Source organism: Temnothorax curvispinosus, unplaced genomic scaffold (genome assembly GCF_003070985.1).
Source record: "Temnothorax curvispinosus isolate PA1 unplaced genomic scaffold, ASM307098v1 QBEX01013028.1, whole genome shotgun sequence".
Classification (NCBI taxonomy): Eukaryota; Metazoa; Arthropoda; class Insecta; order Hymenoptera; family Formicidae; genus Temnothorax; species Temnothorax curvispinosus.
Genome location: NW_020222808.1, coordinates 1 through 527,958, shown reverse-complemented (window position 1 = coordinate 527,958; position 527,958 = coordinate 1). Strand labels below are relative to the sequence as shown.

At 37.6% G+C, this 527,958-nt stretch overlaps 7 protein-coding genes across 15 annotated transcripts in view; 3 read left to right on the top strand and 4 right to left on the bottom strand.

Annotated features, from left to right (window-relative positions):
- LOC112463093 (glutamate receptor ionotropic, kainate 1) overlaps positions 1 to 63,692 on the top strand; it is a 146,589-nt gene extending 82,897 nt beyond the window's left edge. The window contains exons 3-21 of one of the 7 annotated variants that reach the window (XM_025029280.1): positions 8,927 to 9,088; positions 16,907 to 17,158; positions 22,063 to 22,238; positions 25,839 to 25,892; positions 28,857 to 29,024; positions 30,622 to 30,774; positions 39,645 to 39,848; positions 40,611 to 40,814; positions 43,882 to 43,986; positions 44,512 to 44,769; positions 45,684 to 45,863; positions 46,433 to 46,570; positions 53,370 to 53,567; positions 54,165 to 54,390; positions 54,929 to 55,093; positions 59,190 to 59,290; positions 59,982 to 60,189; positions 62,680 to 62,980; positions 63,606 to 63,692. In XM_025029280.1, coding sequence (XP_024885048.1) covers positions 8,927 to 9,088; positions 16,907 to 17,158; positions 22,063 to 22,238; positions 25,839 to 25,892; positions 28,857 to 29,024; positions 30,622 to 30,774; positions 39,645 to 39,848; positions 40,611 to 40,814; positions 43,882 to 43,986; positions 44,512 to 44,769; positions 45,684 to 45,863; positions 46,433 to 46,570; positions 53,370 to 53,567; positions 54,165 to 54,390; positions 54,929 to 55,093; positions 59,190 to 59,290; positions 59,982 to 60,189; positions 62,680 to 62,980; positions 63,606 to 63,612 — 3,260 coding nt within the window. In that variant the 3' untranslated portion in view covers positions 63,613 to 63,692. Of the gene's footprint in view, positions 1 to 8,926; positions 9,089 to 16,906; positions 17,159 to 22,062; positions 22,239 to 25,838; positions 25,893 to 28,856; positions 29,025 to 30,621; positions 30,775 to 39,644; positions 39,849 to 40,610; positions 40,815 to 43,881; positions 43,987 to 44,511; positions 44,770 to 45,683; positions 45,864 to 46,432; positions 46,571 to 53,369; positions 53,568 to 54,164; positions 54,391 to 54,928; positions 55,094 to 59,189; positions 59,291 to 59,981; positions 60,192 to 62,679; positions 62,981 to 63,605 lie in introns of those variants that run through there. The other 6 variants (XM_025029275.1, XM_025029273.1, XM_025029277.1 and 3 more) reach the window with 6 other exon arrangements.
- LOC112463095 lies at positions 23 to 93,462 on the bottom strand. The gene is made up of 3 exons (XM_025029282.1): positions 92,450 to 93,462; positions 92,258 to 92,309; positions 23 to 375 (listed from the first exon to the last, which is right to left on the bottom strand). Exons 1-3 carry the CDS (start codon positions 92,577 to 92,579, stop codon positions 204 to 206), a joined length of 354 nt encoding a protein of 117 aa, XP_024885050.1. The 5' UTR covers positions 92,580 to 93,462; the 3' UTR covers positions 23 to 203.
- Positions 77,550 to 98,307, top strand: LOC112463096 (sialin-like). Its single transcript, XM_025029283.1, has 14 exons — positions 77,550 to 77,849; positions 83,460 to 83,561; positions 83,888 to 83,946; positions 84,126 to 84,334; positions 85,186 to 85,422; positions 85,634 to 85,718; positions 87,163 to 87,386; positions 87,484 to 87,633; positions 87,715 to 87,847; positions 87,918 to 88,073; positions 88,154 to 88,239; positions 88,316 to 88,482; positions 97,022 to 97,159; positions 97,440 to 98,307. The coding sequence occupies exons 2-14, from the start codon at positions 83,545 to 83,547 to the stop codon at positions 98,260 to 98,262; spliced, it is 2,484 nt and encodes an 827-aa protein (XP_024885051.1). The 5' UTR covers positions 77,550 to 77,849; positions 83,460 to 83,544; the 3' UTR covers positions 98,263 to 98,307.
- Positions 98,308 to 98,418: 111 nt separating this feature from the next.
- On the bottom strand, positions 98,419 to 118,486 carry LOC112463092 (cubilin-like). Its single transcript, XM_025029272.1, has 53 exons — positions 118,338 to 118,486; positions 117,902 to 118,031; positions 117,640 to 117,825; positions 117,240 to 117,296; positions 117,008 to 117,148; positions 116,845 to 116,948; positions 116,371 to 116,521; positions 115,948 to 116,190; positions 115,419 to 115,734; positions 114,807 to 115,129; positions 114,137 to 114,487; positions 113,778 to 113,931; positions 113,457 to 113,647; positions 112,868 to 113,384; positions 112,485 to 112,710; positions 111,989 to 112,306; positions 111,763 to 111,923; positions 111,340 to 111,675; positions 110,381 to 110,892; positions 109,871 to 110,266; positions 109,491 to 109,761; positions 109,153 to 109,422; positions 108,552 to 109,063; positions 108,149 to 108,344; positions 107,503 to 107,874; positions 107,209 to 107,405; positions 106,928 to 107,079; positions 106,642 to 106,830; positions 106,356 to 106,537; positions 105,966 to 106,181; positions 105,717 to 105,863; positions 105,512 to 105,587; positions 105,138 to 105,249; positions 104,895 to 105,057; positions 104,499 to 104,735; positions 104,300 to 104,373; positions 103,935 to 104,164; positions 103,632 to 103,844; positions 103,401 to 103,536; positions 102,883 to 103,216; positions 102,466 to 102,657; positions 102,122 to 102,278; positions 101,870 to 102,047; positions 101,437 to 101,673; positions 101,099 to 101,261; positions 100,598 to 100,812; positions 100,325 to 100,399; positions 100,182 to 100,246; positions 99,854 to 100,094; positions 99,551 to 99,713; positions 98,993 to 99,234; positions 98,622 to 98,733; positions 98,419 to 98,512 (listed from the first exon to the last, which is right to left on the bottom strand). The coding sequence occupies exons 1-53, from the start codon at positions 118,403 to 118,405 to the stop codon at positions 98,478 to 98,480; spliced, it is 11,235 nt and encodes a 3,744-aa protein (XP_024885040.1). The 5' UTR covers positions 118,406 to 118,486; the 3' UTR covers positions 98,419 to 98,477.
- A 1,586-nt stretch (positions 118,487 to 120,072) lies between these two features.
- On the top strand, positions 120,073 to 309,114 carry LOC112463101 (polypeptide N-acetylgalactosaminyltransferase 2). 2 transcript variants are annotated; one of them, XM_025029292.1, is made up of 10 exons: positions 120,073 to 120,348; positions 262,616 to 262,788; positions 263,329 to 263,448; positions 298,403 to 298,501; positions 300,635 to 300,702; positions 301,598 to 301,849; positions 302,206 to 302,421; positions 303,612 to 303,831; positions 304,457 to 304,667; positions 305,012 to 309,114. In XM_025029292.1, the coding sequence occupies exons 1-10, from the start codon at positions 120,259 to 120,261 to the stop codon at positions 305,279 to 305,281; spliced, it is 1,719 nt and encodes a 572-aa protein (XP_024885060.1). In that variant the 5' UTR covers positions 120,073 to 120,258; the 3' UTR covers positions 305,282 to 309,114. The 2 variants fall into 2 exon arrangements, with proteins under 2 accessions (XP_024885060.1, XP_024885059.1); XM_025029291.1 differs by having other exon boundaries at positions 262,613 to 262,788.
- On the bottom strand, positions 309,002 to 310,994 carry LOC112463103 (KRR1 small subunit processome component homolog). Its single transcript, XM_025029293.1, has one exon. It carries the CDS (start codon positions 310,883 to 310,885, stop codon positions 309,866 to 309,868), a length of 1,020 nt encoding a protein of 339 aa, XP_024885061.1. The 5' UTR covers positions 310,886 to 310,994; the 3' UTR covers positions 309,002 to 309,865.
- A 1,941-nt stretch (positions 310,995 to 312,935) lies between these two features.
- Positions 312,936 to 441,221, bottom strand: LOC112463105 (POU domain, class 2, transcription factor 2-like). Of its 2 annotated transcripts, XM_025029295.1 has the most exons (10): positions 439,152 to 441,221; positions 414,625 to 414,657; positions 378,354 to 378,572; positions 344,592 to 344,648; positions 323,630 to 323,766; positions 321,592 to 321,930; positions 318,941 to 319,003; positions 318,365 to 318,654; positions 317,797 to 318,093; positions 312,936 to 317,655 (listed from the first exon to the last, which is right to left on the bottom strand). In XM_025029295.1, the coding sequence occupies exons 1-10, from the start codon at positions 439,699 to 439,701 to the stop codon at positions 317,418 to 317,420; spliced, it is 2,223 nt and encodes a 740-aa protein (XP_024885063.1). In that variant the 5' UTR covers positions 439,702 to 441,221; the 3' UTR covers positions 312,936 to 317,417. The 2 variants fall into 2 exon arrangements, with proteins under 2 accessions (XP_024885063.1, XP_024885065.1); XM_025029297.1 differs by lacking the exon at positions 318,941 to 319,003 and having other exon boundaries at positions 439,152 to 441,220.
- Positions 441,222 to 527,958: the final 86,737 nt, after the last annotated feature.

Sequence of the window (527,958 nt, the reverse complement as noted above, 5' to 3'; positions counted from 1 at the left end):
TTATGCGATCCCGGCACCTTTCCGCTCAAGGACCACGCACGAGACAGTCGTGAACGTCTGAGAACGTGGAAATTGACGCAGTTATATGCTATTTATTAAAATCGCGAGACGGTATTCCGGATAATCCGACGACTTTGAACGGCGTTCTCGAAAATGCGACGACTTCGAGCGGCACTCCAGTAAATGCGACGATTTTGATTGTTTTACCCAAAAATTCGATGACTTAAAACGGCACTCCCGAAATACAACAGTTTTAATTGGCGTACCCGAAAATGCGACGGCTTCAAACGGCACTTTCGTAAATGCGACGCGACAAACCACTTATACAATCGGCGACGATTGGGCTTCCGTGTTCTTCGGTAAGTACGAAATAGCCTGTAAAAGATAAAATACACTTTTCTAGCAATTATTGCCAAATAATCATCACATAAAATTAAATCATGTATTATTTGTATTTGCATGTATTATTAAACATGCAAAAGCAGTTTTTTCCTTCTCTCTAAATCTGAATCAGTGAAAAGTCATTAGAAAGACAGACTTTAGACTAATATTAGTAAATAGTCACTGCGCCACTCCAGTAACTTTTCATTGATTCAGATTTAGAGAGTTCAAGAGTAAGGTATATATATATATATATCACATTCGTGTACCTTTAGGTTGTACACTAGAGTAAGACAGATAGGACTAATAGTAGTAAAAATACGCAAGAATTGTGCTATATGGTAACTCCGGTATTTACGCCGCGCAGAGATTTACGTTGCAGAAGTCAGAAAAAAATAGAAGGAATGAAGTATTTGCTCGCAATCACTCTGTTATGTGCCTTTATTTCTATATCTTAAAATCAAAGTTGTTTTTATAAATTTTAAGTAATTTATGTATTTCTAAAATACATAATTTATTCTATCGCTTAATAAAGTTCTGTTACATGTAAAGGTTCAATAATGATCTAAGTGAACAATGATGTATCAATTTTAATTGACTCTATTTCATAGCTCCCTCTATTTTATGCAGCCTTGTATGCACATACAATAAATTAACGGATAATAATTATTTCAGAATTAAACATTACTACTCTGTCTTGGTTTATCCACATTTCAAAAGACACCAAAGAACCCCGCACAACTCTTATGAAAATTTGATTTCAGTGAAATTGGCTGAAACTTCGGAAATAAATAGTTTATCTAATGCTGATCAAAAGTCACAATGGGCAAGGTTCACAATAATGAACCGTTTAGACACTATCAGCGTTCAAAAGTAAAATAAAGTGTTATTTCAGTACTATTGTAGGACAGTCGATTACAAGCTATTATTCGATATACAATGTAAAATATTAAATATTGTCCTCGCACTTGTATTTTTTGGAAGAAAACGCATTTTAATTTTCGCTCCAAGACCGCTTCAAACTTCAACTTCATAGACTATTATCACACATTAAATTTTATATTTATTAAAAAAAAAAACAAAGTCTTTTGTATATGTAGTAAAACATAAAATGTATATTTATGTAGTTATAATTTTATGTTAATTTTTCGCGAAAACAAGGAAATTAGGTAACTACTAAGTTCAACTTTCTTGTGTTCTTAATAAATATAAAGAATGGAATTTAATAATCGTTAGAAATGTGACGACTTCTTTTCTTCTCTGATTTATTAAAATCGAACAATTTTGATTGTTCAATCTAAAAATAATAGGCATTAATATTTAAATTAATAGACAAAATGATATTTAAATCAACAACAACTTTTAAATGCAATGTAAGAAATATTTGAATTTAGGAATCACATTAATGGAATAATTATTATCTCTAAAAGTACCATGAAACAATAATCAATAATTCTCGTTTCCTTTTGTTTCAATATCGGAAAGAATAAATAATGCAAATATTTATTTAATTAAAGCTATCATCTAGATACTTTTACGATATTATTAATCGAGAAAGTTGATCAGTCAATCGAGAGCTGATTGTTAATTGCTCATTGAGAATAATCACGTCTGACGTTATTTAATACTTGTCGCGATCGTGTATCGCGTAGTAATAAGACAAAATATGGAGCTTGTCACTACCTGTTGGCTCGAGACTCGTCGTGCGAATGACAGCGCAATGGCCTCGGGTCAACAAAGCGTGTTGTATGTCACAAAAATAATCGCCACAGCCAACGAATACGTTGCCGACCCGAAAGTATACAATAAGTACACGTAGAATATTTTTATTTTTCTAATTAATTTCAACGGTCTATTATAAAAATAAAATATTTATAAGAATATTATATACTTTCAATATAATGCATATAATACATGATTTTATTTACTTCTAATTTTTTTTCTTTTTTCTTTTCCTTTTCCTCCTACTTTGAGATTATATTACCAAGTCCGACACACTCATTTAATACAAAAGGATGAAAATAAGGTACATTATGTTAATCGAACACAATATTCCCCAAATCAAATGTAGTTAAAACACAATAAATACATTGCTTATTGTAATTATGAGATATAATCAGGTTTCGAAAAATAATACGATAATATACGGTCGACCTGCTACTTGCTTGTTCAAGTAGCGGTGTGTGAGTATGGTAATGCGGCGATTTCTGAAATATTTAACGAATAATAAAATAGTTTCGAATGTTCCATTCCTCGTAGAGAAACAACGAATTTTTATTTCCATACGATATTACTCCGACTTTTACTTTAAACGAAAAAATCACACAAAGTATATCTTTCGACAAACCACCATCACTTCGATACGCTTACAAATCATTTATCGTGAGATCAGTTATTCGCAAAGGATAATTGCGAGATAATAAAACAAAGCGCTTAATTGTTCATAGTGTTTAAAATTCACTATGCCAAAATTGATAACGATCGACGAAAAATGAATCCAAAATAAATGACAGACTTTTCATGCAATAAAAACTATATTACTGTTAGTATGAATTTTATATGTATATTCTCGCGATATATACACGTTTTTATATTTTATTAAGTATATTTTATTAAGTATTTTAATATAATTGATATGTGATTAACTCTGGAATAATTTATATAAAGAATTTTTTCATTTTGCATTTTAAATAATAAAGTTATCATTAAATATGAATGAAGAGACTATGAAAGATTAAAGTAAAATTAATGCAAAAGATATAAAATTAAATACAACTAATAAGGGGGTATCAGCGCATTCTTATTAAATATATTAATTTAACGTTATGTATTATGTGTGACTGTAAAATATGTTGTATTTTTCTTTATCTAAACTTATACATTAAAAATTTAAAAGTAATCTTAATTGTTTTTTGCATTTTTTTTATATAATATTCATTTCTGGAAAAATATTTAGATATTCGAATTTTTTCGTTGCATATTTGTGAAAACACGATTAATTACGATTGCACGGCACTTCCGATAATAGTCGCATGCAATTTTGCAATAAAAGCAAAAAGTGTCAAACTATGTATAATTCGCCACGAATTATGATTCTATTTACGCCCAAGGGATGAACCTCAAACGAACAGAAGATTAATGAATGACCGATGTACCTCATAATTGCGATCAATATCGAAATACCTACTTTGAAAAATAAACGTTACCTCGATACACTTATAAATAAATAATTAGATATAACAATTGATTAATCGCGAGGTGCTGCTAGTAACGTAATTGTTCATAGAGAATGTAGAGGTAATGCGAAGTACAGTATAGAGCGGTTTGCGCTACTGTCTGCTCGTTTTAATGGTGTCGTACATATAATAGCGTGGCGACTTACAATTAGCGTAGACACCGCGTGTTGTAAGCCGCATAAACAGAGACGCCAAGATCACGTGCTCTACAACCAAGTTATCATTTTCAGGAAATATTTAACGGTCTATAAAATAAATGCCAAATATTCTCTCTTTGCTTTTCAAAGAAATTTTGATAAATTAACTATCATCAAATGTTTCTTGAACTCGTTTCGTATATTACTTTATGCCTTTAATCTGAAATTAGTGGGTAAATTACACTTGATTTGCAATTAAAACAAAATATAAAATATAATTCAAATGCAAATATTGTTAGAGAAATAAATGTCGTCTTTAATTATCATATAATAGAATAACAATTTATTAATACTTTATCGCTCGAATTCCTGCTTACGTAAGTTAATCGCGCGAAAGATTAATATGCCTATGCTTTAACCATTAATCAAACAATTTAAGCCCAGTTCCACAAACGTCGGTTAACTTTTAACCCCACGTTAACTCACTCTTTGACTCTTTTTAACGTCCCCTTTAGAAAGAGACGAAAAGTGAGATAACCCGAGGTTAAAAGTTAACCAACGTTTGTGAAACTGAACCTTAATATGCTTTGATAAATGCCTATTGCTTGAAACCATTTAATCACGGGTGTTATTAAATAACGAATCGTTGATAATTATAATTGTAGAGAATAATCGCAATCGTGTTTCTAAATATTACTTTACAGTGTAAATTTATTGTAAATAAATTTGGTTTTCTGAACTTCAATGTTCTGAACACAAAGAACTAATTTCAAATAAATGCGTTATTAAAGAATATTGAATCAAACAACTATAAATTGTTGACTTATTAAAATCATGAAGTATAACGATTTTATGCACTGCAAAAGAAAAATAAGCATATAACATTTTCAATGGAAATGTGTATCATTCCCATTAAGAAAAAATTATATGTAAATTATATCCTTTTTGTATATACACTTGTGTATTATAGCTATATATATATATATATATATATATATATATATATATATATATATGTTCTTGCTTTTTATAAATCAAATCTACACGAGCGGCAATTGATACAAGATACGAAAGGAAAATGTCTTACTATAGGAAGAGACAAAACAACCTCCAAGAGAGCCGTTCATGTTGATCGTTCCTAACGGTAAAATCGCCGTCACCAAAATATGAAGGCTATTCGTGTATTCCGTGATCCCCGAGAGGATAATGCAGCTCTGTTGAGTCGAGTATGCACGATTGTTGTAATGCAGTTGAAGAGATGAGAGTCAGATATGACCAGGTTAACGTCCGCTGCATAACTATGCGCTAAGTACTATATAAACTTCTGCCAAATGTTACTAAAATATTATTAGCAATTGCGTAATTTAATACTTTATATAAAAAAAAGATAAATTTATTAGATGATATAACTATTACGTATAATAGCATAATAATTATTATTATTATCTCTAAAAAAAACTTTACACATTAATAAATTATAAGTATTATTAATGCAAGATTTAAGAATAAATATAAAAATTAGAATAATCAATTAAAATCGAAATATGTCACAGCAAGAATATATCCAAAGAATTCTTCTGACATAATATTAAATGGATTGACGTCCTCTCTCTCTACATAATTCTATGAGTTATCTATAATCGATATCCAGACAGAGTAAAAATCCAGAAAAATTAAAAATATTCAAACTGAACACTTGCGTAAAACATCAATAGTACCTCCTATCAGTGGTACCATTTAAAAACAATTAATTGCTGCACATAATCGCTAATTTCCTTTCAAATGAGTGACGGAGATTTGATTTGACGCCGACAGAGTTTCATTTCTTAGACGTATTGTTAGACTATTCCATAAAGGTGACGAAGATAAATTTGCGTATCTATAAGTTATAATTGGATGCATATTTTTCACATTATCGAATTGTATTTTAAAAACTATATATATTATATTTTGCAAAACAATATTGTATACACTTTATTCTAAAGTTTGATGAAGTAAAAAAGATAGTTAGAAGGAATCTAATTTAACAAAAAGTAAACGCTTCTAATCGAGACAATTATTCTAAAATTACATTATTGCGTAATAATGTAAACTTCTAATAAATTTATTAAGCAAGCTAATAATTAAACTTTAAAATAGATTATCAACTTTACATAACTTTAAGTGAGTAACACGCACATTGATTAAAGAGTTATTGACTTTACGCAAATTATTATAAACAATAGATATTATTTTTTAATAGATTCAAGACACAAATATAAATCCAAAAGATCTTTAACTCAATATAATTAAAAATTTGGTTTTTTTTTCATAAAAAAAATACTTTGTCTCTCTTTCTGTAAAAGAAGAAATGATCTCTCGTGCAAAAACTCAAAAGTTGCAGTCAGTGGCCATGGCACGTGCTGCGAGATAGAACCAGAAAATTGCAGTTACTGAACAAAGAGTGCTTTTAGAGATTAAAGGTCGAATTACTTCGAAATGGATTAGTTGTAATAAAGCTGATGTAAAAAATAGTATCATTTTGAAAAGCGTTTCTTTCGATGAAATCATGAAAAAGATAAAAAGGAGATTTTTAAAAGTAAAGTTAATTATTGCAATGGGATCATGAAAACAATGGCGATATAAAGAATGGTGAATCAATGTTCCGTGCATTTTTTAATTAAACGATTTTTGAGCGGTAAAGTGCCTTCACTTAAGCTATTTTTAAAAGAATGAAAATTTTAATTCCTAGAATTGTCTGTGAAATACGATACAAATTAGAAAGCAGCCAATATGGCTCTACGTTGTTTTTTGTATATTTTTCCAAAAATGTTAGTTATCAGCGTAGGGGAATATTGAAAAGCATGGTACAGATTTATAAATTAGCAAAAGTAAAAAAAGCGTTCGATTATTCTATTCGCCGCCGAGCATGCAGATTGCTGTGATTTTCATCCATCCTTATTTAAAAAAAAAATGAAAAACGAGCATGACTTTTCTGACAAACTGCCCACCAGATATGCAATTAAAAATATTTTTTAATTGATTTTTTAATTGACTGACTCGCATTGTTAACCAATATGTATTTCCAAAATATATATTTTATGTTTATCTTATATTTAAAACTATACCATATTTAAACTTTAAACAAATATAAGAAATGGCTTTAAAAAATTACCCCCTTCAATTTTGATAAAATTTTACAACTATATAGTACTCATTAAATGTAATCGAAACTCACAGTGTTGAGTGGCAGAAATGTTTAGTTTCCGAGAAGAAAAATTTTCAATTAGCCTAATTTAACCTAATTCAGGTTTTCCAAGATTTTGACATGAAAAAATAAGGTAAGGCTGTTTAGGGTACCCACCCCTTTAATGACTTTGACCTGAAGCGAGGTCCACCCTACTCCTTGCCTACAGGGCGAAACAAGGTCTATCGTTGTATCGTTCCACATTGGTTTATAACTTTTCACGCAAAGCGAGGTTCACCCCCAACCCTGTTGCAGAAGGAGGTGCGGTAACTCCTCTTCCGCTTACATGTGTACTGTCTACACATAGCGAGGTACAGCCCCACATCACCCAAAAATTATAAAAAACGTTATTTTTGTTGAATAATTAAATTTTTTCTCGAAAACTAAACATTTCCACAACTCAACATTGTGAGTTTCGACTACATTTAGTGAGTACCATATACCTATAAAATTTCATCAAAATCGAAGGGAGGTATAGTCTTCTAAAGTCTTACCTATAAGAAACTTAAACAAGATATTTAATTTTGGATCAATTAAAAGTATTGCTAATCATCTAAGCTTTAATTTTCTTATTTCATACAATTTTTGTTGATTGTAGCACAATCTTCAGTGTTGATTATTTTTGACGCAAAGTCCACGTTTTAGCCTACGAGAACGTTTCCGCCAAAGTACTTCCTGATACCGCGAGCGTGGTTTTGGCCGCGGTATTTATTCGAATTTAATTAAAACTCGCGTTCGAAGTGAACTGCGCCGTGGTGAAGTCATTAATTAAATTTAGGAGAGAATCGCGCGGTGCCTTACGATTGTATATGTATGTAGATATGTACGACAGATATGAAAGAGATCGTTATTGCAAGTTCACGAACTCGGTTATAACTTTCAATGAATTCAGTTTCTTTTAACGGCGCGGAAATTTTCTTTTCGGATACGTCTGCGTTACTAGTTCATCCCTGCTTGTGGTACGAACGCATTTTCCACGAGAATTCCGCTCCTAATTCGAGTATATAACGTAATTCTGGAATAAAATTTCTGCATATTCTCTTATCGCTGGCAAATGACAAATAATTAATAATGTTCCGAGATTTGGTATTTGCAATCAAAAGTCGTGAGATAAAATATCCTTTTATAAGAGAATAACTAAATTGCGAGTAGAATCGCTTTGATTCAATTATAATCTATTCTTTTTGAATATTTTTCCTGATATATAATATTAATTATAGAAAAATAATAAAATGTATAGTTAACTAATCACAAAAGTCTTACTTACTTTTTATCAGAAATATCCATTTCAAATAAGTTTTATTCAGATATAATACATAAACACAAACAGTTTATGTATTATATCTTATATTTATATCTTTAAAATAAATGATTAGTTTATACTAAAGACTCTCAATACTAAAATTTCAATTTCAATTTTAATTTCAAATTCAATTGCTTAACTGACAAAGAAAAGTGAAATCCCAATGTTCATGCCTGGTCCGAATAATTTGTAGACTATAATATAAGAATATCAGCAAAATTTTTGTGGTATGTTCTTCTAAAAATTATCTTTGTACATTCAATTTTTAAATACTCGCCTTATGTTCGTCGGAGCTTGAGATTATTTAATTTATCTATCACTACGTCGCTGAAGATGGTTCAACGTAGATCCGAAACATTCGATTTATAATTTGCATTAAATTATTAATTAAATGTTACATAACTCACGCACAACTAACCGCGTTTGACTCTCGGAGCCTACTTTTTCTTGTTATTCGTTAATTTGTATCTTTCTTCTTAAAAAGATTTATGTTTCAATATTATATCTACCGTTATTAAAGTATTTTTTAAAGTAATATTAGGTATTTAACATCAATAATTCATGGCTACTGTAACACTTATAGTTTCGGATATAAGATAAAAATTTTAGCGTTTAAAGAAGATATTTATTTGAATTGTTGCAGGAGCGATCTTCACCGAGGATCAGAAGGATAGCCCGTCGGAGTTGGCATTTAAATATGCCATTTACAAAATCAACAAGGATAAGACTCTATTGGCAAATACAACATTGGTTTACGATATCCAATATGTGCCTAAAGATGATTCGTTTCGCACGTCTAAAAAAGGTACGAAAATAGTCAACATATAACCCCGTAATTAAAAGCATAAACAAATAGTATCACGATATGATTAAATATTATTTGATTAGATAATCATCTGTTACTTATTCTTCCTCGAAAGTCATATCTGTATCTCGGCAACTCAAGTATAATCTCCATATGAGAACATCACGATGCATCGCGATCAATATATAGTGATAAGACACGAATCCGTTATCTAACAGAAAATGAGTACTCTCGAACGCTAATGTCTCTTAAGTAAATTCAATAAATAAGAAAATCCAATATTATATTATATTGGATTTTCTTCAATACACCGTAATATCATTGTCGCTAATAAGGATTAAAAATTAATGTAAAACGATCAAAATAAAATCGTAGTCATTAAAGAGCAAAACAGTGACAATTAGGTATAAGAGTGACAGAAGTTAATTTGTTATAATGTTAAATTATTGTTCATAAGAGGTACTTACACGATACATGACAGCGGTAATTTAGAAGGCGGTGACAATGACGGATAACGTGACCAACTTGCAATTAATAATTGTAGCGTTATTAATTTTAACGTAACAGCTTTACAATATTACAGTTTTCTTATGCTTATTTTTTAATCAGATCGTTTTATCTTTTTGTAAATAAAATAATATAATAAAAAACACACTATAAGTAAAACAATATAACAATTTTATTACTGCAATTGCGCAAGTAAAGAGAAAAAATTCTTCAATATTTTTTGGATCAGAAATATTAAAAAATTCTATTTAGTGAAATATCAATTGCATTCAGAAGTATCGATATGTTGCATAATTTCATGGATTCGATCAAATATGTACATAATAAAGATTAATATTCAGATTTATGTTCAGACGTCACATTAAAATAATACATCTTAAGTAATCCAACTTGAAAATTTCCTGTCCAATTTTATTATTGGATATTCTTTTCGTCCACAATTTTTAGTTACTGAAGGAAACTAATCGTCAAAGAAGATGTCATGCGTACATATAAAAGCCAATGATTGATATTCTGGCATAGATTCGAATGCGTCATATCCGCTCCAAAAAAAATCTATACTCCTTTTTAAATGATTGCTTTGCGTTGCTTATTCATCAAACTTGTACATTTGAAGATAAATCATTCAAAATAAAAAATCAAACTGACACTTAAAAATTAAAAGCACACTACTACGAGATAAAAATTGCAAATACGAATAGACATCGAGAAATTAGATTTCAATTGATGCATAATGTTAGAAATATATACTGTAATTCTAATGAATTGCCACGTAAAAAGTTTATTCTCTTTGTTACTTTATAAAATTTGCATGTGCTTTTAATTAACTTTGCGAGTGTTTATAAGCAATATAATTATTCTATAACGTATAGAATGCAGAGCAACTTATTCATTGACTTTCAAATGACATATTTACAAAAATACTTCAATTAATATAGAATATGACCTGAATTCATGTTTCATATGTAGCACTAAGTGAGAGAATACGAATGTATTTAGACCAAAATGTATTTAGTTCATGCAATTTACATGATGTAGAACATAAATCAATTTTGCCAGTGTAGCAGCTGGCGATTGTGAATAGTGACGTGATACCAGGTAAAACCAGCTAATTAATTAATTTAATCCCCATGGCATTTTAATATAATCAAAAGACTGGCGGTTAGAGCGTGACGTGAATCTCCTGTCAGTGGAGCGCTTTTGACACGCGAGCTTAAAAGTTGGCAGGAAGCCTAGCGAAAGCAATTCAGTTAGCGGCCGGCTATAGCGTGAATTACAGCGCGAGAACGTCGCACGCGACATGATGTAGCTTTAGATTTATGTAAAATAACACGAAACCGGATCGACTCCGAGAACTGAAACCATAACAATGTCTCTCGCGCGATCGCGAGCGCGGCGGATAAATCTTATAGCGCAACGAGCTCAGCCAGTTATGAATTCGCCACGGAGCAATGTCTCTTCGAAATGTGTTTTCTTACAAAATTCTACACCGCGTATAGTAGAGATTCCACTTGTTTGGTTTACCTCCAGCGATTCTCAAGTTATGCTTCGTAAACTTACTATAAAGAAGCCGGTTTTCCGTTGTCCGAAAGAAATAAATACGATCGCGATTTAATAAGAGTTAGATGTTCCAGTACGATTGACGAGGATACATACAATCGGCGTTCAGTGAGGCAAAATTTCCTTTATATAAAGAAAATTCTGTGTAAGCTGGAAAACCATGCAGAGAACCGCTTTTATATAACATACAAATTGTGCGAATATGGTATAACGATTACCCAAGCATTAAATCATATAACTATATCCAGGAAGAACATAAACTTTTCTTCTTGAAACGCAGTAAAGATTCTTAACTCACTAAATGAGCGAGATAAAAAAGGTCGCGACGAACCCGTGTTTATGTCGCGAATTCTAAGTTTACTATAAATCTCGAGAGCCCTTTCAGTCTCTTTTTTAGAGAATAGAACAATAAATGACTTTAACTAAGAATATCCAAAATAAACACGAAAAGATATCTAATGAATAAAGATGTATAAATAGAATTTTCATAAAACTCTGCTAAGAAAATAATTCACGCGTCGTCTATGAATAGCCAAATATACATCGGAATAATATATAAATAAAAAGTTTTAATTTATATTAGCTCTTTTTGTCAAACCACTGAGGTATCATATGGCCGTTTACACTCTCTTAGGCTTTCCCCAAGAGGAAAGTATATATTGGGTCATAAACATGCCTATAGAATCCCATTATGCGTAATGAGAATCCATATATTTTTTCCTTCCAGGCACGCTTAAAATGATATCCATACTTGGAAAGATCACTCCGCGTCCCTTCCGGCCGTTCTCACCGCTGCGTTTCCTCTCTCGCGGACGGGGTTGAATCCGTGTCAAACGGCGCAACTCTTCCAACTTTTCTTTTATAAACTGGCTCACCCCGTGATAAATCTCCCGTGTATGCCGCCCAGGATAGATGCCCCCGTATACATTTTCTCATTTCTCGAATCTCTGCGCGCAAGTTTAATGTTGCGTACGCGCGAATTCGGTTGACTCGCGCCTAATATACCGTACGTGATGCGCTTCGCCTAAAAATAATCACGGCTGATGCTCGCACCGTTTGCGTTATCTTCACCTAATGTGTCCACGGCCTGAATTTCTTCATGCGAAAATTTACAAATGCGGATTGAAACTCCCACTCTGCCTTACCGCGAGATCGAATCTCTTACCGAGGCAGAATTGGATATTTATGCATCATGAGGTCCAAATGGAAGAATTAAAACGCCGTTTTTCCTCGATATATTTGACGGCTAAAAAATATGTGTTTTCTTAGAGAAACGAACAACCTCGCTCTTTTTTTTTTCAACCCTGCTCTTTTCATCCTGCGGAATATTAAAATCATAAAATAGGAAGTTCTTCTCGTGTAGTTGGTCTTATTGAACGAGAGAGAGAGAGAGAGAGAGAGAGAGAGAGAGAGAGAGAGAAAGAGAGAGAGAGGGAGAGAGAGAGAGAAAGAGAGAGAGAGAAAAAGAGAGCTTTCATTAATAGAGAAGTTGCATTTTAGAGAGCCAACGCGAGTTTCTTCTGTTATTCTTTAGAAAATTGTTACGTAAGATTCTTTATTTTCCGCACTGTTATGTCGGCGCTCTCCCGGGCCGAGGAACGAGGAACAAAGCCTCGATGGGAAATTGGATTCGCGGTGAAACACTCAACTCGAGAAAATCCTCTATGAATTTCTGAGAGCATCTAATACGGATTACAAAGTATTGTAACATCTTACTATCAGAAGAATGAATCATATGCGGGTCGATTGTTAAAGTAATTACAGAAGAGCACAATATTGCTATTGTATCCCTCGAAACAACAAAGAGAATAAACTGTATTTTCTTTCTTTTTACAGCACGCAATCTAAAATACAATGCTTTCAACACAATTAAATAAGTATTGTCTATACAAACACATTATATATACAATAAATTTTATTATTACTTTTATTTCGAAGTATTTCTTATTTTAAATTAAAATAGATTTTATTCACTTTGTTCTTTAGGGAAGGTTTAATTGGAGAATTAATTATCTAATATTCAATGTTGAAAAAGTGCAGAAAAGTGTAAAAAGACAGCATCTAATAAAATTCAATTTACTTTCATGTAATTTTAAGTCGTTAAAAACATAAAGTTGACGCGTCATTAAAAACAATTAATAACAAGAAGTTTTCAAGTAAAAGTTTATACACTTTCTCTGCTACATTGAGATGAGCTTTCTTCTCTCTAACATCACGGCACAAATTTTATTCCATATTTTCGTATTATAAGGAAGAAAGTAAGTTGAACGACGACAAAAAGTATACAATTCTTTATTAATTTCTCGTTGTGTCAAAAAAAGTATTGTCAACTCCCGAACTCCCACAAAAATGAGACTTCACACAAATTCCCTTTCAACTTTACGTCGTAGGTGTAATTTTACTCGGATCACCGCGAAAGTAGAAAACAAAGGGAGATAGAAATCGGAAGAGACTTAAACCAGGGAAATTGATTGGATAACTTTAAGGAGCAGCGACCCGGACTACCGAGGCGGAACACTTTAATGGGAGGTTCCGTTTACGAGAGCTACGGCCAGAAATGGCGTGCAGCTAACCAAATGACGAAGCGATTATTTCGCTGGATTTTATTTTTCAGTGCCTACGGAGAAACTCCATTCGCACATTGCGCTCGTAATTCTAATAGACAAGCTCGTCCCACCTGCCTGCCTCTCTCTCTTTCTCTCTTTCATTCCCCTAACGACTTCGCGATGGCTTTTTAAAGAGATTTACAGCTCGTCATTGTCAACCGACTTAATCCACTGATAACTTCAACTGTCATATCTCTATGTGAGAAAGTTTCGCGAGCATGCGAGTGCAGTTGCTTACGTAACTTTTAACGATGCAACTAACGAGATAGAACGTTTACCGGATCATCCTTCAGCAGGGTTACAACGTTGATCGCAGGAAGTTTATCGCATTTACGTGGCGTTTGCATTAATTAGGTTTTTGTATTTCAAAAAGTCAAAAATGCGTTGAGAATTTCTAAAATCAGATTAAACTTTCTGCTAGCAAAAAAAAGCACGTCAAGGATTTAGTTTATAAGAATTAAACTTTCAGATCCAATATTAAAATATTCCGTGATAAAATTAAAAAATACAATTTTCTCCGTTCTATTAGTTACGTAAAAAAACCCAGCGTCAAAATATAACCAAATGTCCTTTTCAAATTTATAAACATTTATATTCTTCATTCCAAGTAATTAATAAAATACGAAAATCTACCCTGTGTTCCATTCACTTAAAATGAAGCTAATCGTTCAAAATGATTATTGATTTAATGAAGCTTCTGTAGCAATTAAGGAAGAGCGCATCTTTAAATCCACATATACCAGTATCATCATTTTAATTGCGATAATTCGTGAAATTGTGAAAGTCGATTCTATTATTGAGTCCATTATATTGAGTTCATGAAGAAGCTCCGACGCGATTCTTTGTGAGAAAACTGCCGCACTCATTATCACAAAACGGATAAGTGTCGGTTCATTAAACGAAACTGCGATATCGTAACGAGATGACAATTCTTATTTACTCTCATTCGACTTAATTAACAACGGAGTAGCTCAATGAGAAATTTCAGTGACAACAATAAAATGTGTATTCTATGAAATGGCACGTTTATATATTTACGCTTTTTTACAAATTAACCGGGCAATTTAATCCGATAAGTATGATTGATACAAAAGTATCATGTAAACTTGTAAACAAGAGTTTTAAAGCAAAATAACAGCAATAACCTAAAGTCAAACAAGCGCATATTCTTTACTAAATAACCGCCTCAAACAAGCCCTGCATCAAAAGTAAACTAATAAAAAGCAAACAAGTAGATTGCAAAAATAAATTATATAAGGCTATTATCAATGTATTTCTGAACGATAATGCTATGGCAGATTTTTCCTATGAGAACGATTAAGAATATTTAATCAAAATCGTTAGTATTCTCTATCTCAAAGTATTTCATTACAATTATTGGATCTATTCCTTTAAGCAAAGGTAACCGCGAATCTTATCTGGGAAATACGATGATTGCTGCACAAGAATTATTTTACTCCATTGTTATTTTCTAGAACTTATCTTCTCCTTAATCAAGTTATTCTAACAGGTAACTAGATATTTTTAACAATAAATTATAATTACAAAACAGATTACAAGATATTGTGAGGTACTGTAATCATCAAGAATATCATCGAATAAATAATATAATAGACAAAAAGTTAATTTGGTGAGAACAAACATTAATACGATGCAACATGCGTGAAATTTAGTGCAGCAGCGGACCATAATTTCCATAATGGAAAAACAAAGAAACGCTTGTGAATAATTCAAAATATGCGATAAAACTCAGCCGGGGTGAGAATCCTTAGAAATAATGGTAGTACCACCAAAATCGAACTTATCCATCCTTCGATCCAACTCTCCCTTACAAGCGTGCCAGGAATAATTTGCGATGTGGAGAAAAATAAAGCCGTACTCCGGAGGGCTTTTCCTTCAAGGATAATGGATAAGAAAACTGAGCCATTAAAGGAATGTATCAATTCCCCGTCTGTTCAGAAAAATACGTATATCAAAAAGTCGTAAATTGTATATGTACGTGTTGCATTTATCTCCGATAAAGTTATCCAATAATACTGCATGTTGATCATTATATACCTATTTCAAACATGTTATTCGATCTCGCTTCTGCATTCAGCTTTTATATACTAACTCCATTAATTCATTTTTCCGTTATAATATTGATATTTTAATTTTAAAATAAATAAACGCACGACATGTAAGTATAATGAGTTGTTATCGACTTTATTTAGTAACACGTTGATTACGGGCATTAATTACCTGCCACATATTTTTTCCTCTCTTTACCTATGTATTGTATTTTTCTGTCTGTTTAAACTTCATTTAAAACTGTTTATTTATAGATTAGTAAGCTTAATAATTGTATTCATACGAAAGTAGAAAATCAATAGAACATGCAATCAATAAACGGGACAGGAAAAAGATTGTCATTTGAACAGTTATGTTGTATTTAAATTTCCAGGAAAATTGAAACTTACTAAAAAAAATTATTCTAAATTTTCATAATTTTAATTTTTTTTTAATACTTTATAGTCTCTTATATGTATATTTAAACAAATAATTATGATTTTATTGCTTTTAGTAAATTGAATAAAAGAAATATCTCAAAGGCCATTATTACCAAATTCTTTTAAAATATTCTGGATCTGTTATGAAACAGCAATATATTATGCAAGATTATGGGAGAACAGTAGCGAGAATCAAAAGAGTCTGTCATCAATTTACTGCAGCTTTCGCTGATACAGGTCTTCCAAGTGCGCTTCATCTAGAAATATGAAATTGATATGTCAGAGCCAGTCTCCGTTCTCCAATCTCCATTTTAGCACGCCCTCATGCCCCCATTGACATTTTCCTCGCTCATCTTATGGTACCATTGTCGTATTTATTTTTAATGTGCTATTGAGATACTTCTGCATCCATTGGCGAATTTTAAAATGCATAAATTTATAAGAAATATGTGCGTTTAATATTTGATAAGAAAATCGAAATGGCCTTTTGTGGAAATTTTGTACAAAACTCTGTGTAACCTCTGAATGAAACTTCGCACATATGCAACTAAACCTTATGTGAGCCAAATTTATAAATATAAAATAATTTAATATAAAACGTATTATATGTTGATTATCTTTGTAATACTAAATTACTCGTTTAATTTTTATTACAGCCTGCAAGCAATTATCCAGATCGGTACAAGGCATCTTCGGACCGTCTGACCCACTTTTAGGAGCTCATATACAAAGCATATGTGAAGCATTGGACGTTCCTCATCTCGAAGCGCGGGTCGATTTCGAGCCCACTTTCAAAGAATTCAGCATTAACTTATACCCCGCACAAGATCATCTTAACAAAGCGTTCAAGGATCTTATTTCCTTTCTAAACTGGACTAGAGTGGCTATTATCTACGAAGAAGATTATGGTAAGTGGAGAACAATAACGTACGTTGGAAAAATTGTCCGTGTAATCCTTCGAATCCGCTCACATATATGTTCAACATTTTAGCAAGAATATTTTTGCAAAAGTATATTTTCGCATTAATATCTACAATTTTCAATTTTATTTTTAATGTAATGTTAAGTTTGAGTTTATCGCGCAATTGACTTTGGATAATTCGGATTTTGCGGGATTATAATATTACATATTTCTCCGAGGACAGTAAAAATGGTTCTATTATAAAATGCAGTATATGCGATGAGCACAATGCTAACGCGACATCCAAACTGAAAGATTTCTCGACCACACAGAACTCATTTTGCCGCGACCAGTGGACGTCGCATATAACAGCAACAATGTGGAAACTACTACGTGGATATATGCGGAAGAGGTGATCTCGTTAGCACCGTCGACGCGTTCATTACGCAGACGTATTTTATATTATTTTATTTTATTTTTGGTTTCTCCGCGCACAGCGTCGGTGATGCGTCTCTATGCAAATAGAACGTCGGAATCAGACACCGGAAGTGGAGTCCCGCCGCCGTCCAAAATGTCGGCCTGTCACTCGCACGCGGAAGTAACGCCGCGCGTTTACATACGACGACGTAAACTCGCGACGACCGTTCACAGGATTGCTCTCTGACGCTCTCCCGCCACTTTTTGCCACCAACTTAATCCCCCTGGTCGCGGCCCCCCTAGTCATGGTTCCTCTTGGCGCCTATTTCCATTCCGCGACGGGCTGGCACCATCCGCGCAGCGACTCATCGAAATTCCGACGCGGCGTTGACGTATAATATCTACGCCAAAGTCATCCGCCATTTCCATTCTTTCCGAATCGCATTAGTATATTTTAACTATCGCCGTCCATACAGAGAAAATATATGAGTTTGCCCGCATCTCTTGCATCTATCTCACAAAAGAACGTATTTACATTTATTCACTTTGGTAGGAAAGAGCCGCGGTAATAAATTGTAGTAAAATAATTATTTAAAATGTCAGGATTTGTATTATCAGAATCTGTAAATCAGAAAATGAATTTCTTACCATTTACGCGGGCAATTTATTGGTTTATCCAAAGAGCCACTCCATTTGTTTTATTGCTATTGTTCAAGTAAATAAAACTTTCAAATTTTGTGCCGTCATCCAGAGAAACCGTGAGAAACAATGTAAAAAATGCCACTATTTTGTATCTCATTTTTAATTTCTTTAAGGCTAAGGATTAATAAAATGAGTATCTATACAATATACATTTGGGAAACGAGTCCTCTTCCTCATGGTTCTTGTGAGGGAAAAAGTGGGAGGTCTCCGACCTTATCTTCCCTAAATTGCCGCTCTTGATTGGACGGTGTAACGTGGCGTATAACAGGAGCACGAAGTAGAACGTTGCCGTTAGCGATAAAACGAGAGGAAACGGAAAGAGTACGCTTTTTTGCGCAAGCCCCCTCAATGTCTATAGCCCGCCATAAATCCACGACGGGGGGATCAGACAAGGCGTTTCAAAATTCCCCGTCGTAAAAGCGACGCTGCGCGTCGAAAGCGTCTTGACTTATAGCTCGCTCGTAGAAATGTAACATCTCCGCGGCCCGGTATCGCCTAAATATTCATCAGTCGAGAAAATCCGCGTCTCACGAGTTCGTTAAAACTTCAACATGCATGAATAGTCGCTCACTTAAACGCCATTAAATGTTAAGCAGCGTCGACGTCAATTGGGAATGACGCAATTTGCAGTTTCAGTGCATGCAGTAATTTGTAAATTTTCAAACGCTAATTATAAATGTAGTTTAATCAGTTTAATTAGCGAGCCTCGAATAAAATGAGGATCGCTGCGATATTTTGTATACAACTCTTGAGCACTTCACAAATTTGGCAAGCCCTCTATTTCGCTCGTTGTCATTTAGTTATTCATAGCCGGAGAAACGCCTAGTTTTGCAGTTCGTTAAAACTTTACCGACTGTGAAAAGTTTCGTTTTTCGGCGTGAAATAATAATGAATAGTTAACGTGGCGATGCCAACGTGCATGATTTCGAGACACAAATACACGCAATATCACGATATGTGGAACTATTAGTCACTTTTATAATTTCGAATAATTAATTATCACTTCTCGGTCGAGCAAGCAACGACCACAGCTGCGCGCGTCGTCATTTAGACTCATTTAGACTTGCACCCACTATTTCTTAATAAAAGTTTAACGTTTGTTAAAAATTAAATTGTTGAATTTAATATTAATTTAATTTAAAAAATATTAATATTAATATTATTTTAAAAACTTAAATGTTTGCAATAATTTTTCAAAACTTTTCGAGAAGATTATACATTTTACGAATTTATTAAATTGCTCATTAAAAGTCTATTCATTTTTTGAGCAATTTACAATAATTTATATAGAAATCTTGTAATAATGACAGCACATGTAATAAAATTATATTTTTTTATGGTAATATTTTAAAGATTTGCAGAAACAAGTATTCTGTATTATCTGCATTGTGTGTAGCGTTGTATCTATAACTTCAACGAGGTTAAGAGATCTCGCACATAAACATTATCGTCAAAATGATAGGATGAGGGAACAAGAGTAGTATACATTTTTCCTGAATTCTTTCCCGCTTTTTCTCTCTGTATCGTGCAATGCCGTCATAAATTCCCAGATATAACACTGTGTGTAGCTACTGCTATCTACTAAGTTAATTTTGTAACCTAGACTACCCTGCGCTATTTTCCTACTTTCCCTTTCACACCTCTCTTGGTCGGATATGATGCTTGTGGCGCTTTTATATACTCTAGAAGAATCTCTCTCAACCTTCCCTTATAATCCTTTTATTATTTGAGATATTCCCGCTCTTTCACTCTAAATTGTTTGCATAAATTTAATTCAATAAACTTAATCTAAGTACATAATAATTTGTCGTTTAATTTTATTTGAAGAACTTTATAAAACTTGTTTTACTTTCAATCGCTCATAATAAGCAAGTTAATAATGTCAGAAAATTGTGAGAGGTTCTGGTTCAGCACCGGAGAACTCAACGCCAACACTTAATCAAAGAAACTGTCATTGAAATTAAGTTCTTGAGTCTAAGAGCATCTTGTATACAAGCGGAGAAGAAGTATGCAAGCGGCCGTAATTACTCGATTTGTTCCGAAAGTGAAGTTTACCATTTTTCATTTTTTACATTTCGCGCAAAGTGCCAGCTCTCCTACAGGCTATGCTCGTTAACGCGCCAGAAAATTTATCTTCTTCCGCTTCCCTTTCGTCGCTTCCCTTTAGCTGTTTATCGATCCCCTTCTTGCCGTCGCTCTATTCGTCACGATCATTACGGGGGAGTAATTAGCGAGCTCAAAGTTGGCCGCACCTATCTGAGTGTCCAAGAAGTCTCTTTCAGAAATACGGAAAAGTGAGATTGCACCGAGAATCTTACGACTTTATCAGATTTGTATCCCCGAATAAAGTCAGAAGAAGATTCGCCGCTGGGAAATTGAAAGCGTCTAATGTGCCGAATATATTAAGTCGCAATGACAATAATATTTCTCGTTCGTTTTACGTCCATTTTTTGTATAAAACTATAAATTATTATAATCAGTCAAAGTGCTTTACCAATTAAATTATTTAAACATTATATCCCTAATTTATTTTATTTCTTTTTTCTATAATTCGAACGAGAAGAAAAAGATAGGAATCAATCAAATTGCGATTAAAGTTAACCGATGTCGGTGAATTTGATGTGCGGAAATGAATACAACGGACGTAACCGCATACGTATGTAATGAATTCTGTGCACGCGACAGAAATCTCGACTTCTCGAGTCGGCAGTGCGACTTAAGAAGAATCGAAGAACAATCGGATGGGAGCAAATTGTGAAAGTCGTGATGTCTTCTTAACCACATCCCCGCAAATCCCGTTAGTACTGTAAAAGTAGTTATGAAAAGTTCACTACTACGCTTCTCATAGTATAGTTACAAATCTCCCTATAAATCAAATTGACAACTCTCTCTCTTCCCACATCGTTCTTTCGCTATAGCCGACAAACGATGAACCTGTTTTACTTGTCATATACAAGCTTGTCATACAAGAAACCATTTATTACTCTTACGCGTCTGAACCCATATGTATAAAAATAAGCTATATCATTTCCATAAGAACGTAGATGTTGATCAGATTACAATATACGAGTGGAAGATTGTAGAGGGCTCCTTCATTCCAGGAAATCGGTTATTTTATTTATCACGCTTCGCGAAGAATATTTTCTCGAATATTTATACCATTGTTTCGCATTACTCCATTCATTTCTCGTTAACAGACGTTATATGAAAAAGTTGAGAATAACAACCCATTACTTCTATCATTGTTAAAATGATTAATGAACAAAAAAATAATATTGACTTAGGAATAAATAAAATGTTTCATTATTCTAACTCATAAAAAAGTTTCTTCACGCTCATTTAATAAATAATATAAAAGCGATGCAAGATATAATAAGTTTATAATTTATATAAGTATTTGGGACAACCAATGGCAAGGTTAATTAACTCGAAATACCTTGTTGACACGACTTAACTTTGCTTTGTAAAGGAATCCATCCATCCATATCTAAAAAAGGCATGTAAATTCGCGATACTCGAATCTATCAAAATTTATTGTTTTTCCGCGATGCCGATTGGTTCTCTCGCTGCGCTTACTTCACGAGCAGCTGTCATCGTATATTTTGAGTGTTGTGTGTATCAAGGAGTTAATAGTATAATAGTAATAATATAATGTTAAAGCTAAATAGCGCGCGCGAAGCGCGCGTCTGTGATGTATAGTAGATTAAAAAAAAACAAGCATGCAGTGATGAAGCTCGGTATCGCGCCGACGGCCAATTTGCCGCGAAAAAATATCTCTGTTCTGTTTCACAGGGCTGTTCAAACTGCAGGATCTCGTGAAATCCCCGCCATCCGTGAGAACTGAAATGTACATTCGTCAGGCAGGTCCTACATCCTACAGGCAGGTCCTGCGGGAGGTCAGACATAAAGAGATCTTCAAGCTTATTGTCGACACAGACCCGGCGCACATGCAGCAATTCTTTCGAGCGGTGAGTCCTAAACGATTCAGTATTTGATATCGTTTCACGAAGCGCATGTAAACATTGATGTCTATTGTACAATTCCCACAATTATCATTTGTTTATACCTATATTAATCGTCTTCTTGATCATGTTAAAACTACATTTCGAATACAAACAGCATGTATATATCCCATCATATTTCTTTATAAATCTAACAAATGTTGCTTTATTCAGATAGATATCACATATTTTTCCAATAAAGTACGAAGTATTGTAAAAAAGCAACAAACCATGCAAATGTAAATCATTAAAATTTATAGGCGTTATTGTCCATTTTATCATTTCTCATTCTTGTCAAATTTCAACTAACAAATGTAAAATTTCTGCTATTACTAAGTTACTGTTATTACAGTTTCAACTTGTTTTATAAGTATCTACATATTTTTTTTATAGTCCTTTTTACTTTGTTTTTTTCTTACAAAACCTGAACACCTATTTATAAATACAACACGGAAAAGAAGGAGTCGAAAAATATGGACAACCAACATTTTTTTGCTGTGAGAGCTATATTTTTAGCTCCTTTTGCTACTATTGCTAAAAATATAGCTCTTGCAGCAAAAAAATGTTAGTTGTCCATATTTTACGACTAGATTTACTACGGTAGCTAATTTTTTTTCGTGAAAAAGTATCAGAAAATGAAATAAATAGAACCATTTAAAATAAATAGAACCAATGTGTGCTAACAAAATGTTTTTTCGGATTTGTTTTACAAAAGGAAAAATATTAAATTTTCATCGGTAAGAAACTTTTCATTTCATTTTTCAAATTATTAACTTATTTAACAAACCGGAGAAGAAATCCGCGCAGGAAACTGCCGATCGATGCGCCGGACATGAATAATGCAATTTAAATGCACACATGGATTATGAATAATCTCTTTGTCTCTCGCGGGACATATTATCTTAACACCTACCCAAAAGGTGTTAAGATAAACTATCTTATTCTCTTAGATATCCTTAGAATTATTAGAATTACATTGTGATCGCAAAATGATGCGCGTAGGAAAAGCAGCTCATGGTGGTCGTATAGACCAGTCGTATAGCTCGGAAAACAAGTTGTTTTCTGAAAGTAAAACGAAAAGAAGAGAGCAAGCAGATATCTGTACACGCACGGGGCGCATCGCAGCTCGTAAATAACTTTCTAGAGTCATGCAAAGAGACTCGGTGCTTGGAGATTAAAAGGACTTTTGCAATTAGGATTAATGGCGACTGCGCGTTTCAGTTTTTCCTTCTAAAGCAACAGCTTCTTGTTGCCTTCTAGCTCTCAATTCGAGAAATAGAAATGTTGAAAGAAGGGTAACAATGTCCAAGAAAATGTTCTTAAAGTGTATCTTAAAGCGCTTATCTTAATGCGCGCAGTTCGCCAAGCAAAGCAGATTTAAATTTTTAAAGTCTCTTATGCCTGAATTATTTGTTGGATTATCTAATAATAAATACAGCGACTTTCGAAAACTTGTTGAGCAATATTTCAATAATAAGAATTAGCGATATCAAAAATATAAAATATCTAAAATCCCTAATGGACCACTAAAATATTTAATAAATTGTTTTAAATGCTTTGCAAGTAATAAATAAATAATGCACCAATTCGTTGCTAAGGCAAAGGTTTTATCACATTTTAAAATAATTTTAATAATTTAGATACATATTTAATGTCTCTTTATATTGATATCTTATATTGCATAATTTATTTATTATTTATATATATTATATTCAATATCGCGACAACTTTTTGAATTATATAAAATAAACTATCATGTTTATGGGTATTCACGATGACGACTTCGCAATATTTAACTACCTATTTAAGCGTACAGACGACGCAAATCAGCAAATCGTGAAATTAAATTGCACGAATTGTCTGTGGTAACGAAACAAACGGTGAAAATAACTCATGAAAATCACATGCTATTTTTGCGTTCGCTTGGAATAATAAAACCAGTCGAGATGTTTTTCACAATTCCCGACACTTTTGGAAATGTTGTTGCGTACGCGGCCGGCAAATAGAAAAATTTGCATAATCGGGCGGGTGATCAACGTGCCGGAAATACACGCTTCGATTGTTCATCATTGAACACGCGTTATCGACTCGTTTCTCAGTTATGCAGATAATGTGGCTAAAAACGGTGAAATTTATTCATTATGACTTAGGACATATCGATATCGTGAGAAAAATCGCGACTGTATAATTTATGTACATGAAGAGTACGGGATGATAACGCATAAATTATTCAGTGTTTAATTTACGGAATTAAATTGTGCAACATAAATACGAAATAAAATTACGACCACGTCCAGTTGGTTCTGCATAATATATGTAATGTAATTATATGCGATTCTCGTATAAGTATACTGTTGACGTACATAAATGTAAAAGGTACAAAATGTTACAACTTGCTGCGATAAATTAACCAGTCAATAATTAGCAAAGTATGTAAAGTATGAGAATAATTTTATACGTGTGTGATAAAAAATTACTGTAATAAACGAAGAGGCAAAATTGTTATCACAATGGTGCACTGTTAAATATTAAACGATGAAATTTAAACCAATACCTCGAGTTAAATAACATTTTGTTATTTTTAACTACCACATGTGCGTCGAAATTTATTATTTTAACACAAAACTATATTATTTTAACTTCATTAATTTAGTTAAATCAACGACATATTGTACAAGCAGTGCTGAATTATAGGAATAGTTAAAAATGACTCAAATTGACCTATAACTTGACACTACAAAAATTTAACAATGTAAATAAATATATAAAACAAAAACTAAAACAATTGTACATTAGAAGTAGTCAGGTTCGGGAAACGTGAAAAACTCGTTCGCGATTTAAAGATTAAGACTGTAAATACATTGGAAGCGAGAGAGATTAGATTTCGTTCGTTTCCCACCTTGTCAGCGGCACTCCGGGGAAGCAATCTTGCTTCAGGATGCGGTCGAAGCAAGTCCGTTATTTGCATGTTGCATCCCTTGAGAATTTCCAAGGATAACCCTCGACCGGTCGAGTAATCAAAAAACGTCCATGCTTTCATGCAACGGTTCTCGTATATCCTTTTAACCTCCCACGCCCGCTTCTCCTTTCCACGAGGAGGTTTTTCCAAGATCCGCGCAAGACCTCTTTTATCTGACTCACTTCCATCTCAGCTCGATCGATCTATACATGTGGCCGTGGCCTTACAGCGGAGAATGAAAAACGACGAATTATATCCGACTACAAAGGGTGCAATACCGCCAATATCAATATCCGTGGTAGTGAAATAACGATAGATGATATAATATTTGTCTTGCAAATGTTCATACTGCAATATATACGTAGGATAACGTGGAACGTACATAAAGCGTGTGTGCGAGTCTCTATACCTAAAGCGAGAGCCATCGTAAAACCATATCGTCAAAATATTGGTATATTGAATCAATATTCGGAGTAAAATATGGCAATAAAAAACTTACTTTGTAATAACATCGTCATCATATATACATATATTAATTGTACAATTAAGCACAATTAATGTCAATTGAGAAATCCTTTAAATATAATTTTCTTTTTAATTTGTTACAGATATTGCAACTACAAATGAATGACCACAGATACCACTACATGTTCACAACCTTTGTAAGTACATCTATAATTATTCAGCTTTAATCAAAGACAAAAGGAATATATGTTTAGGAGAAAGAAAGAGAGAGAGAGAGAAAGAGAGAGAGAGAGAGAGAGAGAGAGGGAGAGAGAGATATATATGTTTAAACTGTGCATATTAAAGTTCAATTCAGATTAAGCTTGTGTGTGTAATGTTCTTAGTTAATAAGTTAAATTTTTTAATAATAATAAAAAGAGCTCTTTTTTTAAATTATTCCATTTTTGTTCCGCAATATTATTAGTTATTATCATTTTCTCAATAAAATCCTAATTGTAATGGCAAAATACGGGATATATAAAAATGTTAGGAATTATTGGATTGCTACTTTTCCTTGATATAATCTCTTTATCAATATTCTCATATTAACATAATTGTGATCAGAATTACATTTCGGTTCGATATTCAATTCAATCTATGTTTTAATATTAAATTAATGTACTGCAATAGGTATAATTAATGAGCCTCGCACACATATCGAATATAATGGAAGATTCGTTTAATTAAACATATTACCATGATGAGAATCGTTAACAGCCCGTCGATCATAAGTGGATCATAATGACAAGTGTGGATGGAGGATTTATTTCATTCAACATTCATCGGGCATGCAATATCGCGTAATATCGTTTAAGAAATAAGAAGAAATGCCTCTTTCAGACGCGTATGGGAATGCTTGTAGACGAGACTCCTCTATTTGCAGTGTATACCATTCATCATCTTCATAACTGGCATACCTCGCGCTCCTGCCGATCCCGCTTCTCTTTGTACACTGCGTGCAGCTTATTATGTGTATTACCTCATACTGGTCTTGGAGTACAGACGGTGATAGAAATTAGACCTCCACGGGTGAGCGAGGCGAAGAGCGTATCGGATATTCCCCTAAACGTAGTTACCGAAAGTTTGCTCGTGTCGCCACGCGTTTCTCTCTCTCTCTCTCACACTTCTCATCCCGTACACTCTTCTTTGACATATCGTCATCCTCCCCGCCTTTTGAGCCGCACAACCCCAAATTCCAATCCGTCGTCCCATTCGACAGAAATTTCTATCTTAAATAGAGCTAACGGCGCGTACTCCGTGGCTAACGTAGCCGAAGTTATGACGTGCAAACGCAAGCTACAGACCGTGTGCTGAGAGACAGAGAGCTATACGTTCTTGCTTGATACATTTGCCCTCGCGCATATATACGCATGCATTCCGTACATGCAGATATGCACGCGCGTGACATGTCCTCTGCAAATGTCTTCCTCGAATTTTGCACCTCGTAACCGTAACGACAGACCTCTGTACGTGGAACCGAATCGCTGTTTGATACCGGGTTTTTTTTTCTACAAATATGTCCAGATTACTCGATAACAGTAACGCATCGGATTGTGCCATCTTATTGTTGTCTTGAAATGATTTCTACAATATTCATTTGACAGACTTCTATTAATCCATCATCCAAAGTTGCAGAAAAGAGATAATTTTTAATACAAGTATTACATGCATTCGGATGCACACAGAATTTTGCCGTTGATACAAACTGTTACATTCCAACATTTAGATAGTTTATTTGTTCAAGATCAACATATATTATCGACAAGTTAATTATGGTACGGAAACTCGTATTATGAATGCGTTTATCGTTGATCAAATATCGATTGTACTATATTCCATTAGACAATAGCACAGGATCTATACATATATGTTTGTGGAAAGATATATGTACATACGTATGTACCTTACCTATGGAACAATATGGCACCCAGAAGCAGTAGAGTTATTTGCAGAGTTCATCTTGCGATCGGTTATTGATTAGCAATTGCTTTATACTATCGGAAACCTAAGTAGTCTATAATAATATATCTTTTATATAATGTTGATATCACATAGAATTAATTACTCTCAGAAAGTTATTCAATAAAAATTCGTGGTCAACTTAAAGAAAATAATAGTCTATATAAAAATACGATAGCAGTTCATAAACGAGTTAATCGGACCTATTATAATTACGGGATATTCAGCAAATATCCACAATCGCACGCGATTCTCTCATAAAAAAATTTAATGCACTCCTGGGATGCGAATCTCCCATTAGACTCGTGCAAGCTCGGAGTAGGTACATTCGCGTATTCCTAAATAAATCATTTTCAGAGGATATTACGTAACTTTCTTCCGGCGGTAAACGATCGAGGCAATATCGCGTTTCGAGAAGGTAAATCGGATACGCAGTAGAGCGACGGAGGGACGTTAAGGGAAAGAGCAGTAAGTGGTAAAACGAAAGGGGCAGAAGAAGATACCGCTTCAGAACGGAAACGAAGCTTTATCTACCACGATCGACTTTGTTATGCAGCTGCGCAGTTGTCGGTGAATGACCCTGTGGAGAAGTCGCGTTATTTAACGATCTACGCCGCGAACGATGCATCACCGTATAATTATAAATCATATTCCCTCGGGACCTTCCTAGGCAAGACTGGTCGAGATTGGTTACGCTATAACGATTGCAATTACGACGATGACGGAAATCGCTGGGACCGTCTCATTTTTCTTCAATTTAATCGGCTTACCTCATAACTACGCCGCGAGCGGGAAAAAACTTACCCCAGTTACATTTTTTTAAATACTGTCCGAGGTGATCAAATTCCTTATCATTTGAAGATGAATAAATCGATAGTCCTATCTATTTGCAGAAGCTAAGTCGACTAAAATTAAACAGGAAATTTCTTTTCTACAATATATTCAAAATGTTACTAATAACTGACATAGTTTTCAATACTTGAGATTAAAATTTGACTATTAGATCTATCGCTCGTTTAATTATTGGAAGTCACTGAAACATTTCAGTTAAATATGTCAATAATCTTAATATTTAGTATAATTAATCTTGTGTCGAGTTTTATTATATGTTAAGAACTTGTTTAAAAAATATGTCAAATGTTTTGGTACATTTGTTTTTACAGGATATAGAAACATTTGATCTAGAAGATTTCAAATATAATAGTGTGAACATGACGGCCTTTCGCTTAGTGGATCTCGAAGAGCCCAAGGTTGCTGAAGTACTCAAGCAGATGGAACGTTTCCAACCAGCGATTGGACATGCTATTCTGAACAAAACGGGAGTTATTCAGGTTGGTAGAAATTTCAAATTCAATTCACTAAAGAATTAAATGCTTTTCTCTCATTCCATGTTATAGTATACGTTATAAAGATTTGCATTAACTTTGAAAGTTCACTCTGAGTTGTGTGATCTATTTTGGACATCAGGTGACATCTTCCAAGCCTAATTACGTTTCAATTACAATTATCAAACATGTGTGCGTAGTAGAAATTACAGTAGTTCGTGTAAAAGAGCCATAATGCGGCATTCTCGTAAATTTCCTAATATTTTAGAAAGTATACATTAAACATTTAAGTCGACTTATGATTTTGATAAATAAATTTTTTTCTTCAAAAATCTTATTATACAATATTTTATTATGCAAATTGTGTCTATACTTTGATTTATTTTTCAATAAAAAAAAATTCAGGTCGATCAAAAAATTTGCTACTAAAATTCTGATCTAAATTATATAAAATAAAGTATATTTTAAATCATTTTTTTGTAATTTACGATAGAATTCAGGATAAAATTTTATGTATATAAATTTATGTGCCATATTATTAAAAAATTCAGCCTATACATATATATATATGTATATATACATATAATAATGTATTAAAATACACATCAATATGCATATAAAATTATAAATAAAATACTATCTACAAATCTGATATAAATTATGCATCGTCTAAAGCAGACTTAAGATTCAATGCCTTCTACAGAATATTAAGAATGTATGATATTTCTAAAATATAATATTTCTAAAGTATAAACAATAATAATTAATTATATGTGATTAAGAAATGGTGTCTAAATCACAGTACACGTTAGCTTCGAACAAATATAGATTAAAAGCAGAAGAGATTAAAAAGTTGAATGGACCGAACTGGTCAGCAGAGTCTGTCCAGTTCAAGCTTTGTCAGCCCTTCAGTAATTAAGTGAGTTTCGCCCACGGCCAGTGCCGCAATGTCATTAATTTGGATCAATTGAGTGCACTAAGCATGGTTTTCTCTCAAAGACTTCGAAGATGGTCACCATCTGCTGAAATAGCTAAGTTTACTTTCCAGAATTTACTCCTCAGAATTCTCTCCTCAAAATATTAATGTGAGAAAATCGATATATTTAAATTCGTTCCCCTTCGTTAGTTTTTTCTTACTAATGCTACCTCTAAATCTTATCAAATTTTTAACTCAATAGAATATTTGATAACAAAGGAAAAGTACAATTTCAACAATTGTTAAATTGAAGATGTATCGACTTATAATTTTAAATTTCAAGAAGCAAATTTTCGTGTAATTAATTTTAAGTAAAATCAATGTTTTAATAATAAAAATGCATTTAATATTCTATCTTAAAGAACGAACTTTGACTGTAAAATGAAACAGAAACTCTTGGTATGGCTGCTAACAAGTATGAATAATAATCATTCGGTCGATCATTAAGCGGCGAACAGAATTGAAAACGAGTCTCGTTAAAATTTAATCGTAACTTAGCTCGATCGATATTTGCATCAGTAATAGCAAAAATTTTGTCCATGTAACAGTTTTCCTAAAATTGAAGCTAAAACTTTTCGTGTGTTACGCAAAGCACAAACTTTCGTCAAAAAGAAACGTATGTTTCAGGCAGAACCAGCTTTGGTGTACGATAGCGTGCAAGTTTTCGCGCACGGTTTGGCAGCTCTGGACCGTAGTCACAATTTAAGACCAGCAAATCTGTCCTGCGAGAAAGAGGAACCGTGGGACGATGGTTTATCACTCTACAACTACATTAATGCCGTACGTACGTTTTGTGAACATATTTTGTAATGTTATAAGAATATAATTTAGCCTAGTATTATCTGAAAATTTTATCATAAAAGAAAACATAGATTTTATAAAATCAGATTACCAATATATATGATGTATCTATCAAATGACGATGACATTTTTTAAATTTTGATCATATGTTGATTCTAATATTAGTAACTTGCGAATTAAACAAAGAGCAAATTAAACTCGATCATGATATGCAGTTGTATACAAATGTATGTATGCATCCGTATATGTAGTTTTTATATTTTATATTCTTTATATTTTTGAAGCTAAATACGGAATAATCCCGAATAATTCCTCGCTATTTAATTTCAATCCGAAATATAAATAACAAATGTTTAATAAGACTTTGTCTTCTTTTATCAAAATAATTTATATAAATGCAAATTTTATATTATCAAAGAGAAAACGTATTTTTTTCAAAATTTTTACGTTAAGTCAATATAATATACAAATGTATTTCATAGCTAGAGTAATTAAACGAAAACATACGTTACAGATCTAGAAGGCAGTTGTTTTACGCAAGAGAAATATTTGCCCTTCCCAAAATGTAGAGAATAGTGAAATAAATCATTTAATAGCTATTTTTATTAGCAACAAAGATATTAAATATAAATAAAAACAATAATTATATCTCAAAAATAAAAAATAATTATATAATTAAACTTATTAATTATTAAATTGTGTTAACATTTAACAATTTAATTCATTGACTTTTTGTTAAATTTTATTGTCTCACAAATATATAAATTAACAGTGTTAAAAGAACAAGACAATAAGGTATATTGACATCTTAGTAATTCTTTCCTTAAAATATTTTTGTTAAATATCTTTTCTGTCACAGATTGATTATCTAAACGTGACTTAACGCTCTAGAGTAATTTAAGTTCTACTTAAATATCTAGTGTTCATATATATATATATATACATAAAGAACTTGCTGTTACTTATATCTCGTTTCCTCCTGCGACCTCTTTAAGCTTTTAAAACTCGGCGACGATTTTTTTGTTTGCAAATGATGAAAATTTATCATAATTCTTAAAAAATAAGATGCAGAACAAAACCGAATATTTATGTACATAAATAAAAAATTAATCTCTTTCTCGTAAATTAGAGATAAAAAATTATCTCGACCATGAAAGGATTATAACGTACATTGAGATGCCACACATCTTTTATTACGATCTCGCGGCAAGTTCCGAAAATAATTCCGAAATGAAGAAAACTGTAGGAAATAGCTATACCATCTTGACGATCGAGAGCCGCTCTTCGTTGTCTCGCAGAGATTGGTAGTCATCCGGCGATAAGCCGCAAACGTATAGAAAGCAGCGGAAGGAAAGCAACGTTGACACATGAATAATTGAACAACGTATTTAGCAAATAGCTACATCCCGGAAACCTCACCTCGGGGCTTTCTCGTCCTTTAGCCACCACGGTCGCGCTTTCCATGCACGGCGACCATCCCAAATGCACGACCGCGTCATACGAGAGACACGTACGTAAACTCGCGCGTACGTGCCACCCATGACTTAGATCTCGCATGTAGAGGACCAAGTTTTATTACTCGAGTGCAACCGACACAGGACTTCCCTATTAGATGCGACAATGACGAATTAAGCGGAGCTTAAACTTTCAGATCCAAATATTTTTTTATTAGCCGAGGAATCCTTGAGTTTTTCCGAATTTATTATCCGCCGTAGATAATAAACATTATAATCCGCAGATGAACAATCTGGGCAGAGAAATCTCTTCATATCTGCAGAGATTTACTTGAAATTTGCAAATTGGGATATTGCAAGATACAGATCTTTTAAATCCTTCCAAGGATCCTTGAACTTTTACGTTGGCGTGTTTGTTGAGGAAAAGCGGAAGTCGCGTTTTAATCCTAATGCGGGGAGCGGTTTAAGGTTACTCTTAGGTCTGCTAAAAGTAAATAAAGATTGTTTGCCCAGTTAAACTAAAGCTGAATTAAAACGTTGATTTTGTTGTGATACGAAAAAGTTGTTATACCAAGTCATACAAGTGTAAACATAATTTTTCCAATGTTGACGTGTAATGCGATTATTTTATTTCATATGGACTGAAATAAATTTTATATTTGTAACGTGAAAACTTTTCTGATTAAAAATATGTATAGTATTATATATACATTCTCGACTATATGTGGCAACTCCAAAGAAAAAACCTCATTTATAAATTTCTTATTAAAACATTTTCTGATAAACAAAGGGTATAATTAATAATGCTGATATCTATCATGTTGGGAAATTGTTTCCAAAGAGACCAATACCTCTTGCACAGCTATTTGCTTATGCAATAATGCGTTTCACGTAAACAGCATTAACTCGAGTGCAGAGTATACACATCATATACCGTGACATTTTGATGAGAAGACGCAGTAAACTCCGGAAACATTTTCATTAGTATTACAATATTACCGAATATTAAATTTCATTAAGGAAAAATAATTAAATTAACAATTGTAAGTAATTAAACTAATTACAATAATTTTAAATATTCTTTCACAAGGATTTTCAAATTTTCATTTTTAATCTGACATCTTTCGCAGTGTCTTAAAAACAATACTTTAAATTTGATATGTTAAACTCAGTGTTGAGCTAAAAAAAAGGTTACGACATTGGAATAAAAAGCATAAAGGTCGATTCAGATGTCTAATGTTAACAATACGGATACGGTACGGGTACGGCACGGCTGTGTCTGAATCGACCCTAACGTCGCACATCGTTTCGTATATATAGGAATTTATAAGTTTACATAATGATGGCTTCTTGCAAATTATTCCTGTAACGTTTTCTTTTCAGCGGTATTATAGAATTTTTTTTTTCTACGACGGTAAAGGAAATTGGAAACTCGTAGGAAAGTTCAGATCCCCGGAATAATCGAAAACGTGCAAAAATGAAAGAAGGCAATGTCGATGAGTCGTGACAATTTTTCAAAATGTTCTCACCGCACGCTCATGGGTTTTTAGTCGTATATCATCGACAATTGTCGGAGAAGAAAATATGATATATGGCGATACGTAAGCTGTTTCTTAAGCACCGTTTCGCCCTGCGAGACAATCTTTTTATTATCCGAATGCATCGGGTCTCGCTTAAATCGTACAACGTTATCAAGCAATAAAGAAATGTTCGCAGTTCTAAATAAAAGAAAAAGGAAAGGAAGAGAGAGGAAGAAAGAAAAAGAAAGAAAAAGAACTTCACCGTAGAAATTATGAAAGTTTCCGATAACTCTGCTTGCTCTATTCCTTTCACGTAGCATCCACTCGTTCGTAAATATCAACGCTCTCTCGTCTCATGGTTGTGGTACTTTTCGAAACGTCACTGCACCGTTATCGACGTTCCTTTCATGTTAAATCCGTAATAAATAGCGTGTCGCGAAGAGATAGCATACCGCGCGCGAATATACTATCGCGGGTTGCTACTCCGCGTATGCATTTAAATCCTACGCGACAGGAAACTGGCAGCTTCCGACGTGACCATATCCTATTAACGGAATAATCATGTCCACCGTTTCTGCCATTCTGTGAATAACTGTGTAAATAAATGAGCAATCCGCTAAATGATCAATGCGTACGTATTTCTATAGGTAATGTTAGGCAGATAATGGTCAGCTTAACATTTGATGCCAGTATTACCATCATAGCATTTAAATTAAACAGAAAATCACTTGATAGTTTTATTACAAAAAAAAAATTAACTTGTCAATCTAAATTTTTCATCACTAAGCAATCTTCTTTCATGCAATAAACATTTTCGTTATATGACATAATTATAATACAATGTCATTTCTCATCATAAAATGTGCTAATGTATATATGATATTAAGTGTGCTCTATAATTTTTACAAATTTTATACATATTTGTAGTTTATACTTAGAAACCTCTACAAATCTGATACCGCTTAAGCAACCTGAGCTGGGCACTGAAAACTTGTTGCAAAAGCGACAAGATTAATGCACCCCGGGAAGTATAGGCGGTTTTTGCGGCTTAGTCTATCCAGGTACACTTCAGCACTCTAAAAGTGTGGAAACATGTGTGTGAGGCACAAAAAGAACTCGGGCAAAGTAAATGCACGTGAATAAGAAACAACCAATTGATCCAAAGTGTATAAAATAATTAACCAGCCGTTATACAGTGACCACGGTAAAAATAAAAAAACATCTCATCCATAGAACTGATTCGCTTTATAAAAATAAAAAATATATATTACAGTTTTTTTATAATTAAAATTAAGAATTTATTTTTTAATTAAATGTTTTAAATTAAAAAGAAATCAATTTTTTATTTAATTCTGTATTTATTTCTAAAACATTATGTATTTAAGAGTAACAAAATAAAAAAGCAAGTTAAGATAATACAGTATTTTAATTTAAAAAAAACCGCAATATTATTCTAATAATATGAGAGAGAGAGAGAGAGAGAGAGAGAGAGAGAGAGAGAGTCTTTTGTCCAAATAACTTGAATTTGCTCTCATCTGTCCATAGATTTTTTCCCAGAAATTCAACAAAGTTTGACATATTCGTTCTTCCAAGCAAATTGCAAACGTTTTTTTCTCATTGATAGCGCTGATAAAAGATCGCATGCAAACCGTGCATCACTAACAATAAGTCTGCGACGTACAGTGCAGTCAGAAACATTAAGATAAATGTATTCCTGAATTTCTCTGACAGTAATCTTTGGGTTTTTCTTAACTTCTTGGACTATTTTTATATCCTTCCGGGATATTGCTCGTTTTCGGCCTCTTCCGATTCTATAATATCTGCTATCGATCCAGTTGACTCGAACTTCCTTCTGATTTGTTCTATCGCTCGCCTTCCTCTACTTACTTTGTAGTTTTTGTAAAACTTTAAAATAATTATATATGCTTCTTGTAAAATAAAAACAACATTGTTTTAATATTTTTATTTTGTTTATAAAGCAAAATTAATGCTTTTTAAAAAGTAATAGATATATAAATATTATATATATTACTTTTTAATGTTTATTTTTAATATATATATATATATATATATATAAATTAAATATATATATATATATATATATATGAAGCAAAACAGGATAACTCAAGAAGTGGCTTTCTATTTTTGCCGATCACGTAAAACATGTAAAATGTATTTACTAAAATATGTAATACGAAACTTTAAGTGGATAAAATGTATTTATTGAAATATGGTTAAAATAAATATCGACAAGGTAAATATCGCTTTTAATACAATAAAATAATATTTCAATAAACAAAAAGTTCCGTTTATTTTTTGTCCTAAAATGTTATATTTAAAGAATATTTTTTTTTTATTAATGTATTGCGTAATATCATCCCTCTTAAAACTATAAATATGCTTATATTAGAACTATGAATGTGCTTTTATGACTAAAGAAGGAAGGAATAACCAAAAATTAGTTTATATTATAATTAAATTTAAGTCAGAAGTAAAAACTAATACCTATAAAAAGATTTAAAAAATTTTAATCTCCAAAAAATATCTGAAATTGTGCATTTATCAAATCGCACATTTAATTGGCATATCTAAGAGAAACAATATAACATTATGGCGTGACTTTTATTCCGCTTATTCCACTTTAATTAAAATTATCAACTTATATGTATGTTATGAAATAATGTCTAAATTTTATTTAATAGCTGTCAAAAGCTCACAATTATAATTCGGTTTTGTGTATACGTTTTAATTTAATTTCTATTAAAATTTATTTAATTTCCCAATTTAAAATATGTATGAAAATGCTGAATCGGTTATTGCAAATTATGTAAAATCTACTGTCTGGGCTATTTATTCTAGAGACACAATAATTTATTAAATTTCAACATTCAAACGATAAAATAAAATTATAATCAACAATCGAGTTCACTAGACGTTTACCTCAACGTAACAGCAATAATAATGATGCCTTATTTCTAATATGCTTTCGACATCAGTTAGATAAGCAGACGTGCAAACAACGCAACATTCTGTTACTGAACGCTAGCAAATGGATTTATGTTCGCTGCCGACGGGAATACAATTCACCATCATCGTGTACACAATGCGAGTAAGAGGGAAATGCTAGCTAGGAGTTTCCGTACATAAATACTATATGACATGAAAATACAGTGACCTTGGCGAAGTATAAGGCAGATACCTATAGCAATAAAGAATTCTGATTTTCTAAATATTATGTTTATAATCCTTTACGAAAAATTTCTCACATTCTCATCCGGTATAAAGTATTTAACTCTTTAGAAAAAGTTGCAAAAAGTTGCAAAAAACGCTTGTGAATTTAAGTTTGTATAACAGTATAAATTGTTAAATATATAAAATTAAAGAATTAATAATTAAGATTAAAAAAGTGATATTATGAAATGAAAAAAATATTGCTCCAACCAACAATTCTAATAGTCTCACAAAGGATTAATACGTTAAGATTAGAAAATTGGAAAATATACCAAGATTTTGTATAAGTACATCGTATACAAAATTTACACTCTTAAATAAAAAAAATTTATGTTAATAAATTTAATTTAATTAAATAAAAATTCTAAATATATATTCTTAAATATACGTAATATACACTCTTTACATATTATTATACTACTTCGGATTAAACTTAATTTTCTCCAAATTCGACTAACAATATTTTATTAAACAATATTTGATAAAAACAAGACAAAAATAAAAATAATATATTTAACGATGAGCAATCCGGATATTCGACATCCGGATATTCGAATCCTTCATAAATGATTGTATCACATTTTTTAAATCTTTTTTTAAGCTACAGTCGTACATCGCGACGTGCTTCCGCAAAATATCCTGAGCTGCGTATTCTGTTGTGTAAAATGCGCGCGTATGTAATAGTGTTACACGCGTGATGCACCGACGCATGCATAGTGTAATTAACGTGCGTATTCGTCGAGCGAGAGCACGTCGAGTACCGCGAAAATACATGCGGCACCGCGTGCATCGCCGTGCCGGTTACTTCCGGCACGCTTACCATTTGTTTCGCGAGCATCGGCGTATTTTTGATTTTGCAAGCCGGCTCGTCGATGTTACTGCTGACGAGATATCGTGGCAGAGATTTATCGATTCGCGTGCGATCCGCAGTACCTACCGCTGTTGACAGCCCGAAAAAAATCCTGGTCATGGAATCACTGCTAAAATTCTCACGCCGACTGCCAGGTTGATGGAAGACGATTTTTCTTTTTCGAAATAATTTATAACAATGCGTTTCATAAAATCATAAAGGTTGTAAAAATAAAAGGTTGGAAAATTGGAGTTAACTGCGCAAAGCGCTGACGAGCGAAAACCATCATACTTCTGTGCGTCGGCCTTTGCCAAATCGTGTTAACAAGTGCATCAATTAATCCATAAATTCATAAAACTTTGTAATCCGATGCATTTTTTGTTACGGCTGAGATAATTCAAATAATGTAATAATTTTCTCACAACTAAAGTGGTTTTTTTAAATCGTTAATAATATATTTTAAAAACATAGAAATATATTTATATTAAAATTTTTAAACAACAATCTTTAATCTGTAAAAGTTGGCTCATTATACATTCAATAATAGAGTATATTTTCAATAGTCTTTTATATATGTGTATGAGGTTTTTTTTTTCAGAAAAATATAAAAACCTGTATGCAACAATTGAATTATTTTCCTATAGATTGGACTTTATTCCTATTGTGTGCAATGAATTGAGCAATATACAAACGATAAATATTCGCATAAAAATCCGACCGAATTGAGTTGAATTTTCTCAATGTAGATGAGATATCGATTATTTTATCTTTTTTGCGTAATAAACTCACTCGCATTCCGCACAGCTATCACCTCCGATTAAATTCAGATTACAAGTGGAATAAAACACGAGATACGTCTAAAAAGTGATATGACCACGCATATATCAGCCCGGCCATAGTATTCAAAACATGTTTACAACGAGCAATGATATTTTGTTGAATAAAACCGTAAGCCATTGAGAACGTATGCTGTTAATAATCTGATCAACAGAATAATACAAATATTTAAATAAAAATTCGGAATCTTTAGACTTATCTTATTCTGGTAGAATCAGTAGTCGAGTTTGAAAAGAAGCATTTTGGATAAATATTCCATCAACCCCGCAAACGGACACACACTAAAAAGGAAGAGATGTAAATCAAATAAACTACGCGCAAACCGCCGGTAGACCGCAAACGGTAATTAATGCGAAAAATTTCGCCGGCTGTATGCATCCGGAAATGTAGGCCGTCAGCAATGAATCGTGTGTACGTGTGTGCGTGTCCGTGAGCTACTGGACACGAAGGAAAAATAAATTTAACGAGAATCAGACGCGCACATGATTTAACGACCGGTAAATGTTATTAAACAGTTATGAGTATAATGTTGCGTATAAAAATTTTATTATTTTTCGATCTTCACGTTTTATCTATAACCGTCAGCTTGGGTGGCAATATCCAGTCTCGAAATATTAGATACGACTTGGAGATATTGTTATCTCTTCATGAGAGACCGCACTATTTACATAAAAATGCAATTTTTCTGACATTCCACCTATATTTAAATAGTAGAGATATAAAGCTTTGAAGAATTATACGGCTGGACTGCATACATTTTCATGAAAACAAAAAGTTTAACCGTGCTACACTCTTGTTGTACGAAAGCTTAAATTTTACTCGTGCAATATCAATAATCAAAAATATCAACAATAAAAATGAGAGACATGTCTTCATTTATTTATTACTTATCGCGAAATTCTAATGGACAAATCTAATCGATTCGAATTTACACTTATACGAGTGTTTCTGTTGCAGGCAGGCTTACACGGACTAACCGGACATATTGAGTTCAATGAAGGAAAGAGAAATAATTTCAAGCTGGACCTCTTAAAACTGAAAAAAGAGGAGCTCGTTAAAGTCGGCGAATGGAAATCTGGGTCTGGCATTAACATCACGGACTTAGACGCCTTTTACGAGACCACGACGACCAACATTACGCTCGTGGTAATGACGAGAGAGGTAATGATACCTTATATCTAATTTAGTCACGTTTGCGACCCTCGTAGCGTTAGAATTAATCATTAAGCAAGATACGGCACGAGTATGGATCACATGGTGATATGAAAGCTGCGCTAAATGGAGTCGAGTATGTTTATTATATGCCGCGAAATGTCAACATTTAAGCTAGATAACAACTTCAACGTGTATTTATAAGTGTATTTATAAGCGACCTGTAAATTGTACGAAGTTTGTTAAATTATTTGATTTATATATATTTTTTTTATATAAAGTTGATCCCAAAATAATCGCATATAATAAATAAAATACAGGAATTTTGTTTGGTAACTTGATTAATTCTATCTTCACGATGTGTTAAAAATACAAAAAATTTGTAATTTGATTTAATGTTACTTTATTGTTTTCGCAAAAATAAAAAAATTTAGGGGCAATTTGCAGGATTTTCAAGCAAAGAAAACAGTAAAATCACGGATTGTCGTATCAAGGAAAAATCTTAGTTGGTCGAGAGAACGTTTTATCGGCGTTATTGTGTATTCTCAGAAAAATGAAAAATTCATGGTGGCGTCGGGAAAAGGAAATGTTTGAGGGACAAGCGATCAAAGTGCTATATATTCGTATTGAATGGCCGCTTCTTTCCCATCCTCTTCCTTTCATATGGCCATCTCATGTGGAAATAAGAACTTTTAAGGGTTTGCTTCTGCCCTACCCCTGTCACGATGAGCACAATTCTACGATCTATCAGTGGGATCCAATCTTCCGCAGGAAAGACCCTACGTCATGGTAAAAGAAGACAAGAATTTGACTGGTAACGCGAGATTCGAGGGCTTCTGCATCGATCTGCTCAAGTGGATCGCCGGCCAAGTCGGTTTCCAATACGCAATCAAATTGGTGCCCGATCACATGTACGGCGTGTACGATCCTGACACAAAAGAGTGGAATGGAATCGTTCGCGAACTCATGGACAAGGTAAGACAGAATGCGCAGATCCTGTTTCCCTTCCTTACGATAACTTGCGATATGATTCAATATCATAACATAAGGAATGATATAAACGTATATAACATGGCGATAACTGAGATATAAGTAATTTGATATTAATATGCAGTGAGTTAATTAAAATTTACACACAAAAGTGTTGCGTTGTCAACGTTGCGTAAATCGGAAAAAAATTTGAACATGGTAAGATGAAAATTAATCAGGGTGTACACGAGTAACTAAATGTCTGCATAAATATGAATAAAATAGCTGATAGTAATTCTTCATAAATTTTTTTAATTATACTAGAAACAACGAATGATATAGCTGGTAAACTTCATTTTCCAAATTGTTATAGAATATTCTGAATGGCAAAAATCGCGATAGTTGTGTTAGTAAAAATATGAAAATAATGGCGAATATTAATATTCTTTTCGTTATTGAAATTAATGTAGACCGCAATGTGTTAATAGTGTTGTTGAAATTACGGAAGCATGTTATATTAGGAGAAATATCGAGGTAGGAGAATAGGTACACGCGCGCGCGACCCAAGAGGCCGATTTTATATGCAAAGCAAAGTAAATTTCCACGTGTCGCAATAAATCCATCCCGCTAGGAATTTCATTACGCCTGTAGTCAGATACAAGAATTACCTAGATTAAGCATCTTTCTCATGACCGAACGACGATATTTGATATTTCGATTCATAGATCAGCTCGCAGATGTTGCTCCCTATCATTTGAATTGTAAAATTGTGCAGTTATTAAAATCAAAGTTTGATATATGCGCCTCCGAGCGTCTTCTGAATTTAATCTATGCCGCCGATCCATTATTGTCTGCATGATCGAGTAGGCGCGCACGCAATATTCGCATAATTTCCACAACAAATTAAAATTTAATTAATCGTTGCAATAACACAATTATTAAATTGGAACACGCGATGTGTGTGATCAAATTAACAATGCATCAATATTTCAATAGTTCAATACACGCTTTTTAATCAGTTAAAAAAATAATCAAGATAACAGAAATGTGTTACATCTATAATCAAATTTCATTCGATGTTTAGTTCCATTGGGACAATAAAGTAACGCCAGTGATGCAAGTTTGCAACTAAATTGTCAGTATAAAGCTCACAAATATTTTTACTTATAAAATATTATTAACTTTACATTATTATTTTTAATAATGTTTGCCTGGAGAAAATTTACTATTATTATAATTTGCTATAATTTGTTATAATTATAGAAATAAAATTAATAATAATTATTTCATTACTCTTATTTTCCTTCTGTTAACAAAAAATCTATTAACAATTGAAATAAAGAAGATTTAGAATAAATGATCCCAATGCTTTTTCAATATCAACACTTTCTTCGAATTTTGATTATAATTCTGACCTTTTTGCACTTGTATATATCAATATATCCAGAAGAAAGTAAGTGTTGTCTTTTCGTTACCGAGGAGAAATAATTCTCTATTCGCACTGTTTCTTTGCGATTTAAGTAGCCAGTAGCAGGGAGAGAATACATGTTGATACACATGCAAATCTTCAACGAAAAAATGGAGAACACTACCAGTAAACGTAATGCGTCGGAAAGCGGAAATTTCTAAAAAGAGAGTCTTTATTAGATTTAAAGTGTTATCATCGGAACGAGATAAAAACGCAAGAGCGCGATATACAAAGAAATGGACGTACGCGAAAAAACGCATATTATTCGTGAAAAAATCGCGCGCACAAATACAAGCTATATGCAAAAGTATTATTAGCGTAAAAATAAATCGTCCGGATTTGGTTTTGTAGTTCTAAAAATATTGATTTTTTAACAATAGTACGATTCAAGCTTTGATACATAGACACACAATGTAATATTATACTAAAAAAAGAATCCATTAACGGCCAGATAAAAATTTAATATTTGCAATAACATTTTATTCGTGAACAAGATATAAATGGATGTAGTTAATAATACAAATATTCAGCCGTTTTCCGAAGCATATTACTGTTCGTGTGCAAGATTATTTGATACATGCGTGCGATTGCTGCGAATACGATTCGTTGAATATATTTTGTCATATATTATACATACATATAATACGCGCTTCTCTGTCCGAGATAATGCTTTGCTTTCATTCGACAAATACTTCAAGCATTTGTTGCTGATAATGTTAGTACATAACATTTACGGAATTGCTTTTGGACATTCTTATGACCAACTTTGTTGGTTGTAATATACGTGATATCACTTATTGTTAGTCTTTTTTTAACCATATCTATATATTTTGCTATTGCAAATTCCATTATGTAATTCTACTATGTAAAATATTGTAAAACATATTGCACACAACAAGGAAAGAGCGACAGAGAAAGAAAGAGGAATAATTTAATATATAACTTTAGCTTTCTCGAAAAAAAATTTGTCGTGGAAAAATCACAATTGCTTGTTATTAAAAATTCGCGCAACTCGCGTTAATTTGAAACACAAGATGCAAAGAGACGAAAAAAAACGTGCACCTCACAAAATTCGCAACTTCTTCTTCCTAGCGTACTCTGAATAGCGAAGATCAGCGGTTTATAAAACATGCAAAGCAATCTACCTCTTGTGAAAAGGGATGACGCCTTAACCTGGAAACCTACGAAACCGTAGGTGGATATTTTAAAACGGAAGATGACACGAATGATGTTTCATAGTTCGCGATGCTCGCACATAACTCACGCTCATAAAAAATTCATTCACTATTTCACAAGATAAATATGCAACGAAGCAGGTTTATCAGTAATTTAATGCTCTCATTCACAATGCACTTATGTATTATAAAAAATACATTTGCTCGGTATAAAAGTTCGGTGATATGCCTTGATTATTTTTATCTGTCCAAGAGAAAGCATTCTATATACGAACGATTTAGATATCTTTCTTAATAAAAGCTTTTTGTGCGATATTAATTCCTACTGTTTCCCGCATTATAATCATCTTTGTTTTTATATGGCTTCAACTTCAACTTTATCAAGGAAATTAAATTTCTTTAATTCTCTTGGATACTGTAATTCTTTCAGAGAGCGGATCTAGCGGTTGCCTCCATGACAATTAATTATGCCAGGGAAAGCGTAATAGACTTCACCAAGCCATTTATGAATCTCGGAATTGGAATCTTGTTTAAGGTGAGTTAACACTGTGCATCAGCCGTAATTTTCTTTTTAATTACATATGCATGCGACACGATGATTACCATCTATTACCTTTTCATCAAAGTATACGTGTCTATGTCTCTAACGTTTAACTCTTGATTATATTTCAGTTTATGCATTGCATTAACATAAATTAACAAAAGTGATTTTCATACGAGCATGTCATTATAACCTACTGAATAATGAGGAACGTAAATAGATGCTTTAATTAGTCCACGGTAATATCAATATACGCAAGATGAATTTGTATAATTCAACGTGACTTTAATTCGTTTATTTAAATGCGAGAAAGAAATTAATTCGTCAAATAATCTGCACCGCGCGAATTCTCTTTCTTCAACGAATATACTCGCGAAGAGAGCCTTTGAATGCCCAGGATCACCGTGAATGTTGACTCGTGTCGGCCCGCAGCGTCGTGCCGCTCTGTGCCGCGTCGCGTCGCGTCGCACCACGAAACGGGATCCGTTTTAATTAAAATCGTAGCGTGACGTAATTTAGGTGCCGTCCAGTCAGCCGACACGGCTTTTCTCCTTCATGAATCCGCTGGCGGTCGAGATCTGGCTCTACGTGCTCGCCGCCTACATGCTAGTGAGCTTCACCCTTTTCGTGATGGCGCGCTTCAGCCCGTACGAGTGGAACAATCCGCATCCGTGTCTGGCTGAGAGCGACGTGGTCGAAAACCAGTTTACCGTCAGCAACAGTTTCTGGTTCATCACCGGCACCTTCCTCAGGCAGGGCAGCGGGCTCAACCCTAAGGTACACTCAACGAGGTGCTCCACCATTGGACTACTTCTACCGTTTTCCTTCGCGTACTCATCGACTACACCGTTCACCGTCGGGACATCTCTCATCCGACATGCTCGCCAGTTTCTCTCACTTCCGAGCGTTATACGGAACCCCGTTCACGAGGCAGCGCGCACATAAATCCATCATCTCGCCGGAGTGCAAACAGTAGATGTCTGTTTGCAGGGTGCACGTCAATTCGTTTATATCTGTTTATGTTACGAATCATATATTTGCAATATTACAGGAATGCTCGCTAAAGCTGCGGGCAAAACAATCGAGGAAAATCTTGCAGCAATATTGTTATACGATAATATTGTAAAATCTTTTATAAAGGATGTCGCGCTCTCTCTCTCCACTTCGCTTTCGGAACTAAAAAAGATCAGAACGCGTTAATCTTCTTCGTAAACAGATTAAAGACGTTTAAATTTTTTAAGTAGATTATTTAGAATGGGCTATTGTTTGTTTTCTTTATCGTGGCAATGAATTGTTCGTCTTAAAATCCAATCTCAATTACCTTCCACGGCGTTAGCGATCTCTCGTTAAAAAATAAAGCAGCACGTACGGCGATTGCACTCAGAGTGCACCGCTATTGTGTTCCGCTCGACGCGCCAGAGAATAATACGTTCCCGTAATTCCGTCGAAATAAAGAATCGTCTTTCGAGCCATTTGAGAGACTGGATATTGTGCAAGAAAACAGCGCGAGAGTTGTAAGCGGCTCGCAAATTTGAATTATTTTTCAGCAAGGAACTATACATGACAATTGGACGTGAACGAGCGCGTCATTGCATTTCACGAAATTACATCGTAATCTCGTCTTCGATATCGAATCAAGGTCGATCAAGTCAATTCTTGAAGATTAGTAATGATAAACGTCAATGCTTCAGGTGACCAAACGCACGCCACCGCGGCTCTTCTCGTTCATGACTCCCCTCGCCGTGGAGATCTGGTTGTCCTTGTTAGGCGCTTACGTGGTGGTTTCCTTAACGATATGGATAGTGGCAAGATTCTCACCCTACGAGTGGGTAGAGCCACCCCCCTGCCCAAGCTGCAAATGCCCTTTGCAGGTAGGCTCACGTCGAGTGGTGTGAAAAAAAATCAATTGATCAATTATATTTAAATTACAAAGCACAGAGGATTCTTTTAAATATTATCTGTATTTTAACTATAATTTAACTAGCTAAAATAACTAGCTAAAATACTTCTAAAATACATACTTATACTACACTTCAGTAATTGATTTAAAAAATCCATAATACTTCGTAATTTTTGTAACCGAACCTTATTTCTTGCGATTTTGTAAGATATAAATATTAAACGAATAAAAAACGATTAGTTAATATATGTGCAACAACGTATCTTTTAATGTAACATTTTTCTTCGCCAAGAGAGTAGATACACTTTATGCAAAGGAAAAATTTTGTTTTCTGAAAAAGATGCTATTTACGTAAAAATTCAAAGTTATTTCGCACCTTTATTTTCAGTCTTTTATATCATGACCAACGTCTGCATACAATAGTATAGAGCAATATATAAAAAGTATGTAATGTACAGAAAGCTGTAAGTTAAGTACAACTAGTGTAATTATTTTTGAAACTGCACCACTCGACGGGGGGGATCATCGCATTGTCATCAGGGCAGTCACATGAGCGCCTTGGATCCGGACAGCGACGACATTCCTCTACTGACAACAGTCAACGAGTTCAGCCTGGCCAACAGTTTTTGGTTTACGGTCGGCACACTAATGCAACAGGGCAGCGACCTCAACCCTAAGGTAAACGTGCCACCACAGAGAGTCAAACGCGTCCCAAGAAACAACATTCCTTTTTTTATCAATAAACATGTATGTAATTACTTTCCTCGGCAGTAGCCTACTTGTCGGACTTCCAGAAATTCGTATCGGGAAACGATTAACTTTTGCGGCACTAATTAAAGAGAACCACGTGATTTAAACACGAATAAGTTTTAAACGTTCTTCTGAAATTTTTTACGGCACCAAAACACTCGTTTAAGTAGGACTGGAGAGTGATAAATTATTTCACCACGATTCCCTCAGATCTCGATCAAAACATAAAGTAAAATAGGTCATTTCTGTACCGTACTTCTATTACATGTATAAAAATGTTGATCCAGAAACTTTTACGACTCTTCACAGAAATTTTCTTTTTATGAAAATCTATAAAGATATGACATATTAAAAAGCTGTATTTGCTATAAATGTTTAAAGGAGAAATGGATATAAAGTTTGTCAAGAGAGTATATAGTTTATATAATATAACTGCATAGTTTTTTGTATAATATTTAATATAAATCATATAATCATATTCTTCTTTTCTCTTTCTTGGATTAATTTCTGACAGCATTAGCAGTCAAAGAAAAACCACTAGATTTAGTTACGAAATAATTACGACGCACCGAATCCTTCTTTCGCGTTATCGGTCTGTTCCTTTTTTTGCTTCTACATTTACGTCTAGAAAAAGCAATTTTCTTTCCATGCTTGGAAATTACTCGCTATATTCAGTCACGTACTAACATGCCTCGAAAAGTAAGAGAAAACTATTAGATTTGGGCATATCTTGCGGAAAATAAAAAAAATATAAAAATCGATAAAACCAAGAGCAATTTTTCTTGGGATCTCTCAACTAATCCAATTTAAACACGTATTTTCTACTTTCTTACATCAAGTGCATATAAATCTTTCTACGTTATAAAATTATCATTGATTCCAAATATATCTCTTTAATTTAATGTAAACGAAAGAATTGAAAATTGATCTATATTTTCTATATTTTAATAAAATATATGTGTGGGAAAGAGAATGTGTAAACGCAAATTTATGTCTGTTCCATAAACACACTATTATATTTTTACTAGTCGCATATAAAATGCCGCAAATCTCATTTAAACGTACAATTTTTAAGTAGTTTTACTTGTATGAATCGTGAAATTCAACGCGTATTTCAAGAAGAAAAGCAAATAAATGTCAAACGCACAAAGACACTATATGAGTATATGCCATAACAGTAATGTTAAATAAATAGCATCGAACAAAACTAAAAGAAACTTTGAATACAAGAAATGCAAAATGCATACAACAATTGTAATTTTACGCGATATTATTTCTAAATATAATAAGGAAACATATGCAACATAATTATAGCAAAAGAAAAAATGATTATATTCCGTGCAATAATAAATACACGGATTACAGTTATTCCTGATATACAAGGTGCACCATTTACAGATTATAACAGTACAATCGCTTATTCTGGATATTAATTATAGAGTAACTTATGCTGAATATTAATTATAAAGTAACTCTGAGATCATTTTTATAAAACTTTTTTATTCAACGACGAAATAATTAATGCCTGCCATATTATCTCAAATGATTAAATTATCAATAAATATGAATAGATAGATTATAAGAATGTCGATAAAATTAACGCTTTACAAGAATTAAAAAATAAATAGCAATTAACTAATTATAAGCGCGTTTTTGCTTTATGACAAATATTTCTTGTCATTCTTTTATTTATGTTAATAATACATGCCTTTATTTAAAAAAATTTTTATAATATTTGTATAATACTTAATCTTGGATGATTTGAGAAAGAAATAGATGAGAAAATAAAGAAACAAGATTAATTAATCCATCAATTTTTCTTTATTGTTCATGAGAGATAAATATAAGAGAGAAAGAAAATGTAAATAAAAGAGTCATATTTTTAAAATATTGATACTTTGTATGTAGTATTATTTTAACTTGTTTCTTTTGTTTTAATATTTATCTAATCAAGAATAAAAAATCTATGCACAATAAACTTTAATCCGTGTGTGCTTGATACTAATACTTGCGAAATAACATTATTTATGAAATGCATTTTTATATATTTATGTTACTTCTATATTACTTTTTATGTTATTTGTCTTATTATTCATAATACTTTTATATAACTAGACACTACAGACGCGCGCTACGCGCGCGCTATTTATCTTTAACATTTCACTATTAACCCTATTATACACAACTGTCAAAATATACAATGACAGCTGCAAATGAAGTAAGCGCAGCAAGAGAACCAATCGGCATCGCGGAAAAGCGGCAACAATAAACTTCACATCTCCTTTTTAGAAGAGGATTTATATTTATATTACTTATTTGTACTTGCGAGATTGCTCTATAAATTATAAAACTGATATCTTGCAATTAGTATTTAAAAATAAAAACTACCATTTAAATTGCAAAAATTAATAAAAAATGACAAATAAATATACGTGGAAGTACAACTATGAGCCTAAACATATAAAATGCTACAATACCTTTAGCTAACTTTTATCATTTGTAACTCAAAAGCTATTATATATAATCTTAACAATTTTATCTTCTTGTCTCTTATTAATATCCAGAATACACATTATTCAAGTATCATAAAATATGAAATATCTCTCACAAAGAAAATATAGTTTTTTTCGTCTTCATAATTCCGCTTTGAAAAATTATTATTCTTTCGACATTTGATTTTTATTTATATGGATGCTGTGTATAATACGATGGGAATAAGATAAAAAATGTCAGCAATACAGAATAGTGCGCAATTGGCTTTCAGTTGTCGTATAATACGTGCAGTATTGTATAGAGTTCCGTCAATCGCGAGAAAAGTATCCGCGAGATATGAACTGGGACGGCACTGGCATTGCTATCATGGACAATGGAAGCATTCGGAGTGAAAGGAGCTGCGTCATTATTCGCGCCATACCTTTCTTTTTCGTACTGTACTTACAAAGATTAAAAAACGAAATGGACCTTGCACACGTAAAGCTTTTCTCTTGAAATTTTATATAATTTCATTTACGACCCAACGACCTTTAGTTGCATTATACGAATGTTTAAAAATTTGCTAAGCAATATAACTTATCAAGTTCTGTAATAATCAAAAACTAATTTTTGTGTAAGATACATAGTTAATTCTAAAGATAATAACAATTCGGTAAACACAAATCATACACCATAATCATATGAATCATTAAATGAGTATCAATTCTAATCAAGCTTTATTTTTTTGTCACTGCGAATGAAACTTAAAGAACAAGCACACTAATTTACAGAATTATTATCTATATAATCCATAACAACAAATATCAAAAAGTTAATCAGAAAACGAATATCAGCCCTGCATGCACATATAAGTCAAACACTTTTTAATTTCTTGTGTCTATGTTATAGCAATTTCTTATTAGTTTCATAATTATACCTAAAATGTCGAATATCTCATTTTTATTACAATATTATTGTTAAATTAATTTTTCATTTTATGGCTATTTTATTAGTTTTTCACATATGCAATTGTTTTATATTACACAATATTATTTTGTATAATATAGTTTATATATTTGCAATTAAGGCGTATAATATAGTATATATTGACACGATACATTGAAATAGTTTTCCTCCGTATTTTTAATACCAAGGTGCATAACACTTTGTAAAAATAATCGATCAAATCCGTTGAGATTTCGGTTCTTCGAGCTAATGTCACAATGGATTAAGAAGCAATAATTTTTGTATGCAAGAAGCGTGATATAAAAGTAGCTTCTAGTAAATTCTCAATAAGTTCAACGTTCAATTCTTCACTTTTACGCGACTGACTTCTGCGGAAATTCTTCCTGCAGCATTCAACGGTGTTTTCCAAGTTTCTTGCGCCATATTTCACGTCACATAAAAGCAAGAAAGTGTTACTAAAAAACAGAACTAGTAGAAAGAACATTTTGGATCTGTTAAAATTCTTTCTCTCTATTATTATATAAAGTCTAATAAAACATTTAGGACAATAAGATGCAAAAAAAATTCCTATTTGCTTGCAAATAGATTACGACTCATATTTTGCTGATTATCTTGAAGACATATAGATATCTATATATACTATATTATACAATGTGTTAATCATTGCAGTTGTGCTTTTATGGTACTAGTTTCGTAAAAAATAGATATTGCATTGAGATATTTATCTGTGCTAAATGATAATTGCTGCTTTTAAAAATTTCCTGGAAATACAGCAGCGTCTTACGTGATCATCTGTTGTAGAGCATGGAATTTCGCGAGGTTTCACGGTGAGATTCGAGCTGGTATTGTTTCCCTAACAATGCTAACAGCAGTATAGAAAGGAGGTTTTGTTTACACTAAGCGACGATGTCCGTGAAAACAATTACATGTCCTCAGCGTATCTCGCCTGAGAATGTTCGCCGTGATATCTCACGAATTTCCGCGTCCTCGCCGCGTCATCCGTTTCTATTACACTGACGAAAGTAATTAGAGTACAAGCTATATACACATTGTACATTGTATTTAATATACCTGTTGCGATATTACCCGACGTAAACTGCTGAAAATTTAGATAAATAACTTGAAATGCACATTGAGATGTATTATTTAACCAAACAAACAATTAGTTTCCTGAATTATGTATTCTTGTATAAAAGTAGTAAATATTTAAAATGACGTACATTACATAAATAGGAAAAATAGCTAAATGTGCGGCTTAATGACATTAACTTTGACATGAATAATAACTTCATTAGCAGGACATTATTTTGCAGCATATATACGTTCGTTTATTATTTCGTTATATCTCATCGCGACATAAACTCATCTAAACTCACAAATCATGACATATGCACCATTATTTAATATGTACCAAACACGAAGTTTTTCGCTCATTTGCCACGACGTATAAATTTTAAGATATATTCCTGTTTCAAACAAAAAGCAAATAAAATAATATCATTTTAAAGATTCGGAAATATATGTATAAAGCTAGATTTTCAGACCGAGCAAACGAGCACGGATAAGTACAAATGAACTTGCTTCGACGAGTGCAAACGGCATCGTGAGTATTGAATTATTCATGTTTGTTCGCGCTCGTTTGCTTGATCTGTAGATCCGGCTTAAAATAATGCTAAATAAGTGCGACTTAGATCTACTCTTGATAGATTTCCTGTTTCAATTTCCTACTGTATAATATGTAACATTGTATAGTATTGTACAGTATACTATACGCTTATTAGCAAATATTTAAATAAAGCTTAAGTCGTTATATGTATATTGTATACGCTTATATACACATAAACTTTGTAAATATATTCATTCAACAAATATCACTAAATAAGAGAAAATCATAACTTTAAATGTGCGAAACAGCTAGGAGAGTAGAATCTCATATGGAAACGTAAATATCTATGATACATCATGTGATGCCAATTGACTCTGGTGGCACGTATGTACATGCGGGGTTGTCGTTGCGACTGTCTCGAGTGTCGGCAAATTATGCTTCATATCAGCCAGATGCGCCGGATACCGGAGAATCGCGGTTGAGCATTCAGAGCGAGAGAGAATGTAATATTGCAAATAATAATATGTTTTACGCTTTAAATGTCTTCGCGTATGGGCATAGATATATATGCGCGTAGACATGTGCGCGTAATTATATATATGCGCGCACAAGAAAATTTCTCCCATTGATATAGATAACAAGCAACTCGCTCGAATACATCGTTCCTAAAAGAGCTATTCCACACAAACACTTGCAAAAAAACAGACATTATATTCAGCGTATAATTTAAACACATCCCGAATACGCGGGTTATACCGTGCAAACTTTTTCGCAGAATATTACCGCGCGGTAGAATTAAAACCGTTCTCTCAATTTCCGAGCGGCAGGCGCCGCGTAATACGAGAATGAGAGAATCATTCATGGGTGTTCTACATTCGACGATCGTTTCCGTGATCGTCGGCCTCGCCATTAATGGATCGAAATATCCCAGCAGCGAATTCTAAATGAGACCTCGTATTGCATTCTTCGACTGCTGTGAGGAATTTTTCGTCGGAATTGCATTTTAAATCGACCTTGTCACCCCGATATGTTCTGATGCGTTTTCGATCGATCTTCGATTCTCCTTACGGTCCTTCGTAACAGAGGCGAAAAGTATCTGCCCCGTAGTGCAAATATATATCAAGTGATTTATACATTTTATACATTTGAAAGAGCCTACTAAAATTTTAAACGGATATTTCTTTCATGCATCTACAACAATTTGATTTCGGTACTATTGATACTTGATTGACACTTGAGCTAAACAATCTCCGTTGCCTGGAGAGCACAAGAAAATATATTATATCGATATCACCTGATGATTGTTCGAAAACGCATGAAATTGTATATTAATACTGTCACAGAAAATTTATTTCCCACATCCCTACAGAAAGTTAAAGAGACTATTAAAATTAATCAATACTTTAATTTGGAAATAAATTCACACACAATTCATATATATTCGTGAGAATTTATGATTATATCTCTAAACTTCTCAATCGCGAATAACGAATTAACGTTTTAATGTAAAAAGGAATAATAAATATGGGCTAAATTAATAACATTTGCAAAGCGGAATTTAATTTGTTGTTAATTGATTTCCAGATAATTCAATATCGTCGAATTAGAATACCCATGAAGTTGTTAAATAAGAAATTTATTAAGATTATTCGAAATGAATACGGATTAAATCCTCGTTATCAGGCAACTAGTACGAGAATAGTAGGCGGCATTTGGTGGTTCTTCACGCTAATCATCATCTCCTCTTATACTGCAAATCTGGCCGCTTTCCTAACGGTGGAAAGAATGATAACGCCGATCGAGAATGTCGCTGATCTCGCGGAACAAACCGAGATATCTTACGGCACTTTGGAGGGAGGAAGTACGAAGACGTTCTTCAGAGTGAGTGTAAAAAAATCATAAAGAATGAATTGTTTTTGTTGTTAGAATAATGATAAATCTCATAATGGACGATATGACACCGACTTTTTAAATTAGCAAAAATTTAATAACATTTTAAAACGCAAATTATCATATTATATTCACGCTGAAATTAAAAAATGTGTATATATCTAGTAAATCTGCTGACGTAATATATACTAATAATAAATTTGATATATTTTTGGATTGTGTTTTATAATGTTTCTTAAAAAGATTATATTATAATTAAACGAAAATACCGCTTCTGTAAATTTTATTCCATCTGTGCCATTTTTCCTTCAGGAAAATGAACGAATTAACAAAATAATGAGCAAAAAGTTTCTAAATTTAATACTAACAATGTCAAAACTCGACCATTTTCAAAATAAAAATATCTGATTCGCGAGTAAGAAGAAGATTGACTCTTTCAATACAATATTAACTTTTTCACTGTTCAATACATTTTCAAAATTAATTTTTATTTAAAACTTTTTTTATCATAAACCGTGGCATGTACAAGACAAAATTAAATATAAGCTGTTACAGAATTATATAATTTACCGTAAATAATTTAATCAGGACTCAAAAATTGGGATCTATCAGAAAATGTGGAGATTTATGGAATCGAAGAGTCCATCTGTGTTTGTTCAATCCTATGAAGAAGGAGTGAAAAGAGTTTTGGAAGGCGACTATGCATTTTTAATGGAGTCGACCATGCTCGATTACGCAGTTCAACGAGATTGCAATCTAACACAAATAGGAGGCTTGTTAGACAGCAAAGGATATGGAATTGCTACTCCGAAAGGTAAATAAGAATAAAAATGGCAATGAATAGAAGTTCGACTTAAAAAGTAATTACCAACGTATTTAATATTAAAAGCTAAGAAGTTTCTGAAACAGGTGGTGTCCAATTAAATTTCTAAAGAAAAATCGGCTTTATTAGCCGACGCACACCCTTACAGAAAAATACTGTAAGTGATTATTTAGCTAGTGATTAATTACTTATTGTGAGTATTAAAAGCATTAAAAACAGATCTTTTAATACTCAAAATAAGTAATTAATCACTGGCCAAATAATCACTTAAAGCGCGCTATCTTTGTTCATAAAGTAGTTTGTACAGTTAAATAATTGTATCGAAAAGATTACAATATATTTCAGTCTCGAAAAGAAGAAAAAACTTGAATAATTTTACAAAATTAAACCACGTATTTAAAATACGTATATTATTTAATAATATATTGAACATATTCGACGTAAAATGCAAGGTTATGCCCGAGATTATGCTGCAGAGGCAGAAATTACGAAACCCTTGGCCAGCCTAACGAAGGCTTTTTATATGCAGGTTCGCCCTGGAGGGATAAAATATCTCTAGTTATTCTGGAGCTGCAGGAAAAAGGTGTAATACAGATCCTCTATGATAAATGGTGGAAGAACATGGGCGATGTATGCAACAGAGACGACAAGAATAAGGAGAGCAAAGCTAACGCCCTTGGAGTTGAAAATATTGGTATGTTTATCCATTCATATTTTTTTAACAATAGAAATTAGAGACAAAAACAATAAAAAAAAGAATAAGAAAATTTTTCCATTTCTTAAATCATATATAAATATGTTTGTATCGTATTATATATATTAATGTATCAAAAGATTTCAGACTAATTAATTTTTCTTAAATTAAATACCGAAAATAATTGCATTCAACTTTCACGATGTTCAAATAACTGCTTAATACAAATTAAATATGTAAATTATACATACATATTAAGGTGTACTTATATTTTCATTAATGGATAGCGTAACACAATATATCAAAGGATTTCGGACTGATTAATTTTCATTAAATTGAATACCGAAGTGATTGCTTTGAATGGCCCTTTCACGATGTTTGAATAGCTGCTTAATTTATTAAGTTATCAAGTTTATCCAGGTTACCGATACGCGTCCATGAGTACATTCAATAGCATATTAGCAAAACGAGTTTGTGAAGCTATATTTCAATCATAGCACAACAAATCTGGCTAGTAATGCAGCCTATAAGTTGTATTTGCATACTATAAATGCATAGTTGTGGATATCTCATTGGCGACATATGTACGCAACCAAAAGGATATGTTTAATAATCGAAACTTCTGCGTGTTCCGCGTGCCTGTTTTAAGTTTCAGTCATTTCAACTATAAAGTATTCTGTTCTCTTTACGAATCTCACATGCAGCATAGCTAAAAAAAGGCATAGAGAAACATCCAGTTATATAGCAGCATAAATCAGTATGCAAAAGAAAAAGATTAAATGCAAAGATATGAAAACTAAGTTATTTTGCAGAAAAGGTGATAAGAAATAAAGTATTTTACAGACAAGTTGAAGAGAAATAAACTATCGTAATTAATAAATTACATAAGTTACATTTTGCATTAAAAATTTTCACGTAAAATATCGGAAAAAAACAATTATTTATCTAATCATCTTTGAACAACATTTGCAGATTTAATATTTCTTCTTGTACGCGCATATGAAATCTTTAAAGCTATAATAAATTTATCAGATGTTAAAGTAAATAAATATCGATATCTCAGCGTGGAAAGATCGCGCACAAATATTACAGTCGTCTTAATCAGCGCCAGGAAAGTTAATTTGTTACTGTACGAGAGGACAGCTAGATTTGGTCGAAGTGGACAAAGTCTGAATCAAAGAAAGAGGAGAAGGTTTTCAAGCGTGACGGAATCTCGCGTAAAGTTCGCGAACGAATTTTTCTTAGGACCCTTCGAAAACCGCTTCCGGATTTTTATGGAAGTCACAACAAGTTCCTTCTTTCTCTCCCCGCTTTGATTCAACTTTTCCTTTTTTTCCCTTCACTCGCGAAAACTCTCGGGCTATCTACCTACTTTGCCTCCCTTTCCTCGTCGCCGTTTCTCCGCCGCCTTGTAACTTGGATAAGTACCCATTTTGCCGACGGTGTAAATGTACTCGACAAGATAGAAAGAAGAATGAATAGTCTTAACGGCGAGACGCAAAAATCTCGCGAAATTACAGTTGAATTGCTAATTTCCATTCATTCCAATGTCTCTTGATTATTTGCCATGAAAAAAAAAGTGATCATTGAAGACTGACCTTTATCGTGCTATTTTATAAGAATAAGCAGACCACCATCTTCGAGAAAAGAAAGCTCTTTCAACAGTGTTAAAGTAATTGAGACAGAAATGTGAAATATGAGATTGGCTTTTTCAATTTGTTGGAAGCTTTAAAAATGTCGTAAAAGAAATATTTTCATAGCTTGTTTGAGTAGCCTTACGATTATTTTACATTAATATTAAATTTAATTATAATAAATGTCTAATATCCTTTTTAAAAATTAATAATTAAATATAATTAAAAGTAAACAATAACATTTATTGATAATTACACAATCTTTGATATATTAGATAAATAGAACTACCACAAAGTTTAATTAACGTTAGTTGCTTCAACTTCAATTTATATTTTTCCTTTCTTAAACTAAAATTAAAAAAAATAACAAAAAAGAAGCAAAAAAACAAGTTAAAACTACAGATTCTTTGTGATGGCTTTAAAGCATGATGAAAATAAACGAAAGATCAAGTAAAATACAATAAAAATTAGTCAATTTTAAACTATATAAAGAAAATTATGCGATATTTAATAACATAATAATCTTGATATATCTAACACTACATTATATCTTGTACATTGTATTCATTGATAAAAAACAGAATTGATAAACGTATCCTACTTGTGTTAAGATAATAATGTCACAAATTTACTCGAATCCACTTAGCGCGACCTTGCATTCTCTTCGCTCATTTGTCTTGGAACATCGCTAACTCCGCGAGTTTCCGAATTAGCGAGGGAATCTCTTCGAGAACGATGAGCTCCGGATAATTCCCGGTTCGTGCCCAAGTGTTTTGGCGAGAGTACGTCTTACGGAAAACTTGAGCATATATCCTGCTGTAACTCGGCGAACATAACTTCTCACCGCGAAACTTGGATCGGCCTGTAGGCGTACAATGTCGCACGACCTCTCTCCGGACCCGGCTTTTGATATCGTTTCGCGAAATAGGCGCGAAGTCCCAGTGATATCTGGGCGCCCGTGCGAGAAACTTTCGTCCTTCCGGTGAGACATCCGGACTGTCATCATAAATCACGGCGGTGTAGTTATGCAAATCTACTTTGCATTCTCGAGATCCCAGTTCAGTTGTCTTGCCGTCAACGATAAGTGGACACTTTTTAGCCTGTTCAAAAGCGTCTCCATCCTACATACTTTGTTCTCCATTCTTTCTCTCGTGAAATATATAGCTAAAAGTTTCACGAATAAAAAATGTTTGCCAGCTTAAGTGAATGTATTTTATAAAGTTCTCTCTGCCTTTTATTACTACGTTTAATTTTTATTTTATATAAATTACTAAAATTGGATCTTACGTGCGTATAATTAATTAAAAATAATCTAAATATAATTGTTTAAAAATAATATATCTTATACATTTAAATATATAAAAAAATGAGTTAGTGAAAATTTGGACAATAACTGCGGAAAGTAATTAACTTCTAATGGCTTAGCTTATATCATCAATTTATACGAGAAAAATTGAGAAGTTCGCGAAAGGCGAATTCGCTGACTGCATAGAAACGGACTTTGCACCGTATTTTCGACCAATAAAGTGGAAACTCATCTCACGTACAGAAAAATATTGGCGAGGAAGTTGAAGTGTTTACCAAAGTGTTTGCCCAAATTTTATATAGCTAACCCAACATTCTATATCTCGCTAGAATCATTAAATTTATTAGCTCCGAAATAAAATACAGCATAAATATTGAACGTTTTTTTAACCCTTCATAAATTTTATCTCAATTATTATTCTAACTAATGATTACACAAAATATGGAATGTATTCCACACTTGAAGAAGTAAGGAAAGTGTAAGGCGCGTAGCAACTTATAAGCAACTAGCATATATCAATTCATGACTCGTGTCAGAAAGTTCCGGTTTTACAAATAATCTTGCGAATCTTTGTGGAAACAGCCGTTAATTTCGAATGCAACGCTCTCTTGAACTTCCGCATACTTCCCATCCTTTCGCTTCTATCGGGGGTAAGCTAAACTTCGTATTGAACGTAAATATCCCTCCCGAGTTCACTGTTTTCGCACGACTCTCGCATCGCAATAAATACAAGCACCTCGCCATTTATCAGTATATACGTTTCCACGCACGCCCTACTCACGATCGTTACCCACGAATACTCCATCGCGAAGTTTTCCCATGAAACAGACCAAAAAGTATAACGCGATCGATCTGAGAGTGCACGCTTCGCTTAGATATTGCGCGCACGATTTTCCGCGGCCGCCGCTGCGAGCCTTTTTTCTTTTGCCGTACTTCTTTTCTACTTCTTTTTGCTCCTCAACAAACTAGCGCCACAAAGGGTGGGCAGAGGGGGAGGGAGAGAGTGGAGAAATCACGAAGAGAGTTCGAGATGGGGTACAAACACGCCCCGTCGTACTTCGTGGCTGTCAACGACGTCTCCCTCGCAGTGAAATTAGAGAAGAACGAGCGATTCCGCCGACATTAAAATAATGCGCTTTTGGTTTTGTCATTTCAGGCGGTGTCTTCGTCGTACTGCTCTGCGGGTTGGCACTAGCGATTCTGGTAGCGATCCTCGAGTTTTGCTGGAACTCCAAGAAGAACACTCAATCGGACAGGGTAAGCTAAACGAGACGCCGACAAAACGGTATAGGATTTTATGTGAACGTGCTGCATGAGTTGTACTTTCTCTTGGATAGGCGAGGTCGTTTGAATCTTAATTCAAAATTCTGTCATTTCTGTTTCCACTCTTATAACTATTTCCATGTTATGATTTCCTATATCCTTGACGCATTTATTGATATTACTCATACTGCATTGAGCGATAATAGGCATCAGAATGCATATCAAATTAATGAATAAAATTCAATTCTATTTCGTGGAATCAAAAAAGCACAATAATATAATGAAGTACAAAGAATCTGTGTCATGGCTGCAAAATTAATTTCGAATCTCCCTATCCTCTCGCGTATTTAATCAAGTATCTGCCTTCTCATTTTCGGCGATGTTTGACCTTAACGTGTATTTGATTTATGTAAATGCATATAGACTGGATGTTAATGTGATAAGACATATCCGGCAACCCATGTTTGTTCGAAAGAACGAATGTCTTGATGAGCAAACGGCCTCATGTGACGGAGAAATCAGCCTTGCATGAGTTCGGGTCTCGTATGATCGTTTTGTGTATTATCTCTTGGTGTATGTTGTACCTGTCGTATCGGCGTCCACTGCATCGTCGACGATTACTTCTTCGATGGTGAACACGCACGTGCACCTCCTGCGCATCGACCATCATTTAACCGCTCGACAGTCTCTCTGCGCCGAGATGGCCTCGGAATTGCGATTCGCCGTCCGTTGCGGTTCCCGGCAGAGGCCCGCTGCGAAATCGCGCAATTCCGCGGCCGCCGGGCTGTGTGGCCGTTGCAGTCCGCGCTCCTCCAGGAGAAGAACGCGCCTCTACTCCTCCGAACACGAGGAGACGACCTACATACCGAGCATCGAGATCCCGCGATTAAATGGTGTAAGTCTTGTCCCACATGACAGGCACGCGACCAAGTTTCGCAATCGGCGTCTTCGAGGATACTAGTCTTATTGCAAGCTGCGGTATTTCCCTATCTTCAATTCAATTTCAAGATAATAACGACGACTTAAACAACTCGTACTGCGCGCGACGCAATTACAAATTCTGCTCAGACACTTGCAACGGACTTGAACAAATTGTCATTGGCGTACATATTCGCGGAAAAAAAGTGGCGAAACAATCAGGAGAGATAGAAACGCGGCAACAGATTTACGGGAGTTTTCCGAGGAGAGCCGATTGTTGGTCGCGCGGAGCAGTACTCATGCCACGGTAATTCAATTTCACCGAACAGAGCCAATTACGCGAATCCTGGATTATTCTCGTCTTTGCGTTAGCGAGAAAGTATTCTTGAAAGCCAATATGCATTTGCTATCAGTCAAAGATCCGCGATTGATATTACCATGCTGAGAGTACAGCTTCCAAGAAGCCTCCAAATAATTTCTATATTATAGAAACGCAAAAATCAGGGATATAATGGGTATTCGAGAAAGATTCCGCACATCATTTGACAAGGGAGTATTATGAACGCCAAGTTGTCTCCCACGCGGATTTCGCACGGATTTATTGTATACACCTACGTCTATCTGTATATAAAGTGTTGTACGATGTGTACGTTTTTGGATAGCCGTTGTATTGATTTTAGATTGCGAGGCTCCTTTACGACGCGAGTGCACATTATAAAACGTGTATTCCACTACACGTTATAAGATATTTTCCGTTTTCGCACGATTTATGTTTCGCAGTTAACAAACTGCCTGCAATGCAGGATGATGTCATACACGCTTACAATTGCCAGTATTGTATGTTAGACATAATTGCATGCACAAACTTGTAACAACAACAGTGTGCGCTTTATTGCGCATTATACCTTCGAGCGCAATTTAGTGAAATTTCTAAATGGTTTAGTTTCATGATGCAAATATTACGCGATAAGTAAAATCTAAATATCTAACTGATCTAACATATTTATCTTTTTGTTAAAAGACAGTCGTATTTTAAAAACTTGAGAGGAACGCATATATCTTACATTTTTATAGAAAGTGATCTTTTGATGTACCTAAATCTATCAGGAATATTTCATATCAAACAAGAATATACTCTACTAAATGTTAGATTCGTTTTCACGCAGAATATCTCATTCACTTTACGATTAATTACAATCGTACCGTCATAGAATTAAAGACTCAATTAAATTTCATTAACCAATCCGTTCAAAATTGAATATAATAACTATTACCTCTAATTCTAGCCACGTCCTCTTAAAAATATATCTTACGAAATGCCACCTGCCAAATACTGCTACGATAATATAAAGTGATAGACTGCAGAATCGACCCCAAAACCATTCAAACTCTTCAATCATTGTCAGCACTCATTCTTCTCGAGATAAAGGGAATGATTACTTTAAAAAGTTATTTGGCACGCGGTGCACAATTTCACAAACACAAACGATAATCTGTGGTGTTCGGGAATTCAAATGTATTGTATCGTAACGTAATGTGGTTCGACTATCTGTCAGCAATTACTTCATGTTAATGTACCATTTGTCGATGATACACGCTGTAAATAATGACATCCATATTATTGAGAAAATGCAATTGTATTTCAGCGAACACATCGCGTATTCTGAGTTCCAATAAACCACACTGTGTGTGCGACCGCATTATTCTGTCTCCATCAGACTCGAGTGCTCTCTGTTCATTATCTGTCACGTTATCAAATCATGATTTTCGCGCTGATTCATAAGTGCAGCGTTAGATAGTGGTTTATTCAGACAACATCAAACGTACCTAATATTTTACATATTGTGTAATATCCCGCACATAAATGCGATGACAAAGATAATAAATTGATATCGAATAAAATATCAAATAATGACAAATAACACTAAAATGTACACGCATTTGATGTATTCATTTTAATCGTATTATTAGAGGTATTCAATGTTAAATTGTATTAGTGCATATTAGTAAGTAATTATCTTTCGTACCCTTTTTAATTATTTATATAAGATCGATCTGTGTCTAGACCACCAGATTATTCGCAAAGAAATTCGTTTTATTAACCGCAAGCATCGCCTTCATAGCAGTCTTTTAACCAGCGATATATCTACGCGTACTTCGCACGTCTCCTTCTATTCTAAAAACGTGATCCGAAAGCCATATCGGTGTATTACTATATATCCCGGAATTCCCGTAAAAAAGATCGTTTCGCGAAGCACGTGTCGGTCGTTTCAAACAGACAACTCTAAAGACATAGTTATCAACGCTGGCGGAAGCCAAATGACGATCTTCCTGCCTACCTTTAAAAACTTTTAACAACTTCGTACAACTTTTAATAACTCGTCTGTACACTCGTGTCATCGCAGAACTCAGTTCTCCGCTAGTCGGCCCGATATAGCTAACACTCGCGTTTACTTATCTCTCAGCAGGAGGGTGGTGCGTTGTCGATGACGGAGATGAAGAAATCATTGAGCTTCGATCAGGTGTCCCATGGCGGGAACACCTAGCACAGGCCTCGTCCTCATCTTCGTCCTCAACAGCAGCAGCAGCAGCAGCAACAGCAACAATCGCAACAACAGCAACTGCCACCGTGCAAAGTCACCCCCACGCACACGCGTCACACGCACTGCCACTCACATTCACACCTTCACAGCCACCATTCGCACAAACACCAGGGACCTCCAACGAGGCAGAGACGGGGCTCTTCGGGCATCATCTTGGGTCAAGGTACGACTATCTATTGACTACAAATATCGATTGTCTCATTCTATTATATTCGCTAAGTCAAGTGACACGTTGATCGTTATGGTTAAGTTCGGATAAATTAGTTTTCAATCGTTGCATCGTTTTACAGCAAAATTAAAAGAATGTTAATAGATTTTATTTGTCCAAAAATATAAAATATGGAAAGAAATAAAGTCACTTTGTTTTAAAATATCAAATTATTGTTACAATTTCCGTCATTTTTCGTGTTATGTTCTAAACGTCTCCCCTTATTTTTGCTACTCTCTTTATTCCTTCAATAATAATTAATAAATTTTAATTATAAATGTGCTCTCTAAAAGACATTTGTATAGTAACTACCTATATACGTATATGTATAGCATATATTAAATCCAAGATATACTTTAAGAATCTTTGGCTTATGATTTAATTAAACAAGCGAGAAAGTATTTTTATAAATCCAAGCTATAATTTAATAATTATCTATATGTATTAAAATTAATTATATAAAGAACTAGAATTAATTGTGTGTGTAAAAGGTATTGATATAAAATCAAAGATATTTATGCTTTTTATATTTAATATCACGCCTCATGCCACTAAATTATCAACTATTGTACTACATTAGGAGGTGACCACCCTGAGAATATTCTCTGGAGATTCGACTGCGACCTGGCGGGTGAACCGGATGTAGTAATTTCCCCGCCGCCCCCGCCGCCACCGCCACCTTCGGCAACGGTCTCGAGGACCACGACCCTTTGACCAATACTCGAAGAAGTGCCGACAGGTGTACCTGTCCAAAAGGAACTGCCCACGCAGGCCTCGGTGGTCATCAACGTGATAGATCAGAAAGAGACGTGCTTATAGCACATATAGTCGCCGGTGCGGGTTGGTAAACCGCAACGAGGGCCATCCCGCGCCGACGACGATGTCAAATCATCGATCGAAAGCGTGCAAACGAGAATCTGAGACTGAGATCAATTGGAATGCCGTGACCGGAATAGTGTTTTTTTTCGCGAGATACATTTTCTAAGATGACGTATGCTCGTATTGTTTCAACGAGACTGTGGTAAATGGACGTGTGATATAACTGGCTCGATACTCGGAGATTAAGCGAAATCGAGATTACACTCTGGCACGTATGATGCCGCGTGTATCCGTGAAGATATCGATGGAATTGACGTTGATGCAAGGATGTGTGTTCTAATCGCGATAATGGATGGAAACTATGTAGTTGCTCACGTGCAACTGTTTGCACAGGCAGCATCAACGAATGAGTGAATCGCGGGAATTACCAGGTTTGCCGGTCTATGAAGACAACGGAATGCTACTCGTAAACAACGCGTATCTCTCTGTCTGAGCAACGAATCGAGGCCGGATCGGTATCAAATTAAAAAGTGCCAGTGCGTGAATATCACGGATCAATCGGAATAATGCATGGAAATCGTATGGAAAATGAAATGCCATGCGCAATACATTGTTGACCAGGAATTGCTGGTGTTTCGAACTCCCCGGAGCAACGGTAAAATCGAGTGGAAAGCCGGACATTTGTTCGAAGTATCCAACCGGACCAGAAACCGTCCGCGACACCACAACGGAATGCAAGCCGATATTATAGATAAATTTCAAGTAAAACATATCGAAGCGGATTTATAAAATCGATGAAGCTTGTTTAATCGACGGTTAAATCGACTGGTTTTCACATTTAGAAATATATCCCACCCGTACCGCGATTCGTAGGCTAAAAACTATTCGCGGGAACCAATAATAAATTATGAAAATCAGATTATCCATTGCAAAATATCTAAATAAATATTCACGATTATCTCTTAACCTATTGGCAGTAACATATATTTAATAACGAAGATCAAAATACGATCATAATTGTGATTTTGCGCAATTCTACGTATGTGTGAATGCGTGCGTCAATCGCAAGATCGTCGATATAGTCGCACGTTAATGCAATGCCAATGTCTATTGGAATGCAATTTCCAGTGACAATAATTTCGGACCGCAATTTTGCTGCAACCATAACATTTCACGAGACAAATATTTCACCTTTCGTAATCTCGATCAAAAATGCAAATCAGACAGAACCAATAGACAAGTAAATGATCGTAGGCTACGAATGGTCAAATAAAACTCGCATGCTTATGTAACTCGCGACAGCACGATAAACCCAGGGCAATAAAACATGGACGGTTGTATCGTATGACTCGGACCAAATTCAAATTAATAACCACTGCCAGATTTAGCCTAAACAAATGTCATGCGTCCAATAATTTTGAGCAAAAAAATGTGCAGGTACAAAACTTGAATTACAGAAAGTAAATGCAAGTACTACTTATTGTTACGACAAATTTACAGCATCAATAATTAAAATGTTATTTTTAAACCTATCATGAAATGTAATTAGTGAAAAATATAAAATTTAAAATTAATAAAAAAATTTATTATGTATTGTTGCTTATGTCAAGAATTTGTTTCAATCATTTAATTAGAAGAATAAGAAACTTTAAAGTTCGAGTTACATACAACAAAAAATCACAATAAATATATTTAAATTTTTAATAATAAATAATAATATATGAGGTCTGGTCTCTTAAAAAGATTTCGAACTTTATAATTTTGTCTTTGTAATTTTTGAGGGTTTGGCCACTAACAACTTGTTCAATCTTGTCTTCTTTGAAATATATTCCTTCTCATTGTCAGTTAATACACCACTCGTAATACCGTTTCCATTGCTGCATGGAAGCAGTCCTGGTATGCGTTTTTCGGGATCGCATTGTAAATCCGTCTGCAAATTTTCCTCGATGTCTTCAAGTGTCGAATCCTTTCAACGTAGATTTCGTTTTGAAAAAAAAAGTTCGCGAAAGTCAGGTCCAGAAAATATCAGAAAAAGACCTGAACTGTAGAAAGACAATTCATGGTTTCTTTACCGCGACGCGTGCTCGCGCACGCATTATTCCTCAATCTCCCCTCGCAAACTTTTTTCTTTTTTCAAAACTGAAGATTCGACACAATTGAAGACATAAAAAAAAATTCGCAGACGGACTTACGTGCAATCCCGAAAAACGCGTACCAGGACTGCTTCCAGAAGTTGAAGAGGCGTTGGGAGTGGTGTGTCAACCGTGAAAGAACATATTTCGAAGGAGACAAGACTGAATAAGTTGTAAGTAAATCTCCAAAAAATTATAAAAATAAAATTCGAAATCTTTTAAACAGACCTCATTATATATGTTTGGTATATATTATAGAAAATTTCTTTCACTACATTGAGAGTAGTAAATAAATAAGTTAATGTAAAATTAATCTTTTTTTAAGAGAAGTATTGGCAGTTCTACAAAATTTGCATTTGCATTTGCATTTGTACGAATCAGTCAGAAATGGAGTCGTAAGATACTTCGAATGATAGGTAAGAAAATACGATCACTGGCATCTAACCCTCCCCTACTGTATTATAAAAATAATACCCTAATTGTTGAGAAGTGATTTATAAATTTTTTGTATAAATGTATGTGTAATTTATAAATACACTTAATGTATATGTATAAATCTGTATATGTATGTATGTGTCGACGTGTGTACATATATACGTACATATTACGCGCTCGTGCGCTAAACGAGAAAATCTATGAAGCGTGCAAATGCGCCAAAAAACCTAGTCGTATTTTGACACAATTGAATAGTTTATTATCATACTGACGCGTGTACAGCGAATGTTTTTCACGAGAAGAAAAAGTAAAGTAGATAACTCGATTAACTGTTTGACAATTTTTAGCTATACATTACGACGTTCCGTATTGTGAACATTATTACGTGCGTGTATCACTGTTTGTTGAAAAGATTACGTGGTTCAGCGAATTTATTGATACGTTATTAGCCGTTAAAAAAGGAGAGAGTGAGAGCGATTCTATAAGTGTGTGTGTACGCGAATATTTAACGATAAACGTTGCGTTACAAAGAAAATAAAAAAAAAAGAAAAATAAAAGTGAACAATCTATACTGCCACTTACAACAAACAATTTGCGATACACATTTTCCATTCAATACGTTTGTACGGCCACAATATGTATCTGCGTTACACGTAGCATACAGTTAAAAAGTGGAAGTTAAATTTATCTGAATCATTGAGATCGTTAATAACATTCGTCACGGAATTTATTAGCGAGCGCGGCGGCTCTATTATATGTATATTTGTGCGAATAATGTATACATTATCAGCGGAGCAAATCTATATCATAAGTGTATATTGCAAAAAGGATCACAACATACTCTATTTCCATTTTTGCATAAGAAATATTTCTATACTCTCACTTTCATGAAAATGTTCTGAAATATCTAAAAGCAGTTGAATATTATTATAATATATTTACGATTATAACTTTTTTCAACCAAAGCTTTCGATCAAGCTTCTTTTTTTTTTGTTGCATAAAACCGAAAAGAAACGTATGAGCAAGCCAGAAACAGCTGACAATGATTTATCGACGAGTTAGTAATCAAAATCTAATCATAAAAGGGATGTTTAAAAATGTTTATCAACAGCGAGAACGCAACTGGATACTTTCTCTACATCGAAATAAAAGATTTGAACAAGATTGTACAGTTTTTAATAATACAGGAAATGAACTGTCTCGACGCTCGTAAAAATTCCAGTCTATATATAAAATTATGGATATAAAACATGTTTCTATTACCTCAACGCTATTATTATAATAAAATAAAATTTCCACCTGGTTACATAACGTTAAAGAGACAAACCCTCTTCTTAATAAAACATTATTATTACAAAATTAATCATTAAAAAATATAAAATTAAAAACGTCATTACTAAAGAAAAATAAATTTCGACACATAAAATCTTGTAATTTTTAATATTATTTTATGAAAGCATAATTTCTGAGCGAAAAATCTTTTTATGATAAAATTACAAAATTAAAAACTGAAAAATTACGAAATCAATATGTTCTATACTTTTTATTTCTCATTTTCTTAATGTATTTCACAATCGTTTATATTTTATTTCTTTTTAATTGTTTATATCCACTTTCTCAAATTCTTTTATCTACGCAGTCCAATTTATTTCGTTATCGCGATGTTACAGTTTTTGTCTTCTACTCTTCTTTTCAATTCTCTCTAAAATTCTTTTATAATTGGCAGGTAAAAAAAAATCTCTCGGAAGAATATTCCAAACATTTATGGCAAGTGCATATACCTAACTCTACAGTTGCATTTCTTCTTCAAATAATTCTATCAGTACCTAAAATATTTCGTACCTACAATATCGATAAATCAATATAATATTTTGTTAATCATAAATAACGCCTAAAATATTTCAGAATATGCCTTTGATTGATTATTCACAACTATCGCTATAATACTTATGTTAATCAGAGATTGTACATTTGCAATTCTCGACAAATCTGCTGGCAAGATATTGCGATAACGCATCCAATAGCTCTCAACGATTCGCAGTAGAGAAAGCGCCTATATATTCCACGGATTTCGAGGAAATTGTTACATCGCAAATCCATAATCGTATATAATCCGATATCCGTAGAACAAAGCAGATAAAGCAATCGGTGAAATATGCATGACTGGACAACTGCGCAACTCCCAGATTCTCTAATTGAGTCAAAGATTCAGTCTATCAAACAGAAAAATGCAATTCGAGCAGAAATAACGAACAGAACAAGCTCTAGTATTCAATTCAAAAAGGCTTATACGTAAACAGTTATATGTTTCTAAGGTTTCTGATTTCAATTTCAATTGTCTGAATCTATTGAATAAAAAATTAGTAATTATCATTAACATCCATGCATCGTTTACTACTATCGTTAGTGCATGACTGTAGTGGATATTTTGGTTATTTAAAAATGCTATTTATAATTATAATTAATTATAATCAATTGTACATATCTTGCGATAGTTGCAATTATTCAGAATTTATAAAACCACATTAATCTGTTATTATCTTTGCAATTGTTTTTAAAGGCAGTAACAGATATCGTTAATGCAACACAGAGAGAAGAGAATACTATTATAAATACCAAATCTGATAAATTTTGTATCTTTAATTCTGCGTCTCTATATCGCATTCATTTCGTACTATTAAAACAGCATTAAATTGTTGGAAGAAGACTAAATCATCATCGAAGTGAGCACGTTGCAGCTACGCCATATCGAAAATTACATTCGTTTAGCCGTGTCGCTTCAAAGGGAGTACGTTAAAATCCAGGTCATTCCTCGACATTTGAGACCAGGAGAAAAATGAGGGGATGATACATGGAATACAATCATCTCTAGAACAAAGCTTTGATAGCTTTCAGGAGCAGCTAACCATTAACACGAACAGAGAATTTTATAATCGACTTCTTGAAACATTTCTCACGGCAAATGTACTCCATGGAGACATAACTAGCAAATAAAAATAAATTTTTTTAAAAATATTCAGTATATTACTCTTATTGTGTTTATCCATTTCCTAATTTTCCTAATAATTTAATTTTCTTCAAATTTTTATTACTGCAACACAACAATGATGTTCGACTGATGTCTAAATTATATCTTTATATGTATTTTCGATGTCCATTGAAGTTACGTGCAAAATGTTAGATTATCGAGCGACGCGAGCGAGATTCGTAAACGAGAGAAAAATTTTTAATATTGTTTAACGAGACCCTGGAACAAACGATCCTTTTGCTTCGTCGTCTTTCTCATCTCTTTCTTTCCTTTTTTATTTTTTTATCTCTCGAGGCGCTAAAACCAATGGAGAGATCCATTAATGCCTCAATGCTTTAAAGCAGATGTCGTCCTTGCTTTTCTTTGTCTCGACACAATTACTTCCCTTTTTGCCGTTTAATCGGTTCGTTAACAAATCGCACGTTACAAGCGACAAAACGGGATTTATTGTCGGCCATTCATTAGCAATACTTAACAAACTGAGACAAGACAAGGTAAATTATTAGCAAAATAGAAATATAAAAGTAACACTGTTCATCTGGCTTAGGATATTACGAAGAATTATTAACAAATTCTCATCCGCGCTATAGACTATTTCTCACGTATAATTTAATTATACTTCCAAAGTTTTCCGTTGCTAAAATTTGCACAAAAACTGTATTCCTATTAAAACTAAAATAATTGTCCAAATTTTTTAACCCATTACGTCCAACGGATTGTCTACTTACAGGAACTTGGATTTTTATCATTTATGCCGCGTTCAACTTGTTTTGATATGTTACAATTTGTGCAAATTTCAGCATAATTTAAAAACTTTAGCAATTACAATGGATTACTTAAAAAAATAATGCCCCACATATAACATAACTTTACTTGTTACCGCTAAAAGAAGTGTTTCGAAATATAAGCATATTCATTACTGTATGCATGCGTGTTACCATTGATTGTACACACACACAAAGGCAAGATTTCTCTATTAGTTTCATTTTACGATAATGCGGGCGCTCGATAAAGTTCATTGTGTTTCTTTATTTTCAATAATTATGCTTCTAAGTGCAATCCGGATCGCTTGGTACTCGTGAAATTTACGAGCGGAATACGCCAGAAATTTCCCGGGGGAGTGTCATCCCGTTTGGATATCGATTGACAAACAGGACCTCTTATTAACCGCCCCACTACGATATCTGATCGAAAAGCATCCGCTGACAGATCCGTCGGCGGAAGCCCATAGATAAATCTACGCGAGTCCTATCCCGTTGATTGATAGAGCTCGGAGCTATCACGACGTGGTTTGCGTTGATGATGATAGGAAATTCCATAATTTTCCTGACGCAACATACGCATACTATCATGTTACTTAATCAATTGCATATCACATGTATGTTATCAATATGCGTAAATCTGGGCGCACATAGTAATGAATCTGAATATTAGTAAATGAATATTAGTAATGAATATTATAATAAAAACAAGACGATTCTTTTTATGTATTAACAGAAACCCTTGGTAGAAACATATTATGTTTTCGTTTATTATTTTTGATAACTTTTTATTAAACTTGCGGTCGTTATTAATTTGGCAAAGAAGCAACGAAATAAGAAGAAAACGCTTCCGGAGCTATAAAATATTGCTTTCTACAAGTTTACATTTATGTTCAATTCATACATTTCAAAACAACATAATCATATAAATAATAATGTTATCGCAATCACATATTATTATACTGTTTATAAAATCATCTAAATTATTTCTAAAACAATATTTTACTTTTATTTTACATTTAATAAATATAATAAAATATTTAATCAATAAATTTAAAATTAATTTAATCAAACCAGTAAAGACATACTTGGCAATATTTTATAAAATAGTGTAACAGGATAAAATTTTGAATAACATCATAGTAATGAGAAAAGAGAGATTTATTTAAGAAAATGTAATATTAATTGCACTTTAATCTGTACATATTAGAACTTTATGTGCTGATACATAACTAGTAACAGAATCATAAATCAATCCACTCTGTAATTACAAACCTAAATCACGGAGCAATGGCCTAGGGTTAATTACAATGAAGATACTATTCTCTGCTCCCAACCTTTTGTATAGGTATGCAAATTCATTCAACCAGGAAAACATTGGTATCGAAATATGTACCATCCTAAGATAAAATCTATTTCATGGCCCGATATTTATCAACATTTTTTGAAGATATTATCTATCATTTATCAATTTATCTTATTAAAATAATTAGTAGACTAGAAGTTATTAATCAACAAAATCTACATTAAGCTAGTACGCTTAAAAATAAACATCAAACTAATCAGCTATTATTGATAACAGTTATATTTGTATTTATCCGTTGCTTTCTAGACTGTATTCCAATATTCACTGCCAGTACTGAAAATCTATAGTGTACGTGACGTAAACTATAGATCTTCAGTACTTGCAGTGAATATCGAAACGCAGCCTTTACTGTTCAGCATTTACCTCTGTATTATGTTCCTGTACATTATTGTTTCTATGCATGTATATTCGTATTAATTCGACAAAATATAATATTTAATTTAAAAATAAAGTTCGAAAGAACGCAATATAAATTACACGATTATTTTATTTGTAAATTTAAACATAAAAGATTACATATTTTTATGGTTTCCATACGAAAATTACGTTACGTACGTTACGTATTTGTCTCTTTTACACAATAATATAAATACAAAATCTACTTTTACGAGTTAATAAGTTTAATCATTTACAAGATGGAGAACGCAATCTCTATTGATTCCGCTTTCTTTTAACGATGTATTTACACGTAGCAATCTCTTCGGCGAATACCTTTAAGTAACGATATCAATTGTGAATTTGAAAACAGAAGATAAAAGATTAAATAATTTTTGCAAATTATTTTTGTAATTATTATTAATTTTTATAAATTGAGAATATCAAGCTAAACAATCAGATATTTCCTCACCCGCTCAACACCACTTTATACCCTCTATGCCCAGATGTTTGCATAGCTTTATCAAGTAACTCGTATAATTTTGCCACTGATTCATCAGCCAAGACATGCACTAGATATATGGTACTACCGGTTAACGATCTAACTTTTAATCGAAGCTCATTCGATTTTCCAATAGCTTCATTAACCTGGCGCAATAATGGAGGCTGAAATAGTAAAATTTGGTTTTTTAAATAAAAATTTTGAACGTATCTGACTTTTACATATCTTCTATTCAGTTTTCTGATTGTTAACTTGACTTGATATGTTTCTCACCGTACTCTTTCTTGCACAAGTAGCCGATCTCGAACCTCGAGGATGTTTCATCGCGAAATATTCAGAGGTGAGATTGGTAATCTTAAGCTCATTGATATTATTTATTTCCGCTGTGCTTAATGTTTTAGACCGTAATACTGATTGACTGATACCCAATCGCTCTCCCGACGAACTGGCGGATTTCGAACGTAATCGGAGACGATTTTCAACAATCTGTGATCTACTAGAAAAATTTAACTTGAGTACATAAATAAATGTTGATTATTTTATTTATGGAAAAAAACCTTGATGATGATCTATCAGAAACGCTATGGTGTCTCGTTCTACTATTACTTGCAGATCTCAAGGTATCTCTTGATTTAGATGATTGCTCACTCATATCATAGTCCATATTTTTTGTGGCTAATTCTCTCTTTTTCGGTGCAGAAATATATATAATATTAATATACATAATATTATAATATTTCCATATTCAGACATTTTAGCAGATAACTAAAGATTTACTTTTTCTCGCCGACTGCTTCGTGCCAATTCGGCATTAATATGTGACTGAAGATGGGAACTGGAGCAGATATTATTGTGTGAAGCTAAAATCTGCGATCTCAGGGAAAATAAATCGACAGAAGGCGATTCCGAGATTTTGGGATCCAATAAACTAATAGAGAGTATAAAAATGCGTTATAAATTTTTTAGCAATTTACGTAATAATAATCACCTTATAATTTCTTTATAATTATAAGATAAATTTGCTTATTTTTAGTATTTCAGGATGTATATTGCGGTATAGAAAAGTCAGGTACTTGAATATTTATTTGTTTAGAAGTAGTGATATTACCGGTCTGGAAGTGATAAAAGCGGAATGTTCTCGGAAGTGTTATCTTTTGCCGAAGGGATTGCACGAGTAGATCTTTGGTAAACGTTATTTGATCTCCGTAAATTTGTCGATAACAAGTTATCTACTGGAGTTTGCTTTCCCAACCGATATCCTTGACCAGGAAAGCAAGCGGAATCATCTACGTGCAATTCTGTTCTACGATCTTCGATCTACGTATGCAAGTATAAATTATAATTATAAGAAGAATGCGGGCTAAATTTTATTAGTCCCGTACTGATCAAAGAATCCAGGGAAAAACCGCGAAAAATATATCTCATATGTATGTATATTTTCTAAAATTCTGTTTCACTATTTTACATTTACCATAAAGGGCACTCCATCAGGATATTCTTGTTGCAACTCAGATGGAAAATATCCATCCAGAATATCGCGGATAAACGAGATTGCAGATGGATCATTGTAAGATCGCAATGGTTCTCCATTGACGCACATACCGTTTTTATAAAATTTCAACGTCATGCAGGGAGGAGTCTTTAATTAAAATGTATAAAGAAAATGTTGATTGACAATATGTGTAAGTGTAATCACTAAATAATTAATAAACATATTAACTCTAACTAATCAATAATAAATTAATATTCTTCTCCGACATTTCCGAAATATATTAAATATGTATCACGTGCGTAATTTTGTAAGCGTAAATCTCGTAAATATTTAAATAATATAGAAGTACGCCGTACAAAACTAGAGCATTACTTTGAATGTCGCTCCTCCTCCTTTCTCATTATGATGAATGTGAACTTCACCCTTTCCCGCAGCTAGGTTCAACTGATCGATATTCGCAACTAACTGCTCATAGCAGGCGTTGATATAATTACTACAATGGAATTATAACTAATTGTTAGATCGGTTACTTCTACTTCTAGCCAATAGCAAATAGTTTATTCTAATTACTTGCTACCATCTACGTTTGTCGTATTTTTGGGGTCACCCACCCATATTAACCCGTAATCAGCTAAGAATTTCTGCAATATCAAAATGACGCAATTGCTAATTACTAATTATGTTTTAAATATACAGAACGGACATATTTAAAACATAAATTTAAACCTCCATCTCGCTGATCTTGTGTTCTAGCGTTAGACATCGTTGATAGAAATATTCGGAATTACTAGCTTGATTTCGTTGCTCTTTCTTTCGTAGCAACTCCTGACTCTTGTACTTAGTTTCCCATTCTTTAATCTACCAAAGTAACGTGATATATCATCCGAAAAAGAGGAGAGAAATTGTATCGAAAAACAGTTCATAAGAGTATAACGAAAAAATATAAGAACAAAATACGCAAAGAAATGAATTCGATATTTTATAACTAAATTTAATAAACACACAATACAAATACGAAAAGACCAGCTCTTTACTAAGCTAACTATGAATATTATGAAATAATACTACATTCTTAGATTATTGTAAATAAAGCGTACAGAGAACCTTCCGCTTTAAGCGTCCAACTTCCTGATCTTTAGTTCGCAAGCCTTCCTCAGCTTTTGTTAAAACGGATTGCATCTTTCGCATTTGTGACTCAGCTTGATGCAATTGTTTCGTCAACATACCAATAAGCTCACTTTCTAAAAATCAATACATTTCGCGATAGCGGATATACAACACCAAATAAAATTACAAGTGAAAAGATTTACAAGTGCTCAATGCTTAATGTAAAACTCTCTTTAAAAACGCTAATAAATTTTGTTACGTATTTAAATTTAAATAGTAATTAACTTCTTTCCAACCCATGCGTCTTGTATTATTATAAAATAGAAAGATTGTAAAATACAAAACCTTCTTCGATTACATCATTTACAGTAACGGAATTTCTAGTCATCTTGGATACATTGTTCCACAATTTTCTCGCGGAAAGATTCGCATTGGAAACCTAATAACCGAATGAATTAATATAATTTGACACAACATAATTTGACAACTTATATCCATAATATATGTATATATCGCACAGCTACCGTTTTATTAACTCGAGTTGAAGATTTGCCATAACTAAGCATGATTTTGCTATCTTTCGATAGATCTGTCTTCAGATCTCCCGTTGAGGTATCCGATATACATGTTGATGAAGGCAATGTCTTTAATCTAGAGCGCGAGATATTATTTCTTAATTATTATTTCTCAAAAAGCAATACGTTGAATAATTACTAAGAAAATGCATATTTTTCATCGTTACAATCATAACATCCTAATATAACCTACTTGCAATTGCTGTCGTGTGACAAGATTAAGGCATTTTTTGAAAGTCTCTTTCTCGACTGAACTGAAGAATTTCCTTGATTCATGTTATGTATAATGGCATTAATTAACGAATTTGACAACATTTACATGAATTTTCTTACGTCGCCAAAAAGTAGTTATTCGCCCGAAGTTGTGTTTACAATATGCGACGTAAGAAAAGTCGATTCAAGTAGATTCGATAAATTTGTTCGTGTTGCTTGAAATCCTCCCAAATTTTTACGCTTATTATATACGTAATATAAGAAAAGTGGCAATAATTTTTACACAGCATAACAGCAGAAAGAATTTTTAATTCATATCTTTTCTTTTTAAGTTTAATGTCAGTATCTACTTTTGGTACCTATATTGATTAAATCTCAGAAATTATATGTGATTTATACTTTCATTTAATTTATATTTTAATGTTTAATTTCTCTTTCTATGTATACCGATGTTTCTCTATTCGCGAATCAACTAAGCACTGCTTAGAATATTATTCAATTTTAATGACGAACTTTTGCACACTATGTTTTATATTATTACGATTTATTATAAATAGATTTTAAGATCTCACACAAACTAATTAAATAAAAGATTCTAATATTACATCTTGAAATATGTAGTAAAAATAAATATAGAATATTCCAATATTAAAGACTATATGATCAAAAAATTGCAATATATAAAATAAATATCAGATTTTCTTACTTCCAGTTTAATTACTTCCTTAATATAGCATCTCATAAAATACATTTTAGCAAAAATTAGACACAAATTGCTGCAGTTATTCATTAGTAAAAAACTAATTTAATAGTGACGCATAAGGGCGTGATACATTGCAGTCTCGTAGGTGAGTCATCGGGATTATATCTATCTAGTTTGTTCACGCGCATTATGTTGCGTGCAGTAGTTGCTCTTGCAGAATTTTTAGATTTTTAAAATTCTCGAAACATCTGTAAAACGATTCTCTAACAAATAGTGCCTAGTATTATGTCCCTAACATAATATCAGATTTTTTATTTTGCTATCTTGTATGTACATAAAGATAAAAAGGAAAGTGTGTTTCTCCCCGCAGCTTCTCCCTGTGTCCAACATAGCTCAATAGCTGTGATAGAACTTATTCTTATCTAACAGATCCCGTCTTTCTCAAATACTGACTCCATTTCAAAAAATCAAATCAATCATTACTTTTGATATTAGGACACTATTTGACTATGACCATATCTTAGAAGAACTCTCTGTTACTCGATTGAGCCTGATTAAGCCGAGTCTCTTGTCTCTTACGAGTTCTTGTCTGTAATGCAAAGCGAATGCACCTTCGACTCAATATACTATTTTATTTTAACTTTGCTTGCCTATATTGTTGCCAAACAAAGGCTACGGTCAACGTGATGCTACAAATGCTTCGAAGCATTCCTCTTCTCTTTTCTTTCAATGAAGAAAGAAAGAGAAGAAGAACGCTCCAAAGCATTTGTAGCGTCACGTATGTTGACCGTAGCCAAAGTTGGTCAAAAGGATAGGATTTTTCTATCTAGAACTTTTTTTTCTATCTTATCAACACTTTAAAACATTACATTACGTTTTGCACGTAACAGTATCGCACATTCGCGTCGGCGCATTGAGCCTCCATCGATCGCTTGGACCTTGGACATTGCTTGCTCATGAGTCACGTGATCACGACGGTAGTATCGTCATCAAAGGAGCCGACGCAAGCCGACGTAATGATTGCGTCGGCACTGTCGGCAGCGGTCGTGCTGTGCATTTGGTGCGGCGTTCCACCGGTTTCCGCATTTCGGTTCGGTTCGCTTCATTCGCTTCTCCTCAGCCTCCTTGCCACGCCTGCCTTTGCCGCTTCCACTTTCACGAGTCTCACGGCTTATCGTGAATCAACGCGCTTCTCTCGTCGACGTGAGTGAACACACGCCAATATTGTCGCGTGTGCCGCCGCGTGGATAAAAATGCCGCGCAAGAGAGCATCCACGTTACACGAGACATCCGCTGGACGCAGAAACGCCACTAAAGTGAGTTCCGATCGGTTGCCCTTCGATTTGCACGATCTTTGTGACTCGCTGCTCTCGAAAGCAGACACGACGGACCACGTGTTTCTCCAAAGTTGGGAGAGTCGGCGTGTTTAACCTCAAATGAGCAATGGCCTTAATCTACATCTACAATTGAAGTACTTTGTCGGGCGGTAGCTCTCAAACCTACATCAATCTAATTTCATGACTTTTCGCGATTTACCGTTCCTATCTAAGCACATTTGGTGTATTATCCAACGTCGTGTAATGACGGGGCTAACAGTTTTTTCTTCAGCGATGCATGGAAATATGTTATTATAAAGTTACTTAGCATTTCCTATTTCTGTGTCTACCGTATGTGTAAAAACTGATGGAATTGTCTATTTTTTTTTACTTTGGGTGGGACAAATTGAAACAAGGAGTTGAAGATGACTTAATGTATGAAATTAATGCGTAAAAAGAATTGCAATTTCTTCAATAATTGATTATCATAAATAACATAATTTACAAGACTCTTTCCACCTTGCTTTAAAATATTCATCAACGAAGAAGCCAATTGCAGTTTGAATCACCGTTGGAGATCGACTATCAGAGTCGTCATAAGTCAACTACATCAAACGAATGGTAATCACAGTAAGACATCAATTGGGAGAGATTTTCTAGAAATCTAGGCACTAACTTGGCACAATTTTATGTGTAATATAGCATTCTATTTTTCTTATTAGGACTGCAATTTCAATATTAACAAATAGCGAGACAGATATATGGAATTGACACCACTATGCACTATTATAATTTACACGAATGGTAACAGTTGTATATATTATATAATAAAATTCTCAATGATAAAACAGTCAACTTTCAAAAGCTACACATTACTAAACATATAAAGGAAACCATCCATGTCTCTTAGCCGCAGCTAATCAAAATCAAATAGAGACTTCTTAAGGTTTCCTTGTCAATAAAACAATTCTCACAGTAATTGACACGTTCTTTTAATCATGTTACGTAATCATAAAATTGTAGAGCTAGAGAAAAGTCGTTTTGCCTTGTGTATGTGTGTGTGTGTGTGTGTGTGTGTGATACCTGTTGGACATAATTATAGCCATTTACTAAGTTTACGCTAGCGTTACTTCTGTAGTAACTTACGATCATTCCTTCGCGTAGACGGAATTTTCCTTGACGCAAACGGGATTTTGTAGTAACTTACGATAATTTACTCCGCGTAAACGAGTGAACTATTGTAAGTTACTACAGAAGTAACGCTCGCGTAAACGTAGTAATTGTAAGATGTATTAAACCGTAAATTCACAAATTCACTGTCCGTTTCAGCTGTTATTCACAAATTTTTTTTTCTCAATAAATATATTAAATTCATTGTTTATTATTTTCTTTGGCACATTATTGTCGTTTTCCTGTCAACGTTTTTTTTTTTTTTTACCTTGTGCATACAAAGTAATACGTTTATCTGACAAATTGATAATAGATCACATTTTGTTAATATAGAAAACACGTTTTGTTTCTTACAATTAGAAGCGAAATTATATTTAACGAATACGTTACGTTGTTATGACGCACGTCACTTTTGTGTTTGTTTTTGGAATACAACTCTATTGGTCGAATTGCATGACCTGCCCTGCCTCGATCGTGTAATAAGGTTAACTATGAGACGCTATCAGATAATTAATCCCAATATTGTGGCGATGAAATTTCTTCATTAAGACAATTGATAAGTTGAAGAAAATGTGAGTTTCTTCATGATGAAGTCTTCGGCTCGATCGATTTGAACTATTACGCAAAATTATGTCATTGTACATATTTTACTAACTCATCATTATCGGAAGAATAATCCGTACGCTAAGAGACCAATGAAACTTGTAAAGTCAAATAAAAAATAAGCATTAAACGTTATCATTTGCTTCGTTATAATACAACACGAACTATCGATCAAAGAACGGTCTCTGTTTCACTGCAGAATATACACAGAATGTTTCAACAGTAAAATAATTTATGATAAGTATGTATGATAATGTACTTTGTATCGACAACTTTATACACGTACTACGTACTGGAAATATAGTGGCAAATTCTTATAACTCACGTGAAAGAACTTGGTAATAAAAAAAATGTTTTTTCCTTGAACTGAGAGAGAGAGAGAGAGAGAGAGAGAGAGAGAGAATATCATTTTTGCCAATACATTTTTTTCCGAATCAGTTTTAGTACTTTATCTATGATCATCATCTTATCAGGATCATGCACGAGTTAGATCTATTGTTAATGATACATTCAATTAATTTTATTATTGATGTAACGCATTTTTAAATTCTCGTGTTCATTTAGCGTTTTTGTAAAATTCTTATATAAAATCATCATTTCAAAGTTATTCTCTTAAATGTGCACCAATTATTTCTTAATTATATCTACCTCACTCCATCACGATAGAAATATGATAAATCCGCAGTTACGTAATCAGCAATTACGTAATAATTACCTTTTTATCGTATATACTTATTTATCGCATTATATCGAAATTATCGGAAAAATATTCAAGTGCAATTAATGCTTCCATAACAAGATATAGCTATAATAATTTTTTATTACAAAAACGAATATCGTTTCTTCATAACTATTTTTTTGACTTTAGCTAATTACGCAGATATTGTTTTTATTTCCATTTTTTCAGCCTAACAATAAGTATAATTCACTCCTCATGTTTTTCCTTATATAAGGAACGTATTTGATAAGTCATTCATTTTAAACTTTGAATTTAGTACATGACCGTCAATAACCAACTACTAAAAAACTTCACATTCGCATGACGTACTACCTGAGAGGAATAATACAATATTCCACATACTCGTCGCGCACTATACCAAGAACACGATCGAAAACCGGCGCAATGGTGGGGTCAATGAAGATAGTCAACGCCTCGTGGTCCGGTTGCCTTTCAGTGTCGACACTTCGTTCCGCCTACAATCATGTTGATCGTATCGCGATTTCTTCCATTCGCGCTACACGTTTCGAGTCGCATTTGTTAAATTTCGTAAAGTTGTAATCGCGTCCTTCTGCCCATTTCTATACTTATCTTTGACGTAAGTGATATCTCGAGCGGACTCATCGATAGCAATGTTGACGCGACAATTTTATATTTATCACAAACGCACTTAAAATTTGTTATAATTCGCTGTTATATATCAGTGTGACGCATCGGGGTTATTCTGCATTCAACATGACTTTCGGAAAACGAGTAAAATGCTAATGTTACGAATTTTTTTATTCGCCATTTGCTAACAAATCACATTCATCGAACTAAGTTACCATCAGTACCATTTCAATATCGAAATCGCCTTCTTGACATGACTCTTTGATATTGAAGATAATGATGTATTGTATGGACTTTGAAAATCAAATTAATTATATTGATTGACTAACTTACTATTGAAAATTTTTTCGGCAAAAGACAGAAAATATTGTAATTACAATATATTTCTGAACATCGTATTGATAATATAAATCCTTCATTCAAAAGCTTAAGTGTATTATATCAATTTTTAAATTTTATAAAACGTCTCGAGATCGTTCCATTTCTTAAGAAAAAAATGAAGATAGCGTTAATATAATATTTGCAAGAGGTTCTGTTGAACTTAACAAACGTAGAGTGGTATTCATAGTCGGATTTTATATTTAAGACCGTCTTAAGTACAATCTTGAGAAGTTATGTGAACACAAAATCATCTTAAGACATTATTTGTACAATGAATTATAGTTAGTAGTATAATCATATAAATTTATAGCATCTTAAGACATCTTTTTTAGCACAGAATTTTTAGCATCAAGACATTATTTAAGACGGTCTTGAAATAAGAACGGACTATGAATAGACAGTTTCCAACAATGCTTTTTTTTTTTTCAAAGCAAAAAAATATAATTCATACTTAGACATTTCAATTTTAGGTATATTCACATCATCATGTGTGGCTCTCTGAATGTAATATAGTGTTATTTATTCAGTGAATTATCTGATATTTTACATTTTACCTACCTTGAAACACTAGATGCAAATAAAGTGAAAGATAACCGTAACTGTACCTTAAGATCTAGTTTGAAATTTTTCTATTAATACGATTACACATTCAATCTGATCTTTAAAGAATTTACATAAAGTTATATAACGAAACATAGAATGAATTTTATCTGCATACATCGTAAAATTATTCTACGAATTTTTGCAATTGTTTTAATAATTACCCGCACGAATTTTTGTTGACAATAAATTTATGCTTATATACTTAATTCGTTTTTATAACTTTTATTTTTTGTTGCTTAAATAACATACTTGATATGATAAATTAAAAGAAAAATATTCTGTGTATGTGTGCGTAAGTGTGTGTTGCAATATTTTTCTTTATTGCGTATTCTATCAAATTCATCTTGCTTTATAATCATTGCATTGTCTCGAAATAAAATAATTAATCTCGTATTTTGTGTTAATAAAAATTAAATTTATATAGTTTTAATTTTAATGCACATTTCGTATACGCTATCCATTTTTAAAGATTATTTTTTTTATGTTTTATGTTTCTAATTCGATAATATTATTTTTATTATTACGTAAAATTATTTTTGCATGATCATCATTTACCTTCAATGTCAAGCTTTGTCTTTAATCAATTCCGCATTTTTTGTGCATAAATGACAGTCTCGACAATTTTTTTGCGGAAGTATCATTGGTTTTGTACGATTGCTCGTTTAACTTTAATTATTTCTTTATGCAAATCGCGAGAAAGAATAACTAAACATTGTATTTAAATATCGCAGATATTAGAATTGAAATCTACGATTATACTACTAACTATAATCCCTTGTACAAAATTGAAAAATATATCGAATCGTGATATTTTAAGTGGTTTTTTTTTATATTTAATCTAATTCGCTCATCGAAAATAATAGCACTTTTCTTTAGTCATTTTGAAGAATACGAAACTTATTTTACAGAGAAAAGATGTGATAATTTATTAAATGACATATATAGTTGGAATTGTATTATATTGTAATTTAAAAAATAATTTAAATAAATAGTACAAAATTCTTCATATTTATATCTATTATTCTACAAAATACAAAAGATTCATTTACGTATAACAAGTATACATGAAAAATCTTTAAATAATAGGAGTTATACTATTGCTATATATTTTTTTGTTAGTAAAGTACAAAACCACAATTTGTAACTCGTTTATTAATTGAAAGAGAGATAAAGACTCATTATAAAAAAAACTCTGTATATAAAAAATAATTATTTTCTATAATGAAATTGATTTCCGTATTCTTAATGAAATAGCAAGATATTTATAAATAAATTTTTGCGGAGGCTTCCACAAAGAACTTCAAGAATGTCGATATGAGTTTCGCGTTGGAATTTCATTCTGTTCTCATAAATCATGACCTTGATGCAATAGTTCGAATATCTTATACAAGTTAATTGACGCCATTTCATACTTGATAAAGTGAAAGTAACTCATAAAATTAAAACGTCACGTCGCGTAAGAGTTAAAAAACTCACTTTTATAAAGTGATGATTATTAAATTAGATTATTTTTCTCTATTTTGCAGACTCCAAGGTGATCTTTGTGTTTTCACCGTGTACAACAGATTCGTTTTTGTACTCTGTTCGAAAATCGAAAGCTCCACGTAAGAAATGGAAGAATCTCAAAGGTAAAGAACCCGTTTTAAATAAATATTCTTATTTTTGTTCGTACAGCCCTCTGCAATAGCGTTATCGGCTTATCCATTACGTAGTATATTTTTTATTTTTATCATTTTAAATAAGTGTTTGATACCATCGTGTATTTTAGGAAACTTTTAATTATTTTATTGCATTTTTAATTATCATCTTTTTTCATCTCACTTGCAAATATTCAAGTCTGAGTATAATTAAAGTCTAAAAATAATCATTAAAAATTCGATTTATTGTCACTAACTGTTTCGTCTTACTGCGACATTGCATATCATGCAGTAATTTTACCTTACACTCCTTACAGATATGAGGAATCTGATATGTATAAGGAACAGCCACCTTGCAGCTTACGAAAATTGGGAGGTAATCTTTTTTGTAGCATAACTTAAAAGTTTTTACTTAAAAAAAAAAGAAAGAAGAAAGGAGTCAAAGTCACGGTAATCGCCAATAACCAAATGCGCTTTCTAATGCAAGTCGATACGATCAATATTGCGCGATATTTGATAATCACTAATCAGATTGAATTGATTTTCTTATTGCAGACATGGTTCCAGCACGTGTCGTGCTGTATATGCTTTCGTTTTCCGGATTTCTCGTGTCTTTCATGATGAGAACAGACATTAACATCGCCATGGTGGCCATGGCGAAGCTGCCGTTAACGTCGAACAATGAAACCGCCGCGGTAACGTCTCACTGTTACACAATATCGAATGCGTCACACGTGGAGAACACCACTGTAACCAGGCCGGAGGTACGCTTGGATATTACGATATTGCATAACGCATAATTTCTTTTTTATTCATGTATCATTCATTTCATACGAGCTTCAAAATAGTAATGATTTATTTTCTCGACGAAAAGAGAATCTTTTGACGCGTCAAAGAAAAATTATTTTTTCTCTTTTCACAAAGTCTTCTTTTACCAAGTTGCATTAAAATGCGTGCATATGCAGAATATTTGTTAGTCACAATATCGGAATATATTTCATTGTAGTAACTAGCAGGATCAACAATTTATTTGAATACGAATGCAGCATAGATACTTGGGTATTGTATAACATAAATATAATACAAATGTATTCCACGTGTCGTCAAGAGCAAAAAAAATTTCTTTAAAGAATACTTAAAAAGTGTACGTAAAAAGTTTAGTAAATAAGAAAGCAAAGTTCTGAGAAGAAATTCAACAGAAAATCAGATATATTGTAGAAGCTAATAATATTATGAATTTCATCATCTATTCTATAAAATATGTCAAGCAAATAAGATTAACTTTTAACGAGACTCTTTTTTTTATTTTTATACATAATAAAACAACGGATCAGCAAACAACGGATATTTTTTTAGTAAATTAAAAGTAACGCTCATTTATTCTTCCACAAAACCTGTAGATCCTTTTTTACTATTTCTTTTATGGCTATAATATTTTTAAGAAAACAATTAATAAGTGACAGTAAAAAGATTGAAAAAATTGAACCTATTAATTCCTAAATAAATTTAACTATTTTTAACTTTAGTGAAAAGTTAATCTGCTCAATTCGAGCAAATTTTAGAAGAATTTTTATGTATATGTTGCACTACAAAATCGTGTCTTTTTTTTGGACAGGACGCTGGCGAATTCGAGTGGAGCCCAGCTATTCAATCGGCCATTCTCAGTTCTTTCTATTGGTGTTATATACTTTCGCAAATGCTCGGCGGTGTTCTTACTCAGTACTTCGGCACTAAAACCATATTCGGCGGATCTCAAGCCGTCACTGCCGTTTGCAGTCTGCTTATGCCAACTGCCGCGGAGATTCATTATGGGGCCATGATAGCATTGCGTAGTATACAGGGCATTGCAAGTGTAAGTTATTAATCATCGGATAAAATGGCAAACTTTACTGTCATATTCAAACAAAATAAATATCTAAAGAATATCGTAAAGACGTCTAAAAGACATTTTAAATCTTTAGGATAAAACAATCTTTTAAAAATCGTTTAAATTTTTCTATTCTTTGGGATAGCAAAAACAGATTTTTATGGCTAATCTTGATTTTTTATTTTTTTGAAAACAGGGACTCACGTGGCCCGCGATGTATGCCGTAATCGGGCACTGGATTCCACCGGTGGAACGCTCACGCTTCATGTCTTCCTTCCAAGGTACGTTATAAGATGCCGGCCGCTAACGGAGATTTTCGTGTGTTACAGTGAAACTTCGTTACGTTCGATTAGGCGAAAACTATGCGCGTACGCTCATATTACAGTCGCAAGTATAACGCCGTAAAGTGAAAGTCGCATATTCTTTTCGATTGTGTTCACGTGAATACTAATGCACGCTTCTTTCAGAGTGGAATATGGAAGTTCGAATGAGAAACTACACATTATTCTTTCAGTCAAAATTCCGGATCAAGAGAAAATAATCTCTTGCTAAAATGAAAATAATTCTATAAATGTTGCGCATCGATCTGCGCGAAAATTGATCACTTGTTAATGATCCCGAATAGTTCATCTCCACGAGGTTGCATTCGCCGGACCGAGGGGTATACTCAACAGCAACCGCTCAACAGCATGAGAAAGGCCGAGTATACTTCCAGCTGGTAGAATCAGCCGGGCTCGTCGAACATGTATATTTTTTACACTTATCTTTCTTATATGTACAAATTCTATCTTTTGACTACATCCATTTGTCTGCAGTATGAATTAATAATAAATCTAATCATCTTTCTCACTCAAACTTTTCCAGAGTCGGACCACAAGTTTCGTTTTATCTATTCGTTTTATTTACGATATTGCGCGTTGTTTTTTTCGTTTACTTATTTATCTAAATTATTAGACTTTCTTTCTGCTAGCACAAAATGTGTCTTCGAATGCTGTTTATATCCTTAAATCCGCTTTAAACGATCTATAATTCATTTCAGATTTTAGATATAATTTTATGTTAATTTAATTAGATACATATTTTATATACACATATGTGTTCCTCAAATGTTTTTCGTATTTTACACGATATATGAAATTATAAATGAAATTTTATCTTAAATTCTGACATGAACTATAGGTAGTCTAAGTAGTGTATACTGACTCCCTATTAAATAAAGTTAGCCTTCGTAAAGATAATACTTCATGATACTAGAAATATTAACTACAAATGACTTTTATGTGGGTGCGTTTTATGTATATATAACATAACAACAAAAGCAATGCTAATGTGAGAGAAAAGATCTATACTTTTTTCCTAACTTATACGCGTACACATAACTTAATTTCTTCATTACAATGCACTTTTTGTGATACCGATCTCTGCGTACGAAGGTGACACTTATTTTGCAGGTAGAACGAGTTTAAACTTTTATTATTTACAGACATAGAAGTTTCATTGTCCCACTATTAACAGCTTCATCATGCCTCATCATCGTCCTTGCGTACTAAGTCTTTACTTGAATCGCTTTACAGGGTGAGATACGTACACCTCGACTGAAGAGCGATCATCACCACGCATGAGTCGTAACAAATCAAGATCAAGGCCATTCGACAAGCATCATGTTTCAGCTTGTTCCGGATCGTAGGGTGAGCTATTCCTAACATCTAGGTTGTCTATATTCAGGGTTCAGCATCGGCATCGGATTGACCTATCCGTTGTGTGCGTTCATCATCGTCCATTTCGGATGGAGGACTGTATTCTACACGACTGGTACTGTCGGTCTCGTGTGGTGTATCTTTTGGTATTTTTGCGCTTTCAACACTCCTGCCTCGCATCCCCGAATATCTAAGCCAGAACTCCGTTACATTCAGGAATGTGTTAGAAACCAAGTTATCGGAGCGAACGAGGTAAAGTGATTTGTATCTACTATGTATCTTCTCTGATTTATTAAATAATATCTTTTTTAAGAAGAAACACACTAACACAACTGTATTTTTTTTTAAGGATTTGCCCGTTCCTTGGAAATCTATACTCACGTCTTTGCCGGCATGGGCTATCGGTATTACAACCTTCGGAAGAATATGGGTACATTATGTCTTTATCATTCCCGGCCCGATGTATATGAAGACAGTGTTAGGATTCAGTATACAAGCAGTATGTATTCAAGGAAAAATCTTATTGGAATTTTTTTCAATGTAACGATTAACAGAATAATCAAATTTTTAATTTGTTTAGAATGGTATCCTGTCAGGTGCACCATTTATCTGTAGCTACTTAAGCTCCGTTGTATTCTGTTACGTTGCGGATCTTCTAGTCACGCGGCAAATCATGACTTTAATCACTGTGCGCAAAATATTTACGGCACTTTGTAAGTCCAGCGGCGGTTTCCTTCAACTTATCTAATACTCGGAAAATAAATCTATTTTTTTTCCTTATAGCTCAAGTGGTTCCCGGAATACTCGTGGTTTTAATTGGATACTTAGGATGTGATATTATCTTAGTTTTAATCATATGGTTCATAGCTGTTACTCTCATAACAGCCGGCTATGCAGGCGCAATGGCTAACATCGTTGACATCGCTCCCAATTTCGCTGGTCAGTGCGCCCATTAATTTGTGAATATACTTATTTCTTATAAGAATATCAATATTTAAAAATCAATATGTTATTTTTAGGGCCAGTGCTAGCGTTCGCGCAGACGATTCACATGACCGCTAGTTTCCTATCTCCTATAGCAGCTGGTCTGCTCACGCAAGAAAGTGTAAGCGTTATATTTTCTCCTTTTATTTTTCCCTATTATTAATTAAAAAGTTAAAATAACATAATGTTCCCAACAGCAATCTCTCGATTCGTGGAGAAATGTATTTGCGGTTACTGCAGGTGTATCTTGCAGTACGTATATCGCCTATCAAATATTTGGTACGGCGGACATACAAGCATGGAACTATCCCGATCAAAAGTATCCTCAATCTGTTCAAGAAGACTCTCGCCCGTTAAAAGATTCGTCGCGGGAATAGAGCAAGTTTGTTTCGAACCGAAAAAATCCGTCAGAACAAACGTGATGTATATTTCGGTTTCTTATTTTCCCGCTATCGTCATTCCTTATGTTAAAACTTAGGTCTTTTAACGCGCAAAACGTAGTCGAATATATGTACGAATATATGAAAAATACCTATTTTCAATACCGTTCTATTATTGTAAATAGATCTGATTGTTAATATGGGAGAAATTATATAGTTATCAAGGTAATATGTATTATAGTGAAGAAGGATATTTTTATGAAATGATTGCCTCAGGTACATGATAGAATGTTTAAATCAGTTTTTGATATAGATCGTACGCAATATACAGATACTATATACACGAATTGTGCACAAATGTTTGAAGAAATAATTAATATTAAGTAGCGTGCGTTTGTAAGCTGTCACACAATCCTAATTAGGAAACGCGCCGTTTTATTTCCAAATATTAAACGCGGACGACGCGCAATTGTTTTTGCGTAATATTATTGTTCGAACTTAAATTATAAACTCCTTTCTTAATTTGTTATTAGCAATCTCAAGAAAGTAACATTTTTAATCACTCGAATAAAATAAATTCAATGTGAAATCTCACGAATTCCTGCATTCTAAAGACAAGTAATGTACTATATTCTTCAATTTTGCTTGTTACATACTTAAATTCTTTATTTTGAAGTTATTGTATAGTAATTTATTTGTAAGCTAACTTACGATTTCTTAACACTTTGAGTGCCAAGCTTCGACATTGAATTTAATAAATCTAATATAATATTTTAATATTTATTGCTCTCTTTAATGTCTTAGTAAAATTTATATTTCATTAATGTCTTAAATATTTAGTAAAATTATTCTTAATCGAGTAAATAAGACCGTCACTCACAAATGGATGACGGGGTCTTTGCGGAAATTTACGCGTCACCCAGATGACATGGCACTTAAAGTGTTAAGAATGATTCATAAGATGTGGATTTCGTAATAATATGAAATAGTTACTTGTTTTTCTTTAATTATGTACGTACGCTTCAGAACAATGACAATTTTATATACATAAGAGTTTAAACATATATACAAGCATATGTATACATATATGTATGCTGGTATATAATTAAAACATCCAAGAATAATAGAGTACTTATTAAGTTTAGAGAGATACTTAAAATATACGTCTACTAAAAACATAGCAACTTTATTTACACAATTCTCAAAATAGAATATAATTTTAATCATCATGCATTAGAGAGAATTAAGCAAAATCATAGAATTGGAGTACTTTTATTGGTTCCTACTTTTTATAATCTGCAGTGCCTTATGGTACATATAGATTTTCAAGTTCATAAAATTCTAATAGAGCTCTCTTTATCTCTACGTCTAACAGAGATTTTACAAATTAGTATAGATTTATACGTAACATATATGTCAAAATTCACGATTATAAATTAATACTATAAACTTGCCACTATATCGTGCTGAATGCGAGAGAATATTTATTGCAGCTGCATTTTGATATTCACTGCCAGTACTAAAAATCTATAGTTCACGTCACATATACTATATAGATTTTCAGTACTGGCAGTGAATATCGAAACGCAGCCTATGTAGTGTCATATAAATCGAATTATGCGAATAAATTTTCAAGAGCCTATAATTCCGTATTTAGAGATCAAATATTAATAAATATATTTATTTTGTAAACGTTATAAGAAATTGTTATGTTGCCGGACATTTTATTCCTTTATAAATTTTTATATTTATAAATATAATATTGCAATGATTCCATTAGTAGCCTAAGATACATGCATATGCACATGTTTCTAATAAGTAATGCGAGAATGTCATTAATATTTAAATAATTTTTATTGAAATCAATTCGATTTATTTTTCTAATTTTATCTCGTTATTCGTAAATAAGATATTTTATATGTCGGTAACACTTATACATATGTACTCGTATGTACATTAGTACACAAGTATTTACTTTTGTTAATACATAAGACTTATGCATTAATATGGTTGTGTCTTTATGTAATATCTCGACGCGTACATGTTACGATATCTTTATCGTATGTAAAGCATATGTACTGAAATTGAACTTTACACATAGAAGAAAATGCACCTACTTTTATTAACGTTTGAGACGTGTAATGGAATAATTTTAAAAACTTATATTTTACGTTATTTTACACTTGTTTCTTTTAACACAAAGTTTGTCAAATAAATATGTATTATTTCAGAAAAACTATAGTATGACGTACGATAAATAAATAATCTTACAATTAGTATAAAATATAAAGAGAATTTATTCTTTTACTTTCTTTAATACGTTTAGTTCATTTCTTATTTCAGACGTCATATATACACTCATCTAAATGTAATATCTTCTTATATAAAATATATTTTAAAAACCATGTTTATATAGAAGCATTTTCAACTGATGTGTAATAAAATAACGTCAATAATAATAGATATATTAATATATTATTATTGGCATTATATACATATATTAATTTTTTGTTCCTATTAATTTATCATTATTATTAGTATGTAGAATTCATAAAATTTTATCATTTTTTTATAAAACCAAGGACCAGGAGCGTCAAGAAATATAATAGAGTAGCAATAGTATTATTGTACATATTTTGTATACTGTATACTAGTAAATAGTACTGTATGCGATAAAATATGTTAAATACCGAGAGAATATGACAGACACTAAATAATGCAGATACGCGATTTAATTCAAAATATATGAACATATAGTTTTATCAATCGCAGCGTTTTTATTACGTGCTTAGAACCATATCCGTCTCTTTCCCTTTTATTTTTCCCGTCTCTTCCTTTTATTTTTAAAATTTTATAATCATATTACACATTACATATATGTGTATATATGTATATGTACATTCAATTCTCTAAATTTACATAGATGATATAAATTCCTATAAAATGATTCATGATATTCAATATTCCGTGTAGCCTGAATTATCAATGAAATAATACGAAGATTATTTTATTAGGAAATGAATATAAATTCTGTGTAAGTGATAAATGAGAGAAAAAATATCTGCTAATCGTGAATGGCAAATAAAACAGATTCTTATTCGAGAGTTAGTTATATAATTATTTTAACTATCTCTTTAACTACCATAAGCTTTTTTTGTATTAAATACTACATCAAAATCAATTGAACGTTTCTTATGTCGTGTGAATTCCAGAATTTATCATTATTACTAGCTGATTAAAGCTAGAGAATCAACTCTAAATATTCGTGACGTGACATTTTTTGCATAAAAAACAGACGAACTGATAACAACATGACAAAAGTGTTTAGTTCGAGGTTTAGTTATTGCACAAATGAGCTCATAAACCAAAAAAAGATTTGATAATTAGTTAATTTTTATTTGCATTTACAAGATTGTTCTATAAATTTTAAACGACTAATATACCTAATTCTAATTATTTAATTTTGTCGAAGATGATTTGTAGAAGATAGAAGTTTACGCGAGTAAGTAAATGATATTTCAAGCTCTATTTAATGATCTCATAATTGTGCATTTTTGTACGCACCATAAATCAACGATTAATCTCAAATATTCCAAAGATAAATATTTTCAATCCTAATCCGTCTCAGCCTATACATTTTGAAGCAATGGATAAGGTGCATATTTATTTATTTTCATATTTACTATATTTATTTGCAACATCCTGATTCATCTATTTCTACATCACTTTATATATCGAAATAAAAACTACTTGACTCACCGATACGATGCGCAGCAGCGGAGATGTAACTGCGTTGTAACACTATGTCGATCTGTAAAATACAAATTTGTCCAAATTATTACAACCGCCCAAAATAATTGATATTCTACAAGAATAACTTTTGCGCGAATTTAACGAAATAATTATAAACTTAGATTTAAGAGTAGAGTAATGATTCGAATTATAAATTACCTCGTGGTTGCTCCGCTGTCGCCTGTTGCCTCCCCGGGCCTGCTCCTCCTCTCAGATCCTCTCGTTTCACGTCCATGATACTCACTCTCACGCACTCCCGAAAATTACAGTTAAACACGAACTCGAGCATTAATTAACACAATACGATAATTGCACGGCGAGGTACTTCCGAATTGCCGATTACACACGACGCGACGCGTACTTCGGTGCACCACGACGGATAAATGACGCGAAAAGTGTAGGATCGTACGATGAAGCTATCATCAGAGCTCGCGGCGTCTCTCAAATTAACGATTAACGGAATTACCGGAGTAGTGTCGGAGCTGTGTAGAATTTCAGCCTCCGAGTTCGCGCAGCACGAACGTCAAATTCATGCGTTATCGTAACGAGAAAATATCAAAATGTCGGATTGACCGCGACTAATTAAACTACGTCGCGACACGTCGCCCCTTTCGAAGCCCGATCTATCCCGTTGCATTCGCAACGTTTCGTGAACGGCCGACAAATTCAAAAGGGAAGGCACCTGACATCGCGCATTGACGCGCGCGACACTACGCGAGTCAATTTCTTGCCCAGTTTATCTTTTCTCTTTCTCCCTCCAACGTGAAAAGAAAAAGAGAAAAGATGAACCGCGCGAGAGTTCAGCTGAAAGGAATAACAGGCCTAATTTAACGGGCGCGATCATCGATCGCGAATAAATAACCGAAATTCGTAATTCTACACGCGTAACGCGAGACATATTCGAGCCTGCGTAATCTATACGTTCCGCGAAGAGAGATGGTCATTGTTATTGCCCATAAAGTACACGAAATGCCGATTCAACGTTCCCATAACTTTCGATCGACGAACCAAATCGCGCGAAATGCCTCACCTCGATACGCGTGCTGATCATTCGCCGTGAGTGTCGATTCGATTTGAGAATTGCATATTTGTAGCGAACGATCGCAAGTCGTACAGTGTTTCGAGAGATAATATACATACGGATCATACGGAGCGACACGCGCGCCATTTACCCGTCCGCTCGAGCCTCGCCGCGCAAGTGACGACGGTACTCCGGTTACTCGGTCGGTAGTCGGTGTCGGTAGCGCCGGACCCCCACTTCTCACCCCACCCCGCCCGCGGCGCCGTAGCGCGCCGTGCGCGGCGAGAAAGCAAACACCAAGGCCGCGCGCCAACGATTTATTTTCAAATCTTTACTCCGCATATACGAAATTAACTCATACCGAATATTCCATTCCCTCGTATCATTTTTCCCTTTTTACTTAATTTCAATGAACGGATTACATACTCGCGTATCTCGTATCACAATTTTCGCGCTTTAATCTTTTTGAAACTTAAGTTTCATCTAACAATTAAATTAATTCTTTGCTCGATTAATATATATATATATATATATATATATATATATATATATATATGTTTTTATAATTACGCTTTTATCTCAATTCTACATATATGTATATTATGTGCATTCTTGTAAAATATTAATTATTTGTAAAATATTCCGATAAAACATTTTACAACGCGATAATTACACGATATAATTTTAAGATAGATATTTAAAAAAGAAAAGAAATACAATTTTTGGTAAGAATGGAAAGAAACATTAAGTAAGCGATTTTAATAAGATTATTATACTATTAAATTTATATTATATCTCACGGCGCGGTACTTCCAAATTGGCGATTACTTACATGCATGCGACGTGTACTTTGCTACATCACGATGAAAAAATGACGCGAAAAATGTAGGATCGTATGAAGCTGTTTATCTCGTGGCGTCTCGCAAATTGACGGAATTAATATGGGGGATATCGATCGTGTCGAGTATGCAGGATTCCAGCCTCCGAGTTACCGCGGCACGAACGTGAAATTCATGCTACGTGACGAGGAAATATCAAAGTGTCGGAATGACTAGGGCTAATTAAACTACGTCGCGACACGTCGCCCCCGTTTCGAAGCCGATCTGTCTCGCACTTGCGACGTTTCGTAAAAGGCCGACAAATTCAAAAGGGAACGCACCTGAGATATCATCGCGACGAGAGACGCGCGATGCTACACGTATCAATTTAACGGACGCGATCGCCTGATCGCGAATAAATAACCGCGAAACTCGCAATTATACACGCGTAACGCGAGACATATTTGAGCCTGCGTAATAATCTACGTTCCGCGAAGGGATGATTATATTGCCCATGAATGTCGGCGCGAAATGGCGATTCAACGTTCCCATAACTTTCGATTGACGAACTAAATCGCACGAAATGCCTCACCTCGATACGCGTGCTGATTATTCGTGGATTAGCCGTAGGTGTCGATTCGACTCGAGAATTGCATATTCGTAGCGAATTTACGATAGCCGAACGATCATGAATAGTGTTTCGAGGGATAATAACGACACACGGAGCGACACGCGCAGTTACCTGCCTGCTCGAGCCTCGCCGTGCAAATGCTGAAATGGCGGATGGCGGTAACCGGTAGTCGGCGCCGCACCCCCATCCCCCACCTTCCACCTCACACCTCATCGCGTCACCACGTCGTGCGCGGCGGGAAAACAAACATCAAGGCCGCGCGCCAACCGATTTGTTTTGAAATCTTTACTCTATATGAAATAAACGCACGCCGAATATTTTATTTCTTCGTATAATTTTTCCCTTTCTACCTAATTTCGATGAACGGATTATACACTCACATAACTCGTATAGCTTTTGCGCTTTGTTCTTTGTGGAACCGTGAGCTTCATCTAGATTAATTTCTTGTTCGATTAAAAGCATTTGAAGATGTAGTGAATATGTTATTATTAAAATTGATATTTATTTTTTAAATTACGCTTCTATCTTAATTCTATATGTATTATGCATTCAAATTTATTTGTAAAATATTAATTCCGATATAGTATATTATGACGCGATGCAATTTTGAGACAAATATTTATTTAAATAGGAAAAGGAATACATTTTTTGGTAAGAACGGAAAGGAAAAAAAAGCGATTTAAGGATTATTATACTACTAAATTTACAGTGAATTTAGGAAATACAGGCATCAAGAAGATTTGAAAAATATATCAAGCGTACGCGCTCTTTATTTGAAATATTAATTCCAATAAAATAAGGCAACATTGTGCAACGCAATGTAATTTTAAGATTATAGATATTTTAAAAAGGAAAGAAATGCACTTTTTAGAAAAAACGGAGAGGGAAAAAAAGCAATTTTAGGATTATTATACTACTAAATTTATAGTGAATTTGGCATTGAGAAGATTTTAAAAAAGTATATCAAAACGTATGTGCTTTTCTTAAGGCAGTATTATAATTATCGCTCTTTATTTGAAATTTTAATTTCAATAAAATTAGGCAATATTGTACGTACAACGCCAACGTGATGTAATTTTAATTATTTAAAAAGGAAAAAGATATACATATATAGTTTTCAGTGGGAACAGAAAAAAAAGAAAAAATTTTAGGATCACTATATTATTATATTTATTTGACACTGAGAAGTAAACGGCAGATCAATGTACGTGGCTTTTCTTAAGAAAGTATTATAACTGTCGTTTAAATTTATCAGTATTAATCCAGTCATAGACGTCATAAGGTACTTTTTTTCAATTACAATTTAATCAAGGCTTCTCGAGAATAAACACGTAACGGTTGTTTATTACACACATACACCATTGTGTTGAGTGCTTATTAACGTCAGAACAGAAGGTATGTGCTGTCAGACGATTTTGCTGTTGATATTAGATTAGATATCCGTAGAGTATAAGATATCCACCGTAATTCAAATATCTGAAATATAACTTTAGCTATGAAAGTTGACCGATGCGTGTAACAAGAAATATGGATACGTTAGATACGAACGAGGAAATAGAGCTTATCATCTCAGTATCGCATTTGAAGAGCCCCCAGGTCATGTCTGCGATTATGTGCGAATTCAACCAGGGCGTAGTATTGACACTTGAACCTCGTACTCTGCGCATGCTGCGCGTTTAACGTGTGTTTAATTTGCCATCTCTCTCGGAAGATTTGGCCCAGATAGCTTTTGCGATATCGAATCCGCAAAAGCACTGACGTGAACGTACGAGATTCGTTGTATTTATCAAGATATCTTTGCTGACAACGTATGAGATATAAGGGGCAAGTAACTTCTGAGCAGAGATAGTGTTGCGCCAGATAGGCCCGATATAAGTGCGTGAAGAACACCGAAGTGCAATCGTATAGAAATAATTATCACAATGAGGTATGAGAAATATTTATTAAAACATTCGAAAATGAGACAGAGATTTAATTTTAAAAATTAACTCATGACAGAGAGAGAGACTTTATTCGTTTAAGATCAGTATTTAATCGAATCTTATATTATATTTAAAACCGTCTTGAGTACAATCTTAAGATGTTATAAATCAATCATAAGAGCCGTATCTTACGACATATAAATTTAAGACGAAATATTTAATTTTACTCATTTATGAGCAATTATATAGAAATAAGAAAAATTAACACTTTCTAATCTCTTACGTCTCAAAATCTCTTCTAGAAATTAGAAATAAAAAGATTAAATTCGATCTGTTTAGATTGTGGATATTATTGACTGCGCTTCTATTAGTTGCAATACTTGTTGCGGAAACTTCTGCAAAAAAATCGAGCAAAGATGTGGAATCAGGAGATGGTGGTCGAAAAGAAAAGAAGGCCGATGTAGAATACCGTACAAAGTAAGTAATGAAATTGATGAACAGAATATAATATGCTTAAAAAAATATTCATTCAAATTGTCGTCATATACATAGCACTTTTATTTAATTTAATCTCTCTAACAAATTTAACTATCACTTTTAGATAAAGTTTACAAATGCACGGATTTGGATCTAAATAAATGGATAAAAAAGTCACTATTTTTAAAACAGCTATATACTTCATTAATCAATATATATTATTTATTTTTAATTTGCAATTTTTAATGTTGACTTCTCTATTAATTAATGTACTTTTTAGGGACAAACAGTCAAAGAAAAAAGACAAATACGTAAAAGAGCAGAAAAAAAGAAAAAGTAGCTCATCAGAACAAAACTCCGAAGATCCTTCCGAAAACTATTCAGAAGTGAAAAAGTCAGAACAAAAATCGAAGAACAAGCGGAATAAACGTGAAAATGCTGAAGTGATAAATGAAGAAGGGAATATAAATACTGAAAAAGAATCGAAATACTCGAAAGATAAGATAAAGACGGAAAGTAAGAAAGATAAAAATGCCAAAAAACAATCGAAAGAATCAGAAGAACCTGTTGAAGCTTCTCAAAATTCTGAGACTCACCAAAAGTCGAAGAAAGGCTTGAAGGAAGAGAAAAATAAAAAGAAATCGAAAAATATTGACGAAGTAGAAAATGTAGAGAAAAATGCAAACGCTGATGTTAAAAGTAATAAGAAGAGGACAAAGCGCTCCAAATCGGAAAATTCTGAAAACGTTAAGGTTGATAAAAATGAAAAGAAAACTAAATACGACAAGAAAAAGAAGAAGGAAGAGGTATCCAAAAACACAAAGTCTAAAGTAATTGAAGCCGATGTAACAGATTCCGAGCAAGAAGAAACTGTGGACAAGACAAAGAATGATAAACAGAAACCTCAAGAAGCTTCAAAGAAAAGTAAGAAAAATAAGAAGAAGCGTGAAGTACAAGAAGAAGAGCAAGCCGAGGAAGAGCAACAAAAAACAAACACTATCAAAGAGGAAGAAGACGTAAATGAAATTGAAACAAGTGAGATCGAATCTGAAGAAAATTGCTCAGCTCAAGTAAATGATGAAGAGTGTTCGGCATCAGAATAATAACGCGTTTCAATGTATTGATAATAAAAGAGTGAAAAACGATTAGATATTTACGTAAATACATAATTACAAAAGGTTTTATGATAATGCGCTATATTAGGCAAATTTATTTATTTCATCTATCTATAGTAAATTATACACATAAATTGTAGGATGTCTGGCTCTAAATTTTATATTTAAAAACGTTACTTTTTGCAGTCTTGATAATGTCTCCTTTACCAGTTTATTTCCATTATGTCGATGGGATGCACTGAAAACATTATTTCATAATTATATCTTTCACCTCGCACCTGTGATGTGCGCAATTTGTGGTTCATAAAAGAATTTAAACATCCCATTATCCAAAGACGAATGCTTACCAGTCGATTGTGCCATAAATGCAATAACCCATCCTGTTCCAATATTGTTTACTGTCGAAGTATATTTAACAAGAATTCGATCGGTATCAGCCTCGAGTCTTGCTGGATCATCCTATGTAAAGATATCCTTAATTAAATACCTTTAATTATATATGTTATGTAATTTTATATCTACATTATGGAAAATATATTCAATTATATAATTTATAGAAATAAGATTTTAAAAATATTTGAAATATATAATTTGAAGCAAAATTGAAAATAGTTTTACAGAATAAATTTTTGCCAAGAAAATTCTGTAGATAATCAGTTCTTCCAGTTGTAGAATCTATCGATGATTTTCGAGAATGTCATTTTACTAAACAACTTACTCCGCCGCAATAAGTGCTGTGTAAGAGTTCTCCGCTGGGTACAACGTCATAAATTTTGAGATTATTGCTGCTGCAGGTCTTCTTTGTGCCGATGTCGAAGACAAGAAACTGGAGAATGATCTTGAAACCTCGCGGTACGCTTACGTCCCAAGTGCACACAGTATTATTGCGATATATATTGGGATACAATGGCGAGGTGAATCTGCCTCCGTAATTGAATATACGTCCGCCGCAACCTCGACCTGCACAATTTTGATTTTGAGATATTTTACAAAACGACGGTGGTCGATCTGCGCGTACATTTTGGTTGTGATATATAACTCGCGTGGTGTTGGTTTGAAGCGATGCCGCGAGATCGCAATCGGATTTTCGCGTACGGTCCCCCGCGAAAATAAACCGCAACATTTCACGTGGCGTGTATCTCGAGGCGCCGCAACGTAAATCATCGTGTCCGCGCGTTAATAATTTCTCCGCATCTGGTGGCGTGCATTAATCGAATGCAACGAGAGGGGGGGGGGGAAGAGGGGAATTTCTGCATGCTGCTACGAACTCTCGTACCTGCATCCGTGGTCGTGTAAATGATGTCATAACTTTGATAAGAGCTGGCGATCTCGGTCCAGGAGTGCAAAGTGAGTTTGTTGCCGCTACTGAAAATCGGGCTTGGCATCATCGTGCTGCACAGTGTCGCTATAAGCGGTCCACTTGAGTCACCCTCATGTACCTGCGAGACGCATAAATCTATTTAGCAATTTAGACTTACGACGCGTTTTACGTTACTCGAATTTTCGAAAGTAAGTTGAATAATTTCTGTGTTCTCTCAAATGCAATTTCTCTTTAGCAAATGTAAAGGAGATCACATACTTGTAGACCGTTGCGCGTGCACTGCTCTCCATCGTAAATGCTGAAATGATTGAAGTACAAAGAAATGGTGTGGTTTGCCGGAACGGTGATCGTGATCCAGCAACTTGTAAATCCGTTATGGAAAATTCGTCCCTGCTCGCTCGTGTAATTTCGATCGCAACTCGCTGTGCTGTATTCGAGCTTAAAGCCTCTGTGATCATTGGACAACGATCTAAATGTCACTTTGACTTCGTTGTTGTAACTGTGAAAGAATATTTAATTTGGAATAATCCTACTTCTAAAGATATATGTAATATTGTAACGATCTGATTAAGTCAAGTTCAAATACCTATAATATTCGTGTGGTAATGCGCTGCCACAATATCTGTACGAGCCGAGAGGTAAACGGCTACCCTAAAAGATAAAATAAAATATCTTATAAATATAAATATTCATCAGTAGTAAAACGTATTGATTCTGCAGAAATCTTACCATTTCGACGCTAATCGGATGGTTTTTCACACCACTGTATATGAAGTTTGTTCCGAAGCCTTCATTTATGTATTTCTGGTTATTAGAAAGAAGATAAGTTTAATTTTTTAATTATATGTAAAAAAAATTTATTTTTAATTATTGAGAATATAATTATATATACATATATATATACACACGTATATATTCTTTTTAAAAACAATATATTATTAATAAGGCATATAGGATAAGTACATTTGAATGTTCATTATCTATCATCTATCAAGTACTTACGTTTTGTTCAGAAATTTCTAAATATTCGTATTCACACTTGTTAGAGTCCATCAAATCAAAATCTATAAATCGTATTCGCAGTCTATCACTATATTCACCGGTAAATTTCAAGGTCCAGCGACATAATGTTCCAGCTAAATGCGTATTTGGATAATTCGGCGAAGTAAGTACATGATTTGTCTCGTTTACTACTCGAGTACCTAAGCCGCACAATGCTACAACAAAATCACATAAGAAAAATCACTCGTTTGTATAAAAAGAGGAACGCTAATGATGTAAAATGTCAATAAATATTCAAGAAATGTAAGAATTTTTATCTCTGTAATGTTTTAAAATCATTGAAAGTATTTAACAAAGACTCTAATAAAGAAAGAATGAATATGTAGATATTAAAATAAAATTTTTCATAAAAGAAGAATGATATATTCAGGTATATTTTGTTTTATATAATACAATAGCGATGTTATTGTACTGTGATGAAGTAAATATAAAACTTCTTACCATCATTAGTCTCCAAAGTGCCTGTTGCACCAGCACCTTGAGAAGTGCCGTCAGAATAAAATCTAATCCACAATTTGTTTGAGGTGGATACCAGAGGAGATGGCACTGAACTCCCACAAAATTGACCAATAAGTTCGGCATAAGGTCCACCACCATCTCGAACCTAGGAATAATGAAACGCATTATATAACATTAACATAAACATATTAATTTTATTAAACTGATGCTTATTTTTCGCATCTTCTTCTTTCTTGCAACTTTATATGCGTATTAGAGTATGATACAATCTTATTATCAGCATTTCTAAAAATACTTATCAAACATTGGTGCAAACTTACCTCAAGATAATCACCGCTACATTTATCACGTCGAGTGATATTATTAATTGAGTTTTTGATATCTATGCTATTGATTGTAAATATTATAGTTTTGGCCGGCGATGTAACCACAGTCCAATGGCATTCTTCAAATGGTTCATAAGTTGCCGCTTGTTGAGTTCTGAATGATTTAGATTGACTCGAAGTTAAATTGATTAATCCTCCGCAACCACTAACTGGACTTGTCGTAAATAACACCTAAAATAATTTATTTTTACTATTTATATGATTTTTTAATTTAATTAAAAATATATCAGCAAAGTGAGAAACAGAAGAGACAATAGATAATTATTATACGAAAAAGTAGCGTATCCATTACTATTAAATGACAGGTGTGAATTTCATATCAATTAATGTCATAAAATAGTATTTGTTAGTACAACAGACTTTGTACCTTGGCTGTAAAACCTTCGTAGTGCCTCGAGCTGTCGGCATTAAAGTTAACGACCATAGAATTGGACTCTGATTTAAATGTTGGTAAATTACCAGTCAAGTTTCCGCAAATCAGAGCATGTCGTTTATCCTCTTGAACGAACTCACCCTCGTAAACGGCGACGTTATCGAAATAACAACTACAAATTGATAATAAAGAAGATTAATAATATTTCTAATAAAAATCCGCTATATGGATTCATCAAGAGCTCACTTGGTGGAATACTCTAGAATGAATTTCTCGAAGCGCACAAGTACACTCTTTCCTTGCGGCGCTTTAATGATCCAAGTGCAATTCATACGTCCAAAGTATTCCTCTCCATGCATCAAAGGCTTAAGTTCGGTGGGTCGTGTGATTATACCACCGCATCCTATTACAATGGTTTTATTATATTCTCTTCATTTTTTCTGTAATTGTCTTACTGCTTTTCTCAAAGTATCAAATGTTATATTTTTAACAAAACTATTTACATAATGTCTCTAACAATTATATATTATTGTTTATAAAATAATTTCTGTAATTGTCACCAATATGCAAGAAGTTTGCAAGGGACTTACTATTGAGGAAATATTTAAACTGGAAGCCACTTCGCTGCACATATTTATCTGTCGCGAAGATAATTCCTATCCGTGATAAGGATCTCAAAAGTGGTGGCTTGTTGTTGCCGCAATAACTTTCCACATCCTCTGTAAAGTACATACTTTCCGATATGACAGTGACGTTGTCAAAACGACAATCTCCTCCGCGACCTGTTAAAATTATTTCTTTTAACTTCGTAAATTTTATTGTTTCTTTATATACTTTAGTTTAGAGTTTAGAGATAATAAGATTTATCTATGTGTTGCAAACATTATCGTAGTTTCATAAAAAATCTGGCATTAGGCATTACGCTTGTATATAATGTACTGAAAATGTTCGCTTTTACGGGATCTAAAGAGGTAGCAGTGATTGTTGACATTGACGTTGACACTTACCGCGCTCAAGCTGGAAGTCAGTGAACTCGATGACAATATCGTCGTTTGGCGCAACGATAGTATAGTTACAGAAAATGCTGTTTGGATAGAGATTTGGATACGACGGCGATTGGATGACGTTAACTTTCTCGGTCGCCTGAAATACACCTCCGCAATTCTCGCTCCAGACAGCATGGAAACCGTCCGCTTGTACTGCCTCGTTCGAATGAAAAATCACCTTCATGCGATTCGTTGTCGAATTAAAAGGCGTAGGCGTATTCCTGCCGCAAACTTTTCCGAGACTCTTCCATTCGCCATTGTCATAATTTCCTTGTTCTCTGACCCAATCAAATACCTGTACAATGCGTTCTTTAATACCATTTGTGTAATTTATAATGTTCTTTGCGTTTTTTTATGCAACATGTCGTTTCGAGAATGTTATTTATTGTAACAGCAAATACAATAAATCGCAAAACAGCTGAGAAAATTAGAGTAATGTTAATAAATGTTAAATGTTTGTCGTATAATAATAATCAGACCTGCACATAATCTTTCTCGCAATTAGAACTGGTTTCCAGGCTAAACCGATCGACGAAGATTAAACCTATGTGATAGCCATTGTCACCTATTATTTCCCAAGTACACTCGCCGTTATTTGGATACTGTTTAGGAAATCTGAAATTGCGGAAATATTATTAAATATTATTTCTTAAAAACTGCTAGAATCTCTGTTATCACAATCTCTGTTATCTTAAGAAAATAGCAATTACGCCGGAGATGCGATTTCGCGGCTGCGACCGTGTAAGGATCCACCGCAGCCTGCGGTGGCAATTACTACATCAAATTCGAAACTGCCAGAACCCTCAGACGCAAAATATTCTACCCATAGCTGATTCGATATACTGTTAATATTGTATTTTTCAAGTTCAGTTGTGGTATGGATGCAGTGCTTTGCGATCTGCGGTGCCGTTGGTCCGCCATTCCTGATTGTAAATATATGTAGATTAAATCAATTACATGATATATGTAGATTAAATCAAAGATTATTTGATAGATAATATGAAATAGCTTACCTGATAATGAGATAATTCCTGTCACAGTTACTTTCAAGTTCAAGTTTGGTAAAAGTGAGCTTGATCGTTTCTTCTTCAGGATAATCTACGTGCCAAACACAGTTTATCGGATAAGAAATGTTTGTAGGTGATCTGATGGTGTGTCTTGGACCTCGTAATATACCACCACAAGCCTGCCATTGATATTGTAAAGTGAAATCCATACGTCTTCCATAAGTTCCGTTCATTATCTAAAAGTTAAAACATTAAAATTGTTTTATTTCACACTTAATACTAGATGCAAATAATTTTAATTTACGTTTACGTAAAAATTCTTGAAACTGTTATATGTATAAACGACAAGATGAGTATTAAAGATATATTACCGTTAATTCGTTGAGTAATTTCGGGCTTCTCAAATATCTCGGTTCTGTTATATTTCCACATAACATTCCAATATCTACGCAATATTTTACATTAATATCTTTACTCATGATACAATATTATTTAATTTTTATGCATTGCTTTTAATAGTTGCTATTAATAAGCGAGAATAAAAAATTACATTAGTGTTTATTATTTTACCCTGAACTTCAATATATTGAGGATAGATGCAATTTCTTCTAATAATACTGGTTCGCTCAGGTCCGCCCAAAAGACCAGTGACTTTCATTGTCATTGTCAAGCGGCTGTCCCCGACGGGAGAGATCATATTTTCGGGTGGTAGCAATTTCCAGTGGCAAACATATGAAGATTGATTAAAAGGCGGAATTGTAGGACCTGTTATATTGCCTTGAACTTCTCTCAGAGTTTCACCACAAGCTATGAATCGAAAGAAATTAGTAGATGGTTAAAGTTTCTTTTACGTTTTGCGTATGTTTAGTTATATACATTGAATATAATATAAAAAAAAATTTTTAATGTACTGTTATAAAATACACGATAGATTCATTATTATCAATAGCAGTTTTCGAAACTTACGAGCCGGAGCCTCAGCCGTGTATCGAAGTTTGAAACCCCGATGTCCGGCAGAGGACCAATAGCCAATAATCATAGTATTACTGGAACTTCTTATCTCCTCCATACTAGTAGCGCCTTGTCCTAAGACTTTGATTTTCGATTTAAAGCGGAAATCGTTATAGAACTGCAAAGAAGAAAAATTTTAGCGTGTGTCCTTTCGCCAAAATAATATTTTTTATATCTCATTGAAGTTATATTACTCACCGAAAGTGCATACCCCACATGAGTAGGTCCAGGCCCACTAACAACGTCTATATCCAAAATATTCACCACAACTTGATAACCCACCGGTAACTCGATTCGCCAATCGCAATATCTATGATGTTTTAATATTTAGATGAAGATTACGCAAATATCGCTCCAATTTTAAATGTATAAAAGATGTATGCACATTAATTTAAATAATTAGTCATATGTATAATTTTGTTATTCATCAAAAAGTTATTCATCACAATTAATAACGTTATATTAAATATATTATTATTTTTTTTTATTTAACACACACACAACATTCAACAAATAAAATATTCGACTAATTGCTTAAAAGATAAGAGTTTTGTTTTCTAACAAAAATGTACCTTGCTCTTGTCCGTGGATTAGGATATCCGGGTGATTTAATTATTCCATTCAGTGCGTTTAATGAACCACCGCACGCTACAAGCAAATAATATATGATGATAAATATTTATATAAAATTTGAAATTGTACAAATAACATATAAAATGAAATTTATAATGTGCAATAAGACATACTATATATTTAAACACGGTTTGTTTTACTAACTTTCTTGACTAGCGGTAAAGTTTAGACTGAAGCCGTGGTAAGTGACAAAGTCTCTGTTATCACTCTCGAAGTTCACATACGCTTTGTTTGTCGATGTCTCGATTACATCCGGTTTTTGAAGACCGCAATAAGTACCAATTATTGAAACTATTGAAAAATGTTTTTATTCATTATATTATGAATTATGTTATGATAATAAAAAAGCTTAAATCAGAATTTATATAATGAGCCGTTACAGTGATTACTTACTAGTGTCATTTTCTATAAGTTTTTCTCCAATGTTAACGTGATCGGTTGAGCATCCTCGAAAGCCAGGAAGATTTATGTCACGAAATTGTAATTTCAAGGTATGATCTGTCGGCGCTACTATTAACCACGAGCAGCTTTGGTTTTGAGGATATGGATTCGGATAATTCGGAGATTCAATGACGCCTGTGGTAGTGCGCAAAATTCCGCCACAAACCTCTATAGAAACATTATACAGTTATATAATTTTATCACTTTTTCTATTTTTAATATAAAGATGTCATATAGTAAACATCTTTATGTTGTTTAATTTAAAAGAGAATTATTTGTAACTGTTTTAATATTATAATAAAATACGATTAAACTTATAAAATACATTTATTTAATGCTTACCTCCTGAAACAATTACAGCTTTGAAACCATTCTTAGGTTCTGGTACATCCGTATAGAAATGGATATATACCATGTTGCCAATAGTACTCATACTACTGGGTGCTACGTCTTTACAGAATTTTCCCATAAGTTGCGAGCTGTCGGTTCCACCATCCCTTACTTCAACGTATTCTCTGTCGCAACTAAAAAGGTATTGTTACGTTAGAAACATTATCTTCAGTAAATCAAAGTATTTAAAATATTTTCTAAAAATTTGCTTCATTTTTCTGCAATAATCATATCTCACTTCTCGGAATTACTCAAATCAAATCTATCCAAGAAATGGATAGTGAGCTTTTCACCAGCTGGAGCACTAGCTTTCCAAATACATTCGGCATAAGTTGGAGGGATGTTTGGATAGTTGGGCGATGTTATCTCCCATTTCTTCTGCTTGCTTGTCAAGACAAATTCGCCACCACAATTCATACTTGTTTCTCTAAAATATGGAAAGATATGAGATTAATCAAAAATTGAAATAAACATTTTAGTAAAATAATGTTTTATTAACGTGAAAAATATTATGTAAAGATCACCTGTAAGTAAGCTTAAAGCGAAAATGATTTCCGCTGCCAGTAGCTTTAACATAAAAACGATTTCCGGTGGTTTCTAGTTCCGCTGGTATTACTTCACCACAATACTTTCCGTTGCCTAACAGAGGCGAGAGCATTCCGTCTCCATTTTTTAACTAAAGTTATATGTATGTAAATTATTTTCTTAAATATTAAATTCTTTTTCTCTCTTTCTTTCTCTTAGATGTTTCTTATTTATAATTATATTAATTCTAAAGTCTAATAATATAATGTATTATACTAACCATCAAGTAATTGTCGCCGCATGTATGATCGGGCATTTCTTGTATCGACATATCGGTAATCTCAACTTTGATAAATTTGCCGGGTCTCACTGTTACAGTCCACTCACATGTGAAATGCCATGTGCGAATCGCTTTCACATAAGAAGAATTATCATATTCAATTACGCCGTTGGGATCAGTTAATTGACCTCCGCACTCTATAAATCAAAGTTATAAATTCCCATTATTGAGTTTACGGATATTTTTATCAAAATTTGATTTTATTAATAAAAATAAAAATAAGGCATCTGCAACCTCGATATACGTAGGCGTTGAATCCGGTTTTATTAACGGACATATCCGTGTCGAATTTCACCGTCATCACATTGGTCCCGCTGACTAAGGACATACTGGCGTTTGCCAGGCATAATTTACTTTCCAGATGAGCATCGGTTGTCGATGTCAATGCGTATCCCGAATAAACGGAAACTGAATCCGCTACGCAATTATTAGTTTCTTCCAAATCCATGGTCATTATTCTCAATACTAAATGTGTTCCAGGTGGCGATGTGAAAACCCAATTGCAATGCAAATTGGCAGCATAGCCGGTCGGCCAACCAGGAGAACTGAAGGAATACGTGTTGTTGCGGTCACCCATTAAAGCTATTTCTTTGTTGCACTCTGACACTACAGACAAATAAAATAAATTGAAATTACTATAAGCACATATATATATATATTTTATGTTAACTTGACTTACTTATGTGTTCACTATATTTGATATATATTATCACACATTTATGTTATAGAGAAACATTGTTTAATTCGAAATAAGATATATTGGCATGGCGTCAAAATTAGCTCTTGTATTGACATAAAGTTAATCATTAAAAAATGCTTTATTTAAATGTACTTATTTGTAGTAACAACGAAATATTAAGTATATATAATAGAAATTTACATTTGATTTCCTTATTTCCCTGTTCAGTGTTTTTTGGTATTTGAAGCCATGTGAGATCAAACCAATTTCCCTGCCTGACAAAATCCGTTGACATCATGATGTAAACCACATTGCTGGATGACTCTACTGGATCTGGCAAAGAATAGCCGCATACTTCTAGTAAAGTTGCTGCTTCGTTATCATATCCATCATATATCTAATTAAAAATGAATAAAATTGCTTAATAGTTAAAATAATACACAAACGTTTTGACTTCGTTGATTGCAAAGATATTAGGCATAAATATTAAATAATATTAATTACATATATGTTAAGTAAAATATATTTATGTTATTGAGTATATTATTATATTTATTTCTTTTAAAATGTGCTTGCTATTTACATCCCCAATAAAGATACTTACTTTGATATTAGAGAAACAATGTTCGCCGATGTTTTCTATCTGCAAATCTGTGAATGTGATGCGTATGAGCGAATTCATTTCAACAGTAATGCGCCATGAGAACGAAGCACTTCGCCTATACGGTAATGGATACAACGGCGAGGTAATGCGTCCTGTAAACCCATCGAGTTCGTTCCCTCCGAGGATATTATATTCAGCCTTAAAACCCTTGGCAGTACCGGAACCATCGCTCTTAAACTTGATCCACAGTTTGTTGGAGGACGTAATTTCCGCGGCATCTTTGCCGCAAGAAACACTAATAAGCTTTCCGATTCCGTTATCCTCCCGTATCTCAAGATAGTCCAGATCGCAGTTATCACTCGACTCGATATCGAACTCAGAGAATACGAGAGTAATCTTGTTACCGGGAGAAGTATTTAGTATCCAAACGCATTCTGCGTTCAGGGGATAACTATTCGGATAACTAGGCGAGGTGATTATTCCTTGTTCGGATGTATAATTTCCACCGCAAGCTGAAGAATAGAGATAAAATTAAGAACTTCCTTTAATTATCTTCTACGATTAGGCTATTTTCATATAAATATATTTAAATTTAATGCACCTGTATTCAGTACGGAGTACGTAGCAACGAAGTGACCTATGAATTCGTAGTGTATGGCTAAATGCAGCGTGAGCGAACTTCCGGTACTCGTAATCGGCGGTGGCGCAACATTGTTGCACCATTTTCCTAAAAGTGGTCCATCTATGCTTTCACCCTCGAATACCTGAAGGGAGAGCCAAAAACAAGGACTTAACTCAGTAGACTCCCATCGGTTCGTAACATCAATTGGATCAATCTCCATATGCGTAAAAGTAATAGTTATATGGTCGGCTGGAATAAAGAATAGAAAAGTAAAGCAATTGTTAAAAATTTAAAAATGTGAGACAAAGTTGGATTACCTGGATCTTCAGCTATTAATATCCATGTACAATTAGTGTCCCCATGTGTGTCGGAATTGCCAACCGGAGGTGTAAGAAAACCGTGGTCCTTAACAATTATACGAGCACCGCAGGCTCTACTATATTGAGCTTTGAAACCTTTGGCTGAAATTATACTATCGCTCTGCATAACTACTAGCATTTGATTACTACTCGAAAGATAGATCGGTGGTAATTGATTGCTGCAATGTATTCCCAATAACGAGTTATTTTTCGTTGGGCCATCAAAGATCTACGAAAATACAAAACAAGATTGTTAATATTTGTTATTAGAATTAATTTAAAAAATACCCAGAATTATATATTTTTATGAATGGTTTGTTTAAAAAATTATAGCATACCTCAACGAAATCATCACTGCAATTCCAGCTGTTCTCAACATCAAAGTCCAAGAACGTAAGATTCACGAGATGATTGCTGTCGACTTCTAGCAGCCATTCGCAATTCTGAACGTGCGGATAATTCTGTGGATAATTAGCCGAGTGAATGATGCCCGAGATTGCTGTAAATTTACCACCGCATCCAATAGGAACGCTCCTATAGCTAGCATTAAATCCTCGATTAGAGTACGATGAGTCCGAGTGAAATTTGACGAACATTTTGTGTCCGGGACTAGTGTATGTCACTGGCTTCTCCGTGTAGCAAAGCTCGGTCAATTTTGACTCATTCACGGGTTTGTCGCCTTTATAAATTTGGACTTTGTCGAAGATACAACCTTTGCGCTTCTCAGTGTTTATCTGAAAGACAACAGTTTCCATTTTTACATCACAATAGCGCAAGTTTCTGTTAGCATCGCTTTCGTATTAACTTCCGTATAATTGTTGCGTATACTTTTTTTTAGATATACTCACGTCGTAAAATGTAAGCTCGACACTGTGCGTATAATCCACTTCGATCAGCCATTCGCACTCAACATTCGTCGGATAAGCTGACGGATATCCAGGCGACGTGAAAGTATCATACGGTTTAGTCAAATGCCCGCCACAACCATGGACCGTCCATTCGAGCCGGAAACCATTGAAGGCAATAAAGGAGTCCGTAACAAACGTTATAAACACTTGATGTTGCATTGAATTAATTTTCTTTGGGAGATCGATACTCCCACAGAGTCGAGTCAGGTTGTTGTTGGCCTTATCATCGTCGCCTTCCATGATTTGGAGATAGTCATATGTGCACTGCTCTGTTGTTCCTTCGAGATCAAAGTGTGAGAAAGTCAGATTAATCGTGTTACCAATTGGTGCTTCGATGATCCAACTGCAGTTTGTTGAGTGCTCATATTTGTTAGGGAAATTCGGTGATTCTATCACGCCGTAGTAGCCATGTAATTTGTGTCGTTCAGTTGAATCATCAGTTAAATAACACTCTGCATCATAAAAATATAAATTTTATAGTAAAATAATTCCACAATAAGTAATTAAATAAAAAATTAAAAAATAAACACTTATTCTCATAAAAAATGACCGAAAAAATTTGTAATTTAAAAGAAAGAATATATGGAAGGGTAAAAGTCATAGTGGTGTAAGTCAAATTTTTTTAAATATTTTCTCGCGTGCATAGATGCAATCTATACAATATATAAATTACATTTATGCACACAAAAAAAATATTTTTAAAAATTTGACTTACACCACTGTGGTTTTTACCCCTCCATATATTATTAATTAATAAGGAAATATTCAAAACCAAAAAGATCTCTACTGACTCACATATAACGCATTTTTTAAAATAATTTTAATTTATAATTTTCTAAGATAATATTAATAAATTATAATTAAATAGTATTTTGAGTTAATAACACGTATATACTTACGCGTTTCGTATTTCAAATGGAAACCGCGGCCGGAATTACTGAAGTCGCTGCGGAACCGAACGGTCATTTGATTGGATTCGGATTGAATAATCTTCGGATACGAGGTACCGCAATAACGTCTTCCATTTGTGCGATAACTAATGCCGTCATATATTTCGATAAAGTCATATCGACATTTCTCATGTTGTTCAAGATCGAGATCCACTATTACAAGTTGCACTAAACTACCCGCCGCCACAGCGATCTTCCAATAGCAATCCGCGTTCGCTGAATAAGGTTCAGGATAATTTGGAGATATAATATCCCCAGTAACTGTGGTCAGTGTACTACCACATCCTGTAAAGTTAAATATACATATAAATATAGGTAAGAGTTGAAAGAAAAGGTAATAAAACAGAATCAGGATTTTCTGTATGTTTTTACCTTCTGTGGCGCTATTCCATTGTATTTCGAAACCTGGCCATGATCTCGAAAAATCCGAAACAAATCTAATATACATTTGATTGGCTTGACTCGGTATTTCAGTGGGTATGTCTTTGCCACAGAATTTGCCAATTAACGGCGAGGACTCGTATCCACCATTCCTGAAATATGAAAAATATAAAATAGCAAATTGAAAAAGTAATAAGATAAAATTCAAGTCCATTACCTAATTTCTAAGTAATCGAATACGCAAGATGCATGTCTTTCCAATTCAAAGTGATTAACCGTAAGAATTATTCTATGTCTGTTTTGTGCTTCGATAATCCAAACGCATTCCTTCTTGTTTGGATAATGATCGGGATAATTTGGCGATTTAATAATGCCATTTTCTTTCGAATAATGACCGCCGCAGACCTTCGACATATCCATGAAAATATATGTAGCAACGAATCCATCGCTTGTAACACTCGAATCAGTGTGGAAGAGTATGGTTAGTGTACTATCCTGTGTCGTTAAGTCAGGTGGTTTAGTTGTACCGCAATACCTAAAAAGTATAGTCATAATATATTTAAACAAAAGCTGGTAAATAAAGAAAAGTTAAGTTGAAATAATTGCAGTATGAATTACAACAATAATATAATTAATGTCTTTTTGATAACTTGAATGTATTATCTTCTTATTTAAACCGCTCAAATTAAAAGAGATTAGTAACGTCATCATACGTGGCTATTATGTTTTTGTCGGACAAGGTATAGTTTTCGTAAATGTTGACGTAATCGTGGACACAATGAACATGGTATTCCAAATTAAATGACATCCAAGTGAGTTGTATTACATATCCTGGCGGTGCTTGAATAGTCCAGATACATTCCTCGTTATCCACATAAAATCCGTTTTCAAGAGGAGGCTGAATTACCCCGCTTGGTTGCTTCAGCAATCCACCACATCCTTAATAAGAATAATAATATCAATGCTTTGTTATTTTCAAAACTCTATTTTTACGCAAAAATTTAATTACTTTGTACGCAGAATAAACTCTGTCGCATTCAAAACTATAATATCAAACCTTAGATTTATATAATATAAAGCGCAGCAAATTACTTACTACGATCGATGGTTGTGTAGTTCGCTTTGAAACCTCGACCATCGATGCTGTTATCGGTGGTAAACTTTATGTACATAAAATTATGCGTGGAATAGTAAGGAGTATCTGGCATGTTTTCTTCGTCGCCGCATAATTTGGCGAGATTCGTCGCATTTTCATTATCACCGTCGAAAATCTCGACGTAATCGTAGTAACAGTTCTGGTCTCTGCCTTCAATGTCCATATCTTCCATAGTTAATATGATTCCTTTGCCGGACGGTTGTATAATCTCATAAATACACGTTGTCGAATGATGATAAGGGTTCGGATAAAAGGGCGACTTGATAATTCCGGTATCCTCATGGAATTCGCCGCCGCATAAAGTTTCATACGACAATGTGAAACCTTCCGATTCGTAAGACCAATCGGATTTAAAAAGTACAACTAATTTGTTCGAATTTGACTTGATTGCTGGCGGCATATCCGAACCGCAGTATCTACCGAGTAATTGAGAATTCGTGTCAGGTCCATCATAAATCTGAAGAAGTATAAAGATTAAAATTTCCTTTCTTTCTATGAAACGTTAGAAAAATAAAAACAAAAAGATCACCTCGACAAAGTCAAACTGACAACTGGAGGAAGTTTCGATATTAAATTTCAGCCATGACGCTCGAATTCGTTCGCCTACTGGCAATTGTATCTTCCATTCACATTCCATATTTGGCAGATAAGCCGCCGAATGACCTGGTGAACTGATTAGTCCAGTGGCACTGGTATAAATTCCACCACAACCAGGTGAACCTAAATATTGTGAATTATTTAAACCGGATATCCAAAATTATAAAATTATAAAATTATTTCTTCTAAATAAATATATAAATAATGTAACTACACTTAAATTTTGTATAGATTAGCTGTCTCTTAATAATACCTTCAATCGTCGAGTAATGGATTTGGAAGCCAGCATCTTGCTTAGAACTATCAGAATGAAAATGAACAGTTGCTTCAGAACTCGGTGTAATCAAAGGTGGTGGACGAGTGTGATTGCAAAAAAGTCCTAAACGTTTTTCTTCTATACCAGTAATCTACAATATAATGTCGAGTCAAAATTGATAACAAGTACTAAACATAGGTAATTATTTCATGATTTAGAAAATTTAATAACTTTAATAAATTTAATAAATTTAATATATTTTCTATAACAATGTATCTTTAAATTTTGTAACAAAAAAATATGTATAATATATAAATTCTTTATATAGCATTATAATTGACCCATGAAGTACTTACCTCCACATAGTCGTTTTGGCAATTTTGCTCGAGCATCAGCTGACCAAAATGGAATTGAATCCTTTTCGAGGCAGCGACAGTGATTCTCCAGAAACAATCTCTGTTCGGAGGATATTTTCCAGGCGAACCTGGAGACATGATGGTACCGAAATTATTTTCTAAAACACCTCCACAAACAGGATCGATGCTATTCCAATGAAAGGTAAATCCATCATGAGATATGCTGTTGTCCGAATGGAACCACAAGTAGAGAGTATTATGGGATGAGATGATTGTCCCGTTTCCGTTAGGCAATTCATGACCACAGAATCGGTTAATCAATTGAGTGCCAGTGTTTTCACCATCATGGATCTAAAAGTACATATGTGCGTTATGAAGTATAATTTTTTCTCATCTCTATCATTGTTTATATTAAAATTCTTTATATTCTAAGATTTAAGAATATAGAAATTTAAATAGCATTAAAAACTTCTACAAAGTCTTTAACATAAATAAAAAAGCATACAAGTTTTTGAAGCAAGAGATTAAGAGTCCAAGCATTCAACGCAGACAAATTTTAAAATAACTTACAGTTCTACTGCAAACATATAGTAACTTTAATTAAAAAAAAAAAAAACAACGGTAAATATTTTTTTTAATTTCCTGTTTTAATATGCAATATTAATCGCACCTGTAGAAAATCAAACTTGCAATCTGTAGACTGCTCGATATTAAAAGCCGTAAAGGTGACGTTCAGAACTTTAGAGGAGTCCGTTTTTAACACCCAGGCGCAACTCAATCCATGCTGGTAAGTACTACCGCCTATGGGAAACTGAACTGTTCCCGTGGGATTCCGTAACATACCGCCGCACGCTTGCCGTGGCGTTTCGCACCTGTTTCCTGTGAAGCTAGTCGTACACTGACATGTTGCCCGTCCGCTTAAGACAATGCAAATACCGTTATTTCGGCAAGGATTTGGCGAGCACGGATCAGTCGGTATGTTGCACGTAGCTCCTAAAAATTAATAAAAAGCATGTAGACGCAGTTATATAAATATATTAGACGCGTAATTCTTACTACCTTTAATTCTTAATAAATAAGTGAAGAATTCCATGAGAGTCACACAATCATTTTTTGCATAAATTTAAACTTTATAATTTATATTATTGTGCATTCGTCAAGCACGAATTAATACCACATGTTGTTATTCGTCACGCGTGAGAAGCAGAGCGTTATGATTTACACGAGTTGATTCATGAGAATCTATTTCCCCCTACCTCTCATTTTCATCCCCAACACATACCTGAGTATCCCGGGTTACATGTGCAAGTGTAGTCATTTGCACCGTATGGCACGCATGTGCCATGAACGCAGAGGTTGCTAGAACACGCTGTATTAAGTGATACATCAGATAATTGGCAGCCGTTTGGTCCCATTCCATTACCGACGTAATCCGGTGGGCAACGGCACAGAACGTAAGAACTTGTAAGCGATGGATTCTCGGTACAGGTAGCTAATGGATGGCATCCGCCGTTGTTGATGGCGCAACCACCAACAAAAATGCAACTCACGCCATCGCCGCGGTACCCTGAGGGACAAGCTCCACACGTTCTAGAACCCTTAAAGAAGTCATTGGAATGAGATAAGTTACGGTTGCAGTGAATTGTAACAATTGTTGATCTATTCGGTTATATTTCATCTATTCTATATTTATCTTAAAAATAGGCGTACTTTTTATGACGTAAACATAACAGACATCTTTTTAAGACCGTTTTGATGTTTTTTCAGACACAGTCGTAATTTTACTTCATAACATTATGTAGTATATTTACCATTGTGTTCATGCATTGTACATAAGGGGAAGTACTGCAGCCGCCGTTGTTAATAAGACACTCGTCAATGTCGGTGCAATAATAACCATTTCCGCTATAGCCGTGCGGACAAGCACCGCAAGTAAATGAGCCGCGAGTATTGAGACATGGTACCGGTGGATTTACGGAGCAGGGTGGATGGGCCGCTGCACATTCATCTACATCCTTGGTGCAAGCTGGGGTTGTGCCATCGCTTTCCCATCCCTAAGAACGATAAAAGAAAAATCAGCGTTTTTGCAAGCAGCAGTTTGTATATAAGTTGATTTAGCTTGGTATAGCTTGATATAGTTTAGCCTTGATATAGTTTTAGTTGATTTACAATTAGCTTGATATAGTTTGAAGAAGAGTTTAAGATAAAAAAATTAAATAAACCAAAGAGCGTACTTGATCACAAATGCACGTATATCCAAGTGCAGAACCGCTTTTGGCGACGCATACACCGTGCTCGCCGCAAAGCGCTTCGGAATTCTCTGTATTGCAAATCGATGTTTTCTGCGTACAATGAAGACCAAACCATCCCGGCAAGCAGTCGCATCTAATATCCGAACCAATATTATTGTGTACAGACATATTCCGCACAGTATATCCGAGAAATTACATAAAAGCCACTTATTGCGAAACTCAGTAAAATTATTGAAAATAATAGAATTTTAGAATATAATTTAAAGTTATTCAAATTATTTCTTTGAAAAATCTTTTATAGCTTCCTAAATTGAATTTAAAATTGTGGTTTTTTTTCATTTTTCTTAAAAAGAAGACTTGTGATTTCTGAGTCGACTGCAAATTCGTTAAAGGATCCGTAATCAAACAAAATGCCTGGTTTTGTTATTTGATATAATAAGAATTGTGTTAATATACCGGTAAGATCCAGGAGAATTACGACAAGTTGCTCCGTTTTGACATCCAAGATCCGTACCAAGAAATCTAGCGCACTCGTTAACGTCCGTCATACAATTCGGGCCCTAAAATTATCGTAATTATTTCCACGAAATACCACTCCTTTCAAATTACATCCGCATACCTCCCAATTTGATGGACAATGACATTGATAGGCATCATAGAGGTCCTCACAAGTACCTCCATTTTGACAAGGGTGACTCTGACATTCGTTCTCTCGAAGTAGTGCTTGCATAGCTCTCACTGAGTCCTCTAATGCCTTAAGCTTAAAAATACATTTACATATTTTTAATTTCACCATACAGGCCATTATTCGTATATGCCATTCATTATATAGATTCGCGTATTATACATACTCGGGCGTTGATACGACGAATAGTGCTTCTGGTTATACCCGCTATTGGATTAAAAGTCTGAAAATATATTATTTAATGAATAAAGCTTCATACATTTAACTTCATATTTAATTTTTTTTTTTTTCATTCTGACGCAACACGATTCATATAACTTTCATCGCTGGTTAAAATGCTAAATTATAAACTGCGGTAAGAAATAAATTAATATTGAATGATTTAATATTGTAAAAATTATTAAAATATATTTTTGCATTACTATTATACAATCTCTTTCTTATTTTCTTCTATATGAAATAATTCTTACGCTTTTTTTTTATTGGCGTACTGGTATAATTTGATACGGGGATATAGAAAAATATGTCATCGCAAGCTGTGTTGATTCAATATTGCGCATTCTTACCGGTATACGTGATCTGTTTCCTGCGCGAATCGTACTGTTCATGTCGATACTTCTCTCAAGCAGAGAGACTCTTCTCTGTAAGCCTGTAGCGCCTGTCACTATAGTCGTTAGTTGGTAAAGAGAGTTCTCCATCTCGGCTAAATATCCCATCCGCCACCTGTCGATGACCCGCGTCGCATTTTGCGCCTAAAAAATATCGAGATCTAAGCGTTTGACTAATTGTGTCTAAATTATGCTGGACGTATAAATATTTATTCATTACCGCCGACGCTACGTGAAGCAGATTGATGTCATTAACGTTTATGTAACCGCCCCCCATTAGCTTCAGCGTAATGTTTCTGTCCTTCGCACTAGAGATTATGAGATGTCCATCTCGAGACTCCAAAACAGGTCTAAATTTTATACAAATTATTTATATATGAGTCTATCTACAATTGTGGAAAATTTATGGAACGTTAAGAAAATTTAATGTTAAATACTATTATTCAATTATATTATTTTGAGTCATAATTTTTATGAATCATGCGTTTCTGTTAACTAATCACTTAATCTTAAGACACTATCGTCATCGATCATCGAGATATCATGCAAATGTATGACAGTTTTTTTCAATTTTGCTTGATATTATAACATTATATAAATGTAAATATGATATTGGACGCGGACAATGTTCATCATATTTTTATTAAGGAACATACCTCTCGTCCATCCATGCCGCGCATAAACCGAGGTATAATAACAGGAACCACTTCGATGCAAAAGCCATGCCAACAGCAGTTTGAAATTCAGTAAACCAAATATTATTCTGTTATACCTTGTCGGATTCGCGCGGAACTTTCATCGAAAAGACAGGTCGTGACAGACTGATCCGTGAGATCGGCATTGCGGGCGTCTGCATCTCTGGATGGGCGTATTTGAGAGATTTATCGAAATCCACCCAGTATCGGTTTACAGCCGTTATAAATTACACATACTGAAAAGAGAGATACAATATAAAAAGTTTTGTGGCATTCAATGAACATTTATGATATATAAAATTATTTATTGTTTACCATGTAACAGAGTATGTATTTGTCTAAAGGACCCCGCAACGGTCATGGGGGGTTTTGGCTCCCAGTCTTTATTGGAAATTATTCTTTTTTATTAAATTTTCAGCATGCGTATTAATCACTCAAGTTGTTCATAATCATTCATATATATTATTTCAAAGAATGTAATATCTTAAAAGATGTTGATTAGACAATTTTACTAAATAATCCTGATGTATTAAAGTTCCCATTTGGTTTTATATTACAGCTGAAATAGAAACTTATTGCTTAAATACATTTATTTGCCTATTGTAATTAATACAATTAACATCATTAATTCAATAATATGCATGTTTCCATATTAAATATTATTATCTGAATAATATATTAATAAAATAATTTTTTATCTCAAGATATTTATAATTAATTTATCTTTCAAGAGATTCAATAATATTTAAGAGATTATTAATGGTGCGCCGTTTATTTAGACGTTATAGAATAAAATTAAAATTTTTATTTTTTTCTCTTTCTTTTATTCTTGTTTTTCTACTATATCAGAAAACTATTCTAAGCATACTTGCTTAACAAATAACAAATACGCATAAATTTATCAACTAATATACATATATGTCTTGAATAAAAACTTCTACAGTTAATTTTTATCTCTTCTTCTTTGAAATTTGTATATTGACTTCAAACTTTTTTAATTATCCAATTACGTACGTTTTAACGTTATGTTAACAATTATTCTTTTGTTTAAAAGCATGTTCTTTTTTCGTCTGAAAAGATATCAGAAGGGTGTATTCCGAGCCGAGTTAACTCGGCTTATTTTTGTCTTTAGATGTTGACATTGTTGACAGCCACGTGTTCCTAACTTGTCATAACCTGCGAACATCGGCAGCTTGCATGCTTGCAGCTGACAAGCAAAATTGTCTTTTGTTAAGAAATGTGTAACTTAATTATTGCGGTCTTTGATTTCTAAGTGTAAAATGTTCGACGTTTCTTCTATTTCATTTTTACAAACGCTATATAATGATATAACACAGTATTTACATTTATGACGAGTACGGAACACTTCTTGGTTTAGTTTTTAGTTAAATAACTATGCCAATATCCAGAAACAAAAATAAGCCGAGCTAACTCGGTTCGAAATACACCCAGAAAAAAACACATTCGGGTCTTGGAACAAGATCGGAAATTAATTTCTATTGTTTCTTCCAATTCACTCGACTGACTCGACCATCAAGTACTCCGAAATCTGGCGCCCTTTTAGTACGTGGGCGTAATCGAGTTCGGCGCGCCACTAACAGATGGCGACGGCCGAGCGTGGAACCCGCCGTTGAGGGCGTCGAGTGTTATATTCGCGGCGTTTGGTCGGCCGCGGCAGTATGGCTTCGGCTGCCGGTACGCGTGCATTAGTGGTGTTCCCGTGGCCTCGCACCGCGTTCTCGTTCGCGGGTGTGCGTGCTCCGTTTCGTGAAAGAGAGGAGGACGAGTCTCGCGGTCTGCGGCCAGAAGACGCGCCATCGGGCATCGGCCGGGCGGCGGGGAAGCGTGAGACGCGAAATAAGTGCGAGCCGGGGGAGCAGTCATGCGGCGGAATGTCAAGATCGCGTTGCTCCTGTCATGCGCGTGGATGTTCGCCTTTGTTTACTATTACCACACGTCCAGGGACACCAAGGTAAGATATCGCTCGCTGTCAGCTGATCGCGGCTATGTGAAATTTCGGCTCGGCGATGACGATCGAACGATATATGTCGTCAGTCGTCGGAGTAACCGTCCGTCTCTGAAGTGGTGCACGAAGTGCACGAACGCCGCGCCGCTTGCTGCTCCAGAATGCGATCAGATCGCTTGCGTTTTGCGCGTCCAAGTGTCTGCTGCTTTACATTTTTATCTCCTAAAACGCACGTATAACAGAGAACAGCAGTTTTCTGTAAGAACGTCGCAATGAAAACGCGAAATTTTGATATAGCGCGATATACTAAAACGCTGCTTCCCAATTACCTACGTCACGAGTCACGTGACGTAATATTCGAATTCGAATTTTTTAACGACGCGGAGAGAGATCGGAGCTTTCCAGCAAGCGACGCAGTCGACACAAACGTCGTTCTATCTTTCTTTGTTGGCAATGACGAACGAAGACGAAACGACACTTGTGTCGACTTGGGTCGCTTGCTGGAAAGCTCCCGTTATCTGTCCTTCGAATATGTGTTCCATTTAAAATTTTCCTTATACAATTTTTCAAATATACATGTATATTTTATAAACTCTTTTCGGCATATCTGAAATCTGTGTAATATTCTAATCGAATCTGGTAAAGAGACGAAAAAATATAAGCTTATTTACGAGATAAAACGTTAATTATGCACACATCGTGATGTTAAAACATACGTATGTTGTATATTTTCGCTAAATTTCTCTTGCGGCTTGCATGTAATTTCTAAAAGCATTCTGTATTTACGCTTCTGGGATTTTCATCCCCCAGATTTTTTAACATGTGTTTAAACGTATCATGCACTGAGCGAACACAGTTACATAAACTTGTTACAGTTTTTGCATCGTACCTTCGTAAACAGAAATGATTTTTGCAACGCTTATTCAGCTTTATCGTTTTACTTTTAACATGAAACAGTGTAGATTTGAAAAGAAAAATGAATAATTTATTATTGCGATATCTCATTCAAAATAACAGACTGCGCTCAACATTAATTATATGCATTATTACATTGCGCTTTCGCGTACTATTAACTGAATGAGTTTCTTTTTTTAAAAGAATATTCTTCTAACACGCTCCTACATGTGTTCTTATTTACATGAAAATAAGCTTCGTTGTACTTTAAATCCCAAGCGACATATGTCGGCCGCATGCTCGCATTACGGTATCAGCTTCCACGCGGAACGCGTGGAATAATATCACGGAGTCTGTAGCGTAGGGAGAAAAAAATCGATTGTTTTCATCCCTCGATGTTCATCCCTTCGAATGCTTTTATTTGTCGATACATTACATCGCGACCCATGAATCAATTTGAATTTTCTATCCTCTTTGACTTTTAGCTCCAGTTTTGTAGTCATTATATTATTCATACTTTTTTTAATCTTGCATTATAAAGTATATTGGATAAGGTATTTAGAATGAAGCTTTATCTTGAGATACTTACCTACAGACAGTAGTCCGATAGTCACATCTTGATGAAAGATTAACCGAGAATTTGTTCAGTTGATTGTGAAATGCAATATGATAATATACTCCCGTGATATCTGACGCCGATTAAAGTACTATACATATGACTGTTTTGGAATACTTTGAGATTATAATGCGCGATGAGATAGTTTTTTATAGATTTTACATTATTAAATACTTTCTTTCGAATGATATAAAGTTGAATTACCAATAAATAAGAATGGAGTTATTACGAGACACTGTATCTGAGTCTCAATCGCGATTGCAAATGAGATATAACAAGAGATAAGTACGTATAAGATATAAGCCAGATCGCAAAATCTATTTAATAAGCTATATTAAGTTTCAAAACGGATTTTAACTGAATTGTTCGGCAAAATTGACACGATCGTAATTACGGATCTTAGAGATTGTGTGACATTATTATATTTATAAATAAAATAATATTTTAGATAATGCATTATACAGAAAACTGAAATTATTTAAAATTGTTATAAATGACAATTTATTAGAAGTAAATTAATACCTTTATACAAACACTTATTAATTATCTAGCTATATTATTAATGAAAAAGTTACAATAATAAGTTAAGTATAATTTATATGCTTTCTTCTTGATTTTTTCATAAACTGAACTGGATATATATAGTTATAATATGCAAACTGAATAAGGAATAAGCAAACTTGAGCAAAAAGATTGTATCAAAGCGGAAGATTTAATAACTACCTATCTAGATTTTACCTACCTATCATTTTATTTAATATAATGCGCGGCCGCGATTCTGGTATCCGATGTGATCAAGTGATGCATTTACATGTTACATCGAATCCCAGAAGCGAACGAACTTCGAGGTAATTGTAATGTTAAACATAATAAATGTTTAATGTAATGTGAATAATGATGGAGTGCGGCGGCCTCTGTCACGGTATCCGTTTCGTTTGGCTAACTCTCGCGTGATCGCGTGTGAGCAGTTGTACTACACGTTGTGCTACTGGTAAAAACGTGGACACTTCATCGGACAAACTCGAACTATCGTAAATTTTCAACCGCGATCTATCGCTCGTTAAATTTCAGCAGAAAGAGCAATATGTATTTTATATGAATTATAGGCTGATTAAATATTTGATTAAAATTCTACGCTAATTCTATATATGTATTATCGTTCGTAACGAGGTAATTTTCATTAAATCGTTATTATAATGTGGGTTAATAAATGGTATATACCATTTATTATAACAGCGCGAAATATATTATACTTTTCGTATCGCAACGTTAACACGCATACACATAAATATGTCTCTGCTTTACGCGATATCAGATATATATGTTAGATATGTATTTCGATTAGAGAATAAATCGTTGTTGCACAGATACAAAATTCGAGTCGCAATTTGTCAACTGGAACCATCGCGCGAATAATTAATATTGTGTCGCTCATATAATGAAATTTATACGCGCTAATTTACAAGCCGTTCTCCCGTCCACAACTCGAAATTGTGCGAGAGCGACTTAGATTAGATTAGAATAGATTAGAGCTACAATTAAGTATGCGAAGTTATGCCTCAATTTGCACCAGCGAGTTACGTAATTATGAGAAGTTGCTCTAAATTACTTAATCCATAAGAGAACACGTCGTCTCTCCAGACTTGCGTCCTTCTAAATTTCACGAACGTGTACGAAGCGATTACATTATTGGCTTTATAAGCTCTTCTAGAATTCTAGAAAGAGCTTATAAAGCCAATGTAATCGCTTCGTACATCTCGCATAATATCGCCCGTAAAATCGAGAAAAGACTAAAAAGTCTTGTCGTAAATAACTGTCAGAATGATAATAAGACGTATGCAAACATCTGTTACACGAATAGTTGAGAATCTCTATTTATTAATTTTATTAAGAGGATTATTTTGGGTGCCAAAATACGCTGAGTTAAATTTGGCAAGCGTTATCAGAGGTTCGGCTACTTCTGGACTGTGCATGCGGTATTCTACTTGTACATCGGCCAAGACCGCGGTCGATCACCCCGAGAATCGAGATCCCTTTCGCAGTCGCGATGCCTGTTCGTGACAAAATCATATTAACATGCACAACCATTTATCCTGTGACTGGGACACGGTTCAGCGATTGACGTACACGTTCGTCATTGACTGAATGGACTTGAACGCCTACATGTGCGGCTTTCGATATGTCCCGCTGTGCTCGACTCCCGCAAGCACTAAATAAACCATAAAATCTCACGAGCGCTTACTTATCGTCATTATCTCGGGCGTCACGTGCGGTCTAGTAGTCAGCTTTCCTAATAGATAGCGAACTTTCGGATACCTATCTTTCGGATACCTAAGAAAAGTTAACTTGACAATCTCCCTTCGGCGTATTTCTGAAATTATAAAGTTTATTTAGAAACGCAAAAGGCAAATGCGACAATAAATTTATCTTTTTATGTTTTTAAAATATAAAATTACTTGACCATAGAATTTAATCGACTACGCGAAAAATGAAGTAATTACAAGAGCGCGCGCGGTTGTTTCATTCATGACACGTGAAGACAGCCATACCGCATACAAGCATGCACGCAGTGCGGCAGCTGGCATAATGTCCAAGCTACTTGTGATGTGATACGCGTCGAGGTAAATGCATTTAATCGTAAACATCAAGCCATTCTGTTTCGTGAATGTTGCGACTTGCAACATAGGTATTTTCAGTTTATATGAAATGAATGTGTGATAGGTGAATAAATCCGAGATCGGGCTACGTACAATTATTCACCTTTTTATTCATTTGTAGGGGTTTTACTCGGGGTTTTAATATGTAATAAAATTGAATCGAATTTAAAAAGAAATAATATTACGTGTTTACTTTTCGTCAAACAAACAATGTAAGGTTATTCGGGTTTCTGGTTGGTCACACAGATTTTAGCATAGCTATATCCATTTATCTTAGATGCGGAAAGCAGTAAGAAGGATAAAATGCGAATAACGCAGATAATATGAACGAATGGTGCAGAGCTGTTTTCCTAGGGCTGTTTGTTGTTAAAAGGCCACGCGGAAGATCGATCGAGGCATTGTAAGTTTCATTCGGATTTTCTGTTTTTCCTGAGAATTGTTCTGTTTCCTTCTATCTCGCAGCGTTTTGTTGAACAATACTATCACTCATTAAACAATATTATTGTTCACTGAATAATACTATTCCAGAATTGCCAGTTAGTTTAATTGTTCTTTTTTGATGAACTGATTTTTCTCTACTGTTCTTCTCCGCGACTTCAGCACACAATTGCGACTGTAAGAAAAACGCATTTCTTACATGATAACTTTTAGATAGGAAAAAATTTATAATTCGCTAAATTGTTAGAATTCCTATTTGCTAATATGAATTGAATTTGTTCTAATTTTTGCAATTTTATTTATATTTAATTGCTGTTTTTTTTTAGAATAATTTATTTAATTGCAAATTTACGATAAAAAGTGTATATTGTATATGTACACACCTACACACATAAATATCATAATGTTACAAACATTCTAGATTGAAAATTATACTATACTCTTTATTTACAAATTTTATCGCGCAATGTTGGGAAATTTTTTATATTATCGTATTTCTTGGCTATCTCAAGTAAAAGAATGAAACTATATATTGCATTTTGGTAACTGGACGTTATTCAGAAGGATGATCTTTATAATATATATATGTAAAGAACAAGATTATTGGAGATACCTTTTCTAAAACCAGAAATTTTATATCTGCATTTTTATTAATTAATAATGTCAATTTAGATAGAAAATAAGAAAATGAGATTGTTTATCTCTTCTAACATACAATTAAATAATTATAGCAGCAATTAACGTTTAAATTAAGTCGAAAAGCAAATTCGATCATGTATTCAAGCGGCAAACCTCGATGTTTGGTGAACTTGTTGACCTTTCCGCTAAGCGTTATCATTGGAGTCGTGTATCAATACGATATTACGTGGCATACATTTACGCATTGACCGTAGTCTGCAATCTAACGGACGCGTTTAGGCAAGTGCATCGTACGTGATGCCGCACCGGTGCGGCATCAGTGAAATCGTGATTTACTTCGCATGGCATTACACGATCGCGTACAGCATGTTAAGAAGTTTGGGAGACATTCGCCAACGAGCGGCCGATGTTACTATCAGTTTCACTTTACAACATAGCTTTACGTCACCGCGAGCATTTACATTTCCTGAATAACGGAGACCGCTTGCTTGTCCGCAAAACGTGATGCTTTCGTGATGCTTTCGACTCTGATATCCGTTAACCGCTGCTAATCACCCTGCAATGAAACGAATCGGGCATTCAATGCGTAGCGAAAGCGATCTTTCCGAGTACCGTTATTTTACAGGACGTAACTGACATATCATCAGCTTTCATTTACAGGTTTGCCGATCTTTTTTTAAAATAAGTGATATTGCTGAAATCAAATTAAAACAGCTAAATATACTATCGCGTAAATAACAAGACTTCTCATTTGCCGAATACCAGCGCGATACCGCGGAATCGTCGAAATATCGCTTAAAGAGACTATTCTAGAACGCTATAAATTTTGCCACCGCCATTTACCACGAAAATCGGGGGAATCTGTGTCTCCGCGCGCTTATCGCACAGGGTAGGGAAATTTGTTAGGCGAAATCGCTTCACGGCTGTCACCTCCTCTTGGCTGGGGACCGATTTTTCAGCCGAAATTTTAAAATCGAATGTTTTTTAGGAAGGACGTATTCAAGACTGTTTTCGGTGACTGACCTGACTTGTCTCGTAATCCACGCCGACGCGACGTGGCGCTTAAACGCGAACGCGCTAATGGGGCGGACTAATCGCGTTAACCCTGCAGGAAACGATTCGGTCGTTAAGCACGGCAGCCGCAATCGAAGCCGAGTGCTGCTTTCGTAGCGGAGTTGATTAAATCATCGTTGTTTCTAGTGTCACGCGTAGCTGCTCGTATGGCGAACGTTGCACTCAAGTGAGAGTGTCATTCCGAAACGTCCGTTTTACACATTGTCGCGAAACTGTGCTCTATTCCGCGAACGCAGCTGTGTTTCGAGCCAAATTACGACTCGATGCTTGTTGATTGTCTGATACAGAACGAGTTGGACCGGTCGTGCATCCTGCGTACTTTTCCGATGCATATAGCTCTTCAGGCATATCGATTTTCTATCAACTTTTTTATTTTATTCTAAGTTTATGAATAAATTGTTTATAAATTTTAGTTATACTATACATTTTATATATCGCAATATATTTAAAAAAATATAGTTAAATTATTTAAGAAAAATACATCTATTTCAATTTAACGCATATTTCAAGTTTCCATTTTGTTCTCGCTCGAAATGAAATTGACGCACTAAAGAAAAAGCTTCTAGCAGGTTGCAGGTTGGTTCTATAGTTGGATATCGCTTTATGTCTAAGACGTGGCATAAAGGAGCGATCGAATCATCGACGCTTCGATGACACGCATTATTGCGGTACTTGAACGAAATGGTGCATTTTCGAACAAGTTCATCACGAAGGTCATAACGTGGTCTTTTCTTCTCTCCTCGATTATGTTGCACACACATGTAAATAGTTCTTTTTATTTTATTTCGCGAAAAGTATATAATGAAACATTCATTGTTTCTTCAGCTATATAATTTCAATATTATTGGTCGCACGTCTCTGAAAATTTCTATCGAAAAGAAGACACTATATTATAAAAAGACCGTTACATTTGCTTTTATTAAGAAAACATGGTACATAAATGAGAGATACTCACGCTGACAAACAAATTGCATAACTAATGACATTACTGTCGCTTTTCTTCGTAGCTTGTAAGTCGAGAAGACATACTCGCACACGTTCTCACGCTTTGTTCACGTTGCATGCTACATCCGCCATAATATTACATTACCGTCTCGACAAGAGACATTAATTATCACGAGTAAATGTAGAGCATACGAGTAATTTGATTCATATATAATCATGCATCAACGTTACGTTTTGGCGAATTATATTTGATCTATCTAATATCTGACCTGAAATGTGCAAAAGGATGAAAAGGTTAAATTAAAATTAGTCTCATCAGTTTACAATTACATTATATTCTTATCTCCGTTAAAATGTTTGCTGAAATGAAAAGAATATTGTTATAGAATTTTTAGATTCGAAATTTTACTACACGATTGTTTGAATTCTATAATTGTTTCTTTAAATATAGTAAGTTAAGCTTCTTTATTGTATTATGTTGCATGATAGATTCATATTATCCAGCTATGAAATATATATGGAAGCATGTTGCATGTCAGATTAAACAGTAATTGACAAATTTTACCACAGCTAATCAGGCGAGCTCATTTATCGGTTTTATCGGCGTTTTGTATAGATTTCAGTTAATTGGTATTTATTCATGCTATTTATTCGTGACATCGAGTAATAGTCTGGTTTTTTAGCTATATTATTTATTATGCAACAAATTGATATTCAATAATTGGCTTCCAATATAGTCAATATTGGAAATGAGCAGATTATACTTGTGTTTTGCTCCACTTATTTAATATCGAGAACAAGTAGATTGTTTTATCTTTTTATTAATAGGTTCATATAATTTAATCGATAATATATTTTCATATTATTAGTAAATAATTTTATAAAAATGTTGAAAATTATTACGCAACGTTTTTAGTCAGCACATTTATAATTAAATTCTTTAAATTGTTAAATTAATTTTTAGCCATTTAGAAATTGATTAATTTATATCGAGGTGCATTTAAATCCAAATAAGATTTTTAAATATTCTCGCAGAAAAAATATTAAATTGATTTAATAGTAATAGTAATTTGTAATAAAAATTTGACATTTTCAATCATTAATCGTAGAAACAGCAAAAATTAGGAGAAGAATTACATGAGAAATATTGATGAAGAAAATTGTGTTACGCATCGTACTATTTATCATAATAAATAGCAATGCGTGCCGCATTCTGTTAAACATGTAAGCAGAGCGATTATCAATTGGGTTTTCAGCGAGAATGTATCTTATTTATGAGATAGAAATGCATATGCGTAACATGTGAGCACACGCAGCGAACTGTACGTCATTTTCACGTATACCATCATATACATACAGATATTGGAGTTTGCAATGAGCAAAACACATTGGCGAAATGTAATGATAGTCTTATATTATACAGACGCGATTGAATATAATATATACGGGTATTGACATCACTCGGTGATTTTCAATACTCGACACATTATAAACGTTATCCAGGGGACAATATTTCGAGGTAAAGTTTAAGATGAATATATTTTTACTAAAAAATCTGATTTTAATCTTTTGATCAGAAATATTTGAATATAGTTTCTGAATTTCCTGCGAGTGTATACAGATTATGCATGATTCTTTGTAATAAATTAAAACTTTTAAAAGAGTAAGAAAGGAGAACGCAGCTGCTCGTGTGATATTCGGTAATGAACATTTAGGCCATGAACTCGTTCGACCGGCTGCGTAAAATCGTACGGTCGATAATAATTGTAAATCCTCGCTCCGTGGGGCACAACGGTCGCCTCGGTCGCGTGCGTGCGTGCGGTTGTCCGTAAAATAGGGGTGATTTGCTCTTGAGGACCGGTTTGAAGTGAGTGCCATTCCGGTGACCCGATTCTCGCGCGAGCGGTGGTCGACACCGTCACTGTGGTATGTGTGCACGTGTATCTTACGACACGCACGTGCATCCGCGCCATTCGCATACCGTCACGATATCGGGCATGCCAGATATTCCGGTGGAATGATATCTATGGTTGGTTGTCAAAAGTGAAAAAAATAATAATAATAATAAAACGAGCCGTGGCGGATGAAATCGTGAAATCCCGGGATTTTCTGGGAATTTTTAAACCTTATCCGTATATAACGTTCTGTTCCAATCCAAAAGAGGAAAAGAGAGGCTTTTCCGGAATTACTCCGTTAAAAATGCGGACGACAGATTTCATATTGTTTTAATGAAAAGCGGAAAATGTATCTTTCATTATTATTTATCTAATTTCTTAATTTAGAAATTAGAGATTATAACGATATTTGCAATTATCATACACAATCACATTTTTGTCACATTTATTATAGTGAACAAGTACAGCGTCATATGATTAATCGCTCGTATATTATACTCAAACATCACTTCGATTCTAATATAAAATCTACTGTCATTTATATTATTATATTTAGCCAATGGCCAAACGATAGCACCTGGTCGGTTTAAATTTGCTTCCATGTTTAGTAGCTGTTCGATTGAACTGTCACGCCCGCGTCAACGATAGATAACAAGATCGCCGTTAATATAACCAGTATTCGATGATACTTTAATGACCGAGTTATTTGATAGTCGAGTTATCAATATGACGTATTATTATAGAGGTTGATCTATTGATTTGATCATTACTTCAGTCATTTGTGTGTATATATCGTGCATAAATTATTGTAGATAAAATTACCTATAGAATTAGAAAGTAGAGATAAAAAAAGATTACGATTATTGATTTTTGCACATATTTAAATGATATAAACATGAATTATATGGAATACTGCGCATCACAATATTTTAGTAATGATGCGTATATATTTTATCATTTAATTTGAAAATAAATGATCGAAATTGATCAATGATATCGCGTAAAGTTTATCCTCGAATATCGTTTAATAATTGCGCTGTAATGTGTATCGATCTGTCATTTGCTATTGATTTTTACAGCCTAAAGGACTCATTACTCGATTAATTTCACATGAGTAAGTATTACATATATATTATTGCAATTAGCTGATATTGAGTTAATTGCTAATGACAAAGTTTAACTGTTATACATGTAAATTAATTCCTCTTTTAATGAAAATTTGAGTGATTTATTAATCGCTTTAACCCGAAAGAATTATTAAATCTGATATATCATAACTAAATTGAAAGAACAAAGTTTATCTTTGCTTTGTTCAGAAAATAGAAAATTAAATTATTATTATTATTTGTTAATGTTCCACGCGGTTTTATACATTTGAGATAAGAATAAGAACGATAGCAATCGGCACGAATTAAAAACTATTGATTTACTCGGACATCTACGAGCGATAATTTGCTTAATGATATTTAGGTTCGCAATGCAGATGCACTTCAAGCTTTCTTGCGTTTTGATTTTTCGACTGAAACGTCTATCATTTTTTCAAATTAAGAGCATAGAGGAATACGCGAATCGCCGGATACAAGTGGTGAAAGATTATGCGATATTATACAGGAGAAGCGACTGTTTATTAAAATTTATTGGTTTTTGAAAAATAAGATACAGATTATTCGGTATAAAATTATCTTATGATACGTTAAATATTTCGCGGACTTACGGACTAGGCTGTATACAATGTTTTCTTTTCTGCAAATTATCGCGTAGCGTTCTGTGAACACAAAGGTCGTCGCGTATTATTACGCACAGTGAGCGTGAGCAGACAAGAAGTGGCGCGTATCTTTCCATGTATTTTCGCATTATCATTCGAGACGTGATTGCGACTATTTCCAATGAACAATTAATTTATTAACTCGCATAATTAATTGACTTCTACGACTGACGTTCCATAAACGTGTCGGACGATGGTTATTTATCGGAAGTTATTTCGCCCGATTTAATCAGTTAAAGTAGGAATTCCCATTGAGCGATATAATGGATGGAAATTGTACATTAACGTCTCATGATATTCATGGAAAATAATTTTAATGATGCTTGAATCGGAATATTTCGCATCGTACTTTGACTTCCGCGCCGGTTTGAGAGAATATAATTTGCCCAACATTTTCAGATGGAAAGTGGGATGATACGTGAATCGTCGGAAGTGGCGCGTGAAATTGACCACTCGATTTTCGAATTTTCTCCGCCGTTCGAGATACGTTCGTTAATTTGCGAGGTGTCGTATCATACAGATTGTAGTTGCGTCCGCGTGATTGTACTTTTTTAATGTTATTCTTTGCGACGTAATAAAGAGTGCATTGCAATTAATGTCGGAAGTACACAAAATATCAAATTGTTTGAGCTTTATTCTTTATATTTTTATGACTTTATAATATATTTAAAAAATTATAAAAGAAGAAAATATAAAAATGCTATGAATAGTTAAAATATCTTATAGATCCAATATCTTAAAATGGATTAGCTAGAATAGATTATAATAAATAAATTTTAAAATATATATGAAATTAATTGTGTGACACTTCTGAAAATTATTCTATATGTATAATTAGGGTTTTTAATTCTATCTTTACAGAATATATTAATGAAATATAGAGTATACATGCCGCCATTGCCGCCATTAAAAGGTCGAATAATCTTTTAAAAGAGAATTATAAAATAGCTGTCGTATATCTCTGTTTTCCCTTTTACAGTAATTGCAGCCTAGATTGCCGCAGTCGCGCAATCGCACGCGATTAGCATTTCATCCTTGAATTTCGAATCGAGTCTCTGCTTTTCCGGTCGGCTTGCCATCCTCTCAGTAGGTTCCTAGGTTCTCTTGCCGTCCATCTCGTTCTCTGTACATCTCGCGCGCACAGGCAATCTCCTTCCTCTCTCATCGCGTTAACGTACCATCGCCTGAGGTTAATCCCAGACGTTCTCGCGCACCGGTTCTCTGCCTGTGACCCGCGCAAATATTTAGTTAATGTCTATAACCGGCATGCGGGATTCTCCTACGGCCTTTGCACCGGTCCGGTCTGTCGGTCGGTCGGCGGTAACAAGGTGGTCTTCGAAGCGCCGCAAATCTGCATATGCATGCACCAGTCCGTACGAGCGCATCGTTCCCTCTCTCGCATCAAGCTGCTAGTTTCAGCAGGTTTCCACGCCGTTCTATAAAGCGATGCAGAATGCGTATATACGTGAATTCGTCCATCCGCCCGCGTGATCCTTTTTCCACGGCGGCAGCGCTCCATCGCGAAAACACACGACCTGGGTAAGTAACCGGAAATTGTACGATTTTATGCAAAATCGTAAAGGTTGGAGAGTCGAGATATTCACATACAGATCGAGCTTCAGTGGCAGAAGAAAACCTCGTCTATAAGAACTTACAAAATATAATTATATTAATTTATGAAATATTTTAATATTCTATAAATGATATATATAATTATATGTATATGTGGAAATATTTAATATTTAATTGCATAACATCAATTAACATAACTTAGTTATTATTTTTTTGCAAATAATTATACATTATTTTTCCAATCTGTATATATATTTTATATTAATTTTTTTGAAAACACCACAGTATACTGTGTCCAGTTATAAATAATGGGCGGGATTGTAACTATTAAAATAAATAACGAAATAGAGGTTTTTTTTATACAAAACTATTACTATTTTTAAATATTGGATTACAATTTCGGATCAACGGTTTTCAACGCGGAGCTATATCACTTGCTAGGAGCAGAAGTGTTATTTTTACAGAAAAATGATTCAATTTCACATATTAATATCAATGTATATTATTATAATTGTACATATTGAAATTTTGGAATGGCGAAACATAATGCAAACGCTTAATAATACTACTCGATCATATTATCGCGCACTTTTACCTTTTTTCTATTTATTATTCTAAATTACGAAATATAGTAGCGCTTTACTACGTTATGTTCGTGCTTATTGAGGAGGATAATAATAAGAACCGTGGCAGATTTAGTTTCCAAAAAATACATCTTCATGTGCAATGAAATATGAAAATTCTTGGCTGCCATAATCTGTATGCTCACTGAGATGCATTCGAGTTGAAATTGCATGCATATGCCTGCTTGTCAGGAATCGGTATCGTTGCAGAACTGAGTTCTGGGATCCTGGAACGTACGTATAATGTACGCGACACGGGGGTTAGGCGGAGGATTGCCCGGGGGTTCATTAAAGCGACCGATTCGATACCCTACGCGCAGCACAGGCTCGGTCCATAAATCCGGCTTTGTCAGCAACTAGAAATCGTTAATTTCCGAAATGTCACTCTGCACTTCATCCGTTTCAACGCCATCATCCTTCCCTATCGCGTTAGACTATAAAATAGGCTATATATCGCGATAAACCGCCAGAACGAAATTCTCATATTAAGTGCCGTACTAAATTATCTTCCGACATCTTTATTATTATAATAATAATGGGGGGACATATAATACTCTTTCGGAGTATTAGTTCGTGGACAAGTTATTTCTTTTTGTAAAAAAGAAGCATTATTATATACTTACGCTATAAATATTTTCTGAGTATATACTTAAAGTATAATTTTTTTTCGAAGAATTGTTTGTTCAGTGTTGCACGTTTTTTTTATGACTAATTAGACTGATTGATAATGATTGTTTTGTTTTTTAATTTTCCGAAATTATTTTAAAAATTAAAGTCGCAATTATTCGAGAGTTATCTTTGGTCCATCATTCAGCATGTCTGTAAATAATATTACTGAAATGAGGAAGGAAAGAGGCCTCTATACACCCTTCAACTCTTCTTTTTCTCTAACAAGTAAGGGCGTTATAAAAGACGAGCAAAGCAAAAGAAAGCGTTGCGGAGTTTATTTGCTTTTCTCATCGAGTAGCTAACGAATGTTGGCGAACTTTATGACAGAAATTTTCCTCTCGGAAACGCAAACAATTTTATACAACACTTTTCACTTAGCATTCATTTTATGCTTGAATAATTTTTCGATAAATTTGGTTATATAACTGCCAGTTCTGTATTTCTAGAAAATTAATTTACTTTTATTTTTTGATGTTTATGTTAGGATATCTAAAAAGTTTAATCCCTCGAGATCAGACAACCTTAATAAATAATATGTAAATAATATTTTATGCTTTGCAGAATTCGTGCCAATTATTATTTTTATATGTTTTATTATTTGTTATAAATGTCATTGATGCAAGAGAATATGGGATTGAAAAGATTTATCCTCCTATATAAAAGATTTAATCTCCTTTTATTGCATTTTTAGAAAACATTTAGGCGTCCAAAAATATCTAAAAAGTCAGAGAGAATAGTCTAATATTCGTATAATTGCATATAAAATGTTTGCAAGTATGTAACAGATTAAAAATGGTTATCATGGTATTCGAATGGTAAAAATCATTATTATAAAATAATAAGAAATTGAAATTAAAATTGTTTAAAAAATGTTATATTATACTAAGTTTTGTACTATATTTAAAGATGTTTTTAAAAAATGAATGAATTTGGCATCAGTAAAATTATCAGTAAAAGAAGAATTATTTTTCAGCGATGTTTGCTAGCGTTCGGCTGATTTGTTTTTTTTAATATTTAGCGGGAAATTATATATGTTATAAATTTATTTTGGATAAGTCTGTATTAAGTGCGAAAGCGTGAACGGTTGATTTTCTGGCAGGAGACATTTTCGGGGATAAACGTGCCGAGGACTTTATTAGGTCGCTCGACAAAGGGGTTGAAGCCGCTTTAGTATTCTTCACGGGGCTAAGAGAAATCTGGACTAATTAAAGCAAAACGTGCGCGCCGACGAACGGTTTAATTGTACTTTTCTTCTTTCTGCCAGCTGCCGCATAACTGCCTGCCAACGCGAAGTCGGTCCCATATTAGCACAGATTCTTTGAGGAATACATATATGAGTCGACAGTACTTCGATAATTTTGCTTTTTAACACGAGATGTGCTGACAAATGCTGTGTCGTGAAGTTTCACAAAAAGCGTCATTTATCTTTCTCTATTTGATGAATTACAGCTAATCTGGTATTTTCTCTGAAAGTCGCTTGAACTTACTTTCCATTCAATAAAAACAAGTTTTGATTTGTCGTGTAATTGGCGAAAGAATTTGTCGCAGCATAAAATAATTATGTTTTATTATGCAATATAAAGTGAATTAATTTGAGCATTTCTTATAATTTTAAATAAAGAAATTAAACTCGGTATAATATAGTAAAACATTACTTGTTTTTATACAAGTAGAATCACGCCATATTGTTTTAATTTGAATTGCAAACAAGTTAATTAAGTTTTGCTTACATAATGATGTTCACTTATGATTGCACGAGTACGGATTGTGTTTTGAAATTTAAGTTTCTAGAAAGAAAATGCTACTGCAGCGCAAAAGTAGTCTCTGAATTAATTCTTTCTTTTTAAATATTTTTGTGACTCTCAAGAAGTTTTGAGCCTTCGTTAAGTAACTCATTTGCTTTGCGAACTGTTTCGTTGCTACTCCTCAGAATTCTCGCATCGAGTTCTCGCTCAGGCAAATATATTTTTTCTCAATTCTTTCGCTGCACGGTACTCACTCAGCTCTCCTTCGCATAACTAAACTATTTTACTCGGTGCAAACGCCCTTCCTTCCGGCGTCTTTCCATTTATAACATAGCACGTGTTCTTAAAAGAGATTTTTATCTCGCGATTGAGTAATATGCTATGGTTAAAAATCAGTCCGTTGCAAAAAGAAATTATAAAAATGACAAGAGGATAATCTTATTAATATTTACTTCAAGACGTGGGTGGTTAAAATTAGAACTATTTTCCATATGTTAATGAAATTTTTCTATCTTCTATTTTTTATCCGCATTTCGTTTGCTTCATTTTTCTGTTTCGGTACGTAAAATAATTTTGTACAACGTTTTTGCAGATATTATTATATAGCCGCTGTTCAGTTAAGCGGCTTATTATCTGTTGTGAAAAAAAAATGTTATTTGCAAAGAACGAGACTTTTTCATTCGCGCATTGCAAATACCGATGGTTTTAGGATATATATTAATATTCTTTCAAGCATAAACGTAAAGCCGATTTGTTGTGATTGCTACCAAAATGAAATTTTCAAGGGATTATAACTGATACGAGGAGGAGAAAATACTGTTCTAAACTTTCATCGGCTTTTGCCATACATCCTTTTATCGTCAAAGTATCTTTTCCCACATTATTACGATGATCGGCTTAACACTGGCCACATCGTCCTGGCGATGTAAAGACCCGTAATTAAATGGGAAACGTAAGAAAAAGTTCGGCACAGCGGAGCAATGAGCACCGGTGCGAATGAAATTATAAGCCAAGTTGAAAGTACAGTCATAATATTTTCTTGAAGGAGAATAAAGTTAAGAGTTTAATATCTTCTTCTCATTCATCCGCGCGGCTTTAATAAAACGAATAATACAAAATATAATCGGCCGTCTTTATATAACTTGCATAGAATTTATTCTAATTAATATGCGCGACCATAAAATATACACTTTCAACATTTACAAAGTTTAATATATAATAATGCGAAATTTATGCTAATCTCCCCTAATTATGGACAGAAAAATTACTATGATTTTTATTACATAACTCCGACGTATCTTCTCTTGTGTTATCATCTTATTCTAACGTGTATATATTTTATAATTATAAATGTGTAAATATTATTTTCGTGCAAGCAGAATTTGATGCGTATATCGCAGCTTAAAATGTATACCTATACTCAAACGTGGTTAAGTTCCGGGCTAGCTTCGAACGATCCCTGATCATTCGACGGTGAACAATTACACGGGCATTTGGTATAGCACGTTGCGCGCCCACGCGACAATAGCTTCCTAATGCTCTTAATACCTGCCATAATTCTGGGCATGATATTCGTGGGTGTACATTTCGTAGCGTAGCATTGTGGCAACGTTTTAGCGTAATTGGTCCGGCCACACGGATGAGATTTGCCCCACGGTGTTTTCTCGCTTTCCCGTGGGATTCACCGCTCGGCGATTATATTATAGTGTTAAAGCGTCAGTGCACATACGCGTAAACATGCCGCGTAATGAGCCGGTTGCATTCGCAGACACGAACAGCATGGCTACCCGCATCATCTGCTTTTCCTCTTTTTCCGTACGATTCATATCGCGAAAGCGAGTTTGTCGCGTGATTTACGCACCAAATTGCAGTTGGTCACAATTTATATTTTATTGTCCCAAATATACCACGAAAAATGGAAAGAAAATATACAAACGGTAAATACAGTATATTTGATGCACGACAATAGAATGAATGTAAAGATAAGACTTATAAAAAGATATTTCTTTTATTATAATTTATTCTTAATTAATTACTAATTAAGTATTATTATAGATCGATGAAAGTAAATAAAAGTTTTGGTGATTACGTTGGTTGAAGGAATTAACTTTGCAATTATATTTAATAGAGATCATAAAATGGAAATATTTTATTAACTTTTATTTTATATACGCAGTCTCAGTTTTTATGGAATTATTCGCGCGATGTTTCACGGATTTGTTATTTTTAAGGGTATTACATGCTCGGGTTTTTATGGCTTGCACGTATATATGCTTTTTGAAAGGAAGAAACCTCCCCTGTTTTCAACTCGTCAATTTTCCATCGCGAAAAATATGTTTCACTCTTGTCATACGAATATCTAGTATACTTTTGCCATCAGATATAGCCGTAACGTGGAACCCGGATATGTAAAAGAAATTTCACTATGTTGTCCATTTGAATTTTTCATTTATTTAATGCTTTTATCGTGATTGCATATTAAAAGAATATGACAATTCCGTCATATAGAATGTCCTAAAAAAATTTGACATTTGTAAATTGAATATTTGCAAGTACTTACATATTTTTTAATAGATTAATGTTCATGAAATTGATTCACGATAAAAAAGAGGAAGTTATCGAGTTATAGTTTTGATAAAGAAAGCAGTGACATATTAAGAAATAGAAAAGATGGATATATTGTTATGTTTATATAATAATAACGCTAATTTATTAAATGTTTCTACATATACCTACGGTATTTTTCCTCTATTTAAAATCACTTGCATACCGCATTCTAACGAGTGCATTCTGAAACCACTGTATGACATGTACAATGTGCGTGTTTTTTCTTTTTTAACCACACGAATGCGTAATAGCTTTCGCTGTTATCCCAACTCTACCATTCGGCACTCGTGCGAATTAACGCGATATTCCACGAAAAAAATATCTCGCTTGGTAAAATATTTGGCCGACATCTACGCAACCGCAACTATACTTCTCTTGCGCATGTTTGCCGTGAGTTTTCTATCGTTGCGGATATATGTATGGTTTCAGAGTACAAAGCAGAAGAGATAGTAGCGAGATCAAGACAGAAAATGTTGTACGGTAAAATGAGAAAGATAGCGCCAGATAAAACTCGAAAAGAGTTGAGAAAGGAGATTCCGCGCAGTGTGTTCTGTATATTAGTATACGTTTGTGCATGTGCAGCTACGCTCTGGAAACGTACCGTATTACTGCAGTGCGCAGTATTTATTCGTTTTAATTTTATTTCATTTCTCTCTCGCGTGCGTTAATCACGATTAAATCCCCTCTCCTTCTCTCATTCTCTCTGTCTCTGGAGATGGTCGGAAAAAAAGAATTCCAAATTTTATGAGCCGTTTCCGAGTAATCGTGAATCGAGGGACTTCCCCTCGTTAAAGAAAATCGAGCAGGAGCTTGGAGTGTTTCCGATCTAAAGAGGGGTCTCGAGATAGAATACTCCGTAGACGGCGCGACGAGCACCACTCTGTGCCTCGCTCTGTGCGGTAGATTCTCGTTTATTATTTTTAACGCACAGCTTTTCACGGTGCTTACACGGTGAAATAAAAAAAAAAAAAACGTCAAAAAGCTAGTGATGTTGAGGATGGCATAGTTTTGATATGTAGCTCGCTTGTGTCTGAAAAGTGGTGAAGTGCAAGTTCAAAAGAGGCACAATATTTTTCGGCTAAATGGAAGTATAAGATATTTTAAAGTACATTTGAGAATCTTGGAAATTTTTTTTAAACAAACTGACTTTTTTCTGCCTTACGAAAGACAGAAAAGGCGATAAGTTACAAACGTCTATGAAAAATTTGAAATGTGCATGTTTCTGCAAGATTGCAGATTGCAGTTATAGCGATGTAATAAGAAATATATGAAAAATGTATTATTAGAGATATGTATATAGAAAGACAATTACGGTATTATAAGATGAGTATATTATTTGAAACGCACATCTGAATTTTTCGAATCAGAACCCGATTATTATTGCCATCCACTAGAAGAATTTTGAAAATTTCGCGACGAAACCTTCGCGCGTGTTCCGCGCGAATTTATGCACGATGCACGCCCCGTGCGCCGCGTAGTTTCCTTGCCGGGAAATTCCTTTCGGACAATAAACCGTAGATCATGACAAATAGCCGAGACGCGGTGGGCGGTACCGGGTAGCATCAAGCGGGTTAATTTTTAACTCCCCCTCGTAACCAAGAGATTTATCGCACCAGCCTTTGTTAAGCCAGCGCTCTATATACATATATATATGTATATACGTGTGTGTCACTCTGTGCGCAGCCACGCTTTATATATGCATTCGCGAATGTGCATCAGTGCAACGCGTGCGCGCGCGCTTTTGTAAAAAGAGAGAAAAAAAAAGCTTTAGCCCGGACCAGGGCTTATGCGCAACGATATCCTCGAAAATTGGTTGATCGATGTTTTTGCCATCGTAGAATAATATCTCTCTCCGCTATATTGTCGTGGCTCAATTTCCCCTCTCGATCGTCTATTTTTTCCGTATCGGCGACACGGCGCGGCGGCGGTGTTCCTCTTGAGGTATTTCGGACGACAGTCCCAAACAAAATAGAAAAGTTTGAATTAGCCACCGAATGCCTGTTAGCGGTCTGATTAAAATTCAACGTGATCGTTGCTAGTGCTTCTGCAAATGCATTTTCTCGTTCTACTTTAGCTACGGATCGTATTTTCCTTTAGAGGGTACATATTGACGCGGTTTGGGTCCATTTATCAGAAGAAGCTGGAGACATTCAAGATTCATAGAGGAGGATTAAAAAATAAAGCCGAAAGTATATATCACTGATACTCTCCCGTAGTTTGCTTAATTAAAGCGCAACAATGCCCCAAAGCCGAAAGTGCGGGACTTTTTCTTCTCTCTTGTCGGATTAATTTTATTTGCTTTGCAATTTGCTCCGTTTCACGAGTTAATGGAATCTGATTACGATATCTTTAAATATACGTTTATTGAATATCAACAGACTACTCGGATATTGCAGAAATATTATATTAATGTATTAGATGACATATCATACTTGAATAAATACGATTACCTCGCTTACGAGAGAATTGAATCTGCGAATATTAAATCCATAAATCGTTTAATCGTTATACATGCATGGAAAGGGAGATAGAGTTAATGAAAAAGAATTATGCAATAATAAACGTAGTATTTTATTTATTGCATCAATATCTTTATAATAAGCAATTAAACTATCTTTTTAACGCATAATCTTATTTTGTCTTCAATCGTTCTTGTCTATTCAATATTTATAAAGATGAATATAGGCTATCTTTACGCATAACATAGATTTAAAAAAATATTATAATTATCGCTCACCTATTTTTCATATCGCTACTCAGCCGTGGGCAATTATCTTTAATTAGCAGCATAGATCGAGAAGTAACGCGTCTTTATATAGCCGCGAACGCGGGCCGCACGCATTTATACCGGTCATTTATCAACACCCCTACCAACACTCTCCTCGCCGATTTTCGGTCGTTGACAGGCTACGCTCAAAATAGTATGCACCCTTCGTGCTGGAACAATTGCGCGGGGAGCTGTCGTTGTAAAAAAGACCGAACAATGGCCGCTTTACAAGCGTCATCCACGTCCTATAAATCATAGCGAGCGGCGGGACATCTTTTTATCCAAAGTCGTGCTAGAAACATTAGGTCACTGTTCTCTTGTAAATATGCAGAAAAATTGTATCAAATCTGACACTTTCTTTGTTAAAATTTAGAAAATCAAACGCTCGTTATAAATCAAGTAATCAAGTTGAATATGTAATTAGTACAATTTATTTATTCTTTACATGAAACAAATTTAGTGTATCTATGATAATTCTCTATTTCTGATTTAATTTCTACTTAATTTTGTGAATCGATTTGTCTTTGTAATGAAATCTTTCAATCGTAATGTAACAATAAGTTTCATCTATTACTCGATCTATTATATGTTCGATTATATTACAAGGATTTGGTTTTCATTGATAATTATTATCCAATTATGATAGTCTACAGATATTTATCATGGTCCCAATTATTATTATCATTTTAATGCAGTTCTCTATTTGTGAGGTTTAACTCTTGCATTGAAAACTAATTACAATGAATCTTCTATCTCGCATTCGTACGGTTCGCGGCTCGTTGTGTATAAATAACGACGAGGGCTCCTTCCTGTGTGCACTCTCGGGAGTAATTTCCCCTAATTAGAACAAAATTACTAATTACGTTCCGCGCAACATGCAATTAATTTTCGGTGGGATATCTGCGAGGAGAGGGAGATATATGTACAACTTCCCATTTCTTCTTCCCGAGTTAACGTTAGCGGCGCCGGAAAGGGAGGCGGAATCTCGCTACGAGCAAGATGTATGAGCTCCGAGTGCAAGCAGCCAATCTCTGTCAGATCTTGCTCTTTCTCTTTACCTACCATCACGTTTTTTTCAAGCGATTTCTCCGAAAACTGGTGTGTCAGAAAGTACGCCGAGACGTACATTTTCGTAGAGGTCGTGGTTGCTCTTTTAATTATACGCATCACTGCGTTTTGGCTTTTATCGTAATCGTAACAGACATTTTACCCATCCGTCTTTTCTCCCACATTGAATTCTTGCTCGTAATAAATATTATTTATTAATTACATTTAATAAACAATACTTGTCCATCATTCGAGAAAAATAGGTATGTTAACTTCTGGAATCGTTTTCATAAAGATGTGATTTAGTATAATTATTTAATTAATAACTGCTGATTTATACAAGTTGATAACAATTAGAATAAAATAGCAATTCATTATTTTAACTCATTATTTTAATATAATTTTAGTATGTTGTGTTTATCAATGAAAAAAATTAATAACAACGTACATTTGTAATTGGATATAAGATATAAAGCCTTTAATAAACCTTTCCATTTTTGCTAATCGGGATGACAATTTTGCTAATTAGAGGACAATCTGTTTACAAATTTTCCTTTGCGCTGTTTCAGTTGGTCTATATCTTACATTACTCCCATTGCAAGATCTCTTTTCTTATTCTTTATTCTACACTACTTGCCGGTGTTCAGCGGCACTTTATTTACCGTGAAATTCGTCACAACGAAGCATAAGAGAGTCGCATAGTTTTACATTTTACGCGACGACGATTTGCTTTCTTACTGTCATTTTTGTGGCGTCCCAAGATCCTTCTCTCTTCCTAAGGTATAAAGAGGAGGTTGCAATTTATCTTCCCTAACTTTTATTTTAACCGTAATATTATTTTAGCTGTTTAAAGAAGAAAATATTATAACGTGAAACATATATATTATGATATTTATAAATTTAGATAAAAATATATATTAATAATTATATCGCATTTTGTTTAAGTGTACTTTCATAAAAAGATGTTGAGATTGTAAAAATAAACTTTCATGTCTGGGTAGATATTTTAGGACGTTAGTTTGTACCTTATATATTTATTTTTGGATGCTGGCAGAATTGCATTTTTTATTTGTCTATTTGTCCATTCTTTCTATAAATTTTTTACGATTCCGTGCTGTAAAACTTGCACGTAATCGTCTTACGATAGCAAAAGTAGAATAGTTGAAACTAATTCCACGTAATCTTCTTTTAAAATAGAAGGAACAAAAATATGTATATAATATTAAAAAATGTTTATATATAGTCGTCACTTGATTTCGCGAAAGTCAGCCATTGAAATTCTTTATAAATAAATCCTTCTGGGGAAAGCCAAGATTAATTATACGCAACTAGACAAAATGCGTTAATTATTCCGCTTTATTGGCCGCAGATTATTCAGGAAGGGCATGTCTCTCACGATTTCTAATTTTATATGAGTTTTGTGCGCCTTTATAAATCGCGTGGATTTTGCCATGATCTAAAGAAGAAGCCTCGCATTTCACGCGACAACGATTTACTTTCCTTCGTAGCGCTTCGTGCGAGAATGATTCCACGAGAGTACGCTGCGGATAACGACGCGGATCATGTTATTTGCGGTTTCTACTCTTTCCCTAATGCATTTACGGTACTTTCTTCAATTTGGTACGCATATGGATTGATTGATGCAAAATTACTCAACTTTAAAGTTTCAGTCATCTCACTGTTATTGCTCGATTACTGATCGAAATGACAACCAACCTAGCGAGTTTCTATAGATGTCTTGGTTCTGTAAATTAAAAATTGCAAACTTGATTTAGTCATTGGATGCTAAGGCAGATATGTTTTATGATGCTAAATAGAACGCAAATTATGCATAATGTTAACTCTTCTCGTAAATTTATTGATTTATTTCAAATTTCAATATGCCGATTACACAGTTTCGTCATTAGAGATACAACTTCCGCAACAGCGACCTTATTCATTTATTATAACTGTAAACTTCTATTGGAATTTCTCTCTAACGTCATGAGTGGAGTCTTTAGAAAAAATTTGATTCTATTGATTTTCAAACTTTGACGTACACTTCATAATTATGAACATCAGGCAGCCAAAACTATGAACGTTCTCTCGTGTTTTTTGTTTGATCAAGATCGTTTTGTGGATATAACCGTAGAGGCCGTACAGCAAATAAAAATGTAAAAGAAAGAATACCGTTTTAATCAATCTATTTCAGCACACGAGGTTTTCTGTACGCGTTTTGGTCCGCTTTCTCTCTCTCTCTCTCTCTCTCTCTCTCTCTCTCTTTTTCTCTCTCTCTGTCTTTCCTGTATGGCTTGATAGCTCTATAAATATTCTATTCGCGTGGTTTCGCGATCGTGATTGCGCAACTGCGACATTGCGGCGCGATAGCGATGCGGAGGCGTGAAACAGGCTTAAGACTCAAGTCGACGCGACGCGACGGGGCATCACTTTCGTTCTCGGTTCCGGTTCAGGGTCGCGGACGACCCACTTCAGGGTCACGACAGTGCGCCCCGAGAAGCCCCCGGGTTCCGCACGCGCGTGTTGCACACATATGCGCGCACAAGCATATATGGTCGCGTACGTGAAATGAGAGATCTGGTCAGAAACGATGATATAGCAGTCACTTGAAATATTCGATTGGGAGCAATCGAGACGGAATGGGAACGAACGGTACCATTAAACTTATCGATGCTCTATCTGGGGTGTTCTAAATAAGGATTGATAGAAAGTAAAGATTATTCGGTTGAAGGTATTAACTTCTTCGCGAAAAAATACCAAGCGATCAAATGATATTCACCATGGAATTCCATTAACGCCGCTATAATATTAAGAGAGATGAATGCGCAGGAAAGTCTTCGACCTTCTTTCTCTTTTCTTATAATGTAATGTCGGAAGTGAAGTATGTACAAATCATATATTTACATCACGACAAACCGGATTTTATCTCGGATTTTATTTATTATAATGAGAGATTTCTAAAGAGAGATAAGTATAAAATAAAATTTTTTAGTACGTCGAGGTAAATCTTTTGAAGTTGTATATGTATGTACGATAAAAAAAGTTATACAAAGCTTACAAGATTGGACCTTTTCATGCACTTGCTTATTCAAGACGTGGAGCTTAAATCCATCCTTGATGTTTCTTTTTGATCTGCGATAGATACGAGCGTACCTTTTGCTTGAATCTTTTTCTAAGAGGAAAGAGCTGACACTATTTCGATCTCTAACGCGATACGATGGTCTGATGCAACATCTGTGCTACCTTTATTTAGAATTTTCTACAGTTGCTACGTGTGCTCGCGTTTGTTGCGACAGATTCTTGAAATTCAAGAAATTGAAGACAGCTCGTTCCACTTGCCTAGTGAACCTGTAAGATTGCGCGGAATAAAAAGAACGTCCGAGGAAATCTTTTGAATGCGCACATACAAAAGCGTAAGGCGCATCGAGTTTCGATGGCTTTTCTGATTGAATAGTTTTTTACATAAAAAGTACGCTATTAGTAAGATTGTGCTAACGATTGTGTGAATAATTGTACGATATCGCTGTTCAATTATAGGGAATCAATACATCAGTGCATGTACCAAAATTTTTGAAAAAAAAACAGTCTTATTTGTAATCATGCTAATCAAATATACGTTTTGATGAATATGCATAAAAAATATTTCGAAAGCATTATTTTCAAAACGGGATGTAAACCGTGACACAATCGTGCTAAATTGCGACGTAATCTGGATAAATTCGGCGTTATTCTATATTTTTTATTGTTTTATTTCATTATGTTGACATGCCGATGAATGTAATCACGATTTATTTGTTATGCATTTATTATGTCACGCACAGATGTGACAAACTGTTACAATGAAAATCAGATGAAGATATATTAAACATATAAAAAGAATTGCATTGATAAATTGTACGATAACTTTACTGAATCACTGCGCGCTTTATAAAAAAATATAATTAAAGCTAACAAACGTGTAATAATAAAGCAACAATAGAATATCCCCGAGAATATCTTATAATCAAACTGGTAGAAATATGTGAATAGTGAATTATAATCACCTCGAGGTCAATCTCGTTAATGAGTTTTGCATACATGTACTTCTTTCTCCGATGAGTATATAGCGAACAAACTGAAGTTAGTTTTATCGCGGTGTCTCTCGTTATAATATTATCAATCCATAGTTTGTCGTGCGACTTTAATGTTGTTGGGGAAAATGGAAAATGAAGACATCATGATGTGTATGGTTGTTTTAAGAATGCGGCGAGATCAGTTTAGATATGATTTATTTTATTAACAAATTAATTTTTGTTATAATAAAATTATTATATTACAAAGTTATGAAGTGGATTTAAATTTATATGTACATTCATAATGTTATTGCAGATGTGACGCTCGCTAAAGAATAGATAAGAGAAATAAAGAGGAGAAGGGCGCAGAATTTCTTAGAATAATTTAATTTTTCGGAATAAATTTTTATTCTCAAGCACTTGCCGTCACGTTACATTAAATATGGAAAGTAAAAGGAATTCTCTCGCAAGCTTGGCAATCCCACCTTCACGAATAAGTCGCCAAGTAATAGAATTTAAATTGAAAGCGAACGGCAGCCGCGCATTAAAAGGGAAAGATCGTTTTAATGAAGATGACGGGATTTCAACGTGAGACATTTCACGAAATCGCGCGAAACCGTCCGTATTTTTGTGAGAATTGCCTTGCAGATAAAGCGGAGAAGAAAAGAGCGATGGAAGTTAACCGCTTTTACGTGTAAGAGCTGTAATACGAAGGACGGTAAGCCGACCGTGTTCGTTTCTGATGGACATCATGAAGGGACGATATCTCACTCTCTTTTAAGCGTCGCCGGGATGCATTTCTTTCGCTCAAGATATATAGTTGAGATTACGCAGCTTCAAAATCTCATTTGTGAATTACGACGTTTGCGATGACACACAACTGAATATTAATTTTTTTTCACTGTGCAATTAGATAATATCTTTTTTATTCAATGAAAGAATAATTGTTTACGAAATAATAAATAAGTAACAATATATTAATTCCTATATTAGAACACATATACTTTATTAAAATGTATTATATACATGCTAAATAATGAGTAATTAAAGATTATTATTAAACAACCTGAGTAAATATATTGTTTGGATAGCAGAATTAATATTTATTAATTTAATACGTTCATCCTTTTTTATATTTACAATATTTTATCGCGTTTCCAAACATTTCGTGATGATTAGAGCCGTAATCCAGTTCGCAGATTTTATTTGCAGCAATGTGATCTGTATCGTTCTAATAAGAGTTTTATCCGGGATATCTCCGCTTTTTCTGTCCCCACAAAGTCGCGCCGAACATCCGTAATTCATGGTGACTGTGGACGCGGGAGCTTTAATCGCGGTGCCGTGAGTCATTAATTACTCGATCGCGACATGCGATACAATCGATCTCGCGGCTTGTTTCATCGATCGATGGTCCCGGTCACCACCCATCTCCGTTAATTGATTTCGCTCGACGTGTCGCGCGAGCGCGAACGCGAGTGGTCGCCGCGATAATTATCGTGCGCTCGAGTTGCGGTGTCACGACCGTGAGAACCATGATGGAAAAAAGGCCAGAACGATTTTTGCCCCGTCGCGTTTTACTGCGTGATAAATTTCGATCGTAACGCCGTAGGGCAGCCAGGGTGTTGCTATCGATGTTGATAGTCATGGAGTACTAATCCTGTTAATATGTACAGCTTTCATTTTATTACACTGAGAGAAAAAAGTCGAAATATTCAGAAACAAATGTTATTTGTGATATTTTCTTCGATATTTGTTGGCTATAAAAAAATTTGATTATGATGACAGAATATACATTTCTGTGAAATATGCCTAATTTTTCTTATTAATTGTAAAAAAATTTTTATTTATTTATAGCTGGAAAAATAAATCTACTTGCGGCAAACTTACATTTTTTTATAGCAACAAAATACTTGGTTATAATAGAATAGGATTTATAGAAATTGACATTTATTTCCGGAAACTAAATTTACGTCTTGGAAACAAATGCTCACTTGTTTGGATCAAACTTAGATTTCTAGCTTACTGATTCACATCGTGCAATATGGCGGACTAGTGGTGGTCGTGGCGCGGTGCGTTGTCGTTCTGTGGTGACTGTCTGTGATTTATGTTGAGTGTACAGTGTTTTAAGTTGAATTGTTAGTTCGAAAACACATTACATTTAGAGCCTGTTCACACGAGGCGTTTCTGTCTCGCGGATGCCGTGCGATTGCCGCCGTGTGTCAACGTTCGCATGAGTCGCACGTTATCGCGAGACAAAGTGCAAGAACGCGTGCATACCCGCGGAACGGCGTACGCGCGACGGCGAATTTCGTATATAGATCTAAAATGCCGCAAAGCGCGTATCGTATAGACGCTCGTCGTCGACTCGCGTACACGCGTGCGTTGTCGCACCTCGCCTCGCGACAGTGCACGTCTCGTGCAAACGTTTAACGCGTGGCAGCAATCGCGCGGCAGAAAACGCTTCGTGTGAACAAGTTCTTTACAACGATAAAGCCGGAATCTAATAAATAAGTTTGCAACATAATATCTTACTCATTAAAGCAAAGTAAGACGGCTGTCAATATACAGATAAACTTTTGCTTTTCTGCTTTGTTGGCTGAGGATCAATGTTTTTAACGTGTTAACATTGAAAGGCGTCACTTTGCTCTAATGAGTAATATCTTATATTGCAAATTTACTTATTAGAATCTTGCTCCATTGTTGTAAATTGTGGCGATCTATGCCACTTACAGAACACATCCGTGCATTTTTAACACGGCGGAATTATATATACCAGCAACTAATTCGCGACGACATCGTTAGGCGGCGCATGATAGAAAGCGTTGCTCGTATTTAAAATACATTCAGCCATAATATATAAACAGACCCCTTGCGAGGCAAGAATAGCAACATCGTCGCTAACTAGATGCATATGATTCCGCCAAGTTAAAAATGCGCGGATGCGTTTTGTGAGTGGCGTAGGTCGTCACATAAGTATAATGTGTCTAAGATTTCTTCACAATTAAATTGTGAGAGGAAATAATATATACTATATATAGTTATCTAGTGAAATTTAATTTACTTGTCAGAAATATATTGATTTATAAAAATTAAAGAAAGTTTAATGTTTACAGTTAAACAACTCATGCCGAAGAAATAAACAATTATTTGTAATAAATAATACTTATTTCAAAAATTAAATATATGGTTTATTTACTAGAAATAAAACTTTATTTCGCCGTATTTAAATAAGAGATTTATTTCTGTAAAATAAACCTTATATCCTACAAATAAATTTTCAAGTATTTTTTTCTCAGTGTAGTAAGTAATATTAACTCCACAGAAAACTTTTATTTGTTGATTTTAATACATCTGTTAATTGCAGAGTGAAAGACTAGCTTTGATGTAAGTATTGTACGGCGTTTGAATATAGGTAACAAAATAATGCTCCCATTATGAATTGTCTGACTACATTCCAGCATTTTTCAATACACACAGTTTTAGTAAAAAAAATTTTACAATTTGTCATATCGTAACGACGAACAACGTTTAAAAAGTAGATTTACAAGTCGGATTTAACGTTCTTTCACAATCAGCTGATTCTTACAGTCTACTAAATAAAATTAATACAGTAACCATTGCAACTTCGTACATTCCCTTTCATTTTCCTCTCCGCCAGTATTCAACTTGCTGCGTATATTTCTGTATTTTGACTGTCGCTTCAATTACATAGTACGATCACGTTTCTTCGTATGAGATACGCGGATCGCTTCCATTTATCTCGCTGTTCGTTATTCTATGTCAAAGAAAAACATAGAAAAGTTTGTTCTATCGCTATAACATTGAAGACACAGGACGAAGCGAACATATCACATTTAATTGTATAAAAACATTTTTAACTATATTGTGATTCTTCACTGTATAATAATTACGTATATTATCAATATATCAATTTACTTAATAATATCTAGAATTTATATAGCATATGTACATCTTATATTTTTGATTTTATCTACATTTATTTTTTATATTAAACAATTTGAAAGACTGTGAAGATTTATGACCTGTTTTAATTACGGTTGTCAAATTTGCTCCCTATGGATTAGCACGTTATCACTCGAAGCTTCTCAGATACATTATATCTTTTTACCTTTTAAATATTAGAAATGTTCTCGCACTAATCGCGTTATAGGTAATCGACTGAGCTTTTGTTTGCGATGATAGAAATCTTATATTTAAAAAATTTTATCGGCAATAAAAGTTTTCCAACAAGCAATTATTGCTTTTATATACATGTACAATTTAAACATTTTGGCCTGAATTTTTTTGAAATTATATATTGTAAAGAAAACCGTCATTTGTTTCTTACGTTCGTGGCTAGACAAATACCGCTTGTTCTCCAAACGAGTTTCCGCATCTGGAAGCGCCGTTTTAACTCCGGGCAAGCTGACACAATTCCTCATGGTGCTCGCCATTGGCTGATCGCTGATGCTGAAATAAAGAGAAATGCCGGAAGCATCCGGCGACCATTTATTGTTACCTACGGTGTTGTATCTCTCCTATATATATGCTCTTGCATCAGTATGCCGCTCCACAACCGACCGATTTTTTATTACGCGTTACACATGTAATAAAAAAAGATTGCATTTAATTTGAGAAGTGTAGGGTAGGTGTATCTAGTTAACGAGCTACTAATATTAATATTAATTTTATAACAAAAATTTTTGTTGCATAGAAATATTATTTTTATCGTACTTGTATATATTCTTTAAAAGCGTCAATTAACAGTTTGAATTCTTGAATACTGTCAATTTAACGCGAGAGACGTGAAATTTCTTGCTTAAAAGAAGGACATTACGACTGATGAAATCAAGTAGTTTCGAGATACACCGCCTTACATTCCCGAGAGCATCCCCTTCTTCAATGTCCCTCGTTTAGGACACAGCCGCTGCTACCGGGCGTTGAATGCATAGTGATAGCCTTATTTCGCCATGGCTATCCCATTTTTCGCCGTTCATTACCTCTCGTAACCCCACAACTCGCGCAAAAGCAAAAATAAAAGGAGAGCAGCTATCAGAATTTCTGAAACTGTACGGTAGAAGCGCACGGGCATCGAGCGACGCCATATGGCGAAGGAAACGTTTGCGTTCTAATACGCGATTTTATGAAAATACATTCGCTTCAAGCGCTTCGGTGGAAACCGACTACCAGTATTTACGTATGTAAGACTGGTAAGACATGTCTTTACTGTGTACCATCATTCTATATCATTGGACACTGACACTTCAAGTAACATGTTACGTTTGATATTGATGCTCTTATTAATGGAGAGGCGTGTCTTAAACATTTTAGTACACCAAAGCAGTAGCTTCCATTAAATACACATGTTACATATTTGATATTTGAGCTTTGGTATTTGAGATCTGTTTATTGCATCAACTCTCGGGCATAAATGTTTCGTGAAATTAATGTCCATGGTAGGTTTTCCATACATATAATATTAAAGAGAAAGAAAATCTAATTAATATAGATTGTTTCTCGCAAAAGATACGTATTTTCTTTGAATAAAAAGTACGTATCAGAACAAACCAACTGCACTTATTCCCATTTCAGAAAATAAATGCTTGCATTACTTTTCTTATTTTCAAATTCCACGTAAAAGTAACGTAATGTGTATCTAATAGTAGGAAACGAAATTGAAAATATAAAACCGTACGGATATTTGTGCGCGCCAAACGCAGTCGATATCTCAAACAAACACTTGGTGGGTGGCGCATAGTCGATATTTCAAATCTCCTGCTGCCGCTTTCTCAAGAACCGAAGATAACTTTTTCTCCCTTAACACAGTTTTCGCTCCGATGCGCATGCAGTGCAGCGGGGCACGCGTATGACGCACAATGAACCCTTTGTACGGCTCGCTTGGGCGTGCTGAAATTTCATTTTGACTTTTTTGCTTCTGTATTCTTGGCATCGGGGCTCGGTGAAGCGAAGTCACGGGAGCATGGGCGCGTAAAATATGACAAAGCGCGAGCGAGCGCGAGCTGCTCCTTCATTCATGGCCGACGAAGCAAGAGGAGTCGTGCCGCCGTTGTACGGGAAAATCAAATCGAATCGATTTCATTGACGAGACACAATACTTCGCGTAGTAGTACCTACACGATATGAACACGGGATAGGAACGTTTTCTTCTTATCTCCACGGATGGAGCCGCGGATTATATCCTCACGCTCGTTTTTCTCAGTCCTTTTTTCTCTTGCCTTCGACAACGTAGATGAGTAATGGTTTCTCGATCGATAACCAAGAATAAGACGTACTTCTCTTGTAAGATAACAGCCGGGAGCCCCGCGTCTCAAGTACAGAGATCTGAACGTAATTCCAACTCTTAAGTGACTTTGTGCTATAACATGACGCTAAGACGACCTCGTTGAAAACTATCCGGCATCTCTGCGCGTTATTGGATGGAAGTAACGACTTTTTAACTTAGACACGTACGTTGTATATGATATCTATTATAGTTTACTTGTATTCCACAATTATTGTTACACGTTGAAATTGCAGTAAAGTGATATTGATTCACAAATATCGGCTCTCTTATTATCAATCTTTTCAAAGTCGATTAACAAATACTTTTAAAATGTCTCCTTTTTAATGAAATGGCTGAAGCAATAAAATTGGAAATAAATTAATAATAAAAAGGCACGAAATTTCTGAATATACATTTCATTCGACTGTATCAATTTACTTACAATTAGACGCAAATGTCTTCGCAATATTCGTGTATACATGATATTATATGCGTTCGTTGTGTATGAATAACAATATAGACATTTAATTATTTTGGTTTATCATATCAATTATAAAATAACTACGTAGTTACATACGACTATCAGTAATTTGCCAATGGTTAACCACCAAACATCGCGCAGTATTCTCGACTCTGATTTTGCTCCCCTATTACCGTTGTGTCGGGAAAGGGGGGGCTTTTAAACTTTGTAAATGGATATGAGCTAACGTGCAAACGACGTGCGTATGCAGTCGGTTTACAACCGGTTGATTTTCCAATCCGTACATTTATTTGATTCGCGCGATTTGCCGCAATGCATTGACAGATACGTATTTTTTATGTTTGCGCCGCGTTTTAAAATAACTTGAATTTTTCCTAGCATTCTATATTTATTTAAAAAATAAAACTGTATAATTAACGTAATGAAAAAATATTTTAGAGAAAAGTAGAATAAAACAGAAGCACAGAAGTATGGTTAAAAGATATTAATTATTATAAATTAATAATAAAATAAAATTTTTTTTGATAATTTACCGCAACGATGACATAGAAAGATTGGCAATTTTTATCATATATAATTTCTGATAAAGAGATTCCCGCATTGATCGAGTATTTATGACAAATTGTATAGTATAGTGGTCACATACATGGAAACTCGAGTTTTGTCGCAGAAAAAACATTTCCGATAAAATCGTTTCCAGAAATATCGAGCTAGGGAACGGCGATGGCCTCTTCAATTCTCTTCTCAATTTCCCTCCACTATTGTTTGTGGTTTCCGCGTTATTTCCGTTACGCGTATGACTACGTAGTCGTCATCGTCGTTCGTTTCCGATGAAATAAAATCGTCCATCGTGCGACATCGAAGTCCCGTGGCTTTCGATGTTCGATGAGCCATTTCGCCGACAAAATAACCCAGTCAATTCACGGAAGACAGTGAAAAATCTTCCTGGACTCTAGGAAGAGTCATCAGGGATCGGAAGGCGTCGAAGATGCTCTTCGTGGTTTCGTTATGCGGTAGCGGGGTCTGAGGGTCGGAGGCGGTTGAATCTCTTTCGCGTGGCGTGGCTTATTGAATGCGATATTGGATTTTTGCTGGCATTACGACCCTCCAGCTGATACCCGACCGCGGAACGACGAGGGAAATTTAAAACTCGTCATGCCCCGACTACCTTACACTCGCTCCCCCTTTTATTCCGAATGGACCTAGAGTAGAAGGACCTTTTCGCTTGGTTCGCCTCTACTTTGGAATGCCGATTTAAATGAAGATCCTGCAGAAAACAATTCTCTTTTGATCTGTTTACATTGTTGATATTTTTGTAATACGAGAAAAATAATCGATTGCGGCATATGTAAATCTTAAATTAGCTTCTATCATATTTAATTCAATCTCTGTCAAACAAGCAAATCATATTAATGCAATGACTTGTTTGAATTACCACGCAGGATTTATGTGTAAGTGACTTACCATATTACGTTAATTTATATATGATTATACGTCTGATATCTATATATCGTCGTACACGTGATAGACATGGAACATTGTTCAGCTGATTGCCGATGACGAGAGCTCGAACGCACAATTGAGCGACAGCATCGGTAGATTACCGAGCCAGACGAGGAATCGACAAAAGCGAACGACGGTAAGAATGAAAGAGTGATGAGAAGCGTAAAGTCATGCAACGTGCGCGCGAGAGTGAAGCTCGTTCTACTGTGTGAAGGCAAAGAAAAAACACGAAAAATATCTGTTCGCTAACGGAGTATTCAACCATATCAATTAAAAATCAATGCCAAGTGCAGGGACCAACTGAATCGCGATGAAATTTGTGAAATGCAATTTTACTTGTAGGCTTGTGTGAATATTTTTCTCCAATGTGGTCGGACACTGGTACGTTTACCTTACAATCTGAAATTTATGATAATGTAGGTATTATATATTCATTATGCATTAAACAATATTAATTGTATTATTGCATGACATGATGATAATTATCATGAATAATTTTTTCTCTCTTCCTTTTCTATCCAACGTAGACGGCAAGTTCGTTGCGCCATCAGAAACCGCGAAATCCAACGACTTGAAGTTATCTCTCGGGTTTCCTTGGTTCGCTAAGGAGATGGTGGGAGGCATAAGTTTTCTCGGTGATTTTTCATAAGGATTTCATCTCAACGGAACGGAGCAGCGCGGCGCGGAATTCTTCTGGGAGGGACGAATCGACGGGGTACGGGCGAGCGATGAGCACCGTCAAGGGGTGGAAATTGCGAGGTCGAAGTAGGAACACCGCCGCAATATTGTTCCTGGATCACGTTTTCCACTCGGTACGTGGGGGCGATTGATCATGTCGAGCATTGACGCCGGATCGGTATTACGTGAGCGCCTCATCTTTCTTCGCTCTCCTTATCTGTCTGTCTCGCTATCTTTGCGCTTTACATCAACGAGAAGTTTGGTGTCGGCCCTGTCAACGACGCGACCGTTTGTAACTGCAATCTCGAAAATAGAGGGAGGGACGATGGCAACTCCGAAATATGATGTGTATGTAACTTTTTACCATCGCTCAAAATCCAATAGTAATATTTTTCATGTAAATTCAGCGTACTGTACAAATTTATGCAAATTTTTATCAGAGAGATGGAACTGGATAAAAGTGTATAGAAATAAACAGCAATATGTATGGTATAGAGGATTTACAGCTCGCTGCTTGTGTTTTCCCAATTTTTCTATGCGTGCGATTTTTTTTTTTTTACAGCGTTTCGATATCATACGTTATAACAATGGATCGATATTACGAGGTGTCGGTTCGATCAAGGCCGAACTATTTAGTATCGCTGCACATAAAGCGCTGCACGTTATGACAGTCATTTCGTTATCCACGTCTTGTAAAACTTTTTATGTCCTTTTTATATGAGAGACATATTTTTATTACGCTTCATTGTACAAGCGGTTCGTCGCGCGACACGGAGAACTCTAACTGATGGAAATTCAGGACACGCAAACCACCTCTGATTTCAGCGCTTGTTAAAGTTTCGAAGATATAACCTTCTGTCTTTATTATTACACTACCGCGCGAGGACGACTCATTTCCATGTTCCCGCGGACGTGAAAAATTTATCGTACTCGTTCGTCAGGCCGTTGGCAGAGAAAAACCGATACCGGTATTCGCTTGGGCGGGACGTTCGGGGCTGACTTCAAGTTTTAACGAGATCAGTGGTAAACGCCGCGTGACGGCGATCGGATCAGACAACAGGAAGGGAATATATCGAGCAGAATTAAGCATTCTCTTGTACGATCTCTTTTTCTTTTTATTTTGCAATCAATGAATCAGGAGAATGAAAATGAAGCAAGCGCGACAAGTATAAGCAACTCGGCAAAAGCACACGTATTATTGCTTCCTCATAGAGGAAGCTTTGTGATGGTGAAAAAATTTTTTTTCGAGATTTTGATGGAAATAGGTTTAGAATGTTCTAAAATGTCGAAAAATCGTATTAGTAAAAAATGTCCGGAAGTATGTATGTATGTGTGTGTGTGTGTGTGTGTGTACGGATTTTTTGTACACGCATCTACTTCTACAATTTTTTAGATACCGGGTTGAAATTTGGCACACAAATAGAGTATCATAGAAAGTATGTCCTCCTCAAATTTTATTAAAATCCATAAAACGGTATAGATTTTATGCAGATTTTCATTTTTTTGAAAAATGTGTTTTACGCTGCATCTTTCTCAATATTTGAGATAGCGATCTATTTTTAACTCTATTATATTTTTGAGTTTTTTCTACCCCTATTTCATATATAATTCATTAAAATTTGATTGATTAGATCTCGTGTTACACACATTTGAAATTTCGGAGAATTATACATACAGTTTCTAATTTATATAATAATTGAAATCGAGTTAAAATGTTCATATTTGATAGCTTCGGTTTTATCTCGAAAAATCGTATTAGTAAAAAATGTCCGGAAGTATGTATGTATGTGTGTGTGTGTGTGTGTGTGTGTGTACGGATTTTTTGTACACGCATCTACTTCTACAATTTTTTAGATACCTGGTTGAAATTTTTAAAGAGGTTAAGTTTTTAAAGAGTTAGGTGTGCGAGTAGAAACCTGCACATTGCTTGATTAGAGTTTTTAAGTGTTTAAGTAGAAACCTTCGCACACAAAGCTTCCTCTATGAGGAAGCCAACACAAATAAATACTGAAAATTATACATTGAAAAAAATAATGCTTCATCAACTTGCACACTTAATAACTATGAGGAAGCAATGTGCAAGTTTCAACTTGCACAATTTCATCTTTTTTTACTTTATACACATAATTTATTATCGGACTTTATCTGGCAATAGTTTACCAGCATTTAAAATTACAGCATTTTTTATTGGACTTATAATGTGACTTTTTTTTATTATAAATACATGTATTAAAATCTTAATGTTATGCCTTTTTTCTTTTAAATAAAAAAATAAGAAAGAAAGTAAAAATTTGTATAAAATAAAAATAATAAAATTTTATATTTGATTTGTATTTTTGAAATTATCAATTTGATAAATAAAACGTAGAGGCATAATTTTACGTTTTATTACGTTAACTTTTTATTATGTTGCATTCGCGATGTTGTTATTACCCAATGCCGAAACCGAGCATGTAATATCAGTATTTCGAACTGGAGGGGGACAATTCGCTGTGTAAACTAATTTGACGCATTCAACTGCTCACCTTAACTGAGTTGCCAACTCGCGGTTTCCCATTTCCCGCGCACGAGTTTGAGTCTTCGAAGCTGCAAATATTAGCAGGTGTTTCCGATTGTAAACGAATTAATGATCATTACAGCATCAGCATAATGCCAGGCTAGTTATAAAAGATGCAACTGACTAATTTGTCGTCGCGGCCGTTACCTTCTCGTTGAACGTTGATTGTGACAGGCGTAATAGTTTCTCTTGCGTTAGAGCTTTGTGTATGTGTGTACATACTACTGACATATTAATGATGCTTTCGAATATAACGTCAGTTACGAGTACCTAACTCGCGGGTATACAACATGATCATTATTGCATGCTAAACCAGCGCGAATTGTTGTTCACACATTAATCAAATCTCTTTTAAAGCAACATTTTATCGTAAAATAAAGCAAAAGTTTGTAGAGTAATAAATCAGAAGTTTATTGCTTACATACTTAATTCAATGGTAAAATTTGTAAGATATATTATTTTAACGAAATTGTAAAAGTATTTTATTAAATTCAAGTTCAATATTTTTACTTCCAAAATTGTTTTTAAGCTGAATATTATTGCAAGGTAATAATTTTCTATATTACTTTTTGATAAGATTATGATGTCGCGTGACTGCTACGTTCTGTTTCCTTCTTTCTCTCTTAATTCTTCTCTCTTAACTGCACGTGAAATATCTGTCCATAAAGTAGTAACATGATAGCGTGCCGAGCGAAGATGTTGACAGCGCGTGATCGTTAGAACAATTAACAAATACACTTGCATTACAAATGGATGTAGATAACGCAATTGTTGAAGATTATACTATTAAATATGCGGTTTTTAAATTATCCCCTATATAATGTCTTTGCTACTAATAACGAGCGAAGATGTTGACCAGTAATAAGTGTGACCGTAAGAACAATTAACAAATACAGTTGCATTAAAATTACTCTCTAATGTCTTTGCTATTAATAACGAGTCTGTTACTCTATTTCTTAATATTATAAAGACAAGTATTATATATTTGGCAATAATAGAAAAACTCTTTTAGTGAGTTTCTAAGAGAAATCATAATTATAAAATTAACATTAACGCAACATCATCAATTAAGTTACTAGCAATTGTAATGGGCAAAAGGAGCAAACTATAGCAGTGGCAAGGTTAGTAGTGGTAAGGAACGAGGGCAGCTTTACACTCTGTAGGATGAAAGACGTGTGTTCGGCTTTAAGCGCACTTTACAAGCTCGACTCTGTTAATCAGTTAAGTACACAACCTGGCTCGTGTTCTTCGTTAGAGGTCTGTGAAACGTGTTTACTTGCGCACGAGCTGAATCGCGCATGAAACAGACGAGTAAATAGTATTGAATGAGAATACTCATTAACAACATATAAAAGTTTCATTTGAAACATGTCAATTGGCAAATTCTCACTAAAATGCAGCAAAATACAAACTGTGCAGCAATTAAATATATTTCAAAGAATAATTGAAATAATTAGTTTAAAAAGTTTAAGAAATGTACAAATGTATAATAGAGTATATGACAATTTTAAAATAAATTTCACATTATAAAGTTACAATATGTAGTTGCGGTAAGATCTAAAATTTAATTTAAATTTTTGTAATTATATTTGAACTTTATTGTCAAACCGTAAATCTCGTGAATAAACGAAAGCTTTCAAAGTTCTTTTTACAAAATTTATTCAAAATTTAAACAATCTGTCATCAACAGGCAAACGGTATTTTTACTTGCGTTTGCGACCGTCGTCACATTTATCAAGAATTTATTTTTAAAGTATTTGATAGTAGGTTTCGGAGTTCTTGAGTATATTCACTCACGCTGACAAATGCAGAAAAATACTTTTTTAATTCGACAACGAATTTATCTTTGGCTGAATAGATATGAACATTAATGAATCTCTATAGACTTTTTAAATTTGATCTTGTTTCTTATATCACGATCGTAATTTTGCCGTTATCTACTGTCCATGCGCTACGCGCTTGATACGTCGAGCGATATATTTGCATGCATCTGCGCGTCTGTTCCATCTCTTCGCCATCGGGGAAGAACGCGCGAACTGCTGAATATATTTAGACACGATGCAGTCATACGAAACGCGACGAGTGCTTCCAATAGCCTCGTTTGTCACTCTCGTTATATAGCTTCGGGAGAGCGAGAAATGGGCTGCTGGAACGCATACGATAGAGACGCGTCATTTACTAGTGCGCTTGAATGCTTCTGAGACTTGACATATCTCGCGCGAGAAATATGAAGGTATTAACTATAGAAGTATCGTGATTTTCTTTGGTTCTATTGGTACTGCATAAATTGGAGTAACAAGTTAATACAGTTAGAAAAGATTTTATTAAGTTTATATGAATAGTTGATAAGATATTAAGAAAATATATATAGTTAAAATATTAGAAATTTGGTTTATATATTGATTTCTTTTTATATTTATGACAAACGAACGATAATTTATCGTTTCTATAAGTATAAAATTATATCTGTAAACGGGTCTATTTGTATATCATTTAACGTGCTTGAACTACGCGCGGAATCTAAAGAGCTAAAACCACAGATTTACAGATTTAATGACCAGTAAAACTCGTCGAGAATTGAAAAGCAAGCAAATAAACATTATTAAATGTAATTAGTAGTACTTGTAAGTTCCCGTCTCTTACGCTTGAAGTGTTATTCGGTTAGTTGGCGTAAGCTGAACAAAGGAAAGTTTTCTGAGGGAACTTTCAATAACAGCAGTAAAACCGAGAACTTACTTATAATTTAAGACTGGTATTTGGTGGATCTGGGTTTGTTTGCTGCACAGATCGGAAAGGCGGTTGCATTTACCTGTAAACCTTTTTCCTTCGTATTTCTAACATCGCCACTTGAAAGTTTATCGATTTCAACCCAATTTCAAATACCAGATCAAGATTGCATTGATAACTAACGACTGCTATAGAGCAGGTCGCGTGACGCAGACTCGCATAACAATGGTCAAACTTCCGTGAACTAATTATCGGGTTCACCACTGCTTATCACACTACCGGTAACCACGCTGGCACAGGTCCGACGTGGTTTCTTAACCGATCCGTCATGCCTGACGTTTCACCAGTCCGTGTAATTATTTGCTTTGCCTCGCGGGCTCAAGTCGGGCACGCGCCCGCGCTCAGGTGATCTCCAAACTTGCACGTACCTTTGACGTAACGTGAAGACCTTTGGAGGCATCTTCGTGTTATTCGGGCACTTGGCGAAACTGCGCATGCAAATTATTAGAGTGTATCCTTCGCCGTGGGCGTTTATTTTGTAAACGGAAGTCCCCCAGTCTCGAGAAGCGTAGGACAATTGCCGCGTTCGTCTCCTGCTGCAGCGAGCACTAGAGCATTCCCTTTATTTTAACCGAAACTGCACGAATGTGAATTCTCGCAAGGCACATAAAGTCTTCCGAACGTGGTTTAATTTACGTTCCCTTATTAGGATCAGAATGCAATCGGGAACTGTGCTCGCAACCACGGCATTGACTGCATCGAGATTCCGATCACGCGCGCGTTTCTTGGCTTATGAAATAGGTTCCGCGATCTCGTTAACTTCTTTCAACGTTAGGCTGTTAACGTTTGCTTGCTCGCAGAGATTTACACGCATTCATATTTCACGCGTCAATTAAATTTAGCTATCGCTCGAATCTATTTGACTGTATACTCAATTGTTGGATGTTAATCTAAAATACCCATCAAGTTTATTTAAGTTAATTTTTGAACGCAAATATACTTGGGAAATAACCTGTTGTTAATCACATTTAAAAAACTTACATATCGGTTTGTAACAGTCTCCCTCTTTACGTTTTTTAGTTGACCTATTTGCTTCGACCTTTACTCGACGCGTGTTTGCAGGATTGTACATTTAATCGCGCTTAATGCGATTCTAAAGAGGGTGATTAAATGAGATCGTTGTAGTTCGAAATTGTCGAGATCTCGGGGTAGTGGATTTTCTCTCTTGGAAAACCGATAACTTGGTTGAAATCAATAGGTTTCAGACTCGTGGACTTTCGACAACATGTTTCTAATGGAGTTCACTCCTCGAATGCGAAAAAGCAACTGCGTGTAAACTTTTAATTAAAGATTTGCAGAAATATATTTAGAGTTTTACATACTGTCGTGCAAGAAATTTCTGATTTATTTCTTGAAAATCATCTTAGGAAATGTCTCGTAACTTTATTTAATGCGCATCGTTTCTGCATCGAAACTTATCTTTTTTATTTTTAAAGCACACTCTACGGTGTATGAGATTTTTCCAGTATATCTGAGTATACTACCAAATATATACCGAGAGCTTCCGAAGTTGTCCGGGGAAGAACTCATTTCAAATTCAAATATTCCGTGACACTTCGAATGTTTGAACTATCTACGTGCAAGGTGTACAGCAAAAAGCAAACAGCGCCTCGATAAACACAATTTTTCATCGTCTATGACAGAACCACTGTCTGAAGCAAGACACTTTCTTATAGACCGACATTATCTTTTCTCTTAAACGACTTTTTTTTAACGAGATATAGGTTATCAGTTAAATAAATTAGTCTATCAAATGCAATATCTATTAAGGAAAAAATCTATATCACATTATTCAAGACAATCTACATGATTAATTCTAAAATACATATCATCTGATCACTTTAATGGGATAGGAACGACGAGCCGGAAAAGAGCCTCAAAGGCTCATCAGTAGCATAAAGAGTAAATCGCGTCATCTCACTGAATCGCTAATGGATGTTTCAGAGAGTGAGAGAGAGAGAGAGAGAGAGAGGGGGGAAGGAGTGTTGGAAAGAAGGGATTAATAAAGACCGTACGAACAGTCGAATGCACCGGAGACGCGTTAACGGAATCTCGCGGAAATTACAGATCCTTTTTAAAGTTCGACGTCTGCGGAGGCGGGCGCGATAAAAATCTTTATTTCGCGCGTTTTGTACTGCCGCAGCACTTAAATCGTAGGACACCCCGGTTAAGGGCTTTACTCCCCTCCTGTTTCTTTTTTTCTCCCCGTTCCTTTTTTTCCTCGTCGCCCGCTTCATGCTCAGCTGCGTTCTCCTCATAATACCATAACGAGGTGGTGCGGGACGACCGACCGGGTGGGCGGCAGACAGCGAACTCACCCCCCGAAGAGATCTTCGAAGTTTTCCGCCGCCCCGTTCTTTTAAAGGCCTTAACGAGAGACTCGAAGCGAGCCCCCTCGCGCCTTCTGGTAATGAGAAAACCTCGAACCTTATTATTCCAGAGTGCAAATTATCCACGATCGCGATAATTAAATCTTGCGAGCGAGGATTAAATCTCTTCGGTAATCACCTGCGCGAAATAAAGAAACCTAAATTGATTGCCCGATGACATGGCTCTGATGATTTCGTCCGATTCTCGTTATAGTTGCTCCTCTTCTAATTATACCAATCCACATAGATGAATTCGATTCAATTGATACAATAGTGTTTTTACAAGTAGTGCTATATAAATACTAATATTCTTATCTATTTAAGCACAGCATAGTGTAAAATTTATTTATTACAAATTAGTGTGATTACAATACACGTGTAGAAAACTGATATTAATTATAATTTATATGCAATTTGCGAAGGGATTCTAAATCAATTTTTTCCCAATAATGTTTTGACGTTTGTTTTTTTTTGTGCTTTTATCCAATCTCTAATTATATCCGGGTTTTTACTTGCCGGGGATGCAATTGCGATCGGTGTTTAATTCCCCGCCGAAGTTGCACGGTTGAGCGGGAGCACTTAACCGTATAGCTATAACGAATCTGTTTGTTTGCTGGCCACTTGCGTGTACGTGCACGCTGCCTATGTTTGTAACCTACATAACACAGTGTACATATTCGTCACATACACGCGTGCATCTAAATCGCATTAAGGCTTATGTATCTGCCGATTCGAACAATCGGGGTTGCAGCTAATTGCACCTATCATCCCCAACATAATTAAACATGAGTAAAGAGACGAAGGGATATTCCTAAATCCTTCTGTACGTACGGAGTCCCGGAAGATTCGCCACGAATTAGTGCACACGTGCGCACGTGTACGTCGGTTGTTCGTAGATGTCCGAATTCCGCGCAAGAAACAGCAAACTCCAAACGCAGTAATCCTGAAGGGATTTAACGATCGCGAGTGGAAATTCATTTTACGCTCCGGATACGAGCGATTGATTCGTGATAAACTACCACTGGCCGCAGCCACCCGCTCCTGAGATGTACAAGACATTTTCAGTTACGAAGCGAGTGTGTGCGCTGCGCGCTTCAGAATAAAATTGCGGCGCCCTCGATGAGGAATAAAAATCGCACGTTGAACGCGCCTGTGCTGGATTTAATCCTTTGTGCATAGTTTCCTTTTTCTCCTCGATCCTCCGTGCCGAGTATTTTAATATCGTGTTTTCTCTGCGGAGTTTTTAGTCTTCCTCTGTAGAATTTAGTAGGTTTTGCAGAGCAAGCACGGCTGCACAAAGCAATGCATGAAGTACTTATTCTTTTAGAATCATAATACCGCGAGTAATATTAAAGAATCATTTCTTTAATATTGGCGAAAAAAATTTACGCTCTCACTTAATTACATTATAAAAAGTTATAATACTGTGCGTGTGCGGATTACAAAGAGATCTTTATTGAAAAGTATTTTTATAACGAATTCTTTTGAAACATTTGAAAGCTTGCTGTCATTATTATGCAACAGCATTGTATCAAATTAAAAATATAAGTCAAATAAGAGGCAAAACGCCGATGTTTAAGCGAGAGATATAAAATACAAAAATTTGTTTTCGAAAATGCTACCTTGATCACAAAGGTACGATAGGATTTTATCAAGGAGATTATATTCTCTCGGGGTGGATTTCAGGATCGTGAACTTTTTCGCGAGTAGAATCAGATTCGATCTAAATTCCATTCGCAGATGTATGTTGCTTAAACAGATCGAGTTACGAAGTACTACCTACCGTTATATACACATCTACATATTGGCGCCTCTGAAATCCAGGGATCTCGTCCTTCCGCTCGGTGCCGGTTGCGTATTCTGAATTCTCGCGGTAGGATAATTCCCGCGTTCATTCAAGGAGTAGTCGAGTAGAAAACATCGCGCAGAAACTTCTAGCGAAAAATATCATACCACAGTAAAATGGAGAAGCAAAGTTTCGAACAGCAGTTTTGTGTATAACTATAGACAAACGAGAAGCAAAGCATTCCGAATTAATTGGTTACATGATCGTGATTGATTTACTTATTGTATTATTGTTACAATAATTGAACAGTTTTGACAGATATTTGATTTTGTGACTTTTTAATTGTGATTAATTAAAACGCTTTGCTGTGTCGCAGATTTTTCAAAAATTTACGGTAACCGCGATTTGCATTATCGTGACTAATTTAAGCGCGTACTATACATACATCGAGTGTAATGCTATAAAACAACTGTTCAGTACAACAGGGCACTCATGAATTATTCATGAAGTTACGAAAAAACCTAATTGCCGCAAGATCGTTAACGATTGTTATGCTGTAACGTAGAAAAACATAATTGCAATTACACAATCTCGCAGTAATTCTGTCAGAAAATATTGCATTAGTGACAATATCACTGAAGTAGACTGTTTAAACACAATATTTATTTAAATGTAAATTAATAAAAAATTATTAATATATATAAATATAATAATAATATTTTACAAATTAAAAATGAAAAAATGGTTTTACAACTATAATAAGAAAGTAACGTAAGAAATATATTTCTTTTTGTTTAAAAGTTAAAAATGCAAATGAAACTTTATATTTATTTCTTTAGAAGATATCGTGTTTAAGTGCTGTAATTGATCAACCATTAGTTTCGCTCATAGCTAAAAGTTTCTCGCTCATCCTGGCGACTAGCTTAAGCTTCGGACAAGCCGGCGCTCGGAACGTGTAATACCATGATTTCTCTCGGCTTATGTTAAGAACCCCGTTCATCCCCGACACAACTCCCAAACGCCGCATTGATCCTATCGCAGCAATACTGGACTCGTATCGGCGCAAAGTGCTAGCGCGCCGATATCAAATTTTGAAAGCCGATGGTAATTTAGACGCGCGTTATTAGAAACGAATGTGCTGTTGTATCACACAGGCTCTGCGCACCACGTAACCGATCCACCGGAGGCTCACGGTAACCTGCAATATTGAGTGAGTTATACCCGGTAATGGGTCTTTATTATCCTGGCTCCGGTACTAGCTGGAGAACTGACATGTACTATAGGAGGCAATTCTGTTAGGAGAGAAATCCTAGGATCATAGTTACAATTTCAAGAAGTAGTATAGATTACGGATATTTTATTAGGAACATTGGGGCAAACATCGCAAAAAATTCTATAATACGAAAAAGCAGAACTTTTAACGAAGCTTTATTAAATATAACTGGCATGTGTAATCCGATTTAACATTAAAGGTACATTTATGTAACAGTACTATATTAGATACATTAAAATATAAATACATATATTATATATGTATATATGCTCTCTAAATCTGAATCAGTGAATAGTCACTAATATCAGTGTAAAGTATGCCACTGATTCATGAAAAGTAGCATACTTTACACTGATATCAGGTACTCACTGGTATTCACTGATTCAGATTTAGAGAGTGAAGAAGATAGATATTATATATTATAGATATATGTATATGTGTTAAAATAATTCTTGCTGTTATTATAATTAAAATGTCTGAGAGACTTTCCTTTCACTTTACCAATAATGCCGATAATCGATCTACATTTTAAATGGATTATCTTACGCATCCAGGCATTATAAGCGTTGATTAATTATGCATGATGGTGTGTCGTAATGAAGCTTTGTAAAGAGAAGTGCATCGTTATATTGCGGTTACGTGCAGAATGTCTGTATGGTATTCGACGAGCAACATCCGATCGGGGCTGAGTAGCCGTTCGATTTTCTGTTCTTCCCGTAGTTTATGGTAGCTACGAGGTGCATTTCGCACTAGCTTACGTTGGGTGTTCTGACCGAACCGATGGAAGGAATTGAAATACGATTAGATCGAACTGCAAATGGACGGGATATATCACTGATACCGTATTGTATCGTTACAGCGTTAGATTGTGATCCGCGATGGAAGATAACTTATTTTTACAAATGAAGGTAAACGTGATACAAGTTTATAGATTTTCAAAATTATGAAATGTATTAGTATTATCTATTTTCAGACAATTATTATTATTTAATTTTAAATTAGAATTTGGGTTGATTACATTGTATTGATATGCAAATTCGTGAATTAATAAAACAGAGAAAATTAATGAAATAATAATTTATATTTTATGGCAATATTTTTAGTATGATAAAGCGGAATATTAAATTTGTTTATAATTAGAAAAATTGTTTACACGTGATCATGCAACACGGTATCAATGAATAATGTTCTAGTAGATAAAATATCGCACATTTTATTGAATATTTAAAAATGCTTTCAGCGATAATTTATCATAATATATTTAATAACGTTCAAATAATCACATATTTATATTTATATATTTAATAACATCCAAATACTCACAAATACATTATGCGCAAGGAAAAATGCAAACAAATATTGCACAAATTATCTATATAATGCCGATAATATACTGCAAAATTATCAGATCAGACTTACAAATAACTTATTAAAAAACGTTTTGTCATATCTAACGATCTAGTTTTTTGCGAAAAGATAGACTTTACGTGATGTTTGTATTACAGTTATTGTGTGAGATCTGTCCTTGTTTCCGCACCGTTATTACTGAGGTAACCATTAAGGGCCAGTTTCACAAGTGTTGGTTAACTTTTAATCTTAGATTAACTTACTCTTCATCTTTTTCTAAGGGGGACGTTAGAAAGAGACGAAGAGTGAGTTAATCTAAGATTAAAAGTTAACCGACACTTGTGAAACTGGACCTAAGTCCGGCCAGTATTCCTCTATAAGAAACTTGAATGTCAGATATCAAATACAGTTGTTCCGTGCGGTACAATAATCATAACTATTATTTTGGCTCACGCTATATGACCATCGTTATTGTCCCACGATGTATACAATATAAATATAGACTATTTATTTAATTGCTTCGTTTAGTGAAAAGAGATGAGAAAAGTAGAAGGAAATCAAATAACAAGTAAAATGATGAGCTTTAAAAGTGTAACGCAATTAACATTGCGTAAATTACATCAAGCCGTTATATCAATCTTTAATTATTAATAATAAGATACATAATTATACATCAGACGTTTCGGTTCTGCTTTAAGCTATCTTCAGCAATGCGATAATAGTTAAAGTCAAAATCTCATGTTTCCAGATCAATAGGTATATATCTTCCAGATTGAGTGGTCTAAATGCAGTGTAATTTTCCATGGGAAAATCCAAGTTTAACTAATGATCATAGTTTGTAATATAATCAAAACAGATATGGCAGTTAGAACTTGGTCGACCGAAAGAGAAGTTACTCACCCAACTAGTTTAGAGAACATGAGAATAAACATTGAAGCCGTGGTAAAAAATATTGAAAAGTATACAATAATTAAGCCGACGACGTCAATACAATTAAGAATGATACGATCAAAGGACAGTCGTGATATTAAAATGACAATTAATTCGTCCGGCTCTGATAAACAGTGATTGTGAAAAAAATTAAAAAAAGATTTTATATTTCTTATTTAATATATTAAGCATTTGATTCTCTGTATTTTGGAAAAAAATAAATTTAAAACTATATTACAGAGAATACATGATTAATTAAATGCTGTTAAAACAGCTTATAATAATTGATTGTATTCTCATGTTATTTTAGGGTTGCAGCTTGCGAAAGATTCAGTATAATGTTCTCGATCGATAGAATAAACAAATTACAGAACATAAATATCCCAGACGAATTTGTAACATTTTAAAATACGGTATCGCATTCATCGAACCGTTATCGCGGCAGAGAATTTATTGTGCCATTCATAACATTAACAAATCCCGTGGGATATTCTTCCGGGATCACAACGATAAACGTTCGTTTATCCCGACAACTTTGGTATATTTAACGTTAAATGCGCGATGTAAATTACGATAGCCATAGTATACGGCGTTATCTTCTCTCTTTTCTTCGTCAAGTCGTGTACTCTGCTTTCAACATATTTCAGGTTTACTTACAGATAACAAAGCACTTACGCTTAACGTTATAGCTTATATGCATAATAAGATAATTTCGTTGTTTCACGCGTACGCAGTGAAATATCCCGTTATTAAATAGAAGTTCTAGGAATCGAAACTGTATATGCTTCTATTCTCTTTAAATAGCATAGCGAGAGGCGGTTTATTGATAAATCGCGATAAACTCGGTTGAATGATTTGCGTAAATTTGCAAATCGTTATGTGAATAACGATTTCGAAGGGAATTGCACACGCGGTAAATTATTTCATGAAATAATATCTCTATGATAGATTTGTGCATGAGATCATCACAACCGCATGTTAAATTCGTAAAAAAATTATTATCAGTGTGAAAAATTCTCAAACGTTGAATTTTCTAATTCTTATATCATATAAAACTATATTACATTATGTACAATAAGATTAATTACAAATTACGTTTTTTCTTAATCAAGAACGTTACTGATATTCTTTTGCTTCTGGTAGAATTCTGCAGGATGTGTAGATTAGAGTTGTTAATTTGGCATGTTGTTTGGTCATTCTCGTCTGTCTGCCACAGTATTACAGTAATACCGCGCTTTCGTGCCGCGGTCAAGATCGCGGTTAACGCCGCGGAACTCATTTCCGAGCCACTCGAGTGTGGACAGGTTGTCCGAATTGTACATGTACTATGTATGTACTTCTCGGTTACCAACGCGAGTTTCGCATATGGATATCTGTATGTAGCTACACGGAGCTGAAGTAACTTCGATATTTCCATGGCTCTTGTAGTTGACACATGTACTTCCGACGCTGTCATTTAATCTTTTCGATCCGAGGGGAAAAATGTTAGAATAAGAGAAAACGTGGAAACTAAATTGCTGCTTGATAAAATTGGCTTTTGCATGTTTCAAGACGATAATGTGAAAAGTACTATGATAATACAATTATTGATTTTTTTCGCTCTACCGCCGATTATTCTTTCTTTTTTTACAATATCGTTGATTTATATTATTTATTATTATTTTTATTACATATCACTTATGTGGCGCTCAATTCATTGTCCGCTAACAAAACGTTATTTCCCATCCGATAGTAATTATATTGAGTTAACTGTATGAGAATTAGCTGTACGGGATTATCATGAATTACATCCTGGAATTAACTACGGTTAATAAGCAGCGAGACGCATTCAAAAGGCACTCGACATTCGCAAGCATGAATGCATCCGTTAACTAGATGCCTGTAGGTAAGAACACGTGTTACATACAAGTTCCTGGTTACCAGACCGGGATAAGTTCCGATGTCAGTTTGCAGTCGAAGTTGCTGAGAGATTTCAGTCTTCTGTACTTGACATACACTTGTATAATATTAGAGCTGGAACATAATTAATAAGGTCTTATACTGCATTCCATAAAACGATTTATCTTTCCTGTGCGAGAATTCTTTCTCCAAATTTATATTTGCCGTGAATAATTTCAATTATATTTTTCTTATAATAAAATAATAAATTATTAGCATATTTTTTATATTATTTTATATTAAAATGGTCTTTTAAGTCAAATATTTTGATCACAGAATATTTTTGTATTTACTTGTCAATATTGTTTTTTATATTAAAATTTTTATGTAAAATTTCCACAGAATTGGTATATAAAAGCTATTGCGAATGCGATGCTTTAAATATTTTCAATTACGGTCCAAAGTATTAAAAATCAATCGCTCGTCAAAGCGATTTTGATATCCACTCATTCACAAAGTAACTTATTTTAGTTGCTATTGCCTATCAATCACTATATATATGTTATTTGTTCATCTGACAATGAGTCAGATTTCATTGCTGGGGGACAAGTGCATTTGCTTGGCAAAACTGCGCGCAGACGGCGCATGACGAATTTCGATCTCTACTTTGTATGCCAGTCTCGACTCGTTTACAAGTACAGCCTTTGAAATGTTCCGCTCGTCGTTGTGTCGAATTGAAAATTAAAAAATTTGATTACTTCGGTATCCCGTTCCTTCGCAATTTGCTGTTTGCTTCATTCTACGGACTGTCGCAAAACGTATCATGTAATTAAATTATAACGTAATTAAACTGTTTTGTGGAAGACATATGCATGCTTGAGATCATGGCAAAATGACTGTTCGATCATCTAATTGTCTAATCGAGCTATTTAGGCATTGGCAACATGCTTCGAATGGCGTGAAGCGCGCTACACGCATGCGGTAATTAACGTTAGAATTTCATGCGAAGTGTTTAGCTGGCGTGCGTGCCCGATATTACATATGCGTCACAAACTAACGAACAAAACCCTTTCAGCCACGAACCTAGCGAAACACTAACAAGATTTCCCGCGAAACGGTCGTTGAGCATATATTGCCATTAATGGTCACCGCTTTGACATGACGAAATATAATTTCAAACTGTTGTCATTTAATCGATCCGCGAGATCGCAATTGTCCACCGTGGCCCGTTTTTCATTATCGTCGAAGCTAATATTTTGCATAACGCAATGGGACAAGCGTATTATTATATCATATGCTACCTGAGCGTTGCGTTGTGAATTATTAATTGAGCAACGCAATGCTTTTGATCATAACGTTAACGAAGCGCTGTGAGCTCCCGTAGCAAAATGACCCTCGAGTTTGTCGTAATTACTACGGGTCGCTTTGGCAGCGTGGAACGCACTTTAATTATTACAGAAGCCTTGCATGCCAAAGTACCACATCTCTTTGGCTACAGCTGATATTTTCGCATATCTATAGAAATATTCTCTACAGATATGCGAAATTTCTCTATTAAATCTGTCATCGAAATTATCCTTTTACGCGGATTACTACACTGAGAAAAAAATTTGTTAATCTAAAAAAATATTTAGTCCGACACGTTTAACTAAACATTTCAGTTAGTTAACTAAACATTAGTTGAATTAATTAATTCTTAATTAAAGAAACTAAATAAATTGTTGAAACAACTAATGTTTAGTTAACTAACTATATAAAATGCTTTAGTTGAACGTACTGGACTAAATATTTTTTGGGATCAACAATTTTTTTTTGCAGTGTAATTATCATTAATATTGTCATTTATTAATTCTGCGTTATGCTCATCCGGCGCCGATCAAATTTCATCAACTCGATATTATTATAATATATAATACATTAATATTAATGTGAAATTTCAAATATCTCGAGAGAAAATTACTACTTTTTCGTCTGCGGATTATTCGACTAATTCGATTTTTTTGCTAGGAATTGCATCGGTCGCCGTTTTCCTTTATATCTTGCAATACTGTATAATCGAAAGCTAATCGTCGCAACGTTCGCAGGTGTAACTTGACGCTACGTTGCCCGGTTTAATCGTTGAGATTTAGCTCTCGTCTGGAGATTTCGATAGGAGATCACGTAGCCTGCAGTTGCAGTTTCTGCGGCGGGTTAGTATCGTGCCTCTCCGGTTTATCGTGACTCTGCGGAAGATCCGCAATTGTTTCGGAAGTACAACACTGGCTGCGGCTAGAACAAGCGGAGACTGTCGGTGCCAGGTCTCTATTCCCCCGGAAGGCTTTGCAGACGCAAGTTTCGACTTCCGGCAGCAATCACCGGATGTTACGCGAATCGTCAACGAACTTTCTGCCTCGACGGGTGATGTTTGCTAATTGCAAACATTCACGCCTGTTTGCATCTTGGCCCGCCATTTATCGCAGTATTTTCACGAGCGATGTTACAGCGAACGCGGATGTTACAGCACATCTCGTACGCTGTGTACTGATTTAATGTAAGAATTAGCACATAAACATCCCCCTGTTAAGTTTGCTTTGTTTGTTACATTTTTTAAACAAAAAGTAGCGTTATGCAGAAACTGTATTTTAGAACCACTCAAAAGCTAGATCTTTGCCCAAATAGCATAAATAATCTTTCCTCGCATTTTGCGGAAAAAGAACACGTTTTATCTAGTCGGCTGGAATTCCATATTTTTCGGAATGCTCATATAAGACACTTTCACTTCTTTATTCTCTCTGAGTATTTGATTTCTCTAAAATTCTGCCCGCCCAATTCCTCGAGGTAAAGGAGAGGTTAAAATTTCCCCGAATTACTTTGCATACTTAGAGAGATAGCGGCATGTCGGAGGTTATCATCTTTATGCATAAGATACGCCAGGGTCGATTTAATACTCATGTGAAGCGCGCGGAAAGTTTCGCGTAAGAATTAATATTCATATCTAATACATTACGTAAGTTCTAGTGCAAGAGGCACGTTGATGTAGTTTGTGTCGCGCAACAATATGATTTTAGGCATAGTCGAATTTTTAAAGCATCACATTAAACGTGGACAATTAAAAGCTATGTACCAAATATGCAAATGGAGAATGCAAAAATAATAAAGTCATAACGATTTATAATATCTTTATGAAGAGAGCTACCGGAAATACACGCAGTGCTGCAGTCGGCGAAATGTTAAAAGTGGATTCACCGTGGCGGGGCCCGAAGTTATACATCACTATGTAAATTGGGTTCAACCGGTTCCACTTGTACCGATAGAGGACCATTATTTCTCGTTATAGAAGTTAAAATTTGTTAGACCTCGCACGAACCTGAGAACAGACCAGAATGAATGACTTGCAATCGCCAACCGCGAGAGTCCACGGAAAGTTTCCGTCGTAAAAGGAGCTCCAACACGAAAAGTTTCCTCGCTTCTTCGTCCCCGCGTCGTTCGTTTCGCCGTACCGAGCCTGTCGAACGAGGAGCCGATAATGATGTTTAAAGCTCGCTGAATGGGTCATCCTAACGAGCGGTTTCTGTTTCCTTTTGGGAGGATTCTGCGGAAATCTTTAAACTCATCTACGTTCTCCATCACGCTCGAAACTTAAAAGAACTCAAAATATCGCGAAAGGTCGATCCTCTCGGCGCATGAAGGTCTATTTTCTTTTACGAGAACCTGATGAAGAAAAAACTTTGTAGAAGGTACACGCTAGAGGAAGTTTATCCAGAAGTGCTTTGAGCGTTTTAGAGCTATTTATGGATTAAATATTATGAAAGTGTTTCCCTATTGAATTTATTATAAAGAAAAAATCTTGGTAACAAGACTTAATTAATTTTTTAAAACTTTGTTAATAAAGTAACTTGTATCTTTTGCCTATTTATAAACTTTATAATATAATTTAATAATATAGAAATAATTATCATAATATTTTTACTTAATTCGCCTTCTGTCAATTTTCTGAAACCTGGTATTTAAAAAAATGTATTGATTCGGAAAATTAATGGATATTATCTAATAGGCATTTTATATGATAATTATATGTGTTCCATTTTCTTTAATATTACGAGATTAATTAGTAGTATATTATTTAATAATAAAATTTCGTACAGTAATTTATTACTATTTGTATAGTATGAATCTGTTTTACGATTGAAACTGTTCTCTCGTTCCGTTCGATCTGCAACGAGTTGTGCAACGGCGAAAGACATTTTGCCAGATATATCGCGCATTTTACAATGGTTTTATCGTTGTAACCGACAACGCACTTTGCTTCGCTACGCAGAGTGACGCCAATACAGCTTCGCTCGGGAGCATTGCAACGAGAAAATTTATTATCGCTGTCGGCAGCAATGGAGCAGCGAGTAACGACGATCGTTGAGATGTGTTTTATTGTCGACGTCAGTAGCGACGTCGTCGACCTCCCCAAAGAAACTGGAACCACGAATAAAAGAAGGAGCTTCGGATTGTGATGGAGGGCAGCAAAGTGTTCTCAGTAAATCGCGCTACTATTCTTTCACGCCGTCTTCGAAATTTGTAATTCAATAGAGCCTCTCTGCCGTTTGCGCGAATAACAGTGCCTCTTTCCCCATACGTATACGCGCCGAAACAGGAAATTCACAGACTTCATTTTGGCAAAGAACCGAAGGAAGGGATGCCGATTTCGCATAAAAATTATTACCCTCGATAGACGCGTGCCATCGGTCTGACGCATATTTCGCCATGGTTTCAACACGCAAGCGGTAAAAAGAAACTTTATTTTTAAGGAATAACGTGAAATAGAGAAGCGTTTCTGTTATAAATAAGTCACTATTTGCATAATTTGGCAATATACGAGTTGAATGCCGGAGAGAGGATTCAGGATATGCGGAGTCAATTCATAGCAGCCATAAAGGAACATTCATGCGATTCGCATATACAGTTTCTGTTTCTTTGACTGTGCGCATCGTACCAGTTCTTAAAAGCATTTCTGTCATCTTGAAACACCTTGAATTTTGTTCAGTGAATTAATGAGCTAATCTGACATTTTAATCATGTCTTCGTTATCAACTTTCTATCGAGTAACTTTGAGTAATATAGCATACATTTCGCCTTCCGCATTTTAATTAAAAGAATTGTATCGTTTATCAGTGCTATTTTAACAGCAAACGGTGCTATTTAAATAAATATAATATTGTTATATATAATATATAATGCGCTTCAATTGTAAATCAATTCTGGATTGTATTCTGCAAGGTTAATTGATTTACAAATTAATCTCAATTTTATTTTGTAACCAAATATTTTAGTAATTATATAGCACTGAATATATGAGAGAATATAATAATATATGTTTAATATTCAGTTAGGTAAATTTAAAGTGAATATAATTACAAAAATAAAAAATGTATATGCTATCAATAATTTCCAATTTAATATTGCTATATGATATTATTTTATAAGAAATAAAATATATATTATTATTATGCAACAAAATTTGTTTATCCACTTGAGTAATGCAATACTTTTATGATTTAATTTATAACTTTTGTTATTATATAAAGACATTTTTGTCAAAAATATCAAGAACACTTTATTAAAGATAGCAACATTTTAAAAAGAAAAATTGCAATCAAAAATTTGAGTACTAGTCTTAAGTTTATTCTAAAAGAATTTGTTACACAAAGACATAGCGTAATATAGAAATCTAATGTTTTTTTCATAAGCCTCTTTTACATGATATGGAGTAGAAGTTAGTTCAGCTTTACGGTTCAATATCATATTCTTTTGAGCTCAGAAGATGTTTATTCAATTTGATTCCTTTATTTTCGTGAGCGCGATTTTTAAAATTCAGATTCTCAGTTAATATTCAATTTCTTTTGACGAATATACATTTTATTGGATTCGAATGATGAATGTGATCGATAGAAGCAATAAACACATGCGTATATCGCTTTTCAATTTTACGCGTTGTCGCGTGCTGATGATTTATTTTTATCATTTGAAATGTACAGTGTAACGCACGTAAAACCGATTCCAAACAGTTTTTTCTAACTGTAGGTATTTTTTAACTGTATTTTGCGTTTAGGGTCGATTTTATGTGCGCCACTCTGTAGTTACTTTTGTGTTATACACGCTCAATTACATATGCAAACTTCTGCTGTAAAACCATAAAAGTATATTGATAGTTGTACTATATTGCTTACGCAAGATATTTGCGTGAGCCTTTCCTTACGTATTAGATAAAAAAGCTTAATTACTTAATTACTTAAGCCAAGTTACGATATAATTTTGTACTAGCATTTATAAAATAATATGCATTATTATATAAATTATATTTGATCTACATAGATTACAAGCGAAGAGACATAACCCAAAAGTCTACAAATAAATATGGATTATTGCTGTTAGATACGAACGTTAGATATATATACGTGCAATAAAAGTGTATCTGCGATTCGCTTGATACGTTTTTCAATACGCGTCTGCAAGCGTGACGAGAGATGCGCGGATCGGAAATAAAATATTAATAATCAGTTTTACGAGCTGCCGACAGCCAGCGCGATAGTTATCGCCCTTCCCTATCACGTCGAGCTGCACTTTATTTTTTTCACGTCCGCGGCGTCGAATAAACGACAATATGACGCATCGATGTCGAGAGTAATTCATTTTTCGGACACGCTCGGTTACAGCATGCCGCGACAGCATGAATTCAATGGGAATTTCGAGCGTGTGTCTCGAACGAGTCGAAATTAATCAGTGGTAAATTTGGACCGCTATAACCGCGCTCGCCAACCACGATATAGCAATCTTTCACTCAAATTCGCCAATCTGTCTAATATAAGGTGATATAATAAAAATAAAAAAGATAGGATTTTATTTATTGGTTAATGATAAAATAAATGATAAATGAGAAAAGTTTTCTTCTTTTATGCAATTATTATACTTTTAAATATTAATAACAGTTTTAATGATAAAATCTTAATTTCTTTAATTTACTTTTACTATCTTTATGACACAGTTGTTAAATGTGTCAAGGATGATTTTTAAATAATACGTATTATACGTATAGCTATTATACTTTTTCCCGCCTTGTTATTTCTCTTTAAATTATACGCTCTGTATCTAGTAATTAGTGACTCTGTAAAAAATCGTTTTTATTACTTTTCCCAAGGAAGAATTTTTATTACTAACATTCATGATGATGTAACTTTTGTTATATTCTAGAACATATTTATAACGACATCTTTACTTGTCATAAATCGCTTTGTAAATTTCAACTTTCGAAAAACATTCTTCGGCGGCTTAAAGGTGATATCTTCGTTTTATGTAAATATTCATATCACGCGATGAATCTTCTGATTTAACGAACATTTGCCATAATTTGAGATAATATATTGCTTGATTAGAGAGCGAATTAATTGTGTAAGATTATATTGATCTTTCTCTTTTTCATAATTTAATATTAATATTTAAAAAATAAATTACACACACACACACACACACACACACACATATATATATACTTATATAAAATAAATTAAAATAAAACATATTTTGCGGTGAAGAAATGAAGAACAAGCTAAGCTGGATAGTTTAAAAGAACAATTAACTGATAGGAAAAATAGGAAAAAACATCACATTTTAAGATTTACACATTATCTTCTAAGTACACGGCAGTTGATGAATAATTAAACGCGAATTGCTAAATACTGCACGAGACTTTAGATTGATAAATCACTTACTACGTGTCTTCTGGCCAGTTGCCTCGACTTTCTCTCATCCACATTCGTTTGCGGACACGTCTCACGCAATACGATTCCTTTATGTGATCGTTATACGGCACGTGGGAAAACCGGAAGCATGGAAAGTGCAGCATGTAGCGCGTGTAAAGTATCTAGCATCGTAATGAACTAATTAAGGAAATGACGCGCTCATATACGATGGTAAAAGGATTTTAAAATCCGTTCGGTCGCCTAGTTATGATAAATTATTTCCAAGCTAAGTGCGGTTAACTGTATACAGCTGATATACATTGACTATATATGATAAATTAGGTCTGTAGGTACAGAGATCTTGCAATTTTGATGAATTTGGAGGTAAATAATTTTCCACGAAGATATCATTAAAGGATAATATTGTGTTGCAGATTTTTCGTTTGCAACGCAAGCCTAGGCTTGCAACTAATATTTATTCGATAAATGTACAGAAAGTATAAATCGCTGAAAGATCGTATTTGCCGTTCACTGAAAATTCAGATTGAATCCGCGTATCCTGTTCGTATGTTACGTATGCACGCGCACACACAGTCCCTTGCCTCGGAAGATGATCTCGCGTGTGGCATCTGTACGCCATTTCGATCAACTCCGCGTTGAGTCGCGTCTCGCAGTTCCGCATTTCCTTTTTAGTTCGCCGTGTCATTCTCGTTTCCGCATCTTTCCTGCACGGGGCATCGCGCCTTTGAAAAGAAATTGGAATTCCCTATGAATTCGATATCAGAGTTTGCGCAAGATGTCGCGTAAAACTACACATCTGACGGTGGAATCCAGAATAATCTCGGGGACGCTCTCGACATGCCCCGAAACTTTCCAAGAACCCAGAATCGTGACACGAGAGAGCGTGCGGAGGAACTGGATTTCACGCGATAACAGCTGGCGTCGCGAAATGCGCATGTGCGTACGTGCTAATGCGTCTAAATATCGTTATACCGTAATTCTGCTTTATTATTAATGCGATCGATAACGAAAGCATGCGCATCAATTTGTTATTGAAATATTAAAAGTTACGCAATTTCAGGTATTTGAGGCGCGTAGATTTTGTTTTGCAAAAATGCAAACGCCATTTTCCGCAAACGATAAATTATCACGTTTACGCAGACCGTTTGTAAAATGTGTATTGCGATGACATGCTGGATCGCCGGGAATGCGCTACATTTTATTGCAACATGATACAAATGTCGAAATTGTCGAAATTACAGATGGATATGTTATTCAAGAATTAATCTAAAAATACTCGATCGTAGCTGATTTCAGAATAGGAACAAAATATTAACTGCAAAGTGAAATGTCTTACTTATGTGTCACTGTTTTCTTAATGGATCATTTATGACATTATCAGACGGAAAAATCCACGGAATTATTTCCCCAAATTAATCGGTTCGTTAAAAAAAACAAACTCGATTTCATGATCGCGATGCATCTCGCTGCGGAGCTGCTTAGATACGGCATGTCGCGTACGTGCTTAGTACGTGTTGAATTGTACATTCGACATACGCGTCGCGCGAGACGGTTACGCGCGTGGTTCGTGTTTCGTACGATCGTTACCGAAGCTTGGCCGTGATTTATCATCGCGTCTCGCCGATTCGCCCTCGGATCGATCTGCGAAAATTCCGTTCCGGGAATCCGGGATCGCAAACACGACGACGACGTGTCGTCGGAAACGTGACCCTCGGTATCGGTCCGCCGACGCCGAAAACGTCTAAACTTTTAGTCCCATGATGTCTTTTCGATCGTGACTCCGATGTAAACGTATTTCAGATAAGATTTCGAGCGATAAGCCGATTGGAATACAGAAAAGGAGCGCGCTGTCACGGTCGATTTGCCGAAATTTATAGACGATGTTTTCGCGATTGCGACGATTCTAACCGAGGAATATAATTTCCGCGAATGCCCCGGCCACGTCGGAAACGGGATTTCGTCTTAAGAAGTCTAGTCGTAGAATTTGTACGTTTTTCCCGACAAAAAGAAACGAGTGCACATTCGTTGAGGATTTCCCTACAAACGATCAGGAATATTTTACGTATAGGCGAAAGACAGAAGCTCGCAGAAAACGCCAGCGGTTGCTTTAAAAAATTTGTGATCTGCTCGTGAGTGCCCGTCGTGAAACTGGAATTGGCATTAATAATTTCAAAATAGCGCCACAAAACGGGACCGCATAGTTTCTCCGTTCTTGTTCTTTCTTTCCTCTCCACTTGTGTCTCGTGCGTGAAGTGAGATATTAAAACTTGCAGTATTGTCGGGACATTGTACGAGTGCCGTGACGTGTGCGCTCGTTGTCGAATGTCAGGGACGATAGTGCGCGAGAAGAAAGCGTGGGAGGATCCCGGGAGATTAAGCGTGCTCCGGAAGACAGACTTTAGACGAGTACTTTAGATGGAGATAAATTAATTTCCACGTTGTGTATCTTTGTTAGAGCTCCAGCTGAATGTCTTTGTATTTTTTTTCTCTGATAAATTTTCTAGATATTAGACGTTCTCGTAGTTCTATATTCATATATTTAATTGGTTTTAATTATAGAATTCAATTATCTCTAAATATTTCTACAAATAACATGCGAAAAAAATGCGGAGGACTGTGTTCCATAAATCTCTTGTTTTTTTTTTAAATATTATTTGGTCCAGAGAAAATTTTAGTTTTTAATTAAAAAAAAAGAGAGACATATTAAAAAATAAAAATTGACGGTCAACAAAAGAACGGAAAATAGGAGATATTGAAAGTTAAAAAAAAAACTGTATGACCAGTGACGACTGCCAACAGTTAATCGAATAATTGATGCATGGCGAGTTTGTACAGTGATAACACGAAACTTTCCGTAACTAAATCACAGTTTCGTGTCCGGTCAGTGTTAACGTTTCATCGATCTTGTGACTTCGGTGCTATAGAACGGATGGCTACGGACGTACCCGATCATCGCACTCATAAAAGCGTGAAATCCTTTCAGGTAATGTCATTCTGCGGTTGCCGAAGTCACCGTGCGATGATGGCAGCTCTACCAGAGCATAAAAGTTTCCAAACGTTGAATCCGGCCATTCGTTTGGAGACGAGCAAATGGATCGATGCGACTCTTTGTATCGAATGATGCGCCATTTCGATCGTTTTCCCGTCGCTTTTGATCATATAGCAATTACGATATAGTGACATTTTCGAGGATTTCTGAGAAACTTTTGTTAGATACCTATGGGGAAGAATTTTCAATTTTTCTTGATTTTATTACCTAATTTAAGAAATTTAATATGAGGAATTATTTTAGACAGAGATTTATCGCTAAATGCAATATATGATTTCGATATGTAACTGTTAAATCTATATAGTTAACAAAATGTAAAAAGTGCACCAAACATCAAGTTCTCGTTGTTAAATATATGCTCTCTTGAAGTAGCTGATATTTTATTCAAAATAGTTTGTTGAAGTATCGGAGCAAAGTTTTCGCAATGCATTGATTCGTCGCATATCGACTTTTTCTCGTAATCAGCATCCCGATAAAACCGTGCGCCCGCACGAAAACGATCCTCCTAAGGCATTCTCGTTCGTAGAACCGCAGTTAGCATTTATCGCGGCGCTATTGCCACGAGAACGGTGCGAGTTAACGATAACGACGTGTTCCTCGTCAAAGAACGAGAACGACGCGTAGAATACCTCAGCGGGAATCTCGCTTTTCTCGACGATGACGTCGGTAACCCCGGGAAAAGAGGGACGTCAAGAAACGACGTCCTATCGTCGTTCGGCGGTCCATCGAAGATGGTTACCCCTTATCGGCAACGCGCGGCCTTAATAGTCTCGAGGAAATTTTATCTTCTAACGTGACGATTTTAATACACTCACCGATAGCACGTCAATATCTACTGCCTATCCTAGTTAAGTTGATGGAAGGTTTTCAAGATTTTATGGCCGGCTAATGAGATTTAATGTGTTAAAATGGCTTTTTTTACAATATTTGAAATTTTTTGTCAGACCTTTTTTTACAAAAAAATTTCAAATATTCAAAAAAACCATTTCTAACGTAAATCTTAATCAACCTTGTCTGTCACCAAAATGATAAGAAAAAAATTTGTTTGGTAAACTTGGTATGTTCCATTGTAGATTGTGTAAGATATTATGTTCTATTTTGTCGATAGAAGCTTGCTTATACAATGATAGATCGTTCCCAATCAGTTATCTTTGGCTAAATTGTGCGAGAAATTTTAGTACGACAGACTTGTTACGTTATATTAATGATCGTTGGCCATGCCACGACAGAATCTGTCAATCAGTCGAATTCTGTCAAAGCGTTTCTTCGGAGGTGCAGAGTGTCACGAGGAGAATCCGATTTACAATCACTGCTTCGAGTAGCTTCGAAGTTCCTGCAGGACCAAGGCGTTCGGGACAGTCAGAATGAGAATCCAATAATAGATCCTCGACACGAGTGAAGTTCGAGTGTCTGGAATCTTGTCGACGGTACATGAAGTTCCGCAGAATCTCTCGTCGATGGCCGAGAAAGGGAGAAGGTCCTCGACCCTTCTCAGTGTTTCGTCAGCGCAAAGAGATAGTTCTTTTGTGACTGATCAAGAATTTACAGCCCCCTCATCTTCGAACAATTGAAAAGTTAAAATGTTTTCAAACCAACAGCGTCTTTACGATTTCTCAAACTGACCGTTTATTCGATCAGTACATGACTGAAAAATTTCGTAAAAAATATATAGGTACTGAATATAAAGGAAAACGCGATAAGTTTCTATCGAATTTTTAATAAATATTTCACGAAATTTTGCGAACGTCATATAGCAATTTCGATTTATATTTTATCTGATCAAAATTCTAAAACTGTTTAAATTTTAAACTCTGCTTGTAATATAATTGTTTTCTGCCGAGACAGAAATTTCACGAAACTAATAGATAAACAATTTATCTCTGCTCGGGAGTGTTTCGATAGCAATCTGTCACATTGTTCCAGAACATTATCCAGCGAATTCCTTCGAGAGTTAGCCAAATTTGATGGGAGAAGTTTCACCATTATCCCTCGTTTTAGCCATTGCGAGAATATCTCGTACGCGATAGAGTCTATCGCATTCGATTCCCCGTCGAATCTAGATAATCGCCGCGTAAGAATAAAATGTCTCAATAATTTTTTATTGTCTCATTGTTACAACGTACAATAGCTTTATCGAGGAATCGATGACGTCAACACTTTCATTTCGGCAATAAGAATGTTTCGTTTAAGCAATCACTAAACTATAAATGAAATATATAATTTTACGTCATCTTCCCGTGACAGTTATATTCACGATAAATTTGATCGAGATTATTTCGAATAACTCGTTACGCAAGTGATTGCATATAATATCTATTACGCTCATTGATGTGTTTGACGAGCAAAATTATATGTAATCTTATACCATCGTTTATTTTTTATAAGGATTAAGTGAGCAATATCATTTTATTTCAATTTTATCTTACTTTTATAAAAAAAAAATTATTACATTTTATGATGCTAAAATGAAATTTATGTTTAATTCGAGAATAAATTTTTGAAAATTTTATTCTTGTTTTCTTCGTAACTGCTGAAAGATAATATAATGATATTAACTTTCTAAAAAAAAAAACGTAATAAAATATTTTTCAAAAATCCTGCTAAAATTAATAATCTGTTATTAATTTAGGAACAATTGTGAATTGTCTATATGGCAATCTATTAATTTCCGTGCAGTTGTACAAATGATTTTTATATAGTTTTAACACGCGACGATTTTCATGGATGTGTGAGGAATTTATATGAGCGCTCTATAAAAGCAATAAAAAATTCTGTACACGGCGATGAAACAAGTTAATGGTAAAATTGCACATGTTCGAAAAAAGCGGTGCGCAATTATCGTATAAAAATTCCATTTTGACGGAGGCAATTTTCACGCGAAAAACAGTAAGGCTATATACGCAGCGGGATCTTAACGGCTTTGGTACATTGCTACGTTCATTAAAATTATTTCAAGCTCCTGCTATGCCCAATTAATTTAGAAGAACGTAAGATGAAGTTATGAAGGTATAAATTATCTCTTAATAATGCACGTATAATACATGCATGAACGTGAGATGTGATATTTAAGTTAGAAATAAATAGCGTTAATAAAATGATTATAATCATTATTACGAGCGATCTAATAGAAAGTCTAATGATAATGCGCTTACTTTTTCTTCGTACCAAAAGACAGCTCTGATTGTTGCACACGTGCATTCTCACGCGAAAATGCGCAATGTTGTCGTTTCGATGCGCAATGTGCACGCGTATAAACGCGCGCACGATCACAAAGGTTCGGCCCGCCGTTTCGTCGATGCTGATTGTTATTGCTTGTGCTCGTCTTATACTCGTAGACGCTGCCTGAAGAAACCTGATTGGTACAATACCTACCGTATTCATTCGTGCCGCGAATCTTTGGCGAGCGATCAAGGAAAATCACGTCGGGGTAACGAGATTCAACGCGCCGCTTTCTCGATCGGAACCGGGTTTCCCTCGTATCTCCACGCTCGTATCTCCACCGCGCCGCGGTGAGGATGGCTGCCAACCGGTCTGATTGAAAATATACGCGGGAGCAAGTGCAAGTCGTGATCTCACCGCGCGGCCCGGATACCTACCGAATTTCATCTATAATCCGAACGGCCGGAACGGCGCACGTCTATTCTCCGAGTTTGAAATTTGTTCGAGCGGAAAAAGCAATTCGATCGCGCGGACCGCAGAGATTATCTCAGTTTTTAAAGAACCGATATTATCTCGGATATTATACCGAGGGAAAGAGCTTATCGTAACGCATTGCCCAAGGCGTTTATTGCGACAATATGCATTCATTATGAGATAACATCCCGTGATGCAATTCGCGGAGATACTTCGCGAACAGCGCAGGTGTATCCGCATCGCCGGCTTACGTCGACTGCGCTCTAACGATAGCGGAGAGGATACGATGCCTGGCAACTGCAGGAGTACGTATCTTGCCGGTTCTTCTTATCTCCGGTTTCGAGGAGTTCCCAGCCCCAGCCGTCTCGTCATAACTGCGGTAGTTATTGGACCGGAAATGGTCGCGCTCTCGTCCAATTACGGCGCCTGGCAATCTTCCGGCCAATGCCGTTAAAACCGGGGGGGAGGGGGAGGGGGATTCCCCGCGGTACATAAGGCATTTACACCGCCGCCGCTATATTCCCGGTTTCTCCGCAAAAACGGCGGTCATCCTCGGAACTCGCCGCCCGGATGTCCGGCTCTAGGACGCTCGCCATCGCGCTTCACGGCATTTGCTCGATCCGACCAACGTCAAGTTTATCGATATGGGAAAGCACATGCGATGCTCTCTTTACGGAAGGATCTGCCGACTGAGAAACGCGGAATTCGCTTGGTCGAGGAAAAAAATCGACACACAGCGAAAACAATATCTAACAATTTTTCTACAATTTTTCGATTTCTCAGCGCGATTTCACCACTCAGCGATTCTACTGCATATAACGGGTATTGTTGATGACGCTCCGAGCACGAAATTACGTACGTGTATGATGGATGGATATATACAGGCAATTACGGTGAACGGTATCATCAAATGCGGCGCTTATGGACGAAAGCAAATGTTATGCACGCGAAAATTAGTAAGTAGCGCATTGCCCAACGGTAATCATCCAAATCGTAGTAATTTCGTACGGGTCAAAAAATGCATTTATATAATTCCGGTTATTTAAATACAAATTGAAGAAACACGATGTTTAAGGCTGCGTTTCGATATTCATTGCCAGCCTAAATGTTATACATTAAATATTATACGCAAAGTTATAAATGATTTCTCCTATGTTCTACATGCTTTAAATTAAATTGAAGAATCTATCGCAAGCAAAAGTTTAGACAATCTATATATTCGCTTTATTCGAAGAGAGATGTAAGATTTTTGATAAAGTACGTGCAAAACAGTACACGTCGCTGAGTTGACTGCTCTAATACTGAGTGATTCTAATTGGCTCATCCATTCGCAAGAGATCGGGGCAAAGAATAGTTTCCGCTTAATCGGTATTCCATTTCCGCGATTTCAGATACTTATCCTCCGGTGAGCGATATCCGTTTTCTTTTATCCGTCTTAAGGTTGAGGATGAGTTTATTCTTAATCCTCCATCTGACAAATGCCGGGAAATTGTTTCCACGTGAACGAAAAAGGGGTCTGAACGTGATGTCTCTAAAAATCCATATTTCTTCTAAATTCTTTTTAAAATGTCCGTGGCTTGGCAAAAATTGCAAAATTATACTATAAACAAAAGGATAATTGGAGAATCGGAGTCAGTTGAAGGGTACAGGAAAAAAACGATCAATATCCGGAGTAATTTCGAGAAAAATGCAATTTTAAATTTCAAGACATCAGATATCTGAGAAAGCTATTGAACAAATTAGTACAAAATTTAGTGAATATCGGAACGTAACCTTAATGTTTACATTGTATGTTGGATTCTGATGGTTTTTCCTCACAAGCGCGTGGATTATGATCGTTTTTCCGTTAGCACGGTACATCTTTCAGCATTATTTTCAATAAAACGTAACTTTTTTTTATCAAAGCAGAAATTATAAAAATTCTTTGAAAATGCCATAAGATAGCATGATCAGATCAATTAGATCAATTTCGACAAAAAGTGGACTTTGATCATTTTTCCCCTGTATATTATACTCTTCAATTATTTTTCGAATCGGAACGTGATCTCTAAGCGGCTGATGGGAAAAATTTGCTCTAATTTCTGTAATTACATCGAAATTGCTGGGCTGTAAATATTCTGGGCGGGCGAGCACAATTGGTAATTTTTTGCGATAATGAAAGTTCACTAGATTAAGTCTATATTTGCGTAAAAATGATTTAAAATTCGGCCATGGTCTTGGTATATTTTTTCTGTCTCCTTTCTGCAGATTCTATTTACTTTAACATTGAATAATAGGGGTATTCAAATAAGTTAAAGTTTAACGGTTTGACAGGTTATGTCGGGTTAAAGTCGAGTAAAAAGTTAATTAATTAACTTTGGGCGCGCTACTCTTTAAGGTTATGCAAAATACATAAGTGACTCATTAACCTATCACATTAATCTTTGGGTTAAAAGTGTAAAAATTAACTTTTTACCCGACTTTAACCCGACATAACCTGTCAAACCGTTAAACTTTAACTTATTTGAATACCCCTAATGTTTTATTGTAATATGAAAACATGTTTAGTTATAAAAGACATTGAATAATATTTGACTTTATTTTTGACAATGTTTAAATATATTATTCAAATATTTGAACAACTTTTGGATTATAATTAACTAAGAAACTTTATTACTACATTAAATTTTAAATATCCAAAGATCTTTTTTAATTGAATTTTTGAGGACAAGATAATAAATTAAAGAATTCTTGAAAATCATAAATTACAGGAAAAAATGATATCAAATCTAATTTTGGATAAAAACTGTTTCTGAATTTAATTTTTAATTTTAACATTTTAAGCTGATGGCTATGGCACAATTTGTTTTATGTCGTAAATTATTACAAGGATTATATCTATTGCTGCATGACCATCACGTCTATCATAATTCGCATCTGTGTTTGATCGCTGATTTCGTTTTCTCGTGTTCTATTCGTTCGCCCTTAAGCACTCTGTCGCAGAGCCCGAGCTTGATATCGGCCAGAGAAGAAGTAACCGTGGTCCGCATTGCCCGTAAGTTACACGAAAGTAATCTAACTTTCGATAGGTATACCTAAGGGGAACTTTACACATTGGCCATTCCACGTAGCCGGCTACTCTTTAGAGTTTACTTCACGCGGATTGTACACCGCACACCTTGCGGTGTGTATCGATTTCTCTTTCACCGCGGAGCATCAGCAAACATGCTCGAAAGTGGGTGATCGCGTACGTATGCGACCTTAATAGTGCGCGTGATCTGCAGCGATGTGCAACTTTCTATCAAAAATTGCTCGGCACGAGCTCGTTGTCTCCTTCACGATATGCTAGGCGCGATAATAACGCGATAATAACGTGCGATGTTATGACCGATCACGTTTCATTAAGCGATGTGCGTTAATCGCCAGCTGCCAGAGTAATGCGTCTTTTTCTCTTTTTGCGGAAATTGGAAAGTTCTTATGGTGTCTCATGCGTGACGAGCCGTTGGTCCGTGGGCTGCATTCTGTTTTAATGCCGCGAGCATTACGCTTATGACTCTATAAAGTACACGATTATGATATTATTAAGGTAAGTCGGAGCAGAAAGATGCCATAGAGTTAAGAAATATTATAGAAATATATGAGCATACCAATAGTCACAACCGCTTTGACATTTTTGCAAGATGGTACTTAAGCTTTCACATAGCAGTACTGAAAATAGCCACCATAAAAGTTATCGTTAACATATTGAAATGTGATTATATGTTTATCCTTGCAAAACCTAGCATCTTGTCCCAATGCCTGGGTAAGATGTCACCTGTAATGGGGAAAGATGCAAGTACTGTGAGAAACATTGCAGCACTAAATAAATAGAATGTACTATGTATACAAAAACATTGATTTGTTTTTAACAATAAACTATTAAACTAATAACAATTGGTGGACACAATTTTAGAAAAATCAATGTTTTTGTTTCAGATATTGAATATTGTAACAATAATATTTATATAAAAAAACTCAAATCTAATATAGGAATACAAAATCATACGTCAGTAAAATAAAATAGCCACACTAGTGGTGTTTTTCCTGAAGTGGCATCTTACGTCACTGATGAAGAGAAGATGTCATCTCTGACAGTTCACACATTGACGTCATAAAAGAAATGGCTATTTGAATCATGAGACAGCTACTTCACGTGGTTTCAAAGTATTAAATAAATTTACTTTCGATGAAAATATATTATGAAAGATCTTAACAAAGATAAGAGTACGCAATATCTTAAGAAGCTTACTCATTACTTGGTTCGAACAGATCTTCTTAGATTCTTCTGCTTGTATGAACAATCTCACGTTGACGACTAGAAAACATTATCATCTATCGGATAATGTACGAAATATTAACAAAGTGACATCTTCAACCTATTGGCTTTTTCCTTCGACTTACCTTATAATATTTTACTTGAGTTGTGACGTTTGTTCACAGACGAATACGCGAAATATCATTCATAGAAATAGAAGCGAAAATATTATTTGACATGCAATATAATCAAAATAAGGAAACAAACGAGTTATTGCATTATTTATGTTATTGCGTTTTTTATTTATTATATAATAATTATGTTAAGCGTATATGAGTATATCGCTTCTATCAGATAAGATGATATACTTATTAAGCTTGTCAGGTTTAAGGAACAGATTGCAGTTACGCGATGCAAGCTCTGAGATACCGTGAGTTAGACGGGAATAAATCCATAATGTAATCTCGTGAATCACGAGAGCGATACATGCGGATCTCATGCGGCATTGCGGTTTCGAGTGTACGCAATCAGAGCAATTTCCCTCTCGAAGAGGCTTAGGAGAGGCACCGCGACTGAACTGGATCACGTCGATTGTCCCAGTCGAATCCACCGCGGATGTCGGGCGGACGGTTGATGAGTACCGGAAGTTTCGCTTGCTCAGGATCGCAGTAAAACAACTTCCATCGTGACACCTCAAAGCCTCGCCTGTCGTCAAAGGAACACTCGTTCCCTATGGAGGATCGGGACGGGCAGTATGGCTTCTAAGTAGAGTGCTTTGTGCTCCTTGGATTTACGTGCGCTCCCGAAGGCTTTTGCTCTCACTTCCTCCTCTCCCTCTCTTTTTCTCTTTCTCTCTTTCGGCTCTGAACTCTACCCGCAGTTACTTATAGTTATCTCGTTAAAAGGTAAGGTTAAATTATGGCCGGTGGACCGTGTTCACTGTCGAAGCGTAACCCTTGAGATTTTGAGTCTTACGGAAAATAATGGTTCGCTGGGAAGACAGCGTTTTGTCAATCATTTTTTTACAGGACGTAGTTGTTATCCGTGAAAGTCTAAAACAAATATGAACGAATCGAATAGTCGTTCCAAAAGATCTGGATATTTTTTTTTAAATAAGATTTTGAAGATTCTGATTATATAAATATATACATATACATGTAACGAAATATGCATTATATAACGATTACATATGACATGTAAGATATTGAATATTAAGTGACATCTTAAGTTTTAACGAAGTTCAAATAGCAGATTACATTTTAGTTTTTATATGATTTTTAAGTGGAAAATTATTCAAAAATAAAAATTTAAATTATAAACAATTATTAAAATGTTTTTGACATTTAATATAACGATCGTTATTTTTACCAAACTCGAGTTGATAATACTTTCTCAAACAAGACTTGATAAAATATTCAGTAATAAATATTTCCTATTTTTGCATAGTTTATATTCCGAATAAAAGCACAATTAATTTCAATACTTGTCAAGTATTTGAATTTACATGGAGCACACACTTGCGCAACAGTGGTGCAAAATATCTCTTGAAAGCGGGGCAAAAAAGCTTGTTTGTGGAACGCCTATTTCATATTATCATCGGTGCGACAAGCCGATATACATGCCGTCGGGGAATTCGCGCGGCCCAAAATACAGTGCCACTGCGAAAATTGCTTCGTCGCATGGTAATTGCAATTGCGTACTCATAGCTTGAATATTTATACTTGTCGCGGCGCTCGGTCGCGTGTATTTGGCTCCGTAAAACACGAGCTCTCTTAGAATCCTCTTACAATGTTACGTCGCGCTGCGGGGTAGCTACTGACGACGGTTTCACTCATGGAGAGCGGATCTACCAGCAGAAACTAATTTCGCGGAACCGCTTGAAGTATTCATTAAAACGGCTTGTGCGACATTCCCGGCGTATACATGAGCGCAGAAAGGAGAGAAATATAACCGATTCATGAAAGACTACATCCGGTTCTATATACCGATCTCTTTGTCAGAGGGACACGGAAGGCGAGTCGCAAAAGGAACTCTTAAAGGCACATATATATACACATACAGTGCGTTTTTTTTGCAAACAATTTTACGAACAAATCTCTGTGAATTTGTCCATGTTAAAAGTATTAACAGCATATATAGGTTTACTTGGATAGACTTACAGTACACTCGAGAAAAAAAAAACACGGTAACTATTCTTAGACGCCCTGTCGTGCACCCTCTTTTAAATAGAGCACACACATGAACCTTTGTGCTATTATGAAACGAGCTATGTAGAATCTGCTACATAGCGAATAATTAACGGACGTCCCGTGGAGAATACATTAGCATGCATCAGTCCAAAATAAACGTCATATACGCTGGTGCGAAGCACCACCGTGTAACCACCGGTCTTTATCTCGATCTCACTGTTGATTGTTTTTTCGACAATTCTTTATAGTACAATATCGATGAATAAAGGCCGACATGCAACGAGCAAATAAGACTCACAAATAAGATATAACCGTTTCTCATTTTTTTTTCTTATTTTTTATACTCTTTTACTCGTTTATACTTCTGCCAATAGCTTGTGTATTTATTTCTCGCTCGTTACGATTTCTTATTATTATGCGAATTTTTTATTCCACAAATATCTCTTGTTGGTATGTTAATATGTCAATTTATCGTTCACTTCGTTATACGTGGCCGATGGCAATAAGTTACGACGTTGTTGGAACTACACAACGAACGAATATCTTTTTATTCTGATTATTTCACGAGTATATATTCTCGTACAATTTACAAAGCTTGCCCCCGGGAGAGCGACTCTGCGAGCAGAATGGTTAAATCTTTTTTCTTCGCTAGCCGAGTTTAAATTTTTTCCGTAGCCTGAAAAATTTCCCAGTGGAGATGCGAGTATTATTTACACGACTTTTTTGACGACGCAAATTATTAACAGCGTGCATGATACTCGACGAAGTAAGTGTATCATAAATGTTGACAATGGTGACCAATCATCTTACAATTAATAGATTAATTATCTTTTTGTTTTTACATGTTAATGAATCTCGAGTTTTGTTATGTACAGTAAACGCGTTCTGAAGAAAGTTTATGATAATGTGAAACAACGAAGGAACATAATCCCGAAAGCGTTAGGCCGAAGGGGTTCGCCGGCAAAGTTCGCCGGAGATATTTGTACCGGAACTTTGTGAAGACTTTTCGTCTCGGTCGAGGAAGGTGAAAGAAAAATGAGCGCCCTTCGAAGGACGAAAGGGTCATGGGTGCGAGGGACGGGAGTTTCGAAGCCACCCGTGGCAGTTCTTTCGGAGGGCGCGCTCAATTTTCCGAGGCTTAACCGCTCTACGGCGGTGATGGTGGGTGTAGTGGTGTGCCTCTCTCTCTTTACTTCCGTCTGCACACGTGAGACGCAAAGTCGCAAAGGCGCGCATTTCTTCCCTCGCGTCGTATATACGCGACGTCAATGGAGCCAAAGTTGCCGTTACTAAAAGAATTCGAGTTTCTTCTGGATGGATTGCCGCGCCGTCTGTCTCTGTCGAAATTTATGTTTCGGAAATAATATCGTTCAGTTTTTCGGAGATCAAACGTTTTATTTCCACCATATTCTATTGCGACGAGCGTAGCGAGACAAAATTTGATGATAGACTCTTTCACTGTACGAAGGCTGCGTCGAGTTCCAAACTTCTCGGCGGAATGCGTCGCAGTATTGCATAGTCAGTGTACTGGAATGGAAGCATCCCTTTTATTTTGTCACAAAGGTATATTTCTGATTAAAATTAAATTCTACATGCGCTTTCGTTTATATATAGATATAAACGATATGAAAAGAACATCAAGTGTGTTTAATAAAATTTTCATAAATCATTTTTAAGTATTCAAGGAATTATATTTTTTCTAACATTTTAACTACATTCACTAGTATTTTAGATATTTTAGAACACGCTTGGCTTTTATTTATTCTTATAGGTTACAACTTTCTACAGCTTTCTTTCTCATAAAAAATGATTAAATATGGATAGGTTGAAATACATTTGCTTATATTGCTATTAAATATCTGCAATATGCTTCACGTACATCGCTCCGTGAAGAGAACATGTTCGTTTTACGTCCTAAGTTTGTTCCACTCATCGGCTTGATCGATTAAACGACACCCCGGGGAAAACGGAATTGGATATGGTGGTGAAACTTCCTCCGTACAATTTCTCTTTCGTGAAAAGTTTCGGTTCCCCGATCGGGCCTCTGCATCAGTCTCTGCTACAGCGATATTACTAAATGTTCAGCAAATTTTGGCGCGTTAAGCCCGGGACCTAAAATGCTAAATTAAGCAGGCGTTCAGCCTTGTATAATCTTATTAAAGTTCCAAATTCCAAAAGTAGACGAAATTAGTTTGATCCGCCGGCGACCCTTAATCTCAACCTTCTTAATACAGTCCGAAGACAGGAATCCCATTTACCTTGTAACGGAATACGTCAGTCTCAGCTTTGAGGTCTATGTCCGTCAACTTGTCTTACTATGTTTCGCGCACGAAGATCCTATCATAAAGGAATTCACTAAAGAGGTGACATAAGCTTGTAGTCTCACTCCCCGCGGTGTCAAGTAAAGTGATTGTAAATTCGTGTGACTTTCAACGTTGTAGTTAGGAGAGAAATCTTACTCTTGCGGTTATTATTAATTTCATCATTTATTAAGCCTTCTGAAATTTAATTTACGAAGATTCCTTTATTCCAAATAATTTCTAATATGAATATTTACGCTTTAATAATATTTCTAGAAAAAATCAACTTTGGGTTTGACAAGAAACAGTGTTATATGACCGCTAATTGTGGGACGCTCCTAAACTAGCGTCTAGAAATTGGCTCACATCTGAAGCGAAGTTTATAGGTAATGTATATAAGAACGCGTGCGCGGAATCGACGAGTGCGAACGAAAGCGAGTCTTGGGACTTGGGAGCGGACTTGGTGCTAGCCGCGCACCATCCACGAGAAGGGTGGATTAGGTTGGTTTAACGAGGGATCCAAAAAGGGAGGAGACGTCTCAATCGCAGACGCATCAAGAGGGATTCACGTAGCACGTTGCTCCTGAAGGCCCGTTCACACGGAACCGACGATTAATCGCGAATGCCGATCAACCCTCCGTGTCAAGGGAACCGAATTCCTCCGCTCGATCCGACAAAGACTCATCTTATCGAATCTCTTATTTTTTCCGCTTGTCACCATTTGATTTGCCGGACCATATGTGCGGCTCAACGGTAAAACTGCGTATTATGTCATTTAATTATTTCTCTAGATAGAAAAGCGATTGAACAAGCAATTTTGTTTTTAATATGAATGATTTTTTCATAATTTTGAGAAGAAAAGGTGTTTGAAATGGAAGCAAAAACATAGGATTAATATTTAAAATAATAATTATAACATGCAACAATCATAATAACTAGTTTCTTGTATTTTTGCAGGTGAGTCGATGGCCTATATAGCAGCTATAGTTTTACTTTTACCGATGTGATTCCGAAAAAAAAAACCCATAACTTGATATTGGTAAGTTATTTTTCACTTCGCATTACATTTGAAAATTTCCTATAGGAGTGCGAATCCGCACAATAATCACATTCATCCTCTCAGTTGGTTCAATTTGCACATTGATTCAATTTCCCTGTCCAATGCGAACCCTGCGGACCCCGATAACAATCCGATTTACGGTATCCGCAAAGAAGCCGCCCGGGATTGCAAACAAACAAGCCCCATTCTACGGACGGCATGTCGATTTTCTAGCGTAATTACGTGGCACGCGGGAGCGCGGTGGTCCCGTGTCTTGTCACTGCAATATCGTGGACATATTCGTCGCCAAAGTTGGGAAATGCGCCAATTTTTTTGCTCCCAGCCTTGTTACGTGATGAAATTACGCGAGCGTTTCACGGTCTTTGTGTTACACGGGCCGGGCCACCGCGCGACTTCTGCTCTGGCATAGAAAATATGTCATTTCTGTCGCGGACAGACATTAAATTACTGCGGAATTTTGTTTCACCCTAACTCGCACGCTCTTTTAATCCGCGCTTTTTAATATGGAGAATAACTCCGCGAACAAATTGAAAAATAATTAACTTCGCGAGGCACATTGTCGCTGAGATAAGCCGCCACGTAGAAAGAAAATAAAAATGAAAAAATTTTTCATTTAAAAATGCGTTTGACTTTTTTCACGCGCTTTACCCTTTTATACAGATATTAAAAAGCGAAATCCTATGCAGCGCACGGTTGAAAACGCTAACGTGTCGTCGGTTAACAAAAAAGAATGGACGTATGCATAAACTCGTTCTCAAAGCGTTTGTATAAATCTCTTTGCAATTATGTATTCTAGATAGATAAAATACCGTATAATACCATGCATATTTATACACGATTGTTGCAATTAAGACCATTAATGTTTATTACTAGACATTAACATATAAAAAGAATTGAAGAAAAGAAGAAAAAATTATTTCTTTTCAAAGTTTTACTGATGTAGCTTCTTTTATATAGATATCAAAGTGAAAGAACACACTCTCGCAAATTTCATACTGAGAAATACTGATTTCCGCTACAGCGTAGCGAAGTAAGGTGACAATAGATTGCAGCCATATAGAGAAAATGCATGACATTGTGACTTGAGAACGCGCTACTTTTTCAATTTCCCGCAGATTTTTCATCTACACTCTGGGCTCTTATTCCGGGCGAACTGAGTATACTGTTCGATATTATAACCTGGTAGAAGATTGTGGGATAGAAGATATTTACCTTTAACGATTGAATAATTATGTAAGTTAAGCGAGACACCTCGTAAATACGTAGCATATTCGAAAGTCCGCGGTTGCGTCTTCACACCACACATAAATCTAACGTTTCACGACCGTCTCGTAGATTGCGATCGCAGCATTTCGCTTTCGCGTTCATCGTCGCTGCGTGACCTGGGAATATTATTTCGGAGAAACTATCTGAGTGTGAGATACGAACATAAATTAGCTCGCGATGTTGATCTTCCGTTACCGATCGGAGAGTGATTAGCGCGCACAATCGATAAAATTCTATATGTGTTAACAAAATAAGGGAAGCTATATATCAGCAGATTAAGTCTCGCGTGATACACATTTGAAGGATCAGTTGAATCAATTCCGCAAATAAAGCAGAGAAAGTATATGGCCAATCGTGGTTCGCGAACAAACTCTCGTCGAGTTCATGAACCAATAATTCTGCGAAAATCCCACGCTGCTTTCGCTTCGCGGAACTTACACTCGCGTTCTTAAGTAAAGAAACTGAACGGGCTTGGAAAAAGCAGCGGAGAAACATAAAAAGGGAACGAATGGAATGAGGAAAAGCAAATGAAAAAGAGAGTAAGGAAAAGAATTTAATGGAAGAGATGGAGCAAGATGCGAGTACCGAATTACCGCTCCAAAGATTTCTTCAGGAAATCGGCATGCATATAATTTCCAACGACGAAATACATTCGCGTTATCATTATTCGCTTGACATATTTGATTATAATGTTTGGATGAAATTGCAAGGATTTCAAGAAATATATCTACACGCGTTACTATACGGTATTAATTGCGATCCCCGATCTTGTCTAGCCGGGCCGAGCGTGATTTATGATGATGAATCGTAACGAAACTCGACAACAGTTACACCGCGGAGCGGGCGCGGCGTTGAATAGCGCTGAGATTCGCCAAATTTCACCGGATATATCCGAGATTAACGAGCTCGAGAGTATCTCGCGAGAAATCGCGGAAGCACGACGTATCGTTCTTCGAAAGTAATTTGGCGTCGCGGCTCGATCCCGAAGATTACATTAAAGTGCTCGCAATGCGTTGATTCAGGACGGAAGAGAAAGAGCTCCCTTATGTAATACGCGTGAAGAAAGAATATAGTTCGAGGTCTCATTGTTCTTTCGAAGTGAAAACGACACCGATCTTAAACGCGTCTGACGTCTTTGTCGCGAGATAAAACGTTACAAGCGTCACATAATGTAATTGGTAATTGGTATACAGTAGCTTTCGTAAGACTCGCGTCAAACCGCAAGAATGCATTTTGCGAATGAATTTGAGGGTGACTTTTTCTCGACGGAAATAGAATTGGATAATATTGCAGTATTCAGCACTAAGTATCTTGGTAATTAAGCTCCAAATTAATATTTCATTAACATAAAATCCGCTTGCAATTAGCTGAGGAATAATTAGAGTTGGGTATATACGCGTACTGAATTTATCTTGATGGTCGCTTTTCTTTCGGAGATAAAATTTTCAAGAAAGATATTTTAATATTTGCAAATATTTGAATTATCTTTATAAGAAAAGCTAAATTTGCACACAGATTATAGCTCGTTTTAAGATAATTCTATGACAATAAGTGGACAACGTTCCTTGAGATAATGTAGCAATCACCTTAATCGTATTCAATTCGCTTGAGGAAGATCGAATTAATTCGGCTGACTCGATTAATTAGGGCGGTACAGTTGATTTGGCTAGTCCAATACTCCAAACTGCATTAATGGAATTGGAGAAGCGTATGTAGGATGTCCATATACTAGTCAAGGCTGTCCCTTGTTTGATCGATCTCTCGATAGTATTTGAGACAGATTCAAGTGTTTACTTGTTAAGATGATAATGTGTGTACAAATATTGACTTAATTATTCCTGTCAGTTTTCTTATCAAAAACGTATTTACAATCGTAATGCCTCATGCTTCTGTGTGTCAATAGAAAACTATTGCAATATTTTCCGGAAAACAAACAAAAAATCGATTGTTATTATAATTTTTATACAATCGTACAAATAATTTCGTGCTATGTTCAAAAATAAGATTAATTAAACTCTATTTTTCCAATATTTCATACATTTCATCTGATATCAATGTCCTATAAGCGAACAATGCATTTTCGCGTTTTAACAACCACTTAATATACCATAAACCAATCACAGAATAATTTAGTCAATAGTAAATCGTATACCTATCGTAATTACCTTACTATCTATAACTAACATCGCTGATTAAACGTGCGCTATAAACTCGTTGTAGTCTCGCGCGGAGATTATCCCGCTTTACATTGCTCCCCGAGGACCGCACGTAACTTCGGCTGTCCTGTTTTATTCGGCAAGGACTAACAACACGTTAGTGCATATTGTGAAAGGAACATGCTCGCGCACGTGCTCGAAGTAATGCTATCAATTATCGCGGCAGACTTCATCTTTATATATATCTTTCGCCTTCTCTGATTTACATTACTTCCTAAAAGTATATATATCTCGCCTATATCTCGCCTTAAGCATAAATTCCGCTAATTATCAAGGAATAATGGATCCACCTGCTAAAGATATCCGATAAATTTTACGACGTATAATCTGCAAGAGAGAATTAAAATTTAATACTTATTAGAGAAATTAGAAAATGTGTCGCGTATCCTGAAAGCAATTATCTCGTTTCGCTAATTCTTTGATTTTCATCTCAATTATACTTCAGTTTATATAGTATGATAAATCATATAGGTAGTATGGTAATATAAATAACAAATTCAGAAACTATTACTGAACGTTATATAGCTGAAAATATTCTGTGGTTAGCGTATATTTCTTATTATGTTCATGTTGGTCACCGGGAGGAAAAAATACGAAGAATTTTATTTCTTTCCCATCGAAACTATTAGCAGGGCCGCGACTACGTGCAGTAATTACCATTACCAGTGCAATTATCACGTTTCCAATGTGGTACTTGCACTGCGTTGTAACGGGGTGTTACAAATGAACTGCGATAATTAGAAAGTGTAGCCACGGAGACTATTAGGCATTAGCATAAGCATATAATCCTAAGAAGTACTTGCAGATCTCATGGAAACGTTAGATGTTGCAATAAATGGAAGGGAAGAACGAGAAAAATGGCTGAACAGATAGAAACGTGTTATGATAATACATATGATGCGTCCGTAGCTGCGCATATTGATACGAAATTACAGTGAACACGGAAAATTTAATTGCAAAGCGTTTGTTATTCCTGCCTCATAATTATTAACGAACGTTAATTGCGCAATTGAATTAAAACAAACGTGTAAACGGTTGGCTTAAAATAAAGATAATGATCATACGTCCTTCATTTTCGCAATTGCTGATATAATTATGCAACTTTTATTGCGCGTTGCGGTGAATCTAATGAATACAGATATAGGCCATTGCGTTGCATGCGTGAAGTTTATTTTTAGCAGCTTGTGCGATGTGTATTTATGCTAACAGATAAAAGTGAACCACTAGGCATAATTTAGAAACTTAATTAAGGTTGTTAAAATTTGTAGATAGCATATTGTTTTATCTACAATCTTGATCGCGTTTCAACTATGATTTACATTGCATTTAAATGAACCGCATTTAAATGGACCGATTAAAAAGGTCGTCGTGTGCTCATTAAATTTTTTTTAATAACGATTACAAGTTTATTTCGATCGATACATCGTCGGTGTGAACCGAAGAAGTAATGCGCAGGAAATTGTAGGAAATTGCCATTTCCCACGCCACGTTTCCTTCGCAATCATAATTATATTTCCATTTTGTACTTAAAAGTATCTTCGCGTTCGTGCTCGCGACAGGCACCGTCTCGCATTAGAGTCGGTTTAATCAAGCTTTAACAATAATGACGGCAATATCCGTACGAGTTTTCCCTTAATCCATTATTGCCTTTTTATTTCGTCTACGATTTCTGGACGAAGGCAATTAAATTCAGATTACTGGGAGATAAGAAGGGAAGGAAGCACGCGAAAGGGGGAAAAAAAGTAAAGACCACAAGGCATGATTCGTCTAAGTTGTATCCCCCGTTTTCTTACGGCGATAATTGGAGGTCGACCTTTATCCGGCTGAAACTTACCTTCGTGATTCCTTCTCCGTGATTCCTCAAGTTTCTAACGAGGAAAACGGTCATGCATCACCGAAGATGGACCTGATAGATCATTAATTTTCCCGTTGCTCGAAGCTACATTCATGCTTTGATACGATTATACTTCTGTACGTTACGTCCGTTACGAGTACGTTCATGAACCATTCTCAAACAGCTCCGACATGACAAATGAAAATGTAATTAATTGCCGTTTCTTCTATCGCCTGAGATTTTTTCATCGTGCAAGAAACTCCTGTCTTCTTCTTTCGCGTGGCGTGGTATTTAATAGATGAGGAAAAGGAAAGACGAGGAAAAGAAGAAATATGTATACTTTAATGGAAGGTTAATGAAAATTGGCATGTATACAGAATGTTCTTCGCTTATGTTTTCATTATGCATTCTTTGAGAAATACGAAGATGTGATTCCTGCATTAATAAATAGGACAAGAGTAAGATATATGGAGGGAGAACAAGTAAGGGAACGAAATGGAACATCTCTCGTTTGTCAGCGATGCTCATCGAAATCGATCTGCCTAAAGCAAACTTTTTAATTCGTAAGAATGCTCTATATATTCCTGCTCCGTTTGTTTTCCCGCGAGAATCTCGTGCAGTTGTATCAAGAGAGAGAAATGCTCATTTACGGAAGAGAAAACAAACGCGAGAAGAGAAAGAGAAAGTAAGAGTAAGAAACCGCTGTCTATTCTCCCAGGTCGCATCCCGACAGTAATAATTAGAGCTCGACCATTCGTTCAGCTTAAGCGGGAGCCGTGTAATAGAAATAATCTGGTATTAACGTGGGGGAGCGAAATTCAAGGTGGTTAATGTTTAGAACGCTCTAAAACTGTTTTAGCCATCGTTCTCTCGTGTTTGCTCTTCCCACGAGTGAATACAGACACTTGTTTCGTTAACTGCTAATTGAGGACAAGCGTTTGTTAAGTGGAATTTTTTAACGGAATCAGCTTTTGATTCGAAACACGGCTGCACAAGCGCGAGCTATAGATCTGTATATTTACCCCTAAAAACCATCAGAAACGTTTTATTTATATTTCATTTATATGAACATTTCAATGATTGACTTAAATAATTTCCAATCTTCAACGAGATACGATTTTGACGTACCAAAACCGGGTATGAGTTGACGCGAGTCAGTAAAAGACGCTCAGTACACTCCGAAACGACACCGGAAGAGTCAAATGAACGGAATTTGCTGATCGATCGGCGGCCGCAGGCGAAGCGGTGGTTCTGGCAACCAAGGCAGACCGGCCAATGCGGCAACCGCACTGCAGCGATTCGTCGGGTCGTCGTTAAAACCTTTGAAAAGGCACGCGCGCATACGTACATTATCGCTTATCGTAATTACATGCGGTCGCATTTGCGAGGGCCTCGTGTACGCAAGAATGTAAACTCGGAAATAATGGTACGACGCGCGGTAGGCAGCGCGAACGTTACCTACCTACCGTACTACACGGATGTTCGTGCAGTGCAACACACGCTTTTAGCATTCCGATTATTCGTGGCGGGGGGTAATCGCGCTTTTCGCTTCCGCCCGACATAAAAATTTGCATGTTGCACACCCCGGGACGCTCGCGTACCGTGCGCCTCTCCGCGAACACCGGGCTTATCGCCGGTATAATTGCGCTACCACGCGCAGCGCATTCGCGACAGGGGCTGTTTAACGTCAACGGCAATATCAGAGAGTGATTTACAAAACATTTTTATTACTTCTTATTGCCAAGTAAGTATACGTACGTACATTTCATTGCCCTAGAACTTTACGAAGCGATTCGCGTGCGCACAATATATTTGCGAAAATAGTAGTGAATTCTCAGATTTCCTTCTGTCTAAACTTTCCAAGATTTTTATTGGCAGCCGATTTTGCTCATTTTATGGTCTTCCATATAACGCCGACCGACTTTGTCCATTTGTATAATCAGAAACGCATGTATTACGCATTGCACGTATATAGGTGCACGCACGTCTTTCTCCGAGCTCGTTGGCGCGCAGTCGCCAATCTGAATAATTTACATATAATCGTCGAAATATGCCTAGATACGGGCTAGATTACTTATCTGCGAGATATCTGCCAGACTTGAATAATTCCGTCATACCTTGATTATGCGCCGTTTTGTGCAAATACCCATATACTTTGATTAATCGTCGCGCACATTGTTCGAGGCCTGAATACTCCAACGACCAGCAATTTCCCTTCGTCCCTGACCATCGCTAAGTCTGAGATTGGCCGTAATAAATAGCACACAACATGCAATAACCGTATTCAGGCGCTCACTAATGCGATTTTAAATTATTCGGTAAAACTTACGTATGCATAGTACTTTAACGAAAATGCATAAGTGCGGCGGTAGGAACTTTGATTACACGGGAAATTTAAATCGATTACGCTTGGTCGAGCGCCTGGTTAACAATTTCTAGGTCGCAAATCTAGAAATATGCATAGGTATATATTGTAGCGTCATAGGTATGCTATAAACATAAAGAAAAATTAATTAACTTTATTATTAACAATGACGGTGCAAGATTCATAAAAAGTTCGTATACGTTTAATGATAAACTTTTGTCGTATTTTATTAAATATATCATAATGTATAACACATAAATATAACATGTAAAATGTAAAGACCCTTTCAACTAATATTAATATATGAAGAGGGAGATTTCTAAATGTATCTTGCATCTCATTTTACGATAGAACGTGTAATAGCTTTGCAAATGCTTATAGGGGGATCCCTTCAGGATCTCATCATGCAATCACACATACATAAGCGCGCACGCACGAACGCACGCACGCATGCATGGGCCCGAACGGGTGTACGCGTGTAACTCCAGCTTTTACCCCCGGGCCACATATTTATGCGCATTACTCATGCAGCTTCGTGCATATCAGCACCGACGGGGGCGTGCGCCGCGCACTTTAAGCGCAAGATATTTTCTCGGCTTTTGATTAATGGTCTCGCGAGCACAGGCAGCCTGTACGCGCGGACCATTAGCGACCCTGAAACGTTGTAAAAACCTCCCTTAAACGCCGCATCAGTGCACCCTCCCTCTCTCTTTCTCTCTCTCTCTCTCTCTCTCTCGCCGATGAGATGCGCGCGTGCGGTATGCACGCGCGCTGCAACAGGCCATAATAATTATGCGGGGGCCGGGAGATACGATGACGTCCTTCGGAAATACCGACGAGGACGCCGCGCCGTCGCGCGACCGGAGGGATTTACGATTGCAATTAGTCCGTCGAGTTAATTGCTTAAGCTACCGTAATTAATAATTGTTAAGCTCAAAAGTATTTATGAAGCGGATGGCGCGATGGCTCGACTGGTGCCTGGATACGAAAGTTTTGGGACGATAATCGGTGGAGGTGTCATGAATAAATATATTCGTGGCACAGATGAGAAAACGGCGAGCGTGTCATTTAGAATGTAATGTGATCATTAAAAGTGGAATTTTTACGATCGTAATAATATTACGTAAAATACGTAGAATGTTATATATTTTTCCTCACGCAGATTAATTAAGGAATGAGATTCTATATTTATTTTTATTGCCCTATCTTTATCCTAAATCTGTTTTATGGTTGTCGATATTTTTAATTATATCTTTCTTTTTTTTTCTCCAAAAGTACTGTCTTTCAAATACATATAATGACCAAAATGCAAGTGCATAATATAAATTGATTTAAAATGAAATATTGCAGTGAAAGACAAATAAATTAGATCATATCTACATCATTCAGCTTATTTTGATCAGTTACAATACAAATCATTTCTAAATAAATCATCGTGAGAAAGTTTCAATAGAGATGCGATTATCCACTCAACCAACTTGAAATCGCGATGACAATCTAATCATTCGACCGACAAGTGCGACGTACCGTTGCAATTATTATGTTACATCCAATAACGATAGAGCCGTTAGCGATTATGCAACAGCATTTCCATCTCCGTGGCCACGCCGCATTGGATTCCGTCGCGTACAATACGGCGCGAGAGTAGTCAAGAACCCCGCCTAGGTGCACCGGGCGTGCAAGATCGCGCGCGTCAAGGACGACGAGTTCCGAACAAGGCCACGCGTGTTCCGTAATCTTACCGATTATTACCGCTCAACTGGGATACCTCGCATCCCACCGAAGCCCGTATCCCACCGGACACCCACTAAATTCCTCGCGATTGAGAACAGAGTGAGAGAGAGAGAGAATGCGAGATTTATCTTTCCTCATCCCGCAGTCCTTATAAAGCGATGCGGAATTCAATACTCCCGGCGTGATCTCCGCGACATTTGCGCAACCGTTCTGTGACAATGCCCGATAAAATCTGCTCGAAAACTATTATGTGGAATTAAGGACGCGTGCCACTTAACTCGCGTTGCTTGAAATCATTTCTCGAGAGAGCTGAAGAGCATTATATAGAGATTTATTCCTTGACGAAGAAATAGTTTCCTGGCTACACTAATTTACTTTCTACATGACTGTCTTGATTAAAATTGGACGATGTTCAAGCGGAAATGTCTTCAATGTTTTAAATCGGCAGGAAAATTTTAAAAGTACAGAAGGCAGACAGATAGATACATAATTTTTTTTTCCATTATTACAGAAAATTACAGAAAAATCTGTTTGTCGAATCTTTCCCGGATGAAGTATCGATTACAGTGAATGATAGACGGAGATTATTATTAATTCCAATCTCGTTTCCTTCATCGGTTTCGCATCACGTGCCCGGCTGCCGCGGAAATAGGTAGAAGCTCGTAAAGTATTACGAGCGCCTCGCCGCCTCAGCTGTCCGATACAAATTGTAGCCAGACATAAGGAGAAAGCGGGATAGGAAGGAGATCCCTATCTTTTTTTGGCTACCGTGCAATCGGTTACAGTCGTAAGCTCGTGAAATTGGCGGTACTCTCGTAATTCAATAACCATATCTCTCATCGATTTCGCGTCATGCGGGATATTCCCTCTCGCGAAGGTAGGGGGATAGTGAAACGAGCGGGATATTCTTATAAATTTAACCCGCCCGGGGTAATCCGCAAGAAAGCACAGAAATTTTTCTTCAATCTGCGCAGATACGAAGAAACGAGCTGAGATGTTTGAAGTAGCGTTTTTTTTACACGGACAGTTACGGAGAGTAAGTGTTGTGCCGGATAGGATCTCGTAACTTCGGTAGGTATACTTTGTCACAAATCTTGGAAGTATAATATTATAAAGTACCTAAGTAAAGTTTCGCGACTTCCTCGCGATCTTATCATTTCTTATGAGATTAGATTGAACTGAGTCCTGACGCCAAGCTGTTTTAATTCATATTAATCAAGCTGGCTTTCAATTAACGGCAGAAACTCTCTCTCTCTCTCCCTCCCTCTCTCTCTCTCTCTCTCTCTCTCTCTCTCTCTCTCTCTCGCGTAGATTTAATTAAATTTCAATCGCGCGTGTGTCACACGCGTGACGCGAAGTATGCAGGTCACGCAGCTGCCACACGCGGAATCTGCGACCACGGTTATACGCAGAAATTGCGCGATTTCGTCGGCCGCGCTGAATCTCGTAATCGTTCACTGTATTCGCGCAACGCGCGCCAAACAGACAGATATTCTGTAATTCCATTTATATTCTATAATGGGTGCGTGCGCCAGTTACGATGATGATGTGCACTCTAATTGGAAATATCCGCCATTAACGGTCCGCAATCTGCACAATTAGATGGATTAGTATTCGATACTGTGCGATTCCAGTATCATGATCCGGATTTCCGATGTCATCACGCGGGACTTCAACAAGAATTTGGGAAAAAGATTCCGAATTATACGCAATTATATAAGATATTTTTTCTTTTTATTCTCTCTAAATCTGAATCAGTGAATTAGTAGAGAGTTGAGAGAGAATAAAATATTCACAAAATAATAATAAATAAATAAAAATGCAATAAATGAAAGAAATTTGACGTAAAAAATACGCGAAAAAGAGGAAGGTTAACGCTGATGAAATCTATAAAAATAGCTCACTCACATGATTTATTTATAAAAGATAAACGTCCGCTGACACAAGATTATTAATATTATTTATCGCGGCAGCTTCTTCTTCAACTCCGTCACTTTTTTCCCCAAACGTTATCTTGTCGCGTATGCTTTTCGCCTCTTCTCTTTCCCCGGTCGGTGGCGAGAGAGCGAGCAAACCTGAATAAGTAGCGCCATCGATTGTCTGCCGTACAATAGCTCCTTCTATCTAGAAGGGTGCATCGTTGAATCTGAATATCCACCATGAGACCAGCTACGTTCTATCCACCATTTAGCAGCCGCTACGGTCGGGAGAATATTTATTTCTTCCTCGGTCTCTTCTCTCTCTTTTTTTCTTCTCCGATCTCTCTTCGGGAACGCGCAGGCTGATTCAACGAATGATTGCGCCGATCCTTTTTCCCTGCGTCAATGTAACTGGACCGCTTGCTATTCTGCTATGTCTCTTGCGATACGATATATCGATCCGTTGTGCCGCACGAGATTGCGCGCTCGAGCAAGAATTAGCGAAAGCGTAAACTTCCGGTGAATTAATTGTCTGAAATCTTTGGAGAGGAATTTAAAAATAAAATGGCTCGTAATGCATCTGCCTTAGAAATCGATCTCTCAGAATTCCTTGTATAGATATTATAAACATTTATTTAAACATGACATTAGATTATTATTAAAGTACATAAGAAAGCGAAGACGCGCGAATAAATGATACAACAATTTTTTAATGATAAAGCTGATTTCTTCAATAATTGCACACGCGGAATGGCATAGCAATTAAACGACTCCAATCAGTAGATCACGATGATCTACTCTCCTCGCGTCCGCAACATTCCTCGCGATTTCGCCGGCACGCCAACTCTGTCTTCGCGGCGAAAGAGCCCGAAGAGTTACGCGACAATAAATATCTTGATGGAAGTTCATCGTGTCGTCTCTACGCTGATCCAAGTCGGCGCGCAATTTTCCGATGCAATTTATAGCGCGCTCCGCACTCTTCGGACACTGGCCTCGTAGTCTCGTTTAAAAATCAATTTTGCAGCACCATCTGCATCGCGCGGGGGTGAGGAGAGAGACGGGAAAGAGGGACTCGCTTCCCTCCCTTTTCCGAGATTATTAAAGAAATACTTCGCTCTCCGCGCTTTCGCTATCCGTTTAATCGACGCGCGCACGGGACGAGTTTCTGCTCATCCTTTTTTCGCGCTTTTCCGTCGTTTCCCGTTCCCTTTTTCCTTCTCTTTCTTTTTTTTCTCATCGGACGGGACGATGCGACCGGCTTATGCGCGATTATATTACGGAATGGACTGCTCACTGCGGCACTAGCATAATTTAACACTCGATATCCTCCTCACGGCGACATTACGTTTTCAGTATGGCTCTAGGATGGGAAAAACGAGAACTCCCTCGCCGTTGACGAGCCGCAAACGATTGTTTGCTACGTATTTAGCGGTTTAATCTCGTCGTGCCGAGGAATTCAGAGCGTCGCGATATTGTACGAACGTGCCCTCCACTTGCGAAATTGTTTAAAGTAATTGATTACGAAATATAAGAACGGGTAAGAGATGAAGCAATCGATAACAACGGGTAAGAGATAAACAATCTTCTTGCGACAAAAATTATAGTTTTGAAATAGAATAATACTTTTTTAATCCTAAAATGTATTTTTGTGTATCATAAAATAGCTGGTTTATCTAAAAATAATGTATAATTATATAAGTGAGTTGTGAGAAAATATGGGCAGAGAAACAATTATGAAATATTTATTCTCATGTATATTACGTAGAATTAAAGACAATGATGAGCAGAGCACATTTAGATACATCAGAAGTAATCACACGTCTATTTCTATTATACGAGAATTTTCGTTACTAAAAATACGAGGACGATTCGACTGCTTCAAATCGATTTGACCTTAGATAAAAAGGTAATACGGCCAATGGCTGTTTCGTTCACGGCTGTTAAGGCATAATCGTCCCCTAGTGAAAACAAATTTCGAAGTCCCATGATTTCAGCTCGGATCTCCTTTCACTGGGGGACGTTCAAGTAGAATGTGATCAAGCTCCCGGCAAGCCGCACGTTTGCCGCGAAAGGACGATCCTTTCACTGTCGGACTTCTCACGATGCGTGGCGAAGCTGCACCCGATTACACGTTACACAATATAGTACGGTATATTATTTGTTGTACCTATCTCACACGACGTTTCCGCCAGAAAACCTGTCTTTTACGCTCTCGCACATATTCTAACACCTGTGGATAACAGGAGGCGGATGAAAATTAATACTGTCGATGAGATGATATTTTCTTGTAATTTCAGTTTATAATATGAGGTTTTAGTAAAATGGTTTGCGCAAAAGGTTGCGCATTATAACACGAATCCGTTGAGAAACGCGACGCGTTGAATTACACATCCCATTGATTCCAACTCGCGCGTCATCAAATTTCATTCCACCTTTCGACGAATGCCGGGAAAACCTTCTAACGCTGGGAAACGTTCATAAAGCGCGTTTCTCTGTTGATACGTTGCTTTTAGCAGATTACGCGGCGACGATGGGTAAGCGTGACTACGCTTTTAGAACTCGACACTGATTTCTCACTAGTTCTGTGATACATCGTCCTGTGTGAGATTAAATCAAGTCGCAGCGGCAAGATGTTCTCCTCGTTCAGGCATGAATCGTGGCGTCATCTAAATTTATAGTTTTACACATACACGCACAGATAGAGAAAGAAAACGAGAACATTTTGGAAAATTTTGGAAACTAAACTTACATCATTTTCAATCAATTGTAGATTCATTTATAATAAACAGTATATGTGATTCAATTTAAATATGTATATCAATTTGAATAAGATTATTATTGATGCTTCTTTTATTTAGAAATTCTTATATTAATTTAATATACTTGCAATATAAATAAGTGACAGCAGTTCTGAGTTCTGACACGTGCATGACAAGTTTAAATTACAATTTGGAAAAACGCAAATATAGCAAGCTAAACATAGGAAACTCTAAAATATACCAAACTCAATTATTAATAAGCTATGTTTTACTATGTATCTTTATGGTATATTCTCTTTTTCTCTCTTTCTTTGCTAGCTTCTAATTTGCTGGCTTCTAATAATGATGAAGTGTCAACTATAATGGAATCTTTTTCTCGCAAAACTAAATGATTCGTTTAAATATATGGAAAAGTTAAAAATATTTGAATGTAAAATCCAATATGCAATTTATATGTAATTATTATTGATTAGAACAAGATTTTTTCAAAATTTAAATTTACATGAAACATAATAAGTGTTAATTAATTTACTTTAAACACTTTATTGCGTTTACGTGCATGTAACTTCTCTCCGCTACATGCACGATGCACGTAAAGGGAAACGATCCGTGAAAGGTGGGCATTTGATTCAGTCCGCTCTCCATCCAGTAAGGTTATTCAACGAGTTAAAAGTTGCTCAATCGACATTTTTAATTGAGTCTCTCGACTTGCACGGTCCCCCGGATGCCACTAAGTTTATTACACTAACAATAAGTGTTGCGGTTTGCTGCTATCCGCAAGTGAAATATTTCATTGAAGTGCACACACTTTATAGCATATAGCCTCAATATATATAGCCTCAATAACAGGAGAAATGTGAAAATGGAATCAGTGAGTGTATTCTCATTAAAATGATTTGATTTAACATTTGCTTGAAACTAAATGGAAATTAAGATTATTTTTATCTTATTATTATATTAATATATAATTTATTACTTTATACGAATTTTAAAATAGTATCAACATTAATTTTCTGAAAAAATCAACAAGCAAATATTTTGTATCCAGTATTTAAATGTAGGACGATATTTTATTAATTATTATACGTGCCCTATCTGAACATAATCTTTACTCGCCATTAATTGTAGATATTATGCGCAATTTTCAAGTAGATATTTTAAGCATAATTGCTGTTTTTCATGCTTGTACGAAATTATATGACATCTGCTACATCTTCTTGTTCTCAAGAAGTCTTTCGGGACTAATGGGAGCTGGCTGCTGGTAACGATCGCATAAACGCCGGCGGTATAAAGTTAATAGCCGCGTGCGATATCGCGCGCCTTAAGTTCCCGTTTGATTGGTCCACTTCTTAAGATCGCGATGCAGTCGAGATATGCGCTCGTCGAGAAGCATCCAGGGCAACGGAACGCAATTCGCTCTGCTATTATTTTCCTTTTTACCGACTTCTGCCGTTACGTTGCAATTTAAATGGCACGGAAGCGAAATTGCTCTACTCGCAAGGGAAACATAAGAAGCTATTAACACCATTAGTGGACTATACGCGATAATTATAAAACGCAATTTGTAATTTTTGTAACTTTTTCTGCAATATTTCAGTCATATCGATGTATAATACTTCAAATCTACTTTGGAATTCCAAATAGTCTCAATGATTCCCGGATTAGCTCTAAAGAAGTTTATTACGAGTGGTTCCTCTTCGTTCTTTCTAATGTTAAAAATCGCAAATAAGGTAAACTGACTATCTTTTTCCTCTCTGCTTTTGCCCCGTCTTTGTCATCGGTATAATAGAATGTCGCTGAAAACCATGAAAAGAAGACGCAGTTTTATGACGTGCTGTATTGCGGCGATGTGGTTGAATGAAATTTTCATGCGGCATAAAGAGCGCAAGAGGGGTCCTCTATTATGTGAAGGCTCTTCTTTTTATCTGCTCCGTGTTTTTCTCACGAGCTACCAAATGCATATACCTCGAGTTTTGCTCGGAGCACACCAAGCTTATGGGGTGTATTATTCCCTGGATTCTCTCAATGCAGCGCGCGGATCCTCTGTATTTTGATACTTTCATCTTGTCGCCGAACATTCATTATAGATTTTCCTCGCGCACACGTCTGTTTTGCGCGCATATATTTAGCGAACGTACGACTCTTCGTATATACTGCGCGCGAGTAATACCGAGGATGAAGTTGAAACTGGAGGCCAGCTGTAGCAGCGAGGCCATCGTCAAGACAAAGTAAGCGTCATAAAAACGTTTAGTAATTCGATGCACCGCAATAAGGCACTATCGTAACGGCATGTTACCGATTTAACAAGCGTATCGAGATGGCTAAAATTAGATGTTCTACATTTCGCTATAATATGTCACATATACTTGAGAATAAAACTTGTCGGGCACAAATTTATTTTATCATGATATAATTGTGACTTTATCAGATAATATAGATACGTTATAACTGACGTAGATTTTTTACACAAACGAGAAAACCAATATCGTGTTCCTACTTGATGCTTAATGAAGATTGAAGAGAAAATCTAATCGATATTTTATTATTAGTATTATTATTATACAGAAACAGAAATTTTAATCCAATCACATATTGTTGATTTACTTATGTTGTCTTAAATTCCATTAGTGTTTGTAAATCATTTATCTTTATTAATTTAAAATCCATCAGAGGAAACTAAGATTATAAAATACTTTACAAATCATGCCATGCTGATTGAATGTGTCATGTGATTTTTTAAAAGAAATTTGAGAAACGAAATCGCGCACTGTGACAATGCCGCCCTGTCTATCCGCGCGACTCGCAGTAAAAACAAACGACATCGGTACTGCAGGCGCGGCGCGGACCTGGCGATGGAATCGAACATACGGCGTAACATGCATTTACGCCATCGCCGTCGACAAATCAGTTGAAAAATCGTCACGAAAGTCACGGTGAGACACGCGCACATACATATGCAGGCAATATCTCGCACATGTTTTCCATATAAAAATATCTCTCAATCCCGAAGAGCATGACGGCACTTGCGAACCGAAAACCCAACCCATCACGTTCTCATTCGAGTTCTCTCCCAGCAATTCGCACAGAATTTTTCTCAATCCTCATGCATTAGAAAATATAATTACTGCGGACAATTATACAATTCCATTTTTTTATCTTTCTACGATGGTCTGCTGCTATTCACAATCTCGCTTTACTATTTATAAATCTGTACTGTATTTATAAAGCTTATTGTTAGAGGTAAAGGATCGTGTGTCCATTTTTGTACATTCAGAGAAAACAGTTTAAACTTTTAAATAGGGAAATGATATATTTTGTTTAAGTAGATATAAAATAAAAGTAGTAACTTGATTTATTATGTTTTTAATAAAGTAATTTAACTGACACATTTAATAGTGCAACTGTCAATAACATTCTGTATCTAATTTAAAAATTATGCACTGTAAAAATTTTTAATACGACTTTTTCTAAATTGCATTTTAGGAACTATAGTAATAATAGACATAAGACCTAACGATAAGACGCTTTATCATCATACAATTTAAGCTTCTGTTATATTGAAAAATGTATTAACTCCATTTTGACAAAAACTGGAGATACGATTCTTTACCTCTAAAATACAGAAATATATATCTCGCTTTTCCTTTATCGATGCTAGATTCCTTTCTTCTGATGACAGAGACATTAATATTAAGAATACTGTTGTAAAGTTCTTGACATTTCACATTAAACCCATGACATGTTCTCTCGTGAATGCATAATAATAATATAATCTCCCAAAACAGGTATTATATCGAATGTAAGAAATTTCGCTACAACTTTATTATGATTGATTTTTTCTTACATAATTTTAAATTACTGTTTCTTCTAATTATGCAATTGCTCTCTGTGTTTTTACCATTTACGTGTTACTATGTCAAATGGAATTAATTTTAATTAGAATTTTAAATTGTGCGACTGCTAATTGGTTCACGTTTCGGATGCGCGCTAAATTAGGTCAGTAAATCATGCCGGCTATAGCTAATATATTCTGATCCGTCCTCAGAAGACGAAATACCGACTTGGTGGCAGGATTTATGGGCAGATACCCGTTGGATAAGATCGACGTGTCATTGATTTATTACAGAGGAATCGAGAGGCGACAGCCTTTCGTCAAAGCATATTGTGAAAGGGACGATCCGAAAAATATTACGTTATCTTAAAACCGGGAACTGGTCCATTCCGTGGTTGCGCAAGCTTGCTCTTCTGTCAGATGAGGTTAAACGCGAGTGAAAGGATGCTACAGGCTACTCAGGGCCGCAGCTGTCCTTCTCCTGAGTTTATCATCGAATTCATTTAAGCCACCATTTTCGCAACGACGCAACTGTTTGTCTGTCCCTCAACAACATGAATCTGTAGAATGGTGGTCTTAAATTCTTTTCTTGATATTACAGTGACATGTATGACAGCCGTATATTATAAGTAATATTACTTAATTTACTTTTGAGAGTTACATACTGCCATTAATTAATTTGTCAAATTAATTCGTTAAAGAAAGTACACTTTTAAAATGCTCTTTATACATATGTATATTATACATACACATGTGCAGATTTTTGTAGAAATTAAAAATTATAGCTGTATATTAATTATAATTTATGTTAATGCAAAAAACCATTACGCGTATTCACGTACGCACAACATAATGGATAATAGTTCGTGTTTTTACGCGAAAGTCGTTATCAATTTTTGAATAACATTGCACTACATGATAGAAAAGTATCTGCAGGAATTGCAAATTTTATGTACACGGAAATATGCATCCGAAAATTGCGGTTTGTTTAAAGTGTGATTGCCCAATTGAGCTTAGCCCGAGCTTGGAAAACGTCCCGTTCCTTCTTGGAAGCTGCGAAAGCTCCTATTCACGTTCGATTTCGCGCGCGGACTTATACAGAATATAAATTACGATGACTATCTCGACTGTGCGAGGTACATAAATCAGTCTCGACGCAACCAGTCGTCGACTCATTTAGAATTTCGCTAACGAATCTCGCTGCAGCTGGGAGCCGCTACGACTACCGATGCTGCTAAATAACTGCTCTAAGAAATTTAATATTAAAAATAAGGAGTTTCCCTAAAGAAGAAATGCGCAATAAAATTTTCCCTGAGATAAGTTAATTCTATATAACTTTGCCGAAGAATATGTAATCGAGGAGAATTGCGCGACTTCTCCCTCCGTTCAATGTTCTGAAATATTTAATTAAAACTTTAATTTAACTTCAAAAGTGGCACGTGAGGGCTGATACATTTTCTTGTTCTAGTCATTTTAATGCGGTTGCTTCTGATTTGCGATACGTTTCCTTAAATGGCAACGGAGATACGTGAACGAATAAGCAGTCAGGCTGTGCGCGCAAGCACCACACACGGCACGTGACACAATTTACGTTCACGAGAGTGTCATCTCACATACTTCCGTAGAAAGCAACATTTTATCATGCTCGCAATGTAGCTTCATATAATAGAAATAGAGGTATACCACAAGTTATTTCTCCCAGATGTGTGGACTGTGTGGAGTATTCTTTGAAGAAAGTTAAATTCCCGTACATTTCAAGATGGATATTGGATAACAACGACGATTAAAGTTCAAGGTAATCTAGATTCAAGCTGTGATAGTGAGAAACATTTTGTATATTGCACGTATATAATGCTACGTCATTTAATCCTGCATAATCCTAAATAATTATTGACCTTTTTAAATCCGGTCACGATTACGATTAATTACACAAAACGAGATAAGAAAGATACGTTGCTTTCTTTACGATTTATCTTTTCTAAATGATTAATTATATGAAGTTTCATTAGGCACAGTTCCGTGAGACACATATAGATCGGAAGTAACCCAAGTATGTGCCATGTCCTGACGAAAGTAACAAAAAGTCTATTACGTTGCACATTGTTTCGAAGTAACTTCCATTCACTTGATTTTCGACGACTGAAAACGCTAATGACATAACGAACGTATAACTGCTGCAAGTACTAAACTATTCGTCGAGGCGTGAGACTTGTCACCCCGGCAAACGCTCCAAACTATCCGAACAATGTTTCGAACCGATTCAGCTCCAACCTACTGTGAGAGTGTGATACGCCGTGCGTTTCGTGGTTGTCCAAATATATCGTACACACCGGAATGAGGAACGGTAAATACGGGATTGCTCATCAGCTATCGACAAACGGATGCTGCCGAAGTATGCATAATTATTATTTGCTGTCGTGATCGTTTGACATTATTAAATCATTGCCGGCTAATTGCACAATGATCATTTTTAAACTTATACCCGTTGAAAAATTACTAGTTTTATTTAAAACAAGTGTATTAATGAAAGGGGATTTTATTAACTCATCAAGTTATATTATTGTTTTCCATTAATTTATTATTGGCAATAATATGTAACAAAGCAAGATAATAGTATTCTATCTTATACATATATGTGTGTCATATATGTCTTATCTCGAATTTTATCATCTTATGTTTAGCTAGAATTCGGGAAAATTAACACCAGCCCGCGTCACGTTGAAACTATGCTTGACTCGTCTTTTGTTACGCTTGTAAAAGCGCTTTCAACTATTCCGACAATGTCGTATTCGTATTCGTGTTACATAGCAGTGTTTCACTTGAAACTTGATTGTACGGTTATAGTTGACTTTTCATGTGTCGCAAAACATATTGATGCGATGCCATCCAACGTTTAATAAATAAAACTAACAATAAAATCTTATTATTACATATATGAAAAGTATATTGCGTCCGCATAAAACGATCTTACTAAATTCATTATTTCATATTATTCGTATTTATTATTTCATTATTCATATCGTTATTTGATATTATATCACAGTTAGTATATACTGAATGCTTGTCCTTCTTTACGTTATTAAAGGTCTCTCTTTCATCATAATTTCTTCTATCATAATAACTTTTTATGAGTAGCGTTAGGAACTAAATAATATTTCAATGGAGGTGCCCGATCATTACGATCCATAATGATTGTCTGCAAGTCGTTAAGGGAAACGATGATCGATACGACGACATTGTCTCGACTCGTTGCTGATACGGCAAGTCTAGAGACAACCATCTCGCTTTCTCTCATGTGTTTTGGATCCCCACCAACTTCGGCCTCTGCCAATTAGGTGGAATGCAATTAACGAAGTTACCATCTGATCCCTCCCTTCATCCTTCTACCCCAATACGTACTCAACCACGCGACGTAACTAATTGCAATTAACTCATTCGCCTTTTCACCGCATTCGTCCGGTCACCGCGGTGATTAGATACAACCGATACATAAGGCTGTACTCGGTATAAGTGACACAATCGATAGACGTATGAATCTTGCAATACCCTGCAGATCCGTCCTACACGTCATTTGTTTCAATGGAATTAGTATCATCTTTCTATATAGGCTTGCATATTCAATACAATTCGAAATATGACGTTGATATGACGTTGTTATAAGAATACGAAGATTTTTATTGGCTCTATCCATTCATTATGCATTCATTACGAGCTACAACAAAGGGATACTTTAGATGAATAGATTGTGAATGAAAGCATCGATGAATATTCGTTATTGAGGAGGTGTGGACAATGGCCGAACGAGGCCATTGTAGGCGGAGAAAAATCGCGGCTGCCGCCACGTTATTAATGCCGGGAAAAGCTGCTCGCGGATTAGTCCAACTTCATAAATTGCGGCCACGGTACAAACTGGCAGGGTTACAATGTCGATTGTTTCGGGTCACGTTTTTCGGCAGCCGAACGCGCCACGTTTTTTCTCCCGGACTCGAAATAAAAACTCGAATTCGCGAAAGCTGATTTGTGCGCGTTAGTCATCAAAAACAGTTCAAAGTCAGCAGGAACTTCATCCCCGCGATTCGTTTCTTGCACCTTTTGCAAAAGATATCTCGGCAATGTAATCAGAACGGCGTCACATTACCGGATTCCTGTCTACGCTCTTCTTGCGACGAGACTCTCTTCAATAAGACTCCTCCGTCTTAGCAAGCACCTCTTAAAATTTGATACTCGCTCGCATAAACCCGCTTTTGTATCATGTCGTTTTCCTCAATCGGCACCTCGCACAATGCTAAACGTATAAAGATTTCACGCATGACTATGATTTTGTAGTCACTGAGCGAGAAAAGTGCTTGAAGTGTTTATTTGCACTATTATATAAAAATGTTGTTCTTTATTTATGTGTTCCTTAAAGTAAAATTTTTTTACGAAATTGCAATCAATACGTCTGCTCACTTAAAAGATGAACAGACAATATAATAATAAGTATATATTTTTAATAGTAAATATCATGAAACTAATCTTGCGAAAACATTATTAATTTGCACAGCGAATATGCAGGTTGAATAAAGTTCGCGCTTTTCATAAGTCAAAACGGTTCGAATATGGACTCATCTTCAGAAGTCTACAGAAGAACAATGCTAAAAGACAAATCTTACCAAGCAACGCTGTATCATTATTAAAAAACAGGAATTTCTATTACATTTACGTCTAGCTGTTACGATCTATTGCATTAGAATTTACGTCATTGGAATTTTATAACTTAACCGTGGACGAAGAATGTGTATTTTTGATGCATTTAAAATTTATTATTATGCTGACATATAACGATCGATTGGCTGAATCGCCGCGACGAACGATCCATCGTTAAGAGAGCACGCTATATACGAGAGTAAATTTTTAATTAAAAAGCCCCGTTCTATCTCTCTGTCATCGTGCGCATCGCGCAACCCACGTGGGAGGGAAGAGCTGCGATCAGTGGCGGTTCTAGCATAGCGAAAACAGCGAGTCACGGATGTAATTTGATTAAAGTTGGATCCGGCAGTTATCCGAGCGTCGAATGCGACCGCTCGCAACCGCGCCTAGGATCCGTCGGGCGTTCAATTAACAGAATTCCTGCCGAGCTCCACGGGCTGACACGTTCCCTGCGTCCCTATCTCCCTCCCTCGCTCCCTCATCCCGTCGATGACATTCCTAAATCCGGAAAATTCCTCGCAAACGCTATCGAATGCGAATTAATATTACTTATGGCGAATATCACAACCGCGTGCAGTGTAATGGTTAAAATTTCCGAATTTTGATTGTCAGATTAACTTTCCTTAGTCTTTATATTTTATTTCTTTACATTAAATGCCTGTTTGCGGTATAACCTATTCCACTCTATACATTTGTGTATACAATTAAATAGGAAAGAAGAGAGATACAAGGAATATTTAAAATAATTTTAATTTAAAGGAACTTTGGATTATGCAACTACTACATCTGTGTCCGACAGAATGTGAAACGAAATTGTCGCGGAGCGACACAGCTACTGTAATCAGATAATTAGATACAACAAAACGCTAAATTTATTTCGGAATATGTAGCACACAAGGATGGTTAAATGCATCCGATTCGTTGAGTCGCCCCGCACATACCACGCGAGAATATAATCTCGTCATTTAATATTTGTCGTGAAATTAACCGCCGCGCTTAACCGCGATGCAATATTTAGCTTACAATTTGTTCCAATTTTGTAATCCATTTCGCGAAGGTTGAATATCGTTTTGTTGAAATATTAAACGGCAACGGAATGCAACACACATTTCACATGCACACATTTCATTCTATTATTATTTAAGAAATACAAAACGTTTTATTGCGGAAAGAAAAAATATTTTTTTTTATTTTTATTCCTTTTAGAGGAATGTGACGTTTGCTTTTGCCTACATTTTTATTTATTCTGACACAAAATTTATGCAGTAACGTTACTTTTCTGATTGCAACACCAGCGTAATGTAAGAGACTAAATCTAAATGTCCCTCTGAGCGCGCATTCTGTTTATGTAAATCTAAACGTAATTAATTATACTTTGAATTTTTTTACCGGACGCTTGCAATGTATGATTACTATAAAAAATAAAAACTGTGCAACTTGTGTATATACAACACATTTCATTTAGTAACACACGAACCTTTTTTGAGAACTGTATTTGGCTTTGCTCAAAGGAATTTACGTCTATCTGAAATTTGCTTCATTTAAGGATTAATTTGTATAAGATTCGTAAAGATTATTTGTACAACGAAAAAGCATATTTTACCCGGACTTTTATTTTATTCCACATTATCTTTCATAATTTTATAATTGAAATTGTAATAATTTTTAAGCGTGTTATTTTAAACGTTTATATATCATACCCGTTTATCATTCTTTTAATATTTTTCCCTTTTCTATGTTCCTTCCTCTTCAAATAATTCGCTTCGCGCCACTAATCTGACAGCAAAATAAATCGATAGCGAGGGATTGCTCTAAATCCAGATGCGTTTTCTGTGTCTACTGTGCTTCCAACCCTTTTCGAAAATTCGCGCATGCTATAGATTTTGTGGCAAGAGTGGAGTGCATTAATATTAATAGTAAAATATTTTCACAACAGGTCTGGGGCATTTTTGATAAATGTACGTACCTAGAAAACTGGTCTCACTTTATCTTTTGCCTTGGACATTGATGGATTGTCGCGGTTCACCGATGCATCTCCAAAATGTTCCACGATGTTCGTCAGGTACATCGCAATCGTATGTTATCGATACGTGCTCGTTTTGAGCGAAAACTTGAATTAGTGTAGAAATCAAAATTTGATGATAAATTAGCTAAATGCTTATTAGATATAAGTTATCTTTGATATATCTGAGGAATAAAATAAAATCGAAGACGTGTAAAGTTAACGTCTGTCTAATATGTCTGTAGTATTAATTTATTGGGATTTAATATTAAAAATTAAATGTCGAAATAAAATTTACACTGCAGTCTTGAGTTTGTTTGCATTTAGTTAAAAATGTATTTATATTTTATATTTGTGATGATTATATATTATAAAACTTCTTAGTAAAAGTAAGTAGCATCTGAAACGCCAGCATTTATCTGTGTTCAGTTTTTAAATAAAAAATAATCTTGATAAAAAATTTATTTAAGCTTACACATACAAAAAACTTCTTTAATTTTATCAGAAATTAAAACAAAATAGCGTAAATTCTGTTTGAATTAAGAGTTAATCGATTATCACATAATAAAAAAATTAAATACTACAGAAAAACACATTTTTTAAATTTACATTTAAATTATAAAATTCTTATAATGTAAATATTGTTGCAATATTTTTCAAGAGTATTGCAATAAAAAGTTAACTTGTCGGTAGCAAGATGTAATTTGTGTTCATATTTTGAGGTGGACAATTGAAGAGAGCCACTTCGATTTCAGATAAGTCTCGGGACGAAGGTAACAACCGATAGACGGGTTTATTGTTTCGGATTTCATGAAGTTTGCACTTCGGTCAGCTTTGAAAGAGTCGCCACGCGGGCGTTAATAAAGGCGAGTGTCGGCTAGTGTTTTAACAAAGTTACTCTTCCTGTGAAACATTCCCGCGGGCCACCCTCGCACGCTGTGGCTTTTGCATCGTCGTCCTTCGTCTCTTGCCCACCCGGCCTTTATCCCGTTAACATAGCCCGCTCTTTTTGCCTTTCGTCCTCTTTCGTGCATTTCGCTGGCGTGCACTGCCCCGAACACACAATGGGTCGCATTCACGCCGCTCCGTTGCCGTTAAACCACCATCGTTGATTCCGGTCCGGGCAAAAAGGCACGTCGGCGCATTACTTTTCGGCAATCGCCGAAATTACTCACTGTGAGAATATGGACAATGGGAATTTAATCAGCCGATTGTGCTTGGTTAGCGCTCTACGCATATAATCTTAATTTAAAGCTATGTTAGACTCGCTTTAGACAATGTACCACCGTCGCATAATTAACTTTTGATATTCCGGTTTTTTAAACAATATAAGTTTTTATTTATTTGAAAATGTGTAGTAGTATCTATTCTCATAATATATTTGCGAAATAAGAGTAATACACAAGTTTTAAAACTTGTGAGAAGTAATAATACCCGCCCGTCAAGGATTAATAATCCCAGACTCGTGACGATTTATCATTTTAGTTCGACGTTGTTGGAGTCACAGAATATATTTTCCAGCGATCATTAATATTCCGTTCTGCCTATTGCACTTGTAGAGAGCAAATGCGATTCAGTGAGTCATTTGTAGAAACTTTCGTTGAGTACCTCGTCGATATTATACGATCATTAATCTTATTTAAATATAGACGCAAGAGTAAACACAAATGTAAGTCAGATGATTGGTATGCACAAATTTATATAGAGAAAGAAAATTGATTTTAACTGCCTTTAAATATAATTTGACTTTCACAAAATTGATTTTATCATAGCGTGCTCAGAATTATCCTATACCCTACATGGCGATAATATGTAGGCTCTAGCAGTATATTACATCGACGGTGTGGCAACAGTCGGTTTTGACGAATGGTTGCGTCTCGTACCATTCGCGGTCAAATCATCTTTGACAAATTGTAACGTCTTTCACCGCCTGCGGTCGTGGTCAGTTTTGACAGGTAGTAACGTCTCGGGTCAACCTGCGGTTACTGGTCAATTTTTACAGCTGTCCAACGTAGTCTGCGGTAGCAGTCGGTTTTAGTAGTCCACTCTCCCTCACTCTATGCGGTCACAGTTTGTTTTAATAGGTTTTCGTTACTCGTTCAACTACAAGTTCAACTTTGACAAATAGTAGTGTTAATGGTTAAGTTGCTCACGACCCGTGGTTGTGATGCGGATTGATTCTCACCGGCTTTACATCGAAAGCTTTTTTTTAAACCATTTCTTTTATTGTAGTCGGATTTACCTACTAAGGAGGTACATTTGAAGAAAATCGAGTAAGTATATACTGTATTTAACAAAGTTATGTGTTCCTTTTTACACTTTTCATCTATTTTTAAATCAGTATTGTGCTATATGAGTGTTATTTGATTGACGTATATTAATGTTAATCATAGTCTGTCTGTATTCGGATCTGGCAGGTGAGAATCCCAGCGTACCGATTATGTTCATCGCGTCAGTGTTGACGGATAGCGCTTCGATGATCCCCAATTTTCGGAGGTAAAGGTTTGCCTTATTGACAATCATCGCTATCAATTTTGGAGATAGGAAAACGTGTGTCATCAATGCAATATATAACTGTACCCATCGTTCTAGATGGACATTATTATCATTGATTCGGAATTACATACGATTATTCCAATTTCAGTCGCCAATTGAACGTATTCTATCCGCTTTGGCGCGATATTAGCGAGTTTCTATGCTTCGTAAATTTTCATTTTTTGCAAGCATTTTTTATGTGCGAATTATTTTAAAACTCGATTCCACGATGCCTTGTTTGGGAAATCTGTCTAGTCGAGCTCAACTCTTTGTAACGTTATCAAATCAGAAGCAGTACAGTACACGCTCATTAACAATGCAGATAGGCAAAAAGGCAAGACCAATTAGGCTGCAATCGCTTTGATATTGCTTGATATTGCTACGATGAAGCAATGTTACCGCATTACCATGACGTTGCAGTAAGTACAACATGAGATTTCCGCTTATTAGTACAGATTTCGATGTGCACATTATTGAATTGTGCTCGTTAAGTTCTGAATTGTGAAATTAGTAGGATTACACAGACTCAGTCTTTTGAAACTAACTTTCTACCGCACATAAGATTATTTTATAAGAAAAATTAGTTTATTATTGACGAAAAATACAAAAACTTGGTACTTACAATTAGATAAAAGAAGTATTTTATTTGTCGCATATTATATGTATTATTTATTTTAATATTATTATTTTCTGCATTTTGTTTGACACATTTTTTAAAAATGTTATTTGTGCACATTTATATATTTTGCATACGTAATAATACTTTTACTGTCATTTCCAAGAAATTTTATTCACGGTGTTAAAGCCGGATCAGTAAGCGACTTCACCTTCGTTGGCTTTTGCTCCGCAAATCTTTAAAGTGTCGAGTGCAAATTTCCGTACGTTGGACTACGCACATCACATGTTTGCCGGAGCCACTTGACGATGTCAATAGCATATAAGCAGATAAGTCGTTTACACTGCAAACACCCGGGTCCGTCGCGTAGCGACGTGTACCGTGCTGGGTGTCGTGTAGATACGGTGTGACAGTTTGACGAAGCAGCCCGGATCATTTTGAGTGATTGAGCGCAAAGAGACATGGAATCTCTCTTATCCCGACGTGTGTATATGCGTGCATACGAGCGTCTGCTGTATGGTAATGCGACGATGCATGGTGATTGCATAAGTGGTACCGAAGCATGCAACGTCCCAGCGGAGTAAGAACCGACATGCGAGAGGATATCCATATGATTATCGACAGTTGTCTGACTAAATAATAATCAGCTATGAGTGCTACGTAGCGCCTTGATGATGATGAACAATAGTGTACGCATTTACAATAAAGTAGAAACTATTGGATTTTTTTTAGAAGAAAGAAAGAGAAAAGATATGTGCCCGTGTATTTTTATATTTATGTGTGTGTGTGTGTGTGTCGTGCACTTTGTTTGAACATTTAATAAATTTACGTTAAAACAATTATACGCTTGTAAATTAGAGTGCCTGTTTACAATCGTGTTATTATCAAAACGGCGAGCTCGTTCGGTGGAAGGCCTCTCCGAGCCGCAACAACGTGTCGGGTATATGGGCTAAAAATCCCAATCTTCCGGCTTTTCAAAACACGAGAGTAAAAAAAAAACAAAAGTAAAATAGGGGAGATGAACTGAAATCGGTTTTCTGGGCCAATGTGTCCATTGAAATTCCATGATGTCTGCACCAAAGTCGGTCGATTGTCCCCTACATTCGCCAACTCATCCCAACACAACCCCTCTATCTCGACCGCACGTTCGTGCCTCATCCCAAGAGGGAGAACATGCGTATTCACAGAAAAACTTCCACCCCCGCCGCCGTTTTTTCCTACCCTTCCGCGCTTCGACTGGCACTGCGTGCATCCCGTGGATTATCCGGATATTGCAGCTTTTGCTGTAGGACGATTCTGACGAATAAAGGGCACGTTATCACGTCCGGCACCCCAATCTCTTCTCTTCCACAGAATTTTTTGGTTTCTGTTGCTCGTTTGATTCTGCCTCTGCGTTGAAAAGCCTCCTCGCTTGTGTCTAACAGGCCTTTCAATGCCAAAATCCACAATTGTTTCATATTCGAAAAATTACAAACTGTTACATGCATTAGATAGATATACATGTTACACTGAAGAAAATAGCTTATTAAAAATTTTAAATTGACACTAATTTTGTTTGAAACTAAAATTTTATAATTTCTTTGTAATTGGATGAAAAATAATAAAATATAATATTTCAAGAGAGAAGTGCATATTGAAAGAATCGAGTAATTAAATTGATAATTTAATCTCATTTGAAGAGATGAGTAAATAAAATAGGTTTATTTTTCGCAATGATTTCTTTACGAATAATCTTTATTGCCAGTCAGTGTCGAATATTATCTTCCTTGTAAAATAGGTTTAATCAAATCGAGTCAGGAAAAATATGATACTTATAATATATTAATGTTTACGTATTAAAATTGATAATTGCAGTAATACGTATCTAAAAAATACATATATTAATTAAATTACATTAATAATAAATAAAGAAAATAAATTATAATAAAAAATTTTACATATTATTGAAAAGAAGCTTTAAATTTTCGCACACAAGCAATTTATTCATACTCTTTTTTTATAATTCTTAGTCGAATTTTCGAAAATAGTGATATTCAGAATCTGCAAGCAGAAAATAATGGATTACTCTGCGCGTTGTATCGGACCGTTAACTAGTCAAGTTTTCCTGAAACTCAGCGATTCCTGTTTTCACCACCTCCGCTAAATGACAAAGCTGTTCGCATCCCCGATCCGATTCTACTGGCGATCGTTAGCGCGCCATTTGCCGCACCCGTTTGGAAAAAGGTGTCCATTGACCGTGAAAAATTTCGACTCGTTTGCTACCTCTATTCTGGGCAACGGGGTGCCCCACGGGAATCGTGCTATTCGGCGATGCGCATCGATCTATAACGCGAACGCGGGGATAAATCGATCACAAGGGAGAGCACGCTGGGTACAACCCTCACTTCACGTTATTAAATTATATCCCGATCCATTTAGATCAAATTTAGCGATCTAGAACATATTCGGCGAATCTTATACACTGGTTGCTCGATGAATTTCGCTCTGCTTTTCAACCATGAATATTACACCAAATATTTAGACTACGTCAATATGTATTACCGATACTGGATTAATACTTATTACTTAGTATCGGGGCACTGGTTTCATCAAGATATATTTACATCTGCACAGTTTTATAGATATTAATTAAACTTGAAGTTTGCTTAAATAAGTACTTAAACAAGCGACCATATCTGGCACAAGAACATCGCGGCGTTCAACGAAGTGAGACATATTACAGCTCTGGCACGTAATAAAATTTTCCTCGAGATCCACTGCCCGTCTCGTTAATCCTCGGGACGACCCCTTCGCCTTCCGCATGATTCGTGGCTGAAATTTAAAAAGACGAACGTCCCGAAATTTTTCGAATTCTCCAAACCGGAGAGACTTACGATAATCACGTTCCTCCGATATTGCAAATATTTTATAAGAAAATTAATTACGCACACAAATTGAATGCCTGGAAAAAAATTCTTCTTGCTTACAATAAGAAATTACCGACGTTATTTCTTGTAAATATCGATATTGGACGCGATATAATACTCTGTGAAATAAGATTCTCTAATTAATTCCCCTACGGCGAAAGATTTCTTAAGTATATACGAAATTGCGTAATTTGTAGAAATTTATTATTTTAATTTAAAAAAAATCCCTTGTTCTCTTTTAATTATAAATTTAGTTTGCCGCAATAAAAAGAAACTCGCAATACGTAACAATATTTTTATAGTGTTGCTCACACGTCGGATAAAAATTCTGCGCATAAAGTTTGCCCTTAAAGGACCAATAATCGTGTATGCGGCTGCGTGTATACGTATATGTGAATGTGCATACTATATATTGTGCATGCTACTGCATTTCTGCAATTGTAGTACCGCGCACCGTATGGCGTTGTTTTTATAGCACGACTACCATGCATGATTAAACTCTACCGCAAGTATGCACCTGTGTGCCTGAAATTTTACCGTCGAAACACGTATTCCTCCAATCACGTATTACGCTTCCGGCATTAATTATACGTTCAAACTGTGCACAAAATTATGCGGTCATAGATCGCGTATACGTTAATCATTAATCGCGTATCAAAAATCGATTATTAATACCCACGCGCAAATAGGCGATAATCTGTGTGGTTGGCGATATGAGCATACAGCGCATCACGAATTACCTAAACCGTAAAAAAGGGGATTATATACCATATCACATGGTGTTGATTATTTTAACATTACAAATAAACGATACACATTGGATGAACGATCGAATACGGTTCAAGAATTTTTTTTCCTGTTATCTATACATGGAAAGAAAAATATATTCTGGTTTTGGTATATCTACATCGCAACTTGCATTTCAACTTGGCGCAATAAGGATATTACAATAAAAACGAAGGCCGCGGTATTGCCCCTTTCGAAACCACCCAAAGTGCGCAATTCTCTTTTTAGAATTCATCCGTTCATTCCTTTTTGTGTCCGCTATACTTTCTACACTCTTGCAAAACTTTGTGCAGTTCCGCCGCAGCTGTGGAAAAAGTTACTGTGCTTTACCCCTACAGGGGATAATTTTTTCGCGGGATCTTTTGCGTGAATGGCAGCCGACTTATCGCCGTGAAATTTGTGACGTAAAAACGTATGCGTATACATATGTAAGCGTATTATTACAGATCCCCGACAAGGGAGTTACGCCGCCCTAACGGTGCGCGTGTCATTTGCCGACAATAAACGCCCCACGAAGTATACCCCTGACTCCGTGCGACGGCGGAGATTAAAGAGGTAGCTTTATATCCGCGTTGCAACGAGCTCATGGAGGGATGCACCAGCCGCAAGAAGCGTAGACGCCCCCCGCTTTTTCCATGCACTTTGAGTCTGTAAGCCGCGCGCATTCCAACAATTATCCGCAAGAGTAGGATGGGAGCCGAGGGAGCAAATTAACTCACGCTAAATCTCGCAATCTCCTAAAAAATTTTTTTACGCTAGCCTGGTGATCCTGATTCGCGTTACTGAATACGAATGGCGCTAATAAAATACTCATCATTCAAGCTATAATAAATTTATCTTATTAATACATTTTCCACGGTTTGTTGATATAAACCATTTTTCCTTAACATTATGTAATATTTGAAATAATTCGATAGAGAATTATTTGTTAGTTTTATGTACGTTTCAACATCAACGAAGTGGAAATTTTGAATTTTATCAGTTTATCTACACAAACATTTTAATGCAATTTAAGATAGAAAGAATTAAAGTGTCCTATTAAAACAAAATCCTTACCGTTGGCAAAGATTACGAAACATCTAGAAAGATATCTTTTCTGAAGTTTTAATTCCAAGGGAGATGCTCGCTGCTGTCTCCGTTGATTGCGCTGCAGATAAACCGAATCCTTGCAGTAAAATAAAAAGTAATAGTAGACGACGTCCCTATATCTCAACTTTTCCTTCTTTTTGTTCGGTTTTAATAACATATATTATCTTTATAAATTTTTTATTTTCTGAATTGTTATTTATAAAATTATATATATATAAATGCTTGTAAAATTATATATTTATATATATATATATTTTTTATTTTTATATAATGTTATATAGGACTTTTATAATAAATTACAGTAGAAGATAATTGAAAATTTTTAAAAATATCTTATGAGAAATAAATTGAGATTTTTATTAAAATTTAAAAGTCTTAAAAACTTTAATTAAAATAGAATATTAAAATTCTCGAGTAAAGTTATTTTTTTTAATTTTATAAGAAAAAGATATTAATATTTAGAAAAAATTGTATCAATCGTAAGACTCACAGCCAAGACATTTTTCGTCATTTTACCTTCTACTCTGCAAGAAAAACTTCGCGACGAAGTTTCTTTTAGCATGCTTACTAAGTGGAAGTTCTCTCTTGCCCAAGTTTGCCACCCGCAAGGCACTCTAAGCTCAGTTTGACTTCACTCGCGGCGAGCAGCTGGCAATTTAAGATCAAACAGTGTCGGCCATCTATAGACAACATATGTTTTCTTATCTTAGTAAAGATGGTAAAAAAATTTAGATAGTCAAAAATTAATTTTTATAATAAATATATACTTTAACAAATTTAAAGTTGATTAATGTATTATTAAAAGAATATAAAATTTGACTCTAGCGTTTAGATGGTAGTAAAATTTTATCCGCATTGCCATTTACACATACATAAAGTTGTTTCCTCTTTATCTATGAAATTTTTTTATAGCTTCATAACACTAATTTGATTATCTAAAGCCAGCACTTAAATGAAAACTGCGAATTCTTAATTTTCGACAAAGCGTTGTTCTATAAAATTGATCTCGTTTATTTGAACTTTGTCTCAAGCCGTCACGACCATGCGTTTCGAATCTCAAAGAAGGCGAATAACAATGTAGAAAAAATGAATAAGAAAAAAATGGTCATTCTGAGATCGGATGAATAGAATCTTGCAGACTGTTGAATGCTAAAATTGAGAGAAGCTTACAAGTGTCACGATGTTTTCTTTGTAGCGTTTATATGGTCTGTGCGCTTGAAAACCACGTTGAAGTTGGAAATACTCATCAAACTATTTTCTGACCGAAAGTGGTTGCTCGGGACACTATAGGTGCATTTGGTTAGAGATCTTTCTATTTTCTTTATTCATTGAAAATGCGTGGGTTCTCGGCGACAAGCAAATACGTTATCGAAGTCTAGGAGGCACGATCAAAGGTCTCCCGAATGTTCGCCGCTCGTAAAATGGGAAGACGTTTCTCACGACTGACGTCGTATTTCTTTTCGAAACGGCCGTTTCCACGGGAACTGAACTATTACGTGAGAATAGCACGGAATCTTCTGTGGGAACGATTAAATTAACTTGAGCGAAGAAAATGAGCGAGAAGTGACGGCGACGCCTGCATTATATATAGTGATCTAGAAACATTGAAAAAGCATATCCTCGGAATTTTGGAGCGTAATGATTTTTATATGAAGCAACAATTGTGAACGCTGTTTGTACTCTGACAATAAAACAATCATACCGCAAATAGTTCGTTATTTAAAAAGATAATTTTGCACAAAGCACGCGAGCTATTATGCATAACAGCAATAACTCTAGAACATTATTTCTCATTTCTCAACATCTAATTTTATCAACAAAATTTTCTCATATGTGAAATTGTTTTAACTGACACACATTAAACAATATTCAGATGAAAATTTATTCAGAGAATACACCGGACTTTTCGCTGGGTCCACCACATGTTTAACATTATTTTTGCTGTCTGCAACAACAGCTTTAATTTACGTAATTAACACGCAAAAATTACACTTTTGAATCCAGCTCGACTTAAATTAAATATATTTATATATAGAGAGAGGTCCGTTATATTTATTATATTGCGTAAAGAATGACTTGCGCTTGATTTCTATACGTTTTTCAGATCAGAACATCGATCTCGCAAATGGTCCACTACCATTGCATGAAGTAGTTTACGCGACCGATAGCGGAAACGTCGGGCGGACATCGTGACGATGATACACATCACGAAAGAGAAAACGCTTACGAACCTGTTCACTCCGTGAAGAAATCGTAGAAAGATGATCGCGCGCGCTTCGGTACTTTCTTGGCATATATCTCTTTCTCGCGTGGTGGATATGGATTTAAAAAGACCGGGGAGTGCATTTAACTCCGCACGCCATCCGGTTACGTTCAAAGCCTTTATATGTAGCTCGCCGTCCTCTCTCTCTCCCTCTCTTTTCTGCTAATTTTCTTTCTCTTCAAGCTGCTCAAAGGCAGATTAACTTGACATCGATGATTCGTAAAAATCTCACCGTTAAGACTTCAAAGCTACCCTCATCTGTCATTTTCAAACTAACACTCGCTCGCGAATACAGAAAGGACGTAAAGATTTCCTATTGATTGCGCTAGGCGGATATTATTTTTGCCATTTTTTTTCTTATCCCCCGTGACAAGCTTTGCACTTTGATGTGGATTATCTGAGAAGGGCACAACGAGATTTCAGATTTTTTAATTAAAATCCAAGAGGGTGAAATTATAATATCTTAAATATCGTGAATATAATGATTAAGCAATTATTAATTGAAATTCACGGATGCGTAAGTATTTATGTGTAATGTATTTTAATGAATTTGTTGATATTAATTATTTACACATGTATATATCTATGCTAATTAATTACATATTAATTTAAATATATTTTTAGTATAGAGATTCTTGTTAATATTAAAAGAATGTGCTAATTAGATTTTATATAATCGATTACATTCAGTTAACCACAAATAGAAAATATTTTATCGTAGAGTACCTGCAATGTATTTATTTTATTACCCATTTTATAGAGTCATAACATTAGGAAATATCTTATCGCAAAATATGGAAGCAATATACGTGCCTTTCTAATATTCTTGAAGCAATTATTTCGCAGTAGCGGATTTTCGAGCGGATTTTATAAGGAATCAAGCGACGAGCATTCGAGGGTTTATTAAACTCCAGAGGGGTTTACGTATATACTGCGCGGTGCCTTCTAAGTTCGAGCAGTCTTGTCCTACCATATCATCTTCTTGTTTATCTCTCCACTTTAACTTCATTTCTGTTTATTAACTTATAAATATTCTATATTGTTTTAGTTAATAGAGAATTTGTGACATCGCTATGGGATTGAAATTGAATCTGAAAAGATTGAATTGGTTGAAAAGCCATTATATGTAAATTAGTATACTTACTATATTATTAATTCCATTTATGTTTATATATTTTGTTGCGTTGTAATTAATTCTGTACTCTCTAAATCTGAATCAGTGACTATTCACTGATTCAGCAGTACTATTCACCGATTCAGATTTAGAGAGTAAAAGAGCAATTATTTTTTTAAATGTACAATAGATAGACAGCAATATTGGTAATATTAATATATTCGATTAATAAATAAATAAATGATGAAATGAGAAATTGAAATCAGATATTATTGTCGCCAAAAACGCTTTATAAAAATTCTACGCGTGCAATTCGAAAATGTATTTTGCCTATGATTGATCGGTAATAAAACATGCAGCAAATGGCGTAGTAAAGCTGCGAGTAGTACGAACTTGACTTCACGACAACTTTTACAGCACAGTCACTTGACATGTCGAGCAAAATTGTTAAATCGAACATGGCACGTGACTGTTAGATATTGCTCTTTAGACATATGCTTTTTCAACAGTAACAACGGACATTTCTTCTACACACTTGGTATAGAAGCATATATACTATTGGTATATCTCGATCAGCAAGAAAATTTTGCACACAAAAATTTTATAAAATGTTTAACAATGATTGAAACATTGTGAGTAACTTATTGAACAATGTATCATATTAAACGTTCGCATTATTAAAAATAGCAATAAACATCTTACACCCTGCGTTTTTTAAATTTAACGAAGCACGTATTGAGATTACACAATGTGCTTCTTTTCGCAAAAATATTTTAGATCAATTTTCACTAACAAAAACTATCTCTTCTGTTTCAGGTAAGACACGTCATCGAGGAGACTTATAATTAGCCATCGCGATCGTCGCCGATCTTAAGTAGGTAATTAAAAGATTTCAATATATAACGGTGAAACGAACAAAGGCGAATTCCGTTTCTCTCATCGGTTCGCAGATAAGACGCCCTCGAAAACTTTCGATCTGTAATTGCCATCCCTAATGTAATCAGCCATTCAACGTTTAATCGGCCATTAAAGCCTATCTCGTGACGATGGATGAAGGACCTCGTCCTTCGGGTTTCGAGAAATCGCGTCGAGAGACGCGACGTCATCGAAATTTCATAACTCCCCCGTGCATCTTCTGTCTACCTCCTCTTCGCTTCCCTCGTTTCTTAGTCTCGCGATTCGAAGTTAATTAAGCCCGAGAATGGCAAAAAGAAGATCGTATGATAGAACTCTCGTTGGCAGTCGGGGCGATAATCTAAGACGAGTCCCTTGTTTCATTCTCCGAAGTCCAAACTACGCCAAGAATAATTAATAATGCCACCCCCTCTTTTTTCTCAAGTTCGTCTTTGACCGTACGGAATTTCATCTCTCTTCCCATCTTTTCTCCATCCCACGGGGTCAACTTTTTCCACGTTGTTCAGCGTTCTGAAAAATTCTTTAAATTTCTTTTTATTGCCGTGAATATAGCACGGTACGCGACTTCGATTCCAAGTACATAATTGATTAAACAGCGTCCGATGATAGAGTAATATTAAAATAAAGACGTTAAAAATTAATATATAATTTTACAAAAATAATTCATAGTGGAACTATTGTGTATAGAAAGTTAATGAAATTATTACAAATGTGAACAAGTAGATATAAAAGCGTACGTTGAAATATAATAAAAATGTTTGGAAATAAACATGTTATTGACGTGCGGAATTATTATAGACGAGGAGAGAAAAAGTTAGAGAAAACGCGAAAAACTTTCTGAAGGGCGAAATGTTGCTGCCGGCGTGGAGGCAAATATTGGGACGTGATTTACGGATACAAATATTGGCGCTCGTTAGAGCTTGGGAAACGGATTGTCGAATTCGTAGAAAACGGGAGTTCCGAAGGAGCGAGTGTTTTCTATTTTCTTTCTCTACCATCCCTCTCGCCTTTGCCACCTCCCCGCCCTCCGATCGCGTTCCGCGCGGTTTCCGACCGTAAGTCAAACTTGCGTTTTATTCGTCGTACGGAACTGATCTACATGTTTGCGCGTCGCGCAGAAAGTCTTTTTACGGGATTTCTCTGGGAAAAAAAGTAATGTACGACGCGAAAAAGCACAGATGGTGATCGAATTCACATCGGTGCTACAGCACGCTTTCGCGTATAGTAATATCCACAGAAAGAGGTTTATATTAAAGGAATATGAGTTACTAACAATGAGAATTATGTATGTTATTTGTTTTTGTACGAATTGTTGAAAGAATACACCGAAGCAGAGCATGAGGAGATAAAATGAGTTATTTAAAATAATTTTACGAGCGTGTCAGGGTTGAAATAAATAAATAAAATGTTGCGAAAATTTTTATATTTCGCAAAATTAACATATCGCGAACGAGACGAACATTGGTGAACGTTAATAAAAATAAAATACTACAAAAACATCACATTTTGCGGAGTATTCAAATCAATTTACGATGGGATTATGTAATTTCCACGCGTTTCCATATAGTGCGCCGCAATGCATTTCCGTAGCGAGAACGCACGTATTTCGCTTGCAAAACCGCGCGCATCTAAATCACGGTAAGCCTTGTTTATGTAGCTGCAAATTATGTCATTACTTAACGGAGGCGCCGGTATCCGCGCGGCGGGCCACCGCCGCGCGTCGGCGATATTAATGATTAATTGAACACTTTCTGCCAGGCTACGTTAACAACCGGAGGCCTCATAAGTCTTGTTTTCAAAAACAACTTTTACTTATCTTTGCGCTACGCGCGTAATTTCTCGCGAGATTTTCCCCCGGCGAATAATGCCGCCGGGAATATTTCTTAAATATTGCAGCGATTTTTTTTAATACTTCGCAACTTACGATCCTCCTCCCATTCCCGTCTCGCGCATGAAAATAATAACTGAAATATTGCATCTACTTGGTACGAAGAGTTCAGGTTTTTACTATTTATTCATCTAATTCTTTAATTACGCATGTAGCAAAATGAGAAACAAGATTTAAAACCTAGTAATGTGAGCCATATATATGACGTTATAGAAATTTGATAAAGCATTTATAAAATATGATACAAATCATTGCACGTGACAATATTTCCTAGCTAGATATTCATTGAAATTCATAAAACATCTCTGTTCGTAAAATATTGCTGATATTTGAAATTCTGCTTGATTATTTAATTAAAAAGCCCCCCACTAAATATTCAATAAATTTTCCGTATCGATAATGAATAATTGCGGATGCTGCGAAATGTGCAGTTCATCGAATTTAGCGAAAAACGATTTAATTCGTTGATTAAATGAAATATTATATAATAATATCTATGTTTTTTAAATCGATTTTACAGTTCTCTGTTGAAATAAAAATTCGGTAAGTCTGTTCTGTATTGTCACGCGCGAGTGCATACGCTTCGCAATTACAGTGTCGTGTATTATACGCTTCGCTAGACGAGGTTTCTAGACAGACTGCAAGGCATAATGGAACTTCCTGACATTTGGACGGCGCGGCGCGGCGCGGCGTGCCCATCCTTTGTTCCAGACGTAAGAGAATGTCATCCCTTATTGCGACCACCCTTCGGCATCGGTCGACTCTCAGGGGGTAAAGGCCAGAGGATGGCGAGCAACGGTCCGTTCGATTGAACGACCACCTCTCGACCCCTGCCAACACATCGGCCAACACACTGGAATGCGAGAATTTATTCCAGAACATTCCGTGGGGCGGTAGCTGGACGTTTTCTATCCTCTGAATCCACCGCGCCACCCCCATCGACACAATCGGAATATTTCCTTCCTTTTGCTCCTCGACATACGCGATTTTGCCTTTAAACTTCTCTCTTTGCTGGGAGTCAAAGTCACTTTTGTGTCGTAGGCGTACCAAGGAATCCCCTCGCGGATGTGTGTATAAAACGCCGCTTTGTGTGGCAGCTAGGCTGAATTTTTCACGCTGAAGCGATGCAACTCTGACCATGTGCAAAACACTTGCGATCTTTTCTTAATAAAGACTATAGATTTAAGCGTGATCTTTTTGAAACAAAGATTATATAATACATTTCATATATTTACCATCTCCAATTAATTAGAAAAAAATTATATACAATATAAAATTTATCATTCTTAAAAATCATAAGATTGTGAATAAAACGAAAGATCTCTTAAAATAATTTTAATCAATTTTTATTTCTTCATTTGATTACTTGGTAAAGGATATTAAATCCCACGAAATATGTAAATATCCCGATAGTAATTTTGATAATATATTAAAATCCGTGATAATTCAATTTTCACACGTATAACTAAACTGCTTCTAAAATCATCGAATTCAAAACACGGAGATTATACGTGATATTCGATGCGAAGCACGTAGTCGTCAGGGCATTTGTCGTTTACAATTTCGTCTTGTACCGTAGATTGATCCGTCGTAAATTAAACAGAGCTTTTACCAGCCATGAATAATTTACAACGGCGTTTAAACGACTGATTTTCAACCGCATTGTCTGACGAACGAACTATAAATGTCGCTCGCTCACCCGTAAAGTTTTACCACTGGCACTCGACGTTTGGAACATTGCGCTGCACGACGCGAATGTACCCTTTGCCGGAGGAAAAACATCGATGTAAAGAAAAGTTAGAACGTCCCTAACACCTGACCCTGCACCTTCGTTGTTTGCGGTTCGTAGACATTTGTCAGTTGATCGCGCACCCTCCGCAGCCACCTCTCGTCGTTTTCACCCCGGCACCGTCGCCGCGCGCCATTTTCTACACCATGACATGAAACGGGGATCAATGGATCAGTATAACAGTAAGGACCGATAGTTTTTTTTATCCTTTTAGATTTTATTGCTTCAAAGTATCTGTTTGTATAAAAATACGAGAAGAAAAATATAGTTAAAAAACTCAGTCAACAAACATATGTGCTTTTAATAAATATTTTGAAACAACAAATGTTTTATAAAGGAAAAATACGCGCAACGGATATAATTTTTGGATATATCTTCCAGATTGAAACAGTATTATTAAAACCATTGTGTGTTAAAGTTAAATATAATTGCATACTAGCATATTAATAAGTGTTAACTCTATGAGAAAATATGCAAAGCGCCGAACAACTGTCAACCAGCATTTTGAGTTTTAGATTTTACTTCTCCACACGACGTGTCGACTTTGCACGAAAACGTGTATACGACGAAAACGAGAAATAAACCTTGATGGACGCGCATGCAGCTTGAAAGCGTCACGTTTACCGGCTTTTAAAGCATTGCTCTTTATTTCATCCCTTATTCCCCTGCGTTCTTCCTCGACGAATGTTCCGTATAGTAAATTGTTGCTGTCAGGCACACAGGATCGTTAAAGAAAAGGGTTACAGAACATAATCGTGTAATTTTCATTACATGCGAGTTGAATTCTGTAAAAAGTATGAGGTATATTCTGTAAAAAATGATGGTATGTAATGTTGACGAGTTTTTGTTGTTATTCCCCTTGGAGCGAAGCGAAATTAAACGTTATTCTAACGTTAAACGTAAATAATAGTTTGTTAAATTACTTAAATAATAATGCTTGCTAAATTAAGTTGGCAACAATCAGCAACTACTATGTGATATCTGCTTTATGTGTTATCGTTACTTTAAAATATTTATCGTGCAATGATCAAAGTCAAATTAGATCAGTTATAAGTGTTGAAAGCGGTACGCGATACAGTTAAATTGCAGCAATTGTATCTCCAATGCCTTTACATTCGGAATGTAACGTCATAACGTTGAGACTCTATCGGAACCACGAAATCGCATAATCGCACACCGGCAGTATGCGCGTAACTATGAGCAACGCAGTTTGCCTTGAAACAATTCAGACTAAGCAACATACTCGTTTCCGATAAACTGCGACTAGTTACACAACTCTAGTATCTTGCATAGTTTGCAAAGCACGGAGATTTGTTCGTTAATCGTTTGTCGCCAAGATTGTGTTATTCTATTTCAGTTCTAAATATATTTTGCGATAAAATTCTATTTAAATTCAAAGTTTATCTAAAACTTAGTTTATTTTAATTATCAATATTTTTATTATTGTTGAACGAAAAGAAAAAGAATATAGAATTTTGTAAAATTTGAATTATTTTAACACTAAGCTGATTCAGATTTATAGCTCGTGCATATGGTGGTTTTTATACACTGTTAAATTAATTATTCCTATAAGGCCACTCCTTCTATTTAATATGTCGTTAATTTAACTCGAACAATGTTAATTTAACTGAAACAATGGAGTTAGAATACTACTGTTTTGTGTTAAAATAACAAATTTCGACACATATGCAAAAAATAGCAAATAATTTTGGTGTTATTAACTTTTTGCTTTGACTTAGGCATACATATGTTTTTTTTTTTACAATGGTTGGATAGCTTAATCTTAAGCTTTTAAAAGTAATTTTTAATAGCTGGAGCAAAAAATTACTTTTAAAAGCAAAAAATAGCAAATAATTAGTTAATTAATTTTATATAAAATTTTTTATATTTTGATAATTTGGATTAGATAGCTTAATATACCTAGATGTTATGAGTTTTGCCACAAGTTTTCAGATAGTCCGGTAACAATGGACTTTTCAGATGGTATCTAAAAATAGCCCTTATGTACCTTGTCCTGTCTGCGAGACATTAAATGCCTCACGTTCCATTGAATATCGATAATCCGATGGGGGTAGGGTAAATTTGAACGGTAATGTCAGGCAGGGATCCGTTTGTTATAGGATTTAGACTGAGGCTTACCGCAAACGGAATTCGCGGGTGATTATCAAATGCGAAATGCGCCTATCAATTGACGCGCTGTGCGTCGCTGATAATCTTCCTATTTCGGCTTTGAGCGGTGATACTAATGTGCACCGTAATTGCTTCTAATTCAACTGAAATGAGTCGCTGTCATCGCAAATTGTGCATACTGTAATGATATCCTGGGAAATTAATGCGCGACTATTGCTGCTTCGTCAAAATTATTTTCAATACAGATAAAAATCTCATGCACTGCATTAAAGATTTTATTTTAATGATATTTAAATATTATAGAAATAATAATGTTGAAAATTTTAAAGAGAACGCAAAACATCGATAAGTTTCAAATATTTTATTGGTACCCTTCTGGTATATATAGAGAATGGGGCATAATTACGAAAAGTTGTGGTTAATTAGGAAACTTCGATGTTTCGTGAGTTGCTACATGCATATATGCGAATACGTGCTTTATGCTAACATATGTGAAAATAAACTCATTAAACTCGACTCATTCAACAATGCGTGTATGCCTTTAATATATTCAACTTTATTTTATGTTAACTCTTCGTAGAATATGTTAATTTGTAGAATATCCCCGCACATAACTTTAATAAAATTATTAGAGAAGTCAACAAAAAATTAATATTTAAAATGAATTTAGTTATTTATTAAATTAAATTAATATATATCTTTTCAAATTAAATAATAGGATATTTTTTTATTTCGATTTTGAAATTAACGTTAAACTTCTCGCAGGTGTAAGCGTCATTGCACTCTTGAGCGATGCCATATAGGTATTCAGTAACTACTGAAGCTAAACTTCAGTAGTACACGTCGAGTAATACGCCCACGTCGCACGCGAGAGCCTTATCGTTGCCATTCTAATGTACGGTGCCAAATGGTCGGCCATTAACTATCCGATGATAATGAGTCGGTTAAAATACGAGCACGTAGTACCGTGAGCCGCAAGGCGTGAGAAGTAATCGAACTGTCGTCACCAAAATATATCGTTGTTCTGTATTCGTTCACTTATTCCTCTCGCTACTCGGCAGATTGTCTTTTCCTCGGAGTTCCTTGGATTTTCTTACCGTACGTTTATTCTCAATAGCATTCGTGCACTTACAAGCCAAGAGCCATTTCGCATCGGCAGAGACATTTCGTCACTATCTCGGAACATAAAGTGTTATTTCGTAATAGAAGACACGACGTAATTTCATCTTCTTGCTCGAGAGTATAAATACGAATTTTTCCAATTTTTGGTGATTGTTTTACTAACACAGTTTTTACAGAATTTTTCATTATTTTGCCTGAATATTACAACATGAATCGATAGTTCGTTCTTCCGTCGTATATATATATCGTGCATATTTCGGCAGATATGAAAATCGGAGGCGTGGGCCGGAGGGGAACTTCTTGCTTGAAGAGTAGAGGACGAGGCAAGAAATTGAAAATCGACGAATGTAAGAGCATCGAAGTCGAGTACAACGTAGATTTACCGCTTGCGAGTTTCCGTTCGGTATCCGGTACCACATTTACAATCGCTCCTATAGCGTGCCACCGTCTGTGGAGCCGCTAGGTCGAGTTTCAATTATTTTCCACGTCACAATACGTCACGCGTCGCCTGCTGTATTAAGAAAATACCAGGGCGTGCGGGCCATGAATCGAATCGGATCTTCGTTTCTTTCTTCTACATTTGTAGCGCTGGCGAGCGTGCAGAGGCCGCCCGCGCGTATACACGACTACTGAAACGCACGTGTGCCCCATGCACAGGCAGCTCTCGCGGCACCGAATTTATCTTTCCCGAGGAAATTAGAAAAGGCATCCTGCCGCGTGTCGGCTCCCGCGACCTTCTGTCCTCTTCTTTAACTGCCAACCCCCCCGTAATTCCCCGCGACTTTCCAGGAAAACGATATATCAGGAGCGCGGAATGGGAAACGGGGCGGAAATATATCCGGGAAAAGAAAGGCGGGCTTTAATATGGTATAGGCGAGTTAATAACCTTAGATCGAGCGAAAGGAGTACGTACGGGTAACGGGAATAAGCGTCCATCGTGCGCGCGAAGAGAAGAATCTCGTTGAAATATATCGCCCTATCGTTGCGAGCAGGCCGCTCGAGGATCTCGCGGCTGGCTGTTTGTTTTGTGGTCGCTCGAGTGGGCGATACGAATCACTGCTCGGAAATGGACGCGTTGCGGCGAAAATTATTTTTATGGAGCAATATTGGGGATCGTCGGGAGGAAAATGAAGTAATTCGCTGCAGATAAAGTACTTGCGCGGGACATAAAGTCAAGTCTAAAGAGTCTAAAATGATGCATTGCAATTAAAATGATAACTTAATAACTCTGCAGGTTCTAGGAAGCATATTAAATTTCGCATTGCAATAAGAAAAGAAAATGAGAGTGCAAATTCAGCGTGACGAGAGAGTTGAGTTTCATCGGGATTGAGAAAATCCGCAAACTTAATAAATGTTATTGTCCTCATTCGTAGCCGTGTTACGTCTACTTGATCATAAACTGGATTTAAGGGAATTATAAAGAACTTTTCTCTTAGGCGCGCGCACGCGTTTTCTCTCGCGCGTATAGGCTTACCCAAGGGATCGAGAGAGGGAATAATCCGAGACTGTGATCTACGCGAAATAATATCGCGTCTGGTACACAATGGTGGAAAAAGTACATTTTAGTGTAATTTACGCGGTTCAATAACGCGAAGTCAATGACATAAATGTAAATTTATAGAACAGCCATCTCGAAAGGTGGAAAATTGAGAAATGTTGCAGGTTACTTGACGCATATTGTTAAAAAGAATTGTCTAATTAAACATTTAATGATGAATAACAAATGAATAACGAGAAATGTTTAAAGCTCGACAATTAAACACGCTAATTGATGAAAGCTCAGTGACAAAACAAATGATATACATCCAAATATGTGACTGCCATAAACTTTTTACTTTTGGATAAATCCAGATGCTTCACGACTGACGATATATATTCTCGTATGCAAATACGATGTCACAAACGCGACACTCAAGCTGCAAATATCCTCGACATACACCAATGTGCACGTCGGTACTTGCAACGATGCCTGAGAAGATATCTCTTGTTGCAGACGTTTGAAACTATATTGACTTTGACTTTTCGTTGCTTTACTGCATATAATTTGATTACGAAAATGTTAACTTAATTAAAGATAATGTTTCTACTCGTAATTTCCGAATTATATTAATATGCATTTTATCTAATGAAATATATAAACTTTAACATTAGAATAAAAAATTGGTAATTATTAATTTTTATATATAATTTTCCTATTTTGACGAGTTATATTACCATACATATAAAATAATTAGATTACAAGTGCAATATATGTAATAGAAATATTAGAAACTATCTTTGATAGTTTATTTTTTTATTAACAGAAGCAGAATATTATTTTTAATACTTCAAATTTTCACAATACTTTAAATTTTTGCGACGTTGCAAACGCGCGAAGCATGCAAAGGATATCCGTTTCAAGTCGTGTTTAATTTCGCTGGGGAGATGTTACAAATGTCTTCTACGGATGTGCATCAAGTCTCAGAGAGTCAACTTCCTTTCGACTTCCTGTCACGCTTTGTACCTTCGTTACCGACAAAGCCTGGCTTTCAGGCCACTGACAGGGTGACTTGAGGTGTTACGAGGATCAAAGTGTGTTATAAATGAGAAGACTTAAGAGATCGTCAATTTGCAACGCTTCTTTGTGAGATGCAATTTATATCTGCATCCATATACAACTTATGAAAGCTTGTAGTAAATAATTTTCATTATCCTTCTCATACTTCAGATAATTTGCTTTTATATCTTTTTCAAATCCATCGAAAACAATTTATTTCTGTTAGAAAAGATTATCTTGGGTTTTTTTTTCAACAAAAAAAAGAGCTATTTGCAAAATTAATTGTATGTAGATAATTAAAAACTGATAAATCTTTTCTTCTGATATTTTCTGCATATTAATTAACACAAAAATTGTAATGATTAAAAAATTATTATGATAGACATCTCGCACATGCACATTTGATAAAATATATTTGGTAACGAATCCTGAATGACGAAATTGTGCTTTATATCAATGAATACGTGTCAATGCTATCTGCACCAGGCTTTTGTAATGTGCGGCTGTGCGTGATGTGCGTTTGCATGCAAGCGATGTCTCGACATGCATTCGAAAAGAGTGCGACACATTGTAAATCGCGGTGGAGAACGAATTGCAAACGTTATTGTGCATTTACCAGAGACCGATCGCCCGTAGAATTTATCGCTCTCTTTCATAAAATGTTAAATGTTATTGATCTCTTCGTCAATACGATATGCAATGTTAATCACATTGAAGCCCTTACAATATTATTTTTATTGTATCGAATTCTTCAATGAATCTATATTCGGTTTTTCTTTAATAAAAATTCGATTGGGTATTTTAATCTCTGATTTTCAAGATTAAATTTTGAGATTTTTTGTCAACATTATTGGAAATTAACAGTATTGTATCGACATCCGGCTGTCAATATTTTGTCTATTTACTTCGTACACTAACACGTATAAATATTCGAGCAGTTTTAAAAATCACAAAAATATGATTTTTAGATAACTGTTTGATTTGTCTAATTCTTCTATCAAGCTCATGGTTGAAAATCGTTCAGTTAATCAAAAGAAGCATAATAATATAAGAACTAAGGCACTAAAATTCATTACTCTACAGTACTGAATATAAAATTTTACATTTTACATCATCTTTGTATTATTTTGCGAGAATAAAAAATGCACCAACTCGTCATAGCATTATAAAATAAAGCGCTCAAACATAACAATCTCATTACGATAGTTTATCGTATATACTAGCCGGAAAGATAAAATATAGTCGAATTATCTTATACGGATGTTTCATCGATCAATAACTCCATTCCTCAGTGTTGCTTTTATCGCGAATATATTGAACCATCGCTCAGACCGCACGATGACGTCGAAACGCTTAATTAATCTACTAATTCATGAATATTTCTGCTTTAGCCAGGCAATCGCCGATTTGTTCGTTTTCGAGAGAGCGAACCTCCCGATGATCGGATCATATTTCATCTGTTCTACCCTCTTCCGCAAAATTAATTTTGCCTGATTACTTGAAAAATCGAAGCACATTAAAATGAACAAAAGATTATTGAGTATGCATATATTTTTAATTGCCTCTGCAATTTTAATTTATTTAACATTAAATTAATTTTTTTTACAATGCGTACGATTTTTTAGTCTAATAAAATATAAATTATACATGAATGTCGTTGACGATATAATTATCTTTGCATATGTATAATTACATTTAAATATATATACCAGAAATTACAATAGCATCAACGTACTCGTAAGATTTACATGCATAAATATACATATTACTCCTTCAGATTTAAATAATAATTAAGAGTACGATGAAATTTTTTTGATTAAATAGAAACTTAATGTGTAAAGCCCCAGACACAATGCGAGGCGATAGCGATAGCGACAGCGACAAAATTTTCGATCTATCGGAAGCCGTGTATCAGTGCTATGCCTTTGTCGGCAATTTTGTGTCTGGGGGTTTAAGAAAACTATTTTAAATATCTATATCCTATTACTTTATGCTATTATCCGAGTCAGATATAAAGGGAAGAATATGTATAAGTAAAATGCTCCTTGAAAGTTCGATAATAGATACGAATGACACAGCAGAGGCATACATTCCCTATATAATTCTCTATCAGTTTCTCTGCCACTTCTCATAGCTCTCTCATCTTAGTTGGTTGCTTCTGAGCATTCATTCATCATCAAGTACCACTCAGTTTGTGCGTTTAAAACCGGAACCGTACTATGGTTTATTCAATACAATCCTAGCTTTTAAGTTAAATCGATGTACTCTGAAACTGATATCGAGTGCTTACGTTTAGCCGCCGCGGACGTGCGGTCTGGACTTATTCGAAGCAATTTTTATCGCGGTATATGCTTCAAATAAATCGAACGAACTTTGAAATACGTAACTTTGAAATACGTAACCGACATTTTGATATAACTTTTTATATTTGATTATTTTTTTAAAAGACATGGAATGAATTAATATGGATTGTTAATAAAATTGCTAATAGCTAAAGAACTTTCGGATGTTAATCTCGTGCTCACAAGCTGGATAAACACCACGGAAATAATTTCAAGTTGCCCGCATTATACAAATGCGGAGATGACTTTAGCGAATTTAGCCATGCATTATAGTTAATTGAGCATCCGGCTATGGAAAGCGTATTTAGCGCGTCTTGTAACGCGACGGGATCGATAGAGAATAGGGAAGAGAACGGCCGTTAATTCTCGTTAAGCAGTAATGACGGTGCCTGCTCGCGAAACGGGAGAGAAGTACGAGAAATGGTAGACATTCGGGGAGCAATTCGGCGGCGAGGCGTGGGATTCGCGCTTCTCGGGAATGCCGAAGCTCTTGGCAACTTTCGTCTTCGACGCGCTACTCCCTCCCCCCTTCCCCCGAACTCGCGAAAAACTAGTTGCGAAGTTCTGCACTTTCGCGCGCGCGCCCGCGCATCTTCGGTCGAGAGGCTTGTTGGCGTGTGCAACTTCCGAATTCTTTTACGTAGATGTTTAGAATTTATCGATGACGCGATAAAGTACTGCTGTTAGGAAGTTTAACGTCCCGCTGACTCTACCCGAAGCAATCGAAATGCCTCCACCTAAGCAGAATCGCGCGGGATATTTTATGGGGAGGATTACGAATTGAAGAAACAGACATTTAACCAGCTGCGTGAACGCTTTATAGCTGATTTTGTCCGGCCAAGTCCTACATTATAAATTTAAAGTTATCTTTAGTTCTTATTCGAAAGGACTTGATCCGGCAAATTTAAGTAATATTATATACATTATACAATATTAAAAATTATGAAAATGCAGGTAGATAATAAAAGTTTGCGCGTTTCAATTTAAGTAAATGTATTGTCTGACCGTGTATCTATTCAATTTTTATTCTGTGCATGGGGCATGCAAGGGGGGCCCTTGTCTTGATAGTGACAAGATTTCTTTATTTATTAATTTATCCTGACCCGATCCCGTCTGTGTTCTTCGAATCAGAAAAATTCTTTTCTGTTACTTTCGCAAACGTGACAGCTGATCTTCTCATTGTGTCACATCAATCCTGTTGATAAAAACCTGAACTGATTTTCGAAGCTGCACGTCGCAGCGAATTCTTCTGTCGTTCGAGACACGCCGAAGAATTCGTAGCGACGACGATAATTCAATAAGGCACGTCTCGTAAATTTCTGTCATGAGATTCCTCCTTTGTAGCGTTAGTCGGCTTTCGCTTCAATTTATGTCGGATCGACATGACAGATTTAAAGTACCGCTGCGAGAAGAGGCGATTTTGTATAATAATTATGATTGTTTGGAATTTTGTCAGAATATAAAAATTTATTATTTGTTGATTATATTACGTACCAAACTGTTAAAATTAATAATAAATAAAATTTGACAATTTTTATGCAGCATGCATTCTATTTCCGGCATTATGCTTATCCTTTAACTTCGGCTTAACGATGTAGAGAGAATTTCATAATTGCGCGATGTTGTATGTGTGTTGTATGTGTGATTGCTGTTTCCACGGATTTATTAAAATCGTCGACTAAGCCGATTATTAGCGCCTTATCACCCGTTCGTGTCCTCAATTCTGCTCGATTAGCGATTCGGACAACGTGAGTGGATATGGTATACGCACATATACATACGCGCTCTTTGGCTGAAACTCATACACACTCAGGCCAAGTGTCGACAACTCCGAATCTGATCGAAAGTTACGAATCTCGAGGTTCGTCTCTGTTCTTAACTACCTCGAAGGTAGTTAAGGCAGCTCACATTTCCAGTCTGCTTCCTACTCATCTCGCATCCTCGCTAGATCTCAACTAACCGATTGCAACTTCTAAAAGTGCACTAAAACGAAAGAGTGAGTAAGAGAGAGAGAGAGCGAGAGAGAAAGATTGCTCTACCACTCATAATTTTTTGTTTCTCTTGCCATATTGCATAATTAGGGATTTCTTCAATTATTTAAGAAAAAAGAAAAAATGTATCACTTCGACTAGTATTTTCGAATTAATGCGACCGCATTCATAGTTTGCGGTGAATACAATATTAAATATTTTCAATAAATCAGCGGTTATTAAAATTGTTTATTTTGGAATTAATTAATTTTTCAAATTAATTACAATTAAAATAACTGAAAATGTTATTGAATATTGTGAAAACGGAAATCTCGTGTATATTATAATAATATTTCTCACGGAAATATTGATATTATATATTTATTTCTTTATTTATTAATTAATTTATAAATAAAAATATTCCATTGTGTGTGATACATTACTTAAATATATACACATCAGCAAACAACGCGAAAAATGTAAATTTGATCATTACATTTCGACTGAACAATTTTAAATTTTGCTATTATAGATATATGCCTTAAATACACGCCTTCATTAATAATATCAGATTTTATCAGTCCACAATTGGTGGAACGTTTGACGTATACTTTTCTCTCAGAGCACTCCAGATTTATCAATGCGTCTTTGTCTTACGTCGTGTCACCACGTGCAATCTTGCGGAAAGCGTTTTATTCGCGAAAAATCCGCTGAACAATCCACCATGCTTATCTTACGGACACGGAACATCGGATAACCGACGTCGCGGAATAGTCTCGGACTTCCGCATTACGGTATCTCGGCACCTCGGGATATCGCGCTCTCGCATTGCTCACGATCTCGTGAGGTGTCGACAAGACCGGCCGTAACATGAGGTATCACCTTGCGAATGACAGGGTACTCGCGCATCAAGGTAATGGCAGCAGATTGCAAATGTATACGCGCCCGTATGTACGATCAATTCAACGATACACAGTCGGCTACACCTGGGATCTACCGACCGATTGCCTCTGTACCTCATGCTACGTACAGAGTGTCTCAATAGGAGGAGATCGAACCCTTCTGTAGGACGGCGGCATCGGTAACTGCTGAGTGGTACAAAGGCTTCTCTATTAATTGTCTCCAGTGTTCTCCAATTCCAAACAGTGCAGTATTTGACGATTTTTACATGCGTGCATAAGACTTTGAGAGATTACATTACAAGTAACGTATGTACGTATTTTTTTTTTTAAGTTTCAAATTTCAAATTATTAATTTTAAGTGAGTTCTTCAAGTATCCCACATTTATCATTTCAATGCAGCTCGCTTGCGACACGTAAGTCTTGTAAGTGAGAGCTCTTTAAACGATACTCGATACTGTCACCTTAGAGAGCGAAATAAAGATCGATCTTTCCTTACTCTCCGAACACTCTGTATATGTCGGTCAACTCCTTGCAATTGCAGCGCGCCGGATGCGCCGAAGCGATCGGTTGCCCAGTCCGGCGGGCTTATGTACATATAGGCGTGCGGCTTGCCAATCGGCAGATACCGGTATGCCTGTCCCAATTCCAAGTTTCGAGCAATCGGCGACCCGCTCGCTCTGTGCGCGCGGCCGTGTACAAGGACGTTCGACGTTCTGTCTATTGATCACGATCGCGCAAGTCAATCCTAAGGCCAAACGTGAACCTCCGCTTGTGGATGTTCGTTTGAAAGCTGCAACTGGGAGATATCGTAACGTGCCGAGACTCGGATTGAAAGCCAATCAAGGCGAGTCTCAAAGGACCCTGATACTCGGCGAATCGAGTCGATGCTGCTCGTCGATCCCGGTCGAATTACGAACCGCTTGACATGTGTCTTTTTTACGATCTCGTCATTGATCTGTTAAAAGATCATTAGTATGGAATCTGTGGGCTGTCACAAATTGCATGTTATTTCTTAACAATAGTTCTCTCTCTTTCTTACAAGTGTTGTACGGTACAGCTTTTGTTAACTACTAGAAAGGTATAGTCTTCTTTCATCATCGTCACGTGCCTTGAGTAAATACACATGGTTTTCCTTTCAGCGTATTCGTGAAGTACAGTCATTTCGTTGCAGTGGAGCCATCGGAGTGTTTAGCCAGCGACGATTACTTTAATTAAGTTCATTTTCTGCAGGGAAAATCGTTTACGCCACGTTAAAACAAAGAGGAAACGAGCGATGATGTTTAATGAAATGAAAGAATGCGAAACTCATTAGCGAATGTGTTTGATTATGCACGGAACATTTTTTCTTCGCATTATTATTGCACAATGAATGTAATTTCAAACTTTATACTCCGATAATTTACTTAACATTTATTTAACAGAATATAAGAGATAACGATATAATAAAATAACTGTATGGCAAAGAATAATTATTTACGTTTGACGTTTTTCGCGACAGTTAAAATCATTCGAATTCTGACCGATTTCAATCTTGCGAGTCGGTTACTTGACGTTCGGAGAATTAAGTCGTCATTGGGCCGACTGAAATTAATGTCCATGCAAACTTTCGAAATGCGAGTACGATTTTCGCCCGTGACGCCTCTCGAAGCTCTTGCTCGTACTTTCGGCGGGAATACGAGTCTTTTGGGAATTAGCGCGAGCGATTCAATTTCACCGGAATTAATCGTCTTACACTCCCCCCCCGCCCCCGCGTGATCCTTGGTTAGTCCGGAAAGCGCACGTACGTATATCTACGTATGTGCAGGGCTTAAAGCTGACCTGCGCCAACAACAATCGGACACCACCGCGTTTGCCCGGGGGCGTAATGTCAGTTTAAATAAGTAAGTGTCCGTTTAACGTTGACAAATACTTCGGCGCACCTTGCCGCAACGCGGACACTTAATCGTTATCGGAAATTAATTAATCGGACCCGATCTAGCGCGCGACAGATGCGTTACGTATAAACTGACCCGGTTGTCCGGAACGCCCGATCCGGGATTATGTACACAGCACGTGTATAAATCAGATAATCTCCGTTGGCGGACGATATCAGTCTTCGTGGAAGTCTTTCCAAAAGATGGATTCAACTTAACATGATTGACATTTAATAACGTAGTTCAAAATACTATATTAATATAAGTCAATTTGATCCAAGATATTCTTTATCTGATGATCCTTTCCTACTTCTGAGCTCTTTTTTAACGCCAGAAATTTCTTTCTGATATTTCCCACGGTAACGTTATCAAATAAAATACAGTCTGAACCATAAACCTGCTTGACACAGTTGAAGGAGCGGATTCCCTTTAAAAATTCACTCACGCTACGACGATCTTCAAGATACGACGCGACTGAGTCTTTGGTAACATCACCACGACTTTACGTAATATCCACGACGCATAATTTCCGTTATGAATTGATCGGAAATTGATCTTTAGGGAAATGGCGAGTCAATCGATGCGGTCCTTATGGTGAATCCAGGGTGTCATTGCGCGTCTAGACCGATCGAGCAATCTCGGCCAACCCAGAATGCTAATATCTCACGAAATCGCCTTGTTCCATACCATTATCGCCCTAATGACGGGCATTCCAGTGCATGAGCGATCGAATCATTCAGTGGCTACCGTACTGCTTTCCGTCACGCAGCTAACATTAGGGTTTTCCTTTGCTTTTCTATCATTTCGCCGAATCGCCTAATGTTTCGAACTAATTCTAAATCGTTAGAAATAAAATATTAACTTTTAATGAAAGAGAATCAATTACTTTTGCTGATTATTTCTTTTTAGTTCAATTTTTCTTCTTAACCGTCTTTTTACGAAGAGATGGAACTCTAGCGAATGCCACAAGCAAATAGAATAATATATTTTCTTTTCCAATTATAAGAGAGATTATTATTAATATATACGTTATATAACATTGCTACTAGCATGAAAATAACTTTTCTGACAGTGAATATTTTTTTCACCGCGGTGCCCTACATTTTTACAACTTTTCATACAAATTACGTCGTACGATAACGCGACAACTGTGACAAGTTAAAATTAGATCAACGGTTCTACGGGCTTATAACGGCGTATCCTGTCATTAATTACTTGCCCGGCATTTCATACCGAAGTTGTTTATCGCGAAGGAAAAATCGTGCTAGTGGTCATAGTGGACGGTGGATAGTGTGGATGTACGTCCCGCAGAATTTATGAACGTTTTACGCCGTCGTAAAACTGAGGGGGATGAAATTGTAAATTGGAAAAAAAAAGCGTTATGGTTGCTGGCACGCCAGCGGCGATACCTACATCCGATTCCCAAGCGTTGTGAGAATCATTTTTTCGCGGAATGTGCGCAACGACTTTGCGCGTGTATTCCGCAAAAAAATTTTCACAGAAAAAAATTGTTTTTCTGTCTTAAATTAAAAACGCGCTCATTATCCATTCCATCGGCTCGACCTCATTCTAGATCTCGATTAAAAGCAACGAGGCTCTCTCATAATATTGGCAAGCAGTGCAAAAAGCGTTTCTACCGCAAAAATCATATTCCCGTATTAATTAATTACGTTATTTTATCGATTATATTTATTAATTGTTTTTATCGAATTTTTTTTATCGAGACGAAACGTTTTCTTCTCAGTTTCGCTCACCAATCTAAAGCAAAACAAAGCTTTTTTTTATATTTTTAATGTAAATTTTTTTCTAAGAAATTCTTACATACATTCTTTCTCTTAACTAAACATTTTTGCGTACATATGCGTGTTAATAAAACGTATTCCTATCTCGAAAATTATTGACACAAATTATTTTTGTAATTTTTATAAAGGTAATTATAGCCAAAATGGCCTGGATTATTTCTCATGTCATTTTTTTCCAAGCGAGTAAACAACTGATTCAGGTGTAACTAGTAAACGTCTTTGTACTGTTAATTTTTAAAATACATTATATGTAGGTATAATAAACATTTTAATATTTTTGCTTCCGGTTCTGAATAATGCAGATCCGATTAAAGAATAGAAACCGCTTTAAAAATACGCTTTAGAAGGCTTACCGTTAATCTCCCTGTCGCGCATCAATAAATTGCATTGTTCCTCGTTCAGGAATCCTATTCACTTCCGCTAGAGACGCCGTCGTGGAAATCTTCTGTTGGTTCACGAATTCCGAATCGAGCCGATGCGACGTGGCCTTTACGAATCCCACGGCGACGTAGCTATTACTTCCGGCAATCCCACCGTTCGATTAATTCAATCTCGAGCTGGAATTAAAGGAACTCGACGTCGGGATGTAAAAATACTTCTGTGCCGAGTGGAAAATGAGGGAAATCTCCTTAACCTCGCGCAAACTCACTTAAGGGATAAATTTAATCCCACCACCTATAGCAAATTGGTAAGAAGGTACATACATTGAGAGAAAGGAAATAAAAAATGAAAAATAAAGAGTTCTCACATTTTTTACATATAAACACACAATTTTATACCGACGTATATAACGCCGCAAATTTTTCGCGGAAGTAAAACAAATCAATGAATCAATATTTACAACTTCCCGCGCGTATATAATCTTTTTATATTTTATTACATTTTTATTATATTTCATTTTTTTTTATTAAACATGCTGCTATTTTAAACTGACAAAAAAATATGATGTGATTGAAAATGGCCTCCAATATTTTATATAAATTTATATGATAAATTCCATTTGTGTATATTACTATAGTAGGGTAAACTCGGGTAAGATGGCCATACAGGAAAGATGGCCAACCTATGTTCTTTCAATCTAGATCGCCATGCAACATCGAATAAACATGGGTTGGCCATCTTTCCTGTATGGCCATCTTACCCGAGTTTACCCTAATATATCGATGATGATGCTTTATTAACATCATGAATGAAAACGAGCTTGAAATAGACTTGTAAATACACTGCACTCCGTTATTCTCGCTGTGAATCTGGTGTCTATTCAAATAGGGTCGAGAGGGCTGTCCCTCTTCCTCAGCTGAACTCAAAGTCGTCGAGAGATATTATGTAAGCGAGACGCGCGACGAAACGTCTTTTCCGTCTGCAACCTCCTGCAACCTCTCCGTTTCTTTCCCTCCCACTTTATTCCTCCCGTGGGTACTCTTAATCTTCGCTTCGTTGCATTTTCCTGCAACCATCGCTTCCGCCCATCTTTCTCATGCTTCCCAGGACGTGTGACTCGCGCGTGACTTTACGCGAGAATGCGCGAGATTCGTCGAAGTTCGCCTTCATGCAGATCGCGGTGGCTGTAAAAAAAAAAAAGTTTGCAAACCTGCATACGTCGCAACCATGCGTAAATTGCAAGACCGACAGATATGGTTAAACGAGGGAAATTTCAGTGCCCCATTTCTGCCTTTGCAGCAGCAAAATGTTCCGAGGAATTTGTACGCGTCGCAACTTTAGGGTAAAATGGTGTATGAAATATATTTTTTGCCGAGTGTTACTGAAGAAAATTTATCGATTCTATAAGCAATATTATATTTTAAAATGTTTACTTTATTAATATTTACTTTATTATACTTGCTATGTCATTTACATCAATCGGACATATTGTTAATCTGTAAAATAAAAAGATAATTCCTTAAATAAAATTTAAATTTCGTGGTTTATATGTTATTTTCAAAACAATTATTTAGTGCGCAAGAATCAAAAGAATTCAAAATATAAGATCTATGAAAATGTGTTAGAGAAATGGAGAGTAATATCAATAGTTCCAAACTTATATTCATATACATCATAGAATCGATACAGCAACGTCGGCCGTCCTATAAAAAGCAATTTTCTCTCATAACCATAATGTTTTTATAAAATTGTTTAAATTTTCTTTTTTTATCTCTTTTTCTTCCTTGAATAGACAGACTATAGATTGTTATAACGATTACCGACGCATAACACGTGCGCCGTTATCGCGATCATCGAGTATAACGTATGTCGATCGTTTGACGACTCTCTTCCATTCGTTGATAAATTACACCGTTATCGGCCCATGCGTGAACACGCGAGAAATAACGTGTCACGTCCGTCCAGCATAACAATCAATTTCCATCTGAATGCATCACTTTCACGCCATACGTAATCTGCGTCCAAATGTATCACTTAACAATTTTTTCAACTCGCGTGCGTTTAATAAGGTACCAATCTAATAGGTAGTTGGAAAAACAGCCGTCAATTCCGGCAGTTCAAGCAGATTCAAATTGTCTGTTTAATTAGAGCAATATTTCTTACAATTCCTCTATTTCTGATAATTAAATAAATCATTGTTTAAATTTAGAAGAATTGAGCTAAGAAACACAATTGTTATTCTAATAATTAGTGATTTTAGTTATTATTATTATTATTAAGATGCAACATTTTTATATAGCCCGTGTTTATATATACATAACCTTCTATTTATTTAATTAAACATATAAAAATCTACATATAATATGTAGATATTATTTAGATATTTATTTGTATGTACCAAATATCGACGCTTGTCGCATAATACGTTTGTATCCTATTTCTGTTCAATGTGTATACTTCTTACGACGAAAGCACGATACTATCAGTAAAGTCACGATTCCGATGATAAGCGACGGCAGCCAGAGAAGAGGAACTCTCCTTCTCTTTCTTTTTCGTAGCTAAAAAATCAATATGTTCTGACAACCGTGACTGGGTCTCATCTTCGATCTCCTCAACTTCATAGATATACGCTCATACTTCACGGCGACACGGCGCGCTGGGTTAAAAAGCGCGATTGGGTCGCCGCGCGATGCAAAAGTGCATTCCGCAGGAAAGAAACTGCTAAGAGTAACAGTAAATTTACATTAGAGAGGACTGCTGAAGACACGAGAAAGCTCTTCTGGTTTCAAGCTTCTCGCGCCTCTACGTCTGGTATCGACTATTGCCGTTTCTGGTTATAAGCCACCGATGCGTATTGTATTTCGCATTTGCTACCAATTTTTCAAATACAATGCGTCGCTTATTGTATCGATTTATACGTAATAATTTTTACAATTATCGTACTTGAAAAAGGAGACTGACTTTGCAGTGAAGATCAGAAACAATAATAATATCTTTATTATACATTTAATAACAAATAAGTCTTGCATGATTTATAAATAATTATTATCGAATATGCTTCATCTGTATAATGTAGTGACATTATTCATTATGTAAGATGACATGAGAATGACATTGATGCAAACATATAGAATGTAGGTACGTTATGTCATCACATCTCGCGATAAGCGTGTCATTATAAAATTGTTATCTTGAAGCTAATGGGAGATAACGTAATTTATCATGACATAAGATCGTAAATATATCCTTCACGGCCGATGAGTAACTTGTTACATCGAGCATTCATGGATAATGAGATAGTCGTCGCGCCGCGAAATATTCCGGGCGCACTTCGCAAAACTGCACGGTAACAAAGATAAATGGAATTCTGCCGGAGATAAAGATGAAGAATCCGGGTTGACGGTTGCGCACGGTTTGAAACGGGGGTGGCACGTGTAGCTCGTACGACGTGGCATTAATGTCTCCTATATCAGCGTGATGCATGTGGTTCTGTAGACGTGGGGCTTAGCATACAGGTCACGCTAGACGCAACGGCAACCACGTGGATTACACGAGTGGTACACTCTACCTGGAGCCACATATCTGGTATTACGAATAGAATCTATGCTGTGCGTGCGTGTTTCGCGAAATTTCAACTTTATGTAATCAGTAGGTATACGATATAGCATTTTAAGATCGTTAAATAAAAGATCAAGGAATACTTCTTGTATCTACATAACGACTGACTCTTGTCACAGTCTAATATGGTTAATAAGAATTAATTACTGCAAAATTTTATTATAAAAATTGTACAAGACTATTTGCATTTAATTAAAAAGTGGCTTTGCAGCATACATTTATATCTACGAATCTCGAAAACAAAAAAGAATCTTATAAATAATATACATCGCGGTGTATTTCAATTCTGATATTTTCTTTTATCATCAGCATTTTAAACGAGTTAACTCGAAACATCGGGAAATATATTAAGAAAACCTTAATTAAATATAACGCGGATTAAAACGCGATGTTTGAGGCTCGAGCTTTTTATCTCCCATCATTGTTCACGGAAAAAATCCATTTTACCGCGGTAAGTGAAAAAATTGCCGAACTTTGTGATGAGTTATCTCTCGCTGACCTGGTTTTGTCTGAAAAAAATTTACCGTTCCTCTCAAGGGTTCCAGACCGCGAGTTAACAAACGTGATTTCACGATACCATTATGTGCAATTTTATGCGGTGTGGAAGAAAGGTGGATGGAGGGAGGAGGGAAGAGCGAGATTGCGAGAGGTCGAAAAATAGAGAGAAGCAAGCTGTATCCTCGGCTTCTCTCCATCGCGGCGCATCGCGCGGATACGGCGGTTCACATCCGAGCGAACAGGAAGATCGATAAGAAACGTCGTTTCGTTAAGTGTCGAGGTCGCTTCAGCCTTCTGGCGGTGGCCGATCGAGGCCGAGGGTGGAAATGACAGTCATTCCATTGGGTTCTTACTATTGTTCCCGTATCTATTGGGACTGGTTTACTCACCCTTTCGCTGCCAGTCGGTGTCGAGTATCGGGGACACTAATGCCGTGCGGTACTCTCGCGCTGGATTCTTCGTCTTTGTCTCGCGTACAATGGGTTTTGTTTCGGGAGAATTTTCGCCCACAATCAGTTTACTTTGCACATAGCTGTCAACAGACAATAAGTATATAGTAACGCATCTCCCGAATTTTTTTAGAATTTTAAAGGAGACAAGTTAAATCAAAATAATGATTATTGGCATCACCGTTGTTATTAGAAAATTTTCTGTAAGATGACTGTAAACTAGATTTGTAGCCTTTTTGAGATTTTTATAATGTAATTAAACTTCATTCCTCAATCGCTGTATATACTATGAAAAACCTTCCAAGTAAAAGAAAATTACATTTTCCGTTGATCACACAATCGTACACATAAAATTCTACTTATTTCTTCTAAAAAATTATAATTTTGTTACGTAGGCGCTGTCATAAAATTAACAGTGATATTATAGTTAACAATTTCTTCGTTCAATATCGTGCACGAAAAGAATAAAAGAAAGAGAGAAAAAGAAAAAGGGAGGATTTCTTTTATTTCACATTATACGAGAGATAATCGAAGTCTCTCCGTGAGCAAATAGTCTTCTGTACATGACATCGAATTTCACTGTCGGCGGTACATCCCGCAGGATGTCGGCTTTCCTTTCGTAGAAAGGATCGAAGAGGCAGCTGCTATTGTTGCCAGTTAATTAAGGGAATTGATGAAAGATTAAGCAATTCCTCCCGTCTTACCCGAAGCTCCTTGCGTCTTACTTCCCCATCCCATTTTCGTGTTCCGTCCTCTCTCTTCATTCGTCGGGTACGATCGAGGACGTATTGTGTACCAGAATTGAGGCACTCTGTGTAGACTTACGCATCCTTCGAAGATGGAGAAAACTCGTGCGATTAGATTGTACACATGGGAAAATTTCTTCTCTCGCGGGGAATAAGAACTTTAATGCTTTATTGGTTTTTCTAGTAAACTTAATAATTTCGATATAATTTTCCAAATACACGAAGAATACTACACTTAAGGACAGAAGTAATTTCATTAAATACAGTAATAAAGCGGGCAAATAACTAAATTTATTTCAACGTCGCTGCAACATCAATTTTTCATTTTAACAATAATAAGTGATCAAGTTATATAAATTATTTGGTGAATAGCTCTACGCTTGGCTGTACGTTTTATAAATAAACGTTTATTATTAGTTTGCTTACGGTCGATGGTCCTTAATTTTGAATTTTAACAGAGAATTCGATTATAACGGAATCCGTACAATATTCAGTTGCATGTATTGAAAATAAGCGCGCATGGGAGAAGTGGGTGGACTGGTAATTATAAATAAATTTCTGTTACACGCGGCAATACGCGCCAAATAAATTTAATATTAACGAAGGATTATGTTACATACGCCATTGGACGATCTGTGTGGTTTAAATGTCGTAACTTTTGTAATTCAGTATTTTATAATTTTAGCGATTTTATTGTTTAATCTACATTCATTCCTTCGTACGAAACGGCATATTCACGCTGTTATGATTAGTTATTGGCAGAATGGTAATATTATTTATGAATATACAGTCGTAAAGTATAATAACTTATACACTCGACGAAGTCTATGTATCAAAATTGAAGCATTGAGGATTATCTTAATCAAAGTGTGTAGCGTTTGTTAATGCAAAACTATGTTAACACATGTACGATTATAATAAACTACCAAGAAATTCTGTACTTCAATTAATATCGATGCGGAATTGAATAAATGAAATAAATGTATATATAAATTATGAAAAAAGAAAGACGAAGTACACACAAAAAGTCGAAAAGAATATATTTAATATATCTGTCTGCTTTCTTCAGCGCGCGAATCTCTTCTTTGCGGCAAAATATAGAAATGTGACGCAGGAAGTAATGTACGTATCTTAGATTTAGCATAAGTTAGACCCACGTTACGATGCTAAGTGGATTGCTGCGGAAACATTAAATTACCTGAAAGCCCGCGGTCCAGTCTGCAATCGTCCGAAACCGCCACAGGTGACATGGGACGAGCCGACCATTAACCGCAAGAGCCCAGTGTATACAGGATGGTCGTTCCATGAAGGACTGAAGCGAGCCATCGACTAACTGGATTTACCGGACCGAATTTCCTGCGAAATTAACCCTTTGTAACCATAACACGCATTAATACGCCCTTCTTAATTGTATGACGCGCATGACGTTGACTGACTTCACTGAAAACCGAACGCACGTGTATTCGGCTCGCATTAAAAAACTAGCTGCTCGCGAAACGCATATTTGCATATCGTTATCTTGAGTTGTCTCACATTTCCGTATTTACGTTACCGCGCGGTAAAAATTGGCCGAGAGGAATGTCAGTATTTAGTACATCTACTCTCTTTCGGCTAAATTTTTTGTCTGTCTTACCGTTAGAATACTCCCCAGCCATATTAAACTTTAGTCTTACTTTAGCCACAGCTTTGTCCAGCTGCCATGTACTTTGATTAAGACTGACAGATGTGAGAATGAATTATTTTGTCTCACGGCGCAATCTTCTTCGTTTACCCCGCAAACTTGACGAATCGTCGTCGCTCGAGACGAACCCTTTTTTTTCTCTGTGATCCTAACAATATTTAATCCTCAGATCGGATCGGCCAACGCCGCAAATTTAATACCGACGTCGTGTCCAAATGTCATCCCTCCTACTTTGTCTGCTTTCGGGCAAATCCGTTTCCGCCGCCACGGACAGTTTCTATATGCAAATCTACTCATAACTCAACGAAAACATATCGGACGGGTCCGGTGTTCTCTGTGCCGTGTGTATTCCCGCGTTTCCCTTGCTGTCCTCCTTCTATCCTCCTGTCCCTCCTGTCCCACTCTTCGCACTCCGTCGATTCGAAATGCTTGCCGACGAGCGCTCCTCTCCGGAGATGGAAATCGCAGAAAACTCCACGCCCCCTCCCCCATCCCGACAAAATTACGACATGGTGTGTATTGAGAAAGAAACAGTCGCTGTCAAACTCCTACAGTCCATATTTTCACATGGACGACACGTAGACAGAATCTTCTTCTTTTTCCAGCCGTGCGCTATTTGTTATCAGCTTTATCTTCCCTGCACGAAAATAGGTGAACATGTTCAATCCATTGAGTAGTATAAAACGTTTTTTCTTATTTTAAAATTGTAATTATGTCGTAAGAGTTACGACTTTTACTTTTTTAATTAGAAACAATAGTTTATGTAATTATTGAACAACATAAATAGATTTAAATTTAATAATTTTATTTATTTATAATAATATAAATAAGTTGTTTTCCATTCTTTAGTTTCAGCGTTCTATCTTGCGTAACATGTTACGTCCATAAAGATTTACATAAAAGAGAGATGGCATCGGTTAAGATATTTTCTGAAATATTTTAATAATAAAGTACATCAAACAAGCGAATCGGACAAGCTGCCTTGCGAATAACATACTCTTTTCTTATAAATAAAGTGACCATGAAAATGCATCTCAGAATATCTCTTTTGGTTTTCTCGTCTTAATCTTCAATAGATCGTAAAGAGACTGTATTTTGAGGTACTTTGACTTTTTGATATAAATATAAATAGTATGAAAAGCGGAGAGTATGTAATATGTAATTACTTAACGCAAGATTGATAGAGATGGAAAAGATATGCAATGTGACACGTTGCAATTAAAGGTGCAAGAAGATGTATCTCGCGATTATAATGTCGACATCATTCACTTGCATATTATAATTATATTTTCTTCACTAACATTAATTTGCCCCTTGTATCTATTTCTATTTTTGTAAAAGTATCACTTTTTTTAAGAAAACTATATTAAATATAAAATTATGTCAAGACATATACATTAAATTTAAATCTGCTTAAAGGTATATCTTTATATACGCAAAATGGTATAACATATTTCTCATATATTTTGTGCGCAATTCGTACTATTATATCGCAACTGAAACGATACATAATTATCGAAATGATATAATTATCTTCGTCGAAAAAGGATTTGAATTGGAATATAACGTATCTAAATTGCAATTAATCAAACAGTCACAAATAAATAATAATTCTCTGTGACTTTGTGCTTATGCCTTCGTTATCATTCGCGATGTGATAAAGCTCTTTTCATCAATTTATGTGCTCATATCAAAACGGCCTAATAATAATATGTCAGTAACTGGCTTACATTACAGCGTACACATGCTCCACGGCAATAACCGCATTAATAATGCCACCCTCGTTGATAATAATCGTGAAATCACGTACCTTGGCAATATCGCGTCGATCGATTTCGGTTATTCGACGAGATAATACAGAACAATAACGGGGAATGACATATTCGCTATTTTCTCGCTCATCGTAAAACCGCATTAGCAGAGATCCTTTTCTTTGAATGTCGATAAAATTTTTGTGCGTACTTTATATTTAGATAAAAGAGACGGTTCGTAATTAACAAGGTCAATGTATCGATAACGTTATCATATTTTATTTTCAGACAATGAGAGTAACTATAAAATCTGAAGTGCTTGATTAGCTGAGAAATAAGATTAAGAAAAACCTCTGCATAGTTATATTGAAAGCCTCAACGCGTATAAATTGATCGATAACGACAAATTAATAAAAACGCGCGAAACTTAGCGTCATATTCTATCATTAACATTAATCTGACCTCGGGGTAATATAACTTTGGCGAACTGCATCCAAGTACGTCACGCGATCGAGAAAGTGTCGTGACAATGACAAATTAACGCGCGATGCGAATCACGGCATTCTTTGGCGAATGCATATTTAAAAGAAGTTAAAGCGCGCGCGTGCAAATCGACGTAAGTCGATCAACAACGGTCGCTACAAAGTTCCACGGCAATTACGCGCGTAAATGGCATTATCGGATGCTAACTGGCTAAAGTTTTAACTTGATTTCTTTAACGTAGGGGCGAGGAAGAAAGGCGTCTTCCTGTTGCTCCTCAAACTGCCTCTTAAACTCTTCTTAATCTCCGGAGAGTTCCCCTCCAAATAAAATGAGAATGCTAAATGTACACTGTGCACGCAGTACATTTCCCGACGAGAGAGGATGAAAAAATGAAGAAAACCGTTAAACTATATGCGACTCCGCGATGGCAAATAGCGCTGTCACATCGGTAAATGGCATAAATCAAGTTTAATCATTATTCGAAACCGCATGTCCGCGCAGCGGCCCGCGAATCCGCCTTTGATTCGACATGCCCTGTTTCCCGCTACTTCTTTTTATTACTCGTTTTTCTATATCATTTTTCATATACTTCCACCGCAAATTCGTTGCAACAAACGTGTGATCTCTGCGCGCGGCTATTGTCCGAATGCTAGTATGCATCAGAAGGCGCTTCCGGCTTCGCGTATCATTGCATTGGCGCATGTAAAATGAATTTTATGGGAGTCACGTTCATCGTCTTTGTCCCGCAAAAAGAAATGGTATCTCCGCAGCGCTAACAGTTGTATTCGTAAAATCAACAAAAGAAAAAACCTCAAAAGAAAACATGTGGAAGAATAAAAAAACATTCTCGATGAGAGACTACAGTACATTTTTTTCTAAAGCGATACTGGTCGATTTAATTTACAATGAATATTTAACGGAGCACTATAATATAATGTAAATAAAGTATAAGAGATGTGTGCAGAACACACACAATGCATACGTAATTGTAATGTTAATATTTTCATTTCCCGAGAAACTCTGGAGGTGTTAGTTTTAACGATTTTGCTGTCAGTTAATTAAACAGTCTACGAATTCAGCAAATTAGCGAGTTAAAATTACTGCATGCAAATTACTAAACGTAACTAATTTAAATATATATATATATATACATACAGTAATATACACATTAAAATGTAATTACGTTATAAGAATTTATACGATTATACGCATCTTTTACATCTTTATACTAAAAAGGACACTTTACGTTGCGGTTTCTTCGATCACTGGATGAGGACTTCGAAACTGACATTAAACTCTGAGCCTTCTTAATGCGATGTCTTTGCAGTAATATTACATTACATCACATGCACAGTTAAACCTGCAGTACGACGTTATTAGATTGCCTTTACCGGAATTCGATGCGAGAAACCGGAAACCGATATTACTGGCAGTGCTAATAGTGCCAATACGTCGCTGGAATGAATTTGTCAATTCCGATGTGACGCAGTATAATTACGTAATTGTAATGGTATAAATGTAAGACAGGGTCACATGTTAATTTGAATCTAACGGTTGCAATCGCACGATTAGATGGATATATATTATGAAATCCTTTTTCTATACTTTTATAAATTTGCCTGTGCGCGATTGCGTAACGAAAGCTGAAGAAGGCGCGAGTTAAAATATTGATTTACGCCACTTTTGCGCTCAACCCATTCGGTTGCCGATCGTACGAGGGCATTTCATGCGAGTTTTATGCGACAACGCGGATGTTCGGCGTCACGTGGAATACCGCCGCTGTGAAACCGGATGCAACAGCCTGCCGCAGACTGACCATCCGAGTGAGCTTCCGGTTGTAATTCGATCCGTGACCCGTGAATTAATATTTCATCACGTTGCATATATAGCTTCTCTACGTAAATCGCCGCACTATACGTTCTCGGCGCTCTTCCCCTTTCCCCTAGCGGCGGCGCCTTCCTCATCGGCTGTCGCGCCCAACATTTTATACTTCTCCGCTTTATTCGCTTCCTTTTGTTGGACGTTTTCGCGCGTGAGATCGACGTCGTAAGGTTAACGATCCGTGCTCGCGGAAAATACCGCCATTCGGATTGTAGTCGGGGGGGGCACTTCCGACGGAGAAGAATCGCAGTGAAATTAACGGTTGCTCGCCCCGCTTCACCGTACAATGCAATGCATTAATGGTTCTGGTGCAAAACGCACTTATCACGCTTACTCTCTATAGATCTCAGGGCGTTTACCGTTTCTCCGGCTGCAATGCTGCGTCCATTCTGCCGCTCGACAATTGATCCGAAAACCTCTGTTGTTTTGTTTGATCACGCAATTCGGTCTTTCAAACACTGCACAATCACGAGAAATGTTCAATGTGTCATTAAAATTGACAATTAGATTGTTTAAAAATTAATTAACACAGGCATATTTGAAAAAAACTCAGGTTGTTGAATACTGCAAACGAGCAAAGGTTTATCATCCATTCGAATATTCTACAAGCGTCCACTGTTAAGCCACGAGTGTCCGACTGAAAATAGTCCATGTACCGCGACAGCGTTGCCGATCGGTTACGTTTTACATTTCCTCCTGAAACGAGGGCGATTTTAAGTTCGTCCACGTAACCCCGCAACTTTTGTACGTGCCGGGCTCATGCCCATGAAAATGTCCGCTCTTATTTCCGAAATGTCGCGAGAAATCTCCGGTATACCTCCGCGGAGCGCGAGTCCTCGGAAACCTGATGAGCGAAGTTCGATGACCTATATATCGATGGTACAATACATCTACCGGCAAAGGCACAATGCAACCGCGATACGAAGACCCTCCGTGACTCCGCAGCGACTCGACGAAATCAATACGGCGTATATCGATGATGTGTCAGTACGCAGACCAAACCGCGTCTTGCCTTACAATTGACTCCTGCGCCGAAGCCAAGTGGTCCAAGTGAGGAGTTGAGGCCGAGTTACAAAGGGCTGAGACTATCCCACCAATCTCGGAATTGCTTAGACGTTGGACGGCAGGATGTTCAACGAGAACAGATACAGCGTAACTGCATTATGTTGCGAGACATAGTTTGCGATATTTCGTTATTCAAACAATCTAATATGAAAGCTCTCATACAGTTTCCCAAATTAATAAAAAATCATTTAGAGAACGTCAATAAACGTTCGACAATAATCGACTCGATTGTCTGGTCTGCTGATGCGACAACTCCGAGTCTATTAAGAGATTATTGAAAGTTCTGAAACATTTGTTAAGCCGCTAACTTTTAATGGCTATACACCTACAGTAATTTGAAAAGTGACAAGTTTTAATTGAAAATAATCTTTTTGTTAGCAGAACGAAAACAGAGCCTTACGGCTGAAAGAGCCCGCGTCCCTGGGGCTTTCCGCCAGCGGAAATTCCGGCGGGTACATGGATCCAGACGGCACGGCCATTGTAATGTCATCCGAGCTTCTGCCAGCGCCGACTCCGGATCCGAGAGTGACGTGGAATTACTTTGACGAACAGGGGTGAGTCTGGACAGACATCTTCCTTCGCCATTTATAGCTTTGCAATATGCATCTCGAACATCATTCACTCGCGAGCGTATTTTCCGCGGTGTCGGTCCGCGAACACTCTTAGACACTCTAGAAAGCATTTGCGGATGTAATATTGATTCGGCGAGACTTCCGACTTCAGTTGGCACATCGACATTAATTATTTCGCGGGTTCGGCGCGAATTATCTTCGAGACTCCTTTTGCAACGATCCATTAACTTTCCGCCGATTAGAAACTGCGTGTTGCGCATTGCCGGGATATATCCGCGCGTTATTACTTGCTGTATTACGTTTGGAATGTTTCATTCTCCACGCCATTCGTCAGTACTGCTATCCGCAACGATTACAGTAACCGACGTGCCGTTATAATCGTTATGATAGACGTCGCGTTTTACGGCGCGACCGTTTCGACACACGTGATAAACACACCCAAACCCGAATTCCGAGTTTGACGGGAGATTTCAAAAAGAAATAACGAGAAATTCAGTGGCAATAATTTTCTTTGTGCAACAGGTACGTTTCAAGAGGTGGTCTACGTGCAGGCGAGGACCCATACGCGAGGAATAAATTCAATCAGGAAGCTTCCGACGGTCTTCCGAGCAATCGTGACATCCCCGATACTCGTAGTGCCATGTAAGTAACTTATTACGTAACGTTTGGTGATGTATTGTGTTGTTTTTTTCCCCTCAATTAAACGCTATTAAAATATATCTTGCAAATGCATTTTTAGACACTATTTAATTATTCTTAGATACATATTAAATTATTAAACATATTAATGTTATACATATAAACACGATTATTAGGCACATGATTAAATGTATGTACATAGATGATTACATATATAGCATATATACATGTATTTGTCATTTGACACATTTTGCATGCATGTAACATATATGCATGAATGACTTATTTTTAATATGCACAAAAATACGAAAATACCGTATAAAGTGAGCTTAATAATACATGTAAAATAATAAAAGATGATCGTATTGTCGCTCGTCTCTCACAACCCATCGCAATATTCATTCGCTTCGCATCGTCCATTGACAAAAACGTCGAAGGCGCATCGAAAACGATTGTTCAGAGTTACAAAATTGTCTCGCGGAATAAATTCTCCGCGTCCGTAAAAGGCGACGGGACAAGTTTCCTCCGTTTTAAATAATGCATCGGCCCGTACAGTCGGTGAATACGATTTCGCGTCAGACAGTCTCCCGGCAAGACAAGCACTTCGGGATGAGCGAGAAGACGGCGAGAAGAAATAAGAGGACGCAGAAATTGGCCTGTCGGTCGATCAACCCGTTTATACACTACTATTGGCAGCTACGTGATTCTCTCGGCGGATATTATTCCTCGCAAATGATCGGCAAGATCGCGGCGCGCCATTGGGAATTCATGCGGTATCATGACAAGCTGCCATACATTCAGACCGCCAAACAGCAGTTACTCCGCCGAAGAGGAGCGGCAAGATCTCGCAAATACTGACTAGTAACATATTTCTTCCCGTACAAGTACAATAAGCTAGTCGTACATAGTTATTTGCAGAGAAGAACTTTCATCCAATTATCTTGAAAATTGATAACGAAAGGAAATAAATTATACGTAATTTCTCGTAGCGGATATATATAAAAAAATATCTATTTTATTACAAATTTTATTTTTTATACGTACTTAAGAAAGAATATGTTTTTTACCGTCTTTTTGTTTGTAGGGTACATAATATCAATAAAATAAAAGGAATCCATTTTTGCGTACGCCGCTGCAAATATCTCCGGTAATTTCTTGAAGAGAATCCAGCATCAATCTGACATCCATTTCATCTATCAGATATATCATACTTTCATTTAAAAAAAGATAATAATGCGCAAATATATCACGAAATATTGAACATACGAAAATTCTAAATTCTAAATTTTAGCGTTGCATTGTAAATGTAATATATGTAAGTATACAAATACATAAAAGTGATAATAGCCAAGAATAGCCAAGAAATCTTTCGAACAGGCTCGAGTGTAAAACTAATTGGCAGTTCCTTTGCGATAGAATCGCAAAGTATATACTTGGTGCAATTCTTCCGATCCATCTAGGCAATCTATCTTCTTTGTACGCTGTCTGACACAAGGCACACACATATACACGCGCGTACACATACGCGTCTTTTTATATCATGAAAAATTCAAAGGCGGCATGAAGTTCCAATACATTCAGACCGTAAAGGAGTTTGAGTTTGCTCCCAAGAAAAGCGATAAAGCCGTGATCATAAATTCCTACCGATACACATAGATCGTCGCGGTGCCGTTGTTACATGCCAAACGTGTCAGCCGCCCAAAACGCGTCCATACATGAAGTCTCGCGTGAAACTAGGTGTACACTTCCCATGTTTACGACCATTGTATAATGTTTGCAATGAATATAAATTATAGCCGTCGCGATATCTGCTGTTATACCTTGTCGCTGGAAATCATGCGAGGATCAACTGTTTGTCATAAAGATTAATCGGTTATCTCTAATGTACGTGCTATGTATAGGCGTATAATTATCATGATGTTATTGGCAATAAATCGCGTTTTCATGTATACATTAATTTTCCCATTGCATGCGCTTTATTAAAATGTCATTAGTTAAGTGCAGTGGATATTTATGGCATGTGATTCACATATTTTTACATACATGGTATTCCAGGTCAGGTCAATAAAACTTTATTTTATAGGAAATTTGAATTTGGAACAGAAAAAAGTTCCTATAAACAAGGTTCGAAAGCACTTCTTTAAAAAATTTACTTTTACTAAAACCTTTAGATACTAAAAAAAAAAGGAATAATACAAAGGTTACATTAATGAGACCGTTTAGAAGGAAAACAATTTTATTAAAAGTAAAAGAAAAATAATTTTCAACCAAATATATTAAATATATTCAAAACGATGTCCCTGTTCATTAATACATTTTTGGCATCTACGCAATTTTTACTCACTGCATTGTCCTATAACTTTTTAACGAAGCGTTCCCGGACCTATATGTTTATAAAAACTTTTTTGTTCCAAATTCAATTTCCTGTAAGACCCTGAAATTTCATTGACCTGACCTGAAACACTCTGTATGTCGTATAAAAAATGTAGAGTACTTATCTTATAAAATGCAAAACAAATATCGAAATACGTACACAATTTATTGAGATCTAGCACTGCTTTCTTGTTTATAATCAATGATTATAGTTTAATTATATTGACTACAAAGATTGTAGAACATAGAAAAGCTCTTTTTTATTGCAAATATTATATCGCTGATGTTCTTCGTTCATAAAGTTAGTTTTGTGTGTGTGTGTGTATTATTCTGAAAAACATGTTGAAAAATGTCTCTGCAAATAGATAGAGAAATATTGCGGATCTGGTATATATCACGCTACGAGGTAAATCCCGCTTCAGGAAAATCGACGCAGGAACGTGCTTTGCAGCGCATTCTCTGTGCGAGATGAATTTTTGCGCCTCCTTGCTCGCGCAGACAGACGTGACCTCGCGAAAATGCCAGGAAGTCAAAGCCGGGCGAAGTTACGCGGTTCAGATGAAAAAGAGATGGTACTTTTTGCCTAAGACGAAGGTCATAGAAGGGTTCCGGACTCGAACCTAACGGTTAACCCGCAAGGAAGAAGCGGCGGGACGACGGGAATTGGAGAACTCAATAGAATTGAGTTTGCCAAGTTTTTTATAGGCGTTTCTCGTGCTTAATGGTATTGCGTGCTCTTGTTACCCTACGCCAATATACCGCTAATAAAAACGTAGGGCTGACCTGAGGTGCTCTCGTCGCTTTCATCGAGCGTATACGGAAGTACATTTTAGCTCGAAATTTCATCCCTGCACGGCTGACAATTACATAACGAAATTTGTCAGCAATCGTGTGGGATCAAGGAGAAGATTTACCGAGAAAGATAACTTCGGTTTTATCGTGAAAATACTTTTGTTAAAAATGAACTTTAGATTGATAGAATTTGCAATTGTTCGCGTACAATATAATTATATAGCCAGAATAATTGCAATTTAGTATAATTATTTTGATGTCACGGAATGTTACACGGATGGACATCTCTTGACCAGAGAAACCATAATCCAATTCCACAACTAATTAATTCATTATCAATGCAACTGATATTGAATATATCACAGTACACTTTGCAATATGTAATATTATGCTGTTACTAAACACGCGATTAACATTCTAATTCTCATTATATTAATTGTTAAAATATTTTAGACGTTAATCCCAATTTTGTGTTTATAGCTTATTTTTTATCTTTATATATTATTGTCTTTAAATAATATGAAAATATTTGTTCTTATACCTATGATAAAGATTTCCTAAAAGAGTGATATTTGCGATTTTTTAATGTGTGCTTTCTTTAGAAAAAAATTATTCTTATGCATGTTGGATAGTTAATACGATATTGCAAAGTACTTAAATGTTTTTATTGTGGGCTTTGATATCAAACGATCAATACCGTGTTTATATCAAAAAATCACGTGCTCGGCGAACTTAAAATGTGTCCGCGCTCTTTCTCAAACTATCTCGAAAAACATCCCGAAGAAGCTCTTTGTCTTTGTCGCCAAATCTAATTTTCTGCGTTTCTACATCGTATTTCTTGCGAACGAACATAGTCTACGAAGCCCCCCCAAACGCGAAGTCCTTTCAATGGATATGACTTAGTATCGATATATACGCTTATACCTCCCGGACTATGGACGATATTGCGCAAGATGCCATTAATTTCGCTTCAAAGCGAAAGGGGATTCGTATCAGTTTACGTCCGTTTGATTAATTCTGTATAACGCGCTGTCGGAACAGATTCGGATCCGCGTGAGTTATCGGATACGATCCGTGACGTAAACTTCGTTTTCTCCCTGGCACACGCCGCGCCGGTGCGCGCTGGGCAAGTAATCGCCTTGATTCCTGACGGAGCAACGCGGAGATTCTGTTAGTTGCGTTTCGTGCATGACCTCATGAATCACGAGAGAATCACCGAGAGAGAAGTCTCAGGTCTATTTAAACGGTGACTGATGGGATACGGAATATCCGTCATGGATTTTATAAGTATTAGCTGCCTAGGATTGAAAGTAATCTGCGCCATGCAAAAAGAAACTTTACAAAATTTAGTAGCAAGAATAATATTTGCACTATGTGCATGCATGAATTATTTTTTTTTTTTAAATTACGTGACGCAGGACAAAGGTGTGTACTTATCCGCTCAGATTCGTCGCTTTAGGCAACAATCGAGAAATCCGATAGCCGATATCGGCAACAGTAAATGTTACATGATCTCCGTCGAATTAGATTACAACGCGATCGATTGTACTTATACATCGATTGTCGAGAAGCCGGCTTTGTCGGACTTGATCGCTTTCCGAAAAAAAAGCCGTTCATTAAAACATTTAAAATTCTCGTCAGAAATGTATGTTTGACCGCGGAGAGATCCATTCGATCACGGCGCCTATTGCTACGTGATGCGCAATATTTGACTCCCCGACAATCCTTCAAACATTGAACTACCGCGCGCGCGTATATACGGATCAAACTTACAAAGTCACCATAGTGTTCCGCAAACACGATATTCGTTATCGATTGCCTTCCTCTTGTAATTTCCATTATATTTACCGAGGCTAGAAGATCTACGTTATTTGCATGTCGCATGCATCACGAAACTCGATATGCATTAAACATATCAATGCGAATATCGAGATCTCGGGAGAGGTTTACGCGTGATGTATATGTTTGTAAATCCACCATTGTGATCGAACTTAAAGGGTTTCTGAGGAGAAAATCTTGTAGGAGTTGTAAATAAAATTTACGCGAAGAAAATCATTGTACGCGAGCACAAAGCGGCGTTAGCTGCTGTAAATCAAAATCAACAATTGGGGGTTCATACGCAAAACTAAAATAGTACCTTGCACCAAAGACAGTTGCGAGTGTTATTTTTCGAAAAATAACACAATATTTTATAAGATTTTGGGATTTTTATTTCGACATGGGCTGCCGTCGTGCGAAGAATTATGGCCACGCCGAAAATACCAACCTCCATAGAACAAAATGTCAGGAGAAAAATTATAGGAGAAAAATAAACGTTACGGAGTTGCGTTACGGATGTGTTTTGGGGGGGTGAAGGAGGAGGAGGACGAGGGGGCGATAGAACTATCTATTTGCCTGTATCTTCTGGCTGACGTAACAAGATTTCGCTACTTGCACGCGGTCTGACCGTACTCGCAGCTACTACTTCCTAGCTCAATAAACACGCGCGATCTATTTGACGTAGTAAAGAATCAAGCTATCGACAGTTTTAAAAGTTGTTGGCAAAAAATCAGTCTGCTATATAAAACAAAATCTAAAATTCTATATGTTTACACTTTTGTATATTTATCCTATATAAATTATTTAAAAAAAAACTGGTTTATATATAACTGAATTATAATCAATATGCTTTTACGCATATTTTGTTGAAGATAAACTTCAATAATAATTTTGCATTATACATATTGATATTAAGAATTTTATTTCGGACAATGATATTATAATCTCTCCGTATATCACAATAATTTCATAAAGCATTTACATAATTAACTTTACAAATGACCTGATTTATATATTAACTGTAATTTGTAAATGATTAATTAATCAGAAATTAATTTGTAAAATACGACAAGGTATATATTAATAAAAAATTAAGCCTATTTGAAATAATTATATAATAATGATATATCACATTTTGTTTATGAAAAATCAAATGTAAGCAGAAATCGATAGATATTTTCAATTATGTGTATCTATTATATTATTTATATTTGCATTTTACACAAATTACCCGATTAACTTAAATGGATTAAATGAAAAAAGCGTGTATATTAAAGATATATGTACCTTAATGTAACATACTAATTAATTTTAATAGAAATTATATTTCCAACAGTTTACATGAATGGTAAATTCTTATTTGTTGTGCTCAGATTTGATAAATTACAAAGTGTGCTGCGTACATACAATGCAAGATAGATCGTGCGCGATATAGCCCTACAGAATCTAAGCAGTGCGTCTTGTCGTCGTTTCCCCCCTATTCTTATGAAGTAATAATTCGGTCAGTCCCAGAATACCTCGGTACGCAGTCATGAATTATAACGAGGGTAGCTTTGTACTCTATTATGAGATCTTCTAGGGCCAGATATGCGCTGTCGTTTGATGTATGGCCGACCTGCTGGTCCTCCGGTCCTCATTTTGCGCACCGGCTGTTTTATGTCTCCTGCATTATCGATCCGCATTGCCCGTCTCGGGGCCGTTGCAGGCATAGAAATATTTAATTTCTCTGTTTGCAATATTCCCAGACGCATTGCAGTGCGACGTGTGCATTATGTATAACAATTTCAGCGCTTCTTTTTTAAGAGACTCTATTCTATTGGCACGACAAAATGGAGAAAAGTAGATATTTATCCGTCAAGCGTTACGTCTTTACACGATAAAAAATTAATTCGGCTAAATAAGACGGTTTATTTTATGCCGGCGCATTTGGAATTCCGAAAAAACTGCGGATGATGGAATCGAAAATTCTTTCGCAGAGAGAAAACCATAGGCGAGTTGGTTACGCTACTGCGCGCGGATAAAGTCGATATACTCGAAGTTATTCAAGTAAATCCAACGGTGTCTCCGGGAGCTTTACTCGAAAGAGGCGAGCGAGATCGAGTCACCGTGCCGCTGATATCGTCGATGGCACGACAAAGGACGTCATCTTACCCAATCCATTCGAATTGCACAATAGCTGGCTATGCACGAGCGAACTTTGCGATGAATCCGAACCTTCCGGCATATTCGGTATCAATGAACTTGTTTTAACGACTCTGCAATTCAGATCATCACTTTGCTGACCTTTAATTTTATATATAGGCTTGGACCCGTTAATATTTATGAAACTCGATCCGCCGCGGGAAATCAATTTCGATTGTTTCTTACCAGGAAAGATACGTGGACTGTTTGAAGTCGCTATCACTCTTTATACATTTTGTTCCCGTCCCTAAATGACGTAACACAATGTAACACAATGACAAAAGATTTGACGTACGTTTGTCGATGAGACCGGTAGAGTCGACTTTAATATCTCCGTGACGCTCGCGCACTTTGCTAAAAGTATCCGGACAAATTGCGACTGGAGTGCGCCCATTTCTCGAAACGAAATTTCCCAGAGTCTCTCTCCAGACGCTGTGAGAGCTTCGCGTGGCGGAGAAAGTCGAATCACGTCAGCAGGCTATGAAGATTCTCAGAGCCGCGACAAAAGATGTCATCTTGTCCGATGCACTTGGCTGACACAATGAAGTTTCGTCCCTATCTAACCGTACGAACCGTTACCGCCTGCGTCAGCACTTCTTGCATAAGCGCATCGTCTGGCAAATGGACGACACAGAGAGTGCGGCAGGAGCGATGCGAGAGATTCCCGTTCATCCCGAAATGAGTTCGAGCGTTCGTCGTCCCGCGAGAGAGTGTGTGCGAAAACACAACGTGCCCGCAGGAGCGGTCGGCGAAACGGATCCCCTCGTTCACCCTCCGTTCCGCGCCGATAAGACGGCGGCATCGGCGTCGCGAGGAAACCGATTTCTCAGTTGAAAAACTCCCGCCGCCGCTCCGTTCCGAGCTCGCGGGAAAGTGCTCGTTCCGCGATATCGACGCCGATAGAAACAATTTCGCCGGCGATTCCGACTTCTCGAGCAAACGCTCGAATGCGCCGGGATTCGCGGGCGTTGCGATTGCGGCCGTTTCATAAACTCCAACGTTATTTCCGAGCGCGTTTCCCCCGCGCTTAAAGTCGTCATATAACCCTTATCGTGTGTGCAAGATCGGTAAAAAAACAGATAAGATCTTGCATCATTCTTTCTGTCGTTATTATATTTTAATGTCTATCATATATCTATCATAGAGGAAAAGACTTTAGCGACATCTAGTTTTATACAAACAATAACTTTATGTATAATTTTGTATAAAAGATAAAATTATCTTTTATACAAAATTATTATTACCTTAGAGAGGTGAAGAATATATATTTACTTCATTTTGATAAAAACTGGAAATATGATTCTTTATCTCTAAGGTACAGATATATGTATGAGAAAAAATAACTGTACATACGTATATATGTGATTAAAAATATAAAATACCTATAAATCGTAAATCTGCATAAACATTTAAAGAATCTAATATGAATAACAAAATCAGAAATGCGAAAACGTGTATAAATTTTAGAAAAATATTTCCATAACACCTTTTTGATTCGCAAGGTTTCGATCCTTTGTTTTAGAAATTCTTCTTACCAGAATATTAACGTAAAACAAAACGGTTTCACCGAAGCAAATCCACACGCATACAGACGTCTACGTGAAGGTGTTGCAAGTCGCTACCTTCTCCAAGTCCAACAGTTCGCGCGCTTTACGTCCAGAAGTCCATTGTAGGGGAATATCGTCTTAAGGCGCCATTTTCAGATAAAGCGGGTTCCGGGATAAACGGATTTTTCAACTGAAAAATTCTATAACCACTTTGGTGGTGCGGTGACGGTATTGGCGTGGCACGGAAACTCTCCAGCGCTGATTCGCCTTCACAATATGGAGCACGACGCACAACTTCCGCAACGACTGCTACAACTGTCCGATACAGTGACTGTCACGCTCAGACAGTAAATTCGATAGAGCTCTTTTTATCAGACGACCCGTCGTGGCACCCCTTTAATAGGATGCCATTTATACTAATTTTATACAGTCGACGAAATATGTCAAAACGTTGTTTATTTCATTCCTCGCTCCTCGCCCTTTTACACGCAACATGAATTCTACAGAGCGTTGACTACGTCTCTCCGTACTTTTCTTCTAAAATAACTTGTGATTAATAACTACGAAACTTTGATAAAATGTTTTATTTCAACAATACATAATCATACGTTAAAATAATTTCTACCATATTGTAGCATATTTATCAATGTTTTGGGATATTTCAATAATTATATATTATAACAACAAGTTGATATTATAAGATTCTATAAATAATTTATGAAAGTGCCTAATAAATTGCAAAAAAAAAACTTTAACTCGCTCTTGTTTCTGATTAATCGCACAAATCGAAAACACTTGGAAAAGGCTTTAGTAAAAATAATCCAGAGAAGAACTAAATTTCCAAGGGTTCGAACAATGGATCCACCAGCGCCCTCGTAAACTTTATTACCAGTAAAGACAGACCCCCCCCTCTCAGTACACTCAGAGAATAACCCTCTTTACGTCGCCTCGTGTTAGCGGTTCTTTTTTATCGTTGCACCTGCTGACGCCCTTTACGTCCCTTCAGCGCACAAAAGAGAGCGCACTCTAAACCATCTTATCTTAATACACTTTAAAAGTATCTTAAAAATGAGTATTTCCGCGATTCAATTTGGCCGCGGCAATAAACAGCCGACTCTCTCATTCTCTCCGAGTGAATCTTTTTACGAGCTCGCTGAAAATTATTTTGCGTACGTTCAAGAACAAGCAGGTCGTTTTTGTTAGTGTACCGTCGCGGTAATACCGTGCCGCGATTACGTCGTTGATTTTCATCACGATAAGTTTTCAGCGGACGCGTTAATAAAAATTATTTAAAATTCCTCCCGCGGAATCGAGCGCTTCAGCGCGATGGAATCGAGCGATAACTATCGGAGATCAGCGCCAATTTCGTTTCTACTGCGCTGAAAATTCGACGAAAGATATTAAAAATGCTTTCGTGGAAACTATCGAATAACCTGGATTCATTATTGAATTTCCACACATTTTTTTCCGTCTGCGCGAGAATCACTGTGATTTTTTCCAGCGATCATACGATTCCAACGTTACATTAATAATGCTGTTATTAAATGATATTTTTTATAATATTCGAGTTTCTAGATTTTCATTCAGTTATCGTTTTTTTATGCTATGGTTTCTGGAGAAAAAAATTTTAACGCAATAAAAATTCTCATTTTTATCATTGTAGCTTATATGTATGACCATTATACGTGTAAATCAATTGGACTATTTTTTTAAAGCTAAAAATTGGCTTTAAAAATTAGAATTAACAAATTGATAAAGTTTTATTTATTTATCATCATTAAGCTTTTTCTACTTTATTCATTAGTAATTCTTATCTTACAAAATTTTTTATATATTTATGTAAAATAATTAATGCTGCTTAAAGTAACAAAATTAATACAATTGATTAGTAAAAATTTGTTTTCCAATCCTTTACGCAGAGATAAATCAAAAGGCAGATGCAATCTAGTTTATTTTTCAATTGAGAAGCATTACTTTCAACAATTTAAGCGTGGGCTATCTAACAGTTAGTTCTGTCGTCATGCGAATCGGTCTCCAGGACTGGAAATATCCCAAGGGGTATCTATATCCTTTGCTTCCTGGCAATTTCCTGCATAAACGCTGGTAGCTACTTTTACAATAACCATGATCATACGGCTACGCGGAAGCTTTCTTATAATCGCTTGGGACTCGAGTCGGATTCCATTTTGTAACTTCACCGAGTTTAAGACATGCGCGTATCTATTCCATTGACCTCCGATGAATAATATCAGCTAGTACAATTCTGCAAATTCTCGTTTCCACGCGTAATACCTTTGCACAGTTCGTGATCCTCTAATGTATGTGACTTTTAATTAAATAACAGAACCAGAGTATTTATATAGTTATCGTATCAAAGGTTTAATTGTATCATTAAAGCAGTTGAGGTTGCAATTAAATATTAATAAAGAATATAATTATTGCAATTAAGTATTAATAGAAAATGAGAATAGAAAAGAAGAATGGTGTAAATTAAACGTAAAAAAATAAAAAATAATCCCTAAATATTTAATAATTTATACGGAATGGGTTAAATTGTTAAATCAATAAAGAAGAAATATTTAGTTAAATCAATATTATCTATTTGAAATTACACATCTCCTTTCCGTTTAAACCGATGGTTTTCTTGACAAATTAATGCTTCGTATCTCGGAAAATGTAAGTAACTTCTACGTAGATCTTTTGGGTACATCTTATCTGCGAAGTGAATTCAAGCGCAGCTTCTTTGAAGAAAGGATGTCAGAAAGAATGAAAGAAATATTTCTTCTTTTCATATGAGCTTGGAAAGATGTAACCATCTTTTTCAGAGTCCGGAATACCTTCAAAATCTCATTTCATAATGTCTACGATTCTATGTGTAGCGTGATATTTTATATGAATAATGCGCAGCGATATCCTAGCATTCCTCTTTACGTCATATATCTTTGCGTTACACATAATATGGAAATTTCTACCTCCGAGGCATGTACATGTACGTATATATCCAGATACGTGATCTTTACTAAATCTTCTTATTCCGACGTTTCATTCAACGACACCTTACGAATAATGTTTATCGTGACATCTGCTTCAGTATTTATTCAACACTTATCCTATCTTACATGATGTTTAACTGTATATATAACAATGAAATGTGTTTCTCATAACTTCATTTAACAAACGATATTTTTGACGTAGATTAATTTAATTGTGTTTTATAACAATTAAATCAATATTTATTTAATAATATTAATAACATTGATTTAATTGTTTTTCAAAATATACATTTTCCCTTTAAGCTAAATAGATATTTAATTAAATGTAATATCGAGTAACATATTTGATGTATTTTGATACAAATATTAAAGTAGTCAAAACGCAACTCGATTTTCCACTTTTAATGTCTCGCCCCAATGGAAAGCTTCCCGACACCCATTTCTTGCCACCACCTGCCATTGGGGTAAACCGGAAAACTCTGCCGTGGCACAGAGGAACCAGTCATTACGAGGGCCTCGCTGTTAACGTTGGGAACTGCGGGTAATTAGGAAGCCGCTCGTAAATAGCACGCTTCGGCGGCATGCCGGTCGGAAACTTACGAGTTAGAATGAGGCGAGGCACACCCGCCCGCGCTGAGAAAAGAAAGGAGGAAGAAAAGGAATTAGTGGTCCGCTTAACTCCGGAAATCTGTTATATTGATCTCGCGTTTCCTCGCCGGCGCGGCGCGGAAGTGGATAGAGCCTTCCTTCGGTTTCCGTCAAGAGGATATCTCGTCGACGTGGGCACCCACTTCAGTTCTCGAGACTGAAGCCGGATAAAGGAAAAGCTGGCGAGTTTTCCGCATATCCGTCATTTTCTACCAGTTCTTGCCGTTATCCGCTTGGAGAGAATGTACACGGTGCAGAGTGGCTGAATTGTTACAAAATTGTGTAAAATTTATTTTATTGAAACAATTCGACTTTCTCTCCACGAAATTTTGTATCTGCAAACAAATTACGTTTATTCTTCGTCGTTTCTCATTGTCTGGATTCCTCATGCGTCGTACGGTGACGTGAGAGCGCAGCTCTTACTTACTATCTCTATGACGCGGTACAGATTTATCGCGGAATCTCGTAGGAAATTTCTCGACAGAAACAACAGCCTTATGCGCTCTCATCATGAGATATCCAATCAGACGCGTGTAACCTCGCGCTTCTCGTCTAGTTTCAACATTACGGCTCGCTTACTTAGTTTACACGCGCGAAAATAAATGTGCGCGCTACCGTACGCGCGAGTACGTCGGTTTGCACCTGGAAAACTAATCTCCGGTTACTGCTGCGGGATAATTGTGTTTGCCTTCCATTTAAGTTGTTTGCACATTTGTTTGCATCCTATAGCTTCTCTTTCAGACTAACTCGTCTTCAGATTCAGTTTGCCATCAGGCCGCCATTCTCCAGCGTACACACCTTCCTTCTTCCTTCCTTCCTTCCTTCCTTTGCCATTTCTCCCTTGCTTTTCGCAACGTCGTATCTCGTACGATAGTCGGATGCTCTTAATTGTCTAATTAAATTGTATATCTGTTTTCTGTTGAGGTACATCAATTATTATTAATATTAAAGGCCCGAGATTATTTTAAGGAATATTACATTATATATTCTTTAAATTATTTTTACGTTATCAGTAACATTGCTTCAAAATGGTTGCTAAAGAGATAAAGAGGGTGTATCGTACACTTTACTAGTTTAAAGTAACAAATACCATTAGTTTTTTTTTTATGTTTTACGCGAGTAATTTCAATACTAATGTCCTTGAAGGAATGTGCACGACGCGGAAACTATCAAGACGAGACTTTGATAGAAGGAAAATCGAATAAGAAAAAGACAAAGAAGAAAAGAAAAAATTAAATGAGATCGGAGTAAAGAAACGATAGATTCGCCTGTAAATTCCAAGGGAGTTTATAGCGATAGTTCTTTCTTCCGTCTAGAAATTTGGAAGAACAGGATTAAGTGTGCAAGTAGATATGTATTAACTGTAAACCTTATTTATTATAACAACATTTCTTTTAAAATAATATACATTAATATTATGCATATTATATTATATTATATTGTGTATTATATTATATTATATTATATTATATTATATTATATTATATCATATTATATTATATTATATTATATTATATATTATATTATATTATATATATTTAATTCTATATTAACACAATATACATAAAACAAATCGACGTTTAATCGAGATGCATAGTTGTGTATGCATGCACGAGCATGCGGTGTATGTAACAATGTATACGACGGGTTTGCAATACGAGTAACAATTATTCTAGTTGTACAGGCGTGAACCTTAACGAGCGCGTACGGCAATTAATGGCGCACACCATGCCGCAATCATGATCGATCGCTGCCACGATTCTGGACCGCGCGCGATCGATGTCCGCGCGTTTTCCCGCAAGGATGCGTTTTCCCACTGATCGTGATGTACCAGATGCGGAACAGCGATAGATCGAGTCCTCTCGGGGAAAGTGCGCGATTGAACTTTTTAAGGCGCACAGGTGAAAGAAGCTCACTCGCGCGCCTCGACCATCGCTCGTGTTTCTCTGCCGTTTAGCTACCGTCTACGGGACACGAAGGAATGTCTCGACCCGAGATCCCACGTGGGCCATTAAGGTGAAGTTTCACGATTTGATCTATGAGGGGCAGGTAATCTAAAATAGCGTGACGACGGACTCGTTCGTCTTACTGATGCAAATAACGCGATCTTTCCCCGCCGTCGATTCGATGAAGCGGCTGTTTTGCGTGATAGGAATAGATTAGAATAAATTTTAGCTTCTGCACGGCTCGTGGCTGCTGTGAAATGTATGATATACTTATATGTAGAATGTCTCAAAACGTTCTATTTTGGCAGCATTTAGATCCGACTTTTGATTAATTCAAGGCGACATTTTAAGCAAAAATATCAAGTAGGACTCGCCGTTGAAATTAATGTCCATTAATTTTAGAGAAATGACATATATAAAACAGTAATTTCGAAAATACATATTAAAAATATTATACTTTAAATACATTATGTTGGAACTTACCAATTTAAGATAGTTAAAAATCGATTTACGCATTCAGATTGACAGAAAGAAAAGAGAGAGCGCTCAATTATACGCATGAAATAACCATCGCTACCCCTTAATACCATATCTATATATCTATGTACCGCAGCATTAACATTTACGGGAAACAACAGTTAATGATCACAGGATGGTTGTGGTACTTTCAGTACTCATGCATTAAACACTGTGATGAATCAAATCAATCCACCGAAAGAGCTCACCGGACCACGTATTTAATGATTGAAATCCGTGGAATCACAGTAACATTCGCGACGGATATTTGCCGATACGCTTCTATCAACAACTTGATTCTATTTTAGATTTATACAATCCCAAAGCATTCGATTCTATATTATTTCAATTATCATTCCAAGCACAGGCGCTAAACCGTTAAAAGCTCGAATAAAGGAATTGACATTTCATTAAAAATTCACTAATAAATCTTTGGCTTTTTAGACGAAGACATTATTTAAAGAAACTTAAGGTAAAGAAATAAAAAGATCTTAGAAATGTTTACCAAATTCTTTAAAAGACTTTGTAAAACGGCTTTTCGCCTACTCTCTCGCTGATGCTTGCAAGCAGAAGTTTTTCGATTTGTGTCATTACGTTTACAACTCGAAAGATTACGGCGCGGTCTTCGGGGTGAATCGGTAATTTACAACGAAATCACGGTCAGTGGAAGAACTTTAAATCGCACTTTCGCCACGATAATTATCGGACTCATAACGGCGCGGTCTTCTTTATTCAGGAGCCATCGATTGCGGGTGGGGCAGAAAAAGACCTCGACTTAAATTCGGCCGGTCAATTAGCGCTAATTAATCGTTTCTGCACGAGAGGACTTCCTAGGGTGCGGCGCTCTAATTTTTTTTCCCCCTCTTCCATGCACCCACAAAATAGCCGTCTCCCGCCATCCTTTCTGAGTCCAAGCTGGATTGCTCGATGCTACAGTTCGGTTTCTGCTGAATAATACATAAACCGCTTTTAAAATCAAAAAGTTGCTCGTCGTTTTTCCGGTCCTTTTTTTCAGCAGCTATGCTCGCGCCGGTAGGGCCGGTCGTGTGAATACTTAAACGCGCGCAGCTGCCACTTCGTGTTATAACGACCGTTTTTTTCAAGCCTCGTCACCCTTTCCCTTCCGCATTTTCTACTTTTTTTTATCTCCGAAAGATAGAGAGAGAGCGAGAGAGGGAAGAGAAAGATAGTCAGATGACACCAACCTTCCTTTCCATATACATAGATATATGTATACCGGCATTCTTCCATAACACGAGAACACACGACACTAGAGTGAAAGCGATGAAAAACGATTATGCGGTCCAATTAATGCCCCTTTTCGTAATTATACAAGAGATTACTTTCTCGCCGATAATTCACGGTGGCCTTCATTTTTTTGCGCGCGATATTAACCATTAACCCGCCGCGCCGCTTTCGCAACTTGCAGATTCGATTACTGTTGTTTGTTTCTGCAGCTTGCGGAATTTTGATATTAGTTACACCAGATTTTTTAAAAATCAAGTATCGATAAGCAAAAAATAAGAGATTTATTCGATGATATCGAGTTTATTCGATATAAAAATCTGCTTTGAGATAAAATCATGTCATCTTTTTTTTAAATAAAGTTAATTGAAAAGCGATAGTTTTTCTGACTTGAGAAATTTAATGCATTTGTTGTTTTAAAGAAGTTTTTTGTGTTTTTTTAGTATATCTGTTTAAATCGTTAATATTAAAGCGCATTGTTTAATATCTGAATACATCACTGCACGCGCCCGAGTCATGTTACATTAATGTATTGAATACACCGCATACACACACACACGTTACAAGTATATAAACTCTGCTCCCTCCGATGCAATTTACTTTTTCCTCGTTCTCCACCCTCTTCGCCATGCAACGACTTTAATTTTCTCGGGAGAGCCTGTCCCGCTATATCGCCGTCGTAAAAAACTTGCACGGAAGAAAAAAGGTTGCGCGGCTCAATTATTCCGTCGTCTTTCCGCACGGTAATCCTTAAGATCCGGTCGAGTCGCTTGCACGGAGGACGGACGATTTCTGGTTGCACGGGACGAGGTACTTTGTTTCGCATTAAGAACCGCTAAACGCGCTTTTTGCCGGCCGCTTTGAATAAATTTCGTGGCCCGCAGCTCGAAATGCCGATTCAACAACCGCGCCGGAACGACGGAAGCCGCGGGCGCGATTGCGCCGCGCCTTTATGACGACGAAGTTATAATTGAGAAAAGTTTTCGGCTTGCACAAGATGAATATAATTTAAGCGTAGTCGTAGCCGCCTTGCGGATTATCGACCGAAAATTTATACACGGGTCGCGATAAACCACTCTTCATTGTCGCCCATCGTGAGCATGGAGAATTATGATTTGTTATATACGTTGTTTGAACATAGAGATATTCTAATTCATATAATACACATATTGCTCACTTTAGCCTTAATTAAATAGATCTTATAGAAATACACTGTATAAACGAAGTACCGGTATAATATTGCATAAGTATAAGAATTTTTATTGTCACAAGTATAAAAATTGCTGTTAAGTTTATTAACTTCGGCGATGTTTATTATTCCATTTTTCTATTAAGATTTAATTATTGTTTTAAACAAAAATCTATCACGCATGAAAATTACTGATCAATACGCAATGAGAATTTGCTTTTGTAAAACTAAAATTATTATTTATTCTTGATGCACGTCCGACACGCAAGATCTTTGTGATTGTTTAGTCACAATCAAGAAACACGATTTGTATACGTCAAGCCACGGTTGCTAAATGCTAAGTCTGACATTTTCTTGGCGCAATTAGATAACGGCGTACCGTTTCTCTCTCGTCACTCCCGCACTCTTTAATTACAGAGGAAGATACCGAACTCGATGCACGATGCACGGTAAATCGCCCATAATTATTACACATCAAATTCAGGATCTTCCTCTCGCGCGCAATTAACCGAGAACACGCGCCGTTCTCCATTCCCACGATGGAAGCAAGATCGATGTGAATCTTTGCGGAAACCAATGCAAAAGTAACATAAAATAGTAATATCAAAATTACCTGATGTAAATTCTACAAAAATTATAACAAAATCGTTAATAGCACTTAAGATTACAGTACAATTCTGCTTCTTTCCATGCATATAAAGATTCTGAAGATAAAATTGAAAATTGAGTATATCGTATCTAGATAAATTTTTTCCTAACAAGTTTTAGACAGTTTAAGGAAACTTTATTATTTAAAATTTTTGTTTGTTATACATTCTTCAACAGACGCGCCTATGCGCACCGATGCACTTCCCGCTGAACCGAGGGAAAGTTTCTCACGTGTGCACGTTATCTATGTACCGCGTGTCCTCTTAACGCGCCGATCTCTCGGCGGGCGATTCTCATTTATCTCGATCTCGCTTCGCGTCCTCAACGTGACTCAATCTTCTCTCACGTAAGGACCTCCACGTGAGATCCGGTAAGAGAGTCGCATCTCTTATTCCGCCGACTGCCGACTCCGTCGTCCACCCCCGGTCACGACTCTATCTCGTCGATTTCGAGGATCTTTTTGCTTCATCCTCTCGTTTTAGTGGGAATACGTGGCATGAACTTCCGCCAGGCGAGACGAACTGCACGCGTTCCTCGTAAAATGCTTTCCCGTCTAGAAAGCGCTTGATATTTCGTTACGATACGTAGGAAACGTGTGGAGTAAATTTGACTGATGGCTCCGTAATCTCCGAGGTTATAATTCCACTGCAAATTTTACGGCGAGCGTAACTACGCGGGCATCAATCAATACGAGATGAATCTTTTTTCGTCGATTCTCAAATCGGTCCAACGAGAAGACGTCAAATATCACGTGATACATCATCATATATCACACTTACTCGCCGTTGGAGTATTAGAGGTATACCTATGCGAAGATTATGAACTCATTGCTAATGACACATATTACGTTTGAAGGGATCATTATATTCATTCATCATTATATATAATTATATGCCATGATGAGAGATTTATTCCATTTTTCGTCGCAATATCAGCATCAACGTGAAACTTTCATCGATGATTTTTTATTCTAAAACAGTAATGTGATCTGATGGATCACATACACATCTAGTTGCGTACTGAAAGCGATCAATCGATTTAATGTGATTTTCTAGGGCAAAAGGGTGAAAGTATAAATAGATTCGCACAATGTATACGCAATATACGTTGCGTATACATTATGGAACAAATAAATGGGTTGATTTAAATGATGAGAAGCAATGGATAAGAAGTTGTTGGGAAAGAAATTCAGCGAAACGCATTACCATTCTCTACACATAGAGCTCGGTGATGTCTTCTTTCTCTTGGGCGCGACGAGCATCGTCGCAACGATGCAATAAAAGTCACACTACGTATCTCCCGCAGTTCGTTCGTATAATTAATGTAATGTTCGCGGCGGTTCTTTATGTTTAAATCCAGACGATATCGCAGCGGCAGCGGCGGGGCGAACGAGGAAATACGTAAGGAGACAAGAATGAGGCGGCGAAATGGGAAAAACGAGCGCGGCCGGAAGGGCGCAATTGTGGCAGCTTCGCGGAAATTACGAGCTTAAAGGAGGACACCCGGGGAGATGAAACAACACCTCTCTCTCAAAACTTATACGAAATTAGATTTTCAATTTCTCCGCCTGGCCAGCGCAACGACCGCTCGTTGTTCTCTCCTTCTATCCTTTCTCTTTTTATCTTTCATCCGCGCTACCCGAAATTGCGGAGAAAATAGAAATGCCATTGCGACGAGCCATAAGCGGATGCAATCCTTTCGCTGGATTACAGGCGGGAAAGGGAAAGGAGTAGGGTGTGACGAGAGAAGAAAAAAGGCGCTCTGCAACTATGGGTCGGCGCCGCGCTATCTCGACGCCGCGAGCGTGAATTGAAAATTGAAATCGCGAAACTAAGTACTTAATCGCGGGAAAAAATAACTACTTGTCAACACTTCATCGTTGGCGACCTTGCAGATTTGCCACGTTATAAGAAATACGATACTTAAGTATCAAAATGAAATAGCAGCCGCATGGATATTACTGAATCTCCACCGATTCGAATTTACTCGAGATACATGCAAATAATGCTTCCAAAGATTAGACTTTATATTTTACAATCTTATAAAATTTTATTTCTTTGTCGCGTGCGTTTCTAGATTAATGTACTGATTCGCTTATATTTGGAGAGAGCTATATAAAGACTATAACTTTGATGACAAGAGTGTTAAAAAGGCGTTAAAACCGTGCGAGAGTAATTTGACAATTGTGCCGTGTACCGATGCTGGCCAATAAATCCGGCTTAACGAGATTAAAGGACGGACAAATTCGGTAGCGCCGGCACCATCAAACGTGTATTCGAGCAAAAACGAAGTTTTCGAGTTTTGCACGGTTACGCGCCGGACGAGCATTGTCGACGGTGCGGACACACCCGGTTACAGCCGATGACGGATAGGCAATATACGATGCGATGCGATGCACAGACCAGCGTACCAACTTGAAATCGCTTTTTCTTATTTGCATAATTTACCGCGTCGCGCTACTCTACCCGGAGAACGGAGTATCGGCATCATCGGCATCATTTACATAAATGGTCTCTTGAAACTCGCATTTCTCTTTATTCATGGATTTCATATATATATTTACATTCAGAGAAAGAAGAAAGAATTCAGCAGATAATTTTTATTAGAAATTAGTTTTTAGCCATTTCCAATAGGGCGCGAACGGTGCAAGAGATTAAATTATTTCTCTCGTGCGGTTATAACAATACGAATTTCCCGTTGGGAGAAATCCGAACAATCCATATTGACGTGAAATTATCCCTATCGCATTGTCACGAACGTATGATGCAATTTTCCAACATATTCCGAATTGGTTGCATTTTGCAATATCACGAAGACCGCATCGACTGCAGCTTTCATCAAATGATGAAATTTCCAAATAAAGCATATATAATGCCAAAAAGTGCGAAATTCATAAATTCTACATTTAAAAAAAAACAGTAAATTTATCAAATAAATATATATTGTATTTTATTTCAATATAAAAATATACTGATCTTGGATAATACCGTATTAAAAATAATATCAATTATTAGCAGAATTCTGGTTACGATTGCAGAAAATACGACTATATTCTCATCGAAGGTTTCTATTTTGATGTCATATTTATATATATTATATAAGCTCACTTTATGTGGAGCTTATATAATAATAATAAACCAATTAACTGATCATGAACAAAACATTAATTCCAAACAGATATTGTTTATTATAACAATATGTTTACGGGTGCACACTTAAATTACCCTAATGAAAAGCGGAAAACAATGAACAGTATATCATATATCATATATCTTTACTTCTTTTGTCGAGTGGATAACAATTTCACCCAAAGCAATTATCGGACATACTAATTGAATCTTTCAACGAGGTGTAAAGAACGATTTTATTCCAATTTGGTTGCTAGTCGTTGTTGTTTATCAGTTGATTATTGTTATATTTTGTTTAAATATTTGATCTGTAAAATTAACGTAAAATAATTTAGAAGCTTGCCGTGTTATTGCTGTATCCAATGTAAAATAAAAATCTATATAACATGAAATTCACACGGAATTAACTTTTGTTCATAAATAACACTGGCGAAGAAACAATCAAAATCCCTTATTCTTGTTAAACAAAAGTTTCTGACCTGCCGCGGCAGCAACTCAATTCTGCCAAGTCAAATGTTGACCCGCTCCTATACAGCCATAACTAATGATCGTTCTCGATCTCTGCGAAGTACCGTTTTCGATCACAATGTGAGCCAACAACTCGAACTCGGCTGCTGAGAAGGCGGAATTCAATTCTTGAACTAATTAATCTTTAGATTAATAATTTCAGAGCTAGACAAACATGTAGAATTATATAGCAATTTTTAGACAGCAGAGAGCTTAACATAGCATTGATTCGACCGAACAGTTGGAATAATTGACAATATTGTCTAAATTTAGAATTGATGAAATTTGATTTACTGAAAATTATTCGCAAAAATCTCACAGCGTAGAGTAGTTTAAATTCCGCTGTAAATTTACGACCGCAGCTTAAAAATATAAGCTTGTAAATTTGCAGCAAATTCGCGACACACAAATATCGTAATATATGAAATGTATCGTAGTTACAAAAATCAGAGCGCAAATAATAGGAGACCCGAAATTACTCGTAGTATTAATACACCCCATCTCGATGCATAGCTGAAGTCAAACAAATTTATGTCGACTGCAGCTGGCATTTTTATTACCTATTCCAGCGCCGCAAATGGGAGTATAAGTCACGTGTTACGCTGTATATCCGATATATAATCTGAATCTATTGTGGGATTGAACGAAGTATGATTGTACCAGGCATTCTAATGCTATAGTCATCTGTAACAAATACGTCACGATTATGCTAATCGGAAAACAGATAAGCCGATTATTTATATAAATCTTCTTAGGTATATAAAAATAGATTTTTAATTTCGTATTCACGATCTCACTTTCGCGGATTTTTAATTTCGTATTCACGATCTCACTTTCACGGATCGAATTTTAATTGGCAGCTTTCGGCAGCAATCTGACAAAGTGGCGTTAAATCAAGCAGTTTATACGACTCCGTCGAATTGCGCGGGTCAGTTGACTGTGTCCTCGATGTCATATTGACTTTGACAAAGTGGTCCCACGGCATTCCTGACAAGGTTGTTCACCAAAGACCAGTCAAATCATATTTCTGACGCTTAAAAATTCATGTCGTTCCTCGAAAATCTTGATCTCTCGGCCGACCGTTTTGCATTTTCTTTGTTCCATGTTCATCAGTAGTACAAACATTTCAAACTAATATTCAAAAAATAGTCGAAAACAAGTAAAAATTGACAGTAAGACTTTCTACACATCTGAACTACGTTTGACGTCACAAACCACTTATACTCGTGCATTTTTATACGCGATGTATAGCTAGAGAAAAGATTTAGCTAAGTGCCAAGATTAGCGTTAAATTAAACGACTGTGTCGTCGGTTGCTAGAAAGTTTAACGATCTCGCAATCGGGTAACGCGCGTAAACGCGCGAAAAGGGATATATTTAATAGGGATAATTTAATAAATCTCGTCGTAAGCTTTGACGCGAGACGGAGAAATCCGCGTTAAATCGCGGCGACGAAGGGGGCAAACAAACATGCGGAAACGATGAGCGACAACGAGGGGGTGAGCGAGAGGAAACCTATTTCGCTCGTATCCAAGGCCACGTCATGAATGCGAAAACCAAGGAGGAGGACGTGTAACTTATAGCCGCATTACTTTCGCCACACCAGAATCCCATGGAGACACCCCTTCTTCTCTCGCGCGCTCTCTCTCTCTCTCTCTCTTCTTTCTTCTCGTTCGTATAGGCGCCCCCGACCTTCTTCCTTTAAGCATATATTTCCGGCACAGTGACGCCGGCGCGCGCTATTCTTTTGTTTATTGCGCTGTATGTACGTAACAACGAGAAACCGGAGCCTTCGGCCAATTTCCCCGCGCGTTTCCATAGCTTTACGCTCGGTGCTGCAGCGGAAAATATTCGTCACGAATAATGCTGTGAAAATTCTGGAAAAATAGCTCGCTATTTACTTGCTTTGAACGATAATGTTGACCATACTTCAAATAAATATCGTCGCAAAACATCTGCATATGTATGGTAAAATACCATTCATGAACAATAATGACTCTGCATTTAATTACACGATGATGGATCTATGAAAAGCTCCGCGAGTCGTGAAAAAAAAAACAGGGAAATTGCATATCAATGATTCCGGGAACGGAAACAATCGATCGTGAGATGAATTTGAAATTACATGTATGCATTCAGCATACAATTAACGTCAATCCATGAGAAAAGATGATACTTGGGGTCTTTGTCTCTCTTTCCTCTTTCTTATTACGGGCTATTCCAGAAATTTAAAGCCGCGAAAGCTTTCCCGGTTATTCCAGCAGTATTATACCGAAAAAATGTTAATAGGGTAGTTTCACGTTGCCATTTCTCCCAAGGGCATTCTCGGGCTGCGGAAGGCTGTTTGCAGCGCGGGGCGCTGTCACGCGAAAATAGAAGATCCAGGTATTTTCTAGCGGGATAAAGAATAATAAAGCGAAACCGGATATTTTCTACGGTGATCTCGAACTGTCGCTGAGAGGGATCTTCCGGGCGGAATTTTGTCGCTGGATGGAAATAATGTATGCAAATATTTCAGATTCGAATCCTGAAAATACTACTAGCTCGCTGCATTAGCGTATGAATACCAACCTGCAATAACTCCATTCTGCCCTTAATATCGTATCATTGCGTTCGCAAAATATTACGTATTTATTGTAGCCAAATCGTGTACTGGATTTCAAATGAATAGGTGAAAAATATTATATTGATTTAACTCTCCATTGAGCGCGTAGGATGTATTTTACATCCCTCTCACAACAGCTTGTAAAAAATGAGTGCTCTGAACTTTAATACAGAACCGATTATTGAAGATACGTGCAACAATCAACAATATTAAACAGAAAGCAAAAAATATTAATTATTGGTTTAACATTTACAGCATAAATAATGTGAGGTGTAATTTACACGCACTCTTTTACGTTTCAAATTTTCACGCGTTCACTGAAGGGTTACCCCACATCCTCATCTATTAACATTATATATACGTCTACTTACTAATTAATAAACAATGGCGATGTAATACATTCTGCAGCTATCTTGACTTGTGAACGAGAACATGAAAGTTACACAGAATAAAGGAGTTCGGGACGGTAAATGTGTATATAAGCGTGTGGATATACAAAGACGTATGTGGATACAGCGGGTGCGCTTGGGAATGGAAGACGGAAGCCTCTAACTTGGCGCCTGGGAGTTTGCCGGGAGGGTTCAGTAATTTGCATAACATCGCGAGTATATAGAGGATAATCTGCGATAACTTCTCCTATCCTGCTTATCGCTAAGTAATAATATAATAAAATAGTTACGTGCCCTTTTACACGTTACGTCGCAAGAAAACGAGACTTCTCGACCACGCGAAATGGCATTCGTCTTTTTGCGACACAAAATTCTGTACAAAAGTGTAGAAATAAATAACATTATAATACATACATTATCCTAAAATACCATTATTGTGAAATATTCCGCCGAAATATTCGGGAATATACGCGAAGTTTCGAAAAATGTGAACAAGGTACCGTTGCGAAGATACATGATCAAATTTACATACCATGAACGAGGTACCCTTTCCGAACTAATAACAAATTCAACAAAAGGGATACGGCCGAAGCTCTCTGCGTATACATATTCGCTTATTTGTTTCTGCGAGATATTTACGCAGGATAACAAGTCATACGACACTGTGTGTCAGGGTTAGTCGGCTAGCGCACTCCTTGCGCGAACAAGCGTATCCCTAATTCGATTTAGTAGCCGTCGGCGTCGGATGGAGCACTTACCGACCACGCAAGTTCCTGGACGTTGCTCGTACCGGGGGGCATTTACGGGGGTCCGCGGAAATCGATATTCGTGTGTGTTACTCATGTGGATTAAGGGTCGTCCAAGCCGTTCTACGTGCACACGAGCTGATCCGTGACTAAGAGAAAAGTTTACCCCGACTGCTCTCTCTCGCACACTCGCTCGTTCGCGTGAACCACCAAGTTTCGGTCGTGCACCGAACTGCAGGAAGCCGCGAAATCGCGCTAGATATAGTCGCGTACTCGCCGTAAGAACGAGCCGGAAGCTCGAATGCCGTAAGGGCAGTTTGCTTCCGATAGCATCGGCCGCTGACAATTGCGGAAATGCGGAAATGTTCAAACGTGCTGGAGTCAGAAAACTTCGCCGCGAGATTGGCGAATTTATGTTGCCCAAGCAAGTAAACCTTCTAATATCCGATGATCACCGCGATTTTCGCGATAAGAGGGAGAGTTTCTTTCGGTCCTTTTAGAAGTTATCAAGAAAACGTTTTGTAACCCAATGTCTTTCTCCCCTGCTAAAAACGCAAAGAGGTGCAAACGCACATACACTCTCTCGCAGTCTCTCGCGTTTTTGGAGAACACTTAAAACGTTACTGCGAAAACGGCGTCGTAAATCGCGCGGTCGCACGAAAAGTTGGCGACCGCGCACTCGGGCCGGCCGTAATTCCCGGCGCTCTCGGCCGGCAATTTATAATCCATCGAGAGCCATCGTCCGGAGCGGTGGAATACGGAGCTAGGCGCACAGAGCCCGTAGTTTCCGGCTCTTCTTTTATCTGCGTCGTGCGTCCTCGCCGCGGATATCCGTGAATAACAATGGACCACCGTCGCACACTCTTTTGAGCTCGGCCCCGGCCCGGTTATTTTGCCACTCGCGCGGAGAACGCGCGCTTTAACAACGGGGGCGGAGATAAATGTGTGCTCTGGCCGTGCGCGCGTGTCGCGGCACTCGCGGCTAGTTGGACGGGTGAATGATGGAAAGCCACGTTTTCCGATTCCCGAGATATGTTGTCCCGCGTGACTTGACGCCCGATCTAGCACAATGCTACACTATGTCAATCTTTTCAGTACCTATAGAATTGTTATCCGTTAATTTGTTTGCGTTGATGGACATATTATTTTGCGTGTCGATATTAATGAAGATCTAGCCGATGCTAATTATCCATTAAGAGTGTTAAACGTCAAAATTTCAACTCAGATCTTTTTTGTCACTTTTTTCCCCCTTTTCTTTGTTCTTTAAAACTTTTACATTACACGATTGTTACAAATGGAAGAAAAAGTTTTCGTAAATAACTATACTTAATGCAAAGTGGAGTTCAGCGTACACACTGCGTGGGATAAGCAAAATGATTATCCTTCGAGTACTGCTCGAACACTGTAAGTGAAAAGGGTTCGAAAGGATCTATTTTAATTGGAGATATATAATTGATGGGCCATCAATAACTCGATTCGTGACTCGGTTGCCCGTAATAGGCTACTATAATGCTCGCCGAGAGAGCTCATACGTCGTAATTAGAAAGAAGTGAGGACAGCAAGAGAGTAAGACAAAGAGAGACACGTGGAAGGAGATGGATAGCGCGAAAGGCAATAGCGAAACTCTAAGGTTTCTAATGCACCGATCATCACCGCCTGGGGACCGACCTTAATCCATCGATTTGTCCGTTTGCTAATGTTGCGCCGCCTCTACCGCTTTCCTCCATGTCCCGAAGGAGAAAATGCGATTTCCCTCCAAGCTTGCTGGAGAAAGGATGCACTTACCGGGAGAAAGAGAGCATTTGCGTATTGCTCAACGACGCTCCGGATGCTCAGCAGGTCGGCCCGTTATTCTTGACTCGACCAGTTTTGACGCGATCACACGCTCATTTCTCCGTGAGCCAGATGCTGATATACCTACAACACCGGAAGCTATAAAAAGCGATGAAAAGTGTAACGACAGATGTATAATTTGCCACTAGATGTAACCTTAATAATTTGGTTAATCGACTACATCTTGATCGATAAGTGTGTTACCCTTTCAAGTGTAAAGCATGATTAGTCACTTTTTTTTTATTAAGAGCGGAAAGCTTATTTTTGCGAGATGAATTATTCTTTCGAGGCGATAAAAACCTGAAATAAAAATAACATCTATCATTCTCCTGGATTTCAACTGAATCTTTTTATGATTTATTCGAAGATAAATTACTTCCGGCAAAAAAACTTGGGCGTCCACTTGTACTGCTAAATTGACTGATTTATAATCCACTCTCCTCAAAGGTAATTATTTATTTCTTATAACGTCACGTGATGTATAATTCTACAGACTTCTCTCTGCTGGTGTGTATAAAAGTATTGAATTTATCTTCTCGAAATAGAGTACGTTGTTTGACGTTAATCACACGCCGGCAATACGTTGCGTGATTTCTCTAATTGGGACAATCTTCTCGCTCGAAGCTAGGCCTTTCTTCATACCGCACAAAACCGCAAGTAGTTTGAAGATCAGAGCTGAAACATGAAAAGAAATTGCACAATTACTCACGAAATACGCTGCCCATACTCTCCCACTCCTCGTGTAATACGCGGTACATTCCGCCGGTCGGAAAGTTAGATCGTGTTGATCCTTCGAGGATCGTCCGCCGGAACTCCCGTTACCTTAAGTAGCTAGTTCCACGGCGACCAGAACGAGGGAAGTTTCGAGTTCCTTCGTGAAACCGCGGTAGTAGCTGGTCTAGAGGATCTAGAGGAGAGTAGTGACTCCGGGACCTAGTTGTGTCTCGCATCCACCTGCACCTTCCTCTTCTTCTCGCGGAGCCTTCCCGGGGAGCACCTATCCCGGGCAGGACTTGAATAATGATACCAGCGCGTTCGGATGGACAGGTTTAAGGACGGCTCGTATCGCTTTACCAGCCAATTCGGCGAACCGAGAGCAATACGATGCTCCTCCGCAGCTTCATTAAGCGATTTCTCGGATCTGTCTCGTTCAATTCCGTCGTTAATTAATCATTTCCTGTGCAAATGCGAACGTGGAATACCCGATTTGATGATGTAATCGTTTATGCGAAAAAGGGCATTTTATTCTGCATTTGCTGTTTTATACATGAAATTTGTTTAGTTACATAATATGACCGTTTTGTTATTTTATTATAATATTTTATTTTGTCGAAAACTTATTTTATTGACAATGTTATGAAAAATGCTTCGCAGTCACATTTTAAAAATTTCTTTTAGTAAAAAATTAAAATCTAATTATGTGAAAAAGAGTATGTAGATCAGAGTGTTGAACCCTATTGCATTTATATTTACGTTCGCCAGATCAATTTGGCTGCATCCGTGGAGCCGTGAGAAAGATCGATGTTCCGATGAATTCTTAATGAAAACTGAGTGGATTGGGTTTTTACGGTCATGTTATCGCAACCAGGGAAGACAGGAGTTACAAGCGATCGTAAATCACACATACTATAATCACGCAACAAATAAGATTACAATTTAATTTAACTGATTGATTACTTACTAATATTTTTACCCTTCTTTGTCGCCACATTATAAATCTAGATATTTTAATACTCTATATATGTATATTATAGGTATATATATATATATATATAAAAAGGGAAAGAGATAGAGAAACATTGGGTTTATACAAGGGAATGGAGGGAAAAAGATTTTTGTAAACAATTCAGGGCTTCTTTAAAGTCCTGAGCTGCCACAGGTCTAAATGTCTCGAATATCGCAGACAGATTAATGTGCTACTAAACTCACCGTGCCGATATATTCGCATGTATGCATACGTTTGCGTTCGACGAGGTTTTATAGTGTCTCTAAATTTTCCTCGATAAAATCGGTGAAATTTATGACCCTCCGTCAGCTAAAATGTGCGCTCTAATCCTGCATTAGAGTGACTATGCACACAAGAGAAATGAAGGGTAAACTTGCCGCAAAATAAAAAGTTTAAATAACGGTCGTGTATGTAATTTGATGAAGAACGGATTATAACCGACGTGTATTGTAGACAAGTAATAAACAATAAAATAATAAAAATGCACAATAAGTGTCGAAGAGAATCTATATATGTTATACAAAAAATGTCGCGATATATAAATACGGTTTTGAAATACGATAACAACTTTCTGTATTAAGAGGCTTTTGTGAAATCCACTCTTTGACACAACATGTATCGCAAAAATTGGAAAAACCATGTTACGGGAAACTTGATTACTTAAAAAACAATTACGAGTACAATCTGTTGCTACAAAATATGCGGTTGCACAGCATGCGCAAACGTGACTCGTTGGTTTCGACGTGAATGGTTGGGCACGCGTTAATATATATAAAGCAGAGTTACGTAATGTTATTACGCGTTCGCTGGGGTAATTATGATTCGTTGTACTCATATGTAAAGTTAATTGGCAACGACAATTCCGCATTTTTACGGTACAAAGCCGTTCTTTTAAATTACGTAGTCATTTACGGGTATCGAGGTGCATGCCCAAACCTTCGTAATTATACCAACGGAAATCGATTATTGTGGCACCTGACCGGCGAGGCATACACATTTACGCAGTGTGATTAAACATTCAATTACCACCAAAATGATTGCGCTTATACTCGTTTTGCGCGCGCGTTTGCGCGTCCAAGTCTCGAACTCGTATAATCTGATACATGAATTTAAACGACTGGTCGGTTGCTGCAAATTAATCCCTTCCGCTCGTATTATTCCGATCGCGTTAACGACACTACTGTGAATTGACACGTATCGACGCTATCACGCTCAATTAAATGATATACGCTCGTTGCCGAATTCTGATTAAATACCTAGATTCAATATTATATTGTGTTATTATGTGTCACCGATTTATCTTTATGTCAGCTCGAATATGTCTCGTAAAATTGCAATATCGTTTCGCAAACAGCAAATTGCAAATTTCTGCTATTGTTTATCCAAGGCTAGATCACGCATTTGCTGGATTATTTTATAATTATCGCATTTTTTATCTTTAAGTCTGTACATCCGATTCGAAACGCGAAAGTTAAGCCGTGTTACACGTTCTCTGTAAAGTTTTTTAAAACAAAAAGAAAAATAGACTATATTTTCTATTTAAAAAATGTATAATAAAAGCGTTTAAAACATTTTTTTGTGTACGTTACACATGTTGGCGTCGAGTGTTTTTCCAACTCATAAAAGTTATATACAAATAAAATATGCATGTAAAAAAAAGAATACATATGTCTCTTATTTTACTATCCAATGTTTCCAAAAATCGTCTGTTTTCTCGTAAGTGCGTCTGCGTTTTAAAAAACAGGCCGCTGTACCGGGCCATTCATAGGCGAACGAAAGAGAAAATCGATACTAACACTCGCGTGACCGGACCGCGAATGGGTTCGATAGCTTCGTAACTTCGTTAAAATAATATTTGCGTACCGGCGCAATCCGTGTCGTACAATGCAGGAGTGGTCTCCCGTGACAGAGAACGACGACGAGCAGCTCGTTAGCTTCGGGCGTTTCGCACCCGCGGGAGTTACCGCCGCGCATTTCGAGCCCCGTCACCCGCAAATGGAAAAGCAATCAGCGTTGTCTTCAATACGTCAAAAGAATCGAGACATATGGAGCCCGGAAACCGTGGGGGACCTATATTTGACGCTTTTAAAAATCATTGTCGCGCACTCGTGCGCACGAGGCCAAAACAAACCGAGAAAACGCTAAGGACGTTAAAGAAATATCATTAGTGGATTATTCCCTTTTCGACATGTTTCTTTTGCTCTCGTTTCATTTCTTTCTCTCTCAATATGACTCGCACTTCTTCGCGGGGAACTCATTGCACAAAGTGTAATCAGAAAAAGGAGTATGTGTGTGTTTTCTTGCGAGTGCTGTATAAAATGTTTGTCATTTTACGCTGCCCGTAAGACGTGTGTAATCCATTAGGAGCGGCGTTAAAACTGTAGCCAACAACAATGTATCGTACGTCTGAAACTTTGTGCGGCGTACCACCACCACCACCTTCTCCTCCTCTCTCTTTCTCTTACATCTCCTCGTTTTTCGTGACACCAAACAGATCTGTAAACCAGGGCACGATGCACTCTGATTTCATAGGATGCAATCCCGGTGTCGGCAACGCGCGGGCAACGCACTCTCTCGCAGCTAGCACGGGAATGCTTTTTGCATTTTCCGAAATTAACGCCCGGCGCACGAACAAAACACGATTCGAGAGCGCGCAATGTCCAGGAGTAACATGATTTTTGGCGCTAACGCGATTTGCGCATTCGCCAAGCCGCTCAGTGCAATGCGACACAAAATCACGCGTGATTAACGTGTCGTCCCTTTTGTCTAACGTATTAAAAAAAGTCTGTAAATGTGACGCGTCAAATTTGCGATGGAATCAGCGGAGTTTGTAACGGACGATGAAAAAGGATGATGAAAAATTCCCTGGACTTGCGACGCTCATGTAAGATTGCATGTGTAGCATTTCATATTTCATGTCTTCATCTATGATGCGCGGCATTAGGGATAGATTACGTATTTGCCTCAATTGCTGTAATCAGTCAGCACAACGTTTTCTATTTCGCCTGATATAATTTATCGCCCCAATAATAAATGCCGAATAACGTGCAATTCGATTGTGTTCGTACCAGACGGAAGTCATGAAATTTAATTTAACGATTTTGTTTAGAAATATATTACAATTTCAGACGCTTTATTATACAGCTGTCTTTTCATTGGTCTCCATAATTTGTTCTGAGAGTAACTATTTTGATGTTACATTATAAGTAATAGTATTGTACTTATACCGAGGGCTTTAAATAATATCTTGTATTATTTCCCAATATTTCGATATTTTTCTCTATATCTAGGATTAATATGCAACTGTTTCTCGAGAGAAAAGGATTACGATAAAAATAACTTACACTCAAAATAATCACTTGAATCGAATCGGAAGAAAAAACCCAATTGTCGTGTTTCTAGTATTAATTTTCTTGCTCCGGAATATCCGTTCTCGCTCGGCTTCGGTGATGGATTAAAAATTTAATATCCTGTTTCGCAAGTTATTCGCGCGAGCCCACGAGGCGAGCAACGTACGGATCGAGGCTTCTCGGGGGAAAAAGGCTATTTTCACAGAGCACCGAAATGTTACATCCTAATTCCGTTTTATGTCCTTTATGCACTTTTTTCATCCTCGAACGTCTCTTCTTTACGCCCTCGCCCAACAGGCATCCGTATAAGCACTCTAATAGATTCTCGAGTATAAAGATAAATCGTAGTGTAGTTATATTTTACAATTTTCGTAGTAAAAATTTATTAGGTACGTATCTTGTTGTAGAGCTAGAGTTTAGAATAAAGAATAACACAAATTTCTGTACTTATACTCAAATAGATTCTAGTTTCCAACAAAAATAATCTCAACACGCTTTATTAAATAAGGTTAAATATGAAACATTTTGAAAAGTGATCATAAATTTATCTGGAAAATCCGATAATATTGGATACTCTAGTTTGATCATTCAATTTAGAGGATAATGAGGATATCGATTTATTTTAATTGCAACACTCTGTATACTGCTTTCACAGATGTATTTTATCCTTTGTCATTCTCTCTCTCTCTCTCTCTCTCTCTCTCTTTTTCTCTCTATCTCTGTATCTATCTCTCTATATTTGTCTCTATCTTGTAGGACACATTCTCTGGCAATGGTCAATCCGCGCAAGCATGTACATACATATGTGCTCGTGAAACATCGTATATGCGATCGAGCGTTCAATGGAATCGCACAGACTGGCCGCGCGTTATCCACTTTAGCGGATAGCGGCGCGGAGCGGATCCTAAATTGAAGTTTCGAATTAAACCGTCCGGATGATCCGTCTCATCTGCCGGAGTCGCTTTAAGGCTCGCGCGCGCAATTTTGTTGCTGGCAAACATGTCGCCGCCGTGGAGACTAGCCGACTTTAATGTGAAATTATGGTCCCCCGGAATTAATTTGTCGATTCGGGTACCGCCTCGGGGAGCGAGGCGACGCGACGAAGCGGAGGTGTCGAAAAGAGGATAAACATGGTGATGAATATCTAAATTACTCATTACTGAACTTGTCCGTTACTCGAGTCGCTTGATTAAACATGAATAAAAGTATAACGATGAATTAAACCGGTTGGTGGTTCGGTAAAGTGATAATTGACAACAGACAGCATGTTGCAAGAATTAATTGTTAAACATGGTTAATTAAATTACAGTGAAAATGATCTATATTGCGCTAATTAAGATTGATAAAACAATTCATATCTGAAAAGACACAGTCTTAATCTCATCTTATATTTGCGCACGTGAGAAATACGCGAGGATCATGTATTTTTACTCGCAATACGCAGAGTGTCACGTTTTGTTTCATCTCGAAAACCCCGTATCCGACTCGCTTCGGGGATTAATAAATCGCAGTCACATGTTCACCGGTCATCTTCCTATCCAGCGGGGATGTCTCGCACACGGCGGCGGCGACGCGACGGTGCAAATTTTTCGCGATCTCGTTTGACGCGCGACGGCGCGAAAAAGTGCATTCGCGCACCTATGCGCCGAGGTAACTGCATTCAACGCACGTCCCGCGAGTTTATCTCGGCAAAGAGGGGCTGACATATTGGGATCGTTCTGGTCGTCTGGCCGCGTTTATGTACCCTCTCTGCGTGCCAGCTCAGTGCCTCAAATGGGATCGTCCTTTTAGTTCTTTCTCTATCCTCTTTTTTTTTCTTCTGCTTAAGCGCAACTTCTGGCGGTTAGGCTAGTTCTTAAATCCACGAATATTATCATTTCAATCTTTTTCATCTATTTTTATTATTATATGATCATAACAGGTAATAGTAGCAATATAAAAGTAACATAAAAGTAGCAATAAATTAAAGCAAATATAAAATTTCAGTATTTTTCAGGCATTGTATTGTATTTTCATATCTGCTTTATATTACGATTAATAAAAATGAAAAAATATTTTACATGTATATTAGCCAATTATTTTAATATTGGGCATAAAAATAGTTTTTAAAGCAAATTTTAATAATTTGGCCTAAATATTGTGCTTCCGGAATGTCTGGTTGATTGTCTTATATAAAATTGATCATCTAGGATTGTGTGCGTGAAACTATTGAATGCATGTGCAAACAGTGATAAGCAACCAATATTTACTGATAACTTATTGCATCGATCGAATGGCCAATATTGAAACTAATGCGACGTGTTATCTGTCGTTAACCATATTGAATGAAATTTTGTAGAACAAATCGATGAGAGCGCGTTAGCACGCAAAAACATCGGTTTACTGAAGCAGTTTGAAACGATATTGCTGAATTCAATATTACATTGAAAAAAATATGTCTTGCGATAACGGGAATGCTAGTTTGGCCATTTGTTCGATTACAATATATTGTTAATCCAACGACCAAATTGCAGATTTTTTTATAAATTTTAATCTGGCAAACCTGTTTTTATTTTTACACGCGATCCATAATTGTTTGTGTTTATTATTATCTGTACTTAATAAATTTTTATTGCAAGATTATAGAATAGCATTACATTAAGCTAACACAATACAGATACCGTTAGATAGAGTCTTATTATCCATTCATTAATCTTAATTTACATCTAAACCATATTCATACGTTTATCTACGATATCTAGGCAACTATTATAATTATGCTGTTTTCTCGTTATACAGGTGTAGGATGAAACAATGGAGACAGGATTTGCCACCGACTTCCGTTATAATTACTTTCCACAATGAGGCACGGTCTACGCTACTCAGAACTGTCGTCAGGTAAATTAGAAATAGTTTGACTTTACATAAAATGCAAAACAATTATGATTAATATTTAAATCTATCATTTTTCAAGGTTTTTCTTAAGCATTTTATATATAAATAAATAGATTTATATATATAGAAAACTATTATATAAAGAATATATATATAAATAATTTTGTATATAAATAGACAAAGAGATTGTACATTTATTTCTTTTGTCTCAAATTATAAAAGTATAAAATAAAAAAAGAAGAAATATGTATAAAAAAAAAGAATTAGTAAATTTCGCAAAAGTGTATTAAATATGCAGGTATTCGTGCAATCAAATTCTCAAACGCAAAGTAATTGCCAATGGGCAAATTCTCACGCGATCGTAGATAGTATATGTGCACCACGGCGATCTTCAATTCTCGATGCATCAACGGGTTGCGAGAAGCGCGAGAGGATTCTCAATTCGAGCCGGAAGTGGGCGATAGCGATGGAAAGCATGCAATGGAATTTTCTAATCGTCGTTCCATCGTTTTATTCCTCGAACTTATTATGCGCTCGTACACGCGGACGTGACGAACCGAAGAATTCGAGAATCGAGAAATATCTTCAATATATAAACGATAATCAGATATGTGAAGAAAATTATATTGTTTTATTTATTGAAATGAAGAATATAAAGAAATATCAAAATCTTTATTCTGATTGATAATGTAAAACGTTATCGGCGTAATGATGACTCAATTAATTTGATTTGAGTAATAGATTTTTGATCTGACAAAATTACATATGAGACTTAATTTCAATTTATAATGGATATTTTTTTTAAACGTCTCGCATTTTTTTTTACGTAATAATGAATAAGCAAAGTGCAAAAAGGAATAGTAAATTGTTCTAGAGGTCTATGGCTTTACTAGTTTTCACTCAGCTATGTGTGGATCTTCCAACTTTGCTTCTTCAATTTTGCCAATTAAAAATTTTTTTTCACTGCTGCTTGCTTTGCTTTTACTGATTTTGTCCATTTTACCGGTATCATTTATCGTCTATCCGGAGACATAAATCATTACATTTTCTCATAAAGCGTCCTCGTATTAATTAAAGCATTTTTTACTACGCGACGTCATGCCGAGGAAAGGAAAGTACGAGGATCCACATTACTCGCCGGAGGTAGCCTCCGTGCAAAAGTTGCTCGAAGTTCTCTCGTCGAACCGGAAGAAGGAAGCAGGCAAGAGTCGGAAAATTTATTTAACTCCGTAACATGGCGGCGCGGCGTCAGGAAAATATATCGGGCCGTATCACGTCGACTCGATGAAATTAAAAGGAAGTCTTAATTACCACGACGAGACCGCACTTCACCACCATCTTGATGTGGAGCGTGAAATTCTTCGCGATTTTAAATCTTGTTTTTTTTTCCCCAAAAGTTAAAATGATATCTTAACAGTTAACGATATCTTAACCAACGGAGAAGAAATTTATAAAACAAAATATTTTATCGATACGATTATTGATAAAATATAGTTGACATTCAGGATTTTAATTTAAGAAATGACCGTAAAGGTGAACTTTTTCCCTCAATATGAGATAGTTTTAATTAGTGGAGAGAGCCCTAATTATTTGCTATAATCCTTTTAAACTAAACTCACGAGAATAATGGAACGGGGCAATACGAGAACGTTCAAACAAGGGACAAGTGATGCACAAAGTCCTTGAAACTTTGATAAAAGATTCAATAGGACAATCCCCGAAGCTTCTGTTCTTCTCTTAATCTCAGTTTATTCGACATTAATCGACTGGAAAAGTTTATATAGAAATGAATGATAGGATTCAGGCGTATTGAGCTTTTAAATTGAATAGAGAGAAAGAAAAGAAGTATTACATTAAAAAATGATCTTACGTCAATAGTAATATTTAAAATATTACCCTAATTAATAGTAAGATGCATGTAATAAATAACTAATGAAGTAGAAATAAAAAAATTAATACAGTATAATTCTATCGATGTATAATTGTTACCCTTTATTTAATTTATAATGTATAAAATTTCTGAAGTTATAAAATAATAAAAATAATATAGTAAATAGTAAAAGAATAGCAGTGTTATTAAATATGTGAGAAGATTAATATTTAACTTTAAATTAAAAGTTTTTGCTTTGCTTTTAGTGTTCTGAACAGAAGTCCCGAACATCTAATCAAGGAAATTATTTTGGTGGACGATTTTAGCGACCATCGTAAGTAGTTTTATGTACTAGTTTATATATTGGTTCGAATTTTCGAAAAACGTAATATTACTTTCCGTCCAAGAAATTTAAAATTCTACTTTTTAGTCAATTTATAATGCATAAAAAATATAATATAAAATAATCTGTAATAAAATCTGATATATCTATATTATAGAATTAGGAATGATGAATTACTCGCGGGGATCAAGCCGCTACGAGGAGAATACTGCATATAATATTTAATGGAATTTAGTGTAATTAAAATGCTAATTATATGTATATTCAATTACGGAAAATTGTGTTTAATGTTACATTTAATATTGCGTTTAATACTATTAAAAGGTTGATGACCCACGGCTAGTTCGTCATTTATGACGTTATTTACCGCTCAGAATGGCATTAAATTATAATCTTGAAATTTGAACTTATACACTCAATCTGGAGTTTATATTTTCTTAACAAGAATTATTAGGGTGCCTTGATTGAATGGATATATAATATTGAAGATATAGTAAATTACAAATAGAATTTTTAACGCAGTAAATGTAATGTCTCGCAATGGAGTATTTAAAATAAAATAAGTTTAATCGACGTAAAATTAACCCTATTCACTCCAACGTTTTTTCCGCCCCTTTAATCCTCCAACCATGCACTTTGGAGTCCCACGTGTTTTTTTTATAATGTTATTTGAAAAATTCTCCAAAAATTATTATAATATCTGTGTACCTTCGACTAAAAATCAATGTAAATAACATTTGGAAATCATTTATTTAAATATTTTTTTACAAGTGTTAGAAACTCCGCCTTTTTACGAGTGTTAGAAACTCGTGGGACACGAAAGGGCATATTTGGAGTGAATAGGGTTAAAAATGTTGTGTGGCAAGGAAGATTGATTTGTTTGCAGCCGAGGACGGCGAGGAGTTATCGCGAATCCACAAAGTTCGTGTGATCAGAAACGAGAAGAGAGAGGGCCTAATGAGATCGCGTGTCCGCGGCGCGGATGCAGCTACCGCGAGTGTGCTAACGTTTTTAGATTCGCACTGCGAGTGCAACGCCGACTGGCTCGAACCACTCTTGGAAAGGGTAGCCGAGGATCCGTCGAGAGTGGTGTGTCCTGTGATCGATGTAATCAGTATGGATACTTTTCAATATATCGGTGAGTGTCAATGACAAAAATCGATATTCTTTAAAATTGCATGTCTTTAGTAAAAATCTATATTCTATCTTTTAGATGAATTTCTAGGCAAACCTTTATAACTAAAATAGTAAGATGTTTTGTAGAATAGCTACATTATTACTTTTATGACTAAGATTACACTTGAAAAGGGAATAAAATGGTCGAAACGTTGTGAAGATTACGATTTAATAAATATGGCCAGTTGAGTCGAACTAAGCAATCATTTTTGTTAGTTATTACTGACGAAGGACAGGATTATATTTCGGTCTATTATTCTATGGTGTAAATAATTTCAAATATATAAGCGACTCGAGACAATATTATCTCGTTTCTAGGAGCTTCCGCCGATCTCCGAGGTGGTTTCGATTGGAGTTTGGTCTTTAAATGGGAATATCTCAGCCAGGCGGAACGACAAGCGAGACAAAAGGATCCGACACAAGCCATTAGGACCCCTATGATTGCTGGCGGACTGTTTGTCATCAACAAAGCGTATTTCGAGAAACTCGGCAAATACGATACTCAGATGGATGTTTGGGGCGGCGAAAATCTCGGTAAATATTTACAGTTTTATGTACAGAGTACAAAATATTCAGAAAGTTCAAAGAGCTAAACGCATATTCTTATAATTAAATTCTTTCAACCGCGTTTTTCTCTTCTACGGAATATTCAAAAATATTTTAGTAGAATATTTTTACTGAGGCACTGTTTATATTGATATTTATTCTCTAGAGATAACGTTCGGAGCTATTTTATTTTAACGAATATGTAAATACGCTACGAAAGATATTGCACATGGTCGATGTACTTCGCTGCAAAAACTTTGTTGCGAGGCACGCGCAAACTCACGATGAGTATTTTGCAGCAGAGTAAACTTTTTATTGGATCAATATAGTCGAAAGTTATAATTTCTCAACAAGTTTTAATGAGCGTTTCCCATTAAATTTTATTAAAAAGCATCATACTGGCGTAAATATTAGCTCATTCATCACTATATCTGACGGCTCGGCTGCGTAAATAAATGCTTGAAAGCAACTCTCGAAAATTCGCAGAGAATTGCGATCGCTTACAATTCCTTTTCATTGCACGCAATAAAAATTTTTTTATTTTGTTTTTTTTTTATCATAAAACAATCAATCAAAAAATGAATTTATTAATATTATTAATTAAACTTCAATTTAAACAAAGTTTGTGCTGAAATATGTTTAATTAAAAGCGTAATACAAAATTAGTGTCGCAGAACTCGTGACTTAAAGTTGTGAGAAAAGTGCCGTGTCTGTCATTACACTTTTCAAATACGAAGGAAACGAACTCTTTGACAGAAACTACCATCTCGTGTGCAGTTCGTAAGAACTTTGTGGAAAACACGGCAAGGCAAACCAATATATGTCGGAAGTGTGAAGTTAGAAATAACTGCGCCCCCTTTTCCCCCCTATTTCGGACAGAAATTGTGGAGTTTCTTTGAAAAAGTCTTAACGCTATTTCAGTTTAGCATAACTTTGATGAAAGATTTACATTAGAAGTAGTATTTTTCCAATAGCTAACAAAACTTTGCAAATATATATAAAATGTAAATCCCGTTCTCTTATATATAAATGATTGACAGAGATTCTTTCAACGTCCTTTTTAATTTGCAACATAAAATATCCCAAGAAAATAACGAGTAATATGACACAATATGATAGAGAAGGGAGTCCATGCTTAACATTAGCACTTACCGCGTGCACTTGTAACTTTCTTTCAGAAATATCGTTTCGCGTGTGGCAATGCGGTGGCAGCTTGGAGATTATCCCGTGCTCACGTGTGGGCCATGTATTTCGCAAACGTCATCCTTACTCGTTCCCCGGAGGCAGCGGAAACGTGTTTGCTCGAAACACGAGGCGCGCCGCCGAAGTATGGATGGACGACTACAAACAGTTCTACTACAATGCCGTGCCGTTAGCACGAAACATCCCTTATGGAAAGTAAGCCTGGATGCGCGCTGACATCTCAATTAAACTTTAGGGCAATATCCTGATTTCGCTATATTTCATCCTATTGTCTTAACACCGCATTAAAGTTTGTGATATATCGAACAATCTCTTGAATATCTATATTACAAATTATGAAATCTTTATATCAAGTTGCGGCTTCAGTATATATTTTGATATTGTTAGGCATATAAATAGACAATTAGAGCGTTTGACAGGATTTGAAGGATACCCTGATAGCAAAACATGAGTGTGCAAAATCATGCAAACGTGTTGCTAAAAACAATTTACGTATTGTTGCCGCACAAACATTACGTAAACATGAATCTTAAATCGTCTAAGATTCATACTTATGGTGCTTTTACAGCAAAGATATGTAAATTGTTTCTATCAATAATATGTAAACTGTTGCTGGAAAAATGTAACGAATATTGAATAAACCCCGTTGCTTGAAACAAATTCAATACTATTGCTGAGCATTTGCGAACGCAGCTTTACATGTTATTTGCGTAAATGCTCGTCACGAGTTTACTGACATATTTCGTAAATATAACAGACGTTTTGCTATCTACAATTAAAATTCAGTTATATTAATTCTGCGAATAATTATGCGTTTCAGCATCCAAGATAGGATGGAGCTAAAACGGAGATTGCATTGCAAGCCTTTCAGTTGGTATTTGAAGAACGTATACCCCGAATTAGTCATACCCACGAGCGAGGGTGGTCCAGGAGGATCTCTGAAGCAGGGCACCGCCTGCTTGGACAGCATGGGCCATCTTCTCGACGGAAACGTCGGTCTCTATCCTTGTCACGACACTGGTGGTAACCAGGTAAGCGTTCTTAAAATGTATACGTTTTTTCGGTACCTTCTAAGTATATAACGTATAACGTGGGTCTGTCACATTCAACGCTGTTTTTCCCTACCTTAAAGTATTTTTAAAAATATAAAAAAAATTCATGAAACATTCTGTCTACATTGTAGTCGATTTTATAGCCATTTTGATAATCGTTTATTTAATATCTTCTAACAGGCTTGCAAGTTTTACAGTTACGAACAGATATCGCTTTGGCTCGGACGCCATAGACCCACATGTACACGTTAAGGGTTAAAGCAGAGTAAATGAGGAATTACGTAATTGTCTGGGAATTTTACAAGACCAAATACGTTTTGCAGGAATGGGGCCTCACGAAGGACGGCCTGATCAAGCATCACGATCTTTGCCTGACCCTGCCAGTATACGCCAAAGGTACTACGCTGCTGATGCAGATCTGCGACGGCAGCGAGAATCAGAAGTGGCGGCACTTGGAGGGTGGCCTGATACGGCACACCAGAATCCCCGTGTGCGTGGACTCGCGATATCACGCGCAGCGCGGCATCACGGCGGAGAAGTGCGACTCGAGTGCGGAGACGCAGAGGTGGCATCTCTACAACCACAATCACTAGCTGATATGGTTGCGGTGAACACGCCATTCACCCGCGGATGACTCTTTCTTATCGCTACGCGCCACGACGTGATCACCGTATAACAAGGCCGATCGCGTCAGAGGTGCGTTACTTAATTAGGGACTGGCTGTCTACGCGCGACCGGATCGATCGATTCGAGCGTGGACCGACGTTATCTTCGTGACCGTGGCTCTTCACGATCTCCTATCACGATATCGATGAAGAACCTCATTTTGTACTACGCTGACTTGCGAGTTCGCGAGTTCCCGATGTAGCCTGTCTTATAAAGAATCGGATGATGATATATCTGGTTAAAAGAAATCTAATGAATTCTCTCTAATGATATTACGAAAAGTGTTACACGCATCTCACACTAAAACGGAATAATATCGCAAAAGAAAGTGAAAAATGTTTTAAGACTGCTTAGCGTTTGTGACTCTGAATCAAACAAACTTCAGTTTCTATATCCTTAAGAATTCCATTACTTCCGATCGTTTTCTTAGGCACTAGATCATCCTACTTTTACAATGACAAAAGATTAACCTGATGGGTTGACATCTCGCAATCGATGTGATAAGTGTAAAATTATTTATAATAAAATATATAAAAATTATAGAAGCGTGTGTATGAGCCAGCGATGCAAGTGGAAGTTGTATACTGATTTAGTACTGCGATCTGATTATGCACGCTGATTATATTTCAAAATATCGAATCCACAAATAGCGATACTTCATACAACTGATGATGCAATTGATTCAAACAAGTAAAAATCATATTGTTGAAAGCCATTCTTAACACTTAATACTTAATTACTACTTTTAGCTTCAAAGAAATCCATAGGGCACGAAAATCTCTAGTTTTCGAGGTTTATGATGTTATTGAAAAATTGAGGTTGTGTATTAACAAAGAAATAATTGCGACGAAATATCCATGTACTTTATAATTACCAGACTTATTCCTCCGAGAGATGTATTATTTAAAGGATTTAAAGAAGTTTTATAAAATATGTTGCATGCGAGCGACTAACTCTTCAATTCACAATGTTGTCTCAAAATTATACATATACAAGATATAACCATAAACACTTATACAGAATTTTTTTTGAAACTTTCATTAATAAAATTTATATAAAATTCAATTTATATGAATTTAAACTGACATTGGAAATTGAAGAGTCAGATTGAAACCAAATCTATGCGGTAATAATGCTTTTAATGGAACATAACTAATCAAACTTAATCATTGCTAACAGATTGATAAAGAAATAATACAAAGTTGAATTATTCTTTTTCTTTTTTTGTGCAATTAAAAAGTTGACAAAACGAAGAAATTGATTAGAAGTCCGGGAATTATAATTATGGCAGTTAATCGGTTTTACGGCGTAACCTTAGCTGACGATGCGTTTATTTACGTATGTTTCTAGTAAATCCATAAAAAAATATTTAATGAAGGCGATATCGAGTCATTTTTTAAAACGGGTAACGTACGTGCTTGAGTGTCCAATTGCGACGGGCAACTTATCTTTTTTTATGTATTTATTTACGTGTGATTTTTTTAAATAAATACGCCAAAGCTTTTACACTTGGCACTATTTGTTTAAAGTAATCGATAGTTTTATCACAAATACCATTTTGAGATTACGCTTTTATGCAAACAACTGCGGAGAAGCTTTTCGCTGTTTATTCGAGATAAGAACGTACGCAGAATCTTTTATAATTATATTATGTTATCACAATGTACACTGACCGGCAGAAATGCCCGGACATTTTGATATGTATATGACATATATGCACATGTATAATATGTATTATGTCCAGGCATTCTTGCCGGTAGAGTGTACATCACGTAATTTAAATATTCAATTTTCAATGAAGTATGTATAATTTCCACATCATTTTAGGAAATTTGAAAGACGCTCTGCACTTTGTATACTGAAATATAGACGCAAGAAGCTTATCAGCGACTCTGAAATCGCTATTTTTACCGGGCCCAAAATCATACTAGATTCGTACAATGCGTATTCTTTTTATCTGGTCTTAGTATATGCGGCGCATCCAGATCCGCGGACATTTTTCTCTCCAATCAAAGAACAAATCGCGGAGAACAATATGCGTTCCCTTCAAAAGCATGCACTACGATTTGCAGAAAAGAAATTTATTTTTGTAACTAATTGTATACTTACTTGGTTGTGCGAATAAACGAAAAGCGCAGGGTGTATGAGCATACTTAACATATTGTAGCTTGGTAATAACATTCCAAAAAATTTGCATTTCTACTTTTCGAAAACAAGTATTACTTCTCTCAAGTTTTTCAATTTCTTTTTAGCTTTTCCCGTTAGAACGTTGTAACGCTTATTTTAATAATGGCCATTATATATATATATATATATAAGAAGTTCGATTTCCGTAAAAACTAAATTATGTGAAAATAAGAATTCTCAAGAGCGTCAAACCAAATCGAAAATAAAACGGCAGCGCCGTGTGGATTCATTACTCGCCTACAACGTGTTAAGTGAAAATCAAGATAGCTAACGCAGCTAAATATAGCAATACATATTAGCAGACGCGATCTTTTGTACACTTATACTTTCCGATGATAATGTCTTACTGCCGTCTCTTCGCGCTGGGACTATAAATACCGCGAAGTGAGATGAATAATATACGTATAATATAATATCGTATAAACTTTTGTATGATACGCACGGGCATCCATATTACATCCACGCCAGCTGCTGTAGTAATTATCCGTTAAGAAAAATTCTTTTGATATCGATATTGTATACGTAGAACGATAACAATTTAATGTAGATATAATATATACGCGATCGATGAAATTGGCCGTGCCCTAATTAAACGAATGCGATATTACGAATAATCTCGAATTGCTTCTGAAAATCAAAATATCAAGAAAATGTCCGAGTTTTATTACCGTTGCGAAAAGAGCGTTGTTTTTAGAGTGTTTTCCTTTAATCAGAGCACCGGCTGCCACAGCGATATATACGTAGATGGTAAATATGTACACGGGGTATCCCTACGCGTATCATTATCGCGCTTCCCTTCGGCTGCAGATTCTTTGAAGGATTCCGACTGAGTCAACTTTCCTTTAGCGCGAGAGATTGAAAAGGAGGTATAATTACGGAGTTAGTTAACATTGGAATTAAAGGATTTCGCCGTACCAAGGCTCAGCGGCGCACGTAGGAACTTTGTTCCCGGATAATTTTAAGGGCGAACTTCGCCCGGCGGAGAAATAATTTCAAGCTTAATTAACGGAATACTTAACTTTTAATATTAAATATCTGGACGATTAAATCTGATAATTAGGGGAGATTAAAGTTCTTTCGGCATTAACTGATAAACAAAATTGCGCTTCCAAACTCGTGACTGTTGATACAGCATCGTTTTTTGTTGTTGTTGAGAAACAAATTTAATTTAGGTTGGTTGACGAAACTTTAAATGAAATAACGGGATATCTCAAACTTGTGGATACATCTACACGAAAATGTAGCCGCGCAGGGTCCCTTAATACCGAACTTGTGTTTCACACGATCGCTGTTGTAAATAATTATGTATATTTCATTGATTATATATATATCCTTCCCGTCCTAATTCTTCCGAATAGCTTCTTTCGCTATCACTGCTATCAGCGTGAATACATATATATATCGCTTCCATGCATTTCCCGTTAAAAGAAAAGGGGATTGCCACACACAATCGTACTTCGTATCTGTAAATAAATATATATTCACGGCATATATACATAATATACATAATAATATAACTTAACGAACGTCGCGTACTTCCAAGATCAATAAAAAATGTAAGATACTAAAGCGACTCTTGACTTTTTAATCTTAAGTATATATATAGCGAGTAACCAATCAATGTTAATATTCGTGTGTCCAGTAATATGAAAATTTATACTCGAGAAGCGAAATTGTGGTGCAGATAGGATAAGAGCGCGCTGTACATTGAACGAACATTTACATCCTTGTCATATATAAATACGATGCGTTAATGCGAATATTTTGTCCGACAAGAGCAATTTTGGATAACGAGAAATAATCCCCAGCGTCAGTTCGGCATCCGCTACTTTCAAATTACAATAATTTTGCCGTAAGATTTGAAATGGCGTTTGCGCCGAATCGCGCAAGGTGTATATTGAAGATGTTATATACTTGGAATAAAATATCCTGTTAAAAAATAAGCAGAATTGAAAGTAGAAACTTAAAGAGAGATGAAGACACCGGTCAGTTTTTTAAACATTCTTTTAAAATCCTCCCTTTCATGTAATTCAAAATATCCGAAATATTCTGTGAAATATTTAGTAAGGAAAAAATATCGAAAAATGCGTATTTTAGGTATATTTGTCTTCAAAATGTTGATCTGAAATTTCCTCTGCTCTATATTTTGCAAATGTAAAATAATTATATATACATATGTTAAGAATGCGATAACAGTAATTATATAAAAATGAGTTTTTTTAATAAAAGTAACGGGATATATCCGTCAATTTATATTTGTGTAACAAAACCTAACTTTTTACATCTCTTTACACATTATTGATTTAAAAAATGTCCCGTATACATTATTCCGTTTTACGCTTTTTCAACCCTTGTCGAACTTTCCTTTTTATTTCAGCAATGTCCACGTCAGTCTTCGTAGTCTCACTTTCAACAGGTTTCTCCTCAGGTGGTACGAATGCCTGCGCCCTACGCTCCTGCCTCTTCTTGGTTGCCTCCTCGTGTCTCGCTTCCTGTTCCCTCTTTCTCTTCGCCCTCTTTTGCTCCTCCTTCAGGAAGTATTCACCAGATGCCATTGCCTTGTCGAGCTTGCTCTCTTGCTGAGGTGGCGGGAACGGAGTGTACGGTTTCTTCTCCTTCTTCTTCTTCGGTTCTTTGCGCTTACTTATGTTCTTGCTGCTATACTTGGGAAGATACCGTTCCCAGTTCTCGTTCTTTAAATTTGGATTCTTGGCGAGTTCTCGTTTAAGCATCAAGGTCTTGAGGCTGTAAACTGGATGAATATTTTTCATGGTATCCACCACCAGTTTTCTCACCTGTTGCACACCTCTGTAAGGTCCCAGTGCCGATACAGTTTGGCCCTGAACTACGACGTAACAGTTGGTGAGCAGCTCGATGGATTTCAAATTACACCCGTTTGGTCCAATGAGCCTCTGCCTCCGCTTGACAAACTTATCCTTGTTCCTGACAAAAGAGGATATCTTTATGACGTCCGCGGTAATGTCATCCTGGAGAACTCTCACCGCTTGCTCAAACGGAACCGAACGAGCCATGAGCTTGATCATGTCGCGTGCTTTGATGATGATGTACGGGTCCCAAGTCTTTCGGGTAGTCTTCACCGTCATGCTTCCCTCCATGAGATCCATCTCGGCCTTGACGTGATGCTCGGCCAGCGCTTTCTGAACTAGCGGCCAATGTTCCTTCAAATAATGCTCGCGATACTTCGGGAACATAGTAGCAAACGAGCTCTCCTCAAGCAGGCGATGTGGATTATCTTCTTCTTTAAATTCTGGTATCTTCAACGACCACGCATTGTCGACCGGCCCGGTTTTCTGTGCCTTCGCGCTTTTCTTCGAGCCACCCATTCTCGTGCGATTCAGAATGATAAGTCCAATGTATGATAAACGTGTACGCGTTCGGCCTCGCAGGTGAATATAGGTTATGTTGCAGGAATTTCAAACTTCCGGAAGGAAAATGATCTTCAGCGCCATCGTTGATCTGAACCTGGAACTTGGAAGCAAAGAGAAGCTTGGGTCCGTATTCCGTTCCTACCTAATATCAACAAATGATACAGTACCATCTTTTGTCAAAGTAGATTTAAATTACTATCAATCAGTCAATGAAATGTTTTATTAACTTCTGTTCATCATTATATCATCAGTTGTCATGTTGACGACAATAGTAATTAATACTCTGGTGGAAAAATGTCTCAGAATTGTTCATATTATTAATTAGAATTTCTATAAAAATTTTTAGACTTTCTCAGAATGCTCAGAATTTTTCAAATTTTTAAATAAATTTATAACAAATTGAATCATCTTTTTAGAAAAACTCAGACAAAATAATAATATTATTTCAGATTCTTCCAACACGACTTTATAGAAATCTGAATAAGTATAAGCTAGAAAATCTGTGCAACTTTAATTGTCATAAATTTTCTCATTTAATTATTTTTGAAAGTATATCCGAGAAACTTTATTTTTTTTTTCCAGAATTTTTTATAAGTCAATTCTTACAAAATTTCTGGAAAAAATATGAGAAATTTTTTCACTAAGGTAAATGTGTGTGATGGTATTTTTATCCACTTTTATCGCTAAAACGTAACTTATTTCATAATTTTTTATTTTAGAATACTCTTCATATTTTAGATTAAGAGTGAGTGGCGCATATGAATTATGGCCCCAAACACTTTTTGTAACTGTATTTACGTTTAGGGTTGGTTTTACGTACGCCACTCTGCATTTCATAAAGCAGCTTACTTTTATTTCGTCCACGCAACGTTATTACTTACCCTTAAACCAAATAGCATTTTCTTTAAGTAATTTTTGCTATAATTCATGAAACTAAAAAATCAATTCAATAAAATATAATATAGGATTAAAAATATAGCCAATTTTTTCCACGCATTCAAGTCACATAGAAAGTATCGGAACAGCTAGGATTATCTATGACCCAGTTTATTATACAATTACAATATCCTTTACTAATCATACTGTGATAAATAATAATTGTAATAATCGTAGTATATCTAGATAACACGAACTATTTATGATTGATATGATTTTATTTATACACCATTCAACATTCTCACTTACTCACTTTCTCCCTCTCGTACGCTCTACCTTTCTCTCTTTCCCTTTCAATCCCACAAAAATCGCCCTGTCATCAAAAGATGCGAGGCGACAGCTGCAGACACACGCATTAGCAGGAAATTTGTCTAATTATTACAGTCCGCCGACGGAAAAAATTCGCGAATCGCGACACCGTCGTTCATGATCGCTCGATAATTCTTAGTACAAAATAGTTAAACGATTTATCGTTCTCGTTTGAACGGGGGTTTCCGATCGTCGCGACGTTTTAAGAACTGTCATACCGTGCTCTTCGCGTATTACCCTTACACGATTATGTTATGCGCCTCGTGATAACGTATTACACATCGAACGTTAATAAAACCTATGGTAATCCTATAATTTTCCACGAAGACGTCAAGAAATTGGGTACTCCAAATTAAAACGCAAGATGCCAAAAATTCAGACAATCCATGATTTTCTACTATCCAATTTAACAAACGAAATTTTTGATTAATCTTTGATCAAAGTACAAACATTTTGGTATAATTAAATACCCCAAGTAACAAACTGATGTTACTTGTCATCTTTTTGATGTTACTTTTTGTCAAAATAACAATAAATAACGTTAGCTTGTTTTCTGGGACTTTACACACAATATAGTTGATTGTATAATTATTAAAGAAAGATTAAAGCCCGGTGTCCACGATGCAAGAACTGTGTCCAAGTTTCGGTTTAACCCAATCAACTTGCAGCTCTTACAGAAAAGTAGCAGTTTCATTGGCTTAAACCGAAACTTGGACACAGTTCTTGCATCGTGGACATCGGGCTTAAAAGTACTTTTTTTTTATGTTTCTTAAGATTAATGTTTTAGTTCAAATTTTCGAAATTTGGCATCAGTTACGGTCATAATTTAAAGTGTCCAATCGCGCGTCTTGCGTCGAAAGTATAAATTCTTCTACAAGTAGTCGACTAATTGGTATACCCAGAGCTTTGTAGCTTCGTTTTCTCCTAATTACTGAACATCTAGAATCACCTTAAGCCAATTATGACGCAGATGGAAATAAAAAGCAAGACATCGTATCATTTTTGGTCTAAACTGAATGTGTGTACTTCGTAAAAAATTACTCTGTATAGAGTTAATTTAGTATTATGTTGTTTGGATAATTCACAAACTGACGAAATAAATTCCACCCATTTACATATTTATAATTTTATGATTGTTGACATTGTCGAAAATGTTTGAATATTAATTTAGAATCAAGAATTTGCTTCATCACATGTCCTGTATTTTTAATCCTGCTTCTTATCCCGTCTAATCATAAATTGGCTCTAACGCACGTATATATGGTGAATCGAGTATTATTTATTCACTACTAGATTGTATATACAGATATAATATATACACACACAGATGAAAATGACAGGACGGTAGGAGAAAAATACATTTCTCTAACGCGACATCACAATTGTAACAATAAAAAAAGGAACAATTCTCAAAACTGAGATATATAAATTTGCCATCAAACGTGTAATCCATAATATCTCTCAATATAATTTTCTTTCTACAGGAATACGAACTAAAATTGTAACTTGAAAGGAATGGGGGAGTGAGGAACTACAGAAAATCAAACAAAAAGAAAATGCCGCTGTAACTGAAAGCTCTCTAGCACTTTTATTCTCAAATAATAAAAGTTAAAATATAATGAAATAATAATAACTAATAATAATTATTGATGGATGTAACTAATACAATAAAATGTCTATCCATTTTGCGCATTATGCCTATCAAACGCATTACAACATATCGAACGAGTAATCAGCCGACGATGATGCCGTAGCGAGGAGAGGAGTGGGGGATCGTATTCTCTATGTCATTATCGTATTAATTGTCTATAAACTGTTGACGAAAATAAAAAATCGATAACCTTCTCCCCGCCTTTATGATTCTCTTTTTGCTTAACTGTCTCCTCTCTCCAATTTCTTTCTGAGCTATCGTATTCTCTACCTCCCTGTCCTCTTTTCACTCATCGTCGTCCGCGCACCTGCCAACGGATGTGCGGCCTTAGGAACTCTTTTTTTTATTCGCGTTTCTCCTTTTATCTTAGTATAATTCGCCCCTGTCCGTGCACGTGTTTTTGTCGACAATGTGTTTTCGCTACAGCTTGGTCCACGACTCTGGGAGTTCAGGTTTAAGGATAGAAATGAGATGAAGTATGAAATGAGACGAAAGGAGGGCTGTCGGATGTTGCTCGTGCGTGATCTAACAGTTCGACTCAACTCAACGTTGTAAAGGAATTTTCTAACGCGTTTGTATTAACCTTCCGTGATCGAGCTTGTCGAAATAACAATTTAGAAGGAAACTATGTATTTTAAAGTTTGCCTTATCAAAATACCGTTGTTACGTTTCGAATTATTTTGTAGCGCAACGCAACAGTACGGTGGCAACGTGCAAAATGATGGAATCATGTGATGACAGCATACACGCGCTTCCCTCGTGTAATTACATACAGTTATAGAAAAGTAAAACACTGTCAGATACAAAGTCGCATGGTAATTTACACGACAAGCGACATTAACAACAGTAGCATGTGTATTGTGACTACATCGTGATCGCAATAATATGATAATAATGATGACATGGTGATAATGATGATGATAATAGTACACGTCGCTAAGTTCTTAATTATATATCCGCGATCTCCTATTAGATCCTACTATATACAACGTCCGTTTATACATTTATGTATATGTATATATGCATATGGTATACGCAGATGCACGTAAAGATTTTGTATATACTATGATGCACAGTCGATAACTTACATGATATTACAATAAGATCACCGTATATATATATTTATATGTATACATTTTTACGCAAGTTCTTCACGTGAATAATGGAATCTATACACACGCATGAGTTTTAGGAATAAGTAATGTGGTTGGTATATCACGTTTCCTGGCCTATAATCTAAAATCATAGCCCTTAATTAATCACCGAAAGTGTTCGCGGGAAACGGATCGATCGTAGCGAGCGCAAATCGAGAGTCACAGCGGAGTGCGAAAAGTTCTATCTAATATATACCGAAAGGGAGTATGTACAAAAAAATATATATATATTAAAATATATTAAAACACTCGCATTAAAAAATATGTGACGTATCCTGCTGTGTATTTCAACGAAAAAAATACAACATAAAATCTCGGAAACGTCCGAATCTCCACTGCGTTCATCTCGATGTACGAGTGCACGCACGCTTATATATAACTCGCCACTTAATGTATGTGATCATATATACATTACGTATTACCTAGGTACCGCGTTATCTACAGTATTACTAGCTACCGCTAATTAACCGCTCATGACTGTCGAAAATCTTTTCATCAAGGATGCAAGTACTCAACATTGCTACACGCGCGGAAGATCGGTACCGCACGCGAACATATCTTGCGTCGCATCCTCGGTAATATTCGGTGGCCTTAAATCGTATAATATATACAGCCCTGTGACACAGATATGTACGATACGATGACAGACACGCCTACGTATATATATTTATATATGTACAATTGTATTGTCGGATCTCGCTATTTTATCATTGAGACGCCACAACTCAGTTTGTCACGGGGAAGCAAAGGCGCCATCGAATAAATAAAAAATTATTAACAAGAAAAGAAAAAAAACGAGTAAAGTAATTTTTCTACATGATTTATTGCGCTCTGAATCGTTTAGACATCTATGTCAATGAATAGCTTTTAATGAAGTTACAGTAATCGATAACTCGTTCGTTGATAATAATTTTCGGTATCGATAATCAAATTGATTAATGAACCCGTTAAATATAATAAGTCATAAGCATTTTCTCGCGATGACTAATTTCCGTAAATTAATGCGAGCAAATATAGCAAAAAAAAAAAAGAACAGCCGATAATTGAAAGTCATCAATTTATCACCTTTTGAAACGTAATTGAAATATATCAGAAATAATCCTGTAAATATTATATAAAATTATACATTCGGTATTTATGAGAAAGAATGTTCATATAAATATGTTTATATAAATATTCATATAAATGTGTAAAACACAATTTGACATATTTTTATAAACACCAATCACGTTGCAATTAAGAATCGTCAAACTTTTCCTATTATTGCCAACGTATGATCTATAAGCATTAAAGTCAGTCCGTTCTGTTTGCGGATAAATGTAATTTTTGTTTATCATTGAATGGTTTCCAAATGAGAAAGAAAACCGATATATTTCAACATGTTTCATCTTATACGCTCTTTGAAGCATATAACATTACATAGCATTAAAACTAGTCCGTTTAAAAAAATTGTCCTAATATTAATAATAATCTCTCACAATTGCCTCATATACAGATAAAAGAATCTTATAACGAATTTGTGCGCAGTTGGATATATTAATTTGCACTATTACAAATTAAAAAGTATGTTATATATTATTTTTTTCGATGCGTAAGCGTAATAAACATAAACGCATTCAATTGATGAAATGTGCAACATACGACATACTAAAAAATATGTAACAACTTATGCTGAACATTTAACCGTTTATGTATGTACTATGCTTAATGTCTTTAATTAATTTTTATACAACAGTCTTTAATATGCACTAGTGCACGCTAATGCATTCAACCGAATTAGTTATTAGTTCTCCGTATACTTAAAAGTGCACATTAATATTCATGCTATAATACGCAGCGTGTCTTCGTATACCCTTTAAATGTTTATAACAACTGCGGATGATTTAATGATCAACATGGATTTAGATTTGTCACATTCATAATATATCATTTCATTTACACTTTCTCGTTCAATCACTCGTCAATTAGTTATCTATAAAATTGATTAGTCGACTGTCTTCTTTTGGATTCTCTTTGTGATCTCTTCGTGAATTCCTTATTTCTTACACGCTACTATCGAATTCCATTTGATAGCATCATCAATGATGCTGGTTGCTAGATGCAACGAGTTAACTTGTCTATTCTTGATTTTCTTTTCACAGTCAAAATATTAAAATATAAACTGGAAATTGAAGGGGAAATCAAGAATGGATAAATTAACTCAATGCTGATAAATAAAGAATATAAAAGTTCGTTTGTAGATCATCGAGATCCAATGTACTCCGAATGTTACCTTGGTTAATAGCGTCAAAAAAAATCAAATCATCGGCTAATGATAGAATTCCGGTAGATTGCACAAGCGTCGTGCTTGTTGCTGATGATGGTGCTGCTGTTGTTGGTGCGATTGCTGATGATGCTGATGATAGAGAGTGTCCCCTTGATGGGTCACTTGCTGGTGTCACTCGTGGGACTTGTTGTTTAGTGGATGATAATTGCCTGACGAAGTTACTAAAGCGAGAGGTATGGACGCTGGATGAGGATGCGAGTGGCCCGCATTGGAGGAATGCGTCGTAAGCGCTAGAGGACTACCAGAAATGGAATTGGCGAGGGAAGCGAACACCGAAGGTGCAGGCGACGCCATGGTTGGACTGCCCATCGCAGCCGTTGGTGGATTGATCCTTTTTTCTTTTTGCCTCCTGAAACACAATTATATTTTGCTTAAAGAGAACAAAAATTTTGATACAAAATCCTCAATCTATCGTTATGATAAATAAAAAAGGGGAAAAAATATAATTTTTTCCATAATTATATGTATATCTTAACGTTTTAATATCTACCTGTTACAAAACCACACACGAACCACTTCTTTCTCCATCGCAAGGCTATCTGCCAGTATGGTTATCTCCTCGGACGTGGGCTTTGGGTTTTGAATAAAAGCTTTTTCGAGGGCCACTCTCACGCTGGTCTCTATCGACGTTCTCTTCTTCCGCCGCCTGCCAATCGCTTCCGGTGTCGTAAGTGGATTCGACAGAGAGTTAGGATTGTTCAATGAATTATCGGCATCCTCGAGCCACTTTTGTAACAGCGGTTTCAGTTTGCACATGTTTTTGAAGGAAAGATTCAGTGCCTCGAACCTGGAATGCAGAATCATCGATTTTGTTTAACTTAAAGCCAGTAGCTGTTATTTGATTAAATTATAAATAATGTAAATAAACTTTTTTTTGTCTTATCTCATTTTTATTATAGAAAAAAGATTCAAGCAATGTATAAGCTTAAAAGTCCATAAAAGAAAATAAATAAAAAATTCAGAATAATATCAAGACGTCTTCCAAACATTTTTACAACGGTTGCGCTACCTGAGAATTATACTTACTTTATCACAATTCAAACAAAGAATATATTTACCTGGAAATCGTGGTTTGGGAAAAATCGTTGCCATAAAGTTTGCCCATAGCGAGTCCGACGTCGCCTTGAGTAAAACCAAGCTTGATCCGTCTTTGTTTGAACGTTTTGGCGAATTGTTCTAGCTCTTCGAGGTCCGTTGTTTCCTCCGGTGAAGGTTCTAATCTTGTCGGTTTTACTGCTGGTGGTGTGCTAGGTGGTGGTGATGATCTCTGCGCCAAATTTCGTCCAACTAAATTGCCGCTACTCTGAAGAGCCTGCTGTTTCTGTAGTAATTGCGCTGCCGCTTGCACCTAATAATTTTCATTTTTTCTTAAATAAATTACAAATTGTTCGAAAACACACACAGGATTAAGATAATTATATAAAATAATCACAATCGACCGCAATAAAGATTCTTAAACATGCAAATTAAAGTTGTATCGAGACGTTTAGACATGTCTTGGATATAATATACTTTTATCACTTTGAAAGAAATTTTATCTGAAATTATTACAAAACAATTTTCATGCATGCTTCCATTCGGAAATAAATTTCGCAATCGCTAATATCTGGATACAACTCTGTCCTAAATCGTACCTGCATGGACTGTGAGCGCGGATGACTCGGTCTTGTCGGGTAGCCACCGCTCTGCAACAGCCCCTGCAAGACGTTGACGACCATTGGTGAAAATCAACATAATGGTCATCTGCGCTTTATCTCTATTTGTAATAGAAATTCGTTTTTTTGCGGTGTTTTTAAAACGCGTTTTCAAAACGGAACTCAGTTTTATAATTGATTTATCATTCCTCTACAATCTTACATGTAAAATCTTTATAAACGAGCATAATATGATTCAAAAATACAATTTATGCACATTCACTTATATGTAATTTTGCATCCGTCAATCTCGAAGATAAATGTCTCGGTATTTTTAGGGAACGCGCGACACGTGTCGAGCTCGTGCGCGTACAGGTACGAAAAGTATAATTCCAAGGGTTGTAAATCTGTCCGATCGATTATTTTCATCTATTCCTTAGCCACGATGCTCGATTATGAGGATGAAGGGTTCGCGTCACGGGCACGGTGTTCCCGGTCGGGAAAGGGTTCGGGGTTGGTCGCGTGTCGCCGGCATACGAGCAGCTAGTTTATGCGCTTTGTGGCCGCGAAGACACCCTACGGAAACGCCTCGAGTTGAGCCACGTGCGGGATCAACCGCGACAGGTTAACGTCTACAATTTAGAGACACTCTGTTTAACTTCAAGCAGAACTAATCTGATGGTATTTAAGAAACAGAACAACGATTTAATAATATTTACAGAAATGCTTAATAACACAAGCATTTTCCTGTATGAAAAAGTAGTAAGAAAGAAATAATTGATGAACAAATCAGTGCGTACATTAATTTTTAACATTTATGAAACTTAGTCAATAAATATAAACGTATAAAGGTATTTTGTGACTTGCGTATGTGTGTATCTATAGTGTAAATTTCATTTTTCCGATTGCACAATTTACTCAAAAAATTCCTTTAAAAATAGTGGTATTATTCCATATTAAAATTTTTCACTCTGTATTAAAATATTTCACAATTTTACAGTGATTAAAATCAAGACGTAAAGGATTCACGAAGAGTGATCTCTGAATGAAGAAATTAAACCTCTGTTGCGGCAGATAAGCCACACAAAAGTCCTCACGTGGCGCACACGCGTAACCGCCCGCGAAGGGGTTGAAAGGGTCAGGTTGTACTCGGCAAAGCGATTTCCCGAGTGAAGAAGGTCGTGTGCCTGTCTTAATGCTCCGCGCGAAAAAAAAAAGAAAGACGAACAGATGAGGACGATCCTCCCTTAGAAGAAGAAGGAGCGCGTTGAAAAGAGGAAACATCCTGGCCACGTGTGAGGTAACAAAAGGCACCCCGGGGCAAGGTGCCGAAGGGCCCTATAAGCCCACCTTGTGGCATCGCGCGGTACCTTCCGATAGAGAGACGGGGGATATCTAGGGCCCTATAACGCGCAAATACACGCGTGTACGTGTGCATGCACAATAAATGTATAATACACACGGCGGAGCACGGCTGCCCATTAAGCGTGCTAAAGCTCGAAGTCGTTTTGTTGATTTTTCCCGGAGACTATAGTTGCACGCGCACGTCGTGACGGATTCTATAGACAGTTTTTTTTTTATTCGTAAATGCAAAGCCCGGTCCATTCAGATCGCTCGCGAGAAGGGCCGAAGGAGGGGGAGAGGGAGCGCATCCAGGAAGCGGGATCGTTTTTCAACGTATCCCCGGATATCGTGGATCGATTCCTCCACCTTCTGCCGATCCGAGAGAGATCCGACGAACAAATAGTGAGAAAATCGTGGAACGCTTCTTTCATCGGAGGAATGCGTGCTGCGAGAGACGACTGATAAATATGTCGCTTCTTTTTTCGGCGATCGTCAAGCGCGGGTTTTAAACCATGCTCGAAACGTGATATTTATCGAGGAAAATCAGGAAATCTCTTTGTACGCCTCTCCTTTTTCCGGGGGATGTCTTCAATTATTATCCGTTTTATACGCGTTTTCTGTATTGCTATATTATTATGATTATAATCAGATGTGTTTTAAAATTCGGATTTTTTTAGTGATAACTTTTTTCATTTTTGCGCAACCGAATTAACAACCAAGATTTTTTTAGCTTATTATTTTTGCGATAAATTACATTGCATCTCACTTTTTCCCGTCATCGACGCGAAACAATATAAGAATGCATAATAAGACTAAAATAAACAGGCAACTTTTATCGGAGAATATTTTGTCGAGATCATTTCGATGACTACTTCTTTGAAAAGACTTTAATGCGACGTAATGGAGCGCGAAATTCAGCCGTGATGCGGTTGCAAGTTGGCGCTGTTCGCGCGCGCATTTGCATCGACGAGGGCAAGCCTAAACGAGAAGGTAGCATCCGATTTCCTTTGTGCCGTTGCCAGACGGCTATCTTGACGTCGAATCGCGAAGACGCTGTACGCGAAGAATAAGACGTTCGCTCTCGCCTGATCTGCGCCCTGATCAGATAGTACGGCCGAACATTGCGGGCTTCGATCGGCTTCGATCCCTCCGACGGAATCGCAACGGCACGGAATGCAATTTGTGATTTAAATAGATAAGTAATTCGGCAGATAGTCATCGACGGAACATGGATCTCGTAAATATTATTTTTAATGGACCCCGATCTTAGCTCACAGTGAAACATTGTTGATTACCCGTGCACCCACCTGATTTTGTAGGAAGAACGGCGGAATCTGTCCCGCCGCCGGATTGGCCTGAAACATGGCGAATTGCTGTAGCTGCTGCTGTAGTGATTGCAGTTGATGTTGCTGCAGCGTCGAGGCGATCGCTTGGATATCCTGGGTCCCTAATGCACCGTGCATCAGCAATTGCTGGCTGAGCAATTGAGCGGTCGCCAGCGCGGCCTGCGAATTGCTATTGTTTTGTTGGCCGGACGTGTGTTGCTGCTGGTGACTGCCCGTGAGCTGGCTGCTGATGCCGGAACTCGGCGAGGACGCGCTGCCGCTGGTGCCGCTGCTGCTGTTGCGTTGCGAGACATCCGTGACCTGAAGTAACGTTGAATTTACATTACATAATTGATTTTTATTAACAAATCAAGCTCAAATTTATTTAAAAATTGTGATAAATATATAATCGGCAGTATATATTTCGAGATTTATATTTATCTGCTCAAGAAGATGTCTTCTAATTATAAGAGTTAATATCACGAGCCGTCACTACGATCAGTAAAAGCGCTATAAAAACTTTTAGCGTTTCCTACGACTGAATAGTTTATCGTTTGATACTATCAAGTGACAATCTTTGATTCCCTCGAAATGCGGGCTACGACATTTCACGCTGTAACGTGGGACCGGGAACACGAAGAATCAGCCGGGCCGCGCGCGAGGCGAGGCGGGCCACCCTCCCTAATATTACAGAGTAAATTCGCCCGTCGAACAAAGCCGTGTTTACACTCGGCCAGGTCAGGATATTGGTCACTACGGTCCATCCTGCGCTTTTGTGTTTTATAAAACCTACTCTCCCTACCGTCGTCCCTTCTTGTCGTTCATCTCGCTAGTGGCTTCCTTTATTTATTTGTCAAATATTGATCGCGAGCGCTTTTTACGCCCGTCAAGAGCGTCCTGTAGTACGAAAAAAATCGAAGACACGGTCGCGCCGCGTTCCTGAACCATTCCTCTCGAAAGAAAGCACGCTGGGATATTACGCTCGCAAATGGGATTGGTAACGTTGTTGATACATTTAAGCAACGCACACAGGCAACAGATAACAATGGATGACATGACAAAGCACGCTTTCGTCAAAATAAGTAGAGAAAATACCATTGAAGTTAAGTTATTGAAGAAAATCGTCTTTTGTAAACGTTATTGACGAGTTAAGTACGAAGACACATTTAATTATTAATAATAACAACACAAACAAAAACAAGATTAATTAATTAAAAAAGATTCCCATAAAAACATTATATATAGATACTGTTTCCAAGAACGATTAAAAATAAATAAACAATAATTTAATTATTTATTTGATTTTTATGTATTTAACACAATATTTTTATTTATAAGAGAAATATTTAGTACAATCCTTTTATTTCTATATACAGATTATTTTATTTAAAAAGATATCTGATAAACTTTGTATTTATAACGTTTTTATGTCAAATTAAATAACGAGCTGAAGAAGCAACACGTTGTTTCTATATTTTTCAATGGCGATAATAATAATCTATTGTTAAGACTGTAAAAATGTTTGCCTTTCGTTATTAATTTCGAGAACATTATATTATATCGTCGATGTTAATAGAATCGTTGACACACGAAGACCAAGAAGAGCAACTAATTTCGCGCGTATTATACAACAAGCATCTGTAGCTTCGTGCACGCAAGATGCCGTGCAAATTATTTGAATTATACTCGTATATTTTGCTCGCGGCACTAATTGTAAAAGCCGCGCCTCTTTTCAGCACTCTCCATGCGCCTCCCGATAATTATTAAACGCTGGTGATACGCGACAAAGATTCGATCAATATCTATTTGTCTTCTAATCGCAAATTACAAAGTATTGAACAGTGTATATTATTTTACACAATTTATAAAATTAAATAAAATTACACAGGTATAAGAGAAATTCGCATAAGATTGTTAATAAAATGATTCAACTTCAATATCAATCAGAAAGAAGAATTATAATCGTAAATATAGATGAAAGGAATAAGTCAAAACAGATACGAGATCAAAATTTATTTACCAGATTAAGAGCTTCCCTGTCCGAGTCCATGGAGTCATTATCAAGATGTGGCTCGGTGACATCTTGGATGTCACTTGCAATACTCCTATCATCTCCGCTAAGTTCAGGACCATCAACGTCGCCGTGCAAATCTGCATCTGCAACAAAAAAAAACCTCGATTTAAATGTCTGTTCGATCTAAATTTTTTATGCTTGATAAATCTTCAAAGTCAAATCTATGACATCTTTGCGTTTATTATACAAACTCAAGACGCAACGTAACATTGAAAGCTGTAAAACTCTCAGAGATATAAGTTTAAAATACATATTTTTAGACTTCGTATCAAACTTATTATCAAGTTTATCAGAAAAGAATTTCGCAGTTGCCGTACAATCGTTGTTATTCTGCGCTCTATACTTCTGATGATGATGGTATCGCGTGGGGGTGCTGGTAGGCGTGCTGGTGGCATGAAGACGCATGTCCGCGAAGATCATCCTGGATTCTTCCAGGAAGACCATCATAGCTTCGTCTGTTCCGTTCGTCGTCCCTACATTGGGACGCTTCTCGTGGTCCAGCACGGTGATCGATTTCTCACGCGAATGTAAAAAGGATCGCGCTCGGCGATCCCACGTCGATCTATCGATCGGCGCGATCCCATCGCGCTTCGCAAGACATGAGACGGAAAAAGCTGTGCACTCCGAGAAAAAACGCGACGTTTCACCTTTCTGCGCGCGATATCAACTATAGCGATCGAATGCGAAAATAGTTAAGCTTGCGAGAATTTAAGCCGTTTAAGTTTAATTATCGCTCATTAACACCTCATGAATATTTATGCGAATAATTATCTCAATTAATCCCCGCGAGTCCGAGGGCCTATCAAAACAGCGGTTCCGAAGAAACGAGTTTGCCGGAGATAGTCCCGAGTCCTGCAGCGCCGGTCTTAGTCGACGAACTGATACAGAGCGAGTGTCAGAATGACGCAACGAAACTGTGCCCCTAAGGGCGCACGAACCTTCCCCACCACTATACATGGCCCTGCTGGGCCCGAGGATTGGTCGGGCGCATCGGTTACGTCAGGCCGATTGGTCGAGGAGAACCCTTTTGCCCTTTCGGCGTGCCCTCTCTCTCTCCCTACCCGATAGCAGCAACCCTTCGCGCGAGCATCCATCATCGTATCTTATGACTACTCTCTCCCTCGCCACCCCTTTACCGAGAGCCTCCTTCGTCTCGCTCGCGCCGGGGTCGTTGGATAATGGCACGGAACCGATTCGCTGATTCGGAGAACACGGACTTGCGCGCTGCGATTGGCTCGCGCGATTTTTAATAATTATTTCGATACGCCGATACACTATTTTGAAGGGGGATTTATAGCACTCAACGTATGTCGCGCTCGGGGCCGCTGTCGCAGCAATAAGACTGCATGTACGTTATCGGAGTCAACGAACCTTAAGATTTCGTCTTTCATACGCACTTTTTGCACATAAATTGATCGCAACAAAATTGTGCAAGTTGTTTTAAATACATTTGATGTAAATATAGTTTAAATAAGTTATGTGCAAATATATTGGAAAGGAAATCTTCATACACATTGTCGAATTATTGGAAAAAAGCTAAAAATCTTTTATAAACATTTTTCAATTTATATAATGTCTAACAGGTAACGTAGTTTGTTATTTATAGTATTTATATATATTATATAAATAATGCATACGTTATTTTGTATCAAACATGAATATAAAAATTATATTTACGTTTGTACAATTTGTAAATGTGCAATTATGTTTATATTGATAAACTTAATAAATTTTATTTATCAATTATATTACGGATCTTAACATCTTCACCGTCGTTCTAACAATATTATCTACACGCTTCTTTGTAGACCTCTTAACCCTAGAATCCATGATACATTTTTTTGACCTTCTAATCCATGACTGGGGGCAATATCGACCCCACGCTTTATTTGATCGTAAAACCGGTCCTACAGAAATAAAGGGCCTTTAAACCTACATGAATTTCTTCGTTTTTTAATAACGAAGAGAATGGTATACGGTAAATTTAATTTTACTCAAGTTTAGTTAGTGAAAAATCCATTTAAAGACTGAAAAACGCAGAAAATCAGCAAAAACCTCTTTTTTTAAACAAAAATTTGTATCTTTTTTTGTAATCAACCGATTTTAAAATTTCAAACGGGGTTTTAAAGAGGACACATTAGACTATTAGAAAAAAATTGTCATCGCTATGTTCTGTTCAAAAAGTATATTTATTTGGGACTATAAAGATGAAGAAATTCGCAAAGTTGAAATACGGAAAAAGTCGATGAAAAAACCATAAAAAATTGTATTTTAAGTATTATTTCATTTTTATTTGATACAAAATAGTAAAAAATATGAAAAAAATGAAACATTATATCGCCCAGCCATTTTCTGCGAAATGTCAATCTTCTTAGGCAACGGGATTTTTACCGACTAAATTGTGTGATATTTCGTCTTAAATAATATTTATGACTATTTATGCTCAGATTACGTAATAATACATGATATATATTGATTCTAGCGAAAAAATAAAATTAGCTTACCGTGACGAAACTCAAACGGCAAGTCACGACTGGGGTCGATATCGACCCCACGCCCGCTTTACGACTGTGCTACTTCACTGCTAGCGAACAACTAACGCTGCGCCCGACATAACCCTACTTTTAGAAAGTTGAAATGAATTATGGTTCAGGTCCTGAGTCGATAATGTCACTCGCTAGCTCAGGAGCGTAGTTCAAAGTTCGCCTGGGGTCGAAATCGACCCCAGTCATGGATTCTAGGGTTAACTATCCTTCGCGCGCGTTTACGAGGTAAACGTAAAAACACGTAAACTAAAGCGAGCAATCAACCGCGACTAAAGACAAGGGAAAGAAGCTATTCTCTCGCATTCTTGTGGGAAAAGTCGAAAACCGCGGAAAGGTAATGTCGAGGGGGGAACGAGGGTCAGCGACGCCAAAAAGTAGAAGTCGCTTAGCCATTTGGAGCCGCTCCTCTCCGTGATGCTTTCCCATCGACTCCCGATTCCGGGATAAAAGCTGAGAAGAGAAACCGAAAATGGAGATAAACGCTCGCGGGAGCGTTTGTAAAAACGCTGTTCTGCCGCGGGCGCAGGTGGGGGAACGGAGATTCTCCGTCGAGGTGCTACCGGGGGGTAGCCGGCCGGGAACGATCGTTATAGGAAGAAGAGCGAAGGAATTCAAAATCCTGTGAATATCCTGCGAGAGCGCGGCATCGCTTTTCGGGGGCCCACGACCCGATTTTCGCTCCTTCCATCTGCGTTACCTGACGGGAGGATTCCCCTGAAATCGTAAAAAAAAGGGAGAAAAAAAGACGCAACAGGTCAGGTAGAATACCTCCAGGAAACTGGCGCGCACGCACGGCATTGGTGCGGATTCCCTATAAAATTTCGCTCCGCTCGGCACGTTCTACGCCCCACCCGGGTTTGTATATCTCGGGGCCCTCTTCTTTCCTTCGTTCGCGCGATCCATTACTCCCCGCGCTCCTCATCCGTCCTTTCCGAACGCGCAAGATGTTGCGGCAGGTACATACGGCGATTCACACACGGCTTTCCTTTTTCATCCACAAATTTGCATCGTCCCTCCCTTTTTTCGTCGAAAATTACGCTTTTTTTCCGTGAGAATCTACGGGCCCCTCCGCGACTCTTCGCAAACGGGAAAAACGGCGCGCTGGGAGTGAGGGGGGGGGGGGGAAATAGAAGAAGGGGTCCAAGATTTTTGGGGCGATTTCTGCCGGTTTTGATTTTACCCTTGCTCTCCTTTGTACGTTACGGTGAACGACGCGTTAAAGATGTGACGGTCCGTATTATACACCAGGTGCGACGTCTTTGATAACAGGAGGAAAACGGGTGATTCGGCGGATGAAAACTACCGCCGATTGGTTTTATTTTTTTGTAACGGACACACGCGTGCAAAATCGCACACAAACGCACACGTACTCGGAGACAGAAGAAGACGAAAGGGGAGGTAAATGCGACAGGAAGCGACGGTTTTTTCCGGTTTTTTTCCAGCTAGTACACGAGTAACTGACGCCTCGCTCTCGGCGAATCACAGGCGATAGTTTAAAAAAAAAGTCAACGGATAGTCGCGGATAGATTTTGTTAAGGGTATATAGACACGTCGCTCGTATCCACGAAAGAGAAAGAGGAAGAGCGAGACGTGGATGTGAACACTAACGGATTTTTAACGTACTTTCGTAAAGTTGCGCCATCGGTTGCGCTAGAAAGAGATAGATCTTCAGGTACTAAAGATTATTCTGTATAAAAGGATTTTGAAAAACTATTGTACTTTCAAAAGGGAATTATATGAATGTCGAAAACAATGCTATTCTCTCACAATCAGTAAGAATTCGATCCTTCTCTATCTTTCCTGCAAATATCTTTCACGTCATTCCTCCCGCGACTAAGAGAAATAAAGTATAACGACTTCGCTATTAGTTCCAAACTACCAGTAAATTCACACCTGCGACCCTACAATCGGAGCGGCCATTCTCGGATCGTCGATCCACCCGCCGATCTAGAGCCGGCGCGTCGATTCGATATCGAGAGCCGTATACGAGAAAGAATGTGTCGCTCATCTGGAAGATCGTTATCTCCCGATGGATCCTCGTCTCTTTGTGCCGCATCTGCATACACACCGGCGCACGCACACTCGCCCGCTCATCGCGCGGCGATCCATTGTGCCGTCGACGCGGTCACAATGCAGTCGCCCATGCAATTTCGAGCCATTCAAGTCCGTTTAGCGCTTTGCACGAGTGACACGGTAACCGTCTATCCATCACCCACGCACACTCGCACGTACGCGAGTCGAAAAACACCGTCCGCGTCGTCGAGAGAGTCGCACGAACGCAAGCGAGCGATGATACACACACGGTCGAGCGGGCGTCGGTGGGGAGGTGCAGCTGTGGGATGCAGCCCTCGTGTTATATACGTTCCGCTCCTACGAGAGGTCGAGGATGCTAGGCCACGGCGCGGCGGCGACCTTCGCCTTCGTCCCTCAAGAGAGCGACTACTCCTCGCGTGACCCACGGCGAAAACTACGTGGCCGACGACCCGAGCACGCGGCGAGCAGCTCCAGGACGTGCTCGCCCCGTGCGAGTCACGTCCGTCAGGTGATAAAACGGCGGACAATAGCGCACCTGAAGGCTACCGAGGATTATGCGGTTTTTGGCAAAACTTACTGGCTGTCAAGTCTCACGAAAAGAGGGGCAAAGAAATTTAATCGTGGCGATCGAAGCAGGAGCTTATTGAATCAGAAAGTCAAACCGAGAAATCAGATTAGGGAATCTATTGGGATTTATTTATTATTAATTTAAATATGACATTCGTACATGATTTTAGAAACGATAATTTATATAATATTTTGAAAATTTAAATAGTATACAAGAATAAAAAATTTCTTAATTTTTAATCGGAAATTTAATTAAGAAAATGCAAACATCATTTATTCGCTAAATTAAACGTTGCGAATACACTCTAATGAAGATAATTTCTTCGAGAACAAGTCTTTCGCACTGTTACGTGTGTTAGAACGAACATTTCCTAGCTAATCTGAATTATAATTCAAGAAACACACAATACGAAGTAGCACAATGTAAGCAGTATTCTCTGATATCCATACAAACCCAACGTCTGAATTATATACAAACCTCTCATGAATATTACATCCATCAGAACAAAAGTTTCCCAGAATTAATTCGTCAAAATCAAAGTCTGAATAAATGCGTAAAGTCGTTTAAATAATATTCGGTAAAATCAAAACCTTCATAAATTTATATCCAAATGATTTTTAATACGATTGCTAATATAATTATAATAGTAACATTTATTATTAATAATTGATTAAAAATCTTACTATATACTATCTTTCGCTGATACGTCCTGAATCAAAACTTCACCTTTAAGATTAATTTAATTAGATCAATTTTTCTTCCGAATTGTACGCACGGTGAATTCTTAATGCATATTTAATCAATCAATTCGCGAGACAGAATCGTTTATCACAAATCAGATGTTAGAGTATAATAGGCAACATGGATCGATTCCGTCATCATGTTCCGATTTCACCGAACAGTAGCGTATACATTCCCATCTAAATTGGCGGACTTGGCCGATGAATAGCGACAGACGCTTTCTCCGCTCGCGAGCGAGGAATCGCTATGAAAAAGTTCCATTTTCTGGATGAATTCTGGCCACAGTACCGTGCAACCAGAATCCCTTCTCCTAAGCGGCAGTCATCTCTCTTCCTCCGTTCAGCTTCCCTCCCAAACATTCTCTTCGTCCCTTCTCTTCTCCAGCTTCTCCTATTCCTTCACTCTCGGTTCTCTTCCGCTCGTTCTCCGAATCCAAGGTGTTTTTGTTCGCCGGGGCGAGAATAGCCACCGACGACGAGGGCGTGCTGCTCTTTCCACGCGATCTACATAAAATATCGATTCCTCGAGGCGCGTCTCGGGGAAAAATATCGGCGAGTCACGCGGGCCCGATGATGAATCCCTCCTACTGAAACCGGCCCTTCTCGCTTTAACGTACACGGAACGCGTCACAAAAGAGAAATCGTTATTTTCACGGCTCGGTCCGATTTCGCGGTTGCGTCCCGCATTCTCTCCCCGTTTAATCCCCCCTCGCTCTCTTTTATATCTTACCGATCCACCCGCGAATTCGCGATCACCTTCGTCGGCGATTTACTCGATTCCCTAACCCCTTTACTTCTTTGTATTGTTTCTTCTTGCTCCTTGGTGGTCTTATAATCGATCAACTTTCTCACAACTTTTCGCGACTCTTTCGAGACTATACCGATGCAATGAAATCGATTAATTTATATTTTTTTTAATTGTAAACGATTACCTTTATCAAATATTGTAAAAAGGAATATTCTTTCGTAGAAGTTTCTTGACCCTAAAAATCATCAACTTTTTCACAGCGTTGGATTCATTGTTTTCACAAATGTAGGAACTCTCGCTAGGAACAATCGTATAACCGATTGTTTTAATGTTCGTGACGGCGAGTGATTATGCTTCTATTTCTCAAGAATTAATTTACGGCATATCGGAGTCACGATTCGCAGAATGCATTGCCGCCAGGGTCGAGCTAACGTGAACTTTTACGTCGAGTTTGTCGCGCCATTGCACGTCATTTCTCTTCGACCGATGAAAAAAAGCCAAATTTACTTCCCGACTGGCGAATAAAATAAAATCGGTTAAAAATAGATCAGTGCCCAATATATTAATGAGCATATAAGCAAAATTTCAAATTTAATTAATACTAAATATTCTTATTATGACTTAGAGCGCTTCCTTTTAATATAATTTAAAATCCACCAACATATTTTGATATTATTTAATATCGTACTAACTTTTTCTCGTCCGAATATGAGGCAAATGTCGCAATTAATTGCACATTTTTTCATTCAACGGGACGACGACGACAAGTAGACGTTTCTCATCGTTATAGAGTCCCTTTTCCCCCGATTTACTCGCGTCTCAGCAAGACGCGCACCCCTCTAAGATGGCAGATCGCATTAGAGCCGGGTTCCTCTCCTCCCAGCCGTTCTTCTTTCTCGGTTGTGTAGCAACGCGACCGAATGTCTAAGCAGCATCTGCCTTCCGCGTCGTTTCTTCGTCGCCATTCTTACGTAAGGCGACGACAATGCAGCCCGGCCCGGGTTACGGGGGAGGAATTCCCCGGGTATTATTCCCGAGGTATATGCACCGCCTGTCAACCGACTTACGATTTTATTAGGGCCTTACGTCATTCGATTATGCTTGGCCGGGCCTTGGTTTTCATTCAGAGCGGGACCCCGAGACGTACCGCGAGGTAACGTCCGACAAAACAGATCGGATCCCGATCGGTCTTCGCATCGCTACCTCGAGCATTTTAACACTGCGAGACTTTACGACTGTTTCATGTAAAAATATGGCTAAAGGGGACGTAATATGATTTGGGGGTTCTTTATAAAGAACGGAACAGTGCCAAGTATATGACAAACTAATACCCTCCCGATTATATGAAATATTCTAAATCTCATAAATTGTCAAAAAGTAAGAGATGGTCGTAAAAGAGACTACGCAGTATATATTGACCGAAAAATATTTTCTCGGACAAGTTTCATGTGTCAAAATCATGTAAGGATCTGCCGGGATTCCAAGCGGGAAGCTACACGAGTCGCATAAGTATTGTCCGGATGTTGATGCTGAAAATCGCGGCAGTTACCGCGACGAGAGTGTAGACGACGAGAGAAGCGTATCAAAGGGGAGGGCACCATAGGGGGATAGATACCAGAGCCAATAGAATAACAGTGTTTCGTCTGGCGTGTTTTGAACCGGCATTGCCCGGCGGCCCGGCAAGGGTGACGAGAGAAGGGGTGGACTGGTTTCCGAGCGCGGCGTGTGTGGGGTGAGTCTAAAACCGTTAGGTTGGTCGCGTGCTACCGGAGGCACGTGGCCATCCTCCTCTCTCCCTCCCCCTTTTCTCACCCGTGTCTTTTTTACGCACGCGCACATACGCGTCCTGAACAAGGCGCGACAAGATGTACGGGTACCAGACAACTTGCATACTCGAGAGGATTTCTTAAACGCGGGATAATCTTAAATATCATGCGATTATATTCTTATGTGCGTATTGAAATTCTATTTCTTCTTTCTTTGATTCTCGTCATAACTTTCATTTAATTTAGCTGCACGATTATATAGAACTTTCATTAAAAATAAAGCCAACAATTTTAAAACTGATTTTATCATCTCATCGTGATAGGATAAGTAAGGCTGATCCTAGCAGATCCATTTTCTATAATCAACCATACGATCTATGTGAGAAAATCGCCAACATCACGCGCGCGACGAATCTTTGAATGGGTATTACGGATTCCGTCCGGCGAATGGAACCTAATTTATTCCGTCTGTTTTTCGGTGAGCCACGGTGAGCGTGGGCCCGGAGCTATTGATCGACGAAATTCGATGATCATTGTTGCCCAGAGCTTGTATCGGCGAAACCCCAAATTAAGGGCCAGGTATAAGCAGCGAGAGAGAAGCTCGGACGCATGGCGCCATTAACCGCGGTTGCAGCGCGATGAAAACGAAATAGCCGATCGCGCGGCAGATGCGGGGATCGGTAAACAGTCGACCGGATAACAGTTAGGCCGCCGCCGTCATCGCTCGTCATCATCAACGCGGCCATACCGTTAGACGGAGGCAATGTGCGGACCCTTCGGCACGTGCTACCCGATCAAACGCAGCCGTTCCTTCGATGCAGATAGATAGAGTGTTTTGGGCATTGATTTAAATTTTAAATATGAAAAATTTTAAGAGTTTAAATAATTTAAGAATTTCAACCCTGAACTTGCAGACAAAGACACTTGTACTTAAGAAGAAATAGATAATAAAAATAAGAATCAATGTTATACAATATTTCAAAAACTTAAAAGAATTCGATGAAATTTAACGAATAAAATTGCACCACAATTTTGATGGCAAGTAAAAACGAATGATTAGCAATCTCATAGAAATAGCGGTGCGACGTGGGCAAGAAATCGTTTTGCCTTCATTGTGCTCGCCGTAAATTTCCGATAAGGAAATGAAACTATGCATATAAAAGAGAGTTACCGGGGAGGGAAAGTTCCGCGACGATACCACGACACCATTTCGCACTGGCACCCTTTGCCGCTCGACTGGCAGTGATGTATGGTGCGGTAGACCTGCATGCTGACCACTCCCAGCCTCTTACGAGCAACTTTCCCGCGTATTGGGCGAAATTTGATTTCTAGATCTCGTTTCTGAAGGCAAAGAGCCGGACAATAGAATTTTAAATCGCTGAAGATTGGGGTGACATATTACTAGGCGCGTCGGAAATTGCAATTTTCTTTCCAGAATATGATTACAGTGTTTTATGCTACTTCACTTTCAATCTAATATTAATATAATTTTATTTCAGTTTAAGCGTTACACGATGATCGTGAAATCATCGTCAATCGTTAGAACAGCTAGAACCTTCGCCAGTTTCTCGAGAGGAAAAAAGAGCGAGAAGGCAACGTCGAGATTATTTGAATATCCCATACTTAAGATTCATCGTGCGTAGTCTGGGGCAGTGATTGTCGACTCGACAGTCCGGTCACGTGGCCGGCACGTCATACACGTCAAACCAACCCCCTGTGGAAACCGCCCTATTGCGCCTAAGGCCGCCCCGCCGCGGCCGATCGGCACAAGCGGGGAGGCCTGCGAGGCACTTTACATTCTATTTTCACGCTGTACTGACCCCGATGTATGCGACTTCCTTAACATATTCGCCAGATATTGCCTTTTGGCACGTGCTACCTACCGAATCGATATTCATCTTCCGTGAGAATGAAAATTTATCGACGTTCTTAAAGTGCCGGCGATCGCCAACGCTCCCCAGACAGTAAATTTACGTCGTATTGGACGCATTATATTTTCACATCAAATTATGTACACGACAAAATTACCTTAGCGACGTTAAGAAACAACTTTGTCTGATGTTTGATATGTAGGTACATATATGTATATATTTATAAATAGATATATGTATTATAATAATTATACATGTATGAGTGTTTACAGCGTCAACACCTGTGAATTCATTAAAATTAAGTATACAAATTTCACACAACCCCTGCCTAAATATAAACTGCGGTAAGCGAGTGACGGACGACGAGCAACTTTCAACGCGCGATCACTTACCACCTGACGTGCTATATAAGCGGAATAGCTGGCTATTTTGTGCGTGTCACTGCCCCCGCGGTGTTTTCACGGGACGGCGAGCACCCCCGGATTTTTCCAGGGGTTCTCCGCTAGAGGCAGGCGGCCGTCCAGTCACAAGGGGAGACCATCTAACCGAGTTAAATAACGCTACATTAACGCCCCGTGCGATACAAGGTTTGTCCGAGTGTGAAATACCCCATGGCTTATCAAGCTCCCGCAGAAGTTTCTCTTTAATAATCTCATGCCGATCGTTGCTCGCGTCGACGTGACTGCGCACACTCTGCGTTCTTTCTAAAAACAATGTCGCTGAACGGAAAATAGTGTCGTTTTTCAGAATCACTCCCCAGTTGATCGAGCTTGCAACTCTTTGTGAGATGAAAGCGGACATGAAATTTTGATAGACACAAATAGCGTTAATAATAATATACAAGGATTCAATCTCTTTTAACCCTTAGGAATATAATTGCAGATCGCGAGAGCGATACTACTACTTGTGGAGAACGTTTTATCATCATTGAATTAAGATTACATTTCTTGAAAAATCTATTTCAATCTGTTACACTCTGTTACTGAAGAATACCAAGTGTATCACGTGTAATTAGGCCCGTTGTTAAAACAGTTCCGCTCCGAAACGTTAGGAATAAAAATTAGAACGGAAAAAATTGCATCCTTCGTGAGATTAATACATCGCAAATCCATTAATGTTAACCTACATTCAGGTTTCCATTACATTCGCGAGTAAATCCGCTTCTTGAGATAAATTGGCATATTAGAGGTACGTCGATATAGTTATAAAGACAATAAAGTTTCCTTAACTGAGAGAATATGTATACGTCTTTTCCCACGCGGATCCTCCTTCCCATCCTGAATATTTATAACAACCTCTCTTTTTACTGATTTTCTTTTTACTCGTCGCTTCTTTGTTAACGAAACTTGCTTGGCCGAGCGATTAAATTAATTATGAGTTTTGGCACTGCCTCTACGAGACGATCAGAATTAGGCGGCCGTAATGAATTTAATTATTCCGGCGTCTCGCCACTTCGACGACGACGACGACGACGACGACGACCGCAAACTCTGACTGCTCTGGAGATGATCGTTTCGGTAAGGATATAACGGTGACGTTTACCTGCGCGCATCGTCTTCTGTTCTTTTGTTCCACAATTACCGGTGTCTAGACGCGACCACTGCTCCTCTACGAAAATGACAATTACACGGCAATAGAATCGTCTCATTGACCGTTTCTCTTGGTTAAACGGCCAACGTTGCAGTCGTTGGACCGCCATAGCGTTTTTGCCGTAGTCTCATTTTTCCGTAATGCGCGTGTGACAAAGTTAAGGGATTCGTTTCCGATTCTACAGAAGTTATTTCCTTGTAAATTAATCTTATCGCGTCAAATTCAGCAAGATCGATTAATTATACGAACGTCAAAGTCTTGCGACATTGCAAATATATTATGTCAATTTAGATTTTTATTTCTGACCATGAATTATAATTATTTTAAATATCAAATTTATACTTTTTTTACTATTATAATTGTAAATATATTTAAAACGCGAACAGGACGATTGCGGATTAATAATAGCGCAAAGATCGTTGAAGATTCAAAAATCGCTCGATAATATCCGGGGAGAAAATCGCACCCATCTTTTAACGGTTACACGGCAATACCTGTGTCGACGTTAACGCACTCGCGTTATATTCTTATACCGAGATGACGATCGTGAGGTTCTGCGTAGAAGAGCGCACACAGAGGTGCGCCTTTTTCTCCCTTTTCCGGAGCCCCTCTGTACTTTACCACCCCCTTTCCTCCACGCACCGGCGAGGAGAGAACTTCTCTCTCTCTCTCTTTCTCTCTCTTTCCTCCCCGATTGTTACCGACTCTGTTCTCGCCCTTCGCCCTCCGTACCAACCTTTCACCGGGCACGACTCTGGCTTAATGGCTGACAGGGCTATCGGGTTTCTGCAGAAGCGTAAAAGATCTTCGAGGAAAGGCGCGGAAAGAGCGATAGGCGCTGCCTTCGTCACTCTTTCTCTCTCTCTCTCTCTCTCTCTCTCTCTCTCTCTCTTTCTTTCTCTTTCCCTTCTGCTCCCTTGTACGCACTCTTTCCTGTTTGCTGGTGCATACACCCTTACCGCGAGTAAACGAGACCTTACGAGCGACGAATCGTACATACCGTAAGTTGTAGACACTGGGTTCCCGTGTGTCAGCTGACTCATACAATTCCATGCTTAAGATAAACGCGCACGTCTCGTATTTCTCGCGCAATTTAATCCGTCCATCGTTGCGTTATCCTCGGGGGAGAAGGGTGAGGCTGGCCTTCCGTACAATATCACTCCCGATATCATTCCTCCATTGATAGAAACTACTCTAAGATCCCATGTGAATACAAGATTACAGAAATATCCGGGAGTACAAAATAATTTATGTGCTAATTGGTGATCCACTTTTTCCATATGACTTTAGGTAATCTACTTTCAAGCATAATATTATCTGGTATAAATGACATTACACTTACTGCAGATGATTAAAGATTAGACAATTTATATTTTCATTCAAATAAGTGACGTACATGATGCTCAATACAATCTGAAGAAACTTACACATAGTGTGTTCTCCACAAGCACGCTAACATATATCGCATTACAAGAAAAAGGAAGACAAGTAAAAAAAGGGATCCCAGAAAGATCTTGCTACTCATCAGCCTGTTGCAGGCCCACCCCCGCGAATGTACGGTGTATATAAAAAACTACGAGGGTTGCACCCCTCGACAGCGAGTGTATACGTATCGACAATCTGTACAATCGCGTGCTGGTAGATAACGTGGCGCTAATTGATTATAATAAGTGGCGAGGAAGGAAAGGCGGAAGTAAAGGCTGGGGTTGAGAACCGTAGATTGTATCGAGGGGTTGAAACCACGTTTAAATGGTCATCCAGTAGTTAAATTGTTACTTCCGGTATTGTGCGGGGAGTCTTAATTACATCGTATCTATCTCTGTGACCTATTATTATTTCGTAAATTTAATAAAAATAATCTTGGCGAAAGGTGGAAAAACGGTAGAGATTGTTTAATGAATATTTTAATATTACAAAATTGTAACACCTAATACTTATCTTGAATATGTAAACAAATAGATATTACGTTCAGATATAAGATAAATTTGTTTTTCTATTTAAAGAGCGCATAAATTCTTTAATTTTAAAAGATAGCGACACGCGATAATAATCATACTTATATTTTACAACAAAATTTGTATTTTTTAAGGAAAAATTTTATTCTAACATCTGAAAGTAATTTAGAGAGGCAAGTAGAAAGGCTAGAAAGGCAAACGGGAGACACCCGGCGCTGACAGCGGGGGCGTTCGATAATTTATCGTCTTCATTTGCCCGCGTCCATATTTATTGCATCGTTATGAACAATACGGCGCCTATTAAACGGAATACGCCTGATCTCACCGCACCGGACGTACAATCGAATTAATGCCCGGGCGGCTCGCGCGATCATGTCCAATAATAAGCTTAATAAATATTGATTGTTTAATTAATGTATAATCGACCGCGTGGGATACAGCCCGCGCGCGCTATCGGCAGTCAATTTGTCCGCCCACCGGCGCAACACGAATTTATTAACGGTTTATTTTCTGCTGTCACGTGTGGCTTTCGACTGTCCCTGCCGCCACAATAGATACATCTTTTTAAAACGTACAAAATTCCCATATTATGCTTTCATCTAGGTCCGGTTTGGGTTTTTTAAAGGTTTAGCTTTCATTTTAAGAGTAATAACTCTAAGTTAAAATACCGTATAGCCATTTTTTAACCATAGTATGTACTTTCACTTGTATTGTAAATTACGTTCCTTTTAAAAATTACATTTAAAAAAAAAAAAAAACTAGAAATAAACGATCCTTTCTCGCAATTCAGAATTTCACTGTGAGAAGTAAAAGGAATGTATCTTTTTTATTTTCTATAGTAGAGAAGTATATTGTGAAAAAAATACAACGACGGCTTCTGTTAAAAAACGACAGCTTTTTTTTTCGTAAAGATTGATGGTTTGCGAACAATTCTCAGTTTAACAGGTAGTTACATTTGTAGGCCATGTCGCAATAAAGTACGGCTAACAATATCGTTTCAAGAGAAAGTGAAGCGATATACCTTAAAAAAGTGCAAGAACCGACCTCACACATTGTACACCGTACGAAATCAAACGTGCGTCATCGAGCGGACACTATCGACGATCCCGCGAGGAGAGAGATTAATCGCGGGAGAGAGATTAATCGTTAATGCAATAATTATACGTAATTATCGTAATTACGTTCACGAAGCAATTGCGCAACTTCACGAGAGGGGAGCAGTGCCGCGCTAGAAAAACGGCGAAAAACGCACCGTCCTCTGTGGGAACGGCCATCCCATTAATGGAATCACCAATTGCACAGTTATTGGTTAAATTGCTAATTGCTAGCCTCTTTCTTTGGTTCCCTTTCTAGCGCCGCGTGTAACGACAATTGCGCCGACACCCACCCGTCGATCAACGCCATTTTCATAAATAACGTCTCGTCTCGTCTCGTACAATTTCTCACGGCTTCTTCTCTCGCGGCGCTCGTTTAATTTTCGGAGCGTGGGCGAGCGAATTAATTCCTTCGCGATCGAATCGAGTCCGGTTGTTCGTTCTCTAAGAGGGAACAAGAACGGAGGACGGAAGTCGTCCTCGAGTCGTGAGAAATGCGCATCGACTGGGGAAGAAAATATCTCGCCGAGCCCGTTCGCTTCGCGAAAGGGGAATCGCGAATCCGTTGCTTAGTTCCACGTCCGCGGGTGCGCTCATCTTCGGCCCACGATCCCTCATTCTTAGAAAGGATCGCTGTACTTGTTTTCACTTCCACTTACGCGATTAGACTTCTCACGACGAATACACGTATACACGTATCTCAACTGGCGCCTCGCACGAATGTGCCACGTAGTTTTACGCAAGTTACTTGAAAGATATTTTTGTGTAAAAGATATTGTAGTGTATACCCTTGTGGATTTTGTTAAACGTATTAAAATTAATTGACATTGTGATTCATAACTCCAAGTATTAGATATAGACTTTGGAATAAAAAAATATCTAATGAATTTCGCGAAATGAGTTCAAATCACAGTAAAATCACTATTTGGCTATTGCGTGCATGTTTTTGTGAACGTATGTCGACGAACAATGTGAGCAAGTAGAAGGAAGTCAACACCGCAGTCAACATTTCAGCAGAATTAGCATACTCCGCTTGCGAGACATTCACCGGTGGATACCGACGATAAAACTCTGAAAATCCTCGAGAAATCCCATCGCGAAATTTGAATTTGCACTCCGTCTAGCTGCGATCGTGACGCATGAATCCCGAAAAGCTCGAAAGGAAGGGCTTCTCTATATTCAAAGGACCATCTCGTTTTACCCCTCCGATTCGAATAACAAAGTGAACTAGTTCGATCGAGATATATCTTAAAGATCGGCACAGCTTCTCAGCGTCAAGCACGATTTTCTTTAAACAGAGAAGTGCAAATTCTTATTAATAATTAGTATTACAATTCATCAAACATAGTCTCATTTTTTTATTAACAACAACTAGAAATATAGTCGCAAGTTTAAGAATGAAATTTTTTATAAGATAATTTTATTTAGAAAAAATAGAGAATACAATAAAAATATAAATTAATAAGATTAATGAAAATTATCACTTTTTCATCAATTAATTCGTAATTGTTAACCTTGTAAAATATTAATGAGTTTTTAAAAGTAAAACTTACATAAAAACAAAATAAAAAAATGTTTTGAACAGCAAAAATCAGATTTTCGCAAGTTGATGCGTGACCGACGCGACGTGACGATGGAACATTCTTAGTCACAACGTGTGAAGAATAGGACTTCCTTTGGAAAAGCGGGAAAAGTGTTTTGACATTCAAAAGCGATTTTCCACGATCGCTTCGGCCCAAACGATTTGAATAACAAAGTCACCAAGAAGACGTACTATCGTCCGTGCTCGCATGAGTGGGCATTCTTCAAGCAAGTTTATCGCAAGAATCGTTTGCATGCCAAACAAAATCGATCCCTGTTCAGTCCTTCAGGATTTCCATCGACCTTCGGCGCATGCTTTGATTCAAGACGCATAAAGGCAATTCTTCGAAACCGTTAAAGCTATATAGAGACGTTTCTCAGTTACTCACAGGATATGAAAAAAATTATTGTAATGTTGGATTATTTACAAAAAACAATTATTTTAATATTTAACGCGTATTAGTGATTATTATTTATGTATATATATTAATTTTCATAAAATTTATGATACAATAAAAAAAAAAACATTATAGCTTAAAAAAATATTTAGAATATATAAAATCAAACCTTTTGACCCTTCTTTTATTATTAAACGACACATTATTAGATGTTCATAAATAATAAACTGAATAAAATAAGTATTGTGACGATTTCCTCTTTTCTTTATTTCACTGATCAAAGCGTCATTAGCGATTTCTTTGACTTGTAGTTAATGGCAACTGACATCATTTCGTTATAAAAATAAAAAAACTCATACTAGCACATTAGAAAGTATGATGAGTAACGTGACCGCTCGAAAGATCTTGGAGAAGTCCGCGTTAAAAGAATCCCTGGTCTGGCCATATCGGTCGAACAGGTGTGCGGGTACGAAGCGGGAATAAACGATTAGAATCTCGATTAGCATCCGCGGATCATATTAATCGCGGCTGCATTACCAAGCGGTTGCATCCGCTCGAGTGTACGATTTCGTAATCGAACACGTATCAGCTTCGAGCACTACGTCTCGAATCGCTTGACAGCTTAATAAAGATAATTGCGTCTCTCGACTACATAGTAAAAGCGTAATACATGAATAATCTAACATCGACAATCGAGCATGCACACAGATAAGCGACAAACAATTTTTTAGATGAATATTGATGTATCTTTCATTTCTGTTAAGGAATAAAGAATTTTTAATAGCGTAAGACTTTTCTGTAATTAAAATATTATCATACAATTTATAATTTATAATTACAGTCAGAATCAAATTATCTCGGGCTAGATTTGAAGAATCTATAAATCGTACTAAAATCGTGTCGTGAATCGGTGTGACTTATTTTACATTTTTCCGCGACATCTCTTCGAAGTTTGACTGACGTACGATTGTTTTCTTTTTCATGAGAACCATTGATTATCGAAGAAGTCGAATGTCGAATACGCGAAATGACACGAATAATATGCTGCGGAGTGCACCGCGACGTTTCGTCGGCAGTTATATCGTTCCTGACATGGTGATTCCGCAGAGAGGCGCAAAAAAGAAGACAAGGAGGAGCCGATGTGGTGGCCGCGGGGCGAACGGTCGCGAAATGCTCGGAAGACGCGGAGGCAGAGGAGAAAAATGGAGCGGGTGGCGGCGGCGGTGGTGATGGTGGCGCTAGGCGATCGGAAGTGTGTCAAATTACAGAGGTCCGCGATATTAATGACTCCTAATGACATGCCCCCCTCCTAACGGCAGCGATCGGTGCCTACCGACCGACACAAGGAGAGCACAGTTTCTCCCCACTAAGGCCGTTCCATCCGAGGGCCCGCTCGCGAACCACCAAGGTTGGGGCCTCCGCGCTGCGTCCGGCCGGTGGACGTCGAGCCGGTGGACCCGATTCACGGAATCGGCATTAAAAATGCAATTACTAATTGACGAAGGCTAATAGCAATAAGACAAACAACGGGCTAAATGCTATAAAGTAAAACACAGGTCGGCGACGGCATCCTTCACCCCCATCCCGTTCGCTCTCACCGACCCGGGTCCTATCGGATCTCTCGTCGTCGTCCCCTCGCTTCTATTTACCGATCGTTTCTTTTTTTTTTTCTTCGTCCGACTTGTCCGCTCCTTGTGATACTTCTACGAGAAGCACCGTTCGCGAAGGGGCGCGAGTCCTCCGTTTACGACCGGTTTGGCATTTCCGAGAGGCCGGTCCTAACCGCGGATTTTTTGTCAGCTAGCTCTACACCTTTGTTAGTTTCTGTCCATTCGCCCGTTTTATTTCACCTCGTGAGAATCGCAGTTTAGTGTTTCGTCGACGAGTACGAGCTTTGACTCGAACCATGTTTATTTCTCTAATATGACAGTCGCGCACTTCGTTTCTCTCGTAGTTAAATAACACATTAGGTACTGATCAGAGACATATCAGCTCTTTTGTTGCTCGAACATTGACTGGTGACAAGTTCATTCATGTTTAAAAAACGTACAGTTTAAATTGTCGTGCAAAGTTATTAGAATTTAAAATTTAAAGTTTTTATTGTAGAGGATTTGTAATTGTATTTATCCTTCACTTTTTATTATGGTTTATTTATGTCTAATCTTTTGTATATTATCTACAAAATTTTGTATTTTAATATCGGATCTGAATATGAGAAATAACTGGCCACAGACGTTAGTTTCCGCATCAAACACCCAGTCAGCAATGTATTAATTAGTCTTAATGTACAATAGCATGTACAATATTGATGTTAAAAACAATACTAGGAATAAAATTTTTATCAACGTTATTTTTAAATATAATAGCAGATTGATATTGTTATAGCAATTAGCAGTAAAGAAGAATTGCATGGCCACCATGTATTGATAATAACAAGGAGACTCGGAGGATTACGTTATTACGCACAGCAAATGAGTTTCTTAGTTTTGCAGATGCAGCCGTTTGGCGGCATTCGTTACGTTCTGTCATCTCCCTCATTATCGCGCTTTCTGCGAACAACGATACACGCTATATGTCAGATCTCGTGACGCGTGGCACCCTTCGAGCATGCCCCGTCGTTCTCGAAACGCACGTTCATGGAACTAACAATTCTCCTTATTAGGTTTATTATACAAAAGTTTGTTTTGCCAAACACGCAAGAATCTAAACGACCGGTCATTTTTGCGAATTAGAACAGTGCATTTGTCGCATTATAATTGCAATCCTTTTATGCTCACATGAAATATGAGCTTTGCAACAAAATATATAATTTAAATTTTTTTTAAATTTGCTATAAATAATAAGTCATGCATAAATTTTCGGTGCTGGAAGATACAAACAATTAAATTACAGAATATATAATACGTCCTATTGGTTCCCTCTAATTTCTATTTACTGACAATAGTCACGCAACTCTAACCGAAACTTTCACACGATATAATAATATAACGTTAGAAACTTGCACGCGCTCGATACCTTTCCTTTTGTTATATTTAGTGGGTGTTGCGTGAGACAAAAGTTACCATTTGCAATTTTAGCATTTCAAATTCGTCTAAATCGTTCCGCTTCGTAAGTACCGTAAAAGAATCCTGAAAAGAACTGAATTTTTCTGAAAATCGTCGATGATTCAGTCGGACAAACGAGGGTTTTTAGACATGTTTTATTGATCGTTTCAGTGATCATGACGAGAAATCTCGTAGTGAATACACACGGAGAATTCCCCTTAAAAGTTACGCACCACGAAAGAATTCCTCGAGGCAATAAGTAATATGATAAACTGTTGCACAACCGGGTATGCGGTGCTTGCCACACGTAATCCAATGAGAGAAGTTCTTTTTCGAAAACAAATTTTCCTCATTGGACCATCGGCTACATTCCGACATCCGACTCCGACCTACAACTTATTGTAGAGCCAATTTAATTGGTTTTATGACATATTTTACGTAGAGAAAAATTAGCCGACGTCTCCGGACCGTCTGAAGGACTGCAGAAGCAGAAACTCGAGATGTGCCAACAATATGCGCCTTATGATAAAATCCGTTTCGCCTTTTTGTTTGAAGATACGACTCTTTTATATTCAATTTTTGTACATATAAATGTTATTAACGTATTACAATCGAATAATATTTTTGTGTAACTTCAAGGGCCTATTTCCACGTATGTATATATCTAAAAGTTTTGGGTTTTATTGTACAAATTAAAATTATATGAACAAATCTGAGAATCAAGATCTCATAAAATTAAAATTCGATTAAGATTGACAGCTCAAATGACATTGTTGCGCATGATAGTATTTCAGATTAATAAAAAACTGGTGGTGCGGGTTCATTATCATAACGCGGCATTTTTTTTCGCTCGCATTATTCCGTCGCTGTATTATTTCTGCACGAAATTTATGTCCGTCGAAGATTAAGCCGCGTCGTTCGTTAATCGTATCGAGAAGATACGACAGCAAGCGATGAAACTCTGCAAACTCACCTTGTATGGATTCCGGCGAGGCTGGCTCCTTATCGATTCGGCCAAGCGCGTCGCTACCTGAAACAAAAAGCGCAATCGGGTCCTCGTTAGTGACGCCATACTATAAGCCGATCGGGAAAATCATTCGTTTCCCATAAGAGATACCGAACATGCGCGATACCAAGTATACTTCTTGCGTCGATCAAGAGAATCGGCAAACATTATAGTTTTATCTTAATTACATTAAGGTTATTTATATTCTATACTCCTTTGCGAATAACGGCGCACATCAGTGAAGAAATAACAATGACGAAGACGTTGATTTATACCTTTGCAAGCTGTCTTCATTTATTTTATTACAATTATAACGTATAAGACATATAAAAGAATATAGCGAGAAATATGTAAATAAGACGATAATTGGATAATATATTTTAGCAAAATAATATATTTTTCTTCGTTTATGTTATCATTTTAATAAAATTAATAAGATTAAATTTCAAATCGAGTCAGTGCCTAAATTACGTAAACGTGAAATTTATTCTTGCTAACTGCTAAACATTGTCTCTCAATGTTCCTTAATGTCCGACGATATGTCACGCACAGTTCTACTCGACGGAAACCCACATCTGTCCTGATTAAAACCGGAGGCTCAAGAGCTGGACGGTTGAGATAGCATCGGAGTACGTCGCATTTATCAATCAGGCTGCGGGCCGAATTATGCTAAAACGCGAACGATCATCGTGACGCATGGCGGGGAATCGTGCTCCCGTACGCCAATCGCAATTTCCCGAAAATAGGGCGGCGCGCCGTTATCCCGCCGCAAATGCGATCGATCGATATTCAAATAATCTATTTGACGGACCCTTCTCCGTCGAGAGGACGAGAAAGGGAAGATGGTGGTAATTCAGCGCGAGGATGACCACCGTACGTCACACGGCGAAAGGGACGAGTTCGTGGGGGTCCGGCAGACCCCAGGGGCGACCACCTACTACCCCCTGGGGGGTCGCAACTCACCCCTGAAACGACTGTATTCAGATAATCCCACCTTTCCTTTTCTCCGTCTTATTTGCCCGGAACGACGACATTTCAATACATGCTCTCGCCGAATAACCCGCCACAAATATGGGCGGATATACGCGTCCACTACGTGGGAAATACTAGCGGGAGTAACGACTACACGGATAGCACGTAGATATTACGTAAAAGTAAAAGGGATGGGAAGGATTTCGCAGTCTGGACTTTCGCATTTGGATCGTCGTACATATTGGAAGCTCAGTGACACGTATAATAAATCTAGTATTAATCGATATAATATGTATTTAGTTTTTCCTTCATCCTTCATCCTTCACGATGCACGCATAATGACAATTAGAAAGTATTTCCTTCGCTTCGTTTTAAATTATGTTTATACATATATTCCATCTATGCTCGATCGGCGAGCTATGTATTATTTAAGATATCCAGGTCGATACAAAGCTAAACAATGCGAATTCCTTAAAGAGACCGTTTTCATTATCGAGCGAAGGACTAGTCTTAGAAACTAGAACGCGTTTACATTAAATATAAAGAGTGGCCTTATAAGCCGGAGCTCGAGCGTCTTCTTCTCTCGTGTACACGTGTAATAATGCTCGAGGCAATATTTCTTATAGTTTTGTAGAAAAAAAAAAGAATCGTGAGGGAAGATGCGATGCATAATTCATCAGTAGCGGGATCGATCGACTGTTTGACCGATATTGAAGAACATCAAAAACAAGATTCTCTTTCTTGAGCGCATTTAATCCTATAGTCCTGTATCAATCGTAATTGCACACATTAATTTCCATCGTAAACTTGGTTAGCGTATAAAAATGTAGAAAGATGTAAATTTTTCAAACAGATTTTAATATTTATCAAGTTTTTTCCGCGTTCGGGGTAACTCTTTTATACAGCAGCCTTGCAAAATTCTCGTTTAATGGCAGACATCAGCGAGCGCGACGATTTATCAAAATGAAATACCGGCTGTCGAAAGGACACCCACCCATTCCTTTAAATAGGAATGAACGCGGATAAATACGATGCACCTTCGTCGTTCGACGACTCTCTGGAGGGCCGTAAAGAAGTTACGGTTTTGCACATGCACTTTTTTGCCCCGTTGCACATATCACGCGAACGACTATGACCCTACTGCCGCTTTCTCTTTTCTTCCCTGTCTCGCCTACGAAGCCGTGAGATGAAAATTACGCGCAGTGCTATGTTTATGTATTAATCAGCGACAATTTTCCACTATGATTGTCAGTCTCAAGCAAAACCTTTAAGGAATATTGAGAATCCAATGATAGCTGATAAATTCTTGCTTCAATGTAACACTCTTTCTCACACTACTTTTTCGGCACCAGAAATATGCAAAAATATGTATAACGAAGAGCGCGAAGCACTATTCTAGTTAATACTAATACCTAGTTCTAGTTAATACTATAAATACCTAACACTAATATGTCACCTTTCGCATAATTATTAAGTTTTTAGTCACTTTGTATTGCATCCGTACATGTCCTCAGAAAATTCACTCCAGGATGCGAATAAAATACGTCTGTCTCTCTTCCTATCAGATTCTTCAGAGCAGTCAATTCCGTTCCACGCAACCAGCATCGCCAGCCGAGATTTTCGCGGCTGGACATCACTTCTGAAGTACGTTACGACGTAGTCGGCCCTCACTTTTTCACTTATTAATTCGACACGTCCGCGCCAGCCGGAATCGCGTGTTTGCGGCTACCGTCCCGACTATACTCCCTGCACCTCCCGGTATTCATAAAGGGCAGCCTTATATATATATCTTGCCGTATATGAAGCACGTCGCTTTTCGTGAGCGCACGCCCATCAGCGCAGCCCCATTTATCGCTACGTATATATACACGTGACACCTGTGCCGATAACTTGAATACCGCGGACAGGTGCCCACTCGTCAGGCGCTCGACGTACGACCGCGAAGACGGAAGCGTGTCGAGACCGCTATTATCTCGCGATTACGATCTCGTTTCGCCAAAGGCCGGTTATCGATTGGATGGATCGACCTCTTCCTTTTCCCTTAGCGCGATCAGTTAGACCGCGCGTGGATGTTAATGTATAATGAGCGATGATTCATGAAGTACAAGGATAAGCGCCAAGTTCCCCTATTAATAAAAATCTAAGCATACCTATTAAATCGAGATTTGGAAAAGTTGTATAATATGTACCTCGATTGAAAATAATTTCGAAACCTTCAGATCATTTCGATTCGACTTCATAGAAGTTGAATAATCCGTCGATATAAAATGCCGAAGCTCTTCGGTTAATCGATTAATTCATAAAACTCGATCAATCCTGCGCGTTCTCCTAGGTATATTCTCGTGCCGTAGACGGAAACGAGATTTTAATATTTAAGCTCGATAGCACGATACAATAAGTATAATAAGCATAGAAGCGACCGCCAGCAGGCAGTTGCAAGAGACGGTTGCAATATTAATGCTGACATTTCGGTGCTTTGCGGTAGTTTAACCGCACTCCGGCCCCTCGCTTTAATGGATGCGGCTTTCCGACAGGGACGCTGTGCACGACTACGCCAATCTCATCACGTATGGCCATAATATTGTAACCGATATATCTATCTTTAAAATAAAATCAACCAGAATATAAGTCTGTTTCAATTAAGCAACTGTGTATGTTTGATTAATAAATTATTTACTTATATTTCACAGTTCTTATTGTTAGTATGACTTTATCAAAGTATTTAGTACGTCAGCGTTCCATGCAATGCTTATCTAAAGTAATCGAAATTTTTTCGAACATTTCACAACCAAATATGGCATTTGTACATAATCTGTACGTAATATCCAAATATAAAGTAAGACTCGTATTAACTTATGAGTTATTCCTTATGTATCACACAGTAAACATACATATCAAAATAGTAATGCATCTCAATCGAAATTTTCTATAATGATTCATAATATAATGTAGTTCGTATATATGATCTGTAACACTAGCAGATCCTGATGTCGATAATGAGGGGTGTTTCGGCAAAATTAATTGGTTTGATATGTTTCTTTGTATCATGCTTAGCTTTTATTTCAGGATCAATGACAAGGACGATACTTCTATAATCCCATTTTTACTTAAAAAGTTTTTTTTGTATTTTTTCTTAAATTTTTTAAGACAAATCCAGCAAAACTGATTTTTTTATTTGGAAGAGAGGTGTTTTAACACCAAAACATCCCTTTAGGATCCACCAGTGATCTATAATGTCCATATGAAACAAGAACAATTTATATCACCGTGAAATGAAAGTCATGTGTGTCTGTCTCGCAGCGTGTCGTGCATTCGAGTACGTAATATCATTAAAAATTCATTGAACGAAATGTATCTCTAAGTTCTACGTTTAATCGGTTCGAATTCATCCGGTAAATTCGATCGTGTAATACTTTTCAGTGTATTCTCGTGGCGCGTTGTTACATCGTGAAAAGCGCAGAAAAAGCGGCGAAGGATCGCAAGCAATTACCTTCGTGGCGAACAGAGTGCGACGTTGTTAGTGACTCGATTTTTTTTTTCGCGACGCCCTTACGACGATCCGCCTGTGTTGCGATACTTGATTTTTCCATTTTTTTTCCTCCTCGGTTCGCTGGCTCCTGGCCCGCCTTCACTCCGCCACGCGAACCATCATGAATACGAGATGCGGCACCTGGATACATCTAGTTTTCGCGTGGCGGCGATCCAGCCCTCTCATCAATTTTTGAGAACCCGCGCTCGGACGATATGTATGCACCGCCACCCCGACGCCGATAACCGATATGGAAACCACGTTCCGGTCGACCGACCAAACACCACGATGCCCGTATACCCGGCCACCACGGAAAATCATACGCCGTCCTGCAGCGCGCGTGAATAGTGATGAGAAATCGCGGCGAAACACTCGCACCAGAAGCTGATTGGGCGACCATATGGTCCCGGGGCGCTTCTGATCTCAGAATTTTCAGTTCAACATCATTATTGGAGAAGAAGGTCGGACAACGAGTATTCTTAACACGGAAGTACGCATTGGTACGGAAATGCACTCTGATTGGAAAATATCGATTTTTTTAAGATCGAATCTCGCGGAAACTGAAGTATTTGCAATGTTCGGAAGGAAGGAGAAAGACGAGAAAGATCTCTGAAATGCCTATCGCTCGAAAAGGCCTCGCGTAGCAGTTCGCAAAAACGAAATTACATAACTATCAACTTCCATAATACCCGACACACACATATATACACACACACATCGAAAAGACCACGAGAACAGGTTTTACGCGCGTTCCGGAAAAATCCGCGGGTTAGGTGGGACTTTAAATTCGAAACTTTCCGGGCGGAAGAGAAAAGAAACCGGCTGAGAAACGTCGCGGAAAAAGGGGTAAGAGACAGAGAGAGAGAGAGAAAGAGAGAGGGGGGGGCAAAGGAGAAGGAAGTTCGTGTACGCGAGCCGAGACTTTTTCCAATTACAAACGGCGCCATTCGTGAGCTGGTCGACGGCGATTATTTTTGAAACAAGAATATTCCTCTCCGCCCCGGGACATAATGAGGAAGCGAGAGGCACAGTCGGAGGGCGCGATAATGGCGGCCGTTATGAAGAAATCAACCCACCCCGGCACACAGCCACCCCCGTCGCACCCCGCCGACGAGCCACGCTGGTAACCCACTTGATCTTCCGTTTCCATGGCGACCGCCTTGTCCAACGAACCCCCGCCGACTGAGACCGGCGCGGCGGGGGTGGCGATGGTGGTGGTTGCGAACCTTCTCTCTTATTATGAGAGTTGCTCCACCCGGGCGGAAGGGTTGGAACATCGCTCTTTCTCTCTCTCTCTCTCTTTCCCTTTTACGTCTCCCTCGGCGACTGGACGCTTTCAGAACGCACATTTAATGATATCTCGGTAAGTCGAAAACAGGAGGCTGTTAAAAACGAACATAGTTATGCGAGACATTTAAGTACTAATGTCTTATAATACGCGGTCGTAATACCTTAGAAGAATTTTCAAATGCAAAAAGTTGTAATACGAAGAGTTTAAATTCATATAGTTCAAAATTCAAAGAGAATCAAAGAGTATTATCACAGAGATTCTTTTCTGATAATATAAAAATTTTCTAAATTTTCGCTATTGTACACAGTAAGTGTGCATATTGATATAAAATCCACTTTGATATTTGACACAAAAATAAAAATTTGTCTTTTCTAATTAAATTAAATGCATAAATGTAAGAGCATTGTAAAGTAACTACGGTGCTTACACATATGTTTACTGCACGCATTACTTTATGTACAATATATTAACTCAATATAATGTAATAATCATGTGAGTAAGCGATAAATAAATATCGTTAACACACCGGCAAATTACGATACAACCGGACCGTAAGAAAACGTGAACGCATTGGTCAATCACGCTTCCGCGAAGCGGACAACAGCACTTTCTTCTCCCCCTTTTTTCTTATTTCTCATCTGCCGTAACGCAGTCGAGCATTACCCACGAGCGTTTTGTGCATAACAACGATAATCTTCTGGCATAAAGTAACCGATTACTCTTTTTTCCGGGAATTTGCGTCAATGATCCGTGAGGTCCGTCGTCTAATATTCGTGCGTTCTTGAATTCCATGAAACACCGAGCGCGCACAATGCGGGCATTGCGTGCCGAGTGCACTTCTCCATTTCTTAGGACTAAATTAACGCAATATCTGTAATTATATAATCAAATTACGTAATTACAAACGTATTATTATTAATTATGTAATCATACGACACGATATTACGTAATACACGCTGCCATTATGTAATATATATACATGCTATTACGTAATATAAATTTGTGCTTAAGATATAGCCACAGCAGATGTATGCCCGATCAATCATCGATCTATACCATAATCGTTCTTGAATTTAATCCCGCGGAGAAACTGATAGATTCCGAAATAATTGCCGTTCATCGGATTGTTAGTAACATGAAAAAGAGGGGGAGAGGTGGGGTTGGCAGGGGGGCCAATAGGGCGGTATAGTCGCGCCCTCGACAGATGATGGACGGTGGTGCGTAACAGCTACGGGGTGTCGCGAGTAAACGAGACGCGAGAGGAAAAAGAGGAGGATGATTTCGCGCGGGAGAGAAATGATTTGAAATTGATGAGTCTATCGCGACTTAGAAGGGTTGGGGTGTCGCGTGCCGCACCTCGAATGCATAAAGGATTCCCGACCCCTTTTTGTTGCGCTTCATCCCCCGAGCCATTTCTCCAAGCGTGTCGTCTTCACGATCTCATGTCCCGACGTCATGCACTCACGAATCGGAAAAAAAATAGTACCGATTAATAACAGACCAAATAATATAGATAATTAAATTTCTGGCTTAATTCGAAATTTAAAGATTAATATCCCGCTGACCAGTGCTGTTAAATTAAGCATTACATTAGGTTTAAGTCACTTCCATTGGCGCTGATAAGATTTTTCACGGAAAATTCTGGCGGCAATCGATTCGTACGGCGTACTACTTCACATGTATTACCGTCTTCTCGTTCGAATTACCGTGATAGTGCACAGACATGTCCACGCCGCGCCCGTTTCTTTGCACGTACGCTGGAGAACGAGGAGCCATTAACAGGGACGCATATACCAACATGTCGCTCGTGGGGGTGGTTTTCCATGGACTCGAGGGGGGGAAGCACGGACTGTATCCGCGCCAGAAGAAGGGGGAAGAAAAGTGCTTCACGCGGCGAAGTAATGGAGCCGACTTATTCCTCACAGAAACTCCTTGGCTGGGAGCAATCGAGGTGTTCAACGGCGAGGACGGCGAGGTATTCGAGGCATCGAGGACGCGGTGGTGAGAATCGTTCGAACGAAGGATCGATACCGAGGTTGATTCATTTACGAAATAGAAAATTTTGCTTAATCGACGTTGTCGACTTCGCATACCTGCATGTCGTTTGAATATTTTTCATAATGTTATTTTCAAAGATTTTAATATTACAGTTGCCAGACGTCTATAATTCTGATTATAGTACATTAATGGGTATATTTGAATAATTGGAAACGAGTATGTTTGTCTTTAATGATATGATAAAAACGCTAAGTCGCCTGAGATTATATACTACGTGGCTAATCCTCATCATGCAGGCTCAAGGAAATTCACCGCGTCACGGTATTCTGATAGCAGCTGTAAATCGCTGTGGAATTGTGACAGATTGTGATTAACGAGCTTTAAATTAGATCTCGTGGCATATGATAGTACGCTAATATTGCCCGATGCCGCATGCATTAAGATGTTTTGTCTCTATTCTGCCTTCTTCAGGAAGCGTGTTCACATTTATCTCATTCAAAAATTTTTACTTTCTAATCAGATCAAAATGACAACACGAACACTTGTACTCAAGTCAGGTAACATTAGCACGATCGATATACTTTGCGATTCTGGAAATTAACAGCGTTTGTTAAATTGTGCAGTTAAATGCGAAGAGTTGATACGACATTGTGATGAATTCTGAAACGAATCAAAGCGCGAGACATTAACCGAAGCGATAAAACGACGTTTCCGTCATCTCCGTCATCTTTATCATCGTCGTTGCCGCGTGCCAACGTCATCATTAAAATTATTATCGCCATCAAGTATTCCGCATTTTATCGGGATCCGCTGTACGGCGGTACTATGCATATCGCGGGCTCATCAAACCGATCCGTTCGGCTGATCGATTTTAATTAATAGCCGCTCGTACCGATTAAGCAGGGCTGTCTGCGCGAATGAAATATTCATCAAATGCAAAGGCGCGCGGGGCGCGCGTGTATGAACCATTAAAAAATAATAGCAACAGAAATTCGCCTTAATTGGCGCAATAGCCGAGCCGCGCCGGCACGGCGCGAGGGATAACCCCCGTATAGTCCTGACAATTAAGCGCAACATGCGGGAGATCCTGTGTGCGTATACAAGCCTCTCTCGCGCACGCCGCTGCTCATAATTACGCGGTAATTAGAGAGGTTTGTCGGCAATTAACATCTTGAATATCGTCGCGTCGCCGCGCGGTATCGGCCAGTATCGCCGTTCTCCTTTGATCCGTCAGATACCAGCTCTGGCGCCGGTTCTCGAGGATAAAGAATTTTAACCCTTTGTCTCCTTTCGTGTATGAAAGTTTATTCGCACTTATTTTAACAACATAGTAAAAAATAATGAATTTTGAAAATAAAATAACTAATTCAGCTTTCGTTGATCGTCCTTAGTTGATTGTCATTATATAGAATTCAGTACTTACATACATTGAATGTCGTTGCGAGTAATTTTTGTTTATTCTCTACTCTGACTTGTATTAGAATAAGTGAATATTCGGTCATTTATTTTAAAATAGTTTACACTCGCAAAAAAGAAAAGCGATAAATTTCGCATAATTTTCAATCCAATTACGTATAAATGTGACAAATAGATAATTAGATATCTCGCACGAGAGACAGAGAGCCTTTCGTACGTCATTGATTTTCAAAACTAGCGCCCATAACTCGCCCGAGCACTTCTATCTCTCACATGAGGCACGTAGGCACGGAGATATCTCGAAGTTTCCGATCCAGAAGAGCCTTGTGTCTCGGCCGTTAATTGTTCCATCGACCGGAAGTCCACGCGCGCGGAAGCTCGCCATCCCGCCTCGTCTCGCGCGCAGGCAACAAAAGAAATCGAATATCCCGCCGTCGTTTCTCTCACCCGTCTTTCCTCCCCTCTACCCGCGTTTCATCTATTCCTCGCCGCCACCATCCCCCATTCCCGGACTGGGATATAATTTCCCGGGGCAAGAAGTTTCTAATGACAGAAAATCTAATATATATCGCTTCGAGCCGGAGGTTCCGCCGGCGCTCTGCGAGGCAGCTTTTCTTGTAATTAAGTTATAACTAAGGGCGAACGTGGGCGTAGCACGATGGAGATGGTTCCTTCGGGGAGAGGGGAGGGTCGGGAACGCGGAGCAGGGTAGGTTGGGATAGCAGCGGAGAAGTGTTCGCTCTCCTCGCAAGAGTGGAAAACAATAAGAGAGCCTGCGCTCTAATCCGCACCATATACATTATAGCCGCCGAGAGTGTTCCTGGCACCGGCCGGTAGTTGGTACGTATAAGGTCTTAGCAACTTCGAAAAAACGGAATTCCGTGAGGCGCATATTAAAAAATTATAATTCAGGAAAAGCCGCGCGCGTGACTTTTTACCGCAACGAATCGTGGTAAAAGTAACCTTAGACGTAGCGCAATTTGCAACACCGGCGTGAAGCGAGAGACGGGTGCGTTCCGTAGAAAAGAGAACGAAGAAACGATGGTCATCGTTAAATTCGCGTGTGTACCCGCGGTAGACGTATCCCGCACATCTATACGTGTGTCGATATCGCGCTTTTCCCAGGCTACGGTTAACGATCACCGAGGTGGTCGCACACACGACGCAGTGTGGTACCCGTGATATATATGTAACGAGGTGCACGTAACGTGCGACATGCCTGTCCTTTGCCACGACGCGGGCGCGGCGATGGGAAACGGGAGGGAGGATCAGTCATTAGGTAATGGGGACTGATTTTTCCGTCGGGACTTTTATTTAGACATCGTGTGCGGCAATTTTCTTGCCGTGTTCGCGCCGATTAGACGGTTCATTCGCCGCCACCCGTGAACGGCGATACAACTGAGATAACTTGTTAAACTGCTGTCCGTCAAGATCAGCGGCGATTACGACAATACCGTTTTGTTGCGTATTAAGTATTTATTTGCAAATTATGTACGTATTATAAGTTGAGACTTACGATAAGTAAATATTGAAAGATGACCGTTTATAGAGCTGCATGTTCACAAAATTTCTAACGCGTTTTATAGGTAATTTAAATTATATAGATTATTTGTATACAGTAAGAAAATATTATTGTAAAATTCTCTAACATATATGTTTGCACGTAGTATTCTTCTAAAAAATTATTATCGCATTAATTTTCGCCGTGCGATAACAGCTCTCGATAATGTCGACAAAATATCGCCGAGGAGGAAGGGGAACCCTAGCGCTAGGGTTTTGCGAGAGTGAAAGAATAAGAACAGGGATAGAGCCGCGAATGGAATTGGCCGATAATTATCGTAGCGTGCAAATATCGATAATAACCCGATGTGAAAGAGGAAAACGGGTGGAGAGCGAAGGTAAGACGGTGGGCCGGGCATCGCGCCTGGAAAGGAACAACTCAATTGTGCGAAATCGAGTTAGGTACCAGCGCGCCGGCGGGGATGTAATTAATTAATTCGAGAACGCCATTTTGCTACTGACGGCCGAACGGAGAAATATTATTTTCAGGGTGCGGGGCACCGGGGTAGAAGAGAAGGCAGGAAATTAAGCGGCTTCAGTTCCCTCTTAATCTGTAACCTTCGCAGAGAGAAAACTGTTCATTCGCTATTCCGTTCTTTTCGCAACGATATTAATTAATATTAAATTCTGTGCATATTCCCCAATCTGCAAAACTACGTAGTATTAAATTGACTATACGTATGGCAACAAGTTGTTAACAAAACTTGTTTACCATCTTAGATACAGTGCGTCAAGTTTATTCACGATGTACCACTAGCTTTATAACTAATTACCTATCCAAGGCATACAGAGAATATAGTCTTTCGTTAACGAGGAGGATCAACTCATAACGCTTAATTAAGGTGCTGTACAAAGTAAGAACGAGAGAAGCGCGAAAGGAGAGGATGGGGGCAATCGGGGCCCCTGATCGTGACTGGCCCAGGAGCAAGAACGCGGTCAGATCCCTTGATAACAATCTGATAAACCGCTCTCCCAAGATCGCGAAGAGGCTACATGCACCGTACTTAAAGGAAAAGAGACGAACTTCGCATGTTGTTACGAATATATTCCGTGGCCAAATTAACTTCAACCTTATTAAAATTACTTTTACATAATCAAGATTTTTTATAGATAAATTTAAAAATATAAAATGCCATATAAATGCATGACGTTACGTATGCAAAATATAAATAAAATTTATTAATACTAGAAGAATTTAAAATATAAGTTACGTGAAAGGTAAGAATACAATAAGCCAAAATAAATAGAAAAGAATATCTCAAGCAAATAATTTTCCTTTTATACACACAGAAAAATATAAACTACCTGCAAGTTAATATTACTTGATTCAAGTATTTGATAAGTTCATATATGAGCAAATCTACCATAAAGTCGTCATAAGTATCACATTTACTCAAAACATATTCTAGATCTTAGCAAGTTTAGTACTTGAAACAAGAATATTAAATTAATACGAATATTTTGTTTACTTACAATATAGAGTCTACGGAAGAGAAGCATATACTTCAATAAAGATATTACATTTTCTTGAGAGAAGTTTATCCGTTATTTGAATCAAGTAAAAATTTTATTCATCTAGAATAATCGTTTACTTCAAAAAAGAATTTGTATTCTTGATGATTACAATTAATATTATTTTTATTTTTTTAATTTTCTTTAATTCTTTAGTTCCTAAGTAGAATGTAGGTTAGGAGGTTTTCGTGCGCTGTGCGGAGGGGTAGTACTTACAGTTTAGAATATAAAAATTCCTGTCCTCAGGTGGACTTGAACCAGGTTCCTCGTGGTTATGAGTCTGACACTTTATCACTAGGCCACATCTCTGATTATATTCTTAGTGTTGCAGTATCTAGTTTTCACAGAAGTAATTTATTGATTTCAAGTATTTCATATTCTTACTTAAAGAATCAGTAAATATTCAAATCAAGCTTATGTGGCTTCTTAGATAAAGTTTACAGAATATACTTGAAATTAATGAATCACTTCTGTCAAAACTAGATACTGCAGCACTAAAAATATAATCAGAGATGTGGCCTAGTGATAAAGTATCAGAGATGTGGCCTAGTGATAAAGTATCAGACTCCTAACCACGAGGAACCGGGTTCAAGTCCACCTGATGACAGGAATTTCAATATTCTAAACTGTATCCCTCCGGACCGCGCACGAAAACCTCCTAACCTAGAAGAATGTCGTTCTACAGCCAAGTATTTCATATTCTTACCTAAAAAATCAGTAAATATTCAAATCAAGTTTATGTTGCTTTTCTTAGATAAAGTTTCGGAATATACTTGAAAGAAGAATAAATTCTTCTTTTAAGCACATAATGATAAGCTTTTCTAATACTTATGATGAGTATATTAAGAAACTAATATTAAGAAAATATTCTTTGTTAAAGAAAACTGTTACTCAAACCAAATAAAATAAAATGAGTAATTGCTTTTCTTGGCTATAGAACGATATTTTTCTGTGTGTACTATCCATATATTTATAATTTTTTATTCAATGAAGAACAGAACGTAGACGCAAATCTGCACGCTTGCTGCATAAAATTTCATACATTTTCTCAAACTACAAAACGCGCAATCCGATTTCCGCTTTATAATCTTCTTTCGTGTGAGAATCGATAGACGCATGAAATATCCGCCGATAATGCAAAGCGTGACTGACATTTGGCTTATCGCGGTATAATCCTATCAAACTATACTTTTAAACCCCCACCCTGGAATCACCACAAGTGCTCCCCCCGTCTCTTCATTAACGTTTCATTAAAATTTATGAATTTTACGTTCGCATCCGGAGACAATTCATTTATCTCAAATCTTAGCGAGGTCGAATGCCAATTCAATTCATTGATAACAAATAAAGTTTTTGTTTATTCTTCATCTTTCGCGCTAAGCTTAAAATTAAATCTATATACGTACCCACAAGTACATAATAATATAAAACGACGAGATGAGGAATATTCGTAAAAAGAACTATATCACATGGGACAATCATCAATTGTCGAGAGGCGAGAGTGACGAGAATTCGAGTAATTCAAGTGCATCCAAAGCGAATAGGGTGACCGGAGTTTTGACGAAAACGTAGAGGGGACCGTACGTTTAAAATAGCGTGGTCATACCCCCACGAGCTAAAAGCAACCCCAATCGCCACACGCCGCTCTAATCACAGAAAGAGGGTTGGTTTTACATTTTAAATCCTGCCGGCGTAACTATTGACCATGACGCGATGGTCATACTGCAGAATTAATTATTTATTATCTCAGTTTAAAGTATCATATTGATATACCTGTCACGTATAGTTTTGAGCTGGATTGCATGCATGTCAATACTATCAAAAAGAACATTATTGCAAACATATTAGAATGTATACTACGTATATCAAGTGACAAAATTTTATAGAGTCGTGGAACCAATGAGGACGCGACTTGCATAATATATGCTGGGGAGACTGATGTTGCATGGTAAGATGGAAAAGCAAAGAGATGGTTGGGCGAATAGTTAGGCGGCCAGATGAACGCCATAAATGTGGGCATCGGGGTTGAATCGTAGAAATTTTTTATAGATACATTAGAATTTCGTGTGAAAAGGCATGGTGGCAATTTAAAACGACGCATGCGGGAGACAATTTTTGTCGTTAAAATTCGTCGAAACCGGCAAGACAGTTTGAATTATGCTGGTAGGATTGCTCAAGATGAGCAACGTCAAATAAATTGATGAATAAAAAACCAATAAAATTTTATACAAAGTTCAAATTTCAAAGATAATTATATAAAATATGTCAAAATAAAAAGTTTTAGTACATAAATTTATATAAACTCGAGATAATTTAGATATGCAAAATGCTGGATTTATATTAAAATTTTAATTAAATTTTATTTTAATTAGACATAAATTACGTATCCCATAAAGTAATCAAAATCATTTTTCTACACAATTTCATTTAAATGTTTGTATTACTAAAATATATTCGTACTTATATTCATACTTATCCTCTGGAAGATTTTCCAGCTCTTTCCTTTGCTGCGCATATTCTTCCAGAATCCAAAAATGTAAAACCACAGGAAATACCATCAGAAAGCCTTTGAAGTTTCCCTTTTTAGAATTAGCAACAACACTTTCTTGCTCGTCACTTATTCGTTAACAGCACTTTCTTTGCCTGTCTCTCCCCCGCGTACAAGTAATACCGAGAATTAATCAATTTAACTTGAAAAAATATAAGATCGCTCAATTAACGCCTCTATTTGATTTTCACGTTAAAAAAAACTAAAAATACAATATTGCGGATAATTTTAACACCTTGTTCAACACATCAAGTTTAAATTGTTTCCACGAAAAAATCACGAAGAATTGTTTCAAGATTTGTAATTCTACATATTATCTTAGAATCGTCGTGTACCTCAGTCAATTCTTGTTATAAGAGCAGGAGCAGATAACTGTTTACTTCGTTTTATTTTATTTTTATTTTTATTTTTTTTCAATAAGGATGCTCCAAGTTAACTTGCCGGACGCAACGTTACTACTGGTGAGCCAAGGCTGTCCATTCGCAATGGTCAGCACTGCCTCTCTTCCCCCATCTGGAGTCCTCTCAGGAAGTACACCCCCGCAAACCCTCAATAGCACGAGAGAGAGAGAGAGAGAGAGAGAGAGAGAGAGATAAAGAGAGAGAGAGAGAGAGAAAAACTGGAAGAAGAGAGAGAAAGAGAGATATAGATCCCCTACGTGCTTCCCGAACACCCGCCTTCCTATCGCACGGCCAAGGGTACATACATTATCCACCCCTGATCCCCGATCTCGCTCAACCAACGTTTCGATAGGTACCGCACTGAATTATAGAAACGTCTCTCCTATCTTTCTTCTTTGACGGTGCGTATCGACAGACGCGAGCTTTTAATTTCGCCAACTAGTAATTTACAAAGTTATTTCGGAAATACTTCTCTGAACCCATAATTATAGATGAATAATTTACACGCGTATTTCTCAATCGTACTAATTTTTTAATTATTTATTACAATTAATATTTTACATACAAATCATAATTAGTTTTATTTTCCCTCTTTTTTCTCTTCTTCTCTCTCTCTCTCTCTCTCTCTCTCTTTCTTTTTCTTTCTCTCTAATTTTCACTTATTAATTCATAATATTAGGTATATCAAATTTTGAAAAATTGTATATAGTTTTTTGTGTTCTGCTAAAAACAATATTAAAAAAACGTTTCTATATAATGTCTATCTAACAACATGAAATACTTTGTACACACGTTGTCATTTCCTGTGTAGTTGTTAGAAAGCTTTTAACCTAAAAAAATAAAAAAATGGTTACAAACGCGTTTCTCCTTTGACTACCTTTTAGCTTACTGATTGATTCAGGATTACAAAAGAAAAAAGAAAAAAATCATTGAAATACCTGTTGTTTGGGAAACATTGTAATTTTAAGTTATTATGACATAAATTTTGATAAAAAACATTACATCTTGTTTTCACAACAAAAGGCAAAGGAATATTATAAGTTATTCGTATTGCGTTTATACAAATCTTTCAAATTCAATGTTAATTGACGGAAAAACATGTTTGAGACAAATGCTTCAGGGACAATAAAACATTCAAAAAATGCTTTTAAAAATATCCTTAAAAATATATTTTCTTAAAAATGTTCTTCCTTATTCTTATTCTTAAAAATACATTCTTTTTAAATATTACACAGATGGCTGTCTGATGTTTTAGGGCACGAAATTTGACTACCTCAATATTAAATATGCTGCACAACTAACAAATTTACATCGCCACAATTGGCTCTTTTAAACACGAGACATCTAAAATCTATTATCTCCAACTGCACCCATGCTGGTAATAATGATTGTAAATGTCAATTGAGTAATTGCTATGGAAATGGCCTTATCGTGGGTTACAATATAAATAAAACGTCTGCTTGCCCAAAAAGAACGATGAGTCGGCGCTCAATTACTTTTACACCCAGATCGATCCGCAGATTATCTAATTCGGTTAATTAATCAATTGCCTTAATTATTGCCGGTCGGACTCGATAACGAATACCTAGAGGCGCCTTCATCATTCTAAATGCGCCGTCTGAATGTAATCGAGTTATCGTTTTAATGGTTCCTTCTTTGGCTCCGACACCAATTGTTATTAATTTGTTATTATTTTAGTTAATTGTTATTAGTCCCAAAATATTATACAAACGGAAGATTTTCCAGATTACACTGAATAATTTAAACATTAAATAATTATGTAAAGTATGTAAATTTAAATATAAAATATTTAGTTAGAGTTTATAATATAATTAATGATCGTTTACCTGATCTTAAAGGGCTAAGATAATTTGTTAAATATATAAATACTAATAAATTTATATTATAAAATTTGCAAAGTATGTTTTTTACTGTAACATTAATTGTTGTGACATATCAATTATTTCCTATTATTGTGTATCCGAGTTTTCTGAAATGAATTTTGGAACATGTGACAGTACATTATTGAGCAGTAACGAGAAAAGTAAGTCCAGCGAAAGAATGTATACATACATTCTGAAGAGGATGGGAGAAAGAGAAAGAGATGCAGAACGAGGGAGAATTGTATAAACAGGGAAACAGACGCAGCCAGCTGGGGTCCGTTACAATCTGTCCCAAACATGGTCCATTGGTGAATGATGGATCGTCTTTGTTGACGCGCAAAACTTGCAGATCCATGTTCAGTGCGGAAAAATTTAAGCATGTTAACGACGAGACGAAATTTCTTCATTGTGAATGACCATCACGCCGATATTTCGTGAGACATAAGTGATGATCGATTTTCCCTAAGGGAAAATAAAAATATATGAAAAAACGATCAAGGCTCTCCCGGAATGATTGCGCATAGTGGCGCGTGAAAATAATTGAACCAAGAAAATGTATCTGCGTGCACACAAGTAAAAGATATCGCTCCGATACACGGTATATTATACGTTACGATGAGTATAATAATTAAACGCCCATCCCTCATTATTCATACGCTTGAGTGCGTGTAATGGCAGACTCGTGCATCAAGCCGAGAATGTATTCGTGCTATTCGTTTTAACGCATGTGCGGTAAATCTGCAAAAGAGTACACGAAAACAGTAATTACTCGGATGAGAAAGCTTATCACGTTTCTGGCGCGCAATGTGTATCAGTAGATATCGCGACGTGCGTTTCTATGTTTTATTCTCTATATCTATATCGTCTGATCAACATGTGACTAATGGATCTCGCATTAAGCAAATTTTTTTCAAGACATTTTTTCAAGACATGCTCGCCAATAGTTATTAAATTATACGGTTGCAAAATTATGTGGTCGAGATTAAACTCGTATAAATATAATTAATTATAGATAATTATATATGCCTTCTCAAAGATTTGTTAAAAAAACATTTATGGGTCTATATTCACTTTCACAGAAACGTAATTGGTATAATACATCATCTTTGAAATAACTTTAATTAATATAACAATATCCATAATCGTCGCAAATCGCATGTATTAATTATACGTACAATTAATATTCAATTAATAATAAAAAAACAATGATATAAAAATGATATAAAATATAGAAATAATGCACGATTTTAACATCGAAAATCCGTCTGCCGCACGTTCTGATGTCGAGAGAAGCTCGGGAAAAGGCACTCACACGAAAACTGTCTCGTCTATTGAAAAGCGGGACGACCTCACCCACGCTTTTCCGAGGGGGTAGGGTCAGAGGTCGCTGAGCGCCCCTATTTTGCAACCACCCCTTCTCGCCGACAGCAGTGCATTTGACCAGAGCATTGTCGGGAGGAATGGGCCATTGTCGGATTGAATCATCGTAGCACAGGGTGGAATATTCAGGGATGGCCAATGGTCAGTGGCCATTATTGTTACCTACGCGTGTAGGGCCGCGATAGCTTCTCACCGTCGCCAGCCGTGATAGACGGTGGGGTTCGGCCGGGAAAATGGACACACTCGAAAATGTGGAGCGCGCGGACACTTTGTCCTTTCATTCGATTTGACCCGTGCCAGATCGGTCCATGCGTCCCCGCCTTCCCCCCATCGCGCGGTGAATTATTGGCTTTAATTGTGCGCACGATAATGGGCAGGCTGGACAAATTTCCGGGCGGGAAACATTCGGGGATATTACGAACGAGCGGGGGGAATCCGACGTGACGCCACGCCGGCACGCGCTGTCCAGTCGCATCCGCCAATTAAAACCGATTGAATATTTTCAGGAAAACGCCACATTCGAATGCTGGGAAAACCTATTTAAGAACGGAAATGTGACATATGTGCCTCGTGATTTACAAAGAACTTTCGGCGATATATAAATTGATTGTCGCAGGTCGCAGTAAAATATATAAGCACGTTGACAATATCTCTAAATTATTATAAAAAATGCAATCTTCTTTATTTCTTCCTTTAAAGATGTTTACGTATTGAAAAATTTACAACATTCTTACAGCAACAACACGTAATCCTATATAGCCACGCGCAATGTTGTTGGTATACGAGCATGTCTTCTAAGGGAGGAACCGCGCGCATATTGTCCAGCGACAAAGCGAGAGATCGGGGGTCAAGCTAGATCGGTCTAGGGTGCAGTGGACTGCGTCATTGTACGTTGTATAATGATATTGCTCGTATGTTGCGTATGTCGTGACTGTCAAGGGTCAGCTAGGTCAAAGGTCGCCTTCTCGATGATTCGTTTGGGACAGTTTATACGCCTCATTATGATAAACTTAAAATAGAATTGCAGAAGGTAAAGAAAAGAATCGCAATGTGTACAAGTATAGCTCTATTTACTCTAATGTCTTCGATCAGATTAATGTTTTGCATTAAATTGCGGAAAGTACATTTCAATATTAAAAATTCTATTTTTATTCTCTTAAATATCAGTAACAAAATCACAATATTATCCATCAATATTATTATCGTTAAAAATAAATTATCACTTTAAATTATATTTAATTACTTGATGGAGCTACCTGAAGAAAAGTCAAAAGCAATTCTCGTTTCCCATGGAATTACTACAACCGGATAGCCTGTTGTCAGTCTCCTTACCGTGAAACAGAATATCTCTTCCGACATGCTAATGCTAGACCGCTGCAAATCTGGAAAGGTTCTTAAGAGTCTTCTCAAATTCAGTCCCACGTTTCAGTCCACGATACGTGCCTCGACATTCCTGAACTTTTAAAGGTTTTACATCGATCACCCTATTGATAGAAAACGCATTTACATATCTATGCACTTTATGTTTCGTCGAAAAACGCGGCAAATACTTTTGTCGGTATCTTTATGTTTTTATTGACCACCGGGATATGTTTCAAGAAAATTCCTGCAATATTGTATTCCTCGAAAGAGTTAACGATCAAAAGAATTTGAATAAAGAATGCAGAAATAAGTTCGATACCAAAGAGCTTGCAAACTTGTGTAAGATTTTTTTAAACAGAAGTAATATGCATGTATTAAACATTTATAAAAGTTCAAATATATGTATTGTATAAATCTATTGTACTATTAAACATGTTCTCTATTAGTGCATATACTTAATTTATATAATTTGAAGTATAACGTATAAATAAGTTAAAAAATTTATTCATTTCTTTCTATACTTTTTTTTAGATCTTCAGATCTTGCGTGTACAAAAGTAATTCTTTGAACTGTGACTGTAATTGTTTGTCTTTACCTGCATATACACAAATGAGCTGAATCTCTACTCAGAAAAAGATAATAAAGGAAAAATCTTTAAATTTGGTGTGAAATTATATACAGGAAACACTGAAGGTTCCTTACTGTGCTGTACAATGTTTCCTATATAAATACAAACTTTTTAGCATCACCGAGAAACTTTTGAAGAGAGTCAGGTATCTTCAAGTCATCATCGAAGATGAAATCGACGAAAATGCAACACGCGTTTCCGATTAATACCAAAACGAGTTTCACGTCGGCAGAAGCCGATAGGTCGAGCGCATAAACCGCATTCCATATGCCCAGGTCGACTTCGCGTTCACCGAAGGCGACTTCGGGTCCGCGACCCAGGAAGTAGGTAGTAATTTCGAAACGTAGGGCACGACGAAATTAGCAGGCAAAGAGCCGAGAGATGATTTTCCAAAATAACACGTCCCTTGTACAATGGGGAGGCAATTTCCCGGGGACCAGCTGCCGCCACCTATCTGATTTATCATCTCGCGTACCCGACGAAGGGCTCTCTTCCACCTCGACCGCCCCGCAGAAACACCCTGTGGCCGCCGTGCGTTTCTTTCCTTAAAGAAACTGGTCGAGAGACTTCTCGCTAGTAATTATCGTGCGCCAGGTCATCGTGGAGCCTCTTCTGACACTCGCCGCGCGCGAAACAAAAAGCAGGAAAAATACGATTTTCGTGGGCAGATTAAAGTATCAGTTAATTGAATCTCTTTGGTGAAGAGAAATTCGTCTACTCGGGTTTGCAAAAATCCGAGAGAGCTTCTACTCGCTTTTATTACATTTCGGCATTCTTCCTTTCCTTCTTACACTCAAAAATCAAACATCGATAAAAATGATAACTGATTTTTAATTTTAAAATTTTATTATTTTTAATTTAGAAAAAATGTCAATTTGATCAGGACTGGATTTTGGTGGCCTAATAATATCTATTATTCGCGTACAATTCTTCGCCTTAGCAAACCACGCGTCGTTACTTACGGTCTTAAAACGCAATCTCAACTAAAGCTAGCACAGTACAATGATATAATTAAATTAATAGTGAATTTAATTACATTAACACAATCTTAAGAAAAATGGAAAATTTTACTTATTATTATTATTTTATTTTTTAATTTTATTTCAAAAAAATATCCTAAATGCTAATTCTTCATAATTGAGAACAACTTCAATAATATCTATATTGTAAGTAAAAATCCTCATTTTGGACAATTTTTCAAAATTAAAAAAAGTTTTATTCTCTTTGCATTGTACCAAACAATTGCTCGCAATTACGAATGACGATAAACTTCGTATCTGTACTGCGAAACGCGGAATTGGCTGGTTGTTAGTTCGCTGGAATTCGTTGGGGAAGGCAGATGGGGGTGGAGTAGGGTGGGGTGGGGTTTGTTCAATCGGTTATTGATTGGAAATGTAAGCCAGCGAGCGTGCAGGGCGGAACGCGAGTGAAGGAGAGGAGACGATGTTGAGACGAGGCAGGGAGAATAGGACATCAACACTGGTACGGACCGACAGATGGCCGCTGGTCAGCACGACCGCGTGGAGAAACTCGCCAATTGGGAAAACTGCTTTCCGTTTGAGCCACACCGAGACTGGCAACCATATACTCAGGCCGTGTCTGCTGATTGCAGTCTTAACTTAACACCTGTCCAGGCTACCGATCACGTTCTATCACTCTTTACATCGCGAGTTATTCCTATATGCGCAGTCTCTGCTGCTTCAGAATTACGATTTAGATAAGTGTTAACGTCAAAAACTTTCGCGATATCGTAAGAAGCAAGATTTCGATGTTACTGTACAGAAGAAAACTTCAAATTTATGCAGCGTGCTCCGGAAGGTGTGAAAAAAACCTCTTTGATAAAAAAATATTTAAAATATATTCTTCCAAAAAAATTAATCTTAAATGAATCGCATCATTAAAAGGTCTATAACATATTATTCAATTAATTCTTGTTTCACCTAAAGTTATTACGTGCACTCGAGAATAAAGCATCGTCGCCAGATTATACACATTTTCATTGTAACGCACGATGATTTTCTCGAGGCGAGCGACAAGCAAGCCAGGCGAGAAAGTCCGATAGGAAGACGAAGGTAGCGATCTTCCTGCTAATCGCTATCAGAGGCGAAACGCGGAATCGAGGGTGAACATAGATACGGGAGGGCGCGGTTCAAAGATCGTACGGCTGGATGCTTAACGCCGTTGTAGGCGTGATATTGGTGCCGATGATCGTTTATCTAAGTTGCGTCCCGCGCGAGATTACGTCGCTCGACACGCGCGCAACCGCGTATGTCCTATCGGCGCAAATGCGCGCAAGGTGCTACGACGACCTTCCTGGACTCCAACTCCGGTCACCTCCTCCGCCTCATTCTCCAAGCCCGGTCACCATTACGGGCATCACCACCACCACCACCAGACACGACGACAAGCACCGTCCGGCTCCCTCGCATCCCTCGGGCAATCTTTTCAATTTAAAGTCAAGTATTATGGCTTAAATTGCATTATGGTTTCCTTCCCCAGGAGGTAGGGCCCGAGAGGAGCAACGAAGGGCGGCTCCTTGTAAGCAAGACTCAATCACGCCGCTTAACCTCTGACCCCGAACCCACGAGACGCGCATACACGGATACGCACGTGTGTGCGCGCGCGCTGCGCGTGCTCGTGCTCGCGTCGCGACGTGCAGCACGTTGCACGCATGCACACGCACGCAGCCGAAGGGCATCTATCTCCTCACGTGCCGCGGCGAAGAAACCGATCGTCACGTTCCCTCCGAAATTAGCCTCGAAAACGGAAATCAGTCGAGATACACCCGGGACGTGTGAACACTCGGCCGTTCCTTCAGCGAGAAGTCTCAGTTTAAGTCGCCTTAACGACTTCACCTAAGGACGCAGGATCTCAAGCACCTCGCTGTCAGTGTGTAACGACTGTAACGACATCATTACACTCGGCCCCCCTACATGTCGCCGATGCGTCGCGATGCGACATCCACGGTTCATGCGACCCTTCGGTCCATATACGGAAATGAGATCTGTGTACACTGGTTTCTCCGCGAAGGGGAAGATTTGCGAACGCGAGTAATTTAAGATGACTGTATCAACAGCTACTTCTCCAAGAAGAGTATTTAAGCTAACGAGTAGTTGCCGCTCGGCAGAAATAGGAGCCCGTCCAGTCTCTGAATAGATACCTCACTCGATACAATATCGCGAATTACTCTCGTATCCCTCAGACCCGCGCGCGCGCGGAGGGGAAGCGCGTCTCGCTATGCACACACACTCGATCTAAAAGCAATCACGCATCTACGGCTCCGCAACTCATGTTCGAGAGATCGAGACGCCGGATTAAGACCTACACCTGCGTATGTACGTGGCGGAGTTGCGCGCGAGTTGCACGGCCGCGCGGCCGGGGCCCCGACTCCACACGCGTACTTTTCACACGAATGAATGAAACGACCCAGGCCCAACCCTGACCTTGAACTCGCTCGCCGAGGAAAAAAGGCGCGATTCCTCCCGTACCGCCTCCCGACTGTAATAACGCGTTCCGCGCTGTCCATAAGGCATGTAACAGATACCTCGGCGAGGTGGTACGCGCTCTCTCTCTCTCTCTTGCTTTTCCCTTTTCCCGTATTACGTTATCGGTTACTCCTCGCGGACTCGCGGTTCTCTCTCTTTCTCTCCTTCTTTCTCTCGCGCGAACGCGCGTTAGTGCGTGCATTTATCACACGCGAGCAACCGCAGCGCGATAAGTATCGATAATTTTCATAGATCACCGATGCGCGCGGCGCTATGCGCCTCGTAAGAAAGCGCGCACGGGTAATTCCGTAATATTAATCTCGGAAACTGCTGACGCCGCTAACACGCTCAATACTATTTTATCCATAACAATTTTTCAGCCCTTGAATCAATTTATCTGTTCAACAGGCAGTTTTTCTAATTAAATGTATATTTCTTGCAATTCTTCGAAGTACTTGGAAGAGAATCAAATAATACGACCCATTAAAAGTCTGATTATGGCGAAACTTTTTGACAGACATACGATAAGTAACAAAACTTTGACGAAAATAAATAATCAGGAATGTAGTTAAGAAAGATTCATGCCGTTCGACAAAGTTAACCATGATCTACCTCGCTTTCATAATTCACTTGTAACGAACTATTCCAGAGTAATGAGCATGCTCTTAGAAATTACACGCTGGGCTTCTCGCCTGCCGCGCGAAAGTTAATAGGAACGCGCTCGAGCATCGTGATAATAATCCACGGCAAAAATACGATATCGTGATAAAGAAACCCAAAAGAATAATCTTTTAATTAAAAGTCCATCTTTTTGAGAACCAAATGAAGATGAAGTGGCACGACACAGTGATTTGAATAAAAGTATATAATCGTGAGCAAAAATTTTCGTCTTTTAGGTCGCGATAGCTCAACGCAGCGATTTCCGCTCGATTACAAATATGTAAAAAAAAAGTCTCTCGAAACAGACCCGACAACGCGATCCCTTTATAATAAAAGCAATCGCTTCGCGCGAAGCTTCCATTATATACTCTTCCCGTAACGAACCATTCCAAAATAACACAGCTCTCGGAGAGAGAGGGAGAGTAAATTGCGGGACGCATTTCCTCGCAACTTGGGCGCAGCGCAATGCGCGGCCGATTTCCTCAAAAATCGGCGCAATGAATCCCGATAATGTTCGACGCGTATCTATGTGTACGTAAGGCAGCGCCGAGATCGCGACTACGGAAAATAGTTGCGCGCCGGCTCGTTTTCTTACGGCCGCGCAGCGCTCCTTTAAGTAATATATTTCTCAGGGATAATTGCAGGCAGCGATTTCGTGCAGCTCGTTCAGATCCGGCAGATACCGGCGGACTGTACAGCGGAACGTGTATTGCACGTGCAGGTAGTGGCGGAGCCGGGCGGAGAGAGGAACAACGCGAGAGAGGAAGAAAGAAAGACGGGCAATGAGACGAGAGGGAAGGATGCGCCGCCACGTATGTCGGTAGGTTACACACGTAGGTAGGCACTTACCTATCCACGTAGGTAGACACACTTATGTTTAAGGGAGGCTGCGCGCACCGAGGGAGAGACGCGAGGAACGAGGTAGTGTAAGAGTGCGCGATAAAGAGGAGAAGGCGAGAGGGAGCGAGAGCGAGCACTGATAGAGCGTAACTGACTTCTTGGCCGGTGCATATTACCGGGCTGTTAGAGGGCGGAGCCGGCTGATGAGTTAGCAACGTATTGACTTTATAATAATCACGTTAGCTGGTCCACCGTGATCCCTTGGTATTACGCGATGCTTCGCGCGAATTCACATACCGGGTGATGCCGAGCATTTTCGTGTACGCCTTCGAACGCGGCGCGCGGCGGCGTGCGAGAATCGGCGTAAGAAAAATCGGAACACAATTCGGGATTTCATTAGAGTTCGCGTCTATTTCTCTCTCAATAAAGAGATTCAAAATCTTTGCTATATACTTGAATGTAAAGAAGAACTTCGATACATTATGTTAGCATTCATTTTTAAAAAGATTCTTAAAAAGATTTTATGTGAAATCTACATATCTCTGCATTCATTCCAAATGTTGAACCTGTGCGCCGCATATTATGCGTTCTTCCTTCAAAGAATAATGTTACCTTCGTAATATCCCGAAAGTCATAAAGTCTGTTAATTTTCACCGTATATCCCGTGTGCCTGCCACATCAAAATCGCTCGCATTCCAATCTCGACCATATAGGATGCGGCTACGCGGTCTTGTACCACTATACAGTGTAACAGTTCCGCGCTAATCGCAAATTATTTTTTCGAATGAGGTATTCATCCGCGGCGGTATTTATCGCGGCGCACAGATCTCTCCGATCTCTCGCTCGGTGAGATGCAAACCGACACGGACGACCGCGTATACGCGCGAGAGAGATGACGTCGGTTGACATTTGGCCGAGCGGGTTGGCTGACTGCGCGAAAAAGCTGTTACACGCCTGAGTGTATAAGATGCGTGGCCTAGAACACGGCGTAGAGCCGCTTACCTGGCCTCTCCCCCTTAATTAGCGGTTTGGTTTATCTTAATCGTTCCCTCGGCTCCTCTCTCAGAGGAGCGAACCTCTTGGAAGATGAGGAAGTATATGAGAGCGAGACGCGCAAATCGTTACGTATTCACGTGCAGCTGGCGAGAGATAACGACGGCCTCTCTTTCTTTCTCTTTCGGCTAAAATAAGAGATCGAGGGAGATCGAGAGAGAGATCGAGGAAGAAGATCGCGAGAAGATACTGCTCGTCTGCGGCTCACTCCGCGTACCGTTTGCACTTGCGCGCTCGCTGGCTCGCACTCGCGCGCGTTATTAATATTTCCCTGATCCTGGTGTCAATGACATTGATGGATGACGCGAACATTATCTCTCCGCTCCGTAGAAAATAACCGTGGCTCGTTTATTATCAAACGAGAAGAATTATCGACTGTCGAAGGAAACTAACCGTACCGAATATCCCGGGTACGTGCCTCTAATTAGAGGTGTTCGGTTAGGTGTGTTTTCTTCTAGACGATAGTGGGTTCTGAGTTTTATAACACGGAGATACACGGCTACTTACATTGACGTTGGCGTTTTCACACGGAAAGCAAGATCGCATTTTCTCGTAATGATTTCCTAATGGGCTTTTCGTAATCACAATGGACAGTAATTACAAAATGACTGTTGGTTAAGTACATATAGTTAGTCTCAGAACTAGATATGGAGATCTACGTAATAGACCCTCGTTCCCATATTTCCCCATTGCAACTTTCACGCAATTGATCAAATACAATTTCTGGTAATATCGAACATGCAACAAGCTATTTAGCTACGTCAGAGGAAAATGACGTGATGATATATGAAGCTTTGAATTCGCTACTAGCTCTATTATTTATTCAATTGTGATTAAATTGAATAATTAACTATAAATAACAGATTTGGTAGCGAAATTTTTATATTAAAGAGATTGCGATACGCGACCTGTAAAACGCAACACGTGTCGCGCACAAAATCACAATTCCGGCTTTATCACTGTTGCTTTCTAGGATACGCTAGATTAGATCTAATCCAGCAGCTACCATCGGAAGAAATTTACCGTGTCTCGACAGTGGTAGTTTCCTGCAACAAGTCGACGATGCAGCTTTGCTGCTTGCGCGCGCACGCGCGCGTGTGTGTAATCGGCGAGATCCTCTTAATTCTCGTTTTCACGCATCGCCCTTCCTAGATTTAGATCGCGCATGGATAGTAACTAACTTGCAAATCGCTTCTGTACCGTCCCGGTACAACGTGAATAACGCGATGCGGTAACGGGCGGTTAGCAATCCTGACCTCCAATCTCACCTCAATTTGCCTACACGCCGCCATTTGCGTCAGCGAAGAACGGAGAGAACCGGCTTATCTAAAATTATAATCTGAAAAAGTGCACGACCGTTTATTTGTGCGCTTGTGTGTGTAATAATATGTATATACACATGTGCGTGTGCGTTGCACGCGGAGAGGTCGAGTGCGCGCGCGTAGTCGATTAATTATGGCAAATCGCGTATTATTATAAATTCGCAGCTAATTGGTACTTTTTTAGCCACGCGAAGCATCCTTTTAATATAGTGTATCTTCGATGTTTGACCCGCCGCGCCGCTCATTACATATCTTCGGAACGCGAAATTTATTCGTTGCGTTTCGTATCTTTCGCACAAGAGCTATAATAAAGAATTCTAATAATTTGTAATAATAACTGAATGAATAAATTTTCAAATATTTTGCACGCTAGTCTTACTTTTATACTTGGGTACATACACACCATTATGATTTAATAAATCTCTTTAAGAGGTTGATGAGCCGCAACAATGTACATCGCAATGAATTTCGAAGAGCAAGAACACCTGAACGCGATGACAAATGAGTACTTCCGGTGCGAGGGCACTCAGCCACGAATGGATTTTGATCGAAGCGGTTGACTTTAACGTGAGTTAATTAACTCTTCAATTATTGCCGTCGGACCGTCGGAACGGTAAATCGTCCGTAAATAATGTGTTTACAGTCCGATGCTAATTTGTGGCACACCTGCTTTTCGGCAAATGCAAGGAAAGCGCAAATGTTCCCTACTTTGTAATCGTTGTAAGTCCTTCGCGCTGCTTAAACAGCATATTCGTTCGTTCTCAGTAAATCATTAAACGTGCGCGCTTATCGTGAATGAGTAATTTCTCCAAATCGATTGCGTAAACAATAAGGTGTTTCATCGAAATGAAATACAAGAGGCACCTATATCTAAGAATTTGATAACACTTCTACACACTAAGAACATAAAGATTGTATACTGTATTAAATTATAAATGGATATTTTAAGTCTCACACACACATAAGAAACTGAAAATTAAATTATAGAATTGACGTTTGCCAGTTTGGAAAAGTACGGTTACTTTGTCACTGAAATTAGTCAGTGCGATCTCGATTAATATAAATCTAATCTTTTAATTGCATGTCTTTCTATGCGCGTTTCTCTCTTACGGTTGATCAAAAATGGTAAAAGTCACAATGTAAATCTACCTCGCATCGCTAAAAAGATCTCATGAATAAGAGGAAGAAGTTAAGAGGTATTAACGTGACATTTTATCTTATTGTTAAATTACGCCTGATAGCAAGTGAAAGGGAAAAACGATCAATGTCAATCCGGAGTAACTTCGAGAAAGACGCAATTTTAAGACATTGAATATTTTAGCAAGCTATTAAAAAAAGTACTGATAAATATATAGATAGTGAATGGATAGTGTTTACGGAATGCATAGTGTTTACTCAGTGGTTACAATGTATGACAGAGTCTGATGATTACAACTCACAATCACGTAGACTAGTCGTTTTTTCCCCCTACGGATACATCTTTTAGCCTTATTTCCAAAGACTTGTAACTGTGTAACTTGACAAAACAGTTAAAAATTATGAAAATTCGTTGGAAATTCCATAAGATAGCATGATCGTCAGATCAATTTCAACAAAAAGTGGACCTTGATCGTTTTTTCCCTGAAAAGAAAGTACTGACTATAAATATCGGAATGCATAGTGTTTACTTAGTTTACGTGCTTGTGAGTTATAATCATAAGATTCTGTCATACAATGTATAATCGTTTTTTCCCCCTACGGTACATCTTTTAGCCTTATTTCCAATAAATTGTAACTATGTAACTTGACAAAACAGGTAAGAATTATGAAAATTCTTTGGAAATTCCATAAGATAGTATAATTGTCAGATCAATTTCAACAAAAAGTAGACCTTGATCGTTTTTCCCCTGTACCCTTCAAGTAGTAAGAAAATCGAAAACTTAACACGATGGCCAGTGTTAATTTGATAGAATAAAATTATTACTTCCATGTATGCAAAAGAAACTAACATTTTTAAATCTACTTTAATCAAAATATAAAGATAGCTAATTTTAAATAAGATAAAAGTATCTTTTGAGAAAATGATCGATTAAAAATGACATAACGCTTGGGAAATTTTTCAAAATGAGTTAGTAAAGTTCAAAACAACTGCGCAAATGCAAAGGTATCGATTGGGCGTAATAAAACGGCGCTCGGGCTGTCTCGTTGAACGTATTTACAGAGTTTATGCTGCATTTTACAATCGGTCGGCGTATTTATTCGCCGAGTGAGAAGGAACGATGCTCATACGACGCTATAGTACGCCCTGATCGATTTAACGCCAAATGTCGCCGTGTTTTACACGCGGCAATAATGGTTGAAATCTATGTAGCCAATATTTCAAGCCACCCTTTCTCGCCTGCGCGTCCCTAACCCCCCCCCCCATAACCCCCACATGGATGGCATTCGTATACCAACGACATGTAGCCTTGGTTATTGGTCCGCATATGGATATCGCTCGATATTTTATATTCTACAGAGAAATAAAAGTATAAATGCAATCAGAGTCGACGCCTGACGTAAGAAATTTCAAGTATATTGGCGTGTCTCAACAATTAAAAATAATTAAATAAACATTGTACCGTTTTTTTGTTGTTAAACATTTATAAAAAGAACAGAGTAAAGAATTGTCTACCTCAGAAGAAATAAAAACATGATTCAACATCCGTAGTCAATACTTCAGCACAATTTTATAAAATATTCTATAATTAATTATCTTATTTTCTTATTTTGAATGTTTTGCGCTTTAAGTATTCAGAGGTGAAATAATTCGATAAAGTTAGTTCGAATAAACAGAATTTACATATTTTGGAGAAAAGAGGACGATCCGAAACACAGAGGAAGAGTGATAGTCCCGAGGGAGGAATACGATTCCCGAATGCCGACAGGAGAGAATCCCTTTGCAAACGACAAGTGTAACTTACGCAAGAATAGAGTGCGTCACGCAATGCGACGGCTTCAAAGATTACTTTTTAACAGGTACTTACTAGTTTTTCTTCACTCCCTTTTATCCAGCCGATTTCTTTTCGATATTCGCATGTATCGCTCTGTATATGATGATACATCTAATTTATATAATCTGCTAGTGAGTTAACATTGTCATAATGTTATTTAATTCAATTTAATAATTTTATATGTAATTGCAAATTTTTTAACGATTGTGTTAAAAATATCAAGATAGATTATAATTTCTCATAATTTTTAAATTTCCAACGCGTTAAAAATATCTGTAACAAATCTCCAAATTTCATTAAATTTTTTTTGAATTTAAGTAAAGAGAATAAAGTGTCTTAATCGAAAAATAATTACTGGCAACGTATTGCCAATTCAATGCAAAAGAGTGATTTATGTTCATCTATCAACTGTTTTCTTATAGATATATTGTATTAAATTTACTTAAGGGTACACGTTTTCGGGCAAAAGGACACGTCGTTGTAACACATGTGTCTTTACGAGAGTGTGTTCACGAGGCCGTAATATTTTAGGGAGCCCTCCCGGCCCTCGTTCTTTAAAAACTAGCCAGTGCATATGTCGACGTAGGCGACATAATGTTATCAAGCTGTCCAGAAAGAGCCGCCGCCGCCGCGCCGATCGCCGCCACGTAAGGACGAGGACCTCGGGGGACCACGTCCTCGCTCTCGCCCACTTCGTCCTTATTGATATACCGAATAAACACACTTGGCAGCTAGGCCAGGACGGCTTTGCGAGGCAAATAGCTTCGGAAGAACCCTGCGTTCGGAGGGGCAAATATCTTTCTTTCCTTAAAGTCGACACCATGCTCGACGCTGATAACAGCGGTTGTGATAAATGTTACAGCGTTTCATTATACAGAAAAGAAAAAAAGATAAACTGCTTTTTTTATAAACTATTTCCGTAGAAAATTGCAACCGAATTCTATTGCTGACTTTTATCTCGTGGAGAAATAACATACGCAATCACATTTTATGATTTGTACTAGATTAGAGTTTAATTAGACGTTGGTATGTAGTATGTATATTCGTAACAAAATTACCTTTAGCTTAATTTCTGGTCGAGAAATTGTTCTTTTCTTAATGTAAATTTGAATGAGACTGCTTCATTAAGTTTGTGGCAAAACTAGGTTTTACGATCATCTAATGTCTAAGGAAATGTTGTATGAAAAATTATATTTAAAAAATTGTACAAAAATTTAAAATTACGGTTAAATAATCTTTTCGTTCTACTTCTAAATACATTTTAGAATAATAAAGAGAAGAAATGCTAATATCCTTTCACATTATAAAACGCACTTTATAAAGTCGGACACGTTGCCGAAACATCATTTACCTTGTAAAATGGAATCTTATTCAGTCTCCGGTTTCACCCCTGTGGCTTTTAAGTTTAAGCTTCGACCCTTATCGACCGCACCGTGGACTTTGCGCACCTCGTCGAGTGCAGCGGTTATCCAGTAAATAAAGATGAATAGTTTCCCCGTCATCGCTCTCTCGCACACACACAATCGCGAGCGTGTGTGCGCGCGCAGCAACGAGACGGTTTTAAATTCCGCGAGTCAAAGCGATGTTTGACATGGAAATGTTGAGCGATGCATTAAACATGCCGCGCCGAGTGCTTCCCTCTCTCTCTCCCGCAAGATTGTAACCCCCTCCCCTCCCCCGTTTCTACTAGAAAGACGAAAAGTGCTCTCTTCGACCGTCTGGGGCCTGATCGTATAACCGATGAACTTATATAGGGCCCTACGATCACCCTCGCGTTGTTCGAGTTATATTTATTTAGGTAAATGAAAAGAACCACCATGGTTTCGCCAGTTCTCGGCCTTTATATTCATAAATGCGCGAAACAGTCTTTATACTCTGAATCTATGGACGATACGAAGAAAACGATGATTGCAATATTAAGTGCTCCTATTTACATTAAGAACGATAAAAATGTGCTTTTTGACCACGTTCTTTTCTGATCTTCTGTACTTTTCTTATAAATACTTGAAAAGTCTTTATAGCATGTACAATTTCTTTAAAATATATAACGCTTATTACTACTATATTATTTTCCATATTTCATTGCCACAAAAAAAAGATAATTATAAGGTTGCTTTTTTATCCTTGAAATGCAAACGGAATACAAATTCTCATAATTGAAATATCAACCAGAAAAATCAATAATATAGTGATACAGATGTCACCTCGAGCTATTTAATGTGCATATAAATAATAACAATCTCTCAGAATTTTGTAAGTTATCATATAAAGATATATACAGTGTTTAAATAGAACAGATTTAAATTTAAATAATATTTTATATTATAAAGTTGTTATGTCAGTGTGTAATTCTATGGTGCTGTATACAGCTCCAGATTGTTCGCAACTTTGTTGCTCGATGTAATATGTAAAGTTGTAAATCGCTCTCAGTATCATTATCGTCGGCGAATTGCGAGGAGCAGAGCACGACAAGCGTCGCGAATCTCCAAGTCGTGATTGGCGAAGCAGTTGTCGTGGGGCACCTGCGAGAGGCAATTTTACTGGACCTTCCCATAAAAGGAACTCCCCCCATTGTCCGGCAAAATGACATCAAGCTTATTGCATTATTTAAAGAGCCTCGCTTTAGGACTACTTTAAGCCACCGACCCACGATTGTCGGAGCACCGTCACTGACGGAGCACAAACTAGGTTTCTCACGGACGGATCGTGAGGGTACGTTTTACGAATTCAACTTTTTTTCCGAGACTTAAATTAATATGACGTTACGGATAAAATGAAATAAAGGCAGAAAATATTGCGATGCTGCATGATACTCTTAATTAGTCTTAATTAAAAACGTTTTAGTTTTAGTATAACTTGCATTGTCCTCGCAGAACGATGTATTTTTCCATATTACGTAGAAATTCGTTTCACTCACCGGGTGAGATGCCAAGCTTCGCGTGCATGCTACTGGGGCTTCTGTGATCGGGGGTGGTAACAGGGGCAGCTACGGGTGGCGACAGGTGGGGATGTGTCAGTGGCCCACCGCTTGTCGTCGTCGTGGTAGTCGTTGTGGCACAGGGATTTAAGGGTGATGTCCTCTTGAAAGACTGGTCCGTTCGCCACGAGACATCATTGTCGCCTATCCAGATTTTAGCTGCACAAGTAAAACCAGGTAAAGTTAGATACAAAAATACAACAGTAGCCAAAGAGACACAAAATTTAAAATAATAATTATTATCTTTCCCTAAAAATATGCTATAAATATATATAAAATAAAGCATATTGAGTATTTTCTCAATTCTTCTTGAAAAGAAGATTCTACTAAAGTGAATACTACACATATATTATCTTTCATAAACGAGAGAAAAGTATGCACCATCTCCCTCGGAGCAGACGCTACGGCAATATCAGATGGAAGATCAAATTGCAAAAGAGGTTCTCGAGATAAATTCTATGCCCCGCGTGTGTATTAATATAACGCACACCGGGGCGACTATGCGTGTGCAGAAAATGGCTTCTCTCCCCCGGATAGAACCCGTCGTAATTAGCGACCCTCCGAATCCCCTATTCCTGCCAGTTTTCCCGGTTTTCCCCCGTTTCCCTTAATTTCTGGGAACAATGCCCGGCTCTGGATGTTGTTCCAGGCTGCAGTGTCTAATTACACGAGGGCATACCGAGCTCTTCCTCTTCTTCCCAAATTTGTAAGGGCGATATATAGGGTGCATCGAAGTGTTTATAAACGTGACACACGAATATCTGCCAGAGCTATCAAAAAGCAAAATTTAATGAGACTGTACATTAAGAAATTTTTGCTTATCGATAAACTATATTTCATTTAACAACTAGCGCTTATATTTAGCAACTATCGAATATAAAAACGTACTAAAAACATTAATATGTAAATAATCAATGAAGTAGGTATCGTTAAAATTTTTTTCAAGAAATTTATTAGATTTCCTTTTCGGACTTAATCTATATCGACATCGTCCGTAAATAAATTTATTATTATGTCTCACGAGTGTTATGTCGCGTGCAAGATCCCGAATATCCATGTCATGTCTTTTCGAGCACCCCGTAGCTGGCGGAGATCTCGGATTTATGGAACACGCGAATACCGTATCGCCCCCGCATGCGACGTGACTCAGACTCGGTATTATTTGCTTGACGAATGATTTAGCCCGAAATACTTAGCTCGCTTTTCCCCATCACCTCTCCCCTACTCTCTTCTGCCTTTTCTCACACCCCCTCACCCCTAGCGGAATACTAACCTTCCTTCGTTTTATCTACCTCCTAACGATAACCAGAGAAACGCGTTGCTCCAAAGACAGAAATACAGTAACTAGAAGACGGTAGGAGAATAGGGAGTGACGGGTGGGTTCAGCAGGATGCAGGAGAGCGGCAAAGATAGAATGAGGGTGGTAACTGAAGCCTGTGGTTTCGCGAAAGAAAGAAAGGACGTTCTTCCTATCGAGAGGAAAAAGAGAAGCGGGAAAAGCGGTGGGGCTGAAGAAAGTGTAGCCGGCGCTAACTAAGGGCGTCGGCTAATCAATATCATCAGAGAATGGCCGCTGACCTCCATCTACCCCGCTAGAACGACCATTGTACGGTATTCCGCTTTTCCAACGAGCTTCATGCGCGAATACGAAATATTTTCAAGAAATAGTAAATTTAGAAAATATTTCATCCACAATGTAGCAACTTCGCGATATTACGATGTTATTGTAATTAATATTAATATAAAAAAACATTAAAATATTATTATTAATATGAAAGCATTATTATTTCAAAATCTTCTTCGATAATAATTATAACATTTTATAGCTAAGTTCAATCAACGTTTTGTGTCAAGATAATATTAAATTCTAATTAAATGGTTTATTAGTCGTTCGCGTTGGAACTTTCAAAGAGATATTAAAAGTTGCCTCAGTGCCATTTCCACAAGGATGGCTTGCCCGAGGATACAATTCAAACGTGAACCGTAGTACAGAGCCTTCCTTTAATCTCGTGGTGTTTGCATGGGCCCCTGATCTTATTCAACCCCATGGAGACAATCAAAATCAATACACCCTAAAGAACTAGTAAGCTCGACATGCGCGAGTTTGTGGAAAATTCAATTATGCAAGTCTACAAAAATTGTATCGAATTATCACTCGACAAAAAAGTTATAAAAGAATGGTCGATTATCTTATTGGCCGGATTTTTCAATCGACATCGTCAATCTTTCCGCGAATTGAAGAAAAGAAGAGAAGTGCATTTGGATAATTTCTTGACAAAGAATAATTTGGAAATGAAAGAGAGACACGTCCAATCTCTCTCACCCGATTGTCGATTCTACGATGGCTCGTTCATCGGCCTCATCTACGCGTCCCCAGCACCCTTCCTTTCTTTCTCGCCCAATGAGGGTCGCGGCTAAGTCCGAACAGAAATCAGTCCGCATAAACAGGACCATCCATTCCGCGATTCGCCCCTTCCACCCTTCGTAAGCCTTGCAGAGAACCTTCCCCCTCTTCGTTCTTTGCATCTCTCCCTCGTCCATTCGTCCAACCCGGCGCGAACTCCATTCACGGGTTTATCACTGTCCAGATAACAACGATTTACCTACAGGCGAACTTCTACGGTTGGGTTTCGGGAGGGTAGGAGAGTGCGTCTGGTGGGGTTGCTGGGAGAAGAGGGACGAGGTGAGCCCCATGGCAGGACCGTCGAAGAAGGCGAGACGGGCAGCCACCTTGCATTCGGGAGTATTTCACTTTAACGGCCCTCCGGGGGATTGGCTGACCCCGACTGGAGACCCTTCACCGTTTCGGCATAATGGACCTCTACATTACTTATTCGTCCTAGCCAATGTCCTGCTAGCGGTTCCGTTCCCGACTGCGGCGCGGACGAAGCTGTTCGTTTTCCACGTCCTATCATTCCTGCGTGCGATTAATCGTCGCGAGAACAAGACTATCGAGAATTGGGGACGCCGCAATAAAGAAAGTTATTCACATTAGATAGAAGATTAAACATAAATGCACGAATTAATTAAGCTCTAATTTTTACATTACATCAATAGCATAAATTAGAAGCCATAAAATATTCAAATTTATTCTTCTTAAAAAAAATTGTATTTTGTTGTTTAAAATTTGTTTACCAATCATTACTCAATACATTTCTATTCTTTGTTTCCTTTTCTAACAAAAGACGATGGAGCCACCTCTGCTGATTCCAGCTTCCGGGTACCGGGGCAGTAGCACGGAAGAACAACACGCCCCAAGCAAACTGCTTTCCTCCCGCGGTACTCGAAAGAATTGAAAATTCCTGCTCGTCCAAGGGTTGAGGAGGTCGACGATGGAGAGGGCGGTGGCCAGGGGGACGAAGAAGCGGGGCGAGGAAGCGAACGCGGATAAAGCGTTCGATATAAGATTAATGCTAGAGGCCGCCGACCGGTCCCGCGCACGTCGAGGACCGTTCAGCCATACACGAAGGCAATGGTGATTCCTCTTTGAAGGTAGAACCGTGGGCAGTGGCCAAATTGAATCCTGCTTAGGACAGAAGAAGCGTCGAGAGAAACGGGAGGACGAGCGAGAGCCGGCCCCGGAGCCCTTTCTCCAATAAATAAATCGTCGGCCGTCCGTGAGTCTCCGATTTTCAGCTCGAACGTACGGATTAAAATCGACCGGCCGATTTGTAGCGACGAACGCCGAAAGTAATTGCACGATTATCTTATTTCTGTATTCTTTTGGTTCCGTCTATTTTGATAGATAGAAAGTAATAACATAGTAAAAAAGTGAATATTTACATCAATTATTTTTCTTATCGAAATTTTATATTATACGAACACATCCTCTTATATTAGAAAATAGTACAAAATAAAATATTAAATTCTTACGTTAAAGATACGATAACCTCATTTGTGTGCTAATCACATATTTTAATCACGCGTAATCTATATCACACTTTCGCATACACATATAGTACACATATAACTTCAAAGATATGAATTTAATGAAATATTTGTTCTACTTTATGCGTATCGTGGATTATATTGTAGAGAATAACATAAACATATTTATTTTGTCATCTCATATTCGGTCTATAACTGTTAAATATAAAAATTAATTAAGGACGATATCATTAAATAAAATTAAAGAAGATCAAACAAACACTAATTCACTCAAGTATGCTATGATAAGGTAATGTAAGAAAAAGGCAAAGGTCTAAAATGTTTTCCGATACTTATTGTCAAACAAAGCAGATGTGAACGACCTTTAATCAGTCATTATGATTATCAAAAAAAACGCCATAATGGTGGGTGGGATGGAATATCACCCATCAAAATGATTTTTCTCGATCGTCGCAGGTTAATGATCACCATCGCTGTTTCCTTCGTAATACTAATATGTATTATCTGTCGACACAACTGAATGAACAAATACACATCATGTGAATAAAGAGATAACATTATATGTATGCGCCTTTTCTTAAATAGCTATAAAATACAATAATAATAATACTTAATTGAATACTTGTACATTCAATACTAATAAAACATTTTATAAACTTTTTTTAAATTATTTAATTTTTTTCTCATTAATTTTTTCTACTCTTGTCTATGATAGTGTGGAATATTTATCTAAAGCTAGCTAAAATGTCTTATCTATGTATCAACAACTTGCTTATCGTATTCTTCAAATATAATATACTATTACGCGTCTTCCTACGAATCATGAAAAATATAAGTGCTGGAAAAATATGGAATGTTATATATTATCAAAACATTATTATCATATATTATCATTGAGTCATGCATTCTTAAAGAATCATGTGTAAAATTTCTCACTTTGATCCTAAATCATAGTTGATAAAATTAGAATTGGAGTAAAGTCCATCCTATAAGCTAATATCATTTAATGACACGTTATAGTATATATTTGAGTATATAGTATATATACGCAACTACAACTTCTATAAATTCTTAAAATTTCCGATAATATCGTGGCAAAAAATACACGGTATAAGAAGATATTAATATCCCTCGGTATTCTTCAACGCGCAATTATTTTTCTATCCTTTCCTTCACTACTAAGAAAACTATTCTTTTAATTCCTTGTTTCCTCAGACTTGGTGAAAATTCGTTGCTCATGAGGGAAAAAGACAAAGGAGCAACGTTCGTCGAGAGTTTCCCTGTTTCTTGCTGGTTGCCCTTGTCGGAACGACGATCGATAAAGCCGCCCCCCTACCCCCCCGTGCACTCTGGGTACCTTAACACTCGCATAAGCTTAGAGTGTCCCAGAATTCGCACCCATGCTTAACACGCCAAGAGACTTATTTTGACTGATTTAACATTAACATTCCTTCTTAATAAAAACGTAGATATAATTGCTATCTTTCTTTAATTTTTTAAAAATAATTTAATATTAAAATTCCCGATGAATAAACAGATATTAAATTATAATTCTGCTTGTAAGTAAAATTCAATCAAAATTAATCGAGAAAAACAAGGTTTCATAATTCATATTTATTCCTCTCAGCGTACCGCCATTACGTTACGCGACCTAGCTGGCCTCGCCTCGTCCAATAAAAAACGTGAATAATAAAGAAGCCGCTGAAGCGGAAGGGGCTGAAGAAACGCGGCAAGGGTTGTAAGCGCAAGCGCGAAACCGCCCCGCGAACGAGGGATGTCGGATACCACCCTACGGCATAACTCCTTTCCACCGACACCCAGCCAATCTGCATGTAACTCGCGAGACGGGCCGCCATTTTGAGTGAAGTTTATAATCGAAGGGGTGGGAACCGCGCAATTCTATACTTTGATATCTGGCAAATAAAGATGAAGGTATATAGAAATTGGTGTGATGAGAGATGAGAGAAAATAAAGTAGGTATTATTAATTGCAACAAGAAGCTAATTATTGATTTAACTCGAAACTGTATTGTTACATAGAAAAGCAGCATTTTTTGCCATTCGACTTTCCGTAGAGCTCTATGAGCACAGCTGAATGTAGTAACTCATAGATCGAAAACGATGCTGCGTGTCAAATATCTTCCTGCGCATCACGCCGCACCGCCGATACCGTTCAAATAGGCTTACGAAAATGAAGTTTTTAAAAACGTGCTTCTACATCCCCTCAGCTAAATAAAAAACGTAGGAGTTTTTCGGTATAAATATTAGTAATACAACAGTTTTATTAAATATTTAATAATTAAAGAGATTTACGCAAATACATAAATATTTAAGAAACACCTATTTTCAAAAAAATCTAAAAATTCTCGTTCTGTTAAAAGTCATTTTACATGTTAAACTAAAGTTTAAACAAACTGGACTGTATATTATGAGAAATGTCTCATAATAAAAAAAAAGAATTCAACAAAAGGAATTTACCGATAAATAAAATATCAACGCAAACGCAGACTTGATCGGAGCAGACCCACTGTCAATGACGCGACCACTCGAAGGGGTGAAAACCTCGAAGCTCCGAGATATAGGTGGAGCTTTAACGAGGGATAGGGGCGGACGGTGGTCGGGGTAGCGATTTTAAAATCACAATGGCAGACACACGTCGTCAGCGTCTATCCATTCGTTCATCCCCACCCCTTCGGCCACCGGCTGGCATCGCTCCTGCCGTTGCATCTGCGTTTGCTGCGAGCTCGAATCTTTGCCTGTGCAGGAGACACGAGCCCCCGGAGGCCCTCGAGCGCGTGCGTGAGTGCGTGAGTACACACGGATATGGCGTATACATGCGCGGCACGAACACAGCACGCGTTTCCAAAGAATCCGCAGGAACACAACCCCTGCCGATGGCACCTTTCGTAGAGTGCACGCGCGGTGAGGAGGGGCGATCGACCACCCCTTCCTCAAACATTTTAAACTTTTTCCGACCCCCCTCTGCACACGGCTGCGCTTTAACGACGCTTAGTGAGTTTGCAACGAAAAGGGCTACGACGCGGCGACCCGCTATGTTACTCTACCGTTACGATACTTTTTTCCTTTTTTTTCTAACGGGCTATGTCGGATGGCGCGGCAGAGAGCACCCCTCGTTGCGGGTGATTCCTAGGAGTATCGGGAAATGATTTGTGTTAGAGACTGTGTCTGTTTGACTTTCGATCGTTAGATAGCTCGCGTCCCTTTTCGTAACCATTCTAAAAATTACAATTCAGCGTCACACAAACGCGTAGTCGTATTTATATCGTATCTGGTATATTTATAACGTTACATGTCACTCATATTTCGAGAACGACATTGCAAATCTGCATCATAGAACTGCAAGAAATATATTATAATATAAGATACATATTTAGTTTTCCAAACAAAACAGGAAACGCACCGCGTTTCTGGAAAGTCAAGAACATTTAACATTCATTAGTCTAATTGGTAAGTATGTATCCGGCAGCGCACACAACAGTGAAGATCAAAACAACTATTAACGAGTAATGAGAATTGCAATCATTACCGTCGAGTAATTAGCTATGATAATTTGATAGATATTTGGAATTTCAATCTTGATAATCGTGATGGAACTTCCTGCTGAGAAATTGGAACTTATTAACAGCGGGGATGACAGAAATATAATACATCGTAGATAGTTAACGGTCAGTTAGTGCAGTCATTACGTTACCAGGCAACATTATATTTTACTCCTGAAACGTTCTTCCTTAATCATTTCGATTGCTCTGCATAATATACGTACAACGTGCTACACATAAGAATTTTTAAGGTCTTTTATATTGATACCAGTTCTTCTGATTACTTTTCAAAATAATTCCTCGCGTTTTTCGAATTCGCGTATTTTCAAGCCGCGTTTCTACGTTCCCGTGAAACGCAACGTCCCGAGCTAAGAATAAGCTAATTATCAAAGCAAATGTTATTCAAGGGCGTTGGAATTTTCACGCTTTTCCCTTCAGCAGCGTAGCGTGTTCGTGGAAAATCACTATCGCTCAGCCCTCGCCACTCTAATTGGCAGCGGCATCGCGGCGCGCCTACTACTTGCATACGGTGCACCGCGAAATGACCGTTTAATGAGTAACGCGAGTCCTGGTGATTAACTATGGTAATACCGCGGATATTCTGTTTCGGTCGAGACGCGCCGCGTGAGTTCTCCCGGGCGCCGGAGTTTCATTTACATCGCCACAGTCCGTAGATGCGTGAGCGTGCGCGCGCGCCCCCCCGAGATCAAATCGTGTTTGCGGGCAGGCGGGCGGGCGGCGCGGGCCCGCGCTTATTCGCGATGCATTTATTATGCATTCGCCGTGAATAATGCGAGTGCACGTGGGAACCGTCGATAGCGCGCTCGGAGATAGCCCCGTTCTGGGTGGGGACTTTATTAAATTCCTGCCGGCTCCGTTTGGCCAATCGCCGGCAATCATCTCGGGGCTCTCGGCTTCTCCCTTTTTCGTTCGGTGGCTAATTAATCTCTCGCCGCCGGTGCCTGTGTATCGTTCCGCGTGCGCTTTTCCTTTAGCCGGGCGGTACGGCGGCTCGCGATTGTACGGCATATTAATCAGTGGCACCAATGCATCCGCGCGCGCTTTCGATAGAATCGATGGCTCTCGGTACCGCGAAAGGAAGATCGCATGAAGAACGCGCGAATGCAGCGATAAATGCGATAAACATCCCCCATGTGCCGACACGGTGTCAAGGGCAAGTGCGAGCGCGTCTCGCTAATAATCGGGGATGATTTGTAAGTCAAATGCGCGATATTTTATGATACTTCCATGCGTCGGCTACGATCGGCCGCAAACATCACGCAAGATACATACGATTCGGCTACTGTGATACACGCAACGCGATAAGATGCACCGGCAATTTGTTAGCTACAGTACGATATATATAATTCATAATATATGGTTTAAAAATTACGACGGCAAGAAAGGAAACATAAGAGTCTGTTCCTTTCACTCTGCAAGATCGTAAGTAAAATTTACGTTTCTAATATAAGTTGATTTGTCGTAGAGAATCGCGATATTTCCAGATAAATCTCCATAATATTTTTTAATCCCTTCGCCGCTGTTAACATTCCCTTCGGTACCTTCCGATCCGCTCGATCTCCGGCCGCGAGAGCAGCTGCGTCGCATGAGCCAGACGCCACGGGTCGCAGGTAAAGGAGATGACGGCGAAGAAGCAAGAGCGTACGGACTGACGGACGAGCATGAAGGGAAACCGAAGGACGAGAAGAAGAAGAAGAAAAGAAGGAGAGGGAACAAGAAGATGAAAAAAAGCCAACGCGGAGATCCTTAAAGCAAACTGCCCGCCTCGAAGAAGCTCGGCTTGGCGGCCGGGAGGGGTGAATTCGTCGCTCGATAACCCGATTGGTTAGCCGTGCCGCCAATGCAACTGCGCTCTCTCCACGAATGCATTCGCTGCACCGCGTCTACTACCGCGTCTCTCAAGCGCACCCATATGCGTGCGTACGTGCGTGCGTGCGCGTAAGAGCGCGAGAGAGCCGCGACTCGAGGCGCGTGATGCATCCCCGCGCAACGGCGGCGTGCATGCGTAATGCCTCGCGTGTAGGCGCGCGTCGATATGTAAGAGCATGCGTACACGCACATATAGAGACGTGCGTGCCGAGCTCGTGTACGAGGGCACCGCGGGATCGCGGCAAAAACTGGTAGCCGAGCGGGCGACCAGTCGCCCGCATTGCCATTGCAGGGCCGTTCTCTTCTCTCCCGATACGAGACGACTTCTCTCGATCGTCCTGTTGCACTTTTGCAACGGGGGAGGGGTGGGACCACGAGAAAGGGGGGAAGAGGGGGTGACGAGCGGCGACCCGACGTCGATCGAGGGAGGACGGACTTTTCTCACGGCGCGCGGCCGACAGAAAGAAGGAGGCGAAGAAACGACCGGATGGAAGAGGACGTTGAGATGTCGAGCGAGTCCTCCTCCTAGTGATCCTGAAAACGGTACGAACACCGAACTAGAAGTCTCTCGTTTCTCGTACATTTCCGCAGCGTTAAGCCTTTTGGTTTCGCGACGGCAGATAAGATCGTCCTAGTGTACATGTATATGTATATTAGTTTATTGTTCCTGAAACGGATTATAATACTATATAACAATATATTTTTTTCTCTCAAAACTTTTAACTCTTTAATCAGTCTCTAAAGCAAGGCAGTATGGGAAAGTCGGTGTCCAATAAAACCTTTTGTGTGTACCGACTACGAGTTGACTATTAGAGATTGAATTTAATAATAATGCATAGTATTCCGTGTAGAATTGATTAACCGCGAGATTCCCATTGCAGCGTGTAAATGATAAAACAGTGCGTAAGAAAAATAAGTATTTCCTGGCAAATTATTCGCTTTTCATGAAGCACTTTCTCCCTGTGCGTGAGACGCTAGAACGTTCTATTTATTTGCATGAGCGAAGCCGCGGAACATCCAATCTTTTTCCTTCAGAATTTCTCGTTCTCAAGATATATGTTTTATATACGTTTGAATTACTTATCGTCTAGAAATTCTCTATTCCAGGTATTTGTCCTGATTCTGAATTCGATTTTAATGTATATACATACGATTAAAATATGTTGATTTCACAACGTTAATTATTGCATTCCAAAGTGGTTATTTCTTCCATATCTTCTACACGTCCCTGTCTGTCGTCCAATTCGAGAGGTAATTGGCGTGACGTCGGCGTTATATCACGAAAGGATAAGATATTTCTGAATCGCGCTTGTTATTTATTCATTTACGCACGCGAGATTTCGAATATGATAATTGAGCCATGCTCCAGACATTCGAGCGCTTTACACATCAGCCAAGCACAAATATACATGAGACCTAGCACATACGAAAAATATTGAAATAGGAGAGATACATTATCACATATTATCATGCATGATTTCTCACGATTAGTCGTGTCATCATCACGTTGGTCGAAAGTTCGATGATGATTAAGGTAGGTATAGGTACTCTTTGCAATGTATATACGCATCGTATATCGGTTTTACAATGAGTCACGATATGACGGCTTTCTGGTAAGATAAGGTACGATTTTACATGTTTAACAGTCAATAAGATTAACTCGGAAAAATCAACATACGCTGCACAAATAATCTCACACATATCGATAACTTTGAGGAAGAGAGAGAAATAGGGACGCGAAGAAATCTCAATAAGAGATCTTACACCTTTCAGGATACTCCAATTTTTCTCAGTTGTATATAACTAGAAAATTATTATTACCTTAAGGTTAAGTTAGCACTTTTTATTTGACTTGATATTTATAATCGAGCAAAAAATATATAATAAATTCTAATATTTCGCACATTTAAAATGCAACGACTTTCGATAATTCTACGTGATATTGATAATGATAAGCCTATACGAAGCCCAAGTAGATAAGCACATTATCATCGTATTTACCATCAGTTCACATATAATCTTGTCTAGTCGGCTCTTCAGTGTAAAATATTGATCTCCGAAGACCTATTTTCGAAAATTTTATGTATTATTTATAATCTGTTAATCTCAATTTCAATATCATTCATCATTTTATCTTTATCTGCCGACCACTGTCATTAATCGAGTATACTTCTCGGGTTTCAATCAAATTGTTAGACGACCAACTGAATCACTGATATCAATCGATATCGAACAATTGTCTCAGTGCTTCCAAATTTTTCCCTACTCAAGTTTAGATAAATATCATTTTGCACAGTATCGTCTTTCTTTTGTATTACTGATATATCTAAGCGAAGGGTGAGTTAGGCCTTGTCCCACTGTGGCCGCACTGTAATCACTAAATAAAACTTTTACTTGATTTAGCGATTATAGTGTGGCCACAGTGGGACAAGAAACAAAAATACATCTCAAGGGTATTTGGTATACGATCGCCCTAATCTTGCGTTATTGCGAATAATAGTTTTTATTCGATTAAAATCTCTCTCTCCTCTCTCTCTCTCTCTCTCTCGTGTGATTTATAGTAGATTCAATAAAGAACAAGGAATTGGATACTTCAATAATATTCGAGGAATTGTTACAAGGTACTATTCCTTTTGACAAAATTTTAAAGACACTTTGCTCTAACAAAACGATATCTAAGAGCTAGAAAAAGGAAGGAAACGCTAATACCAATTTATAAATAATTCAGAAGCTAAATAAAATTTTAGAAAGATGAGTCGGGTATGAGAATTTTCGTTACGCTAGAAATCCGCTATCTCGTAACATCGCAACGTTTTAAAAGGCGCGCAACCCCCTTTTTCATCGCTCGAACCCCCTGCCAAGCCAAACGCGCAAAAACTGTGTGAAAAAGCGTTATTTCGGGATGAAATCCGACTCTGCGCGGCTGGTTTTTTCTTCCCGCAAGCAGCAACCCCTATTTGAAAAAAGTAAAGAGAAGCTACGGGGCCGTCGCGAAAGTATAGCGGGGTGCAGGTAAATTTTCTCGTGATTTTGGAAGATCACCACTCGGTGATCGCACACGCACGCACATACGCACACATGGCACGAAGGGGCAAATTGAGAAGTGGGGATGATGCATATCCTGCATATTCACCGGATTTTTGTAAATCGCAGGGTACCGTGGAGAGAAAAAAAACCGGGAGAAGAAGCTATTCACCCTAAAAAAGTTCGAAAGGGGGAGGCTAAGGAGGGTCCGCAACGGGTAAAACCGCCTGTTTTTTGAACGCAAATCCGACGATCCTTTAGAATTCCCGATTTCTGGGTCATGGGAAGGTACCGCGATGAATGCATCGCGTTGCCCCGATCTTGGAAACTGATTTTTTTTCATCTTACATCTTTGTCCCTTCTCTTTACCCCGTCGCTATTTTCAGAATCTTCTTCATCGTTGCGCGATCTGACCCTACCTATGCTCATTCGATCGATTAATGCGCGGCTCGTATCTCGAAAAGGGTTTCTTTCTCAGAAAATAAAAATGTCTAGAACCGTCACGTGAAGCAGTGAATTCGTGACGATTGCAGGATATCGAATCTCCGTCTTATATATTTGCTTCATAAAGAAATTAAGCATTTTTATAATCATTACCAGCGAATTTTCCTTTTAGTGCATCACAAATTTCTCGTAATAAAAAAATCTAAGTGCTATTTACATTGTGAGAAAGAGAAATCAAGACAGGTACATCAGGTAGGAGAATTGTGGCTTTGAAATGTTTGATAAATCTCCGATCTTATAGAAAAAGAATTTAAAACAAATAGACGGAAACACTGTCTGAAGATTTCGTACGGTTGAATTGCAGAATAGCATTACGGTAAACAATTTTGCGAACCACTGACGTATGGATTCGCCAACTGTATAAACTACATATTCATATGTTCATTCGCGTGCAATCGCGGGCACGATAGCGATCGGCACATTGTGCGCGACGAGGAACTACGTATTGTGAATTCAAAATTGTCCCTGGCGCGGCGCTATATTATATACCTGTATTATAATTAGACGCACATTTGGTGCAGTGTCAGTTAATTACGCCGTGAGATTATTACCATGATTACCATGACAGCAAATACGGAAACAACGCGAGCAAGCAAGATCGAGCCTAGGATAAGCCCACGGTAATTACCTCAAAGACACAATGCGGAGAGAAATTTGCAATTATTTTATAGAACCCCATAATTGCCACCCTCGATAATAATTGGCTGCCATCCGTGAAAATTTAGATAAGTCAAAAGACTTAAATCTCGCGAATTCTATTTCAGGAAAGTTGACGTGTCAATCTCCAATAGCGATGCATGCAACGTATTGTCCTCTTCATTGTCCTCCATATATAAATATATAATATATAATGATGTTACTAGATTAGAGAGGAGAAACAATTAGGCGTACATCAAGCACGAACGTTACGAGTACGAAAGGGATAGGAATTAAGCCTAATCGAGATCGCGCTTCCGGAGCGGGCGATCATACCGTCCGAAATCACGGAACATATCATAACGAATTTAAATATCGACCCCTCGATCGCTCTATCAAACCATGCCGACGTATAGGAATCTTTCCATGTATGGATGGAGAAATTCGAGCTTTCCATAGGTTCCCGGTGCATTGAGAGTGCAACCTAGCGACCGCTCCCTCCCGATGTACATATTGAATCGTCATAAAGCATTCGCGTGCATCAGACCGGGCTCATTGTCCTGTCATTCACTCGTCATCCCCCGCCTTTTCTGTCCGCGGCTATGTATATGTGTGCATATATGTGCATATGCACGAGCGGCTCTCGGCTTGCCTCACAAAAAAAAATAAACCACCCCTAATTCACGTTTTCCTCCCCTGGTACGGTGCGCCGCGTCTAAGCCAGGATCGAGAACTCGAAGACGCCCCCTCCTCTCCCTCTCCACGTTCTTCTTTATACGAAACTGTTGCGTTTAAGACTCGTCGGGTTTAAAGACGCGGGATTTGAGATCGAGGATCCCGTCGAGGATTTGTTCCGCGAGTCGCTTTCGATGCAACGCGATGCGTCATGTGCAACGGCTTGAACGAGTGTTCTAAGATTGGTTACAAACACACGCAAATTGCAAAGTTAGTTTTAACGTAACAATCCATTTTTAGAGAATAGTCATATAAAAAATATCAATTATATTTACTGAATTATCGAAAATTATCAAACTCTTTTGAGGAAACCCTACGTAAATATATTGAGAGATCTTTGTTAAAAGCATGCATAGAAAAAAATAGCAGTTAATTTTATGAAAAGAATAGTACAAGCTCGGATAAAATGTTCTAAAGTTTTAATTAATCAAACTGGGACAGAATTGTAAATGAGGTAATATTAAAAGGAAGAGATAATGGGAATATTTTTATGATAAACGATGATAAACTCCGTCCCTTTCCATGCCTAAAAAATCGACACAATCGACATAGCACGTGCTAGTGATCGGCAAACGTACATGTGACTTTTCAAAATTCAGTTAGGGTGAATTCACGACGAACAATGGATGCGCTCTATGCAGCTGTTCCATCATTACCAGCCTCGTCACCATAACTCTTGCAAACTAGAAAAACTGTACACTATTATATATAGAGTAGTTTTCCCTATAAAAGTATACATGCCACTTTACGAAACATTTTTATAAAAACTAAACTGAACAATTAAGTTCATCCCTACTCGATTACTTCCAAAATTCGGCTTTTCTCGCTCCTTCCAAAAACGAGAAAACACCGAGCGATGTCGGTGAAATCAATTTCCAGCCAATTTACGGAGTCTTTGAGTGCAGGGTGGTGGTGCCTTAAAAGTGCGTAAATAAATAGATTCGGACGTGGGCGTAGCCCATGGATGAGGGCCGAGGGTAAGGCCCGTAGAAACGAGACAATAAGCCCGGAGGGTCGTCGTCGAGAACTCAAAGAGTGCCCATGCTGCGACACTCGTCCGATAATCTAATAAAGGGGTTGTCTCCACTTTTCGCACCCTCTCCCGACGTGCATTTCTTTTAGCTTCATTCTCCTTTCTTTTGGCATTTTCATTGCAGATGATTTGAAGGTAAATATTACCCTAAAAGATCTTGATGGCCAGCTGCAAATGGGCAATTTCTCGAGCGCCCGTGTATTTTCGAAAAACTAAGGTTCATTCTTAGCAATAAAATGAAGATAAGAAACGAGAGATTTTTTATCGATTTCTTACAAAACGTATAACCGTTTTTCTTTTTAAATCAAGACTAGTAATCAAATTCTAATTAATGTAAAAGAATTTTTAATCAAAATAAATTAAATATTGAAGATTAAAAAATTATTAAGGATAATTAAAAAAAATGTTTCAATTGCAAAGATAATTATATTGATTAGATATCTCGTCTTAGAAGTTTCCCTTTATTAGAACATTTCTCCTTAATATGGACGTATTTTTTTCTAGAAAGAGAGACATTTCTTTCTGGCATCTGATTTTAATAGTCATTGACATCATTTCGAACATGTTACACGGGACTGACCTCGTCCGTTGCAGGAGTTGTCAGAAAACTGTGGAACCTCCTTTCTCGCTAGACTGCCACCAACCCCCTCGAGTGCGGCCACGACGTGTAATTGAATTGGGTTCTGGCTTATTTCAAGCAAATACACGGCGCGCCTTCTTTTCCTTCCTCTTGGATACAATCTTGGATACGCGCGAAAATTTTGTGCGACAAGATTGAAAGCAAAATATATTTATTAAAGAAAAATCTGATGGCGATTAAAATCGTATGCGCGAACGTAAAGATATCGAAGTGTACTTAAACATGATTTTAAATATGATTTTAAACATGATTATTTCTTAATTCATATTTTTTAATCTAATGACAAAGGATTACGATGATATAAGCGTAGCTTAAACATGTAATACTAAAGTGTGCTGAGATATTTGTTTCATATAAAAGCACTTTTTATACTTCGTAAATTTCATGCTCTCATCGATATTATTTAGGATAGTAATAGATTGTATCGTTACATCAGAATTAGCGCAACTTACGGTAACAGCAGTTGCCGCCATGCGAAACGAATTTTCGCAAGATGGAAACAGACGTGACGTGTACGTGCGTACGAGATACAGCAGGAGGAAGGGAAGGCAAGAGGTCTTTCAGGAACGAGAGCTATTTGCGAGACTCAATGGAAGAGGGTCCTCGAAAGGGGGGGCGGTGGGGCGGTTGGCCGCCCTCCCGCTATATCGACCGCCGGCTTCGCTCGGCCATTCCGCATTTTAAAGGGAAAATTTCCGTTTATTCGGGCCGGCTTCTCTCCCACGGAATTATTCGGAGGAGCTCGCCTCGCGGATAGCAGCTCAGATGGAAAATAACGTGACCTTTTGCTCGTGGCAGGTCTCCCGGGAGCCCGGCAGCAGAGCGTTCCTGTCCTTCGTTTCCTTCGCCTCTTTCATTTCCGCTGGAAATTTCGGCATGCCCTGGAAGCCGAGCGCACACAGCGGAATCGGATCGTCGGAATTCGCCGATCCTGAATTTGAGCGCGCGAAATACACGTATATATGTGTCCATATTATTCGACAAGATGTCCTACGTCTTTCGAATCTTTTTGCCCACACCTCAAGGATGCTTCCTACGAACATTAACTTGAAAATATGGAAGTTGCACTTACATGAAAAACGAATATTCAAAATTTGATATCAGATTTTGAAGAACGAAAATATAATAGAAATAAAAATAGACGTTCTCAGATTTTAAATCTACAATAATATGCAATATTGAGCGTTATATCGTCATATCGCGAATTAAAATATGACCTGACGAATATCGCAGAAACGACACATGATCGAACGAGAAAAATAGCAGAAGGTACGGTACTAAACAAACGAGACCTCTTCATCAGACAGCGAATTCCGAAATTGTTTGCTCGCGCTAAACTTTGTGTGCAGCGAGAGAGAGAAGAAAGATTGCGAGCTGATGCGAGAGCGAGCAAGAAAGAAAAAACGGTTAAGAAAGAAAAAAAGGAAAGGCGATCAGAGAAAGCGACTACCAACAGTCCCGTACGTGATGTCCTTTCCGGCCTCGTCCTGCATCCTTTTCTTCCTTCCTTCGTTGATCCCGCCTCGAGAGTGTCGGCTATTTATTTTAGTTATTTTATCACACGCCCGAGAAACAGGAATACCTTGCAAACTTCCGTCTATCTTTCCTACCTTCGATTTAGCATTAGATTTCGATAGAGTTAAAAAAATTTAATATATTTTCTACATTTATTGTATGATGTGAAGTAATAAGTAATACGAAACAAAGACTAAACTCATACAAAATTAGATCAGGTATATATTTAGCAAGTGGTCATAATTTCCGACTGCTAATTGACTAATATTGTTATAAACTGGAATATGAGAAAGTTAGTTATTACCCAAGATTCGGAAATCTGCTTATCACATGCTAATCTCGCTTCGTGTTTTGTAACGCGTCATAATGAAATCAATGGATATTATGCAAAGTACACTCATTACCAGGAAGTGTAACGCGTGTCGGCATCGGATAGACTTTTGATTAATTAATTATGCAAATCCGTTAATTAATTGAGAGAGCTTAGCGTGAAATATTACGTTTTGTGCATTTGCGAAACTTCCCCGACTTCCATCGGGGATTTCCCTCGTAAGTTTCTATATAATAACCGGTGCCCGTTCTAATTAGCATGCGGCATAAAAGTCGCCGTCGTATAACGTAACAGTCGTTACGCAATGATTTTGTGCACCTCGCTCGCGCAAACGTCACGTAAAATCCACGAAGGTGTTAATTATCTACAGGCGATGTCTAACCGATGTGGCTTATAAGTCTGCTTTTTGCACAAGGAATTGCAGTATATCGCACAAGTCGTGAAACTTTGAACCCTTTCTCTTACCCGCGGAGATGTTACTTATAATTAGCGTGAATACATTATGAATTTACATGCTGCTGGGTTCATGGTACAACACTAGTAAGATAATAATTACTACACGAGATGCTGAATAACGAACATCGGGACATTGTGTAACAAGAATAATAAAGTTACTCATTTAGTAGTGGATTTAGAAATCGGTTATTGCGGCTTGATATTCTGTTGCAATTACACCTTGTAATACTCTATTTTAATTACGCTGCAGTTAGCAATAAACTGCGCAGTGTAATATCGGAAATATACACATTACGCAATCAATATATTAATTTCTCAAATCGCTTGTTGTATATCGCGCAAATTAAGTTTCATAATTAAACGTCGTAACACGAAAAGGAAAGCTTAAATAAGAATTATCGAGACTACAGTATTGATCATTGACCTGCACGAATTAATATATAATTATAATACATGATCATCATTAAGATGATGACTCATCGTCAAACTTCTTGTTTCAAAAATGACATTTACCGTACGTACTAACGTGATGTAACGATAAACGGACAAACATAAACTACCACCTCGATCGAATATATATCGAGAAGTGATCGGTGATCACAGGAGTGACTATGACCACCCACGTAACACGATTTATCCCGCCGCACAAAAGGCAGATCCTCGAACCCGTCACTCGTGTAACTATGCGAATATGAAAAACGGGGAAGACAATATAATAACCAGTTATCAATATGGTCGAACTTGTTCGCACTTTGCGGCAGTTCATCGTAATCACTGCGAGCGCAGGGCCGCATCTCCGGATATGCAGATGTATGATTAAACCGCACAATCACGTGTTCAGATCGCGAGAATATAAAAAAAACCGGCAATTAATTAACGACCCCCAATGTTCTCTCTCGCTTGTCCACGTAATCTTCGTGAATATGAATATGATTTTAAAATTCGATCACGATTTAAATGATCAATTTAACAAAGTTCTACTATACCTTTTATGTACGATACAAATGTATATGCGACCGATCGCAAACACAGACGATAGCGATATTCTCACGAGCGCGCGAACTTCTTTTCAGGCCTCGCCGATGTCCGCGGGAATGAATCGCGTGGAGCAAATCGCCGGGAGATCGACTCGCATTCGAAAGGGGGAGGGGAAGGAGGCGAACGATAAAGGCTGATCGAGGACTCCCGCGAAGGTGGACGGATTATGCGATCGCGGGTGAAGACACGAAGAAGGATCCGTATGGGTGCTTCCCGTCCTGCTTTATGGCCGGCCAATCGCGGCCTCATATCTCCGACACCCGAGACCATCCATCAACCTCCGGGAGCGAACAACCTACGTTCCCGACCTCGTCTGTCCTCCTACGAGTGTCATAACCTTCGCGAGCGTCACGACCTTACGTCGATACCTCCGCAAGGGTACCTGCGCTCGTACGTTATACGCGCTCGAAATAGCCTCGTGGCGGCGGGCAACGGCGGCGGCGGCGGCGGCGGCGGCGGCGGCGGCCCCCTTCATCGATTCCCTGCCGATCTCATGATTTGTCGGAAATACGATTTGATCTCGAGGTCGTTGCCACCTCCGGAATTGTATGGCTACTTCGGTTATTATCTTTATCGGGGTCCGTGACGCTTTCGTGACACGTTCGAAGCAGCGCGTTTGGAATAGTCATCATACTAAATAACTTTTATGTCATTATATATGTTTTTATACATATTGTCCACGATAGCGAACGAAACTTATTTGATTCTTCGCTCAAGAACAGCTATGCGAATACTAAATGAAAAGATTTAGATAATAATATATATTACATATAGTTAAATCAGATTTTCTAACTGTTGAAGCGTGTTTCGCTTCACGGCTAAATCGTTGTCAGTTAATATTTTAAGGCTTTGATGCATTAGATAATTATATGTAGTCAATAATTATAAGATATCGATACTGTAGCTGCTGCGTGTAATAACATATGCAATGTGAGTGAGTTTTATTGTTTTCCGGTGTGATGCGCGATAAACCGCGCGCGGAGTTCGACGACTCTTCGGACTTTGCATGCCAACTCGCATACCCGCCGTGTTTATTTGCCAAGGTAAGTTGATGATGCTGCTTTATTACCTGTTTATTCGTTTCCGCGAAACGAGTCAGCACCTTCTTAATTGGACTACGTCATGGTCGCGATAATGTCTTCGAACGCCGGTCACGCGACCTCATTTTCGTCAAATAAATCGCTCTCGCTTTTTAACAATGCACTTAAATCGCTGCCCTAACAGAGAATACGAGGCTTTTACGTAACGTTTTACGTTTATGTTGCACGCACCATTGCAAAGCGCCGAATACTCTCTCGGTATATCGTAAAAGTCACCGCTACCTTAAATCCGTTTCCTTGCGGAAACAGAGATAATTGATCTCTGTGCCTCGCACAAATGTCAAACACATTAATAATATTTAACAATCTACATTTAATAAACGTGTAAAAATTTTTGTTATTTATTTATATATTATTGTATTATAAATATACTTTATCTTTTCCACAAAGATTGATATTGCAAAAAATAATTCTTTCAAGGAATAATTATAAAACAAGAAAATAACTATTTACTTATTAATGTACATGTATAGGTATATAAGGTGTTTTTATACAATCCGAGAAGCATACCCAAGCAATTTGTTGGGCTTGGCGATGGTTGCACTTGTAACCTGAAAAATTGCATTATTGCGGGGCAATAACAACCATTACCTGGATCTGATTCTTAATGCGCTTACTCTCATGCTTAACGAGACGCACGTTAATGACCTTTTATGCGCGGCATTATCAAAGATGGCGCGTAATGAGCAATTGGCCGGACTTTACCCTTAATCACGGTCGAAAAACATAAACGAAGACTCGGAGTTCAAAAAAATCTATAGTTTTTGCGATAGTAATACAAATCTAAATTCACTGATTTATATATCAATTCTAGATTTAAAAAAGTATAAATGCTAATAATAAATAAATAAAATATGAACATCAAAATAGTTAATGGAAATTATGTCTGGACATAAACTGAACAAAAAATTGTAAGATTATTGAATGATTATTCTTGAGCTAAAAATGTAAATTTATTGCGTATAGAGATTTTTGCATATAGATTTCGCAAAATTTACGAATTTAAATATTCTTGGAATGGTATTATTAAGCCAAGAATATCGCAGAGTTGAGCAAAAATCTCAATGTTCGAAGCAGATGCTTGATCGCGAAAAAGATTACACTGCCGTTGTTTCTTCCTTTCTGTCTCTCCTACACGCAGGAGGACGTCTCAATAATACAGGTACCGAAGCGCGAGTAGTACTCCAAGTGGTGCCAAGAGCCCACTTGTAATATATGGCCCTTAAATCATCAGGTAAGAGTGGATGTAGTGGCTTCACCGTCTAACCGCTGCGTAGTAACCGCCCCGCAAACATATCAATCAGTATAGTATACGCTTCTAAAGAATACCGTGGCCGCCCTCGTTAATACAATATTCTTCATTTCAATGTTTGCGATTACGCTTCCGAGTCTACGCCATCATTTTTTAAATTTTAAATTATAGATAAGACAAGAAAAACTGAAGCTATGAAATTTTCGCTCTTAATATGCTTGCTAGAGTAATAAGTAAGTAGCGTGCATATATTAATATTACAATATTCCTTTTCTTGTGTTAAGACTAGCCTCACGCGTAACGTCTGCGTGACATATATATAACGATTCGAGCGAGAGAAAACATATCGAACAAAAAACGAGAAAGAAAGTAATTGAAGAGGCAATCGCGGAAGACTCCGCGCGATTCAGTACAGCGATCGACTCGTTATAAGAAATGTTGGAGTTAAAAGGCATTTCGCTCGGCAGAGACACGAAGAAGCTGCCTTACGCGGTATCAGTTCTACGCTCGAATCCTTGTTAGGCCACTCGCGGAGTGGCGAAAAGTGCATGATGCGGTCCGAGAGCAAGCGACGAAGAAACGGTCGGCGAGCGAAGCGAGACGCACGCAACGCTGCGTCGGCGGTGGCGATTCTGCAGCGTTGCAGCGTGGATTAAGTGCGATACCGCGGTGCACTACGCCGATATCGCGTGCGTCCGGTTAATTTCCCGCGATTCACGTGCGGCGGGAAATAGAGGGAGGAAAACGTAAAAATCGCTCGCGATGTTCTTTAACATTTTTTCTTTTCGTTTCGCGAAGAAGTGTTAAACAATGTCGATGATACTGCCGAACGCAATTATGAGACGTCGGAAAATGGACGATTTCCTTCGCGAGAGACATGATTACGTGAATTAACATGAGACGTGAATTAAGGATAGTTTGCAGAAAATCTTTGGTGTATATTTCCGAACATTCTTTTCGCTCGCTGTGATCACGAATAACACCGGTAAACAGTTAACAGGTAATCTAATTTACAAAATCGGTATGCAAGTAACCGCTCTCTCTCTCTCTCTCTCTCTTTTTCTCCAAAAGAGATACATGGAAATGTACGATCGTACAGAGCGCTCCTGGATAATTTCCACGGTTCAATTACCAACGAAATCGAAATTGCCAGCGAGAGCGTGCGTGTATCTTACGCTGTATGGCGCAGTAATGATTTCATATCCGCGGTCGAAAGCCGTTGCCGTTCCTGCAGATTATCACGGTAATCAGGCGGTACTGACAGGCGCTTGAGTGGTAGTAGCATTGACCGCATGGCGGAGAGATGAAGTCGTATCGCGAGGAGTGGTAACAATGAGCGCAATGATAATGCGTCCCGCGCCGTCGTGAATGGATGAAGAAGACAAGATAGAGAGGAAGAGATGTGGAAGGGAGAGAGGGGAGGGATGAAGATGCGCCGAGGATACGCCGAGGATGCCCCAGGAGATCATTAGTCCACCTGGCCACGGCCCCGGGTAACACTTAACTGCTTGACAAGCGTTGCGAGCCGTTATCGGTTTGCCTCTAATTATGCACACGTGACCACACATAATAAGTGCCTATTCACCCTTCGTTCCCGTCCGACTTCCTTCGCGCCTCATTGTTGGGACGGACGTTTAGCGAAACTAGTCCAGGGACGTTATATACTAACGGAAGAATAGTATATTCAAACAGAAATAGAAGTGCATCACGGAATGGAAAATTAAAAAAAAAAAACTTTCAAGAATATTCCTAAGGCTGTCACACAACAACATATACTTAAAGACTTGCATATTTAGCAAGATTAAAGATAAATTAGGCGTTGCACGGAAAAAACAAGAAAGCGTAATGCGACCCACAAACGTTTTGGAGACTACGATTAAAACATCTACCATTGTCATCCTTTGAGAATCGTATCGCAATCCGGAATGCCAATCGATCCTTAGCTACGGAGGGAATGCGCGGCACTGCGTTTGATTTATACCGAGCGCGCGGGCTTCGTATGCATGCGTGCGTGTACATGGAGAAGCAAAAAAAAACCCGCTAGGAAAGAAGATATGAGAAGACAGAAGTATGGCAGCGCAAATCTTAAATATGTCAAGATAGAACGCGAAGGATCCGAATGAGTCCTAACAAGAAACATGACAAAAAGACCGAGAGATGGTTTCTAAAGCACCGCGAGTTTTCAATCTCAGAAATGATGTAGCTAATAATAATGTCAATAAAATTCTAATAATACGGAAAGTTTTTGTAATATTTCATGAACAGTTTTAGAATAAAAACTATAACAAAAATTTTGATGATTTAAGATTTAAGCAGACTTTAAACGTGCTTGATAAAACGTGAACAGACTTTATCAACCCTACCAGCTTGGAAAAATAATGTATATGTAGCTATAACGTTAATACGTCATTTCATCATTTTTAATAAACTATTACTTATATGTATAATGATATATAAATTTTCACGCATATGTAATAAAGTATAATGATAATGCGTAGAAGAAAAGGGTAATGATCAACTTTGCGTAGGTGGAGAACAAGAAACTGCGCGGAGGAAGAAGGATGAAGGGAGCCTCGCGAAACTGGATCCATGTAGCGTGTGGCGTGCACCAGGACGCCTCGGAATCGGCTTAATCGTGATTAATATCACGAGCTCATACTGCATGTCGGTAATTATCTACACGTGTTTTACCGAGTCAAACCGATCGTGCGCCCGGCCTCCACGTGTGGGAACACGATTCGGATTCATCCTCGCCTCTCCATTCCCTCCTTCCATCCTTTACTTCTGCAGATCGCTAATCGCCTCATCACACCGTTCGCCGTTTCGAGTTTTCGTTTTTTGTTTTCTGACATCAACCGGCCGAAACGTATACATTTATAATAAACGAGAAAATGTTTCAATTCCTCTTACGCATCTAGTAAAAAGGGCAGTGCTATTTCTTCCGAGTATTACGTGGGCGCTAGAAATCAGTACGGGCTTAATCGTGACCCGATACAATGGCAATGCACCCATTGTAGTCACAAATGTACAAACATACACAATCTAATATATGTATCTTATTCAGAATTGCAAAGTACACTTTACACATACAATCTGTGTTAAGACTTCAGAGACACTATTGTAGTTTTACACCGACATTTTAAGAGCAATAAAATATCCATATTTTATTTTCAATATTAAATAATTTTGGAATTAGTTATTGATATTCTGGTAAGTGTTTATCTTATTAAATCCGTGCTGTTTCTCTCTAACTGTAGGCATTATATTGTGGCTCTAACCGCGCTTTTACGTATCCAGGTCTTCGCTGATACAGCTGCTATAGAGTTATCGCGCTATCGGTAGTATAGAGCAAAGAAAAGATAGGGATTGTTCACGGAGGAGAAAGGTCGGGACAAACGATTCAGCAAAAATGAGTCAATGGTGGGAGGTAAGAACCCGGGCAACTATAGCGGAAAGCGTGTATTATCATATAGCAGCGTGACTCCGAGCGGCCGCACGGCTCATCTGAATAAATATCGTATTATAATTAAAGGAATCGTTCGATCCATAAATCAATGAAGTCGGTTTATATATCAGGCCTCACCTATATAATGTGTACCGGTGCAGGGCCCAGCGGGCCCTGCACTCGCCGTGGGGGGTCCCCCTATGCTAATGGCGTCCTCTCACGAAGACTAGAGGGAGGGAAAGAAAGAAAGAGAAAGAGACGGATAAAGACGCGCTATATCCGCGGTACGTTCGTTCGGCCCTGACCCGAACCTTCATGAAATACAACCCCCTTCGCCCCCTTTCTCGTACCGCGCACACCAAGCCTCTGATCTTCGCCGACCGCAACTGCTTATCAATTTGTTACCGTGCGCTGTTTGTTAAATCAAATCAAGGGCTCGCACGCCGAGTCAATAAATAATTCTGCTTAATATGTGCAAGTCAAAATCTGCAACTCTCGGTATCGTGTTAGCCTTCAGTATATAACCCAGGCCACAAACCTCGGTAATAGAGAATCAGATCGTAGAATAAATGTAGACAAGCGTAAATTAAATTTCTAATATTAGGTTTCTAATATTTCTAATATTTTCTCTAATTATTAAGCGGACGTGAATATAAATTTTATAAAAAAGGAATATTCATACGTAATACTTTAACAGTTTTGACGGCTTAACGATTGTCCGTCTGATAACCCTCTCTAGTTTGGATCCTTGCTCGATACCCTCCGGTAACATTATCCTTTCGAAACACGCCGTGCGTTCCGCTTCTTCGGAGAAAAAAAAACGATACGTGTCCCCTTTGTCCCCTTTACGTTTATTATGACGACTCCGGACAGAGCGTGGACGTACGGTAGTTTATTTGGGCGGTGATGGGGCCCCGGTTTTGCGGGCTCGAACGAATTAACGACGCGGCCGCGATTAACAAAGGGCGATACAAATTAGATTAAATCGCCGTAGGGGGCGGCATCGCGGTAGAGAAAGGCGAATGATGATACTGCTTGATAAATAGACGAACGTCATGCGATGCCTAAACGGAGACTTCGTTCGGCTCCGAAATGGAATGCCAACGCCGACAGGATGCGCCGGCTATCTCCCCCCGACAGAAGAATATTTTCCCTACCAACGAAGGCGAGCATAATTAACATTATTAACGTCGAAGATGCGTACGTTATAATTTACGCATTTTCCCTATATCTAATTAATAAAGGACAATCGTTGCGAGGGAAAAAAATATCCCGTATATCATTTGTCGGCGCTTTTCCCGCGTCCTTTAATTAGAAGACTAAACAATTTTCTATTCGGCAGAACGTCGGGAAATAAATCAATGAACGAAGTTTCGTGTCGGGATGCAGAAGTTCCCTCGAGAAACGAACGAACGTTTGGTCGACCTACCTACCGGTGGCTGCTGCAACCACCCACCTTCTTGCGTCCACATAAATTTCAGACACGCCATTCGGCACTATCATTATGTTTCCTCCGCTGACGAGAAGCGTCGCCGTAATTTTAACAAGTTCGTAGAAGTCTCGCAATTAAGGAAACGCGAGCATCACTTGCTTTCCGGCGCCAGAGCACGGTTTCCTTGTGTGAAGGCCATCTTTTATTTATATATTGCTGTGACTATCCGCGCACGAAACAGAAACCACAAATTATTCTCATAAAAGAAGAGCGGATGATCAGATATAATTGACATAGATGCATTATAACAATGTACAATTCTCAGGATTTGATGTACTGTCTTTAAGTAATACGTTACAATTAGATCTGCAATTAAAAATACTTATTTCTTGCGGAATAATTGTTAAAACTATGTCAAAGAAGATTGTTTGCAAATTTCTCTTCTGCACATGCACGGTAACTAACATAAACGCAATGATATTATTTTCTTTAGAATTTGAATGTTTGATGTCTGTTAAATGTAAGCAGAAATATACTTAGGTACTATAATTAAAACGTAATTTTTTATATTTTTTACGTGAAGAAAAGACACAGTGATTGATTGAAAAGATATTTTCATCATTACGTAAAAGAAGGCATCTCTCGATCTTTCTTACCCGAAATCTGACTTGCGTCGCGACGCGACGCAAGGTGCTTCTTTGTAGAGAAGAAAGAGCAAGGAATCAGGGTGCTGGGAGAGAGCGGAGCGAAGAAAGGAAGAAGCGGCGATCGAGCGAGGAGGCGAGGTGGGCAACAGGACGAAGAAGATGAGTACGAGTAAGGATCCGACGGAACACACCCCTCGAAACGTTCGGTCGGGCCGGTCAGGCGGCCGCGGCCAATATTTAATTACAGATAATTACCGGTTATAATGCGCGGCAGATCGGCGGCCTGCCGTTTAATTGATCGGCTTTACGGCCTGATTTGTGTATCTACCTTCGCGTTCGTGCGATCCGCCGTTAAAGCCGGGGCCTGATTTTTAATCCTGCCGGGTTCTGGTCCTGCATGCGTTTCGGCGTGGCGCACACGCCTGCCGAAGAGAATCGCATCCGATCATTATTTAAAACTGCATTACGCAATCCACCCACCTCGTTGCCGCGTAGCTTTATTGCGCGGTGCCTGGAGTACCGGTATTCGAATTAAGCGGAGAGTTAAGTAAAAGGAATCGTCCGAGTGAACGCTACGAAGAAAAAACTGAAGCCTATACGCGCGCGCGCTCTGGCACCGTGAGAAACCGCCAACATGCGGAAAAGTTCGTTATACGTGGCGCGTTGTTCCGCATAAGTACGAGAGTAACCTACCGTTTCGTCATAGAGAATAAATCGAGTCTTCTCGGTAATATGAAATCGATAACATGAAATTACATAACATAATTATCAAATCGCAATTTAATATAATAGCATATGACAATTAATTATAACTGTAAAATCGCCAGATTGTTTTATAATTATAAAAGTGTAGATAAAAAGACATGTATCATCTTGTAATTTTTACTATCCTTTCTATATGTTAAAATAAATACTTAAGATATGTTAGAAAAAAATTACAAGTTTGCGTTTTCTTTTTTGTTATAGGCAAACTAGTGTTCTAAAATAGAATTGTTACATAAATACAATCTATAAATAGATTGGTACAAAGAACAATGTCGCCTCGAGTATATTGAGAATCTCTGGCTCAATAAATAGCCGGCAGGTCGGTAAATGTTCCGCACCTCCGCGCGGAGGTGGAGCGATATCCTTTTGCGGAAGAAGAGAATGCCGGCAAGGAGGAAGACGAGGTGGTCCCGCGCACGGAAAGAGATGCCGCGGTATCTCGTCTCAATCCTCTATCGCGTTATTATCGCATTATATTGAGACGTGGGCCTCGAAATGTGTCGGGAGCCCTCCCTCTCCCCGCCACAATCGCTATTCCGCTCGGACACGCGGAACACGCGTAAAAATCTCGCCGGTAATGCACGGAAAGTTCGGGCACGGTCGGCACCCTTTGCCGAGATCGGAGCATGCAGATCCGACACGAAATATCATTAATAGTCGTTTGCCGGATGACCGAACCCGGTAATCGACCGTTCTGCGGTTCGGGATCGGATCGCCCGAAAACCGCAACACGCCGGCGATGCCGCGGCATCGTCGACTCCGATGCCGCGTCGACCAAGCACTTTAAAGTCCCGTTCGCGTCGTAATTTATGTTCATAAACTCCACCTCACTAAGTGCGAATAGTATAGCGCGGCGAGCATCACTCACACTGAGTATTGCTCGTCACGTTGGCGAAGCAACGCCTTCTCGAACTAATTTTTCAGCAGATCCACGCCGGGAATTAAATATATAAAATACGTCCGGATATATCTTGCGCATATTATAAAAGAAATTGATTAATTAGAACTTGTGAGTGAACTACTTGCGTTTAGTCGCAAGAAGACGCGTCGTTTGCTGTGTCGTACGATTGTGGCACGTACACCGTAGTCGAGGAAAGAGCGAAGAAGACATCGAGCAGAAGAAACGTGCGAGAGGGATGCAAAGGGCGATAAGAAGCGGCGAGGAAGGAGGTCGCGTAGACGCTCGGCGGGGGAATCAGTTAAGGGCCCATTCTCGGCTCGGCGCGGCGGTGGTGCGACGAACTTTTTGTCGTGGATTTAATAAGGCGTCGGGTGTGACGATCATGTAAAAAGAAGGAGATGCGAGCGGAGGGATGCGAGAAAGCGCGAACGAAAGACGGAGCGGAAAGGAGTAGATAGACCCGGAGAGGGACGAAAGAAGGGAAAGCGCATCCACGAGTGCGGGCCGAGTGCGGGCCTTACGAGTGTTCTCACGTGAGAGGGGAGGGTCCCGCCGCGCCGCCACCGAGCCGCGTTCGCTTTTTTACGGCACTTCCAGCAAGTCGTAAATACGGTCATCCGGCGCAATAACGCGGCAAAACACAGCGGGCGCGAACGCCGCAAGACTTTCCGATGCAAGTCCACTGGGTGCTTGCATTGAAGGGCCTGTAACGACCTTTGCGTCGCGGTCGGGGCGGCGCAGCAGCTCGTGTGAGCTCCCTTTTCGATTCCCTCCGTTTTTCGCGCCTCGACTCGGGACTCGGGTCCACCTGGCCCCACAAAGAGAGAGACTCAGACCGGAAGCTAATCCTACGCACAATGTCCACTGCGTTGCGACTCGGTGCGTGAAGTTGCCTTCCAGTCTCGGTGTCATTGTTCGCTTGATTGCTTCTGGGCAGCTCTACGACGGGCAAGCTTATGAAACTTTGCCTTTTATCGGGCCGCGATTAGACTCGCCGCGCATAAGAGCTATAGGCAGGAGTAATTCTCTTGTTACTCGCTTTCGTCACACCTGCACTGTTCCCAAAAAACTGTAAAGTTGTATTAAAAAAGATTTCAAATGTAAATTTGCGAAACTTTTAAAATATAAAACGTATGATATAATAAAACATAAGACGAGATCGAAAATGTATGTTTCGAATATATGTCTACAGGAGAGAAGTTTCTACATATGCTCGTGACTACGCAAATAACATAATGCATAAGTCGCAGCGTGTGTGTGAGTTCATATACAATCGACGTAGTTTCGAAGTACTCGACGCGCGAAGTCCCGTCGACACGGCGAACAATTTCAGCCGGCGCGCTAATAGAAGTCGAATTACGATAATAAAGTGTCCTAGCGAGGCAAAGTGGCGTCCATTAGTTACGTTGGGGGATCTTCGTGAAGAAACGAACCTGCTCCAGATCCACTGGGAATCAGAACGCTGCTGTCTTTGCAGCGTCATCGCTCGCGGCTCGCCACGATACAAAGAGACAACGCCGCCGCCGCCGCCGCTATGAGGGGCGACGACGACCCGAAAAAGTGGCTATGCTAAATAATAGTGCTTCCGTCGGGCCGTCGTCCGCTCGCCACATAGTTCATTCATGAATCTGAATGCGGTATGTCTTCAGAGCGGGCGAGACGCGGTGCGGCCACATCGAACGCGATCGGGAATCGAATGAAGAATAATGGATCTGGATGAAGAATTCTTCAACATAGTCACGCACTAGATCGATTTGGGGCAAAAAAAGAAATTAAATTTATCCGGTAATCACTACTTTCTGACGCACCTACTTATTGGTGTGAGCGAGATTGTTAATAATAAACCGGAAGAAAATGACGAAGACGATAAATGTAATAATCTGCGTTAAAAAACGATTATTTAAATTAAATATTAGCGCTTTAGAGAGAGAAAGAGAAAGAGAGCGAGAGAGAGGTACATCGCGAGATTCAGTTGAAGCTTCAATTTTCTCGCACACTCAAGAAAGATATGTACGTAATGTCGTGCAATCCTGAATCGATCGAACGAACTAAAATTTTATCCTCACTCCCGAGCAGTCAATTTTGCGCGATAAAGCTTCTTCTATCGAACTGCACGCTAGTTCACGGATAAAACGGTGGTGCCGTTCTATCAACAATATTCGAAGGAAGAAAAGCGTCTTTCCTCTGTTCGTCTAGCTCTCCAGTCGCACTTTCTTTATCCTTTTCTCCCCCTCTTTTTCTAGCGAGAAGCGGGAAAATATACCAAACATGGATACGTATATCTATGTTCTGTTAGGTCTGTTTCCAGGAAGTGCAGCAATCTAAAAATTTGCGTAGGACACGGGCAATTACTACGGTGGGAACTAATGTGGCAGTCGAATCAACTTTTTCTTGTCCTTTCTGCCTTTTTTTCAGAAGGGACGTGAGTAGCGTCTGGATTCTTTAATGGGGCCGGACGATTGCCTGAATGGCGCCACCGTTTTCGCGGCAAAGTGACGGCAGACCCAACATCGTCTGCAGGTGTCGGGATGCTGCCCACGAACTACGTCACAACGCGTTTTCTGACGTGAGGTGACGAAGGTGAATGGACATCGCTCGCCCTGGAGATGGGTCCAGATAACACGGACGACGCCGTTTCTCATATTCGCTCGTTAACAGATTCCGGAAACTCACGCATTCCTACGCCGCTATCTGAGAGATACTGAATAACGCGCTACGTGCCTGATTGCGGTCGCGTATGCAAATTTGCACGCACAGATAAGGGGGGATAATTACGAGGAAATTATGAGCGAGGCCGTCTCGAAGCGTGTTACCGTGCAGTCTCCAACTTTACACGGATCTCCGCGAATGTAAAACGTGATTCTGTAAGCAAAATTTTATTTCCTAACTCATATTCAGAATAAAGTTCATTAACGTATAAAGTCATCTTCGTTTCGCCAGTCATTAAGATCAGTAATTTGCGATGAATCTCGTCAATCCCTAAACGGGGCAGAATCTTGACCGCACGTTACCTCCCCGGTCCGTTGAGCCTTCTTGACCATTTTAGAGAAGGCAAAAGGATGCGTGAGGAGTCTCTAAGGCGAGTGGCATCAATATTTTCTTGCACACCCATCGAACGAGTTTGAGATAGGTCGGTGGCTGATGCGTTCGTGAGGGAAAGAAAGAATACTCGTAACGGGATAAACGAGCGATCGAGCATCATCGTAGTACCGTCACATTCCGATACGTAACGGCGAAAAGATCAGTACATCGCGTATTGGACAACCTGAGGGAACGAGTACTGTGAATAGGCAACGACGGTTGGTTATATAAAATTTCTCGGAAATGCGCTCGAGGAGCGTGCGTACAGTTTTTGAGAAGATCGGAGCGGAGACGAGAGAGAGCGGCTCTACCAGTATTCTACGAGTGGAATTACTGTGTTCGCGGAAGAAATTTCTTTGATCGCGCTTGCGAGAACCGTAACAGATGCCCCTGCGCGGAGGGTCTGCTCGCTTCTCGCGCGCGCTCTTTGCAAATTAGATCGGGCTCGGATTGCAAGGCACTTCCATTCGATACCAGTTTTTAGATACGTCGAAACATCGTGTGTGCCGTAACATTAATCCTTACGCGGACACGTTTCTTCCAAGGATAATAGTGGGATCCACAGGTTGAGAATCCGCACGGAGCACCGAGTCCCCTGTTTGGATTCCAATTATTCAGCGGCGTGTCCCGAAACTCTCAATTCTTCGTGAATCCTGACCCCGGACCTTTCTCCTTCCCTCCCTTCTGTCCCGTTTGACCCGCGCTCTCTTCACCGGACTCTGCATAGATAATGAACCACGAAAAAGGAAGGCAACCGCACGGCTCGCTGTGTCGTCGCAGACGAATCAAAAAACTTCACCTTCTACCTCCACCGACGTTCAGCAACGCCATTTCCTGTTCGTGGAGAGTACCTGCCCATAATCATTATTATTCGCAGCCAAATAGCTGGTGTCTCTCTTTCTCTCTCGCGCCATTGATTAATCTTCTTATCTCGGGAATATCGAGGCGCTCAATATCGCGGCTGCTCTGTTAAAAGTGTTGTATTTGTACAACTATTTCGTGATAATAAATTTTTATGTTTATAACATGAAGATAAAATTAAGATAAATGATCGTATTATATAAGTGAAGCTATTAGATAATTATCTAATATTCTATATGGTGCGATTGGCTAATCACTTATCTCTGTCATAAATTCTACGATTTCTAAAAGTTCTACAAGTATATAACAACCGGACGGCATCTTATACAGGCTCTATGTTTCTCCCGGAAATAATGGAATTATATTTAGTATTATATAAAGAAACAATTGCAATTTATATTATATTATTATTGTTAAGAAGAAATTAATATAAATATTTCAGTTTGTCATTTATGCAAGGTAAAACTAAGTAAAATAATTCAGTCCGTAAGGTACACGTAGATAAAATTTCCTCTAATTTCGAAGAAGAACGATAGAAGGTAAGGCGATGAAGATGAAAGCAATGTACACCGAATGTAAAGTACCGACGGGATCGCAATTCGTAAAACTGAGCTGCTGTTCCGTCACCTTCGCAGGTAGTTGGTAGACGAAAGCGTCGAGAGGAAAGGACTTGGATACCACCGAGAGGAAAAGAGACGAGAGAATAGAGAGAAGGAAGGAGAGAGAAAGACATACTCCGTCAGGTAGGAAGAACAGAGTAAAGAGACGTGGAAGTGGCAGGGCGAAGAAGAGGAGAGTAAAGGCCCCGGGCGAGGTCACCCACCGCCCCCGCCCCCCTCACTCCCCCATACACCCTGATTATCCGCCGCCGGGGGCGGGACGCTCTGTAATGAGCATCGAAGAGGTGCTCAACCTCTGACTGTTTCGTAAATTTTCTTTGACTAACGTCAAAGCAACTTAAAAATATTTCGGCGATATCTTTCTCTTATCTTTCAAACGCGAAAAATCTAAGTTTCATCTTACATTCTTTTTGTTTAATAATGTCAAAGTCTACACATTTACATATGCGAATAAATGAAAACCTAATATAGATAAATGTATCTTTTAAAATTGTAAAATATAAATAAGATATTTAAATTACATAAAGTATTAAAAATATATTTATAATTTTGCTAGTGTCTCATAAATAAATTACGAGATAATTGATGGAACTCATTGTAAATTTGTAAATAATATACGCTTTAAAAGATTGATTTTAAATGACTAATTTTCTTTTATGTAATATAATCTCTTAACGAAAGATCTGTTGTTATCGCACATGTATCATAAACATGTAAATAAACAGCTCGATTTAATTGAAGACAGGTTGATCGCAAAATAGAACACTCGCGGGCGAAGATTAGGGTAAAGCAGGAAGCAACGGAAGATGACGAGATGGTAAACGTTTGAATGGCGAAGCACGGCGTCGTCGGCTGTCTGCGAAGACACTCGGATGATCGAGCGATGTTATTTTAAGTTTTCCGTGGGGGCCCTCGGCTTCTCTCCCGTCTTGCCCTAATCGGCTGTCAGCCACCCCCGTAGCGTGGGGTCGGCAGACTACCCCCGCAACGTTTAATACATATGTGCGCGTAACACACGCGCGCAATTTCACCGATCGGGAGAGCAGTCGCCTGACACGACCCCCCACGGACAAGATTCGCCCTTTTTTTTCTCTCCTACATCGAGATTCGCGCCCAAGGATTCATGCCCCTCGAGGGGTCAGATTCAAAACGCTTTACACTCTCATAACCGGAACCTGTTGATTCGGCAACCCCCGAAAATCTCAACCACCTCGACTACTCGCCGAAACAAGAATTCTTCGGCGTCCGCTCGTCTAGAAATACTCTATTATAAATAATTTTTAATTTTTAATAAAGATAAGATCCTTCCTATTTAAAAAAAAATTTATTATGAGAGAGAGAGAGAGAGAGAGAGAAAGAGAGAAAATAGTATATAATAAATATAATATAGACAAGAGAAGAAGTCGTTTTGTTATCATGGGATACTTTGTGTTTAAGATATGAACAACCCAATAGACCCTCAGGACATTCCGCCACCATCAACGACGCAACACCTAGTCAACTACCGCGACTCTGTATTCTCAAACGTACGATAGACCGTGAAGATGGAGTCGCTTCAGGAAAGTTAGAATGCCCTCGCAAGGCTGCGCGGTTCGTTTGATGGCCTTCTCTTCCTCCGTCCTGGACCATCCACGTGTTTCCACTGGATGACCGTTTACACCATCAGGTTTGGTGGCACATATTATATACCAGAGGAAGAAAACAGAAGAAGAGAAGACCGAGGGACGAAGACGAACGAAGCCAAAGGGAGAGACAGAGCGAGAAAGAGAGCAGGAGAACGAGAAAGAGAAAGAGAGAGCGAGAGAGATAGACCGTTGCTTTCTTGGGCTCCGGCGTGCTTATTGCGTGATATTAGCCACGGTGGCTGCCGCCACTGCTGGGATAATCATAATCTCGAAAGGGGGACAAAACACAGGCCCCGAATCGCATAACGCTGAATTTTACGACTTCTGGCATAGAGGAGACGCGACCGGATGCACAACGCGGCTTTTTATGCTCTCCTAACAGCCCCCGACTTGATATCACGCCCAGAGATGGACGGCTTTTCGAAACATCTCTCCGACCGTCGTTGGATTCGCTCGTCGGATTCATCGTCATTGAACTTGAATACGAAAGTGTCGACGGAGGAAGGTACTAAGAGAAGGAAGAACGAAGCCAATCTTGCAAAGTCGAAAATTAAAGCTTGTGAAAAAAATACAAAAACCATAAAGAATTGAATTTTTAATCCGATATCGAATGACGTTATAAAAACTAGCTTATTATTCTTATATTTTGTATGTAAATGTATGAGAAATTGGTCAAAATTATTTTACCAATTAGAAATTATTCTCACTATTTTTATGAAAATACGGATGTTACTTATTACAATTGAGAACAGTTGAGCCGCTTTTTGCCAGGTCTAGTGTGTCTGCAATATAAAACTAGTCGACCGCCGACACTTTCCGCTTGAGGTAATTATTCCGAGAATTCGATCTAATTTACGTGTTTGCATAGGCGCACGATCGAGCCGGTGCGCGCTGTAAAAAAGGCATAAAGAGAGAGAAAGAAAGAAAAAGAGAGAGAGAGAGAGAGAAAGAGAGAGAGAGAGAGAGAGAGAGAGAGAGAACGGGCACCCAGCGGCGTTACATCGTGTTTCGCAATGCCGTATGAAATCAACGGCGAATGAGGCACTGAATGGAAGCGAATTGCGCGAGTCGAGACGGCGAGTCAAGTCAACGCGTTTCGAAGCGCACAGACTGCGTAATAGGGAGAATATTTTTTTCACGGAAGATACTGAATAGAAGGTTCCGCGACGATTTTTACAGTAGCGTAAGTACGGTCTTGTAATCTCTGGGAAATTGAGATCGTGAGTCACTCACCGTAAGGTCGCTCCGCAACGGGTTCGCACGAATCTGCAACAGAAAAGCATTCGCATTCGATTAGCCATAGCTCCGCGACCGTAAGTGGGGCGATTAATTATTCGTATTTGGTTCGTACTAGCTGGCCTTTTGGGCCACTGAAGGGCACCCGCTGCGATCGAGATAGAACATCGCATAATATGTATTTCCATAGAGAGAGTCTCGCGATTATTAATTACATTTGATAAATGATAACGTAAGACAAGATAAGCTCGAACAGATATAAAAAAAAACTTCTTAAAATAAAGTTCTGGAATTATTCAGACAGTGTCAGAGAAAAAATATTCATAATAACGTTACCTTATCTTACGGTAGTAATATTCATGATAAATGTAAACTCGATGATCTATTACACACGCTGTGATATACGCGGAACTATCATCGTGATTTCCAATTGTCATAATTTCGAATAATTATCATTTACTGCCGGCAGAGTAATAACTCTATTCCTACCTCATTTCGAAAGGATTGTCCAGCCAACAAGGTTGAATGCATGCATATATATCGGGAGTCCCGAGAGTGAATTCACATCGAAGGAAACAATATGTATTAAATTACACGCGTCACGTCGCATAGAGGAAGCCTCCGCGGATAATTTTGCAGTTGATTTTTAATTCTCATCCGCTCAATGACACAAGAAGTTAGCGCTACGCACATCGACAAGCTCGTTCATCCATGACGATTGCAATGCGATCGTGATTCATACTCGATATAATCGACGCAATCTCGGCGCAATCGCGACGGCGGATCTATTCAAGCGAGCCGGCTGCCTTTTTTTCCTTCCTGCTCGTAATTTGCATACGTACATAGAAAATTCCCAGCGATAATTTATCCAATCCGCGAGTCCCGCACCATGATCGCCGGTAAGCCGATCACCGTAAGTGATTTCTAAGCGGCCACGAGAGTCGCTTGTAATTCGCGCTGTAATGGGGAACTTACGTAACGACGATCCTCACGCACGTTGCCCGCTAATGCGCCAAGCCGGCTAATAGCGTCGTCGCGCGTCTTGGGCCCCGGGATCGGACCGGGCCCGGAGGCACGCGTCGCGCGTACAGCCAGTGCAGTGCGTAAAAGCGAGGAAGTTTTAAATGGTACCTCGGCGCGGTGGCCGGCCGGGCACCTGCTAAAGCCGAGGGATCGGCTCGGCGGGAGCCGGTAAATGTCTCACTCAAGGCGCTCGTACGCGGCTCTAATGGAAGCCGCTAGGTAGGTCATCGGCTGTCATAAACGCACGCCCGTCCAAGTTTCTTCGACGGCGCAGAGCGTGTTAATAGCCTCATTAGATATCACGTTGCAGTGGCGTACATACCGCGTACATATCGATCGAGGATCATTAAAATCCTTCCCACTTGCGAGAATCCGCGGTTTCCATAATTATTCTGTAAACTCAACGGAGATCTAAATAACTCCTTTCCTCTAATTTCATTGTATAAACAATCTGTCTAGTTATCGTTATAAACAGATGATGTTTATCAGGTGTGCTAATTGAATTGTTTCATCATTATCATTAAATATATTCGATTATAATCGTTAACGTGTAACCGCTAATTTCCGGCCGAAGCATCGGGTAAATGAATGATGCGTGAAATAAGACGACGCGCGACGTATTTGCGTAATTATGTCATAACCGTTCTTCTAACGTCGTTCTTCATATAGGATATACCAGCATTATCTTTTTTCTCTCAATTATGACATCGACTTCTATAGTCATTAAGCCTCGGCATTAGCGCCAATGGGACACGGTCTTCCCAGGCTGTCAACCATTCAAGCATTGACCGTATCAAATGTTGTTTAAGTTTGTTAATTAACTCCGCGACTCTACAAGCAAATTTAGTAACGTGCGACCATACTATCATTATTTTACGAAAATACGATTTCTTTCTACACACAATTTCGCATGTTATAAATATGGAAATTTTTATATTGTTAAATTCATTTTACAATTATATAAAAATTTTATTTGAAACAGTTTTCTTGTAATTTTCCAAGATATACTTTAATTAAAAGCAAAATTGCACTTGATTAAGTTAACAGGGGAATTAAAAAACATTTGCGATCTAGTAGACGAGGAACTTGGAAGTCGCCGTATTTTCACTAATAGACTAATAATAATTCTTGATAGTTATGACAATATTACATTTATCTGCGCACGGTTATTTGCTAAAATAAAATACACTCAATTTTCATTACACTTATTTGCATCGATCATGCGCGTTATCCAGATAAGCGGCCAACAAAAATTCCAACCAACAAAACATATCTTGCGACAATCTTCCAAGAATCTCGTCGTCAATATTAGAGTCAGCTAAGCAATGCCACGGCATTGAACACGCGCGCGCGCGTTCATTAGTTACCGTGTATACGCATGCATTCAACAATGTACACATCTCCGACACCCGGTCGCGATCGAACGCGCAGATTACATTCGACGGGACGAAACGTTCTGCATCTGGAATTCCGTAGAACCTGTCAAGACCAGGCAACGTTGACAGTCGCAGAGGAAAAAAGAGAGAAAGAGAGGAGACACCCGCACCCGTCCGTTTTATCTGTCGTTAATCGGCGATCACGGCGTCGTATTCTAATATTTTCCATGAAGCGTCGCGCGCCATCACGAATTCTGATTGAGCAGCGAACCGGGGTCGGGGCCGGGGCCGTGGCCGGTGCGTGTATCGGGCCCCAAAGGTGCCAACGGGGTCGGGAGCGATGGTCGATAAATATTAAACGACTTTCCACCTGTCGCGTCGTCATCGTCGCGGCGAAGGGGCAGGGGCAGCACTTCCGAGAGGGAGATGACTGAATGTTAATTAGCGAGGCGTGACAAGTGTTAAGTAATCCATCCATCTACCTATACGTCGGGAGGGAGGAGCCTGCCTAACGTTCAGCAATTAACGCGACACTTGGGGCCCGGCCACGCACCATCGGCGAAACGCAGCTCGTTCTTGCGAGCGAGCGCGCGCAATTAACCGGCAATTTAACAGCTAACCTCGAGCAGGTGGGAGGTAAATTGGGTGCTAAAACGAACTCGTTGCGCTTTATGAAAATATGATTCAAATCAGGAATATTTTTCCCAGTTTAACATCTTATAGAGTATTATCTATGACATTTATATGTATATATAAAAGCACAGTATCACAACATAATACAATCAAACGCAAAAACTCGAAAATTAATTAGATTGTTCTGCGTTGGATTATTCTGACATATGTGTAAAACAATTTCAACATTTTGATAAATTAATAATAAAATAGCAACGGGAGAAGGGTAAATAATTACGCAACAAACATACGTGAAAAAGAATTTGCTTACCAATGCATTCCAGCGATTGATCATTAATCGTTTCGTGCCATTTATCCGAAATTATTTAAAAACACGATAAAGACACACTGCTGACACAATGTTTTCAACAGCACTACTACACAGACACTAAACTTAACTGCCTGACGATGAGTTTTATTGATGGTATGTATATTATGTATGTATATATCGATATAAACATTGACCGACGTACACAACGACTTCTGTGTATCATAAGTTTCCGTCCAATGTTATCATTTAATCAATATTATTCTCGTATAAGTAAGAGTATTAATTCTGCCTACGTGTTAGTATTCACAAAGTAATTTCATGACATGTAACTTACTGATCCTTTTGCTTTTTCATAAGATAAAGAATGGATTATACTATTAATTGTGTAAAAATACGTTTATTAAATACTATAGAAAAATTTGATATTATTAAGTACATAGTAATCATGTCTGTAAATATCAGATAAGCAATGAATTTTGAATCATTTTTATAAAAGCATATAAGTTTCTGTGAAAATTGTGCATTCAAATCGTAAAAAACTTTTGATGATACAGAGAAATCGACGAATATAAATCGACGGTGTATTTATCATCAACTAAAATAATTAATAATAATGTCAATAATCTCAATGTAATCTCTGGAGTACTCATTTTCGCGCCTAAAGATAATATAATACTTGTGAGCTAATTTAAGAAAAAAATATTAGGTACGAATAAAGTTTTACGAACGGTATGACTAAATTTGCGCGCGTTGTATTAGTGCGAAGTATACATTCGCATATAAATGTCATAACGAGAACTCTCGGCTTCATATCTCGCGTCCGTAATGAAACCGGTCGCCGTGACGCGTCGACTTGTATTAATTAGAATGCTGGATTCGATGCCCGCCGCAGATATAAACGAGCGGTGCAATGTTACAATGTTACCAAACAATGCCGCCGTTGGCCCGGTATCTCGACGTCGCGGTACAGCGACGCCGAGATATCTGCATTAAAGGAACATTTACATCTCGGAGAGAACCGGGTCGGAGGCCCGGGTCCGCATCCGCGACCGGTCAAATCGCCGAATCATAGTCGGAGCCGATCCTCGCTTGTCGATTAGATGTATCAGTGTAATTAACAACAAACAATGGCCGCGAGAGAGACGCGCGGACTCGATATCGTGTATTAATCGATTACCCTCTCCGGTCAGGCCCGGGAGATATGCGCCGGGCCCGGCTGTTAATCATCACCGCGGGTGCGTTTGTACCACCGACGTCCGTCCTTTTTTTCCGTTCTCATCGTGAGAGAGAAAGACCAATAGGCCTGAGCGTACGTACGTAGCCCTGAGGACTCTTCCGTTAACTACCTCCGTAACACGTCATTCGCCTCCTCCCGCCTGCGCACGAAATAGCAGAAACGACGTAACAATCTCGTTTGCCCGACGCGAATTCCGCTTCTCATGGCGACGTATCGTGAGACCATCTATCGATTAACCGATTACTTGCACTATTCTATGAGTGGCGAGTTAAAACAAGACATGTCTCATACCTCGAAAACACGCGGGTCCACTATACTACATGTATGAACACGCGTAAGGTATTCAAAAGTACTTTAATACTTATTTGATTTGTCTTGCTAACAATAAGTATCAGTATCTTTATGTTATTCATTGTATTCATATATTTTTTCCATTTTTAATATTAATAATAGAAAATAATTTATATCTCCATATACACATAAAAAATTCGAAATATGCTTTACGCATAATAGAATTTAATTTATATTATATTATAGTAAATTATAAAAATTGTAACAAATAAATGTAATAATATAATTTAATAAAGATATTGTTCTTTTCATATACTACATTATAATGAATTCATATATGCTCGTCACTAAACTAGGTCGTGAGAGACGTGAGAAGCTTAAATTTGGTACCGTTAAAGGAACAGAGAAATATCTATGTCCAATATTCGATACTTCTCGTGCGAAATATCGATCATTGCACACTTGCGTGTGTCTTGAAGATGCTCACGCGTACGATAGAAGATAGACTAGATAGAGAGTACCGAGAGGATTATTTCGCGGTGCCCCTCAGCAGTGCGCTAGAGATCGGAATCATTAGCGATTATCGATGACCATCAATGTGGAACAGTTTGCGAGCTATCATCAATTAGAGTTAAATAATAGTCCGCGGTGTCCATCCGTTAGCTCATTCGCCGCCAACTCTACTTCCGGGAGCATCGACTATACTCTTTTCCGTGACTTATTGCTGTTACTTCGAGGCCAGCCTCCATTCTCTCACTCGATAATGGGAAAGTCTCGTTTCGGCGATCTTGTGTATGTATTTTCTTACAGTTAACAAATCTGTCGCGCAACTATTAACCTTTGGAAGACGTATCTTTCGGAGGACTATGGCCGGGTATTGTTAATCCGTATATAGTACTCTATTGGATAATCAAGAGATCGCTCCGGATATAAATATAGTGTATAAAATAGCAGTAAAAATGCATCAGTTTTCAAGTTGTAGATTTTTTACCTTTTTTATGTAAAAGAAATGTACAAGTAATCTTCGAAAATTAACAAATATCCATTGAGTCTCGAGTGACCCAGCTATCGCTAATTAAGAAGCACTGCGGATAATTTGCGAATAATGCGGATATTAATTTAGACAAAAACGCTTCAGAAAAATTGCAAATTTCGTATTAATAAACATAAATGCTATTTAAAGAAAAATATGTTTTATGTTAAATTTAGAAAATTTATAGATATAACTTTAGGTGTTAATTTACATCTTGCACATATATATATATAAATAATGTTAATTAAAACAAAAAGATATCAACTTGGGGAAATCTGTTAACTATCGTTTCACGTATGACGGTAGCAGTGTACACGCAACACGTGTTCTTCTGTATCTCACCGTAGCGAATAGAGAATGTCCAACGCGCGGTGATCTTCACGATTCCGTTCACGGTATGCTTTACAGCACGAATCGACAAGACCACTTGATCGGTCACGTACGATTCTACGATTAACCAAACGAGAGACTTCGATCAGTTTCTCGAGCAATTGAACGCAAAAGCAACGCACTTTGCAATTTATGTATAGTTTACAAGACATTAATTAGCAAAAAATATAATATTATAGCAGGTAGATTAAATATCCTACGTTTTTACATTTTTATATTACTCTACATTAAATTGTTTCTATTAAATATAATCACACACAGATTGCTTCAATATTCTTAAATTATATATGCCAAGTGCTTGTTCATTTATGAATCAATTAGCTTTGAAATTAATGTTCAATACTAAGCTAATTGCGGGTAATGCAGAATGTTCGGCCGGAAGACGAAATCATTGCTTTTCGGGCGTTTATAGGTACACGAAACACGAAATTCGCAACGAGTACGAGGCACTTCCGCTGCGGCTCTAAAGACAGAAGAGTGCCAACTATCAGACCCGCCCCCGGCTAACAATCCGTCACTGTACCCTTCTCCGTCTATCGGTGACTCCGAACTCCGGACGTCACGGAAGCTCAACGTGAGCGAGCGAGTGAATCACTATGCCGACGGAAGGAACACGTGGGATAGAAGATGAGATTTAACGTATGCGTGCGTATGAGAGAAAGAGATGCGAGACTGCTGAGAAAGGTAATCAACGAGCGCGAGTGAGGAAGACGAGAGGAAAGAAGAAAGAAGGAGGATACGAGAGAAGGGAGGGAGAAAAGGAGAGAAAGAAGGAATCGAAAGGAAGACGAAGAAAGGACGGGACGAGCCGGCGAGGAGTGGAGATGAGGTCTCGGTAGTAAAGTCAACGGTTGCCGCCCCGACAAAAAACTCAAATTGATCAAAATGAGAGTTACGTGGGCAAAAAAGTAAGCGACCACGGTGGTAGGCACGCATTTCGTGCCGGGAGAGAGTTTAGGTAGCGAGGGCTTCGAGAGAGCGCCGAGAGAGAAGTTGGACAATGGGGCCCGCCCGCTTCGGTCGCGAACAAAAGCTTCAACGACGGCCGATCATGAGATACGACGAGATCCGCGAAACGGCGACTTCCTCTCGGCGGAGGGGGACACGCCGCGCGGAAGTAGTAATCATTATCGCGCCGGTTTATGCGCGCAATGGTAAACTTTACGACCGCGCTCGCTGCGACTCATAAACTGCCGCCGAACCGCCGAGCTGGGTCTTGCGCGCGCGCGGCATTCTTATCCCCGTCGAATCAGGCCCCCTTTTACGTGGGGGGCCCGTTTGCAGCGTCTCTGAACCTCTTACCGTCGTTTTTACTAATACACTGTCATCCTTGCTGAGATTGGAACGGCTTTCTCCGACATCATGCTGTCAAAGTTGCATGCCGATAGCGAAATCGTCGACCCGAAGTCAATCGTGAGTATAAGATGAAGAGGAATAACGTTATACACGTGTTAACTAGCCTAATCGAATCACGGATATGAAAAAATGAATATTGCTCCGAAAGAACATATATTAACTCACGTTTCATATGACAGGCGATATTGTAAATGTAAACTTCAATATAATCATCGCAATAATTAAATCCATCAAATAATATAGATCTATTATTACAATTTTATTATTCTAATTTCTTAATATGTTGCTCTACATTATTATTTCTATATTATATTATTCTATAAGTTTGCTAAAATTCACTTTATGATAAATTCAAGCTTTTTCATCTATAGTGTAGGTAAAAGTTAATGAATGGACATTAACACACCAAAGTGACGCAAATTGCTTCACCCGAACCTCGCGCGTTTAGAACACGTCGTGGTCACTTGGGTGTTCACATCGGCAAAAAGTCGTGTTCTTAGGATTAATTTCCTCTCTGTTGCGCGAGAAGCCGCGGTAACTCTCGCAGCGCAATGGAAACGAACGCGAGCGAAAAAAGGATGTACGCGGTTTTCCTGCATCGGGTAAATCGGCGAGCGGTCCTAACCGCGCCTTAACGGGCGAGGGTTTATGATACTTCGCGGAAGTCGACGATCGATAAATCGATATTAAGATCCAGCAAAATCTCGTTGTTGACGATAGTTACAAGCTGGGTCGAGAAACGAAAGAAAAAAGAAAGAGAAATCAATCGAGAAGCGGCCGAGAGTCCGTTTGGCTATTACGACACCGGTCGGCGGAATCAATAATACAATGCGATTTTTAGAACTACGAAGAAAGAAATGCCTTTCTGCATTTCAGATTTTTACAATAGAAATTTTTATAGAGGGATTTGCTATGTAGTGCGACTGTAAAATTTAAGATGCCATGCTGAACGACAAAAATAATAATTTTATTATCGATTAATGTCCCGTCGCGTGACCAACATTGATTTCCAATTAAGCTAATTAAGTTCAAATTAATTATACGATCATTTTCCGTCCAATGACGCTTAAGTCATTTGTCCACTTTAATTCAATAATAAAACGGTGCATATAACGTCAAGTGCAATAATGTTACAATACATTTAAAAGTTATATTTCGTATTTAAACAAAAAAATATTATCAGGCCTATAATACCGCTCGCTAGATATAGAATTAATCAAAAAGTATTTACTTTAATTTCTGCACAAAGTACAATAATATGAGAGTAGAATTATAAATAACAAAACATGTGAAGAATTACAAAAGCATCGCAAGCATCCTTCCGTTATTTTCCATTGTTCTGTGTGTGTTATTTCTTTTCGTGGAAATTTTGCATAATTGCCATTTCCCACTTCAGAGTGCTAGGCTACCCTTTACTATTCTCACAATGTAGTTATGAATCACCCACATCGACAGAACGACTCATACCATCGAATGAACGGATACCACACAATACTGTCATGAAACCTCTACGGAAGATTAAACGTGACTTACCCCTTCCAAAAGGATTAAAGCCAAGACAAAAATATCATTAATCACATAAACGGTGTTGTTAATCGGATAGTTCAATCTCGCAAAAGAATAAATAAAAAAATATTTATTTGTGGCATTGTTTCATCGATTTTCTATTCTTTTTTAACGAAAGGAACTTTTGTTCGAATCGCAAAAGCGGTAAATTCGGAACGCGGCACAATTCGACCCTTGCCCTCAGTGAGCTAACGACTACGAACTCGCACCCGGAGCGATTAAAAAGAAAAAAAGAAAGAGGGCGTCGGAATGAAATCACCGGCGTGATGAAGTCGTACGGACGATTAAGAAGTCACCGGAGAGACACGTGCAAGTGGACCTTAAAATATGGCTGCTTACGAAGCTGCAAGGGTTAATTACCTCTGTCTTTCTCTGTACGCGCCTGGTACAATAATATATTAACGCGTTTAGGCACGGCCAGTTAATCCCGCAAGGAACTGCTCAACGCGCCGTTAAGCACGCTTGACTCGTTAAGTCGCCTAATATGTACCACCACATGCGTGAGGTATCCTTAAATGTGAACATCGCCCAAAGGAACGTCGTTTCGTGCGCGCGCCCCATTGTAATTACTAAGTCTGTTCTCTTCAAATATAATTAACATTCGATTTTCCGTGACAATTACATACCGGCCATACCGCTGATCATGATTGGAATGTTACTCGATCTCATCGCGTGTAAGTTTCATATTAGTGTATAAATCTCAGATACATTTAGCGCTCGTTCGTAAATACATATAAGCGGGAACGTGTGATTAGGCAGCTCTCGTATCGTGAGTGTGAAAAAGTATAAGCACTTGTTAACGGTTTGCGTTTTACTTATCCACGATTAAAGTTATAATGTGACCGATTTTAGAACGCCGATCCGTATCATTTACGAGTAGATCGCTTATACATAAATGGTTGGCTCGAGATATCGTGGCAAAATGCGATAATTGTAGGAGATAATGCCACGCTTGAAGTAATGATTTAAACACATGACATAATGCGAAAACGAGAAATTATTTTCAAGTTATTTTTAAAACCTTTACACGTTTTCCTTTCTATCATTTCCTTTTAATAAAACGTAATTTTAAAGAAAGATAATTTTAAAAATAATATATTTTAGGTCCTTCTTTTCCAGTAAAATAATCTAATATTTGAAATAATTTTTATATGTAAAAATATCGTATGCATAGTAAATAAAAAAATCTATCCTTAGTCACGCGTGGTCGTTCTTATCACACATGAGATCGTTCCGGAAGCACAACTCAATTCGCCTTTTCGTTGGTATTTGCATGTACAGAAATAATTCCCATGATTCGCCGGAAACATATCAGATAAGGGACTCGTAGTTTTATCCTGGTCACATTAGCGGACTAATTAAAGCGCCGTAAACAATGGCCGACTCGGGAAGGCTTGCTCTTTCGTCTCGTCAGAAAATCCAGAACATGCACGAATAGGTTTACATGCAAATATATGCATATATCGGGTGTTTTAGAATCAGAGAATATTTTCTATTAAATAAACAGGAAAAAAGAATGATTATTTTTATATGCCAACACATTAATAATACATTGATTAGAAGATTAAAGATAAAGTAATTATAAGTAATTAAAGATATTAATTAAATCTTATCTATCAGTCCAGTCTTGGTGTTTCTCTCTCTTTTTCTCAAGTATATTTTATTCTACGATATTTTTAATTCGAAACTTATCACAATTTAAGTTACAATTGAAAGAAATGACGCCGTTTATTCTTACAATTAATCTCGAGATCTAGAGAAAGAATCTGTATCCGTATTGAGTATAGTAATTGATTTTATATATTTCAAATATCGCGTCTACTAACTACTGTATGTGTGTGTGTGGGATATTTTATATATTATAATATACAGATACTTGTAAACTTGGAATACATATTTACGTTAATTTAATACAGACAACGCGAACAGCCAGTCAATGAGCATCTAGAATCAAGATCATTAAAGAAGTTATATTTATACCTGGATATATGGATTTACGTGATAATACAGTACCAACATTACACTAACATTAATCCACGTACACGTGCCTACGCAGAGATTGAAAGCTTAGTTAAAGATACGAAAAAATTGGGTCGTCATGCGTGACGCAGTCATATATCCCCAATTAATAAACGAATGTTTTGTCCGCTAATAAATTTGCGTTCTCATCGTAATAACGGCTGACAAAGGTGTCGACATGCATGCGCTGCTATTATCACTAACCGATGACGATGGATAATATAAACGCATCATTAGAGCGTTCGTTATACAGAATATGGTGCATATTACATATAAATTATTATACATTGTATATTGTAATTATTATATGTATATACAAATATTTTGATATATATTTTAGTTAAATACATGCGTATTTATCCAATTCCGTCTGTTTAAAATTTTCTTTAAAATATATTAAAATGTTGAAAACTTAATAAAAACAAAGATTTTAAGATTAATAGATTAATAGTTAACCATCACCGCTTTCTGTTTACAACATCATGTAAAAAGAAAGTGACAGAGGTTTTTAAAGATACAAATTGCGTATGGCTCAAGAACGCGAAGGCTTGGATCGTGACTGCGATCGAGTACATTGATCCATACACACAACGCGGCTAATTGATTACGCGATTATTTGTTAGATGAGCTAATTGTGCTTATACTGCAATTACACTGGCAAGAGGCCAGGAATGCTTACATTATTATGATCGGTAAATCGTTAGGTCGTAAGATATTTACTAATAGCGATTGCCTCGTTTCAAACTGGAGCGCCATGCAGAATAGTATATGATTAATTAATAGCGACGCGTCCAACTGAATGGCAAATTTGAGTCTCTATCTAGATAACGCTGACAAGGGTGTAAGATCGTTCTCGTGGCCGCGATCGTGCTCGCGACTCGCGTTCCATCAATCTTCGTATAGCGGCTGCGCGAGTTAACGCGACGATATCTCTGCTTGCAACTTTGCTGCAAATTTGTACGCATTGCATGACGACAGGCGATTTATTAACTACAACGAAAACAGTTTAAAAACCTTGAGCGCAGCGCCGTCATAAAAATTCATGACGACCCTTTCCGGAAGACCAAAATTAGCAATAAATTGAAATTAAGAATGATGAATCTGATGTATTTCAAGTGGCACGATAATAATTAAATATGCTCGTATATTGAAAAAAAACTAATTATTATTAGAAGATAAAATTTTCTCTCGCGCGCTCCTCTATTTCTTAGATTATCAGATACGTCAGATTAGAGGAAGATAGCTTTTTACATCGCAATTTTTCAACACCTGCTGCTACAAGAACTTCGTGCATAATCATTAGAAGTATTTTAATATAATTAAACACGGCGTATTTAATTGCAGTTGAAGCCGCGTTCGAGAGAACGGCAGCAATGCCATAACAACTTGTAAGGGAGACGTACGATCTGAATATCTAAGCGTTTGCATATTGTAGTCAGTGCGTACAAATGGAATAATGGGGAAAAAAGTAGGCGTGAAATCTCTTCTCTTTCCCCTTATTACCTCCTCTCTTTTCCCTTATTCCTTCTATAGAACTGAAAATTAATGATAAAATTATTGCAGGTGCGTCGAGAAAGAAATCGGTGTTAGAGCTGAAGCAAGTCTAATAAGTCACGCTATTATTAACAAAAAATCTAAAATCTTCCAAACTTAATAATAGGAGATAAACAAAAAGGAGATAGAACAAAAATATTACGCAACTATTTTTTCTTTTCGGAAATATTTATGACATTTAATTTTAAAAGTCTCAAATATAGTAATTAACGGATATTTAATAAATTATCCACTCTAATTCTAAAAGAGACATTATGCCTAACAGAGATTATTATGCTTAATAGCATTGTGAAGTGTAGTCAAGTTGTTAGTCAACGTTGCCAACAGGTCAGTGATTCTGATTATTCATTATTTGGGGAACGGTCGACGCAACTGCGCGCGACGGATTAGCATACGTTGCATAAACTACGAAATAACATGACATGCACGCACGCATGGATGCACGCACGCACGCACGCATCGCACGCAACGGCACGAGAAGTGAGACAAGCATAATTCATGCGACAAGGACAGGACGAAGTGTGCAGTTTTTCTCTATGGCGAGACATTAACATTGTTTTATCGAAGCCGCACATCGTCGGCACATCCGGATTCAAATTACGCCTGCCTTGCTTATGCTTATGTTTATTTATCTAGTTATTAAAATTACATTAAGCGTCTCCTAACTAATTATGTCTCGCTCGTTGAACGACATCGTCGAGGAACTCGAGACGTAGGTCCGGAAGAGGTTTATTAGGCTCAACGTGGAGAGAAAAAAAACGAGACGGGACAAAGAAAGTAGATCCGAAGGAATCACGAAACGATCCCGAGGACAGATTAGTTTCTTCGCGCGGGGCAATGATCTCTTCCTCATGTCGTCATACGCTACGGCGTATAGCATTGATAATTGAATACATTAATCACGTTTATTTGGGATCGGTTCAGAACGCCAATGTTATCTTATCAAAAATTTCGCGATTAATTACCGCGACCGACGTTGACGCATCGATTATAATCGAAGAAATACGTAACTTTTCGCATAATTTCCAGAATGAATTATTAGCCGCGAATGCGGTGGCAGAACGCAGCAAATTATCGCGACCGACGTCCGAAGAAGTGCATCGTCATGCGACACATGAAATCGTAGTACTTTCCCGAGATCTGACGGCAACGAACGAAGGCGTCCATGGTTCTCATTTACCATCATCATTACCATTATACAAGCTCCATGACGGTGTTACGTGGTTTAATTTGAATACATGAGGCAGGAAGCGGCGAGTAGCCGCGAGGACGTGTGTCGGCATTAGGCACGCATGTTCCTGTGTACACTGTCATTATCTTTACTTAAAACGACCCCCGGTCTCTGACTATGTTACCATCACCCTGTTGCTGACTCATATAACAGTGCGAAATTTGAAGCGACCTCCCGCGCGTCTTCTTTCAGTATAATTCACGGAAAAAAAGAATTAGCTACTATAATAGTTACAAAATAAGGACAGCTAACATTTTTTGCAAGAAGGTTTTGCTACTATTGCTAAATTACAGCTCTCGCTGCAAAAAAAAGTTAGGTGTCCCTAAATTTGCTACAATAGCTAATCTTTTTTTTCCAGATATCATTGCTTTCCCAATGGAATCTTACTTTGAGTAAATACGGCAATCGTCAAAATTATAGTAATTATTCTAAGAAATCAAATATACTCATCATTTTGTTTTCAAATTTTATATTTTTTACATTTTATATTTTATGTCTTCTATGATTAATATTAATATTTTAGTTTTATATTGTTAGACTTATATTAACATAAGTTACTTTGCTAAATCATTTAATGATAAAAAACAACAATGAAATCATAAAAAAATCATAGTAAAATATCTCGATAAAGACAGTATAAAAGTCAGTAATGTAAATTATTCAGTAAAATGCAAATTATTCGCTAAACATGCATTTATAATAAAGTCACACACATGTGCGTGCAATAGAGTGCAACGTCACAGATACAGTTATACTGTTGCATAAAAAATTCCTTTAATCCCGTTTAAATCGCAATTCGATGCGTTGTGCGATAAATATGCACCGATAAATTGTCCGTTCATCTTGTTGCGCGTAAAATCTCACTTTGATTATTCAAATTATATACTAATCGCGCAAAAGCATCTCACGAAACAATGACGCAATTAAAATGCCGTCGATGCGTGCCAGATTCTTAGGCGCCAATTAATTTACGCACGCGTTTTTGTACAATGTTGTTAGCGAATTATGCAGATTTTGCTCGACGTGCAAAGAAAAGTCGGAAGATTTCCACGGAAAGAATCGCGTTAAATTGAAAGGGTTCGCGGATACATATAAGCGAGAATGAAAATTTTTATTCTTATTATTATTTGAACCTCGGATGGATTATTGTAACTTTATACTTGTTGAACATATAAGTAAATGTCATGTGAAATCTTTAATTGACTTCGACATGCTTTTCGCGTCTGATTCAGCCGATCCAATCGACGATATTATGATCGTCTGTGCCAAAATCTACTGAATAGAAAAGGGACAATTTGCATACAAACATATGGCATGCGAACCGTATGAAATTCTGAACGGCATGCAGGTCAAAATTGCAGCAGGATGCGGGAACCGCAATGACTGGCAAAGCAGTTTAAGCAAGCAGATGAATGTCAGGCTTAAACGGGCTTACCGGCATGATATTCCCGTATTTTTCAAAAGCGTGTTTGATCGATCCCTTTATGAACCTCAATTGTATAATATTCGGAAGAAACGGTCTTTGTAATCGCAATATTTCGAGAGGTAAATTATCCTGCTCGACTCAATCACAATGAGTTTAGGATATACAGGTATTGTGAGTCATTTTCAATATAATAAGCAAATAAAAAGATGTAGCATAAAAAGAAATATCGCGTTTATCTCTCTCCTTCCCTCTTTCTCTTTCCCAATAATTTTATCTTTATTCCCGTAGACAGCTCTTGTAACTTTCGCTGTCTTAACTTTATATATATAGTTAAGAAGTTCTAGAATACGTATAGACTGCATTCTCATGATTACAATGTAAGTTTCGCAAGTGAGAGAATCGATTAACCTCGGATTTTCGTAAGTCGTGAAGAATCCGTAATGACGTGGACTAAGTACTTTCACAATCCCATATCGGAATCCGGCAATCGACGTTCCGTCTCGCGTGTCGTCCTTACATTCCTTGCCGATGATCCAGAACGATCTGACTTCCCATGGGGTAAATCACTGCAGAAGCTGGCGCAATCTGCGTGCGTATTATTCTGATTCACGCATCTCTCAGCTACTGCACATCGTATACGATACGCGCGACGTCGTGGAAATCACACGCGAGTCATATAATCGATAATCGTGAGAGAGAGAGGCCATTTTTCCGTTCGATCCGGTGCATGTTGAGGTGAGCAACGTCGTTATTTCATTACTTTTGCCAGGATCGTCGCGACGAAGGACGCGCGCCGTCCCCTTTTGCGGACTCTCCTCTTACCGCGATTCTAAGTACGGCTCTCGCCGCTTCTCGTTAACATTTCTAACATTTCAAGACGGACATTTTGTCGCGCGTCTTCAGCCCGAGACGGCCGATTTTGTCGGAGAAATGAATTCACTCGAGAGAGAAGACGAATCAACGAGATCGCGGCATTATGCAGCTTGTCCTTTTAGCTTGTGTACGTGCCGCCGCTTCAACCTAGACTGCCAATCGTGTGCGACGGCGAATTAGCATACGTAACCGCCAAATACGGCATACGGCTCGGCAACGGTACGCCGACAAATGCAATGAATATGGTGATTTCCATCATTTATCCGGCTAGCTAGGTGCAAACGCATCTTGCCGCGATCCTTGGAGCGAGACGCAACGCGCGTATATGCGTCACGATCTCGCGACGTTGAGAAATGTTATTGAAATTGATTCGTAAAGCAGAACTTATTCCCAGAATTCGGATAAAAAGCGATATCGATAACGGCCTTTATCTAAATCTTATCGGCTTTTTTACTTTAGTTTTAATGAAGCCATTAACTATAATCGGTCTAAAAATACGCACAAAATATGATTACAAAATATTCATTTTGTGGATTACAATCTATGATTATATGATTATTAAAAGCTTAATTTTACTATTTAGCTAGTATTTATTAACTTCAAGTTGCATTATAAAGAAATTATTTCGTAATTTTATTTCATAATCAAATCTATATCAATTGCTAAATTAACATTTTTGTTCCCGGAAAAAGATCCTGAATTTGATCTAATAAGCAACATATGTTTTAGGGAGTCTATAACTAGGCAGTTTATAACTATGCGATAAACATCGCGCCTCCACAGTCTTCAGCTACAAACAGGCAATCTGCGAATACGAGTACGTGTGAACACGAAGTTTACATCCCACAGAGCGTGCGTGGTGTCTCTACGTGTCGGCACAGCCTGCTCGGCGCATTATCTCGCTATGCAGCGTACGTGCCATGATAGGTTTCATTATGAGAAGTACGTTTCCTTTTCCGAGAGACCCAAGGCGGCAAGGTCGTCCGTGCACCTCGACTTGAGCTCTCGACTCTAGCGGCCGCGTATCCGTCCGGTACATCCGTCATCGACGCGAGAGATCGTATCGATCGCCCCGCGGAACGTAGTAACGATGCGAGTCATAATTTGCATGTCGCGTCCAGCAATGCTACATTGTAACGAAGAGTTATGGCGCGGCATCGGTAAAACGCGAGACATGGATTAGTAGCGATTACGATCGCATCGAGTTGCGAGCGAGACGTATCGATCGACGCCACATTCGCATGTCTTTCACGATGCAACATTGTTATTTTTTAACCAGCGTGAATATGCACGAGAAAATGTCGAGTTATTACAAACTTTTTAATCTTTAGATTGGACCTTTCTTAATTCATTAAAATGCTATGTATATTTTTTTATAAACTATTAATCTTCAACATATCATATCTTGAAAGTTATGATTTTTTTTATTATAATATCACTTTGAATTAAATAAAAAACAAGATTTATTTTAAAAAATTTAGCATTTTCTCCAACATCTTTGTTAAAAAAAAAGTTCATAAATAAAAGACGGATGGATATCAAGGTTTAAAACATCTTGCATAGAAAATACCTTACTATTCACAGGGCTAAAATAAGAATGAGAAATTCAGGCGCGTGTCACGTCGCGATAGTGATTTGTCGTCGCGTGTACATGAACACCCGGCTGTCTCGCACACGTGCACGTGTCGCACCGCACGCGTGTCGCGCCAGGGCCGAAATGCATCTTCAGCAAGGGTTAGAAAGGCCTACAGGGTTTTCTCCTAGAAAAGGAGCGTTAAACGAGAACGAGAGAGAAAAGGAGAAAACAGATACGAAGCGAAAAAAGAAAGAGAAAAGAGCAGAGCCACGTGACCCTTGCACGGTCCTCCACGACGAATCGTCCCGACCCAACCTGACCTATCCAAGGTGAGATTTATCCATCGGCTTTACCTGCCATGGGCTCTATAGGTATCTTCCTTACTACCTCTGCCTATCTACCAGGAATCCCCGCACCGCTATTTCCCATTCCCGCGAACTGACCTCCCTATGTCCACCACCCACTCGTACGAGTCACGTATCTCAAGCTTTTTCGTGCGACCAGTCCGTGTCTCTCAAGGTAACAGGTAAGATTTTCAGAGCAACGAACGCGCGGTGCGTCCAAGGCAACTTTGTTAAAAATACAATAATTGATTCATCGCAATTTTAGTATAGACTTTTTTTATTTTAAATTCAAATGATAGTTTATTCAGATAGTTTATTACCGAGTTTGTTCACGCAAAATTTAATTTTAATTGAATTTTAAATGACCTTCTTTCTCTTTTAAGATTCTTTATCTCACTTCTTGCAGAAAAAAAAACAAAAAAGAATCAATTAAACTAAAGTTCAAGTTAACGGATGTTGATGAAATTGGCTGTCGAATCCGTCACATTTATCGTAAGATACAAACGCAAGTAGCGTGAAGTCCGCATGTTAAAAACCGGCATTACTTTTCGAGTGGTCCGCTCAAGTGACGGGTTCTTCAGCGAGTCACGTGTCGACGATCGTCCTCGGAAGGCGCGCCGTGTACGTCTCAACGTAATAATCGGGATTCGGTGTGCTAGCCTGAAGCGTTTCGGGCAGGTTACAGCCAGGGCCTTAATTCGAGGGTCGTATAAGGTATAATCGGAAACCCGACGGACAATGCAAATAAGGAGGCATTATGCCATGCTGCCGGTGACGCAACGCAAGCGGTTCGGCCGCTTCCGGCTTCTTCTAGGAATAGCGGATTTTTCATTAAAATCGTATCATCACACATATTCGACCATGGCGGTCATGTGCACGCACATCGATGATTATTTCAGACAATCTTCACGAAAGAATGAGTATAAACTCCGAAGAGTAATGACTACTTGTAATAAAGTTAATAAAATTAGCATTCTATTTTCAGAATTTCAATATAACTAAAAAAGCTCAGATTCTTCCATAAAGAATTCTGGAAATTCTAAAAATTGCAGTTGAGACAATTTTAACAAACTATGCGATAGAAGCATAGAATGGCTGCCATATACTTGCACATTCTTTTCTTTGCAATTATTTAGAATCGATTACTGTATAGCATATAACCTGCGCGTGGCAGAAAATGCAATTATAAATTAAGTTCATCGCGTATAAATTCTCAAGAATATCTATTGCGACAAAAATCCTTCCGTTACATGCCTCAACATGCGTACGTTTGATGCGAAGATTTTTCGGTATGATCAGTCATATCCGTCTTTACTTCACGTTTCCTAGAATCCCGGTTTACGAATAAACAATACGATCAACGATAAAGCCGTGTAACTATTTACATATTCAAAGTAGTAGATAATTATGTCCATATAGCGTCACAAGATCTTATAATTACGTGTACAAAAAAACCTCACATAAGATATAATTAGCATAATTTCCCTAGAAATGCACAAAAATAATCACCAGTCTATTTATACTTAAAAAGTTATCTACTTGCGTTGATATACAATACTTTACTAATATTAATTTGTTCCCCCGAGAAATCATAGTTATACTATATTATAGAAAAAATAAGAGGCTCAAATTTTAAGTGTCTCTGTTAAGTACTAATTTTTTTTTATTATACACGCAGCTTTTTCCTTGACTGCGTTATCCGTTGAACAAATCCCATTTGATAACGCGTCTTTATGTATTCATAGTCATTGTACGTATTAGCCGTGCGAGGTACCGCGCGCTTCCGGCCGCCTCTTTAACGCGTCGGCTTTTTATCTCCGAGCCAAGCCTTCGTTTCTCGAGTGACGCGAGCGAGAGATCGCCGATCGATAAAGGCCGTTTCACTCGTACGGCCGTGGAGACTCGGGCAGTAAGATAAATATATTATTCGGTCGCGATTAATCTGGCGCGAGTCAATAAATGCGATTTTATCCGTCATTGACTGCCGACGTCGAGCGGATCTCGACGAAACGCTGGCCGATACAGCGCATTGCCGATGCATCGGTCGTATCGATATACATTTTTTATCGATGCGCGCCCCGACTTTATATGGCTAATCATAAGTTAATGACGCGCGCGGGCACCGGCATAAAACAGAATGAGGATAACGCGCGCGCTCAATCGCGTGTTTTCTCATTGGACGCTGCGACTTCTTGTATAATAGAATAATTAATTAGTATCTCGTTAGTCGATTGATTAATAATCTCGACCGCAACTGTCGCAGGCATATGCTCCAATGCAAATAACCAAATATCGTTTGTCAGTGTTTATATATGTATCAGTATAACGATCAGCTGTTGCTACTCAGTATGCTATAACGAATGAACATGATTAAAAAGTAAATTTAAAATTTTACAGATTACTATTTTTTATAAACTTATTATTATTTAAATTTTCATAACCCTTGCAAGGCATTGTTTCGATAGATATAAGTCCAGGTATAAACAGAAGCTAAGAAACTTTCAAGCACCTCGAGAGGAAAATGGCTACCTAACTAACGATATCCTTCAGGGGTTTGGGTTTCGTTTTAGACGAGAATGGACTTCGCAGAATTTCCGTCGACACATTTGAAGCTCGAAGATCACTGATCACGAAGCGAGGAGCGCGAAAGGGATCGGCGTGTACCTCATGAGTACTCTCGCAAATCGGAAGGCCGTCTAATTTTCCGCACGCGAGTGATCCGACGGCACTCGAGTGCACCCGGACGAGTCACAGAAAACGCTAATGAAGGAAAAAACACAGCGGCTCTTAGGGATAGTTAGCGGAAACGATCATGATGATAAAGATGAATCCAATAAGGATTCTAATCGGTAATCGCGAATTGTTATTAGTGTTTGCCGCTCTACATCAAAGAAATTCGTGGTAGCTTTAGTTAAATTAAGAGCAGATAAACGGAAATGGATGGTTGATCGTTAAAATGTGTCTAAAAGCATTTTAAAATGTTTAATAATAAAAATAAAATATAATTGTTTTGAATATATTAATATGGTATTAAAAGCAAATTTGTTAACTCGATCTGTTAAGAAAATGTGCGACAAGATAACCGACAATTATTTCAATCAGTATATATGTTTTAAAATTTGCATCTCATTGGTAGATATTTTAATTACACAAACCTAATATAAAATAATTTAATTTTCTTTTCTTTAAAAATATATGTTTAAATAAATATGGCTTTCTTTCAAATACTTTTTATATTGTAAACATTTGATATATTTATTTACGTGAGAAATCGTGTTACCTAGCCCTTACCGATCAATGGGCGGTAAAAAGGCGTGACAATCGAAATCAATGTAGAGGTGTTCGAGAAAATTATTATCATCGTGCGTATGCGTTCTGAAAGCATGATTTTCGCCGCGCCACAACTCATCGACGTGTGATAAAGATTACGTAGGTATAGAATCTAATTACGCCGATAAACATTGTTGCGCCGATACACCTGCTCGTAAATAACATAGAATCAAACGCGTATCGGGTTACATCGTAATACACCCGGGCTAGCAAGGGAAACAGGTCCTTGGGCCCTATGAAACGTGTACCTGGAACTGCCCATACTCGACGCGCACTTTCATCGAGATGCGGAATCATCATCGTTGAATACCATCAAATGGAAATAGATATAATCAAAACAATTTATAATTCTTAGAAACATTAGACATTAATTTTTCGAATAATCCCTTCTACCCCCGAATATAAATTCTTAAGTATATCATCGAAACAGAGTTATCCCAATTAATCAATTCTCTAATATTTTTTCGTTATTTTATGGCGTAATAATTCTCAATACAAAATGAATATTTTGTCAACCGATTGGTGAAGATAAAAATATATTGATCAACTTATGCACACGACTTACTAAGCAAGATTTTTGCGTCACGATTTCAGCGTACGCCGAAAATAACCATGCAATCACACGACTACGTGGAATATTTATTCAAACAAGTATTAGAGCTAAGACGTTATCGACTGATACGATAACGGTCATTTTTCCTTTCCGTTCGTACGCAGCACCGCGTATTTACCATTGCATTTCTTTTTTTAAATATTGCAACTATTTTTAAATAGTGCAACTATGTAGAGGAAGGACTTATCATGCGGATAACCTCGATATCAGGTGCTTGAATACGAGGAATAGGTACATAGACGTAATTGCCATAGATTAACAACACCGGGCCGACTAAAGCGTGATACGCATTTTTATCAATAGTATCAATTGGTTTGTAATTTTTCTGCCTATCCCTTCGATCTAGTGCTTATCGCAGCTAATCAACGTACATTAACAACATCTTCGACGTTATTAATTTTCTATTTATCGCGTCGCATATCGCAGTTAATAGAGACGGCCTGTGTAAAAATTATGATCTCTTAGCAGATCTAACACCGATCCACCTTAATCAATATTTTTTTTTCTCTGTTATCGTGATTATCTTGTTCTAATAACGCAATTTCTAATGAATTTTACTGACAAGTGACCTTACTATAATGATAATACCGATATAAGTATGTAAGCAGTAATAATATAGCTTGACGGTCCAGAACGTGTGTTTCTTATCGACCCTTCGAGCTTCTTTGGCGAAAATTGAAGTCAATTTTTAGCAAAACCACTTTTATGGAACACAACGTTCGTCTACTATTAAGTAACCGGTAACTATTCATTACATATATTATCACGCGATACCGGCGCGACTTAAGATTTTATCTATGTGTGTTGCGCGATTGTCGACGTACGAAAGAGATACGTTACAAACGACACGTGCAGCAGCCGTGAATCGCACGTTTATCAGGAACCGGTAATTCTGAATTGAAAGCAGAAACGTGCGGCGCGTGTGGCGCGGCTATTAATAAGCCCGCGTGCAACTTTGCACGTAATTAATAACGTCCAAAGACGGTGCGCAGACGTAGCATATATCATAAGCGAATAATTGACGTGAACAGCGTTGATTGAAATTACACGATCGATGTCTCGGCATGGAAATTACCATCAAAGCGATTGATGGTGACTCAGTTATCTGTTAATGCGCGTGATATCGATTCTTAAACTCAGTCTTAACATAGATAGCACTTGAACTAATTTTACAAATGCGCGAATGCGCGTTGACAAGATAGCGGATCGTTAACGAGTACCGATTAGTCATCGTCCCCGCCACGATGACGATGAAAACGTCGTAACATCTTCATAGTAATCTGAACAATAACCTGGATATCTGATACGTTAATACACAAGATTATTGCATTACTTTCAAAAGTAATAATTAATATCGAATAGTATCACGAATCATGTATCACTTTCATTGTGGAAAATAGTATCATAAACAATAGTTTACCCTCGTGCAAAATACAAGTGCATCGCGAGTCTCTCTCTCTCTTCCTTTTAAAATAAATTTATCCTCTAAACGTAAATTTAACCCCCTCTCCGTCCCCCCAGATTCAATTGGCACGCGTTCCGCGCACAAAATAGCAAGAACGAGATGCATTAATGCAAAATCCGGTCATTTCAGATAAATCGTTTCTCGCGATTGGGGGGGACCACATGACCCGATACAATGCCACGCTGCACAATGCTTCCATGGCAACAATGAAGCGCGGGGGCGTCGAGAATGCAACGGCAGACTGCGCTGGCAGCTGACAAACATAACGTTTTCCACAAAATGCTTGATTCTCGTTGTTTACAGTGATATATAAACGTATTAATCTACATTTAATCAGATAATTTTAATTGTTTAACGCACGTCTGCGATTCAGTATCGATAATGACAAATTGTTTAACTGTCGCGCAATATTCTCTGTTAATTGAGCGAAGTAAGAAATTGCGATAAAGATAAATATTTGCTTTTATTCGCTTTCATATCATATCGATTGCATTTAATAATGAAATAACTACTTGAGAGAAAGAGAGAGCGAGAAATAATAATAAATAAAACTTAATCTACGTTTACTTAACGGAATTAAAAATATTGCATCAGCTATTTAGCTTCGATTTATACAACGATTACGTTATGTTACAAAATTTTCAAAAATAATTAATTGAGAGAATTAATCATGTAAATGCGCAAAAATTTTACAAATCGTCGTATAATTTTAACATTAATAAACACATTTCAAAAGAGAGAGAATTAACGGAGTAATTTCTTTCTTCCCTCCTTTCGCGCGCGCGTATTAACCTTCATAATTACAAATTAAGGAATCATGATGACTCTGAATATATCCCAAACTCTAACGAAACGTGTGTAATTTGATTGACGCTCACCCGAGGCACCCCGAAGAGGTCCCGTAGGACTGCCGCCGGTAGAGACACCCTCGTCTTCGCTGCTGCTGGAACTAGCTTCACTAGGGCTATAGCTTCGCCTGCTGACGTCTCCTCTGAGGATCTTCTGGCCGCTCGTTCCGTTGTTGTTATCATGCATCCTACCTTGAAGTCTCTCGTGCATAGTCCTCACGCGCGAATGCAGCTTCTGCTGCTGCAGGGAACCGACAGAGAAGTCGAGCGGCTGATCGATTTCCGATTGCACTTGCGGCTGATGCTTCTGCGGTTGAGAAACCTGTGCGATCGACGGTACTTGTTGTTGCTGCTGCTGCTGCTGTTGCTGTTCCTGCTGAATACTACTGGGCGGACTCCACCACTGATGACCGCCTTGAATCGATCTCCAGGCTTCTATTGTGTTGTTATTTGTGGGACTCGTCTGTTTCTGTTTCTGTGTCGACTGCTGGGACTGTTGTTGTTGTTGTTGCTGCTGGGCCATGGCAACTTCGACCAAGTTGTTGTTCTCCAGCAGACGCATACTGGGAGTTTGCGTCATCGATATTGGTAGAACGAAGGAAGAGAGTCCCACCGATGGTGGGCTGGGTTCCTGACGTTGCCTGTGCGTAGTATGATGATGGTGCTGATGCTGCTGCTGTGGCTGTCGATGATGTTGTTGCTGCTGCTGTTGCTGCTGGTGTTGCGGAGAACTTACAGGCACTACCACCGCATGCGGCAACTGCCGGACGGTTCGCGTGGCCTCCGCGACCCACCGGCGCACCGCCTCGCTGTCGAGACCCGCCAGCCCTGCGGACTTTGACTTCGACTGGCCTCCGGGCGATGATAAACCCTTGTCGGGTATCAAGCGGGGCAGCGCAAGGACCCCGGTGCCCGCCACCGCGACCCTGGGTCCCGAAACGCCCCCGTAGGCAGTCAACGCTGCGAGATCCAACGTGGTCACCTGCTGGTTTCTGCTCTCGACGAAGGATCGCGCCGTTCCACGCAGTGGGAGATCGTTTGCTGCTAACTTAACGGCTTGCGTCGACTATCATCGCTCGCAGAATGCTTTGAGGATGGAATACCGCCTAGAAGTGTTATACTTGGATTTGATTCAATCAATTTATCAAAAAATATCCACAGCTGCTTCTAATGGTCTTAGCACCTTGCGACATTCACTGCGTACTAGTTAACATGATTTCTCTCGCTTCCATATGAGATCCAATCAATGTCTTCGAGTTCTTGAAAACACAGTACTTTTAAGAATGCACTACACTCATTCAGGAGTCTCACAGTCACGTACACGTTCTTGCGGTAGCGATGTACTCCAGTTTAAGATGTAACTATCCAATGCACGATTTGTCCCCCGCGTAAAATACCTGAGCTCTGACCGTCGTTGTTATTTGCAGAAACAATCTTTAGCCTCATCACAAACGTATCTTTATAATAAGTCTCTTGGTCGTACTGCTTCTGTCAGATGACTGTCAAAACATTAGTCGTAAAGCACGTGAAGTGCCGGCACTGCTATCACTGACTCAAACAGTCAATCGTCCTGACTGAAGTTCGATCCGAATTGTCTTTACCAACGACATGCACCTACTTCAAATCTACTCGGATCAACAAAAAGTCTTTGCGGCAGTTTTACAAGTGTCATTGATGTGCCAGAGATAAGAGCACTCTTTCTGATGAACTCATCAACAAACACTATCTCGTCAACATCGTCAATGGTCACGATTTCGACTAGCTCAGCCAGGTCACTACACCAATTTACCACTTTTCGCCGTCGTATCTTATTTGTTAGATAATCACGTCATCCTAAATAACACGTGCGATGATTAGCGCCGATCTGTCACGACGCAGCATGTCAAATCGGCCGATGACGACGTTAGAGAGCGCCAATAACAGTAACTACCTGCGACCTGTCAACGGGATGAGTCAGGTCAACCTGTCGACGCGTCCTTCTCGTTCGGCGTGATCAAAGACACACTTGGACGAGAGTTTACGCGACGCGCTACGACGGCGGTAGCTACGGCTGCGGCTACGGCGGCGGCGGCGGCGGCTGGTGGTACAGCGGTCAGATGCTGTCGCGTGCATGTGTGCAGCTACACTAGAGGACTCACGTACGTTCGCTTGGCCGCCTACCGGCCACGGCGAACGCGGCCGCAGAGCGGAGTAACCCAAGGTGGGGGAGTTGTTAGTCGCTCCGAGAAGGAAGAGGAAAAATCGTTGGAGCAACAAGGAAAGAGCACCGGCGGCCTCGATCAAACAGGAGCGGGACAAGGAGAGCCGTGTGGAACGAAAAGCGTGGCCGTCCAACACAGTCTGCATGATTGCCGAGGTGGGGGCAGTGAACGCGTCGGTGGGGACGCCGCCTCCAATCGCAAGAAAACGCGGATTGCACGCGGCTCCGCCCGGCGAGCCAGAGGCGAGTTCTCCGGCCGCGGAACTCGCGCGAGCGCGAGCGCGCCTTTTTCATCTCGCGTGCATCGGACTGCTGTCCGCAAAGCCGAAGAGGGAGAAAGAAAAAGAAACGAGAGAAAGGGAGAAAGAGAATGTGAGAAAAAAAGAGAAAAGGAGAGGGCAAGCAAACGAATTTGCATACGCATACGCTCACAACCAATCGCCGTGCTACCTGCCCTACCCGGTGGAGATGATGACGATTAGACCTTGATACTTAAAGACCTGTTCCGTGACCAATGCTTAAGAATTAAACTCGGCTTGATTCCGGAGCTGACCAATCCGGTGGCGAGTTGCACCGGACCGGTTCGATTCGCATGCTTCTTCGCGGTTTTCTCTAATGGGAACCAGACGAGGCTGAGGGTAACCAAATGCGCTGAACGTGAAAATGCACCGTATGCGGTGTATCCATTTTAATATCTTGGAAATATCACGTGGACACACACGACGTACAACCGCAGATACTGTAAGATAGTGTGGTCAGCGCGCACGTAACGAAGAGTCGGAGATGGAATTAGTTAGAGGCAGAATTCGCAAGAAGCCTCTCACGCTAGACCACCCACGCAAGTTCCTATCCTTTCGACTACTGTGATTATTCGTCGGAAGTCAAGTGTTTCACAAAATATTTTGCATATTTCAATTTACATATCGTAAAATAATCTCTTCTAAAATAATAATTAGCTTAATACTTCAGACTCTAAAAATTAATATATGTTAAATTATTTCGCAAGGAGTTCTACATATTATTTTTAAAATTCAAAATAAGAAGTATCAATTACCTAATTATACTTAATATTTAGAAATACATTAAGAATGTGCATCAACTATGAGTTCGTGATAAACACATTGAGATTTCTTCTTCAGAGATCTTTCGGATTGATATACCTGACGATTGAGAGCTTGTGGTATTACGGTTCGATTGACACCGATGAGATATGGCAGCAGGTGGGTATAGTTACAAGGATTACTCGAGAGGGCGATGTGCCAAACAATGTGATTATTGTGCTAGCCTACGGGATATTCCTGCCAACACTGACATACAAGACCCGGCAAATAAATGCATACAAACTTTATGATGTTATCTGAAGCCGGTATTACCTGGCAATTTTTTTACATGTTTAAAAATAAATGAAGCTATAACAGACAAATGATATAATCATCTTTTTGAAATGATATAATTATATAATCTGTAATACATATATGTTTATCGTTACACATTTCAAAACAGACGTTTGTATATAAATGTTTGATATTTTACATATTTGTCACACATTTTTCCGTAAGTCAATACATTACAAAAGCGATAATAAAAATGCATAGCGGAAATATTGACGAGAATGGTGAAACGAATAAACATTTCTATCGGCCGCCATGTCTCGACCCGGGCGATACCTCTCACCTATCATATTTCCATACAAATCCATCCAGCCTCACCACTCCCAAGATTTGAATTCAGCATGCGCAGTGCCAGTGCAAAAAATAAGGCGCTTTAAACTGGCCCTTTTATTGGTCGCGAGAACCATAGCACTCTCCCTACCCACGCCTATCCCCTTCACGTTGCACACACATAGGCGTCATTGCCTTTCTTCTTTTTCTTATCGCGCTATCATATTTCCATACAGCCGACGTCCACCACCACCGCTATCGCCACTACTACCATCTCGTTTACCACTACCATTGTCGCTTCACTTCCACCCCTACTGCCACTCGATACCTAGCTCGCCCAGATTTGAATCCGGCATGCGCAGTTCCGTGCAAAAAGGGCGCTTTAAAGAGGTTCTTATTGGCCATGGGAACGCTATCCCCCCACTCCTTATCGCATGTACCACGTACCTCACATCACAAACGCAGCCTTCCTCTTATCGTACCATCCTCCCCCTTGCTCCCCCAAAGTTTCGTCTTCCTCGTGCTTTTTCTCTCCCGCCGACTCTCTCGTTCCTTCGTCCTGGTCCCCACCAACGCCTCGTCCTTCGCCTCGCATGCCAGATACATAGGAAGGGGCAACCCCTACCTCGATTCCGCCACCCTCGCGTTTATGGTGCAACGAGGATAGTGATGATAAGCGAACAAGGACGACGATAGCGAGGGAAACGAAAGAGAAGGAAGCGGAGAGGAGAGAGCGAGCCGGTATTGATTTTAATGACGCCCCTACCGACACGAAGTCACGAGAGAGGCGCGAATAATATGTACGCGCTCTGATTCTAATAGCCAGTTATTATAAATGCGCGCAAACGAAATTCCTCAGTAAAGATTTACGGATATCTAGTTTAAAGTGTTCTGTTATTACATATATAATTGGTAACGCTTGGAGAAGCATTGAAAATCGTCTATGTGCTCACGATATTCTCCTCTTTCCATTAATGTTAACCAAAGAAAATTGCGAAAGCTACTTCAAGAAGAAAGAGAAGAATTATTTTCAAAATATGTCTGTAATGTCGCAACAATGTCGTGCCGACGATATATCTATCCCTACGATATCGCGTCGATCGTCTTCTATTGTTAATATGAATTTATTAAAGTGGTATATACCGTTCGTTCCGGAACGGAAGGATCGTTCCCTGGGTGGAGTTCCGTCTGGCGATGAAGGGTGAAAACACTTACAGTGTAAAATCAAGAGGATCAAGTGGCATTACGAAGGGTCGCCGCATTCAAATGCCATAAGCGGGCCCCTAATCTGAATAAGGCGGCGAGAACCCTTTCCCTTTGCTACGAACCCTCTTTTTTATTCATCATGTGTAAGTATTTGCATGGCCCAGCTACCGGCAGCAGGTGCCAAGTTCCCCCTTTTTTATATTCAATACGAAAGTGAGTCTATATGGAAATAGATAGGTACCTGTCCGGTCATGTGCACTTTACAACGGGAAAGGGTTGATTCTTGTCGCCGATTCATCACCGACACAGGTGGATGATCCATCTAAACGCTAAGTTACAGGTGATTTTTAGAATAAAATCGCCAGTTTTATATGATATCATGCGAATTGTTAAATTTTTATTTGAAAATTATAATTCATCTTATAACATATATCTCTCTCTCTCTCCTCTTTAAAATGTATATAATAAATATATACATATTAAAAAGCGCATATATACTTTGTAATTATTATATGCTATTATTATATATTTGATTTTAAATAATCTAGAAAATTATTTTTTCATTAATTTAATATTAATACGCACTAATAAAATAAAATTACATCTATCGCGTTTGTAGCTTTTATAATATAATCTGGCAGGTACGTGCGAGGAGAAATACAATTCACTTGAATTGCAATATATAACCGAAGTAACTTGAACTGTAATTATCAAATTCTAAATCCATGTATATGCAGATACACACATGCATATACATTTTACGTCTTGTACTATAAAATTGATTATTCTTTTAATAAATATTTCTCAATTTTTTTTATTATTGATTTTACAAATTATATTATTGATTTTAACATATCGCAACTCGACAGTTTCGAACCATTCATAGTTCGAGTTATCTACTATATGTATATTTCGTAAAGAATATCAAAATCGCTATTATATGGCATCTGTAATCTAAAAACGTTATTTGGAGTGTAAATACGCGAAACGATGCGAAACAATTCAACAAAGCGAATGACACAGCATCTACCGGTTGAAATGCACCTCTCCGTTTATGCCGTTATAGCAGTTTCGACTCTTAAAAATCTCAAAAAAGAAAACAACCGACATTCGACTTATCTGAAGCTCGCCGCGTGAGACCCTTCTATAACTCCCTACGAGTTTCCTTAGACTCTCCTCGGCAAGGGTCCACCCTCCAATAGCAATAAAGACGAGCCATTACAACCAAAATTAGAGGGTTTGATCCCAGTCGAGTGTTCGCACACCAAAAAACGGAAAAATTCCTTTTTATCCACGAACATTTTAACCACTCCTTAGTGCGCACAGTGAGAGCCCCTTTCAAAGGGGCCAGGTGAGCCAAACAAATTTTTTTACCGAATTCACGATAGACGCGTAATAAACTGGGTTAGTTGTATCTCGGGTCAAGCCTTTTGCGATGCACGAGTTTGTCCCGACATTACTATAATCTATAGCGTTTAATACGTGAAAAGGAAAAACACTTCTCGGCATTATTACATAGGATCGTGCTGCGTCGCAGCTTCGTTTTGTCGTCTCGAATTCAATGAATCCTCTCCATACGCGGACGAACTAATTTTATTTCTGTGTGTGCGCGCAATGGTACTTTTTAAATTCTTCACGTACTCATGAAAACTCGTGACGAACTCAGGCGCGATTGTTCCTGGCACTTCTCGCGCGGAGAAGTTTTTGAGAGCCGGGCAGAACTTTACTGGCGTGCTATTTTCTCCGAATCAGAGGTTATTTTTTGTCTTTCTTCCTCCCTATCTCATTGGTGGATTCAAAGGTATAAAAAGTCATAATTTAAAACAAAAGTTAATTACAATATAACAGAAAATAAAAACGTTCGAATGATGACTGGCAATGTTATCTCACGCTATTTATTTATTGTACAAATTTGGCACGCCGCTCTCTTTAGATTTGCGAAGAATTCCTCAAATTTTTGTAACCCAAAAGAACGATAAGTAAAATGGGTCGATTTTGAACTAAAAAGTGTAACGTAAGTTATACGTGTACTCTTATGTTTTTTTGGTCGCTGAATACGATGATAGCATTTTTATATATCTAAAAACCTGTGGAAAAGTGATCAAAATTCGCTTTAAAAGGGTCGACATAAATCACTTTTAACAGTAATTCAGTTAGTAAGGATTTTGTTTCAATTTTTTAATTACTTGTATTATAGTGTAGTTTTATTACTTCTTTTTATTAAACAGTAAGGATATACTTCAAAATAAAATACTTCAGAAATGATAAATTTAACATAGCAAAATCAATATGATGTAAAAATTAAAAAAAAAAACAGTCAATTTCTTATTTAAAGAATCTTAAAAGTTCCATCAGATGAGCACTTGCATACCTTGTGCAGTTTTAAGAATGTTAAAATAATGGACTTATAGCTTTCACCCATTTTTTTAAGGTATTAGACTTTCGTCTGAAACTTTATTGTACTACTTTTCGTATTATACTATACTCTATAACGTTTCGTAAATCATTCATTGCCATCAGAATCTGAAGAGAACATAAAGTATATCATTTAGATTCACCAGGAACAAATATCGAATTACTATTAAAAGTGATTTATTTCAACCTTTTTAAGGCAAATTTTTCTCAAGTTTCCTAAAAATTTTGACCACTTTGGTTTAGACAAATAAAAATGCTACCGTATTCAATAACCATTCGACAACCGTATTCAAAAACCGAGAATATATGTATAACTTACGTTACACTTTTTAAGCGAAAATTGGCCTTTTTTAACCATTATCCTTTGGAGAAATTGCTAGGTTACGCTTTCTCTTTTCTAATTATTTTACAATAGATTTACAATTCATATCGTATTCCGAGAAGGATACTGTCACGATTTAAAAAATTTCTATTTTAAGCAAAACCCATAAAAAGTAGCCCTAAATTGTTACCTAATATAGTTTCACAAGTCCATATGCGAAAGCCGCTATACGGGGAAAAAGTGTCGTTATTCTTTTAAACCAGTTTCATTGCAGTTTTCTGGATAGTGTCAGAAATGAATTGACAAGTGAATCACAACAAACCTCTTTAAAAAACAGTATAAGTTTTATTATAACAAAATGTCGTAATTGTAATTGCGTTAGTTATCTCACAATTCAAAAAATTGAATTAAATTTGTTTTTCCTCTCTCCTGAAAATTGTGAATTTTTTAGTTGTGACAGTATTCTTCTCGGAGTATTATTCTCGAACTATTATTTTTAGTCATGGTAGCTAATAAATTTAGAAGAACGTAACTTTATGAATAAAGAACAACCTTGGTTTTTCTACATGAAAAAGCTTTGAAACCTAAAAGGTAATATAATTCTCGCAACAATAAATAGATAATAAGAATTTGTGTTTTGTGTTGTGTATTATAGTATTGAACATAAAATAAACAAAAAATAAAACAAAAATTCATCAAGGTTTAATAATATAGTTACATTTAATAATTTTAATTGCTTCCACATTTAATTTAATCCTATAATTTAAGATTATTATTATTAAGTTTTACAGATTTAGCATAGACACTCTTTGTATTAATTATATTTATTTCCAACCATAAAAATAAGTGTGTAATTGGCAGTTTCAACAATGCTCTGTATCATGGGTTTTTTAATTATCACAAGAAAAGACTCATTCGTCTCTCCAGAAAGCCATGAGAGTGAGGAAATCAGGAATTTCGAGCATGATTTTGGAGAGTCACCGCGAAGAGAACGCTCGATCGCATTTTCCCTACTCGTGGAAAACTTTGTGGGCGTTATTTCGGAAAGCGATTAATCTGTACGGCGCCACGAGCGTGAAATCAAGAACCCCGCGGCCGGGATGTATCAGGTACGGATTTTCAACCCGCGGGGTAAATAATGAGATTTCAATTTCGAAATGCTAGTATACGTATAGGGAGATCAAAGGGAACCGACCCGTAGCCGCCCCGTCGTCTCTCGCAATTTTAAGGCCCCTTTCGGACACCTTCGACTTCTATTTTCCGGATGGTCCACCTCCCGTTCCACCAAAACACGGTCAGCCACCCTTCCACACGCTCGAAAATATCCCGAAACACTCTGCCCTTAACATACAGCACGGTTTACACGAAGGGACGATAAACGCGGTCGTTCCGTCAATTGCGGGGGTGGAGGTGCTTTCTTTATTTACTCTGTGTCGAACTCTTGATCTTCTTTTGATCTCGAGTAATGTTTCCGGCTTGAATGCAAGAGCGATTTGCAACAATTATTGGTATCACGACGGATGAATAGGATGAACAGGATGACTTAAAACCAAGAGAAACTTTTAAGCGTTTTGATAATTCCTAATTTTGAATACAATATAAAATATGAATTATGAATTATTACAGGTCCGGTATATTGTCAAAATCAGCTCAATACAAACTCTACACTGTTTGTATTCATAGTGTCAAATTTAATATAATGCTCCTACTCAATATGTCGTTAATTTAACTAAATCAATGGAGTGTTAAAATAATACTATTTTGTGTTAAAATAATAAATTATACATACTCAAAGACTCTAGAATAAAATATGGACAAAAGTAGCAAATTGTTGTCGGGAAAAAAGCGATTCAAATGTTTATTCGCTTTCCTAGCCACCTCAACACGAATTGCACGGTCCATCGCGGCATCGTTCGCTACCGAACTGGTCCAGAGCAGCGGATTTATCCTCGGCTTTGCGGAAGTTTCGCATTAAAGGAAACGGAACTCTCAATTCTCGGCGCAGCCGGTCATGCACTCGCGCGATGCCGTGCGCGCGTGACGACGACACGAAGACTACGGAGAAGGAACGTGGAGCGCGCGGTAATTTTCCCGGCATTATTACGCATGTGCGAGGGAGCGCGATTACAAAATAAGCGGGTTCTTTTGTAGTAATTAGCGGATCAAGGCCGGCCTCGGAACGAATTCGGGAGAGTGACGTTATGGCTGCACCTCCGGGATAGCGCGCGCGTGCGGTGCGGTATTATACATCACACAAAGTGGACCGACCGGGGCAGTGGCGTAGTCGCCACCGTCGATGGCGGCACGAAAGCTCGGACACGCTCGTTTACCGTGCCGCGCGAACGTAAGACCCGCAACAATAAGAGGATCCCGCGCTTAGAGCTGCAACACCAACTACGAGCGTGGCACGCGATGATCTACTTACCATTTTATGATTACTGAAATTATCTCACTCTCGAGATATATGCTTCTCGCAGCGCGCACGACGGACAGGGCACGACCAACTGTAAGTCGACTTGTAAATTTGTAATTAAATTTTTTAAATAAACGTGCAAATCAACGTGGTATCGAATGATTCCGTTTGGACTATAAATTCTGTATAAATCTTATATATGATTAATTGTTAGAACAAGACTGTGATATAGAAAAAATTAAATTTTATTTGATATAATTTTTCTACCAGCTCGTAAGAAAAGAAATATCACTGAAAAAAAGGCTTGGTTATAATAATCCAGGCTTGGTTAATGTGACCAAGCTACCTGGTGAAATAGCTTCAACTAAACGTATAGGTGAATGTGACGAAATAATTTGGTTAATGTTAACAAATAATTGTAATAAAACCTGATATATTTGGTAATTATTGGCAAAGATTGGTAATTATTACCAAGTAATGATAAATGTAACCAAACAGTTTGGTAACTATAAACTGATAGTTTATTAATAATTATCAAACAGTTTAGAAAATATTATCAAACTACTCTGATAATTATAACAAAATGAGTTGCTAAATGTAAACAAATTTTTTGTTAATAGTTATTAAATTTTGTATATTATATATCCGAGCATTCGTACCTACATACTCGTTCATCACTCGCGAAAATGCATCGTAAAACTACAGTTTTTGCGAAAGTACATTGTAAAGTTCTAAGAAATTAGTGTATTAGAAAATCTTCTCTTAATTTGGGGACTTAAACATCTCATTGAGGTATTAAAAGGTTACTCATTGAGGTATTAAAAGGTTAACCTATAACACATCAATGAGATGTTTAAGTCAAATTAAGAGAGAATTTTCTAATTCACTCATTTTTTAGAACGTTACAATGTACTTTTGCGAAAACTGTAGAGTTTTACGATGCACTTTCGCGAGTGATAAACGAGTATGTACAGGCACGAATGCTTGGCTCGACGAACATGTATGAACTGGTTCAGGCTCATGAGACAAATGCAGCACGATCGGAACAATAAACTGACAGCTTTCGTAAAGAATAATCTGAATTAGCAATACTTACTAAATTTATAGTAATATTTATTAAATAACCAAATTGCTTACTAAATAATTGAGTAACTGTCAACAAACCAATCAGATAAGACTTTTTAAGACAATTTAGTACTAATTATCAAACTGTTTGTTATTTATCACTAAGCTATTTGATAATAAGTACTATATAATTTAGTTGGCTCAACTAAACGCAAAATTGGCTCTTTCAAAATGTTTATAATTATTACAAAACGTTTGGTTATTAATATCATATTCGGTAATAATAATCAAATATTTTAAAAAGAACTGTTACTAAGTGTATCTCACAAAATTACCAAGAATTTTTTTTTCAGTGTATAGTATTAAACTATTCTTGTCGTATCTTACGCTTCAAATGTAATAATTCGAAATAACTTTTTAGCGAAATAGACTGTTGAGTTTTGTGTTATGCAGTTTTAGAATTTAGATAAACAGTGATGTGTAATGACTCCAGATATGACTCTCTCAGATATGTCTCGACATATCCAGTGAAAAACAAGTTTTATCCCGAGGACTGCATAATGAGCAGAGGGACGCATTCCTAGTATAATGTTCCGCGGACACGAGCGTAAAGTGACCTCTCGATCTTGCCCGGTCTCGCGATTTGCCAATTGTGTTCGTTCCCTCTTACCCTTCAATCCTCCCGCAGTCCCCCTATTTGCGCATGCGGCCCTTTTATCTGTCGGAATATTCACTGGATTAAGGTAATTGTACGCGAGTCCGCGCGGCTGCGTGGGTGCACGCGCGTTTTACGCTTGGCACGCGTGTAAAGGCGTGAGAGCGATCGAACACGACACGCGGAACGCCGTTCTGACATAATCTCTCAATTTTATCCCGAATTAGCGGAGAGCGCGAATATAATGTCCTTATTAACTGGTATCCAATAATGCGTTATATTACAGTATAAAACGAGATCCATAACCAATTGAAAGATTGTAGCATAAATGCGCGACTATATTATCCGAATAAAAAAAATTATTCTGTCCGGAGCGATCCAGTTGTACAAACTATATATAACATAGGATATATATACCGATCGTGAAATTAATATTTATAAATTATGCAGAAGAATTATATGTATATTTACAGAAGAGTCGCTGTTAGAGTCAAGTATTTTAATAAGATATCAGCTGAAAAATATTTCAGTGCAACTTACGATATATAGATATTATATCAATCATGAAATTAATATTTATACATTTATGCAGAATTATATATGCAAAAGAAATATATTTACAGAAGAGTCGTTAGTAAGACATTTTAATAAGATATCAGTTGAAAAAATTAAATAATCCAATAAAATTTAAAATATAACTTAGTGTAGTGTTAAAAAATTATGGTTGGCTAAGCAAACATAACATTTGCATAAAAAATAATGTGAACATTTTGGAATACGTTGCAGAAATAAATCAGAAACGATGAAGTAGCGGATGAACGGAATACCGGTATTTAGCGATGGGATATATTATTTCGTTGGTGGTAACAGCCAAAGCGGTAGCAACAGCGACGACCTAAGGGGTCGAGGTCTGAGCCGGCGGTGTTGAGTTTCACAGCGATATCAAGCGTAATATAGCACGCGCCTCAATTCAATCCAGCTGCCAGCCACTGTCACAGTTAACGAGTTGCACTTTAATGGCCGGAAGGATTAATTTCAACGTCAAAGCGCGTTCCGCGATCGTTATCGAAAATCAGGTGCCAACGGAGAATATCGAATGTATATATCAAAAGAATTCCAGGATTCTGTAGATCGTTGAAACTTATATATAAATACGAAATAATTTTTTTTTCTCGCACCAGCAAGATTATAAGCGTGGATAAAGTATCTATTCAACGCTTAAAGGAAATTACGGAAGAATTAAATTTTAAATGGTCAGAAATAAAATAAAAATATCAAATATGATAACAACAGAAGCATTGTAGAAATTATCATAATTCTATTGATAACGTTACAAAACTCATAAAATGTGTAAAACGCGTTGGCAGCCGATGTATTTTTGTATGGTAACAATTAAAGTCAAGCGTGTACAACGGATGCGCGCTTCACGATCGACTACAAAGTGATGTTAATTAAACGACGGGGCGTTATTGAAGCAACCCCTCACCGGGCGCTCTCTTGCCGTTCTTGCCGGTCATGGTAACGAGGTTCGTGGAAAAAAATGGTAAGTGGCGTCGGAGGAATGGCACACGGTCGCGTGCGTGTATGACTTGGTCGTAGAAAGGGAAGAGAGGAAAGACTTCGTTGTATTATACGAGTTGTGCGATAATACTGGCCAGTGACGGATTCATTAAACTAAGCGGACTAGACGATTATTTGGTGCCCCGATCGCTAAATAATCCATAATTCGTCCCATTTATTTAAAACTCTTTATTTCATAAGAGTTTATAATTATTGTTAAATCTTAATTACAGCGACCTGTATATATTAATCCATCTAACGATTACGAAAATACTCGTATATGCATCATTTCGTTTGGGGTCCCTAGTGTCCTACATCCATCACTGATACGCATAGTATGCGGCCGACGAAGGAATCATACGCGAAGTGTTACGCAGTTGCGTGGCACGAGAGTATACGCACCGCAGCGTGCGGTGAACATCAAAGAGGCGTCGTCTAGTTGAGCCACTTAAAGTCCTCGAGTTTCCACATTAGCGAGGCAAAAGCACGGTCGGAGGAGGAGAACCGGGCCGCATATCTTCACAGAGGAACGAAGTTCAACGCGCAAGAGGCTCTCTCTCCTTCTCTCTCTCTCTTGCTCTTTCCCTCTCGGTATGATAATATAACGCAATCGATGTTCATCGAGCACCGTAAAGCGACCGATTTCTTATTTTAATTTCATTTTACGAGCCCGCCATGAACGAGAATCGCGTAAATGAAATAATCGTTTTCTGGTATGAGTCATTTTGCAGTTGGGGGCTTTAATGCAACGAGTTATCCATAAATTATAACGTATCGTAAAGGATATGGCACGGCTTAAGATATGGCAATAAACGTGATACACATGCACGGCAGAGTTAAATTTAATTATCTCTTAAATACATGACCCTTTTAATGTTGTTTTAAGTTCAAAAGCAGGATTTTTTTCCTAGCTCGTATGCTGCATAAAAAAAATATTAAAAAATATACAATGAATTGGTGATTCAATATTTTAGGAATAAGACAACAATCTGTAATCACATTCTGCGATTTCGGAGTGGGAAGAAAATATTACTAAATCCTTAAAAACAATTATAAATGTAAGACAAAATAATAGATTAGATAAGTATATATCAATTTTTTTATCTTTGAGTAAGAGAATTACTAGTCACAAATCGTTTCGTGAAATGAGAGTCGGTACAAAACGAAACAAGCATATAAATGGTCCTTAAGGTTCGCGTGCTGTACTAGTATTAAGCGGGAGATATAAAGCGCGCTTGTCGAGATATGACCGATTCCCGGCGATCGCTAACGTTCTGAGTAAAATAATAATCAGATTTTTTTAAGCTCGCCACGAATGGCGCCAGCAAAGTTATATTTACGGTCGTCTGTTCGAAATAATCCGAGCACAAGTCATCGTGTTACCATTCGTGTTGGAACAATTATTTTACACATTATGCCTTAAAAAGTAGTAAGTAAGAAATGTGACAAATGTGTGTATGTATATCAATTTAAAATAAGATTAATTTACACATAAGTTTAAAAAATTATTAAATAAGTCTTACATACGTACAAATCTCAAAAATAACAATTGTTATATAATAAGAAAATTATATAATAAAAAATTATCAAATGTGCAATAAGTTATGTTCTATTAATGAATTATGTAACGCATTTTTAGCACAACAAATGTATCTTATTAATAAATCAGTAGAGATTAAATATGCCGTGACAATTGTGGTCGTTTCACACTCGCCTACGTCATCGTGCAAAAATCATGGAACGCAAACGGAAGCTCACATCTATCGTCCCATCCATTTGTCACGGGTTCTCAGACCGGTCGTAATTTTATGCAAATATTGATTTTCCCGATAAAAGCTAAAAAAAGAACTAATGTGCTCTTTATTCGACGCATCTACATATCAAGCACAAAAGCATAGCTGGTTGCCGGTCATTTTCTATACGGTTTTTTTTTTGCTTTTCCTTCGTCCCCTAAACGCACTCCCTTTCTTTTACTATCTCTCTCACTCGCACGTCCGTTTCCCCGTTTTTTCTCTCCAACTTTACGAGCCTGACAGTTGGCCGGGCACATTTGGCCTGTAATTTCCAAAATGTCGAATAAGATAATGCACCGGGCGCGCATTCGGGTCCCCCGATCTCACGAAATCAAAGTTGCGTAGGGCGTGCACGCCTATTTCGCTCCACTTTTCTTATCGTCTTTTTTCCCTTATCACGATAACGCTACGCAGTAGTGATCCTGTTCTTTCATCCATTCGTTCCTCATCGATTTCGCTTGATTAAAACGTAAGGACGTGACAAATGTAATTACTCGGTGCCTTATCGAGACCATCCCGCCTCGGTTTTTCAACTTACAACGGAAACGCATCAGCTGACGGATATACTTCATAGGGAAGTTCGGAATGTGATCTTTCTCTCTGGTACTTCTTGCGGGGACTACAAAATCGAGGAATAATTGCACAGAGAAAAACATTGTAATAACCAGTTTTTGTCCCTTAGCATGCGATGCTAGTTTTATCGAAGAAAAAATCAAAGGGATGATGAGCCACGCATGAAAAACATGTTTCGTTTATCCCACCATATTTAGATAAATCATGATGCAGTTGCATTTATAACTATCAGTGAAATAATTTCGAATAAATAAAATTAGACTGTATTTCATATTATTTAATTACAATTATATTTAAATATTTACTTCTTTACAAATATACATATAATGACTCCTACTTTACAAATATATAATGACCATTCAAAATAAATTTATATACGTATAAGTTTCCGTCGTACCAGTAATAGCAGCATACTTGAACGGTAAATGCGCATGCATATCATGAGTATAATGCACAGGCACGATCACATTCCTGCACTCCTATGAATGTCAAATGAGGGTACGCACCGCTGGCTTGCGCCCAGTGGTGTATCTAGGTAGCGAAGCGTGCGATACCCGGACTCTTCGACTATCTGAATACAATGCACCGCCCAGGTGTAATGCATTCCTTAATAGCATTGCGACTCCGCGACCTCTGCTCAACGAACCTCCCTCAACGCCGAATGGTATGCGCGCGAACGCGCGTACCGACAACGCCAGGCTAAATGTTGTTTTATTGGATGATTAGCTGAGGAGATGCGTGGGCGTGCGGCAATGTGAGACGCACGCTTCGCGTAAGACGCGCATAAGCTGCGCGTAATAGGAGAATAGTGTGAAGAATCGTCGATTGATGCGAGAATTACTCTCTCCGGCGCGTTCAAATTTTTTAAAGATTTTACCGCTCGAATGTATAACTTTTTAATTACAGTTTGGGTGAAGGGAAAATACCGTGCTTTTGAAACATTCGCTAATAATTGGAGTAATAAATGCGACTGATATAATTTAAATCTTCCGCAATTTTAATAACAAATGCAATCCATTAATTATATGCGATATGCAATTTAATTAATTATACCTTCCCCCTATGAAGTTAGTTATTTAAATTATTTTGGAAAAGTCGCATTGAGCCCTAGCTTTTGAGATAACTTTATGACCCTTGTCCCGTAGCATGATTAATATCCAAATTAAAAAAAATATAGCTAACCGCCCGTAGCATTTGCTGACTCTGACGATGATGCTAACGGTGGAGGTAAACTGTCGGCTGTGTCTAGAGGGGTTGTTGGCAAGGAGGGTGGCAAACTTTCGGCCATAAAGAGTCTCCTGTCAATTCATCTTTCCTATATATATTTCACGTCAAAATATTGCAATAAATCATCGTTGCAGCTACGAATAAGGAAAGAGAGACGACGGCAAAGAAGAGTTAGAAAACTGAGGGAGAGAGAGAGAGAAAGACAGAACGAACGGAAGTCTCGACGTTAAGTTAAGAGACTGATGATTGCACGAGTGTCGACGTCTTTCATAAGGAGCAATATTAATCTTCGCGTTATTAACAAGATGAGAAATGACGGGATGTTTATGCAGGCAGATCTGTTGAGATATTTATGCCGCTCTGAAAAGAGTCGTCTCAAAAAAATGGAGATAAGTGAACGCTGTCTATTAGCCTAACGTCCTTTTTACTTACCGCTTTCCACTTTTCCCTGAATCACTGCGTTATGTTTCTATCAAGACGAAAAGGGATCACTTCTATCGTTTTATTTTCTACATTATATTTCTAGTCAATTTAAAACTTATCGCACTTTGACATTAAAAGTAAAGATGATATTAAACAATATTTAACGTATTTAAGAAATATCCTATGAATTTTTGTGCACGATTTTTCCGTTAAAATCTCGATTTAACGGTTTTCATTCCTTTTGTGTAATCGGTATTGTCGCGAGAGCATTCGTTCGATTTCCACGAGACGTATAATTATCTCAGCAGCAAACCTCAGTCCCCTATATTTCGTGAATGATTACTGGAGTTTACTCGCGAGAATTGTGCTACGCGTAAAAGGCAAATATACGAAAATATATATCTATTGACCAAACAGAGCACGAGAAGAGCGAAAATGAGATGAACATGAAGCTAGCGAAATAGCCACTTAACGGTCGGATCAGTGGTTAAAATTGATGTGTAATTAACCCCTTCAATCGGTATGGAGCACAATCGATTTTCGCATGAATGAAAAACTGAACAAAAGACAGAAAAAAAAGGAAAATTTGTTGTATTCAGAGAAGAACTGTTATACTTTTTAGAGAAAAAAAAAGAATATATATGCAATAACAATAAAATAAAATAAACAAAATTAGAAAATATATAATCAAATAAAATAAATTCACAGAAAATAAATAAATATGTAATTGGGCAGGAATGGGAGAAATCTCCATATATTTAACGACGTGAGGGCAAAGTACTAAATTTCGAACTTAAAACGGCAGAGAAGTACTTGCAGCATTGGAGAGAATCGGCATTGAGATGGGAGTTGCCAATGGGGGGGAAAAGACGCGGGAGAGGAGCAGGAGGACGAGGAGCAGGGGGCTATTAGCTGGCAGATTAGCAGTTAAAATTGAAATTTGCACGGACAGTTCGATGCGCGGCGGCGGCCGAGTCTGAAGAGGCCGAAGAGGGTGAGCCTGAAAGTGTTCGGGCCCGAAGATTGGAGAACCAAATCTGCCACGCATCGAGTTCGACGAGCAGTCGCTCCTCGTCTTCTCCGTTCGTCCTCGGAGTTCTTTCTCCCTCCCCCGTTTACCCTGCATCTTATCCTCGCTTTGTCTTGCCTTCTGTCCGTCTCTCTTTCTCTCCTTTTCTTACTCTATTTTTGCAGGCAGGTATAAAATGAGCTACAGTTACGAGGTCCATATAGCTCGCAGGGGAGAGACCAGAAGCGTATTTACGAAACCGAGCTGCGTGTGTTTGTCATATTATCCCTACTTGTTAATCACGCGTCATTTCGATATACATTTATAAATAAAACAAAATAAAATAGTCTGTACTCTTCTTGTATTATTATTATTATGAAGACAAAAGTGCAACACATCCTGCTAGTTTGTGTATGATCATGAAAATAAATTATTATTATTTCGAACAAAATAGTATATATTTCTTTATTCTTATTTTCTAAAAAATATCGTGGTCAGGAGGCTAAGAGAATTGCCGCGATCGTAAAAACGAACATAGCGCGTCTCTTCGCGTTTCATAACGACGAGAGCGAACGACCGTTTATCTTCGGCTAACACCACGAATTTGCAAGTTATGCACCGACGGGATTTTATTAGCCTGGCGGCACGCCGTCGCACTTTTCTCTCTACGGACCGTGACTAAAAGGGACTAACGCGATACTCGGTAGTCGATCGTGCAACGAGTTAGCCATCGTTTTTTATTACCCGCGATGCACCGGCTGTAATTGCGAGCGGAGCACCTCGAAAATCCATCCGGCGGATGCGCGTACGCGCTCGCTCGCGCACCCGGCCTTATGGTATCTCTGCCATCGGAGCGGCCCGCGCTTTTTTGTTCGCGAGCGTGACGAAAGAAGCTAACGCGGATCGGGTATCGGTATTTGGAAGCCGATCGGGACCGGTGTGAAACGACTTCGCCACCGTTTCTCATTCCGGAATTAATTGCAGAGATACCTTGGAAATAATCCGATCTTACCAGAGATCGCCCGCGAAAATAGATTCTCTCGTCGTGAAAATGAACGCGGCACGAGAGAGATTAAAATGTAACCCTTTAAGTGTCATCTCTTCAGCTCGCGTATACGTTCGAGAAGCCTATCCTATGCATACGCGAAGAACCATCTTAAGCTTGCGTCTCACAGTAATGAATTAATACAGCTGAATTAATACAGCGGCGCGGTGGTGGCAGTGGCGGCGGTGACAATAAAGATAGGAAAAATTTTCGTGAAAAGCCGCCGACATGATTTATAATGATATGTCGGTATTGTTCTTCAAACACGTCGCTGCGCTTTTCGCGTTATTCATAGGCGGCATGAGACTCGTTTACGGCTTTACGGGTAGCCGCGCGGGATTCAAGCGCCTTTGCATTACCATAATATGAACCATTACGATGAACCAGCTGGCCGGACGATGTGTTTCGCACGATGAGAGCGAGAGAACGACGGAGAGAGGGACATGTCGAGAAGAGGCGGAAAGGAAGGAGAGAGAGCGAAAGGGTGTTGCTACGATATTTTTTTCAACGGGTAATTAGGTGCGCTGCATAAGAAATGGTATTTTAATGAATCGTAAAGCCGCCGGTTTTGTGACATTACCTCGCCGCGCCGCCAGTAATCTTTGCTACCTGTAGATTATACGGCCATTAAAAGTGCATCGAATGGCGGTTATAAATTTGACAATCGAAGCGCGCGCTTCTGAAATCGTCGCGATCTCCTTCTTTAGACATTGATATTATTTTATACTTTATAAATACGGAACTGGTATAATCTACGATTTAATGAAGCTTTGTAGTTTCATTTTGCAGCATTCTAGAATTTAATTAATTTGTTTCTCATCTCCAAACAGAGACACTTATTCTTTTATATTCGACATTTGGAAAAATAAAAATAAAGATTGTTAAATGAAAGATTTAACATTTCCAAAATTCTGGTGTCTTGTTTTAAATATCAGCCACTTTCGTTCTCTCTCTCTTTCTCTCCCTCTTGATAACTTTGCACGTACTCCATACTCTATCTCGTCCTCTCCGAGTCGGTACTACAAAGGGAAACGATCACGCGATTGACACTCGAGCGAATTTGTCGTAACACACGCGTTTCACGCGATTGGAGCGTCGTTAACTCTCCGGTCTTCTCTCATCATTGTCCGATTGCGTCACGGTCGCGCACGTGCCCGGAGCAGTTCTTGGGGGCCCGGCGCGGCGGAGAGTCTATGTGGGAAATAAAAATGGTAAGAACCCAACGCGATGTCGCCGCTCGCCGCGTTGAAGGCTGCTTTCATCCGACTCATTCGTCCGGATTACGAAGACCTGCGAAACGCATCCGCCATTCGTGCTATGCGGTATATGCGCTATGCGTGACTATGCGGAGACACGTATGATGTACGGCTCGCGGCAATCGTACGCATACATACGCGCCCCGCATTAACCAGGGTAATCGACATAAACTCTTACTGCGAAGTCTAGTTTACGATGTTAATTATATTTTCTCTATCGATAGTAACGAAGCATTTAATCCAAAGAACCATCACATATAAATCGCTGCCATGGATAATAACTTGAATTTTTTACTGCGAGCCGCTACTTTGTATTCGCAAGATGAATGGACTTTAGCGGTGGATTGTTAAGCGATTCCCGGGAAGAACGGCAATGTTTTCGATCATGCCGCGGCGAGTGGAAACAGCGAGTGGAACGAATGCAGCCTCGAACTCTCCTCAAACCTATGGCGGATCGACTGAAGAAGCGGGTGTGTCGAAACGCGTTTACAGGGAATTCTACCACCAACGAAGATATTATTCGAATTAAGATAAAAGATAATTTAAGACTCACCGAAACGATGCGCAGCAGCGGAGCTGTAGAATATTACGTCCATCTGTAAAATATAAATATATACAAATTATTGCATGTATATATGTATAAAATAATTGCTACTTAAAAAACTATTACATTTTCTATCTTAAACTGACTATTACGTGCTACGATATGTGCTATATATGTCTCTTTCATGTAAATATTTTAATAAAAAAATTACACAGTTTTCAAAAAGTACCCTTAAGTATAACTTTTTGGAAAATTAAATAAGTAAAAATTTAATTTTTCTATAACGCTTTAAATAATTTAAGAAATTATACATTTCATGCATTCTTAAATTGTATACATATCCATAAATATTAAATGTTATAAATATTTTATTAAATATTTTTTCGCAAAATAAAGATCGTAAAGATCGTAAAGTGTCTAGTAACCTAACCCAACCAACGATATTTTATATAAATTATATTAATTGGGATATTAATATAAAATTGGAATGCAATGAAGTTGTTTCCAGAATAGACAATTAATCCAGTTAATCATAAATAAACTATAAATTACTTACGCTTTAATTGCTCCGCCGTTGCCCGATGCCTCCCAGGCCTCGTCCTCCTCTCGGGTTTCTTGACGGCACACGACACAACGCGACGCGAGACACAACAGTTGCAACACCCGCGGTAATACGGTTAATTACATCGCGCGCGTACTACTAATCATCGAAATACGATAACCGCGCGGCACTTTGTACGGCACTCCCGACGTGTTAATCGCACGCGACGCGCATTTCGTCACATATTGCACGAAGCCGCGATCCGTTCGGCACTCGCGATGACTCACGACTTGCGTTGGGGTATAATGGACGAATCTCGAACGCCGTGATTCCGATATTGCGGCAACTTCACGCGGTACGGCGAGGCTCGATTGATTAGACATTAGGCCGTATCTGGAAATATTCTATAGATCTACCGACCGCTCGCACGACCCATTTCGCGGCCGAATATGTCTCGCCGATTGCGGATTCTTGCAAATATCCGATTTACACATGCCGAATTTACGTTACGCGATCGAAAATATCGAGATACGATGTTAATTGTAACTGTATTGAATATTTATACGCGTCGCCGAACGCTACTCGACTCGGAGGCGAGGCGATCCGTCCCGTACACACGATGCGTGACGCCGCGACAACGCATCGTCACCAACCGAAAAATTTGAAAATATCTTCGCAATTTTACTCGAATGATACAACGACGCGTCAACGGAGTCAATTGAATAACTCATTAAAACGCGATGGACCGTTCGAAAAAAACACAAAAACGCATCGATATTCGTCATTGTACGCGTAATATGTTTCAAATGTGAAAATCCCGAAAATACTCGCGTTATTATCGATGAACGATTCGGCCGAGCTTTGCAAAAGTAATTATGGCATCTAAATATCACGATAAAACGGATATTTCTGTACGCATATTCCAATCTCTTATCGCCTCGGGGTAATATTGTAAACGGATAAATCACGCAGAGGTATTAATTAAGCAGAGATATACGCTAATTGTAATAAGCGTAGAGAACGATCACGTTCAACGTTTCGTGATACCTGGCTACGATCGATTCTTTCTCCAATACTTAACGCGATACACGATACACGTTCGCTGGAATCTGGATTCTCTATCTCCGTCTATCTGTTCGAGCGTCGCCGTTCCACGGTCGTCGTGCGAATGATTATTACGCGGGTGGGGTGGCGCGGGTGCGCGGCCAGTGACGTCACAGCTCGCGAGCGTCGCGCCCGGCGGCTCGTAAACAACACGAGTGGGGATAAAGTTGGGGGAAAAGCTCGGTGGGCTGAGTAGGCGCTGCACGACTTTTTGTAAACACTCGTCGTAGTTATATTTACGCGAAGGAAAAGCGTCGCGGGGGTGGGGGGGGCGTAAGAAATATGTAAAAGGCGTGGGTTTCTTTCGTACGATCGTTGTGTCTCGGTGTATTCGGCACGAAACGTTATCATGTTTGTTAATAAACGTACAATAGAATCTGCTTCTTTCTTTTTAAATTTTTATATGTATATATACATCGAGTCTCACTGCGCGATCGATATATATAGTTGATTGTTTACTATATTTTATAAAATACAAGTAGTTATTACCGATGTCTGCGCTTTGTAATAAAATTAGTTATAGAAAACTTAATACGACGAAATTACATACTTTACCGAGTATTTTGCAAATGTTATTAGGTATATACGTAATATTTGAAAAGAATCATTGTTATTTCGTAATTTATGTAATTGAAAAGCTTTTAAAAATTTTGTTATATCTCTTAGAATTTTAAATCATGATTTCTGTTGCAACGTTTACTTACAATTAGTGTAAAGAGAATTTTTATTAAATGGAAAAAGGGGGATGCGGATAGATCTTTGCTGCAGATAGATTGTCTCATTAATTCCATTATTTTAACCAGTGCTTTGTCATTATTTTAAAGCTCAAATCAAGCTAGAGAGAAATACATGTTATAACGCGCGAGAGAATATTGCATTTACACCATTTTCTTCTCATTTATCTGTTTTCTTATATTTACTATTTTCATCATTATAATTATAAATTGAGTTTATTTGTTGAAAAGAAGATAACGTTCACAAATAGAGGAGAAAACGGTATATACATTTTCGAATTTGCATCGCTCGATGAGTGATCACTGTTGCAATAGCGTAAGGATACATAAAACATGCTCGCGCATCGATCAACATTTCCGAGAGAGCCGCTTACTTCCCCCGGGTGAAATTCAATTGGAAATTGCAAATGAATCTGATCTCCGTTCGCTTCACGGCGGAGCATTAGTCACCCTCTTCCGTTCCTCCGTTTCTTCAGGAAGGAATAGCGTTACGGTGACTCTGACTATATCCGTGTGCGCACGGCCGAACGTTCGCGCGGCCAGGTGCGTACGAGGTCGGCGAGCAAGTGCACACTGCACAGCGGCCGATCGTTTATGTACGGTGGCTTCTTTCCCGACGATAAAATTGCGGCAAGTGTCCGCTCTCGCGGCCTGTGTGGGCCGCGGCCGTATATTCATCGCGGCACACACGCCGACTGCCATTAAGCGCGCAGCCCGATACGCATTTATATGATGCGTCTGCATACACGCCTGACGCAGGCACAATGCTGTCTAAGCGCATCTAAGCGATATATAAATTTGAGAAAAAGTTTACCTCCGGATTGTACGACAAATATGTTTAAATAACGTTATTTCATTTTGGCGGATACGGTATATGAATCACGAATATACCCCGTGGACGCTACTACTTTGACGTAAAAACGCGAACGCGTGGCATTGTGCTGGTTCTTTGCCGATGATGAAATTGGGCGTGCGGAACTCTCGTGCAAAGGCAAAGAGACGCGATTTAACTCGACGTTCGAGGAAGCCACGATGATGGCCCTCGTTCCACATTCGGCGAACGTACCAACCCCAAATTACCCTATTCTGTCAGCAGCAGAGTCTGCCTACACTCTCTGATTCCGTAAGGCGTTTCCCTGTTGAGCGTCGTTTTGAAACGCGTGTGCGACAACTGTGTGTGTGGAAACGTGTTTTTCAATTTTGTAAGATTTTAGTGCGACGTGATGGAGATATAGTTCATTATATGACAATTCTTTTATAAAAGCAGCATATACTGACAGAATTAGACATATTTTATATAGAGATAGTATCATTTATATAGAAAATGCTAGAATTATTCATCCTATTTATTAATTGAGAATATGAGATCAGTGTTTAAGAAGATATTTTAAACTTGGTTTCTCTTCGTTCCACTTTTACAAATTCCATTTATCTCGTATTCCTTTTATGTCTTTTATTAAAACGTAAGAGTTCTTTTAATTTTGTCGAATTTAAGAATTAAAGGATAAGCTTGTGAAACGCGAGCTGGCGATGATAATAGCCGATCTGCCGATATCAGGGCGGAATCGTGGCGCGCAAGAAAAGTAGGCGACCGTTTGTAGCGTAAAGAGGAGCAGCGATATAGGCTTGTAATTTCCCAGCGATTACCCGCGGCGTATGTGTCAGGTAACGACGCGGCCAGGTGAATACACTCGGCGCGTTATACCTTTACGCGCGTGCTTACCTGTCTCTCGTAGGAAGCTGCCAACTGATTTCGCCGGGCGATATATATGCATAGATTCACGACATCCGTACACATACGTACACGCATACGCGTATATACGCGCGCGAGCGAAGCGAGAATTTCTCAGAATGCTCGCTCGCATGCAAACGCACTCCCGTCCCCTTCCTCTTGCGCTTTATACCGCGCTTAATCAGAAGAGAACTGACCTCACTACAGGAGCAAGGCGGGCGATATGGCGCGCATACAGAGTGTTTCGATGCGACGATTGTATTATGACACTTAGAAAGTTCAAACTATCTCCTCCTTAATTTGCTATTTCCATTATCCATGTCGAACGTAAAACGACACTCCCAATTTTAATCCAGAGAAAGGAAGAACCGTTTCGAGTAATTTTGAAAGCATAGATGATTAATAGTTACAAAAATAAGCAATTGGCTGATTTTTTTTTGTAACATTATTGTAAGACAATAAGATATTTGTTTGTTAAAAAATTACTTGGAAATCGCGGGGTTTATACTTCCAGCGATAAGAAGCCACGATTCCTGCTTGAACCTATCCTGAACCTCATTACTGTTTATACTACGAAGGATGTAAAATTCGCGCTTAATTATTTAAATAAATGTACGCCGGACGAGGGACGAAATGGTAACACGCAATTCCGAGCGAGTAACTCTTTGTGTACTCACCATACCGCGCAGCTTATTAACATCGCTCATGATCCTACCGATAGCAGGAATGTTTTCTTGGAAACCACTTCCCTCCTTTCGAATTTTCTCAATTATAACGCACGTACGTACGTGTCCGTGCAGACGTGAAGTGAAGAAATTACTCGAGAGGCTAGAAATTATTCTTATTAGGAGAAGCAACATCGGGATATACTCGCTAAGTTCGCGGGTTCGCACGAATTACTGATAATCAGACGCGAACTTTGATCGTGGCGTTCTTCGACACGAGCGATAAGGTACTCTTTCGATCCCGAAAATCGAACGTTTACATCTTGAATTGTTAGATATTAATGTCCCATTACGTTTCGCGTTCACGTGAAGGTTTCAGGAAACAACGGAATTCCACTTCATGTTCGCGGCAGACGCATCTTGACGCGTTAATGTTTTGATTGTTCTAGATGCCGGTCGGGGTGCATGTACCGCAGCACGCGAATACGTGCCCTGCACTCGCCGCATACGCCGATAAATGTCTCCCGGGGGCCGATCAATATGCGTAATAAGCCACGGGGCCGATACACAAATGCCACCCAGTATGCCTGCGATGCAAATAAAAGCTGAAAGCCGTTTCCTAATGCGTCCACGTGGCATTCTAAGCACGGACATATCGGACCGTGGCAATCGGTAGTGGTATTTATCCTAAGCAGGAACGAAGCTGGCGTACGACGCAACACATTGCGCATTAGGTTAATCGTGTCGTAATCGTGTTAATCCGATTGAAACTCTTGCACATTTATCAATCTTATAGGGGTCTCATGTCGCATGTCTTTTGTTACAAGTTTTAATGTAACTTTTCCCCAGAATTTTAACTGATAGGAGGGGCTATTTGAGTCAGTTAAAGATAAAATTGGATAAAAAATTGTCAACTAAAGCCAAAAAGCCAAAAAGTCTCAAAAAAACTAAAAAGCTTCATGATTAAAGAAGCTTTCCTTATCTTGAAAATTGAAAGCTTTCTCCTTGTCTTGAAAATGTTTTAACTGATTTTTTTTCTTTAACTGACTCAAATAGCCCTTTCTTACCCTAATTAATTTTGATTGTACCTATGTATAATTTAAAATTTGTTCTCGTGTGTGCATAAAAGTCCAACAAGAATTAATATAAACGATATTTATTGAATAACTTAATATTCAATTCATCAATAAATAAAAAAATTATTAAATAACAATGAGGAAGAGAGTAGTTTCTGAGAAAAAATTAAACAGTAACGCTCACAAAAAAATCGTACAGTGATGCATGCACGTCGAAACTCTTTCAATTGCAATTTAAATTATTGAAATATTTTAACTTTACAAATCAAGATATTAGTAGGAAAATATGAATTAATGTTCGACTTCCTTGAAGCATTAGATGTGATGTTACACGAAGAACAGGCTCGTATCATTTAACGGAGCATTAAATTCATGAGATTGAGATGTTGATTTATACGCGAACGTATAAATCAACGTACAAGAGGAATCGGAAATAAACCATATAGGTATACACAATCATGCTAATTATAACAATTATAGCAATTACTTATTTTTTTCACACCGTCATTATCTGCATGAAAATCAGCCGGCATCCTTCCATGCGGAAACGCAATGTGAGTACATGGAACAACTAATGCAATTATTTGTTGTTAGATGAAATAGGTTGTGTGTCAGAGGAGATGCATATACTGAAAGAGAGTGCATAAGGTCGCTCTTAAAACACGTGTATCTTCATTCTAAAGCTGTAACTGTAATTAATCACCCAATCCGAGCGAAATTGTCTTCCTCATTTATTCCAAGAATAGAGAAAGAAAAGAGGGAGAAATTCTAAAATTGCTATAACGATTCAAAGTTACAACTCTCCGTTTTCAACTTTCTTCAACGTTTCTAATTTTTAAATACAAAAAATAAAAATAGTAAGAGGGGAATACAAAATCAAAACAAGACGAGAGTGGAAATACGTGACATTACTATGCTTGTGCTTTGCATTATGTCTTTACTCGCAACAATTATTAAAATGACGTGAAAATTACGTAGCACGGAAGAATTCTCCATGATTAGAAAATTCGTAAAGTTCGATTAAGTTACGATCATGATTCATGCACATCAAAATGCACATACATGCACCGTGTGTATAAAAAATATTTATTAATTAAGTCAATTGAATTATATTTATCTAAAATAATTATTTAATTTTAGAAAATGCAATTGATTATATTTCAAACCCTGCATGCACGTCATCTGAAGAAACGCCGAGTTTTCACACGTCAATAGCACACATAAATAAAGACCAATTTATTTATTTATTCCGGCTCACGTCTATGAATAGATTCACTGCGAAACGAGAGAAGAAACGACCTCGGTCGCGCGAAGCACTCTCGTTTTCTTCCTTTTTTTCCGGGGCTTTCCCTGCTTGGGAAGATCTCACCAATTCTATTTTTTCTCCTTATTCTAGACATATTTTATTTGATTTATATCTAATATATGCAGTTTTAACTCGTCATGCACATGCCATTAACAATATGATCTGTTAGTCTGTTTAGTGGAATGTGCAACAATTACCGCAATTAAATATATGTGTTGAAATATATTCACGTGCAACATGATAATTAGTGGAATTCTCTTCTACGGAAAATAATAAGATAATGGCTGGCTGCTTTTCGATGTCGTTAACGCGTAACATGTCCGTTATTTAGAGCATTGTTACGGTTAACGCTTTATTTTTTTTGCAACCTTAACTATTTCCTGAAGCAAAATGCAATCGTAGAATCGTAGAAATGAGATTATTTCTTTTCATCCACTCGAGGAAACTGTTACTTTCAGCACTTCCTGTTAATGTCCAAAAATATACTGCCGATTATCTTGGCGAGAGGTCGATTGCACCGGTCGTGCACGAATGCGTGAACGATCGCCTGGCCATCGATCGCGCCCAGCAGGTGATGATCGCCACGGCTTTCAACGAATTACGCCTTGAATGCATAATAATATATTCGCGCCCGGCACGCAGCGAGAGAGTTCATTTCCATTCAGGCATCGCGACGACATTTAAACGGATTTGCATGCACAACGTTCGGTTTCGACGATGACTGAAATAAACGTACGCGCCTCATTCCTTCCCGTCGACAAACGAGTCGATAGCAACGTTCTCTGTCACTTCATCATACATTCGTAGCTAACGAATAATTTGTGACGAAATATTTTGTCTCTTGACATTACTATTTTTATACATTTTTTTTTCTAAAAAGAGAATTGATTGAAGTAAAATTTATAAACTTGTAGATGATATTGTTACGTCAATTATTTCTAATTGTACAATTAGATTATAGTTCACGATAGTTCATGCGACTTTTTTACTGCACCGTTTAACTGCGTAAGACGAATGGCACAAACGTGTGATCTTTCTTATTCAGTCGCACCATGTGCGACGTGATAACGTCGTGAACTTTCACTGCCAATTTCATTGTCTGACAATATTTCCTATGGTGTTCCGCCTCGCAAAGTAAATAGGCGAAAGGTAGTAGAGAAACGCTCGCGCGCGCTTCACTGTCTTGCCTATATACAATTTGCATAACTATGCAAATGACGTGGCGGCAATTAGGCTACAAGGTTCGCCGGGCCTACTTTTTCTTTGTCCAAGGCCTTCCTCGAAATATCCTATGAAATATCGTGCAGAAAACGCAGCATTAAATCACCTCAGGTGATAAGTATTTTACAATAATACTTACCTCTCTCACTGCGTATAAAATTACTTAATAAATATACGAATTAAACAAAATTTTATGAAATTATAAGATAACACGACTTTACAGTATAATCCCTTATTGTAGTTATCAAACAGTGTAAACTACTGCATTTATATATTTCGCGTAATTTGTATCTCTGAATAGAAATACAAGGAGGCTAAAAAGACGTAGAAGGTGTTAGGAACAGCCAAAGACGTCACGATACGTCACTACGAATTGAAAGTCTTCACGAATAAAAATAAATGCAATTTAAAATAAAAGTAAATAAAATATTCTCTTACGCAATTATAACATATATACCTTTCTATCCTGATTTGAGCTTTATATAAAATAATAACAGCACTAGTTAATATTACGAAAATAATGAAACAATTGAGTCGCGACAAAGATCGTTTCCATTTAATTGAAATATATTCTTACACTAAATAAACGTTACAACAAAAATTATGATTTAAAATTCTAAGAAATTTGAACAAAATATTCAAAAGTAAATTATATTTTAATTAAATAAATTACACAATTTTTAATTACATAAATTATATAATTTACTACTGACATAATTTACAGATTTCTTGTAATTTGAAATTTATTACATAAATTACGAAATAACAATAAGGTGTTTTAAATATACTTTGGGAATCGCGTTGTCGTGGAAGGATGATGATGATCAATGGAAGGAAAGATATCCGCAGTTCACATTTAAAATAGCTATCGATCGCACAACGAGACTCAATTAATATATATAATATTTGAATAGCAAGAAGCAGATTCTATTTTACCAGGACGTTTATTAACAATTAACAGTTGCGGTAACGTTTCGCGCCAAATATACATCGAAATACAAGCAGAATATATCCTACGAAAAAAATATTATACGTTTTACATTATATGTATACGTATTTCTTTCGGCGCGTGACGCTTTTTCTTTGTAAAAACAACTACGGCGTACCGCGCGCTATGTTCGCAAAAGGTCACGCGGTATCATTCGCACGGCGAGATTCAGCTGGGCAGCAACGCGAGCGCGAGCTGCACTTCGTACTCCGTACTCCGTGTGTCGCTGGTCGCATTACGCATCCTTCGAGTCGCGATCGTAACAGGTACGAGATGCCGAACACGATTTATCCTCTATGATTACTGCAATTAGCGTTTATGTGTATCTGTTCAATTGATTGTCTCTCGTGACGGCTATTTACCGAAAAGGGTACTGCGCGATTTATTCGTTTACAACAAAACTCAAAGCTGTAGGGAATAAGAATATAAAAGTTACTGTTTTATCGTGATATTTAAGCCATAATTTCTTCGAATAAAGCTTAATCTAGTCGTACATTGATAACGCGGCTATTTTACGAAATTTTTGCGTTTAAAGTATATTACACGTATGTACGTGCAATTATACATATGAATATCGATTATGTATTTTCGAACGGTCAATTCTGTTGCGTTTTAATAAGGCAATAAGCTATCGCGGCATCAAAGTGAAGTTGCATCGTTGCATCTCTCCAAGTTTCTCGGTTGGAACGGAACGTTGGAAGTAAAACGGTGCGCGGATCACCTCGAGTAGTGTTCGCGACAGGTATAAAAAGATTGAATATACAATTATAATTCTTGTTGCATCTTGATATTTTCAATCACGAAGCGTCAATCCAGCGTATATACGTCGGTTATTTGCAAGAATCCATAATTGGCGAGATATATTCGATCGAGATTGATCGTGCGAGCAAGCGGTAAACCTAACCTAACCATATTTCCAGATACGGAATCAATCGAGCCGGAGCCGCAGGGAGTGAAGTTGAAATTCTTTCGGCCGTTCGAAATTCGTCATTTTAAATTACGAATCAACGCGAGTGTTATGTCGAGTAAGTAGATCGTCGCTTTGTGCGACTTGACCATATATTTCCGTCATAATATATGACAAAATGAGCATCGCGTGCGATCAACGTCGGGAATGCTGTACGAAATGCCACTCGATTATCGTATTTCAATGATTAGTACACGCGCGATATAAATGATATAATTAACCGTATTACCGCAGGTGTGTTGTGTGTGTGTACCTGATACCTGATCAAGGAACCTGAGAGGAGGAGGAGGCCTAGGGAGGCGTCGGGCAACGGCGGAGCAACCAAGGTGTAAGTAATTATTTATCATTTATTTGTTGCTAGAGCGATATTAATCGTTTACGGAGACAATTTTATAGTGCACTTTTACATTAATGCGTAATAAAATAATAAAATATTGTTGGTCATTTTCTTAGTTTTACGTTACTTTGCGAAAATAAAATATTTAATGAAATATTTGTATAGTATTTATGGATCTATAAATAATTTTGTGATGCTTAACACGTTCGTAATTATTTAGAATTAAATCGTACATGTACAAATTAATTTTTTATTTATCTAATTTTTTTTTTAATTATACCTAATTATAAGTTGGGAATTTTATTATACACGTTGCTCTAATTTGAATGTATTTGCATTTTACAGATCAACGTAGTGTCATGCAACTCCGCTGCTGCGCATCGTGTCAGTGAGTCTTAAATTATCTTTTATTTTAAATTATATATCTCCATTGGTGGTCTCTTTGTAATGCATTGCGATGCATCCGCTTCTTCAGCCAATTCGCCATAGATTTGTGGAGATTGCATTTATTCCAATCTCTATTTCCATTCTCCGCTGCATGATCAAAACATTACCATTCTGTTTCCAAGAATTGCTAAATAATCCACCGCGAAAGTCAAGTCATCTTCCAAGTATAAAGTAGTTTGTGATAAAGATTTTATTGATTTTATTAGTCGTATTTTAAATATTTTTTTTACCAATTTGAAATAAAACTTCATTATTATACTTTATTATTATATGAAATAAATTCTTCATTATTAAAGATAAAAAATGTAATTAATAACAAGTTTTTATACAATAAGTATTCGTCTATTATATCAATTAATGCGATCCTTACGATTGCTGTAAGCCATATATTTTATATATCTTTATATAATCACACGTGGCATGAATGGTGGATGTATTTATGATTCTTGTCATATTCGGATAACTGAATCGGATAAAGGTAAGATCTTCATTGCAATGTGACGCCTTTTTTATTTCCTATTCTATCGAATCTCTAAAGTCTTGTGTCCACGATGATAGAAATTGCTCCGAGATCTCGGACGCAGAAAGAATTAATCAATCACATTGGTCAATTGGCCGAATTGTTTAAATGTGATTGGTCAGTTCTTTCTCTGTCCAAGATCTCCGAAGCGATTTCTAGCATCGTGGACACAAGGCTTAAGATTCGAATGCAATCGCGTTGTATAATCGAACAATAACGAGAAAAGACTGGCGAATTAACAACACTTCAATGACATAAAATATTACGAATATGTTATAATAAATTTGCTCTAATGTCGCGCGACTGTTTTTCTTTGTATTGCCGATCCGGAGAGGTTGAAATAAAGTAGAGTGCAGACATATAAAACTGTTGAGAAGGAAAGAGATAGAAAGAAGGTAGAGAAAGGCTAATATATTCTCCTAACACCCATAAACTTCCTAGATGAGAGCGCCCTTTCGCGGCGCCGAATCTCTATTATTAAATGCATATCAATCAGCTGTGCGAGAGGAGCGGGGAATAGAGGAGTCGACGCTTTGATGCGCTTTTAAATGCGCCCTGCTTGATTTATCGACCGCTTCCTCCGATTTCGAGCACTCGACCTTGGACATCGAAGTCGTTCCATTAATTCGCGGATAATGAAGATCAAACACTTTCGAAATAATGGGCGATGATGCGCGAGTTTGATCGAGTTCTCGAGTGGTGGATCGATGCTTTCGTGAGTTTTCGAAACGGTACTTTTATGTGCATACGTACGTTGCTTTGTAACGTAATAAATTATCGATTACGTTATTCGTCGGAAAATTAAATTGTTGCTGAATAATATTTTCAATTATCCAATTGGTTCATTGTCATCGCAGTGAACAATCTTGCACGTTGATCTTGTCACGAAAGTTGGCTGCGTCGTAATCGACGGTCGTCGTTTGCATGAGCAATGCGGTGATTAAGCGCAACCGTTTATTACGTTTTTCTCGGTGCTCACGTCATCGTTCGCTTACGGTACACATACTTCTTTTAAAGATGATTTCGGTGCCAGAATGTGCCGCTCATTAACAGTTTATGAGTGCACGGATCTCTTATCGTTTCCGCGATACGTTGATTTTCCATTGCGTATAATAACGAATAGCAAGTGCAATACATGATACGCGAATGCATACGGTGTGTAAAATAGACCACGCGAATCGATTTTCCGATTTCCCTTCCATATTACCTACATCTTCAACCGGATTCATACGGTGCTTACGGTGGAAAATTCAACACGGTACGAATACGTTATCGTGAAGATAATTATAGTCGGCATAGGTAGGATCGTGCGAACCGCGATTTAAAAATGCGCATAACTCGTCGAGTGTTACTAAGTATTGATGCAACAAACGCAACAGTTGCCGCGTTAAATGCCGCGAAGCGCAAATGTATAACAATGTTATTAAGTTATAATGTATCAGATACAAACGATAAGTGGCGCATGTAGTATAGTTATTATTAATGTAAAATAACGTTACTGTGATAAAAGTTTTATCAGATAACGAATACTCGCATTAGCTGTCACATATATTACGAGGTAAAGAAATAAAAGAAGGAGGAAATAAATAGAAAAATGCAAGAAACAATAATATCGTATATATTATCTCATATATTATCATTTTATGGTGGCGTACTCTGGCAAGCTCACAAATAAAGCTTGAATTCCTTTTTCTTTCGAAATTATTGAAAGGGATATTTTGTCAAAGCTATTTAATATTTATTTTCATACAACAACATTACAAAGTTTAAAAGAAACCTAATTAATTTTTTTTGCGATACGCAATATATTTTAGTATCTTCTCTGAAAACTAAATTATTATAACTCCTTATATTGGCGATATTAATAACTAAGCTCTCCGTAAACAGCCGGAAAAATGTTAACCTTATAGCATTTTTATAGACCGAAGAACCAGTAAAATACCGGAACACGCCGCTATAGTGTTCCAGCAAGGACACAGAAAGGCGCGTCGTGTGGCAGGGATTCTTATCAGATTCGATTCAGCTTCCTGATAGTTAATTAACGAGTTCATTATGCACCCTTGCCCTCCGTGGGCCCAGACCCGCGTCTTTTCAGGACACCGTGCAAGCCCGTGGGGCCCGAAGTGAGGCATTACGGAGATCCTCGGTAGATAGCGACGGCCCGGTGGGTGGCGCTATTTTATTGCATCACGATTCCCGGCGGGACCGCGGCGACGACGGTGCATCGGGCCCGGCGCGTTGCACTTTCAGAACTTTCAGAAGCGCTCATGAATCTCGGGCAGGATGGGCGGGAGGGAGGGATTCTGAACCGAACACATCGTTCATCACGAGCGACCTGAATATTATTCATGATGCACGATTTAACATTGTCGGTACCCCGCGACTCGGATAAACCGTTATCGTATCTGTGCTATATGAACTTTTATATTGCTGCTGATAACATCTTAGATGGGAAATACGGTTGGCACAAATGATTGAAGGACGTACAGAGAACATTTATTACTTTGCTTTTGAAAAATGTTTAACATTTTATTGCAAAAACATAAATTTGTTATATTTATTTAAAATATACGAGAAATAAATTAAACATCAAAAATTAGTACATGATAGGCGAAGCAGAAACTATAACAAGAACGGGTCCGTCGTTACTTTATATGCAGTCCGTCGATTGCCGTAAAGTCTGCCCGTATTAAGATTTATTTCATGCCTTACGGAGAAGCGTGTAACGGCACAATTAGCGCCCTATTTGCGTATACCTTAGCTAGCAACAATCACTTAACGCTAAGGACGCGCTAAAATGCACCCAGCTCAAATCTTTTAAAATCCCACAAACGCTTCGTTTGTTCCTTCTTCGGTCCGCGCCCGGCAGCCTCTGATCTTTCGGCCCTATTTAATTTCCTGGAAAACACCACGGCGGTTTCTGGGGGTAGCGGCATCAATCACCCTACCTGACATGGAAGCTGTAATTTGGCTAACCCAGTTCGAAGCCCTTCCTTTGCCCATTTTACCAACAGCCTTCGCACCCCACGCCTTTAAAAAAAAAAAAACGGTGCCGAATTATTACACGAAATCGGTTATAATCGGTTGCTCGAAAGTCTGCATAATTAACGGTAATCTATAATTGAGATAAGATATAAAGACAAAGATATCCAAGTGTTATATTATTCTTGGAAGATTGTAATCAAAGAGAGGCCAAATCGGTAATAAATTTAAATTTAACGAAAACTTTTTATTAAAAAGAAGCTTAAATTACATATATAATATACCTCAAGTAGGCCAAGATTACTATTTGTCGAAGTAATTTAGAAAATATTTGATCGCGCGCGAGTCATAAATATTGAAGCAACTTAAAGGAGGTCCAGCGTATACAAAAGCGATACCGAAAACTTTCGACGAGCAAGTCGGCGCAAATTTGTTGAGAGATTTCCAGTCGAGGAAGCGGCATAACCAAGACCGAGTGATTATAGGGGTGGCGCTAGAGATCTTCGGATGATTTACATCCCGGCGAGACTCGAGTCGGCCTAGACTAGTTCTAAATCTCTCAGCCTAAATATCTGCGGCTGGGCGAGCGGCTAGACGCGAGCCGTCCCTCCTGGCAACATTCAAATATTTTTCGCCATTCATAAATTCGTCAGTATACGCACGCTAAATTACCCACTGGCCGAAAGAACTGCGTCTTCTCACGAATCCCTGCCAGGCTTCGCTCACCGAGACAAACGAGATTCTAAAAATGACCTTGGATCGCGGCATTACATGGGTGGTCTTGTAATATGGTAAATTACGTAAAAATTATGTATAAGACCCAGACATTATTACAAATCGTTTCTATAAATACGTAATATTACATTGCATATTCATGCATTCATGTATTATTCGTATTAAGATAGCGTGGAATGTACTCTTGTTTTAAACTTTCGAGATATTATATCTCAATATAATTTATGTAAATATATATTGAAGCTAGTTTCTTGTGTTTTCCGAGTTTTCGTGCATAACGATTAGGATTTCTGAACGTACATATATATAACTGCACTTTTAACTTACAACGACGGAGATATTTTATTGGAGATACGACAGAAATATTCCATAAATGACGCGAAATCGCACGTTGATCCCTCAGGAAAACGATAACGCCATGACTTACGTGGCTCGTAAAAGCTGCTGGTGGTTCCAGGAACACCTGGACGAGGTCAGGGATGTTTTTTAAGTCTCGTGCGAAGTGTAACTGCGCACAATGAAAACCGTTCCAGTCACGTAAACATCGTCCAGAACGATGCGGAATACAATGCCTCGGGTGCTAACGAGATTCAGGTGAAATTCGACCGCTAGAAAACAGCCGAGTATCGTGAAAATGATACCTGATTCACGATCGCGATTACATGTAAAGCTTTATTTAAATGAAGCGACCATTTCATCAATTTCACATAAAAGACGACCTCTCGAATATATAATACTTATGATTCATAATCTTTAATTTTACAACGCTGCAGGCTATAGAGATAAATGTTTTACATGACTTTTTTTTACAACTTACATTTTACTTACTTAGTTTTGTAATTTTTAATCTACATTTTAAACATAAATATTCAAGTGTTTCAAACGTCGTGTTTTTTTACTCTTTTTGAATGGAGTTGTTGATAATAATTAAAGAAATTGATGCATTTTATGATTTCGTGAGAATCTGCGATTCTGTTTCCAGCGAAGTTCTGCAACTCGCTCTATACGCGGAACGAGCCATTGTTTACGAAGTAAAGCGCGCGAGATGATCTCGGCTGCAATGATGACCGATCTTATTGCGTTCCCGTCCAGAGGAACCTGATACCGTGAATCTAGCATCCGTGCGAGCGCTAGCTATTATCGATCCGCGAGAGCTAGATAAAATCGCGCTCTCCGTGCCGAGATAACGTATCATCGATAATTTGGGGCATGATAGCAATTACATAATAAATATAAGTTATATGCATGGTCATATAAGAAAATCGACGGTTTAGAGATTAAAATTTTTCGTGATATATGTTATTTATATTTTTATGTTAAAATTGATTTTTCTTTACTAAATAATTATTAACAAGAATATTTCCATTTTTGTGAATATGCTCCTCGCGCGATCTTATAATTCGTTATATAATTTCTATCATGTATAAATGCTACTCATTCTCGTGGCGTGTATTACAAAGCGTAACTCACACGATTAAAGAAATTTCAAGTACTGGAACAAAAGCGCAATGAATCCGTGGTCGGTCAGATTGCGCAATCTGCATTTAATAAAACTGGTGGTACTCACGCCATGTTAACAAGAAGATAGTAGGCAATTTGAAATTCACTGTATAGGCATACAAATTCTCCATTATTATCTTACTTGCTTAGATGAGGTTAATTCGCGAAGCTGAGAACAGGAGGAATAGGCGCAAATCATACACGTTTTCAGTTTGAAACATGCAATTCACACCTTGTCGCATTCTTACATGGAACTCATTTTATCGCGTAATAAACGTAGAACTTGCATAGTAGTGTAGAATTTAAAAATAAAGATAATGGATTTTGATCCCAGAAATGAGATGGCAATAAAAAAACCTCGGATAAAAGTAATATGCTATACCGCATAAAAAAAGAAAGGAGAAAAGAATGGATGGTTAGTAAGGTGAGACGTGTTTCGATTTTTTCGATCGCGCGTCATTCTATATCGTCATTAGCATAACGGAGAGAATGGATATCCACGGATATACGAACGCGGCGAATCCCATCGATAGGATCGCGCGATCGCTCCTCCCGATCGTAATGCTACACGAGAGAGCGAAAGAGAGAGAGAGTCCGGTTTTTCGTGGTGGCGCGCGGTCATCGTCCACCCGGTTGTGCTCACATCTCGTTGTAATACTCGGCCGCGCGTCGGCCCGACCGCGGAGTAATGCAATAATAGGCGTATACTAATGATACGGGGGGGCCACGCGGGGCGGCCTGGCGAAGAGGATTCAGTCACGTAGTTGCATTAAACTTAATATAAATAATAGCGGTTTGTGGAGCGTCCGAGTAAGCCCCGCGCGCGCGGACGGGGTATATACCCACCTATCTCCATCTGCCCATCCGCCGCCACTCTTTCGCCGGGACCATAATACACCGGGGCCTCTACGTCCCTGGACTCGCCTCCACTTAATAAGCAGGATCGTCCTGAATCACCACGGCAGCCGGGGCTCACCTCGCATCTCTCGGGGTCGTTACCGTTGCCGGTTGCCTCGCCTCGGTGAAATGCTCTCTCGGATCGAATTATTGGTTCTCGACGTACGAATATATAATTCGCTAAATTCGCGGCGAGTCGCTATCGCGATGATGCCGACTGTACGATTGTCGAGACAAATTATGCATTTTTATTTGTTAGAAACAAAAATTGCGCTCTTGCCGGAGCGGCAATACGTTGGTATTTAAGTGAGGTAGGCGAAAAAGTGGAACTCTTCTAATGCAGGCTACTTGAAATTCACGTTTCTTTTGCGGCTCTTTAGAAATGTAGGTTCTAGTATTTGAAGTTGCTTATAAATATGTCTCACAGTCCCATTAAGAAGAAGAGCAGAGCAGTCTATCATTGAGACTTGAAATATTACATCGCGAACGAATTACAATTCGATCTAAACATACTGGCACTGATAATAATGCAGAAACGACTTGTAACTTTCATGCAATAAATAAATCGAGGCTATCTCGATCCATCGATCGTGATCCCGTACTATAAATCTCGAGAGTCGGAAGAGGCACACGTTTTCAGAGTTGAAGAAATAATAAGCAATGACTATCATTGTTTCCCCTTAGCCGTTAACGTTATTAAATTATCATATTTGCAATTCAATGTACCACTGCTGCTTGCCGTGGTTGCATGTTCTTACTTTGTATTTGCTGGTTATAAAATTCTAACCAGCATTATTAAATTCCGTCTGTACCGCGGGTAATAGCATCTCGCAATGACGTGACTAGGAAACATAGAGTCCATCAATTTTATACTTTTTACTTCTAAAGTACTACATCTTGTTACCAGTATTGCTAAAGAGTACTTTGAAAAGGGTTTAATTTGCTGTATTATTTAACATTACTTTTTATATAGCATGTTTTATACGAGAATGATGCATGAAAAAAGAGTTACGATTGGAATAATTTTCTTATTAATTCTCTATACAGTAAAAATACGAAGATCATTGCCTGAATCTAATATTTATATATTTTATTAACCGTATTAACGTATATTATAATAATGAAATATTTACATTTGCGTACTTTGAGAACAAATAATAAATCCTGCGGTCTTATCTACTCGGTTGGCGTTAATTGCAATAGAGGGGAGTTCTCCCACAAGGGTAAAGAGAAAAGGTAAGCGAGGCTATGGATAGATGAGAAGAACAGCCCATCAAAGGGCAGCAACGACGAACGTATCGACGATCGTCGACTAGTGATCGTCAGCGGAAATTGGTCGTTCCGTTATTCGGCGAATTAGATGTACTTGGACTACGTTCATTTCTCTTCAGTATACGTGGCGTTTGTAGTTGCGAATCTGCAAGCACGTGCAATTTTGCATTTTAATTCGGTTTTTTAAACTGATCGAAGATTGAAGAATCTGCAATTATTATACCATTGGAAATTACTTTCAAGTCTCTTTTAAATTTAAATTGGAAAAATATGACATTTGTTCAACGCATCAAGCTTCTCGATACTGATTGCGATTATGTAGAAGTGCGCTAAAATTTTTGATTTTTTAAATTTATATCTTATTTTTATTCTCGTTGAACTTCTTCCTTATAGCGACAATACGTTTATGGAAGGTAAAATTGAATTCTACGAAATTAATCCCGTTGCGCTAATCCGTGGCAATCAATTTGATGGTAGGTCGCGGCGCGCGGCGTAAGAATGCATAGTCTTGATGCCGTGTTCTAAGAATCGCATTGCCCCGCTTGTCGTAGTTGCCAATGCACGTCTTGGCTTAATAACCAGTTCTCCCCCACGCGTCTTTGAGGCCACTGGACTACCTCGGGGCGCTCTTTCTGCCGCCGAGGGGCCGCCGACTTTTATCGTTCCCTTGACGGCTGTCTTAAAAAATACAGGCCGAGAGAATGATTTGTATACGTCGCAAGAGCGTAGCGACTCGTGTCTATAAGTATAGACCGAGGTCGAGGAATGATTTGTACAGGATAGCTCCGCAGGCTGTGTTTCGCGGCCCAACAATTTCCCGAATATCTACGAGGATACGTATGTAGGATCTCTAGGATACCGGGATTAACGGGGGTATCGTCGGCCTATTTCCAGGGGCGACCCAGGCACTGTCGGCTGGCTCGTCATAATTGCCGGACGCCGCGTTTAAGATAACACGATAATTATGACGAGACAACGACGTAGAAGTTAAACCTAATCGGGCCGGTTCACTCCCAGAAATTTGTTTGGGGAAACCATTTTTCACGGCTCGGACAGTAATAATAGCGGCGATCCCAATGGCGATCCGTGATTATATCGCCCCTGCACGGTTGCCCCCCCCCTTCAGTAGCGGTATGTTAATTCATTCTGTGGAATCAATCCGCGCAGCTCTCGCTCCAATCAAATAATAACCCGTGACTTTTGTGAGAAAAATGGCGCTTTTATGTACACTTATTCCAATTATCATTTTCTTTGCTATTTCAAGTACAATTCGCGCCTTCTAAATTAAGTAAGAAAAAATGAAATGATAAACGGCTGATAGGTCCCAACTGCGCGTGTATCTGCACGTGCGCTTAGATCACGATAAAAAAATAAGTGAAACAAAAGGCGAACGATATGGCCGATGACAGCGAACGCGCTACATTCTGTCCCGTAGATAAGGATCGCATATATAAAACGTCGCTACTCGCCTCGCGTCCCTCGAGCCTCTCTCGTCGGTTCCTCTCACGAACGGTTAGATATCGACAATTTAAAGGCCGATCGTAAACTACTAGCCGTGATTTTTATCACAATGGTACAGGACGCTCGCCCGTATCCTCCTTTTCTTTACGCTCTGTTATAATTTTTTTTATGTCAAAATGATATCAATTGCATTGTTATGATATTTTTTTAGCTGCATTTCTTTCGGGAGGGGGGAGGAGAGAGAGAGAGCACAGCACATTAATTTTAATATAATGTTAAACAAAAATTATATATTAATTAAGCTAATAAGGTGGAAAACGTCATATCGCCTTTCCGTTTTTAATTTTAATTATTCGAAATTGCGTTTTACAAATGTAATTTTAAATCTTATTTCTCACATTACCACGGGGAATGAAAATTCATGTGTAATCACATGTCTGTTACTCGAGCAAACAAGAGATTTATGGGTTGAAACGGCGCGTATCGTTTCAACTGATAAGTTAAAGTAATAAGGTGGTGTGTGTGTGCGTGCAAAGCTATGCGTATGTTACGAACATCTGATACAGTTCACGATCACGTGCGATAAGGATTAATAGTTCTACAAGGCACGGTGCGCCCAAGTGAATACTTGTAACTAATGCGCCTATGATTAACGTGAGACGCGGTAAACTATTGCTGCGCGATGCTCGTTCCGCCGATTATTATCGTTTTTAATTGCAACTCAATGCGCGCGACTAATATTCTCACACTATAACGCGGCTCCTCGCGACGTTACGAATCGCGCGGTTGTATCTCCTCGCCGTCATTTTTTCCTTTATTCTTCTTCGCCTATATCGATAATTAAGTTACACATACCCCATCTCTTCGCGGCGGTTACTCGCTTCTTACTCTCGATTTTTCTCTCGCTCTTCGGGCGATAAGCTCACGTAGACAGTCGAAGTTAATGAATCGGAAGGAATAACGGCAATCAACGAAATATAAATGAGGAATGGCGGACCGATCTTTGGCTTGCATGTCACGCACGCAATGTGCCACGCCGAATCACGACGAGGGGTGAATAGATAGGCGAGAAACAGAGAAATAATTAAGAAAATTGCGGAGGAAAAATTAGGCGCGTTTACTGCTCTCTGCTATCTATTTCCTGTTTCTGTTTTTTTTTTAATAGTAAAAGAGAAGCGAGAAAATTTCTGTCTTTATATTATTTAATTATATTTTATCAGAAAATACGAATCAATAACTGCGATAGATGGGTCGACATTATACAATAACTTATTTATATTACACAAGAGGATAAATTGCATCTGCACTTTATTTAAAACCGACTATTAAGTGTTTTGCCATTAAGTGCATTGTTGGATATGAGAGATTATTCTCACTCCTAATTATGTAACGTCAGGACGAGGGATGTTTCTAAGATGGTGCGAAGGGGAACAAGCTGTTCTTAGCCAGGCGAATGGTGCCGATTAATAAAAGCGGAAAAACTCGGTGTAGAACTACGAAGGATTTTCCAGTCACGTTCACTTTGGCCGGAGTTAATTTACGAAATAAATAATATCTTCTTCTCGCGCCGTTCGTCGTGGGGCGGAGGGTAGCGAAGGAACGGAGTCGGGAACGGGTAGAAGACGAAGGAGAGAATAGGGGGAGGGGTCGTGGAGAACGTCGGAGGAGATATGGCGAAGGTCGAGGGACCAGGGGAGAGACTCATAAAGCTGCCTACGTGTCGAGCGTAATGAGAACCGGTGATTTTTCTTTCCGCGCTCGCGAATGTAAAAGAAAAATGAAGGCGCGCTCTTTCTTCTCCGGGGGGGTTGTCGGTGTATGGGTGCCATCGCCGTGGTTGCCGCAGGTGGCGTCGCCACCACCGTGCCAGAAATCTTCCTGATATCACGCGCCGGATCAGCGATCCTCCGGAAATCAAACGCGATCTTGTACATAAAGCAAAATTGGATCACGAGTAATAGCTGGTATGGAATCATTATTGTGAAAAGTCTTCACTTAGAAAATGCGAATTTTCATGTTTCTTCATACACGCCTTTGTGATGCGTGTATTTCCCACACATTTTACTGTATGAGACTGTATAGTTGAATCTTATGCAAAGTAATGGGAAAATAGTTTAAACAAATCTTCTACTAAGAAATTGTTAACTCATATTATTCCTGTAGGTCAACTTTGACAAGATTAATCGTATTGTATTACTGCTCTACATCAGTCAGTGTCGTAAACTGGATTAATTAAGGAAGGATTTTAAAAAATGTTATGCGGAAAGGACGTATCGTGTATCGTATACCGCGTTGAACGAATCCCGAGAAGGCTTTATACTCGCGGCCTTTCCGGCTACCTAATACCCGGGGCATATACACGGGCATCATTTTTATAGCGGCAATTTCATTTGAGCCTCGACTCATGCAGTGGTTTCTGATGAGCGAACTAAAGCAACCCTCTTCCTCCGCCGCCGACCCTTCCTCTCGCTTCCTCCCCGGGCCGCCCTTCCTTTTTCCTCCCACCCTCGCCGAGACGCCATCTTTTCATTAAAACGGTTCATCTGTGAGCCATGCCGAGGCGCTGCCCTTCTCCTCTGGATCTTCCGATGGTGAAGAGGAGGTGATGAAGAGAGGAGGAGGAAAAGAGAGGAGAAGGCAGAAGAAACAGCGGAAGAAGAGAAAGCCAGTCCAAGGTAAAGACCGGATAGGGAGGGGAAGGTGGTTTCGCTAAGTTTTCCTTCGTTTCATATCTCAACTCGCTCTCCTTCTTCATCGGCCCTCTCCTCTTTCTCCTCCTCCTCCTCTCTCTCGCTTTCTTTCTTTCTCTCTCTTATCGCTGGACTAGACCGGCTAGGCGTGCTCTGATTAATGCCCCCGCTAATAACGTCTTCTCCCCGGGGAAAACCAACCCCTGTCTTCGACCGGGCTGAGCAGACTTATGCGGAATTAAAAACACATCTCGCAAGCTATGGCGAGTTATTGCGGCGGGCATTGTCTCCGATCTTCCGCGTCGGTGAACTGTTTTTCGAAGGTGCCCATCGTCAACCCTCCGAGTCACGGTCGTCGTGAGATAAAAGGCATGTTGGTCGTTTAGAAGATTCATAGCTGCAATTTATGATTTTATTCAAGGACAACCGAGAATACAAATGTTTCGAAATAAAGTTGCGTTTTAAGTATATTAAAACATTGATAAATATCAATATATTAAAGCATTGATAACTTCTTTCTCTAAGTGTGCATTTAATTATTTTTTTTTTAATAGCATGTAAAACTTTTTCTAATGTTCAGCTTACAATTTTGTCTGATCTATTAGTTTTAATCATAATTTTAAGATTTGTAATCTTGAGGACGGAGCGTTTATTATATAAAAATGAAGTATTTGCGAATAATGTCAGTTTACGTTACGTTAGAAATTAAGCGACAGTATTGAATTTATTACCGTGCAGGTAAGAATTTTTCCGCGTCTGTTGAAAATCATTGCGACCATAATCGTAGCGCTTTTCACGCAGTGACGCGTCAAACGAAATCACTGTGTAAAAGCGCGGCAATTTGTAAATCTCGTTTTTCACCAGAGAGACCAATCTCTCGCGCCGAGGACGAGTACAGTTTCACCTTCGCGTTTTGTTCGTCTCGCGGCATCGCGTAGCCGTACAATGCCGGTTTCTCTTCCTATAGTGCAATTGCTACTCTTTTTCGTCTATCTTTTTTTTTTTGGTCAAAGAATCCGCCTCTTTCTGCGAGAACACGTTGAATTCTCTGCGAAGCGCGGGCGCAAAGAGGCGTGCGCCGCGGGAGAGAACTGTCAGACTGTCGTCACCTCAGCGTCGGTCTGTCGTTGATTAATGACGGTAATATTCCGCCGTATACGGTGACCCAACCGCGGCCGGCACGAGACTTACACCGTCTGTTGTATATAAACGGTATTGCCGTTGTATCGCGACGTCGCGTCGCGCAGCTTTCCTACCCGCTTTTACAGTATCAACCACAGCCGCCGACAAGAAACGCACCACCGCACCGTTGTAGAATTAGCACTGATCTTCGGTTTTCCGTGAAATTCCTCGCCGGGCGGGTCTGTACAAACTGTAATCGTTATTTCAAGAGTAATTTGCGTCGATTTCACAAATTTCACAAAATTTCTTGATTGCGGAATTGCAGGTTAAATTATTATGTTCATCTCTTTAATTCGAATAGTATTTGCGGTGTTAAAAATTCAAAATTCTAATATTATTTAATATTTTAACCGAAGCTGCAGAAAAAATCTTCAATTATAATCTTGTATAATCTTGCCTTTTTGGTGTAGCACTTATATCACATTAATTATTCATTGGATAATTATTCTAGCTAATATTCAATATAAACGGAGATTTTAATTTCTGCTCCTGATGTACAATACTTTGTCTTCATGATCCTTTCCAAGGAACGACACTTTTACTGTACGCAAGAGCACCCCGACCCAATCAAGCCGAAGAGCGGATGAGAGAGTAAACTCGAGTAAAACCGTTGGTGGAATCTCGCGCCAATAAGCGCAATCATGTCACCTTGCTAGAACGAAGCGAAGGAAGGACGAAAAGGTTTCGCGGATTGCTCGACCGGCTGGTGGAAGGTGGTTCTCGGGTGTGTTCCCACGTCGTTAACTAACCTGGTCGTCCCACCTCCGCCTCTAAAGGATCTTTAGCAGCGAAGTCGACAAAGATGTTTTTGCATCGCGCTTAAGACCGTAGACGGCCGCGATTTTCTTGCAGCAGCTAAATGCGCAGGAGGTATCCGTTTCACACCGAAGAGTTGCGTGCATTTGAGCTTGTTTATTTCTTCAGCTCTTTCGTGATTTACATATCGATAATTTTATTCGATTTATATTAGTCGAAATTTATTAATTAACATTATATATTTTGAAAGCATGTATATTTATTGAAAAGTAACTTCTCAAAGAAGCTGTTTCTTATAGATTTTCACTTTGTTGCGAAACAAGGTATATACATATATTTATGTACAAATGTTATTATCAAGACATAATTTTAGTAAAGTAATATGGCAAAAATATTACAATCTTTATGTGAAAAAGTATTTAGAACTTGTAAAAATTATATCTCATAAACAACTATATGTACTTAACAAATAGCGTGATATATCAAACAAGTAAGAAGGGCGTAAGGTGAAGGATCTCGTTCACGAGGAAGATAATGATTTCGAGAGAGCGTGTTCAGGCAGGCGTGACAGCTCGTTAACCATGATATTCGATTGGATCCCGATCTATTAGGTATCGGCATCAGTATCATACCCAGCACTTAGACATATATTCCCTATCTTTCTTTTTCTTTTTCACCGTTTCTCCCTTGAGAGGATAAGTGTAGTGGAACATCTGGATAATTTCGTATCTTTATCACAAAATAATGATAATAAGCTAGCTGAGAAACGAGCAGACGCGAGCGAAGAATTAAAGAAAAATAAAAGAAAAAAGGGGAGAAAATCAACTCCTACAAGGAGATAAATAGTAACAAATATTGTTTAGAACTATTGAAGAATTCTTATTACTGCACTTATAAAATTTGCGTTGATATTTAAAATTGCATTTTTTGATGGTTTTAAAGTCGACTAAAAACAATTTACTTATCAAATATTAGATAGATCCAGATATTTGTGTTTATCTCCATCACGGTATTTACAAAAATCTCTTGGAATAATATTCTTGTCATAATATTTCTTCAAGATATCTCGTTGAATACATTTCTCTGTGCTTAATAAGAAATTTATAAGTATATTCGATAAAGATTCTTGATAATAGTTAAGGATGATTCGTAAAATACGATCGACGAGAACGCATAATTGGAAGTCAATTAGCAATCATCGGTGTGGACAGGATAATTTCGTTACCGTTACCAATCGTCCGTAAATTCGATTTCGCATTAAAGCTCGTTACGCGATCGATTCGATTAGATTAATGGATAATTCACTGCTTAACGATCCAAGGGAAAGATGAGGAAGAAAGCGCAATATAGTTCGAATTCCATCAAATTGCAATCGGTACAACAGTCCGTCGTACTTGTATTATCCTTACCTCGCGCTAAACCGTTTAATACGGATGTTTGCGGGCGAGTAGTCAACAATATTGTCGGAAACATCATTATTGTCTATGTGATTCATCCTATCCAAGTAAATCATCGACCGCCGCGCCGATTCGATTAGCTCGGCGCAATTCGCTGATATCTTTGACAGATAAGAATTGGAGTACAGAATATAATTTTAGCATGTCCAATAAATAAGTTTTCGATACAATTTTTCTTTCTTATTTGTTTTTAATTCATACATTTAAAAATTATTGCGTGAAAACAAAATTGATATGACGGTCCTCATAATTGTACCGCGCGTATTTCTATTGCGCGGTTTCAAACGTGAAAAGTCGATATTTACTACATGCACTCGGCAATATCATGTATAATTATTTTCACCCAGTATAACGGCTCGCTCACAAAGAGAATACCCATCTTGTAAGCCGCGAAGGAATCTTGAAGCAACGACGTCGACCTACCAGTTAACTCCATGGAATATTATATATGTAGACGGCCGGGGAGAGGTAGACTGACGCGATCTCTATTAACCCCGCGTCTCAGGCTATTTCGTTCGCGGCTCGTCCGCGGGGTTCCCTCGGCTGATAGGGTTCAATCCTAGCGTGTGGCTACCGGTCGCGCTACCGCCGAGGGACTCGACCGTCCGCGACAGCGGCGTCATTACGCGCACGTGTAATCCATTCGATCCTCGTTACTGCGACGTCTCCCGCTACGTTAACACCTGCGAGGATCAAGCGTTCTCGCCCGACGAGAGAAGCTGGTGGTCGAAAGGCTCGATGATTGCGAATAAATTCGCAATCGAATTCGACGCGTAGATGAGTTACGCCCGTCAAGCCTTCCGAGGAGAAAGGGCCCCGCTCGTGTGAGAAACGATAGTCGGCTCTCTTTGCTCCTTTGTCTTCTTGGACGCGGAATTTGTCGCTGAAATATCTCGACTATCGCAAGAAAAGCATATCGACTTGTATTCGGGAATTTATCTGGATAAATCTGGATTACTGGCTAAATCTTTGCAATTCAAAAATACGTTATAGACATTTATTTATTGTAGAATGTAGATAATATGATATATTGAAAATTAATGTAGATGCGACGCGCTTTTTTGGTAGGTATTGTTTATACAGTTGTTGAGCTGTTAATTAATAACCGCCAAATGGCAATCTCAATACGCAAAAAGAACTGCTATGATTCGAATCGGGGAAATCTATATCATAACAAACTCGTTATCATAACAAACTCTTTTGTCAGCAGCTTCGTAGGCTTCCAAAGAGATTATGACTTCCGAGGCAGGCGAGGCGTAATTCGGTATATAAAACAACAAGGAGCCCTAACATTGAGCTTTGCCCGCGGGAATGGGCTGTCAGTGCATGCGCGTGCACAGGTAGATAGATATAAGTGCATGCATGCGCATATGCATACGCACAAATACACGTAACCAACGCTTGACCGCAGCGAGAATTCTTTATCAGCTTTAGAGTATACAGAATTTTCATGACATGTTTCGACAACACATCGCAATATTAAACATTGTACAAAAAGAGTAAACTTAAATCAAATAATTGAACTTTTAATTTAATACGATCAAACGTGTTAAATGACGTAATTTAACACATAAAGAAACATGTAAAAAGAGCTTCAGTCTAATGTGTTATTTTTAGACGTTTATACATGCGTATGGATTTTGCAGTGCAATATTTAATATTGACGTATCAACGGCGGCTGTGTTTAACAGAAGGAAAAGTACGCCTATGTAGGAAATACCAGCGCGTGATAAAACCGTGCAGCATGAATCGAGTCTCAGTGCAATATTTGCGTGTTGCATTATCGGGCGCTCATCCGCCACGGCGCGCATATAAATAACACCTTGCGCGATATGCAGTCTCGCCGAGCCGAAGGAATAACGTGCATTACAATTGTAATACTATTGGTTCTCGTTCTGATGCCCGATAAGCAGTGGCAGCGGGCTTTGTAATCTCGTCAAGGATTATTAACCCTTAAACAGATACTCGCGGGTCGTACAACCGCAGGAATGTAATGCCTATTAAAAAGTAATATCTATTAATCGAGCGCTCTGTATCATTTGCCCGTGCACAATTGCGTATCTCTTAGGTATATACGAGCTTCATTGTACAGGATAAGATAACTTTTTGCTAGATGTGAGTTTAATATAACTATGCGATTTTGCCAGTGCCAATTTGCTAATCGTTAGCGAAATATTAATGTCGTTGCTTCAGTCATAAACACGTTTCATCGCGGACATTTAAAAGCTTGCGAATCACCAGGCAAATCGCTAGGCGCGCGCTTCTCTCGTTTTCCGTATAAACAGTACGCCACTTCTCGCAGAAGCAGGCAGAAGTCGTGCGAGATCGGAGAGAACGATAAATCGCTCTTACCAATAAAGTTCGTTACCTCAGGGAACACGCACGCCCCGTGTAACGAAGGAGAAACGTCAAATTAAGTGAATTACGCGCATAATTACGATGCGTGCGTTTATCGCTCATCGACAAACATTCGTAATATGGGGTTGCACAGGTACGGCACCAGTAACTTCGCGGTGGGACTCGCACGAACTCGCGGCATTTGCTCGCGTTACGGAATAGGCGAACAGAAAGATGCAGACTAATGCGGCTATACGTGTGAAATTCCGCGGCACCGACTCGGCCCAATTTAATTCGCGTCCGAATCAAGCTTTAAAATTCCATTTGTAATCAAAACATCTTTGCGCTTCCACTTTCGACATTATAAAGTACATTATTTTGCTAATTATACTCTATTTAATTTTTTTTTGTTTTACAACAGGATTTGTGTTGAGCGATCTTTGAATTTTTATTTTGTCGATTCAACAATATTGGTACCCTAATTACAGATACACAATGGAAAAACTTGATGAAATATAAAATTAATGTAGAACATTGAGAAGAAAATAACAAATTGTCTTGGTTTTTATGTAAAACAAGTTACGAGATTTGGTTTAAAACATGCTTTAAAAACTATGATAATGTTTTGATATGAAATGATAATCTTGTTTGACTGATATACTATTAAATTCATAGTGTTAAATTATATACTTAATTTGAGTTATTTATAATCATTCCTATATAGGTCGCCAGTGCTCCTATACTTAATATATCTTTAATTTAACTAAAACAATGTTAGTTTAACATTTTCACCAAAACAAAGGAGTTAAAATAATAAATTTTGACACAAATGGTAGTTAAAAATAACAAAATATTATTTAACTTAATATATTGGGTTAAATTCAATCTTTTAATATTTAACAGTGCAGAGCGTTGTATTATCTAGTAACAGGTGTTGCGTATAATCCCATTGGTCCCATTTTCACTTATAAATCCGCATATATTCTGATTTTCATCGCGCACGCCTGGTCGAATATTTACGGTGTATGCAAAGTGTTTCGTGTTTGCCATAACAAGCATCTCATTGACCCATCGCACATGCGATACTGCTATTGTGTGTACCTGGCGTAGCGTAGAATCAGTTTATTCGCTGGGTGGTATTGGAATCCGAGGTAGTTACGACTCTCCTAGCATGAATATCTATTGGCCGATATCGAGACCGCGCCCTATTTCACGGCGGAAAGTTTGCTCTAGATAGTAGGCTTATGTTGGTTCGCATTATATACTCTGCTTTAATGCAACATCCAAGGTATTACATATAATTTTTTTTTAAAACAGCATCTTTTCTAAGAACAATAAAAATTTTCCGCTTTATGAGTACCTAATACATCAAGATACAGTTTTTCATATCTATGATAAAATATTTAAAATGATTTTAATTCAAGATTTCAATATATATCATTTTTTCTCGATCGTTTCAAAGCTCGCTCTGAACCTGTGCCATACCGCGAGGATGCAAGTGCGCGTACCAGGTGCGGTCGTGCGATCGCAGCGTGTCCGTAGTCGCGGGTGCGAGGATCTCGATTCTGAGTTCCGATAGGATCTCTCCGGCCCCGGCCAATTACACCCGCCAGCTCGCAGAGAGATCTAGCTGGCCGGTCGGCCAGTCGATCGGTCGGGCCGGTCGGCCCGCTCGAGTTAACGTTGAACCTTTCCTGCATACGTTTTGCTATCGCCACGATATTCTTCTCACCACTCCTCGTTTCGAGGATCTTATCTACGCGTCACGTTACGTTGGCCTCTTACCGTGTGCGTCGTGCGTGTGCCGGAGCCGGACGACCGTTTATTCTCGCCGTGAAACGGCAAGCACCTCGTTGATTGTAATGGCGATTTTAGATCCGCTCGAGCATGTACCATCGATACTTTCCTATCGCAGCTGCCTAATTCACGCAACTTTGCTACAAAAATTGCAGACTCTGATTTTTAACTTTATTGAGCGAATTACTCATAAGCTATCGTTGTAATTAACGACGAATCTTCATAAAATGCTATAATTGCTTCTTCGTGATGATAATTTTCCTTCTTAAAAAAAAAAAAAATTCTAGAAAATCTGCTTTGATGTAAAAGCAGATAACTTTAGTTAAAGATACCGACAAATAATTAATTTTTATTTATATTCGGAGCTTGCATATGCGTGCTCCGTTTTCAATTAGTCTGCCCGTTCACGGCTTTGCGAACGAATTAACGATACGAGACCTCTCCCTCATCTATGCGCAATAACAAAATTGTTTTCTTATGCAGCGAACTGATTCGCAAGCATCACGTTCACAACTGTGACGTATACTGTTCCGAGTGCGTTATAAATATTTATAATGCATCGTTACATAACAATTTTATTCTTATTGATATAAAATAACTTTGCATATACGCACACGCTTATCGTACGTCCGTGTTTTGCATTTACTTTGCGTGTTTTTTTTTGCACCGACAATATTGTGGCGAGGAGAGATATGAAGATACAATTTGTATGCATCACTTAATGTATATTCGGTCGATTAAGATGCTCTCGCATAGCTTATATTTTACGTTATTAAAGCGAGCGCCAGTACCTACGGTTCGCGTGTGCCACGAAACTTGCGTTTCCTTCTGATGCTGATGATCTCACGGGATTGTGTACTTCCTTCCTTCGACAATATTTTTGCGGGATCTCGCTTCCTTCTCAGTAGATAAAGAGCACGCATTTGTATAAAAAAAAAATTTATAACGTTAGATGATTGAACGATATATATGTAGAGCAAAATATCAGAATCTTATATATTTTTTGCGAAGATGCCTCATTCTTTCTTTGGTATATGATACGTGAATAGAATCTAATATTATTAATATTTTTAGCATATTTTAAGTATATATAAAAGATTATATATAATACATATCTATAATTATTACGTTTAAAACTGCTGTGTATACAGTCTATAATTAATATAATATGATTCAAAGATAATTTTCGACGAATTAAACAGTTCTGATCCGACGCTAATTATACACGATATAACATATGATGCATAAGCTTATAGAATAGATTCGCGTGCGCCACGAAAACTGTATAACATCCTGCTTATGCTAATGATCGCGCGGAACGCGTTTCCTTCATTCCCTCGGTGTTAACCTTTCCGTTCTGGGCCTCACCTCGGCTATATGCAGGCCCGTAGGTTGCGGCAACATATGCGGAGCATCGTCGGGTTAGCGTGCGCACTCGCAATGTATCATGAAAAGGGGGAGGTTGGACGCGCGGTCGGGATATCCGTGTGGCGTCTGGTTCGGTATAGGGCCCGGCACGACTTCCTATCGGATCCAGAATCGACTCGCGTAATTGGCCGCCTAAGAACGTACGAAATTGCACCATGCAAATGCGCACGTCCGCCAAACGGCGAGAGGAAAATAAAACACCGTGACATCGGTGCTGGGGCTCGTGCATGGGACCCCGAGAACAACACACCGGTTACCGTATCAGCGAGCGAGGGAAAGAGGAAGACGCTCTGCTTCAAGGAGCTGTGAAATCGGTAAGAATTTATCGCACGACGGGCGCACCGTAGCGCGGAAATCGAAACGATAAGCGATTGAGAATGTTGATCACGCATGTTTGCTGTTCGTTCCATGAATTAAATTACAGTATAAAATCAATTTTATCACATATTTAGCGCTAACTATATGAACAAATTTATGAAGATAAAAGTTTTTAAATTTTCTCTAATATTTTAAATATTATTGAACATGTTAAAGCTAGATATAAATATTATTTTAAAAAATAATAATGAATGCTTAATTAGTTCAAAGGGCGACACAAGGAATATGAGACCTATATTATTTTTGCACATAACTGAGCAGTTTAATAGCTTAGTTTGTTTCACGAAAATAAGTGGGTTAACCGATTGTTACGTAACATTGTGCGTTTCCGTCGTGCGTCGGGCATCCTCGCATAATCGCATCCGTCGCATTTCTCACAAACTAACGACCAGCTGCGCTAGGTGCGTAGCTCAGCATGAAGTCGTCATTTTTACGATCGCGAAATTTAACGAAGCTGAGCGTAGTACACGGCTCATTAGCGGCTCGTAACTGAAGCGACGACGGTCGCGGTGAAGAAAATAGGTGACGTTAATGCGCCGTGACAGAATAATTCGCGGTCTAAACGTCAGGCGGGGCCTCATTAAAAATCTCCGGAGAGAGCCGGGAGCTTGTGAACCGCGGTCCATCCCGATGTGTTCGCGCACACAGAGACACACACGCACTCGAGACGTACACGTTGACACCGCGAAGGACCGCTCCGCTCACGAGAGTTTCTCTTAATTGGTCGCTTTTTGTCTTGCTCGGCTACAAATTGTTCGCGTTGTAGGTATGCGGTTCACCCCATCGCGTCGTCGTTGTCTCTCGGGGTACAGCGGCTGAACGTGAAACGAGGAACGCCCGTGATGAACGAGGGGAAATCGCGATCGGGCCCGCCAAGCCAGCTCGTATTTTTCCTCTCGCCCGTCGAAGTCGGCTAACTGTTATTTCCGGGAAAAATTCTAAAAGCTTACTGTAACTGGTACCGCGCTAATACGCGAGTGGTGACGACGCGAAAACGTGCGCATATCGCGTGGAAACTCCGATCGGAGCTTTCTAGAGTCACTTTGATGGATCGTAAGAGATCGAATGTGCCGCGGGATAAATGCGGAGTACATCATGCGATCATAGTTATTTTAGTGCTAAAAGCAGTTAGCTGATGTTTGATTTGCGACTTGTGTCTATATGAGGTGTAATCTAAGTAGCTAATATCTATCTTTGCGCTATTTCGTTAACGGAAATGGACGATATCGAGAACAGATGGATTTCACGCCTACTCAAATTTGCGACGGTTATTAACAATAAATCTGTAAGATTCTGAGAAAGAACCCGAAAAACCGCAGCACATGACCGCAATCGCAAATTTGCCGTGGCTCCGGAATCGCATTATCGGTCCGTTCCTTGTTTGCCTTCTGATTCGCTCGCTGAGGTGACGATCTGTTTGAGAGAGAGAGAAAGAGAGACCTGAGAATCGTCCGAAAACCGACGGTTCGTGCGACAATTTCGCTGTCGTCGATCGCGCGGGGCCGCATTATTCGGCGCGCTTTTTCCGCGGTTGCGATTTACTAAAGCAAGATCGAATTCCGCGAATGGATTGGACTGCATTCCGTTCGCACTTGGGTTCCTGAGCTCGTTGCTTCTTCTGCGGAAGACACTGCCTGTATTCGCGGAGAGAACCTTTTCTTCCGCTCGCTCGATCACGCATGTACAACTATAGGCGCTGTATTATGGATTCATGGAATCAGTCAATTTAAAGTTATAATTTGAATTGTCTGGGATTGTCCTATAACTTTCTATGAAAAATTTTGATGCTTTCGTGCAAAACTTGACAGATATATATAATAAAAAAGAACCATGCACGGTTTAATGACATACACAATTCAATTGCATTAAGATATTAAATTGATACAATTGTGATCGTAATATTTTGTAGATAAAATATTTATTAAGTCTAAATTTAATTTAAAAAATTTATTACTAAATGAATTAATTATAATGTCGCAGAATTAAGAAAATTAATATGTTGAAGAACGAAACCTTTCGATATTCGCAGACAACAAATGTATTTTGAATTACCCCTAACTACCATTAAAGGCAAAGTCTTAAAAAAGAAAAAGAAAGTATGGGAACATTACATAGCGCGCATAAATATGTGAATGCAATTCAAGAAGGCAACGAAGCACTCAAAGACATCCACCGGCAAAGCAGCAGCTGCGTTCCCGCCAACTCGCCCCCAGTGGTTCGCATAATTGCCTCTACAGAGAGAGGAAAAACGCCTAAAGATTTATTTTTCCGTAATTCTGTTTTCTAAAATATTTAATTTTTACTCGAGATAAGATATTCGCCGAGCCTTAATTATTTCAATATGAGTGATCGTATAAAAAAGATTGTTCTTTTTAACTTTCTTTAATCAGTTTTTATTATTACTCGATTAATAATATAAATCATAGAAGAGTTACTTATTCTTAAGTAACGCGAGAGTTCTAAATCTACGCTACACAAATACACAAAAAAATTTCTAATTATTTATTAACGCAATGCTGTTAAATCACAAATGAATAGCGTAGATTATTGTTAAAATTCGCATAGTGGACGATCTGAAATTTATCATCTGTCATTCGATTGCATTTTTCGCGGCGGAAAAAGGCGATTCGTCTCAGTAAATTTAAATGGCGAAGGCGACAGAGTGAGCGTCACTGCCGAAGGACAGTTTCTTGCGCATTGGGCGCGCCCGTAAAAACAATCGTATCAACTCAACTCACTCATGGCTGGCCGGTCAGTCCAGGTTGATGCTGGCCGGCCGAGGCGAGGGAGCGCGGTCGCAACGAGCATCTTGCATCCGCGAGACGCGACGAGGTGCAGCGGCGGTTAGGTATAAGCCCGCTCACGGTCGTCGACGGCTTCGTCGTCGTCGTCGTCGTTTAGTCGTCGGATTCGTCGCTATGCTCGGTATTTTCCATTGGCGCTCCTGGATTCAGTCGCAGCAGAAATAGCCGTATCGGGACGCAACGTGTACGTTTTGCGATCCTCGCGGCCGTTACCTTTCCGCTCTATCAAGTCGGCGCACTGTCAAAGGCCTCCCCTTTCTCTCGCAGCTAAAACGTAGCTGATTTTCACCCGCCGCTGGCTGATTCCGCTCGTTGTCAACGATTCGTCGCGCGGGGACGATTAAGTGGTGCATGACGGAGGTCATTTGCGATTTGCCGCTCGTAACTGCAATCTGGACATCGTGACAGAGAAAATAGGAGCGATAAAGGGAATTATTAATGACAAAATCTTTGACGTTTAATAATTTTAAATTGCGATACAAAAAGAACTTTTACTAGCTTAAGAGAGTTAATACGATTAAGTTTTCAGAATAGGTGCTAATCTCACAAATTCTTAATCTTAACTATTGAATTTTACTGAATTATTTATATTATTTGTAAGTATACAATTATTTTTATACCAAATTACGAAATCATCAGTTTCACCGTTTTAGAAATGATGTACAGTTTGATATCGGATACGTATCGAGCAACTCGCTCAATCTTTGCAATTTTTCCTTACGATCGAATCCTCGACTTCTCAAACGGCATCAAGAGTATGAATACATATCAGGTGCACCTTGTTGCGCGGCGTTGCATGCTCGTACGTGAGCACGCACGGGCTGTGTTTTTGCCCCTCGAGAATGTCGGGGCGGCGGTGCGTTTGAATCGTTCTGCGGGTATCTCGATGGCAGCCCGTCCTCGCGATTGTTATCGACCGCCATCGACCTGAAACAGGCTGATTTCGTATGAGACGCGGCGCAACCAGTTGATCACCGCGGAATTTGTAGCTCAATTATAGTGGCCGCCATTGCGTCGGCTCGTCATGCCGAGGCCGCGACGGGACTCTTCTGCTTTGACGGATCGATGAAGACTGAAACGACAAAAAATTGTATAATTTTTGCTAATAAATTATTTTAAACTCGTAGTTATTTCATAAAAAATGTATAACGAATCATACTTCATAAAAAGGAGAGATACTTGTTGGAAACTTCAGAGATCTGAAATTTATTTCTTAAAATAGGTAACGATTCAGTTTAATGTCATCCTATTTCACCCCGTGAATATACCTAATATAATCGTCTCACCCGACATTACTGACGATATTCGCGTACAGGCGAGGCGATGCGCTACCGAATTGTCGGTCATCCGAAATGCCCGCGGATTCTGCCAGGGTGGCGACTTGATTTATCCTTGCGGGGAATGCAGATACTTCATAAATTATATACATTGGACGTCGGACGTCGGACGTGCATGCGTTTCAAGCCGACGAGACGTCAGCAGGCACGCCAGGCACGAGGGCAACCGAATGCCACCCCCTCTTCGTTCGCGTTTGTCCCCTTATTTCTCTTTCTCTCTCTCTTTCTTTCTTTACTCGAGTATCTTGTTCGCTGGATGACAACGCTAGACATTCGAGTTGATATGCCAGTCCCCGAACGACAAGAATGACGTGCTGCAAAAATGACGCGTGTGTTCGAAAACTAAATTGGCTCCGATGCTACTACGCGATATTGTTAGATATTTAGACGTGGACATTTAGATACCATCTTTAATTTTAAATTGTTTATTTTTTTAGTCTTTTTTCCTTTTTTTCTTTATTTATATGATAGAAGACAATTAATTGCATAAAGATGCATTTAAATATGGTATATCGCCGTTCTAGTCCAGCAAGAAATGCGGCGAGTATACGCGCGACGTACAGTCGCCATCTTTAATAATCCGCGGACGCGCGCGCCATACTGTTGGGTTCTTCCTCTTTTTATCATAAACAAGAGGCGACTACGAGGTTAAACGGGTTGTCAGGTGTCCCCTCTGTCCGCCGTCGGCGGCTGCTGCATAATTTTACGATCTGATACTGCTACCAAGGATCTCGCCCATCGTATCAGTCGCGCAGATATTGTATCTGTATGCGATTGTGCATGCACATGTGCATATATACATTTTTCTATTTTTCAATCAATAATAACACACATGAACTCAATTTATGCCATGCTTGGAATTTTTATCGATTATTTGCAAATAATGCATTGATTCAATCTATTTAATATTGTTTTGAGATTATACTTATAGATCTTTAAATAACAAATTTACAAATATCTAAAGAAGTTTACCGTTAGTTTAATGTGCGTACGAATTCTCGGGTTATACAGCAAAATTTAAGAATGACACCGATCGTGCCGGCTCAGCCAAGTGTTGCGGTAGGAAGAGGCGCGGCTGATAGCCGGGCCATACGTCATCCTTGACGCAGAAGACTGCCGCGTCGTGATCCCCGTCGTCCTTCTTGCGCGAAGAAATCGGTCCTTCTTGCCCGCTATTCTCCCCGGACACGTCCTTTAACTTGTACGAGCGACACCGACGCGACGCTTCGATCGCTACTTAAACAGCGTTCGTCTTCTCATCGATATGTATGGACCGACACGCCGCTGGAATTTTAGTTGGTCTCTCACCTACCGATGGATCCCGTACACGACGGGCAAATAAATAGATCGATGTCGTGACGCGGAGCGGAAAAAGGGGAGAGACGCGCTCGCGCCAGGAGCACTTTGAATTTGTATGGTGTTCGATCTTGGGATCCTTTGTACCATCCGCGCATGGCCGGCAAGAAACCTTTTCCTTAGATTCTGCGAATATATCGGAAGGACGCGAATATCTTTCACTCGTGGAAATTTCCAATGAAAGATCATTGACAAAATAATGTATGCTTTAGTATTTCCGTAATATATTTGAATATAAAATAGTAATTGCTATATAATGAACGATGCTTTATGGCTAGTTTTTGGAGGAATAGGATACCTACATTCGGTATAAATCGCTGAAGCAGGCTGTTGGATTAAACTCTTTCCTTCTTCATCAAAATGTTTTGTTAGGCTCAAAGCTTTGATTGACCGCGATCGTGTTTTATTGCATCCTCTGGTCCTTTAGAAGCGAACTTATTGCGTCAAATCCGACAGCAGTTACGCCATACCCGTGTTAACAAGACGGGAATGCATCTAACGAGCTACGCGCATCCTCCTGATTAGCGCGAGAATGTTCACATCGATGCGTCATCTTGTGAAGATTCAATATATTTGCAAAAGAGGGAGAAAGACGGGGAAGAAAACGACAAGTTGTTCTCTTTAACTATGCCTCGTGCTTCATGATGGACTCAATAATTACCGCGCGCGATTAATTAGAAAAAAAATCCGATTCTTCAATACAAATTACCAAATACGACGCTGCAAACCGCATCGTTCGAAACGGACTGATAGTGCGTGATAACGTAAAGGGCACCATAAGGCATTGCGACTTCATAATCGCGGATCGAACGATCTATCATTGTCAGGGGCGCTCCCGGGATGCATCCGCAAAAAGTTACGCTGTATCTCACTGTGTAAACGACTCGCCGACATGTATTATCGAGCCAGACAAAACAATTATAAATTATTTAATATGTCTCGTAGGCCGCGGAGAGGAGGCGACTGGGCTCGTGGATCTTCCTAATTGTAAAGCAGGAACCCAGAGCCGAGCTCTTTTTTCGCTCAGTAGTTCCCCACCATCGCGTCAGGAGCTTGCCTGTGTGCTCCTTCTATGCAATTCTATTCTCTTTCGTCTTACATTCGTAGTCTTTCCTACTCTTCCTTATTACGTTTTTAGTTGTATTAATTTTAATAAATTACGATGTCCAAGAGAAAGAGTCATTGACCCCTTTGAAATAATCTCGATATACTTGTATTTAACTTTAACCGGATGTAAGGTAGATTGCAGAAAAGAATCGTAATAAAAATATAAATATGATTGAATTGATATTATAAAATATTATAAAAATAAGAACTAATATAAGGATTATAATGTTATATAAAAATGATTTTCTGTTCAACATCCGTCAAAGCAACCAAATTACAAGAATAATGGCGCCGGAGATGACTAGACTGAAACTTAGGGAATAAAGTGATTTACGATCTACCTAGACTCTCTTTTTGCTAGATTGCTAATAAAAAGTGTTTAAAAGTCACGCAATCACTTGAGTTGGTTAAGGCAATTGAGCTGAGTTAAGTAATCATCGAGGAGCCATACCAACATAGGAGTAATTAGCTGTCGATTGTTCCGACAAACGCTATTGCAAGCAGCTCCTCCAACTGTAGTTGATAAATTAACATGATTTTAGCGGTATCCTATATCTTTATTGTCAATTTATGCGCCCGTTGAATTATTCTATAATAGAGATATAACTCACGAATTTCATTTTATGATCATTTTCTCTCTCTCTCTCTCTTTCTCTCTCGCTCTTAATTTTATTAAAAATAGTAATAGTTTACATACAATATACAAAAAGTAGTAATATTTTTTAAAATAGTAAGGACTTTAGATAGTTGTTACTTGGCTCTAGTAATATACGTTAATGTAATATTTCTCGGTTGCTCAGGTACTATTTCTTAAAATAGCATTTGCGCGAGACGCGGCAAAATGCATTAATCCAAATTGCGTCGATCTGAAGAGGAAGAACTCCGGTGCGCGATATTTCGGGCGATTCGAGTCCATTCCGCTTGCTCAGATTGCGCTACGTAGTTGCACGCACGTAAGTCCGTGCACTTGTCCCGTGGAATGTAGAAGCTGCGACAGCGACGAGATCCAGAACCGTGGGAAACAAAAAGTAGCTTGAGAACCCGTACGAGCCACGATAGGTCGTTGTATATACAGGGCTATTCCGACTCTAAGGAGGTGTCGTTCTACCCCTACCTCGTGCCCGCCTCGACGGACTGGCCAGTTTATCATCGATTTCGTATTTATCCTGGTATCCCGCCTTCTTCTCTCGGTCGGCTCGTTTCGATGACATGTTATCTGCCGTCTCGCAGCGACGGTCACGAACACATCGCAATCTGAACATCTATCCGATGCACTGGATGCACGGCATATAAACGTTGACTTGATATCATATTGCGTTTATCATCAGTTATCAATGTGTTTAAAACGTTCAGAATTTTTTTTACATACAAGGAATATTTTAGAACGGAAAAATTATATACAACAAAAATTTTTATAAAAATTTAAGAGCTTATTAATATATAAATTAATGATAATTACACGTGTAAGACATATTTATAATTTTCTTGTTTATACATATGCACCATTAATATAAAAATACGCAAATGTTTATTCAACATATTGAATAGATTTCTGCAAATATTCAATACGTCGAACAAAATCTGCGACAATTAAGACGCCGCAGTCTTAATGCAAAGTTGGTATATAGTGATAATTGATCGTTGTATGAAATGTATCGCGCGCGATCGGATCCAATCTATCGCTACTTGTACGCCGCGAACGCGTTGGACCAAGACGCTGAACGAGATAAGCGGGAGAAGGGGCGAAGTAGTGGGAGAGAAAGATAGCGCGCTAGCAGCGGTAGGGAGATGCAGCGAGATGTTTCTGGACCAATGGAGAGGCTGCACCACCGTAACCGTATGCAAACTGCCGCCTCCACCTCGGATGTTCATTGAGTATGCAAAGTCTTTACTGCGTGCTCCGCCCATCGAGACGAGTAGTAGGACAGATTTCTACGTGCACTTGAACGCGTGTTAGTACACATACATACATACTCGTCCATGTAACTCGTCTTGCACACGTTCGATTACGAATATACTGTGTAGTCAACTTGCAAAAGTTGCTGAATGATTACTCGCGGAAGTTCTTTCAGGCACAAGCAAAGCTTTCCTCAAACTTCAATTTAATTTTTCGTATCGAAATTATACAAATTATACGTAATACATTTAACAATAATTCAGATAACATTTGCTTAATATTGTTTTAATATACTTGAATGTTGCGTGAACAAAGCGTAGACAGTATTAAACTAGTTTGTTACTAAGAAAAATCACTAATTAGATATTGCTTATTAAATTTTATATATAATTTAAATTGCAGCAAATCTATAGACTAAATAAATTAAATGCTTCCTCTGCGAAAGAGAGAAAAAATTGTAAGAGAAGCATTCGTATACATATATAGAAACTATTATAATATACATACTTCATATATTTTATTTCTTTTTTTTTACAAATATTATACATTATTACCTTTTGCAGCAATTTTTCAAACTGATATAAACAGAAGTACAGCGCATGTTATCTTGAAATTGTATTAGCCTTAGGGGGAGGGGGGGGAAGGATTAAGAACGCCGGATCCAATCGACAATGCCCAAGGTATGCGCGATCGATACTTGTTCATACTACATATATACCCGTCGCTACCACCCAGATTGCGCGTGTCGAGTCGGAGCGCGCATTTAGGGAAACTTAATGACAAAAAGCGGCATAACGATTTCAAATCGTACCGATTCGTGCGCACATTCGCCTGATCCCGTATGTATATATACAGCAGGTAGGCGCGGTGGTCATGTAAGGGTCTCGTAAAGGTAAGGACGGGTTGAAAATCCATTATTAACCCGCGGTGATCCGCTATAAGTCCAGAAGCGACGTTGTCCTTCGATCTTCGCGATGACGATTCGTCGCGGATAGAAGTCGTCAGCTCGCGGCGGAAACGCCAATCCGCGATGTGTTTCATCGCTGGCGATTTCACCATGTGGTGGTTGGTTGTAAAAACAATAGTTCTGCCTTAAAGAGCGACAATCGCCGGCTACAAAATGGTGTTATATATCGTCGAAGTAATAATTGCTTTAACTACCATGTTAGTCTGCGTGCGCCACCGAATGGTGGATACGCGAATGCCCGCTCCACTTTTAACCCACCCCTGTCGTGACCGAGCTATGGCACGCTTATACGACATGTTGAGGATCGTAAAGTCCGGGGATGCTGGGAATTTTTTTTCTCCGGGACGTAGGATTGCGCTATCGACGTGTGCAGGGCAGTCGTAAAGAAACCACGGCCTTGCGTAAACTAACGTTAATGGACGGAGCAAATTTCCCTCACACCAACGCGGTTGCTAATAACGTTACAGCGACTTTTAGCTTCAAGTTTAGCTATTAGTGCGGCGTACAGTTTTATATCGTACGCGTAGTAGAGTATTACGTATTTTTAGTTTTCAAGCTGCCGTTAAAATTATTTAATATTAATGACACAAATTTTAAATATTACAGAAAAAGCACTTGTCTATAATTATCAGCAAATAATGGGCAACATGATAAAAAACGCATATTTAGTATTGTAACTCAATTTTTTATCAATTTTTTTATTTTTATAGATTTTTTTCCTTTTTATATTTAAATTCTAAATATCCATTCCCGCAAACAAATGTAGATAAATAAATTGATAGCATAAAGAAGACGAGACGATCAATTTTGTATTAGAAAATTTTAGAATTAGATGGAAGACACTTGCGTGAGGAAAGCAATGATATTTTTGAGCGCGAAAACCGAGGGTTTATAATAGTCGGTCGCCGTTATCGATGTTATACAGGCTTTGGGGGGAGGATGGTCAGCCAGCTGTCTCGCAGATATTAACCACCCTCCGGATCTGCCTTTTTCTCTTTGCTTTTCCGTGCACACACATATCTGTGTGTATCGATGAACGTGAGAGTGTACGCATTAAGTATTTGGAATTGTATATATGTGCAAAGATACGAGCGTTGCTTATGATCGAATAGAATTAGCAATTTACAGTTTACACGTTGTAGTTATAGAACACAAATTTAACACATAGTGTTATTAATATATTTAATTTAGCAATATAAATTAGACAAAGTACATAGATTGGAATTAATAGACGAGACATCAAGTTAAAAAAAAATATATATTATATAAAATAGCTGAAAAATTATCAGAGAATCAAATCTTTATAGATTATATTTATTCTAGATTAATGTTACAGTAAGATATTTTTATTTAGTGCTACGCGTATCCAAGGAACGACATTCATTCGAAGTCGCTTTTCTATAGAGTAAGGTGAGAGCATAAAGTTCGAACGACTCTTCGCAGGCAAAGGCTGGCATTATGCCCGCTAGTTAGAAGCTCGGAAGAGATCGGTGTCGTGATTCCGCCGATCGAGTAGATTAATGGTCATCGCTGTCACTTAAGCGCTGAAAATCAAGATTTATTTCGGCAACGAGAAATCTAATTGTTTAAACCAATTGCGCGATATAAACCGCGACGATTTATAACGATATATGAATACGCTTAAATCTCCGATATTTTCACTTATAATTGCCGTAAGTAAATTTCTTAAATAAACTTTAAGAATGTATATACTTCATTTGAATATTAAAGTTGTAGCATTAAAGATATAATTTTAAATTTACAGCTGTTTATTATAAGTTTTCTATTCACGTAATACAAAGCAACGCGTATCTGACGATGCAAACGCTCACGGCGGTTAACGAGCAAGAAACGAAAGAAATCTTATGATGCAATGTAAGGAGATTCTCTCGAAAAGGCATCGAAAGCATTTTCACTTCCTGATGTTTCTTCGTGATGCGATAGTCGATACGCGACGTGCCGTTTCCGATACAGGTGCGAACCGTCGACGCTTGTTGCATTGATGACCATTGATGATGCGCCACCGTATACGCACAGGTAAATGCATAATACCGGCAACTGTAGCTCGTGACATGCGTGCATGCATTCGTGCGTGCGCGGAGATGAACGGATAGACCGCCGGCGGACGATAAACCGAGACAGTAGCATTTCTACGACGACGACCGCCCGCGCGTGGCGGCGTCCTTTGATCCTCGCCGCCGCCGTCCTGAAGACGTACCCGCGGACGTGATCCTTAGTAGACGGAGAAGCACGAACATAGTTCCGGAATTTGCAAGACACTTCGTAATGTGAATTAATCGGTATTTATTGTATCCAATCCGTTTATTACATTGAGTTTTCAATCCAGTAAACATTAGTTGATAAACATGAGATTTAACTAATTCGGTCTTTTTCTAGAAAAATTAAAAGATGCAATAAAGAATGACTGAAAAAAGAAAGATAATTTTTTATAATATATTTAAGAGAAAATGACTTTACAATAAATAATATAGAGATTGCGATAAACATGTTGTATAACCGCGAATTTATCGTATACACTTATTTTGAGTTTGAAGACTAACGAGGTAGTTTTAGTTTTTTTTAAGATAATAATCATTGCGAGTTATAATATTGATGTTATAAAAAATTATTGGGAACTTTTTGGAAAAAATGCTACATGAAAAAAGTCATATTTCAATATTTGTAAAGAGAAATCATAAGTCATCTCTTGCATTACACTTTGTGCGGAACATAAATAAGTGCACTCGAATTTATTGGTCGTGCCACGCGTGCGTAACCACGTAAATAACTCTATTACATACAACAATGTCAGCTCGATAACTTCAATCCGATAAGATCGCGATATCTCATCCGGATGTTTATTTCAAAGGCGGAATTACGAGTCTGGAGCAACGCCAGGCGCCGTAAATTTCTCGAAGCGAGAAAAATGGCGTAAATTCCCTGCTCTCTCCACCCACCGCCTTCGTCCGTTTAACGTTTAGTTGACAAGCTGTCTTCCAAAAACTACAATAACGAAAGATACGTATGTCAATTTAGATGCGCAAATATATATCCATGAAATGAGATAAATTAGTAGATTATTTCTATGTTCTTCTTGGTATAGAAAATGCCTTATTTTTTATAAACTTATTTCGTAGTTGTATGTAGATGATATTCTGTTAAAAAAAAATATTCAAGTTTAAGTATGTACAAGAGCAAACTTATTTCTAATATTTGGCGAACGAGTAGCATAATAAACGAAACGCGGGGAATGATATTAGAACGTTATTGTACGTGTCAGCGCAAATTATATTTTATTGTTGCACTAATAGCCATGAAAAGCGAGTAAAATCCACTTTTTTGCCGTTAATCTCGCGATATCCGTTTTACGAAGCTATAACTAAGGCATAGCTCCGCATGGTTGACTTGCCTTTATACACGCCTCAGTGACTTTTCCTTTATCCTACAAAATGCGGAAGTCACTGGAATTCCTCTCCAGCGGCTAACAACGATTCTCCTCTGTCGTAAAGAGTAACAATTACAGGCGGGCGAGTGAAAAGTGACAAAGTCGCAAAAAGACCTCGCCTCGCACCGTGTCGTGTCGATGCTTTCTCGTGCTGCAATATCGACTAAATCTTCAATAATGTGGGGTGTCTTCCGATTTCATGATATATATTGGAGATTTTCTTCTAAAAGAATTTCTCATTAAAATTATTAATTGGACCACAGATTTTCGTTTTTCATAATTGTTATTCAAAATTTATTTACATGTACAAATACGCTTTTTCTTATGTAGATTTTAAATGAAATAAATTTTTTCTTCCATCGAAAAGATTTATGTAAAAGAAACGGTTGTGTAATCAAATCACAATCTTTTCTCCTGGTAAAGGAGCATATAAGCGTACCTTGCAAGGCAACGTTGGAGAACGGCAAGGGATGCGAGCGGCGGTCGGCGGTCGAGGGGTTGTTCTCGAGGTGGGGTGTTGTACACCTCCGCGATCCATATTTTACAATATGGCCGGGGGGTGGCAGACAGGTTAGGGGTGGCCTATAGGCGGCACGCTGATGTACGCAGGTCTGCCAACGATTGGTCGATAGCAACGCGACGATTCTCTCCGAGAGAGCTTTTCGTCCCGTTTTCCCTTCCGTGACCCGCTCGTCTCACATACGGGCGCAATTTACGCGCGTTGCATGCGTGTGCGTGTGTATGTGCGCAAGAACGTATGCAGATCCTCGGCGAGCAACCCCACCAAACCCACCACCGTCGGTGGTTCATCCCTCTAGGAGAAACCCTTCTCCCTGTCGCAGCCTATCGTCCTTCGTCTTTGCTTACGCGGATCTTCGAGGGTGGATCTCTTTACATCACCTTTTGCACGTTTCAAAAAAATGGCGGATTGCTTTAAGACTTAGGAATGGGTGGGATAAAGATATCAGTATAAGCTATATTTAAACATATATATGTAATAGTTTCTATATAAAATATGTAATAGGTAATTTTGCTATTATTTTATTTATAATATTGTCCTTGCATTCTATTTAATTAAAAATACAGCAATGAGTAAATTGTAACACGCGAGTACACGTCTCAAAAATTAAAACTGATGGTATAAGATGTATGAAGTTTTATACGTTATAATATGAACGATTTAACAATTTCTAGCTTGAAAGATAAATCATTATTGGATTCTGGACAGGCATTACTGTTAAATCAAGCGTTTCATTTGCAGTTGCTGACAATTAATGAAATTATCGCGAATGTATTCTGAAGCATTTAGGTTAATTACTGTCGGAATTGTTTCTTTCTAATAATATACCGATTATTGCTATTTTATTTTCTTATTTATTATTCGATTATTTTATATAATTTGTTGCCCATTTTTTGTCATTTTCCTTTTCGATTAGCCAATAAGAGAAATGTTATACTCAGTACGTTCGAATTCGAGCTGTCGGAAGTAGCTGTAATAAAGCTTTATCTTAAATTTTTAACTATTCGCAAGCAACGCAGGCGATCGCGAATACATACGCGTTTCCGCGAGCGGAGGATGAGAGAACGGGCAACGAAAAGTTTTCCGGTTAGATGTTTTTCCTCTCCCTCTGAGCATAGAGGCTGGAGAAAGGAGGGAGGGGTAGTCGGCTACTCGCCTCGAGAAACAACGAGAACGGCAAACAAAGGACCTCGGGCTAGGTACATTATGTCCTCTCGAACTCATAAGAAAACGAGACTTCGAAATAGTAATGATATTATGTTTGCGCCGCTTTTCTCCCGGCGAAAAGGAGCCGTGGTGGATCCAGGAGTGAGAGAGAGCGCGAGAGAGAGGAGGACGTTGGAAGAGGAAAAGAGAGAATCGGCTACCGCGACAAGGAGAGAGCAAGGAGGGGGAGTCGGTGGGATTGAAGGGAAAACGCGTAGACAGCCAGGACGGTCGCAGGACGAGGAGGGTGCGGAATCCTCCGACGTCACGGGAGGCTGAGGCGTAATATCCCGAGTAAAACTTTTCACTCAACGCGAGAATAGGAGGGGTGGGGTCGGGCGGAGGCGCACGATGTACGGGGTGAGGTGAGGGACGAACGAGGGGGTCGGACGACTAAGTACGAAGAATGTAATGTCCTCCTCTACCGCGCTAGTATCCGCTATACCTTTCACCGGTTTTCATTCGCAGACATTTCCGATGGAATAATGAGAATAAGGGAATTGGGAAGAAAGACCGCGAGATATGTCGCGGACTTTATTGATGCTAAAAATAGGCTTGCGTGAACGGGAGAATAAAAGCAACGTAGACAACGTTAATCGATTGAATCGACGGACATGCTCTATTGCTTCTCGAAGATAAACTGTCGCATTCTGTCGTGTATAATATTAATTGCATGTTGGCTGTTTTTGCTGAAGTTTTCCAAATTAAAGCATAAAAACTTGACGGATATTTACTTTTCTACGCGTGAAAGAATAAATTGTAATTTTCTTTTTTACCGTTTAACTCGACTTAATAATTAAGCGTGTGAAGGCATGTATGCGTATATGTATGTTTATTCAATCCGAAATCAATGTCCTCGCGCGATTTCCTCGGTAACTGAAACGTTCGCCGCGATAGTGATTCTTTGCGACGATTACTCTTCGATGGCGGGGAAAACGCGGGGCCGGCAAAAAGCGAAAAGAAACCGAGTGATCTCGCGTGGCGATGGTGGGAGTCCCGTGGTGACCGTTCTATAAAGAGTATAAAGGATACCGTGAGAATTGGAACTGCCTATGTGCCGCGGCGACACTGGGTTGAGGATCGTACTCTCGGCTTAGGCTAACCATGACAAAAAACTCACCTTCATTATGCAACACGGGTATCGTAATATAATGGTTAAAATTGCCGTAAATGGCGGTGGCCTATACGCGCATTGCACACATAAGCCAATGCGAAAATGTCGTTGTTTCAAGAACTCGTACATAATTGAGATTGTTGAGCGATGATAACGTATGATTGCGCCAATCGAAATGGGGAAGTAAAATGACACTGACGTATACGAACGTAAAATCTGAATTTTCAGATTTATGTACGGTTTCACATGTCTCAATAGGTGAAGCTATAGTTTCTAAAGAAATTTTGTGTTATATAGTTCGTTATATTAGCAAATGGATGAAATTAATATATAATAACATATGAAGTAATATATGAAATAATATATGAACAAAATGCAAACAGTGGATGTTCGACTGTCGTCAGTGTGGAGCATTTCGTAAATATAAAAACAACAGTCGTCGCTAAATGTCCACTAATGTGGGAGAACTATGTCAGCATCGTGACCAATTATGTCGGATTCGACACAAAATCACATTATCGGACCCGTGAGAATTACACCTCGGTATGTTACTTTATACCTGGGATGTATAATTGTTTCTTTATGAAATCTCGGTAGATATTTTGAAGTCCATTTATTTATGATGAGAGTGCATTTGATTTAATAAGAACAAAATTAATAAAAAGCTCACAAAATTTCGAAAAATGTAATAAGCTATTATTTTCAGTAGATTATAATTAAGGTATGTGGCAACTATAATTACAATTTTTTAAGCTTTAGTAATTTTGGAATTTGCACTTATTATTTTAAACGGATCTTGCGATATTTTTCATTTTCTAAATAGTTCCCGATAAATATTCGCTGCGCTCCCAACGTACCGATCCAATGACGATACTGCATAACAATGCAAGATTGCAGCGCACATATGCAAGTGCGCGCTGCTGCTTCGCTAATGATGAGCGTACGCGCTCGAGCGACCGCGCGGCGAGTAATTGAGTAAGCCATTGCCAAGCGTGAAATGCTCAATCGTAAGTAAATTACAGGGCCTGGGTTATTGAATAACATGGTACATAAACGTAATGAATAATTACCAGGCAATTATGCCGATGTGTATAACACTATCCCGCTCACGATACACAAGTAAGCGTATCGGACGCGTGTGCGTACACATTGGTCGAACATTTTTCCGTCTTACCCGACAAAACACGACCTGACACCGGGCACTAATAGCCGGGAACAAGGAGTCTGCAATTGGCAAGGGAATTATGCTTCTTTACTCGAGTTCCGACTGTAAGGAGTTTCCTACGGCGTTACTCAACCCTGATGAGGCAAGTTTTCCTCGTTCGCGATCGTATCAATACAGCTATAATTATACTATATGCAAGTAATTATATGCGAGATTTTGAAATGAATATTATGAAAATATTTTTACTTTTTTTCATATATTATTAAATTTGTTCGTATACTATAAAGTCATTAACTAGGTAAAATATTTTTTAAATAATAGTTATATTTTAGTCACTCTTTTTCGTTACAATTTTAATACATAAAAATAATTTTTTTCAAAATAAGTTTAACACAAACAATTTCCAAATCATATATATAAAATGTTTAATATCTATATCCTATTAGTTGAAAATACAATAAAATGCAATAAAAAAAAGAGAAAATACAGGAAATATTTTATAGTTATTAATCTATGATGTTACTATAATAAAAACATCGCGAATATAATATTACTCGATGTAAGCATACGTCGCATTTGATTCTACTTTCGGTGTATTTAATTGCGGCGACGTGCCATCGCACAAGTATCGATCGCCGCAAAATCAGCGTTATATAAGCTCGTTTTGGGTACCATAATTATAATAATAAATGAATGCACACGCACATATAGATATGTTACGAAGTAGAAGACCGTGGTACCGTTAATAGGTGGAAACGAATCGGCGCAGCTGCCGCGCGGGAGACGCACCGGCGTAATGCATGCCGACTATGCCCTCTTCGATTTTAATTACGACCGACCGGTGACCGTGAGGACGAGAACGTCCGTCTATCCATCTCCTTTCCGATCCGTTCCTCGCAACGGGATTCGACTTAGGAAATAGTTCGCCCGCCTTCTCTCTTCCTCGGCCACCTTGACAATTTCACCGTGGTTCTTTCTCCGCGGCATGATCCCGCGGCAATTGAAGTTAAATGGCGATTTTCTAGAAAGTGGCCGGTAATAAATTCGCTCTGCTAATTGTTAAGTACGCGGCGACTTCTTGCGCGTAGCCGGGAACTACGTCTTACGCAATCCCAGCTCTTATATATCGCTGCGTTTGCAGACAGCATCACGACGCTATTCGATAAATATCGTTATTCTCTCTCAACGTATGTTGAGATGTTGGTCTATATAAAAACATTGTCTTAGTGGCGTAAAGAACTTTGTTCGCTAAAAATCTGTTTGATTTATAAAATTGTACATGAGATAATGCAACAATCTTGAGTATTTGATATTCAGAATCAATCTCTACACATTGATTTTTTTTTTTTTTTGAAACATTCCGTACTCGAGCGGATCTTCTCAATAGCTGGTACGATTTGTCAAACAACTTCTGATGCCCACTTATATTGGTGATAGTAAGCGTCACGCCTCGTTGAGGAAATGACGTCAGACTATCGCAAAGAACGCATCGACAACGTTGGAATGCGCATTATAGATAGAATAGGCAAGATAACGGCTAGGAAGATTGTCCTTAATAATTAATTGATGTTAAATATATAAAGATTTTATTTACCTATTTTAGTAACGTCTTTCTCTTAATGAATTTTCATTTTTGTATGCAATCAACATAAAGATCACATTAAGCAAGCATCATTAATATCGAATATAATAAGAGTAATAACGGTATCGCGAATATACATAGGAAATATGCTTCCGTGTATTATATAAATGTTTAATATATACATACATTAATATTCATTAATATTATTCATTAATATTATACTGTAAGCATATGTAGTTCCTTGTTGCAAAGTTTTAAATGCATAAAATACAGAGCTGATTCTGCCATCTTGAGGAAGACAATTCAACTGCTTGAATTGGAGGATATAGTATCTAAAAATCAATGGACTCGACAGAATAATGTGCCATCGTATGATTACAATTCTCTCTTTTTTCTCTTTTTTTACAAACTTTCAGGAACATTAATCTAACTAATTATAAAGATAAAATAGCAAAACACCTGTAGCCATAGAAAATAGATATTAGTAAGAAGAGTACAATTAAAACATGCGATATAAAATCTTAAAATAAATAAATAAAGTCATATATGTATATTAACTTAATGAAGAAAATAATTCTCCTATTGATAGTTTGCGAAACAATCACAGAGCTGTTCACCGACAGGCGGAGATGATACTGACCCTGCAACTTCTTCGCGACACGTTCGCGACTACTACTACGTCGCGAAAGAAATTGCTCTGGCTAAGCGGCTGCATAAAGAATGCAATTAAGCGAATCATGTATTGTAATTAACGGCCATTCTCTTCTTTTAGCCGATGCGTTTCTCGTCAGGTGCGTGCAGACGCGCACACTCGAACAGACATAATCCGCTCTCTTCTTCTTCTTCTTCTCCCGTTACACCGCTCGTCTATCCCTTCCACGAGTGATGCGAGTCAGCTGTTAGCGTAAGCATCGCGCGAATTAATAAGTTAGTTTAAAAATAAAAGCGCGAGAGAGAGAGAGAGAGAGAGAGAGAGAGAGAGAGACGAGAAGATATTATCATAGATTAAAGATAAACGCATTTTGTCGATGTTTTGCTTCATTGCCACATAGAAAAATGATGAAATTTCTTATAATAATACTTATTTTAATAATATTTTAATAATGTATTAAATAATAATCTGCCTAAATTGATTTGACAATTATTACATCGCTTCAGACAATGATACAAAATAAGACATTATGTGCATTTTTTTAGAATTCTCGCATTAACTTTTCTACTACTTCTACTGTCAACTGGAAAAGTTGGGAAAAACATTTAACACGAAAGTTAAATTCATCGAAATTATATCGTTTTCCGCGAGTTTTGATCTCCATTTGGGATGCAAGCGGGCATTATATTCACCGCGATGCTGCTGCATCATCGGTTATAATTCCAGTAACAACAACATAATCACAATAATCCATCAGCCGTTGTCGCCGTCAGACGGTGCGCGATCTTTCTACGTTCGAGATTCGCGGGACTCAAAATGCCAATTAAAACAAATAAGCCGGTCGTTATTCCTCTCGAGTCGAGTCGGATTGACAATGTCGATCCAAATTCCCCGCGAGGACAATCACACACGTTTAAATGGCGAGTTTAAATATTATACCGAGAAAGGTGCGGTCACCACATATTTTCTTAAACAGTGTTAGCTTTTTTGTTTTTCTTTTGTTTTATTCGCAACAAAATCGGCGTACGTCGCTTTACATGATTCTTTGAAATGTTGAATGAGATAAAGACATGACAGCACTGGTAGTTAGTTCACATTACAATCGTATAATGTATTTTTAAAGCTTTATCATAAGTCATTAATGAAGAAAGTATAATTGGAACTAGTAATGAGCGAGGATAAAACAATAGAAAGATCTCCAGCTTTGTATTCTCTTATGTGATATAAGCGTATTAAAGGTAGATCGGAGGATATGGCCAAATGACTAATTGACAGGGACGATCGCCAATCAGAACAGATCGAGGGAGCCGAAAGTTGACTCGCGTCGGTCGCAAATTCAATTAAAAGTTGCGGTTATTAGGTTGGACAATGAGTCCCCGGAGTCTGAGCGCTCGACGATAAAGGAGCTGGGATCCGCGCCGCGGAGAAAAAAGGACGAAACGTAAAACTGATGGGGTCCTTGCTGATTCCGCTCGGCTGCCACCTTGATTAAGCTCTTCGCGACGCTTCGAGAAAATATAATGACTTCTTTGCTCTGCAAACGCCGTCGAATGAATTCCCGTCCCCTTCAGCTCTGACTCGCCCCCACCCAATAGAAGACACACATCCACCACCGGTAAATCAGCCGCACGGATGTGGCGGAAAGAAAGCGGCAGTTTTCTTGATTCTCTTTCTTTTGCGCGGCGTCATCCTGCCAGCCAGAAATCAGTTAATTGTCACATGGTAATTGTCAATGCGCGTTTATTCTCTAATCACAGCATAGCACTAGTTTTTTTTTCAATTTTAAACGTGATTCGATTAGTTTTGTCTATTTTTGAAAATACATGAATCTTTTCACATATTGTATACGTACGATATATCATGTTAAGAAGAATGTGCCGAAGTGGGATTAAATTCTATATTTATAGTATAGTGTTAAAAGCTATTGTGCTTTTTATAAAAATGTTCAAAGAAATATTTAAAAAGCAAACGTTTAAAATTCGAGAATAACGCAAAGCATTAAAAGAATATGTCATATTATATCAAAATATTTTTTATTTCTTATTATGTTTTTTAGCATAATAATAAAAGCTTTTTTGCTTGTTATAACGCGTCCTAATGAATATGTTGAAGAAACAATTCTCGTGTTATTATCATTCTTAAACATTTAGGAGCTTGGCAGCTAATTGGTCTAATCGTTCGTTAATCGTTTTTTTATACAAACTAAAGAAATCTTGCCACCGATATCCTGCAGTGCAAAAGTCTCACGGATGATTCGTATAATTTTCGCAGGATGCTAGAAAAAGTTGAAAACCGCGTTGGGGCAATCAATCATCTGGATCAAGAAAACGGACGAAGAAGCGCTTACGCGCCGCGCTTCTTATTATGATAATCGGCGGTTTAATTAAGACCTTACGGTATAACGCGCCTGGATAAGAGGCAGTCACGGGATAGGTCTAAACAGCGCTACGGGAATGGCCTCCCCGAATTGCTCGTGGTCGGCAATCTTGGTCGGAGTCTCGGGGCTGAGATTAAGGGAATAAATATCCAGGCCCGATAATTGTATTGGTAGTTTCAGTAACTAATGATCTAAAAGTCGTTAGCACAGCCGATCGTGAAGGGTGTTACGAGCCTTATACTTTGGCACTCGGGTAGCTATATGTACGGGGTGCAGCAAAGGGTTTCCGGCGCTCCCGGCGAAAATGAAACCAAGACTTACGTACATTTATCGACGCACGACCAATTCGAGGTTTGCACGATGGTAATTCACGATTGGTCGATCGACAAGCGTGGTAAATTGGCCGAAAGAGATGTATATATCCATAGATGAAGATAGAAGATAAAGATTGGCACCCATAATACAGATAGTGCGAAAGAACTATATTTCGGATTTACATATAATTTGTCCAAGAAATGATTAAAGATTTTATTATAAATAGTATACTGCAATCAATTAATTTGATTAATACTGAATATACTTAGAAACATAGTAATATGAGTAGTAATTTAAACGTGATAATTTAAAGCTTTATAACTTGTAATAAACAATTTTCCTAAATTCATTTTTATAAAGATTCGATACAATAATCTATATTATCAAATTTAATTAATATCCAAATAGAATAACAGAAATGTTACGAGTATACATGCAATTGCATTACGAGCTCGTAAGAACTGGAAATTCTATGCGTTTTATCTTGAAGACAATTGATCGCGTAGAAATGTAATAGAAGCACCCATAATTTTCACGAGCATCGTATTGATTCAAATGTTTACGACAAAAATATCGACATTGTACGCGGTAAGAATGATCCAAGATCTTCCGACCTCGAAGAGGGAGAGCGACATAGGGTTGGGAACATAATTTCTACGCATCCCGCTCGAAAAGTGCGCGCATGCATCGGCAAGTCGAAGTGATAAATAATGCGAAAGTGAAGCCTCTGCATATACGTGAACGCGTTCTCAGTGCGAGAGTATACAGCGCGACTTACGAGGATGCAACTTCTGCCGACGCGCTCGGTGCTAGATTCTGTGCTCAGCAGGACGTCCAACAGATATTTCCATGGCGGTGCAATCGTAATAGAGACGCGACTTGAACAATGTATTAAGTGAGCGCAATACTGTAACCACATTTAATCCGCTTTTAATTGAAAACTTACTATGCCTGAGCAGTTGCATCGCCCGACGGTAGAAAGTTAAAAAGACTCACATAGTGCAAATTCTACTATCTAGTTTCTACAATCAGTTCCTTATTTCCCGTTATATCATATGAATCATCCCGAGTCGAAATTTTACTCCTTCTTTCGACCTCTTATTTTCACATCTCAGGATTCTGGAGGATTTTGATAGGTTCTAATTGTATTGTACTTAGCTCCTACTTTGTGCCTGAAAACGGCAGAAAACGGACTGTTTCCCATTTTGAGGTTTAAAAGAGGAGTTATCGGTAAAACCCTCCTAAACCTCCTAAAACCCTCTAGATCCTACACTGATAGAAAAATGTACTAAATTTTAATTAATGTTTTCTCCAATAGTCCTTATAAAGTATTTTTTTAATTCAGTTAATATTTTTCGAATGAAAAAATTATTCATCTAATTGAAACAAATTTTCTAAACCTAATAAAATATTTACTGAATTCAAAAGAATACTTTATTAGGACTATTGGAGAAAACATTTATTGTAGTACATTTTATTATCAATGTATTAATTTTTACTACTTTTTAAATCGTAATGAAACATGTTCCATATCACGTACATCATCGGTAATTCATATAGTATAGGTTTTGGTAAATTTAGCAACGAGATACGGTTGTGACTTTGACTTATGTTGTCGTATCTCATTGCTCTGTTAAACGCAATATTTATCTAGATTTATTATTTAGAATCTAAGATTTTTAATATTAAAAAAATATTACCGCAAAATATTTTATAACATTGTTAATTAATCAGATACATATAGACATACATGTATCACAATTAATAATGTTATAAAATTTATATAATAAATCTTTTTTTTATTAACCATATGAAACACAACTTAAATAAAAACTCCACTGCAAGTCACCGATAATATACATGACATAGAGCATGTTAATATGATAATGTGGTAAATAGCATATAGGGGGGAGAGTCAGAAAAAATCTAAGAGATCGCACACGTTTGTTTCTAAGGTACAAAGGAACATATATTTATTTGTTTACACTTTTTTATCTACTTGTTCATGTACTCTTGCATACTATCTAAATTAAACTCATATTATATCATAACAAAAAAAAAATTTTTAACCATTTAAAACAATTAATATATGTATTGTATCTTAATAAAAATTAAAATTAAAATTTAGTTTCAACAAAATTAAAATTAAAATTGAAAAATGTCTTGATACTGATTGTGAGTATCTTAAAATGAAATATCTTAATACTAATAAAACTTAAAATTAATACCTTAATACCAAATAACTAATCGCATATCACAAATGCCATTTAACAAATAATATTAATAATACGGAATTAAGGAGTCTGGATTACCGATTGAAATCAAAGTAAGAAAAGAAAAGAGAAGAAAAGAGAGAGGGGGCCTCTGCATTTGTCTACGAGATAAATTCTAGGGCCAAAATATAACCCAGAGTCACAAGAATAAGAGCAATTCCAAGATCTCAAGACGAGATTAACCTTGCAGAGCTCCTTGTACTACTACGAACAATGTCGATCTTCCAATATGGCGTCCTAAATGAGAATATCGGAAGGGCCCTGCTCGCTGGACCGGACTCCTCGCCTCAATTCTTCCTCTCGGACGCGAGCTGCCGCAGCTCTCCTTTTCCTGGCGGTGAGCTCTCCTTGGGAAGTCGAATCTCGCTCGGTTGGTCTCCAGAATATGTGCCGCTTAGCTCAATCAGTTACGAAAGAAGGAAAACGTACTCGTCTTGTCCGAAGAAACGCAGCAAGAGCGGCCATGACACTGAACTGACTGAACGAGAGCGAGCCGAGCGAGGAAAGAGTGGGGGCGCTTTGAAAGTGGCGACTCACGCGTCGCGCCATCTACATCTGAATGAAACGATCGGGCGTTTGCAAAACGCGAAGGAATTCGAGCGCAATATCTGAAGTAAATATTAAATTAATATTAAATAAATGTCAAATAAATGTTTCTTTAAATCATTATTGCAAATAAATAATTAATGTAAAATAAATATTACATTACTGTCAAATAAATGTTAAATAAATGTTTTTTCAATTCATTATGGCAAATAAATAGTTAATGTTTAATGTAAAATAAATATTAAAATAATGTCGAATAAATGTTAAATAAATGTTTTTTTAACTTATTGCAAATAACTTACTAATGTAAAACAAATATTAAATAAACGTCAAATAAACGTTTAATAAATATTTTTTCTAAATTATTACTTCAAATAAATAATCAATGTGAAATAAATATTTAATAAACATTAAATAAATATTATTTTTACAATGAATTGTACAAATGTATAATTAATAAAAAATGAATATTAAAAACACATTTAAAAAACATTGTTTGCTGATTGGGCAAGAGCTTGAATAAATAAATACCAGTCCATATTCAATTATCGTAAATTTAGTAACATGTAAATATATGAAGATAAGTAATTATAAGAAGTAATAACAAAAAGAAAGATGTTTTGTAATAGTTTTGTATATATTTAAAATTTCCTACCTTTAGTTTCACATATACGCATGCGTACTCATACATACACACATTCTTTTAATTTTATTTTGAATTATTTTAATAAATAAAGAAAAAAGAGAGAAAAAAGGAAAAAATAATATAGAAAAATACAATTTTATATAAATAATCATTTATACGTCATATATAAAATTATTTTTTTTAGTTATCAATAATATAACTATTATTATTAACCTAATAAAATTCCTTTTAATTTTGTTTTTACTATTTTTGATTAAATTAATAAATAGAGAGAACCGTTATTATAAACATTTATTATAAACGTTATTATAAACGTTTAATAAATCATATATAATATTTAATCAAAAATATAATAAACCTATAATAATAAAAATAAACTAAATGCAATAAATAAATTAAGAAAACGTTAAGAACATTAAAGTAGGAGCATGATTTCTTTTCAAACAGAATTGTCAGATTCTAAATAGGAGCCAGAGGTTGAAGAGGTTGAAGAGATTCAAAATAGGGTGATGTGACTGCTTAAAGTATCAAAGTAGGTGTTAGGTAGAACATTTTGGTCGAAAATAGGTGCTAGATTGAACATTGAGGTCGAAAATAGGAGAAAAATTTCGACTCGGGATGGTATATGATAAATAAATATGATTCTTAAAAGTAAAAGTAATATGCGAACAGCAATTATACGTAAAAAAAAATGTTTACGTGAGTCAGCAAGCGCGTACGTGTCAGCGATGCGTCGTTATCGCTGTTATCAGCCGTAGCGCGCGCGAAATGTTTCTATCTCATCAGAAAGTAAAGAAAACTGAAATGATAGGAAAAATAAACCGGATCGCGCGGATACGAGATGCACTTTTAATACGGACGATCCGCCAGCGCAGACAGATTTGATGCATCGGTGGATAAGTAGCCGCGAGTTCTCACTTCATTTATCAAGGAACTGGCCCACCTGTCGTCGCCTCGCTGCCTCCATTCACCGGCGCGGCGGCGGCCGAAGCGTTCGCCCGACAGACCGTGCATCTCGATGCATCTGGTCGGTGCGCGCAAGCACGTGCATTAGATACTCGCGGATTGTACAACGGTTACGGTGTGCGAAAGGTGCGCGATACGATAAAATACGAGCGAGTGATTTAACGGATGATCTCAGCTCGCACCATGTCTGATAAGATTCGCGATATTTTTCATCGGGCTTCGCCGCTTGTCGAGGAGAATCACCGGAAATTTATGACTCCGCATACGTCGTCCGTAATTATACGATCGTAATAAGTGCCTCGAACGAGGCAACTTTCGGAACATGCATAAAAGCAAGATGAGGCGCGTGACCTTCGATAGAGTAAATACAATCGCAAAAATTATTCAAATTCCGATAAGAAATACTTTCATTTAGATAACAGATCCGAGTATTACACGCGAAATGACGTCGATAGTGCAACGAATAACAAACACAAGATCTAAAGAAAGGAATAATACGACGCGGCGCGTCGCAAATTATCAGCGTATCGACGTCCGGCGTAACGATCGGCCCCGATATAACGAGGAGTCCTGACGGGCTTCGCCTTCCGGGACACTCGAGTCCAACATCGGTACGTACGGTCCGAAAAACCGATTCGTATCCGAAGGATACGCGGGAGAGACAGAGAGAAGAGGACGACGGTAGAAGGAGAGGAGGGGCGAGAGTGCAGTCGGCGGCTGCGTAAATTATCTCGGCGGTGTGTATTTACCCGGAGATTTACAAGCGGGCAGCGCGCATTTGATTTACACGCCCGTGCGCCCGTAGCCACGGCTGAAACGGCTAAAAGGGTTCTCGAGGTGAAATATGCAACAGGATGCGCCAGGACCCCTCGGACGTATCCACCGGGCGCGTCGTCGCGCTCGCTGCGTTCGTAGCTCGCGTGCGTCTGTGTACATCTGCACGCATGCTGTCAATGATGAGCCGTCCTTCGTTACCAATGTAACGAATCTATCCCGCCGAGATCTAGAAGTATACATTTGCGTGAAGGTCGTGGCACACAAAAGAACAGCAGTAAGACGTAAGCAGTAACGAAATATCTATTTTTGGATTCACTATCGCTTACGTTATGTCTTAAGTTCTTGACTGTGATTGGCTGATTTGCTTACTGCTAATGTTTTACTGCTTTAGTTTTTGTGTGTGCCACGGCATTAAGAGGTGGCAGAAGGTATGTCGATGACACGATAAGATTGGAGAGTATGTTTGGAATAGAAAAATAATACGCTGAATACTATCTTTGCACCGTGGTATTCTTGGAACTTTCTTTATCTGAATATCTAATGAAATCTTTCTGATATATATATATATATATATTCTAAAATGATAAGATATATATATATATATCTTGTCATTTTAGAATCGTAAATATCCCTTATTTGCACGTATGAAATATTTTCTTATGTATATCAACTTTTTAGTCTGATATTTCTGAATTGCACAAGCAACTAGAAGTGAATTAATCATTCTAATAAACTAATAAATAATATAAATAAATACATAAATAAATGTAGTTACGCGGGTAAAAGTCGAAACAGCAGAAATACCGAACGTCTTTCGACTACAGTCCGCGTCGCTGATCCATAATCAATCCGCCGGAACCGCGGTGGGCGTTCTCACCGAAAGGATACTTTTCGCCGGTCCGAGCCAGCGAAAGAAAGGATCAACGCGTGTGGATGCCGGGTTCGAGATGCAGCGCGAGAAGACCGGTAAACGACGACCGTTCATACATCGGCCGGGCTATGAATCGTCGGAGCGTGAGATCGTAAAGTCGTCCTTATCATCGTCTGCATCTTAATGCAGGATAGCCCGTACGTTACGTGTAACGTTGAGCGTACGTTACCGTGCGGTGTTACTTTGCGTGTGCTTCCACATAGACACGGTTGCCGAGCGGCGCGGCCGGCGGCGTACGTTATGGCGTTTCGCGGGGATGAAGAAGAGGTAGGATCGCGCAAGGAAGAGAAATCTCGGAACGAGGAAGAGATGGAGGAAGAGGAAGGAGAAGCGGACCGTATGCAGAGCTGGGCAGGCCGGGGCACAGGTGTCCGACGCTTCAAACAACATCTTTATGCCCCGCTCTTAACCCTAACCAGCTCGCGCGCTCTCTCTTGTGATATAATATATTTCTTCGGTGTATATACGCGCATACACATCGGCGTATCCGTTATTTAATGCGTTATTTGTATATTTATGTGTCTAGAATTGTTGAATAGTTTCTTAGAGTAGGTTGCTTCCGTCATTTGAATATTAGAAATCTGAACTGGATCGGAAGAAACGATAGCGGTTTGGAGACAGGTTTTTTCTTATTTACGTTGGATAAATTGTACAGTATTGATCATTAATTTGAAGATTTGCTATAAGAAACCATTGTTTACTGAAACTTGAATTTTAGATAATTAGACATCGCGACAAATTTGTTTAATTGACATTAAACGAGAAGCAAAGTTTGGAATATAGATTTTATGACTTGATTAGTTGTGGGATTATGTATGAAGTGGCAGGTACTAGATACAAATGCTCAACATAGATATTTAACACTGTGATAGTCTATAATCTAATTTTTATTGTTTCCTTCTAGACACATTTTTCATTTTTATGATCCAATTACAACATGTAAATATCGTCATCCATTTTAATTTCTATTATGTTAACGAATATACTGTTTTCCGGTTTAACACGAAATAATATAATATGATAAGCTTACGATTCATAAATTAGAGAACACATTAGAACGGTGCTGCATGTTTAAAAACATACGGAAATAATTACCGAGAATATTTACTCATGCACTTACAGTAGATGGCATACGTAGATAAAATGGTCATAGCGTAGCGCCGTGGCGCTAATAGCTCCATGTAATTATTCCGTAACACGAGGACGCGACGTTCGCTAAACAACCAGTCGACAACCTCGCAATTATCCCAGCTGATTTGAGATCCGATCATTGCCTCGAGCGCGCGCGAGACTATACATATAGGTAATAAATTCCTACCCTGCTCATATTAATGGGATATCAATAATCTGGAGAGTTTTCTGTTCACAGAATATCGGTTATTAACAGTTTAGTGACGATTCTAACATTTATCCACGTAATTAATCTATTTATTTAACTATATATTAATTAATTGATAAATTAATAGATATAACACGCAATTCGTAGCGTTAGAAAAATATGCATCAACGTCAAAATTTTTTAAAATAATTTTTTTGATCCCCGGTTTTGCTATCCTACCTTCTCAGAATGACAATTTGCGGACGATCGACGTTGCCCGCGTTCCTCCTTAGTTCCCGTCTAGATTCCAGAAACAATTCCCATCATACGCCGCCTCGTCGTGCCGTCGCCGTCTCCGGGGATTCCAAAAAAGCGTGCTCGTCATCATCGCATATCCCGACGATAGCGCATTCAAATAAAGGCGAGGCCGGTTCGCTCTCCGAGTGAGCTGGTGACAAGGCCCTGACGCTACCCGCTTTTGATGTCGCCGCCGTTGTCGGCACATCTGATTAGCATCCTCCTTCTTCTTCCGCCGCCTGCTCTACCTCGCTTCACTTCCCCTTTCGTCACATGGAACACCGACGTTGAGCGGAAAGAACGGCGGCGCAGCGGATCGCGGTGAATATCAGGAGAGAGGGGAAACGTAGAAGGGAGTCCGCGATGTCACTCTGGACCGCGTTGACTGAGCCTCGTCCTTTTCCTCCGTCCGTCCATCTAACTCGTCTCTAGCCTTTCCTTCGATGGCAGAGAAGACGAGCGAGAAACAAGAGGGAGACGAGGGGAAAGCGCGCCGCTCTGAGTTATTCCTGCTAGTGACTCTCTCTTTCTCTCTTTCTCTCTCTTTCTTCCTGTCTCTTTCTCGACTTGAGCCGCGGCGACATCATTTAAATGTTCCTTTGCGAAGCGCGTCCGCGTGTTTTTAGTTCCCTCATCTCTAAGAAGCCAACGGCCCTGGACGACCAGGGGACGACGAGAGCAGTCTAGAGATTGAGCTGGTATGAAACGAGTGCGTGGAACAGGACTAGTTTTCTTCGACATTCTTAGAGATTTTCCAGGAAGGGAATTAAAGCAGTGTCGATCGCAGAAAACAACAATTATCTGTCTCTGTTTTTGGATCGGATAAATTACATATCACTGTCGGAGTATACCCTACCGATTCATAATTACCGCAATAATATATACGTTCAAATGATATCATAGAAATATCTAAGAGAGACGTTCTTGTCTCTCAGATTTTCTCTACGCATTCTTTAAACCTTAGATTTCGCTGTATTGCGTGCAAGTCTGTGCCTGGTACCTACAGTAACGCCGTCAGCAATGACATTGCATTCCGCGTGCTCTCGTATCGATGGCCGAGGGAGATGAGAGGGGATACGTTTATATATATAAGAGCGTCTTCGGTAATTGTCATTTCTGGCCAGCTTGACATACCTACCGCACCCCGCACAGCCCTCATTCTTCTCATAATAATATATGCGATCGCGACAGAGCGGTGTCCTCTGTGTACCGCGACTTCGACGGAGTTCCTATCGAGGGCCTGGTACGCCTAATAAAACGATCGTCGTTTATCGTGCAATTATGCCGTCTCATTAATCCACCGGCAATTATGTTCCCTCCACCCTTTCCCTCTCTCTTTCTCTCTCTCTCTCTCTCTCTCTCTCTCTCTCTCTCTCTCTCTCTCTCTCTCTCTCTCTCTGTCTCACACACACACTCTGTGCCTTCAACCATCTCGCATTACCGCATATCCCTCTCTTCGCTCGGACTTCTGGCCCGACCTATCGCTCATCTTGCTCCTTTCTTCCGCGGCGCGGCCGAGAAACCTACGCGGGTGGGAGAGCAGCGGCAGAGTCTTATCCGCCAGTTTCATAACTTATGAACGTCGGCGTGCACATGCAGCAATGCTGGGACAAGCGCCGACGTCGTTCCTCTCATCGTCGGAAGCGGCAATTACACCCTACTTGGAACCAAAGGACTCGCCCGGCCGCTCTTTTTTTCCCCGATTGCCGCTACTCCGGGACCGGGAAGAAATCGAGGCAAAGATATGGTCGGCGACAAATCGTTGATGAATATTTTTCGAGGTGCGCGGTGAGAGACTCTCGTCAATACTGCGAGCGGTTTATGAAGTATTCCTTATTAAGAGGATTTAATCCATATGCATTTTTAAGCTTCCGCTTGTTCATAATTGTAAATTTTTATAAAATGTATATGTATACACACATCATGGTACGCGCAAACTAGTTTTAGATGTATTTCCAAAATTCCTATTGCTTTCTAGGCAATTAAGCAGATTAAATTTTCTAAACGTGCGATAAATCCAGACGCTTTTAATCATGGTGTAACATTAAATTTAATTTACTACATGTTTTTTTTAAATCATACAAACTTAGCTTTTTCAGATTCAATTCTGCTTTTTAGATCATTTTTATTTTGAAACCAGATGTGATACTTATGTGCATCTCTAGTTGTGGTTCTGACAATTACTGTAAGAGAAATCAATCACAATGCAGAATTTCTCCGAATGGGGAAGAACGGCGGAAAGAACGGAACAGAAGAATAAGGATCAGTGAGAGAGTCTCAAAAGCGGTCTTTTATGATTGAAAAAAAATATCCATCAGGATGGCGATGACGCTTCGGCATCAGTGTTCCTTCTACCGCGGCAGCAACGGTCGATAGCAGAATAACGTCAGTCGGCGGCGCTTTTGCCACGATGTAGATTTGTTTGCATTTAAAAATCAAATTGACCGCACTCCCTTCACCTCGCTACCTTCGCCCTTTTCTCGGTAGGACGTGGTGCCGGAGGTTGGTATGCGTTAGCTCTACTGCGATGAAACACAGAAATACTCTCCGTTTCTCTCTGCTACTCTCTTTGCCAGACAATCTTTCCCTCTCATTCTCTCTTTCCGTGCTCTCAGTTGGGGACAATGCACGCCAGTTTTTGCGTCGTTTGCTTCCACGGAGACGGACGATGGATCTGCCGGCAGCTCCACCGCTTCCCCTCCTCCGTTTTCCTCCATCCGCCCGTCCGCGGTTCTCTTCTTCTCCTTCTTCTTCCTTTCTTCGTCCGCGACATCCTTTCTCTCCTTCTTTCCGCGGCGTCTTCCTCGCCCTACTCGCCTCGCGGCTTCTCTTTTTCCTACCTTGAATCCGGGAGAGGACTCCTCGGTTCGGGCTCAACCCCTCGCATACAATGAAACCGAAAATCTCCGCGGCACTCGGGGAATGCGGCACATGATTACCTACATCGAAACGAAGAACCGACCGGCAAGAAGAAGCGCCGCGCTTTCTCTCTTTCTCTCTCGTTCCTCTCCTCGTCTCTTCTTCGCCTCACGAAAAACACCGCGATACTTCCACCTCGCGAAGCGAACGGTCACAGCGCGAATCGGGTTCCACGATCAAACATTGTTTCAAAAAGATCTGTTCCCAAAGATTACTATGAGAATATTATAAAAAATTCGTTTTTATAATAACCATACTTATTACAAAAAAGTACGTTCATGATATGGTAGGCATATAGTTCAATAAAGAATTCTTATTGTACTACTTAGCAAGCTTGAATTATCTCGCAATGAGCTTTGACGCAATGACGTTCCGGATATTAATAAAGCCGCATGACCGGACTGGAACAGATGAAATGAATCGTCAAAAATCTATCGTCATTCACGTCAACGGTACAGATGTTGGGTGCGGCGATCAAACACGCGACATCTCTGCTGTCTCGTGACTATGAACCGTTACGATCGTAAAAGATCGATCGGGTTGATCTACAATCATCCGAGATCACGAATTGATTGAAACAACCTACTGCAGCTTAGAGAGAAAAATTTCGCAACGTAGAATATTAACGTTTTTTTATTTTGTATTATAACGTATTATTATAAATTTAATTCGTGCATTAATATTGCATCAATACATAAATGTCATTCAGTTACTTCATTTTTTTAAATTATTGCATTATACTTATTTATTGCACGCAGTGTACTTTTATGTCTAGATATTTTCAATTCGCTAGTACATTCTTAATATTCAACAGGTTCAATTTCTTCTACAAGAAATGTTACCTTGACTAAACATTTTTTTTAATGACACACCAGTAAATCGATGAAGGTTCTCAGTGAAGGCCCGTGATGCTCGTCGCTCAAGGAGACTGTGCAGTAGCGCAATTATGCACTCAGCAGACTCTTACTCTGCAGAAAAAGATGACGGATGCATCAGCTTACGCGAAACAATCCGCTTAAACAGGCAGGAGATATAAATTTCAAATTTCGCCGCACCGCGCACTGGGATTTTTGCCGGAATTTCGTTGACTTAATTTCATATCCAATTAGATTGTATCGGGTTACATCCGCGTGCAAAAAACCCCGTCCATCCGCCTTCAATTGTTTCTCTCTTCGAATATGCATTGAACAATTTATTATCACAAAATAATTTGCGTCTTATTTAAATTCAAAGTATTATCTATACTCTATACTCTATAGTCTATACTAAACTACAAATATCATATAACAAATATTAAATATATAATTATATTTCAAATGCAGAAGTATATTTAATTTCTGAACTTTGTGGTTGATATGTGTGAGAAGAAGTTATCATCTCAAATCGAAGAAATATGATTACGATGACGTAGGTATACGGTTCGTTTAAAAACGATTTTATCGATTTCATAATTAGTGCATTATTTGATACATGTGATCATATGTTAATTATAATATTTCTCAGATGCACAGAGAAGCATATATAATCTTTTCGCATACATAAAAAATTTTTCTTAGACTTAATAAGTCTAAGTCAACAATCACGCTTTGTCGGTGCTTAAATCATAGATTGCATTCGCTGACGGATCTTATACATGAAAAGCCTAAGGAATATCGCTGGTCATGCTATCCGCATTGTTTCTCTCAGTATTGTGAATTAAATGCACATTAACCCTAGAATTGCATAGCGCGCGATTACGATCAGGTAGAATCGCGCTAATTAAAGGTGTACGAGACGCAGTCGTGCGTTAAACAATTCATATATATATTTAAACAAATAAGCATCGTATGCACAACATTTTGTTGCTGATTTCTCACGCTTCACAATTTCCTCGAAGAAAGTATCTACGCAAACTATTTGTAAGACTAGTGATATACAATTAATCAAAATCGGAAACGCACACAGATTTTCTAATCATAAAAATCAATTAATCATGGCAAAAATATCATAAAAGAATCTTTTGTTTCAATCCAAACGGTCGATAAATTAGCCCGAGTCGGAGGTCGACTTTCGTCTCTTTGCGAGTTATCGATTAACCAGGCAAGGCGATGAAAGAGTTCGATGAAATAATGATGGTACCAGGTCGATAAATAGTATGCCTCCGCGCCCTTTTCTCAAGGGTGGAGGAGCGGGGGAGGGGGGCTATGGGGCCCTTCGGGGCCCGCGTTAATGCCAGCCGAGAGAAGACAGCTATCAAAAGCCCGTATTTAAATATTATCAATGAAATTACAGTGCTCACTGCTTGCACAGCCAGCTCGGTCATTACCGACTGGCAATTCGGCCTCTTTAATCGCCGTTGTCAATACTAATCGACATCGTCGTTATTTAATATGCTCCGTCCCATTTTTCTTTTACGGATCCACCGAACCACCCGTTGCTGCTTTTGCTCTTTCCTACAACAGTT

Bases quoted from the DNA above. Each gene is read 5' to 3' on its own strand.
- LOC112463096 (XM_025029283.1), top strand. The intron at 83,947-84,125 runs GTAATCTTTTTT...TTCTTATTGCAG, and splicing joins CAGCTTACGAAAATTGGGAG to ACATGGTTCCAGCACGTGTC. The intron at 85,423-85,633 runs GTAAGTTATTAA...TTTTGAAAACAG, and splicing joins GTATACAGGGCATTGCAAGT to GGACTCACGTGGCCCGCGAT.
- LOC112463095 (XM_025029282.1), bottom strand. From the start codon at position 92,579: ATGCTCGAGTTCGTGTTTAACTGTAATTTTCGGGAGTGCGTGAGAGTG. The intron at 92,310-92,449 runs GTAATTTATAAT...TGTATTTTACAG, and splicing joins GACAGCGGAGCAACCACGAG to ATCGACATAGTGTTACAACG. The intron at 376-92,257 runs GTGAGTCAAGTA...TATCTTTTACAG, and splicing joins CGCTGCTGCGCATCGTATCG to GCTATTTCGTACTTACCGAA.
- LOC112463092 (XM_025029272.1), bottom strand. From the start codon at position 118,405: ATGGCTTTTGCATCGAAGTGGTTCCTGTTATTATACCTCGGTTTATGC. The intron at 117,297-117,639 runs GTAAGAATGCGC...ATATATTTTCAG, and splicing joins GAAACAGATCACGTATACCG to ACTTTTAATCCAATAGCGGG. The intron at 115,130-115,418 runs GTATGTGTTGGG...ATTAATTTTTAG, and splicing joins ATGTAACCCGGGATACTCAG to GAGCTACGTGCAACATACCG.
- LOC112463101 (XM_025029291.1), top strand. From the start codon at position 120,259: ATGCGGCGGAATGTCAAGATCGCGTTGCTCCTGTCATGCGCGTGGATG. The intron at 262,789-263,328 runs GTGAGTCTGGAC...TTTGTGCAACAG, and splicing joins AATTACTTTGACGAACAGGG to GTACGTTTCAAGAGGTGGTC. The intron at 263,449-298,402 runs GTAAGTAACTTA...CTCGTTATACAG, and splicing joins CCCGATACTCGTAGTGCCAT to GTGTAGGATGAAACAATGGA.
- LOC112463103 (XM_025029293.1), bottom strand. From the start codon at position 310,885: ATGGGTGGCTCGAAGAAAAGCGCGAAGGCACAGAAAACCGGGCCGGTC.
- LOC112463105 (XM_025029295.1), bottom strand. From the start codon at position 439,701: ATGACGCAAACTCCCAGTATGCGTCTGCTGGAGAACAACAACTTGGTC. The intron at 323,767-344,591 runs GTGAGTTTGCAG...TTTTTGTTGCAG, and splicing joins CTCGCCGGAATCCATACAAG to ATGCAGATTTGCACGGCGAC. The intron at 318,655-318,940 runs GTACGATTTAGG...GAAAATTATTAG, and splicing joins CGCGCTCACAGTCCATGCAG to GTGCAAGCGGCAGCGCAATT.